Source organism: Tauraco erythrolophus, chromosome 17 (genome assembly GCF_009769465.1).
Source record: "Tauraco erythrolophus isolate bTauEry1 chromosome 17, bTauEry1.pri, whole genome shotgun sequence".
In the NCBI taxonomy this organism is placed as follows: Eukaryota; Metazoa; Chordata; class Aves; order Musophagiformes; family Musophagidae; genus Tauraco; species Tauraco erythrolophus.
Window position 1 is genome coordinate 6,841,433 of NC_141481.1, and position 569,105 is coordinate 7,410,537.

The 569,105-nt window shown below is 39.7% G+C and overlaps 28 protein-coding genes and 2 non-coding genes across 47 annotated transcripts in view; 19 read left to right on the plus strand and 11 right to left on the minus strand.

Annotated features, from left to right (window-relative positions):
* Positions 1 to 390: 390 nt before the first annotated feature.
* ANKS4B (ankyrin repeat and sterile alpha motif domain containing 4B) lies at positions 391 to 5,191 on the plus strand. Its single transcript, XM_009985575.2, has 2 exons — positions 391 to 554; positions 4,117 to 5,191. The coding sequence occupies exons 1-2, from the start codon at positions 391 to 393 to the stop codon at positions 5,189 to 5,191; spliced, it is 1,239 nt and encodes a 412-aa protein (XP_009983877.1).
* Positions 5,192 to 10,180: 4,989 nt separating this feature from the next.
* CRYM (crystallin mu) lies at positions 10,181 to 18,695 on the minus strand. The gene is made up of 8 exons (XM_086622118.1): positions 18,532 to 18,695; positions 18,075 to 18,225; positions 16,964 to 17,026; positions 14,726 to 14,827; positions 13,986 to 14,169; positions 12,092 to 12,213; positions 11,154 to 11,238; positions 10,181 to 10,512 (listed from the first exon to the last, which is right to left on the minus strand). The coding sequence occupies exons 1-8, from the start codon at positions 18,693 to 18,695 to the stop codon at positions 10,448 to 10,450; spliced, it is 936 nt and encodes a 311-aa protein (XP_086478244.1). The 3' UTR covers positions 10,181 to 10,447.
* Positions 18,696 to 19,162: 467 nt separating this feature from the next.
* Positions 19,163 to 30,692, plus strand: UQCRC2 (ubiquinol-cytochrome c reductase core protein 2). The gene is made up of 14 exons (XM_086622324.1): positions 19,163 to 19,346; positions 20,840 to 20,932; positions 21,057 to 21,206; positions 22,444 to 22,508; positions 23,487 to 23,543; positions 23,864 to 23,988; positions 25,092 to 25,189; positions 25,602 to 25,659; positions 25,827 to 25,922; positions 26,932 to 27,131; positions 27,403 to 27,483; positions 28,059 to 28,135; positions 29,492 to 29,645; positions 30,479 to 30,692. Exons 1-14 carry the CDS (start codon positions 19,311 to 19,313, stop codon positions 30,560 to 30,562), a joined length of 1,374 nt encoding a protein of 457 aa, XP_086478450.1. The 5' UTR covers positions 19,163 to 19,310; the 3' UTR covers positions 30,563 to 30,692.
* A 705-nt stretch (positions 30,693 to 31,397) lies between these two features.
* PDZD9 (PDZ domain containing 9) lies at positions 31,398 to 39,216 on the minus strand. The gene is made up of 4 exons (XM_086622482.1): positions 39,072 to 39,216; positions 36,676 to 36,852; positions 32,571 to 32,766; positions 31,398 to 31,578 (listed from the first exon to the last, which is right to left on the minus strand). The coding sequence occupies exons 1-4, from the start codon at positions 39,214 to 39,216 to the stop codon at positions 31,398 to 31,400; spliced, it is 699 nt and encodes a 232-aa protein (XP_086478608.1).
* Positions 39,217 to 41,528: 2,312 nt separating this feature from the next.
* Positions 41,529 to 68,605, plus strand: MOSMO (modulator of smoothened). Its single transcript, XM_086622418.1, has 3 exons — positions 41,529 to 41,634; positions 61,175 to 61,387; positions 68,391 to 68,605. The coding sequence occupies exons 1-3, from the start codon at positions 41,529 to 41,531 to the stop codon at positions 68,573 to 68,575; spliced, it is 504 nt and encodes a 167-aa protein (XP_086478544.1). The 3' UTR covers positions 68,576 to 68,605.
* Positions 68,606 to 73,500: 4,895 nt separating this feature from the next.
* On the plus strand, positions 73,501 to 113,518 carry VWA3A (von Willebrand factor A domain containing 3A). The gene is made up of 33 exons (XM_086622483.1): positions 73,501 to 73,571; positions 73,811 to 73,931; positions 74,548 to 74,669; positions 74,748 to 74,822; positions 76,126 to 76,180; positions 76,919 to 77,017; positions 78,070 to 78,176; positions 78,449 to 78,574; positions 79,889 to 79,997; positions 81,162 to 81,227; positions 81,697 to 81,822; positions 83,605 to 83,743; positions 83,833 to 83,936; positions 84,163 to 84,243; positions 87,563 to 87,657; positions 88,280 to 88,399; positions 89,255 to 89,329; positions 90,061 to 90,205; positions 91,195 to 91,393; positions 91,811 to 91,881; positions 92,918 to 93,076; positions 94,496 to 94,586; positions 95,777 to 95,884; positions 96,623 to 96,720; positions 96,872 to 97,024; positions 97,710 to 97,818; positions 98,683 to 98,827; positions 99,272 to 99,416; positions 100,471 to 100,622; positions 101,854 to 101,980; positions 102,576 to 102,673; positions 104,242 to 104,305; positions 113,441 to 113,518. Exons 1-33 carry the CDS (start codon positions 73,507 to 73,509, stop codon positions 113,516 to 113,518), a joined length of 3,627 nt encoding a protein of 1,208 aa, XP_086478609.1. The 5' UTR covers positions 73,501 to 73,506.
* Positions 113,519 to 114,786: 1,268 nt separating this feature from the next.
* Positions 114,787 to 128,107, plus strand: LOC104370482 (putative short-chain dehydrogenase/reductase family 42E member 2). The gene is made up of 11 exons (XM_009987309.2): positions 114,787 to 115,017; positions 117,638 to 117,733; positions 118,507 to 118,567; positions 120,394 to 120,512; positions 122,008 to 122,083; positions 123,305 to 123,387; positions 123,928 to 124,065; positions 125,332 to 125,397; positions 126,196 to 126,259; positions 126,621 to 126,694; positions 127,904 to 128,107. Exons 1-11 carry the CDS (start codon positions 114,787 to 114,789, stop codon positions 128,105 to 128,107), a joined length of 1,212 nt encoding a protein of 403 aa, XP_009985611.1.
* A 4,635-nt stretch (positions 128,108 to 132,742) lies between these two features.
* On the plus strand, positions 132,743 to 143,110 carry LOC104370804 (putative short-chain dehydrogenase/reductase family 42E member 2). The gene is made up of 11 exons (XM_009992968.2): positions 132,743 to 133,075; positions 133,595 to 133,690; positions 134,691 to 134,748; positions 135,379 to 135,497; positions 136,461 to 136,536; positions 138,007 to 138,089; positions 139,329 to 139,466; positions 140,455 to 140,520; positions 141,180 to 141,243; positions 141,955 to 142,028; positions 142,862 to 143,110. Exons 1-11 carry the CDS (start codon positions 132,743 to 132,745, stop codon positions 143,108 to 143,110), a joined length of 1,356 nt encoding a protein of 451 aa, XP_009991270.2.
* A 1,173-nt stretch (positions 143,111 to 144,283) lies between these two features.
* TRNAL-UAG (transfer RNA leucine (anticodon UAG)) lies at positions 144,284 to 144,365 on the minus strand. Its single transcript has one exon. It is a non-coding gene; the product is annotated as a tRNA-Leu (tRNA).
* A 4,050-nt stretch (positions 144,366 to 148,415) lies between these two features.
* On the plus strand, positions 148,416 to 178,275 carry EEF2K (eukaryotic elongation factor 2 kinase). 2 transcript variants are annotated; one of them, XM_086622132.1, is made up of 19 exons: positions 148,416 to 148,453; positions 155,551 to 155,875; positions 157,720 to 157,770; positions 159,550 to 159,650; positions 161,213 to 161,273; positions 162,163 to 162,200; positions 164,833 to 165,004; positions 166,824 to 166,973; positions 168,493 to 168,625; positions 169,310 to 169,437; positions 170,049 to 170,250; positions 170,519 to 170,586; positions 171,376 to 171,453; positions 172,224 to 172,286; positions 173,555 to 173,689; positions 174,925 to 175,113; positions 175,516 to 175,640; positions 177,098 to 177,276; positions 177,939 to 178,275. In XM_086622132.1, the coding sequence occupies exons 2-19, from the start codon at positions 155,630 to 155,632 to the stop codon at positions 178,046 to 178,048; spliced, it is 2,229 nt and encodes a 742-aa protein (XP_086478258.1). In that variant the 5' UTR covers positions 148,416 to 148,453; positions 155,551 to 155,629; the 3' UTR covers positions 178,049 to 178,275. The 2 variants fall into 2 exon arrangements, with proteins under 2 accessions (XP_086478258.1, XP_086478259.1); XM_086622133.1 differs by lacking the exon at positions 157,720 to 157,770.
* A 5,789-nt stretch (positions 178,276 to 184,064) lies between these two features.
* TRNAL-AAG (transfer RNA leucine (anticodon AAG)) lies at positions 184,065 to 184,146 on the plus strand. The gene has a single exon. It is a non-coding gene; the product is annotated as a tRNA-Leu (tRNA).
* Positions 184,147 to 184,339: 193 nt separating this feature from the next.
* On the plus strand, positions 184,340 to 214,285 carry POLR3E (RNA polymerase III subunit E). Of its 4 annotated transcripts, none has more exons than XM_086622153.1 (21): positions 184,340 to 184,365; positions 188,715 to 188,795; positions 189,932 to 189,982; positions 191,384 to 191,461; positions 192,963 to 193,078; positions 193,398 to 193,480; positions 194,204 to 194,311; positions 194,782 to 194,831; positions 195,130 to 195,249; positions 195,814 to 195,899; positions 196,939 to 196,983; positions 197,068 to 197,159; positions 197,901 to 198,021; positions 199,569 to 199,650; positions 202,078 to 202,137; positions 203,163 to 203,320; positions 203,600 to 203,664; positions 205,148 to 205,641; positions 210,240 to 210,317; positions 211,234 to 211,359; positions 213,476 to 214,285. In XM_086622153.1, the coding sequence occupies exons 2-21, from the start codon at positions 188,760 to 188,762 to the stop codon at positions 213,530 to 213,532; spliced, it is 2,106 nt and encodes a 701-aa protein (XP_086478279.1). In that variant the 5' UTR covers positions 184,340 to 184,365; positions 188,715 to 188,759; the 3' UTR covers positions 213,533 to 214,285. The 4 variants fall into 4 exon arrangements, with proteins under 4 accessions (XP_086478279.1, XP_086478281.1, XP_086478282.1 ...); XM_086622154.1 differs by lacking the exon at positions 184,340 to 184,365 and adding an exon at positions 184,443 to 184,463; XM_086622155.1 differs by lacking the exon at positions 202,078 to 202,137.
* A 2,975-nt stretch (positions 214,286 to 217,260) lies between these two features.
* Positions 217,261 to 230,126, minus strand: CDR2 (cerebellar degeneration related protein 2). Its single transcript, XM_086622318.1, has 5 exons — positions 230,048 to 230,126; positions 224,546 to 224,658; positions 219,791 to 219,939; positions 219,371 to 219,535; positions 217,261 to 218,156 (listed from the first exon to the last, which is right to left on the minus strand). The coding sequence occupies exons 1-5, from the start codon at positions 230,124 to 230,126 to the stop codon at positions 217,289 to 217,291; spliced, it is 1,374 nt and encodes a 457-aa protein (XP_086478444.1). The 3' UTR covers positions 217,261 to 217,288.
* A 4,056-nt stretch (positions 230,127 to 234,182) lies between these two features.
* On the plus strand, positions 234,183 to 246,831 carry LOC104370039 (solute carrier family 68 member 1). 2 transcript variants are annotated; one of them, XM_086622455.1, is made up of 8 exons: positions 234,183 to 234,353; positions 235,090 to 235,824; positions 238,050 to 238,204; positions 239,630 to 239,713; positions 240,994 to 241,109; positions 241,593 to 241,606; positions 242,116 to 242,143; positions 246,674 to 246,831. In XM_086622455.1, exons 1-8 carry the CDS (start codon positions 234,201 to 234,203, stop codon positions 246,790 to 246,792), a joined length of 1,404 nt encoding a protein of 467 aa, XP_086478581.1. In that variant the 5' UTR covers positions 234,183 to 234,200; the 3' UTR covers positions 246,793 to 246,831. The 2 variants fall into 2 exon arrangements, with proteins under 2 accessions (XP_086478581.1, XP_009975552.2); XM_009977250.2 differs by lacking the exons at positions 241,593 to 241,606; positions 242,116 to 242,143 and having other exon boundaries at positions 234,201 to 234,353; positions 240,994 to 241,137; positions 246,663 to 246,831.
* A 6,105-nt stretch (positions 246,832 to 252,936) lies between these two features.
* Positions 252,937 to 273,011, plus strand: METTL9 (methyltransferase 9, His-X-His N1(pi)-histidine). Of its 2 annotated transcripts, none has more exons than XM_086622368.1 (5): positions 252,937 to 253,110; positions 257,660 to 257,850; positions 260,118 to 260,327; positions 261,346 to 261,530; positions 272,719 to 273,011. In XM_086622368.1, exons 1-5 carry the CDS (start codon positions 252,937 to 252,939, stop codon positions 272,922 to 272,924), a joined length of 966 nt encoding a protein of 321 aa, XP_086478494.1. In that variant the 3' UTR covers positions 272,925 to 273,011. The 2 variants fall into 2 exon arrangements, with proteins under 2 accessions (XP_086478494.1, XP_086478495.1); XM_086622369.1 differs by having other exon boundaries at positions 253,030 to 253,110; positions 272,722 to 273,011.
* On the minus strand, positions 265,298 to 271,876 carry IGSF6 (immunoglobulin superfamily member 6). 2 transcript variants are annotated; one of them, XM_086622381.1, is made up of 6 exons: positions 271,810 to 271,876; positions 269,837 to 270,190; positions 268,824 to 268,927; positions 267,626 to 267,682; positions 266,495 to 266,578; positions 265,298 to 265,339 (listed from the first exon to the last, which is right to left on the minus strand). In XM_086622381.1, the coding sequence occupies exons 1-6, from the start codon at positions 271,874 to 271,876 to the stop codon at positions 265,301 to 265,303; spliced, it is 705 nt and encodes a 234-aa protein (XP_086478507.1). In that variant the 3' UTR covers positions 265,298 to 265,300. The 2 variants fall into 2 exon arrangements, with proteins under 2 accessions (XP_086478507.1, XP_086478506.1); XM_086622380.1 differs by having other exon boundaries at positions 268,824 to 268,930.
* A 6,017-nt stretch (positions 273,012 to 279,028) lies between the features above and the next one.
* OTOA (otoancorin) lies at positions 279,029 to 322,181 on the plus strand. The gene is given in 29 exon segments (XM_086622484.1): positions 279,029 to 279,053; positions 279,147 to 279,174; positions 280,104 to 280,191; positions 281,678 to 281,809; positions 283,229 to 283,464; positions 283,677 to 283,780; positions 286,269 to 286,375; positions 286,824 to 286,963; positions 290,326 to 290,449; positions 290,825 to 291,040; positions 291,585 to 291,752; positions 292,065 to 292,205; positions 292,826 to 292,881; positions 293,256 to 293,373; positions 293,900 to 293,973; positions 295,486 to 295,621; positions 296,974 to 297,164; positions 299,309 to 299,402; positions 301,535 to 301,661; positions 304,208 to 304,395; positions 308,475 to 308,635; positions 310,035 to 310,172; positions 310,573 to 310,634; positions 310,637 to 310,708; positions 311,698 to 311,748; positions 311,751 to 311,794; positions 313,686 to 313,832; positions 314,516 to 314,605; positions 321,930 to 322,181. Coding segments are annotated over 27 exon segments (3,435 nt in total). The 5' UTR covers positions 279,029 to 279,053; positions 279,147 to 279,174; positions 280,104 to 280,125.
* Positions 322,182 to 322,529: 348 nt separating this feature from the next.
* Positions 322,530 to 334,758, plus strand: KDELR2 (KDEL endoplasmic reticulum protein retention receptor 2). The gene is made up of 5 exons (XM_086622344.1): positions 322,530 to 322,694; positions 329,575 to 329,675; positions 332,527 to 332,685; positions 333,598 to 333,850; positions 334,660 to 334,758. The coding sequence occupies exons 1-5, from the start codon at positions 322,604 to 322,606 to the stop codon at positions 334,692 to 334,694; spliced, it is 639 nt and encodes a 212-aa protein (XP_086478470.1). The 5' UTR covers positions 322,530 to 322,603; the 3' UTR covers positions 334,695 to 334,758.
* A 2,445-nt stretch (positions 334,759 to 337,203) lies between these two features.
* DAGLB (diacylglycerol lipase beta) lies at positions 337,204 to 350,248 on the plus strand. Its single transcript, XM_086622123.1, is given in 16 exon segments — positions 337,204 to 337,298; positions 337,938 to 338,089; positions 340,193 to 340,367; positions 341,016 to 341,277; positions 342,221 to 342,346; positions 343,301 to 343,428; positions 344,436 to 344,562; positions 344,927 to 344,960; positions 344,963 to 345,009; positions 345,456 to 345,533; positions 345,938 to 346,018; positions 346,110 to 346,237; positions 346,700 to 346,768; positions 346,867 to 346,939; positions 347,935 to 348,188; positions 349,530 to 350,248. Coding segments are annotated over 16 exon segments (2,022 nt in total). The 3' UTR covers positions 349,723 to 350,248.
* Positions 350,249 to 351,455: 1,207 nt separating this feature from the next.
* Positions 351,456 to 366,590, minus strand: RAC1 (Rac family small GTPase 1). 2 transcript variants are annotated; one of them, XM_086622453.1, is made up of 7 exons: positions 366,514 to 366,590; positions 359,691 to 359,762; positions 358,217 to 358,334; positions 355,851 to 355,907; positions 354,113 to 354,175; positions 353,213 to 353,372; positions 351,456 to 353,049 (listed from the first exon to the last, which is right to left on the minus strand). In XM_086622453.1, the coding sequence occupies exons 1-7, from the start codon at positions 366,546 to 366,548 to the stop codon at positions 352,919 to 352,921; spliced, it is 636 nt and encodes a 211-aa protein (XP_086478579.1). In that variant the 5' UTR covers positions 366,549 to 366,590; the 3' UTR covers positions 351,456 to 352,918. The 2 variants fall into 2 exon arrangements, with proteins under 2 accessions (XP_086478579.1, XP_086478580.1); XM_086622454.1 differs by lacking the exon at positions 355,851 to 355,907.
* Positions 366,591 to 376,766: 10,176 nt separating this feature from the next.
* SMIM10L3 (small integral membrane protein 10 like 3) lies at positions 376,767 to 384,873 on the plus strand. The gene is made up of 2 exons (XM_086622375.1): positions 376,767 to 376,955; positions 378,541 to 384,873. Exons 1-2 carry the CDS (start codon positions 376,770 to 376,772, stop codon positions 378,559 to 378,561), a joined length of 207 nt encoding a protein of 68 aa, XP_086478501.1. The 5' UTR covers positions 376,767 to 376,769; the 3' UTR covers positions 378,562 to 384,873.
* Positions 384,874 to 427,079: 42,206 nt separating this feature from the next.
* Positions 427,080 to 449,360, plus strand: CYTH3 (cytohesin 3). Of its 2 annotated transcripts, XM_009980477.1 has the most exons (13): positions 427,080 to 427,196; positions 427,764 to 427,828; positions 428,239 to 428,305; positions 432,550 to 432,668; positions 436,307 to 436,387; positions 438,439 to 438,551; positions 439,975 to 440,123; positions 440,923 to 441,034; positions 441,592 to 441,594; positions 448,159 to 448,235; positions 448,317 to 448,388; positions 448,520 to 448,674; positions 449,288 to 449,360. In XM_009980477.1, the coding sequence occupies exons 1-13, from the start codon at positions 427,080 to 427,082 to the stop codon at positions 449,358 to 449,360; spliced, it is 1,203 nt and encodes a 400-aa protein (XP_009978779.1). The 2 variants fall into 2 exon arrangements, with proteins under 2 accessions (XP_009978779.1, XP_009978780.1); XM_009980478.1 differs by lacking the exon at positions 441,592 to 441,594.
* A 5,764-nt stretch (positions 449,361 to 455,124) lies between these two features.
* Positions 455,125 to 470,264, minus strand: USP42 (ubiquitin specific peptidase 42). 2 transcript variants are annotated; one of them, XM_086621969.1, is made up of 17 exons: positions 470,036 to 470,264; positions 469,051 to 469,251; positions 467,712 to 467,822; positions 467,441 to 467,543; positions 467,214 to 467,281; positions 466,981 to 467,051; positions 466,365 to 466,447; positions 464,092 to 464,203; positions 463,553 to 463,693; positions 463,245 to 463,345; positions 462,665 to 462,803; positions 461,252 to 461,986; positions 460,765 to 460,853; positions 459,930 to 460,108; positions 458,609 to 459,653; positions 457,827 to 458,119; positions 455,125 to 455,165 (listed from the first exon to the last, which is right to left on the minus strand). In XM_086621969.1, exons 1-17 carry the CDS (start codon positions 470,262 to 470,264, stop codon positions 455,125 to 455,127), a joined length of 3,741 nt encoding a protein of 1,246 aa, XP_086478095.1. The 2 variants fall into 2 exon arrangements, with proteins under 2 accessions (XP_086478095.1, XP_009978781.2); XM_009980479.2 differs by having other exon boundaries at positions 458,609 to 460,108.
* Positions 470,265 to 474,725: 4,461 nt separating this feature from the next.
* On the plus strand, positions 474,726 to 490,388 carry EIF2AK1 (eukaryotic translation initiation factor 2 alpha kinase 1). The gene is made up of 15 exons (XM_086622378.1): positions 474,726 to 474,822; positions 475,205 to 475,363; positions 477,165 to 477,301; positions 478,045 to 478,076; positions 478,527 to 478,626; positions 479,448 to 479,528; positions 479,906 to 480,023; positions 481,679 to 481,730; positions 482,436 to 482,805; positions 483,888 to 483,999; positions 485,633 to 485,739; positions 488,839 to 488,959; positions 489,086 to 489,165; positions 489,545 to 489,778; positions 490,266 to 490,388. Exons 1-15 carry the CDS (start codon positions 474,726 to 474,728, stop codon positions 490,386 to 490,388), a joined length of 1,923 nt encoding a protein of 640 aa, XP_086478504.1.
* A 334-nt stretch (positions 490,389 to 490,722) lies between these two features.
* On the minus strand, positions 490,723 to 494,502 carry AIMP2 (aminoacyl tRNA synthetase complex interacting multifunctional protein 2). Of its 5 annotated transcripts, XM_086621980.1 has the most exons (6): positions 494,396 to 494,502; positions 494,236 to 494,261; positions 494,114 to 494,118; positions 492,494 to 492,700; positions 491,767 to 491,998; positions 490,723 to 491,235 (listed from the first exon to the last, which is right to left on the minus strand). In XM_086621980.1, exons 1-6 carry the CDS (start codon positions 494,500 to 494,502, stop codon positions 490,850 to 490,852), a joined length of 963 nt encoding a protein of 320 aa, XP_086478106.1. In that variant the 3' UTR covers positions 490,723 to 490,849. The 5 variants fall into 5 exon arrangements, with proteins under 5 accessions (XP_086478106.1, XP_086478107.1, XP_086478105.1 ...); XM_086621981.1 differs by lacking the exons at positions 492,494 to 492,700; positions 494,114 to 494,118 and having other exon boundaries at positions 491,767 to 492,008; positions 494,241 to 494,261; XM_086621979.1 differs by lacking the exons at positions 494,114 to 494,118; positions 494,236 to 494,261 and having other exon boundaries at positions 492,494 to 492,694; positions 494,392 to 494,502.
* A 382-nt stretch (positions 494,503 to 494,884) lies between these two features.
* On the plus strand, positions 494,885 to 507,837 carry PMS2 (PMS1 homolog 2, mismatch repair system component). Of its 2 annotated transcripts, none has more exons than XM_086621976.1 (15): positions 494,885 to 494,904; positions 495,274 to 495,413; positions 495,992 to 496,078; positions 497,224 to 497,326; positions 498,029 to 498,212; positions 498,709 to 498,876; positions 500,260 to 500,357; positions 501,098 to 501,197; positions 501,478 to 501,562; positions 502,021 to 502,187; positions 503,267 to 504,165; positions 505,021 to 505,188; positions 505,913 to 506,013; positions 506,941 to 507,110; positions 507,493 to 507,837. In XM_086621976.1, the coding sequence occupies exons 1-15, from the start codon at positions 494,885 to 494,887 to the stop codon at positions 507,634 to 507,636; spliced, it is 2,634 nt and encodes an 877-aa protein (XP_086478102.1). In that variant the 3' UTR covers positions 507,637 to 507,837. The 2 variants fall into 2 exon arrangements, with proteins under 2 accessions (XP_086478102.1, XP_086478101.1); XM_086621975.1 differs by having other exon boundaries at positions 502,021 to 502,173; positions 503,256 to 504,165.
* A 1,875-nt stretch (positions 507,838 to 509,712) lies between these two features.
* Positions 509,713 to 524,558, plus strand: LOC104373771 (radial spoke head 10 homolog B2). 3 transcript variants are annotated; one of them, XM_086621992.1, is made up of 20 exons: positions 509,713 to 510,019; positions 510,694 to 510,769; positions 511,032 to 511,100; positions 511,309 to 511,482; positions 512,528 to 512,613; positions 513,275 to 513,395; positions 514,243 to 514,419; positions 515,109 to 515,250; positions 515,718 to 515,842; positions 516,301 to 516,490; positions 517,236 to 517,347; positions 517,432 to 517,511; positions 517,616 to 517,764; positions 518,573 to 518,680; positions 519,767 to 519,943; positions 520,731 to 520,865; positions 522,048 to 522,099; positions 522,618 to 522,725; positions 523,779 to 523,974; positions 524,340 to 524,558. In XM_086621992.1, exons 1-20 carry the CDS (start codon positions 509,766 to 509,768, stop codon positions 524,542 to 524,544), a joined length of 2,736 nt encoding a protein of 911 aa, XP_086478118.1. In that variant the 5' UTR covers positions 509,713 to 509,765; the 3' UTR covers positions 524,545 to 524,558. The 3 variants fall into 3 exon arrangements, with proteins under 3 accessions (XP_086478118.1, XP_086478120.1, XP_086478119.1); XM_086621994.1 differs by lacking the exon at positions 522,618 to 522,725 and adding an exon at positions 523,607 to 523,626 and having other exon boundaries at positions 515,721 to 515,842; positions 522,048 to 522,071; positions 523,759 to 523,974; XM_086621993.1 differs by lacking the exon at positions 520,731 to 520,865 and having other exon boundaries at positions 515,721 to 515,842.
* Positions 524,559 to 525,074: 516 nt separating this feature from the next.
* CCZ1 (CCZ1 vacuolar protein trafficking and biogenesis associated) lies at positions 525,075 to 540,401 on the minus strand. The gene is made up of 15 exons (XM_086621995.1): positions 540,252 to 540,401; positions 538,400 to 538,497; positions 538,180 to 538,273; positions 538,008 to 538,082; positions 536,952 to 536,999; positions 536,235 to 536,318; positions 533,773 to 533,948; positions 533,049 to 533,134; positions 532,309 to 532,366; positions 531,273 to 531,384; positions 530,626 to 530,659; positions 530,155 to 530,272; positions 527,785 to 527,943; positions 526,550 to 526,677; positions 525,075 to 525,415 (listed from the first exon to the last, which is right to left on the minus strand). Exons 1-15 carry the CDS (start codon positions 540,354 to 540,356, stop codon positions 525,360 to 525,362), a joined length of 1,431 nt encoding a protein of 476 aa, XP_086478121.1. The 5' UTR covers positions 540,357 to 540,401; the 3' UTR covers positions 525,075 to 525,359.
* A 7,640-nt stretch (positions 540,402 to 548,041) lies between these two features.
* On the minus strand, positions 548,042 to 550,723 carry LOC104376085 (parvalbumin, thymic CPV3). Its single transcript, XM_009982581.2, has 4 exons — positions 550,663 to 550,723; positions 550,177 to 550,310; positions 549,625 to 549,733; positions 548,042 to 548,068 (listed from the first exon to the last, which is right to left on the minus strand). Exons 2-4 carry the CDS (start codon positions 550,263 to 550,265, stop codon positions 548,042 to 548,044), a joined length of 225 nt encoding a protein of 74 aa, XP_009980883.2. The 5' UTR covers positions 550,266 to 550,310; positions 550,663 to 550,723.
* Positions 550,724 to 567,940: 17,217 nt separating this feature from the next.
* LOC104376087 (parvalbumin, thymic) overlaps positions 567,941 to 569,105 on the minus strand; it is a 2,681-nt gene continuing 1,516 nt past the window's right edge. Inside the window, exon 4 of the mRNA XM_009982584.2 lies at positions 567,941 to 567,966. Within this exon, the coding sequence (XP_009980886.1) occupies positions 567,941 to 567,966 (26 nt within the window). The remainder of the gene's footprint in view (positions 567,967 to 569,105) is intronic.

Sequence of the window (569,105 nt, forward strand, 5' to 3'; positions counted from 1 at the left end):
TTTCCATTTCTTGAGTTCCCTATGCTGTCCTGAGGAAACCCTGCACATTTTTTGTATCTAAAACAGGGATTACAATACCTGTTAGATGAATGTAGGCAAAGACAGAGAAGATTAATGAATCCCTTCTACATTTAAACAGTCAAATACACAACAAAGAGTAAGTGGTGGAGCCACCTTACAGAAAATGAAAGCATTCACTGCACCAGCTCTTTATCACCTATGCAGAGCTCCAGATATGTTCCCTGCTAGGATGAACTTTGCCTCCTCATTTCCATTCTTATGGGGATGTCTCAACTTATAATCATTAATGAACTATCCCTGTCATGGTCAGGTGACTGTGCAGTCTGCATATCATTCAGACCTGCTTTTGGAAACCAGAAGTTACTGAAAATGTCGAGCAGGTATCACAAAGCAGCAGCCGACGGCAATCTGGACCTCTTGAAAGAAGCCACTAGGAAAGACCTCAATACTTCAGATGAAGATGGGATGACACCTACTCTTCTGGCAGCATATCATGGGTATCTAGAAGCTCTGGAAGTCATATGCCGGCGGGGGTAAGTCAACCAGCCTTCATTGCTTAAAGCCTGTGGCTCAAAACTATAATTAGTTCACCGTGTTTCAAATGCCTTGATGACCTCAGACCCAAAAGGCTGGAAATCCCGATCATTTATTTCAATGCATTGCCAAGAATTGTTTATCCTCTTTCACAATGGTTTAGGCCCAGAACCTGTGAGTCTGTATGTGCAGCCGGGGAAGCTGCATCAGCGTCAGTGGGACCGTCTCGTACACGGAGCCTGCAGGGAGTGGTTGGTAGGAGCAGGGTCCTGGGACCTTGACTCACTGTAACGGAGGAGAAGTTGGCCAACTTTTGATGATAGCCTATCTTTGAAACTGAGTCTATAGAGAAATGAATCATTTGAAATATTTTTTGCAAAAAATCTCTTCCATTTGCTTCCAAAGGGCATTTAGTAGACACCTGTGAAGATTTAATGCTTTCCAGAGGCAAGTCACAACTGATAGTTTTGAGACAGTAACATCTTAAATTGTTATTTCTCTGCTTTTTACAGTATTAGCAACTACCATCATGCTAAAAATGATAATACTGTTTCAGAAGCTGTGGTAGGATCCTTGTAAACCAGGGGAAAAAAAAAAAAGAAGATAAAGAAAAGCAAGGTTTTCTACAGATTTATTTTCTAATAGTAATATTTCTGTTTGGTATCATTTAAATGTATTACATGCTTATGATGTATTACTAAAATGGTAATTACCTCCTCACCTTCCGTACTGTCTTGCTTGGAGCCTACCTTTTAAGCTGTAATAAGATCTAACTAAAGAAAATCTGCTCTTCTATAGAGATACAGTTAATAAAATGTTCTTTCTGGGCTGAGATGAAAATTAAGTTAATCTATATTTTCAATCATAATAGTTTAAAGAAGATTGGAGGGAAAAGTTGAATAACTATTTGGATGTATCTGAGTTTTCTTTTATTAAAAATGGAATTGAAAATATGGAATAGGAATAGGTTTCTCATAGATTTGCTTTATAGCTCATTGAGCTCAGGTGTGGCTGTGATAATACAATAAAAAAGACCTTTGAACTGCATGGTTATTGCTATGTCCTCAGGAGAAGCAAAAAAAGATTGACAGTTTTTCAACTCCTGTAATTAAGGCAGCTCCAAGGAAATATCTAGAGCCAATAAAGGTTTGCCCCTGAATACCTAGAAAACAGAAAAACTAGCTAAGGAACAAATAACTAAACTTTTTTTTTTTTTTTTTCAAAATTTGAGTGAAAAATATGTCTTCTAGCATATAAGCTGAAAGAAGTCACAGTAGATGACACAAAGATCAGAATTTCTATGTATTTGTTGTTTAATATATTTCTAACTCTTTTTCTTGGTAGAGGGCAGCTTTGGGACAGTATTGCCCTCAAAATTTTCAAACATAGGAATTCACCTCTATTTTAATCCAAGATTTCTTGACACGATCAGCACACTGTGGCTGCCAGAGATACAGCTGCAGTCTCACTGATTTTCTTGGGAGAAGCTGAATTTTGGAAGATGTTCAATGTGCTCTGTTGTCAGTTAATGTTTTCTTGTGAGAAATTATTTTAATTATTTTTAACAAATTCATCCCTTCCTTGAAGGAGTTTTCTGACAAAGGCACTGAGATATAGGACGGTTTTCTTTACAGTCATTGCAGATTTTAGGACTCTCAAGCTTGCAACACATTCAGCCCTTGGAAAACATAGCAATACTAACAATAAAACCCTTTCATCTTGAAATAGTGTATCTTCCCAAGCATCAAGAGGTGTTTCCTCTGCTTGCTTTGCAGGTACATTAGTAAAGGCAAGACAAAGTAGCAGATCTGCTTTCTTTTGTGTGAGCCTCTTTCTTGGGAAAGCAGAGAAAAGAGGACTATGAGAACTGAAAGTAGATGTCAAACCTTATCCAAAGTCCCACTGAGCTGGGAACAGACACTCTAGTTTGTGAATTGTTTGATTCTCAAAGGCTGGTAGGCTCCGGGGGAAAAAGAGACCACAAACGGCTATGAAGGGACCTAGGGGAGGATGGATCACCCAGCACTCCCAAGGCTCAGGATAATGCATCCTGTTTGCTAATGTGTGAATTAAGGAATCCGGCATGCTCGGCCACAGTTGGGCAGTTCCCCAGGGCAGAGCCACAAAAGCAGAAATATGTACACATGGTTTCCATATGTCTAAGTGGAGAAACTTTGATCCTCAGCTGCCACCTCCTTGTAGAAACACCCGCACCCTCGCAGCCAGGCACGCTCAGACTGGCCGTGGTTTCTCAATGTGAGCAGCTCTGTATCTCAGCTCTGCGGGGACCCCAACCTCACTCTTGCCTGTGGCATTTCAGGCTGAAGGATGTTTCCAGATGTGGCCCTCAACAGAGATGTTAGTGCTTTGCTTCAGAGACACTCAATGCCAGAGATCAATGGCCGAAGGAGATTTTGTGACAGGACGCACCATTTCAGTCATAGTACAGCTGCCATGGAACATATCTCCAAGTCACTGGAATGTTCAAACCCCCAAGAGTGGAAATTCTCCTTGTAAATTTGGCCCCTGGCTCTGACGTTATTAAAGGTTTTGAGCTACTGTGGCTGCCTCAGTTATTGGTTGCAGACAACTCAAGCTCTGTTCGGAACCATTGCTAATGTTGGTCCTGCCAAGTGTGGAATAAAAGATTCAAGCCGATTCTTGCTGGCAGGCAGCAGTTCCGTGTGAAGTCAGTGCAAGAGTTAAAAAGAAAGCAATACTTTTCACTGGCTTTAAATTCAATTGAAAAGATGTGGTATTTTATTTTCAAATGAGCTTCTGCTTTCCAAACACATGAGCAAAAGCAGCTTAAAGAGAACAAAAGAGCTGAAGAAAAACAACAGCATCTATCTGAGCTTAATCTAAAAGCAATGGAGACAAATGCATAATCGAGGCTTTATTCTTAATCATTTACCTATCACCTACCAAAAAAGTTACTGCATGGGCTCATTAAATGCCTATCACTGCAGCCAGCAAAGAATTCTCCTAATATTGCCCCTACATTTGACGTGCAAAAGGGACGAGTCACCAAAAAGCCTCCTTTAAAATATTCCATGCAAAAGCTATTGAAACAGTTTTGCCATTAATTCTGATGAGCATTAAGTCGTAGCCTGAGCCTGCTTCAAACTGTCAGCAGCAAAGCAGCCAGAGCTGCAGCCCCTCACCTGCACACGGGTGGCTGCTTATTTCTGCCCTACTGCAGGAGGCAGGTGAGACCAGCCTGGAGCAAAGCAAGCCCTGCCAGCAGCCTGGCCAGACCCTGGGATGACACAAAGGAAATACCCTGGCTCCGTTATGGGGAGCTGCATATGCAGTTGCACTCCGCCCCAACGAGCTTGCTTAATTCACAGGCAGGCAGGAGAGTTTACACCACACAGGCAGCCAAACTCAGTGCTTGTGTAAGCGGGTGCAGCACCATTCTAGAGGATGAAGCTCAGCTGACTGGTTTTCACTGGGCTGTACTCCTAGCAAAGCTGAGCTAATCCTTTAGTGCCTGTTCAATCCTACTGGAGTGCTATGCTGGGGTACGTCCAACTCACTGTATGTTGTTTTCCTTCTCAGAGGTGATCCGGACAAGTGTGACATCTGGGGGAACACTCCTCTGCACCACGCTGCTGGCAATGGTCACATCCACTGTGTTTCTTTTCTGATCAGCTTCGGTGCCAATATCTTTGCTCTGGACAACGACCTCCGCACGCCCCTGGAGGTGGCCGCCAGCAGAGACCGCAATGAATGTGTCAGTATCCTGGACAAAGCTGCCACCGAGCAGAACATGCTGAACCCAAAGAAGGTCTCCAAACTCAAAGCTCAGGCTCAGAGGAATGTGGAGAAACAAATCAAGGAATGTGAGAAGCGCCAAGAGAAACACCAGTATGAAATGAACCGGAATTATATGAAAGAAAAAGTTGGCACAGTAAACTCTTCTGGAGGGACGCACTCCAGAGTAAAGTTGCCTAGTCTCTTTGCTTCAAACACAGTAAGTTCTTTCTCCAAAAATCTGAAAGATACCTTCAAATTGAAGGCAAAAAAGACAGCTGACAGCACAAGAAGCCAGGAAACACAAAGCAATGATGAAGAGCATGGTATGGGTAGGAGAACTGTGATGCATTTGTTCGATGAGAAAGAGGAGGATGAATTACTGAATGACCTTGGAGAGAAAAACTTCTCTGATAATGACAGTCAGCTCTCCATTTTCCAGCGGCCAGGTCTCGGCAAGATTGTATTTGGAAGAAATTTGGCTGCAAATGTAGATCCTGGAACTGTGTCTTCTGATAAAGAAGGTATAAGCTTTAAAATGTCCAGTGAGCTCTTTCACTATGAAAATGCTGAGAACGGCAAGGAAGATGATGCTGAAAATGGTCCCGATATCCCTTGGCATGAGGAAGAAGTCATTTGGGATGACGGGGAAGCAGACAACACGCCCCTTGAGGTATTTCTGGCATCACAGATGCTGGATGAGTTTCTTCCAGTCTTCATGAGGGAAAAAATTGATTTAGATGCCTTGATGCTATGTTCTGATCAAGATCTACAGAGCATTCAGATGGAGCTTGGGCCAAGAAAGAAAGTCCTGAATGCTGTGAACAAAAGAAAAGAGGCGTTCAAGAACCCTGGAAAGGCTGTAGATACTCGCTTATAAATTAACATACCTGTTGCTGTAACTTGCACACTGATTCATTTTCTTTTCCTCTTTCCAAAGAGCAGGCAAATCTTTTTGGATGTCCGCTAAAGCAAAAGGCAGAGAGGCTACCAATTGCTTTAGAAAGTACAGCAAGGACAAAGATTTTTCTCTCTGGATAGAGGGCTGTGGTGAACAGAATATTAATTCAAGCATATTCTGCCAAAAAGAATGTGAAGGTAAAAACAAAAGCTATAGATTTAAAGATTTTTCTCCCCAAACTGCTCATGGGGATTGGATTTTTTTTGGTCTGAATAACTTAAAATATTAGTGAAGGCCAGCCACAGTGAATTCCTTAATAAAGCCCTTCCTTTCTTCTCCAAAACCACAACACAAAGAGTATTCTCAAAGCTTGAGAGCTTTGAGTTTTCTCCATTCGCTTCTGTCAGATTGCTACAAACCACTCTTCCTGGCGCTGATGATATGTTAGAAATAGCACCTGAATCTTGATTTCAGCTGTGGTTTATTGACTTTAATAACCTCTGAAAAAATGTAAATAAGACTAATTTACAGCAAGTTGTGTGTTCTTGTCAGTGAAGTGTTTTGCTACTGTATTGATATTAATTTAAAAATACATGAAGTTATCTCACCGAGATGTTCAGTGAGAGTTCTACATTCTTTTGTCTTGTCTCATTAAACTGGACCCAGTTGCCAGTACCCATGGTGTCCTAATGGGCATCGAGACTGCAATACTTTTACCTACAAGATGCTGAGGTTTTATTTTCAACATTTCTGATCTGTTTTGTTACATCTTCAGCTTGGCTCCTCCAGGGTGCATTGTCCATACAAAGTCCCAGAAACCAGGATCCTTATCACACACAGCATTTTCTGTTGGTTGCTGTCAGCCTTAGCCTGAAAACTGCATGTAACTGGGGACACACACACTTAGCTCATGAAAAGAGAGAGAAATTGAGACTGCTGCTGTGGAGGCTCCTGTTCTGTACAGTCTGACTGGAGGCATTCACAGCAGGGTTCCCTTCATCTCTCTCGGGCCTGTTCCCTTGGGAAGCCAGCACCATCTGACATGAATTAATCACTCCTGTTGAGTTTTATGATCTAATAAGGTGTTTGTAGCAGCCACGCTCTGGCTAAGATCACAGATTTTAGATGCACATTTATTAGCAGATCATCTATCTTTCAATATCTTTTTGCAGCTTTCCATCAGTCAGCTATGATTTTTCCCTTAGGGATATACTGCATTTTTGGACATTAATCTGAGTTAATGATCTATTTTTTCATGCTTCCTTCTTTCCAGATCTTCTTGTCACTTTAATTTGCATATTATAGTTCCTTTTCTTGGCTGGACTTTACACTGCGTTCTTCCCTCCTTGGATTCCTGTACTTCAGCAGGTTGACATTTTCTTCTACTAAGCAGTTACATCAAAGTCCTGTTTTGTGCAACCTTAAATAATTGCTGTGCTCAGCACAGTAATTAAATCAGACAGCATCTCCCCCAGACTCTTTGTTATTAACCTGCTGAGTTGTTTTCATTTTGGCTAAGGAACTCCCAACTGTTTAACAAAGCAAGAAGGTACTGATGAATCTCACATATTTGAAGGCTGATGAGTGGATTTTGAAGGGTCAAATCCTACAATTCCCAATCACATAACTGATGTAAAAGTGCAGGGCACTTTGCTTGTCTAGGTCTGTAATCCTCCTTCCCCATCCTGGCGAAGCAGATGATTCCCATTCCTCCTAGCAGCCGCAGAAGCGGTGAGCCCAGCCTCATCACTCCCCCTATCTTTCCCCCCCTGCAGCTGCAGTTGCTGAATTCTACCACCCTTAACATAAAGGGTTGAGACTAGGTCTATGCTGCTCTCGTGACTTCCCCCTAGTGCAAAGTGGTGATCATATTGGACCATTTCAGGCCAGATTTTAAATAACTGGGTTAGACCCACTTATCCAGGAAACACTTTCAAATATTCTGCTAAACAAGCAAGTGCCTGTCACTGATGGGAGCCAAACGTAGGTAGGAAAGAAGGGACCTGGAGACATCACACCTTCGGGAGAATCAGGCCCCAAATGTCTCTGAATTGCACCAAGAATCTGCCTCTTCGCACACGCATCTGTAAATCGGACTGACTGCTGCAGCCTGACAACCAGAGATAGTGACAGGGACTATCTGCACATAGATGGATTGACTCAGGAGACACAAGCACCCACTGTACGTCCCTGGGTACTCGCAGTGATTCTGTGGAGCTGTCAGATACAGCACAGGATCTATAGGAACCTTTTGTCCTTCTGGAGCTGCATCTAAATACTGATTAAGAAGCCTCACAGCATCCCACATGACACTTATTTTTATGCAACTGAATCAACCCCAATATATATACCCTTTTAAAATAAATTTAAAAAAAAAACAAACAAAAATACATGCAATAGTGCTAGTCCTTTTCTCACAGGGTGGTCCTGGAAATTGGCCTGTAGTACAAAGCAGTCATGTGGAACAATTGAGGGAAAGATAATAAAAGGGAATGCTCATATTTCAGTTTTTTCCACTCATGTGTTTCGCTGTTCTCCAACTTTTTTCACCAACTTCGTTTCTTTTATAATTTGAAAGTATTTAAACTAGTGAATCCTAGATCTAACTCCTTAGTAACATTTATATAGCGCAGTTCAGTTGGAGAGACTGTCTCACATGTGTGATCTTATAGCCCAATCCAAACTCAAATCATAAAACCATAGAATCTCACATGATTACAGCCCTGCCAACTACAAGATTTTCCTTCCTTAAGGATTTAATACCCTGCACTGGAGAGATATCAAGAGGAAGGAATGTGCAGCACTGGACAACTGCAAAGCTGAGTATCAAAGTGGAGCAGTGCAGTCTCAGTTCATTTTCTCTTTTACATTCAGTGATCACATTTACTGGGAGAGTAGTCACTGTGACAACTTGAATACTTTCTTCCTCATCTTCAAAAGAAAAAAACAACCAAAAACCAACCCCAAAACAAAAGTAACAGACAACAAAATGAAAGTCAAAGAAAAACAGCAGTATCTATTTAATTTTAACAAATGCAAGTTACACAATTTCTTCAAAGTCTGTTTTGTAAGAGAAGGAAACATGGAAATTAAGGCTATTATTTCCTCTCAAAAAAATCTACAGACAGCATCCAAGCAACTCCCATTGTAATTGAATCGAATCCTCTTGATGAATTCCAAGGTACAACGCTGAAGCCAGGCTCCGAGAACCTCCTATTGCCAAGCTGAGAACACTGTTTTCAGCACCAGTTTTTTGGACTGGTTCCGTCCACTTTTAAAGTGCATAGTCTGTACAAGAGTACATGTGAAAATAAGCTGTATTTGTCTTCTTCCCAAACACTATGTCTCCCTTCAAACTACAACCTTGTTTTACACAGGCATAGAATTGGGATAATATTGTCATAAATAGTGCAAGCTTCCATACAGTTCTTGAATTACGGACCATCAATAGCTGTCACGTTTGTCTCAAGCTAGTGGAGTTCTCTATCGCTGAAGTAACAGGGTAAGTCAACACATACATTTCAGAACACTTGAGAAATGACATAAAAAAGTGTAAAAACAGAAGGGTAATTTTGCTACAATTAAACAATGCAAAAGCTAATACAGAAATTTCTGTTCATGTTTCTGCTGATATAAACAAGATCAATGGAGTTAGATTTCTATCCACACATCCTTTGGCCCTGTTCACTTACTGGTCTGGTAGACTTCCATGCTAAAACTGTGCAAATTACACACTCTGCCACTTACTCTTTCCAACTAGTTTACACCAGGCTTATAGTTTGGGGTATTATTTACATCACACCTGCACTGTACTCATTAACCTCTTCTATACTTACTCATGCACCATCAAAGACTTTAACACTAACTGCTTCTGAACCTCCTTCCTGTTGCTCCGTTGTATTCTACCAGCATCATTATAAAATTACCATGTCATTTAATCCTTCCACAGAATTATCATGCACTTAACAGCCTGCAAGAAATACTATGTAAGCAGAAACAAAATTTCATAAGGCACAACTTTAGCCTGAGATAGGAATTTGTTTCCAGGGCAACAGCTATTTTTCAGCAGATGCTCAATCTTTTGTAAGGCAGTTGCATAACAGCACAAAACTGGAACTCTTCCTTATGTAGAGCATCACTGGGTTCCTCCGCCAAGAGAGGATCATAGAAATTCCTGCCCCAGCTAATACCCGCTGGGATAAAAGAACAATTACCAATTGATGCATAGGACAGCCAAGCTGAAACTATTTGCCTGAATACTTGAAGTTTATCCTACTGAAATCAGTTTGCACAGTTCCAACCTTTAAGAAGCTTAGAAAACGACCTTACAAACACCATAGACTAATAACAAAATCTCCCCACAGAATATACATAAAAGTTAAATCAAAACACATTTTAGTGTTCACATTTTGGATGACTCCTGGCAATATAAAGATGGCAATATTCCACCCAGGAATGTACTAAGGGAGGTACTGAGTACAGTTTCGTCCCAGTTAAGATCTATATAACATTAGCTCTGATTTTTTGCACTCTAAGTGCACTCTTTCTGACCCAGGTCTTTTATAAAAAGAGACAGAAGTCTAACCGTATGGAGGCATCATCTTTTACACAAACTCTCACTCAGGAGTGCACTCTTACATGAAAATCCATTTGGTCTGAGGGGAGGAAAGGGGGATTGTGAGGGCTGAAAGTAAGGATGGTGACCTCCAGACCCCAGTCCAAGTTGAAAGGGAAGGGGTGTCCAGGAGTCAGGGGTGGGCTGTGTTCTCAGGGGAGACTAGGTTACCGTCAGTGCAGCACTGAGACCCATAGTTGCATTTAAAGTACCATCACAGGTAAAGATGATGCCAAACGGATGTATTTTACTCCAGTATGAATTACCTCTCTAAAAACATGAAATCTACCCACAGAGTTCTGCTACATTAATAATTAGGGAGGAAAGGCATTGATTCCAGAATTGTACCAAAATAAGTAAAATTACCCCTGTTAGCATCACCACAAACACCTAATACTTGCCATTACATGAGACAGCTGCAGTAACACTAATAAATGTATCTAATACTTGCCCTTAGAAAAGTGCGGAAGTTAGTCTATTGCTGAAATTTTACTTTTCATTCTTGAACATTCTAGAAGGGTCACATTCAGATAGGATTGGTGCCTTTCTTGTTAACAAAAAATCCAAGGAAACTAAGTGCAAACAATTTTCTTGGCCTCATTGGCTATGTAGACTTCTCTTTAGTTACCAGCTGACCATGAGTCATAAACAAATTTTGCTGCTACTGTATCTTCAACCGCCATCCCTGAAAGAGAATTAAAGTCATCTTCAAACAGTTTTTCAGCTGTACAAAACAATTTAGCTTCAGAAGGGAACAGGAGGACTCAGGAAATGATCTAACTGGACAGGAACAGAAGTCACTCCCCATCCCAAACACCTGTAGTGTTAAATTCAAAGTTTATAGCCATCATGCAACTGTTAGGTGTGCTCTATGAAGTTAATATAATAGCGTGAATCTTATTTTCAATGTTCTTATCACAGCTTGGCCCTTTTGGACCTCCTTCCCCCAAACATCAACTTCAGTCTCACAGTACAATACCACATTGTTTGTAGGTCAGACAGACTCTGGGGACATAATAGCAGGGCGTTTGGGTTGGAGCTGCATTAATAAACACTGCAGTCATGTGTTGAACAATTGTGAAATGGAAAACATACTTCTTCCTATTGTCTGCTTGCTTTCCTATCACTTTTCATTACATCAGCACTGCTAGATAAATAAAAAGGGAACTAAAAAGGGAAAATGCAAATCACATTCTAATTTCTTCTGGGCAGTGCATTGCCACAGCAGTTTCGAAGACACTAGCAGCTTTCCCACGCATGGGGGACCTATCAAACAACAAGGCATTGTTTTCTGTCGGACTTGTACACAGGAGGGGTTGTTCTTACCCAGTGATTTAAACACTGTTGTTTTCTCAGGCAGGGCTGGTTTCGTACCCTTCACTACCTCTCCCAGTTCAGCAAAAATCTCTGCCTGTAAAACAAATACATATTTATAAAAGAACATAATAACCATATGCATTGAGAGAAAAAACTTTTTTTCTGAATGACTTCAAAAGAAAGAACTCCTCCAGTTCTGCTATCCCAGAACTGATTCCTTTCCATGGCGAAGCAGAAGTATTCAGACAAATAATACAGAAACCGGACAGAAAACACAGAGGTGTGGAATGGTTTTCACAGAAAAATAGCTGACAGACTTTCGTCAGTAAGTCTTTTTTACAGTGGACAGCTTGTTACTTATCCATCAAAACACATGGGGTTCCACACACCTTACCATATCTGGACCTCTTATGTTAAATCTCAAAAGTGGAAACCATATTTGTTCTGCAAAAACATTAAAAGAAAAACTCCGTTAAACCTAAAAGAGTCCCGGCCATCAAATTTCTGCAGATCACTGTCTGCTTGGCTTCTGTAGTCTATTCTCAAGAGGTCTGATGTGTGTCAATCACACTAAAATATAATGGGAAGAAAGTTACAGGTTTTAATAAACAGATTTGAAAAATATTTAACATAACTACCAAACATTGCAGGAAATGTAGGTCTTTCACAACCGATACTTTGCTACTGTACACAAAGGCCAATGCTGAAAACATGCTACTGTGATATGGCACCATGTAATCGTTGACACAGTGATTGCACTGTTTTGGCATAGACATATAGGAGTCTCAGTCTGAAACCAGTTTATCTTTCAGCCTGTACCTGGAAAGTGTTAACAACTACCTCTGATACTTTAAAGAGTTTCAGTGCAGCACATCATCAGTACCAACTTATTTCAAATACAAGCCAATTGCGACAAAAATAATGTCTGTAATTTAAGAAAGTCTTACCCCTGATAATATAACATCTCCAGATTCTGTAAGAGCAGCCTCTCTGGAATCCACATACAGAACAGAATTCTTCATCAGTTCATCGTCCAGTTCTCTCCAGTCTGGTCTGCTCGCTCCAACAGCTAAGACAGCAAAACTAATGAACTTGGGAGGAATGTTTAAAACAAATTCAAACCACATGTTGTTCAAGAGATGTGTGAAGTAACAATAGATGTTATTGTGGAAACGTAATATACAAACAATCTGATGTTAGCACTGGAGACATGATGATTGATAAAACACAAGAAAAAATCAACTTTGATCATTTGGTGATGCAGCTCAGGGAAGGTAAGACTATAACTCTTTTGCAGACAAAGAGTAACCTGTTTCTGTGACTGCCAAATTAATAGAGTTTCGTTGCTTTTTATTTTTTAAACACAGTTAACTAACACCTAATAAAGCTCCTTCAAAACATTCAATATTTGATTTGTCAGTAGAATATCCTTGTCAGCAGATTATGGGTAGCTGAGGCATAAGAAAATCATCTCCCTTTGTCCATTACCTCCTGTACTCTTGTCTTTCATCAGATCATTACTAAACTCCCTGAATTTTATAGTCCTTTCATTTGATCCAAACTGTTATGTGTCTATAGAGAAAAATAAGATTTGAAGAATCCTTCAGTTATCCTGAACAAATAAGAACCAAAGTATTGTGCAGTAAAGACTTGCATGTGCAGATGGAGAGTTCAATGTTACTACTTAGGATTTAAACCCATAGCCTTCTAGTATTTCCTTGTAACTTCATAAGCAGTGCAAGTGGAGCAGATTATGGCTTTCACATATTAGGAGAAACTGAAAATTAATCAAGGAGTTTAACTTTTTAAAATATAGCAAGACCACTACCAGCTTGCTATGGGCTAAACAGTTATATTGTAGTCAAATGTTTTTTAAAAGTGTCCAACTGTTATGTAATAATAAATTCCATGTTGCTTGAATGCCTCTTCAAACAGCATGTATGCCTCAGTGAAGAGAAAGAAAAAAAAAGAATTAAAGAAGTGAGAGGGATGTCTGCGTACGTGTCACCTCTGCGACTGTAAACCTTAGCTGATTTTGGTTGTTCTCTGGCTTCCATGCCATGACATAACACAGACAACACCATTCAATGACAAAGGACTAAACTGAGTTTGAAAAATTGGTAAGATGCTGCTGGAATGTGGGACTTTTCTTTAAGTTATTCCCTTTGACAAGTTGCTTTTGTCTTATTACCATGCCATTTGGAAAGTGCACAAAGTCATCTGAACCAGGCCCACAATTAATAAAATAAAAAACTGTGGGCATATCCAGAGACTCCAAACAATAGTGTGGCAACATCATTACAAGTCGGAAAAAAAAAAAAAGCCCTCCAAACCTCACCATAATTAGAGGTCAAACTGTGACATTCTTAACTCGGTTATTGCATCTTTTTAACTCAAGTAAAAAAATATAATTTAAAAGACAATGATCAGCCCAAAAAGGAACAAATAGAGTAGCTTACAAAATAAGGTGAAGAAAATATAACAACTACTAGGGAAACAGTAGAATGAGCAGGAATCACTTCAGAACTAATGTACTCATACAGGTTATTTAAATGGAGAGCAAGGTGAGCATCAAACGCCAACACAGTAGCAAAGATGATGCACCACTAGGGAGAAAAGCTTATCCCACACTCTGGCAAACATCCAGTGCTGTACCATGCAGGAGTTCTGGCTCTAGACAACAAGGAAGACACAACTGAAAAGTGGTCCTCACTAAAGGGGAAAAGTCAACATAGAAAGAACATTCATTCTGAGAAGCACAGAGTATTGCTTTTCAACAGTCCTTGATGCTAAACAATGCAATAATAAATATATCCTTTAAATGATGAGAACATAGCATACCATTGATATGGGCACCTGGTTTCACCCAGTCTCCAAATAAAATTGGTGTTGTTGCCATAGTGACTGTTACAATCACATCAGCCCCACTAACTGCCTCTTGAGCAGAAGAGCAGACCTGCACTGGGCCAGTAACTGAATCAGCAAATTTCACCGCTTTCTCTTTGGTGCGATTCCATATCCTGACCTTCAAGGAAAAAAGACAAACAGATTAACTTGGAGAATTTCTCCTTGCTGAAACAGAACATTGTTTCAGTTTTCAGTAGGTAATTACACACACCCTAAACAGAGGTGGTTTTTTTTCCCTTTAATGTTCTCCTCATACAAGTGCCTACATGTCCTGTGTGTGCAGCTGCATCTGAATGACTGTTCTGTGATGCCAGAATAAAAGTTCCTTGTAGAGCTGTATTTATAAATTACATATATTTCCAATAAATATATTTAAGAGAAAGTCACAGAAAGCTCATCCAAGTATGGCATACACAGTAAGATTTTCTCATACAGAGAGAAAAACCCATTTGAAACTTGACTTTGCTTCCAACTTTTTTTTTTTTAAAGACTAACATTTGAGAAAGAAAACAACATTCTCCAGTTGTTCAAAGTATTCTTGGGTTCTGTATAAACAGAATCCAAATTTGATTAATCCCTTAACTTCACTTGCTGTAGTATGGTTTATTCATATTAAGTGCTTCTGAAACACAATAGAGAAGAATAGATGTATCCTGTTAAGATGTGTCCATTACCTCTTTAAACGTGAACAGCTCGGTGAAGATATCATAATGGCTATATGCTTGAACACCAGCTCCCAAAATGCACAGCACTTCTGCAAAAGCTGGCATTAACAACTAAACAGTATCAAATACAAAAAAGCATATGTAAAGAAAACATGTTAACAGATATGACAAATACATATCAAAATACTACAAAAACAAGCAGTATCCTTAGTCCCTCCAAACAAAAAGATGGTTTCATGCAAAAGCTAGTAATGATTCACGTAATTATAAAACAATAGTCGATTACCACTATATATATACACACACACTTTTTTAAATGCAAAAGCTAGCGTCAATAGCACCAAAGTACATCTTAGCTCGACTTCAGTTTCAAGTTGTCCAACTCGTGAAATTCAGACTTAACATGCAACAGCATGAGCCAATGCAAATTCTGAGGCCTCAGCACACTAATATTAGCATAATGTATTACACCTAGGTGACTAATTAAGTGTAAAACTATAGTGTTGATGTTCTGCACCAGCTGAGAACAGGGCTCATAATACCAAAAGCTACCAGTACTGAAAGTGGTAGCTGTGTGGGTAAAGTGCCCCTGGAACCCCCAAACTAGCCTTTTTCAATTCAAAGAAGCCATAAAAATCATACCACAGGCATATCTTGGCATTGTAAGAGCCATGATAGGTATGCATCAGGCATCGTAAAAATAGGGCTAGAGCTGAGGAACAAACATTAAAAATCAGTTTTATGGCAGCTTTTGGTTTTCTGGTTTAGTTCTTGTCTGTGATTCACCAGTACTTGGCAAATGGGAAGAGAGGGCTGCTGGAGTCCAGCCCTAAACTATACTGTGTCTTGTTTATGCATTTGCTGCAGCCACTCGCTTCTGTATAAAAAGCTTTAGAATTTCTAGGCTCTCAACACTTACTCTGCTGCAAATAAATTGAAAAAAATCTCATTGATCCCATTTTTCAGTAGCAAGAACTCTTTTTAACGTTCCTTTCAAAGACTGTGAAGCACTTATTTCAAAGGTTCCTAACACAAAAGCATGGGTCTTTGAAAGGCAAATGCCATAAAGAGGACAAGATGGCAACTATGACCTAAACTCAAGCACTCCTGAAAATTTCCCCAAAACAGCAGACGACAATGAAGTATCTGATCTTGAAGTCCCTTCAGCAGCCAAGCTCCTTTGAGGCCAGCAGAGCCTTGACTGTATAAAAACAGTCAGAACTGCTCAAGTACAGAATGGCTGAGATGAATAAGGTCCTATAACCTCATGTCCAAGGAATCCATTGTAAATTGTTCTGTCCCTTGGACCAGGGGAAGCTCTTGGGGACAGGTTCTTCACTCCAATTTTATGTCAGTTTAGCTCTATTGCCATGGATAGAGTCATGCTGGCATGAAGACTGCCATTAATGAAGTGGCGAGATCAGCCTTCACTCTGATGCAAAGCTGATGGCTGAAGAACAGAAGTATTTTTCAACTCTGGCCCTCTTTCTTATTGCCTCATCCTTTGAGGTAAAGACTAAAACCCTGCTGTGCAACAGACTTCCCACTGTCACCAGCCCAGTCAAATATAGTTTTAAAAAAGAATTAAAAACCAACAATTTCCTACTGAAATTGAAACTATGTAAAGCAACATACAGCAAGATATACCTCACCTGTCTTCAGAAACTCAGGTTTATCACTGTAGTGAGGGATAGTCATCTGGACATTTTCCAGTGACAACAGAGAAACTGACAGACAGACACCTCAGTACAAGTCACCTATCTATCCCGGGCATCATCTATCTTAAGATGATTCATATTGCCCCCTGGAAACACGCCTTTTTCCTTTCTCCATATTCAGTGTAACCCACCTGTCCTGGCTTGACAGTGGAAACAAAACTGTCTAAACAAAACTGAATTGATCACCACAGCTGCATCACCCAAAGCTGTAAAGGAGCATGTTCAGATAAGCACGAAAGAAAGAAAATGACAGAGGAAGACATCTCAGTAAATTCCCAGAAGAGCATGCAGAACGAGCCACAAAAACAGAGCTCAGATTCTTTCTCCAATCACAAAGTGTTAAAGCCAGACATGACCCACTCACTCAGAACACTGCACCTTTAGGCTTTCCCTGATGACACATCTAGTTTAAAGCTGTATTTGATGAAAATTCGCATGCACTGAAAGCCGTTTACATCATTCCCTCTACTTATTTTATATTGAACACCCCTAACTGATTCTGTCCCAACTTAGGAAACAGAAGACGCACCTTAGTAGCGATTGCAGAAACTGCAGCTGTTCGTTTTGCTGTAATGACACTGCCATCTAGGACCTTTTTTTAAAAAAAATTGAAACAGATTGAAATGAACACTGAAAGCTTGAGTAAATACAATTTACCATTTGTGATATTACAGGGCACAGATAAAAATATCAATCTCAGTAATTAGTATTTAGCAACCACAAACAATATAAAAATCGCATGTTTAAACTGGGCAGATTCTGTCTATTCCAGTTTCATGCCATTCTACAAGTGCAAACAGAGTGAAAACTGGTCAGAGCTGAGCCACCCATAACTCACACTGCTCTTCGGGCACCGCACCTCCCTGTCTCTCCAACACAGGGAATAGATCAATATAACCACAATACTCTGCACCTCACTAACACCAGGGACCAGTGCAAGCTGGCAGTGGCTCATGAGTCTGTGCTGCCTTGGTCTGTACAAAGGATGGTGGGGAACCATGGAATTCCTTTAATGGTTATCACACAGTGTGGCACTCCTCCTTCAGTGTGTGCTAACCACTGTGTACAAACGAACTAAGGGGTTTAAAAAGCTGACGTGTTTCCTGATACAGTTTAGGAATAAGAGCCTAATACAGTTTTCTTGACCAGTTTCAGCTCTTTAATGATCATTATTACTAAAGTGTAATGAAAATGGTCAATATTCTTTGGAAATTCTTAAGTTTTTAAAACAAGCAAACAACAACAACAAAAAAAATCAGACTGAATACCATTCCCTGTTATATTAATTATAAATCTCTTTAGATTTAACTTAAGATGGTTCCAGATCATTTCTTTATTCAGCAAAGGGCTTCCTTCCTCTCAAATGCAAGGTAGGCTTTTCCTGATCATAGCTCTCTTCCAGTCAACCTGTGAGCTAACAGATTCCCTTCACATCACAAGTAGCAGTAAAGAGTAGACAGAGTGCATTTTAACTCATATGAAAGATACAATACTTTAGGCCAAATCTCATTCAGCAAAAACACATTTTCATTGATGATGCAGGTAAACTCAGACCAGTTTACCTCCATCTTCTAAGAATCAGAAGGGAGAACTGACAGAACACAGACAGAGAAGAATGCAGAAACATGCAAGAAACTCACAGCTTTTAAAGAACCATTTCTGGGGTCAAATAAGAGGACAGTTGCTTGGTGAGAAGGGACAGAGGAATCCTTCTTGTGCTCATAGAAAGTCACCAACTTGGTTGTCAGAGCATCGTCTGCAGGACTGTAAGCAGGCATGACCCCTAGGAACCTTGTAAGAGAATTACTTACATTATTTACGTACCTTCAGCACAGGAGCCTACAGCCACCGGAGCAGGTAACATCCAGCGGCTACTGACTAGTTAATCAGTAACTCGGTACTAACGACCTTATTTGATGCTCCAATTCCTTCCACCCCCCGTTGCCTCCATCCCCGTTCCTCGCTCCGGAGGACCCGCACCTCCTCCCGCCGGCGGGCGCGGCGACACCCCCGCACCGTCCCGGCCCGGGGCTCCGCCGCGCCGCCCCCTCGCAGCGCCCACCCCAGGCAGGGGACCCCGCCGCCCGCCCGCCTCACCCTCCGTGCCGGTGCACCGGCACCACGGTGCGCACGGGCTGCACGACGCCTCCCGCCGAGAAGTTGGCCAGGGCGGCCTCCAGCGCCGGCAGCAGGAGGCTGGCGCGGTGCAGGTGCTTCTCCACCTCCTCGGCGCCGATGAAGACGGGCGGAGCCGAGCCCATGGCGAGCACCTGCTGGACAAGAGGGGACTACAACACCGCGCACCCCCTGCACCGCCGCTAAGTACTCGGCGGGCGCCTCCGCCCCCTGGCCCGGCCCCGCTGCCGGCCCAGCCCCGCCCCACGGCCCGCCCCGCGGGTCACCGGCTCCCGCCCCGCGCCGCGCTGCCCTCACGGACGGGGCGGACACCCGGGGCCGCGCCGCGGCTCGAGGCGAGCTCTGACGCCCCGGGAACAGCTGCGACCCCTCAGGTACCGCGAGTCACCGCCGCCGCCGCCTCTCCTCAGGGACTGCCACGGGGAAAGGTGGCTGCGAACGCCGCGAAACGGGTCGGCCATGATTTGTTTACGGTCCGCCATGGCCCGGAGGCACACCGGGACTCCCGCCCCCGAGGGGCGGGACGGCTCCCCCGGTGCCCGGTGCGCATGCGCGCAGCCGCTCCGGAAGGCCACGAGGTGTCACTCTATCCTCAAGGCGTGACGCTAAGCGCGAGCAGTAGACTTTGGGCATTCTCTCGCTAGAAAGTCAGAGCGGCGCAGGGCGTGCTGGGAAGGCAGAGTCTTCCTCCGAGACAGCCATCTTCTCCTCCCAAGGGCTGAGCTGAGGGGCGCGGAAGGATGAAGGGGTTCCCGGTGGTCGCGCGTTCCCTCTCGGTGAGGGTGGCCCGGAAGCGTTGTGTGCGCTGGGGGAGAGGCACAGGCGGCGGCGACAGCGCTTGTCCGGGCCCTCGCGGCCGCGGGAGGGCCTGACCCCAGCCAGCCCCGGGCGGCGAGCGGGGCTGGCGAGTGGCGGCGGGCGAGTGGGTGATCGCGCTGCGTTCGTGTCTGTGAGGCTGTCGGCCAGGGGCATGAGCGGGGGCCAGGGTCGAGCCGGCCGGGCGGACGGCAGAGCGGGGCGGCGGGGCTGAAGGTCAGGCAGGCCGCGGGCCGGGCCTGGGGCGGCCTTCGTGCAGCTGGGAGCTCCGGCCGGGCCGGGGACTCCCCGGGGGCTTCACCCGGGGCCTCTCCCGGGAGCCGCCGACGAGATAGGGCCGCCCGTACGGCCGGGGAGAGGGGAGGAGCGGTCTCCGAGGGAATCCTTTCTCGCTGGGGAAGCTTCAGCTGCTCGTGGGTAGGTGGTGCCGGCTTGGCCCGGGGCGCGGAGGAGACCGAGGCTTGTTCGGCTGCAAAAAGTCCTGTCGAGCCGGGAGGCAGAGGGGACGTAACTTGTGTGAGGTCTCTGCTGGAAACGCTCTCGAGTAGAGTGGCGAATGACTTCTGAGTCACAGAATGTCTCAATTTCAGACATGCCCTGCTAATTGATAAGTAAGTAGGCTTAGAGGTTACAAATAGGTGTCCTAACAGATTTGTTGTGCAGGAAGAAAGGCGTTTTTCCTAGACTCAAAGAGTGTTGAACAGAGCCTGTGGCAAAGCAAGGGGAATTATGTCATTGGTATCCCTACTACTGATTTTACTTCAAGATGTAAGGAGATTAGGTTCTTTTTTTTTTTTAGTATGAGAAGATCAATAAGTACATTTATTTTATAAATATAAAAAAAACTTCCAAAAAGGGTGGAACGGATTAGCATTTCAGATTGAACATCAACAGTATTGTCATTTCTGTTACCAGCTACTGAGCTCTTGTGACACACGTTTCAATTTGAAGGTCTGCGCCTGGTTATTACTTTGCAGTTTGGAGACTCGCATCGGTGTCCTCTTTGTGTGCAGCAGTCAGTGCAGATAGTTTGGCGTTCTGAGAGATGACTCTTTAGGAGTCGAACTGTCTACATCAAAAAGTAAGAAGATTATCTCCAAAGCTGTGTTCTGCCCGTGTGGGTTACTGGAGTGGTTCGTTCAGTTAATCGCTGTACAGTGGTCCTACAGACTATAAAGTACCAGTAGAGATTCCTACTGCACAGCAACAAAGGGGAAAAAAAAAAGCTTAGAGTGCTATTTCTTGAACTTCCAGAGACCTCATATACTCATTGCATGAGTTCCGATGGCAATATAAATCGATAAGAGGAATTACAGGGGAATCATTGGTTTTACTTGGGGGCTTGAAGACATTCATTGTCTTTGTACTTTATAATGAATTGCTTTTTCAGTGTGTAATGGAACATGCGATAAACTAATTCAGAAACTCCTTGCTCTTATGTTTTCTCCTCTAGAAGAGGCTTTACTCACTTAAAGTAGCTCCTAAAGTCACAACTTCAGTGAAAGCAGAAAGAGTGAAATTGTCTCCAGAGTCTGAGGATCTTGAGGTCAGTATGAATACTGGTATTTTTTTCTCTCTCCTTTTTATTTATTTTTTAAGACTCAGTCAAAGCAAAACTGTGACAGTACTTCCAGTAGATGACTAAAACAAATTTTGTCTTTTTAATGCAGATTACAAAATTACCAAATGGCTTAGTTATTGCGTCTCTGGAGAACTTTTCTCCTGCTTCAAGAATTGGTGTGTTTATTAAAGCAGGCAGCAGATACGAAACTGCTAGTAACTTGGGAACCGCTCACTTGCTTCGTCTTGCATCTAATTTGGTAGGTGTTTATTCTCTCTGTTACTACATTGGCGGTAGGTGAAATGGTCCGTGAAACAACCACAAAAAGAAGTGATATGGTAAAATTTAACGTAAGAGATCTTATAAAATGGAAAACAATGTACATTAGTTCTTGGTTACCTGGTTCAAGTGCAGAAGAAACAACATTACTTCTGGAAGACAGGCAGTGATATTTATTTAGAATTATGTTCTCTAGTGGTGTCTTAAACTATATATGCATCTGTATCAGGCTGTACACGTAACTCATTTTATTTAAGCAGCAGTAGAAGATAATTTAGATGGCTAATACAAACTCGATTTTTGCGGCGAGGAGGGGGAATATTTCCGAATGGCTTTTCTTGCTACTACCATCAAGAGATTTTAAGCTCCTTTTTTTACCTTCTTATTTTTTGGCTACCTTCATTTATACAAGATGTTGTGGAAGCACATACATATCAGCAGGTTCAGAAAAAGAAACAGACAAATCCATTGATAGCAGGTCCTTTAACAGTTGCTAAAAGAAATAATTTGTGTAGGTACTGCAGGAATACCACTGAAGGGATTATGGGATGCTGTGTTTAAACAGCCCCTTCTGTTACCACTGTCAGGTACAGAACATTATGCTAGATGTCCCGTGGGCTTGACTCGCTGTGGCCGTTCCCCTTGTTGGGTCTATCTCAGTTGCTGTCTGGCTCCAGCTGCAGATGTAAACACGGCCTCTCTCGCACACCACCCAGGCTATGATGATTAAAGCTCCATAGTGCCGCTGACATGTCTGTGACTGCTGTTCTGTGGGTTCAGTCCACATCAGTTTTCAGGCAGAAAAAAAACAAAACAACTCAGCTGCTTATTACCTTCTTCCCAACTGCTGCCCGAAGTTACTTTCCCCAGACAGCTGCCAGTGTAGTAGTAATAGTATGTGTAGGCGTTCCTTGCCTGGGTTTTGTCAAGTTTATCTATTTCAAAGAATCTTATTAAATGTTCAAGCAAATCTGAATCATTGTAGAATAGGGCTGGAGAGCAAAAATGTGAGCAATTATGGTGGAAAATCAGAGAGGATGATTGGAATGACTGGGAGTAAGGATGCAGTAAGCTGGCTCAACTCTTCAAAATGGCTACTGTAGAAATGAATAAACAGGTACTGTTTCAGCTTTGCCTGAGCACTGAACAACATTAGGCAAATCTGTTCTTAAAATAGCTAGCATTTTAAGTTGCTTTTTTGTTTTTTTTTTTAATAGACTACTAAAGGAGCGTCTTCTTTCCGGATTACTCGTGGCATTGAAGCTGTTGGGGGTAGCCTAAGGTTTGTAACCACATATAAAGATAATCTGTCTTGGTAAAATGCAAAAAACCTGAATGATTAAAGGAAACTTAAAATAATAAGAATAACAGTACGTAGGTGGATAAGCTCAGTGTAGCAATGGTACTTGAATGGTGAACGTTGACAAGGAACGTCTTTTCTACTTCTTATTCTATTAAGGTTCAAGAGTGCACTCGTGATTTGTGTTTTAAAAACACCTTTCAATTAACAAAATATAAACATGTGTACCTGGAAAAAATATGATTTGTCCAGAAAGCCTTATGTTCTTTCTACCTTTTCAGACTTCAAGATTAAACTTCCTGAAGTCTATTTTTTTTTTCCTCCCATCTTTTGTGAATAGATACTGCTTATCATACTGCAATTTTGGGAACAATTCAGGCAGTAATTGGCTTTCGTGATTTGAGAGTTTAAAGCCTAGAAAAGAAGCCCAAGTGAAATAAGAGGGATCTTGCTGTGCCTGCTTTCTTGCAGTGTGTCTTGAAATCATCCAGTGGGATTGTTTAATATAGAATTTGGTTAAAAGTAGTGTTTTATATAACTCAAGAATCAACCCTCTTTTGTTCCTGTTACTCACAAACAAGTGGAAGCAAGTGGAAAAGACCAACTTTGTTTTCTACCCAAAGACAGTAATTTCTAAATTGCCTTTTTTGATATTTATATGCTATTTGGCCTTATTTTTTTTTTACCTTGAGTTATCATGGTATCTTAAATTCTGATGGTCACAAGACATCTGTTATTATTTGAATACTTAAGACAGGAGTTTAGTTATGTCTCTTTCTGCTGTTTGTGTATTAAAGGGCTCCTGTTATCACCCCTTTAAACAGTCATCTCAAGCAGATTTAAGGTTAACTAGATATTCTAGTCAGTATCTTGCTGACGAATGCAATCAATGGGGAATGTGTGTGAAAATCCACTTCTGTGTTCTCTGCTGAAATGGATTTTGTGTTTTTTCTCATTTAGTGTGTACTCAACAAGAGAGAAAATGACTTACTCTGTTGAATGCCTGCGTGACTATGTGTACGTATCTAGATATGCTCAACAGAATTACTGCATTCTTTACAAACCGCTCTGTAGTAAAATAGAGGCCTATGGTATTTTCATATCTTTGTAATAATCAATAAATTACTGTATCAATCTTCAGCTTCTGCTGTAGAACTGAATTTGAATTCTCATTTTATTATTTATTTTTATTAGCAGTGCTAATAACTACTCTGGCTCAAGGGATATATTTTGTTGTTAACGTGTTGCTTACAGATTAGCTTGAATTGCTTTCAACTTCAAAAGAGACACATGCTACTTCTGTTGTATTTAATGCCTTTGTAACCTCTTTTATCTAGTGATACAGTGATGGAGTACCTTCTTAATGTCACCACAGCGCCAGAATTCAGACCATGGGAAGTAACTGATCTTCAGCCACGATTAAAAGTTGACAAAGCAATCGCATTTCAGAATCCTCAAGTTGGTAAGTGTGTTTTCTAACCTGCTTCATGGGATTTTCTTCAAAATGAAAAACTTTGGAAAAATTAGAGTTTCCCTTTTGCTCTGTCACAGGACCATTTCATTTTTCAGCTTTTCCCCGTTGGTAGGTATGGTCTTTCTGTTGTTACGGAACTTTTTTTTATAAATCCACAGGTTTTTCCAGCCTGTGCATAACAACGTTTAGCAAGTAACGTGCTGAAGACAGCTTACACCATTGTCCTTGACAGCTTCCATTTTAGCTTTTTAATTTTTTTTAAGTACAACCAAAGGATGTGCAAGTCATGACTATGGTTGACAATATATTTGCAGCAGCTTGTGTTTTGAAAATAGTATTTAGGTATTTCTCATTGATGTGGAAACACTATTCTGCAAAAGACTTCTTGAATTTGTACAGTTATTTTGGTATAAAAACAACATGTATTTTCATTACACTGAAAATGGATTCCAGTTTTAGGTTTACAAATTCAAGTTCCTGGAGTTAAAAAAAAAAAAAAAAAAATAAGGCAAACACAAAGCCTCAGCCAAAACTCAAGCAAACCAAGCCTGTTCCAAAAGATCGTGTGTTAACTGGAGTCATCCAAGTTCACACAGGTAGTTCTGCACTGTAAACATCATTTGTACTACTCTGTGAAACGTGCTCTGGAAAATTGCTGGCTATGTCGAAGTGCTACTATTTTTTTAAATCAGAATCAAGAACAATCTTTGTTTTTTAAACTTCTATCAACTACAGGTTGATTTCATAGTAATTTATATTTTCAGTTACAGTTATGTTCATAATGAGAACTATGAAGAAAGGAGTGTCATCTTGAGAATATTTTGAGGGTATCAAACAGGAATGAGTAGTTACTACATTTTTTTTTACTAAGTTACAAAAGAATAGAAGCCCTCAGACAAGATTATGTTGCCCGAGGATTTGGATGAAACTTCATGTGTATTGGATTATTCCAGGCCTGTTTTTGCAAATCTTGTGCTCCTCAAAGTGGACCACAGCACTGTTTCACTGGGGTAACATTTAGTTTCATTTGTAATCTTCATTAAAAGTGGCTCTTACGTTAATCATCATCGCTGAAACTTTGTTCCTCTTAGGAGTGCTGGAGAACTTGCATGCTGCAGCTTATAAGAATGCTCTGGCAAACCCCTTATATTGTCCAGATTATGCAATTGGAAAAATTACTTCTGAGCAGGTAGGATTACTTGTGTTATAAATCTGTTTCAGTTTCTTTATCAAGGACAGATGAGAGAGAAAATTAATTTAGTAAATAGATGGTATTTACTATCACATTAGTCTGGTGTTAATCTCTTTCCATGCAGCTTTTAGTATTGTGTATAGAACTTATGTTCACCATTTAGAGAAGTGGTTATTTTCAGTGGCTTTTTTTGATAAGAAGGCTGTCAATGAAATGCAAGTGCTCTTGTATAACAAGGCTTTGTAGTTGTCACTGGAGAACGTGTAAAATGCTATTCTGTGGACAGTTCTTTTGGAAGCATTGGAGTTTCCTGCATGAAGAAGTATAAGGCTGAACGGTGGATGTCAGAAACACGCTTGTCATTTTGTTTTTTGTAAAAATATTCTAAAATGTTACTTTACTGTTGCAGCTTCACCATTTTGTGCAGAACAATTTCACAAGTGCGAGAATGGCTCTTGTAGGAATAGGTATGTATGCTCTTTAATGGACAATGCAATTTGTAAGGGAAAACTACTGTAGAAATTTTGAGTGCTCTGTAGAAGTAAAATGTTACGGTACACTTAAAACACTTTTATGTAACTGCTGTAGCTTTTCAATGCCATTACATTACTTGGAATAAACTATTGTATTGCAGGTGTAAAGCACTCTGACTTAAAGCAAGTTGCAGAGCACTTCCTAAATATCCGAAGTGGAGCTGGTATTTCTAGTGCAAAGGCCGTCTATCGAGGGGGTGAGTATGTTACTTGTATCTGTTCTGAATGACTGATTTTGTGATTATTATAAATGTAGTATTATTCAAAGTTGCAACTGAAAACTATATAGTTGTTCTAAATGCTGTACATGGGAAGTGACGCTTCAGAGGCATCTCCCATCTAAATAAGCAGAGGATTATTCTGTGCCATGGAAAGTTCTGGGGTAAAACTGAACCTTTATCTCCAGCAAAGCTTTACCAGCAAGATCATTTATTCCATAAGTGAAAAACAAGCTGGCATATGGTTTCTCTTGGCATTTTTTGGAAGTTTTCCTTAAGTATAGTAAGGACTGTGTAGAAGTGGTGGTAGGCTTTCTTTTTAGGGAAGGTCTGTTAGAATGTCGTAAGTCTTTCATAAAAGACAAAGCAATGCTTAGCTCTTTCAGAGCAGTATCTTGTACTAAGACCAATAACTATTCTTTAGTTGGGGTATCAGATCACTCTGTAAACAAATGGGAAAAAAAAAACACTTTCCAGCATTTAATATTTGACTGGAATAACTTCAGTTTCTATAAAACAGGATAAATATGAAGAGAAGGTACACTACTTTTCTGGATATTTGTCATCTGAAGACTCAATGAGTTTTATCATGTCATACTGTGTGTGGTTTAGGATCAGGTTCTAATAAGGCATAGTAAGGTACTTGGTTTTGTGCTTGCAAGAAAATTTTTGAATGCTTTTTTCAAAAAGATATATATATAGTATACTAGATATATAGTATACATGTATTATATATGTTTCTTTTTAATAAGAGTTAGAAATAACCTCTGACGATTTTAAGCATAAAGGGAGCTAATGATTAGGAAGCTACAGTATGACCTAAGTGTACTAACAGGTTCTTGCTGTATTCCTGAGTGGACATGCAGTAACTTCACACCCTGGTTTCTCTCTCTCGAAACTAACTCTTGGCTAGAAATCTTTCCTTTCCATACCTCTGAGCATACAGTAGTTTCTAACTGAATGCTGCGTTATTCTGTTGCATTTTTAGGAGAAATCAGAGAACAGAACGGTGATAGCCTTGTCCATGCTGCTATTGTAACAGAAGGAGCTGCTGTCGGAAGTGCAGAAGCGAATGCATTCAGTGTTCTTCAGCATGTTTTAGGTGCTGGACCCCTTATCAAGAGGGGGAGCAATGTTACCAGCAAACTGTCCCAGGGTATTGCTAAAGCAACCACCCAGCCATTTGACGTAAGTTCAAGGCATTACTGCACTCTAATATTTTAAGTAAAATGCATACTATCCTTTGAGAGGTTACTACCTCCACCGAGAATCTTCATTGGTTCATTCTTGCACAAGGTACAGTATTTCAGAGAAGGCCTTCCAGTCCCATCTTTCCTCTGCACAGATGGAGTTTAGCTCCCTGAATTACAGTATTTTAGATCCTAATAGTAATTATTTCCCTGTGCTTGATACTGAGTTGTTCTGATACTTGAACTTGACAGTAATGTTTGTTTTGCAGGCTTCTGCATTTAATGTTAATTACTCTGATTCTGGGCTCTTTGGGTTTTATACTATATCCCAGGCTTCAAATGCTGGAGAGGTGAGTTGCTGATGAGAACGTAAGTATTAACTACTTACTAACTTACTAAATAACTCTCAAACTAGTGTTTTGATTTGAGATAGTGACTGATTCATCTGAAAAAAAAAGTCACTTCCTCTGGTTTCTTGTATAAGAATGCTGCATGTTCAGTTATGACTTAGCGCGGTAAGCTGGGAATGAGACTTGCTTTCTGGGAAGTACAAATGCCTAGTATGAACTAGAGCTAGTAAAATACCTTGTTGCTGACTGCAACTGCTGATGTACCTGTGTAAGCCTAAGTAAATCATGAGGAATATGCTGGCTCTTGGAGCTGGCAGAACTGAATATTCTCATGAAAAATGGTGAGACCATTCAAATTAATGTGGTGTTTCAATTTAAATGCACACTGTTTTTTGTGTCCACTTCGGCATTTTTACAGTGATTTTAGTTATGTTCTAAAGCTGTTCAGCATTGAGTTCAGCCTAACAGCCCTAACACTGTCAGCTGCTCTCTGAAGTTTTTAAGGTGTCAGATAATAGAAATAACATGTTGAAATTTAATACTGGATAAGTCTTAAATGATTTAATTTTCCTCAGGTCATTAAAGCTGCTTTGAACCAGATAAAGGCAGTTGCTCAGGGCAGCGTCACCGATGACGATGTCACAAAGGCAAAGTAAGTGAGTAAATACCTGTCTTGTGTGTTGTCAAGAGAAGTTTCTTAACATGTAGCTACTTGTCAAACACTTAGACTATTGCGTACAGCAGAGCTTACTGTTGTCCTGTAACTATTTCTGTGGGGAACTGCTCACTTTCCTGTGTTAAAACTGAAGCACTGTCAAGAATCTTTCTTCAAAGCTATACTGATTTTCTGCTAATGGTATTTCCTAATAAAAACTTAGATAAGTGTTAATTTTTTCTGTAAACTGTTTCAGTGTAAGAAATAAGCAAGTATCAGCAGATGCTGTCGTTATACTCTGTAGTATTAAGATGTATTTAAATTAGAATCCTAAATTGCATTATTTAGGTAATTCCCTTTACAATTGCACTGCAGCAATTCCCAAAACAATTATATTAACAAATCCATATTTTCAAAGAATAATAGTAATGAGGGTCTGCAAGTGCAAAGCACTGAATTAGTGAAGGTGCATCCAAGTGCTCGCAATACGTGCCCCTAGGAATATTTGAGATGGGAGAAATTACTATTAGAGATGCAGCAATACCAACAAAGTTCTAGAGTTTCTCATTTATAGAGGGTTGTGCACATTGGTTGGTGCTTGATCTCCAAGTAGTGTTAACTGCCCTACCCCCTAAAACTGCAGTTGTGCAATTCAGCAGTGTAGTACAGATCTACTCAAGCAGCAAAATTAAAATATTTTCTGTTGCATATATAATATATGTACAAGACACCACGTAAAGCTTGATTACACAAAACATGACAACCTAGACATGATTGGTTGTGCCTTAATCACTAGTAGCTAAATGGTGAATTCTGGACCATTATAATTGACGTTATTAGTTCTGTGGGGTTTTATTTTGTTTGGTTGGTTTGGTTTTTTAAGAACAGAACCATTGCACAAGGAGCCTAACTGTTTACAATCATTGCATCTTTGTGACTTCAACCAAAATTGCTCTGCATACATCTGTTCTTGATGAGAAACTGGAATCAATTTTAAACCTAATTTTTAAACTTGATAGATTAGTTCGTCTAATTCTTGGAGTACCTGCATGAGTTCCTTCAAACAGAAGCAAATGCTGAGCTAGTCATCTTCTGACTGTGTGAGGTGGCTGATTGTTCCAAGGCAGTAGGTGTTCAAGTACCCTGTCACTTTCATACTTGGACAATTTGTGATGCCTCTTTCCTAACTACAGGACACTTCCATACTTGAAAAGGAAAACATTTCAAAATGGAGAGAAATCTGGAAAACTTAAAAAGCACCAAAAACTCATTGCACTTAACAGGTGTGGTGAGGAAGGTAGTAACAGGACTTACTTAACACTCATTCATCTATAACGCTTTGTTCGATGGCAGAAATCAGCTGAAAGCCACCTATTTGATGTCAGTGGAGACTGCAGAAGGGCTACTGAATGAAATTGGCTCCGAGTCATTGGTTTCTGGCACGCACACATCACCATCTGTTGTTGCTCAAAAAATCGACTCTGTAGCCACTGCCGATGTTGTGAATGTAAGTATGTGTCAGCAACTACAGGTGTTCCTTAATTGCTGTGTAAGTTTTTTTTATAGAAAACTGACGCTTATTTGTGTGTGTTTGTAAACACACACATATACTATCTTTAAAAAGAAGCAACTCATTTACAAATCCTAGCTGGCTTATCTTTTGACGTCTTAATTAACAGAAGACTCTTTAATCCAATACATTGTAAAACTAGTGTAGCTGGGACTATGTGAAATTCTCATCTACTTCACTTCAGTTTAACAAAACTGTCAGCTAGTATTCAAGGAAAACTTGGTATTAGTTCCAGTGCAAGCACTTCTGTGTCAAGGCTTTTAGGATTCCTGAGTCTAGAACATTTGGAGTGCTTAATAAAACAATTAGACTTTCAATGATAAATCGACATAGCTGCATTGCTATTCCAAATTATCTTGTTGCTAATACTTGAAGCAAACTTCACACAGAAATCCATCAGAAATTCTAAGATAGACTTGTTTTCTCACAGTCATCATTCATTTGTGTTGCAGTAGCAACTAGCAATAGCTTTAGTAGTAAGGAGAGATCCACTGTATCTTGAGCTGTAGTAATTATTCTAGGAATAACCATTTTCAAAGGCTTTATGCCTTTTTATATCGAACTATTGTTCTGCCATTCCTGTTTAGATTATAAAGTAATGAGGAGCAAGTAAGTTTCGACAGCAAAAGGAAAATTGTTTACTTGATGATGTACTATAGTAGTGTTGGGATTTGTTTCTTTTAATAACTTAAAGCTGAAGCTATGAGCAGCAAAGTAAACTCTGTTATAGTGAATATTTCCTTATATCCATCTTTCTGATTTATTTTCAGGCTGCAAAGAAGTTTGTCAATGGGAAGAAATCAATGGCAGCTAGTGGGGATTTGGGAAATACTCCTTTTCTTGATGAGTTGTAAAAACAACTGTAATGTGGATTCAATATGGACCTGAGGTTTAAGTCACCTATGTTCTAAATAGATCGCTACTAACTTGTTATTTATGAATTCAGTTATTTCAGAAAATTAATCTGGAGTAATCGTGGGCTTGCACTCATCAAATAAAGTGCTGAGTTCATATATTTTGTGTTGAGTTTTTTCCACTGAAAATGGTATCTAAAATGCTGATAAGCCTGGCTCTGTACACTGAAGGTAAAACTACAGTGAAAAAATAAGATGACTTTTAGTCAAAAATGATCACTGTGATGCAGACAAATACTGTAATTGCCACTTGCTGTTATGTATTCTTGTATATTCAGGGAAATTTCTTAATAAACTGTCTGCATCATCCTTCTATCAAGTAAATGAAGAAACATACCTTCAAACAAAGATTAATATATTAGACCACCTTAGAGCTTGCAGCTGCTATTTGTCTGGGACTAACAGAGGTAGTGTTTCTGAGTGTCTTCGCCACAAGTAGCATTGACGGACATCTTGGAGGGGAGGAAGAGCATTGCTAAAACAGCTTTATGTAGCTAATATATCATTTCAGATACCTTAGGACACTTAGATATTTTTTTTTCTGGAAGTCTAGACATGTATTAAAAGAAAATAGATACAACTTCAGAAATCTAGATTTTGAAGAAGTCAAGTTTTGAGCTATTCTGAAACAAAGGCAAATTCTTCCGGAGAGGATGTATCTGATGCAGAAGGGCAGGAGAAGGAGGAACAGGTCTCATTGTTTTCCATAGCACAGTATGAAGCAGCATCAAACTTATAATTCACAATGCATCAACATCCATTATGGAGTACAACATCACCACCAATGTCCGCGCCTACTCCAAATTTTGGATATTGATGGTAACTTAAGAGTGAACTCACAGCAGTATGACTGGGAAGATCTATACTGAGACGTTTCCAAGTCTACATCATCGTTGCTTCTGGACCCGGTGTCATCTTTGTCCTCAGCATCTTCGTCCTCAGCATCTTCACTTGTGCTGAAAATACACAGCATGGTATTACTTTTAATATGCAATAATTCCCATATCCATTTAGTTAACTAACCATGGAGTCTTTTAAGTTTGTTGTGAATACTTGTTTTAGAGACAAGTTTGTTAGTTCTGAAGCTCCTCTAATACCAAACTAACGCTACTGACCATCGTCCTTTGCCCACTGTTTCCTTTGGGCTCTAAAGTAATAGATAAGATGTAATTCAGTCAACAGAAAAGCAAGCTATCCTTTTTTTGCTTCTTCAGAATAGCAAAGAATTTGATTTATTTAAACATAAGCTTAGAGCTTTAGTCTCTTGGAAAGCCCCTTGCGTGAGCTTCCTTTCTGCCCTTCTAGCCTCATGACTGCCTTTTAAGACTTCCGTTCCTCCCCCTGCCCCTGAGGTTTCTTTTCTGTTAAAACACTGTCTCTCAGGAAAACTTTTAACTGCCTTGTATCCCATCCAGATCATTTATACTTGATCTATAAGCCACCTTTAGGATTGAAAGAAATATATTTTAAAAAGCTTCTGTATGCAGTGGCTCTCCCAAGAAAAGTTTATTTTTCCTGAAGTCTAATTTTAAAAGTCATAATCATTAACCACTGTCAGCAGTTAGACTGATTAAGAAACAGATAAGCTTTTTACATGGTTGTAGCAAGACCCCCCTCTTGGTATCACTAGCTACTTGTAATTGCCTAGATGCTTGGCTGTGACAAATCGACATAGTTTTGACTTTAGTGGCGTTATTGCCAGCTAGACTTTTTATGGTCTCTGGAGGCAGGAAGGGGCATGTCTAAAATTAATATTTGTCCTTACTCTGTCTTCTCTGTAACTAGAAAAGTAAACATTTCTTTTCGTATTTGTAAAATATAAAATGAAAGTCAATGTTTAGACTGATATTTTAGCCTAAAAAAAAAAGCTATTACACTATTTCTTGTTTCTTGCTAGAATAATAAGCAAGGTGTGAAATTCTAGTTTTGTACAATACTTATTTCTTACTCTGCTGTCATCACAGTAAGCTTTACTTCAGGAATTAATTCAATTGCACTTTGCCAGTGTTGAGGTACTTCAACAAAATCTCTGTAAACTCGGATTTGTAGAGTAGTTCCTATAGGAATATTGTGCAGGAGTTGACCAAGCTCTCGCAGAGTCCATCCTAAAATGTTAGCATGTCCAATTTTTATTAGAACATCACCTGCCAAGGAAGAAAATTGACAGCGATCAGTTTAAGAGACTTTTGATTTTTTTTATGTTCTTATTACAAAATGTGTAGACTTAACCACTTTGCTTTCACATTTTTATGTAAAAGCATGTGTTTCACAGCTTTTCAAACCAACTGGATGCAATTTTTTTTTCTTTCGTTTTTAAGGAAAATTTTTTTTAGCTCTAGTAACAACTAACCTTTTTAAAACACCAAGGAAAGCTGTAGTTCACTTATTTACTTTGGGATTTTTCTGAGCGAACATGCTGAACTTCAGATTTTCTGTTCAGTGCTACCTTCCATTTCTGTGGGGTTTTTTACACAAGATAAGAGGTACCATGATGCATGCTCTGATCAGGACCACTACCTGGGACCAGACAGACCCCAGCAAGGTTCAGCTGAGGTTACACATCTTTCTACTGCTGGCATCTTTCCACTGCTTCCCTGTATCTTTTCACAGCTGGAATACCCTGTCTATACAGATCTGGTGCCTACCCTTGCATGTCACCTTGCTGGTTTTGTGTTGGTAGGGAGCCAGGAGTACCCCTTCCTCCTCAGAGGCTAAGTTTACCTAGGTGGATGTCAGAGAACCTGTGTAACAGCCATGTCACCTTGTGCTTGTCTGGGCCCCTGGAGGATTCCAGGGTTTGATTCTCCTCGGCAGCTGGTGTCCGTCCCTCCACTCTGAGAATGACCAAGGGGTGAACACACTGCAAGACACTGTCAAGCAAGGCCAGGGGGGAAAGCAGGACACGCCTGCAAGAGTTGGTGCAGAATCTACCTGAAGAGTTCCAGCAGAAAACAGTGGTGATTGTTTGTTGGTTTGTTTTAAGGGATAAGGCTGCAAGTAATGTTCTTATTACCTGCTGCCAGTGGAAAGCACTGAACTGCAGTTTTGCAAAAAGCAGTACCACATCAAAGAACAACAGTTCAAGAAGCCCCAGCACCTATATATTCCACAGGATACAACAAGCTGGGCTTCAAGGGGTTGGGGGGAGTTGCAATTACTGGGTAAGCCTGTAATTCTGGAGACTGCAGAAGGCAAGCAGAGTAACTCTGCAGCAGCCTACAGCTCTATCAGCAGCCTGGCAGAAACAGTTGCACAGAGGAACAGCATCAGTAAACATTATGTACTGAACTGCAACAGAACAGCACAGGGGATTGAAACAAGCAGTACAGCTGTCTGCTGCCATATTAGGCAGAGCAAGGAGCGTCTCTCCATCTGCTCTATTTTCCTCTTAGACCTTTTGGGTTAAAAATGCCTGTAGCAAAAACTTACAGGCTTTAAAACTGTTTACCTGAACTACTCACTACCATTTTTTCAGTCAGTTTTTCCACTAACTACTCCTTCTATTCCATTTCTATCATACCCTCTCTCCACTCTGGCTTATCACAAGATACTGGTTCCACTGGTGTGCAAACAAGAAGTTCTAGAACAAGTACTAGGATAGCAGATACTAAAAAAGCAACAGAGAACGTTTTACCAACAGTTTTATGTAAGTTCTCAGCCTCAAACACCCAAATTACGTGTTTCAAAAGGCATAGACATAAATGTATTTATGCTTTAAAATATCTGCAAGATATTCTTGACTTTTAATAGATTCTTTCAGAATTCTGTTTTTTCTGCCTATACTGTCCTCATAACGCTGTTGTGGTGAGTCAAAGCCATCTCTGAACTGCAGATGTAAATAACTTTTCTTGCTCCTCCGCTCCAGCATCTAGAGCCTGAACCACCCAGCTTTTCAGTTCACCTGTCAGTTTTGTGATTGATACCATTCAGTGGTTTTTTCACATCATTTTATGTGAAAAAACCTTGCAATATGAAGGTATTTTGAGGAAACACAGGTACCAAGCAGTTTTCACAGTACCAAGCTGTTTCTCCTTGCTGGCATGGAGAATAAGGCATGCATACATACATACAAGTTTGGTGAGTTTAACCGTAGGATTTTAAGACATTAGCGCCTCCCACTACCTCCTCCCTATTAAAGTCAATAGAATGGCATCAGCTCGAAAGATATAAGCAGTAATAAAATTGTTGTTTTAGGTTCCAGTTTGAAATTGTACAGATAATACTCATCTTACTTAACTGAAAAATAAGTCCATAAAAATAAAACTTTATTTACTGCAAGAAAAACTCCTAAGCAGTGCATTTGTGCATCACATTTTTCTCAAGCCCCATGCTCTGTACATTGTATTAGCATCAAAATAAGTGTGCTGTCTGTGTGCTCTGTATCATTAAGAGACAGAGCTCTGCAAAATACTATGTTTTCCACAAAATTTTACAGCTTTGGTCTTAAATACGAAGTTTTTTACGTTCACTCTAAACATGAATTGAACAAATTCAGCTGTTTGCTTTTTTGTGTGTGTGTGTGGAGTGTGCCAAGTTTGATCCAGGTGTTCCAGGAAGCATGCTCAAATTGTTTCTTCTGGCTCCAAAAAGTAAGATTGGCTGCAAAGGGATGATGTTTTGTTACCAGTCCTCAACCCCCTTTAAACTGTTAAGTACTTGCTGCAGTAAATCAAACATATCACATGCCACAAATAATTTGACTTCTTGTTCTTGTAGCCTTTATTGAAAGTGCTTTCAGAGCTTTCTTTTTTTTTCAAACTTGCAAATAGAACTACTTAATTTCAGTGATTAATATTCTGCATTTTTTACATTATAGATGTAAAAAACCCCAAACAAACCAACAACCAAATCAGTATCTTATATATGCTTTTGTATACCATAGGGTTCTTTTTAGAGAACAGATGAAAGCTATCTGCTCCTAAGATAACAATAATTTTTAAAAAATACTAAAAGTACTGAGTTCAAATTCAAAACCATTTCTATTCTATGCTCAGGATTTTTCCACTGATTTTTATACTTGGATCAAAAGTGCAAAGTCTTTTCTAAAAAGAGGTTAAGATTTCCACTTCATGGTTTTTATTTCATCAAGCAAGTAGGTCTGTCTTTCTAGTGCTTGGAATTCTAATTCTCTCTGAAAGGTGAGAGAAGAAAGGACTGCCCAAACTATAAAGGCAATGCTGGGAAAATTGTTCTCATTTAAATATATGCATTTTCACCACACAGCCAGTAAATTTCTAAATTACTTCATTACACTCAAGTCTTAGCGTCATAGATTTCTACATTAGAGACAATTTAATATTTGGTAATAACATTTGGTAATAACACTATTGTCCCCAAACTGTAGTTCATGAGTCTAATGAACTCATGTCTAGGGACACACGTGAAGCAGCCAAATTTACAGAGCTTTCAATTACAAGCTTAATGCAAGTGTCTGATGTTACACAAGAAATCGTAATAACGAGTAATAGTCTGTTAGTACCGATATGGCACATTTCAAATTTAAAGCATTTAGCAAATGAACACCTGCATGGATTGTTAGAGCACAGAGATTAGTCCACTGCCACTTCCTAACTGTTTTGTATAATAAAGGGAAACAAAAAGCAAACAATAAGGCAAATTAATTTCAAGCCTTTGTGAAGTTTTGCATTACCTGTAGAGTGAAATTCCTTGAACAACAATGCACTGAATAAAGAACGGTATTATTCAAGTTTAGTTGCTATATAAAGGTAACAGTCAAACTACTTTTGGACAAACCTGCTGATGAATAGGAAATCAGTTTTTGCTGGAGAACAATATATAGACTTCAGTCTTGATCTGATTATGAAGCAGTCACTCGTATCAGCTATTTTAAGATCACAGATATTTCATTACAATGGAATGCCGGCACTGAGCTTTATACAGTTTGTGCTAGTTTCTTTTCTCTGTAATTTTAAATTTAGTTTCTTTTGATCTGCGTAAGTGTAAATAAATCAGAGACAGGCTCAAAGCATAAATGCAGAACAAGAATATTTTCAATGCTATTAAATTTGAATATCACTGTTGTTTCTTTTTACCTGGTTTTAGCTTTCCATTGTTAGCTGCAGAGCTTTTCTCAACAAGGCTTGTTATCTGGAGGTATGGCCCGTTCTGTATGATTATGAGACCCAGTCCTTTTTCACTCATCCTAATATTTGCCTTTAATGCTGTAATCAGTGCGTGCTGAGAGACGTTTTCCAGAGCTGGCAACTGCCCTTTGAAAAGAGAGAGGAAAACTTTACTAGTTGAAAGTGTGATATCATTCTTCAACAAAACGTTTAAGGAGACACTTGAGCAGGTGCTGTACCCATTCTTAATTGTCCAAACAGTTAAGTCCCTCATCCTTAATTGCTCCTCTAGATAGGCATTGCCTGCTGAGTTGCTGCCAAAAAGCCGTAATAGCAATACTTAGAAAAATTTAGTGTACTCCATAAACTAGCTTTCTGCAAGGAAATATACTGAAAGTAGACTTATTTCTTAAAAAGTCATACATTTTACCAAGAGAAAAAGCAATACTGCTGTTACTTAAGTATTCATTACAAATAGCGACATATTCAGGGAAGGCAGAGAACGGGGTACAGAATAGCAGAACAGAGGAGTTGTCAGCTGTTAAAGACTTAGAGAAAAGACTGAATTCCTATAAAAAATGAATTTTTCAAATCAATATTTATAGAAGAGATTAATTTCTAAATTTCCAGCAGATTGGTTCCACACTCTACTGCTGACATGAGGGAAGGGACTGTACTTGCCATATTTAGCACCTACAGAAATAAAATACTCTTGAGCAACCATTACCCATTAAAATGCAAAATACAAGTAATACAATATAAATGACATTATCCCAGTGTCTCCACCAAGAAATATAATAGGGTAATAAACTAAATCCTCCATCTCTCAAGCCTATTCTCTTCCTTAAGAACCAGGAAAAGTTAAGACTGTCGCATGAGCAATTGAGACTCCTATAACAAACTGTATTCTGTTAATAATTACTTTTTAAATGCTCTCTTTTAAGAGGGAATCTCGAAATGTAACTTCTGACAGCAGGGTAGCAATAACTTTAACTGCTTGAGAAAACATCTCCAACAGTCTGAAACCACTTAATGAAAATTCCCACCACTTTACCCCTCTTCTATAAAATATGGAAACTTGGTCATCTTTCCAATGGCTTCAGTAAAGCTTTGGATCAGGCTATAAATGACAGCACAGAATGTCTATAAAAGAATTAGGATTGAAATACAACAATGTCAACATTTGATTTGTCAGTTTGGCTGCTGAACTGAAACAAAGAGAAGGAAGCAGGAACAGTTTTGTTTTCCTTTCCAGCAAAAAATGCAGGAATTTTTGTAGTTGTTGAAAAGAACACTTCATTTGATTTGGATGGAATACTTAATTTTCATGGTTATGCAAGAAAAGTGAAGAAAGTCCCGCTGTGGAACACACTTTCATCTGTTGATAATTCTGAGAGGTCGAATTTCTGACCTGCTACTGTTTCTCTAGCTCAGGAATTTATGCAAAATGGAACAGGATCAGTAGAAGGGATTGAAACCTTTCCTGCAGTGTTCTTGGTCGCTTTTGAAGAAATGTGTGTTTCAATCTTTTTCAGCCAGAAGGGGGAATTGAATCCTAGTTTCCTACTTCGAGAATGAGTACCTAACTCCTAGGCCAATAAATGTAAACAGATGATATGATGAAGTAAGGCTACTTCATATTATTTCCTAGCCAAATTCAGCAAATTCCATTAAAATTCATGAGCAGTTGTAGGTCAGAAAATGATTATCAGTGAAACAACAAACAAAAAATGCTAATAACAAATCTAGCTAACTTAATTAGAAGCCAGAATCCTATTTTAAGCTTCTTCTTATTGCATGAAGTTATCTTGCTGGACATGAGAGATTTAAAACCATGAAAGCTGTGACTAATCCAAAACCTACAAAATATTTAAGAAGAATGCCAAGATTCACACTTTTAGATGAGACACTTGTTTTTTTACTATACCTGATACCAGTCTATATAGTCTCCAAGAGGAATTTTCTCTTTGTTCTGTGCTACAGAAAGTTTAGGTACTCGAGAGAATTTACATTGCAGTTCCCCGAACACTGTCCTGATTTTCTCTAAGGTCACCCTTAAATTCTGCATTTTGTGCAGGCAGCAGCATAGGATCTCATCTAATTTTCTGCTGCTGAAGAAACTTCTTTTCCTCTTCTCATCTGCCTACGATTCCATTTCAAATACTCAACCTCAAGACCAGAAATGCTTCTTGATACATAGAAAATCTGGGGCACTAGGGGCTCTGTGAAGAAGATAAACTGTCTGGTAGCACAAGGACTTAAAAAGTTTGAGATACTGAAATACAGGACTGGAAGAGTAGTGTTGGGGCATCAGTGAGGAGATGGAAATGAACAGAGGAAGAAATGACGGAGAGATGGAAACTCACTCTTAGTTTCATCCCCAACTGCTGGGGAAGACTGTGTGCGTTCCATTGAGTCCAGAGGAAGCGCTTTTTCTTTGGAGTCAAAACCCCTGGGCATGCACGTCCTAGGTGAGCCTCTTGGAAATGTGCTACTGCTCCATGATGGCATGTGGAGAAAGAGCCCACCAGCAGGTGAGGAGGCAACCTCAGCAACTACTCAGAACACTGGGGCAAGGGAGTTCTGAGCCCCCACCCAGTGCCACACCAGAAACGCGGGCATAAGGAATTCTGGCATTGGACATAGGATGTGTCCATATCCAGAGCACTGTTTCAGTCCAGAGGAGTAATTCAATTTAGGCTGCCTGTCTGTCAATACTGCAGCTCTGTCTGAGGTCCTAAAACCTCCTGGAGAACCTATAGCCAGTGGCATCCCTCCCACACAGCATCCCTAGGCATGTACTCATCTCCTAACAAACCTGAGAAAGATTAAACTGACCACACAGCCTGCAGGGTATGAAGACTGAGAACTTCAGAAGACTGTCACTATTTCTGACTTCATATTTGCCTGCATATTAAAAGCCAATGAAAACCATATCTTCCCTTTGTGTACCCTCTTCACCCCTCCTTGCTTTATTCTTTTTTCCATGAAGCAGAGTTATTTGGAGATAAACTCATTTTGAGGCAGACTTTTACATAATGCTTGTATTAAAAGCTATTTAAGTACCACTTAAAGCCAGTTTATAGAACAGTTGCAGATGATCTTGGAAATAACTTCTTTTCAAGGATGTTGGATTCCCATTGTTGGTGCAATAAAATTCTTAAATATTTTAAATAAAAAAATCAATTGTCCCATTTCTTCTAAGCACCAATTGTTCACTGTTTAAAGGGAATAATTTCAGCTGTTTTTCATCAAAAGTCTTACTATTTTCTCCACCCTTAAGAAAGTCTGTCAAGAATAGTCGATTTCAATAGAACCTAAATACAGCTCTTGTCCTCCAAATAATAAGTCTTACTGATTGCTGTTGAACACTTTAAGATTACTTTATTAATATCTCAATTTTTTTTCTATAGTCTCACATCTACATAAAAGACTTACATAAAAATAAACAGCATAGACAATCACCCGCTTGGCTTCCTGATGTGTTCTCTATAGACCAGTTATGCCACTCTGGAAAAAACAGATGGGTGTTAGCTGTTAGGAGGAAAAAAAAAAGTAAGCAATTAGATATTTTTCGAGTACCTGTAGAACCATGTGGGGGCTGCTAGACTAATTTAGTTCACCGTCCCCATGCTAGAATGACAATATCGAAGGCCCAGAGTTATTGTGGCCAAAACTAGGCTGGTTTCCCACATATGGTGCATTGTTCATTTATTGGCTCCAGATTTATTTTGACATAGCTGAACGCATGGAAAAGCACGTCACTAAAAATCGCTGTATTTGGGTTTGTTTTCTAGTGAAGATTAATTAGGTTTCCTTCGAAACACACAGGACAGAAAGCAACACAACACAGGGCTTTTGTGGTGCTCCACAGTCGTGTAACATCTGGAGGAACCTCTGTCAATCAGTTCTGCCACTTCCTCTGCTTTTACCATTGCTACCGAAGCAACTCTGAAATTTAAGCTAACGCCCCACATTTCAAAGGGACAGAGTGACAGTGGCTACTGAAACACGAGATTTTGTTCTGATGATGAAGGCAGATCTATCATTGTTCCTCAGCCTGAGACTCCGGGCCGGGGCAGGGGGAAGAGAGGAATCCCTGCGTACCTCGGCTGAAAAGCACCTGTGGAGATACCGGTGCGTGAGGGCAGCGAAGGTTCAGGCCCCGAGGCAGATGTTGGGGCCCGCGCAGGCCGAACCGGAGAGAGGACGAGGAGGAGCCGCGGCCCCGGGGCACCCACCGGCCCTGACAGGAGACGCGCCCTGAGGCGACGGCCGCTCGCAGCCCCGCGCGCAGCAGCCGGCACGCGCGGCAGCGCCCCCTGCAGGCCCCGCGGCGGCGCTGTGGCTCGCCCCGCCCCCTCTCGTAGGCCCCGCCCACTGGCTGCGCTCCGCCCCGCCCTTCGCCTCTCCTCACGCCTCGCGCAGATAGCCCGCGCCTGTCGGGCCAGCACCGCCCACCAGCGGCAAGCCACGCCCACCACCGGCAAACCACGCCCACCCGAGCGCCGCTCCCTGGGGAAAGCCCGCCGCAGCCTTGGGAGCGCTCCCGCCCCGTTCGGCGGCGGCCCCGCCCCCCGTAGGGAAGCCCCGCCCCGCCCGGGGGAGAACGCCGGAGCGAGTGGGTTTCCCTTCCGGAGTAACCGCCGCCCCCCCGCCCGCCGGGTTCGCTTCCGGCTGCGTCCGGGGGGGGACCCGTTCCTGGCGCCGCTGCCGAGCGGAGCGCGGGGCTCATGGAGCCGCGGCTGTGAGGCGCCCCCGGCCCGGGCCCGTTGCGGGAGCCGGGCGGAGGCCGGAGCCGGGAGCCGCCGGAGCCGGAGGAGATGGACAAACTGACCATCATCTCAGGATGCCTCTTCCTGGCCGCCGACATCTTCGCCATCGCCAGCCTGGCGAACCCGGACTGGATCAACACCGGCGAGTCTGCGGGTGAGGGGGGCCGGCGGCGGGGACCCGCCAGGAGGGCGGCAGGTGGCCGGCCGGGGGCTCCGTCCGCGCCCGCGGGGTTCGGGGGCGGGCGGGGTGCGCGACCCGAGGCGGCGGCAGGGGCCGGGGAGCTCCCCCCGAGGAGCCGCCCCTCAGGCGGGGGCCGCGGGGCCTGGCGCTGCCGCGGCGGGTCTGGCGTGAGGCGCCGGGGTGAGGAAATCCTGGGGGGCGGGCTGGCCGCCGGGCGGGGGGCGGCTGAGCCGGGCCCAGGGAGCTGCGGGGCGCTCTCGGGGTCGACCTCGGGGCGGCGAGGGGCGAAGCGCCCGGTGGGAGCTGGCGGGACTCTCCTCTCCGCGCAGAGCGGCAGGTGCCCCGCGGTGTGTCCCGACTGCCGTCCCCGGGCGCGGCGGGAGCGCTCTGCGGAGCGCTGTCTCCCGAGGGGTCCTGCAAAAGCCGCTGAACCCTCCTTGCGGCCAGCAGAGCTGGAGAGCCGGGGCGGCATCCCCGGGGCCTGCGCCCCCGAGCTTCAGTCACCCTGGACAGGGAGTTCACATCAGCCTCTCGGCGTAGTTTGTGGCAGGTTTTGAAAATTTCGTGCTATACTGACCTTGCCTTTGTTGCAGGGAAGGTCTTGCTTTCCTTCATATTTCCCCCCCCCCGGAATGTTTCCTGCATGCTAATTTTTATCAGCTTTTAAGCCTAGATCCCATGTGGTTTTTATTTTAGAATGTGTCATTGTTTTCTTTAAAAGAACAAGGATTTGTGCATCTGCCTTTTTACTAATGATGTAATTGTTTGTATGAACAGTTTATTTCAGCCTGTTGATAAGGACCCACATGTTCTGATCAGTGGAGCAGGGAGAGATAACAGGGGAGGGCAGCTTTTTGATCTCATGGCCCAGAGAAACCCCAATCTCCGTCAGGAAAGGAAGCCATTCTTACTGGAAACAGATGAAACTTAACTTACCCACCTTTTCCTAAACTTATAATTTCAAGCAAACCACAAGTATAGAATAGGAAAAAAAAGGTCTTGGGGTAAAGGCTTCTGTCATAAATTCTTGCACAGTTGAAAAAATTTTCTTTGTTGGTCTTGCATCTTCCATGCCTAACACTTGGTGCATGTAAGAGGACTGAACTGGTTCAAATGGAGTCAGAGTCACGTTTCCTTTATTCTCGTGAAGTAGGGTATTAAAAATGTTGGTGATTAGGGATTGATGACTGAGCGTTCCCTCTGACCGACTATCCTTATGGTTTGTTTGAATTGATTCTAGTTACCTAGTCGAGAACCTGGCCTTTCCTACATGGTCCAGAAGAGAGGAACAAGTCACTTCCTTTCCCAAAGTGCAGCATTCGGGAACTCCCTAGATGACTCCACTGTTCCTCCTGTAGCTAATTGTGATGATCTTCCTGCCTATGGCTACATAAAATTGTTGGTTCTTTCCTCTTGCAATTCCACCTAGTAGCAATGCTGCAATAATGAGCCCTTCTTCAGAGGCTTAAAGTCAAATAAAATAGTCTTTGTTTCAAATATTTAAGTATGTCTTTCTTAAGTCCTGCCTCATGTTAATAGATCCTATGCAATGTGTAAGGTGTTGGATTCTCTGTGCCTGTATAGAAATGAGATAATGTAAACTACTCTGAAGAAATTGCTGCTGGAAAGAAAGGTCTGTTGGGAACTAAGCACAGTCCATTACACTCTTCGTTAAAGAAAAATGTTTAGTATCTCTTTATAATACCAAAATTGTTTCCTGAACTATCGTACCTAGAAATCATTAATTCTTAGTTAGTTGATGATTACTTAAGAATTGTCTGCCATTTCCATCCTGTACTCCTTTTAGAGCTGCAAATAAGTTTTACTTCTAATTAGACTGTCAAATATGAATTTTTTCACTAGTCTTGGCTTCACTGGTCAAATAATGTTTTGATAGACCTAAGCCGCCTTTTCCGTATTTTGAAGCCAAATTGTTGGCTTCATAAAATCATAAATGAAAGCTAGCTGTCATCCTTTCTTAATGACTCGCTTGTAGATTTTTATTGATATGGGATTCAATGCACTCTATTAAGATTTCTGGTTAAAAACCATATAAATGTGTATTTCTTGTACTTAGACCTTCTAAATTGAGCCTTTTGCCCAAACTGCAAAGAAGGGAAGTGTGAGGATGCCCATTGAATGAAGGACTTCCTGTAGCAAACACTGTAGTATTGAATTAGGAGATAAATGCTTTTATGAGTGCCATTCATTACCCAGAGACTGCTGTGGAGAAGTATGGCATAGGAGGACACAGCCCTGATGGCAAACTCTGTCCCAGCTGCTAGCGAGATTCAGGCACTCTCAGCAGACTACTGTACTTGGACCACATTCAAGCCATCCAACTTCCATATGTGCCACTAAGAAGTAGGTTTTTTTGAAGCATCCTGCTCTCAGCTGGTGAAAGAAACTATTTGGTGAAAGAAAATATTTCTTTCCTTTACCTCTGTGTTCTTAGGTTCGTCTCCTGTGGGAATTATTCTAAATTCTGCTTCTATAAGTGAGCCTAGTACCAAGGAGAAAGGGGATAATACTGTTTCTCTGCTTGGCTGCTGTCCTTGGGGTTCTGAAAAGCCGAGTGGAACAGCCTGGTCTTCTCTGTACTGCAGCTGTTTGAGAATTGCATAGAGCAGAGGTCTTGGCAAACCTGGGAAGGCAGCGCTGCATTGGCTCATCCAGAGCTGTTTACAGCCATTAAGGTTAGGAACCTGGGCTGAGGTTTCAGGAAAAAAAAAATCTATTCTTATTTGAATGCTAAACAATATGTATGTCTTACTCCAGAGATAACGATGATTTTCTGCTAAATTGGTTAGCAAAATAAATCAATTGCTTTAATGCTTTTCTGAAAAATCTGGATTGTTTTAAATATTTCTTTTTTTTTTTAAAAGGAGCTTATCTTCTAGGGAAATCGATACAGGGGAAGGGCTGGTTAGTCTCCTAAATCTTACTCTTAAAGATAAGTTTTACAGTCATTTGAAAAATGTTTGCTATAAAAATTCCTCTCCAGCACTATAATTATAAGCAAAGGCTTGCAACTGAGATCATTGAAGGTTTCAGATGCTTATCTATCTTTAGGTCCGAGGAACTACACCTTTGTGGACATGGGTCCAAGTCTTCATTGGGTACTTTTTCTTTATGTAGTGTTGTAAGAATTATTCATTAACTTGATTTCAGGTATTTCATAGATCTTTAAGATTATAAAGGAAAGATGAAAATTAAATGGATTTTTCTTTCAGAGGGTTCTCAGTGAGGTTTAGTTATTAATGGTGTGCAAGTACAGAACACTGATAACTCCAATCTGGAAACCAGTAGCTTCTCAGTGTTCTTACACTGACATCCTTTTCTTATGAAACTGACATTCTATGCAAGAAGCAAGGACAGAGTTGGCTTTCGTTTAAGCCAATGCCTAAGCTTCCATTGATTTCAGTAGTAATGAATTTTGTTCCCATATCTGTACACATCTTTTTGGGATGAACTTTAAAAGCTGATAGTTTTGTCTCCATACCTTCCTTTTTTGTGTGGGAGGGTCTTTAATTTTGATGTTTTGACTTCAGTAGGGGAGGAGGGGGGATAGAAGTCACTCTAGCTTCAGCTCTCAACCCTTTTGTAGGGAAGAGGGCATAAATAGTAGGCACAGTTGAAATTAGACATGTTAAAAGCTGTACATGTGGGGAGTTGGCAATTTGAAATGCTTTTAGGATAGGTCAGATAATTCAAGAGGAGAATTTAATCAAATAAAATCCCCCTCCAGGAAGCAAAGCTATCAGTTTGTTTATGGGACTTAGTCATCCCTTCCTATGTAACATGATTGTTCATTTGATTCCAATTTACAGAACAATGTGTACCTTTTTTTTATAGCAGTCATTAAATTAATATGGATGTCAGAATTTAAGGCTGCCAGACTCTGATGGGTAACTTCTAAAGCAAGTATTTTTCACATCCTCTTATGTTGATAGGTGTATCACAGCGGGACACACGGTATGCTGTTACGGCCAGGCCGCTCAGCGTATGCACAGCAGTGCTGACTTGGGTGATATTAGTGTTCAGCAGAGCTTCCAATTCCATCTTGCATCTGTGACATAAGCATCAAGGTCACTGATGTTAGGAATTATATTTTTCATTTAAACTGCCTTCTGTACCATCCTGCGCAGTAGCAGTATGATAGTAAATTGTAAATCTACAACATGCCGCTTATTTTAAATTGTCTGTTTTGTTTACAAATGCTGCCTTTCCATGTATCTTCCAAGTATTATGTGTAGTTCTTGGTTTTGCATACTCAGTTGCATTTTTGTTTGTGAAGTGTGATTTCAGATTCAGTGGTATCTATGGTCTTACAGACAAGCAAGCTATACTCAGCAGGCCATTCCTCCTGAGGCAGTTAACTCCCTGCTCCTGTGAAATAAATTGTTTAGTACTAAGTGGCACATTACTGCTGTTCGGTGCTATTCCTCTGCATGTGATAGCTCTTCCTGAGGAATTTTGCCCCGCAGTTCCAATAGGAACTGTAGCTTTGGGATCAGCTTAACAAACTATCACAGGTCGTATGACCAAGTAGTGATTCCTGGCTCCTGCTGAGCTTGAGGCCGTATTGCCACTGAAATATTTTTCTCTACTTGGAACACTGGCTATACATGGAATAAACCCAAGACCACTTGAAGGTACTCAAATGAACCAGTATTTCTAAATAAAATAGAATATATTAGGTAGAATAGAATAAATAAAGCATCAACAACTTAAAAGAGGGTGTAAACTTGAGTTCCTGCTAGCACCGTTTAGCACCGTTGTTCTAAGTGCGGTTGTCCGCTCAGAAAGTAGCGATACGTAAAAATCAAAATGGCATTATCGCTTACTTTTGCCCTTTAGGGCCTGTGCTGAGAAACTGGTACGGTGCTCCTCTGTGGAGGAATCATGGTGTAAAGCAATCATTGTACTGTCCACTGAAGTAGGTACCGTTTTGTTTCTTTGATTTATGGATAGTTGACTTTTCAAAAACTGTCTGTAAAAGGCTTCTGGTGGTTGTTAAGCACCTTGCAACATACTCAAAACGCAACGTGCTTCTCCCAGTTCTTCTCAGTGGAGAATGATGGGACATGATAGGAAGCAATTCTACAAAAATACTTTTTCCTAGTGTTTTTTGTACTGTACCATGTAATGAGCGTGACAGGAGAAGTTATTTGCCCTTTCATGAACCTGTTTGGATTGCATGCTGAGAATACAAAAAAAAAAGAAATGGAGTAATGATACAGAAAATGAAGAATTATATACCATCAGGTCCTAGAAAGAAGTGACTGCTGAAAAGCAATCTCCACAGGCATCTGAACATCAGTGTGTTAAAATTAGGTTCTGGAACATAATTTCTAGGAAAACACTTTCCTTTTGGTAGATGTCCCCCAAGTGTGTGAGCAAGGAGGGAAAGGTGGTACTCTTGTATCAGAGTATCCTTGCTCTGATCTCTTATCTTGTATCCAGATCTTTGCTGATCTGGACAATGTGGGGATTAGGACCTTCTGTAATATGTAGGTACTGCTAACAGCACTTGCATTTTAGAGATGTTGCCAGTGCCTTAAAAACAACAATACAAGACCAAAATAAGAACTAGTAAGGACTGGCAAAGAATCTAAACCCCGTGTAATCTGAATACTCTTAACACTGACTTGGGAGTGTCAGTCACTGCCATCTTTAAAATTCACATTTCCATTCTCTGCTTCGTGACTCTAGATGTCTTTCAAGTGGATGTAAAAATCTGACAAAGCAGAGTGTTTGAATTGTGCTTGGGTTCTGTAATGGACCAGGCCTTCAGGCACAAGAAAAATTAATAGTAAGGCATTGTTGTAATGAATTAATTTTGTGCTTGCTCAACCACTCAACATTTAAACATATGGAACTATTTTATGTGTAGGAAGAATCTCATGAAAGAGCCGTGTCAGCCTGTGTATTTGAGCCTGCCAGAGCAGAGATGAGAGAGCTGATTGTTTTTGTCCGTAAAGGAACTGATGTTTTACATCTGCTTTTTAACAAACACAAATAATACTGCTTCTGTTAGGTGAACGTTTTGTTTTCTCTTTAGTTTGTGAAGGTACAGAACTATTAGTTTGCCTCCTACCAAATCCTCTTGAATTCTTCGTTCTCTAATTAGTGTTAAAGAATTAGGTAAGAAATACCTGATTATAGAATACAGATCTGGAAGCCAGTAACTTGTATTTACCTTTCAAATGTAGCATCTGGCACAACTGACTTTGGATGTTGGAAAGTTACTGTGGGTAGTACCTCAGTTTCTTCTTCTCTAAAATAAAGGTGGCATCTTTATCACAGAAACTGCTGTGAGCATTAGCAGCAAAGCTTTAGTTTGATTTATTTTTTTTCACTCTTATTTCCTGTCACAGTTTTACTTTATTAAACAGAGGGGAAAAAAATCTCAGAATGATGGGTATTTTGCTTGTCTTTCTGATAGTAGGTGTTTTCGCTAAGATACTTGAATTTCAGGTATTTGGAATAACATTTTTTTCTTTAAAGTATTTCCTTCAGAGCAGTATATACAGTTACTGTAGAACTAAATTATATTCGGTACGTGTAGATACAGGTTTGTATTCTGTCTCTCCTATGCTTTACTCAAGAAGCACGTAGTTGTATAGTTGTAAATCTGCTCTGTAGACAATACAAACTGTGGGAAAGGTACCTTGTTGAAACTTCAGCTTTGTGGCTTCAGGAACTATCTGCATTTCACTAATAGTGATGATTTTTAGATCAACTTAGAGCTGATTTTAGTTGTGTGTGTGTTACATTTGTTGCCACAATATGACACTGAGATTAACGCAAGAGTGACTTAAATACATGAATCTTAAAAATAAGGATTCAGCAATATGTACTGCAAAACAAAGATTTAAAACTGTCTGAAGTAAAAAAAAAAAAAAATCCTGTTAATGGCTGAGGTTTATTAAAAACATTTGTATCATTTAGTTTCCAGCCAGCACTTACATGTGAGCAGTATTATGTAAACTCCATTTGTACTTTTGCCAAAGCAAAGAAGATCAGTAGGTCAAACTTTTAAGCTTGACCTACTTTTTTTGTAGGTACTTCACAGCAGCTCAACTTTTCCCACTTATTTTCTTGCTGGTCTTGAAACAATTTAGACTTAACTTTTCTTGTTGTCTGCAGTACAGCTGCAGTATATAGGATTTTCATCTTATGCAGGAGTTCTCCGCCTAGTTCTTGAATCCTTTTCCAGCAATGGTTGATACCTGTGTATTTCAGAAGAATGTAACTAAAGTGACTCATGGATGAGGAGGAATATTGACCTTTGAAGCGGTTAAATGCTGCTATATATTTTAAAATCAAATACAAAATGGTCTTTGTAGTATGGTGGAACAAATACAATGTGGAGGCTGTTTTTATTTCTTGTACAAAGTTATCTGGGAAAATTATAAATTACTATAAATTTATAGTTTATACAATTTTAATTTTAAAATCAATTTCTTATTACATAATTATAAGTTATTATTGTAATTCACAGTGCCTGCAAATTTAGTAGTGGACAGGGTCTTTTTTATTGAAGGCTATATACAGGAAAAAAGTTTTATGGTAATTTTGCAGCAATCCCCTTATGTGTGCTCCAGCTGCTTTGCTCAATCTCACGTTTCTTCCCAAGCCTCTGACTGATGGAGATATACACAGATCTGAAAAACTGGAGCTATGGCCAAGAAGAGGATCTGTGCAGGGTACGTGTATATTTTAAGGAGAAGGGAAACAAGCTAGAGCATTTGACTGGCAAAGCACTTATATTGGCCTAATTCCATATGAATCTAAATGGAATTAACAGTCATAGGTTATATCCTTTCTCAGGGTGAAGCTCTTGGTTTCTTCCTATTATATCATATGTGATTTCCTATTTGATGTATTATCTTGTATATATTCTTTTAAATTTTGTCAATAGAGTTGATTGCAAGAGTTTGGTCTCTTTTGGGTACCTACAGAAACGTAGTCTGATTGTGATGGTTCATCTGCGGGATGAGCTAATCAAGTATGAAACACTAACTGCTAAGAGTTAGAGGTTCAGAATTCCACAGAGTATGTAGAGTCTAGTTCTTCTCTTTGAGCAAAATGTACTCAAGTCTGTTACGTCTGGGTCCTTGGGATAAACTGAAATACTCCCTTGTGAAGGCATCAAAAGCCTCCCAGGGATTTACTGCAGTATCAGAAGCCAGCGTTTCTTATCCTTGCAACGGAGTGCGATAAGCAACAGTTGGCTACTACCCAAGAGCCTCATGGTAGCTGCAGTTCTGTGCCATAAATTACAAAGCACTTCTGGATTATTAAGGATGACAGTCTCTCAAGGTGTAATGATTAATAAATCCACTTAGATGTTTAAATATTTGTCCAGTTGAAGACAGTTCACATTAGGCCTTGAACTTGACCATGAGCAATTCTTTGAGCAGTTGTTTGGACACTGCATTAGTCGGTCTGAGCTGTCTCTGAGCTTGGTATATCCAAGAATTTAGTAATCAAATGGCAGCGTTCATAGGCAGTGAAGTCAAGTAGTGTGCTTCTGTAGTGCTCGTCGTCATTGAGCCAACTTCCCAGTTCATAGAGTTGCAGTTCTTACTCTTGGGTTTACTGTTCTCCTGCTCTCCAGTCATGCTGCAGGTGATTCTCGCCTCATTTCCACTTCTCTTGCTGTGATTGCTTCCAGCTATTGGCAGCAATGTAATTTAGTTGTATTTTAAGGAATAAATATGGGATCAGAATAAGGGAGAATAGGACAACTGATTATTCAGTGTGCCTCGGAACTGCTTTGCCGTGAATACTTCAAAAGAGGTGCTGTGAATCTAGATTCTTTCTATGCTTCTCAAACTGATGGCATATATACTAATGTCATTAAGACATCTCAGTGAAACTGCTTGCTTTCTGCAATAAAATCTTTGTATACATCTGAAATGAGATGGATCCTGACTTTCATGATAGGCAGGGCAAATGTACAAGTAAGGAGGAACGATTTTGTCTGTAACTTCATCAGTATGAGCTTAATGCATCCAACATACACAACCTTTAATTGTAATGTCTTTATACCAAAGCGAAGTGAAGAAAATTGATAAGAGGTTAAGAACTTCACGTTTCCTGAAGGTTAACTTTTGTATAGAAAGTAACTTGTTTGACTTGAAAATTTGGTTTAATGTTGAGTCTTTTCTGTACAAAATACATTATAAGTTGCAGCATTAAGAGAGATCTTTTCTTAAGCATAGACAGCGACCAATGGTATTCCCACAGCCAATGGAACTGTCAGCTCCAGAACTGCCTCAGTGGAAGAGTCTGATCTTCTTTCTCGGAGAGGAGAAAACGCACCGCATCTTCTGTGCCTGTTGATGCGAGGAGCGTTGTAGGCGTTGCTTGCTGAGGGGGAAGAGAAGTCACAAGGGTGAAGAAAGAAGGTTCTTTTTTCCTTAGGTTGAATTCCGTTCTGAAACTAATCATGCACCTAAATTCATGTGTTAATGATGTAGTTCTGCGTTGTAGAAACTCGTGTGGGAAGAAGCATGTTTCACTTTGTTTTTTAAACGGGCACTTAATTCAATTTAGAAACTATGCAACAAGATTGTACAGGAAACCTGAAAAGATTGAATGGCTAAGAATTGCTAATGTGGACTCATAAAATCTTTCAGTGGAATATTATTGGGTCACTCGGCAATTAGAAGCAGCACCCTGAAGCTTAATACATGAAAAATGGTGAAATAAAGAGATTAACGGCTAGAAGTACTAGTTGCTGTGTTACAAACAGGAGTTTGTTGACTTATGCCCAATGTAATCTGAAGTAAATGCTCTCTGTAAGTATATGTTCAGTAAGATAAAGTTAGTGATAAAGACAGAGCATTTCTTGCCTCTTTATATTGAATCTAAAATTAGAGGGAATTCTGTTTCAGATTGTCAGTATAACAACAGTATAAACATAAGTTAACAGATGTGCTCTTTGGAGCACTATATAACATCTGATTGCTTTTTAAGAATAGTTCCACTTGTTCAGAAAGGACTGAGCCCTGCTGTTAAGATAAAGTTGTATTTTATTTCATTGAAGTGCAGACTTAATTGTTCAGGAGTGGTCTGTCTTTTCTTATTCTAGCCAAAAAAGAAAAGTCTCCAGACTCTTACAGTTTATTTTTGTAGATGCCAACTTGTGGTAAGGGAGAAAGTGTTAGCACCACACAGACAGCACCTGTTAATTGCCTAAATAAATCAGGCTTAAATTATGCACGCTTCTAAAATAAGGACTTGGCTTAGCAAAAGGGATAAGAAAGTATAACTTCAGGATAAATCCTGAATATGGTCCCTGCCTTTCTATTCTTTGTTTTTACTGTTTTTGTTGTGATGGGAACAACAAGTAAATGTCTAAATTTGAGAATTATTACTGCAGAAGGTAGTTGGGCTTTTTTTCCAATTTGTCTGAAAAGTTAAAGCTACCTTTTATACTAGGGGGGGCTTTAAATATTAATCAGCCAGGAAGCTATGTGCCAGCTGTCCTTGAGGACAGGTTGGGCGTAGTTAAGCTATATGTCAGTCTGTCTTTCAGCACGTGAAGTGTTACTTGTAGAGATTAAATTTTTTCTTGGCCCTGTACTTAATCCCTATTTAAAGTGCAGTTTAACCTGTATTGCCAGTTGTTACAAGCATGTCATACACAGATTGGACAGCAGTTAAAAAGTGCCTTTAGGAATAAAAACTAAGATTAGGTTTTATTCTACTTGAAATATTACTCTAGTTGCAATGAAATACGTCTTGGGACACTCAGGTGCCATTCTTCAATTGCCAAAGGCACCTTACAGATAAAACAAGTCTTGTAGACAGAGATAGTATCTTTTATATCCCCAGTTAGTAGAGTGGGGGGAACTTGTGTGTCCAAGAAGTGGCTTGCAAGACTAGAAATGTGCTTAATCTTTCTAGTTGTTCTAGTTGGTTCTAGTAAAAGGTATTACTTCCACCTGCAAATTTCCCTTCTCATGTCCTCGTTGCTGTAAGTACAGTCCTGCCATCAGTTATGGGATTTAAAGAAATCGCCACCAAACTGTTAGTACATTTTATTTGCTTCTGGAATATTTTGTTCTTCATTTAGTAAGGTCTGTTGTGCTTTCTGGAATCTGGGCCTAAAATTTGCTCTCAGCAGTAGATCAGGAGAAAGTTAGGCTCAGGTGTGAGAAGGCATTCGAGCACATAAAGTGTATTTAGGCTGAGTGTTTGCAGAGCAGACACCTAAAATTTGCAAATACGTTTATAGCCATATAAATGCCAAAAGATATTTCAGCACTTCTCTTCACCTTACACTACTGGGTGATTCATAAGGCCATGCGAGAGCCAGATCAGGGGGTGTCCTTGGAAATATCTGATGCAAGCTGGGATCAGTGCGAAGCACAATGGTTATGGCTGACAGAGGAAGGTGATCCTTTTTCCTCCTGAATTTCATTTGATAAAATGCACAAGCAATCTTGAGGGCATTCTCCCTACCCTTGAATGGCCTTGTCACTAGGCTGGAGAAATTGCTTTAGATTGTAACCAGGAAGGTTGACAGATACTTCGTCTTCATGAATAAGGAAAGAGAGAACAATAGGATACTTTACTTGGTGTGCTTTGGAGGTTTTGATATATCTGTCCTGATCTGCTTGGACATCAAAGTTTGAAACTCAACTGCCTTGGTGTGATGGTGCTTTTAGATATGCAGGAGTTAAAAATGGAGAGCTCTGAAGTGCAGTTATTGCCAGCCTGTGAGCAGACCACCTTATAAGACACCTGTGTGGAAGGTGATCCGCTAAACTGTGAAGATCCAGAATTTCTGTGTTCTTGCTGGTTGTGTTGTGTTTGTACCACGTGGCAAGCTCTGGTGCTGTCGTTACTGACCCAGCCTGGCTACCCCACGTCACTGTCTCCTGTAGATAATGGCCAGCCTTGAAGAGCCTCCACATCAACCGCATGATTGTGAACTGATTAGCAGGCTGTTTCTGAGAAGGTCGAGGTCGGGTTGTGTGGTGTATTGGATGGAGAGGTATCATTTTACAGCTCTGTCTGAAGCCAAGTATAACTGTTAAAAAGAACACAAGCTCATCAGATGTTAAATGGCAGAACAGCTGTAGGTGTCATAGCTTCTGGCTTTCAGCTGAACATATGGCATAAAACTGGTGTAGCTGACTAGAAAAATCACTTTTAAATATTGACACTGCCTTTGATCTTTCTTTTTTTAGGCGGTGAATTTTGTCAGCTTTGAGTAGGTCTATTTTGGTTGGGGGAAAAATGGAAATAATGATGGATTTTTGCTTGTTTTTTAAGCTAAACAAAACATTTTAAAAAAACCAAACCAACCAAACAAAAAACACCCAAAAACCAAACAAACCCCAAAAAACTTAAAATTCTCACTTTTTTCAGGCCCTTGCCACTTCAGAAACTGTAAAGATTCTAGTCACTGGCAACACTATCCTATTGTGAAAATCCTTACAGTGTTAGAAAATAAACAACCAGAAGGATGCAACTTATTAGATATCCCGTTTACCAACATTTAATTAATGCTGTCTTCTGAAGTAGGAAGTAATACCTTCAGTGTGGGCAGATTTCTTGGCTCCGATACATGAGCACACACAGAGCCTTTGTTATGTCCTCAGGAGAGTTGTTCCTGCGTTGTTGCCTGAGGAGAGCTCTTTCAGTGTGGGGTGGTCTATCTGTTCTTTAAAAAAAAAAAAAGGGGGGGGGGGCAAACCAAAAACCAAACATTAAAAAACCCCACACCAATACACAAGCAGCATGGTGTTGAAACTTGTATATTGAAATTCAGAAATAAACTTGCTTTTTATTTATCCAGATGGCTGCAGTTTAAGCATCACTTGCAACATGTATATCATAATGATTGTCATCTGTAGTAATAAACTTTTCTAATACATTTAAGTCATAAAGATCTTTCCCAATGGATGGCCCGTGATTTTTTTTTTTTTTTTCCCCTCTTTGGGGGTGGGAAGAGAGAGGGAGAAGACACTGGTTTTTGTGGAGAGGGGATTTGGTTTGAATTAGGCGTGATACAAACACTGAGTTAAAAACTTTTCATAGAACACAGGCACCAGCTGGTCTTCAGCAGGAAGGCAGGCTTTTCTGCTAATATGCCACAATTCTTCTAACATTGATTTAGATTTTTAAAATGAAGATTCTTCTGTTTAAAAGCGGGTAAGCTTTGGAGTTCTAAAGAGTGCCAAAAATGGTACCTAATAAGTTAATTTCTCTGGACATTAGGTTGTTAAACAGAATTCAATTGGTAGCTAGCATAAGCTGAGTTTGAAGCTAGGGATATTACCTCACCTATTGTTGCCAATACCAGTATTTTTAAGAGAATCGCTTAGTTCCTGAAGCAAGGAAACACCCTTTACATCTCTAGAGCAAGAAGGATGGTGCATTTCAAAGTTGGTTTGAAACGGAGAGAGCATTCTGATTTCAGAGAAGGGGAGAAATGGAATAGAAGAGAAATGACAGCTTATATAATAACATGCTCTATCTTGCAATATTGACTTGAATTGCTCTTAAAAGATGCACCCTACATATAGCAAGGATTTTGCAAGTAAATCTAGATCTTTACTAAAACTGATCTTTTAACATTGTATAAATTCTTTTTAGGTGTTTGTTTCATACCAGTAAATATCCAGTGGGCATATGAACTGATTTTGCATCTGGTCTGCTTCAAAGTGAGAAACTCCAAAGCTTTTCTTCCAGGTTTACAATACTTACTAGATGATTTGGGAGACAAATCAGAGTGAATGCCAAAACCGTAAGATCTGGCATACAACAGACAGGAAAGATAATTCATAATCCCTTTGTTTTGAACTCCTCTACGTTCTGTGCCTTTCCAGTTAATCCTCTGTTATTCTTTTAAGCCTTTCCCTAGATCATCCTTTAGCATTCATAAATCTTATTTTAGTAAGTCTGAACTTGATTGCCTCTTAATCTACTAACTGAGTAACATACTAGAACATCCGCAGTAAAAGAATCAATCTGTCATGCCACATCCTGAATACAGTACTTGCATGGTAACCTCGAAGTTATTTTAGTGGCATAAGTGCTAAAGAGCATCTATTCAAAATACCCCCATCCCTCACAAAAGAAGTAATTATTTATGAAAGAACAGTAACAGACATGGTATTCTCATACTTGATTGGAAACTGGCAGTTGATCCTATCTTATATTTTGATCCTTTTATATATGCTTTATAGTTATTTAGGTATAATCCACTTATTGTATTGTCTTACAACAACGATCTAAGCAAAAAAAGTGGAGGAAAGGGTATTCAACTTGTGGTTTCTTAGCTGCAGTTAATTATGTGTATATGCTGTTTTACGAAATGCTCTGATACAACATTATTTGAGGCTGTAAACATTTTTAAATCACTTCAATGGGTCAATGGCTGAAAATTTAGATGAGGACTAACTACATTTCCTTTTACAAGGCTATAATTCTGAGCAGTTGTAGATACAAAAAAATTCTGAGCCATGCCTGTGAGTGTCATTCAGTGGGAATTTGTGTTCAGAGACCCTGCAATTCTGTTTAATTATTACAACATGGACCATGATTTTTAGAATCAAGAAGTCTTCCCCAGTGGTGTTAATCCTTTTTTCCTCCCCAGTATTGAAGTGCTTTGCAAGTCAGCAGAGTACTGTATCTTTTTCTTCTTCGCACCAGAGGTCATGAGTATCCTGCAAAAGCATAGTTTTTCTCTAACTTTCTGCATTGCTTACTCTAAGCATGACTAATCTCCTCATAAGAGAGGGTACAGGGCCTGATTTGTGATGGAGTTTTACACTGAAATACTTGCCTTCCAAGCTATGGGAGGGAAGGATCAGCAGTGTCAGTTCCCTGGATTTTGGGAAGGGCAGAAGGGATAGTACTCTCTTTCCAAGGAGCTAATACCTGGAATATAGAATTAACAGAATTTTTCCACAAAACAAAGTACATATAGACCTAAATCAGTCATTCCCTCTTCCCGCTTTGTACAGTAACATCACTTAAAGTGCCCATTGCAGGAAAATAAATTCCATATGTAAGTCTGGGAAACATCCCATTTGAACTGCCAGATTCCTTGGATGACTTTGAAAAATTTTCTTCTTGGACATAACTCCTCCTTCTTTGCTGTTACTGTCAGTTGCGTTGGAAGTATTCTTACCGTGCTCTGTTGTTTGTTCCTCTCAGGAATTCCTCGGCTATGCTTCGCTCACTTTGAAAGCGGTCTTCTGTCAGAGAGGCTTGGTTGCAGGCAAGGAGCAGCAGACATGTTAAAGGCAAGGTGGCCGAAGTCAACTTGTGGTTATCCTTAACATTGGTACAGGGTGTTAGTCTGCCATGACCAAATCACTGCACTCTTTAAACCTTTAAAATTTCTGCTTGGGTTGGGTAGCAAGCTACAGCTGCACGCTAGACAGCTGCAGCTTCTTCCTCCTCTTAGATGGACCTAGACCTTTTTCCATTCAAGTTTATGATAGAACTTAGAAACTCTCTGAAAACAACTTCATTTCATCCTGTCCTTGTCTGTCTGTGGCCCAATAAGAGTTACAGGGAATGGCATAACTGAGCTGCCCTTGTTTTACATATGTCATTCTCTGGCATGCGATGGTTACCTCACCAGCAGGGATGAATGTTTTAGCGTGCCCAAATAACGTAGCTCCATGTACTGTGCTCATTACTAAAACATAAAATTTACCAGTGTCCTTGCCACATTGACAGTGCTCTAAGATTTATGTCATAAACACCTCATTAGGAACCCTGTAAGCTGTGCTCTTTGCTTAGCAAAGATGGTATAACAAGTCCGCAGTACACTAAAGAAAAGTGTCTTGTTTGACCAGAAATTGCCTGGCAGTCACAGCCAGGGTTTCTGGCAGAACCATATCATCTCTTCAGGACAACAAGGGAGGGAAGGTAGGAGAGCAGGCTGTCTGGGAGTGGCTGGATGTTTTCACCTCCTCACTAGGCATATTGGCCTGTAATATTTAATGTTAGTAATAAGCATTTTGCTAACGATGTGGTTGATGTATGGAAGGTAAAAGTAAGGAAGCTGTCGTCAAGGAGTATAAAGGGTTGCAGATGCATTTAAACCCAAAGAATAGCATTTTCTCTAAAATGATGGGAAAGAATAAGGACACTTTAAGTTGGGGACAGTAGGGAAGGACAGAGGAGGAGCCGGTACCCCAAACTGTATGAGCAAGAGCAGTTCTGAGGATTTGTGCTTTGTATGTTCATGTGACAGCATAGCTGCTGAGCTCTGTGCCCTTGTAACGTTTGAGCCTCACCTCATTCACTGCATTATGCTTTTACCATGTTAGTTGCTTCCTATGCTATGGTAAGCTCTTCGCGGCAGTGGCATCTCACCTATATCCATTGGCACGCTTGATCCCGTGTGTTCTGGCAGTCAAATAATAGATGAACAGCCATGGCATCGCTGTGCTGCTTTTAATAATTCAAAAGTGATGGAGAGGTAGGGGAGCGAAAGGGCTGCAGCAATCTTTGTTTCTCTCTGTAGCATGTGATTCCTCCTTGGTGGCTCTGTAGTTACCAGGGAAACAGGAGAGAGATGGCATAGCTCCGGAGGGGCTGGAGTGGGACTTGTGGGTCGGCTCCGTGGCAGCTGCACATCTGCACAAAGGGGAAAAACGAGGGCTTGCCTGCCTTTGGTTTGCTGCCTTTTCTGCTCTTTCTTTGCAGACTCAAGATTCTAAACCTTGAATATGGAGTGTATCTTCTTCAAGTTTGCAATCCTTAAAGCAGAGCTAAGAGAAAATATTCAGTATGTGCTAGCAAAAACTTAATCATAAAATAAAGTTCATTCCTCCAAAATGGCAGATGGAAATTTATTTGCTGATGCTTTAAAACTCTGATTTAAAAGAAAAAGAAAAAAAAAACAACAAAAACCCAAAAGAGTGGAACAACATACTTGGGCATGAGCAGTGATGTTTAGGAAACCCTGCTCTGAGTATTTTCTTGCAACTATCCTTGTGCCTTCAAAAGGGATGCTATCCTGATACTTGCAATGGAGATGTTTTTGTTCTTTTTTCATTTTCAGTTGTGGATTTGTTGGGTGGTGGTGGAGGGTTTTTTTTTTGAGAAAATCAGCCTTTGGAAAAGTAGATGTTGACAGCAAAAAAATTGCACGGAAAAATAGTAGTTCAGGATGGAGTTTTCTGTTTCCTCTAAACATGACACTGTTGGGCTTCGATTTGGCCCTCTCTGACATGTTAAATGTCTTCTTGTTAATTGAAAAATGTCTTCAATATAAACTGCAAATTGCATCTGAAAGATGAGTTAGTTGTGTCTTTCTAATACATGCTTGTCCATAGCAACTGTTCTTCAGTTTTAGTTAATGCACAAAATGGAATGGAGTCAAGCACAGTTGTTCTTATCACTGTTGCTTTTGCCCAAGTTAAAAATGCACTAAATTAGTCACTGAATTCAGGAGAGGTCTTTGAATTCAGAAAACATCTATTGAGTGTGTGATGTCATTTTTATGAAGTCATTCTTTAGATTAGAACTGCAGTTTAGAAAAAAATTACTTTTACTGTGAGTATAATAAAATTGTTGCTAAATCCTAGTCTTGCAGAGTGATTTGGATTAATCTCCTGTTCTGTGATACTGCAGTGAGTAGCCTCTTTATCCCCAAACAACAGGAAGCTACTTAGTGTTTTGTATGAGGTTCTGCGATGTGTGTGTTTGAGAGCTTGACTTTTAAGGACACATGCACATCTCTCTTCTGCCCCAGCAGCTTATGCAAAATGAAAACATTGCAGGCTATGAAAAAGCAACTGAGAAGCAGCTCATGTAAAACTATGTACTGTACAGGTATGTGAGCTGTGTGCAAGGTTGTTTGTGTAATTCTGTCTGCTTTGTGTAATCCTGGTGCACAGCAAGGGTGTGATTGCTGTATGTCTGGAGTAGAAAATGCCAATTTTGTTGGTTTTGTAACTGGCACTTTTTTTAAGGATTTTACTTCAACTTTTAGCTGAAAATTCATCTCTAAATCTCTCAGTTGATGAATATTTAATTAAAAGGATGTATTTGAATAGGGCTAAAAATTTATAGTCTAACAAAAGGTTAAAGTAATGCTTCGACAGAACTGGTTCAGTAGTTCTTGCTCTTGGTTCTTCTCAGCCTCAAGGAGCATATCAGAAGCACTACGTCTAATAAAACATGATATTCTGCTTCCTGACCCAATGATTCCAAGCTTAGAAGCTGATTCTGCTGGTACTCGTTGCTGAGGTGTAAGCAGACAGGATCTGGACACTTGTAGAAGTTGGCTCCAGGGTGCTAGGAGGTGCATGCTAGGACTAGTTACCCTTTTGTCTGTTGACTGACTTTGTTTCATGCTTTTTTTTGCCTTTTTTTTTTAAAAAAAAGAAGCAAAGAAAGTATAACAGTTGATTCTCCCTCCAAAAGACATGCTAAACCTAATCTTCCAAGTCTTACTGTAATTATTTCCGTCTTGCCCTCTTTTTATTTTAAACAGGTCAACTATAACAGTATTTACTTACAATAATTTGTGGAGGATGATACTGACTCTAATATTATCCACTGTTGGTTTTTGCTTCTAGTTTAGATAAAGGACAGTTGTGATTATTTAGGAAAACAGTTTAGAAGGGACAAAATTGAGAAATATAGGACTTAATGTTTAAGAGACACTGGAAGAAATAGATTTTAATCTTGCGTGTTAATTTTGGGTTAAAATTTTCCAAATAAAGACAACTTCACTATTAAAGCTTACTGAAAGCTTCTTTATGAATCTCAAAAGCACCAAATGGAATTTTAAATCAGTTGAGGTTTTTTTACTTTAACAAAAAATACCTCATTTTTTGTAAAACTTTATGGTTCCTGTACCAGTCTTGTCCTTTTTCTACAATCTTTTTGATAGATCTTTTGTGTAAATATCCCAGTTTGTGTGTATAACAACTCTTGTTAGATGTCAAAATTGACCTAGCTTAGAGGGACTCTTAAGAGTTTTTGTCAAGAGGTGTTGTTTTCTTTTAAATGTTCTTAAAATCTTGCAATGAATTAAACGTGGCTTCTGCTGCAAGACTTTGAAGATGAAAGCTGTTCACAGACAAGGGAAAAAGGCATTAGACAATTAAAGACATTTTAGGGGGCTGCAGCTCATTTTGGTAGATTGTAAAAGTATTTCATCTTGCACAGATGAGGGGGTGATCCTCTGTACAACTCAGCTACCACTTTAGCTGATATTGGCAGGCTTTATAGGCGTGCTTTATCCCTTTGATTAGACCTTGATTGCCACTTAAGAATCAGATACAGCTTGCAGCCGTCTCACTTCAACTTGTGCAAGCGCATGATGAAAGAATATGAAGAGAGATGTTTGATCATGCCCCCCCCTGCCCCCCCCCTGTGTTTGAAAGGCTTATTAAGGTTCATCAAAGAAAGAATCCCTTATTTTTGGACAATTCTGAGCTTTGGTTTGCAATTGAGCGCCCCTCAGAGAGGATTCTGAAAGTTTATTTGCCTCTCTGCTATGTGTTTTCAGGTGCTCTCACAGTTGGCCTTGTGCGACAGTGTCAAACCATCCATGGACGTGACAGGACCTGTATTCCTCCACGGCTGCCTCCTGAGTGGGTCACTACGTTATTTTTCATCATTATGGGAATCATTTCACTAACTGTCACATGTGGTTTGCTGGTGGCTTCCCACTGGCGAAGAGAAGCTACTAAATATGCCCGCTGGATAGCTTTCACTGGAAGTAAGTGACCTCAACTACACAGTTGACCTGTATGCAGGATAAACTGATGGAGTCTAAAATAACACTACAGTGTTGACAAGGAGGAGTGCTTAGGGCTCTTACTATACAAAACATTCCTTCTCTTCAAATATCATGTCTGAGAGAAAAAATTCTTCAAAAAACAAGGGGTTGAAATCTTAAGTGGCTATAATTGAGAGGGATTAATAGTCTGTAGGCCCAAGGTGAGAGAAAGGAAGTGAAGGTAAAATGAGTCCTTCACCTTCCTTGGGCAGTGCCATTAATTGACCTAAGAAAATGAGCAGGGATAGAAGAGGTCAGTGCTGAATTGTGTGTCTGATAGTCTTTTATACTTCCCCGCTCTCATAGATCCAGGGCTAACTCCTAGCAGAATGGAATGACTGAAATACCCTCCCCTAGGAAGAGGAGGCATCTGAGACTTGCTGCAGTCTGAAATCCATTCCTACTTCAGGTGTCTCATGAATATCTCATTCAGGGTTGATGCTGTTTCAGTCCTTCTTCATGCTCACAGTGGGTGTTTTATTCAAAATATCTGCATCCTAATTGGCTATGCAGGAGGATTTCCCACTGCAGACTATCTGCTGTGCTTCACAGCACCGACACTTTTGCTTCCATAAGTGACCCGCAGCACTGCTTTAGCTGGAGGGAGGCGTACCAGTGTTTTTCTGCCTCCCTTGATTCTGTTCTGTATGAGAACCAGCATAACTCTTCACAGCTGAGCCTCCACTAGCAGCCCTGTGTTTCCGTGCAGGGAAGCGTATCCTATTGCTACTTTGGTGCAAAAGCAAAACGGTTATAACGAGTAAGGGGAATGACTTTCAAACTTCCTTTTCTTGGTGTGTGTTACAGGCTTAGCCCAACTGTGAAATGGTGCCTTAATGGTGGGGATGACAGCATGAAAAAACTCAAACCTGAGGGCTTTTAAATTGACTTGAATTATGACATACCACTAAAGGTAGTGTGAACACTAACCAGAAAATGCAAGTTTGTGGTTTACACAGGCATAAATAAAGTTTAATGGAACTCTGACATCTAATGATATCTAATATGAGTGAGATTTAACCTTGTTTTGGGGGAGGGAATAATATAAAAAAGCGTTCAGCTTCAACAAAGGTACTTCACTGAGGCACTTGTACAATCAAAGCCATCCTTCTGACAACTTCGCTACACAGCATATTAAATTAATAGTGCAGCTCTTGCAGACAATGGAGCTATTGAAATGCTGTATCTGATACGATTGACTTTTATTTATTTTCCGGTGAATGATTAAAATAGCAGACATGAGTATTACTGAATATTCCATCTCAACTTTTCCAGTGCCCTTGTTTGTCTATACATATTTCATGTTTATCTAATGTATGCAGGGAGGGTTTAAACTCAAAATGCCATGTAAAATTATGATGCTTACAGTGAGCTGAAGTCAAAGCTCTAGGGTAAAGGGTTTTTTTGGAGTACTATATATTACTAGTTGAAACCATAATTTATTTATTGAGGTTTTTTTTAAATTCAGAGCTTGTATTTTGGGCTTTCCATATTTTAATGTGATGTGTTTTTTTTTTTTAAATATCTCCAGTCATCTCATCCCTGCATCTTTAGTTTTCTACAAATGTGATTAGTTCAGTCAAAAAATCTGATACCTTAAAGCTGTTTGTTTTTTTCTGTAGATTTCTTTAAGTTTGCAACAGGTTCATTATTAGAAGTCTAAATATCGAAGGACATTCTTTTATTTCAGCACTTGCCTTTTTGTTGTGAGATGTTTAATAATGAAACATATTAATATGTTTTCTTGCAATTCAGAATTGTTCATAATTCTATTAAGATATGATCACTATGTTGCCAAAATTCTAAAATTCAACATCTTTGGTATTCATCTCCAATACATATGACTCTGACCTTTGCATTCCTGTTAAGAATGATGATGGGAAATTTTTTTGCTTAACTTCCTTGTAAGAAGTTGGTTTTCAAAAAGAAGTGAATGGGAGGAAGAGTTCTTTATTTTTCAAAAGTTGATGAGTGACTTCTGTGGTTCATTGAATGGCAATTAGTAATCTAGTTGTGTAGATTAGTATTAGGAAACATGTAGCAATGTGGAATCAACTTGAAATACCATGAACAGGTCCTTCCTGTGAAGTGCCAGAGCTACGTTATGAAAACACGTATAACTCGTTAGAAGGGCATAGGGAAAACTTTATGGTTGCATTACATCTCTTCTGCAAACAATTTCAAGACTCAACAGTCTAGTACAGGCTGCTAGCAGATACTCTTCTCACAGAACTTTCTGAACACAAAATAGGCCATGCTATCCCAGGCAGGCAGAGGAGTCTGCTGGGACTGTCCAGGGCAGCTCTGGGGCAGGCAGCTCCATTCTCTTCAAATGCAAGAGGGTCTAGAGTAAATCATCTAAGGGCAAAGGAATCCTCTTGCTCAGCCCTTTTCTTGCAACACTGACAGCATCAAGTAGAATCTGGTAAGAGATCACTCTTGCCCAGTTCATACTGGAATTTATATTTAAATATATAGCTTGTATTTTTAATGGAATTTTTGCTTGTAGTCTGGTCATCTTGGATGACTCCAGATTTTTCAACTGTGCATCTATAAATGTGAATTATTGCCGACAGTGGTGTTGTCTATCTTGTTTAGCTAAGGGGCACACGAAGGACAAAAGTTTGTCAACTCTTTCCTGTATACACATCTAAAAGGATACACCTGAGGTACTATTTACTAGCACAGCATTTGCATCACTTCTCAGCCATTGGTGGTTTTACTGCACAGAAATGTGTTTTTCGGGCTTCTCTGCAAAACAACGTTGTGGAGAGGAGAGATATTTCCCTCCTCCAGGTCATACTGCATGAGTGACGAAAGTCGTCTAAAGGCAAATGCAAAAGTTTTCCTTTGCTTTCTGTAGAGAAGAGTCTTTCAAGATTCCCAATATTTCTACTGATGTGGTAGGTATTGTCACATTGGGCATAGATACTATCAAAACTGTCATGGCTGTTTGAGTCCTGTTAACTGTAGTACCAAATTCATACAGTGTGATGGAGAATGGATTCCTCCTTGGTGTTCGTTCTGCACTGCCCAGGTCTTTGTGTGCTCCTTCTGTGAATGAGGCCCTTCCAATTCATAGTTATGCTGTGTGTGTTGATAGCAGCCAAAGATCTGACCAGCCGTTCCTCTGCATGGTGTTATTTACCTGTTACTCAAGTGTGAGCTGGCAGCCTAGTACTACCACAGCTTCTGTACCACTTCATCACTAATGATGCCCAGTGACATAGTGGCATAAGTTGGTAGTAGAACAAGTAACCTGGGTTTGGTATTGTTCTCTGTATCTCTGAAACTGCTCCTTCTTTGCTAGACCTACTTCAAATTTATCTAAACCCCTTGCCTTTTCAGGGTGCCCGTTATGCCATCTTCTGGTTTAGAAGATAGGATGGGGTGAACCTATGGTAAATCTCAAACGTTGTGATTTCCATGGTCCTTGGAACAGGTACTGTTAGGTTCTGTAATTAGAAACAATGTCCAGAGCTTATTCTCTGCAGAGGCCACCTAGGTGGTCTTATGTACGTTATAACAGTCTTGGTTATTGCAGGAATTCAGAGCTCCCACAAGATCTGTTTACATCTTACACAGATTCAGGTCTCTTACCATCTGCTACAACTAGAAAGGGAATTATTTCTGTTTCTGCTGCCGCTGAATTGGGTGTTTCTCTGTGATGCATCAAGGGAGGAGATGCTGGCCAAAAAAAAAATCATATTTCTACTTTTTTTTTGCAGCTACCAGACAGTCTGTTATTCTTTTTGTCTGAGGATTTAAATGTCCTTGACTATAATGGACTTGCTCTTTGGAATGCAAGTAAAAGTGGAGCAGGATAATCACATTCTTAACTAACAGTAGCTGTGCTGCAAACATCTGTCCCTGGTGTTCCCCAGTGAATAAAGTGCTGCTTAATTTATTAAAGATTTGCACCTGGTGCTGCTTTCTATGTTATGCGTCCTAAAGAGGCAAGCAGGTATGACAATGAGCCCTCTAAAGACCAGACCGTAGCTTTTTCCTTCTTTATACTGCTGTATCCTGGATTTTTTGAAGTTGTCATTTGATACTCAAAAAAATTTCAAGCTAAAGAATTAAAAGGAACTAGATCTTTTTTGACAGCCACCATTCAGAAGCAGACTAGAAATGATTGTGCTTTGTTACCTAAATATTTTTGTTAATAGAAATTACAGTCGTTACATGTCTTATCAGCAAATTTTCCTACCCAAGGAAGAATTTGAAATCATACGGAGATACTCTTGAGGGGGACACTCTTTATGGGTTGTTGAAGAGGTTGCTGGAAGTTCAGAGTTTATGCTAACAGATATGAAGAGTTAGATTTGGGCTACAGCTTGTATAAGAATTTCCTATCTTCTAGCTTACAAACCTCCTTCTAAAAGAACACACACTAGGTTAACTGAGCACTTAATGTCTGGATTTTCTCCTTGGTTTCTTTTTTTTTAAAAATATATTTATCATGCAGTCTTTTCTTAATGACTTCTCAAAACTCTGCCATAATTCAGGCTTCCTAATTGGACAGAGACTTTGATGAATCCGTTTTTCATTTGCAGTTTCAGTAGACTGAAAATTCAGGCCACACTAATAAAAATGCTTGGACACCCTCACAGCAGAACATGTGCACTGTGTGTGTGCGCAGTGGAAGAGAAAAGATGGCTGGTTGCTCCTGTAGTAAATGTTTGAAATGTGTATGCACATCAGTATTCTGCACACTGCCTGCATGTGCAGAATTTATTTTTTTCTCCTGCTGTGAACTAAGGGAAAGTTGAGATACCTGCAGCCTTCTGTCCTTGGGCAGGAGAACAAGGAGACACTGGGCACACACCGCTTGGCAGAATAGCGCCATTAGCAGGTCTCAGACCTAAGAGCACTGGTGCATGTATGTACAACACACCTCAAAGAACAGTGGTTTAGTAAAGAGGGATAAAGATCTGTTGTTCAACCGTATCCATGAGGCCATCAGAACTTTTCCAGCTGTGTGGTTCTTGAGTGTAATAAAGGAGATTTAATCTTGAAAATGCAGGTTGTTTTCAGAATCCTAAAGCTACTTCCTGGAAGTGTTTATTGTTAAAATATAACAAGTTTTGTAAATAACTGGAATGCTTTTCAGGGACAAACTGGATGTAATAGGAAGCATGCTGAGTTATGATAATGTGACTCATCCTCAGAATATTTTTCAAACTGTTACTAATTGTATGTTGCATTACTAATCACACATCAGCCACTGTTTTCTGGACCACTCAAGTACAGAACTCTTCTGTGCTTACATAGATCTGCTCAAGAAACACATACCCAAGCTTTCTCTCCTCAGATGGACCAGCTGTTGGTTAAGATACAATTTAAAAAAGGAAACATTCTTTAAGGATTAGATTGTGTAGTGTGGAATAACATGGACCAATAATCATGTAGATTAAAAGCTTCTAGATTATTTAAGATTTAGTATTTCATTGCTGGTTCTTTGGTTTTAATAGATGGCCTAACAAAGTAGCACTGAGCAAGAATGTAGTAACTGTGCAGTTCCCAGATGTTTTTTGTTTGTGCTCTTTTTCTTCCCCTGTAAAGAATGACCCTCCAGCGCTATTCCATTAAAAGTGAGACACGAGCTCCCTCGAGTGGAACATGTGATTTTTGTTCTTTTTTTCCTGCTCGATGTTGTCAGCTGAAAGAAAGGCTGATCCTGGTAGTAGCTGCTCTTGACTCAAGGTGTTGTGTAAGCTGCTTCACGTGTTTCAGAAAGCAAGGAGCAGCTAACAGTTGTTGCACTAATAGTTGACTGAACTGGTGGAATCAGATAAAATTCTGTGTTATTCTACTTCTGATTAAAAGACCTAATTGTATATTCTTGCATGTGCAATCAAACCAATTCAAAAGCCAATCCTTTTTATTGTGAAGAATATCCTGCCTCTTAAGAGCCATGTTTGGATGTCATTCCCTTGGTCAGGACAGTAGAGCCCTGCATATTGCTACGTTCAAACTAAACAGGGTTACTTACCCAAAGGTGTGTTACAGGAACACTGAAGTTGTCATCTGGGAGAGATTACAACACTGGATGTTCTCTCCTGGTTTTAATCAGAGTACTGAATGTTGGCCACTATTGATACCTAAAGGCCTGCGAAATCCATAATGTAATTCTAATGAATGGCTTTAGTAGGAGTTCTGGTTTCTTTTGTACATCCACGCAGAGTCAGGTGTAAGCACAAACCGTGTACATGCGTCCAACTGTTCAGGTGAAATAAAAAGCCTCATTGCTTGGTTCTCTTTGTTCATAGAGTCCGAATTGGAAGTTTTTCAGTAAGAAGCTTAGATTACACTGAATCAGTAAACTTTCTTTGTATTCCAATGGAAAATCTTCAGGATATTTTATTACTTAAGGAAATAATCATGTAACTTTAGGAAACTGGCATATTTTAATCTAAAAGAATCTGTAATGACAATCTATGTGTTTTCTATTTTTAGAAATTTTTTTCAGAGAAGGAATTTATGTGGAAGAATGGGAAAGGGCAACTAAGGTTGGAAAAAGACAACTCTGATAATAGAAAAAGAGTTTCTTCAATGTTGAATGTTACTTTATTGACTGTGGAGGAAAATGACTCTAAAATAACTGGAGAAGTAATGAGCTCTGGGACTAAACTTGTGAATGGTGGTAGAGGTACAATCCACCAAATTTTTATTCTGTAAAGACAGTTCATGATCTAGTGAGCAGGACTGAAATTACAGTCAAAATGGGGGTCTTTCAGTCTTTCTCGGGAGTAGATGAGGAATGTTTTAAAAGCAAGATAAAGCCTATTTGGTCATTTTGAGCAGGTTAGGTACCAGGGTATCTTAGCTCTTCAGTCTGGTCAGAATACTTTGCTTGCTTTTCTGGACTGTTTTATGAACTGGTAAATATATGGACTTTAACACAGCATTGACCATTTTTTCTTTTCTCTTTTTTTTGCAGTGATTCTGTTCTGTATGGCAGCCCTGATATTTCCAATAGGATTTTACATCAACGAAGTTGGAGGTCAACCATATAAATTACCCAACAACACAGTGGTTGGGTCTTCATATGTACTGTTTGTCTTATCCATTTTCTTTACAATAGTGGGACTTCTATTTGCTGGCAAAGTTTGTTTACCTGGCTGATGAATGTCTGAACTGCAGGACTTTATTTTGGAAAAGAGCAAGACATCAGATTTGCATTCTCAGGAGGATGCCTAGATCAGACTATCCAACGCTTACTGAAAGAGGAATGCTTTGACTTGTTCTCACTATGCACTTTGGATGAAAAAAAGGAGAGCCTTTCCCGTAACCAAATACAGACAACGTTGACTAATCTCCTGAGCATATTTAATGCAGTCAGGTCTGCACTGTGATAGGAACTAGTGAAGAATGCTTTACACTGAGAAGCATAATGCCCCGTGTTACTGTACTGTTCCTGTTTTTAACGTCTAACAATTTGGAAGTCGAAGTATTTATGAACTTTGTGGTAGACCAGAGGGTTGCAGAGGAATTCAAGTGAGGCTGGCCTCGCTGTTTAGGAGATTAGTATTTTACATCTTCCTTCTGATGAGCAAAGCCTTTGGCACCAATGTGGATCAATCTTGCATTACTGCACCAAGAAGCCAATAGATCAAAACATGTTCTCTAAATGTATGTAACAGCAAGACGACCTACATCCCCTCCTCCCCCATAAGCTCTAGAAAAACACTAAGAAACATTTTAGAGGGGGATTTCTTCCTTATATTTATATAAATATATATATAAATATATATATATTTTGCTGATGCAGTATACAGTGTGTGTGTTTGTGTGTGTGTGTATATACACATATATGTATATATATGTATATACACACTAATGGTTCCTGGAAAAGAACTCAGAATGCTTTGCTAGCAAAACACTGTGGTGTGCAAAACTAGAACTCAATAGAAAAAAAGCCATTTCTCTGAAGGCCACATAGCTGAGAGTCTTCAGTTTACCTCATTCTTTGTAGCAGCCCTTGATTTTAACAGTTTTTTGTAATAGGTACAAATGATCCCATGCCTTTCTAGGTGCAATTTTAAGTTAAGCTAAAATTCTTTTTATGGTAATTTATTTGTATATGAGGGTAGAAAGTGAGATCATGTCATACCTTAAGGTTGAAGTCCTAATTTTGGGAAACTGACACTATTTAAATTATTAGCAACTGTCGTACAGAAGGTCTCTTTTTCTACTGCGTTGTTACATTAGCATTCATACATGTTCAAGCACAGCATTTTACCACAGATAAGCATCTCTAGCACATGTAAAATGCAATGTTTAAAGTAATGCAAACTCTATTCCACTGCAAAGATGGATGAACTTATTGTCACTTGAGTATTAATTCATCTTTACAAAAAAAAAAAGCAATATAATTGTTTAAATAATATATGCCTTGTTTACTAAAGTTCTTATGTTAAATGTGGATTTAAGGGCCACTCAAATTTGGAGTAAATATTCCTCACTAAAGGTAGTTTTATTTTTCAATACAAGGATAAACCTTGGAATCTGTAGATGTCATAATGTACTACTCGGTCTAACCTTGCAGAAGGTGCAATTTAGTGTCCCAGGAAAGCTGCCTGCACTACCAGTATTTATTTTCCAGTTAATATGTGGTTTACCCGAGACTCATTATGAAAACAAAAAAATTGTTTCAAGTGCTGTTTCATTGAGCTTATTAGAACAACTGCATTACTAAATAGACATTTTTCTAAAATGTTAGTGAAAGTGTAATTTAGAATGAGGTGGTTGTTAAGATATAATCAGCAGTTTCCAAAATCTGAGACTTATCAGAGAAGCTTAGTGTTTGAAAATAGGACAATTTGCACAATTCTTTTAAACTGTGTGCCATTCAGACCCTAGTGGGTCCCTCTCCTCCTCCTCCCTCTCAAGGTATTTTAATACAGAAAGGTTATTTGCTGAATTAAGTGTTTGTTCTTTTGACATTTTTGAGCAAACTTGTCACTGGAATGGTATATAAGTGACTTTTTTTCCAGTCAGCTCACAGGTAGAAGAGAGTGTTTATAGAACACTAAATTTTTCTAAAGTATGCTAATCTGTAAGTACAGCCAGGCATCTATTTGGAAGTACTGGTTTAAACATGATCTGGTTCCTAATTTAAGCCTTCATCTGCATGGGTAGTCTGAGGTCCCCAGTAATGTTGGTGAACATAAAATGCAGGCTTCAGCTCCTGGAGGTGTGTCTGAATTTTTGGTGTTATCACTGCTGTATCCTAAGCTGAAGGACTCACTAAAATTCAGATCATAAATTACGTTGGGAAAAAAAAAAGCTCTTGTGTTTTTCAGAAATGTCACTCTTGTAAATAGTTCTAGTAGATTTTTTGTAACTGGAACACAGGTGACGGGGAAGAGTTTCTCTGCTGCTAAGATTTCTTGCCCCCCTCCTCTTACTTCAGTTATAGTAACATCATGTATACAGTGGATTTAGGCTTAGATTAAATGGATCATCATTTAATAAAAAAATATAAACTCTTATGTTGGAGCATACCCAGGCTGGCTGGCTGGAAATTTATCTGATCTGCCAGTGCTATTGCTATGAATTACTAAATGATAGCAGAGATTTAATGAGCAGATTAAACATTTAAGCATTTTAAGTGCAGAAATAGATGGAGCCATCTGCATTTAAAAAAACCCTACCCAGTAATTGAAGAGACAGCTGTCAACAGTTGCTTTTAATAAGGTCACTAAGTACTATATAGTACAGTATTAATTTATAGCAGAAAATCATATCTTGTAAACTGTATATAAAACACTGTTTTATGGTGCAATCATTTGTCAAACTTATGTCTGTTACTTTTGTTTTTAAGTTGTGTGCATTCTTTTCATACCTAAGAGCATCACTGTAAAATCTGCTGAAGACTATTTATAGGTTTTATTTGCACAAGGTTTTGTTTTAAACTACAGGAAGTTCGTATTGAAGATGCCTAAACATCTGTAGACTTTTTCAGTTCATGAAAAGCAAATGTTTCCATATGAATCTTCTCCAAAGGTAATCCCATATCTGTGTTGAGTGTTTACATAAACTTTTCTGATTCTGCCAGCCATTATTTTTTAACTTTTTGAAGGACAGCTCGTTCATACATCACTAGAGATTCTTATTTTTAGTCTTTTGCTTCAGAATTCCCCCAAAGGTTTGATGTCACATCATAATGTAATTTGTGCACACTTTGCCATTTATTTGGCTAACAAAATGTAAGATCAGAAACAAAATACCTTCAGAAGGAAAACTAGTTAATTTGTCTGTATAAATCTTACTATTTGAGCTCAGCTGAAATAATTGCCTGGAAGCTGTTCATGTCAGACCTGAGGAGGATGTGCTTCCCTGAACACACCAGTCTAACCATTAGCAACGGAGAACGATGTTAATCTTGCTGGTGAGTGAAACCAGTTTCCTGAAGGTGCTGGTAGTGCCAGCCCCACCTGAGCCCCGTCCTCTCGCTGAAGTAAAGCTGCCAGATGGGAGCCTTCCTGTCGTGCCTGTGTTTCAGGGCCGTTGTTGAACCACTTCAGAACACAGCCGTAGGTTACACACACACGAAAAACATGAAAGCTGTCCTTTAAAACCTTTGTGAAGGATGAAAATAATGAAGGAAATGGTGTCTGCAAGCGGGTTGTCCTGCCTGGGCGTCGCGTCGGTCCTCGCTGGAGGCCTGGGCGCCTGCGCCCCGTGCCCCGGCCTTTACTGCGGAGCGTAGAACGTTTTTCAACTAATGATTTCCGAACAAATGTTAATACAGACTGTATAAAATGGACATAATTTTCTTCACTTGTATTTTTGTTATTGAGCAAGTTTATCAAAATAAATTGTCTACTAAAGTGACTCGCCCCGGCTGTGCTGACCGAACGGGGCCCCGCCCCGCCCCGCCCCGCCCCGCCCCGCCCCGCCCCGCCCCGCCCCGCCCCGCCCCGCCCCGCCCCGCCCCGCCCCGCCCCGCCCCGCCCCGCCCCGCCCCGCCCCGCCCCGCCCCGCCCCGCCGTCTCCGCATCCGCGGCGGGATTCCCGCGCGCCTCCTGCCCGCCACCGCCCTCCGGCGGCGGGAAGCGGCGCCGGCTCCTGCCGCCGCGGCCGGCCCGTCTCTACCGGCAACGCCGAAACACGGCGGTGCAGCCGCGGCCGAGCTCGCTGTGGGGCTGGGCTGCTCCGGGCTCTTCTGCGGCGCCGGCGCCCGGCCCGCGCGGGAGAAGGGTCGGGTGTCGAGTGAGTGCCGGGAGTGCCTTGGCCCGACGATGCTGAGGGGGCTTGGGGCATCCCTGGCACCGCTGCGGTGGCCGCTCGGGAGTTCGGGCGGGGAGGGAGGACGGGGAACGGCGGAGCTTGTCCCCCGGTGAGGTGAGTGTGGACGGGGCGGGGCGGGGGCGCTGAGGCCTTTCCCGCGTGAGCCGAGGAGAGTGTCCGGGGCCGGGACGGCGCGGAGCGGGGCCCGAGGGACGCGTTTCCCGGTGAGGGGAGGAGGCTCGCGGGGAGAGGGCTGCTCCGACACCCGCGGCTGAGCGGAAGGGCGCGGGTGTTGGAACGGGGTGAGGAGTGGAGCCCAGCGGAGTGAAAAGCAGGGTTTTACGATCGGTTTTGCTCTGGGGCTATGGCCTAAAGCCGAGGGACAGCTCTCAGCTCGCTGACACGCCGCCATCCCGCTTCTCGCAGCGCCTGTCTCCAGCTGCCCGCCCGCTTGCTGCCGCCGCGGCTCCCGCTCGCTCGTAGGGCTGTGGGGTTTGTTGTGGTTGGTCTTTTTTGTAGTTGAGCTGTGCAGGGAGTCTCCCGGCAGCTGTGCATACATGTAATTAACTGCGTGAAATCTCTTAACAAGTCGCTCTTGCAGAATAGTTCCTAAACGTGTTTTTGATAGATGGATGATTGTAACTTCTCTTCGCAGCTGTTTTTTAATTTGCAGCTGTCACACATACAGTGTAATTATCATATAAGTTGCTGACAATATTAATACCTTTTTTAATAGTGTATATTCCTGAGGATTAAGCTTTTTACTCTAATACTTTGTCTTTTTGCCTTTTTTTTTTTATAAGGCTAAGTCTGTTCACATAATGGATACACACATCAGGAAAATGGCTCAGTTGTTGGACAATGATCAGTTTTTGGAAAAAGTGGGGTAAGGGTACTGTTAGAAAATTTTGTTAAGACTTCATAAGTAGTTACAGAGTAAATGACTGTAACTCCTATAAACTATGTACTGCATCCCTTCAAAACATTCCATTTTATCAGATGGAATGTGTAAACAAATGCCAAAATATGAAACAGTTCCTGCATAAAAAAACTTGTAAAGACTTTATAACTGTACAAGAGTAGCATGAGTAATGAAGTCATCACATAAAATATATTGTCTTGTAGGGTGACCACAAAATCCAGTCTCCAGGGTGATCATCCACCATGTCAAGGTTTTACTGTGTCTCATCTAGGACCAGATAATGAGTTGCTGGTGACACATACCAACAAGACACAAGATCTGTTGGTAGGCGAGCTTTCCTGCTAAGTGAAGCAACTAGAAAAGTAACACGTATAAATACAGAGCAGGGAACAAACAATTGATATGTTTCCTTATGTATATTTGCCTATACACAGACAATTTGATAAATATAATAATGAAAGTCATGCGACTACGTATAGTTTCTCTGCAAAGATGAATCAGTCTGTGAACAAATCAGGCAAAACAGTAAAGGTAGATCAACTGTTGATACTGCATTATTCTTTAGAAAAGCAGAAGACAATATATATCCTTTCAAACTCTGTGAGATGGATTTGGAGATGCTTAGTTTTTCTTTCTCTCTGTTAAATTACTAGGGTATTTATTTTATTTCTTTTACTAAACTCTTCTATTTCTTATCTTCCTGTCTCCTCCAAACTAAGCTCTCATTCCCTTTTCTTTAGCTCACACTCTAGGGGTATTCTGAAACCTTCCTTTCCTTTGCATCCCATATCCAAAAAAGTATGCCAGTACCTAAAATTATGTTGTTCTTGGATAAGCACTGCCTACCGGCTACTATCCTTAAGACTTAAATTTTTGTCACATTTGAACAGCACATTTAATTTCTTATACTGCACTTAATTTTTTGTTATTTGATCTATAGAGAGTAGAAATGAAGAAAATACAGTCTAAAAAGGCTCAAACCACAGAGGAATGGCTAAGAAACTACAGTTTAGAATCCTTGCAATTAACATTAGAGCATCTGGTAAATGAAGGCAATGTTTTGTAAGTACAACACTACCCTTTCTTTAGTTAGTACTAACTTGTGTGCATCTCTGATGCTAATTATGCATCATGTTCCAGGAATTCAAGAAACGATGTTGAAGAGAGAGAGTTTACAGAAGAGACTGTTAAAGATTTTGAGTCCAGACTTTCTGGGTAAGTAGCCATCTTGTTTATGATTTTGATGCGTGACTGATTCTGTATCCCCATCCCCCATGACTACAGTTACTGCCTTAAATCTTAATTTGTTACCTCTGTGAACTTCACAGTATCTCAGCATTAAATCCTTTCTGCTGAGATTTAGGGTAGGTGATAGTTATATGTCACTACGGCTGAGGTTTTTTAATTTTTTTTATGAAGATGCCTATCAACCAGGGTTTGAACTGAAGAATTAAACTCCTTTTAGAAAGGCAGCTAGTGAAAGATTGGGTTTTCAGAGGAAATACTGCATATTTCCATTTTGTGGATTATGTTTACTGTAACTTGGATTAGCTTCAAGTCATGGATCTAGCCATGATATGTGGAAGTTGAAAGTCTTCTAAGTGAATTTAAAGTGTATAAAATGAAGGAAACTTAAATTGAGGAAAATATTTAATTAACAGGTTCAATAAGCTATAGAGTAATCATGATGTTTTTGCTGGTCTTTGCAATACTTGTTAGTCTGTTCTTAGTGCCATCACTTCGGCACACCTCGCTGTGTCAGTCACGAAGATCCAGAATCTTCAGAAGGTTCCCCTTCAGCACTCGGGTCCTGCGCCGTCCTAGCAAACTGTCTGCAAATCTGGTTTAAATAGAAGTAGCTTTTGTGTTTTGAAAAAGCAAAAAGTTTTCCCCCTTTGAAATGTTGATTTAACCTTTCTGTTCGCCAAATTGTAAAAACTATGCACATGGTGTTAAAACTAAGTTGACTGAAGTAAAACAATTCTGGAGGACAGTGAGCACTTTGTTCTACCTCAAGTTATACCTATTTTGAAAGTAAATTCTTGAAAATTGTGCTGCAGTTAGTCCAGCACTTCAGTGAGCATGCTGCCTTTCAATCACAAAGCTATATTTAATGAGTGTCTTAAGCAATCGTGTAGTTTTTATTAAATACATCTCCTGAAAATAACCTGTGTATGATGAAGTAAACTCAGTTTTGCCTGAGCTTCTCTTGTTCATGCATAAGCAGAGCGAATACTCCACTTCTATCTCTGAACAGAATAAGCCAGCAACGGATTAGAAAACATTTCAGTGATCCACTTTTCAGACTGCTAAGTATCAGTCAAACTCTAGGGGAAGAAGTGTTTAAATGGTTAGCCCTGCAACTACCCGTTGTATAACAACACAGAAAACAGTAGTTTTAAAAGGTGATTTTGCACCTGTGAGAAAAAGGATGTGATGAAGATGAATGGTTGAATGTTACATTGATACCAAATGCAAAAGAATGCCTTAGCTAAATGTGTGCTATGCCTTTTGTCAGAGTGATTGAACTTTATCAGCAGCGAACTCAGTGGCTGTTGCAGGACAGCAGAAAGGTAACTTCAGCCTTGCAATATGTTTTTAGAATGGAACTGTACGGCATTAAAGAATACATTAACTTTTGAATATTAGTGAAAAGCAGCTTCCAGAAAGCTTATTTGTGTACTGTGGATTACACATCATGTGCAGTGATACTTATCTTGGCGATGGATTGTTTTTCTTGATCTTTCATTGGTACGCGGTTTTCTGCTTTCTGGATGTAGTCTTTTTCTTTCTCTTAGCAATCTTAATCGTCAAGACCTCAGCACAATTTAAACAGAACCAGACAGTGCTGAGCTTAACCTCTGACAGGAGTGGAGCTGTCTTATAGTCCATTGTTCCTTCTCTTGCACAGCTGGTTAATCAATTATTGTGCCTAGCAATGCTAGTGCTCAGGAATGGGAAAGGGACATAACATCCTTTCAAAGGGGACAGAGAAGGAAGCAGCCTTCCAAAATCTAGCTTCCACAAAGTTTAACCTGAAGGAGATGTAGACAAAGTTATTTTTTATCCTCTCAAATAATGAATAGGTTGTCTTGGGAAGGAGGTAATATGATTCACTGAAAGGATAATTTGTGAGCCTGTAGGCCTCTCTTTTTTTTGTCTTCCCTCTTGGCTTTATCACTGTGTCATCTTTATTTTAAAAAGCTTAAAATGAAAATAAATACCTAATATTTGATTTTAAAATGGTATTGTACAAAATACATAGAAAAATTATTAAACTTTAGTGTTTACAATGACTTTTCTATTTCAAGGTGTTTGGTCTCATAAAAGGAAGCAAAGTTGGACTTATGGTTGATGTGTCTCATATGAGTTACGGACCTAGACTACGGGATTTTCAGAAAGACCTTTTGGTGAGTAATATAATAAAGGAGACTTCAGCAATTATAACACACTAATCGAGCTCTTGTATAACTACAAGCCAGGAATTAAGTAGACAAAAATCTGCTTAAATTCATAATATACAATACAGTAGAAGTTTTCTGTTGTAGAAAAGTATGTTTTAAATGTCTTTGAAAGTGTAGTCTTTGTTAATGTCTAGATTCAAACAAACTCCAGTGTGTGCTATAATAGTAATACTTTCCTTATTAATATTTGGAAGTTTCTCAATTCTTGTACCAGCATTCTCTATGGAACAAACTTGCCTAACAGAAACAGCTTTAAGAGCTAGAACCAAGTTGTACGTAGAGCTATTTATAGTAAGTATAGCTTCTTTATGCCTTCATGTTTTGTCACAGCAAGGCACACTTCACAATTTCAGTCAGAACCTCGGTGAGCTAATCATTTCCTGTAGTCCCAAAAGAAACTTGTCCTTTATTGTACTCTTTATTTTTATAAAACTTTTGTAGTAAGGAAGGAAGATATAATATAGCTGATTTACTATCTAACTTCAAAACTTTGTAAAATTTCATTTCCTGCGTTCAGGAATTATTTAACATCAATTTGTATTATGTACATTTTTCATTTGTGTGTTTTAAATAAAACCCCTTCAAGAAAACTCGATTTCCACATAGTCTGGTTTGCTTAGTCTTAATACCTTAGCTATTGTTTAGCCCTATCCACGGATATATATTAAACATTTTTTAGTAGTTGCTTGGTGGGTGAATACTCCCATTCTAGATCAGTATGTCATTTCACGTGCTTGTCAACTCAAGAGAAAAACTGATACCAGCACAACAAATATTCCCTGCCTCCTGCCTCATTAACAAATTGGCTGGATTACCATAGGTTTGCAGGTTTTATCTCTGTACTCCTTACCAAATATTTGAATCTGTATGACTTTTTCTTAGAAGCTTTTCTCTGTGGTAGCTGAAAATACTGCTGTCAACTATTTTGAGTCTTTTGGATAATAACCCTACTAGAAGCAGCATGGATAGTAATGCATTAACAATTTTTTATTTATTAGTGTTTAATCGATGAACAGCTATGTTATAAGAAGCAATTGTACTGCCTGTCATTCAGTACAGAAATTTCACCTCTGTGGGAGTGTCCAAAAAACATCAATGTTCATGTGTAAGTAAGTTCATTTCTCTGAAAAATAAAGGTGTTTTAAACAACGTCTCAATTTAATTAGAGCAATCTCTTGTAGATAATAAGTGCCTGTAGTGATTTGTAAGAGGGAAAAAAACCAATGAATTTTAAGTGCAGGTAGTGATTTCAAGCTGGTTGTTCGTGCATAAAATATCTTAGCAGCTCCTGTGGTTTGTAGTGGTCTTCATGATGTGTCTTATTTAGCATTTGTGAGTTAAGTGTACATATTCCTTTTTCTTTTTTTCCACCCCCAGGCTACATGAAGCAAGACAGTGGATACAACAGCTGAAGCCTGGTCAAGGCTGCAATTTGCTGAAAGCCTTAAAACATGTCCTTACGATGAAAGAACTGAATTCTCTGCTTCTTATTGTAGGAAGCTGGTAAATTTATTATCTGTCCTAACAACCAGCTTTAACTTGGATACAGAATTGGTACAAAAATCTGAACTTGATACAAAATTAAATAGAAAATTTGAGATCCGAGTTTTACAGGTTTTTAGTTCATACCACTGAATTCTTTTATTTCTTCCTTTTTTTGCTATTTATAAATCTTCTCTTTTCTGATACAAAGCTAGGGTTTTCCTTTGCAGATCCCTTACAGCAGTAATCCATTGAGAGTCTGCTAGCTTTAATTTTATGTCAATAAAAATCCTTCATCGTTAAGGATGTCACTGAAAGGGTCCAAACCTCAGGGAAGATTAGATGATGAGCTAGATTTTGCTGTAAAATAGCATTAAGCATTCAAAGATAGTCTTCTCTCTTTGATCTCAGTGGTGCTGATGGAAAACTTAAAAAATATCTGATTAAAGAAACGAAACTTGGCTGAGGTTAGATAAATTATGGACTTAAATCCTGCAGTTCTACTGTTGTCATTTGAAAATTTGTAGTACTGTAGTCAGGATCACAAGAAAAAGATTATAGTAAGGATTCAGGGAGTGTTAGCATACTCCTGATTTATTGATTGTATTTATTTTAAATGTGCAAAAAAGGGATGGTGTAAGCTTGGCAAGCTTGCTATTTAGGATGATTGAGATTACATTTCAGCTAACTTGCTGAACACAGAGTATTCAGGTAAAATGTTCCAAGCTTTGCTTAGGTCTGCTTTGAACAGAAAACAAAAATTCATAGTATGTGCAAGTGAAAACTTTCTTGATTTCTGTCCCTGGCAGAAGTGTAGATGGAAGGAAAGATTTTTACTAGCCATGAAGAACCACCAAAACTCAGGGAGTGAAAGCTGTGTGGGTCGCTAAGTTCTAAACACAAAGCAAAGTTTTACTTTGTTTGGTACCTTTGAAAGACGATGGACATCCTTACCTACAGTTGAAGATCTAAGTCAAAAGCTTTTCTATCACAGTTTGTCACAGGGGGCAAAACCACAATTCCTGATTTTTAGCTTCCAGCGCTAGCAAGGAATAACTTAGAACATTTAATCCACAAGCCATTATGAACCGGAATAGAATCATAGTTCTTTTATTGTCATTCAGGCTTTAATGACAGAACCAAACCCCGGTAGTGGTACGTCAGTAATGGTTCAAAGAGGGAGAGGAGGTCAGGTTATGCTAAATGACTGGATTACATTCCCATGATCTGTTATTTCTTTCCCACTTAATTTTCTTCCCTGTCTTGTTCAGTATGGCTTTTTGATTCCTGCCATTGTTAATATCTTTTTTTTTTTTCCTTGTTTATTTATGTCAGCCCTGATCAGTCTTTGGAAATATTGTCTGACTATGTTCAGCAGTGTATTCTGGGGAGAAAACTGCAGATTCATGCTGTTACATATGATTGCAGCAGCCCTGCTTCTCTTGTAAGTAATTTTATTAATACTTACTCTCTTAAGTATCCTGTCATTTGTGTCCTGTTCAGCTGCAATGTCTTCTCTCATAAACTTTGGGGAAGCTAACCTGCTCATCAAGCAGCTCTTGATCTAGCACTGTATTATCTTTAGAGCAGATTTGCACACATGAAAAGTTTGTTTGGAGCATTCATCTTGGTCCATACCAAAGCCAGAAGTGGCAACCAAGTGGTGTTGACAGGCTTGCCAGCTGAAGGGAAGCACTTATTTCCAGATAATTATCCTGTGTGTTAACAGAGAAGACTTTGGGGCTAAGAGCTCTTTTGCAGGTGAAAGCAGAAAAATAAGGGACATCAGGGAGGCAATACTGCAGTAAGCACAAGTAGGGAGAGGGATTATAAGAGAAAGGCAGGGACTTGGGAGTGAGATCATATAAGCGTGGCAGTCTCTGGGATAGGAATATTTTGGTGTGGAATAGCATCAGTGCAATACCTAGAAGCCTTGCTCAGATTACAGTGTTGATCATGAGCAATGCTTTGGCTGTTAGCAGCGACTGCCTGAAGGGAGAGGAGTATGGAAAGATAGGCAGTTACTTCTGGTTAGCTTCTGCATAGAAAGTTGGTTTTAGGTCTCGATTGCTTGTTTGAGTTTATCCCTAAGGCATGTCGTGACTTCAGTGACGGAGAGGAGACGACTGAAATCTTGAAGAGAAGATTGGATGCAGTAAGGGTATTGAAGTTGTGGGGAAAAGGATTGCAGTGGTAGATGGTAGGAGAGGAGATGAGAGAGGTGAAAAAAGTAGCAAAGGATTTAAGAGATAATTATGGGCAGGTGAAGGATTTATAACATTTTAACATTTATACATGTAGACTTCAGTGATATGTCTTTGATCTGACTAGCACAAGCCTACCTTCAAGGGAACATAAAGTGACATTTTAGCACAAGGTGAATGAACTTGACCCTTACTGCCGATTTTGTAAATTTCTTTACTGAGTTTTTCAGCCATGTTAAAGTAAGACTGGTAAGAGAACAATGGAAACATAATTACTTTTACTTTCTCACTACATGTACCTCAAAGATTCTGTCTCTAATTGAGAATTGAATACCAAGAACCCACCTTATCAAAAGAGACTACCAAATCAAAGTAACTATTTTTCTTCCTATTTATATATATAGGCAGTTCTAAAGAACCTTGCAGAAGCTGTAAGAGGCCGTTATCATTGCTACTCTTCAAAAGGAGAGGTAAGTGACAGCTAGAGAGGCAGAGCATTTTTCTCTCTTTTTGATGATTCTTCACTTTGAGAAGGTAAACTAATTATCATCTGAGTAGAAGTTTATAGCAAGAGGTGGTGCTGAAAGTCTCTGTCATAGAAATGCTGAGGATGTGGTCAGTAAACCTGTGGTTAATTCTTTCTGCAACTGACAATGCTTTCCTAAAAGCACAGTAAATTTTGCAGATACTGTTCGCTGACTTAAAGCTGATGAATAGGATGAAAGCAGTGGCTTATTGTAGGCTGATTCAAAATAATAAAATAATAATTTTTTTATAATATGACAAATAACTTATATGCAGTGCATTAGATACGTTCACACTCAATTCTGCCATGCTGGGCAGTCTTGTATAGATGTATCCACATCAAAGACAAATGTGTTTGGTTTATGTTTTAATGGTAGTTAACTTCTTTTCCCCCCTTTGTTTTTATATGTACAGAATTTTGATAGCAGTGATTTTCATCTGCTACTTCAAGAATCCCAGAAGGCTAAGGACCTACTCAAGAGCATCAAACAGACTTTTCAGAGAAGAATTGGTGGCTCAATTATTAGTAGAATAGCAGATGTATGTATCTTTTTATTCTCATATATACTTTGAAGTGTCAGGGGTATAAGTTTTTAGTGTTTACAATGTGAAAAAAATTTATATCCTTAATTAGATATTTTGATAAGTGAACCTTGAATATTATCTATTGGCCATCCATTGTAAGAGCAAATTAAGACCAAAACCAGTAAAGGAGACATTTTGCTAGATATTCTCAAAAATGAAGCAAGTTTTATAAACCAAAATGGGACAAAAAGAACATTGTACCATGATCATAATGGAAATCTAAGAGAATTGCTAACCTAACTGTATGCATGATCATTTAAATAAAATTCCTACAGTCCTTTAAATTGGTAAAAAGATACTTACTCCTATCTGATTAAGGTGGACACAAATCAGTTGCAAAATCATAAGAGCTTGTCTAGATCCATTACTAGTGTTGAAGTTAGGAAGCTACAGTCTGTCTGTTACACATCTGTCGCTGTGTTGATCCTATCTTATGGTGAGGATTTGACACCATTTGTTCTATAACAATTGTCTTGGTAGTGTTTCTATTTTTATACCTTACTTGACCAGCATACCAGAGGTTTTTACCTTGTCTTTTCTCCAACAAAGTAACTTCTAAGTGCTCTTGATGAAATACAAATGAGGAAGAAGAAGAATCTCCTGTGATATTTTTTTTCTTTTTTTCCATAGAGTATTTGGATAATTTCTAGTTCTGCTTTGATCTAGTAGAGAGATTATTTACTAATGTCTTTCTTTCACTTTGTGCAGATAGTCTGAAGTGGAAACGCGCATCTCTTTTTTGCCTTATTCTCATTTCCGTACTTTCTAGAGGCTTGGAAGTTTAGAAAGTGACTGAATTCACCTATGGTTGCTAAACTTTAATGCTAAAAATTTGTCAGTGCTGTTTTACAAATCTGTGAGGAATTTTTTTCTTAAAAATAGTCTGTTCTCTGTGGCAAGTACTGTAGGCAGTTGTGTGAGCTGGACAAGTCTGATCTGAAAGATGGACTGAAAGCTTCCATGGGGTATTCTTGCGTATCTGGTCATCTGACCTGAGACATTTCAGACAGGATGCAAACTGGTCATTTGTGAATAATATTTCTAACTCTGTTTCCCCTCATCTTCCCTCCTCAGAATTCTTTCATCTCTCTTCCAACTTATAATTACTGAGGGCCATGTAGACTACATATGGAGCAGAAGTCACCCTGAAATGACTTAGAAGGCTCTATATCTCCAAGTAAAAGCATGTCGTTTCAGAAACTTACTAGTCGAACCTTCTGTACGAAAAAAGATCTCCACAAACTTCTGTCCATTCATAGAACAAAAGTCTCTTACCTCTTTTTGAAATAAAGGAATTCTAGTGCCCCATAGGAGTTTTTGTTGACTTCTTTCCATTGGTGTGAAAGAGGGTAGAATGTGGTTCATTTGACTCTGCTCAGTGCAGATAGAAAATGGAGCAGTCAAGATTTGATCTCTGTGTAACAAAGATCCTTTTCCTACTTGCTTTTCTTACAGAAATGATTGGCTGTTTTCATACCAGTATGTATAACCATGATGTTTTAATTTCCCTGTGGGTTTTTGCATTGTGGCAAGCACAGTGAAGTTGATGGAACGTTTTCCCCCAAAACCTATTTTTAGGAGGACCAATGATAGCTATTTTCAAAGTATTTTGGTTGTTGAAATCCCAGCACTTCGGTGAACATAAGTAAAACTAATATTCCATGCTGCCTATTTTGGATCGAGGGTAAAAAAAAATATGCTAGAATTTGCAAGAGTTTTTCTTAAAATCTGTTTTAGGTTTCCACAGAATTTGCAAATATAGCACCTTCCAGCTTCTTACCAAAGCCTCCAAATCATGAAGGACCATTAGTTATTCAAACACCATGTGTCCTGGCCAAAACCTCAAGAGACTGGTTAAAGACAAATGGATTGAAAGGTAGCACAGAAAGAAAAGCTTAGCAGGTATGAGACATGAGATAAAGACAGCCCAAGTGTTTTATTTAATTTCTTTGTTCCTTGCTATAGCTAAAAAGTTAAACCTTTATCAAGTTTTGGCTCCCAATGCTTTCTCTCCTGTGGAAGAATTTGTACCTATTCTAAAAAAAACAGTATCATCAACTCTACATGAGGTAAGTGATGGGGACCCTTTCTTTTTCTTTCTATTGCTGCATTTTTCTAGTGAAAATCGGTACTTTATAAGTTAGTGAAATTCTACAGGCTTTAACTGAAATTTGACTCATGGATTCAAATCAGATACTTAACAGCATTCTTAAGAATGCTTCAGGAAGGAATTCCATGTTAGTACATCTTATATAGGCTTCTGTAAAGACGTAACTGTATTATTTATCCTTCTAGAAAGCGATGACGCAGTTTGAATGGTATGATGGAACTGTGAAAAATATCCACATTGATCTGCCAGTGTTACGCAACTATCAGGTGAGTTGTCTATAGTGGTATAGCCTTGTCAGGGCTAAATTGCCTTCTAATTATTCCACATCAATTGTCCTGTTATGTAAGTACTGCAGGGATTCATGTGCAGACAGCTGTCCATGTACATCTGCAGTGATGTGGTCAGACTTGGGACCCAGATTCTTATCTGGGAAGAGGAAGGAGGCGAAGTAAGAGAAAGAGTCCATCAGTGCTGCTCATAAATACAGCAGAGTGCATTTTGTGATCAATGTGTAAGAATGTATTTACATTATTTTACCCACATATGTGTGAGTCCTCCTTTCAGAGACATCACATTAGACTTTTCATTGTGAATCCTTCACCCTTTCCACATGGGAAGTAGATTTGGATTTGAGATCCAAATCTAATAAGTTCTGCATGATTGCCAAATGGTAATATTCTGCAGATGGTCACATCGAAAGTAATTCGCTCTGCAGAATTTTCGCAGAGCGAAAATAAATTCGCTCTTTTACCAATAGTAGCATTTTAGCCTTGTCAGTGTTTCTGCAGCACTTTTGCCATGCATTTGTACAGAATATATTTTTGCTGATGCGAATGTCAAGTACAAATTATTTCTATGTGTTTTCAGCAAACCAGCCTTTTTTAAGAGTCAGAAAGCAGCAGTTATTTCTGCTTACCTTATAGAAGGCTGTCATACTTTTGCTTTACTCTAAAGTGTGAGTAGAAGCTAGGTGTTTGTATTTCATGCTTTAGCATATGCACAACTGTTCTTTATACTTAATGTGAATTCTGAAAATTGTGCCAGCATAGTGCTGTAAACCACATTCTCCTAAATTATTTTAGTTTATCTACTTCATCTACAGCTTGCATGAAGGTTTGGTTTTGGGGTATTCTTCCTCTCTTCTTCCAAAGTCAGTGTAGTGTGAGGAAACTACACTCTTCAGGCTTAGCTGGGCATGTGTGGACAGTAGATGCTGCAGCTTTGGTTTTACAGATTTTTATGTGCAAAGTGAAATACTGTGGAGGGATTTGAGTCTTGGGAAAAACAAGAGGATTGTGTCATTGTGCAACACGATATGACGAGCAGAGGCACCCAGTGCTTTCAGATCCGGAGCTCCCCGTTCTACACTAGGGGCAAGACAAGAACTGTTCTCATCCTGGGGCAAAAAGTTGCAAATGGAGCTTTTAAGCCTTATCTGCTATTAGCAGGAAGTTAGTGGGAAACCATTTTTATGAAAGGATTCAAGAAGGTTGAGCACACCCTGTTATGTAGGCTCAGAAAGCGCCCTAGAGTTCAGAAAAAAATGTAGGTTTATCCGATGATACCCACTGCCCCATTTAGTTTGAGAATTCTGTGTAATACTTACAAAATGTCTACTCCATGCCTTCCAGTCTGTAACGGTGTGAATAAAGGCTGTTTGTGAATAGCCTTTCAGGCCTTTAGGAATTTCAGTAATTTCCATAGCAAGCAATGTGTGGTTTGCCTTGGAAGATTGTAGAGGTTGGTGAAAATGATTTAATAACACTAGAAATAGAAAAAACATCCAGCTATGTACTCCGGCCCACCCTTGAGACAGAGAGGGAGATGCTGATGATAAATATGGCAGACACAAAGTAGGCCAGGTAACTGTTTCTTGTGTGTGGCGTGTGTGGTGCTCTCTAACTTGTAATTGAGTGGCAGAAGAAGGTAATATCTCAGTGGCTGAGTCTCTGGTAATAGAAGTGAATTTTTCATTGGATAGCTTTTGAGCAAGTAAATTATTTTAGAGTATGCAGGTGGCATTGGCTTAGGTGTCTGTCTAAAGGGAAGCTTTAAAAGAGAGCTTGCAAACGATGTTGTAGATGGTGTCACCGGTGAATTCAATGAGAACAATAAAATCCCTTATAGATAATAGCTTTATGTTAAGTATTGGTTGCATTCTATCAAGTCAGAGCAGCTTTTTGTTCCAAGACATGTTCATTTGTGTTAAGCACAACTGCAATCGTGTCAAGCACAACAGGATGGCCATTCAGTTTGAAGAAAAGATCGGTGTCTCTTTTGTTACCTTTCCTTCTGTCTCCCTCGAGCTGCATTGCACACTGCTCTCTGCCATCCCTTACGTTCACCTGAAGTTTTTGAACTGGCTGCACAAACCAGTCATTCTGCTTTGCGTTTGCCTTCAGCCTGATAGTTGCGAGACTTTCTTCCAGAGGATGGCAGGGCTGCTACTGGAGTTTTCTCCTCAAGCTTGCAGATGAATTAAGAACTGTTAGGTCGAGGATGTTAGGATTTTGGGGTATTTGCTGTGGTGATATTACTACGTAGATAACCTTAAGACTGCTGGCAAACCAGGAGAACATTTACACTGTGTGGGATATTGAGGATCTTTGAGGATTTCATTCACTCTTTTGAGTGTGGAAGTAGTGATACATATATATACAGGTAACATAATGAAGACGGCTGGAATTCTTACAGGCGGTAGTGATTCTTGAGGATTTCCTCCTTGATCAGGACACAGATCATCAGAGAGTGGGACAAGTTTTATGAAACAGAAACTGCTGGGGGATATTTGCGGCCAGGGTGTTTTATATAGTGATCTATTTGTTCTTTTTTTTTCTCTTCCATACCACTCCACTAGCAGTCCTGACAAAGGGCTATGAAATGTTTGCCGGCAGGGCAAATATTTCTTTAAAATGGAGGAGGAATGAGAAATCTGTAGAACTCGATGGTCAGACCACAAAGGAGAGTGTAAAGTTTAACTGGCAGACATGAAACCAGCTTCTGGCTTCTTGATCACTGGTAAATGCCTGTGCTCCGAAAGCATGCTAGCATGTAGATTTATTTCTGAGTTCAGTGTTCTTTTCTAGCTTGATTTGCCTTCATACATATAATGAATACATACGCTTGCAGAAGTCACATTTTATAGAGTTTGGACAAATTGCCTTAATGTCTTTAAACTGATCCTGTGTTTGAAAATATTGTGTTTATTTTAAATGATGTGTTTTGTTATAAACACTCTAAAATTGCTATTGAAGAAATGGTAAGCTTGCAAAAACTGTTATTTTGAAACTTTTTTCTTTTTTTTAATGTGCTTGGCCACTATTTTGGGACATGCTAGCAAGAGGAAATGAGAAGAGGAGAGTTTAGACCTTGAGACTCGTTGCTTTTTTTATCATTGTACGTTTTTCCCATGGACTGTGTTCTCTTACATTTCCTAAGAATGACATGCTGCTGTCAAAATGAATGAAAATCATTAATTTTTTTCATTACTGTGCTGTCATGTTACTTCTGTTTAGCATTTGGCAATAAAAGACTTACTTGAATTTATTTTTTTAAAACCGTAAATTTTCTGTATGTTATCCGTAGAAACTCCTTGCTAAAATGGTAAGAATCTATGAGAAACGAATCGACTGGCTGTCTGTTGCTAGTAGAAGAATATGGGGAAGTGTTTGTGAAAGGAGGTATTGTACTTTGATAGCCCTTTTTTTGTGTGTTGGTGTTGGTTCTAGTTTGCCAGCCTTTGTTTTGTGTGTAAGTCAGCATCAAGGAATACAGGACAGAAAATAGTCAGATGTAGAGACAGCAGTTGCAGATATGACCACTGTAAGCAATCCACTTCTGAAAACAGGTATTGATACTCAGCTTTTGTAATGATGCAATGAATTTACTGATTCCAGTGATCATCAGTCAGTGCAAAACTGCAATTTCCCTGAGACGGAATAAGCCTTTTAAATTTGAGTTATCTGGCAAGTAAGCCTCACGTTTCAGACGTATTTCGGATATCCATGCACAGAGAAGGAGGAGGACTTGTTTAGGGTTCAACAGCCATTATGGCACTACATGTGCCAGTACCCTGATTATTGCACAGCTGACGAAAAACAGACTTTTCCGTTATTGTTACTATTTTTTTTAAATCCGACCTTATGTTTGCAGGACTTTTTTTCATATATATTTAGTGTTCATAACATTTTTATATATATCTAGAAGATACTTTCCCTGGTGAGTTACAGTACAGTGTAGATAAGAATATATAATTAAATAAGATATTTTTAATTTTTAACCAATAGTATATTTCTTACATAGGGTGGTTATACTCGTTGATATATCAGTGACAAACTCCATGTACATCATCCATATCCAGCATTCTTTGCGACTTTTACTTGAGGAACAAATGTCAGACAAGGATTACTTCAATATTATAGCGTAAGCAGCTCTTTAAGATTCTTCTGAAATAATTGTAACACGTTGCAATGAAAGAAGTATGCTGAGAGATTGTAGTTACTAATGGGCATGTGTTAGATTTTTTTCATTATATTTAAGATTTTATGATTAAGCAATTGCACGAGGAACGCGATTTATCATTTTTTGAGAGGTGCATGGATCAAATGCACAGAGACCAGATTAGTAATTCAAGATCACCGTTTTGCGTGAGGCTCACTGAGGCCGATTGCATCATACCTGCAACAAGTTGTCTTCCTGCTATATTGTTCATACCAACTCACATGTCAGAAACTTTTACTGGAAGAGGATTCTGGAGGTATCTCAGGTACCCTTTAAATTTTACAGTAACTCAAATACTTTTTTTGATATATAATAGTACTAAAATTTTGTACTCAGCACTTATAGAAACATATGGCACAGCTGCTGAACAGCAGCTGGGCAGCTCTCTGAATGGCAGGTAAAAGCAAGAAACAGCAGCTCATGAAGTTTCAAACCTGGCAGGAGAGCAGAGCCATTACCTCACAAGAGAGATACAGGCAGCATCTGAGGGTTGGGGTTTTTTGTCGTGATCCTTCTGCTGAGCTTTTGCCAGCTCACTTAGTATCTTGTTCAGGAAAGAAAAATCTAGTCTGGGCAGCTACCTTGAAAATCTGACAACCCCTGAGTGGTGGATAAATACGAATAATTAAATTGTTTGAAATGGAAAATAGTTAGCATCAGATGATTTTATATCTGTACTACTGCGAATCAGATTTTTATTTTTCAGTGAATTTATTCTATTTGATTTTGTTCTAAAGCATAGTCTGAAAATTAATTGCTGTTATCTTTCCATGAAAGATTTGGGAGTGATGTTGTGCCTTGGCAGCTGGAACTGGTTCCATCCCAACCAGAAAACTTACAAAATGCTTGGAGGTAGGATCAAATAACTTTCTCATACATCTGAATTAAGTGATCATAGGTACCATGAAACAGATAAACCAGAGAAATAGATTTAAACAGAATTGTGAACAATTTACAAAATGGATAAATTTATCATATTACAAAAATAGTTTGCCATGAACTCTTCTGCACTCATTGTTCATGATGGTCTGTTGTGAAAACAGCATTATGAAGTTTAAAATGTCCTAGTGACTTTGTATTCCATACGTATACAGAGTATATATTTGCACAGATCTACAAGTGTCTGTGTAAGAAATCACAGGTTGCATGAAGAAATGAAAACTGCTTCAAATTCTACTGGGAAGTGAAAGCTAAACTATACTTTTTCCTGACGTACACTGGAAACAAATCCCAGGTTTCTGTTTGTGGAGTCATACCCTCAGTGGTTTCATTATACCTCTGTGGCTTCATTTTTATTCCTGTAAATTCTACTATATTACAATTTTTCTACATAAAATTAAGAGAGAATTCTTTCATCTCTAGGCTCTGAATCTTATCTTAAAAACTAGTTTGTTGTGGTGGCAGTACAGAAACTAGAACAAATACTTTGGGTCATTATATAATCTCGTTTTTCTGTCTGTCATTGTCAAAAATTTTATACTCCAGTGTACTGTTATTTCAGATTCTTGGTTCTCTTTGTTGCTTTAAGCAGAAACAAAAGGTTTTGTTGCTTCGTTCTTTAAACTGTAAACATCTTCTTTTAGGTGGGTGTTAAGCTTGCAGTGCAAAGGGAGTAGAAACTTCATGAGTGCTCTCAGGAGAGCAGTGGAAGTAGACTTCAAAGACAGAGATAAACACAAATCACAAGGACTTTACCTACTGACTACTGGAATACCTGATCAGGAAACAGTAAGTGTCATCACAGGTTTTGCAACTCTTCTGTAAGTTCCTCTCAGAATTAATCTCAACTCTTTTTTTTTTTCCCCGTTTTGGCTAGTCACCATAGCTTGCTGGCAGAATACGTCCCTTTTACGTATCTAAGCCAGCGCAACTGTCAGGATCTCAAACTTCCATTTCTGCAGTTGGTATTCATGTGTTGGAGGTAGCAATTATTAATAATGTGTGCATCATGGAAAATTCAAGAGGTTCTTTTAGGATTCCTTTCCCAGTCCAGCTCTGGCCATAATTTCCCTGCAAATTTCTAAGTTTGAACAAACCAACTCCGATTTTTTGTGTGATATAATGTCCTTATAACTCATGGGAACAAAGCCACAAATAATTTTATGGTGTAACTCCATAGTACACTATGTAGCGACAGCTTCTATTTTTAATAACAGTAAGCCATTGCTTGGATATATGTTTGTACTGCATGTGCTCGGTGGCTGTTAAGCCGTGTACACAGCCTAGAGTTTCCGAACACATGGTTATCCAACTGGAATAACCATGCGTGCACGGTAGAGTGTCTCTTGCTATTGTTACAAAACTTGTGGAAATTCTGGGCAAACCTAAGAAATCCCCATGTGTATATTAAAAAAACAAAGGGTACGTACAAAAAGGTAAATGAATACTTCCATCCCTAATTCTTTGCTTCAGCGCAGGGCTACCCTGAAGTTCATGACCTTGTGTCTTTGATTCCCATAGCTGCCCTGTCTCACCTCTTGACTACAGCGATGCTGTTGCCATTATCACTAGTAATAGTGACAGTTGTTGTGTCTATGCATGATTTGAGGAGACATTCAGCTGCCCAGGGTATGTTCCTATACTGAATTGCTCAGGTTGGGGGTGTTTGTACTTCAGTTCAGGAACCAGAAGAGTAGGTGGAAGCTCATCAGGGGTAGAGGGTCACTACTGATTTTTTTCTTTTTTTTATTTTTTTTCTTTTTTTCTGTGTCTTGCAGCACACAATCAGCGCTTATGTAGCTGAGGTTTGCAGAGGTTTTCATTTGCAGCTTCATGTCTGTCTGTTTGGTATACTGGAGGATGTTGACTCCAGTGGGATTATTCCAGCCCGCTATGCTAACTCAACTGAAACTGCCACTGCTCTTAAAGAAATAGCACAGGCAGCCAATGGGAGATTTCATTGGTTTGGAGAAGCAGGTATGTGAAAGGGAAAGTCAGTATGTACTTCTTTTTCATTAATTAACTAATATTAATGCTTTTTACCTCTCAAATCAAGTAGTTTACTTTTTAGGATGTGATAATGATATACTAGCACTGAGATAACAACAGAGGTCCTAGTTTGATTAAGGCTTTCAGTTGTATTGCAGAATACTATAATGCAGTCTTAATGCTGAAATTTGATTTTTTTTTTTCTTTTTGAATTCACTGTTTTCTTCTAGATGCACATTTAAAATATAGTTACTAATGTGATATGTCTGTACCACCTGGCATACAGGAAACAAAGGCTTTTTGATTCTTTTCATTGATATGCTCTACAAATTGTTGTACACTTTAAAAACATATATTATGTGCACTCTAAAAACCTATACTGATTAGCATGTATTTGATTATCAGGTATTTTTGAAAGTGATGATATCACTGTTATTGTTTCTGAAATGGAAAAAGCAAACAACTACTCCCATAAGGTATGAAGCATATGTATCTCTTGAAGTTATGTTTTTCTTCAGAAAAAAAAATCAGCAGTGTTTGTTTAGCTGACAATGCAGAAGATTAGACAAAATTAAAATCCTTCTAAGATGGGCAAGAATGCTCTAGAGTGTCAGAAGAGTCACCATAGAGTAAATATGGACTAGAAAGCAGTCATACAGTAGCACTGCAGTGATGGGTGTTGGAGTGGCCATGATTCCTTATGAAATACAAAGAGTTTACAACTGAAGTGATTCTTCTTTTTGTTGCCAATCCTATGACTAATTCTTCTCAAGTAGAATTAATTGTTCAGTATATATATAAAAATAAATATATTTTAAAGTTTTATATATGATACACCAAATATATAACATTATATTTGTATAAGTCACAGTGGAGGGAGGTGTTGTTGTTGGCACAATATGTTTGTTCAATTCTAAACCAATTTTTTTTTTAAGCATGCTAAGGGTGTAGAACTAGACCATATCTCTCCATGTTACATGCACATGACTTTTTCCAAAGATAGATCTAGCAAAGTGACTGAGGCAAATTGGCCTGCCTGGCAGTATGGTTGTTGCCTCTTACAGAACGGTGATTAGAAAGATATATGCAGTGAGAAACATGTCCAGAGGTCTGAGCACCTTGTTGCATGCAAGTCTGAATCACAAAAGTGTTTTTAAAAAAGAAGATTTGGTAGATATTCAATGGGATCTTAAAATACTTTGTTATCATTTAATAGTTGCATATACTTGGTTCGTCATCTTCTGATTTGTTCTGGTCTTGGTATGCCTACTGTTGCCTTTTGTTTTAGAATGTTTGCTCGGAGCAGGGAGGGTTTCCCTCCTATGTGTTTAGGTGAGCACAGCATAAAGGGGTTTATATTCAGTTAGAGGTATTAAGCATTACCGGAGTAATAAATTTGGTATTAATTTTATTTATTATTGAAGTAATAACTACAGAATGCCTGTCTTTGAAATGTCATTTACCTAAATTTCACGTATGTGAATTGCTGAACAACGTGAACTTCTATTTCAGTGTGCATTCCTAGTGGAATCCTTGAAGGAACGGTCAGTAAAGCACTCTGTTAATCCATTTAAACCAGAAGGAGACTCAAACTTCCTTACGAAGAAAGAGAAAAGAAGGCCACAGAAGTTGCCATCTCCTAAACCCACAGCTCTGAGTCTGGCTAGAATGGTTTGAAATGGTCCCATTTTTAAGATGCTGTGTGTTTTAATTAGAGATCCTACCCAACTATCAGATGCTGCTCTTTGTGAGAGTTCTCAGGCTGAAAATTTGAAGGCAGTAAACCAGCACTTTGATAGTATTCTGAATTTACATTTTAATTTGCATTCAAAATGGTACATAAACAAAAAAGTACCTCTTGCTAACTCCTGCGAAGTAATTAATTGTAACAGAACCACATTGTAGTGTCTAAATTGTCTAGATAATCCTTCCTCTGACCTTACAAATTTAGTGTTTAACGAAAGCAAAGGCAAAGCAGAAATGTGCTTTACCAAGTTACGCCTAATTTTCAAGGCCTTCTAGCAAGTACTGAATTTTATGGCATCCTGCTCATGTCCAGATGAGACAGCTGCAGCTGAGTAGCATGTCTTTGGCCACACAGAGAGCCACAAAACCGGAAACGGGATTCCTGCCCACTGTGCTTATTTCCATGCAGTTACGCTACTGAGTCCTTTGGGATTTTGCTAATGTTTTCCTTCTTAATTTTGACTGCATATGCATCTGAGTGGATGTACATATCTATAATATCCATAAATGGCCAATCCCAGTGATTACCACTTTGCTATATAAATGACTTGATACAGAACTGCCTGTTGCAAAGGATGTACTTAACTTTTGACCTGGAATTTTCAGGTCTCATCTTTGAAATGGGAATGGGACTCTTAAGTGTAAGTGTTGTGAAGACCTTTGTAGGTTACCTCAAACAGGTCTTCCATGCTATTTTAGCAAAACCAGTATATTCTCAACACGTCTTCGTAAGAAAAAAGTAATCAGTCAGAGATACAACCACATAGCATATTTTACAGGGATTAAACTTGTAGAAAACTGATACAAGTTTGTCTGTAGATGTTTGCCGATATTTATAGTAGAGCTCTGTGTCAAATTAGATGTCAGTTACTTGAAGGTTCTGTGCATGGCAAAACTCTGATTCTACAGTAGGTTTAAACAAGTGTTCGTATTGTTTAGCAGACTGCTCAGCCCCTAAAGTGTTGAGCCATACCGAAAGGAAAAATTACTGTTAGCACTACGTTTCCAATATTCAATAAATCTCTGAGGAAAATACTGTATTCTGTAAAACAGTGCCATTACCATACTAGACTGCTCCTTCAAGTGGCAAAAATGATCCAAACTTGTCTGCCTATAAGTTAGTTCTATGTCAGTAGATGAAATTGGCAATTAAAACAGAGCAATTAGTTAGTTAACCTAGCAACAAATTGCAAATTAACAACTCACCATGGCAATCTGCTGACTTGTTAGAAGAGCCAGGTAAAATAGGGATTAGAGAATAATGAAAGATAGTTCTAGTTTTGAATAATGCAGTTATGATCCAACTGAAATACTTCAAAATTTTTTTATTATATGTGCTTACAGTATATTAAAGACAACCATGGTGCAAACAGAAATGCTTCCATAAGAGTACTGGCGTGGCGTCCTGCTAGTGCCAAAGCAGAAATTCCACCAGGTCTGTATGGGTTAGGGACTTTTTGTCTTCAATTTCTTTGGGTTTTGCTTAAAAGTCAGTATTAAATTAGAGATTTAACTTAAGTGTTTAGAAACACTGCAATTTTAATCTTCAATCAGACTGACAGGAAACATTGTGGTTGATTTTAAATTACTTTGGGGTGTGTTTTAGCTGTAATGTACCTAGCTTTCTTTTAGGTTGTGAGTGGAAGGAGCACTGCACAGCTGTATAAGTATTTCCAGGTTAGATGATCGAATACCTGTCCTATATCAGGAAATGTCAGCTGTGCCTAGTGGGAAGTAGAGCCCTGCTTTGTCCCATTCCATAATTAGAACCTCACTTCTCTTGGCTTTCAATTCATGCTCTTTTTTTTTTTTTTTTTTTTTAAAAGGCGCAACAGTTCAGAGATTTGTTGTGTTATTAGTTTTATATATATATATATATGTATATTTCTGCTAATATGGTTAGATCCCATTGTAATTACTATGCTGTTCCACTTCATTTATTTATGATCCAGTAATGATGGAAAATTGCAGCACAAATGTCAGGTTATCTGAAGTGCTGACTGCTGCAACTGCTCCTGCTATGTGGAACAGCTCTTAAATTGATTCCAGTCACTATTGGTCCCTTAAAGTCCAATTCTTTTCTCCTCCATTTTTGTAATCTTCCTGTGTTTTTTCTTTGCATCTTTGCTAACATCAGCAAATTATTTTTTTTTACATTAAATTTGAGTCTAGACATCTACTGATTTATTGAAATTAGGTTGTTGATATGTAGCATGGTTTACAAATCTGGATTCATATTTGCATATGAGGTGCTTTGTACAATATTTATTGGCTTTTCCAATTAATATTGTACAAAGCACCTCATATTGTACAAAGCACCTCATATGCTTGTACAAAGCACCATATATTAATTGGCTTTTCCAATTAATATTATGCTTATTCTAAACCCTTAATCTTTTCAAATTATCCTCTGTGACATTCTTCTATCTGGTAGTTTATAAATTTGTAAAGATTTTGGTTCAATTTCTATGAAAGTAGCATAAGTAGTTCTATAATACGGATTTTTCTTAACCAGTATTTATGAAAATAAATAGGAAAGTCTGAACTGAAGAACAGGGTTGCACGTAAGAGTTTTGTCTAGCTGAAGTAAATCAACATCTTATTTTTTCTTTTTTTTTTTTGTAGCGCAAACAATAAAAGAATGGCCTCAGACTAATAAAAGAAAGCATAAACCAAGGAAGCAGCCGGAGTTTTCTGTGTCAGTATTTTATGCTGATAAAGGACAAAATGTGGGTACGTGTTATCAGGACACGATGGATGAAGCCTTTTTATTATCGACATTTTTGTTATCAGCATTTTTATTCTAAAACTGTTATGATGTTAAGTCACTGATAATCAGTGTGCTTTAAATAGTGGGTGGAAGTGAATTTCACATATCAAATAGCGGTGGGATTTTTTTTTTTAGGTGTTTGGGTGTTTTGGGGGGTTGGGTGGCTTTGAGAGAGTTGAGGGTGGTTTTAGCTATTTTTGGCTCTTTTGTTCAAAGTTAGTTCTAAGTCAACTCAGTTTTAACTCAAGTCGGTTCTAAGTCAATAGTTAATTAGTTAATTAAACTATTAATAGTTAATAGTTAATTAAGTCGGTTCTAATTCAAGTCGGTTCTAAGTCAAACATTGTTTGTTTGTTTTGGGGGAGTGTTGGGGTTTTTTGCTTTCATTTGGGATCTTTTGGTCAAAGATGCTCTAAGGAAAAATGCTGTCATCATGCTTTAGAAGATTACAGAAGATTTGGTTTGGGATTTTTTGAAGGTGACAATTTTTAAAGATAAGTGATTCTTAAGTTCTTTGATATATAGAAACTGCATTTTTTTCAAATGTGGAGTTGTCTATGAAATGCTAGTCTGTGGGTTTATGGAGGAGGTTTTTTTTTGTTGTTTTTTTTTTTTTTTTAAATAACAGTAAAATGTGATTCCAAAGGACTCTGATTTAAACGTAGGGCTCCCCATATTTCTTTGTTCATTTTCTTAACTAGGTACGGTATACCGAAAGTATCCAAAGATAATGTGCATAAGAAGGTCAATTCCCTCTGTTACATTGCCAAAAAAAGAGGAAATCTGTTCAAGCAAAGAGGTATTTTGCTCCTTACTAATAAATTACCATTTTAGAATTGCCCATATGAATTAATGTGAACATGTTAATTGTGATTCTGTATAGTGGATTATTACTTAAACTTTTCTAATGTTTACTAACAATCAGTTGCTCCATTTGTTTGTCTTACAAGTGGCTGACCAAGTACAGCATTAAAACGCTTAAACTGGAGTTGCCCAGGCTGATGTTTGGTCCAGGCTGTACTCACCAGAAGAAAACTGTGAAGTCTCTGCACAAGAAAGTATCAGCAAAATACTGTACTATCTTCCCTAGCGTAGAAATCAATGTAAGCTTTTGCAGATCTCTTATACCTACATCACTGAAAGGCTTTCTGTTTGTTTAAGACAATGCATGTTGATCAATGTTTGTGGCTTGCTGGTGTGATGTTCCCACCACTATTGCCTGGTCTTTTTTCTAAATCACCTTTTGTTAGAAAGCTAGATAAGGTCTTTTATTCACTGCAAAAATATTTGGTATGTTTGAAGTGCAAACTGCACGGGATCTTTAGAATGTATGGCATCTCCTCTGCTCATACAGTGTGAAAAATAATTTTAAAATTTTAAGTAGAGCTATAAAAAAATCATGTTTGAGTCAAAACTGTGAAAATGTTGGATCTTCATTGTTTTGGTTTATGTAATGACTGGAGAAAAGCATAGAAAGTTAAGGCTGGGATATTATTGATCTGTTATAACTATGTAACTGTTAAAAATAAGGCAACAGCTGCACCTGTCCAGTCAAATTATATAATTTGTTCCCCAACACAACTGGCTGAGATGAGAACTAGGCTTTCCTATTTTGAGTAAACGGGTTATTTAGTAGCATTCGAGTCACAAAAAATTTCTGACACTCTTTTATAGAGTTAAAGACAAAAAACCAAATCTCCCTGATTTCCAATGCAGACGTTGCATAGATAGCAGCTGAACTCGAATCTCCTGAAGTAAGATGCTCTTGTACAAACTGAATTTTTCCAGGGGGTTGTGAAACATCTGCAGTTTCAATATAAAGAACTGGAAATCTACACTGAACAACTGGAGAAAGTGTTGCAGCGCTATATACAAAGAATACAGTGGCTTCTGTCAGGTATTGGTGTGCCTCTGTTTTTCTATAAAGCACAATTTAAACATACATAAGATCTTCTTGTCTACTTTTTCTAATAGAATAAATCTGAAAATAAATCTGGACCTCAAATATTAATAAAGGACATAGAATGGTTTGGGTTGGAAGACATCTTAAAGATCATCTAATTCCAACCCCCCTGCCATGGGCAGGGACATCTTCCACTAAACCAAGTTGCACAAAGCCCCTTCCAACCTGGCCTAGAAAAGGTCATCCATTTTACATTTCATTGACATCTTAAGAAGTATTTTATGACAGTAAAATAAGAATACAAGAGAATTCAGCATCTATGTAGCTGATAAACAGGTAGCTGGCTGTGATTGTAAGTTTTTCTTTTTTGTATGTCATGTTCATGAATACAAGGTTCCTGGTGTCAGACACTTTCTATCAACAAAACATATACAATAACGTATACAAGCAAAATAAGCTTTTCTGCTTCTTTTACTAAGAATGTGCCTTATTTAGAGGTTCGGCATCACTGATGGTGAAATGTATTTTGATCTCTCTGTTGCTTATAAAGATGTTTGTTGGGAAACATTTTAATTTTTTGCTGGATTTTAAAGTAAGAGCTACAAATAATTTAATATAAGTTGCTACAATTGGCTAGTAATTAGGGCTTGATAGTGCTAGATTAGAAATGGCAGAAGACTTCTCTATTATTAATCTTTGAACTACCTAGTTGCCACACAGATTAGAATTTGTTATGTAGAAATGTGCCTAGAATAACGCCTAAAGACTGAACATTTTACAGTATGTTCAATAAAATCATATGATCAATAAAATAAGCCTATGTGATGACACTTAATTAGTTCTAATGTTCTGGCCCAGGAAGCCGAAGATTGTTTGGTACCATTTTAGAAGCAAATGTCTGTGTTTTGATCGATACGTCTGGTTCCATGGACCCATATTTGCCATATGTCACAAAAGAACTTACCTCTCTTATCTGGGAACAGCTGAGAAAAAATGAAGTCAGGTATGATGAACAACTGATAGACTGAAATCTGCACTACTTATTCTTATGTAGTAAGGTTATTTAATAGTTACAAATAATACACTACTGAAACACAATAAAAATAATTTGTTTATGTTAGTGCCTAGTACGCATGTGACATGAGCTACTTCTTCTGTTCTTCTTTTTAACCAACACTTAATTCTCAGCGCTCTAAGATTTGGGCCTCATTTGCCACAGGTTGATGCTGTTTGTCCTTTTGGGCTCAGCATTCCCATGGATTTGCTGTTCGTGCAGAGCATGATATGCTTTCTGACTCTTCCAAAGCTGAAGAAGACCATATTCCAATACTAGGCTTTTGGTTTTGATTTTTGTGTTTGGTTTTTTTGTTGTTGTTGATGGCTTTTTGTGTTTGGTTTTTTGAAAACCAAACTATTTCAGAACTGGCTTATCCATCCTTCTCCTCAGGTTTAGCCTGCTGAGATTTGCAGAAAATACAGAGAGTTGGAAGGAGTGTCTTGTAGAGGCAACTGATGAAACATGTCATGATGCTGTGCAATGGGTGTCCAAATTTCATGCCCATGGAAGTACATGTATCCTTAGGGCTTTACAGGTTAGTAAATTGTGTACCATGTTTTGGAGAAGAAATAATATCTTGTGGTGATTAAACACTTCCGTCTGACTAATAATATTTTAGGAAAATTATTTGGTCAAAGCACACAACACTTTTTATATGCAAAATAATGAACAGATTTGGAATCAAAGCCACTGTTCCTGTCCCCAGGGCTCATAGATACTAGAGTTCATTGCTCATACTAAGTTTAAGAAAAATGTGAAATATCAGTAGTTGCATTAATATTTGTGCTCAAATAATAGTGGAGAGAGAAAGTAGCCAGTTACTCAAAATTCTGCTTATGTGATATATTTGCTCTGGGCCAAACAGGGATTTTAAAGAAGCAGTATTTGTTGGAATCACATGGGATTGTGTACAGTTCTTTAACTTTAGTAACAGGTGAAGAAACTTTTCTCATATAAAAATTCTCAGGGTAGAAATTAACTAGTAATAATAATTTATAACAGAAACGGAAGGAACTTGCAATTTTGTGAGATTTAAAATTTAAATCAAAAGAGAAATGTTGCCTTAAATGAATGATTCTTCTTCTAGACACCCTTACAGAATCTCTTTATAAATTTTGTGGAATTCATGGTGAATCAAGTGTGGTAGAATTACAAGACTTGTCCATATTACAGAAGTGTCCGTTGAGTCAATTATCATAGCAAGTTTTCGTGATATAAAAGGCCAAGTCTTAGTGAGCCTGATTTTCAGACATCAAACATCTTTAACTCCCACAAAAAGTGATGTAAAAATCTTCTGTCAGCAGTTCTCCAAAAACAATTAAGTGAATTTGCTTATTTCAGTGTGTCAGTTTTTGGTGATGCCTTGTTTATGGATATATTGCCTTATGCTACAAATTATCTACTTGTTTATTTTTAAAATTTACATCCTTGATCTTTTTCATACTTAGTGAAAAGGAAAAGACAATACTAACTTGATGAATTACGTGGTAAATATTCAGCTATCTTAAATCATTGGAATAGTGTTTTCATTTTAAGTACAGCTTTTCGTATAAATGTCTTAATTATTTAAACTTATTTTCTACTTCCAGAAGGCTCTCAGTTTCCAAGGTATAGAGGCACTGTACATACTGACTGATGGAAAACCAGACACCAGTTGCAGTCTGATTTTGAAAGAAGTTGAAAGATTGAGAAAGAAACAAGATACTAAAATCCACACCATTTCTTTTAGCTGTACAGACAGGTATGTGATACTATGCAAAAAATCTTTAAAATTACTAGTTTATTTATTGTCAAAAGGCTGTGTTATCAAAATATTCTACATGCTCAGTTCACTGAACACCAGGATTGAGCTAGACATTCATACGTGTGAGAACTGGGAAGGTTGTTCTGACATAGGTAGTTGCGACACGGCCTACATCTCCCACAGCTTAGGTCCTTGAGAGGGTTGCCTTCTGGCACACAGAGAAGCGATACGTATCACTAGTCTGCAGCACTGAGGTCATTCCTGTAGTTCTATCACTAGTCTGTCGTATACGCATCCCTATAGAGGCATAGAAAGGTAAGACACTGACTCGGACTGGAATCAGGAGCACAAGGGAAGTACTGATGCCAGCCATGGTGGGTTGTGGGTTAAAGATATATCTCTGGATGTTCCTTTTCAGGGATCTTTGCGTGGTCCGGAATTGGGGACCATGGGACAATATCAAAAAGTATGTGCTTCTCTAGGTTCTCATTCATAGCTGTGGCTGTGTGACACAGGGAGCAGATAGCCAACCAGGTCACCAGCTCTTCAAGCATTCTAGAATAGATTTTGTCACCTCAAAATGCAGTAGTTGTCCCAGGTCTTTAAGAACTCGGCTTTGTATTTTTGAATTGAATGCAGCATTGACTGCCAACCTTACTGTCCCACTGGCAGTCATGAGGTTAACAACTTCTGCATAATGCCATTGTGTTATCCAGCTGCCATGAGAAATTTTTTTACCTTCTCAGAGCACAAACTGACAAGATGGATATTGCCACAGCAATGGAATAGAGCTGTAAAAAGAGATTAAAAAGTTAAAGAAATAAAAGGTTCAGGAAGGTGAACATGCAACAGAAAATATCATCATAGGAAAGGCAAAAGATTTCAAAGCAGGAGTGAGGATGGATGAGGAAATGTATAGAATATTAGTGCCCTTTACCTGCCAGCCTGGCTTCTGGATTTCTTGGTTTAGTTTCCTTTTTTGGTTCTGTTGCTACACTGAACCTCTTGTCCAAATATAGCCTGTCTTTGGAGGTTATGACAGCTAAGCAGTGTATATTATTCATTAGCAATTAACAATTAGAAAGGATACAGAAGTTTATAAGGATGTTCTCCAAACTATTTGTTTTGATGTAGTATTTTTTGAGGAATTCTTAGAAATTCTTTTTCTATTGTTGTTTCTTGCAGAGAAATAATTTTCATGAGTAACTTACTACTTTGTTGTTAACAGAGGAGCTAATGAATTTCTGAGGAAGCTTGCTGCCCAAACAGGAGGGCGCTACCATTGCAGTTTTGGAGACGTGGATGGACAATTAGCAGCACACAGAATGTTGACAGAGGGGCTTGATGATGAAGATGTATGTTAAATAGATTGGTTTTATTGAGTTCGGGTTTGTTTAATTTCAATTTAGTTCTTCATCAATAGTCAAACTACATTTAAAAAATAAAAATACTGAGAAAAATCAATACAAGACTCTTAAGATACTTCATAGTGACAGCGAAAGGAGAAATGTTAAAATCTGGCTTTGCCTCTCTGCTAGCTGCCTTGGTCAGGTGACCAAACCCATGAAAGAAGTATACAGTGCAATATAGTTTTGAAAGAGAAACAAAAAAAATTTTGTATCTGGACACTGTGAGTTTTACACTAACTTCAGGTTTTACTGTGCCTTCTTATCCTTACCATCTTCTATTTCATTTATATAAATGTAAAATCCTTGTACAATATTTAGCATGTTACTGCTCCAGCAGGAGATCTCAGGGAAAAATGTGTTAGTGAACAGAACCATATTCAATCCAGGGTTGCTCTGCTCTCCCCTTGTAAGACCAAGACCTTCTCTGCAAGTAGATAGGAGTAGGGAGATTTAGAGCTTAGGCTTGGTTAATTAAGTTGGTAGAAATCGAAAATAATAAATAGATGCAAGTTAAAGTCAAATATTTTAATTCTGTTTTCAGGATCCAGTTTTCCCTTACTTTGAAGGAGATGATTTAAAGAAACTTACTCAAGAAGTAGCAAAAGCTAGAAGCTTCTTAAAGCAAGCAAAATCTTTGAGGTGAATATTTATCAAGCATATTTCAATAACTGCTTTTTTAATTCATGAAAGGAAGACAAGAATATCTGACTTCCAGTGACTGCTATTTAAAAGAGAATTGTTGTTTCTTTCCTTATACTGTCAATTTTAGTGGGTTTTGAGGCTTGGAAAAAGACATGCAAGCGAGCTGTCTGCTTCAGTGGGATTTATTTTTAAGGTCTTACACAATTAGCTACCATCGTAGTAGAGTCACAGAATCATAGAACGGTTTGGGTTGAAAGGAACCTCAAAGATCATCTAGTTCCAACCGCCCTGCCGTGGGCAGGGATAGTAAAGCATCTGAGCAGATTCTAAGTGTTGTCTCTCCATTTCTTATGTCAAAGACAAATTACATTAAGTTGCTCCTCTCCTTGCTGAGTTCTGTCATCTGCCAAATCAATGTCTTTTCGTATATTGACTCTTGTTAGTATGACGCAATGTTCTTTTTAGTATCTCTTCCTTTCTTACTCAGAAATGCAAATTACTTTTATTTTCCAAAATGTGTAAGGCTCCTTCTATCCTACCTCATCCTGAGTTCTCTAACCACATCATCATCCATTCGCTGAGTGCTAGGATTATGTTCTCTGCATGGAATAACATGAAATCTTCTATTCTCAAACAATCCCATCTCAACCCATTTACTTTTCAAATTATCATCAATCTCCCTTTCTTTTTGCCTCTAAAGGACCTGTAAAGTTTCTACTAGCCTTTTTTGGGGAAGATTCCCTAAGCCTTCCTCTTCACTCTTCTTACATTTACTGATTTACTGAAGGATCTGACAAAATCATTCTCCTTTCAAAGATCTCAAAATCAGTCTCCTCTCAGTCTCAGTCTTTTTCTGCTTTCCTAAATCATTTGACTCAATCTTTTTCCTTTCCCTATTAAGTCTTGGGCCCACCAGAATTTGTCCTACTGTCTTCCCCTCTTTCCTTCTTTACTGTAATTTTCAGCTTCCTTTTCTCTCCATAGAATAAGAACATTCTGCCAAAACTTCACATTTGTCTCCCTTTCTTTTCTCTTCCTCATCTTCTCTTCAACATCCTCTCTCAACATGAAGTTCCTTTTTTCCCTTTTCTGTTAACAGTTGTGTAACAGATAGCAGTACAATATGTCGCCAGACAGAGGTATCCCAGCAGTCTCCAATGAGCTAAGTCAGTTCTTGGAAGCAGCATAGCCCTGTTGGCACTGCAAGCCATCTGTATCTCAGTAGACTAAATTGGCTTAGGTGGCACAACATTCCCTGCTGCTTCTGGTATCATTCAGAGCTAGCTTCGATACCTGCCTAGAACTGGAGTGAAGGACAGGTAAATTGTATTGATCCCTATGTTTCTTCATTGTTACGCTTCCTAACTGCCAATCCAGAACCAGAAAGTGCCATTTCAGTAGTAATAGCAGGCAAAAGTACTTGCAAAGAGCATTAATGCATTATACTTCCTCAGTGAAAGGATTTTCTGTCACACAAGAACACGGCTAAACAGAGATGCAAAGCTACTATATGTCTCTGTGAAAAGCTGCTGTAATTCTTTGGGGTTTGTTTTTCTTTCCAACAGGCTATTGCTACAAAAATGGAATACAAACCAAAAGGACAATTCTGGCTTTAAAAAAGGTGCTCAGGTAAATAGACACTGCAAGTTGATATGAGTTTATATATAGATCATATATTTCAGTAGAAGGATAACACTTCATGAGCCTAATGTGAAATGTATTAATTTCCAGCAGTGACTTTTTGCAAAGTTGAAAACATTTGTAATGATTTTAGTTCTTAGCTGAGCTAGTCCACAATATAAACTAATACACACGAAGAACAGTTCAAGGAGAACTATGGAGCAAAGCAGAAGTGTATTTGTAGTTGTTAATGGTTTAGCTCTTTCTGAGAGCAAACAGCTAAGCACCTTAAAGGGTTAGGACCAGATGTAATGGCTGTAATAACAGTTGCTACATGAGCTGCATGATTTATCAGTTAAATGAACAAGGCTGATTGAAAAAGACCCCACTAATAGTAAAGACAGGCTCAGCAAACACTGGACTATTGTAACGAAGTTGTGGGAGAGGCAGCTGGACAAACTAAACCTCTCAGGGAGCCAACATGCTGCTTTTAAATTGTCAAAGTAAAAATTACAGGAGAAGAGAAATTACTTTCTCAGAGTTGAACAAGACAGAAGCATTTATCACAGAGCTGTTGGAGGGAAGAAGTGGACATGCAGGCAACTACAGAGAGAGTTGCACTAGAGAACTTAGGGGTCTGCCAAGATATTCATCAAGGAATTGGGTAAGGCAGATATATAGTGAGACTGTTTTTTAAATCCTTGTTTCTATAGCTGTAGTTTGTATTTTACTTTACAAATATTGCCCAGTCATTCAAAGAGAAGAAAAAAAAAAACAGTCAGAGCTGCTGGTTGAAAATGCTTGCTTCATGGAGAATGGAACCTGAAGCCTTGTCAAGTATGTGCAGGATTCAGCATATAAGGGCTGATCAGAGAGATGCTTGGAGGGGAAACAGATATATAACCATCCTGTAGTAGCAAGAAAGTTGTTACAGGCATTTATAGGCAGAGGCTAGTGTTCCACAACCATCTCTGTCTTTCAGCCTTCCAAGGTAAACCCTATTGCTTGTAAAGTGTATAGGAAGACATTCCTATTAATGTACTTCAGAAATACATAGCATAGTAGCACAATTAAATGCTTAAGTAAGGAAAATTGAAAGTTAATCAAGTTAATTTGTATCATTTTTCCATTATCATTTCATCAAGGGTGATGGTGAGCCTATGCAGTTCATGTATTTTGAACTGCATTTAAGAAACTATTCATGTGGTTGACTTGTAGGATTAAATTTTGGATGAAGACGCTGAAGAAGTTTGGAGCGGTACTGCTAGCCTGCATCTTTTCAAAGTGTGCTTAAAGCTTCCAGCTTCAAGCAGAAAGATGGAAGATTGTTGTTTCTGAACTTCTGGCAAGAGAAGTTACAAATAATAAGTGCTGCTGACTTAATCCACTTGCAGACTTTGCAAAGTAAATCAAGCCCTGAACTCTTCAAAGTTTAAACATAAGTAGAGGATGTTTTTCAATACAGCTAATACAAATTTTAAAAGTGTATGTATGTCTAATATAATTAACAGTTATACAGGGTCGCATCTTTTGTTTCTCTTCTGTTTTACTGCATCATACTAATAATTTCTTCAATCAGTTGGTGGTATGTCCAAGGTGTCTTTTTTGGCAGTTGATTGAGCCTTTTTTGCTGGTGCTTGTTATCCCTAACAGATGGGACAGATGGCTGTGATACTAGAAAGAGAATGCCAGTTTTGCATAGGCAGTCCAAGAAATAACCTTAGTGCAGAAAACAAAGCTTGGAATGAATGTTTTTGCCAAAAGAAGTTTGCTAATAATTATTTTGACTCTTTGCTTTTTATGTTGGCAGTACAGAAGGATTTAGAGTTGATGATTCAGAAACCATCAGACATGCAAACAAGTAATATCTTGTTGCTGATAAAGCCTGGTTATGTTTGTATAACCAGACACTGCTGGTCTTCTAAGCAATTCTGTTAACTTCTTACGTGTTTCCTGCCCTAGAAAGATTACAAATATATTTGCTAGTACCATATAAGAAAATCCAGTTTAAGCTAACTCCAGTAATGAGGCATATATTTTTCCAGTTGATTTATGAAATACTTTTTTTTTTACTGAGAAACTCTGCAATGACAGCTCGTTAGTATTTTGTAGGTGTTTACTGTTGTCTTTCAGAGGGTTAGGAATTCATCTCAAGTGTTTTATATATGTAATATTTAATAAAAATGGATTCAGACTGCGAAATTCAGATACTTGATCTGAGTTTCTTTAGGAGCCATTTGCATCTCCTGGGTGCCAGCTAATGGGAATGACTGGATATGCTTTGAGATGGGAGATATTATCTTTTCTATCCATCTGTTTTGTCTCCATAAAGAATTAAAAGTTATTTCTGTCATAAAAGTCTCTTTTTAGTGTTGTATGATCTGCACCAGCTGACTCCTGCATTCCATGTTAGTACCAGCCCGCTGTGGAGTGCTACAGTTTGAATGGTGCGTCGTGCTGTGCATCACTGTCTGTGATTTTATGAGTATAGGTGTCGGTGTCCGTGTAACTGCTGAGATGCTTTGATATGAAAATGTTAATTGTAAGTTAATGGGATTAGTTACATTTTTATTTGGGGTATATAAATATCATCTTATGATTACTGATAAAATGAGTGGATTTGTGCTAATGGAAATGTTAAAACAGTAAATCCAGGTAGAAAGGATGAGATTTCTGTATTGCCAAAAAGAGATTCTTATTTATTCCTCAGAGGGTTTTAGAAATGTCACAATGCTGTAACATAGATTCTGATATAAAGGTCCTTTAAAAGAACCTTAAAAGGAAATACATTTGTGCAGGAATGTTAAATTATATCAGAGACCTTTTGTGAAATAAGATAGTGATGCACATGTCAGATTTTGCAAATATTGATAACCATCAGAATATTTCAGTGTGTTGTGTTAGATTGTGCTCTGTCAAACCTCCCATTTACAGCCTTTTTCTTCCCTGTATGGTATTTGGTGTTTGGAGATTTTACTCTTTCAAAATAATTCTGTTCACACAGTGTCTCTATAGACTGATCATCAGTGGATCTATGTAATCCTGAGTTTCCAGCAACCTATGCTACTACTCATCTCATCACTCAGCTCTTTGTTTTGGTTTAGACTGGTCATTTGTTTCTGTGGGCAGAGCATAGCAAATTTCTCTCATTCTCTTGAGCTTGCCCCCAACCTTAAAGTAGGTGTTAGGAATTCTGGAGTCTTCTCTTTGCTGGTAGTTTGAGCTAGGGGTTTCTAAGTCTCCTGTTCCAAGAAAAATGCAACTGAAAAGTAAGGAACAAATGTTGACATTAGAATTTGTGTAACCACAGAAGTGATATAATACGGGTGTTACAGTATTTAGCCGTTGCATCCCATCCAATTTCACTTTTTTTGTAAACATTTTCGTGCTATGCAGCCTCTCTCCTGCTTCTGAAGCAGGCTGGTCAGTCCTGCTATCTACTCAGAGCAGCACCTTCATAGTTTCTGTCTCCTTATTACCTACCTGGAAACTCCTGTCCTACCTGTTCCTGTCAATCTGAGGGCTACTTAGTCAGGAAAACATTTAAGGAGATGGTTCAGCTGTGATGACCTGATTAATCGAGTGCTCCATTAATGACTTTTCAATGTTGATCTGTCAGGTACATGTCATTTGCTTTCTGGTTTATGCTTCCAGGAATGCTATTCACTGAATTCAAGACATAATAAAAGAGGAGTTTTATAATTGACAGAGATGTGTATTTTTCTGCCAGCTTGTTTGTAAGTCATGTCATGGCTGTGACTCACTGAATATGTTGATTTGCATGCAATGAATTAAAGAGAAACGGCTAAACCAGTTGCTACCTCGAAGTGTGTGTTGTACCCCCTATCAGAAGAGTGCTGTTTTCACAGCACGAGGGAGTAACTTCCATGTGGAACTGCTCACGTACTGCCATTATTTACAGTCAACTTCCAGCTTCTGTGCTACAGTTAACTGGTGCAAATGTTCATAAAAGGTTAGTATGGACTGGCAGTTCAGGAACTCTTTTGTGCGTGGTCCAGCCATACCTGCTTCAGGCACAACAACCTTCAGAAGAAGGGGGGACAGCTTGGCCTAGTGACACAGTCCTTCATCTAAATATGCCTGAATTTGAGTCAACCCCAGGAAGTTCACGCTGCTTCTGAGGAAGTTAATGGCAATATGTGTGTGTTTGTGCTGTGTCCTTTAGAATTCTGTTCAGTAAGAATTTCTCTGTGCTTGATAAGCCTGTTACCTACTATTAGTGTGTACCTAGATTTGTAACTACAAGGTTCCAAGACCTTAGTTACCCAAAGGTGTTAATACAACTAAGTCACAAAAATTTTCAGTGAATCTTTTTAATGCATCTCAACCAGTCAAATGTATATAGGATACTTTTCATTGTACTGAACTTCAGTCCTCTGTGAAACCATCTCAAACAGATGCTTATTAGATGTTTGCTTTCTGAATAGTTTAAAAAAAAAAAAAAAAAAGATAGGAAGAAGGGAAAAACCAGCTCTAAAAACCTGCCAGCATCAGGAAACACCCCATTCCTTCCCTGCCTCTGTTACAATAAACAGAATCTATGTTTTAGGTAGCTATATTGAATTATATGGTGGAACTACCATATGAGGAAATTGATAATCTCTGACTCATATCATGTGAGACTTCATCAGTTAGAATCTTAAATTCCACCCAGAGTTTGATAAGTAGATTAGACCAACCTTGTAAACCACAAGTTTACACGCTTTCAGTGATGCGGGCTGCCTCCATCATTGTGACCATGTTTAATGGAGACATCATTGAGACCACTCTTAATAGAGAAACAACTAGCAACTAACAAACTTCATCTCTTTTAGAGGGTTTTTGCTTTCCCAGATGGAAAGCGCTGCAGCTTATGTTACAATTTCTGGGTTAGTAACAACTATAGAGGTGAATGGAAATTTGTAAATGAAACTCAGTAGAAGTTATGACAAGATTTTAAATGCTTTCTGACTGGCACAGTGCAAAACAGATCCTCCTCTTCTATCCAGCCTAAGCCACCTCCCATGCTCTCATAATTCTTCCAACGTTTTTTGGTAGTAATACTGTGTAGTAGTAGCGATGATCTGTAATTCTCTCTTCCAGTGCAATGACCGTTAGCAAACCCTTGAATTAAAAGGAAAACTATTAGGATTGGTCTCCAATAGTCTTCTGAAAACCTGCGTAGATAGATAGATAGATTGATCGATCCTATGGTTTTTTTGTTTTCTCTGGGATTCCTATGTGTAAGAAGCCAAGCTGTCATCCCTGCTCATTATATAGAAACATGCCTTTATTCAGTACAAGTTAATGCAGTACTTTTATTTATGATGCATTTGTATTCCTTCCCTTCAAATATTGCATAAGTTGTCTCCTTTTCTAACAGATCTAAGAGCTGATAAAGGGCATGTTTATTGCTGCTATTAGAAGTTGCTTGTTTCTCCCTGTAATTCCTCTCTGACTTGGCAATGCACTCATAGTTATCATTCCGTTTGACCTGTAAATCAATCTGTGTAGCATGCAACGTAACCACGAATGCAAAGTAAATGAGAACAGCATAACTTGAAAAGCATTTTATGTGACACATTCCAAGGCTGTTCTTTGAAGTATTTACGTGTGCTTTAATTTCTTCCATGAGCAAATGGTGAAATATGCAGAGTTGTAACACAAATGCACAAAGACATAGGAAAAAGGAAGAAATAGAGTGAGAATGTTTATGTATGTTAATGAAGAATTGAGGGATTTAAGAAGAATCTGATCTTTTAGCTTTGCAGCTAGCTGTCTGAAGAATATAGTATAAAACCTTGATTTTTCAGACATTTTTTTAGGAGGAAAAATCTGTTTTAAGTACTAGATATTATTGGGTTTAGAAACACCATATCTGATAGTATTGAAAAGAAAAAGCCATTAACAGATGACAGGACATGAGAAAAACAAAAAGCGTAGTATCATCTCTACTAAATGCATATTTGTACCTTTCTTCTATTATACAGTAACGTGTAATTACAGTGCTATACAGAAAAAATGTCTTTACAAAATACAAGCTACTAAATGCATAGTGATGTATGCTTAATATCTTTGCCTAACAAAAAATCAGAGGGAGCTTACTGCCCAAAGGATCTTAACTTAGACCTGGCATACAGTTGTTTTTTCGCTGTATTAGGCATCGAAAATACGCCTTTTGTCTAATAACAGGAATAAGAGTCTGCATCTTCTTTTCCCTTCTGGCCTGGGCTTACAGTGTGACATGGGTAAGTTACTTTGCCTCTGTATCTTACTTTTCTAACTTAATAAGGAATGTGACGAATGTTGTATTATCATAAAGTATTCAATTGTGCATTTGAATGATGCCTGCTTTGGGTATTAAATTACATCTGTTGTTGCACTAATATTGTGTTGGGAAACTTTTTAAGAATGACTTAATTCCTTAGAAATATTTGATATGGGCTGAAGTTTAGCATTTGATTATATGAAGAATAAATATTCTTAAGTTTCCTTTCCCAAATTCAGATCCCATGATTTCTCTATTGAAGCAAAAATTCTAAGCGCAGCAAGGTATGATGTTTAGAGGAGAGTTTCATTCTTTTCCTCTTTTCCATTTACATTGCGAGACTTCATTGTCTCACCATTGTCGCTTCACTTCTCTCAGCTCTTTGTTATTTTAGACTCAGTCCTTGTTATGAGAATGATTGTTTTTGTAGTCACAAAGAGCTGAGTACCTTCAGTCAAAAGTACTTACACCCTGCAACAGATCTGTCCAGACTTCTTTGGGGTTGCAGAGAGGATCAGTGATTTGGTACGCTGTCCAAACAAGTCTTGCCACTCTGAGTTCATATTATTGTGTCAGTACATATGACTGAGCATCTGGATGTGAACAAGCACACAAGGAGGTATTCAAGCACAGATGGGCCTGGACAGCTTTACTAATTTATGGCTTAGATATAGAACTTTTAATAAGTCAAATGAAGAGGATGTTTTTATGCTGCAGTTATTTGAGCCAAATCCTATCCTTGAGATAGCTTTAAGAGAGAGCTTGGTTTCTTAAACATTTCTGCTATTCTTCTGCCCTTGGGCACAGCAGAACATCCCATCCTACCTATGACTCAGGCCAAACATCCGGCTGTCGTTGTAACTCAGACCTCTGTCTAGCTCTTTATACTATGGTTATGTCTCTGTTAAATGTTCCTTTCTGCATAGTATCTTCCACACAATTAAAACCCCTCGTTCAGGTTATTACCTCACAGCTGGAGCATCGCTCCTGTTCTGTGGCCTAAAAAGCAGACCTGTGAAGATAATGAGACCTGCTGAATGAAAGGGACAAAGCCTCAGTCTCCACACATGTCTCCTAGGCCATGATCTAATGTCTCTCTGTGGTCCTGTACCCAGCACTGATGCCCACGGAACTAGCATGGGGGAAAGAGTGTTCCTTTGATACTGGAGACATGTAGTGTCTTGTCTTTCTTAAGCTGAGTCTTCCTTATTCAGTTCAGATCTGTCAGTGGATGTCTCAGCATGTGATTTGAAATCAGCTTGTGTAAGTTTACTAGGTTCCTCTACAAAACAGTGGAATTACATTTCAACATTGCTTTACAGTCTGGATGTGAGTAACATTTTGATAAGCCAACATGCCTACAAGAACTTTGAGTGGTTGTTGGAGAAAAAGCAGAAAAGGACAGTATAGGTTTGCGATTCAAGACCAAAAGCAAGCTTAAATCTTAATGCAGCAGCTTTTCTCATTGTAACTTTAGCTTCTGTTGCTTTTCAAAAGACTTTGCAGGATGCAGTGAATAAAATATGGCCACTCCTATTCTTCATTAAAGATATGAGAATAAGAGTAACAAAGAGGTACAAAATACCAGTTCTGAAAGCTCTTCTGAGGTGTCTCCTTCTGGCTAAGGTGGAATCCAAAGCCAAGTTAAAATACTCTTTGTTGATTTTCACTGAGCAATGAGGGATTGATACGCTATGAATAAGCTGATCAGCCGCTTTGTGGAGGACTTCTGCAGCAGTCCAGGGATAGAATGGCCACTTTCTTGGATTGAACAGTAAAAGCTATCAGTGCTGCGGACAGCACAAAGCAGATAATTCTGTATTCTTGGGGGTTTGTCACTCATCTGGCAATCTGAGAAGTCTAGACTAGCTTGACAGGTTCAAAGATTCTAATTCTAATGCAGACTATAGGGTCTTAAATACGTATACGTTATGCTAAAATATATTTGCCTAGGTGTCAGCTTGAGTTCTTGTCAGCACATGAACATTAAATTACATTTAAAATGCAAAGTCACCTGTGAACTTGAGATATTTCTAACATGCCAACATTTAAAATTGTAGTCATTTATATTTAGATTTGGGAGTGTTTCTTTAGCATCTTAACACTACTGCTTCAAGACCTAATTTTAGACACACCCATTTAAAAATATTGGCTTTGATTTCTCATTGTTTAATATCCAAAAGCATATGCGTTTTAAAAGTACTTTAAAATCTTTTGATGGGAGAACTTCTATAATTATTAATCATTTAACTCATTATTAATTTTAAATGCATTATTTAATAATAAATCACCTTTTCCTGTTCTATTGAATATCAGTTAGTTTGGTGCCTATACTTCATTCGCCTTGGAAGACGGAGAACAACTTTCGTGCCTCTTTGCAAATACGTAATTGGGTTGGGGATGAAGATAGAAAAGTCAGGATGAAAGTGCTAAGTACCACTGCCAAACAAGATTTTTGTTTCTTCTCATTATCCAAATTTAGATTGAAAATCACAGGTAGAAGGAGAAAGCATTTCCATTCACTCTGCTTCTAGATGAGATGTGTCCTACCATAGTTTCACACAACTTTGAGAGAAGTTCACTTATAAACATTAGTATTAAGAATTTATTTCCTGTTTTTCTTTAGTAAAGAACTCTCTTTACTTTATAAAAACATTGTGAGATGTTTGAGTAATCAAGTACAATTCATCTACAGAATGATGGTACCAATAATATATTTGCATTGTCTAGTGTCATATCAGTATTCTTACCAGGTAACAACAATAAGGGATACCATTCTATTTAGGTCTGATGTGGTGAAATAGTTCATTTTTTCCTGAAAAGGAACGTAAATTATGTACAAATTAAGCCCTGCCCTTTTTTGGCTCCTAGCCCAGGCACAAGCTACAAAGGAGCAGGAACAGCAAAAGGGCCTGAGCACACGTGAACATCTCTGTTTGTCTGAGAGTACCTGATGCCCTTGTGTTACTAATTGTCCAGCAAAGAGAAGTCTCACCATCTTACTTGGACAGGAAGGACTGGGAGAAAGCTGACGTCCAGGATTCTACCAAGGTATTTACTACTTCTTTAGCTATTTTTAAAAACCTGAAATGTTTGACTCTACCTTTTTATGGGAAGTAATTTCTGCATTTCTAATATTTGAAATGGCAGTAGGGGAGGTAAGAGCAACTCTTTCCATGCACTGCATAAGATGTAACTATGCTCATCATGCAGAATACATTAATAAATCAGAATAGCTCCTATAAATTTAGAGAAATAAAGAAGTTACTGATTCTGGAAATAGATCTTTTCTTACAGGAAACTGTTTACATTCTTTTTTTTTAAAAAAAAAGAAGTGATTATTGTAGAATAAACTCATTTTTAATACAGAAAAAAAGCATGCAGATAGGTAACTCCTGTGGAATTTTTTATCACAGCATTGATATTCTAATCAGTTTTCCCAACTAGATGAACCCACAGGGCAGATGGCTTATCCATTCTGTTCCTTGTCAGTTTAGCTGTATGTGAATGCTGTGATGAGAATATAGACAAAAGTGAGTAAGAACTGGTCAGAAAATTATTTAGTGTGTAATCAGAAAAGTTTAAAATGGTAATAAATGTTTATCATTACTGAAGAACTGTGACTCAAACGTGCAATAAAGTGGATTTTAAAAGCAGAATCAATCCTTTCTTATATTCCTTATCTAACTTTCTTCTTCACTGACTAGTAGGCTAACATCTGTTTGGCATTAATATATTGGAAGTCAATGAGTTTTCAAGGATAAAATGTTTGATATACCAGGCATTCAAAAATGTAATTATATCCTGAGCAACCTGATCTAGTTGGAGATATCCCTGTTCCTTGCAGGGGGGTTGGACTAGATGACCTTTGAAGGTCCCTTCCAGCCCTAATGATTCTATGGTTCTATGATTCTGTTAAGATTAGGTAATTACAATGTCTCTGAAATCCTGTAATTTCTCTCCATTTCTATATAACATGAAACTTGTGGGTACAAGTAAAAGACAAAATTTTGGAATATAAAAGTATTCAGACTCATTACTCATTGTATATGGACAACTCATCACCAAAATTACAAATGTATACATTTTAAACTTATTAAGATACTAAAAATATATAAAGATAGTATTGTGAAAGGAGCATTGTATCATGAAATTTACCAAAATTATCCAGATCTCAGTGTTACACAGGAATTTTCAAGGCATCTTCTATCTTACAGTCATGATGCAAGAAGGATTAACAGAAGAGCTCCACAGCAGCCAACCATGTCAGAGCAAACTAAACAAGCATGCTGGAGCACTGGTTAACAGAAGCAGAAAGACTATGGTGACAGGAGGTGGAGGCTACCTTGGATACAATCTGGGATGTGCTCTTGTCAGGTCAGGAATTGCTGTTGTTCTGTTTGATGTACGGAAACCTAAATGGGAGATTCCAAACGGAGCAGATTTTTTCAAGGTATGTTGAAATCATATATTTAACAGGAGTGAAATAAACGTGTACTACTTTTACACACATTAGCAAGGCTTCCTCTTAAAGGTTCTTGATAAAACCATTTACTGAAAAGCCTTTAAGGACAATAAGAAGTCATGGTAAAAGGTCCTCACATGCATAAGTAACTGATGAAGAGATGGCAAACAGAAGTCTAAGTGGTCAGTTCTAGAGAGTCCTGTGTTGAGAGTGCCATTCAACACATCCATAGCTCACCTAGGTGAAGGAGTGAACAATGAAGTGACAAAGTTTACTGCTCAGGGAAATTATTCGTAGTAACAAGATGAGAGCAAGACAGGGCAATAAAAGTGATCACAAATGTGCAGAAAATGGTTCTACTGTGCAGAAAATGGTTGAGGAAACTAGGACTTTCCAGCCTGGGGAAGAGATAACTCAGGAGTGGGAGAGCTCTACAAACTACAAGTGGCATGGAGACGGGTAGGGATTGACTGTTCACTGTCCTTTCCAGTACAAGAAGGAAGGGCCCTCAAGTGAAATCAGGAGTCAGTTCAACACAAACAAACAGAGATTGTTCTTTCATGCACTGCGTAAAAGGCATGTACAAAGCCTCACCAAAAATTTACTTCCATTGGCGATTACTGAATAGGTAAGCTAAATTAGGCTCAAGAAATCTTATGAATGAAAATACTTGGAGACTGGAAGAGTATTCTGGGGGAAAGTGTCACATATGCTGTTTCTGCTCTTCCCAGGGCACCCACTTAGGAGCACTGATTCCTTTTGATTCTTAAAAATTCAAGGAATTTGTTATGTCTGCAAAAGAGGGGGGGCGAAAAAGACCTCAAATATTTAACGGCTCAGAGTCATCTGTGGAGGACAGCATCCCCTACTGCTCCCTGATGTGGCGAGCACCAGCTCCGCACAGCTGCTTCACCCACTCAGGTTTGGGGGTCTGGGTGCACAGGGGGGCACTGGCACGTTCCGCGTGCTCCTGCCATCTTGCACAAGTGCTGGCTAGATGTAGGGTATCATTCAGCTGACCTTGTCTGAGCATTTGGTGTAAGAACTCTTTTGACACCACCACTAGAACTAGAAAGTTGATGACAGAGGTGAAAGTGATCACAGGATCTTTGTTCCATGAGCTATCGAGGTGATGCCGGATTTTCTCCTGGCTGCATCACCATGTGAGACAGGCGGTACAGGAGGCAAAAGGGGATGCATGATACTGCTCTGCACGGCTGTGTAGTGGACAGAATACCAGGCTAAGCAGATCTTTAGTCTTACCCAGGACAGTTGTTAAGTTCAATTTTATAACCAGCTTTAACAGAATATGGAAAAGAAATAATGTATTATTGAGGAACCATTCAAAAACCTTAAGCTTGATTTGTTAATTATATAAATCCACATAATTTGATTTAAGTTGGCAATTTACATCTTCTAAAGGAGACTCAGGACATCTGACAAAAGATCTTCTGAGAACAGTTTTCTTATACTTCAATTTAAAAAAATAAATGTTATAAAGTATAGGTGAATAACCTAGAAAATGGAACTATGGAGTCCTAGTAAATAAAGTAGTAAGTCACGTCAGAGATCTGAGCCTTGATGGGTGATTTGGAGATTGCTAATATTGCTTATACTAGTTAGCTATTTGTCCTGGTTTTAGCTAAAACCAGGACACTATTTTATCATTTGATTGAAGGTAGGAAGTGTAAGTCAGCCATATTTGTGAAATACTTTAGCAACCTCAAAAGAAAAAAGTTGAGAGTTAAAGATTGATTAGATTACCTCTTAATATTATCTCTTGCCATTTCTTTTGTGATTTTTCTATCAATTTTGTTACAGTAAATTAAATAATATCTAATATTTTGAAATGATGTAATTCTGAAATGAAACATATCATATTTTTATTGATATCTGTGTATATGTGGAGCGTTATATAGTATTACTTGAGATACAAAAATGCAATATAATATTCTAAGCACAGCATAGCATTTGATACTAGATATAATGTGCATATATTTAATACAATGCAGTGTTCAGTAGCATATAGCATTTCACAGAATGTCATTATAATACACTAATGTTTACTAATACAATATTGAATGCATATAGTGTGTACTCTTTTGTTTTAATCTTGTTCAAAACTGTAATTACATTTATCATGCAGGGCAGCTAAAGCAAAGCTTAGATGGGCAAAGAGGCATTTGTCCAGATTGCACAAGCCAGATCTTGCGGAAAAGGGGTTCCTCTTATTTGGTGATGCCATGGCAAGCAGCTGAACCCTTCCTGCTATGATTTATTGTCCTTGGGGCTTGATTCTCCAGCCCTCAAGCATATGCTGCTCCCATTCAAGTCAAACAAGTTTTGCCAGCCTGCAGACTGCAGGACTAAGTGTGAAAATATGCATTATAATTGAAGCCAACAAGAGTCATATTTGTTTTGCAACAGAATACTGACAAAATTCTTAGTCATGGATTTTTCTCCATGTTTTATTTAATACTAGTTAAGTATTGTGAAAAAGACATCAGAATTGCTTTAGATTTTTATTAATAGCCATAGTTAATAATAATTCTATAGAGAATGTAAAGAGCTCTACTAGTCAAAAATCCATTCTTTTCTCGTTTTACAGGGCGATGTGAGGGATTATGATGCAGTGTTCAAAGCATCTGAAGGGGTTGACTGTGTTTTTCATGTGGCTGCATGTGGAATGTCAGGATTAGAACAAGCAAGTACAATTTTCCTAAAGTTTTCTTTCTTTGTTCTTGTGAAAGCAAAAATTTGTGTGTATGTAGCAAAGAATGTAATTATGTGATATTTATGTCAGACAGAAGTTAGTTATAAAGGTCAAGTCATCCACACAGGCAACGACGGAAGTATTCCTTTAATAATAAATGTCAAAGCATGCAATTGATGTACTACACAAAATGCTCTAGAAAAATTAGATCATAGAGTTAAGATCTTGGATAAGAAGGCATATCCTTTTTCTCTAATCTGAAAAAGTGTAACTATATTGCTCTAGAACTAATGTTGATGCTTTTTCTTCTTGTGAACTCAGTCACAGCAACTCAATATAGTTATGCTAAATAACAGTGATGTTCACAGAGGGTGTTATCAAAGCCATGAAACTTGTAATTTATTTCTAGGAACAGGAGATATTTCCACTGGAACAAGAATTTGTGAAAGCTTTCAAGGAGCATAACCCCTGCCTGCAATTCCTTTTTCTGTATCATGGATTATCTGGGGTGCAACAAAAAATGTGAAGCATTATAATTTCCTTTCAGATGCGTTTTATCTTTCATTTTTCACCTTTATTTATTCATACGCTGAACAAGACAATAAAAATGAGAACTGTTTTAGAAATCACTGTGTGTCAGAAGGACAGAGAACTAACATACACATCACAAAAAGGCCACAACTTCTAGATTTGGCAATTGTAACAATTGCATAGTGAATGTCACTTGTTCAATTAATTAGATATTGTGCAAACTCTATTTCTAGCTTCAGAAGAAAGATCAGATTGAATCCATAAATGTCGGAGGCACAAAAATAATAATTGATGGTATGTACCTAGATTTTCTTTCTTTGTGTCTGATCCAAACCATGAATTTAAAAAAAAACACTTCTAATTGGATGTTTCCTGTGTTAATTTGGCAGTAAAATGAGGCTCTTCTCTCTCTCCTTTCAGAGTATGATGTAAAGCTAGGTGTGCAGGTCCCATTAAAACTGGTAGGTTTGCCACTGGTTTGAACTAGGGATAGGTTTTCAATCTGGATTTCATTCCTTGGCAGACCAACTCAAACTTTTCTCCATGTACTGGTTATTTTTTCCCTTTACTCTATGTAATGGAGAAGTGTTATCCTCTTTCCTCACAGAAATAACATGAGAAATGTTGTATTGTTTGTTGTGTTGTAAACATTTGATAACAGGAGCCATAGATGTGCTAAGTATATTTAGCTATTATTTTGCCATGTTAATATAGGAAATCTTCTGTCTTTTCTGATCATGTGTCTAAATATGATCCCTTTTTACTATATGCTGATTTTTAACTACTGTCTCTGGAAAATGTTAATAAATTTATTGTCTTGCTGTATATTCAATTCAAGAAAGAACATTTCAAAGTGTATTGTAGATACCAAAGCTACTTTCTCTTTGCTTTTCCCTCAAAAACCAAATGGCAAAAAAATCAAAAAGCAAACTGGTAAAAGCAGTTTTAATTTAGACCCATTTTCATACTGCCTGTGGGTTGTTACTGAAAAAAGCAAGAATAATTAGAGTGAAATGGTAGGCAAATAAAACTCTAAATTAGACAGAAGAGGTTGCCACATTTTCCCTTCTTCTGACTCCAACTTCTGAACCCACATGACATTTTAAGTCAAATTTCCATAGGCTCCCAACAAAACAAGAATCTGGGAGGAGCATGAACCTGTTAATCTACATTTTAATAATATATATTATTATTGTATTTTGTTCAAAATATTTACAACACAGTAATTACATTCATTATTTTCAAAATGAGCCACTGGACTGACTGCTCTGTAGATTTTAAAAATTCCTGACTTTGAATATTAATTCACTTAAACTTAAGAAGCATTGTTAAATCAAAAGGAAATTATGTTATTCAAGTTCTCAATGACATATATGGAGCAGAATTTAGACACAATATCTTAACACTTGAATGGAATCCATAATTAAGACTTTGTTTTGTAAATAATACTGATTTCATTTGTATTTAAGGTGCACTGATTATACGCCAACAGCGTGTTTCCTGCTAACATGTCCTTTGTCACTTACGAACAGATTGAGACAAACGCAGTTTTGTCACACAGCACAGAGAGCTAGCGCCTTTTCTTGTTTGACTTTACTTACCTGCACAGGCATCATCAAACTGTGGTGCAAGAAGCAGTACTGCTCGCTGCTGAAATGCCACAGACAGGCTGCTGTCTTCAGTCCTACCCCTACAGAAAGAAGCAGGGAGTTTTCAGTGCTATTTGGTCACAAGAAATGTTCTTCCTCATCTCCTTTCCATTCAGTTTGTAAAATGAACATGTTTAAAGAAATGTTTCTGAAGTAAAGGAAGAACTTTTTACCCTCTGCCAAGATAATTCCTCTGTCCAGCTGATGATTACAATCCAGTGGTGACGTGATAGTTGGAGGTACCTAATCATAAAATGTTGGGTGACCACAATATGTAATATTTACATAGCAGATATTTGGGATGAAAAATTACAGCTGAATGAAAGATAACATTATATTAAATAAGTTAGTGTTAAAATTAAAATACTACTTTTTCTATAAACATGTTTGTTTTCAAAAAGAGAGACTGCCAGTTCATGTATTGTTTCTCACTCTTTATTTTAAAAAAATTTATTTTATATACCATTGTAGTCTGCAAACAAAGAAATATCCCTAGACTGATATATACCAGTACAGTGAATGTGGTATTTGGAGGGAATCCTATTGAAGAAGGAGATGAAGAGACTGTGCCATATTTTCCACTGGAAAAGGTACTTTGTTCATGTGATGGCATGGCATTTAATGTGCTCTAAAAGATAGATCATGTGAAGGCTGTTCTGAGAGCAGAAGCTGTTTTACGATAGAGCACATCAAATTCCATGAAATTATTTTTCCTTAATAAAAATTAACCCATGATCAATCAAGAAATACTGAAATCACAGTGACTGTAATCTGCTATAACTAGAGAGATGTCAGATGACAAATGACTCGTTTTTCAGAGAAGTGGAATGTGACGTTTAATGAGAATATTTTAAGAGGAAGGGCTTTCAGGGGACCATCCGCTATGTAAATACTGAATATTATGGCCTCTGTGAGCCTTTGCATTGAAGAATATTGTTAAATATCAAATTCTACATCTTTATCGTGCACATTTTTGCTTCTCTGAACTTCCCAAACCTTGCTTTCTTGCCACAGGCCAGGCAGTAGTTACAGTCACCACAGGGCTGCTCTGAAGTACCATTTCCTTCTTTACTATGATCATTTAGGAAATATTTTCTAGCTGAAATTGGAAGCTCACTGCATTCTGGCCACTCTTCCCAGTTGTTCTTTCCTGCTCCCAGCACACTGCCTGCCGTTAAAAGCTATAATTTTAGAATGTACATCCTGCATCCAGGAACCCTCAGCAGGACTGACTACTATTCTGTTGGTGTCTGGCGGAATGTCAGTTTGTGCACAGCGCCTCAGACTTCTGAGAAAGCATTTTAGGAATTCACAATTAGTTGCATCTGTCTGAGCCCTAATCATATGTTTTCTCTAATGGTGATTGTGTAAGAGCAAGCAGCAGAGGGAGGTGGGGCATGGAGGAAGGTGGAGCGGGTGGGATAAGCCTCCTAAGAGTAGAAAAATTTGCCATGGTGTAATTTTTAGGTGTATTTTTCAGTGTAAAATATGGCAATAAAAAATTCAACGGATAAATAAATAACCTTGTGTGGATAAGTAATTGCTAAACCACCATTTCCTAACTGTGTCCAGAATCCTATTGTTTAAATACACATGGGTCCAATTTTAAAAGTTAATAGTAAAAGATACAGCTGGGAGAGAATTATTTATAACTTTCCAAATAGCTTCAATAAAAAATGGAAACATTTTTAGGAAAGTCTGAATTTTTCTTACTGTTTAAAAAACTTTTTCCAATTCAAAATGGATTTTTTTTTTCCATAATAAAATTATATGACCCATCAGAGCATCTGGCTTGATATTAATTTTTCAGTATATCTAGCACAAAAAGTGAGTTAAGAAAATACTGGTGGACTTAAATTCACTCTAAAGCTAAGCTTGTGCAACTAAAATGTAAGTCTGATAAGTGTCTTTGTCGTAAACAAAGTATATATTTGCTGAATCTTGTTGTTATTTCTAGTTTGGTTTTACTCAGCCGATGTCTACAAGCTGGCTAGATTTAAATGTTATCAGACATAACCATATGTTTGCCTTTCAGGTTGCAATAATGTGACTAAAATGTTGATTGAATTCTGCCTTTCTTTATAGCAATTTAATCATTATTCTAGAACAAAGGCAATTGCAGACCAAATGATTCTTGCTGCTAATGGAACTTTACTCAAAGGTACATATAAAACGTTGGGGCTTTTCCTATTATTAGTAGTGCTAATGGGTATTCTGTTCTCAGGTTACTTATTTATCAATAAATGATATACTTTAGGTTAACTGAAATAAGGATTTTTTTTGTTTGTTTCTACTCCTCCCTTCAGCAGATAATTAGCTTTTTTGTATGTATACCCAGACAGATACGAGATTACATACAAACAATAGATGGGAGATAGGAGAAAAATTAACCTTACTTCTTCAAATCGTCTTAAAATTTTACCAGTTTTACAATAGATAGAGGATTTGTGCTTTTATTCCCCATTCAGTCTATCACTTCAAGCTTCTCTGATAATACCAATCTCTAAGCAACATCCAATAGGTCATTCTCATCATCCTCGAAGGCTTGCAAGCATCTTGCAAGAATAATTGCAGTTTCTTAAACAGATTGGCAATATCAGGGTCGTGTTGGCTTCTAAAGTCACATATGCATGAATAGCTGTGGCTAAAAATCTGTACATGGCAAGGGGAATATTTATCTTTGCTTTTACATGCATATTTTTGCTATTCCTACTGATTTCTCTGAACTGAAAAGTTGACAGACATAAATTAGGTGAGGGTTCAATTTTAGCATCCTTGATTAGCTCCTGAGCAAATGTCTACCACCTGTTACACTTGCTCACATAAAAGGTGTAATTGTGCCTATGCTCAGGAGTCAGAGGAGTCGACTTCCAGATTCACATGTAGAGCTCAAAGTATTCATCTTGATTTAAAATATTCTAACTCATTTGGAAGCCTCTGTTTAAGAGACCTGTTCATTCCTTTGTGATGCCATTGAGCTGCAAGCAAGCAAGGTGTCTAAATATTGCAAATTCTATGATCTTCTTCCAGTATTCCTTGTGTCTACAATGATGGACAAATACGTACGTTATAAACTTACATCTGTAATAAATAGCAAAAGTCAGTCAAGCAGGAGGCGTATCTGTAGGAAAGTTATATTTGTCCTTCTGTGGACAAACTCTTCTGTGGTCAGAGGGACTCAGTTTTTCAGGCTGCTAAGCGAGGGTCTTTCATTACTGTTGAATTCCAATTTATACTTCAGAAAGGAAAACAAGTTACTAGGAAGCTGAATCACATAGAGTGGTCAGACCAGTCCTTTCACAATGTAAAATTCAGGCAAGGTACATCAGCCATATGTTGATATCAGAGTTGTCTGAAAATCACATTTTGTTCTCTCTCCAAGGAGGGGGTCAGCTCCACACTTGTGTGCTACGTCCACCGGGCATATATGGACCAGAAGAGCAGCGCCACCTGCCACGAGTAGCCGTATGTGTTATGTAGTCAGCTCTGGAGGACACTACAAGTAGTCGTAAGGGCATAACACAAGTGGGAAGTATCTTGATTACAGTTGTTAACGATTCCTCCAGGAAGACTGTTGTGAAAGCTTGATGACAAGTCATATGATGCAAGATAACAGATGGCATGATATGAGCATTGCAGAAATGGCAAGGATCAAGCTGTACTTTTAAGTGAAAAGAAACAAATGCAAAGCTGAAATGCCATGATAGAAGAACTAGGTTTTCATCCCTGGTTGTTTGATGGAAATACTGTCTTTTGAATATGCACTTCAGTTTCAGCCAAACACTATAATATCACCATATTTTACCACTGCGTATCAGCGCATCAGTCCCTGATTTATGAAACCACCACATGGGTTTTAAAAACCCATGTCTGGGTTTTTTTCTTGTGACACATTTCTTGTATTTGTATACAATTACAGCACAGCAAAAGGCTGAGCCAAAATGAATATGTTATACTGCATAACAAAGGAATAATGTACTTTTTTCATGTTTTCTGTTTCTACAGGTAAATATCCAGCGGAGACTATTTAACTTCAAGTTTGGGAATCACAAAGTTCAGATGAACTGGGTTCACATAGGAAATCTAGTACAAGCTCACTTACTAGCTGCTGAGGCTCTCACCTCTGAGAAGGGTTATGTAGCTGTAAGTGAAAAATATAAACATTGTGTCCCAGTAGCTTTAACTCTCAAATAGGTTTAATTTTTGATGTTTTGAGATCAAAGGTTCTCCAAAAGTTTGTGTGCTAAATTCTCAAAAATAATGTGTGGCTTCACAAGCACATGGACACTACAAATGCAAGTACATTCTGCTAATATTTTGATGCTGTTTTCTGTTTTGAAAATATATAATTTCCTACTTGATTGGAGGAAAAAGTATTTTTAACCACGTTAATATATTCACCATCATACAAATCTATATATTCTGTTGCTCTTTTGAAAATAGATTCTGACTCTAGATGCATAACAAAATTCAGAGCAACCATTCTGAGGCATTCCAGTTTAATTTTCAGGGATGAAAATTCCAAAAAGAGATGTGCAACATTAATGGACAATTTTAAAAGGTTTTTCTTTTTATTCTACTGGTCATAATTGCAACAACAATCTGAGGACCATGAAGCATTACAGAACTGACAGTGTTGCGACAGCTGCTACATTCACAGCTCCCAAAAGCTCCAGCTTCATTTATATTGGTAGAAATGTATAGACAACAGGTACAGCTATGTCTGAATGTCTCTCCATGTGCTGTCAAGTAGTTAAGCGCTTGGAAGGTACACAGCTGTTTTAGAATGACATAATGCCTAAATTCCCAAGGTCTGCTTGGGCACTCAGGTGTTCATGGTGCTCACAGTTGCATAGACTCCTCATCCAGGGCGTAGCTGTCCAGGGAGTATTGCCTGCACATTTAGAAGGCTGGAAGAAGATAGACTGGAAGCCAAAAGCAGATTCAGGCACTGTGACATGTCTCACAGAATATATATAGTGAATGTGTTTTAATCGGAATATTAGTGAGATTTGGAACTTGACCTCAAAAAGCTGCATGTATTACATGCTGTCAGTGTTGCCACTTCTGTTGGACTCATGAAGATAATTCTGTCCCTTGCACATCATGAAGAACTTAATGCTCTAACAGTTGGGTTACTACAAAGTGAAATCAAGCTCTTATCTACATTACACCATGGTTAATCATGATTAGCTCTACTACCACTGTGGGTTTACCCAAAAGTGTGAGACATGTTTGAGATCACAGTGAAGTCCAATGAAAGTAGTTTGTTGAGCTGATTTGTGTACATTCACTGTATGCATGCTGGTGTGTTATTCACAAAATCAAGAGAGATAGGTAGGCATGAGAAAGAAAATGCCATCCTGTGTATAGTGTTTTTCTAATTGTTTTTCTCTGCTTCTTTAACAGAGTGGTCAGGCGTATTACATACATGATGGTGAAAACGTCATATTTTCTGAATGGATAGTCCCTCTAGTATGTATTGCACATACATTTAGCTCTAATGCACTGTATGGGCTCTATTCATATCATTAATTAAAAGACCATACTAGCTAAATGAAGCTCAATGCACATTAATTACTGAATTATTGAACATTAAAGTCATTCTTGTTCTCCCTGCATATCCCAAAGTCCCACTGGCTTTAAGGGAAGTTTTGGATATACATAACTGGAGTTTGGCCCTTCTTGTTTTGAGAGAATTTAGCTGAGAGGTGTAGAACAGGAGCATTTCTGTAAAGCAAGCTCAAAGAGCACGAAAAGTTCTCCTCTTAGCCAGTCTTTTATAACCATTGTTTATGTCTTCGTTCTTCCATCAACTGCAACACAAAGGGGAAGGCCATTTAGAATTCTATCTTAAAAGCTAAAAAGAGACAACATATTTTCATAAACATCAGGCTGGAATTTTAGGAGCATGTTAAAGGTTTGATCCTACAATGCCAACACAGAAAAGTTTTCCAATAAAATTATTGCAGTGGAACGATGGGCCTGTATCTAACTGGAGTTATGTATCCCAGTCTCAGTCACTTGCTCCTCGGTTAGAGCATTGTTTTCCCTTTACCACCCAAATGCATTTGAAGGGTGGGAGGTGGGCACCGAAGAATGAGCAGTGAGTTTCAGTTGCATTTCTTACTACCAGTATTGATAGGAAGATTAGGTGGGAAAAAAGTTTAGATACATGTTTTGTCAGCATTCGTTCTTCCATTTTTATGCTTCATGGACACCCTCGATGTGATACAAATGCTCTGGTATTCTTTCCTTTTCTATACCTTCTAGTTTGAAAAATTAGGCTACAGGAAACCCTGGATACATATTCCTGTTCTCCTGGTTCATATAGCAGGTAAAAATAATAAAATACATATTTAATTATTGTGCTATTTATTTTTTAAATTTGTTTTCTTATTTCTATAGTGCTGCATAATGGTTTTATAAAATGCAGGGACTCAAATTGTAGGAATGATATAACTTAACATTATTCTAATTCATAATAATTGCTTATGCCATTTGGCATTAATTATACCAGATGAAGTGTAAAGGCTATTCATAAAATGAGTCCATCCTGTACTTTATAAATTAAGTACTCCCTTTAGCACCTTAATTGCGTCCTCTGATATCAGTAGGAATTACAGGATGTGCAATGTCAGCATTATCTCAGTTTACTGTTATCCAGCTGTCTCATTAAGTAACTTTCTGTTTCACAGCCACTGTGATGGAATATCTGCACCTGATACTAAAGCCAGTTTTTAGCTTTACACCTTTCTTGACAAGGAATGAGGTAAATATATAAAAAGAGAGAATGTTTATATATTTCTGACCAATATTCTCACAAAGTATGTGGTATGCCCTTTGGATGCAGACAGCATTAGAGCTCTTTTTTTCTGCTCAAGGCATAGTCCATTCAGGGTTTACACAGTCATTTTGTAGCCCAATTTTTCCATGCCACCCTGGCCACTCCTTATAAAAGCATCAGAAATTAATCCTCACTTGAAGACTAGGTGATCCAGAGAAACATCCTAGAGGTGCAAGACAGAGCAACTAACATGCTGACAGAAAGAGGAAAACAGGCATTACATTGTTATTTCCAGCGAGCCGTCCTATGCTGTGGAACTACTTGTTAAAGGAAGGTGGTCCAAGAGTACAGAGCAAGAGCCTCGGGTCAAAGTGGTAGCAGTTATCATAATACTAGGCTAGCCAATAATGAGAAAGTCCACTAAAAATAATTCTAAATTGGAATGAAAAGTGAATTTTCTTCAAAAAACAAAACTTCCAGAAAAACTCATTTTGATCTAACTTATGTTTTTCTACAATATTATGATTTATAACATAAGCTAAAATGCTTTAACTAATCATCTAGTCTCCTACTGTATTGTAGCATGTAACATAATAGGACACTGAAGGGACCTCATGGACCTCATTAACTTCTGCTGTAGCTTTTCAGTTATTCCACGGTTTATCTGTCTGGTTTTATACTTCTACATTAGTTCTATATCTGAAGCAGAAATCATTGAGACTATGCAAGTTAAAACACTTTCAAAGGTAACATCATGCTTTCAGAGATGGAGGGCGTAACTCTCCACTCCTCAGATACGCATTTCTGCAGTTGAGAAGCCACAGCCCTCTCCTCCAATAGATTCCTCCAGTTCCATTGCACATTTCTCTGTACAGAAGAGCCAGTTTGAGGGAATTGTGCTGAGCTGTTGCATGGGATTTCCTTAGTTCTTTGTCTCACATGCACAAGTGAGAAATCAGGGTCACAAACTCCCTCTGCACCCAGTCCACCAAGCTTTGGCTCTTCACCTGTCAGCCACATCAACTCATTCTGTTTGCTCTGGACAGAATCTCACTCCAAAATGTATACATTTTTGCATGTCTATCTTTATTCATGTTTTAAAGTCCATTGAATATCATTGTTGACATATTTTCATCCAAATTCTAGAAAATCAGATATTAAAGTCACTTTGATAACTGTCCTTTTGGATTTTAGGTGTGGAATGTTACTGTAACTCACACTTTCCGAATAGACAAGGCACGAAATCAACTCGGTTATAAACCCAAGAAATTCTCATTTGCTGATTCTGTGGATCATTATCTTAAAACAAGACCTACTTGCCAAGAAGATCACACATTCCTTAAAATGGTATTTGCTTTTGGCATTTTGTTAAGTTTGATCATTCTTTCTTTCTTCTAAAATCAAATAACTACCCACCTGTTCCAGAAAACCTATTAATGACCTGGTCATAGCACGTTCCTCAGTCACTATGGACTTTATTATTATTATTATTATGATTATGAGATCTCTCTGATTTCCTTAAAATAAAACAAAACAAAAACCCCACAAAAGTGAAAACACAGGATGCATCAGGAAGTGTTCCCAAAGGACAATGCAGTGTCACAAAATCAAAGGAGTTCACTAACGAGTGCAAGAATAGTTTTAATGGATCTTCATTAATGGATTGCTTCTTGCTGAGAATGATTTTTCTAGACATGATAATTCAGGAGGGTAAGAAATTGGAAGAGGAGGATCCATTGTAGGACTGCAGTGCTGTAACAAGTGCAGTAGCTCCAATGAAGAAAAGGTTGAGTAAACAATTCCTCTGATGAAGCTGCTGCTACAGCTACTGTGTGTTAGCATTAGGAGTTATGAAGACCTGGGAAATAGTACAAAAATATGAAAAGTAAGTATTTATAAATAACGGGTGGTGAGAGGACTGAAAGTCATATTTATGTAAAATAGTTTTATTGTTCACAAGCTTTGTAAAAATGTTATAAATAACATTATGTGTGTTTGTAAATCAAATAATATCCTTTCAATGCAATAATAAATAATAACTGAACCAAATACTGGTGTTAAGGAGTCTGAGGGAAGCGGGAGGGAGGGCACGTAAGAACTTGGAGTTCAGCAAGCTGTTACTGCTACCTTTCCTTGTCAACGGAGCCAAGTCACGCTATCCGTAACCCTGCACCAGTGCTGGCGCGCTCATTGCCGTGTCAGGGCAGGCAAGCCGAGTGCTAAGACTCAAGCAAGGATCCAACCTCTCTCTTTTCCCACTTCCTAAGACTACATTAGTTGCTTCTTGGGTGGGTTGTACTACCTGAGCCACACGTGCTGCATGTGCACTGCATGTACACATAGCACGCGTAGCCCAGATGAATTTTCATAAGGTTACCTGTCGCGAGGATTTTCTCACGGATCAGCTTTGCTCTCACCAGGGAGAAGCTGCTCCTTCTCCTGCACCCCACGTGGATCAGGAGAGCTGCTGGGCTTGCTGGGATGGGTCACGGAGTGATGGAAAAGCTCTGCCACTTGATTAACTTCACTCTGTATTTATCTTGTCTTTGTGTTAGCATTTTACAGGATTTTTAAGACCACTAAGTTTATGGAGACTCTTATTGTATCTTTAAATTTACAGGCTACACAGGAGAGCTAACAGCAACCCTACAAGAATAAAACATTATAGCTAAAAGACTACACAGTGACAGGAAAATGTGGGAGCAACCACAATTACCACTGCAGCTTATGTAAGCAAAGATTTGTTTCATTCTCTCTATTTTTTTTCCTATTTTTACCTCTTTAAACAAATAGTTCTGCATGGATTGAAAGCAGTAAAGCCTAGTCCCTTACGAATTTGCATTTGGAGGTTGTCCTTGTCCATACTAGCTGAGCTCACACTGTACTTCTCCTCTTAGCAGGGGCACTGCTCAGCCCTCTCTCTTCCTCCTGACTACATATTGTCAGGAAACTTTAAAAGAAGCTCGGTATATATGTGACCTGTAACTACTCAGTCAAGTTTGATTAAAAGCGGTGAAGTTCACAAGGTATCAGTACAGAGGTACAGCTGCCTGACAGACAACAAGCGCTGCTGGAGATACCGTGGAAGCCTTGTTTCCCTAGAAATAAAGAATAGAAAACCACGAGTATCAAGTTACTTCCCAGCATTTTAACTATGCCAACATTTAGTGTGCTTTATATTTCTTATTTATCCATCTTTCATGTATTACTTTTATTAGACTAATAGCTCAGGACTGCATCCCGGATTACACCGACGCCTTTCAGAAGAGACGTTGGGCAATCACAGCCCAATGAGAAGTACAGGCTGTGGAGGCTGTGGCCTTTTTTTGGTACTCCTCAGTAAGGACTAACGGAGGAATCCACCGGCTTTCTGGCTGCAAGTCCCAGTGGAGTCACACCTTTCCGGTCCTGTAGTGCCAAACCTCTGATTTGTTATTTCAGGTAAGATGCTTTTTGCATCACTGTTGTAACAGGACTGATTAATACTAACTGGCTTCATTCAGTTGATTTATCATTATTGCAAATCCAGTATCTGAAGTTTTAAGACCACTTTTAGTATGAGTTTGGAATAGCCAGCTGTCCCGTTTCTGTCAGTCTTTACTGAGTCTTAGTTTAAGCTGGCTATTGCTTGAGTTACTTATGCGCTAACATAATTGCAAGTGTGTCTTTAAATGATTAAAATTTAATATGAACATTCAGACATGGCATTGCTATATCGGAAGAGGTAAACGTGTTCAAAGGTTAATTTTTGCCTGGGATGGGTAACTCTGAAATTCTGCAGCTCCTGACCCTTTTCACATCCTCCCACGCACGAGTGACCACGGAGCTGAATGCAGACTCACTGCCAGCTCAGGAGGGCACGGACCTTAGTGCCTGTTTGTTTATGATTATGTTTCGCCTTTGGGGATTCCTGCTGTTTTGCAGGCATTTCTGATGCTCCGCATCTCCCTGAGCCATGTCCCACCACCGACTATCCAACCAGTAATCAAGAGATGGTGTGTTTTTCCTGAACAACCTGTTCAACAGGTATCTCAGTGTGGATGGAGCTCTAGCCACCGACAGGATGCTTTCGTGCAGTGGTCGCAGCTGTATGAAGACGTATGAAGGTAAGAGCCACCATAGGATCCTGTAGGAATCCAGGGATCCTGTGGGAATGCAGGGATGCTGTGGGATGCTGCAGGAACCTGGGGATGCCGTGGGATGAGCAGAATCCCGGGCATGCTGTGGGATGAGCAATATCCCAGCAAGACTCTGAGATTCCAAAGATGCTGCAAGATGAGTGGGACCCCGGGGGGCTGTGGGACCCCGGGGGGGCTGTGGGACCCCTGGGCGGTGTGGAACTAGCAGAACCCCAGGGGGGCTTTGGCACCCCACGGTGGGGCTGTGGGAGCCTGGGAGCGCAGTGGGATGCCAGAGGTGCTGCGGGATGAGTGGGAGCCGACGGGTGCCGCGGGACCCCGAAAAGCCCCCTGCGGCCCACGTGCGGGACCACCCCGCGGACGGAAGGGGCCACCGGACGGGGACCCGCCGGGGCCGCACGGACGCCCGCGCGCACCTCGCGGCGGTGCGGGAGCGGGCGGGCGGCGGCGGAGGGGACGCCCGGTCGCGACGCGTCTCCGCGGTGCGGCGGGAGCTGCCGGCGCCGCTGCCCGCGCTGCCGGCGCCGCTGCCCGCGCCTGGGCCGGGCCGGCCCCCGCGGCCCGCAGGCACCCGCCGAACGGGGCCAACGGCCCCGGCGGGGCGGGGCGGGGCTCGGCGTGCGTGTCGGGGGGCAACGGCCCCAACGGCCGCTCCCCGCCGGGGACCGGGCCGCGCCGCGGAGCGCTGCGGAGCGCGGAGGCCGCTGAGCCGAGCGCGGGTGCGGTTGGCAGCCGGCCCCGCGGGCAGCGTGTTCTCCGGGGAATTTGCAAGTGAGATGCAGAGAATAGCTGCGGGGCTCGGGTGACTTTTAATCTTTTATTGCGGAGCAGCGAAGGGATGTGCGTAACTAACGGAGTCGGTGGCCCCTGAAATGCCTCACCTGTCTGCCATGAACCCTTGACCATTGCAGAGGTGGGAAGGAACCTCCATGTTTAAGAAATAAATGATTCACTATTGCTTTTTTCCTAACGTACTCATTGACCCTTTCTGTCACATAGCAATTATTTTGCTCTAGTTGCCCTTGAAAGTGAGGGATTTGATAGCCTTCTTCTCTGATACACCTTCTAAAGATACAGAGTAAGTATCAGGCGTTCCTCGTTCCTTCTGAAATCCTCATACACCTCAACTTCAGCACTGCCAATGATAAAAGAAATACAGTGTATTCTTAATTTACATTCAGCTGCTGCTCCTACTTAGAAAGGAGTTGAAAATACCACTTTTCTCAGATGTCTGTGATAAACTGGGGTCAAGTGGAAGAAGCATTAAAGATTTCTTTTCCTCTAGGGGACATTTTGTTCTGCAGCCGTTCTGCTTGGCCCTGCTTGCTTGTTTTTTAAACACAGAACCTTAAATGCTATTTGTTCATCTTAGAATTTTCCTGACAGTTCAAGATTTCAAATTCAGGTATGGCCCTATATCACCCATGACCCCTTTGAGCTTGTGATGTAGACCAGAACTAGGAGACGCATTTCACATAGACAGCAATTTCTCTTCTGCTAATAAAAAATTATGGTCTGTACAATTATGCTAATTTTGACCGATTTGTGGAAAACGTTTGAATCCATCCATGTTCTTTGTGTTAGGGAAATTTTATTTTTTTTTAATTTTATCATTCTGGATACCATTTGCAAATAAATACTTAGTCCAAAACATGCAACCTTTGTTAGGTGTTTTCAGGATGCTGTCTTTAATATAGTATACAGATATTTAAAATGTTTGTAACGTGAAAATTCTGATTAAACAAACAATCTAAGCAGAAAACTTAAATGGGTCTTTTAAAAGATATTTTTGAAATCTGGAAATTTTGTAGTGAGCGTTTTGCTTTTGTCTTTATCTCTCTTAAACAGGTGGCATTAAAGTAAAACTTTGCTGATCTGAATAAAGCTGGTTAACATGAAACTCACTGGAATCGTCTGCATCCAGGAGTGCTATGGAGCAATTTTCAACATAGAGAAGGAATTGTTACATGTGTCTGGTAATAGAAGACAGTATTTCACTGGCATACTGAGGCGGGTAGCAACACCCTGGCGCCAAACCTCTAACTCTAAAGTGAATGGAAATGCTGGAGCACTGAATGAAAAAAGCATGAGAGCAGTGGTGACAGGAGGTGGAGGCTATTTTGGATACAAGCTGGGATGTGCTCTTGCCAACGCAGGAGCTTCTGTTGTTCTGTATGACATCCACAAGCCTATCTGGGAAATTCCCAATGGAGTAGTGTGTATCCAGGTACAATAAATTACATTTTCACAATGATCAAAGTTAGTTCATTTGCCTTTTCCATAATGTTTTGCTAGTTTTCACAGAATACAAATACCTAATTGCAAATTTCAGTAACCGTTTTAACTGTGTGCATATCCTACATGACTTTTTGTCAACTGATTTTAGTACACCTGAAATAAGGAAATAAGGAAAACAATGAAACTGTAACGTGTAGCACAGTGTACCCACTTCACCTCCTGACTCTGAAGTACTCCTCGGGACCCAGTCACTGCCCTCATCTGTGCCTTAGTGTAGTCACCTGTAGAATGAACATAGAGATAATACGAGGCTTAATGAATGTTTTTAAAGTCCTTTGAGTTCTATGACAGAAAAGTGTGGTTCTCAGCAGGTGCCTAGTTTTCAGTCCCACGCTGTACAGTAAGTACTATTACATATAAGCATTCCCTCTGTGTTAACCCACTATATGACAAATACTAACCTGCAGTTTTGTTTTCAAGTCCGAATATCTTTTCTTATGTATTACAGGCAGATGTCAGAGATTATGATGCCATATTTGTAGCCTGTGAAGGGGCTGACTGTGTGTTTCATGTAGCTTCATATGGAATGTCAGGAAGAGAGCAAGTGAGTCCAAATAGTTTTATTTATTTCTGTGTGACTGCTCACACTGAGGATGAGAGACTTGATGCTCTAACACTGCATGTTAGATTTTATCTCTTCAAATTATCCTGAGAGCCTGAATCCAAGTCCATGCTGTTTTGGTAAATTGCTCTATGCAAACTGGTGTGCTAGCTGCAAGCAGTCTGCTCTCAGTACTGTTTTCCTAGTTGTGACATAATTTCCTCCCGATTAGAGGCTCCACCAGGACCCTGGGAGGGCTTTTGAGTTGGAAATGGCATTGAAGAGTTCTGAAATAGTGTGAGGACAAAAGGAAAGACAAGGGAGGCCGGTTCCCTCCAAATCCCTGATCCTTCTCTGAACCTTTCACATGGATCTCCTAGTTGTAAGGTCACTTGGAGGAATAAAACCTGAACTGAATTATAAATTATTTTATATAACTAAATTATAACAATTGCCATTATTTCAAGTCTTAGTTGTTTGCCATTGGGTAAAAAGCTCTAATGATGTACTTGATGTAGGACTCTGAGCCACAATTTTTATCATTAGGAGTTAAAAACACACAAACATATAACCTTTCTTACCTTATTTAATAAAAGGAACTTCAGTAACTACCTTAGCTGGATAGAATCACTCATTCAAAGAGGTGTGCAACTGAGCAATGCATACCTGGAATTGCTCTGGGTAGAGGCACCTGGTCACTGAAGTGCTACTGAAACATGGATATTTAACATATTGCTGCAAGATGTATAATAACTGGAAGTCTATGTTCAGAAGCACCACGATTCTCTTTGCTTCAAGCAGGCTAGCCTGTAAAAATACAAGAAAAATACAGGCATAGTTTAAAAATAATGGTGTGACTTCTTGAAGTCTGAAACAGCAGTCTAAATGATCTTTTTGTAATCGAACAACTAAACTCATTACATTTGGAGACATTTATAACATAGCCCTATTGAGTTTAAAATGTATTATTATTCAAAAATGTATAACTTCTTTATTTTCCTAGTTGCACAGAGAAGAGATTGAAACTGTAAACATTCATGGAACAAGATTTATCATTGATGGTATGTATCTGACTTTGCTATTGGGTGGTGGTATAGCAAATCAAAATATTACACCACTTAGAAAAAGCCAGTTGGCTTTTTTAGCAAATATTTTACATTTTTGGCAGAAGATGAGGAAACACATCATTGGGGGTTTTTATGCTCGATTCTGCTATGGGGTGTGATATGAGAGCCAGCACTGTGGTTCAACTACTTCAGCTTTTCATAACCATGTTTGACCCGATGTCAGAATCTGTATCCATGTAAGGAGTTAACTATTTCTATGCGTATTTTGTAGCAGTAAACCTCATTGCTATCTACTAGCTTGTGCACAGGTATTGGGCAGCCCTTGAGCAGATGGACTTCTAGCCACCTGCCTGGCTAGAGCTGAAGCCCACCTCAGTAGGCTGGTAGCAGCCCTCCCAGAGACGCAGTGTCAGCCTACAGCATCCAAATTAAAACGTGCCAGATTATAAAGCACTTGGTTCTGCACTGATGTCTTCCCTTTAAATATGCTTTGCACGCCCAATCATAAAATGGAGGGATTTGCTCTTTTAAGATTTGACAGTTTCTCAGAAAAAGGTCATACAAACTTTTTTTCCATATTATTTCAGTTTCCACTGAACTAATTTACTTTCTACATTGCCGCAGCCTGCAAACAAAGGAACATCGCTAGATTGATATACACCAGTACAGTAAACGTGGTGTTTGGAGGGCTTCCTATTGAAGATGGTGATGAGGAAACTGTGCCATATTTTCCAATTGAAAAGGTATTTTGGTTGTACTATATTTTCAAGTTTCCTCTTTGTTTACTTTCTTGTTCCTGAAAAACCCTGGAAAAACATGACCATGTTTTGCCTGATGCCAGAATCCAGGTACAGGAAAGAAGAAAGAAAACTCTTTACCCTGTTTGTAGATGCTATTCACAACCTTGCCACATCAGTTTTATGCACATTGCAGTATGTATTTCTTTCCTATCAAGGCCTTGATTTTGGAAAATTACTCATACAGTGCCCCGTTAACATTAACGATGTGCCACCTGGACATAGGGGATTGTGTTATATGGCTTGCTCTCTCTTTAGCCATTTATTATTTATATGATTTTTCTGTTTCTCCCATATTGAAGATAACATATCTTCAATGTAGAGCTGATACGGAAAAGTAGCCTATTTTTACATGGTTTTATTGCATTTAATTAAAAAGGAAAAAGTACTTCTGGGTGCTTTGCATACACAGGTTTTTTTTGTGTCCCTCCTCTCTCCATCAAGTACTTCACAGTCTTTCAAGAAGTAGAGATGGATAGAGAAAATACTGAATGATATTTTGAATAATATATCAAATAATATTTTCTCTGAGACAGTGCCACAAAAAAGTGAACAGGATAACTCAGACCAATCGTAATGTCTTCAAAACTTGGCTTTTGCCTTTTCCGTTACCTGAAAAAGAAATCCAGATTACAAAGTAGTGATCAATTACATTCTTGGCAGCATTCAAAGCATGCATATATTTATTGCTTCTCAAATGTACTGAAATTAATTAACTGGATTTGCATAAACAAAAATGCTTGCTTACCTTAGCAATATGCATGTGTTTTATCCTAAACTAATGCCCCATGGCTTCTGTATTTTGAGGTATTGGTTGCCATCTGCTAAGTAAAAACTAGTGGAGAAGAGATGCCCCTCTGCTCTGTCATTTCAAGACTAGATAAAAACATATTTGCTCTTTCTCTGTAGCATGTTGATCATTATTCCAGAAGCAAATCAATTGCAGAACAAATGGTTCTAGCAGCTAATGGAACTCCACTAGCAGGTACTTTTTGTCCTAGCATGAATTCATAGTGGAATTTATTCCTCCTCTTCTTGTTCCTCACTAACTTCCTGTATCCTCTATCAATCCTTAGTGGACAAGATTGTCCAGAAATTATGAAATCACGTTGTCTACCCCCTCTCACAAACGAAAAGATTTTCACTTAAAAATCACTTTTAATTGTTTTTAAGTTCCCACAGTGTCCATAAAAGGTTTTAGCATCATAGCAATGAGTTCAGTATGTTAATGGAAAAGATGAAAACAGCTATAAATTAAACAAACCAAGTGTTTAATGTCACTGTATTATGCAACATAAGTAAAACATGAATGCTGATTGAATTGTTAACATCCCCCAAGTTATATACTAAAATATGAAGAAGCCACCTGATATTACGACCTGGAATTATTTATTAGTGCTTCCCAAAGTTTTCCATGTTGAGGAAGCCAGTTATACACTTGACTACTTAAGCTTACCTGTGAGATACTATAACTGCCAGTGCAAAACAAATTAATGTAAAGTGCAACATGATTCTATGTGACCAAGTGATACTGAGCTAAATTTAGCTGCAGGCAACTTACAGAAAAGCATGTCTTCACTTGATACTTGCAGAGGGCTATAAAGAGACATAAAGTCATTGATAAACATTCCATTCCAGTAGTATTAGTTTAAAAAATAATTAAGTCGTTTCCTTATTTTCTCTTTTCTCAGCATCTCTTCACATCAAAGACCCTTTTGATTTTCGGAGCAATACACAGTTCTGCATTTCTCAACGAAACTAGAACGTCATTGTTCCAAATATCCCATTTTGATCCTGTGCCATAGCAGGACAATACATGGAGTATTCTGCATGTTTTCAAGTACTATTAAGAACAGTTATTAGCAGATGATGAACCAGCCAACTGATAAATTTGGGAAGTGATTGGATTTTTATGATGGTACTTACCCTTTCCCTCTGAAGGTATCAAGACCTACCGCAGTTCTAGTGAGAGCTGGCTGTGCCTACTGTGGAGAGGACCTTTCAGCTCTATCTTGTACTGCTAGCGAGTCATGTTTCCCATCAATTATTTTGTATGAGATTAGTTGGTTTCATTCCACTTTCCTACCAATAACTCGCTCACTTTGGCAAACTCATTCACCACAGTTGGCACATTCATTCACTGCTTTGGCACAGAGACAAAGGACTGGTTAGAGAGAAGTTTGGAACTATCTAGCAATTTCTAGGAATCTGACTGTGCTGCCAGAACTTCCCTGAATCTTATCTTGCTATTTCATGTGTTCTGATTCTGCCAACTCACTCGCCAACTACTAATTCAACACTTTTGGCATGTATTATTTTTTAAGATAGTGAAGTTAATTCATTTCAGAGAGAGTTCAGCAGTAAGTTCTGCTACCACAGTCTTTGTTTCACACAAAGAAAGATATAACATAGTTATGTGGAAGTCACTTAAGAATGGTCTTATCAATTCTTCTAGGAGGTGGAATACTCTATACGTGTGTTCTTCGCCCACCAGGGATCTATGGACCAGAAGAGCAAAGACACTTGCCAAGGCTAGCAGTATGTATTTTAATTTTTTAATCAGTAGAATCTTCTGTGATATATTTGTGTTATAAATTGACTGACCTTCTTATTGGGCAGCAGTTCAACAATTCAATTGTCTGGTAAGGATATTGTAACTTTTGTTAACAGGCACTATGTTATATCTGTAAAGAACGTATAGTACATTAAAAAAGCCTTTTTTTGAAATACAAAGACATGTAACTCCAGATTTACAATTTAATGCTTACTAAAAGATTCAGGCCAATCTATGATATTTCAAATGTCTGTTTGCACGCAGCTTACACCAAATGGTTTAAAACATTAATGAAAAGAGATACGGCAAAATATCTTATTTCCAGTCTCACCTGTTAACAGCTTCACTAACCAATGAAACAAGTTAAGGAGTCAGAAGCCCCTTCTGGTACAATAGGTCACTAAAGGGCAAACAGCTGAGGCATTCACGTTTTACTCTTTTTCACTTGCTGTCTTTTAAATTGTAGGGCTAGTACACTGTTTAGAATAGGATCCCTGTAGAATTGTATGAGTCAGTTATTTTAAAAGCACCAGTGCAATATAAAGTTATGCACAACTTTGAGGACAGAATATATTCAAGCTTACCACAAAATAAATATTTTTGGTTTGTGGCTGAGGTAGAGAATTATTTTGAAGTCAGCCAAAATATATTGTGTCATCTTCTAAAGGAAATAATTTTTAAGGACAGCAAATGTCATTTTAGTTAAACCTGAGATGTTTTCTTTAGCCCCTCCCCCCCAAGAAAAGTCTTTTTGAATTTCCATTTAAGATTTTAAGTTTATTTATTATGGGCCCATTTTAAGGCATGATGCAACTGTCACATTTTGCAGTTTCTAAAATGCACCTGTTAAATGAAAAACATGACACCTAGCATTACCTTCCATTTTTTCCCAGCCAAAGCTATTTTGATAAATTTGATCCAATTTTGTGGATACTTCTGATCCACACAGAACTGTATCTTACCTTTCCATACAATATTTTATTTATCTTTAGAAGAGACTTGTGTTTTTTGTAAATTCAGGATGTATTAAGTTCAATAAGTTCTTTGATCCTTGCTCATGAGCAATATTCTTAGAGCTCTCTGCGCTTCTCTTGATTCTTTTTAATTGATTCATGTAATTTTTTTAAGTAGAGACAAACCTGTATTTAGCTGCACAAGAAAGTGCACTATGCCTCATTTTAAAGCCCATTTTGCTTTGGTTTCATGTTTGTTTATGTCTACAGAAGAATATTGAAAGAGGGCTACTTAGCTTCAAGTTTGGGGATCCTTCTGCTAAAATGAACTGGGTGCACGCAGAGAATCTTGTACAAGCTCAGATTCTGGCTGCTGAAGCTCTCACCCCTGAAAAGAACTATATAGCTGTAAGTAAACAATTCACCACAGTTTTCATTTGACAGTGGATCCTGCCACTGTATCCTGTACTATAGTAACTACTGAAGCAGAAGTAATTAACGTATGTGTTATGGGCCTTTAGCCCATGTTGTTGTCTCTGTTTTTAGTTGACAAATGTGCTGAGCAGTGTGGGACCTGGCAGCATTGGCTGTGCAGTGTGTTAAGGGTTGGAATATTCAGTTCTGTAAGAATATCTCCGTCTTTCCATTTTTCTAATATAATACCTGCCATTTCTGGAAGGTGAGCAAAGAATGTTTGCTATGTCAGAAATGAAACTCAAAGTTCAGGCAGATTTATCCTGTTCCCCTGTATATAGATCCAGATTTCATGTCCTGAACTGTGATATTCATTTCTTCCCGTATCATATGCAAATAAATGCACAATTTATTTAGGTTCATTGATTTCAAAAATAGTGGCAACTGTTTTCCTCCTTGTAAATGCATTTTTTTTATTTGACCTAGAAGCACTACCGTTAAAGTATATTGGAAAGATTTTCAAAGTAGATTAAACTACTTTTTCTAAAACCCAAAAAGCAAAAAGGAAAGAGGTAACTTACACCTTGGTTACACAGATGAAGTGTTATGGATTTCAATGAGTCTTGACTAGACTGAGAGCAGAACGTGTCCCACCATTTGATGAATGTGTTAACAGCACAAGTAAGATATGGCACCACTTTCAGTGCATTTGGTAATCTCTATAATCACTACAGCCATTTTGTATAGGCCCATCTGTAATAAATAAATTATACCGGGGCGTGTTAATCACATAAACCACTTGTCCACACATTAGTGCAGCTGATTGAAACACATTTAGATAGTTTTTTGGCTTGAATGTACATCCATGCATATTTTATATTGCTGTATTATTTCTAAGCTATTCATAAGGAGTGAGACAAAGAAGTCAATACATATGCGGTGTTATTTTTACTAATTTGTCTCTTCTCTACCACTTTAACAGAGTGGCCAGGTGTATTTCATTAATGATGGCGAAAAATGCAACCTTTTTGAATGGTTAACTCCGCTTGTACGTGCAAATTTATCTCCAAATACATTAATTTCTTTGACCGTATACAACTCCAGCTTTTGTGTGCATGTTACATTTGGTATGTTTGCTTTGGGTGTAAAGTTCTGTTCTGAATGTGGGTTTAATTCCTGCTTGAAGTTCAGTCTGATTAGCACTGTAACAAAGCCTCCCTAAAATACTACATTAAAGCAACTGTCTACACTGAGACCAAAGGACCATCTAAACCAGTATCCTCTTCTGAGTTGCCATTCTCTTCTTTTCTTGGGCATGCACAGTGGTTATTTTGGGTGGGAAAAAAATATAAATCCTAATTATGAATGTGTAATATACATTCTTTCCAAAAGATTATTCTATTGTTAATGATGGGCTCAAAACCATAAATATGTCACAATGTTAAATCAGGTATCGGCACACCGTGACATTTTGATCCATTATTATAAACTTTTTTTTTCTTTTTTAAGACTGTCACTTGAAAATTACATAGTGTCTGCATGTGATATTTAACTGGAATCCCCTGAAAAATGAAAACTCAAATAGTAACAGCAATGACTAATTTTCCTGTTTTATCAGTAAATATTTCCACAAATATCTTCTGTATTGAAACTTTAAAACTTGATTGAGGTTTCTGTTTTTTTCACTGTGTTTTAAATCTCTTTCAGTTTGAAAGATTAGGTTGCAGTAAACCATGGATACGTATTCCTACTTCCTTAGTTTATGCATCAGGTAAAAATATTTTACCAACGTTTCTCTTTCCTGTCCACACAACCCTCATTCCTAATTGTAATATAATGGTTTGTTTTTTCTAATTTGCGCACAATTTTCAGTTTCAAGTATAACAATAATATGCTGTGGGCTCATCTAGTGTGCAGCAGTTAGGGGTAGAGTTCAGTTCTATGCAGCATTTTGAAACCAGAATGATCAGTTATTTAAGTCCCACAAAAACAAGTTTTATGTAAGACTTAACAGATGTATAACTTTGTGGAGTTACTGTTAAAACTATAAAAAGTTAAATGTAAAAATCCATGACTTCATGAAATACACTGAGGAGTATCTGCTTTGCTGCATGGGTAGATTTGTTCTCCTGTATCCCGTGCTCTCTCCAGAATCAACCACCACGTGCAGCTAAGACAGAATCCAACTTTAAGTATTTTGTTGTTAGCACATTTTTTACGAAGTCTCGTGATCTTTTCACTAGACCTGTCACCGACCCTCCAAACCCTTTTCACACTGGCGCCCTAATTCAGGCTGACTGAAGTATTAAGATCAAACCCACCCCCTTGTGAGCAGGTGGTCCTGTTGGTGTTAGCAATGGTGCCCTGAGCTCTTAGGCACGTGATTATGCTTTGCTATCGTATTCAGTGCGAGATATGCCAAAATCGTTCTGGTATAGCAATTTACTGTTCTTACCTCAAGGAGAAATCTTTTGTTATGCAGCCATGATGATGGAATACCTTCATCTGATGCTGAAACCCTTTGTTGAACTGTCCCCACTGCTGACCAGAAATGAGGTAAAGTCTTGATTTGTAAATTCCCCTTAATTCTCACAGGATGCACACATACACGTTAATACTGAGGTACCATTTAAGATTAAGTCAGTAGAAAGTAAAATCTACCCAGTACTACTTCAGCCTCCAGTTTTCAGGGTAAATGTACGCGTTGTACATTTTAGGCAATATATTATGCTTGTTACCATCATCTTTGAAAAGAGAATCATAGAATCATAGAATCGTTAGGGCTGGAAGGGACCTTCAAAGGTCATCTAGTCCAACCCCCCTGCAAGGAACAGGGATATCTCCAACCAGATCAGGTTGCTCAGGGCCTCATCCAACCTGGCCTTGAACGTCTCCAGGGATGGAGCATCCACCACCTCTCTGGGCAACCTGTTCCAGTGTTCTACAACTCTCATGGTAAAAAATTTTTTCCTTGCAATCTGGAGAGGCTGCTCCAGCTCCTTCCTTCCAAGGCCCAGTGTCCAGTACGGCTTTGGCCGTTCAGTTGGGCCCTCACTTCTGAAGAACCGTAGGCACCTAAGAGATGGCTTTTGTCTGCCTCCTTAGGTATGTAAACAAAAGCGCAGCACATTTTTTATGGATGTTTTCATAGAAGATTCTGCTTTGCAGCTTTTACTGCCTCTTTGGGCTTTCAAGGTTCTCCTTTTGCATGAACAATTTTAAAGATAACATGACATAGGTCAATAGGACATTGATATGATGTTATAGGTGTTTTTTTAATTTTACATTTTATTTTACATTTCCTTTAACTGCGTCTGCTAGCATGTACAGACTTTGTTCCAATTTCCTATGTATTCATATCTTTATATGTTGACTCTTTTGCCCTATAGGTACAGAACATTTCTATAACTCATACTTTTCGGATAGACAAGGCACGGAGTCAGCTAGGGTACAGCCCAGAGAAGTTTGCATTTGCTGATTCTGTGGACCATTACATTAAAACAAGACCAGAAGCCCAGAATCATCACGTCTTCCTCAAAGTTTTGCTTTCTTTAATTGTTAGTTTAAGTTTGATCTTTCTTTCTTTAAGATTTGACGGCCTTTCAGTTTTGCATTTTTTTAAAGAAACACAACACTGACTTGCATAAACTGCATGTACTCAGTCATAGCACTGCTGCCTGGATCAGTCTAATCTCCTCAATGGTTACTGGCCCCAGTGCAATAAACAGGCAGCTACTTTTAGATTTAAAAACAAAATCGTAACATATCAGTAGCGGTATATGTGAAATTAAAATACAGTAGACAATACAGCTAAATCACTGAAACACACTGGAGTCAAGATCGTTGCTTCTGTTCATTTCACACCAAAAAAACGCAACTTTCCAAATTGACTGCTGAAGTAAACGAGAACCTGCAGAAAAACCAAGAGCTACAGCCAGCCTGTATCGCTTCACTGGTGAAGAGAAATGGCTAAAATAAGGAGAAAGATTGCTCACAGCTGCTGCCACAGCTCACTACCTTGGAGAACCGAGGAACAAGCAAAGGGACAGACAGAAGAGATTGCTGTAAATAACACACCAGCTGTACAGACACTGTGTGAATTTATTTTATGAATTAGCTGTATTACTGCACTGAGGGAAAATAAAGGCGTACTTGAGACTTAGCTGCAGTCAGTCCTGTGCCTCTCTGCAGACTGTTCCAGAAACACTCTGCCCCACCCCTGGGGTGCAGAGCCATCCGTGACGGCACCGCGTGGGCCTAGGGGGTACCAGCAGGTATGGTCTTCCAGGAGTCAAAGCTGCATATTTTAGATAAATTGGAAGTTACTAAGGAAGTTACATTAGTTACGTGCATTTATGTCACAACAGAGCCATCTGCCACTATGGGTTGTGCTAATCTTTGCACAGGTTCCTCTGCCTCCTGCAGTTATTGCAGACAACAACGAGCCACACAGTTGCCCCAGTGCAGGGCCGGCAGCCAAGGCCAGGAGCAGCCTGCGGCCTGGCAATGACTCGAGCAGAGCATGGGAAGGCAGAACTGGTGAAATCACTATTTCTGATTTGATTCTTAAGCCAAAAGACAGGAAGGAGAAGCCGCTTGCCCCAGTACGTGCTACAACTTTCTGTAATTCGACTTTAACAGGCGTGACCGGCAGCTCCCAAGCCCAGCTCACCCCGAGCAGCCGCGGGGCACCGTGCCCGGCCCGGCCGGCGAAGGCCCTACCGGCCCCCGGCCACCCGCGCTCCCGCCAACTCGGCCTCGCCGCTCAGGCGACGAAAAGGAACCGCCGCCGCGGCGGGGGCAAAACAACTTGGCAGCGGTGGGATTCGAACCCACGCCATCGAAATGACTGGAGCCTAAATCCAGCGCCTTAGACCACTCGGCCACGCTACCGCCTGGGTGCTCAGGCGCCCGCCAAGCCTCTTTCACGGTGGCGTCGCCGCCGTTCTCCCCACCTACGTCGCACGTTGTCCACTTGTCTGTGCGCTACCACACCGCCCTGCGGCGCGGCCGGCCGGCACCCTCCCTCCCGGGAAACGGCCTCCTCGCTCCGCGGCGGAGGGCTCCACGGCCGGGCTGCCGGGCGCGCCCCGGGCCCGCCCCCGTCCCAGGCCCCGCGGGCCGCCGAGGCCGGGGCGCGCCCGACAGGTGGCGCCGCTACCGCGCGCCTGGCGCCGGCTGCAGACGTGGCCCGGGCGCCGCCCGCGCTGACCCCTGACCCGCCGCAGCCGCCCGGGGAGGCCGGCGTGGGCACGGCGCTGCCCGGGGGCCTGTGGCCCACAGCGGGAGCTGCGCTGCAGCGCCAGCTTGGCCTCAGGAGGGCGCGGGTCCGCCCCCGAGGGATGTCCGTGCCGCGCTTGCAGAGACGAGGGCAGCTTTCGCTCGTGCCTTTGCAGCCGCAGGAGCAGGCCTGCAGCACACGTCCCTGCCAGGAAGAGGGCCCGCTCTGCCCCCTGCCCCACGAGCAGGAACCTGCCCCCTTCTCTCCCAGCTGCTCTCGGGGAGACAGTGCCTCCCGGCCCACCGCAGCACAGGAGCTTCGCGTAAGCTGCCAGCACGCTGTGGGGCCGGTGACCTTCCCAGCCAGCTGCGGACTTGGCATCACAGTGTGTCTTCAGCTGAACCATTCCCACCCGAAACGGGAGGCCCCTGACTGCCTTCATCTCGGCGCTGCTCAACGTGGAGCTGTGGAGGATGGTACAAAGTGCAGCTGGTGGCCAGGGGTGTCCTGCCACACTGGTGCCTCGCTTGCTTACTTGTGAGGTGGCTCATGGTGTACGGTGTACACAGGTGCTTTTCCTGCCCACCTCAGGGAGCTGGGTTTGGCAACCAGAGCCAGATTCAAGCTGTCACTGGTGAGCAGAAATACGAATTACCTGATTCTGGGAAGCCTGCAGGAGAAATTTGTATAATTACTTGGTAGACGGAACTAAAAACATCAATTGCTGTGGAATTGAAACAATACAGAGAAATTATGTCAACATTTGCTTTTCTTCAGGTAGGAAGTCATGCGCTGGTGCTCCTGGGAGCTTTATGCATGTGTATTATATGCACCTTCCATGTGACCGAAGTGAAGGTTCTGACTAACTGGATTTGCCTTATAAGAAGGGACTGTCATAGGAGTATGTAGGCACAAATTGTTGAGAGAATTAATTTATTTACAAGCAAGTTTTCATCTGGATTTTCAAATGAATGCAGAACAAAATTGCTCTCAAAGTTAGTATTATCTGGGGTATGCTTTCCTTTTTCCTTTCAAAAACTGCAGTTCCCTAGAAGAGCAATTTCTAAACAGAACCTCAGTTAACATGAGGTTAACATGAGGTGTAACTTTTTGCAAGGGCATGTAGTGATAGGAAAAGGGGCAATGGATTTAAACTGAAAGAGGGGAGATTTAGATTAGATCTAGGGAAGAAATTCTTCACTACAAGGGTTGTGAAGCACTGGAACAAGTTTCCCAGAGAAGTTGTGGATACCCCGTCCCTGGAGGTGTTCAAGGCCAGGTTAGATGAGGCTTTGAGCAACCTGGTGTAGTGGAGGGTGTCCCTGCCCATGGCAGGGTGGTCAGAACTAGATCTTTCAGATCCCCTCCAAGCCAAACCATTCTATGATTCTATGAGCATACTGGAACTTTACAAGCTTCAGTGCTCTTGGAAAAGTATATATGCATTCCTGAGCATACTAAATGAAAGAGTGACATACCAGACTTGCAGCTCACTAATTTCCTAGGTTGCCATTTTAAATTTAATTTCTAATATTTTCAAACAAAAAATCAAACACCTTAAGTGTTAAGGATTTAATAGGTAACATCTAAATAGAAAACTAAAACTAGAAGATGCAGCGTGTCTGGGCTAATATGTAATTTCAATATACATCTTTAGTATTTCATCAAACACTTTTTCATCATCCCTTATTGTTTGTTTAAGAAAACGTTACAGAGGAGAGAAGCCTCAGGCTTAAACCTGAAAATAAGGTACACCCTTGCATCAGGGTGCCAGAGCTGGCTTATTTAAAAGCATGAAAATGTGTAGCTTGAGATGGTGTAACCTAACTATGTTCCTAATGTAGCAGAACACTCTCCATGAGGATATATGGTATATTACAGCTGTGTGCCACTGGGTCCCTTTTAGTCTATCACAATGCTCTGTCTTTGCATGAGTTTAAAGCCAGTTACTCTTCTGACTTGTTCGGTTGTGCTCAGGTATCACACGAGTAACAGTGTTCCACTGTTATCAGTAGCCTACAATAACAGATGGTGATTTTTTTTTAATCATTATCAACACATTTTCATGCAATGGGAACCAGACATCTGGCTTCTGCCAGGCCTTCAGAACGAATTTGACGAGTCTGCCCTCTTCCCAGGCCCTGCTATGAGGCACCCCGACAGCAGCCCTCCCGCATGCTGCTCTCCCCAGAGTGCTTAGCTGGGCTGCCTGTGGAACGAGAAACGAGGAGATGCACATTCTGGTGCTGATGGGGTAAATGTGCTCAGTTTTTGATAGTTGTTAATATTTACAACAGTGATTTGCAGCTGGGAGATGAATAGGGCCTCAGAGGTTTTCTGCACAATCCACAAACATCGTAAATGTGTTTACTTTGAGCTTAAACTCTGCAGGAATTTGAGGCTACCCAGAAATGTGCCTGTAGGAAGCAGCATTAAATGGGAGCTGAGTCAAGTCTCCACTTTATATTCCCAAACAAGGGCTGCACCCTCAGTGTAGTGCTGGAAATGACAGGTACCCTCAAATCGCAGGCAGTGTTCCCGCACATACGTGCTGTTCCCTCCAGTCCCCAATCTAGAGCTCCAGTTTAATTTATGTAAGTAATGGTGGTGGTACGCGGGTGTTCCTGGCAGGCAGTCAGAGCATCTGCTCTGTGTGTTTTTAATTAAATATTGGTAATCTTCCTCCTGAAGATTATCTCAGCACTAGCGTTGCAGCAGTGTTTCTCTCGGCATTGCCTCCCTCTTTGGAGAGAGCAGGTAGTGTGCATTCTTCTGTCTGTGATGCCGCAAGAGACCATCCGTCTGTCACGAAGGACGTACTCACATCTTCTGTCTTGGATTTGTAACCCCTACTGATGGTGAAAAGCACTGATGAGGATTATTTACGTGAATACAAGATTCAACGACAGTACGAGGGGCAGACTCTTTGCAGGCTGCTGAGTAATACAATTAATCCAGAACCTATTTACATTAATTTTGATGTAATCCGTGAAAGGATAAGGAGCTTTGTTTAAATTTTCCACAAATTCTAGCTTGAGGAAAAGCTTAAACATGGGTGTTTTCAACCCAGAAAGCTCATGTTTTAGGAAGAAAGCAAATACGGTCGATTTGAGGAAATCTGGTGCATACTTCTGCCATTTCTCACGGGGAGACGGAGCGCTGTGCAACTGAATTCAGCTGAAAAGGCCAACCTGAAGTGCATGGAGCCCCCATAGGCCTCATGGTCACCGCCATGGCTGCTCCCTCCATCTTCCTCCAGGGCTGGGGTCCCTGGGGGGCTGCTGTGCGGTGGGCCCTTCCTGTGGGAGCACCTGCCCGGGAAATTCACCTGTCCGCTCCAAACCCAAGGGAAGCAGCAATGGAAGGAAACTCAGATGCTGCTCTTTTGAGCAGCACTCAGACATGGCTTCATGTGGTTTTCCAGCACAGCTCCTTACTCTCCTGCTCCCTATCGCCCGGGATTCCCCGGTCTTTTAACACCCAGCCGTGCTAATCGGGTTTTTTTCCTCAAATTTGCCTACGTTTTTCTCACAGGAATAAGGTCTCTCGGAGGCTCCCCGCGTCAGCGGGGTGCGAGCTGAAGCGCCGCCGGTCCGCGCGGGGGGCGGGAAGGCGGAGCCGGGCGGCAGCGCGGGAGGTGAGGGGCGGCTCCGCTGCCCGCCTCCCGTCACAGGGCGGCTGCGCGCCCGCCCGCCGTGACCCGGGCGGTGGCAGCGGGATCCGTCCGTCCCAGCCTGGGCAGCGGGGCTGCGCGAACTCGGTAGGTGCCGTCGCGGCGCGGAGACCGACACCGGCGGGGGGGGAAGTCGGGCCCGCGAAAGCTGTTATCGGGCCGCTCGCGGCGTGAAGTGGGGAGGCGGAATGGGCGCTTTTAGTTGCAGAAAATGGTGAACGGCTTGGCGGCTCGAGCCTTTGAAAGGCCAGCGGCCAAGCCGTGAGCTTCTGTGGTGACCTAAAAATAATTACCTGGTATTTTTGTATTGGGCAACGCTCCTGCAGTTACGCCTGGAGATAGTAGTTTAATTCGCATGTGTTCCCAGGAGAGTGCAGTTAATTTTAGGGCAGGCTCAGTTTAAACGTCCCGAAATGCTGTTTCCGACTGTAGAGCAGCCCGAGAGGAGAGCGGCGATGTGCGCGGAGGGGCGGTGGGCTGCGGGCAGTGGGGGGCTCGCTGGGTACCCGGCGACAGCCCGTGACGGCCTTTGGGACTGTTCGTGTTCAGGTAATTTTTCACATGCTTCAATATGCATAAAGCATGAGGTTGTTTAACAATGCGGAGAACTGAGGAAATGCTTACAAAAAGTCAGTGATAGCTAATTGTTCGGTGTAAAGTCAGGTGAAATAAGAGGGCTATTAATGCCAGCGTTTTAAAGTTATCTTGAAAGTTCCTTTTCCGTCCTTTTACACTCTCGTGTTTTGGCTACCACTAACGTAGCCGTTGTCTGTGTGTTTGACAGAAGGGTGGACTTGACTCAGGGCTTTCTGTGCGTTACTGCTTTCAGCTCTAAAAGCCATTTGTGTATTTGAAGCCCCAGTGTGTGTCCTTGCACAGGGCTTTGAGTTTCAAGTGCTTCGTTCTCTGAGATGGCGTGGTTGAACTCTCCCTTTCGCTTCATGAGTTTTGCATTGTTGCTCTCTGACACTCTGGCTAATGGAGTGCGTTATCCCAGCTGTATTTGCAGACAAACTGGATGTGATTTGCGTCACGATGGTTGCGGTAGTGACACTTTGGAAAGGACCTCAAGTAAAGGCTTATTGGAACACTTGTGCTTGGTAACACCAGGTTTGTGAAAGGTAGCCAGTTGTTGAGACATTTCAGGGTTTTTTAGTCTTGTTTTTATCAGAGCTGTTACCTTGACTCACTAAACCTGTTTTCTTGCCAGTGCACGGTGCAGACAAGAATAGATGTTTGCTTCACAAGGGTCAGTTGGGTGTTTGGAAAGCGCAGTAGTTCTCTCAAGTGCTACAGGACATTAATGTGGGAGTGGGGTTGTTCCGGACCATCTAATGTAGCTTCATGTCTTTAGTTCGTAAAGATGGTAACAATATGTTGTAAGTTGCACAGCCTGTATAGTTGCTTAGGTTAAACTTCAAATCTGTATTTTGAGAGAATGTTAATCGGAAAAAAATGATTTCTCTCTTAAAAGAAAAAATTACTTGTTACTGTTACAGGTATCCTGGTAGATGGCCTTACCTGATGTGATATTAAACTAAAAGGGATTATTTAATATTATGCCAGGGAGAGGGGAGTAGTTCTTGCTTTAATGCTTCCCTACAAGAGAAGGTGGGACTTCCTCTGTTCTAGGGCAGTTCCTGTTCCCCTGCCCTGTGCTAAAGGGGTGCAGAGGGCTGTGTATGAGCTGAAACAGCCAGAAAGAAGTAGCTGGAGATACTCCATTTGTCCCTTCTTTGCTGACTAGAGCATTCTTGTCGCTCAGCTCTTCGTGACGAAATAAGGCAATTTTCAATGCTGAGGCAGCTGTGGGGTCATGCTTAAGGGTCCCACCAAACCCAGCAGTGTTTCGTAAGAACAGACACCCTACTAGAAACAAGTCATATTTTACCAGCACTGTGATGTGAATTTTCCCCTCTGTTTATCTGTGTTTACATATGCACTGTGCTCGACAATGAAGTGGATTGTCCTTGCAACTCACCTGCCCCTCCTGGTGGTGTGGCTCTTGGATGGAAAGGCAAGAGAAACAAAAATACTTCAGACAGGCCTTGGAAAAGCCGAAAAAATTAACAGAGGCTTGAGCAGATTTAATAACTGACTGTATTTTAAATTATCTTCATTTTGAATCACATAGTACAAGGTTAATTAAAAAAATTGAATAAATTTTCAAAGTGGATTGGAGTGGGTAGTTTAAATTACAGGTTGTGTGTGATAATGCAGGCTTGCAGGCTAGGTTCACTGCGGTCTGACTCTTTCCTGCTTAGCCCTAGGAAAGCTTCCATGATGGATATTAAAGACTAATTGATCGAAACAGCAGCAATAGGAACAGGGACTCTAGATAGTACAGCTTTATGCCATAATGCAAAATCGCAGAGTATAAGTCTTGGGATGAAGCTCAGGCTATTTTATAGGGCTTTTGGTCAAATAAACTGTGAGGTTTAGAGCAGTATTTGTGGAGTTTAAAGTTTGGTTATTTAATTCTATTTTAAAGAGCATGTTATGTGAGGTCGTTTTTTACTAAATGCACTTCCAAAGTAAACACCATAAGTCCTTTACAAGATGTATGGTTCCAGGAAAAACAGAGTTTTATAAACAGCGTTAACTTTAAATACAAATTGGTTTGTGTGATGATGTCCCATTTGCACAGCAAATCACAGAAATCATGAATGTTTGCAATCACTGCTGCATAAACCTGCGTTCCTATTGCTGCTTCTCTGAGCATCTCAGACCTGGTGGATTGGCTGATTTGCATGTGACTGCGGTAGTAGAAATGTGTGCAGGACAGCAGCTGTGGGTAATGAGACTAGGCCAGTGCTACAGTATATCCTGGAATTAGTCCCGTACTTGAAGCATCATTTTACATCTGCTGTTTGTGTGTGCTGACAAGCGGTAGAGGTTAACATTCTCAAATACTCGTTAGACTCTAGTAAGATGATCGCAGTAAAAATAGTAGTGGCAACTGAGGATACCTTCCCCTTCTAGTCATGTGCTACCACCTCTCTCCAGAAAGGACAGCTCTTGCATGGTCTTTGCTGGAAGAGCAGAGACATGAATGCTCCAAAGCTGCCTCAATGCAAAGTCAGACGAGTTGGCTCAGACCTCCTTCAGCAGTGGTTTACTGTAGCTATGCTGCCTGATGCAGCTGGTGTTACACCACCTCTGTCAGAATGCACTAACCAACAGCGTAATGTTGCTGGTGAAAGGTGCCATATGTTGAGGCACTGTTCCTGTGGTGACTGTCTTCTCAGTAGCTGTAGTGCAAGGTCTGCAGCTGTGAATACTGCTGTAGGAGTGTATTTATCTGGTGCTGTTTCATGAAGGAAGAAGGTCGAATATGCACAGGGCTGAATAACAGTGAAGCAAAGCTGAAAACCTTGTTTTATAGTTATCTTTTTAGGCTGGCCATGTGAAAATCCCTGATCCAACTTGGTGCATGAGGTTGCTCTAGAACTAAGCAATTGATGGGATGCTTAGAAGTGTCTGCTGTAAGTAGCACACTGTTGCACAGCCAGCATCAGGGCCAAATTTTGAAAATGCTAACTAATCCTCTATTTTGTAGGTGCAGGTATTTTCAGAGTATCCATGTAGACTTCCGTCTCTTCCAAGGCTTTGATCATTCTTACGTCTCATTTTTCTAGCTTGTAAAACAGATAATACTTCCATTAGATGTGGGAAGGAAGGGTGATACTTATATAATATTGAGAACAAATTAAGTGCAATATTCTGTAAGCTAAATTGTTGTTTTCAGGGCTCTAGGAATAAAAAGATTTTAAGATACATGTTGTGTGAAACAAATCAAGATATGCTGCTTTGTATAGTCTACTTCTGCCCTCTAATCAAGAACAAACAGGCAGACCTGACTGTAATATACTCACAGTACCCATCTGAACAGCCAGCAAAATTCACTGCAGCAGACTTGCCAGCAAATATTTATTTAAACTCAGCTGAATCTGTGTGAAGATTTGGATTATTATTTTGCATTCATGTAACCCCTTCCTGTTTTTCATGCAGCAGAGCAATTTGCATAATCAAAGCTAAAATGAGGAGAAAATATTCCTGTTAATTTGAGTGGGCTTGGAAGTTTGTGCTTGTGCTACTGGTTTCGGATTGCTTCAGAGAAAATACTCTTAAGCACTAGTAGTGGTTTAAAAGCCATGGTGTGGTTTGTAAATCTGCTTTATATTTTTAAGGAGAAAAGTGTACAGTAAAATCAAGCAGTAGCCCAGTCCCTTTTGTGTCTGTCCCTTTCCAGTCTTCCCCTGCTTCAGCCTATGCCTTTTGTTCTGATCAGAAAAGTGCTTCTGAAGCAACTCTCCCTATCATCTCAGCTCATTGCACTTCGGTTCATGTTGAAATGCATCTCAGAGCTTGCAAACTAAACTCCTTGTGCATGAAACTTAACCTGGAGAACACAGCACAGCCACGGGGCTATCTCGTCCCTGAGGCCAGGTTAGAGCTAGCCTGAAGTGAATCCCCGAGAGGCGGACGGTGAGGATGCCAGACCCTCAACACAACCGTGCTGCTCTGTAGACCTTCCCTCAGTTCACCGCAGTCTTGTGGCGCAGAAGAAGCTGAGCTGCATTGATGCCCACTGGGTTCTTGCCCAAGCGTTGGATTCTCCTGGTGAGTTTTAATGAGTCAGGTTGTTCTTTGCTGTCAGCTTGGCTGTGATCGGATTTGCTGATTGACCTCAGCATTGAATGAAAATGCAACAGGAAACAGTGGAGTGTCCTGGAAAGCTCCAAGCAGGATATGGTCATAGGGGAATCAGTTGTATGTTGTACTCTCAATAGAAGAAACAATTAACAAAAGTATATGGTGGAAAGGTAATTTCATTTCAGTCTGTGCGTTCTCTTTAGTGTGGTCTGAGCTTTTAATGCGATTGTAAAGTCATTACAGAAAGTCATTAAATGTGGCAGACAGGTGTGAGAGACTTCAGGAAATTACTCTGAAACCTGGAGTTAGTGCAGTTAATGAGAACAGAGTTTCAGAAAACGTGAACTATCAGCAATTAGAAGAACATGTGAGTAAGGATGGATTATTATTCCATGAAGGTTTCTTTGCTCTTTGAAGCGGCTGGTATCAGATGAATCATGGACCTGCTTCACTCTGGCTGTTTATAGAATCATAGGATGGTTTGGATTGGAAGGGGTCTTAAAGATCATATAGTTCCAACCCCCCTGCCATGGGCAGGGACACCTTCTACTAGATCAGGTTGCTCAAAGCCACATCCAACCTGGCCTTGGAACACTTGATACCTTCCTTGATAGCTAGAAGCCTCCATAGACGGGTACTTGATGGTGTGAGTGGGCTCAGCAGGAAAAGGACAAGAGCTCAGAGGAAGAACAGAGCCTTAAGTGAAAGAGTATCTGGGAAATAGCCTGGTAATGTGGAAAGGGAGCCTGGGCTATAGAGAAGCACTGTGAAGCAAAGGCACCACACTGGACAGGAGGCAGGGTGCTGGCAGGTAACACCAGTTTCCTACTCAGGCGTGTATCTCCAGCCCTCTGCTCGGCAGCATGTGTTATATACGATGGACTAAAATGAGCCGTTGCAGAGAAGGTGCAGTGCTACTGGACTCCAGGGATGTCACGGCCACCTTGCACCCTTGTGTTCCTGAGGCCTACTCCTTGCTGGAGCCATGTTGTGGGGTGGAAGGAGGAGACTTTATAGGTCTAGAAACTGGCAAACTCTTCTCTCTGAAACTCAGCTTTGGTGTCCTGCCACCACTGGCTCTGGACTGTGAAATGTGGAAGAATGGAAACTGTTTGCATCTGTATGGCTGGTAATGTAAGAAAGACACAATACTGACTTCCTGTAGTTTGGGCTTGTAGGAGTTTATTTCTGTTTGAGTTCTGCTGAATCATCACAAACTGCTTCTTGGGTGGAGGCTGCTGGACATGTTCCTGTTGTAAGATCTCCAGGGGTGGAACATGAGCTCCAGGAAAAATACTTTCATGATTCACCTATCTTTTTTTTTATAACACATCTCTTGCAGCAGTCGGGCTGTGCAGTGTGCGCTCTGCCCCTCTGAAAGTGGCGTCACTAACTTGGAAAAGCTACGGTATGACCGGAGCCTTTGCAGAGCAGCAGTTTTGATACCCGTATGGAGCTTCTGTATTGTTTACTCTAACATTGTTTAATGTGTCAGACTGTCTCAGTGAAATACTTACTGGAATATCACCTTCTGGGCTTAGAAATAGTTGATCAGATTTTAATAAAACCTCATGACCTGTCTGTGTTGTACTGTTGCTTTTACTTTCAGTTTGCTTAGTTTACTTGGGAGCTAGGACTCAGAAGACAAACTCTACCTATTCTGTTCTCTTAGGATCCAGGAAGCTACTAAAAAGTTGAAATAACCAGTGACAAAATCGAGCTTTCTAACCTCTTGAAGAACTGATAACCAGGGAGAATATTTTTTTCCTTTAAGCTCTATGCTTAAAGCGAACACAGCTTAGAGACTTAATGCTGTTGAGCAGACTGCCATATCTGCGTCTTTGGAGTTGGAAGAGGTTTTTTTTGGCAGGCCTCCTTTCTTAGTCTCTTTTGTACTTCATCCTTCCGAAGATGTCCTGGGTAGCCTGGGCAATGTGCTTTGCACTTTCAGCAGCACGCTTTGCACCGTGGACCATTGGCTGTATGTGAGCTGAAAGCCAACTTAAATCTTGGCAGTGGTGGGACAGTTTTCTATGCTGTTCGAATAATACTCTCTAACTCCTTTGGCTCTTAATTTGTATGCAATACCCTTGAGAAGACTTGTCCTGAAAAAATTTGAAAACCTGACTGTAGTGTTCAAGGTAAAACTGCCTCGAGTTTCTAAGACTAGTGTTGTGGAACTCAGTGTTTCAGATGAAGAAGAATAAAAATGTTCAGAGAAGGAGCTAGGAGCATTAACAAGTGTCAGCCATAGGCAGCAGGTGATATTTGCAGTCCCTCAGACTTTATAGTATTATTCAACACTTGGTTATCTTCTTTTCTCAATCCTGTAGCAATTTAAAAACTGAGTGCCTTCTGGAAACCCAGATCTAACACTGAGGTGTTCAAAACCACATGTAGGTACTTGGGGATCATTTTTATAGAGCCATATACAAATTATTTTTTCTGCCAGTGTGCTGAAATCAGTTTCATGCATCATTTGTTCTTTTAATAACAACCTTTTTTTTTTTTCTTTTCTCCCCACCCAGCTTCTTCCCTCCATTTGCATGTGCATTGGAATAGTGGCTGTTTTAATCATTGCAGGAGTTAAACCAACATCCTGCAAACATGGCAGATGAGGACCTTATTTTCCGTATGGAAGGGATTGATACCGCTAGATCGACTGCAGTGAACTCTGGAAATTATCTCGATGCTGATAGTGATGATGAAGACAATTATTTTATCTGTCCAATAACTGATGATCCAGTTTCTAACAAGTCTGCCAGTATCAAAGTTGACAATTATTATAGCGACTTAGCAAAAACTGAACAGTACAGTTCAAGCTCTTCTCCTAGAAACTCATTTAGCTTTAAGGTAAGTACTGGCTCCAGCCGTCAATAAGGTTTTGGTTTTACGTAGTTGGCATGAGGGATTCTCTAACTGCTTCATCTCTTGAAAGGATCACTTTTCAATAAAAACACACATCTGTTTTTTCACACCTGCAGTTAATTCCGTTAAGCCAATAGTCTGACGCTGCCATTGAATTGTTTATTGTCCCTTTTAGTTCAGTGGGAGACCTTCATCTACAAAGGCAGCAGAATCCAGGCGAACAATTCTCTGCCATTACGATCAAACCGTTAAAAAAACAATACATTGATTGGGAGATTTAGAAGATGATACTTGTTGTAACCTAAATCGGGGCCTGGCAGAAGATATTTTCTCGTGGATTTTGCCAAGCAGAGTTAACAATCTGTAATACTTTTATTTGGGCAAATAAAATTGTAAATGATAAAATTGTAATGATAGGTTTCTTGGTTGTAGTTCCTTCATATGGAGATTCCAACATGTTGACTCTTGTGCTTAGGCATGGAGTGTCACACCAGCAGTAGTTCCTGACAGCATACTTGAGCAGTATCTGACCTTTTTAAGGTGAATAGTGGTCACAGCATTGCAGAGAGGTCAAAGGGCTGTAGTTGGTGCTTCCTTGGCAGTGCGTCCTGTTCCACTTGGCTCCCTTTGCACAGATCAGGCCAGGCAAAGGGAGACGAACCCACAGGTAGTGGAGCCTCAGGAACTCAAGTGACATTCACTCTATAGGTTAGATGTTCCAAACTCACACCATTTGTGGTAAACTGGCATGTCTCTTAGATTTTTGTCTAGACTAGGATTTAATGTGTTTAATTAACATATTTCTTGTTATAAATATTAACATATTATTTATTTAATAGATACATTAAAATCTTGGTTATACCTAATGCATGCTTTGTTCTTGGAGAGGGTTTATTTCAGCCAGCTACCATATTAAGTAACACATTAAAAATGAAACTGTCTTTGAATCTTTGTCACTGTTGTGAAACTCAATCTGCAGTATGATTTTTACCAAGGCTAGTTAATAGAAATGTTAAAAGGTACATATTCCTAAGGGAGGTGAAGAGTAAAAGTTTAGTACAGACAAGGGGACAGACTTTAGTGTGTGCTATGCTAAGCAAGTTAAGACCTGATAAGGAATTTAGTCTTCATTTGTGTACATATGTACATTTTAGCATGTACTGAACATTTGCCTCTGGGTTTGCAGTGTGAGTTTTGGGTCGTGTGGCCTAAGATAAAACTGATAAAGACTTAAGAAATTGCAATCATTTCCTTCTTCCTAAGCTATCGTATTTCTTCTGCAGAATATATGTGCCCGTGCGTTGGGCTCTACGATGTCTACTTTGTCATTTGAGCTCCTATCACAGATAAAATGCATTGAGTCGAGATGTGGAGCAAGCAAGTCTCCGTCTGCTGCTTAAGTTGCAGAAATAGTGACTTCCAACACAGAGTGAAGCAGACAGCCAGGACTGGTAACGTCTTAAACCTCCACAGCTTGGTCTGATCAGAATCTGCCTGTCAGACCTTGAAGCTAATGGCAGTGTGGGTGTTACCATTAACTCTCTGCCTTTAGACAGGGCTCTGCAATGTTTGATTAGCTAGCTAATAGGCAAGACCCTTTTAATGCATATTTTCCAATTGAAAAAATTGTCAACTTAACCTCAATAGATTTGTTCACGGACGTTCTAAAAATGAACTTAAATTATGAATATAAATTGGAGAACGGCTTTTAGTGGAAAATTTTTTTCATTTATTTTTTTTAATTAGCAAAGAGAACAGAGACTCTTTGTCAATCATTTGTCTTATCATATGTATTTTCCTACTTTTTATGTTTCTCATGCATCCTTTAGAATGACACACAGCATCGTTCTAAGCACGGCTCTGTGGTTGACCATAGTCGGGTAGGTTAAAAGGAAATGTGAACACCGTATCTAATAGATGCATTAAGAATTTTTTTGTGTACTTTTTTTTTCTTTTTATAGCCTTTTTTGTTCATTATTTTATTGTGTGGGAGAACTGCTTGCCTCAGCCCATAAAAGTCATCAAGTCAAAACTACAAAAGATATCTGTTAAATTAAATAGTACCTATCTCTTGTTCTCCACCCTGAAATATCACTTCTTTTAGAGTGCATATCTGTAGCTGTTTCTTCACAGTATCTCCTACTGTGGACAAGAGTAGAATGGATGCAAGACATCTACTTAGATGGTATGGCAGCCATATGCCTACGGCAGGAGAAAAATTGTACTGTTAGAACCGTTTCCATAAGTCCAACTTCCATTTGTTTGAAGGTTAGAATACAGCTTTTGTACAAAGTGCCTCACAAGATCAAGCACAAATAATTTATTTCTTTAACTCATTACCTAGCATGGACACAGATCACCTTTTGGAGAGGGACTCTACTCCAGAATGATTTGACATATATAATTGACCAAGCAATTCTACTCGCTTCTGTCTCTCCCTATTTCTTTCATATATATTCAAGTATGGAAGTTCCCAGGTCCATGTGGAATGTGTATCATTGCATAATCTGAGGCAACTTCATTTTCTTATGAAACATGTAGGAAATCTTTCTCAGCATGTCTTTTAAACTTGTTTTATTTATTGTAGTATGGTGTTTGTTTTGTGGTTTTATTGTCAGAATGGGGAGTATTTAAATTGTTTGCAAGGTATGCAGATTTACAGCTGAAATAAAAATAAACATGAGCAATTTAAAAGGTTGGCTGCTTCAAAAACTTCCTTGATGTCATTGCTGAAACCAATTCATACTGTATTTTTTAAAAAGTTTTGACTGAAATCTAATTTCCAAAGGAAAAAAACAAAACAATATTTTAAGAGTTACTGTTTCTGCATACTTGGAATTCAGTCAGGCAGTAACAAAATCTCAGAGCTTAGTATTTTTTTACTGGCGAGGTGCAGAGTGGCCTTTTCTCCTGCTCACCTTGCAGAAGGCCTTTGGCACATCACAGGGTCATTTCTCTAGTTCTCTTGGAACAGTACAGTGTAAAAAGAGGGAGATCAAAATGTTAAGAGAAAAGGATCCAGATTGGCTGGTAGAGAAAGACTGTTTATATTGCAGAAAGCTCCTTTGATTTTTTTACTGTTGACCTGGCGGAGATTGAAATAGCTACTTGTCTGGAATTGTTACGATAATCCATGTTTACAACATTATGATTTCTTCTTTCTTATGCTAAGCACAATTTGGGGCCCTTGGAGTTTACGAAACTTTTTTTCTTTGTCCATATTGCTCTATCGCTGATGGACTTTTTTTATGCTTGCACTGCCAACATATGCTGTTTATTCAAAAAGTTAAAAATCAAAACAGTAAAAGTGAATTAATATCATCTAGATGCACCTTATCACTATTTGTAGTCTGGATTAGTGATATTTGCAAATTATATTTGGTATATACTAGACCAGACTCTGTTCTCAATAACTTTACAGTGGTGCCAATTGAACTGAAACCTGATGCTTTGTATTTCTGCACTGTGTTTCATTACACTTGAAGCTGTAAAACTTCGAGTGGTCTTCTGTGCCACTTGGTAGCTGCTCTGAATAGTGCTTTGGGGGCTTGTGTAGTTGCACATCTTGGTAGCATTGGGATCCTGATGTGCTCTAGAAAATGCCGTTGTTTTGAGTTGCTGCTGATTATAAATAACCTGCCAGTTTGTAACTTCTTCAGGAAACCTGGAAACATGCTATTCAGAAGGCTAAGCACATGCCTGATCCATGGGCAGAATTTCATCTTGAAGACATTGAGACAGAGCAAGCCACTCGTTACAGGTTTGTATGTCTTTCTGCTTTTAATGCTGATGTTAAACAGAGTGTGCTGGTTTATGCATGGGCTGTGTTTGTGTAGTGCAGAATATGTGTAATTACATGGATGAAGAACTTTCAATAATGCCCAAAGTGAGTGTATCTTAACTGAATCTCTCAGGAATATGTAAATTCTGCACGTTATCAAAAATAAACCTTTCAGCAAACCAGTGTCACTCACTTTCTCTCTCTCTCACCTTAGTAGTATCTATGAATTTTACCCTGTAGACAGGAAACAAGACTGAGAAGTATTTTTCTAGTTGATTTATTAATGCTGTAAACTTAATCTAATAAGGAAATGAATCTCAATAAACAGGCAGCATACTTAGCTTAACTAGTTTAGAAAAAAGAGCAACATAACACTGTGCATTTCCCAAAGCAGCAGTTTCCCTGTTGCCCGTCCATGCAGTATTACTGCATGTGGCTGGAATTTAAATCCTTATAAAGCCCAGAATAGCTCAGCATGGTGTACGTGCTGAAACTGAGTTTGGCCTTTAAACTATTCTCAGTGCTTCAGCATAGGCTTTGCCAAAACGTTTACCCTACTGACACAGGTTTCTGGGTGGAAGGGGTGGGAGTTAGAAGCCAGTTAATTACCAGTTAGTGTTTGGGGAGGCCTCCCTTCCAATCGCATAACTGTCACATGTGCTCTTCCTCATAGACTGCATCTATCCCTGGTCAACCACAGAGTCCTGAAATAGTTTGCATATTTTAAATACAAATGAGTAATAATAGGTTTAGGGCTACTCGAATACTCTATTATAAAGAGATTACTTGATATTCTTATTTCCACCTCTCTTGTCTGATGCTAACTGAGGTGATACACAATATATAAGGGGTTAACTGGGGTGTCTGCATACATGAAGTACTTGGTGCAGGTCTGGGGAATCAGACTGGAACCAATCATGTGGTGGTGACTCAACTGCTGTATTTCTCAGTTTGATGTTTACTGTGTTGGGAGTTAAGGGGGTGGGGAGAAACCATAGCTGTACTCTTTGTATCATCATAGGGTTGTGCAGACACTTGTCCACATAGTGTTGGGCAGTACTTGGCCCCACTGCTTTTCACAGCCACAGCCAGTGCTGTGTTCTGCTCACATCTACCGCAGCCCTGCAGCAGATATCCAGCCAGAACCAGGTTTATGCAAGCTCAGGGTTGGAGGAGACAACCTGTCCAGTGTGTAGGGCTTGGTAAGGCTCTTTCTGCCCCCAGTTTGCTTCCTAGGCATCACAGAGGAGATTTAACATCAAAGCAGATAAAGCCTAATTTGTAGTGTTGCAAAAGTTTAGCTTCTGTAGTGGAATCTGTTCATTGTCAATAGGATTCAGCACCTCTCTAAAGAGCTATACATATTTATTCTTTCCCACTTGAAGTAAGGAGGGAGTGTGGTGAGAAGACTAGAAGTTTTTGTGTTGGGAGTGGCAGCAGCACTTTAGCAGTCAGCTAGAGATAAAGAAGGACAGGAGCTGAAGATGGGAGGATTTGGGTTCCCTCTGTGTTTTTCTAAGGCACATCTCCTGATTTTTCAGGTACAATGCAGTTACTGGGGACTGGGTTGAAGATGAAGTCCTCATCAAGATGGCTTCACAAGTAAGATCACACTGTCTTTCATGTTAATTAACAGCCAAATTTGTCGTTTCCTTCCTGTTACTGAATAGTGGCAGCAAGATATTTTTCTCATATAGAAGCTTTGAAGTCTGAATGTCATTCTCTTCTCCTACCTCTCTTTTTCCTCTGCTCATCCATTATGCTTTGGTGTCCCAACAGCCTTTTCTCCCCAGAGTAGAGTAGATGATGGAGTAAACCCTTCCCCATCAGCGACATAAGGCATTTGTTCCTTTCCCAGTGATATCCTTCCCATTTCAGCCCTCCCATTTAAGCTCTTCCTCCCATTTCCTGCTGTCATCATCTCCCTGCCTGGCAATAGTCTTACTGTTTTGTGTGCTTCCAAATAATTTCTGCTCTTAGGATGAAAACAGACTGAATTTTCGGTATGTGAGGGTAGAAGCTACTGTTGCTTCCCAGTTAAATCATGGGGTTGGTGGTGTGTTGGAGTCACTTTGCTCTGTGTTACTGACGTAGTGTCTGGCATCTTGGGAGGTGATGCTCTGTTTGGCACATCCTATATGGAAGTCTAAATGTGGAGATCATGAGGTCTGCGAAGCCAGCTTCTTTAGGCAGTCAAAACAGAGCTGACTCCAAACTGGAGAAAGAATTTAAATAGTTTCTTTAAAAGACATATCATGTCTGCTCCATGGGATACTGAGAGGGGATTGATTCCCAATGTCTTTTCTCAGATTCCTGCTTACACTGCTAGTGGGTTTTCACTGTTCTTTGAGGAGATAGATATGGTATAAAGCCTGTTTGAGAGCTGTCTTCTGCAGAATAGAAGGGGGAAGACATGTTTGTGTCTCTTACTGGTTAGAAATTAACTTTATGGAAATGATAATGTTGGGTTTTCTTTTTTTCTTCTCCCTAGCCTTTTGGCCGTGGTGCAATGCGAGAGTGTTTCAGAACGTAAGTATCTGCTGGTTTTAACTTCGTTGGCCTCCATGCAGTATTTTCTTCTGTGATGACTGGAATTTCACTTAGATGTGGTGGAAGTTGTGTAAAGTTTGCCTGCCCATTAGCTCTCTGCTGCGCCTTTCCAAAGGACGTAGCTGAGGGGTTTATTCCTGTTTCTGTGACTCCAGCCACAGCACAGGGAGTGGGGTTCAGAAAGCAGAACGTTCTCTTAAGGGAGGCACAGGCAAGCATTGACGCAGGTATCCAGTGAGCTTGCTTTCAAAAGTCAAGCCATTGCCTGTACTGGAACTGCAGTGGGATGGATAATGTCCAGTTCAAACAGTAATAATCAGCCTATCAATTAGAAATTCATAAATTTATGCTATTTCCACCATCTCTTGGCGGCAAAATACTTACAAAAGTACAGAAGCAGCTACTTTGTTCCTGTATTCCTGGTGTGCTAAAATATCTTTGAATTTTATATGCAGCCTGAAAGCCAACTTGTGGCCTATAGTTAGGCAGAGAAAAGGGGAGGGAATAGTTGGATGGTGCAGTCTCAACTCTGGAAGCCTCCCTAGGTGAAGAAGGTTATTCTCCCAGAGTTTACTTCGGATCACATGTACCAGAGTAATCCTGTTCTGAGTAATGCAGAACTTGAACACTAACAGTTACTCTTTCCAGAGGGGTAAAGTGTGAGAGAAGACAAAGAAGGAACTTTTCTTTCCTTGGAGAGTGTTAGTAAATATGGTTGTGGGCATCAGCATCTAGCTGTAAATCAGTTCACACTAGAAGAGTACCTCACCCTTTCCAGGCTCTGGAAATTAATGTTTCCTGGAAAATGTACGTGTGTGTGTTTAAGGCCGCTCCCCCTTCTTTCCAGCTGCACAGTCCAGAGAAATCGCATTTCATGTCTGGTTTCACTTCTGGAAAGAGAGAAGCTTCTGAATGACAGAAATGTGGTGGTTTGAACTTGTGCAAAAAGGAGGAAAAGTAATCCCTCAGTCCTCCAGTTTGGCATTGTTTCAGTATCAGTTCATGCTGATGTCTCTGTTCTTGCAAAGCCAGATAGATACAGCAGTGAATGGAGCCTAGGAAGTAACAAATCTTAGCTTGCTGACATTGCTTTTAGCTCTTATTTACCAAATTCCCCTTTACACAGAATCTTGAGTAGTGTCATAAACAGAAATTTATCTTTGCAGCTTTGCCTTAACCTCTTGTACAAAGAAAGCACAACCCCTACGTCAGCTTTCCCCTGCTGGATTTTCCATAGCTCTCAGTGGTGCACTGATATTTTCCATCTGGAGCTCTCTCTTCTAGATTTTTGCAACTCTGTAAGTCTTTAGTCATGACAGCGACAGCCTTAGCTGTGCTTGGCTCAATGAACTTCATTGGCTTTAGAAGAGCACTTGAGCTGTCTCGTTTTGTGCAGAGAAATAGTTTCTTCAGAGAGCTCGAAAGATCTCAAATCCCGGCTGAAATTCTCTCTTGCTTGTTCCTTCTTCCCAAGGCCTCTATTGTAGCAACTGTCTGCCCATCCCTGCAAGAGGACAGACAATCTGAAGTTGCTTTGCCTTTAGTGTCCCCTGTACCAAGACCTCTGCACCAAGGTCTTGGGAAGGAGAGAGGAAAGGAAGGAGGGGAGGTTGAGTGCTGCTACCTGCTCCTCAAAAGGTACAATTTGCCATGGCACCATAAGGGCTCAGAGAACCACTGTTTGTTACTGAGCAGAGTATGGGAACTGCTCAGTAGGCAGCCATGCCTTTACTCTAGATACTTGTTCTCATAGTCTTCCTCCCTCTGCAGACTGACTTGGCATTGCTGAGGTCTACAGCAATACCACTGCTGCCACAGTAGGGACTGTTTATAGGGGGGGGGGGGGGGGGGGGGGGGGCGGGGGCGAAGTGCTTTTCCCTTTGTGTGCCATGTAAATGGATGAGGCTGCTCTAGGAAAGACTATGTCTGCTTTGGAATTTTTGATAACAACGGTAGGTTTTTTTTCCTATTTGACCTGAATGTTGGCATCTTCTACAACCACTGGGTACCTGCTTAATCCATTTGTTGGCAGCCAGCAGATCCTTTGTTGTCCAAGTCTTTCCTCGCCCAACTTTTGAAGGATCTGTGGATTAAAGATTTACACATCAACAGAAGTTAAAAGCTACGTCATTAAGAACTGTCAGATGCAGTGTTCCTTCTGGGAGCATGAGGGATACTAAGAAGGCAGCAATTTGCTGTTATCATAGGAGAGGGTTTTCTGCTCTCAGTTCATGTTTGAAAGGCCACTCCCTGTTAATTTCTGCAGAAAATAATTGTTGACATAAGAACAGGGTGTTGAGGTGGCACCAACCCTTCATATTCTGAGGGGAGCAGGGAGGGAAAGGAAATGAGAAAAGGAGGAAGTTCAGAGTAGAAGTATGTGCAGTGAAACCAAACAGGCACTTGGGCACGACCCAGTCCTTCATATGGGATGTTGCTTTTTCCCTTGCTCCCTCCCTACCTGTACTTCACTTTCCAGCTAGAATATCTGGTAAATGACTCAAGATAATGCTGATCTCAGTGCCTGGCTCTGTCCATGCAGGCAAAGAAATGGGAAAGATTGAATTAAAATTCTTGGTTTCCTTTCACCAACGATCGATTTGTCTTTCAGGAAAAAGCTGTCCAACTTCTTACACACGCAGAACTGGAAAGGTGCCTATAACTATGTTGCCAAGCAGTACATAGAGAGTGTGGGCAGGGATGTGTATTTTGAGGATGTCCGACTTCAGATGGAAGCAAAACTCTGGGGAGAAGAGTACAACCGGCACAAGCCACCAAAACAGGTACATTCAGAGATCTTGCTAAGCAAAAATGCAGTCTTGCTCTCCTATTAGATTAGTTTTTAAATTAATTTAGAAGGAATTCCTTGTTCATGTTCCATTAAATTTAATTGCTTAGATAGATTCTTCTGCCCTACTGAGTTTTCCATTAAATGGGTCTGATTTTTAATGAAGTAAATGCAGAAATTGCTTTATATTTCCAGAATTAGGGGCTGTGTGTTTGTGAATGTCTGCCTGTTCTCAGCTGTTGACTGAAGACCAAAACAAAATGATGTTTGTATTGCTCTTTTTGATATTTGCCCAGCTGCTTTTGAGATAACTAGAGATGTCACAGAATTTATTGCCAGCAGCAGACTCAGCAAGCACTTAACTGTTAGTGCTCCAAGAATGTAGATGCTTAGATCTTGTAAACCTATCTAAATACCTAACTAGCATTGATTTTTAAGAAGAGCTGGAAACCCGAATACCTTTACGAAGTTATTCAAATACAGATTTCTGAGGACTGGTCACGAATTTTCAAAAAAATGAAAATACTATGGCTTTGTTTCCTTTAGGTGTCTCAGTGACAATACTAGCACATTGTGTTAAGTGCAAGGCGTTAAGATGTATGAAACTCCCAGGTGGATGGAATATCAGGCCAAGCTCAGGGTATCAAAAGAAGTTCCCATCCTCTGCAGTAGGGATGTACATAAACACATAGGATTCAGGAAGACGTAGTTCTACTGCTTTCCTGGCTGGATTTCTGGTTCTGGGGTCCATGCTACACATTTTGTACAGCCAGCATAGCTTTGCACTTTTCCATGCTGCTAAGTCGGATAGCTGCTGGTCAAAGCTGGCTGTTGCATCCTGGACAAAAACACGTCAAGCAGCAATCAGCTTGTTAAACGGCCAAGAAACTGAAGCGCAGGGATGAAGCACTGCAACTGTCATTCACTCTCAGCCAGTAGCTCCTCTTTGAGTATGTCCATGGTATGTATCAGTGAAGCTGTCCAGTCCCTTCGATCCGCAGCTGGTGCTGAATGCCTGAGCATAACTATGAGTTCAAGTGAGTGGAAGAGGGGACTTGTAGGAAGGGTGCTGTACACGTACTGTGGTATCTTGGTTCCTGCTCTTGACTCTGCTACAGACTGTGTATGACATGTAACAAGATGCTTGGGTCAAAAAGTATGTCTCAGTGTGGGGGCTTTAGCAATTGAATAGTCAAAATGAGTGCTTTTGAATATGTGCATTATGTGCATTGCCTCCCATATGAGGGCTAATTTATAACTACCTGTTCTCACAACAGCAAGGTGAGGTATAGAATAAAGTGCACAAGGAGGAATCTAGAAATCTAGAAGTTTTAAATACCTCGACAGGGAAAAGATGTAAGCAAAGTGAGTGTTGTGATGGTTTCTCCTTTAGGAATGTGTCTGGGACAGAGGGAAGTGAGGCATTATACAGAAGTATCTGAATGGTAGACGTCTTCAGTCCTTCTCTGAAAAGACATTTCTACAAGTTGTGTAATAGTTACCATATGTTTTGCTTTCTGGATATAGACTCTTAACAGTGTACTCTTAAGGTACTCACAAAAATAAAATAGCCAACACTTTGTAAGAATTTTTCAGAGGGATTTTTTGCAAAAGTGACTGCTTTTAATTTATGGAATTCCTCTAATAACCTACAAAGCACATGACTCTTCTCCCACACCCTTGCTGAACAATTGCAAAGACCTGTCTGTTTAACTTCTTTCATTGGGAGGGTTTTCACAGCTGGAGGATTCACAAGCACTTTGGTTGGAAGACAGTATTCTGTTAGGCATTGTTTATCTTCTTTCTGTCCCCAGGTGGATATAGTACAGACCTGTATTATCGAAATGAAGAACAGACCTGGGAAGCCTCTCTTTCATCTGGAACATTACATTGAGGGCAAATACATCAAATACAACTCAAATTCTGGATTTGTGCGAGACGACAACATTCGTCTTACTCCGCAAGTGAGGCTTTGTTTAATGCTTTCCATAAAGTCTGCTGCAGGGAATTTCTTGGCTCTATCCAGAGGTCTTGCATTACCGCCAAGAAAGGAAACTGCAGGCTTTCCAGTACAATGCCAGATTAATTTCTCTTTTTGTGATATGTCTTCCCCATATTTGGGGCCTGCTCTTTCAAGCACTGAGTGCTTCTTTATCGCATTTCAGTGTCTCTTGATTGTAGTTGAGTTGAACGTGGTTAATACTCTTTGGAAACCTTCAGCCCTTTGGCTTGCAGTTGCAGGCATTGACATGTTTCACATGCTCTTCCAGTTAAGGCAGGGAGAGAGACCTCTCATGTACTACGTACTAAATAGTCTTCTGGTGCCTCATGTAATATGCTAAAGGAGGTGGCAGATATCCAACTCATGTAACTAAACATATAATCCATTTGCATATAAGAATCTGTTTTGTTTTTTTTCAGCTACAGCCACTGAATAGGTGAATCTGAGATTGCGTATAGAGATACAAGTACAGATTTCAAGTGATTCTTGGATCTCGTAAAAGAACTTTAAAATACTGGAAAAAAATGCAAAGCGGTCAGCATAGCAAAGAAGTGATTTACTTGGTGCTTTGTTCTTTTCATTTTTTTTCCCCTATTTTTAAGGTATTTGTTGTGATGCTTAATGTAAGCAGAGGCTATATGTTCTGGGCTGTCTTTTGTACACTGAATCAGTGCTGTGCTTTCACAGGTTGGGAACAAAATGTTCCATGAGACTTGCTGCAGTTAAAATGTTTGTCTATCACCACCAGTCACCTCCCCCAGGCCTGGCAGTGCTTTTTTGGAGGCCTTCCCAGAAGATTCTGAATGTCTCAGCTTTATGCCAAAGAGAAGGGCTTTTTGTATCTGATTCCTGAAACATTGCATCTAAAGTGTGCGAATGTACACTTCATTATCTGATATGTAAATGTAAAGCCAGATCAGCCGTTCAGGGGCACCTCTTGTAAATGTGGGCCTAGTAGAGGAAGGAGAATTTGTGAGGATGCTCACATTTATTTTTTTTTTTTTTTGCAAAACATGGCAGAGCTTTGCCAGTTGCCAGAAGGAAGCAGTGTCCCAGGGCTGTAGAGCTTGGACATCCAAAGGCACAGCCAGGATGTTTATGCAGAAGTTATTCTGCACTGGCTTCAGAGCCCACTGTTGTTCCCTCTGCCAGGCAGCTCCCCACTTCACTTCACGTGAAGACTGTAGTGGAAAACAATCTCCAGTACGGGAAATAAAACAATCTCTTCTCCTCTACATCTTCTCACTGCTGCTTCCCACCCTGCCTCTTTTAGCCCATTTCTGAGTGGAGGCAGGTTGGAGAAACAATCTACTATGTGCTCTTAGTCTCTCATTGTTTTTGTTGTGATGTTTATGCAAGTTATGTTTCACCAATAGGGTAATCAGACTTCTCTGCCCATTTATGAGAGGTGAATATGTGTTGCTGTTCTCAGTAGATCAAGGGAGGTTTTTTTCTCAGACATCTTCTATGGTTCTTCCCAGGCCTTTAGTCACTTCACCTTTGAACGCTCTGGACACCAACTCATTATTGTTGATATCCAGGGCGTTGGAGATCTTTACACGGACCCTCAGATCCATACAGAGAACGGTACAGATTTTGGAGATGGCAACCTAGGTAAAATCAATGATCTTCTTTCACATACTAATGAATGCTTATTTTCTCTTCCTAGCTGTCTGCTGAGTAGCCACTACACAGCTGAGTGAAAGTCTTGCAAACAGTTGGGGAAGTTCTGTTATAAGGAGTCCCTGAACAGAGCTGCTGTCATGCAAGGGCAGGTTTAAAGTGAGAGCTCCTGTCTCCTGGCATATTCTTAAACCAAACAAGTAATGAAGTTAAGTAGCTTCCTACAATGTGAGAGCAATAATTGTGGCCTTTAATTTTCTTGCCACATTGCAGGAATGGATAGAGCTGAATGTGGAGAGATAAGCCTTGCATATTTTTAAAGCTCCAAGTGTCCATACATGAAGTTGTTAATAGGACACAGCAAGTTATGTAAGCAGGATGAAATTCAGGCATGTTTCTCAGTCATGCAGCCAGATTAATTTATTATTATATCCTGTGCATACATAGCTTTTGAAGATTTTGCAGACTTGCTTTCGCTCTCTCTTGCAGAGAGAGAGAAAATCCCTTACAGTCATTAAGATAAAATGGAAGTGGGTTGAGCTACATATGCTACAAAGCACGTTCTCTCTTTCTTTCTCTTTTTGCTTTTTGGAGAATGCTTTGGAACTTCTCGTAAACTGTCATATAAACTTTGAGTAAACCCTTTCTTCTTTTTTTTTTTCTAAAATGCCGTAGGTGTTCGAGGTATGGCCTTGTTCTTTCATTCTCATTTCTGCAACAAGATTTGCAAAAGCATGGGGCTTGCACCATTTGATCTTTCAGCCAAAGAGAAAGATGCCTTGGATTGTAATAAAAAATTGCTTGTAAGTGCTTAATGAAAAAAGTGTAACTAAGTAGTATAGCTGGTTTGTTCTAACTTTAAAAGCCTTGTAAATAAAACTGAAATATGCTATTTACATGGCAAATAAAACCACCTTAATCACTAATGTTGCAATTTAAAATATAGCAGTTTAAAGCTGATGTATCCATACTTGTCTTGAATTAATGCTGTAGTTTTAGTTAATAGAGAACCTTGTAACACATGCATATTTGTATATTTAAGACCAAGTATATCTTTGAATGCTGAAATTGTTAGGAAGTTTTGTATCTCACAAACCTGATTTGGGGAGAAAAAAGAATGGAACTGCTTGTCTTTAACTGATCTCAGTTTAAACTGGTATTAGTGGGAACTGGACTTGATAAAACGCTTTTAATGAAATTCAGCCCTAAACAAAACTCTCTGACCGTAACAATGCCAGGACTTGATATTTTGTTGGGGTGTAGAACTTTCTGAAGCAAATAGTTATGTATACATGTGCATATTTATATCTCCTCTTTTGTAGAGGAGCCCCAATAAACGTTAATGTTGGCTTATGTAGCATGCTTAGAATACAGAGAAGCATTATTCATGGGACTTTCTTGTTAATTTGCCAAGGAATCTGCTCAAACAATTCTCCGTGGCACAGAGGAAAAATGTGGCAGCAGCCGAGTGAGAACAGTCTCTGGTAGTCGGCCTCCTCTGCTCTTCCGCCTGTCTGAAAACTCTGGAGATGAAAGCATGAGCGACGTAGCGTTTGACTCTCTACCCTGCTCTCCTTCTTCAGCAACCCCTCACAGCCAGAAGATGGACATGCTTAGTGAGTGAGCCTCATACATAACTTCCTTGGAGGTTCCTGAACATTTGGCAGTGACTTGGTTTATTTTGTTGGTTTTAAACACAACAGCATGTTGTATTTAGTCTAGAATACTTGTTTCTTTGAGCAGAAATAAAAATAAAAGTACTTCTGTGTAGATAATTAATGCACAGATGCTTCTGTGAAAAAACTGCGGTAAAATGATGGTATGTAGAGCATTCTCCTCAAGCATGTTACACTTACAATAAGAAGCAAATATTTTTCATCCTAGATTGGCCTGTATTCAATGAAGTAGATAACTTGGTTCACAAAGACTATGATCAGCTTGATAACCAAAGGGTGAGTGTTTTTCTAACAAAAAATGAGATTGCAATTCGTTAATGAATGTGTCTTTAAAGGACTGCCTGAAGCCTTTGTTCAGTAAAAGCACTTAAAGTTACTCTGCCTGCTTTCATTTCTGCAGGCTGTGTTACCTGCATGCATCTGCTGTTTCTAATAAAGGAGGAACGTTTTATTTTAAAACAATCTTTTTTTTTTCCTTCAGAAATTTATTTGCAGCTGGCGTATTTTAACGTATTTTAACAAATAATTAAAGTATGTGTCTGTTCCTCTGCCTGCATGTTGTGTCTTTGGCACTTGTGCCAACTGCTGTGGTATGAAAGCTAAACAGAATCCCAATTGATTAGGTCTCTGCAAATACTGGTACTGTGGGATGTAGGAGAACCTCACCTGAGAAGACCGCAATAAGTCTGCAATGGGAATTTTCCAACACTAGGGCCTTAGCACCAGGGGCTGTCAGTTACTGTTTTATCTTCTAACTGGCAACCACTGAAGACTGAAAACTATATTAAGTGGACATTTGGTTTGATAAAGTGTGTGAGTCCTTGATTGTGGGTTTGTTTTTTTTGTATATCTAAGAGAGAACACAAACTTGCACAGTACCTTCTGGGTCATTAAGTCTTGTTCTGTCTGTCAGAGCTAGCACAACATACAATCATTTTCACCCAATATATCCATCCAGCATGTCTCATTGAACCAGCAGAAGGTTTTCTCTGTGGGATGTGTCACACTGAGATCCTTACAAAGGGTAGTGCCAATGCTGTGATGTTGTGTTCTTACCTTCTGTAGGATTTTGAAAACGGTGGAGACAGTGGATATCCCAGTGAAAAAAGAAGTGAGCTAGAAGATCTGGAACATAGAGAGAGGGTAAGAACCTGGCTCTGAGTTTGGCAGAATTGGGCCTGTTCATACTTGAACTGTTTCCATAGAGGAATCTGATTTTTTATTTTTCTAGAGCTAAACTTTGTAAACAGAGGAAACAGTTCAAAAGGAATTCCCACATTAGAAAATTACTTACTGATCTTGAGAATGTTAATCACACTTCTACAGGAAAAAGACTTGTAACAGGAGTATAATTTCAAACATTACAATTGGTTTCATGTGGGGTTTTTTTAACTATTCTGTATTGCATTTGAGAAACGTAGCCAGCTTCTTGTCATACGGAGTCCATGAATATGATCTACTTTCAATGACTTGATACGGCTTGAGATACAACAGAACTTAATATTGTTGTCTGTTAATAATATGCAACTTTAGAATTCCTGTGGGTTAGTTGGTTACTCCTTTAAAATGCAAACTTTTAAATAAATGCTTTTTGACCTGAACTAGATATTTAATTAGAAAATAGGAAAGAGAATACTGCTTCTGAAGATACCACTCCTTTTGTCACCTTTGAAGCGACAAGGTATTTGTCATGGGATATCGAGTTTACAGGATTAAAGCCTGGGTGTGCCATATTCTTTACTATTTCAGTATGTTTCTTTTTATATTGAGATTTCACTGAGAGAAAAGTATCCAGCGGAAACGATTTTGGTCATTGTCACTATTAATTTTGCTGGATAGGAATATTATAGAAGGTTAACTGGTGCACATTAGTTGCTGCAAATTAAATTATGCAAATCTTTACATTAATATAGGGCCATTCAAACAACAACCGAAGACATGAATCTGATGAAGACAGCTTGGGAAGCTCTGCAAGGGTAAATAAAGCAGAAATGTTCATAGACTATGAGTTTGCCACTCTGCTTGTCCTTTGTTCCATTCATCTGCCATCTAACTTCACATCACTAAATCAGATGTCAGATTTCCTTCCTTTTCAACTACAGAGTATGTTTATCAATATTAGCTTAACTACTCTGTGTTGTTTCCTTTTTGTTTTGTCTTTATTTTCCAGTTAAAGTACTATTATAAACAAATTGTCACCTCTATAACTGACCCTTGACGTAAATTAGTGATAATGCATGGGTTTCTCACTTTAAAAAAAAACAATTATAGTCCTATGGATCTTTTTTTTTCTACCTAGCTGGATTATATTTCATTTCAGCACTTTATTTTTGGAATTGTGTCCCATACATGGTTGGATGATTTTTTTTTTTAAGAAAAAACAAACATGTAGTGTTTGAAATATGCGATAGTGGCTCTCTCCACTGTGTATCTAACTGAGCTAGACCTTCTTGTATATTTTTACTAAATATCACATCTGTGAATTAGTTTCTATGGCTATAAACTTAAATAACTCCATTCTGCAAGGAAAGAGCTTTGACAACAATGAATAATCTACTTAGATACGCTTTTCAGAATTTCCTTGTAATCATTATATATTACTGTTTTAGGAAATTGAAACAGCTTTAACAGTCTGAAGTTCTGTGCCAGTAACCTTCCCTGTTGTGCTTCCCCTGTTTACCTCCAAAGGCTTTCATTTTGATATGATTGTTTTCAGCTACTGTCTCACATCCACCCATTATGTTGAAAAATTGTTCGTTCTCGTTTGTGTTGGACATCTTGAGAAACACCAATGCATGCATCTGCCTATCATCTTCTGCATTGTTACTTTTTGTTCTTCTAGAGTTGCAGAATACAAGCAGCGTTTAAAATGTTTTGAGCTGAAATTCTGACCAGAAAATTATGGGTGTAATTATTTTTTTTGTGCATGAATAACCTCACTGTTTCCAGTGTGACTATTCAGGTGCTTATGTTTTAAGTACCGTTTTTCTGATTCAGAACTTAAACATAATGCTTTGCTTCACTGCTGTCATTCATGGAAGATATTCGATGTTGAGATTAGAAATAATAATAATAACCATTTATCCAGCTACTAATATGACTTTTGAAAGCTGTGTATTAAATTACAGTATTTACTATTAAGTAATAATATTAATGGAGGCTTTGATTTCTGGATGATAATCCACATGAATAGTATGGAAATTTTAATTTTGGATAGAAATAATAGTATATTTCCCTATTTCAGATCAGTGTGGAGAAATGGAATCTCTACAACTCTTCCAGAGTCCACATCCACAGACCGTCCTGTGTTGCCCAAGAAATTCAGAGGCTCAATGCACTAGAACTTGAAAAGAAAATTGGGAAGTCAGTCCTTGGGAAGGTAAGATGGGTCTAGTAATCCTGTTCTTTCCAACTGGAAAGAAACATTTTGTATTTACTACTTACATAGTGGTGTTGCCCTGCATGAGTTATTTGTGCAGGTGAAAATAAATAACATGTCTATAGTTTTCTGTCACCTAATCATACTTTATAAGGGACATGGAAGCTGAGGAACCCATGAATTCCATCTGCTTATGGACTTGCAACATCTGGGCTTCTTTGGGAAGGACTTTGCTATGGGTTGATCTGCCTTTCCAGAGGCGTCATGCAGAGAAAATAGAGCGGGATAGGTATGGTGTGCCTGACCCACATACCTTGCAAATAGGCAAAGTTGAGCTCCTGAAAAATCGTAGCATGAACCAAATCTTTTTACTCCAGACTATGCCAGACAATGCAAATGTGAATTAAGTTTGGGTTTATGTATGGGCTTAAGCCTGTACTCAAAACACACGGTCTAGATCTTCCTGAATATCCTGAGAGCCTCAGATGTACTCAGACCTTTCAGTTTGAGAAGAAACCTGCCTTTGCCTTGGGAATGGGAGAAAAAAAACCTGCTCAAAATCCCATGGCTTGTTTGGAGTGAAATCCTGCCCCCGCTGACAATAAAGGCTTCAGTGGTATGAGGAGTTTACCGTGGATAACCTTCTTGATCTCCTGTGCCTCAGGTTAATTCCTTTCCTGTGAGGGCCCTTGCTGTACACAAAAGTCTGTGACCCATGGTCACTGCTGTTTGCCCTGCTGGCTGGCATGTAGGCAGTTGCAGGCTGAGAGCCTTTAACTATGACTCCCTCCTAAAGGTCTCCAAGACTCTAGCAGATATGCTGGGACATACCCCTAAGACCTGGTGATCTGGTGTGGCAACCTGCTGGGATAATGCTTAGGACACACTGATGTGGGAAGATGTTGTGGCAACTACAGTCTTGCTGAATTAGGTCTTTTAGCTCTAGTAGTCAAGTTTATGAAGCTGTATGTGTCTAAGCTTACAGAACCAGAGAGGCAGCTGCACAGCGTATAATCATTGCTTTTTCCCTGTTTACTCTATTCTGGCATAAATCAGGCTCCAAGTCTGTGTGTTATCAAACTAATCCTCTGCTCAGTCACAGAGGTACACAGTCAGCTTTAGTTAAGTAGTCACCTCAGAGAGGTGGTTTTGCGCCTAAGTATGGGCACAAGGCTTTTGAAGAAGCAGATCTACACTTAATGCTTGTGTCTCTTTCCTGTACAATTGTGTTCTAGGTGCATTTGGCCATGGTTCGCTATCATGAAGCTGGGCGTTTCTGTGAGAAGGACAAGGAATGGGATCAGGAGTCAGCTCTGTTTCACCTGGAGCATGCTGCAGACTGTGGGGAGCTGGAAGCCATCGTTGGGTTAGGACTCATGTGCTCTCAGCTGCCACATCACATTCTTTCTGAGGTCACTCTGGAGGTAAACAGAAAGATCAAAGAAAATGCCAAAATGCAGAATTGTGGTCCATTGTAAAAATAACATAAGAATAGCAGGAAATGGAGACAAAACAATAACTGTAGGTCTGTGTTCTGTAGCCTCTGCAGAGAAAATGGATTACTTTGGAATTAAGGACTTGGACAAAGCAGCAAAAAATGCTACCTGTTCCTGCTTTTGCCAGCAAATTACTGCATACCTTTGGGAAGTTTTTTGAAGTGATCTTTACTGTTCAGCTCCTTAGTTTCTCATGGCTGGGCCTGTTTCTCAGACATACTAAACGCTTGCAGCCATTACTGACTTGGAGAAACTACGTTTAGTGTTAGAGGAAGGAAGGGATGGTTTTATTTAAAACACACATTTTAAAGGTATTGTTTGTTTTACTAGGACACAAAGGAGAACAGAAATAAAGGATTTGATTACTTGCTGAGAGCAGCAGAAGCTGGAGACCGGCCTTCCATGATTCTGGTAGCAAGAGCATATGATACAGGTGTAAATCTTGGTTCAGACAGGTACTGTGCATGGCTGAGTAGCTTAACTTGGTGGTACTCTACGGTGGGGCTGGGGTGCAGGAGCACTTGCTTCATGTCTTTCATTCACATTAAGAGCTGCTATGAAGTAGTGGTTTGGAGTTACTTCAAACTTACTCAGGTGTGAATAAAAGCAGAGTTTAGGCCATGATATATCAACACAGAAAGAAAATCAGAGATAACTTCTGTTATTGGACACCTGCATGTGTGTTGGAGCCACATGCATGTTTTGAGTTTAGCCCTCACACTGAGGTTGCCGTATGAGAGCCAAGTGTTTTTGCTCTGAAGTTGGTGATAAAACTCCCTTTGACTTCACTGGGAGTTGCATACTTGAAAATTGTGGGATTGGTGGGAGAAAATGAACACAAGAGTTGAGCTGGAGATGTAGTATCCTAAAAATACATGAAAACTTTTTGCAGTGGCCACGTCTCCTCCTTAGTGACTTTTTAAAAGCACAATTTTTTTTAGAAGTGTTTTTTTTTTTTCTAATTAAACTATGAAAGAAGCTGTAGAACAGGAGAAATAGGTGAAGTCGTAAAGTGACTATAGACGAGATGCAGTCAGATGAACAAAGTATTTGTTGCAGTTGTAGTCTTTCACTGCTTCTCATAATAAAAGTAGGAATGGAAATTTCACAGGAATGTAGTCTTAATGCTGAGGGTGTTACTTTTAATTAAGGATGATTTTAAGTTTTTAAAAGTTTACAAATGCTTTTGCCTCCGTAAGTCTCTCTTAATTTGGCCAGCACTCCTATCTTGATATAAGGGATAGGATCAGCATTGTGACTGAGAAATAAATTGTGATTTGCCAAAAGACCACACAGTATATTGGATTGTTTATTTTTTTTTTTAGCATTTTAGATGAGTTTTTAAAAGTGGACAAATATTAATTTCCTTAAGTACCAAATATAACAAGAGATGATACCGATTTTTCTGCTTTTACATTGTAGCATGTCTTTGTTATTTGCGTGATTTTTCTGTTTTGCACGACAGTGACACATTTGGCAATGGTGAAATTTAAAATAACATTCAACTTCTCATGGAAGCGCGCTGAGCATTCTCAAAATGAAAATTGATGGTTTTCAAGTGTTTATGAAACCAGACACACTGCAACTTCAGATTGTTTCTAAATCAATTATCTTCACCAGCATAAATGCCGGACCAAAATCATAAACTAGTAATGAAAGCTCAGACTCTGGAGTTCAGCAAGACACTTCAGTCTGGTACTTTCTGCTCTGTAATTACTGCACAAAGTGACCCCAGCCTCATTTGATATAGTGACCTGATGCAGTGCAGTTAGCGAGCCTCTGTGAGAAGGTTTGCTTTCTTGGAGAGCATCAAGGCTCTGAGAAGCCAGTGCAAAATTGAATTCTGAATGTCCAATGCAAAGTACATTTGCTTCCTAAGGTAACCATCTTCAAAAAGTATTTTTAACTTCAGAGTACAGGATTGGAAGGAGGCGTTGTACTGGTACAACGCTGCGCTGAACATGACCGACTATGATGAGGGAGGTGAATATGATGGCACTCAGGATGAGCCCCGGTATCTGCTGCTGGCCAGGGAAGCAGAGATGTTAATGACGGGAGGGTTCCACCTGAATAAGGATCCACAGAGATCAGGTGAGTCCTAATTTTTTTTTCTGTAATCAGTAATCCTGCTTTTCCTTCACTTTTTTTCCCAACATGTACCCAAAAAATACATTTCCTGCTTCAGCTGTTACAGAACATAGAGGGTCCATACCTTCAGATTTGCAGATGAACCTGTAATGATGATGGATGATATAAGGCTGAAAACAGTGAAATAAGAGATCTTGCTGATGACAGAGGTAGTGGGCGGTGCCAGATCCAATCCTGTGACGTCCTGCATCACTAGTGAGCAACCTTCACTCCCTGTGAGGCCTCTGAACTGCAGGTTGCTGCTTGTATTTTGAGTTACACCCATGATTCCCAGACCCTACACAACATTGTCTTAGTTGTTGTGTAATCTGCATGTCAGACATGTAAGTCTTACAGTTGTCTTGGGGGCTCCTGTGGATCAGTCGTATTTCCAATTCTTGCATATATATTGAAGAGCAATCAGCAGCCAGTCCTGTAACTTTCAACTTGAAGGGCAAAAGCCAGATTCCGAGCTGATGGAACTCTGCTGACACTGTTAAAATACACCCATACATCCATCCCTGTAGATTGACCTCAATTTCTCTTTTAGTCCTTTAATTGCTTCAGGATAAAGAGACGTTTTTTCTTTACCCTGTCAACATAACTGATACCTTTTCCTCCTCCAGGTGAGCTGTACACAGAAGCAGCAGAAGCAGCAATGGAAGCCATGAAAGGCAGACTGGCAAATCAGTACTACGAAAAAGCAGAAGAGGCTTGGGCGATGATGGAAGAATGACACCGCAATTAAGCAGTTCTTGTATATAATTTTTGTTAATAGACTTGCTGCATTTGCAGCTAAAAAGATATATTTTTATGTGGTGTTACCGGTTTCTCTTTTTGTATGTTAGTTAATTTTTTTTGAGGGGAGAAATCCAAATGGAAGTGATATGTAGGGTGCCATAGCATACTTCTGCTAGTGTTTTAAAGCTGTAATACAGACACACTTGACCTTTTGTATTTTTTTAACTGTTAGAACTGAACCTAACTAAACATCAGCTTTGTTTTTGGCAAAAAATTAAGCTGGTGTTTAGGTTTCACATGTTCTGTTTTTTATGCAGCAAATGATCAGCATGTTTACATTTTTCTTCTCCTCCTCAAATACAGAAAAACATTTTCCTAAATTCTTAGCATTTCTTCATTGTTTTTAGTGTATCTCACCAAATTTGCATGTGATTGTAAATTTTCACTTTAAGCACGCAGCTACTAATTCTAATAAGTAGTCCCATTCTATTACGCTGGTGTTGTTGAGTACTTCTGTTATTCTTCTCAAACAAATTCCAGATAGAATCCTTACAGTTTGGGGAGGGGCAGGGAAGATGCTTCAGATTGGCAGTGAGGATATTCAGGGTGGAATATGTTTTATTCATTACCAACATTGCATATTTTGCCATCAGAAAATCACTGGTGTTCCTGATGAGGTGAGGCATCCAACTATCTCTCTCATTTTCACATTTTGCACCATATAATAGCCTAGTGGTACACAATTCTACTCATCTTATGTGATATTTGTCCAATGATGTATGGTAGCAAGATCTGTAATATATGAGTAATTTGAAGTTATTTTTACAGTGACATCTCAATTCTCAGTGAAGCTAGATCATCTCACTTAAAATGAGAATAGACTTTCCACCATTTCCAGAGCGATGTTTGAAAAGGTTAGAGGAGTTTATTCACCTACTTCTATGTATAGAAAATAATTTATCTGGTTTAAATAGCTTTAAAATAGTGATTTATCTGTGAATGATTTCAAATACCATTTAGAGAAATTTTAAAATCTGGTTAAAAAGAGAAAACAATATTATCCTCAAACACTTAGAATTTCCGTGTCCTGTTTGCATAATCCTAACCAGTAATGGCACGACAAATAAATGGTGGTGGTTGAATTACCATTGCATAGGGATAAATGTCTTCCAAGTCCAGTATTTTATTTCCAAAGCTGCTGTGCCATCTACGCAGATAGCACAGAAGCTGTTCCTGTTTCTTGGTCATGGTTAACAGTTGTTTTGCAGGAGATTAAGATGGAAGGTTTTGTCTTCTTGGCCTTACAGTCTCCTGAGGGTGTAAATTGATATGAATAAGGGGCAGCCCCTGTGAAGTACTGAATGACCTATAATGCTCACCAGCCTCACTTTAGCCAAGCTTTTAAAACCATGCTTAAAGCTGAGCAGGCTGCTAGATCATGCAGTTGATTTCATTGGTGCTTCTTGCCTGCATAGTCAAGTAATACTAATTTATTGTAAAATGTAGAAACCCTTCAGGGAACAGAAATCAGTTCATTCTTTCCTTCGCGAGTGCCCATCGTTGAGCTCCAAAGTTGTGCTCCTCATTTACTGTCTTTATGGCAAGTGGATCTTGAATTATTGTTTAAACAGTATCTAAGCATGATGTTGGTAACATCTGACACTGTCTGAAAGACGTGGTATCCTGGTGGTTAAGGAAGTCTGGTGGGAAGATCTGAATTCTTTCTAGGAGGGAAGGAAAAGGTATCCTTGGATGTCATAGTTCTGGGTGGGTGCTGTAACCACCAGGCAGCTGTAGTATGAGTAGCCTTGCAACACAGGGACACATTTTCTTGCTGTATAATGCAGGTGGTGTCGGAAAGTAGTGCTCATGGCCTTTTTGTTTTATTTTTTGTTTTGTTTTGAGAGTGAGGGTGAAGCTCTTCACCCATTAACGGAGGAATGTCTAATTTCTGGCTCTCAGTTGGTAGATATTAAGCTAGGTACTGAAATAACCAAATTTTTGGACCTAGTGTGCTGAAATAGAACCAGAGTTTGTAGGATCGGAAGTCAGCTAGATGTTCTAACTGCCTCTCCAAAGTTCTGCTTTAGGTGCCTAAAGCCTCTTTTGGATGTGGCCTTTTTGCTCTTTCATACATAGCATTAAAATATCAGCTCTGGATGAAAGGTGAATGTGCCATTTATCTCTGCAAGACAGCCAAACAGTCAGTGTTTTGTGCAGAACCGATACCGTGTAGGCACTATAACAAATTCAGACAAAAGGATTTGTTTTCTTCATAAGGTGTTGATGCTGTCTTTGAGATTTTCCTTGAGAAGGAAGCATGGCTAACACCACCACCAACCATATAGGGAGGAGCGGAGATTTAATGTGCCTGTCTCAGATGTGTACGTAAAGGACATAGAGTGTAATTATTGATACTTTTTGGTGTAGTTTACTTTCCTAAGTTGAGTAGTTGCTGAAGTTGCTGACAGTTCTCTGTAGATCTGGTATGTAAATGTGCACACAGCTCTGTGAAAAAATTACAATGATTAATCCTTTGTTTGCAAATACTATGTGTTTTTTAGTGATGTAGACTACCTTCTGTCCTAAGGTGGTATCATATTATTTAGCTATACAATAAATAGGACTGTCAATAATTTGAAAATGGAAGTTGTTTACAGAAATATGCACAACTTACTCTATGATGCTCTTTTGAAGAGAAAAACTATATATTTGACAGACTTTTGGAATGATATTGCTATATGCTGTATTTTTAATCTATTCACAATGAATAAATAAAAAGCTGTATTTTTTAAAAATGTGAAAATAAATCTGAGGCTCAACCTGCCAGAACTTATCTGAGTTCACTGTTTCCGGATGTCAGTGGGAATATTGCTTGGGTAAGGACAGGGAGATGGAAGCCTTTGTTTGTATGTCAGACATGCAAATACTGATCGCCTGCATCATTTAGTCCTCTCATTCACTTTGTCTGGTTTCATTCTGGCTGGTCAATAAAGTTGTTCTTTTTGTCACTTTCCTCAGCAGAGTTTTAGTCAATGCATTGAGGGTTTGCTTTTGTTTTTTTCTTTGTAATTTGTCAAAGTTCAATCCTACTATTGCAAGCTAGAAATTCTCTATTCCTTTTATTATTCCATCCCTGCTTTCATTCTCTTTTAACAGTCAGGAGTAACTAACTGAGAGGAAATAATGAGATGTGTACCAAGACAATCTGTTTTCTTCAAGAAAACTAAATGGTTGATGTGCTGTTCTATTTGCATTCAGTTACAAATGGAATGTCTGTAACTAATAGGGGATAAGATGTAAGGACTGAAGTGCTCATTTGCAGGACTTCTACGGAGGCATCCTTATGCCTTCAGTCTTTGCTTAGTCCTGAGAAAAGAATGGAAATACTTGGCCTCTGTGATTTGAGGTGGGAGAGTTTTTTGTAATGGCTAGAATATCTAATGATACATTGTCATCTTCAGTATGATTTATTCTGCTTTCTGTTCAAGAATAAACTGTCTGATACTAGCCCTTTTAAACTGTTAAAAAGGAGCTCTGTTGCTTTTTTATTGCTTTATTTAAACAGGTATAATTTATTATACCTGTATAGTTTAAGCAATATGAAATTGTTCTCTAGCAAAGGCACTTTGAAATAGCAGAATCTCGTAACGAAAAAGCCCCAGCAGGGCCTCTTCACCATAGTGTCACTAAGATGAAAAATGGTGAATTTTGGCACTGAAAGTCTTGTCTTTAGCTGCTGCCACTGAGAGCTGGAGTGTTTGGCAAGTGTAATAAAGGAAGTGTGGATAGCATCTGTCAGAAAGCACAGAGACAGACAACACAGAGTTTACAACATGTAAAGAAGAATATTGCCTGTTTCTTAAATTACTGGTCTGTGGGACTGATTCAAATCTCTCTTCCCCACAGGTACAATTTCACTTCTGAGAGTAGAATGACTGCTGACAGACACAGGTGTAGCTTAGGTGGGCCAAATCAAGACTTTTCATCTGAATTTTAAAAGAGAGGATTTTGCTCGACCCTCAGGCTGGATTCAGGGCCAGTGCTTCTGGTGGTGAGTCAGGCTGTTTTTAGGCTTAAGTTCAGGGGTATCTCATGTGCCTCCCACTGCTGGGGACTGAACACTTAATGAGGACAGCTCATGGGTTTGTAACCATCAGGCCTGGTCTTTAGTCTGGGCGTAATCAATACAAGTGTTGAGTTCTTACTCTCTTGTCTGGCTAACTCATGCCAGGAAAGCGATGTAATGAGGCTGGCAGCTATTTTGAGCTCTCCTGTAAGTTCATTGTTTTAATTTGGAAAAAGTCCCATAATCATCATCTTACCCAACTGCCAGCCTCGAGGGGCGACCTGTGCTCTTAACCCTGTAAGTGTCACACACGGCTTTATGAGAATAATCTTGGGTGCACAGGCTTCCTTCACTGTTCAGGACAAGTGTCTCTGTGGCCAGGCACACAAACATTTCGGGGACAGAGGCTGAGCTCACCAATGGCAGGGCAGAAAAGCACTTCTGTGGGAGAGCGTTGGTACCTCTCACTGCCTGGGCAAAAGGATCTGTGGCACTCAGCAGCCCTTGCAATGAGGAAACCACCTGTAAGATATACTCCATGCAGCCCCTCACACACCACTTTTCCTCCACCCCCTGAACGTGCAGTGCTGTGGATGGTACCCTGTCCACTGCTGCATGGACAAGTGCTTGGAGACTGCTGAATCAGACTCTTTACATAAACTTTTCCATCTGAACAGATTGCAGGTCATGTGCTGTGTGAAGCCAATTCAGGTCCACCTACCTTCTCTCCTCCTTGAACCTCTCCTGCTTTTTTGTAAAGCCAGAGCTGTAGGATGAGCGTTGGCTCCCTCTGTTCTCAAAAAAACCCACATCCTTCTGAACCGGCACTGAACTGAGGGTGTGAAACTCGCAGTGCTGAAGGAGGGTGATCCCATTCACTCATGGCTTACGCGTGTGTGCTGTTATTCCTCAGTACTTGGAGGCAGTGAATGAAATTTTTAGCAAGACTGTGCAAAGCTGCAGGCTCTTGGCCGGATCGTGTCCAGCAGCTCGCCGGGAAGAGAGCTGGCAGCGCAGGGTGCAGCAGGGACAGGCAGGCTGCCGGAGGTGCCAGGGGAGATGGGTGAACTGAGGCTGTCCGGAGTGCTCCAGCAGGTTTATTTTCTCTATCCTGTTTAAATGGACTGCCACAACTACAGAATTAAATCAAGCTGCATTAAGACTTTGTGGCCTTACACTAGAGGAGCTGGATTTTTTCTCTGAACACAACCCTTCAGCTCTCATTAAGGGTGAGAATAACATTAATTCGCCAAGAAAACTTACCAGACTTTCAGGCAAAATGTGGACGGAGACTCCCAAGGGCACCTTCATGGGGCACCAGGCAGCTAAGTTGTGCTACTAGCCCTTTCCACAAGAGTTGTGTTGTGTGATACTGCTACTACAGCCTGCCATGCTGGTCCTTGTGCTACGAGCAAAAAAAAAACCCCAACCATAAAGTCTGCTGGCTTTTCACTTTGCAAATTCAGGGCGTTGTAGCTTTGCAGCAGAAAACTAAAACGCATAGTTTTTTAGATTATTTTTTCAGCGTTTCAGAGGGGGTGCCCAGGCGATGACCCCACGCACCGCTGTTGCATCCACGTGGCAGCGGGGCGGCCCGCAGAGCTCGGCCCCGGCCCCGGCCCGCGCCGAGCCCTTCCCTCCGCCGCGCTGTCCCCCCGGACCCCGCAGCCGGGCTCGGCGGGGTGGGGACGCGCCGGGCGCGGCTCCCTCCCTGCCCGTCCCTCACCGCACTGCGCCGCTGCCATGGCACCTGCTTGGAGACGGGGGCTGAAAAAACCCGCAGTATTTTATTCCTAACGCGGAAGGGGTGTGTAGTGCGAGCGGCTGCTGGGACCGGGGCTTGGAGGTTGGCGGGGGGAGGCTGACGGAAAAGGAAGGGGAAAAGGGGCAGAAAACGGCTAGTCTGGATTAAAAGTGGCGACGAAAAAGGTGTTGTCAGGGAGGTAGCGTGGCCGAGCGGTCTAAGGCGCTGGATTAAGGCTCCAGTCTCTTCGGGGGCGTGGGTTCGAATCCCACCGCTGCCAGGTGCTTTTTTTTTCTTTCCCCCCGAGGGTCGCCGTCACTGCAGCGCCCCCTGGCGGCCAGACCGCCGGCCGCGCGGGAGAGCATTGTGGGTAGGAGGAGGACCGCGTCCCCACGTGCCGGCCGGAGTGACACCAACATGGCCGCTGCCTGAGCGCCGTCCGCCGCGCACCGCCACCGGGGAGCCGGCGGCCCCGCTGCCCGCGCCGGCCTTCCGCCAGGTGGGTGGTTGCGGCGCCAGTTTTGCTCCGCCCGGAGCCCCGCGGGCGGCGCAGGGGGCTGCGGGCAGCGGAGGGGGCGGAGCGCGGCCTGGGCTGAGGTGGGTTTTGCCGGTCCGGGGAGGCCGGTGAAGACGAGACTCTCTGAGGACTTGACACGGCGGTTGTCCGTGCGAGAGCCCTGACAGGAACCGGTGCGGGTCGGGGCAGCTGTGGCGGGGCCCTCGAAGGAGGCGAGTGGGAGTCTGGTCACGGCCACGGCCTCACTTCCCTCACCGGCGGGCCAGGGGGTGCCAGCCGGTACTCCTGGGGCTGTAAAGCGGCGGCACCGGCCGGCCGGGCGCCCTGGCCCCTGGGGCTGGGAGCTCGGGGCCTCCTGCCCTGGGAGGGCGAAGCTCACGCTAAAAAACGCAGCCGGCTGCTTCTTCCAGAGCATCGGCTGTGCGGGGACTGCAGCACAGCCCCGCCACGCCGGGCGGCGAGGCGCCCGTCCCTTCTGCTCGGGGTGGGTTCGCTTCAGCCCCGCGTTATATGCGGGTGTGAGCTGGCCGTGGCCTCCCTGCTGGAGTCTCCCGTCCCCGCGCTCCCCCTCTGCTGCCAGGCTGCTGTGTCGGGAGAGAGGGGGCTCGCGAGCGGCCAGAAGTGTGAGCGGGGAGCGCTGGGGTGCCCAGGGCCCGCGGCTCGGCCTCGGCGAGGCGGGGAGCTGCCTGCGTGGAGATGGGGCTTGGCACCGCGACCTGCCGCTGGGAGGGTTACCGCACAGCAGCGAGCAGCTTGATCCCTGCGCCTGGCTGAACAGGCCTGGCGTTTTCGCTGCATAAACGGTGAGGTGTTAAAGGAAGGTTCGTTCTTGATGCATAATCTCTTAAATCCCAGAGATGTGCTTCAGTGACATCACCTCCAAAGAGAGGTCCTGGTGCAGAGGAGCCCTCTTTGGGTTCGCTGCCAGAAGATGACTGTGCAAAGCTGCTTGCAGACAAGCAGAGCAAGGAGAAAAATCAAGCAAATAATTGGGTCAAAATTGTAATTATCATAAATGTTTGGAAGGTGCTTCAGATTTTTTTGTAGCTTCCATTTTACTGTATGACATGGGCCACCCTGAGCTAGAGGATCGCTGCTAGGGCTGGACCGAGAGACTCCCTACAGAATAAAGTCCAGGTGCCAGAGGAAATTATAGTAGTGATTCAGGAGATGACACTTTTCCCACTTCACTGGTTCATTACCTGTACTTTAAGGCACTGATGTGGCAGGAATTCCTGGCCTTTCCTGTACTGCATAATTGTATATGAAGAATATTTCAAGTTTCAGTCTTGGCACTTGGAGACGGTCTCTTACATGTCAGATGACATGCAGATTTGCAGCTTTCCTTCTTAGAGTCATCTTAAAGTCTCTGATAATAAAAAAAAGGTAGCTCTAGTACCCAAATGCTCTTCTAAGTGCAAACTTAGAGGTAAGATTCAGTTGCTTCATCACTGATTTTTAAAGTTCTTTAACCACAATATTTTTCTTCACTGGTTCTAAATTGTTAATGTTACAGGCAGGTAATGAGCCATTTCATTGGTCCTAGAGTTGGTCATGTTGCAGGAGAAATAAGATTTATATGTCTTGCCCTCTTGCAGGCTATTTTAAACTTTAATGATTCATACTAGTAACTTGCATTAATGTTGATTTGTACCTTAAAGGAAACTCCCTTTTAATAGAAAACAATTCTGCCAAAAGGAAATTTGAAACTCTGATGACCATGTTTGCTGTCTCCTATGTTTAATTCTGTTTTAGAACTCTTGTGGTGTCATATATATATGACACATGTAGAAATGAACACCACCATATATATATGTGTGTATATATATGTATACCGTAGATGGAGAATTGTGTCTTCATGCCTTCAAGGAAAGCTTCATTCTGATTCAGAAGATTCTTTCAAGTTGTGTGAGTGTTACAAATTGTGCTGGGACACACTGCTTCCTATTTATAGACCTGTCATTCTGATACTCCAATAAAAGGAGCTGTAGTCATTCTTAAATGAACAAGAAAGACTATAGTCTCTGTGATACGACGTCTTCCTTGAGTACTGACAGCCGGATTCACAAAGAGATTTTGTGTATAATTGCGTAAGCAGCATTAGATGAGGGACTAGAGACCAGGTCCTTCAGGCTAAGTTTCTGTTTCTGTCCTTAGTCCAGGGAATCTTAATTTCTTTTCTGGAACGTAGATTAATTCTCTCAGGAGAGGAAGAACAAGCTAGCACATACTCGGCATTCAGACTAAGGAGGGAAGGATGGTTCCCAGTCTTCTCACGGGGGTGAGGAAAGAGGGTTTGGACCCCAGTCTCCCACTGTTTGGGTGTTATCACATGTTCTTGCACATCTTGGGCATCCTCCCGTCATCAGCTCTGTTCTGAATGAAAACTGCAGTTGTTCCATTTTGTGCAGAGCTATCAGGCTAGTTTTACATGAGCCTGCTATATCAAGCCACTCAGGCCACCCAGGGGACATGAGTGGGGAAAGCAAAATTGGAACTGACAAATCTCATTTCTTTAAAACAGCATATTTCGTGCGTGTATATTTTTGGGAAGAACTGAGTGCCTGATAGCAGAAAGCACTCTGATTCTGGTATCACATACTCATGGTTGTGCAATAACAGCCGAAGCCTGGAGTTAACTGAAGATACTGGCTTTTTGCTGTGAGGGTTTTGTGTTTCTACAAAATTATTTCAAATATGAATCTGAAATATTATTAAGTGATAAATTTTCAAGCACAGGTGTATGGTGGGAACAGCCAGGGATATGCTGGTGCATAAAGAAATGGAAAGTTCCAGTTCAGTACTGGGAGGGGCATTTTTTGATAGTGGAGAACCTGCAAGTGAAAAATACAGACTCCTATTTCTAGGTGGAATGGCAGAAACAGTGTAAATAAACGAGAGGTGTTGCCTGAATGGAAATTTGCCCATGTAGCAATGTTAATAACGCTCATATCCAGAATACGTATCCAATGTCTCTGACAGGTTTCTGAGATAACTGCATATATATTAACATGATGTTTTGAGAACACTGCACATCTGTTGAAACATACCGAGCTGCTTAAACTGTATTGTGACTTGTGTATTTGAAAAAAAAAAAAAAAAGCCACCATCTTGGATGTAACATGGATGCTGGCTTCCTTCTCTCACAGCCTCTTTATTGCCAGCTGATCCTGGATGCTGCCTCTTTCTCTCTCTTCCTCTGTAGGAGGTCCAGCAAAGAAGGAAGCTGGCATCGGGGCGTGGAAGACAGTGAGGGAGAGTTCCTGAGCATAAATCTTATTTCTTTGCCTGATCATCTTTGGTGTTAAAACTTTCCTTGGTCAGTTTGTGAGAGGTCTTATTAACATTGTTGCAATGGCATCCCAAATAATTTGTAAATCCTTTTGTTTGATTTCAGCAGGGAAAAATTATTGTTGCTTTAGCTGAGGGATCATTTTTTATTCAAAGGTCTGAACCAGGCATTACACTGACTCCCGCACAGGATTGAACATGATGGCTCTCTGTTCTAGAGCACCCAGTCCCCAGTTAATATCAGAGTCTTCTTTTCTGAGGAGTTGATGTAAAGTAATATCTGTTGTTGTGATGATTTCAAAGGACTCCAAGAGAGGCCGAGGAGTGTGTTTTGGAGCTCTCATTTAGCAATACAGTCTGAAGAGTGGTGGGTCAGGAGACAAGTCTGCAACATATCAGGTAAATGAAATCAAGGTCAGCACATTCACAGATGGGAATATTGTCTGGTCCCAAGCGCTGGCTTTACACAGACTTTTCCTTCTCACAGCTCTTTAGCTGGGAGCTTTCTCCATTATCTGCTTTCAAGGAATTTTTCTGAGAAGGGAAGCTGCTGAACCGTATGGCACTGTCCTTAGTGACAGTGAGGACTGCAGTGGCAGTTTCAGAGCTCACATATGCTGACTGACCTGCCAGTCCCCTGTAGATGTGCTGGCTGGAAAACCAGCTGCCATCTGTGTGTTACAGCTATGCAGGATATAAAAGATATACTTTGTACATAAAGTACAAAAGGTGGCCTGTCTTCCCCTCCGTAGAACACTGATTCAGTGCTCTCTTTCTTATATGACTGCTGGCTTTCAGGAAAGTTACAAGAACTTACCTATTTTTGAGAAATTTGCTTGCCTGTCTTGAATTTGGTGGCAGTTGGTCAAGATTGTGGAGTATTAGCGACCTGATCGTGCAAACACATAATATTCCTTCAAAAATCAGACTGAACAGATTACTGCTGAAGGGAACCAAGTTAACTGGAATAAGTACTCCAGGCTACATGTGGTACGTGGCACAGATGTAATGACTCATATGACATTTCTGTTTTCTTTCAGGTTGTGCCAAGAAATAAGCTAAGAAAAAGCTTTTTGTATCCTAGCATGGCCAATGAAGAAGATGATCCAATTATACAAGAGGTAAAAGTGTATTGTAGCAGCAGTGATTGTACATGAGTCTTTTTTCTCTTTTATTATTCTAGTTCCCAGTGTTCTTGCATTGCTGAAACAATGTGTCATCAACATCAGTGGTTGTCTTGCAACCAGTGGCTTGCTCTGTGCAAGGAAATATGTTGTGTGGGCCCAGAATATGGCTCATGGTGTCTATTTTGCCAAAGTAGTGATGTCCATGTTGGCAGGTTCAGCTCAGGTTTTTCACCCTTCATAATCTTTCCGTGTTAGAAGAGCAACAACACAGGTGGGAAACTTGCCTCTCCCACTGTGTGTTTCCAGTGACTCTATTGCATGTCTCTGAGAGCTGTGAAAAATTGGAATGACTTTGATGAGTTAATATCTGTTAATTATGAAGCTAAAATGTTTCTTGCCTTCTGCTAAAATAAATAGTTGTACTCTGATTCTGGACTAGTTTAAAGGACTGCTGTGTCCCAAAGAGTAGCCACAATGTCATGTTCACTTTATGTCTGAATTTACACACTGGAAGTACAAGAAAGGGCAAGCTCATAAGAACGAGAAAAGCCATGCGAAAAGGAGTGGGAATTGTCAGGAATGTATCTAAAGGTGTCCAAAATGGCAGCTTCTGTATGTGATAGTCATAAAACATCTGTACATTTTCAGTGCTGGTGGCAAAATAATGTTGAATCAGATTTGGCATGTAGGTATCTTGTGTCTCATTTAGAAAGATTTTATGACGAAATACTAATAATGAAGTTACCTTTCAGTTGTACTGCCAAAGAGAGAACTTCCTTCTCTTTCTATTATTGTGATAACAGATTCACTTCAGCCCCTCAAAAAAGAATTTCCTCTTTCATTTCAGATTTGTTTACCGGGTTTCCTTAGAGAGAAAAAACACAGAGACACTGTCTGCTGCCTCATCATAGTGGGGATTTTTGTTTGTTTTTTAAAAAGGCCAACTGCAGAATTTCATGTCAGAATCAGCAGAGGAGAGACCTTTGACAGAGAGTCATGAATGTGTTTTATGTTAGTTTGTCATGAAAAGCTAAAATAGTCAGTATGTGAGCTGTAGGGGTTGTACTTTTATCTGAGACTCCATCAATTACAACTGGGATCTGACGAAAGTTGTTTGGTTTTCTTTTTAGATTGACGTGTTCCTGGCCAGAAGTCTACTGGAGAAGCTGTATCTGTTTCAGGTATTTCAGTTAACTTTTATGCAGTGATAGTTTGTTTAAAATAAATTCAAAGAGCAGTAACTTTCCTTACTGCTTCAGCCTGTCAAGATCCTGGGTATAGGCAAACCTGTTTGGCTCTCAGTCAGTTAAAATGTTTAGCAGAAAATCATTGACAAGAGAGAAGTGGTCATTTATGGCACAGACTTGTCATTAAATCACTCCCTTCAAGCATCCTAAGGGAGTGCTTTTAGTAGATGTCTTTTTATCGTGGTTTGGATAAATCCGCAGTCTCTTAGCCATCTGCTGTCATCACTGATTTCTGCCATGTTTACTGAAGGAACATTTCTTTAGGACTGGCCCTATTTAAGACATCATTCATAAATTAATGCAAGTCAACAGAAGAGTCTCCTTGTGTTGTGGAGATAAAACGAACTAGTGATTGAAGGTGGAGGTATGTTAGGAAGGTAGAGGTCTGTTTTCCATTCTACCACTGAATTTCTCTAATCATTTAATCCTTGTGTATTTTATCCTTATTATTACTTAATAATAATGATAATATTTTTAATAATAAGTAAATAAGGATAATATTAATAATAAGAATAATATTTTTATCCTTATTATTATTACTTTCCCATCTGCAAATTGGGAAGTCTCTTGAAGCTGTTGGGTGAAATGTTCAATACAAATCAGTGATGCTCACTGGCAGGCCCACTGCCTCCTGTACAGATCCTCTGCACAGCATGTGCCAGCAGAGCATGGCTGGAGACAGCCAGACGTGCTGGACCAGGCCATACAGCCTTGCCTCTGGGACACCCACAGTTGCTCCATGTCAGGAGTGAGCATTGGTTAGTGATGGGGCCCGTGGGTGTTCCAGAGAAAAGGCAGCTCTGAGCAGGATGCTGCTATGGCTGGAAGATTTCATTTGGGTACCACACTGTCATCTCAGCGTTCCCAAATGGTTCAGAAGAGACCCATGTGGCTAAACCTGGGTTTGGTGTCCTGACTAGCTACATGTGGCCCGTGTCCTGTAAGCTAGCACTACTTGTGTAAACTCACAAATGTTTTACACTTAGATAATATCTCTCCAGGGAGTTAATGCCAAGAGGTGGGTTTTTAATTGCTTCTAACACTTCCTTTTTCTGCTGCGTTAATGTGTGGCACCGTTTTCCTGTGTTATAGTTTATTGTGGGATGTGAGGGGCAGGAGGGGCGTTGACTGGGGGGAAAGAAACAGGCTTTCTAGGTCATACTCCCAAATCCCCTGATGACTCACAAATCTGTCAAGTAATTTCTTTTAATGATGTCTTGTATCCATCTGGCAAGTGGGTCTACATGTGAGGGGACAGGGAAAATTGAGTTAATTTCTGTGAAGGTCTTTGATGTTTAAATGAAGAGAGTTTTATGAAATGGATTTGTTTTCCAGTATCCTATTCGTCCAGCTTCCATGACGTATGATGATGTTACACATTTGTCAGCGAAGATAAAACCAAAGCAGCAAAAGGTTGGTCATCATTTGAGTCCAGTCTGTAAAAGTTGTTTTATGTTGTGCAGAATGCACTTAGGAAAAGCACATTATGCTATTAAGCTGTCACAACTGTGCAGCTACTTGCAGGACCAGATATCTGTGCTTGGAGGTGTGGGGGAGTCTTTGTGTCTGTAAAATAGAGTTTAGAATAAAAGTAGTTTATAAAGGAGAGAAATTGAAGTCATGATGGAAAAGCCAGTCTTTTAATATAAAACAGTCACTCAGGGAAATGTAGTTGCTAATGCTGATTCAGTTTGTATGTGCTTGTGCTAATACAGCTTGATTTAGAAGGTCTTCACAATACTCAGAAGAGGGTTGAACTTTCTAGGTATGCTCTGTCTTTTGGTGTCAGTGTGGGTCTTGATTTCTCTCTTGCCTGGCTGTGAGTCATCAACAGTCCTTTAGACATCAGTGGGGTTGCATAGGTAGTGAAAGTATAGCCCAAACTGGAATGATTGCACTTGCTTGCAAATCTATCCCAAAACTATGGGTATTGTTTTAAAATACCTTATGTAAAAACCACAGAAATAGATGTTTGTGACATTAGGATTTTGTTCTGGGAAGTGGTTAAGGAGAATGCTGATTTTAATACAAGACTTCCTCAAAACAACATGCATCCTAACTCCAAACCTCAGGCAAGCAAACATTTGCATTGTAAGCCCTGTGCCAACTTGTAAATCTGCTGTCTCATCCAGGGACTTGTAACTAGTTCCGTTTACAGGTACTGTAAAGAGGAATGAAAAATGAGGGACAGCTGTGATATATGAATTTATAAGAGCTTTGACACACCCTGAGGAAGAATATATACTGTATTGTTATAGTATATAAAGAGAAATGCTTGGTTTTGAACAAGTGTAAAGTTTGAGGGAGGAGTAGTTCTCCTTGTAACTAAAAGCTTGGAGCTTGTTTCTGTACTTTGACCACTGTAAATCAGGAATAACTGTGAAGTCCGTGGTAAGTGCTGCAGTCTCAAACTTACTAGCATCAACACCTTTGCCTCTGAAGAGGATGTAGTTAATTTGTACTGCTTGGTACCCAAACTAGAAGGAAACACACCTTAAGTTTGAGAGATTCTGAGTGGATCCTCAGTGATGGGGAGGCTTGAAGGATATTGCTTTTGCACTTGTTCTGTACTGATAAGTAAACTAGACTGATAATGTAGTGGAAGGTATGCAGCAAAGTGAAGGTGTTTTTCAGGGCTGCCTAAAGAACTCTCATTTCTCTGCTCCCATTCATTTACATGGGAGTTTATGTATCTCTAGCTTATTGTTAAAATGTTTCCATCCTACAAAAAAAAACATATATATGTTCAACTTTGTGCATGAGATTTTGCCATGTTTGATTGGAACGATGCTGCTTATGTGTTTAAATTTGCTGTAAACCTGTGGAAATGTTGCCGAGTGTGGGATTGAATTTTAATTTGTGTGTTAGAGATTCTGCCATGGTAAATAGCTGTCTTTCCTTTCATGTTGTTTAGGTTGAACTCGAAATGGCCATTGATACTTTGAATCCTAACTACTGTCGCAGCAAAGGAGAACAGATTGCTCTCAATGTAGATGGCACCTGTACAGATGAAACAAGTACCTATTCCTCGTAGGTGTCCTCTTGGCCTTCGTTTCCTTTTTGTGGTGGGCGTAGATACGTTTGTCCACCAGGACTTCAGGGAAACGTGGGAACAAGTGTCCGTACAGTCTCAGGAGATGCTTTGGACACTGTTACATAGCAAGAATTCTTGGAAGTAACCTGTTTTTTGGTGTCCTTCATGAATTCTGAATTGCAAACAGAAAGATGAGTATATATATTTGCTGCAGTTATTGATATTCCATTTTGAGAATTGGTGATTTCGGGCCTGTATCATCTGTATGCCACATTGCCTGTAGAGCACAATCTCACAGTGTTCATCTGTCTGCAGGAAGCTGATGGACAAGCAAACTTTCTGCTCTTCACAAGCTGCGAGTAACGTTTCCCGCTATGCAGCTGCTGTTTACAAAAAAGGTAAGTTTCTTTTGCTTACCCTCCACGTCAGTAAAACATGCTCATCTCAGGGTTAAAATAAGACCTGTTTGGTTTTTTTTTTTTCCAGCCTAGATTTTGATTGAATGATACTTCTTTAAAGAAAGGAAAAATTTTCCTTATCAGTGTCCCCAGAGCCCTTGAGAAGGTCTAGCAAAATTGTAAATATTGTATCAGAACACTGTGGGTTTGTAGATGCCTCCAGGATCCTAGCAGTGCATGATGGCCTGAAATAATACACATTTGTGTCATAAATTTATCATTGTTATGTGTATTACTGTCTCCATCTAATTATGTCTTTCTCATTTTCCTATTGAACACTTTTTGCCCCTCTCTTGCCTCCTAATGCCATCACAGAGTTCTGATCTGAGGATCATTTGAGATGAAAATATGTAGATTCAGAGATGACTGTTTTACTATGAGTCTCCTGAACTATAGGTCAGGTCTGAGCCAGAATGTGGCTCTTTACAGGACCTGCTTTCAACACAAAGGAAAGTAACAGAAATGGGTCTTGGTGTTTCATACTCCTTTGAAATCCTGAGCACTGGAAGAATTTTTCACTTCAGTCCCTTTTTATGTTTTACTGTATTAAATTATTATATTCAATTGAAACTGTGCCTTTACAGAGCTAGGGAGATCATGAAAAATGCTGCCCTTGTGCAGTGGAAAAAAACAATTTTAAGCAACATTAATTCTCTTTTTCAGGTGAACTTCACCTGACTCCACTACATGGAATTCTTCAGCTGAGGCCAAGCTTCACCTACTTGGACAAGGCTGATGCAAAACACCGAGAAAGAGAAGCTGCTAATGAAGGTAAATGCTCCATGAGTTGTGTTTTCTTTTGGGAGGTGAGATACAAGTTCTCTCTATAATTTTACTGGTAAAAGTCGTCATATTCTGAAGGTGTTTAGTATAACAACATACTGATTATAAAACTATTTCTTCAATTGTTTCGCTGGTCTTAGTGTCACTGCATAAATGCTTTTGTGGGCACAGTGGGGGAGTTGGCAGAGGGATGGGAGGTGGTGGGTGGTGTGAAAGGGCAGCAGTAAGGAGTGTGTCGCTGCTGAAAAGTTGCAGTGCAAAGCTCATGGGAGCAGTATCTCCTGTCGTAGGAGCAGTGTGGTGCTGTCATACGTTAGATAGCTCGGCAGGCTGAGATTGAACCCGGGTTATGTAGTTCCTAGTATTGCTTTCTTCCTGCACAGGCCCCCAGACAGTTACAGATTGGCTTTGGCTCTTCTACTACAGTGGTGTGTTTATGCTGTTGTATTTTTTGGCAGGTGGTGATTCATCCCAGGATGAAGCTGAAGATGATGTTAAGCAAATTACTGTATGTCCAAATTTCCTTTTTATGGTAGTTCAGACAACAGTTCACAAGAAAGTGTGACAATTCACCCCCAGATAAAAGGACAGGAAACCTCAGCTAGTCCTGGTGACCCTGGGCTTGGGAAGGGGAAAGCAAGACAGACTTGCACTTGTTGTACAAGCATAAAGATGGCTCTGTCAGCAAAGGGTGATACATTTGAGCTAGGACCCTTAGCTTCTGTTTCTTATGTATGAAATAAATAATGCAGGTGTTTTGTTACGAGGGTTTTGGGGCTGTCTTTAACGATGCCCAAATCTTCTAGGTACGATTCTCACGCCCTGAGACTGAACAAGCTCGTCAACGACGTGTTCAGTCCTATGAGTTCCTGCAGAAGAGACAAGCAGAAGAGCACTGGGTTCATCTACATTATTATGGCTTGAAGGTAGGTGTGTGCTGAGGAGGCCACCTGGGCCTGAAGGCTCAGTCAAGTCCAGAACTGTTTTTAAATCTGAGTTCATGGGAATCAGAATCATCAAAAGATAAAGAAGAAAAGTAGGTCTGTAGGCTTGAACAGACCCTGCAGTACTCTGTACCTCCTCCACTGGATAATGCTTTGAGGTCTCCACGCTAGAAAAGGTTTAAAACAGAGTTTGGGGGAAAAAAAAAAGGGAGGTGTCTGAGTACAAGAATCACTCAGGTCTTGGATTATGAACTGGACTGTGTGAAAGACTTGGGTAGCCCAGTCAGTTAAGTGTCAGAAATCATGTTTGTCTGACCCACGTGCATGTGTGTCAGGAGATTTCGAATCATAGCAACAAAAATGTTCCCACATCATGTGAGCGTTGTTCAGGAAGGCGAAAGTAGAACAGCAGTTAGCGATGTGGAACACTTGAATGGTGCAGTACTGTGACAGGGTGGTCACAGCGTGGAATGAGGAATCCAGCTCTCTGGCGTTTTGTATGATTTCAGTATGGGTAGTGACTCTTGCTTTTCTCCGTTTCTCCAGGATAGCCGTTCTGAACATGAGCGCCAGTATTTATTTAGTCAAGGTCATGGCCTTGCTGAAAACACGGAATTAATTAAATCTCCCAGGTAATGGTTTAATGGTTTCCTGCAAAATTGCAGTAATTTGTTGGGATTATTTTCAGAGTAATAAAGCAGGTATATTCTTTAAAAGTCTGATCTTCGATAATTCTATCCATGATAAAAATTGAGTCATTTAAAAAATACAGAAACAAACTGGCCTTCAACTTACTCAGATTGCTGTCTTTGTTACCCTGCGCTCTGAGATTAAAACTAGTTGCCTTCACTTGGGATTGTAGCCTCTTGTATGTTATCACAATCCTGCGTTACTGGGACTGCGAATACTGTGAAGGAAAAGTAAACCAAAAGCTCCTCTGGTTAAAATAAATTAAAACTCTGAAGCCAATAACTTCTGTTGTTAGCAAATCTTATAAAACTTTCTTTTGTGATTTGTGAGAGACACCTGAAACTGCTTGAAACTTGTTCAGTTTTGTTTCTCGGTGACTGCGGCTGTAGAGGAATCTTCCCGTGATGCAGTCAGTGCTAATGCATCCCTGTGATCTGATACACCCGTGGCCCGAGTCAGAGGAAAGTGGCAGACTCTCTCTCTGTTTCATGGTGTGGGTGTGTTTTCCTTAGCATGTAACATCTCAGCGAAACAGTGCTAGGTGTTCTGAGAAGTCTGTTGGGTGTGATCCTTTCCTCACAGGTGCTGGTAATTACATGGCTGGAAAAGTCACCTTGTTTATTGCTGGCCTGATCCTCTCTCTTTACAGGGCTTCACGTGACCCCTCTAGCTGCTGTGTCAGAGTACCTGTGTTTAGTGTATTTACTCTTGCACTTTGGACACCTCTTCTGTATAGAAGAGCTGGGATTCTGACTCCTGTTTATTCCATGCCTTCTCTTTGGGCAGATGAATGTCAATAGCTTTTACTAGTACTGCATTTACAGAGGAAGATGGGAGAGGAAAGGGGAGAGCTCTGTTTTGAGACTAATGTTTGTTTTGTAAATTGGCACAAGTAGGATTGCTCTAAGCAAGAAATAACTGTACTTAAACCTGGGAAGTCCCAAGACAGGCATTTTAAGGATGTGTTTTCTTTTCTTCTAGTGAATATTTAATGATGTTGATGCCTCCAAGTGTAGAGGAAGAGAAGTAAGTGTTTCTACAGAATGTTCAAAGTCCATATTGGCTAGATGCTCTTTTTCATGGGCTGCAACTCTGCTTTTTTATCTGCAGTGACAAACCGATGGCTCCAAGCAACGTGCTTTCTATGGCCCAGCTGAAAACTTTACCCCTCGCTGATCAGATTAAGATCTTGATGAAGAATGGTTTGTAGCTTTTATGATACATTTGCACTTTACGATGTCTGGTTGCTTCAGATAAGGTACTCTCCTAGTAGTACCAGTTGTGTCACTGTGCCAGACAGAGTCTGTCTGGCTCTCTGATTCTGTGAAGAATCCAAATCCCAAGCCTTTCCTTAAGAAGACCCGCTGTGCAGAGAAGAGCAATGACATCAGATCTGATTGCTGCTCTGTATGTTGCAGTCAACTTACTCTTAGAATAATTTCTAATCTGATGATAACTTTCTGGATACGTCTATTTCAGCAGGTGTCTCCTGGAGTCTGAGTGTGAATTATAAGTTGAAGGTTAATGTAATAAGCTGCACTTTGGCATTTTCTGGGAAGTTTTCCGTAATACGTACTTCATGAGTGTCATCTGGGAGTTTTGTTTTGTCTCTTCGGAGTTAACTATCTGATGAGAGCAAATCCTGAGGACTTCACTTCAGGTGTCTCTGTTTCCAAATGTTGCAAAAGGCATAGATTTTTAAAATTTTATCAGTGTGTTAATTTGTGACCAGTTAAGCTAACCAACTTTGCTGCAACACTAGCAGATATTTTTAGAACAGATGCTGACTGTAGTGTAGCGGGGGGGACTAAGTAGAACTTGGGTTTTGAGTTTTTTCTAAGATACAGCTTTGACCATGAACTTCAACATAAATCATGGTATCCCATATTTATAAATCTATGTCTGTATCGTGCACCTTATCTGGTATATATTTTGCCTTTCAGTGAAGGTCATGCCGTTTGCAAATCTGATGAGTTTGCTAGGCTCTGGGACTGACTCTACGGCAGTTCTCCGTTGTATACAGCAGGTGGCAATGCTGGTCCAGGGAAACTGGGTGGTGAAGAGGTATGGCTTGTCTTTGTTACTGGGACATGGTTTTCTGCTTTAAGAGGAGGATCAGAACAATGCATTTTGTATACTTACCTTCCTTGTGTCCCAAAGTAGCCATGTTCTTAACTCATAGTACTGTAAAATGTTGATTTAATGTTTGGTGCTTTTTAATGCAGTCAGATATTCAAAATTCAAAGGGCTGATGTTAAAGGATAATACCTTCGTACCTACCCCAGCTAAAATTATGGCGAAGCAGTGATGTAATCTGTATTTGTATTTGAGTTATCTTAGGGTTTTTTTGTTGTTGTTTTCACTTGTGTTCTTTAGTGAGAGGAATGTCCCGAATTCTTCCAGAGATTAGTGTCAAATATAAACACAAAATGAAACCGATGTCAGCTATAGTATTTCTTAGCTAAATTCAGAGATCTTTGTGCAGTCACCTTGCTGTTCATTAGTGGATGCTGCGTTTGGCAGCTGAAAGGTACGCTCTGGAAGGCATTACCTGCTTAATAAATTAAGTGTGCCATACTGAGTGTACCACATGAAATGGATTCTGTGTCATTCTCCTGTTTATTAGGATAGAGCATCCCACTGGGAATTGAAGTCTAAAGTGCAGTATGGTTTTTGGGTTGTTTTGTTGTTTTTTTTTTTCACCTGAGTGGAGCACTGCATGCAGAGAATTCTAGTCTCTGGAATACCACCAGCTACCAGTCCAAATGCATTAGCAGGATGTGTTTCAGCTGTTGTGATACAGCCATGTATTAGTAATGTACAGCAATTCCGTGCTGTCCATCCAGCTGTTCCAGAAGGAAGCTGGAAGCAAGTTAAAAGACAGTATATTAGCATTCAACTTGTTTTTGCATTGTAGCTGATTCTTTGCTACTAGTCTGAGGAGGGTGTGTGTATCTCTAGTAGATGTGGGATATTTGGAATGGTTGGACACAGAGCAGCACATGCACACATCAGAGCTTTAAACGAGAGGAGACCCATTTCTTTGGCCTGGGTAGGATCAAGATCTTGAACCTAGGTTGCCTTGAGGCTTTGCAGACCACGCTAACAAATGTCATGCCGTTGGTCTTGCAGGCAGACAAGGACACAGGGCTGTTTGATTCAAGCATGACATTTTGCAGTATTGTTCTCTTAAGCCCTTGATTGCTGGGAAGGAAATGAAAAACCCTTATGCCCATACATCAGCATTTTGGCTAAATGCTGCCTTTGAGGCTGCGTACCAGGTTAGCCTAAGCATTTCTTAGAATCATTCTGGTCTTGTTTACACTGATTCAAGGGAGGATAGGCTTTGTAAGAACAAAGCAGAGCTTGTACCTGTGTTGCATGCATCTGCTAGCCACAAGGCTATGCTTTGCTGGTGTAAGCCATTTTGCACTAGTGTAATTGCAGTGGTGTAATAACACCAGTATTAATTCCTTTAATGAAAACCATGCGTTGGATAAAGGTATAATTTAACTGCAGAACAGGGAGGACGCGTTTGTCATGTTAATCTTCACCAATGGCATTTTTCTGGAGTACCTAGTAACTAATCTGTCTTGCTTTTTAATTAACAGTGATGTCCTTTACCCGAAAGATACTTCTAGTCCACATAGTGGAGTCCCTGCAGAAGTGCTCTGTAGAGGGAGAGACTTTGTCGTAAGTATAAAAGTCTGTGTTGTTTTTAAAGGAAAACGCAAGTGAAGTTTGCCCGAAAGGCCACGGCATTGCAAAACTCTGCTGCAGTAAGGTGTTTCTTCCAAAGGAATTGTTCGTACTTAAATGCTGAAGGTGTTGTTACAAGTCTGTCATGGGAGTGGTGGTGTAGATTGACATTGTGGCTGGCTGGCAGGTTCAGATCATCTGTCGTTAACAGTATTCATCCCTTTCTAATACATGCGGTAGGACCACTATCACATAGCCCCCACAATGTAGGGCTTTCAGAAAAGCCAGGGCTGGATAATACAGTGCTTGTTTCTCCGGCTATATTTCCGTGGGCTCAGGACCGTGAGGTCTCAGGAGGGCAGTGTGGGTAAGCCTTGTGCTCCCTGAGCATGCACTGTTGATCTTTAAAAAGGACTTTATTCACCAGAGCTGCTAATCAGTGAAAGGACTTTGTTCCCAGGCACCTTTTGTGAGCAGTAGCTGCACATGGAAGTTGAAATGAATACAGGTCTTGTAAACACACACGTAACCACAGCAAAAAGGAACAACCTCTGCATTGTATTTATTTTCGCTAACTGGAAAGAATTAAGTTCCTAAGTGGTTCCTAAGTTCATATTCAGTTTATGGCTTCCGCCCCATCAAAGAGAAGCTGATGAGTGCGTTGCTCTCATTTTTTTTCAGTTAGACCTGATCGTTCTCCTTGTTTGCAAAGTTTGTTGATGAGATTTAGCTCTACTAGTACATGCTGTGCAAGAGACTCTAAGGATATTACAGTGTAAGATAAAACTGATGGTGATTGAAACTGACTTTTTATTGTGTCTTGATGTCTGCCCAAGACACTGCCATATGGAGACCTGGATTCAGGTGTGACCCAGTGACATAAGTCTTTAAGTCACAACAGATTAGGTGACATGTCGTGCGTGAAGTTCTAAGGACCAGAAGTAATTGTGTTCAGTTAAGTAAACGGTAGCGTTTTAGCCATTAAGATGTAAAGATAAATTATTCTCATTTGAGTTATGTCAAATATACTTTGTATGAGAAATGGATCTGTGCTGATCTTAAAGGCAAGTAATTTGCTGATTAGCTCTACTACAGGGAAAAAGTTAAAATGTTAGGAGATAGAAAGCATTGATATTACTGGCTTTCAGACAGAGTGAAACGTCTGGTCATAAGGCTCAGAAATAGTACATAATGCTGTATGGCATCTGTGGAGAAAATGTGTTCTAGCTTAAAAAGTGAACTTTATTTCCCTTTATATATTTGTGTAAAGTAATTAATAAGGTTAAAAAATATTTATGGCCAGTAGTGGCTTTTAGTGTCCACCTGTTCCATACTGTACTTTGGGGAGAAGGAAAAATAATTTGTGTGTTTTCTGAAAGCTTCTGTTTTTTCCCCAGATTCTCGCATGATAAATTCAGAGGACATGAGCACCATTGTCTCTAGTTGAGGGTACAGGGCCTAATGAGAAATGGCTGCCTCAGACTTGTGTGCAAGGAGAGCTGATAGGTCTGCATACTTTGGACAGCAGCTTTTTGTGCTTTGAAACAAATGCCCTGTGCTCTGAAGTGAGTGTGGTGGTTTTGTGTGTTCGTGGGTAGAAAGAAGCTGAATCAGAGAGAAGGACACATAGATGACATTGTAGGGCAGGAAGAAATTGACAGTAATGAGATTTTGAATTCTTCACAACATTATTATTACACACAGACTAAAAGAGGTTGTAGTCTATTTAAATGAAGACAGGAAGAAATCAAAGGTCATCCTGAGACAGTATTCTGCCCAAGTCCTCATGTATCCTGTTGGCCCACTCACAGCAGCTGCTTCTCAGGATGTTAGACCTTAGGAGCTGCTCTGCAGAGCTCCAAGCTTTTCCGTTAACTGAGGACAAGTGTGTGAGTGACAGGCCATCTCAGCATAACTGAGGGTGACCCTGATGAAGGGACTGTGTTGAAAAGGGAATGGGCGCTTCCTAGGAGGCTGTGTGCTACAGAAAGGCAACAGTCATCAGCCTCTACAGGCCCCTACGTTAACAGAAGTGAATGAAGAGTTTCTGTAGGTTGATGATTAAGGTGTATGAGAAGCTGAGTTTCACGTGTGACTTCTGGAGTCCCAGCATCACTGCAGTGGATTTTTTTTTTTTTTGGAAGCTAAGGGGAGTGTGAATTCAAGAGATTCTTCATAGCTTTTGTCATGGGTTCACCAAGACTCTTTAAGCTTTTGATACTGTGTTCATGGTGGTTTGAGGACAGAAGAGGCCAGAAAGTGTTTTGTCACTACTTGGCTGAGAATCACCTACTTCGCACATTCTTGAAAGGAATGGGCTTTCCATTTTTCTGGTAACATTGAACTGGGCCATTACTATAACTTCAGTAATGCAACTGCTAAATACAGTTACTATCTTTTTCTCCTTTGTTATTTTCATAGATGTGGAAGTTCACACAGGACCGCTGGGTTGTGAGAAAGGAAGTGGCAGCAGTTACAAAAGTGAGTTTTTTTTTGGTTTTAATTATTTTTGTTTTCCTAAATCAGAAGTTGATGATCCACGTTGGGCATTGTCTGTAGGTCAGTAGTGGGTGCCGCTGCAAGCCTTTTGTCAGGTTCACAGTGGCTGCATTACTGCTGACTTGCAGGGTTGCTCACCAGGCATGCTTTCACTTTGAACAGGTATAGATACATACTCTTTTTAGAAATGTTTCAAGCAGCTCCCACAGTTACCACGACTCCATGGGATATGGCTGTCCTTGTAGCTGAGCCACTGAAATGCATCTTGTCCTCTAGTCTGTTTAGTGGAAAGCCGAACACAGTTTCAATTAAGCTGACTGATAGTGCACCAAAGCAGATGAGTGCTTGTGCGGGCTGTACTAGCTGCTCTGCTTGGGATGTGTTACGAAAGAGCAGCTCTTCCGTTGGCATTGCTGGTTGTCAGTATTGAATAAAGCTTAAAGCAGCTCAGGCACTTGAATATTCAGTCAAAACTAGCAAATGAATGAGAAACATTAAGTAAAGAGGGCAAAAATAGTTTCCTTAAAATGCAGTAAAATGGTAAAACACAAGTCAATTTATGCACAGACCATCTATTTTTGTAACCATCTATTTTTGTAAGATCCAGTGCTGCTTAAAGGCTGTGCATGTGTAGGTGCAGCATGTCTGACCTGCAGCTCTAAAATAAGATTAACATTGTAGAATATGCTTCTCTTGACAATAGAGTCTTTTCATCTCAGTTTGGAAACTCCCTTTTCTCCACAAAACGTGCCATGAGCTATTTTACTCTCAGATGATTAATCACCACTGCTCTCTGAAGTCCTGTGCTTTTAACATTGTGTGAAAGTGTCGGTGCTGCAGAGAAGGATGAGTATCTCTGACTTAGCTGGGTGTGTATTCATGGCAGTGCCCCACATATACCAAACCAGCCCAACTCTTCCTGTCTCCTTGTTCTCATTGCTGCATGACTGCATATGTCCGGTGTAAATTGACTTCCGTATTATTTATGCTTTTTCTTTTTCTTTTAGCTTTGCCCAGAAGATGTGAAAGACTTCCTAGAGCATATGTCTGTGGCAAGAATAAACAAAGGTTGGGAGTTCATGCTCCCTTATGATGAAGACTTTGTTAAGAAGCATCCAGACATAGTTCAGAGGCAACATATGCTATGGATGGGCATTCAGGCCAAGTAAATGACTTGTTTTATTTTGGGGAAGCTAAAACCAGAGAACTACCTAGTACAAAGTTTCTGTAGACATTGATAGATAATTTCATCTGTGTTGTTTCAAAAGTTTCCCCCTCACAGGGGAAGTGGTGTGGTGAGGGGTGTCACTGCATCATTTGAGTCATTATTGTTCCTTGGCTCCCTGGAGAAATTGAGTGTTATAGCTAATGGCTAAAGCTGGAATGGCTGCGTGCAGGCATAACAACTGAAACTGTCCTGGTATGTTTTATCTTTGTCTTTCAGATTAGAAAAGGTCTATAATCTCTTAAAGGAGTACTTGACACCAAAGAAACAAGAGGCACAATCAGGTAAATGGAATTGTGTTTGGATCGTCTTGAAGCACGTGCATCCTTCCGTATTCCTGGGTGATATTTTGGAGTTGCTCTCTGGCTTTGAACGTGGTGGGGACTGGTCTTGTTTTGTTTGATATTTTTCCTTTCTTGTGATTTCCTCTGGATTATTTAAGACAGATTTTGTTTTTTACTAACATCACTGACGCTGGGGTGACACAAGCTTACTGTAGCATCCTTGTAGCAGAGCAGGAAGGATTCCTTGGCACTGAGTACTCACTATTTGATAGTGTAAAATCAGCTGGTTCTGTTATCCACTTCTTCATTTAAGGCAGCGTGTATGGTGTAAGGGTGTAAGCAGCCCCTGAGGAGAGGACAGGGCCAGCGCGCAAGTAATTCTCACCTCTCAGTTTGCAAGCTAATGTGCATGAGGTGATTTTTTTTTTTTTATTTCCCCTGGTGTGACTGAGGGCTGAGCAATTAATGAACAATGTGGTTGGGGGGGGGGGGGGGCTGTAAGGAGGTGTGAAGCTGTCTCTATTTGACATCCTTCTCCACCATAGATGCCAGTGAGAATATTAAAGTAGCTGCTTTGTAATCCTAAAAGATTGTGAAAGTTCGAGATTCCAGAAAGTTTTAAATAGGCAATTGGCTCATTGCCAGATACTGAAGCCAATGAAGAGTATAAGCCAAACTGACAAATGAGCATATGAATCCGTTTCAATACCCTGTGTCTGATCTGCTTGGAAGGATTAGGTGTTGGGTTATTTGGAGAGGATTAGTGAGCCTAACAGCAGAGAAGATAACAGCATATGTGCTGTGCATGCTTTTGCCTTAAACACAGCACTCCTTCCTTTGGCATCGAGACTGGATTCCTCTGCTGCCAACACACCCCCTCCTTTCACCTTTGGATAGCTGAGTGTGGAGAGGACACTGGAAGGGGTGCAGGATTGCATGGGAAAGGACTCTCTCCTGTTCCTTTCTCCCCATCAGTGGGTAGTGATACTAAGAGGAGAGTCTCAGTCTCTCACACTGTACATCTTGTGCTAAAAGGGTGTTTGGGTTCGCTGTTAACCCCTTCAGTCTCCTCACTGTACCTATAGGACATCCTTGTAAAAGTTGTTGGACAAAGAAGCATTTGGGTCACAAGTAGAGATGCGTAAGCAGTCTGTATCCTGCTTTCCTGATTTGTGGAAAAGGCCATACTGGGTGAACAAGTGCACTTTGTCTTTGCTTCGAGTTCCTTGACTGAAACACCCTTCCCCAAGAGTCTGGCTTAACAATTGTCTACATGTTTATCTTTAAAAAACACCAACAACACCCTCTCAAAAAAACCCAAAACTAAAGTAAAATCTGATCAACAATCTGGGTTTATGCCTTAGATTTCACACGCAGATGGTGTTTCATGGCTTTATTTCACTATGAGCCCTTCAAGAAACGCTCTGCAAGACTGGAGCCCTGTTTATGGTGAGATTTATGGTGCCTTTTTTTTTCTTGCTAGCTCATCCGTTGCTGGTTTCTGGGGAACAAAGGGTCAGCATGGCTAAAGCAAAAGTCAAGCAGAACTATGGGCAGTTGGAGAAGGAGTTACAGAAGCAAAAGGCAGAGATGAAATCACATGACACCTCGGTCAAGATGGATGTTTCCAATATCCACATTAAAGAGGAGCCTGTGAGTGATGAGGAGCCAATGGATACCTCAGTGTACGAGGGCATGAACAATGGCATTGTCAATGGCCTCCATGTGGAGGAGGACCCCACGGACTTAAATGGCCACTTGCCTGGAGGCTGTATTGACCGGGTAGCCCAAGAACTAAAGGCATTTGTGTCATCAACATTTAAGAAACAATTTGTACTCACCTTGAGTGAGCTTAAACGGTTATTTAACCTTCACTTAGCCAGTCTGCCTCCAGGACACACGTTGTTCAGTGGCATTTCGGACAAAATGTTACAGGACATGGTGTTGGACACTGGCTGCAAACAGATTTTGGTGCCTGTAAGTATGTTTTTTCTCTGGGTATACTTCGGGGAGGAGAGGTTGGGGAGGACAGTTGAACGTCTGAGCTGTGAAATGTTTGTGTCCTGTGCTGGTGGACCAGAAGAACAGATGTGCTCTGAGTAACTGTCCAGTATCGGGTATGTTGAAGCTGCTGGAGGTTTGTTTAGTGTCCTGCTTCTGGCAGGCCCTGCACTCTGCTTTCTTCACTCTGTGGTATGCTGCATAGCTGAGTTGTCTTTGGGGCTCTGTTTCCACATCCAAGCTGTTGGGTTGCAGTGACTTGCTGTCCCAGCTTGCTCCTGTACATGATCTAAGGCCGTCGCAGATTCCCATCAGCTCTCCTGGAGTTGCGCAAGCTCCTTCTCTCAGGGACAGGAATGCAGTTTGGGGAGGAAGGGTGGCATTGACTATGTGGGAGCAGCAAGGCACACCAGGAGAGCCCTCTGGGAAGCGACACACCATACCTGCAGCAGGTTTCTTTTCCTCCTAGACTCTGCAGAGGTGTCTTTGTTTCTTTGTCTTTATGGAAATGACGTGTGATTGCATGAGACACAGCCAGGTTTGTGTGACAGTAGATGGCTGAGAAAAGAAGAAGGAATTTGGCATCATGGGAAAGAGTCTGAAAGGAAATTAATTTTACAAGACATCTGGCAGTGCTGATTGGGTTGCAACCAGAAAGAGCTTGGGAGTCAGCTGCCTTTGGGGAGAGAGGAAGAGAGACACGTGAACTGCTCGAAAGAGCAGGCAAGGCAGAAAGAGGAGGAAGCAGGCAGGCTGACAGGAGAGAGCCTGGAGCATGGGAGTTGAAACTCAGCTAAGGAATAAGGATTGCTATAGGGGGACAGAAATAACATGTTCAGTCGTGTGCAAAGTACATGTTGTGGCACCTGGGAAGCAAGTAACAGACTTGAAATGCCACTAGGGAGACCACCAATTTTGGTACCTTCTGCTTTCTCTCTTGACAGCTTCCAAGTCCTGGGGTAATGTTTGCCTGGAACTGCCTCATAGTGCTGGCTAGGCTCTGCTTTGTACACGGTGTAATGTATGCATTTGCTGTGGTGATGGTAAATATGATGATGAGGTCATTGCTGCTCTACTACTTGGGACTGGGACTTGTTTGCTTTGGAGATTTTTGGGTTTTGGAAGTTATTCCATCCGCCCTTTGCTTAAAGGCTGTGAGGAGTGAAAGTGGGATAGTTTCTTGTTTCAAAAAACAACCAAAATAAAATCTTCCTGAAGAGAGGTGGTTGGGAACTTCTTTCTGTCTGGAAAACCCTGTCACAGGAGACCTGCAGAGGTGTAGAAGTGGTCACTGAATATCTCTTGCAGGAGGTCTGTTGTAAGTTTTAGTTCTGCTGACGCAGAATTTACTGCAAAACTTGGAATCTTGTACAGGAACCTGTATAAACCTGTACTGGTACCAGGAATGTAAATCGTTACCTCCAAGCCTACCCCTGATGCTCTGTGCAGATGCCAGGGTGCCAGTGCTGGTTTGGCTCTTTGCATGGGCTCGTCGTACACTTTACTGTTTCTTGATTGCTCCCCTGGACAGTTTTGTCAGAACCCGACCAGGGCGCCTGAGCTCAGGGAAAGCCTGGAGGGTTGTTTAGCATGGAATTTCATAGTTGCTCATTAGTTTTCTGTAATTGAAAGTGCTTTGGTGATAAAAATCAATGATCTGCGGTAATTAAAATGATGTTCTGTGGGGGGTGAAGACACTCTTGGCTTGCACGCTGCCCTATTATAGAAAACATGTTGCTGAAAACGGCGGCTGAAACCTTACCAGGGGAATGCAGGATTTATTATAAAGCTGTCCGTCTGCACCCCGGGTATGAGATAAATAGTATTTGTGGGGAGCCAGAAGAGATGCCATTCCAGCTGCAAATGAGGCCGTGGGGATGCGTGTGGGGCGCTGTGCTTGCCTGTGCTTTGTAGTGTCCTCAAGCGTGGAAGGGAACAGCACACACAAAGAACTTGGGAATCGTGGGCGGATGTGCCCGGGTGCAGTGGGCTGCTGCTGCCGTCAGAGAGAGGGTGAGTAGCGGCGTCCTCGGCAGACACGGCCGGTGTGCGTGTGTCTGGAGCGTGCGCAGGCTGAGCCTGCCTCCAGCCCCACGGGAAATGTTTGCGCAGGAATCTTGCTTCTGAGTGTCTGCAACCGCTTCCTGCAGACTGGTGAGGGTGCATGGCGGGGGCTAGCTCCTGCCGGCTCCCTTCCCACGGCCTGCGGAGTGGCAAGGTTCTGCCCAAATCTTGAGGATATTTTTGAGGCATCAGGAAATGATGTAACCACTGCCGGCATCCTGCCTGGCTGGGGTAACAGGAGAGGAATGCAGTCCTGCGCTGACGGTGAGCCTTTTGGTGAGCCTTTTGGTGAGCCTTTTGGGCTAGTGCTGATACCCGGCTCCTGGAGACATCATCTCAGCAGTTTACCTCTAAGATCGTTCCAGCTGATAAGGTTTTTTCTGGCAGACTCGGCCCCTTTCAGCCAGGTTTAGCTATAATGCAAGGCTGCCTGGCACTGGCTATTCTTAGGGTGTGCTCATTGCTTGAGCGAGCACCAGATCCAAGAGCTCCTCCCTGAGAGCTTCCGTTTGAATGTGGCAGCCCCGGGGACGGTAAGGCTGTTTAGACAGAGCAGCGTATCCCTCTGAAGAGTTCCTGATGGCATTTCCCTCTCCTGTGGACAGGCTGTATGACAGCAGCAAGCGAGCAGGGTGCTGTTGACAGCAGTGTTTGCAACAGTTTGCACAAGAACACTGGACGAGAGGAGGAGATTCTGTGGGGTTTTCTTCCCAAATAAGTATTATGTTGGTTTGGAAGCCTTTTCCTCACAGAGCAGCCAGATAAACACAGCTGCATTTCGGGCGTGTGGCTGAGGCAGGAGGAGTTTGCACTCCAGGTCTGTGTTGAGTGACTTTCTTAAAGCTGACTCGTGGCTGGGTGCTCCTGGTGCCCTGTGTGTTGCCTTTCCTGCTGCAGCTTTTTTCTGCAGGGAAGCCGAAGTATTTGATTTTTATCTGTGCTGAAAGCATACAAGAGATACTATTCCTCGAAAGCGAGTGTCCTTACGAGAAGAGAACTCTGTCAGATGTTGCAAGCCTAATAAACCTGAATCCTGGCTCTAAACCAAGTGTAAAACCTTGTTATATTCCAGCCATTTGGACCAACGTGAGAGCCAAAGCTGCTAATCCCACCTGGCAGCTCCCGCTGCACAAAACTCTTCCCCTTCGCAGTAAGATCAGAGGCAAAGCATGAAAGGAAAGGCTGATCTTCCACTCTGTGATACACAAGTCTTTTGGCGTGGTGCGAGAGAGGCTGGGAGGAAAGGTTTGGTTTGTACCAGCAGCCAGGATTGAGGGGTACTGGAACAATCAGGACTGGCTCGTTAGCTTTTCACAGATGATTGATTTAGGTTGGCTGGGTGGTTAGCAAGGCATAAATTGTTAGTGACAGACAGAAGACACATGTCAGGAGTGAAGGCATATTCCAGCATTGCTCGTTAGTCACTGCTCCAAGGGGAAATGTTAAGGCAAATGGATGGTATTTTGTTTTTCTAGGAGTTTGGGGCATGGAGGGGAGGCAGTTGTGTTTCTTCCTGTGTGCAGGGGTGTGAGGCCTCTGCTTCACAAAAAACAAATGTATTTCTCTGGCTTGGCACGTGGGAAAACAAACAAGCAGACAAAACCACTTCATTTTTGGGGCCTGAAATGAGCAAGTGTCTGGTTCATTGTACATCAGCGTTCAGTCCTCTGGAGTCCTGTAGTGTGCCCCAAAACAGAGATGACAAATACAGCAGAAGTACAGTGCTTGGCAGTAACGCTGACTTGGGATTAGCAAAGCAGGTAAATACAAGGTGGAGTCTGAATCTCTAAAACCAGCTGCTGTAAATGTAAAAACCTCCAGAAGGACCCTGCAACGTACTTGGTGCTCTCAGTCGAATGATGCTTTGGGTAATGTGGAAGCAAACGCTGCTGATGGGATAAATCCAGACATCTTGCCATGAAATACTAGCCAAGCCCTGAGATTGTTCTTCTGATATATGACAGCTGTCCCCTGTCCAAAGGGAAACTGTCCACATGTGAAATTCACAGGGTCCCAGTATGCCCAGCAGTTCCCTTTTAAAGCTCTGAAATGGCTGGTGGAGTGCCAGACGGGGCCTGTGGCACTGGTGTGGCTTACCCCACCGTGGCCAGAAGCATCAGTCATACACGGCACATACTGGGGTGCCATGGTACTCATCCCATTCCCTAGGCCATAGTTATCCCCTCATTAATTTGGGGTCCGTATGCCACAGGATCGCTCAGCAGGACAGGTTTGATACAGATGATGTTTCTCTGGAAGTCACTGGGGCCTCTGAGAAGGTGTCTGGCCCAGGGCTGCAGGACGGGCCATGCCTGAGCAGGCACAGGGGCTGCCAGAGCACAGTTACCCCTTGGAGTGTGGAATGGGAGAGGAGCTTGTTGTTTCAGCAGTTGTCATTACATGGCAACGACGTTTGATTTAGTAATAGGTGCCCAGGGATACTGTATCGTAGACTCATTAAGCAGAACTCATTAAATAGATGGTTATTTTTAACAGCCTCTTGTTCTCAGTTTCCTCCCCAGACTGCTGCTTCACCAGATGAACTAAAGGTCTATGCACTTTGGGAAGCCGGTGACACTTATGATCAGGTAAAGATAAAAGCAAATGACATTCCCAAATACATGTTTATTGAGCATTTGGCATTGTTTGAATTTGTGTTTTTGGAAGTGGTACAGCAGGTAGTATTCCTTTTTCCCTACTGAAGTGTCCCATTTTCAATATCAACGTATTTCCAGCTGGGAGGAAGCTCTTAGCTCACAGGGTGATCATTGCTGTGTCAAGGCAAGGCAGTGTGGGCAGAAACAACATATGCTGGTAATACATGTCAGTAGCTACCTCAGCGGAATACAACTAATTTTGAACCTGCAAGGAGAAAGGATTCTCCAAGGCAGGCCTCACACCAGGATCCAGTCCAATTTTTTTTTTCCTTTTGATTGTAATGCAACATTAACCAGGGATGAAGCGATGTTGTTACCCGATGTATCTGTTTATATTTAGAATAGGAAATGATTACAGCATGTGTGAGCATCTCCTGAGTTTTAATTACTATCAGAGTAATTGAAGTGAAAGTGAAGGCGCCTGACAAAATGAGGATGGACAATGTAACTCGTGGCCATGATCTACATAAATTTTTATAGGAAAGACTCAAGCAGTTTCCATCCTCCTGGCTAGAGTGGACCATGTGAACTCCCATGGAAGCATTTGAGAGGGATACATTGCAGCCCCTTCTTCACCATGTTCATGTGCCTTTGGATGTGCCCCAGGTCACAGGACAGGTGCAGGTCTAGCCACAGGGTATGGAAGGGTCCCCGTAGAGGCCTCAGAGGCTGGGGCACTGCTGGAGAGCAGGTGTATGTGGGACGGGTTCAGGATTACGCAGCAAGAATCCTCTGATGTAGTTCAGTGAATATTTTGTACAGTCTAAGGCACATGCATCTTTGATATATAGAAAGATAGGAATAATTGTTTTTCTTTTTTGTATTTATGATACTTTTTCTTTTAAAGCATCGCCAGGTTTTGCTTGAAATCTTTTCCAAAAATTACCGAGTGCGCAGGAATGTCATCCAGAATCAGTTGAGTCAAGAATGTGGAGAAGATCTAAACAAGCAGGAGGTGGATAGAGTGTTAAAGGTAAGTTTCTCTTCAGTTGTGAGTTTGATCCTGTTAATAAATGAATTTTTAATGTTTGGTTTGAGCAAAGGATCATGTTTTACCTTAAATTAACAAATGATAAGGGTGCGAGAACAATTGTTGTTGGAATATGGACAGAGCCTGGTTTTCAGCTTGTTTTCTTAAAAATACACTTGTCTCCTTCTACTGTCTTTCCCTCCAAGGAGCAGTGATTTTGACTTACACGTTATTTTGTGTTACCAACAAATCTTTATTTCTCATCTTGGACCAGCAGAAAATAGAGTGTAGTAAATGTGATACTTCGGAGTTATTTTTAAATACTGTGGAGTTAAACATTAAGGAGGTGGGAGGATTCTGCAGAGTGTGCTGAGTTTACCAGCTGACTGCTGTTGGCCAATGCTGAAGAGCACAAATGCCACATATTCAGAAGGAAATGCATCTCATTCTGTAGCAGGACGTGCAGCAGTGTACGGAGCAAAACCCTAGCCAAAACAAGCAGGCAAAATAGTAGTTAAGATGTTTAATTGTGAAAGTTTATTTGAATCCTTTCATCTCTGTCTTTGAAGGTGCACCATTTACTTGCTAAAGAAGTTTCAGGTGTAAAGTACGACCACACAGGCCACGACTGACAAGCTTTAAAAGCGATTCGGGATGGCCGAGTAGAAAGTTGCCAACTGATGTAATACTTCGGTCATTGTTGCTGGGCCTTGGCTCACTGACACCCACCTCAGTGAGACGAGTGCTTAAGTACTTTATTCCACTGGGATCTGGGAACAGAATAATGGCGTATTTGAAAAATTACAGATCTGTTGCTGTGACAATGAACAAACTGGTCTTGCTTGAAAGAACCTGGTCGTCTTAGCATTAAAATAAGCTCAGACATTTCTGCCCACTACTCAGCGTTTCTTGTGGCTGCCTGTGCTGGGAGATTTGTCAGGCAACTACATGAGCTCAGATATCAGCTCTCCTGGAACACCTGGGCAATGCACTGGCATTAGGTTTTCATGATGCTGTTGCTATTTAACAGATAACCTATTTCTGGAAAAAGTACCTTCCCCTAAAAAACTGGGTGCTGTTTTTGTGTACGTCACAAAGTCATCGTGCGAGCAGCCTGGTGTTGTGTCAGGCTTCTTCACCTCGAATAGATTTGTCACGGATACATGTGAAATTATCTTTGTTTCTGAAATAGAATTTGTAAGTGTAATTTAATGAAGTAGGAAGATTCTCTGGCTTCTTGAAGCCACAAGAGATTGGATTCCTCTTTGAATGAAATTGGATTTTTTGACTCCTATTTCCCCATCTGCATGTGCTCCTTTTTCATGCACAGAGGAACAGACTGACAGGGTTTGTATTTTTGCATCAGCAGATCAAGTCTGCAAACCCTCTTTCTATCCTCCACACTTAATTGGTTATTTGTTTTTGTGATGTGCATATCCCAAGACTTCAGGAAAAAAGGTACTTTTTTCCCTTTAAGCCCCACGGCATCAGTTCTGTAGCAGCACTTAAGCTCATGTTGAACTACCTAAATGGGACAGTGGGAGCAAAAGTGAAGCCGTCAGCTTAGTGCTCGTGTTATAGGAATGGGAAAACGAGCCACAGGAGAACCCACTTACTGAACTCTTGGCCGTGGTGCTCACCTGCTGCAGGCTTCGCAGACATGTGGTCAGAACACCAAGGCGTGGTTCTGAGGTTTGACGTTCATGATCATAGAACCTTGTTTCTTAAAAGGCTTCAGATCTAGCAACTGCCTTCATATTCCAGCCCATTCCTGCTGCTCCCTTCAGTCTCTCCACCTGAGCTTCAGTCCATGTTTACCCCACAGTTCCTCTTGTCCTAACCCCTTCCTGCCACCTTTCCCAAGCTGGTTTCTGCACGATCCCCATCTTCTCCCAAAAAAAAACCCCAGTTTCTTGCTGCTGTCACGTTGTTGATCCTCCTTGTAGCCTCTCAGCCTTCCCCCTCTTTGGTTTGTCATCTTCATTTAAGCAATGTGGTCTTCAGGGTGGAGATAACCTGCTGCTCTGGATTTGTGCTCTCTTAGCACTGGAGAGGAGACGTTTGTCCCAAAGCCAGACAATGCTTCCCACGACCTTATGGACTCCCCCTTTCTCCCCAGGACTGCTGTGTGAGTTACGGTGGAATGTGGTATCTTAAGGGGACGGTGCAGTCTTGACAGCGGTGGTAGCGGCATCTTTACTTCAAGTGATCTCCAGGACGAAAGAGGAAACCTGCAGCGGGAGGCACAGATGGAGTAATGCCATGGCCTCGGGAGTGCGGGGCAGGATCTGACCTACTTTGGGGCATGTGGGCATTGCGGAAAGACAGTCACTGACATCCCAACACACTCACACACGTGTTTGCATGGCCTCCGGCGTAAGAGCAACTAGGAAGGCAACACGGGACCCTGTCCGCAGCTTGATTAATCTGGGATTTCTGATGTATTTCAATTCTCACTCTGTTTCGTTATGAAAAAATAAATCCATATACTGACACAGACATGATGGAAAATCATGGTCTAATACTTTATTTTGTAAGTAATGCCAATAAATTAAATCTGTTTACAAACATCCCAGTTTTTGTTAAATACCCAGGTGCTCGTGCTTTAGTCTGAGCATTGTAATAGCCCTTGCAGCCCTCTTCCCCTAAAGAGAAGTCATGTTCGTGGAAACGTCATGCTGGGGAGGTGGGGACAACATCAGTCTTGGAACTCTGTCCTACACAGCCATTGTTCTCACCTGTTGTCTGTGAAATGCGTTATTGGGAAAGGCACCTACATTTGAAATGTGGAACAACTACTGGATTTCTTGTACTGGTGTGGGTTTTGTTTGTGGGGTATTTTGCATTACTTCATGCAAATACAGCAAGGTAAGTAACCAAGGGCACCCTCTGGAAGGCATCCAGCTGTAGTTATCACACAGCAACAATGTAAAACCTCTATTTTGTGTAATTTTTTTAATAAAATTTTATCTTGAAGGTCAATTCTACCCCACCTTGTATTTGTCCAAGAAGAAATAGAAGCTGTACCTGCTCCTTTTATAGCCTGAAGGCTTGCAGAGGAAGGAAGGGTCAGGAACGTTTTCACAGAGGTTGGAGGTAGATGGTAAACTGCCTCTAAAACTGCTTTGCATCATTCTGCCCACATCGTGTTCTTCAGGGGGGAGCCAGAGGTGGCTGTCACGCTGCGGGCCTGTAGCACAAGGTACAGTAACCAGTCGTCTTGTTACAGGTTTAGCGGTGAGGTCTAACTGTAGTAAAATAAGGAATAACCCACTGTAAGCACTGTAGAACATGGATACTTTACTGTTTGTGTTCCTCGCTGTAATTTCCATCACATGAGAAGCCCAAGGAGATTATTAATTTCATCTACTTATGCTCAGAAAAGGCTGAGTTGAGTTGTTGACTACAATAAGCAGATTAAGGTAGCTAATCCAGATAAGATTGGCTAAGAATATTGTTACCATACTTACGGTATCTCACATTTCTGCGGAAAATATCTATTTTTAAACTGCTAAATCTCTAATTAATACGCTAGTGTAGTTTATTAACTGCACCCATATAACTGGGAGGTGGTGTAAGTTCAGGCAGCTTTTGCAGCCTTGTCGTGGTTGCTCGCACGCAGCCGCAGCTGACGCTGCCCTACTACAGCCCTGCTGCCACAGCGTTACCTCTGGCTGTGAAGCTGCTCTTGGAGAAAGCCACACTCTGAGCCAAGTTAAGGAAGAACTACCCAGGCTTGGAGTTTTTTATTGCACAGTCTGTAGTCAAGGGTTTACAGCACAGCCAGAGCTCAGCGAGCTCAGGGGAAGCGACGTCACAGAAAAATGAAGTAGTTCTGTAGAAATCTGAGAAATCTGTGATATTTTTAAAGCATAAAAATGGTAGATATGAAAGTGTTCTAAATGAGCCAACAGTAATAAACCACTGAAGATCACCTATTTAACCAAAAATTCTGAATTGCTTTTACATGTCTTCTGCTCCAGCACGTGTAGATCTCCCTTCCCCATAAGTGCTGAGGAATAGTAGTAGTAAATAATTTGTAACTAACAGTGTCATGCCTTCCTCATTTAAGGCTACAGCTTTCCAGTATGTGAACTGGGGCAGACCTCCAGGTGATGAGGATCCAAGCATTAGGGAGACAGGGATGATCATTAACCTGATGGCAGAACAGCAGCTTTTTTGCCTTTCCTCCCAACCCCCTCTTTTTGAACAGCATTGACAAACACCACAACAAGAAGCAGAAACATAGTTCCCTCTGGATTTCTATCCCAGATAGGTCTATCCTTTTCCATTTAACGTAACCTCTTCAAATACAAATTCAATGGGAACACCATGTGAGCTACATAGGAAAAATGGCAAGACTAGATAATGCAGGTGCCATCCACACCGAGTTTACTGTTTCCTGCTTGGCACAGATGGGCATAGTTAGTTACACATGTAGCTTGACTGGATTATTTATTTGCTTAGAAAAATATTCACAAGATTCAGATTCCCATTTTTAAATAATTTTCAGAATGGAATACGTTTTGGAGAAACTCCCACAATATGAAGTCTTAGCACTGCAACTGAAGGCCAGCTGTACACAGGGTACAATGTAAGGCAGGCAGAACTGAACAGCAGCAGCTGGACTAAAGCTGAGAAAGTGTCACCACTGCGTGTCAACTGTTGGTGTATTGCAGCAACTCGGGCAGGCAGCAAGCTGTTCCCAAGAACAGCTGACCACATTAAGCTACGAGACCTTTTAGAAGGCAAAGGATGTCACCTCTCATTGTGCCTTTCCCCTGCTTCATTTCTTAGCCTTTCTTTTCTTCACACTTCGAACACTTTTAAAGAATGTACTTCTCCGTGTTCCTTGTTTTTCAAATTCAAATACATATGATTACTAGGGAGTGGAGAAGGAGAGAAGAACATGAGAACACAGTCCCCTGTTTTCAGTAGGATATGTTCTGGCCATGTTTCGCCCACTCTCCAGGCAGCATGGAATAGCGCCACAGAAGCTGACACTGGAAGTAATAGACAAAACAGTATGCTAAGGTTTTACCTGGCCCCTCCCCTTCAAGCACTTGGAGTTTGTGGTATGTAAGATTAAAGTTATTCCACTACATCAATGCTACTACTAAAGTTAAATAGCTAAATTGCAACTTTCTATCTTACCAAATACACATAAAAATGTACTTTCCACCAAAGAACAGTAAGTCCCAAATAACAAACATAGTCAATTCACAGTATCTTGCCTTAAGACAAAAGTGCCCTACATAAGAAACCATCCCTAAAAAGCCACACAAACTTCACATCAAATCCTTTCTTAGGAGGAAGACATTGATACTTGTCTGGGGGAGAGCTTAGTGCATGTGAAAACGTGGTACTGGCTCAAAGCAAGCCCTCCAGCTCCCTGCCACAGCAAGTTCGGCCAGATGCTAACTTCATTCTCAACAGTCACGGAGAGGCTGCCCGCGACACTGGTCAGGGGCTTGGTTTTGTTCACGTTCCACCTAGATGTAGTTACGGGGCTAGATCACCACCTCCCATCCAAAGGAAAGCTCTACTCTGGTTCCTTGCAAGCAGTACAGTACAGACTTCTTAGCTCTGTTATTTTTGAAGTGGACTAAGGAAACTAGTGCCAGTTACTGCTCTGGCCAGAGATGAAGTGTAGTATGAATAGTGTTAGGCTATGACATTTGTTTGCTTTACAACCACTAGTTTGTGTGACGGTGCTAAACAACATGAAATCTATTGCTACGTAGGTACAGGGAGACTAGCTGTTACTAACTAGCTTGTTAACTATAGGTCGAACAAGCCAATTCAAACATTCATTTTGAGTGCTCAAGAAATACATCAGTATAAGAGGTCTTCTGACATTTGTATAAAGTTTTTCCCATTCTTAACTAACAGATAATTATTAACAGAAAATGGGTCATCAGCATGTCCAACGTTACGGCTGAGAGGAGAGGGACTTGTACTTAGCTCTGTGTTCATCTATTTCTTCCTTTGTTTTTCTGATACAGCTAAAAATTTCCTTGAAGAGTGCTTTATATTCAGGAAGAGCATTTGTGGGAGAGTCACTTAGCTCCACATTCGTGAATTCTTGATTGCTAGCTGAAAGATCATACTGGGTATTCCCTGCATTTAGGTCTTTGGAATACTGCTTCAGCGTTTGTACAGCCTTGTGTTTCAAAGAACCTTCATCCATTTGACACTTCTTCAAAAGTTCCTCATACTTCACTTTCAGAGCGTTATACTGAGCATCAACTTCATTAAGTAGAGAGATTCCTCGCTGCTTCACAGCCTCAGCTCTCCTAATACATGTTTCTTCGTGGCCCCTGAGAATGTCTCCTCCTGCAGCACTGCTCAGGAAAGTTTCGCTGCTACTCCGTTTCAGTGCCTTCTTCTCAAGCTCCGATACGGTCAGCAGTCCATCATCTGCTGGGCTCTGACCAAGCTCCCTTTCTAAAGATTCCTTGAATGAAATGAAAAAGGATTCTGGCACCAATTTCTCTGCATTATGGAATGTGTTTTCAGACTGAAGCATTTGTCGCATTTCAGCTACTTCCACTTCCAGCTCCTCTGCACGAGCCCGATACAAGTCTACATCGACAAGCCTCTGTTCCAGGTCACAGTTTTCTTTTACCATAAGACTGTATTCCTCTTCCATTGTTACCCTCTTCTCTTTTTCCAAGTTAAGTTGGGCTTGCAGAACTGTAACTGCCTTTTTCAAACTCTCATTTTCTTCTTCTAGAGGATTTAGCTCACTATCCATCGAAGTAATCTTTTCTGCAAACACATGATCATAAACAAAATACCTGCAGAAACAAAAATAAATATTATCAAATGTAGGAAGTGCAACTGACCACACCTCCTAAAGTTCTCCTGTCCTGGGTAACTAATGATGGATTTAAACTGTGTGCTAATGCACCCAAAGTATACATAGCAGTCATTTTACTAACCTATCAGTCCATTTAATAATCAGAAAATAGTTTTTAAATACTCACATGCCATCCAATCAAGCCTCCCAGCTCAAGCAGAATGGCAGTGTAACAGTTTCAGGTCTCAGACAAGCTTATTGAATAACTAGACCTACAATTTAAGTTCAAATAAACATTGCCTCTGTGAATTATGCGATACTTTCTGACGCATTTTTTCCACAGCACTCCAACTCTTGTAACTTTTATCAACTACTGCCTGTGGGAACGAGCTTCAAAATTGACAAGGCAATTCCGTAGGCTGGTGTTTCTGTAAGCCTTTGGCAGTTTCAAGGAATCCACTTATCTTTTGAATTGCCAAGAAATAACTTCTTTTTGGATGCGTAGATTTACTCTACGGTCCTACCTCTGTGTAGTGCTGAAGCCGAGACACTAAAGCCTGTTCTGCCTGTCTGCAGAGGTGCTTCACTTGTGAAATTACCTTCTAGGACTGAAGCCAGTCTGAGCTTTTACCCCTGGTGACTGTCCTGATGGGCATACTAATGCAGTGCAGCTGGGTAAAACTGCTCTAAATGAAAAAGGCAGCCCAGAGCTCCAGGCACCATTTTACCAGCTTAACCATCACTTCAACCAGCTTAAGTTCAAAGGTACTGCAGGAATCCTGCCTTCCTTGAAAAGAAGATATCCACAGACATACTAGAAGGGGTAAGTCACAGAAAATATTTTGCATTTAGGATGTTTGTTTTTCAGCTTACCTGCGTGTGCACTTTTATCTGACTGAAACAAGGGAGGTGCAAATCGCTGTAAGCTTTCTGGGCTACAGTTTGATATGGCTGGAGACTTTGGGGGAGAACCTTTCATGACAGAAAGCAGTACCTGCAGTTCCTCTGGCACAAAGATTAGTGCAGTCTAGTCATACGCCAGAGGCAGTGGCAACACCACACAGTGCAGGACTGTGCAGATATTTTGCTAGTTGTGAACATTAGATGTTTTTCTGCTAGCTTGTTTGGCATCTGTGCTTGTGTCTGAGTTTTTAAAGCTTTGCTTAAAATAATTTCAGTATTCTCTTTGCTACACAAGGTAAAAAGTCTTACTGGCGAAGGTCATACAGCTCCTTCAAACATGAGAAACTATGCATTGATCTTGGCTGGTCAGATCTCTCATGGCTCATCCGGCCTCGTCCAGACTTTTTCAATTCTTCTACTTGTCGTTGCAGGTCATCTATGTGTGTCTGCAGATTTTCAATAGTCTCTGTCAAGCTAAAAGATGAAGGACTGCTGTTAAAACTTTTGAGTGTTTAGTCAAGGACATGGGAATTTCCCACCCCCTCATAGTGTAGCTTCTCCTCTGAAGACTGTCCTTTGGCCTCAGAAGACCTTCAAATAAAACTATCCTTTCAATTTAACAGTATTGTAGAACACCTCTACAGCCACCCAACAACTATGCAAATACACTTGAACTGCTCTTTTTCATATTATCAGCTGGGGAGGGGGAATCTAGTACAAGTTTGTTACCTTAGTATCTTTTGTTGCGAAGCTCTACTCTCCGCAACTAGCTTTTGATTAGTGTCTTCTAGTTCTCTTGCTGTCACATCCAGCTGTTCATAGACTTTGGCATGCTGATCGTTCATCTGACGCAAGAGCTCCACTTGCTTCGTGAGGTACTGCAAGACAGTATTGCTGTTACTAGTTTATACTGGAAACACAAAGACAGGACTACTATTACACGTTTTTCTTCACATCCATAGAGAAACTACTGAGTTTCAGAAACACAGATTCCAGTGGTTGCTTTGGGAAGCGTTCAGTTGATAAGCTGCTATCAGTAACTCAGCTGGGCCGCTTACCTGTGTCGTGGAGGTCAACCCAGGCTGATCAACCAGCCTTCTATCCAGAGGAACTGGGTTTGGTTGTGCAAGCGATGGCCACCTATCCTTGCTGCAGCCAGGCTTTTGCCAGGCCTTCTGGATTGGGTTTGTACTGCAGTCGTCACTAATACTGCCGTGAATCCAGACTTCAATGTGCCCCTTAACTATCCATTGAGTCCTTCTAAAAATTGCAGTGGGCTCCAACAGAAATTTTCTAACAGTGTTGACCCAACAATTCTCTTAGCGTTAAAAATGAAATATTGAGTGGCACCATCCATAATTAAATTTATTTTCAGCTCACTAGTTCTTCCAGTCTGAAGCAGCATTAGGTTCAGCAGAACAGAATTTAGGTTGTGGTCACACTTAAGACAGTATGTGGGCCAATACATGTCTGGAACTATAATCAAATTATCGAATTCAATCCTTAGTTACCCACAGGGAGCTTATTCCAGTTGCTATAATCCCCAAAAAAGGTGTCCTGCTTTTTTTTTTTTTTAAATAAAACTCTACATGAAGCAGTTTTACAATTAGCAACATAGACTGATAAGTCTCTTGAATAATGTCAGAAATCTTGGAATTCTCAGTCTAAGAGCAGTTAACAATCACCTAAGGCTCATAATACAAGTGTCTATTTATATTGTCCCACCCGAGATAGGACTGATCCAGTTCTAAAAATCCACACAAGCATTTGCTTGAACAAAAACCCTAACCCTTTAAATGTGAAATACTTTGTTCTTACATAATTCTTGCAATATATTCTGGATTACTACATGCTACTTACTAAAAAGTAAACTTCAGGTAGGAATATCCAGCAGACTTCTAGGCAGAATTACTTCTCTTTACATAGACCTGTTACATACTCAAAACTTCTAATATTCTACTTAACCTTTTACCTCATTAAGAGATTGATGGGTTTACATTTTAGGCAATTTAAGAACAGATAATAAGTTAATCTAGGACTAGTAACTGCTACATACAGACTCCTGAAGATCAACATGATAGCAGTTGGCTAGATCCTTTTGTAGCCTGTGCACACATGACAGAGGATTTACACAAAAATAGTACATGGATTAGCAGCAGAATCTCAGCATGACCCATTTCAGATTAACTTTCCCTATTGGTTATTCTCAGAAGGAGCTGGAGATCTTCAGATTTTCTTCAGCAACACACGCGTGGCTAAGCACAGAAACCAAGGCTTTGGTGCCAGAATTAGATGTTACCACTTATTACAAGGGGCTTTTGCAGAAGTTTTAGGTGAATGAAAGAAGTGAAGCACCATTTTCTCCACCTTGTGTCTCCAATATCTTCAGTGCTGGTATCAAGTTGGCCTGGTAACAACCACACCACCAGATCAAAGTATAGCTGTGGTAGTAAATACTTTTATTGCACCTCCCCTGCAACTGAGCACCTAACATGAAGCAGCAGTTGAGACTTTTGCATTGTACCACGTGGTAAGAGGAGAGCGTCAGTATTTCTGAAGTCTCAGTGCTGAGAGCAGATTCAGACAGCAATAAAGTTGCCCTTTCAATCCAAGATTTATTACATCTACAACGATTAGTTAGCAGCACACGTGTCAGCACAGAGGTCAGATATAATGATCCAAGGCTGTAAAACGCTTAATATGTTAGAATTTAATATATTAGATGTAATCTCAAGCATCCCAAAGCCTTTGACCCTTCCAGTGTAGACAAGGTAGTACCATATTTGAGAATGATTTCTCAGCCAGTTCTAGATTTTGGTACCTGTAAGATGTGAATTAATAGGAAAAATACCACCCAAAGATTTACACTGATATACTGCACTGAAAAAGCTAGTCAAAAACACAGCAAGAGTGGCTACAGGAGCAGCTGAAAGATCACCTTTGGGTTACAGAGACAAGCACTTGAAAATTAGGAAAAAAAACAAGCATGGAGACTGGATATGCCAGTTGCACGTGTATCCTGTGCAGTGGGGTATCCTGCATTCCCACAAAAGACAGAAATACAGGTATGACAATAACTGTCTGAACTGCTTTTACCAGCTAAAAGTACTGCACCTTGCATATGCTAACTTTATTCCCATTTATTTCAGTGAATTCCTGTACCAATCCCTTGTACCAGTAAGCTAATCTATTCAGTTACTCCATCTTGAGGTTCTCTCTGGGTACTTGAAGAAGGGTTCATTTGATTTTCTCTTTTCTACCAGAAATCCAGATGCAAGAAAGACTTCTTTAGAGAAAGAAATGTTTTGAGTTGCTAATACACTTTTAAACTGCACTGGGAAAAGACAGTAGAATAAGATAGGTGGTGGATCGGAGAAGACCGCATGTTGTTACAGCAGATGTGAATACAGTCTACAGGTTCTTTGGCTCAACGCAGTAAGTTGGGCAAATAAAGGTGCAGGCACTACACACGTGTCAGAAGCATCACAAAAAGTGTTCTCCCACCTCTCTCCTACCTCTCTTGGAGGAAGCTAATAGGACAACCCCAATGTACACTCCTACCCATGTTGAGGGAGAAAAGTGAAGGGAAGAAAGAGGTATCAGATAAAGCCTTCAAAAAGTAGTATTGCACAAGTCTTGATTTGGTTTTTTGATTGGCTAAGCAAAGCAGGATGGTGAGAGAACAAATTAGTCTGTCACTCTCTGAGGTTGTCTGAACATACAAGTACTTGACCCTGCAAAACACCAGCTATAGATCACTTCTGGAAGGATACTTCTGACCACTTCTGGTGCTGAAGGTCTCTTATGTAGTCATAAACACTAACCCACCAAAAAAGTTTAAGAGAATAAATTGGCTTAAACCAACAGGATATTACATCCTTAATGGCACTAGATGATTTCTATAAATGAATGCAGCTTAGCAATATTTTCCGTATTTCAAGATAGCGTGAAAATACAGCTGCTTATTAAGGAGCTACACTCAATAAGCCAGGTTAGTTAACACAGCATAACTTTGTGATGGATATTTCAAAAGGTGTGTTGTAACTGTGTTAAACACCTCCTTAAACATGGTTGTTCATACAGGTGTTGAACCTTAAGTAGAACAGTATTTGTATAGCACCTTGAAGTGTTTGTCCTCTCTAGATCTTAAGAATTAATCTTTTTACAAAAAACATTCATGACAATGAGTTATTTTAAGTCTCTGCATAAGTAAATGCATTTTTTAAAATTATCAGCCATCCCAACCATTGTATCACAGAATGAATAGGATAACAAAGATGACATTTAGCACATAATACAGGGAAGAGCCAAAGTATGAGGCAGAAAACAGAAGTACCTTATTAAAAAAAACCAAACCTGCACTCAGAAATTGTGTATCACCCAATAAAAATGCTGCATTTGTGTTAACATGACTACTTTAAAGACACGTATATATCTCTAAGTATTAAGCTTAGGATTCTTTAAGCTACCTGTTACCACTACAATAAGTGTATTAAGTTGCAGCTGTACAAAATCCACACACCATCCATGACTGTGTAAGTGCTGCTTGCACAAAGGAATTCTGATTTTGTAAAAATCTAGAGTATACCAGTCACAGCCTGTTCCCTGTGATTCCTACCAGAACCAAACTGAAATGCTGACTACGTTTCCAATATGTTGTCAGTCAGTAAAGTACTGAATATTTAATAATTTAATTATTAGACACCATGCATTGCCCTCTAACAGATGAAAAAAATTCACCCTGCTGACAAATGCCAGGTCTGCAAGAACAGAAGCAGTTTAAAAAAAAAAGGCCAAAAATGGCCACAAATTTCCTCCAAATAACACAAAGATGAGTGGTTTGGAAAGGGTGGTTATGATTTTTACAGGCCCCTCCCAAATTCAGAATATATCCACTACGTCCTGTATTATTTATTTATTTTTGCTGAGTTTTTTGTGTCGTAGTGGGTTTTGTCTTGTTGGTGTTTTTTTTTAAAATATAATTTAAATAGGCTTTATCTCCCTTTACTACAGCTCTGTTTAGTGCAAGTACATATCCTCAGATTTTACTTAAATATCTCTCGTGCAGTTATCAGCATTTAAATTTCAGTGAAGTAACAACTAACGCTTTCATACAATGATTTAAAGTATTAATTTATTCATCATATTTTATGTCATTTTATCTGGCAAGATCAGCAAAGCTTAGCAATAAAATAACTGAAGTAACTTTCCTGTACAAAAAGAAAAGTACCAGTACCAGTCATTTGTCATTAAACAAGCCAAATCCAACATGAAGTTTAATGGCACAAAGCTTCCAGTAATCAGAAAAACAGTTCTAAATATGATCAAGACTATACAGGTCCTCAAAGTACCAGAAGTGGTTAAAGATTTTTCAGTATTTTTCTTTCAAGTGTCCATCAGATGTCAAAAAATTCAGATCTCATTGTATGTGCTATGATGTTGCAGGTCTAGAGGCTTTAACACTTGGATCTCTTAAATATTTACCTCTATCTCCTGCAGCTGCTCTTGATTTGTTGCATACATTTGTTGTAAAGATTCTTCTAGTTCAGTGTTACGGTCCAGTAGTGTCTTCCCAAGCTCAGCAGCAAGGTGAAGATCTAAACAAAGAAATCACATTTGCATGTAAGTTATAGAGCATTTGAATCAACGCTCTGTAATTTTATCTAATTTTAAAGCACTTTAATCAAATACTTGAGGTGGGGTTTTTTTAATTGCTGTTATAACTGCTATTTCCAGTACCCAAAAAGAAAGTTAGCTTATACTTAAGTAGAGGATTCATTATACCCTGTATAACGCAAGTCTAAGTCAGTCCTGAAACCTAGAAGACACTCTTATTTCATGAAGCTTCCTTAATTAGTTCCTCTTTTGGTCCTTCAGCCACAGGTCAGACATCCAGGCATCTTCTCTTCCCTTTCCACCATCTGCCTAGTACTGCAACAGCATCTCTACCCAAGGTGTCTGTTAGCTACACTTTACCGTGTTTACAGCACTCATATTTTAGAAGAATACGCATAAAAGACCCTGTACGTGTTCATCAGGCTAGACCCAGGCCTGCACTCTTTCTTACTTTGCTGTTCTTCCCCATTACCCCTTCACCAAGGGGCTCAGGTCACACAGCATCAGTGCTAAATGAAAGTTTCAGATGCTTTTTATGGTGAAACAAGAATATCAAAAGACATAAAACTGATAAAGAAATGTAGCTATTCTGCTTTTCAAGCTCATAAACCTAGGAGACAAGAATTGTTTTATCTGCTCGAAAACATCATTTTAAATGTCATTTGTTCTCAAGCACTTAATCTCAATTTCACTTCAGTCATCTTCAATCACCTCCAGGGCGCAGTGACTAGTTGTTTCAAATTAAGAAGTAAGTCATCTGAACACTCGGTTCCTTTCTAGAGGGAAGCTTGATACTTGTTCAACAGCATCAGTAGTGCTGAATATCCTATATTATTATGTTTAAAGACACATGTAATTTAAAAGCTACCATAATGCAACAAAGAAATCAATCTTGGGGTTATTGCTAAAATTGTAAGTCCTCCGTGCAAGGTATTACATGTTAAGAATCCAACAGTTTTCTAAAAATCTCTGATTTTCCACCTCCTTCCCATCACCTGGACCATGACCAGGTTGTCTCCTGCATGCATGCAATACAGTCTTGCTAGTTTTCACCTAGAACTAGCATCACTAATGGGAAAGAGACAGAAGAGTCAAGAAAAACCTAGATGCACTTCAAGACGACTTTTAATATACAAGAGATATGTATTGCATCATCAGTAGTTGCAGCTAGACCAGAAAACACATTCCGTTTTCATTTAAGATGCCCTTGTTTCAACATGTTATCTTACCTTTTTCCTGCCCCTTCCCAATTATCTTATCAGCTAGTCATTGTACCAGAACACTGCTCCAAGATTGTTTTGTGCTAACCTCAGTTTGGCAGCCTGTCCAGAACAATTACTCCATCTACATACATAAGCCAGAGACCAAATTCAGACTTACAAGGACAAGTAAGCAGGAGCATTTGTCTATTAAGTTGTAGATGTCCAATTCTGGCAAAACAACAGCTGTGGTATTCTTTACACATTCTTTACAGCTACAGTGCATTGTTTCCTACCTTAAGGTCAGATTCTTAGTATAAATGCTACAAAAAAAATATTTAAAACAAATCACATTGCGCAGGAGTCCTTCACAGTTTCAAAAGAAGCATGACTAGGAGCCACATGGCACACTGATCTATACTTAGGAGTTTATCCTCACATAGCTTTTTCATTGTAACACCACTTGTTAAGAAACACAGCCTATTCTAGAGCTGGAGCTTAAAGTATTTGGATAAGGAAACCTTAAGGCATCCTGCTTAAGTTTTCCCCATTTTTAAACAGAGATTGTACATTGTTTACGCATGGAAAGAGTAACTCCCAGTCAAACACCAAGCTGTCTGTTCTACCACATTACAGAATACTGTAGTCTTCAAATCCAGTGAATCTATCATCCTATACAAAACGGAGCCCCGATTCACAAGCTCTCATACTACATAGATCTTTACTATGAGCCACAATCTTTAAAGCTTGTCAACAATACTGGCTTCATTCAAGGCAAAGACTAAATAGTCCATTCTTTTATTTTAATAGAGTAGAGCTTTAGAGAGGATTTAGGATTATGTTAAAGACATAATGCATAATGGAATTACTTGCTGCCATTTCCCTTCCCAAAGTGAAAGTTTGTTTTGATGTTTGAGCACATTTAGGAGTTGATAATTTCATTCTTAAATGCCCCCTCATCTCCTAAATCAAGTAGGCCATACCACACAGTATTTTTTGAATACAACATGAGTAATAGAATTCATGTCATTATACTTACACATTCATTCTGTCCATTAGAATGGCAAAGCACAAATGAGTTACTATGGGAGAAGCGTGCCATTTTGTAATTAAGGCAGTTTGTTTCTGAGAGGGAGAAGACAAGGGAAGAGCTCAGGAACATGCAATAAAACCCTAAGTCCTACTCCTAGAGAAAGCAAGAACCGAAACAATTTGACCTCTTCTAAAATTAAGAATTTGCATTGCATCCCTTTCTTCTACATGGTTAAGTACCTATAAGCCCTGTAACGAGCAAATTTTAAGATATACTCTATATATGTGTTATATATAATATATATGTGTTTAAAATATACAATATATAAGATGTACAATATACGTGTTCTCCAGACACAGGAGGAAAACAGTTAATTTACATTTCTCTTAAAGAGTTACTGTACAATACTGAAGCACACCGCATTTTCTCGTGTAAATTTATGTAAAGTAACAGCTAATTTCTGCCACAGACATATATTTTTCCTTTCACCATGAAGATGTAAGCAGAGAGGTTTTTAATAATGCAAACTGCGTATGTGCAGATCTTAAGATTTTCATTTTAGTAAATCTCATCAGTTGCACTGGTGTTCAACAGCTCCATCAGAAATCTCTAAACCAGAACAAGTCTTCAATGACAGGTCTTCTGTGATGTTAAACAGCCCTCACTTACCAGCACTTCTCCACAATTGCTTCTGACAGTGTTACTATAATAGAGAAAAAACCACAGTACCAAAATCCTTCTCTTCTACTTTTTCAGAGCCCACCTAACAAAATGATTCAGAGAGTTCTCACTCAAAAAATAAGCCTGTTCTTTTCAATAGCAAAGGGTATCAGTAGTGCAAGATATATAAGGAAGCTTGGTTGAAGTTTACTTAATTGCAAAATTAAACCCTTATTTTTTTTTACTTAGCTTCGTATTTCCAACTCCATGTTCAGATTACCCTCTGTTCTGTTAAAGTGAATAACAGTGAGATGTAAAAAGAGCAGTCACATAAAAAAATTCTTTTTCAAAGGTCAGCATACTGCAGCAAAACATGCATGTTACAGAAGGAAGGACGGCTGTTCCCATCCTTAAAAGAATTCCATGAGCATTCTGTTTTCATAAACAGCATGCCAGAAAAGCCCACCTCCATTGTCAAAGCAAAAGCTTTTGGTGCATACAAAGATTGTCAAAAGTTTTTCCGAAACTCTACCCACTAATTTCAAGTTTCAAAGACTGGCTGACAAGGACTACAGGCTTGTTTCAGGGTGCTTCCTAATGTTTTACAACCTAGGTTCCCTCATAAACCTACTCCTCAGTGTTTCAGTGTGCATTGATTGTTTGGGTTGTGAAAAGTTTCAAGAGACCTTGATAAGCAATCTTACTACTCTGTTTACATACATTGGTACTGCTTAGTCTTCAGAGAAGGAGGAATATCTTTCAGACTCCAGGAATAAAGTACAACAAAACATTTGGAAAACATTCCTGTAAGGAATTTCTTCTTTGCATTTCAACTTGCCCATCCGTTTATCTTCCTCCTTTCCCTTCTGGCAAGACTGTTAGTCACTTTTGTTCAGGCTTGTAAAGAGATAATCCCCAGAAAAAAAAGATTGTTCAAATGTTGAGAAAGCATTAACCAACCCTCAAAACGCACTAACCTCTAGAATGGAATACTGTTTCTTAAAAGCTCACAGCAGAGAGTCAAATAGTGATTTTTTCACTCATTTAACTAAAAAAAGAGATTAAAGAAACATCAATAAGGCAAGAAGTCAGTTGCGATGCACTGTGAAGTCTTTTTGTAGGTCTTCTACCCCATAAACACTGACATAGCAAAAACATTGCTAAATCATGTCTTCAAATTTTCAACTCTTCCCTTTGACAGCAAATTACGTTTTCAGGATCTTATTTGAATTCATTGGTTTATATCCTAGAGCCATGAAAGCATCTATTTCAAGCAATGAGTACCTAAATACAGCTTTCAAACAGCTAGCTATTTCATAGTCAAAGCATACAATTAGAGACCTATTCCTCTCTCAAAAAAGTTTCTGCTGTCAGATGCCTGATCTCAGTGTGAGAACAGCTTAGCTAGGAAGAACTTTTAAAAGTATCTTTCTTTACAGTAGCACCTACCAATCCCACGAAGTAACGTACTTCAACGTAAAAGCCGAAAGCGTAAGGATAGAGCAGGTCTGCAGGAAGCCACTTCACAGCTTTGAGCTGGCCTTTTAAAATGAACTCAGGATTAAAAACAAAAGTGGATCTAAGTACCAGCCATAAATGCCACTAAGCTCTTAAGGAAACTGCACATTCTTTCTATATCATGTCTGTAGTAGATTTTTAGTCCAATTATACTTTGTGTATTCCTGTGACTCCCTCCTCATCCGTGAAATAACATTTACGTCTTGCGTGTAGCACTTAAGACCTGTTGACAGAACGACATACAGGAGCTAGACACGCTTAATTCTGATGCATAGTGGAGTTATTCGTATATTTTAAAAAAGAAAACTTACTAAGTTTTTAAAAATGGACCTGCAACTAATCGAACACAGCTACATCCACAACTTCATCGACTGTCAACCCTTACAAAAAGGTGCAACAGGGCGCAATACAGCAGCCCACCCCGATGCTCCCAGCGCCCGCTATTTCCCTGAACAGCTGCTTTACGCCCTGTCAAGGTGCAACTTTCCGGAGAGCCGCGTCCCTCCTTCACCCCGGGGCGGAGAGGGACCCAGACACCATTCAGCTCGCCTGCGGCAAGCCCTTCCGTCAAACAAAGACGGCTGCAATCGTTATCGATAGCAGCGATCCCTCTGCCTACGCCCAGGCCGGTGGGAAGCGCGGCCGTGAGGGAAGCCCCGGCTCCGGCTGCCACAGCCGCGGAGCGCCGCAAGCCCCGCGACCCTCGCCGGTGGCCTCGGCCCCCTCACGCCCTTCCCGCCGCCCCACCCGAGCGCCCGGCGTCCCTCCGGGCTCTGCACCGCCGTTGTGGCGGTGCTCCGCGCCCGCCCGCCGCCCCTTCCCTCACACGCCCTCCTCGCCAGCTCCCCGCGGCCCCTTCCCTCACACGCCCTCCTCATCGCGGCCCCTTCCCTCACACGCCCCCCGCGGCGGCGGCTTCCCGCCGTCCGCCGCCGCTCCCTCTCCCCCGCCCCGGCTCACCTTGCTGCAGGTCCTGCTGGTCGTACCAGGGCTCATCCTCGCGGATCTCGAACTCCTCCACCAGGCTGTCGGCCAGCATCGCGCCCCTTCCCCTCACGGCGCGGCGGCAGGACGAGGCGGCAGCGTTCACACGAGCGACTCCCCTCGCGACGGGCGGCGGCGGGGCAGGGCACGCCGGCAGCCGCTTCGCTCCTTAAAAGCCGCCCCCAGCCATTGCCGAGCGTTTCCGGACTTTGCCGAACCTCTCCCCCTTCTGGCCGGGCTGCGCGAAGCTGCCGGCGGCAACGTGGCAAGCTACAGCCACCCGCCCACCGTCTCCCCGCGATTCAAACACAACACACTCACCTCCCTTGCGGGGAGCCAATGGGAAGCCGCCCGCCGGGCAGATCGAAAGGAGCTTGCACCAATCACAGAGCGATTTCATGTCAAGCCGCCAATGACAACGAAGAGAAGGTTGGCCCGGGCTAATTACCCCCCGTCCCAGCATCCAGCTGCGCAGCCTCCAGTCAGAGGAGGTGGGTTAGTGGCTGAGAAGGGGCGGTGGTTGTCGGGGCTCTGAAGGGTTAATGGCGGGGAGCGCTTGGTAGGGGCTATTCCGAGGGGTCTGCGGCGGAGCAGAGCTGGCACAGCCCGGGGTGGGGCAGTGCAGTTAGGCGTTAGGGAGAGCTCTGGCTCTTTGTTGTCCCGTGTTGGAAGCCCCCGGGCGAGCTGAGGGACGAGCCTGTGAGGCGGGCTCGGCACCCGAGCCGCGGCTCCTCAGCCGCGTCCCCTCATCTGCGTCATGCCCCGGTGCGGGCCGCGTTCCGGGCGAGCCTTGGCGCCGGAGTGCGGAAGCGGAGGGGAGAGCGCGGCTGTCTCCGTCCAGGCGCCGGGCGCGCCGCTGGGGCGGCCGTGGCTCCCTCGCCTCCCCTGCCTTACAAGGGAGAGGGAGCCGCGTGCCGTGTGTGGGGAGCTGCTGAGGAAAAAGTACCTCGATCTGCCCAGTTCTGACAGATGAGCGCCTCCGGACTCCCAGTCCCGCGAGTTTCCGGAGCCCTCTGCCCTCCCGGAGTGGCCGCTTTGCGGCGCTGGGGCAGCCATAGCGTCGCGGGCGGGAAAGCGCGGCGGCACTCGGCGAGTTCCGCGTGCCCTCCTGCTCCGAGCGCGCTCCGTTGGCATCTCCCCTCTGCATCAGCAGCGTTCTCCCGTGGGTGGCCCCTCGGGACTAGCAGAGCGTTTGTTCGTAGCTCTGTCCTAATGTGGTTCAAGTCATGGAAGAAAGGTGAGGAAGATAACTCGTGTCCGACCAGTCTGTCAGGACTGCGGGCGTTACGCTGCAGTTGGGACCCGGGACACCAGAGCACGATCTCAGCCAGCGTGCTGCAGTCAAAATTCATTGTCGCTTGGGAATCCACTCTTCTTCTTTAGACTCATGCTCTAGTTTCTTTTAGGGATTGCCATCCAGCTCTGGGAGAAATGCAAGTGATGTCCTACTGCCTCTCACTGGTTTCAACAGTCTGGTCTTTTGGCCCATCTGTATTAACACAGTGGCAACCACTAGAAATTTCTGAAGCTGATTTGCCTTCTTCTGTGAGTCACAAAATGTCAACACCTGTGCTTTAACTTATTCAGTATTAAGGCTGACTATTAAGAAGAGGGAGGAGATACTCATGCATGATTTCATTGTAGTACAATTAAAGAGCACATCTTCTGGGAAAGGAAGTGTGGTACCACAACTTCTAATTGAAGCTATTTCATAAACAAGGTACAGGGCCAGATGTACCAATTAGTGTAAAGAGTTGTGTCAGATCCTGTGTGTTGTAATTAGTCATGGCACTAGAGGCCTGTTTGCACATTGTTAGTTTTTCTTGAAGAAATTTCAAATTTCTTGTTTCTTACTTTCAAATTTTATGAAGCTGAGGGGTCCTTTTTATTTGTGTGTAGGAAGGAATTGAGTCAAATATGATTTTAGAAATAACTTAGTTTGCTGGTAATGTTAGTGTGAAGCACTTTTATTCTTGGTGCTTATGGAATTTCAGGGAAAGGAGAGTCTCCCAGTTCTTCATTCGAAGTCTCATGCAGGGGGCTCCAGGGAAAAATGGAGATGAAATGTCTAGCTTTCCAAAAGTCCCAATATCAACTACTTAAATCACTTCATTAAGTATATTTGTGAAGGCTTGAACGTTCTTTAGAAAGTTCTTAAAAGTCGAAAGTTCTTTTAAAAAAAAAGACACTTGTCAATAACATACCGTAATGACTTTCAGAGTAATATCAAACTTATTTTAAAAAATAAACATTTCAAATGGGCATCTTTTCAATAACTTTATTCTTAATTTTAGGTTTCTTAGTAAAAGTTTGTGAAACCAAACTTGTTACAAAAAAGCAAAATTTCATCACCTGGAAATGTCTCTACAGCTCTAGTAGCTCTGTGAAAAATAAATTTGAAACTAGACATCACAATCATCTTCAAGTATCTAAAAATTCAGTCATATTCTTACAAATAAATTGGCTTTAGGGAAAAAAAACCCACTTGGTTCATGTTGTTTATCAGCTTGATTTTTTTTTTCTTATGTGTAAAGAGAAGTTATCTACTCTTTGCATATTGTTTCATATTTGAGCATCTTAAATACATAAACAAAAATGCATCCACGTTTTATTTGCTCTTTGAGAGTTCGTTTTCTGTGTTGAGGGTTGGAAAAACTGCTGTTCCGTTGTCTGCCTTAGTCAGAGTAGAAACTTCTCCCGGCCGTGCCTGATGTGCCACATTTGCCTGGCCCTTGCCTAGCGATAGGAAGGTACCATCTTCCCTTGCAGCAGCTCAGCCACTTTGTAAACCACAGGAAGGCTGGAAACAGCCTTGGCTTTCATTTCCTGTTTCTTTCACTGTCATTTTTATGAGGAGTTCAGGGAGCTGCTTATAGATCTGCTTGTCAAGCTGAACAAGCAGATATTCAAACAAAGTATTTTGATGGATATTTGAAAATTGCATTTAGGATAAAATTGCCAATATGCAGAGGAGCAACGCGTGGACCATTGACAAAGAGCAGGTTTTAAAGCTCTGGAGTTAGCATGCATAGTAAGGCTGAAATTTGAGCTTGAAGTATCTTCTAAATTAATGGCTGACACCTTCCTTCACATAGGTGTAAAGATGAATAAAGCCTCAGTTAAAAACAGATACCTGGGAGAAGTATTTTTGTATTGGGCTTATAGAATCAAATCTGGTCCAAGACCATAAAGGTAGTCATTACTCTGCTTTAAAAGCTAGAGGTTCCCTGGAGGTAGCTATTTTCATGGGATAGTTTACACCAAGCCTACCTCAGTTAATTGCTAGATAGGTGGAAAAAGTCAGCGTCTTAAAAAATTGTTGGCTGAAGACCTGCTTGATATGTTAAAGAACTCCATATTCTTGGGCTGAGTCTCGTTATTTGGATGTACTTAAAATTCTATACATGTGTAACTTGCTGGATTTCATTTATATGCAGTCTTTTACACTATGAAAATGTTTAACCTATGAAAAGATGTTTTGATTGTTTTATGATTTCTATTCGTGTTGTATTAGTTTATTAGGTGAAGGTATTGCTTCTGTGGCTTGTTAACAAGTCACATTTAAAAATACAAGGACAAAACTTGGTGTTTGTTTTGAAATAAATACTCATCTAAGTGCATGCTGCATTTGACATTCACAGCAATGGAATACATAAGGATATGAACTGAGTCACTTCATTCCTACACAGTCCATAATTTTAAAACTACGTAGCTAGCAAGAAAGATGTAAGATGTATGCAATTACTTTGAACTCTACACCAAGATTAGTGTTCGCAATAGCAGATTTTTATATGAAGTCTGTGCACTGGTTCAGAAGGGATTCTTTTAAATCTTTGTCTACCTATTCCATTGATTTTTTAGGCACTGATTATATTTAGAAATGTCACTGACTTCTTAATATTTTGCATCTATTCAGTTTTGTGCTTAGTGTCTTATAACTCAGTAAAATGTGTTTTTCATTTTTTAAAAAAAAAGGAAGTAAGAATGGGGAAATTTTCCTCTAAGAATCCATTTCTACACCTCTGAAACAAGCAAATCTCCCATGTCATTTTAATTTGGAAAATTATTCTACCAACTGTTGTAATTCTTTTTTGTAACTTGAGGAAGAAGAGAGTTGTACTTGTGGAAGATGAAGTTTGTTTGGGGAATTCATCCTAATGCGCTGGCATATTCCATGACTACGTTAGGTGCTGGAATGATGAACAGTATCTTTAATTTCTACTACGTTAAGCTTTTTCTGAATCGATACAAAATTTCAGAAGTAGCATTTCATCAAGCACAGGTATTGTACAATGGAATATTTTGATTACTATGTTGTGCTATTTGTCTATGTTATCATTACAAATTTAATTAATTTTGGATGCATGGCAAATAGTTATACTGTAAATTCATTTTAAGTTTAGTTAATTCATAAGCAATTGAAGGTACACATACAGCACGTCATTTACAGATTTTAGACTAAAAATCTCCAGACTTTAATTGCGGGAAGTAATGTTCTAAACTAATCTTGCACCTCAGCTCCATAGATATGTTTGACAGTAGTGCTTTTCTATGGACAGTTTAAGTACTGAAATACTGCCTTTACTCTGCAAGTCATTATCCACGGGAGCAACTCTTGTCATAAATGGTCTCCTGAAAGTAATGGGCCAGTTTTGAATGGGCTCATGTTTTGAATTACTTGCTGTGAGAGTAGTATTTGGGCTTTGCAAGATGAAAGCTTAGATATATAAGCTTTGAAAAAGTGAAGTCTTAGAGACAGGAGTTTATTTCACGTGTAGTTGGGTGCCTGCCTACTTATTCATCTTGTTTTTCAAAATTACTATAAACTTCTAAATACCTTTAAGAATTTGGTCTGGAGTCTGTTTTGACCTGAGAAGCTTTCTTCTTTCTTTCTTTATTCTTTGAATAGAGATTATTTTAAATAAATATGGTGTTTATTGCTTCTGTGTTTGTATAAGCTCTGCAGAAAACTCACACTAACGATAAACTCTGTTGTGTTTCTTACTTGTTTGCCACAGGTGGTATTTATGATATGGAATGCCATTAATGATCCTCTTTTTGGGTATATTCAAGATAACTCCAAATTTGCATGCTGCTCAAGACGCCAGTTTTCGATTTTATATGGAGCTCCTTTGTATGCATTAGCCTTTTTGCTTCCTTGGTTTCCTTGGAAACATTATGAAGAAGGTGACTGGCTAAGTGGCCTTCACCTCGTTGTTGCGTTATGTGCCTTTGATGGTTTGCTTACGTTTGTGCTTCTAGCGCAGTGTGCGCTCTTTGCAGAAATTTCGACAAGACACGAAAGTAGGCTTCAGCTTATTAAATATAACCAAGTAGCAACATTAATTGGATCAACAAGCATTCTTTTTTGTGGGCTCGTGTCAGATAATATGGAAAATTTTGCCTACTTTCAGGCTTTTGCTGTTTTGATTGCAGCATTAGCAACAGCTTGTATGTGTTACACAGGCAAGTACAGCACTAGTCAGTATGAGCAGAGAGAAGTTTGTACAGAGAATGGTAATCTGGGAAACAGTGATGGAGCTCTCTCCTGGTCCTCTGTAATTTCATTGACAAAACAGATTATGACAGAGAAAAACTTTTTATTTTTTGTAACTATGAACTTCTTCCAAGTCTTCCACCTAGCCTTCTGCAGCAATTTCATGATGATCTTTGCGGATAATCTTATTCCTAAGGATGTCCTTTCTTCCTCAGTAAGAAGTATGATGTATGGAGCAGGCTTTATCTGTCCTCAGGTAGGTAGTTACACTTTTTTGTTTCAAAATATGAAAACATAATGTTTTACCAGCTTTCATTAGTTTAAGGTATCCATTTACACTGTTGAAAAATGCCATGTTCAGCATAAGCCATTGGCCATACTGAGAAACAAATCTAGCTCACCAAGGCTCTAAAAGAAGAAAATACCTCTGTATAGAGGCTAACCAAATGTAAGAGTAGGGTAGGGAGAAAGGACAAGCAGGCAGTCTGGTAGAATGTCTGTTTGCAAGAATGTGAGATGTGAGCATGCAGGAGAGAATGTTTTGTACCCTACAGGGTTTATAATACCTAAGTGTAAAGTAATGAAAAACATGGTCAAGATAAAAAAGTTTCTAAAGGCAAAATCTGTAGAATTCTGAATTCTTTTCTCTTTGGTTTTGATTTGTGATACATAATGAAAGAATAATCTCTTCTTCTGTAAGTTTCTGCGATAAACTACACAAAACACCAGAAAAATTATTAGGTATTAAAAGCATTGTTGAAATACATGGTGTCTCAGTCATGGGAACCAACCAGAAATCTAGATAGCTGCTTTTGGAGAAAAACACATTCCCATTTATTTTGTTCTTTGCTGTCTTGGTCAGCTATGTTTACTGGGGAGAGAGAGAGAGAGATACTTTCAAGACCCAAATCGGGGATGGGGAGAGGAGTAACGAACTGCAAAAAAAAAGAGAAAGAGAGCTCAAACAAGTAATGCGTGAGAACAAGAAAAGCAGGAAAAATATGTCCCACAGAATGTAAACACAGTTATCTGCAGTAAATAAAAAAATTCTCCTGTTCATTTCCTTCTAACTTCTTTCACTGGATCTTTTAAAACTTTCACTGTGTTTACTTGTTGGATTGCTCAAAAACTGAGTATCCTGACTTTCATCACAGGTGCTGATGATCAGAATTTCTGAAAATCAGGCTGTTATGTTCATTAAGTTGTAATGTTTTCAGTAAGTGAAATCTAAAAGAAGATGCATCGAAGTGCAACTCGAATTCACAGCTCAATTTCAGTTACCGTTTTGGCTTTTGCATGTGTAACATACAAATCCTAAATATACCTTCTCTGTTCCATAATTCCTAAAGATCTGTAATTTCAACTTTTATCCTTACCACAGATTTAACAGTTTTTTCTGTAACTCAACAGTTAGCTGATGAACTTTGGAAATAAATCAGAAACTGCAGAAGTTAAGAAAGCTTATATAATTTTACACTCAATATATAGCAATCACTACTGTTGATAAAATCAGTGTGACACTGTGTAACAAACAATCTTTCAGAAAATGCATCTCTCTCTGCTCCCCAGAGGCTCGTTGTCTAGAAGATCACTGAACTGTAGAGAGTTTGCTGTGACCTTATTTTTCTCAGGTTTTGTCCTTTTGAGCTCAAGATATAGTAAGAGAATTCTCTGGTGGCAATGTCCTGAACTTCACTTACTGGAAAAGCACCCAACCCACGTAAAATTAAAGCTTCTTATGAACTGTGCTTCAGTGGCCTGCACTAAACTAGAATTCAGCTTCTGTCTTAGGTTCCTTTTAGTAGTAGCTGGGAAGAATAAAACTTGCCTACAAGGGAAATCTAGTTGCTGAAACATAGGTAAACAAATTTAAATTTGCATCATTACATTAGTATTTTTCTTAGAAATAATGCAGTCTTGGAAACATGCAGGTAATTAGGAATTTTCTAAATTGTAAGTACTTCCTGAGACAGGGCTATTTCCCAATTACAGGGAGACAAGGTCATGTTTTTTACAATAACATGCATTACATAATGCATTGCCACTTCTAGTGTAAGCACTTTTCTGCAAAATGCCTGAAAACAGCCAGGGGGAGGAGTATGTTTAAGTTTCTTACAACGAAATTTTTTTCTTTTACCAACTTTCCAGATTTGTTTTACCTCTCTCATCCTTGGTATAAGTAGAAAACTTTGACTTTAGCATCCTGGTTTTATTTGTTATAAGTATTTAAAGAGAATTCTTTCCTGTTCTTCGTCTGAACATTATACTGTTCATCTCTGTAACACAGAAGGAAGGAGAAACTTTGTAGAGTTTGTGAGTATTTTTTGTGACAGTGATGAGAACAACATACATGTAGATGGTGACATAGGCTCATATAATAAAAAGAACATAATGCATTGCAAAATGTCCTATTTAAAGTCCTAACGCTGAGATATCGTACTATATCTTTTCATCATATATGTGTATATATTATCTTTTCAGTGCCTTGTTCTTCTCAGTCAAGCTTCATTGAAGAAGTTTGGTTATTACAGAATCATCTTGTTTTCCTTTTACATTGAAGGAGTAGCTGCTGCTGTCATGTTTATTCTAGGGCCAGAACACTATTATCTGTTGGCATTTTATCTCACAGCAAACATGTAAGTAAATACACTTCCCTATTCATAGATATGGCTTAAATAATTCTAACAGTGGACACTTGCTTTTAATAGCGTGAAGATTTTGCCACTGCTTTTATGGTTTTCTTTCTGTTCTATTTCACTTGTCAGAAAAGTTGGAACTCCAGTTACAACTTTTTTCAGCTTTCATTTTATTCTGCTTCAGCTTTTAATTTCTACTTGGAAAAAAAAACAAAAAAGCCTTAAAAATGAACAGTAATTAAGGTTTGCAGCCACATGCCTCCAGCCACATATCTGCTTTAACATGAAATTCAAGGGAAGCAGAACCTGGTCTTATCCACATAGACGCCAAAGATCTCAGTAGGGGAACTCTTCAGAGACTGTTTACTAGGAAAGCTCAGACCTCATTTTGTATTGCATGAACATTTGTGTGTTGCACTGCAAAACAAATACTGATGTGTTAGATATCTGTTAGGTAACCAATACTGAGTCACGTTTTCACTGGCACTGGGTAAGTATGAGGCCAAGAAGTAATATTTTCACAGCAATATGCTATGATACATGGAAAACCTAATTTTAAGATAATGACCTGTTTGTATCAGAATATCGTTACAACAATTTGTTTTTATTCTTAATTTTCTATTTCATTGCTTTCTTTCTACATGTTCTTTCCTACCCTCCTTCATCTTCTTTTCTCCCCGTTTTCATTCTTATTTTCAGTATTTCTCTCATGGGCTACTCTAACACTGAATTTTGTGAGGAGTAAGTTGAATTTCATTACCTGCCTACTTTAAATTATGGAGATATATTTTGATTTCCCCAGGAAAAAATTCTAAGGTACCTAAAGACTCTGTGTTTAAAGTGCTAACTGTTCAAAGCCTCTCGTAAGTAAAAGCTAATCACACCCAAAATTTAGTAAGACAGAAATCCTACCATGTAAGCTTTTGGTTTCCATTAGCAGTTGTTAAGAATTGGCTTTGTGTGTGTTTAAATGCATGTACATATAATGTAAATACATATATAGGAATGCTTATAAAATATTTTTACTCTTCTAATTCTCCCAGTTTGAAGTTTGTCTTCCATATAGTCTTTCCAATAATGCTCATGTCCTTTTCAGATTTCAAGAGGAAATTTTCTGTTTCTCTTTCTTCTAATGTGTTTCTTTTCTCCATGTCATTTTAAATGACAGTAATTGATAATCTCAAGCAAGTCTTTATGACCTTTTGCACCAGTGTCCAGGAAAAAAAGCAAAAAACCCCACATTTTAGGTTTGCATATCGATTTCTAATTCTCAATTGAGAACAGATCTAATAATGCTTTCAGAGCTGCTGAATCACATGTGTATTTGCAGAAATGTCAGTGTTTGTGTTAGAATGTCAGTTACTATGCAATTATGAAAGTGTATGTAAGAACTATGACCATCTTAAATATTTTGTCTTTCTTTAGGGTAGTTGTACAAGCTTCATTTAGTTTGTTCAATTTGCCTTTGGCAGATATTGTCGATGCAGATTTAATAAAGCATAAGCGGAGGTATGTCGGTCTTAACTGGTTTTCTTTAAATATGCTATTTGCCATGCTAGTCCTTTGTAAAACAGATTATGTCAAAGTAGAGGCAGTAAATGGTCATGGATCCTTGACACAGAAGGATTTTTTGTAAGACCAACTTAGCATAAGTAAAGATAAGAACTTGAATAAAGTTTCCTGCAGGTACTTCAGCAGAGTAATTTAAACAGATTATTATGTCACTTCTAGTTTTAAATATACTGTAGTATAAGCCAAGTCCTTCAGTTTTTTGTGTGTATTTTTGTTAGCTTCAATTTCTTTATTTTTTAACTATATACATCTATTGTCACTTATGGCGTTTTCTGAATAAGGCCTTTCTGACATGGCAAAAGTGCTTAGAAAGCATTGCCTGTGCTACTTGAAGTCTAAATTTCAAAGTCTAACTGGTTGCTGTTATCTCTCTGAAATAAAAACTGATAAAAGCTGGAGAGGGACTTTTTACATGGGCGTGTAGTGATAGCACAAGGAGCAATGGCTTTAAACTGAAAGAGGGGAGATTTAGATTAGATATAAGGAAGAAATTTTTCACTCAGAGGGTGGTGAGGCAATGGAAGAGGTTGCCCAGAGAAGTTGTGGCTGCCCCATCCCTGGAAGTGTTCAAGGCCAGGTTGGATGAGGCTTTGGGCAACCTGGTGTAGTGGGGGGTTTCCCTGCCCATGGCAAGGGAGTTGGAACCAGATGATCTTTGAGGTCCCTTCCAACCCTAACCATTCTATGATTCTAAAACCCGCTGTGACGTAGCATATTACAACTCATGGATCTTTTGGATTTTTATCAAAGTACAGATAACTTCCTGTTGGTTCCATCAATGTTTATATAAGTGCAGGTTCAATCCTGGTCACTGTATTACAGGACTTGACCCTCAAAGGTGAGAGCTATTGCTTTCATGAAGAAAAAAAATGCCTCTTTTTCTGGCCTCGTGCATGTAAAGTCTTAAGTTGTAATTAATTCTCCATGCACTGCTCAGTCTAACTTAATTTCAGTAATTCCTTAATTTGTACAAAGTTGAAGTGGAGTGCAAGTCATTTCAGAATTGGGGCCAAGTTGTATATATACCCCAGAGGTTTATTACCTTTCCTTTCCAAAGAAAATTAAATTTCATTATGATAGCTGATCTGTTTGCTATAATGTGTGAACTATAAAGCTTAGCGTTTGTGTATTAACAGGATTTTAAAAATCACTTTTGTAATTAATATTCTAATAAGTTTGTGTTGTGCATTTGTTTTTTTTTCCCCTAAATATTTTAGATCACCACTTTCCTCTATGGTTTTTGGTACCAATGCTTTATTTACCAAGCCTGCCCAATCTTTGGCCCCAATGCTTGTGGTTACAATACTAAATCAATTTGGATATGAGAACCTGAGTAATGAAGTTGCGCGACTTGATCCAAGGTGAGTTCAAAAGGGATACTTTAAATCATAGAAATTAACGTGCAATAATCCTGTCATCTAAAAAGCAAATTAATCTGCAATTAGTTTGCATCAACTGCACTCCAAAAATATGAGTGCTTTAAAAATATTTTCCAGTTGTTTACCTGTATAGAAATAGAAATGTTTTCTAGATTTTTTTAAGAATAAATCATTTATTCTTAAATGTATATATACATGAGGATAACTACCTAATTTTGAAAAACAAAGGATGCATTTCAGGTTAACCATCTCCTGTTCTATTGCAAAAAAGAAAAAATGTTTGAGATCACCAAATACCTTTTATTAAGATACATGTTGTCCTGGCTTCTGTGTTTTGTTTGTCTTCTAAAGCTACTTCCTTAAATATATAATCCTAATCGGGTTGCATTTAAGATATATTTTTGTTTGAGAGAAAGAAGTATAATCACTGGAGGGAGTGAATTTGCCCCAAGTAGGAGTATAAGGTTGGCTTCAATACTACTTACCATTCTAATGCTAATGATTTCATTGCAGTCTCTGGAGACCTTAATACACAGCATAAGGCTGTGGTTGCTAGTTAGCACATTGGAAATGCATGGGCTTTTAATAAAATAAATTAACAGTGAGTCAGTACACTGAAAGGGTCATAGGCTATTTATTTATGACCAACAAGAGGAGGTGGCAACATAAGGAATAACTGAAGTCAAGACTAAAAGGCAAAAATCAGTCCTGATTAGGATTTGCTTAAGAGAACATGAATATCCTGAGAACTACATAGCTCTCCTAAATTTTGAGTAGAAACCTTAAAAAACACATGGAAGGCAATCATATATGAACTTTTGTAGAGATACCTCTTGAAGGATAAATGACTGGTTATGCCTCACCTAAGGCTAGGAGAATGTTTCATATTTGAGGAATTTTCTAAAAAAATGTATGAGGAGAAGCATGACATAAAAGGATAACAGGTGGCCTTCAGAAAAGCATCCCGACGCAAGCAAAGAAGGCTTAAGTTTGAAGCTATGTGTGAGAACATTTAATTTTATTTTAATGCATTCTGTAGATAGCCAGGCAGTGAGATGATGTGAAGAGGACATGAGCCTCATTAGAATGTCAAATAAGATGAGTGATTTTTGCAGAAGAGTGGTAGGTTGAACTAGATGTGGATATAAGAGGGCTGAATATATTCATCTTGATGATTCAGAGAAATTTAGATTTGAAACATAAAAACTGCAGTTCTGATCCCTTTCAGTCAGAGAAATGATCCCTTTGTGGATGGATTTTAAATCACAGTAGCTATAAATCTGTTGCTCAGGGAGGTTGTGGACTCTCCATCCTTAGAAATATTTGAACGCCATCCTGGGCAGCTGGCTCTCTGTGGTGCTGCTTGAGTTGGGATTTGGAGCAGGTGACCTCCAGAGGTCCCTTCCAACCTCAACCATTCTTTGATTCTGTTTCTGTGAACAAAGTTCCAGTAGTTAATGACAGTGAAAATATGGGTATGATACAGTTACAGACAGGCAGTGGCTTTTTATACACAGATACTGCTGTAGCATTAGTTTTCTTCCACAGTTATTTCACAGATCCTCTTACAAAGCAAAAGAATCTTAATAAGGTGTATCTTTTTATCTGTGTTTAGTTTGGGTTTTTTTTTGTATGTTTTGTATGTTAATGTTCTGTGGAGTGAATGGAAAAAAGTATTAGCAGACCATCAGTGGTCTCCTTCAGTAATGTTCAGATGTCTCCTTTATCTTTCCCTCCAGCATCAAAAGTTTGAACATTGTTTTTTGTATTCTCAGCAACTTTCCAGGCTTTTGCTGTAGTAAAACACATTTTCCAGCAGTGAGTTTACAGTTGAAGATTATGGAAATAAGCTTTTCTTGTTCACACTGATTTTTGTGTAATATTGTCATTGCATTTCCTCATTCCTCATTTCTTGATATATTGCTTACTCAAGACTACATGGAATGCTGGAGCTTACAGACTTTCTGGATGACTTCAGCTTGCATATGAAAAAAAAGGTCATAGCTTACAGGAGAAGGCTGTGTCTTTTTCTCCCCTACTTCATTTATCTTACACATTTGATAGCATTTTATTAATAGCATACTGCCTTCAGAAGTGGGCTTCATAAATATTCTGTCTTTAGTGCTCATCTTACACTGTATAAAAAAAAAAATCTGTCAAAAGCGATCTGCTGGGACAAATCGTGTATCTTCTGATGCGTATGCCTCCAGCAAAAATTCTGTAACACAACATACCTCACCTGCACCTCCTCATCATTCCAGTGATAACATTTTGTTTCTTCATCTATGTGGTATTATGACTCCTTGACATCCTCCGTGATCCGGATGTTTCATTATTGCGTCATTAGAGTACCAAAACTCCATTAAGGGTACCAGCCAACTGTAAGTTGCCGGTTTTTAAGCTTTGCCTGTCTTTTGTTGCCATCGTGCTGTTGAGTAATTCACACATGTATGTTCTCTGCCTCAGTAAAGACCACATTCCTGAGCAGCTTAATAGGACAACTGGAATGTTATGAGTGAAATTCTTATCCCAGAAGACCTTGGAGACAATAGTTCATCATCATCTTGATGGCTTCGGTTACAGTTGTATTCTGCAGGGCACCCAAGCTGGTAAGACAGTGAAGAGGTTTTATGCAGAAAGTAAAAGTCTAAAAGAAAAGAAAATTCAGTCCTCTTTTTCTTTCGTCTGTGAGGTATCACAACACCTCCAGATGGATGGTTAAGATTCATGAGAAAATGCTTATCACTGAACAGTGATCCCAGTGCTGTACTAGACCAGGCATTCCAAAGACTTGGACTGTCTTTCTCTTCCTCAGTACTGAAGCCTTTGTATTGACCATTAACATCACCAACTTCTTACTTACCAGTATTTACTTCTGCCTCAATGGTAGTATCTTAGTCGCAGTGATGTCTTCTTCCTTATGAGCAATCCAGTATCTCTTGGTTTTGCCTCTGGTATCATAACTCTGAAGTGTGACTTCTGCTACAAATAGTGTATCTCTTTTCCAGAAGTCTTCTTGCTTTTTGGTGTAACTTTTTTCACACATAAGTTTGGTCTACATATTGTGCACAATTCTATATGTGTTACACATTAATATATACATTATACCACATTCTTAAAGAAAATGGTCACTACGCATCAGTTAAGCATTTCGTAGTGGAAGCTAGCTTAAGAAGTATTTTTTAACATCCTTAAAATTTGAGCAATAGCTTGCAGAATGGAGTGGTTCTGGTTTGGTTGTTTTTTCTTCTTTTGGTTCGTCATCATAGCAAAGCATTACCTGCCCCATATGGCTTAGGGTTCTTGTTTTGTTTTGTTTCGGTTTTTTGGTTTGTTGGTTGGTTTTGGGTTTTTTTGCTATAGAAAAGAGACCTAGTTTAAAATCTCCCTCTTCTGGACAGCCACTGCAACTACAGTTAAATGGTCTTCAAAGTATGCTTTTCAAATTCGTTCTTCAGAAGAAGTTATTCGACAGCAACTCTTCATTATTTCTTGCAGGCACTTTAAATTGCTGATGCTTTCACATTCAATTACTGGACTACATCACATTCTATTCAGAGTGACATTAGGGCTGTTTAGTGAAAGATTGTATGTTTTACTCCTGCATGTGCAAAAACTGTAGACATGGACATTTCTGAAATTACTGTTCAGCCCTTGATTTATCCCAGTCCCTTAATGAAATATTTTCCCATTCCTTGTTCTGTGTACTATAAATATTTCTCATAATTCCTGCAGTAACTAAAGGTTTTACAGTACAATAGGTAATATTTTCTTAAACCAATATTGTTCCAATGAAACCAAATCATGATTGCACCAGTGTGAGTGATTTGGCAGATGTTCTCTCTTTTTTTGTCCTTCCTGAAGTCCTTGTACAAAGGCAGAATAATTTTAGTACTGAAAACTGCAATCCTCTTTAGTGTGCAGAACTGGTGAAGCACAAACCCCAACATCCTGTTAACAGTGTCCGAGTGCTGTTTTCATCTTTAGATAGGCAGGTAATTTTTCTGTGGCATCTCCGCTGACCCTGCTCGTACAGTTAACTACTGGCAGTTGTGACACTGGTGTGCGTGATGCGGGCCCTTGTTTACTTGTAGGTGGACTGAATGCAATGGAATACAGGCCAGTTAGCAACAACCAAATGGTAAATTATTATCACTGTCAATGAACATTGGCTATGGACCAGTGACCTGCTAGTGAACACTTCCAGTCTTAAAAGCAATTGCCCCAGTGATTAAGTAATTCACTTGTAAGGCTGTAGGTTTTTGTTTTCTCTTGTAGCTTTAGCATGTACATGACTTAAGACAAACTGTGATCATTGTATGAGTGTGTGTATGTACTAAGGAATAAATCTGGGCTATGTTGCAGGTTGCAAGCATTTTTTCTGTTAAATGCAGTGAGACATGAGTTTATATTTCCATGATCCAGAGAAAAATCTTAGATTTTATTCAAAAGCCTGCTCAAGTTAATGAGAGGGTATTTTCACAGATTCCAGTTATTTTGGATCATGTCCATAGCTGTTCTGTGAGTCTCCTATCTCATCCCTGAATGCTAAAGGAAAAAAAACACAAAAGAAGAGAAAATAACATAAACTGCCTTATTTAAGTTCATTTAGGGGTTGTTTCTCAGCTTGAGTTGACTTTCTTGATATTTAAGTAATTAGAAACCAATAATTAACAATGCCAGTAGATAATGATTCTAGCTACTAGATGAATGCCTAAATGTATGCTTTGAGCTGTCAGAAACCATACACTTCATACAAGTGTACACTTCCTATATTTTCTTTTTTGATCCATATTTGCTGATCCTTTTACCTCTTATTCTTTAGAGAAGATTTAGATGAGGAAATACCATGCATCCATGAGAATAACTGAAAATCAATGTTCATTTAACATGTATTTTTTGTATGGTTTATAGTATCTTGTAATCATTTATCTTAAACCAAAATTAAATAAGGCTTGACATTTCATTCCTAGCACTCAGCACCTGTAACAACACACTGTGGATAGCCAGTAGCACAGATTTTAACTTAAATAAAATAATTTCATGTTAAAATGTTTGCTTCCATTTCCTGCTTGTCTTTCTCTTCCAGATTCTTCAGTCTTAGTAAACCTTTTAAGATGCTCTGTTCTATAATTGGATTATATTGCTTAAATTGACTTCTGTATTATATACTACAGATGTGTAATAAAAGTAGTGAACAGGATTTCTTAGGTTGCCTACAGTGTATTAAAATTAACTCTTTCTCTGCTAATTACCTAATTTCCTCCCAGCTATTATGAAAGGAGCAAACAACATAAAATACCTATTTGTATGTATGTATAGGTATATAAATGAAATACCTTTTATATCTAAGACATTTATTTTTTTTATTTAGAATTGATTATACACAGTAACGTGTATACTGTGTATGTGTATATAATGTGAATGTTTAAAAATAATTTGTTGTGAATTGACCATGAAAGTTATCTTCGTCATCTTGAAAGCTGTGTTTTCATCTTCTTCACCAGTTTGTTTTTAGGTCTTCATGATGCCATGTTCTATTTGATCTGTCTGGTTCCACTTTGCATTGCAGTCATACAGATCCTGACGTGGACTCCCTTTTCAATCCAGAATAGTCATGTGACAGCCATACGCTAAATAGGTAACAGTTGGTCACTAAATCTCTGCTGAACTGTGCCACAGAAGAATTAGTGTGTTTTAAATGTGAAAAAGCAAAATTGCATTAAGTGGACTATTAGACAATTTGAGCCATTTCAATAAAAGTCGCATTCTTCAGTCTATAGAGACTATAACACAGATCACGTTCAGCCTTAACACAGAGTTTTTTCTGCTTCAGTTGTGTGCCTTTAATGGACTTTACCATTAATTATAAATAAAGTAATTTCTGGTGACTGTTAACTCCTTTCAAGAATGGATATGGCAGATCAGGTAAAGGAATCCCAACTCAGCAGCTGGAAATCAAAGGAACTGTATTTTCTTAAGCTTACTGAAAGGTGGTGGATTAATTCTGCTGTACTGATAGAACAAATCCAAGCACGCACATATTGAATCAAACTCTACCTGCTTAGTACTGTTATATTGGCAAAAACATTTGCTGTGCTGACAGTTGAAGTTAATTTCTGACTAATTCTTACTAAAATCTTTTCAATTAAGCTTTTAAATGGATCCTGTGATTTTTTTATAAAATAAAGTTTTTTGGAGAAAATTTCAGAAACATCGAATCCCCTCTTTATTTCACACATGTTGCAATGGTGAAATACATTAGCATGTTTACAATAGTCCTGTTTAATATTCTTTTTCCTCCAATATATCCAGCGTGTAATTGTGTAATGAAAGATAGCTTAAATATAATATGATCAATTAATTTTTGTTCTTTGTTTTGCCTGGACAAACATAATTTTAGAAGCACCTTTCTTATGGAGTGCCAGTCACCTGAAAGTACAAGAAGATGCCATGTATGTATCCTGGTATTGGAAGTGCTGAGCCAGCTCATTTCTATGGCTCTCCATTTATCATGCTAGGTGACTTGGAAAAGCAAGGAGTGTAAGAAGCTACACTGCATTTTGGTGGACACTAGCGTAATTTCAAGAAGAGGTTTGAGATTTGAAATACCAGTGTTGAAAAAAACAGTCTTTTGTGCCTCAGTTTTCACATTTGCTGAGTAGAAACAACATTGTTTCCTTGCCTTTTTTGAAGTGCAAAGTGCTTTCAAAGCGATGAGTGAAAAAGTGGGACAGCACGGTTAAATATTTAGAAATCCATGTGAACCCTTCGATAGGAATATGAAGACTTATGTTAGAATGTAAGAAGCCAGACGTGTGATGAAATTTTAAGTTGCGTCATCTGGTTTTTATCTCTGTCTTGTCAGAAGTACCATTATTCATTTGCGTTGGACATGCTAATAGCATGACATACACATGCTGGTGTCACTTGTATTTACATATCCAAAGAATATTTACACAAATACCAGAGTGGATATGGACTGTGTGTTTAGATTCTGAATTTTAAAAGATTTATTGCATTGTATTTATGAATTTACTGCCTGAAATGCAGAAGGGGGAAAAAGATGAAGGACAAAAATCTGAAGAAATTTAAGTTAATGTAGTCTTTGATTATATGAAACTCTTTTCTCCCTGACAATTCCTTTAAAATGGTACTAAATAACTTCAAATAATTTTATTTTTCTTTACTGTTTCCATATTTCCTAAATTTCATATGTTCATCCTATCCTCATAGAATATATATTTTGGTAGGTGAAAATCTTATTGTTCCACAAAAAGGAACTTAGATGACTGTATCTATTACTTAGTTCTAACATTAAATTATTAGAACGTAGTGTACAACTGGAAGAGTACTGTGTTATACAACAGGAAAACTAATAACTGGTTTTGAGTCAAATTTAGTCCAATAATTCTTTGAAATGATCAGAATTAATTTTTCTGGAAAATGTTTGATAAAGATACCATTTTATTTGCTGAAATAAGAAAAGAGGAAGGGGCGATGTGACTGAAGGCACAGTGTGAAAAGCCTTTATAAACTGCTGCACCTTTAGAATTCAGATAGGAAAAGTACATAGTCAAAGATTTCTGAGGAAGACAGCCTTAAGATATGAGAGATTAACTGTGTAGAATGAACTCGTTTAGAAAACAAATCCAAGAAATACAATACAAATTGTTTAGTATGTAAAATGCTAATAATTTTGCAAATTACTAGATTTATTATTCTCCCATTTGCCTGTCCTGTCTCTCTTGCTGTACGGGCAAGAAAAAAGTGTCTTTCATCACACCAGTATTCCATCCAAAAGAGGACTGGAAAAGTGCTTTAAATTCCAGTGGTGGTCTTATTACAAGACTAGAAGGTTGGCAGTGTGTTATGATTGACATCGCTTATTCTCCTTTTCTCTGTCACCCCCTAAACTTTGTTATCCTCTACTAAGCCTACAGGATTGGTTTTGGCCATGAATCAAGTAAAGGATGATCAAAGGCAAAAGTTCAGTGTCTTGCAACAGCTGGTTTGTCTGCTTTCTCTCCTTTTTCGCTAGTAGTATCTGAGCTTGAAGGCCTGCTGCTGGAAAAATGCCCCAATTTAATCTTGATAATTTATGAGTGTCTAAAATAGTCTCATAACAGATAAAGAGGATTTAAGTGTGTATAATGTAACATATGAAATGCTGTGATAACTTCAGAGAATGAGAAACCTGATTCCTGAATCCCATTCTTAGAGTTTCTCTATAAATTCCAAGAATTTGGATCTTAATACACTGGATTAATTTTATTTATTGAAAATCAATAGGAAAAAGTGTCTACTAGATTTAAAAGGATGTTACCTAATAGACACTAAAGAATGTTAGTCTAATATAGTAGTAATATAATATATGGTTAGTGATAGAGTGAAAACATTGGACAAACGATAACAGAACATATTTAATTTTAAGTAGGAAAAAATAGATTTATAGTTTGTGGAGCTTACAGGCCTGCCTCTGTTCTTGTCTTGTACAAAAGGACCTTCCCAGTCTCCTGCTGTGCTGGTTTTGGAACTGCTCAGTAGTTCATGAATATACTATGTTGACATGGCTAGTAGGATGTTTACATTTGACCACGGCTGTATAGCTTAATGGGTGCTGTCAGGAAAGACAAGCAGGAAGGGGAAGGAACAGTTGAGATAAGCCACATCTCCACAAGTACTTATGAGCTCTTTCTTACAGAATTAAGCCAGCTCAGGAAAAAAACTCAGTATTACATGCAGTCAAAAGAATCCTAGCTGGTTTTGTGAAGGAACATACAACTGAGTCTGGGGGGTGTTGTCTTACAGAGCTGGACAGACCCACCACTGCGCTTCCTGGCTTATCTTTGGGAGAGAGGATTTTAGATATGTATCTGTTTGTTTATCTTAAAGACCTCTTTCTGGTAATCTCTACTCATATTTAAATAATGGAAAGTTGTTTTATCGCTGTACTTGATCAGGAAAGTTGCAGATTTACATCCTGGAATACCTGAGGCTGTGCAGCCAGCTGGCACTGTGAGTCCTGCTCCAGAAGACCAAGCTCCTTGTGACCACCACAAAGCAACGCAAGGATATGTTAAAAATACTCCTTCCTAGGTAGCTATTCAAACCCTCTGTGTGTTTTGGACCTTTTGGACCCTAGGTATTCAATCGATTATAGAAGTTTTCCAGTAAGAGATAGAGGAAACACTACCTAAATAGTTGAGGAGAAGATAGAAAGAAAGTGATTCCATTTTTTTCTGGAAATGCTCTCCTAGCACGCTAATTGCTTTCAGTGACAATGCATACACTTATACAACAAATAGTTATTCTGAGACTGTCCAGCAATTGGTTACAATTCCACCAGCCTATATGCAAATGACAATACATCAAAATTATTACCTAAATATGCATGAATAGTATGTTCTTTATAGCCTGTCAAGAGAAAAATATGCTTAATATACAACTACTGCAGCAGAATATTAATAACGAATGTAACACTGGGCAGGAACTTCGAAAAATCTCATTAAATCATACCCAGGTTGTATACTAACAATGCAAAGACAAAAACTAGCATATTTCTTAATTTATTTGGTATGCAATTCATGATCTGTATTTTACATGTGATAAAATTAAGATATGTTTCCCTGTGAACATGTAACTGACCTGAAGCGATTTTATTTGTTGGTTTACACATTGTAATCAGATGTCTGTTTAAAAAGCAGCAAATTTAGCTTTTGTCATTTTGGATTTTGATTATAAAGTTGTCTTATTCCTGGAGGGGAAAAATAAGCTAAGCTGTCTTTACAAACAAAGAACATACATAGAAAGGAGAGTCCTAATCCCAAACCAAATAAATAGACCAAAAAGGCATCTTAGCCCACCTAGCTATTGGAGGAAAAAAAAAAAATCCTCATGTGGAAAACTGTCTAAAGCTCTCATGTCAAAAACTTTCCTCAAGGAGGTTAAACATCAGTGAAAATGAACTGAACAGAAAAATCCTCTGGCAATATTCTGTTGTTGCTCTGGTTTTGCTGATCTCTCAGGCTACGCAAAGTTGGATGTGATTAGTGCTTGATCAGAGGATCTTCCAGGTAGATGCCAGGATTCCATGGTGGTTTGACTTCCAGTGTCATCCTTACCAGGAAATTAAGGGGCTAGACTCCAGGCTAGCAAATCTGATCAAAAGGAAAGATACCAATCACTTGTGGTTGTTAAGACACATTTTTCTGAGATTAGAGATGATAGCCCTGATGCCATACTCAGCTGGAATTTGATTGATGAGATAGGTTTTGTCTAAATTTTCTTTCAGTTTGAATTGGATACACTATTCCTCACTTTCTACACAATTACCACAAATAACTTATGTTTATTAGAGCTTAAGTGAGAACAGTGGTGCCTAACCCAAATCCACAGTAACTACGGCTTTTGTTCTAGCAAAGGCACATGCCACTGTATAAAAAGCTGAAAGATTTTTATTTAGCTTGACCTGTGCCAGATTAAAATGTTCTGATCAGCACTGTCTGTTCTAGGATAGCCTTCCTCTGAAGGGTTTTAGTTGCATTAAGGATACATTTTTATTCACTAGTCTCCACTACATCCCACTGCATCTCCATACACAGAAATAGGATGCAGGAGCCCGACTCGGAAGTTCTCGTCTTCCTGCCTATAAAATGACTTCTTTTTCCTCTCCAAGCACATCCCATAGCTTCAGGAAAAAAATCCTGGATCAAGGGCCTTAGATCCTCCTGTGCAGTGACCCATGCTCCTGCCGCAGAGCCAAGGCTGGAAGCTTTGTAAACAGGCCTTTATAAAACAAGATGTTGCAGAAATTCTGCCTGAGTGTAAGGTTTACTCTGAGCCATCGCAAAATATTTACCAGATAAATTGCCGTGTCTGAGGACTTGAAGCCCGTTTTTGCATTTCAAACAGTTGTAGTCTTTCATCTGCAGACAAAAGTCCTTTTTGAAGAGCAAACCCTGTAATAACCCAATTTATCTTTAAATGCTTCTGAGTTTTGGGGTTTTTTTTAGGACTCTCAGCGCCTCTATGCCTATTTACGTTAAATTTCTGTGCACAGGAAAAACCTGCAGATAATGGCACCCAAGCACAGTTTGCGTCACAGTACGTGAAGCACCACTTTCATGTTTCAGCATTTACTGTTGTAGCAGCCAAGAACTTCTCAAATGGATGAACTCCTCCCAAAATTTTGAGCCTTAATTAAACAAAGGTACTAATTCCCGTGAAGTCCTCCAGACCAACATTAACCCGCGCCACGAAGGCAGCGTGCGGGCTGCCACCGAGCGCGGGAAGCCCTGAGGGGGCGCCGCCCTCTCTCCTCAGCGGCCTCCCGCCCGGGCGCTCTGCGCACGCGCAGCCCGGGTGACAGGGCGGCGCCAAGCACGTGGCGCGAGCGCCTCTGAGGAGGGGGGGAAGCCGCCACCCACCGCCGCCGCCGGTGACCGGAGCGGGGAGGGCGGAGGGGTATGGCCGAGCCGCCGCCGTCCCGCCCCGCTCCGGTTTGAAGGCAGCGCCCCGCGCCCGCCACGGCCCCGCCCGCCCTGTGATTGGCGAGAGAAAGGGAGGGAGCGGGTGCCCGCCAGGCCCCGGCGTGTCTCAGCGAAGCCGTCCGGCCGGGCCCCGCTGCCGCGGCGCCGCGCGTTCCGCCCGGAGCGTGTGTGCGGGCCCCGGAGGGGAGCCGAGCCGAGCTGGGCGGGTTGCTTGCTGCCGGCGCCGCCGCTGCCATGGAGAAGGGAGGCGGCGGCAGCGGGAGGGGGTGACTCCGCGCCCCTTCCCCAGATGAGACTGTGGCTGTGCTGGCTGGGCTGCTACACCCTGTTCCTGTGGGTGCTGAGGAGGAGGATGTGGTCGGGGCCTGCCAGGTACCTGAGGAGCCCTTTATCCAGGTCCCTCTACGTGAATATGATGGGCAGCCACAGCCAGCCAGCCCCGGGCGCCAGGGAGAACCACCAGGTACAGCCCCAGCGGCAGCCGCCCCTCCCCTCCCCCACCCCGCCTTCCCTCCCCGTGCCCGGCGGCGCTGGGCTGGTCGGGGGTCCCCGGCCCTCCCTCCTTCCCTCCTTCCCACCGCCCTCGGAGAAGCCAGGGAGCTCCGCCGGGGGCGGCGGGTGTGGGGGTGTCCTCGTCCGTCCGGGCGCCCTGAGCCATCAGCCGTGGCGGGGAGCGAGGGGCTCTGGTGCGGGCTGCGGGGGGCACGGGGCCGGGCAGCGCCAGACAAAGAGAAGGAACAGCTCGGTCCTCCCGGTGAGAAAGTTGAGGTGTGCCCTCCGTGTGAAATGCGTGCAGGAGCCTGCTGGGGAGGTAAGGTGAGGTCCTGGAGCTGCAGAGCCGCAGGGGGAAGGTGGTCGGAGCGGGATGCCGTCGGAGCGTGCCGTGGGCTGGGGTGCTCGCCGCCGGAGGGTCGTCGGAGCGAGTCCGGCGGTAGCGGCGGGATGGGGAGCGGCGCGATGTCCCGAGACCGACAGTGCATCGGGTTGGGCGTCATAGCGGCTCCTGAGAGATTTAAACCTTCGGTTTGCGTGTTTCCTGGTGAGCTCTGTGAGTAAACACCAGTTGAATGAAGTTTGCAGGTGGTGTTGAATGGAGTGTGTTCGTAATCACAGAGATGTTTTAATTAACACTGGTATATCTAGAGGAAAATAAAAAAAGTGAGCAACTGGGAAACTGCGAAGCTCACGGAGTTCTTGGAACAGTAGTAGATGGCAAACTAGAAATGAGTTTGCAACGTGATACGGCTGCAATAAAAGGTTAGTGCTATATTTGGGCAGTATAGACATGTGGATCAGTGCCTTATGGAGAAGTTAAGGACTATATCCTCCTTATACAATGGTTATGTGATATGATTGCATTTGGAATATGTTCATATCTGCACTGCGTTACACCAAAATGATACTGAAAATCTGCCAGGAGTTCAGAAGGGCTGATAAAACATCTTAGTGCTGAAGAAAGATACTGACTTATTCAAAGTAAAATACACAGACCTGAGCTAATGAAGAAGACAGCATAAATACTTGAAGACTGCTGTACAGAGGAAGAGCATAATTATGTGTCATAATTCTTCAAGCTGATGCGTTACTGGAGCGCTCTGGGTGGGCGCTGACACCCAGAATCTTGCTACTGAATGAATGTATTACTGAGGTTTAATGAATATGGTCTGCTGTTTGGACCGTTCATTATGTAAGTAGGATGACAAAGAGAGGCAGAATTTAGATTTGCAGAAATAACTTCCTTCTGGCAAACAAAGAAAATCTGCAAGTCTCTTGCAGTGTTAAAAACTGTACTAGAAAGACAAGTCAACCAAGGAACTGTTATGGAGATGATTATGTCATTCACAGGTAGATGGTCTGCAGAAGATAATCTCCGTGTCTAATGTATTGGATCTAGATTTTAAACCTAAAGTGTTGATTGTTTATTAAATGTAGTAAGACTTAACGATTGCTGAGTTTGTGAGTTTACTCATAAATAAGGATTGCATGTCGAGGCCCCAGGTGCTTTCACTCTCTGCAGTTTTACTGACTTCATTAGTTTTACGTAAGTTAGCTAAAAGAACGTTTTCTTCCTTTCGCTAATATTAGACAAGAGTTGTCAATAATAGTAATTTTTGTTATAACAAAGGTCTTAACATATATTTTCAGATTTTCATGCTGTGGTTTTTCTACTATTGTGCTGTAAGAGATTGATACACTTTCTGTCGTGAAACTAGTGGCTGGAAAAGGGCTCTTCAGATATTGTACATGGAGGAAAACAAAAGCAATTTCTGTTCTGAGGAAGTAGTTCCAGAATTAAGCTGTCTTTTACCACTTTTGTTGTTTGAAATTTGAATTGGTTTTCTCCTGTGTTGCTTGTTTCCCCCCCCCCCCTTGTTATAGTTTGCTATCATTTCTGTTATTCACTAGTGTTATATAGGTAGTTGCCTGTGACCTTATTGGCACGATTAACCATGAAGAAGAAATTAGAGGAGATCTGTGAACAGCACCTAATTTCTGGAAACAAGCTTCTCTTTTCCCAGTTGTCACCATAATCGGCCTGCCAATAGTTATGTCAATATATATAAGTATTTAGAAATTGGTCTCTATGGTCAGATCCTGGAACTACGGGTGACAGAGTTCAGTGCAGAACCAAGGCTTATGAGCTCAGGTGCAGCACATATGTAGTCATATCACCTATGGAACAAAACCTGTGTTTCCCAAAGCTTTGATAGTTGGATACATGTTCTTCTGGATTGAAAGTGTCAGCACATTGAAAAAGGCAGATCATCTGAGCCGCTCCAGACCTGTCCAGTGTAGCTGGGCAGCAGCTCATGAATGAACCTGACACATATCCCAGCCTGCTCCTCAGCCCCATGCAATTGTTCGGTTTTGCCAGGCTCTTGAAATTGGCTTCTGAGGATGGATGGACAAAGCGCACAGGCTGCTGCTTTAGTGCTTTTTCATAACTCACTAGTGATTCCTTTTAGGAATCGCTGGTCTGTGCTGATTCATTCGAGTAGCACTGCGCTGCAGTGAGGAAAGACCTAAACTGATAAATCATCAGTTTCGGGGATCTCTGTGCCAGGCTCCATCATGTGGTACAGACTTGCTCAAAATCTGTTTTTTTGAGGAAGAGATCACTTGCTTGCACTACCTACAAATGTGTTTGAAAGTACAGTTGGGAGCCTGATTCTGCCAAAAATATGGCCATTATGCAAATGGTTTTCAAAGTAAACCTAAGCAGGCATACGTTTGCTCCCCGACAGAAGGATGACATCCATTTCTACTTTGGGTCAGTGTTTGATGGAGCTTCTGTTGATGAATCTGGCATAATGATCTCGGTGCAGCTGTCTACTCCCCTCTGCTTGCTGGCACTGTTATTGTGAAGCAGCAGGACACTGGAATAAGAATCTTGTCCCATTATTATTTGTATTACAGGAGTGACTGGAAGTCCCATTGCACTGAACACTGTGTAAGCATGCATTAAGTGACTTCCTCTCCCGACACGGTACAGCAGATGTGAAGGGATCAGTATATGAGCATACATTTTGCATAGTTTGGCTGTAGACACAGTCTTAGGTGTTAAATCGTTGTCGAGTTACCCCAGCTGACAGTTTGCTGTCTTTCTACATGCATTTCTACAAGATCCTGTTAAAACTCTCAGTTTCTCTTTAAGGTGCTTGTAACTCCCTATCCGCACAATAAACGCACGCGGCTAGATTAGGGAACATTACTGCAAGGTCTAAGGGGGAGATAAGAGAGTGTTAGCTGTAGGATGTGATTCTCCATATTAGAAAACACACACAATGGCATTAGAGATTCTATGAGAAGGGCTGAAATAACTCTGCATAAGTGTAGGAGAGTGAAAAATAATAGCGATGTTCTTAATTAAAATTACTTTTTTTGTGTGTGTAACTTCTGCATATTGAATGCAGGGGGTTTTTAGCTTGGCACTGCAACCTAGCAATGAACAACCTTTTGATTTTACTTTCAGTGCTGACGTTCCGGAATGCTGCAGCATTACAGGCATTTGTTGGAGTTGCAGAAGGTGGCCATGAAGGTCCTAAAATTTCAGAATATCTACAGATTTGCCCTCTTTCGTACAAGTTTTTTGCATTTAAAGTAATGTAAAGTAGGTGTTAAAGAAGTTTAGATATGCCTTCCATGTGGAATGTAGAATATTAGGATATTGTATGGTGTATTACTTTTCCAGATAGATGTGATATCAAAAGCAGCATCCTTTTTCTTCACAATTAATTGAACATTAGCTGGCATGTCAGAGTTAGTTTAGTTTGTGTAGGAGTGGTTGTTGCCAGGCAACACAAGGCAAAGGAATCTCATTGGCCCATTTTAGCCTGGGCTTTATATTTTACCAATATAAAAGTATAGAACTGCCCATCCACGGATACTAATGTCTTCCTAGATGTGGGAACATGCTCTCTTGTTTAGTAGAGATGCTGGGAGGCAGCTTCGTAGATGTGATTGTTTTGAAAGACTTGTGGACCTGCTTGTTGGTACTGGTAAGTGAAGAAACATAGTCCAGAAATGCTGTAAGACAGATAAGTTGTTGTCTAAAGTATTGATTGGATTCTTTATCTCCTTTCCTGGAAAAATATTGCAAATGCACTTGCTGATTTCTTTTCAGAGGATGCCTAGGGGAAAGCTGAGAAGGAATTGGAATGTAGAAAATAATGTTATCCCACCTTATATTTTTTTATCAACATGGTGCTGTTCTATAGAGGACCTGTGTTTGCTTTCTAAGAAAGTTGCTCTGTAAAATTCTTCAAACTACAGGATAATGTTTAAGACAAAAATTAAAAGCATAATTTCTTAGTGAATAATCGGTCCTCACTTGTTTATAATTTAAATCTAAGTTAAATTAATCCTGAAGCTTATTGAAAAGTCTGTAGGAAAACCTGAATTTTTCTATTTACGGAAATCGATAGTAGCCTTCTGTGTACTCATTTTTTTCTTTAACTGCTACTGGTTTTATATTGCTGAAATTTTTAATGATCCTTTATCTCTTTCTCTAGTGGTATGTCTGCAACACAGAACAGTTGTCTGAATCCCTCCAGCCTATTTTTGTCCAGAGTTACCTTGACCAAGGAACACAGATCTTCTTAAACAACAGCATTGAGAAATCGGGCTGGCTTTTTATCCAGCTCTATCACTCTTTTGTGTCCTCAATTTTTAGCCTCTTTATGTCTAGAACATCTATCAATGGGTAAGTGAAAAGTCAATCTTAGGTCTAACTATAGACAGTTTAGATTCAGTGTTCAGCCCTACCCCTTGATCTGTCAGCTTTTCTTAAATTTGTAGTTTTCCCTTTGCTAGTCTAACAGATCTGAAATGCCCTACTGTGCTCTTCATGCTCAACCCTCTTAATTGAAGAACACTTATTTGGTATGAGGGGACAGAGGAGGTAGTTGCAATTAATAAGAAACAGTCAAAGGACTCTAATTGTATTTTATAGCCATTACTAGTATTAATTTCCTTCTGAATAAGAGAGTGTTCTCTTTGTCTTAGACAATATATCTTCTTCCCCTGCTGTCTTTCCCCTCCCCTTGCCCTTTACTTTACCTACTGCCATACCACTGTTGTGATTTTCCTTGTTGAAGGTGGAAGTTCTGTACAGTTCTGTATTGCATCTAAAACTTTCTAGTAGAGAGTGTGTCCGTATCTGCTGCACACCTAGGCAGATTTCTAAACAGTGGAGAAGTCTGAGCGTTGTGTCTGATAACGCTAATGTGGAACAGAATTTTGTCCTTTCTCTTATTCTGTAAAACTCAATTTCACCTCAATTTGTTTGTAAGCTGTACTTGAACAAGTAAGTTCTGCTGTAGCATGTTTGACTGATGAAACATCAGGAAAAGAGAAGTTTATAACACAATATTCTCCTGCTGTTGCTGTGTCAATCTCTTCTGTGGCTGCAGGGGAGTTTAGCTGTTGGTGAGTGCTTTAGTATTTTTTCCAAAAACGTTCAGTACCTTTTTTTGCTCACAGTGCCTTTTTTTGCTCACATCATCTCATTCAGACGTATGTTTAACAGGTTATCAGTTTTTATCTTTTGAAGAATGTATTTTGTTAGATTTACCTGATTTCTTCATGTTCCTTACCTCTGCACCTACTGTATACTTCTGCACAGTCTGATATGAGGATAGTAGCTGTCTACTAAGGCTGGAAAAAGAATTTTTTCCTTATTTTCTAACCAGATGACTTTATGAGCTTCCCTGTGGTGTTCTTAGTTACTTGTATCTTTATATAAAGGTTCCTTTGGTCTCCTCTTCTTCCTTTCTCTTCCATTTTTTTCAAAGGCTCTCCAGTGCTTTGAATAACACCTCATAGTGCTGTTAGGAATAATAGCTATGAGCCAATTATACAGTGTGGACTGACATAAGTGTGCTGCAAGGGGTTCTACTTAAATTGGCTGTATTGTGCTTATTTTTATACATTTAATATTCTGGTTTAGTTTCTTCTATATGACTTTGTATACTCTATCCTTTTTGTTTGTTTATTTGATTGGGTTTTAGTATAGTCAGTCTTTCCTAGGCTGCCTCTTTTTCACATTTTTTGATTTTTCTATTTTTTTGTCTTTGTTTACCTTTTTTTTCCCCCCTTGAACATAAAAGATTTCTTTTCATTAAGTTTAACCTGCTGTCCAACATCAGTTTAAAGAATAGTATTTATCTACCTTCAGTCTGTTACTGACCGGTTCTTTTTCCTCTGCTTGTTCTCCGAACTCTTTCATCTTCTGAATTCTGCTATGACAGCTGAAATCTGTCACTGCGTAGTCTTCAAACGTTTACGGATGGGTATGTCATTGACTTGATCCATAAGGAATCCAACTGTCACCTCTACCCGATTCCTTAATGAGTTGCCTATTTTCTGTTCCACAGCTCTTCATGTTGAATGCAGGATTTGCAGATAGCAGCTAAAGCCATTGTAACATACAATTAAAAAAAAAATCTCTTTTGCCACTCCAGCAGTGTCATCCCCATCCTTTCTTTAAATCTGTTCTCTGGCTTCCCTTCTAGTTGCACATCATATTCCTCATTCATTGTGAATACTTCTGTGTCTGCAGCCGTTTTATTTCATCTGCTGTTTATTTATTTATTTTTTTTAAGGCAGGTGGTGGAGATTCAAACCTGCAAAAGTGACAAATAAGGTTCAGCCTTTGTCTTTCCCTTTTTCTCTCCCCCCTCCTTTTTTTTTTTTTTTAAATGTAATCATTTTCTTGAGCTGCACGCCATGAGCTCTTCCTTACCTAAGCAAATTCCTCCTGAAGTCTTAACCACTGTAACTGCATGTGGCTGTGGGTTTGATCTCTCACAAGTGCAAAGCAAGTTGAACTGGATCTAAAATTTATCTGAGCAGCGACCTTGTCTACTGTTATGTGTGACTGATTTCTGGCAAAGCACATTCTAAATTATTTTGTTGTCCTTCCTGTTAAAGTTTATACAAAAGTGGTCATTTCTCATTTTTACATTTCAGGCTGCTGGGAAGAGGCTCAATGTTTGTGTTTTCACCAGAACAGTTTCAAAGACTGCTTAAAATAAATCCAGAATGGAAATCCCACAGGCTTCTCGACTTAGGGGCTGGGGATGGAGAAGTCACTAAAGTCATGAGTCCTCACTTTGAAGAAATCTACGCCACCGAATTGTCTGAAACTATGATATGGCAGCTTCAGAAGAAGAAATACAGGTAATGTACGGAATACTTCCTACATCCTTTGTATCAGACATTACAGCAAAGTAATCTACTTGTAATGTTTAATGAATGTTCAGTGTTTTCAGTCAATTCCTCTACTGTTTGATCATTATGGAAAAGTTGACATGTACAAAAGCAGGAAAACAAACACATCTGATGTTTCCTGTTACCAGTGGTTTTGTTATGTGGATGTTCCCGGTTATCAGTTAAGACAAAACAGACAACAACCATTTTGAAGTCTCTTTCTTCATAACTTTTGTAAATTTCTTTAATCAAGGGAGTCAGGAAGATGAAAATCAGATGAACAGTCCAAAATTGCAAGAGGAAGACACAGGTACTGCAGAGAAAACAAGCTGAATCCTAATAATAGGGATACCTCAATGATGGGTGTCTATCTAATCCCACAGAATAGACAACTATGTAAAGATTCTTTTAGCTCCTGCTGTTAAGACTGAATAATATTTAGTAACAAAAACCTCAGCACTTTGAGAACTTTGTTCATGTACTCATCACAGCTACTGGAGGTTCTTGAATGCAGCAGATCCAGACTTGTTGAGTAACAATTAGTATTTCAGGTACTATATCCCAAAGTGCAACCCAAAGAATAAAGGAACTATGGATTTCTTTTCCTCACTGGTAGATCAGAGTGGATAAAACGAAGCAAACCGTTAATCATATTTTTGCTTTGTTGTTCCTTGAGAAGTATCTTCAGTTTATTCTAGGAGAACACATTTTTTTAGTACCTGGGGTTTGGGTTTTGTCTCCTTTATTGCCTGATGATTATAAGGCAATATAAAGGTTCGTGTGGCTGGATATATAGCCATGCCCATTGTTGCTTTATTTTTCTTTTCCAAAAGACCATAAGGATGGTGTCTGTCTCTTCTCAGTAACGAGGTGGCTGACCTTACCTGCACTATCAACACTTCCATAGGGAATTTGTCTTCAGTGCTTCTCCGTGAACTTGGCTGGTGTTTGTTTAACAGACTGTATCTCTTTTTCTGTCTCTTTGTAGGGTGCTTGGTATAAACGAATGGCAAAACACAGGATTTCAGTATGATGTTATCAGCTGTTTGAATTTGCTGGATCGCTGTGATCAGCCACTGACTGTATTAAAAGATATTAGAAGTGTACTGGAGCCCACTAGAGGCAGAGTCATTCTAGCATTAGTTCTGCCGTTTCACCCGTATGTGGAAAATGGTAAGTACACAGATTAATAGCTATTTAGGCAGGTAAAGAAAACGTTTGTAGGTTATAGTATCCCAAATAAAATGTTCAATAAATAGATGGCGTGTTTGTATTTGATTTTTATAAATAACTTGTACAGTGCATGTTCAGAAGTATGAAATCATAGGTAAATAGGCCACATGATGTAAGCTGTTTTTGTAATTCCCCAACGTATGTTGTTGGCACCAACAAATAGCTCAAATATTCAAGTCACGTATCCTGTTCTGCAGGTTGCCACATTTGAGCTGTGTTGGAGCAATGGGAAAACTGATCTCTGATTAGGGCCCTCTGCTGCTGTCACATAGGTAACCCAGTTGTCTCTAGCAGCCGATTGAGCAAAATCATCAGAAATGTCTGTAATGCTGAACAGAACAGTTCGGCTCAAACTCTTTCAAGTGTTCCAGATGAACTACACCTAAAAATTCATAGAGCGGTAACGTTTGCTTTCCAGCATGAGCTCTCAAAGTAAAATATAGACCCCTACTAATACAAAGTATGAACCACTATTTATATCGTATTAGTAATGGGAATAAAGGAAAATTCAGTGCCAAAACTCCATTATTTCCACTAGTTGCGTTGTAAAGAATTACATGAGAGATTTTCAAATGAATCTGTCTTTATGACTAAACTTCAAAAGACACTAGAAACATTTACATGCCTGTGATTGTGGGTTCAGATTGAGGAACCTATAAAGATGATTTGAATTCCAAAAGGCTGATGTTCATCAGTCGTCATTTGGACACTGGCTATCCTTGAGTATTAAGGCTTGTCTGTGGAAAGGCATGTGTGCCCAGACAATACAGGACTCATAACCTTAATATTCCGGCAATCACAAATGCATCAAACTGAATCTGTTTTCCTCTCTTTATATGTTAGTAGTATTTTTGCTAGAGGAGGGGTGGGGGGAAGTTTTAATCTGATGGGTTTGGTTTTTGTACTTAAGAATTGCTTAAAATACAGTATTTGAGCATATAGTTTTGTAACTATTGTGAAGAGTAGTGTGTCTTAAATTAGATGGGGGTTGACTTACACATCTGTGCTATATTTCAAGCATATTTGGTTACAATTGTTCCTATGATGTGGAGCAATATGGCTTTCTCTTTTAAAAGTTCTTCAAAATTCCGAATAACAGCAGTGTCTTTGTAGTCTTTCATTGACATATTAGAAGCAGAAATTGAGAAATTGTTTGGGTGGTTTTTCTGTTTGTGTGCCTTCAAAACTATGTGCCATTTATGTTTTGCAATTGCCATTGTGTCCAGTGTCTACTTTTCTGCATGTTGTTGGGTAACCACATGACAGACCACATGCAACTTCCTGGCTCAACAAGAAGCAGATAAATTAAGGATGAAACTACTCTAAGTCCACTTATCTCCTTCATCATTAATCTAGAGTATACTAGGAGGAGAACAGAGTGTTAAATTTATAAATCCCAAGGGACTGGAAACCTGTTCTGTGATTGTTGGACTTGGTCATTCCTACTTGTTGAAATCTGAAATCTGTTTCAAGATGTCTTGTGAACCAAAGTCATACTTTTGTTTCTGGTAGTGACTTGTAGCAGATTAGTCAGTTTGCTTAAGGCAGTTTTGTTTCCTCAATATGTTCTAAAACTTAAAGACATACTCACTTTGTCTGTTTACCACTGTTTTGGATATGGGCCCGTATAAACTTCTTTAGACAATGTATGTTAGCACACACAAAAGTTGCTGTTATTCCACTGAAGCTTTCCTGCCTAAGTTCTGTTTAACTGTAGTCTAAAGAGATAGACAATGAACTGTCTTCATGATGTACAAATGATTTTAGAATTTCAGTATTTTCTTTCAGCTGTTCTATAAGATGACGTGTTTTAAAAAGTGTTAGATGTGTATATATGCTTTATATTTAACAAAAAAAAAAAAGTACTTGGAACACTCAAAGAGAAGAACATTACATGGCTCAAGTAATTTCTTGTGTCAGGTAATTAAAACCAGTTTGGATCTGCCTAGACAAACTTTTACGTTTTAGAGAGGAGAACAAATGGAGAAGAGATGAGGCAGGTAAGGTGTTTGGTCAGTTTCTAGAAATAGAGAAATTATTTTAATCAAAATGAGATGTTTGTGTTATTACACGTAAAGTAATGGGAGGGTAATTGTGAAAACTGTCTATGTGAATAACTTAAAACTTGCTTTAACAGAACAAAGCAAAGTGGAGGAGGAGGTAAAATATATTTCTGTGCTTACCGTTTCTGGAATTACAGTGACACCTAGAGCCCAAAGTCACTTAATCATGAATTCTGGGGCTTTTGAGAGTTTTATTTTCAACATACAGAACAACAACTAATGCACTTATTGCGCATGTCTAAATTTGGCAAGTAAGCTGGATGAATCATAAGGTATTAGACTAGTCACATAAGAACCTGTATTATTATAACTTTATTTTTTTAAATAGGTATCCCATAGAGTCATATAAAAATCCTTTGCATTTCCTAAAATAAAAATAATATTTACACAAATGCATTATTAGATAGTATTTAACTAGACTGGTTTAAGTTTCTCTAAAATAAAAATGTCAGAAACACCATACTTCAGCAGTAGTAAACACTAGCGGCCTGGGACTCTGAAATTTTCTTGTTGAACACATTAATGTCCTTGTGATTGATTGACAGTTATAAGAAGACAAAGGTGTGTTTTCCATCTTTCTGAAATACTTGGTGGTAAATTGAGCTGGAAACACAGTACTGTGCTAGATAGACCCTTTGTCTCAGTTGTCAGTTCTCATCTCACTGAAGTGAGAAATGCCATTTCATTTGTTAAACAGAGCCTTGCTTTATTTAAATGATGGCAAGAAATTCAGCTGTTCTTTAGTAGGGAGAAGGTGAATACTAACAGATCTCTTACTGTAAAAGTGCTGATTTTGTAGATTGGCTAGGTAGTAACTGCTACAAAAAAAAAAAGTAAACTACCTTGACTAGGCTGTATACTTCTGTGTTCGTGCTTGTATCCATGTTGAACTGTCATGTAAAGGCAAAACTTGGTGCTCCAGGTAGTCCTGACTTTGGATGGCAGGACTGGAACATGAGGGTTGTCTGTCTAGCAAGTTAATTTTAATATTGCAGGAGCAACCTTCTCACTATGACCGCTTTCTTTTCCTAGCTAGGAAAGCTAGGAAGAAGCTTCCATCCTAAGTGAGCTTTACCATGATAGTACTTGCATTTATATTGTCTGTTTTTAGTGCTTGCCTGTCTATCGCATATGTAGGTTTTGCTCTGTTTAAGCTGTTGTTAAGTCTCAGTAACTGTTGATCTATATATCTGCTACATCAATAACTGTCACATGAACATGACTCAAAACAGAATTTCTCCTATGAAATAAGTTTATTTGCTGTTGCTGTCAATTATCATACATTTTTCCCAAATGCTCAATTCATGTAAAAGGAATACAAATAATTTTATGTAAAAAGAAAACCAAAAAACCACATTGAATTAAACAGGAAACTTTTATGAAGCATTAGCAGTTGTCTTATGAAAAATGAAGTCTTTTCGTATGGTTCTTGCAAAATGGAAAATGGAAGTAATATATAACATAGATGTAATGTACGATGCACTTGGTTTTGGTGATCTGTTTAGAAAATACTCTTGAAGAACACTGCCCTGCAAGGTTTTCTCCTCTCCTTTTAAAGCAAAGGAGTTCTGTGAAGAAGCTTGACTTCTTTATCTGCCTCTTTGCTTGCATGAGAAATATTGAATAAATCTGAACTGCTGCACATGCTCATCTGTTCTGATAAACAGTGTCACCTTCCAAATCATCCTAGGGGAAAAATGCAGAAGTATTTCATTACTGATGTGAACTTTTTTTAAAAATAAAGCCAGAATTTCCATTTTGAGGCAAACTCCATCCCCTTACTGTTTCAGTAAACTCCTTTCTCCCCACTTAGCTTTTTGCTTTTGTCCATATGGCATCTACAGGGTTCAAAACATACTTCTTTTCCGCTTGGCTTTTCCTAATCTCCAAGGAGCACAAAGGCAGTAAAACGCATCCCTTATTTTCACCATGTTGTTATCTAACACTCAAACCAAGGATCATGTCGTGTCAGCGGGGACTTTAAGTCTTTAAAGGGATGATTACAGAGGAAAACAATTGGAGCTGTATGGAAATAAATGAAGTTAAAATGTATAGAGGAGAAGTGTTTGACTTTGTGTTCTATGGTTCTTTTGGTTTCTCCTTACATCTCTGAAGTGGTGTGGTCCATGCTCAGAATAGGAAATAATTTCCACTGTTTCTCAAGAGGAGCAATATTTTTGAAGCAGGATTTTGAAGCCATTTTCTTTGCTTGCAAATACACGTGACTTCTAAAGTTGTATTTTGTAACTTACGTGGCATATGCAAAATTATTGTCATATGATCATATAATTGACTAAATTATTGGCATAAACTTGGAATGATGAATTAAGTGTGTGGCTTTACCCAGTGATGTTGAATACTTAGTTTAGGCTCTGTAAATTGAAGGAGGTGGAAATATCTGTAAGAATGTCGTAGAGCTTTTAATAACGGTTTTGTTATGTTTCTGTCACCTGGCCACCCTGAGCTAAGGGAGCAAGAGGAGCTACAATAGAAATATTTTTCAAGAATGAACTCTTAATATCTTTATGCGTTTTACCAAACAGTCCAGAACCACTTATTGAGATCTCTTCTAGGCAAAATACAAATCTATGGAAGCTTCATTTCTAAATGTACATACATACATTATATAAGGTATATACTCTTATATATATGTAATTGCATATGTATGGTCATTTAGAATGGTTTATAATGATTTTAACTGTTGTTCAGAATACTTTTTTTTGACCTTTATCAACTTTTTTAAAGAAAAGTCTTTTCAGAGGAAATAGAAATGGTACACTCTTAAAAACCGTCAGTTCCTCTTTTTCCCCAGAAATTTCAGTTTGATAAATAGATACTTACAGGCTGCCGGCAATGTTCAGCGTATCTCTGCTTTTGAAGTTCTTGGGCAATTGCTTGAAAAATTTTTCGTCCACTATTGATTTTCTGCAAATTATTTAAAATATTTTAGATCATTGCTACAGTTTAAGTTGGGGAATCATAGAATGGTTTGGGTTGGAAGAGACCTTAAAGGTCATCTAGTTCCAACCCCCCTGCAGGGACACCCTCCACTACACCAGGTTGCTCAAAGCCTTATCCAGCCTGGCCTTGAACACTTCCAGAGATGGGGCAGCCACAACTTCTCTGGGCAACCTGTTCCAGTGCCTCACCACATGCAGAGCGAAGAATTTCTTCCTTATATCCAATCTAAATCTCCCCTCTTTCAGTTTAAAGCCATTACCCTTTGTCCTATCACTACAAGCTCTTGTGAAAAGTCCCTCTCCAGTTTTCTTGTAGCCCCTTTAGGTACTGGTAGGCTGCTATAAGATCACCCCGGAGCCTTCTCTTCTCCAGCTGAACAGCCCCAACTCTCTCAGCCTGTCTGCACAGGAGAGGTGCTCCAGCCCTCTGCAACATCTTTTCTACCATTTATAGTTCTGATTTTTTTCCCTGTATATGTCTTTGGGAATGTTACTAAATAACACCTTAAGAACATACAGTTTGGCAGGCAGAAGAGTTTAAAATTACATTAATATTACATCTTTTAACATATATACATTCTTTAATGGATATCTAAATGTATGGCATCTGATTTTATACAAGGTTACATGATGATAGAAGTTCTTAAAAGACTTGTTTTAAATACAGTAGGGCTTACCCGAATACACTATTTAAACAATCAAAAAATTAATAGCAAAAGATGTTATTTTCAGAAGTTTGAACAAAATTTACTTAAAACCTGGAGAGCTGTGTATTAGAGATGTCCTTTACATAGATTGACTTTATCCTCTATCCAATTCATTAAAAATAAGCCAATTAACTAATTAGTTAAATGTAAAATCATTGACTAGTTTTGACAACTCTGAAGTGAAACCTTAAGAGCTCTGAATGTCTATTTAACTGAATCATCGATTAATCACAAAATTGATACTTAAAAAAGACGGGAAAAAAAAGCTCTGAATCACAGACAAAGTAAACAAAGTGATAACATACACAATTCTCTGTTCTTTGGTCTTCATTCCCACTTTTCTTTAGCAGCTTTGGTTTTAACTGGAGGGAGGGATGGTAAAATAAAAAAAAAAGATTAAAACATGATATGAGAAGCCAGCTGCTGAAGTAGCAGAATAGTTAAAAGTATCAAACAGTTTGCAGATAAGACTTTCATTAGATCAGCTTATACTGTTGGAAAAATCGGAGTTTTGATGTGCGTAAGGCCTTTTTCAGCCTCTAATAGTAGATGGTGCAAGTGTTTTTGCTTTGAGTACAATGTGACCTGCCTGAAGCACTACCCAATTCTCAAAAATAAACCAGTGGCATCATGGATATCAGTTTTTCCCCTGAAGAAGGCGTGATGAATTTATCCCACTGTACTACTTCACCTAGTTTAAAGAAAAGCAGAAATCAAAAAGACTGTCCTGTCTTTATGCTTAGACAGTGATCACTACAGCAAAGAACCATTTTACCATATCATACCGCTTAGGACTGTGAAGTCCTTATTCTCATGGAAAAGTCTCATTATTATGCAAAGATTCCAGTTGCAGCTTCGGGTGTTTGTTTTTAAGTAAACACAAATTTTGTTCTAGATTAAAAAAAAAAAATCTAGTATTTATGTAATTTTTAACCAGGTGCATTCTAATGTGTTTGTTTCCTACAAGCATAAAACTTCTTCCAAATCTCTGATATTTTTAAATTTTAGCAGGGTCCTTCTTCTGTATGTGTATGATGTATGACTAGAATTTCATTACACAAATAAAGTCAATCTGCGGTAGCTTTACTGCAGCTCGCAAATACTTACTAAATTTAAATTATTTTACTTTTACTGCAAACTAATCCAGAGAATTAATGTCTTAACAAGGGTAATTTCTAGTTTTGTTTTTTGAATGTGCCTTGATAGATAATCTGCAACTTGCTGATTAATACTCTCAGGATAATTTTAACTTTAGAATACCTTTTCTTTTAGACACTTTACTGAAAAAAAAAAAAATAAAGAGAGGTTGCTATTCAGAGTACAGGTATGTGCCACACGAGTTTGCAGATATATGCAGCATATGAACTTCAACCAACCACCTCTTTAAAACTCAATCATAAAAGTTATGCCATCTAGGAATGTGTTTTTATTCTCCTTATGGAGATGTTAAAACTGCTTAGATTTACAAAATGAACAAAATCAGAAAAATCACATTGAGCCTACCTTGTAGACTACAAAGAACGCGACTACAGTAGTGCTGTATAGAAACAGTAAGGATGAGGCAATGATCATGAAGACGAGCTTTCCATTGCTGTGCTGCTTCTCGGCTCCTTTATTAAAAGTGAATGTTAGAATAAAGGACAGTTCCTCTGATTCATGTAGGTTTTTAAGATTCTGCATTTCACCCCCCTTCCTCTGAGGAATTAAAAACGCTTATGCCCATCAGTATTTTCTGGTTCATTTTCAGCCTAAATTCCTTAGTGAGATCATGTTTCTTTTGTTTCTCTGAACGTTTGCAAGGGCAATGGGGACTTGTTATTTTTGATTATGAACCCTTCCTTGAGGGGTAGACAGAGAATAGAATCCAGTTTTCTGCTCTCATAGAGGAATATCTAAATGAAGCTTACAGGCTTTTGTTCAACAATGCAATTAAGTAAAGGAAGGAAGGAATATAAGGAAAAAATAATCCAGCTAAGTTTTTTTTTTTTTTCTATTTTAGGCATATAATACTGAAATGTAATTAATGAAGTCTCATCACTTTCTTAACTAGAAGGCAAGTGATACAGAGGTTCAGAACTGAAACTCTTTGTTCAGTTTGGCACAGTGAATCCTCGGTTCTGAGACTCTGGACTCTGTTGCACATATTTCCACTAAATGTCAGTTTCTCTACTTCTCATTTTTCTGTTGCTACTTCCTTTCTGATAGCCATTAAAGTCTCTATGTAAGAGGATGTAGAGTATGGTTAGGTAATAGAATAAAAAACTTTTTTTTTGTAGAATTCTAGAGTCACTTGCATCCTATGACAGAACAGTCTAATTAGCAAATGAGGTTAAGATGCTCATTTGTAAATCCCTCCATAGTTTTACTATTATATTTGAATATAGTCATACTCCTCCTAACAGTTGTATTGGTATTTCCATCTTAAATACCATTCTTGAAAGTGTAAATAATGAATATTTAGGAAAGACAGTTTACTCGTTTTAAGATGCTTCATTAAGAAAGAATAATCAACTGACCTGTTCTCGTTAATATTGTTCCATCTCCTGTTTGTTTGGAATGAGGTGAACTTGAATCTGAAAATGCTATGCCACAGATATAAAGAGCGTTGTCACCTACAGTCAGATCATTGATCTGAAGTGAAATGTTATTTCCTGATGATGAATGTACTTTGTACTTCTGATCATCTGTACATCCAGGAGTACACAAATCCTCATGTTCATTAGTTAAAAAGCGAAACCACAGAACTTGAGGTGGGGACGAGGAGCATCCAGAGGCAGAAAAAGCACACGTTAGGAGCACAGTGTGTGTGGAGTAGTCAGCTTCCTGATATCTGGGTTGTGTTACAGTGACTCGGCATGTGTCTGCAGCACCTGTTGAGAATAAGCAATTGGTAATGAGAGGGACAGTTAAAAAGCAAGGCACAACCTAGAGAGAAAATAAACTACTGCCAGTTCACTCGAGAAGAGGTAGGAAGAAACAAACTGTTTCAAACTTGAAATTTCTAAGGTTGTTTTCAGCAAACTTTTCTTTTTGATAATTCCTACAGCTTGCCCATGTGTTCAATTAATAGTTTTACATATGTGGAATGTGCTTAGCTTTCTGTTTTTCTAAAAAAGTGTAGAGAAGATTCATATATCTAAAATAAAGTGAATGTCTCCTTTGGCCCTGGAGAAGACCAAAAGAATACTTTGTGTAGTTCCTGGCCTCAGATTAGCCCTGAGTATTTTGGGGATTTGGAGGGGGAAGGAGAGGAGTGGGTGTTGAGTGACATAACTCTAGATGCTCGGTGGAGTAATTCTGCAAGGGTTTCCCTCTCCTCCTCTATACCTGATCTGAGAGTCAAGTGAGACAGCCTGATGGCAGCCTGTGGAAATGTCATAAATGGAGACATTTATGATTTAGCGATTTCATAACATTGATTAGAATTCATAATAGTTCCTAGACATTCTTCCACTTCATCACATATATTGACTCTGGGTTTCTAAGGATAATAATATTGCTTGTTAGTTCTGACATTTAAAAACGTGTGTAGAGAAAACAGGAAGGTTAATCAGAGAAGAGAATTCTAATTAAGGAACTGAAATGTAAGCTTTAATATGACTGGTCTGGGAGATTTTTTTTAAGTCCTTACTGAAATCCATAACTTAAGTACTGTTTTAGTATATTTAATTTTATTCAAATAAATTGCTTAATTATTTAAATAATGGAATTGAGATTATTGCAGTGAAAATGAAGGTAGTAGCTTAACAACATCCTTTTCTACTTCCTAGAAAATAACAAATTAGAAGAAAAGTAAGCGGAAGTTTCTTAATCTACTACTGATACACAATTTATTAGCCTGTCCACGGTGGACAGTCAGCATTGTGCCGTTATCATTTTTCTCACTGAGTGTTTTATGGACAAGATCCAAGCAGATTCAGTGTCTGACTTCTACAAGAATAAAATTAAACTCTACTCCTGTGTCAGATCAACAGCAGAGCAGTTCTGTAGCAGCTTCAGCAATCTGAAGATTGTAGTAATACAAGTTGTCGGTGTACTTGCACCCTGCGTGTTGAAAGGCAGTAGCTTGTGCTTCTGCATTTGATCCCTTTCTCTTTTCCACCTTACTCTAGGGCTCCGGGTGGCCCTGCAGAGCAGAACTCCATGGCTTCAGTTCATGTAGATGCTGTTTGCTGAACTTGCCAAACCCTCCTCCCAAACAAGCCCAGCTACACTGAAACCATGCTGCTGCTGCTGGAGCATCCTTTGTAGGGAAGTGCACCAGCATTTGACCCTGAAATGCTCCTGTAATCTATGATTTCTGACATTTGGAAAAAAAAGCATTTGCTAACAGTCATTTAATTTGGAAGTTGTATGAAGATAGCAGAAGTTAGCTTGATTCTCAGCAAAACTTCTTACTGCTCTGTTGCAAATCATGCTCACAACATTTTTCAGTCTTGTTTAACTGCTGTTACATGGGAAAATGCAAGAAACTTAAAAAAAGTCTTACCAGCACTGTACAGAATCCAGTCAAATGCCAGCATTAGCATGTTTTTCAGTTTGTTGAAAGATGCCATTTCTTGTTTCTCTCTGGAAATGATTCTGCTTGAAGGAAGAGGAACTTAGGAAATTTTTGGAGTTGCAGAACACTCTGAATCACAAGATTTAGAACTTCCGGTGTAGAAGGTTGTTTACTATTGCATTTAGCAAACTGGTTAAAGGTACAGAGCAAACCAGAAAACATTTGTTACTTGTGGATGACATTACTTGGAAAATGAGCGAAGAGTTTTAAACTTTGAGTTTCTGAGAGTTGTGCCTATAATCCTTCAGATTATTTCATTGGATGTAACAAATAGCAACATGTTTTCCAGCATGCTACAAGTGTTCAGATTCTTAATTTTATGTGACCCTAAGTAGTCTTCACTGTGTCAGCTAGCAGGCAGCCGCTGGAGGAGTAAAGATGCTGTAGCCATCCATTATAATGTGGTGGCCTACTGATAGAAGCTTCACAGCAAATCAGAATTTTCAACTTGTTGGCTCTCTTTACTGAAATTACCTGAAGCCATCTTTGGCTAGACAGTGCGCATAAGAAAGAATTTTATAATGCTGGAAAAGATCATCATTAAATAGTCTGTCTGTCCATGTCTGCTGAACACCAGCCTCACTAATAGAAGTTCCTTTTCAGCAAGTCTTGGAACTGCTAGTTAAAAATGTAGCGAAAGATAACCTTGAGAAGGAGCTGCTTCTGAACGAGAGGCAAAAACTCGAACTGATCTTGCAACAGCTCTACAAATGGCTTGTCAACCTCCTATTTGGAGTGGAATGGAATATAATCTGTGTAACATGCTTTCTGTAAGAAAATACAACACACAAGAAAGTTTTCTTTATAATTTGAACAAAATTTGTTTTGTTTTTTCAGTAGGTGGCAAGTGGGAAAAGCCCTCAGAAGTTTTGGAAATCAAAGGGCACACTTGGGAAGAACAGGTGAATAGCCTGCCAGAAGTTTTCAGGAAAGCTGGTTTTGCCATAGAGGCTTTCACCAGACTGCCATACCTATGCGAAGGTGATATGTATAATGACTACTATGTCCTAGATGATGCTGTCTTCGTCCTCAAGCCAGTGTAAGCATGTATGAAGTAAACCTCCAGAATCTAACCCAAGAAGCAGCCTTTGAAAGAGGGGTTTGATTTATGGTTACTTAAAGGGAGGGAATTCGGGGATTGCCATGCTAAATAAACACCATGTAAGAAATTTAAAGGCCAAAATACTAATGTATTTCTTTGTAGTGCGATTAGGAAAAAAAAAAGTTGTTTTTTTTAAAGACTCTTCAGTTGATAATTGCTTTTTTTACCAGCTCTTAAACCAACAACGCGTTCTGCAACCCAGCAGTAATGGCGGATATTTTTTTATACTTACTTGCAACAGGGATCAGATCCAGACAAAAGCAATAGTCCTAATAATGATGAAACTGATACAATGTGAACTGTTGTTAAAGAAATCAAGTGAAATCTGGCAATAAAGTTACCCATTCAGTTCAAGCCTTGTTGAGTTTAAACTATTGAAATGGATATTCTTCCATGCTAAATTACTTTCTCTCTTACTGTCATTCTTCACATGTTTTTAATCATGCTAATAAACTTTTTTTGAGATGACTTTTTGCATTAACTTTTGTGTTCATTTTTGTAACCATAGCCATGCTTGTCTGCAGCAGCTGGTCTTTGTGTTGAAAATCAAGCTCTCAGTAGCAGCACAACCTTGCGTTTATTTAAACAGCATTGAAGTATTGTTTAAAGGGATGGCAGTCCACAATAAATGTGTCACTTTTGGTTGGGTTTCCTTTATGTTCTTCTCAAAGCTTCATAAATCCTCATTGCTTTTGCATATGCCATTTTCCAGCTAAAGAGATTATGGTAGAACTTGCCAAAACTGGACTTTAAACTGATGGGTTTAATAATAAACTTTCTAAGCAAGTTGTTCCCAAAAGTTTTCAGCTTAAAAAACTTGCAGGCAGTTTCTTGCAAATTCTTCGAGTCAAACTGAGGATCAGGCTATAGGGACCTGATTTTAAAAGTTTTGCTAGCTTGGGACGTTTTCTTTTCTTCAGGAACAGTAAATAAATGTTATTTATTTTAACATGCCTTGTTTTAAAAACTGTTTAAAATGGATAATTTCTGGCAGTTGGGATATAACCTTCCTTTAAAACAACAAGTGGCATCATAAGTAGTACAGAACTGGCAGGCCTGTGTCGTACGTTGCTTGGGATGTAAGTGTGAGAGAGCAGAGAACCTCAGCTTGTGTATCAGCTGGTAAGTAAAGTAAGAGCTGACCTATCTTTTGCTTTTGAAGTCTAAAACAGTTGTGCTTGTGTTTTTTATTGTTTGTTGTTTTTTTTTTAATCATTGGTGATCTTACGCCAGGTAGGATGTTTCAGCATGTGTTTTTAGATTTACCTTGGACTCCTTTGCCTGATGGTTAGTGATTTCTATTACTAATTTGGTAGCCTTTTATTCTCAGTCATCTTTGTGAAACAGTAAGTATTCTGTAGTGTGGGGCAAGGGGTTTGACTGGTGGGGTTTTTTTTCAACAGTAATTCAGACAGTATTGTTTTGGTATGTGCTGTTGAGTTTTGGCACAGAGTACAATGAGATTTGCCTGTTGGAAAAATGAGCTATGTGTGCTTTGGAGTGAATCCATTCATTTTTGTTTTGTTACCTTCATTTGTACTCATCTGGTAGTGGGAAAATGTGTTTCTTGATGTGTAATGAATTTAGCCTTGTGTAGCAAATATGTATTTAGACAAACTTTTTCAAAGGTACTTAAGTTTTAATCCCACAGGTTAAAAATCACACAAGGGACTATGCATTTCACATCTTGTATCTTTTAGTTCTGTCACTTAGGACTTTGGTTTGTAGTAGCTCTGAGAGGTTTTAGGACAGAAGGTGCAATGTGTACAATAGTTGAGTTTTTGTCTTATGATTTACTATTTTGTTTCCACTATTTAAACAAGTATTCTTGCAGTAGAGATGGGCAATTAAAACACTTATTAAAATGTGAGTTTTCAGGGAAAAGCTATGAACAGAATAAGCTTAAATTCTAAGGGACCATGTTCAATAGGGTCACAAACCTGCTTAGTCCTGTTGCACGTACAGAGTAGCCCCGAGGGATTGTGCCTACACCTGTACCTCTAAAATCAGAGTTCCTCACGAAGGAAGGGGCACAGCGTGGCTTATTGTGTCAGGTTTCTCTTTCCAGACCTTGTGAGTGCATTTGTGTGCAGTTAATGTCTGTTGACTCATCCTGTGCTAAGAAACTCAGATCCAGTAGCGATTAAATGGCCTGAAACGATGTCATCCAAGGGGACAAGTGTTTATTGCAAGTCTGATGTCTAAATTCATTACTCCTGGGCCTGGGGCACCTGCCTCATCCCTCCGCTGTCCCTACCCTGCTGTGGGTGACACTGTGCAAGTCGCACCTTGGCGGTCTCACCAGCGTGCAGTGTTTTGCTCTGGAGAGTAACTAAACTATCTGTTCTGTCAGGGTGGCACTGGATGTGTTTGCATCGCAGGATGAAGATGCTGTGCAAGAGCATGGATTTAGTCGGAAATGTTCAATGCAAAGTTGGAACAGCTTCGTTTCACAGAAACCACAGCCCCGTTTTGCTGGGTGATCCCAGGTAGTCGGTTCTGTTCTGCTCCGAGGAGCCCAAGGCCACCTGCCCGTGCTCAAGGTAGGGAGATGGGGGGAGCAGGGTGCTGGGCAGCGCCAGCCTGGCCCTGTTTGTTGCCCCCACACAGCTCACTGAGCTCCCTTCATCTCGGGAGGGGAAGTATCCTTCTCTGCCTGCTATGGGAGTCCCTCACCCTCTGACCCCCCAGCAGGGGAGACTTTTCCCCTCCCCTCTGGCTGAAGGCTGGATGCTGCTGGGCAGACACCTGAGCCTGCGAGGCGGTGCTGGCCCCAGTCCCTGCCCCTGCTCCGGGGTCCCTGGCTGGAGCTGCCCAGCTCATTGCGCTGCGAGTGTGGAGAAGGAGGCGCACACAGCAGAGGCAGGTAAAGTGTCGTGGGGTCCTGACTCTCTCTGAGAACCCACCATCTCTTTCTTCTCTTCTGCCCTCCTCATACTTCCCTCTCCTTTCCAGTCTGAACTCCTGAGGGTTCCCTCACTGTGTATAAGGCTTTTTTTCAGAGGTGCTGAGAGCCTTTCTGCAAGGGGGAGAATGGGCACTGGTGGCGCGAGGGCTTATCAGGAAGACCTCTGATTATGATGTTCATGTTCTGGTTATCAAGCTTCAGATAAGATGGCAACTGCATTGGAGCAAGTGATAAAATGTCTAGGATTTCTTTACATGGAAGAGCAGCTGTTTAGGGAGCAAGAGGAGAAGGCAATCTGGGAGCTCCTCATAACAGAGAGTCCTGAAAGGGTGACATCTCAGAGATACGATCACAGCATATGCTGCTGTGTGCAAGGAGTGATCACTGGAAAAATGCTGGGTGGGATTTGCAAGAGGTCCCCACAGGGTTATTTGTGGTTGCCTAAAAGCTGCAGTGATCTTCTGCAGACTAGTTTCAATGACAAAAGGAACTATTTCGTCCTGCAGATTTTCTTATCAAGCAGGGCTGTTTCACAGCAGACTTTTTCTGCACCTGCTGACTGTCCAATGGAGTTAGTCAGGATAAAAAGCACTTTCCTTAGCGTTTAATCTCCTTGTATATTAATTTAGCCTGCTTTAATTAAAATATACTCCCTGATCAAAGGAAACGAGTTGGAATAAACAAATCAGGACTGACATTGGAAGCATGATTTAAACTATGCAGAGTAATCAAACCTTACTGCAAAATTAATAGGGCAAAGGCAGAAACAAACACAAGAAAGTTCATTGTCTGGGAAACCAGATACGTCTGAATGAGAGACATGTACTGTGGCGCTCCCAGAAGAATAGCTGAAAAGGGTTTCAGTCTGTTCAAGAACGGGACAGAGGCAATAGCTTCTTAAAGTCTTATGTTTAAATGTTTCATCATCCGTCAGTTTGAGTCACTCCTGTTACAAGACTGGAGTTAGGTATTTGCCATAGACTAAAGTATTGCGAGAGGCTGTTGAAAGACGTTTTCGTAAAGTACCTTGCTGATACAGGAGATGAAACAGTCTGAAAAAGGTGTTGGTATTTATCAAATGTTCAGATCTGTAACTCAAGCCGTGGCAGAGAACTTCAGGAAAAAAAAAAAAAAAAGAATGGATTCAAATTCAGCAACAAAAAGAAATGTAGAAATTAAGTGTGCTGCACATAAACCCTTGAAATGAAGGAAAGGGAGAGAAAACCTAAAAAGTCATCTCAGGGTCAGAGCAAAGTTGGCCAATGGAGCCCTCTGTGTCATTTGTTAAAATTAGGGACTAATCCCAGTGTGGGAGGCTGCAATCTGTAGAGCAGGGCATCATATAATATCTCAGATTAATTAATGGTTTTACCTGTGGGGATGGTGACTCTCACGGCTGGGCAGAGGGCCAGGCTGAGGGTGCAGAGGCAGAAAATCCTCTCTGCAGCGCACTTGGTGCAACGTGGATTAAAGCAGCTCGTGGTCTTCAGCGCTGTGGAAGGGACGTGGCTGCAGAAACCCCCATGTGAGCGAGAACTGCTCAGTCTCTGCTTCCTTTCCATCTCAGTGCGTTATGAGATGCATTCCTTGTCCATCAGGAACTAGACCGAGAGCAACAAAGTCATTTCTTGTAGGACAACTGTGAGACCGTCAGTCTGTTCTGATGAGAATCTGTGACAATCGGGGGAAAAGCTCCAGGTATCCCATTGCTGCCCTTACAGCTAATTTGTCTTCCAGTGATCTTTATGCCACGTAGCACAGGGCAGAAGGGGTAGCAAGAGCTACTAAACCACATTTCCATAGAAACTGTCCTAGCCGATGGTGAAAAACTGGTGCAAAGACTAGAGCTTTAATCCATCTAAATGAAGTGGTATGATCTTGAACTCCCATTTCCCAAATGTGTCGCTTTCCCTCTGCTTCAGATGGGCATAGGGACATTTTCCCCTTTTTTTGCGGCGTGACGGCAGCAGGGGAGGGGAGCGCTCCTCCACCCTCTCTGCCCGGAGCACCCTGCACTGACTCGGGGCCAGGCCCTCCCACCATTTGAGTTCACAGATCTGCAGATGGAGAGTCCCAGACCTGGTCTTCAGTGATCATGCAGGCAACTTAACGAGTAGAGAAAGCTTAGGGTTTGTTTGGAACTTCTTTGCTATTAGCTTTTTCACTCCCTCTGTTTCTTTTCTATTTTATCTGAGTTTAAAAGGATTTGTTTATTTGCTTTAACAAAACTGCATTTAAGTCATCTTTAGGTGGACTGTGGCTTAGTAAATAAACAGTGCTACTAGGAAGAAAGTTAAAAGAGCTGCTTGGGAAAAGGTAAATAAATCTGGCTGCACATGCACACTTGGTGGAGTTGTATTTGCATAAAATATATCTCTATCCTGAAAAACGATCTGAATTAAAAACTTGGGAGCAAACACTTTTAGATCGTTCTGATCTCTAGCTGTACTCCATAGCTTAGGCTTTCTCTGATTTATAGCTATGAAAGTTTTGGGTGAATATTGCCTTTTGACTCTGTTCTTTCTATTTTCATTTTCAATCCGAATATCTTCTGATTCTAATAAACACTAGAAGAAATGTCCGAACTTTTGAAGATGTGTTTCTTATTGATATCAATGAATCATGCGGAGATTACCCACAGTCAGAACCCTGAAGGTAAGACCAGAACTCCTATATGAGGGATGTATTTTGAGTGGATGGAAAAAGCTATGTGTAGTAAAATAGATGCAGTAGTGCTTAGTAAGCAGGACGTTTCTGCATGTTCTTTGCTCTCTTGACTTCATGGAGCTATGCCAGCAAAGAATTTATCCAAGATTGCTTATTATTTAATAGCCTTTTATTTTCACTGGTTTTCTGTAAATACATTTAATCAAAACTGCATTAAATGCTTATCAATAGATTGTATGTGTATATATAGTTTCGATCGCTGCATACAATACATGTATTTTTGTATAACAGTTGAATGGTAAAACATTAAATCAGCTTTTAGTAACAGGATAATCTTTTACAGATTTGCCTCCATTATTACACAAAGCTGTGGTTAGTATTTTTATTTTATTTTTCTACTAACAATTTATATTATAATCTTTAAAAGATAATTTATTACATATATTTATAATTTTTTTCCTTAGGAGGAAGTAATAACTGGGAAATATCTGAATGGTAATGTACAAAATTGTTCCAACATATGCTTCTAAGGGGAATTAAAACTCAATATCTCACCATAACTTTCTATGTTCCATTTTTCATGTGCAGCCCTCCTTGATGTACTCCATTTTCAAAGGTAATGTATTACTCTCACCATTTTGATTTTCTGGTATTTTCTTGCACTTCAGATATGATGTTTTTCATTTCCACAGAAACTGGAACATTATGGATAGAACGAAATTGGCACGTATGATTACTTTGATTTAGATCTCCCGTGAGGAGTATTTCCTTTTAACAAGAAAAAAGCTGGTTTTCACGATAAAGCAAAAAACATGCATAAGATGAGGCTGAGAATAAATACCTGCTACAATTTTCAAGAGTTTTGATAATTAACTTTGTTCATCTGTTTCAGAATGTCTTCTTAAGGAAATTAGTTGCAATTCCAGCTTTCTATCCATCTCCCTCTTTCAGTGCTGCTCCATCCCCCATCCATCCCACTTCCTCCAGCTCCTGGCAACTTTTGAATTATTTGCTAATTTTGTCTACATTTGAAAGAGGAGTATAAGCCTCAAAGGCAATTCCACTCCCACACACTTTGAGAAAATCAATGGCTGTGTAAAGAAGACACGCTGAAATTAATGACTCTGCTGAGGGAAAGGCAGCAGACATTAGTCACTGTACTTTCTTTCTACAAGTGGATCAGAACAGGCATAATGGGATGCCAGGAAGCACACCTATAGCTCTGAACTAGCCACAGCACAGCTTGTCTCATGCCTGGAGATGGTACTAATGGCAACACATTGGAAAACTGAGATTATTGTGGGTGGTTGTGGAGTCAGATGAAAAAAAAATGTAACTAATTCATTCTGTTCCTCATTGAACCTTGTGTTTTCATTGCATTAAATAGGTCGGCTATTAGTCTGGTTAGTCCAGAAAGCTGAATTCTCATGTCGTTATGGTGTTAGTAGCAGTGTTTGCTTTTCTTATTCCTGTTTTGTCTTGTAATCTGCTATTTTACATGTTATTTTATTTTACTGGCATTTTTGATCGTATTTTCTGTTACAGTTCTAATGTCTGGACAGCAGATATGCTTACAAAAGTCATGGCATATTTTCATGCCCAGGAAGTGATGTTTACTCTTAGCAGCCTACAGGTTTGTGCCATTTAAAATGCATGAAAATTTTATTTAAAAATTAATTTAAAAAGCAACCTGCCTCGGTACCAAAACTACATTGTCAATAATAGAGATGACTAGCAGATCTACAGTGTAGCAGGTAAGTAGGAAATAGGAATAGGTTTTTTGGTTGTCTTTTTCCCCAAAGATTGCAGGAGTATGCAAGGCAGAAATAGTAATAAAGATGATCTTTTTGCTTTTCCTCTGATGGAAAGCAGAAATTAGGAGTTTTCGGGCTCAGCGATGGTTTCTGAATTGAGCGTATATTCATGCTGTTTCTCCACAAAATGGCAGGTATCTCCCTGATTCTGACTGTGGTTGTAGTTTGCACTGCTTCCAATGGAATGAGAGGCTCCAGAGCATCCTACAAAACACCTACACCTTTTAAAACTCCTTTGAACCCTGTTTTTGTAAATTAGAAATGTGGAAGTGATAAAGGAAAAAGTCGTTGTTCTTTATCCTGGTTATTATGATTAGTTATGAGTTTATTTCAGTGGAGCTGTAGCCTGCTAATCAAAACCTGAACCCCTCCCTCCTCCCTGCACACACATACACACTCTAAAAAAGGAAAGTGTCAAATGTGGGATCTCTGAGCCTCAGGCATTCCCAAAAGCCCATGGCCATGTAGCTCCACAGTGCTTGAACCTTTTCCCAAGCTCCGTTTCACTGTCGCAGCTCATCCAAACCTACGTGAGACTAATACTGCCTCTTCCCATTTGATTAAATTTATTAACAGTTTAAGGCTGTAAGCAGGCCTGGACCGCTAGACAACAAGGTCCAAACTATGTTAATATTTGTCGGTGGCAATGCAAGCTAAGCAAAACCAAAAAAGAACAGTTGCAACTGAAATTCCAAACCAATTCTGAAATAATTCTGTCAGGAATTAGAAGAGATTTCACTCCAGTTTGGTGCTAATGAGCCTTAGAGTGCTTTCTGTTCCAGTGTTATAATTCCCCTTGGATTTTCGAAACAGGCATGAGATTGTTAACTGGTAATACAGTTCAATGTGAGAGAGAATGTTTTTGCCTTACAACCTGGTACAGACTTTTCCTCCCATCTAATTGCACATTTCCTTCCTTTTTTTAAGTAATAATACTATGCACATGGTACTTGATTTTTCTGAGCTCTTTAAAAGTTTCATTTTCACAGCTCTGCTGTGTGAAGCAGAAAAGCATTATTACTCTTGTTTTATGAAACGGAGGCGTTTTTATTAAAGAGCTCACTGGACAGGACTCGCTCATGAAGCCAGGAATAGGATTTTAAAATTACTGTCTTTCAGAATTGCATTTAGATTATTTTTGTTTACAGTTTGTGTTTAGTATAGTTATGCTAGTTGTTGACAACATGGACAATACAGGAGCTAAGCACTTATCTCTCATTAGCAGAGATTTTCCGGGAGCGAAAGACACCCTTAGTACAATAGTACAAGTTTTATGTATGTTACGCATATTTTTCTATACTTCAGATATCCGTAAAAAATTACCTGAAGAACCTTTTATACCAGCCTAGGCAACTACTATCCGAATTTCAACAGCTTGACCAGCAGCAGTTCCAAACTGCAATGAAGTATCTCTTCAACAGCAGAAAGGACCATCTTGTAAGTCACTTTGCACTTGTGAAGAAGAAAATCTGCTGCCAGTGGTTTAGATAGATGGGAAAGGGCCAGACTGGGAGTCTCACAGTGGATGCCATACAGTTACTTAACTGGCTTGGATTAGATTCCAGGAGCCCCTCTCCTTACGTTGGATGTACTTAATTTAATTCTTGTCTAAAAGTTTGGTGCCAAGTCCAAGTCAGTCATCTGGATTTTCTCTGTAATCAGTGGAGAGAAACACATCTCCGGAGAATGATTTACCTTCCTATGCAAGTGTCTAAGGTAGGTAGGACCAGTTGTTCTCAGAGAGTATCTGCTTCTCTTCAGTGGCTAGAAAGAGAGCCAAGATGACTTAAAGAGGTGAAATTAGTTATCTTGTTAATTAGTTATGGGAGTAGGCAAGCAAATTGTTAGGCAATATGGAGGGGAGGCAGTATAACATCATTTCCTTGTCTTTGTGGTGTGTTCCCTGTGTGACCCATCTTAAAAGTCTCACTCAAAGTCAGTGAGTGCCCCCCAGGGAGGATTGCCCCTGCAGAGGGGATCCCCACTGCAGGGATGGGATCACGGCCAATGTAGGAGAGGGCTTGGCATCTTCCCTGCCGAGAGGAAGGGCCTCATGCGTGGGTATTGCTGAGGGGGTGGAGATTAATCTGGGAGAAAGAGCGTTTCCCCAGATATGTGAGGTGACTGCCCAGAACAAACATTGTATAATCCACTATTTAAACAAGGGTGGCGCAGCCCCTGCTGCCAAAGCACAAAGGGTAGGTGTGCAGCATGTGCTGGGAGCCAGAGCAGTAGAGCATAAGCCCTTTCAATGAACTAAATTTCATCTTCTCAAATGGCATCCCAGTTCTTCCAGGACTGATTATGTTGCATGAACAAATCACCAGGCCTGGGACTATCAGCTCTGAACAGGCTGCCCTGGACATGTTGACCTGTGGGACAGAGCAACCTAATGATCTGTCCCCAACCAGGGTGACTTTATTCCTTGGGTTTAGTTCTTTGATGTTGCCCCATCTTCTGAAGGGGATATTTGTAGTAATAGCTGCAAGATATACTGCGTGGGAAAAGGTCTACTCTAGATATGTCTAAATATTAAGTTATGTATGAAATAATACCCATTCAATTCCGATAACCTTTCATTTTCTGAGTAACTAATTCTTTCATGAGAGCGCACACTATAACGTCAGCCATTTGGATTGCTTTTCTGTTTCTCATTTTCATTTTGTCAAAAGATTAAAGTTGGTCTCTAGCCAATGAGAGAGGAATTATCTGAAGTAGTGCAACCAAACAGTATTCTGCAGCTATTTTTCACGAGAACAGCACCATATTTTTTGTAGAGTGCTTTCTGTCAGGCCTCAAAATGAACAATATATTGAATTAATCAGAGATGTTCTTTTAACCCTTTGTTGCTTGCAGGAAATGGGAAATATTATTCTTGACTGGGAAAAGACTAGAGAGCGAATTTTTCAAAGCCCCGGAGTAAACAGGACCTTGTTCCTTGTTACACTGGATAAATGCTTTCTGGCTCTGGGTGCTTTGGACTGTGTGGATATCCTAAGCCAGGTTTTGCGTGTGTCAGCAGTGAACTATCTCCAACCTGATGTCATTGGGAGCCTCCCAAACATTCTGCTTGAGGATGCTTTCAGAAACTTGTAAGCCATTTATTTTCAAGACCCAATTAATACTATACAGTATTTGCTGACTATATATACTTTTAAAAAGATGGTTGCTATATGATCTCAGTCTATTTTCCTGATACAGCTTTCTGCTTATGTGTTGCTGTTTCTAAAACATTTGTCTATGTATGTAATTTTTAAAAAATAGTTAACTCATTAGTGAACTAACATGCCCTTGTATCACTTAGATCAACAGTATTCAAGGACCTCTATGACAAAACCTCAGCAAATACACAGAGAGCTCTATATGGCTGGATGAAGCAGATTCTACAAAAATCCTGTAACATGAGTGGTATGTAATGTACAAAGTATTTTCTTCTTGCTTATCATAAGAGACAAACAGTCAGCAAAAGACCTATCCATTTTACTGAACTGTTTCCCAAATTTAACACAGGTCTGTTTAAGAGTAGCTGTCTTGAATACCTTTGCTCCAGAATAAACATAATTTATTTGTTATTCATGGCAAATAGTTCCCCAAAGATGCTTTTTCTTCCTCTCTTCTGCACAGACCTATACACGAAGTCTCTGTACTTGTCATTTTTCTGAGACTTAAATAGGATACAGTTGTCAAGTACTCTGCACAGGCGTGTTGTTCACTTCTGAACTCCTATTCAGACTAGAAAAGTAGATCTGTCTCAAAATACATTAGCTAATGCACTGTTTGAAAATACGAAAGAAATGCAGGATGTTGTGAAAGTTGTACTGCAGATGGCACTGACTCATTCAGAAAAGGCACAAGATAAAACCAAAGTTAATTAATTTATGCATTTTACCACGTCTGTTTGCCTTGTTAATGTGTCTTAAACAGATGTGCCACAGCTGGGAGAGTGCAGGACAGGCTCCACGAGGGGGCTGTAAAGCGGCAGTGGCACTGAGGCATCAGAGCCACTGTTTGAGTTTCCCTGAACATCCCAGCAGTGCTGTCATGGGAGTATTTCAGACTTTCAGATGTGTGTGTTCTTCCTCTTTCCCTGGCAATCAAAGGCAAAATGCCCACTTGCTTCAGTGGAGCTAAATTTAGCTCCTGGGACTTCTGCTGTTCAAAAGCATCAGAGCAAGCCACTAAGTCGTAGAGAGGAAGTTCATGACACGGCTACGAGGTGGTATTAACTGCCAACGCGTTACTGGGGAAGCAGAAATGCCGAACTTGCCTGATGATACTCAGCAGTCCTGGGAAGATCCACAGCATCACACATCTTGGACTGTGTCTGAAACTTGGTGAACTCTCAGTTTGTAAAAGATCACCCAGCTCGGGAGGGACTGAGAATTATCATACCTCTTTACCTCCTGGTTGCTGCTTCAAATGCAAAGCAGTGCAGATACAGTGAATCCACTCCTGAAGGCATCGGGTGTGGACTGATTACCAGTTAGTTCTGGTAGTGTGAGCTGCAGAACCCACCAGCCCTGAGCTGGTTAGTAGCTGGGCTGCTACTAACATCCAGGTTGGCAAGTCTAAAGCTCACTCAAGTGTATCTGTCAGGCAGCCTCTGCAGCTGGGTCACTGGGCGAGCAGGAGATCACATGTGGCAAACCTTTCAAGAAATTTCTTTGTCACTCAGCCAGTTATCACCTTTCATATATTAAAACGCTGACGTACTCAGAGAGGAAGCATGCTGGTAGCCCTTGCAAAAACAGGAGGGTGTAACTTCTGAATTTTGTACCTTATTTAAAAATAATGAAACAGTTTTTAGGGATCACAGCTACCATGGTTAGTAACTGCAAGTCTGTTCTGCTAAAGGCCGCAGTCAAGATCATTAAAACTGTGCTAGTTTTTCTTTAACTCTTCTATCATGTCTTTCAACTCTCTTAATATTCCTGGGAATGGAGGTGATATCACTTTAAAAAATGGAGACCTGACGGGTCTGCTGGTAGCATCGTCTGGTCTCAGCTAAGGAGCTTAGATCAGTGTTTTCAAAAAAATGACTTGCTAAGTGGGGTTCTTCAGCTTCTGATATTTATAGGCTGTTTTTTTTCAGATACTGAAAACTCTTCAAAGTGCACCGATGATTTTATTTTAGCAGAGTTGTGAGTATCAGCACTGCTAAGGAATACCTCTGTTCAGAGGTACCACGTGTTGAGCCATCCAAATTATGACACTTTAGAGAAAACACCGTCTTTGTGGCTCAAAGTACACACCTAGTCCATAAATACTTTTTTTCTCAGGGATATTTGGGTCTTGATTTCACTTTTAATCCTTGGGAGAATGTTACTAGAGGAATGACGTTTTTTAACTGTTATGTGGTATTTCGTGTTTTTTGCCAGCCTATTTCTGTATAGGTATATGAATTATTTTTCATTTTCTCTATTATTGCTTTTGCAATATTGAGTGGTATCATCAATAATAATATATAAGATGTATAAAGTGTTACAAAGTACCATGCCTTCTTGGTGTTCTTAAATAATATGTTTGATTAAGAACACTGAATTTAAAAAGTTCTGCTCCATATTTAATACTATTAGTTTAATTTTTCTTGTCCCATACTTTATCCATTTTCTAGTTCAATTTCTATTTCAACAACATAAAACATTAATCATTTTCATATGAGAAAATGTGAGACCTTTGAATCACTATTTCATTTTCATTAAGAAATATATGGACTCATAAAACTACGGTGCCAAAATCTAGCTAATAGAGAGAACCTGACCCTCTCTGCCAAGGATTTTTCTGATTTGCAGATTTTTTTTTTAATTATTTTCACATAATGATATACTGGGTACTATGTATTTGAAAAATAATTACTTTCTTAACACTGTAGTGAGTATTTATTTGTACAAAACAGACTTCAATGAATCAGCTTCTTGGGTCAGTGCAGAAAACCTATGGATTTTGGGAAGATACATGGTCCATCTGCCTTTAGAAGAAATTCTGAAAATTAGTCTCAATGAAGTAAGTAACAAAATCTGGTTGAATATGTTATTGTCAAGTAATGTCAGCTACAAACAATATGAACACAAATGCAAACTTAAACATGAAAAAAATGTATATATTTTAATTACTTAAAGTGAACCCAAATCCATTGTCAACCAAATATTCTTCTCATTTTGGAATTTGAAAGTGCCTATCATTCATATGTAATTATTTACCTGTATTATACTTCTGTGACTTGTACTGAAAGAAGGAGAGGGACTGATAATAGAAGACCTTCAAATTGTTCGACAGTTTGATATAGAATTGCTCATTCAGCTTTGCCTTCAAAAATACAGTATTATCCAAATCTGTCTTCTTCCTTTCTCTACAACATGAATGTAGTCAATTAATTTAGAGCAAGAAATATATTTTATTGGATGTAATTGTTTCATAAACCTGACAGATGGATTTTGTTTGTACTGGTCAGATAAGACTATTCATTAGCTATGACAATGCAACGAAGCAGTTGGACACAGTGTATGATATCACCCCAGAGCTTGCACAAGCTTTCCTGGAAAGAATAAACTCATCAGGATTTGATATGAGAAACACTTCAACTATCTACAGGCAAGACTGCTTTTCTTTCTTTTGTGGCTGCGTGTGTGTATTGGGTTTGTGTGGCGAGGTTTTCTTAGCAGAGGAGGGGCTACAGGACCTTCGTCCCCCTAAATCGAGACCCAAGAAGAGTGAGATGTGAGAGAAAACTCTGCAGACAGCAAGGTCGGTGAAGAAGGAGGGGGAGGAGGTGCACTGGAGCAGAGACTCATCTGCAGCCCATGGTGAGACCGCACGCTGTCCCCCTGCGGCCCATGGAGATTAACGGTGGAGCAGAGATCCACCTGCAGCCCGTGGAGGATCCCACACTGGAGTGGGTGACTGTGTCCAAAGAAGGCTGTGACTCCATGAGAAGCCCGTGATGGAGCAGTCTGTTCCTGAGGGACTGCAGCCAGGAAGGGACCCACACTGGAGCAGTTCATGAAAAGCTGCAGCCTGTAGGAAGGACTCATGTTGGAGAAGTTTATGGAGGACTGTCTCCTGTCTCCCACTCACAGAGTGTGAGGAGTCCTCCCTCTGAGGAGGAAGGAGTGGCAGAAATAATGTGTGACAAACTGCCTGCAACCCCCGTTCCCTGTCCGCCTGTGCCACTGTCGGGGAGGAGGTAGAGAAAATCGGAAGTGAAGATGTGCCTGGGAGGAAGGGAGGGGTGGGGGGAAGGTGTTTTTAAGATTTGGTTTTATTTCTGATTATTCTACTCTGATTTGATTGGTAACAAATTTGATTGATTTTTTTCCCCACGTCGAGTCTGTTTTGCCCATGAGCATAATTGGTGAGTGATCGCTCCCTGTCCTTGTCTCGACCCAGGAGCCTTTTGTTGTAGTTTTCTCCTCCCCACCCCACTGTGACGGGAGGAGTGAGCAAGTGGCCATGTGGTGCTTAGTGGCCGGCAGGGACTAAACCACGACAATATGGAAGAGAACGAATAATTAAGGAGGAAAGAGAGGAGCAGTAAGTGGCTGATGAGGTTGTTGATGTGGCATAACTTTTTCCTTCCAGCAGAAAAATCTAGACTGAAATCCAACCCTGATTAGCAACAGTGAAGAATTTCTACTTTATGAGTTTTTGGAGGTGTGCCTATGTAGTTAATGCTTTGTCTCCTGCTCCGCTGCTGAGGAGACTCCGCTGAGGAGTTGTCTGTGGTATTAGTAGGAGGACCACAGCAGTATCTGGGGTACCCAATCACAGCTCCATCTCATTGTACAGTACAACAATAAACCATGTTGGGATAGTGGGCCACGAGTTGCCTGGGCTGTTTGAACCACAGAAGATGTCAGTGTTTTGTGGAAGTCGTGTTACAGTTAGGATTTGAAGAGGAAATCTTAGCTCGTGTCAGCCAGGACTGCATGTGTTTTTTAGTTGGTATGGTTGTCACCAGAGAGGTCACACAGTGAAGAGGTGTAAATCCGTCCTCCTGTCCTCTTCTTGTCCTGCAGGGTAGAGATGAGCCACATGACTGTTACATGTGTAAGCAGGAAACTGCATTTTCAGGGCTGTCAAATAAGCACTGAACTTACTTTAACAATAATAAAAAAAGAAAATAAACTGGTCTTACTCATAAATACGCAGTGAGCATGAGCTACCTGTGAGAAAGTGCTGTGCTCCACATTTACGTTTACACTGTCATATAAATGGATGTGTTTAGTCCCAAGACACCACTGTCTGAAGTTACTTGTAGTCTCTCTGGGGGATACCTTGGAGTTTTAAACTAATGGAGAATATGTTTTATGGCTTCGGAGCTCCTGTCATTATTGCAATGTAACTCACTGACTTCCGTGAACTACTGCTGATTGTCAGAGGTGTAAGCGAGAGAAGAATTATGCCCACACTCTAAATTTCAATGTCAGAAATCTTAAAAATTATTTTACTGCTCATGAGAGGTGCTGCATTTTCACAGATGAGAACTGTCATGCTCCATAATCCTTAATATATTCCATTTTTACAACACACTTATTTTATATTACTCATTTTAACCATACTGATGATTTAAATGCACTTTTACTTTTAAGAAGTGGTATTATTCATTGCTGCTAATCCCAAAGGAGATGAAGTGCTCTTGGTGGCTATGCAATAATGCATCAGAAGGTAATTATTTGTTATAAAAATGCAGTTACAGATGTTTCTTTGATTTGTGTGTTAGTTTGATGATGTCCCATGAATTCAGATGGGCTGCTGAAGCAGTGTTTTGTTATATGGCTAAGCAGGTTCTTGTTGAGGGACCAGAGGAACTAAAAGCTACACCTTTCTGCACTGCAGAATTTTACTGGGTTTATGATAGTGCTGCAGCATTGTCTGCTGTTGATTTAGTTCACATCTGGATGTTATTGCCTAGACTCTGCCTATGCCTGTAGCATTGAATTGCTAAAAAACAGAGACTGTAGCAGGAAGGCTGGGCTTTGTAGGTTCTTGTCCTGTGTAAATTGTGAAAGCAAAGGCTAGTTGTTTGCAGTGACAGAGAATTGATTCAGACTTCCTACAAACAAATTCATCACCATCACTATGAAGTTTAAAGTCCAGAGAGAGCGATGCACAGTTCAGACCTCCTTTGCAGGACTGCAGGTAATGGCAGTAAATAAGCACAAGGCCCAAGTCAGAAGGCCATCTGCAGCAGGTGCTTGCCCTTGGTGTTAGGAGTCCTTCTCTCCACCAGAGATTGTGGTTGTGCTTAATGTAAATGCTGACTTTATTATTACAGCGTGGGTACTAGGAAGGAAAATGAGTTCCACATCTGGTTCACAACACTGCCTTGCAAACTGCTGCGCTGGCACAGCTAAGAGTGAGCCTCAGCGCGTTTTCTCCTGGCCAGTGTTGAATTGGATGGGTCTCCATCCATCGGCCAGTCATATGTTTGATGTGGAATACAGCAGGCTTTGTTTAAACCTGAAATGATAAAGAGGCTATGTAATGCTCTAGCTGCTGCTCTGACAGGTGAATGAGTTATATTGCATGTGAAATCCAAGCAGGATTTAGAGTTCAAAACATCCAATCAATCCAGATAAGAACTCAGCAAGCCACTTCTAGAGACTTATTTAGTCCTCCATCCTTTTCAAAGCAGAGATTATACTGCAAATTCTGCCAAGGGGGGTGGAGTCGTTAGCTGGGAAAATCCGGCCATGGACAAATGGAACCAGCAAAGGTGAATTTTTGACAGCACAAGCAATCTACGTAGAGTTCAGCTGAATGCAAAGAGCAGTGCATGTGTCTCATACCCAAATTTCAGGCCATGTGAAGTTTTAAAGATTGCAGCTTAAGTCACTAGTGACAGAAATGACTGGAGTTTTGAGCACAAGTAGGGTATGTCATACTGTATTTCACTTTCCTGAGAATGACACCTTTTATGTCAGAAGTTAGCTAATGTATTTTCTTCTGTATAGGCTAGGTTTATTGGTTTGCTTTTATGATGATGTGGAACAGATGGATGCTGCTGTGGCCCAGGCTTTGCTTCATCAAATGATTAAATGCAATCAATTAAGAGGTTTCCAGGCTGAGGTTCAGAAGGTAGGTACAATGCTTGTTCTTCTTGCCTAACCTAATCCTGAAAACAGAGGAGGAGGGACTTTATTCTTCAATTTGGAAAGAAAAGAGTGAAAAATGACTGGGATCTAAGAAATAAGTGGAAATAGTTCTCGATCATTTAATGCAAGAATAAAAGCCTTTTTTAGTTTTTTTTACAGTGCCCATTCATTTCTTATTCTGCTTCATCCTGTTCCTTAGTCCTTTCACAACTGTGGTTCTGTTTTTGAATTTTTATGAAGTATGCGGTCACTAAACGGTTGCCAATGCCTATTCCAGAAACTCCAGATAAAGTTTTGGGTGATAATGAAAACCGATTCTTGGCAGATTTTTATTTCTGCTTTTTTTTGTTCATTTTAGCTCAAATCTCAACTCCTGAACATTGCCATGCAAAACCAGACACTGAATGATATCCTTGGATCTCTGTCAGATGCTGTGGTTGGGCTAACTTCAAGTCAGCTGGAATCTTTATCACCTGAAGCAGTGCATAATGCTATTGCAACATTAAACCGAGTCTCTGGGTGGGCAAAAAGCCAAGTTATGATTTTATCCAGTAGATACCTCTCTTATGAAAAGGTACCTTTGATAACAGCTTTCCTACCTTCTATGTTTAAAAGTGAAATCGCTTTTTCTCAACCATAACCATAGATTTTGAAAAGTTCAGTACAAGAGTTCTTTTTAGTACTGTTAGTTGTCTGAAAATTTTGTTTAAATCAGATAAAAGTATCCAAGACTGTACTTCCCAAAGTAATTTTCTAGTAATGGAGAGAAGGACTATTTGCATTTGGCAGTTATGTACATTATTTTGTCTGTATCACTGCCCTAGGCAGAATTTGTATGATCAGAGATTCTAAACTATGTATTCAAATGTACTGTAATGGAAGGAATCAGTCATCTCTGAAGTTTTAAAAAAAAGAGGCATCTGAGAAAATTGTTCCATTTGTTCCCTGCACAGTCTTGTCTGAATTGAAAGAAATCTGAGGAAAGTGCATCCCCAGGCAAGAAATGTATGAAGTGTTCAACAATAATAGTTTTGATTTATTTATTAACTTTTACTGTTAAATATATCTACTGTGCACAAGCCAGAAAACCTTGTTTCTTTGTGCTGTTATCTCTGCAGGTTTTGTCATTTTATAATGTTAGTCAAATGGGCGCATTGGTAACTGGTATTAGCACCCAGTCATTCTACAACATGAACCCAAAGGAGCTTTCTCAGATTATTCGAGGCACAACATCCCAATACTTATCTGACTTATCACCTGCACAACAGCAAGGGATCCTCAGGAAGGTGATTATAAACTCAAGCGTATATAGCAGGTTCTTTCTGCACAAGAGCACAATAACCAGATATGCAGAGCATGATTTAAAATGTCACCGAGGTACGCGTTTTAGCTCAATGGTTAATACTTCCATTGTTTTTTCTGAACTCTGATTATATTTTGAAGGCTGTCTCTTGCTTAGTCCTGCGGCATTTTTAATACTGACATGTTTTGCTTTATCCTCTTAAGAGAAATATTACACAGAATAGAAAGAAGGGCAAATCCTGTAAATCTAAGCATCGGTTCTGAAATGCCATGTATTTATCTGTTCCTCTTTTTAGATAGCTGCATCTGGAGATTTTTCTTCATCAGTCAAAGATATACAAGGAGCTTTCTTTAAAGAAATATCTCTTTCTGATTTATGGAAGCAGACTGGATATAATTCTTCAATGATGAAAGAAAAAGAACTTAGAAGAAGCCAGGTAAAAATTATTACGCAGTTCCCATTCCACTGCATTAGTATGATGGGAGAATAGGAGAAGCATTGTAATGCATACGTGTTCAAGGAACATAGGTAAAAGGAAGAAACTGCCTCAAACATATCTTGACATCAACAACCAGAGCTCACTTAGAGCCTAGGCAGCATTGTGAGACAACGTTACAGAAAGAGAAGCATTAATATGCTGAGTTTAAAAGTCTCCAAGATTCTGCCACATGAATTTTCTCTTTCAAGTACTGTATACTAGACATTTGCATGTACAATCAGCCCTTTGGGTCTGTCCTAAAGATGTGTCTCTGCATCCCAAAGAGATGCAAGGTTGGACCAGGTGGTCTCCAGAGGTCCCTTCAAACCTAGATTATTCTGTGGTTGTGTGCCATGAACATGTTTAACATCATCTCGTAGTGCCAGTCAGTGATGTCCTTGTCTTGTGAAGAAGAAATTCAGCACTGGATGCCAAACCTTTTGGTTGGCCAAACTGGACCACAGGAATGCCTTTAGTGTACATAAGAGAGTTAAGCATACAAAAATTTTGCAGTAGTTATTGCCTCTTACGACTGAATTACCTAAGCTTAACTTTAAATATGTTGGATTTCATTTCAGGCTTTGTATCTGTATGAATTACTGTCTAAGAAAAACTATCCTGTTGACCTGCTAAGGTATGGATGATAGTCTTGTAACGGAGTTTAAGTCTAGTTTTGTGATGAGAGCGACTTTGAGGTAAACATAAACACTGTATGATTATTTTGTACTCTTATGTTTATTCATTCCTTAGTACCACAGGATAATTCACCTTCCTCATGGATGGTCTTTAAATCTGAAATCTGAATCAAAGCATTGCAGAGGTTTTAGTATTTTAAGGCCTAGTCAATATTTTTCAATTTGACTACATTTTTACTTTCAATAACCGTTCGATTACAAGAAAGGGGAAGGAGAGGTGGTCAAGAAACCGTATCTTAGGACATGATTGTGGGAAGTAAGGACTAGATCCTGCTTAAATATTTGAAAAATTGAACTTTGCTTTTCCTATCAGCACAGGACAGCTTGTGAAAGGAGTAACTTGTCAACTCATTGAAACTATGGACACAGACTTTTTTTTAAACACTTTTAAATTCTTTGAAAAGAATCTTCATCTGCTTTCTCCCTATCAGGTAAAACCAAAAAAAGACTTTGTGTCCATAAGCATATTGCCTAATATCCAAACTGTAGGTAAATGAGAATTTGGTTAATTCTGGTTTTGTGGTGTTTTGTTGTTTGTTTTTTTTCCCCAAATCTTGTCTGTGTTAACTTAACTGTTAGCGTATTTCATTTAAATCTTTTATGTGTGAATTTGTCTGTTATCAATAGTTCACTTTGACAATTTTGTTTGTCACTTACAAATTTCAAGAAATTCCTACAGTCCTAACTTGCTAATTCATTAGTAATCTGTTTGGAAATATACATAAGTTTCAAAAACATAAAAATGCTGTCATGCACCCAAATATAGGATATTTCATCTCTGATGTTTATAAAAAGAAAACTCTAAACAACTTTAAAAAAGCCAAAGAAAAATGTTTTCTGAAGATAATAGGCAGAGTTTTATATATGCTGATTTATAAGCTGTAATAAACAAACTGTATTTTCATTATTCCTCAAAATTTCCAAATGTTTAAGATCTTAAATTTTTGTTGCTTTTAGGTTAATTGTTTAGCTTGGAAGTTTTGGAAAGTCTCCAATGCATCTATTCCTCCTTTCCTTTTATTGGTGCTTCCGTAAGTTACATCTTCCAACATCTTAAGTTAACTGCATTCTTAGCAGTGCATTCAGAGTAGTCCTTCTGAACACTTTTTTTTAACAACCTTTTCAGTCCTAAGAAAACCGATGATTCAAACAAATGGTGATTTATAAAAAGCAGTCACTGACTGACACCCAAACGTGTGTCAAGTGAAAGCTGGTAATACCTGATGTCTTTCAGTGTAGCCCATTTTCGTCACACTGTGGATTCCGTTGCATCCCTGACATCAGCCCTCCTTGGAGTGCTCTGTGCGCAGACTGCATCACGGTGCAGAGGGGTGTCAGCAATGAAGAAGCTTATAATGTTGCTGCTTATACTGTTGCTGGTGTCTGCTAAAATAGAGGGGTTAATCCATTGGGCTTTCTTGAGCATAATTGTTTAGAATCACAAAACTAACTTAAATGTAGTTTATGCTGGATTTTTTTTTTCTTTTTTCTTTTTTTTCTTCCTCTAGGTTGTGAGGCTTGGTTTGCTTATTTGTTTAGGATATTTTTTGATAGTGGATATGTAAGACATAGCCATTGGGTACTGGTCAGGCATATTGCTCTGTATGGGTAAAAACATTTCAGTGTGTTTAAAAACATTTTTGTAAGTTAGCAAAACTTTGCATTATGTGAATAGCCAAGTAATATTCAGTGACAGCTTTTTTCCTTAGAAAAAAAATAATAATTGTACCCTGATAGGAACTCCTGAGTTGTACAACTTGTTAATTCCCCTTGTCTTTATTTCTTTCTTCCTACATGCTTAAAGGGATAAAAGGGAATGAAAACTATTCTTTTCCTGGAATGTTTTTAATTAGAAAAAAGTAAGAAAATAAAAGGATTCTGTTTAAAAAGGCATTACTCTATTTAAAAACAATCAAATAATAATAGACTTTAATACAAGGATTTCTACAAACAGCAGCACCAAGTTATTTGGCCAACAATTGCATGATGCGTGTTTGGGGCCATCAGTAGGCCGACAAACCCTGGTTAGGCTGAGCTTGCGCAGCTTTGAGATGTGCCTTTATTTGTAAAGGCTGCCTGCTACTCTGGATGGAGAAGAGCATCATTTTGTTTAATTTGGCAAGCCTTCTTGGATTTTGATAAAAAGGAAGCCTACCCTGAAACTACTTGTTATTCTTAACCCGCCCACCACATCTTCATCCATCAGAGAATTATTCCTAATAAAAAGGAGAAAGGGGAAAAATTTCTGAACTGTAGACGGTCTTGTTTCATATGGTGTTAAAGCATCTCAGAGCACTTTCATCCACTTGTGGCTGTTTATAACCCTTAGCCATTTTTTAAAGTGAGGTTGATGTGCTGATGAACTGGAAGAAAAGATAAAGTAAAATGTGGAGTGATTGCAACTTTTCTGGCCTGGCCAGTTTGTAATTTTTCAAGTCCAGACTTGTCTCTGAATTTTTCCATCATCACAGATTTTATGGGTGTGGTTATGGGTGTATGAAGGTCAGGTTTACATTCTGAGACCATTTGAATTCTTTCTGCAGAATTGAGTACCTGGAGTATGTCTCAGGCCCTTTGTGTGTCCCGTTCATTGAAAGTCTGGGGAAGACTGAGATGGACCTTTTGAATCCAAGCCTTCACAAAAAGAACGCTGTCCTGCAAAAAGTACAGGAGTGCTTGGTAGGTATGGCTAGGAGGGGTCAGGAGTGCAGGGGGAGCTGCAAAAAAAGTGATCTGTAATTAGCCACTGACAATTCCAAAGTTAGTGAGTGGTTGATTAGTTTTCTCTCCCTTTATTGTCATTTGGTGCATCACAAAGTTATCCTGCCTACTTATACTCTCCAGTCCACATGCATACGTTCATGGTCTGCTGTATACAGACAGCAACCTGAGACACAGGCTCTCCTGCTGTGCGTTTGTGTGGTGAAACCACAGCTGATGGACTCAGAGAGCCCAAAAGGGAATAGCACAGCGTGCTAATTTCTTCATCGCCACAAGCAAGAGCAGTTTAGACTATTGCTTAGCTCAGAGGAGCTCTTAATGCCAAGGCCCTAAGCAACCTGCTGTAGCTGACCTGATTTGAGTAGGGGGGTCAGACAGGTGACCTCCAGAGGTCCCCTCCAAACTCAGCCATTCTGTGTTTCTCTTTGCAGATATTACTGCACTGCATTTCATACAGTAATGTCAGTCACCATCTACATAAATTCTTGACTTACCCATCTATATTGTTATAGTTTTTTTGTATACTGTTTCAATTTTATTGTTCTCTGCCTAAGGAAACCTTTTTATAGCTTCCTTAACAATTTTCCTTGTCTCCATGCGTGTTTCAAACTGTTCTCATGAAATGTCATTGCTGACCACAGTGAACTGGCCGGGACAGCCTGGAGCTGACCCCTTTGCACCTGCAGCTCTTCCCCCTTGCTCCAAGTGATGCTAGTCCTGTAGAGCTGTGTGTGGCATAGGAAACTTCACGGGAGAGGTGGTGGCACCAGGAGGATTTTGTGGCTTCTGCTGTCTGGGATCTGCAGCAGTCACCAGTTTTTAGGAGAAACTGCTTCTTTGATGTAGCTGTGAATGTTCAGGTCCTTATACATAGTAACCAGCCCTGTAATCCCTAGTGTTTTGGAAGTTGCTTGAGAAACCCCTCAGAGCTAAGCCTTCTGACAGCAAGAGCTTGTGGCCCCTTTGCCAGGCAGAACGGCACCACCTCTGCAGGTATTGGGTGGTCACTTGGATATAGAGATTGTGGCAGGAGATTTAGTTTTAATTATTTTTTATGCGTACTTCAATATGGAATAACGAATACACTGAAAGCCCTGACCAGTGCTTCTTAGATACCACCAGTTGCAATGGTAAAAGCAAAAAATATAAAGCAGTCTCAGCAGAAATTGTAGATTAAGTTACCAGTGCATACTGTTGTGTCTTTGTTCCTTAAAGGGTCACAGAGCTTAAATGTGTTGTGATACAGTTGAGTGACACAGGGCAAGAGCCAAGATCAGCTCTGCCAACAAGGTAAATGCTTCTTGTTTCAGAACGGCTCCATTGCTGATGAATATGATGTTGACCTACTTGGAAATCTAATCTGCTACTTACCTCCAGACTTTCTACATGGCAGGATGTCCCTGAAGGCAATGGCAACCGCCCTTCATCAATTCAAACTCTGCCAACAGCTCAGCCACGAGCAGAAGACTGAAATTAAATACAAACTCCTCAAGTTATATGGGTAAGGCATTAGATACACCACCTTGCTTATGCTGATGGTTAAGCCATGCAAATACCAGCCGTTTGCTTTACCCAGATAGAACTGCAATTAAAACAACACAAAGCAGCTTCTATCACTGGCTGAGCTTGCAGTCTCTGTCCACTAGAATGACATTTCTGTTCTTGTGTGTAACATGATAAGTGTGGAACAAAATACAACCCCAGGGACACCCTGCATGACTTAAGTCCCACAGGAAAAGGAGAGAAAGTGTAGTGTTTGAGGGAAGGCAGGAAAACAGACTCTCTGGCATGGCAAGAGAAAGTGCATTACAGGCAAAGAATGGCGCAGAAATGCAAAGAATGGGAAAATGGAAGTGGGATGCTTAGTGTGCTGGTGTGAGAAGAGAAACAGAGATGACTGCAAGCACCTGTGGCAATGGAAAACAGCTAGAGAAGAAGCAGAGGGATCTAAAGTTCAACCAACTGAAGCAACAAAGCAGGCAGCATGTTAGATGTCATTAATGACTCAGATTAGGAGGCTGATTGGAACCACCCTTCTGTATCAGTCAGAAAAAACAAAGCTGTCCTTTATCTGGTGAGAATATACTGTTTCTCTCACATTGTGTCTTAGAAGTGTCTTGCATTTGAAAAGGGAGACTGAATCCATAGTCTAACCATCCCCTCAGCACCAAAGTCTGTCACTTGATCCACCTAATCGTTTTAGTTGCTCATTCAGCTTCCTTCTAGTCAGCATTTTTCTAGTAATGAAATAGCTGTATTTTCCACCAGATCCCATCCCTGCATTAATCTTGGTACAGATTCATTTTTATTGAATCATGACACACTGCTAAGTAATGTTTTATTTTATTTTATTTTGTTTTGTTTTATTTTATTCTATTTTATTTTGTTTTGTTTTATTTTATTTAGAAAATATTTGTCTAGTCTAACATCCTTATAGTGGAGCAACAAACCAAATAAAGTTTTCTGTGAGAACATGCACTAGTAACAGATTTGTTACTACCATCTTCTTCATGCTCTTTCAGGCTGAAAATTCTTAAGTCAACCACCAACTGGGCTGGCTAACATTTGTCAGATTTGTATGAAACAAACAGGCCAAACCTGGACAGTGCTAAGCTACATACATTTTGAAACACCCAGCACCACTCAGAACTGAACTTGAACTTAATTTTTAAGACCTGAAATTCCTACAAACAATTTAGCATGTTGTTTCAAGAGATATTGTACCTATCATAGAACTGCTCTTTCATACAGAAATGGCATAGGTGTCTTTAGATGTGGCTCTCCAAGGTGTTAGATCTGCCTTCCATAGCTCTTGACATTACAGATGAATGAAATAGACAGTAAAAAAACAGACCTAAAAAGGTATGGATTTAAATCTTCTGTTCCATCACCTATGTTTCATGTTTCTGTCCCTTAGTTTTAAAAAGGCAACATTAACAGCAGACTGGTGCCACACTGAGTTACCTTCCTGAGTTGTTTAGTGAACTCAATCTTTCCAGAATGAGGGGAGACTGTCCACTACCAAGTGTGCATGGACCTGTTTTTCAGAAACATTGAGCACCCGCAGCTCCTGCTGACATCAGGGAAAGTTACAGTTGCCCAAAACCAGCCTCTGTACACCTGCAAATAGTTCAATATTGGAACAGAGAGGGTTAAATTTATAAGGAAGTATGGGCAAGTATTGCTTGCTTGAAGTATTAGCCGCATTGGTCCTTAGGATAAGATTCTTGGAAAAAGGATGGTTTCATTTTTGTTATGAGGTTTCCAATTCTCTTTTGATACCATTTTGCAGAGTACTATTGCAGTATGAACCTGATAGAAAATGGTAAATTTTCTTTTAAAAAAAGAATGATTTCTTCTTGCTTGAACACTGTCATGCTAAGAATACTGTGACTACTGAGAGAGAGTGAGCTCCATCACCACGATATTTGAAGGCTTTATCTGAATATATTGAGAATTCCACTAATGCTCTATATATCACAGAGAGATGATAAAATGCAATCTGGTGTTAATAAGCATGGATAATCACATTGGCACCAAAGTCTGTGTTTCCTATATGCTGCAGTATAAGACAAACTCTGAAGTTTAGTACAATTTTGATTGCAAAAATTCTTCATAAATATAATTTTCAAAATATTTCTTCAGCTCCCCAAACAACTGGACAGCTGAAACAACAGTAGATGTTGGGCCATTCATAGCTCTGCTGTCAAAAGAGGAATTAAACATCCTTGCTGGAAAGGTATGTTTTTATTACAGTTTTTAAATGTGTAAAAGATAATGTTAGAATTTGAATTTGTGAATGTTCTAATGCAGTCTCAATTATGTAACCTGAATGCTCAACTGGGTAAATAATTCTCTTGGATAGGAAATATATGTTAATGTTTCATACATTCTTGACTCTAGCAAAATTTCTCAGATTTCTTCTTGAAAGTAATGGTAGTATAAAAAATTATTTGCATGTATACTATGATAATTGTATGTTGTCATGTAGAAAATAAAAAAAAGTGTGTTTATAGTGGCGCAGACTCAAACATTTTTAGTACTTTATACCTTGCAGTGTTGTTTCCTCCATTCCCCTGCCTTCCAACCATAAAAGTTATGTTTCTTATCCTCTTAATAATGGGATAATACTGATCAAATTAGCATTTACGTATGTGGCCCTTTGCCCTAGGGCCAGTGTAGCACACACGACGATAACTGATGGCCTCAGCGTTGCACTTTGTAGTTTCTTTGCCCTCTTTGGTTCTTATAATCTTATAGTTTTCTGTACAGGAGTGAACTATACTGGAATGAGGAATTCATTCTTCAGCAGAAATATGTAAGCACAGTCAGCTACTTTCCTCAGGAGGTAATGATTATAATTGACCAAATAGAATAGAACTCTTCAACTGAAAGGAAAGTGTCTAGCAGGGTGGAAGAAAGAGGTCACAAAAACCTAAAAAAGGTGAACAGGTTAAAGTTATTTCTCATCATTTAATTGGGTCGCTATCCTCAATTCTTATACTCACCTGGCAAATTTAAGACAAACTAAATAACGTACTTGCCGTACCGCACATACTGAAACGGTGAAACTCATTTGCTACAGGAGGGTCTGGACACAGACTCCAATCAGGCAGTGCTCAGGTGTTGCCAGAAGCTGAGAAGGGCATACAAGAAGGAGAATCACCCAGAATTTGCTTTTTTTCTAGTTTTTTTCCCACTAAAACATATGCTGTTGACCTTTCAGTAGCAGCCAATTTACTCTCCTTTTCTGAAACATTTGCACAAATAGGAAGGAGGCTGAGCTGTTACTAACCCCTACTTTGCTGAGGTCTGCACAAGTCTTTCTCTGTAAATTGATTCGTTTTAAAAGAGAGAAAGAAGTCTTATTTATTCTTTCTTTTCGTTTGAAGTTCCCAGGTATCATTTACAAATAGCAAAGACAATTGGACCAATTTCTTCAGCTGAAGAGCTTCTATCAACTGTATTTGAATCTATCTCCAATGCCACTGCCAACATTGAATCATCTCTCACCAGACCTGGTCAGTATTTCACCTGGTACCTGTGCAAAGTGCCAGATGTGATGGTGCAGTTCAAACAGACTTTTTGTTTCACCTTGTCATCAAAGGCACTCTGGAAAGCTAGGCAATAAAATACTTTTTATTCCATCAAATAGCTTAAAAAGGTTCAGACTTTTAGCAAAAACAGTGAGAGTCTTCGTTCTGTTGCCCATAGTTGTCTGATGTCTTGACCAATTGCTGAAACACTTAATTTCGTTACAGGATTGCATAGTTAAGCATCTCCTGGAATGTTCCTGAGTGCACAAAGGAAAAAGATGAATTATTTGAATTAGAAGGTTTTGTTTATTTTTACTTTTTGGGGTTTTTTTTACTTTCCTTTATAATCTAAGTGAAAATCCTTAAATTAAAAACCTGTGAAGGTGACAAGTTAACTGTTGTGCCAGAAGATTGCACATATTTAATCCTTTGCCAGACGTGGGCATATGTTGACTCGACTGTTCTTAAATCTGACATCAGTGGCACTTTTTTTGTCTGTCCAAATGGACAAAGTTTGTTATAATCTAAAAGGTATTTTAATTAGCAACCAAAATAATCTATTAGAATATCCAGTGACAAGTGGATCATTTTGTTTATATAGGGTACATACTTTGACTGTTATATTATTACAAAAACTGTATTCTTTCTTTTACTTGAAATTCACCCATGCAGAATTTTTAAGCTATGCTGTCCTGTGCCATGGAAAACAACCCTGCTGGGGAGAGGGGCTTTTGAAAAGCACGAATGTGAATTTAGACCTCAATAATTTCAAGGAGTTTGGTACTGTCTGCCTTTATGTCTTTAAAAATCTCCCCATTGGTTCTCTGCTTAACAGAATACAGGTTCAAGCTCTCAGCAAGCCCTGCGCCATGATGGAAATCCATCTGCTTGTATACCAGCAACTCTGAATGATGACTGTGTGTCTCTGGGAATTAATTTGCTCCTGATAATGCTGTATTCATGTACAGAGAGAGACAGAGGATGTTCTACAGAGTTGTATTTTTGCATAGCCTGCAAAAACCCATGACCTCTGTTGATCAGAGGCGTCATTACACAATTATCATGCTCTAAAAAAGCAGAATCGAGCTGGTGGAATAGCAGAGTATTAGTCCATCTGTATGCATGAAATTCACTCTTCCTTGAACAAGTAAACCATCAGATCATAAATCATATTTCTGTAGAAACGGTCCACAGGACTGAAGGTTCAGCATCAGGTATTTCAGTATGCTTGTGTCCTTACATGTGCTTTTTTAGAGGTCTAGGTCACAACAACGTGAATCCCAAAGACTTCTCTCATCAGACTAACCCACTTCCAGTGCAGTTGCAGAGCTGTCTCATCTGCATTGCAAGACCAATATAAACCTGCCAGTGAAGCTAATGATCTTTGTCAAAGGATAACAGGGATCCAAGCCTATGGAGGCTTTTCATTCTTCGCTTAGGGTGCACAAGCTCAGCTGAGGGGAGTCTGAGAGTTGAAAAATTGAAGGATTTTTTGTGCTAGTCTAAGAAGAAGTGTGGTATTGAAATTCTGTTACCAAACGTAATCTTACCAGCTCCACACAACTCACACGGTTGTTTCAATAAGGAAGTTAGTTTTATGACTGATTTGTAAATCACTAGAAAATCGGGTATTATGAAAATGGCTCTAGAATAACTCTGATGCTCTTCATGCCACTAACCTTACGTTTTACATTTCCCACAGTCCAGTTGTGAGCTAATGTTAATAACAGTAACAATTACCAGTGATGGAGTTCTTACATCTATGTCTACATCAAGATAAAAACAAAGGTGGTGCTTAAGGCAAGATGGAACATGTGAGATAAAACTCAGGAGTTGTGTGTCCGAGATGCTACCAGAAAGCACTGGCAGTGCTGGAAAAAGAATTCAAGTTGTTTGCCTCAAGCATTGAGATGTTTAATACATTTTATATATAATATGTTCTTCATCAAACTAAATGTGATTATATAGCAAAAGGAAAGTAGCATCAGATACAGGAAGCAAAGCCAGGAGCCTAATTAGTATTTCCCTCTGTAACCACACCAACGTATCTGGTGTAACAAATAATAAAATCAATGTTTTTTCCAAGAAGACAAAATATTAGGTTTTCATGACTTGGGGAAGGGAACAGCATTGTGTCTGGATGGGTAGTATTTACATGATAAAAGCTGACCTTTCGCAGCAGGGGAAAGTGAAACAATGCAGCTTCACAAGAGGGCGGTGTAAAGGGAGAGCAGAACATCAGCTGGTACAGTGGAAGCTGAACAACGTTTTCGTTTGCTCAACAGATTCAATCTTTTCAGTGTTCTACCCACTGCTGCAGCTTCCTTTGATGCAAATAAATCCCTCCTCTGCCTCCTTTCAAAGTACAAATCTACTCTGTACGTCCTCGCCTAATTTATTTATCTGGGGGAGCTTAGCTCAGACACAGCATCTGTGAAATACTTGCTTTTTACTGGTAATGACCGTATCTGAAGACATGTTGGGATTATTTGGTTTAGATAATTATTTAATAATGTTTTCCTAAATTAGTGGCTGGAGAGAGAGCAGTAAGCAACCACATTAGGATACTAATTTCTGCTTTCCATCAATATTAGAGGTAGATTATGCCAACAAAGACCAGGATTCATTAAAACACACAATGGAAACTGTCTCCTCTGATCGTGCATAGGGCGAGAACCTGACCGTAAAGAAGATTTTTAAATGGAGTTTGTCTGTCCAAACAGTTCTGTTGTAAGTGAACAGCCCTTCCCAGATCCTGACATTTTAACAACATGCTTGACATAAGGAACAAGCACTGTGCTTCTCTGACACATCCAGCTTCTGTCTTCACCTTGTTTAAATGTCAGGCAAGTCTTACAAGACATACATCTTTGTCAGGGTATTTCAGAGTACAAGGACCTCTCATGTCTGTTACTTTCCTGTTGAGCTGGATTCACGTAAGTGCTGTTTGAACATGGAGAAGTTTATTCAGCTGCAACATTTTTTTTGTGAACAGTGGCATAGCTATATGGAGACTTCCACCAAGGTCATCTGAAGATTTACATTTCGTTCTTACTGAAGTAAGGCTCCCAGCAAACAGTGGTTTTACCTCAGAATAAGCTCTTGCCTGGGTTTTGATGCTTTTAGGGAATTAGACTTGAAAGAAACTTGCAAGATACTGGTTACTTTTATTGCACACATCCAGATTTTAGTTTTATTGTGACATCCTATATTGTAACTGTTCTGAAATATATGTCTGCTCCTATTTTCTTTTCCAGCATGCACTGCCTTTGGAGGACAAAGAATATAACCAATTTCTTGCAAGTTAGGCAAATTCTAGTTTTATATCCAGGATGTTAACTATGTAAATATTTAAAGAAATTATTTCATTGCAAGATAATTAATTTATCAATATCACATCAGCTACAGTTAATTCATAGTCTATCACCCTCTTAAATCTCTGTATTGCTTTGATTTCTTTTTTTCAGTCTCCTTGAAGAAAACTCTTGCTATTTGACTTTTTTTCCAGATTGCGTGGGAACTAGAGCTCCTTCTTCAGGTCAAATTATTAAATTAGCAGAAGCAAATGTCTTTTGGTCAGTTCAGGAGCTGAAATGCATGGACGCAGGGACTTTTGACAAAAACGTGGAACTTCTTGGGACTGTCTCAGGTTTTAACAGCTCCCAGCTTGTTGCCTTGAAGGAGAAAGCCAAGCAGGTAACTATCCTGTCTGTGAAGGAAAGTTAAATCCATAATTTGATTTGCTGTTATTGAACTATGCAGTTCTAAAATAACTGTGCTATGGCAATGTCACTACTGCTGCAAGAATATCTATTGTTTATTGAAAAAATAATGTGAGATGGTGAAAGAAGACTACTGCCCTTGCTTCAGAGTCAACAGGCAAGTAGTTCTGAGCTATTGGCAGCTGAGTGCTTTTACTTTTGAATTGCTTTTCAGTTGCTTGCTTCTCAGTTTTCTCTCATAAATGAAAAGTCAGCAAGCAGTACTATAAACTGTTGATTGGTCTGCAGAGAATTAAGCTCAAAGTGTTAAACTGTCTACATCAATGTTAAATATAGTTTACAGTGGTGTAAAACCAACTGGCTGAAAGAGGCTGTTACTAGCTGAATAAAGCTCGCTCCCACCTTCTTGCCACTGGCAGGGACAAACGCATCAGTAGGAAATTTTAGGGAGGGAAAAAAACCACATACATTTAGTCTGTCTTTACTAGGATGTTACTGGTGAGTGCAGGTTATGGAAACACAGCAGAAAGACCTCTATTTTTGCCAGGCTGTAGATTCATGGAGACGAACAGGGCTGCAGCCTCAGTTCTTGTCACCACTCCTGCAGCACTGCCAGCACCTCTTTCTTTCAGAGTGCAGCAATGCAGCTCCTCTTGAGCTCCTCAGAGAGGTCTCTGCCCTAGTGCTCAGCCCATACATGATGCCCATGCTGCAGCAGCAGTGCAGGAGGCTGGGACTAAAACTTCTTGTCTGGCACTGCAGCGCAGGATCTGTGCCGGAGCACTCAGGCAGAGCGCTGTGCTGGGTGCAGGTCAGTGTGCTGTGTCTGGGGCAAAGCATCAGCAAGGTGTCTGGGCTCCAAGCAGCACTGCCTCGGTCAGCTGTGGGCTGGAGAGAAGTCAGACCACACTGCTGGTGCTACACTCCTCCCTGGGGGTCACCTCCTCTTGCTGCTTTGTGGTTGCCTGCATTGCCAGGGAACAGGTACTATCCCAAACATACTTCTGTTTCAGCAAGGAAAAGCCTTAGGGTGCAGTTCAGACAAGTTGTTTTGGATGCAGAAAAGTCAGAGGTGAAGTGGTTACCATCCCCAAACTGCCTTCAGCTTCTTGTCACTAGCATCTGCTGGAGGTTATCTGGTCTCTGCATCCATTTCTGCATGGAATTACAGCTACTCTGTAATCCCGTTCTGTCAAAATGATCTAATGTTTTAAAAGTCCTTTTTAGACTCCATCAGATCGTTCTGACAGAATGAGGTTGGGAAGAATCTACAAGTGCAGTTGGCTGCAAGTAGTACAAGTACAGATGCTTGGAGGTCTGAGAGCTGTGACCTCTGGAGGAACGCAGAAGCAGGGGACACGGTGGACCTGGGCAGCATCTCCTTAAACCAGCAGCTGCAGCCAAAATAGTGGAGCTGACCACGACTTTTGGGTAGATAAAGCCAACAGTGCAGTTTTTAGCAGTGAAGCTCAGCTTCTAAAACTCCTAAACTGCAGGTGCTCAAAGAGCAGTGGCACTAACCAGATTTCTGAAAGCAGATGGTGACTCTCTGCAATTCTGTCTCTGCTGCCTTGTTGCAGTATGACAAGAGCCCGCTGCATCAAAGGCATTCTTCCCAAGACAGTTTGCCTCTGTCAGCATGGAAACATGTGGATAGGAAAAGGGAAAAAAAAATAATCCTAGAAGAAAATAAAAACAGTGCTCATCTGAGATAGTGGGAACTAAAATATTTTACAACAGCACAACATAATGGTATACTTAGAGTGGTATCTTGTTGTAGAGAAATTGCCAGAAGGATCAATACACTCATATCCCAGGTATATTTGACTCAAAGATATAAAAATCTGTAGTGCACTGAATGAAAGTATATTCTGTGTGTTTGTAAGACAGATTGCTGTGAGACAAAGGCAGACTTCCTATATATTAATTTGCAAAATGCAATATGATGTTACACTGAACGTGAAGCATGAGAAATCAGATAGTACAGGCAAAGCAACTATCACTCTTTGAAATTACGTGCATAAGATGCTGTTATGTTATTAACTAAAAGGGCATCTTTGATTAAAGGTTTGATTAAGCCAGCTTTAATTTCTCCTAAATTGATTGATTTCCCCTAAAAGAAGCTGCATACTACTCGTGGTGCCAAACTAATTCAAAAACTCTAGTTATCAGATTGTGTCCTAATAAAAGTAAGAAGCTTAGCTCATTCATAAGTGGAAGGTCTCCAAGCTCTGCAACAGTAACAGATGTATGGATCTGTATTCTCTAGGTGAATGAGGACAAAGGAGTGTTTCAGTTTCATGTGTTGTGTTATTATATCATTACATCTGAGATTTCATCCAGCACAGTCAGATAATACTGTTTATGAAGTACTTCAAATTCTATAGTTTATGACCTAGATCAAGAAATAGACACATGACGTTTTTAGCTGCATGTGTTTCAGGTATCTCTCAAGCTAGAGAATTAAGAGCTTTAAAATTGGACTAATGTTTTTTACTATCTATTTTCTTTGGAAAAGATTGAAATTTCCCAGGCTTAGACCCTTTTTCTGTTTCTTTATGACATCGTAAAGCAACATAAAAGATCTGGTGGAAACTCAGTCAGGAGGTACAGGTCCAGCAAAGCACGTCTTAAACAAATCCTTAACCCGAGGGTCATGGTTGAGAAAAGCAGCTCGGCAGTCCTGAGGCTGCTCTGTGTTGGATGTGCACGTTGGTATGAACAGCAGAGTCTGCAATTCTGCGTAAGGACTATCTTATTCCAGAGATTTTGCCCTTTTTCCTTATTTTGTGCAAGCTGTACGGCTTCATATGTATCTCAAGGTGCAAACACTATTTAGTAGGGCAACTGCAGAGACACGCCTTCAGCAAGTGCTTACTAGCTTTGACCTTTCTGATTTTTTGAACAAAGTTAAATTGTAGCTATTCTGAAAATGGAATAAATATTCCATAAATCAGACAGCATGAACAATCAATTTAGCCCAGGAATGGGCTTTTAGTTTTATTCTTCTATGTGGACTTAGCGGCACAATCATGTACTAGAAAACTGTCATGTGTTGACTGACATATGCAAAGTTGCTGAAGTATATGACAATTTTAAAGGGAGTTTTTTTTTTCCCCCTGATGTCAGCCTGTCTTGTTCAAGTTGCTTACTCCAGCCAAAACCCAGTGTAGTTTTTCTGTAAAGACAATTGGCCACATCCTGAGAGATACTGACCACTGACTACCATCTTCTATGATTTCCAACTAAACGTAAATGACGGTTCTGGCCTCTGCGAATTCAGCTCTTGATGAACTTTCACTATTCTTTATTCAGGCAGACCTTTTCCTGAAATCAAAATTTCTTAGGGCTGATCTGTGACAGCTTTTAAATCGCTATAACTATGTCACAGATAAAGTTAACAGGAGTGGAACTTGTCAGTTTAAACACATTGGTACTGGTATAGAAGAGTCCCTGCTTATTTCTTTATTTTTACAGAGCTTTACAGACTTATCTGTATCTGTACAAACACATTAAAATGATATTTTTTTTTAGTATTGTATGCGCACAAACTAGAAACCACAGCTTTAGGAATGGACTGTTTCTCTGTATTACTCTGCTTTGTTTTCTGCTGTTCTTGTCAATGACTGAGCCAGAATGACCGTCACAAAAGCAATTTGAAGTCACTCCACTGGAGCAATTGCAGCTGGTGTAGAAGCCTGTGGAGTCCAGGTGCTGCTCTCGCTGTGGTGGTCTTAACCGTGTGGATCTTAGCACAGACTTGCATTTTTGTTGTTTTCAGTGGTACTTGCTCCTATAGCAACACTTCCAGCAGTCCCTGCACTGACTTAACAAGCTCAAGCTGTACAAATTGCAGCATTGTTAGATAAACTAACGGTTATTAGTGTAGAACCTCAAAAGCCTTCGCAATATCTAAGCTCTGCCTTTTGTGTGCAAAGGGGCATACTTTGGGAATTTTAAAACCAAGGGGTTTGAGAATGGTGTATATAGAGGAAGATTATAATGATTTATAATGATCTAACAGATGCTGTATATACTAAATCTGTTCTAAAGATCTGGGGATCGCTGCCAGACTGGAAGAGTTATCATATTGTTTCTCTGGGCCGCATTGCTCTGGCACTCACTGAACATGAAATTGAAGAGCTGGATTTGCATTCCATTGACACCATTTCTGTACTTAGTCAGCAAACAGAATGGACTCTTACCAGGTAAGTGTGTTATTGAATGTGCTCCTGGTGGGAGGCTCTGGATTCATGCCCTTTGGGACTGAAGTCCTGGAATTGCCTAGGAAACAGATACACCATCCACACTACTCCCTGCTGCTTTTCTGCAGCTATGACCCCAGTGAGAGTGGGCAGGTAGGTCAGCAGTTACATCTGCCTGGCTGCTGGCTTCCCTGCTGAGATGGCCAAGAGAACATCAATCATTATTAGTTGTGGCGGTGATGAGTGTATTTAGCATTTGCCCACTAAATGGTAGAAAGAGGTCAGCAGCTCCTCTCACACTGGCCTCAGAACAGTCTCTACTGCTAGAAGATACTAGCCCTTCCTAACCAGGAGTAATCACTGAAGAGGTGGTGTGCCCCCCAGCCCCAGCATCCATCACCCTAGAAGCCTAAGTTATTAGCAAATACACTACTCTCATCTTCCTTTCTTTGAATAACTTCTAGTTTTTTCAGTGGAACTTTAATAATAAGAGTTGAAAGCTTTATTTGTATATGCAATTGGCAGGATATTTCTGACTCTATGACCCATACCATCAGGGCTCCTCAGCTGCACAGATGCTGGCATGGTGGCAGCCAGCTTTGGCAGAATATCACAAATCTGTTTAATAGATTCTTGTTCTGAAGAGCACCATCAGAAGGAAGCACTTGGGAGGATTTTATACAATACTACTTGGCTTTTGAGGTTTCCTGCTATCAGTAAAAATAGCTAGTTAAAAGACTAGTTTAAGCTAGTCATTTGAGGCTCAGCGTTGCAGATAGATTAGGAAATCTTGGAAGATGCTGGTTTCTTTCACTGACTTTGGAGGATGCCTTGGTGACAGGCTTAAGCTAGGCACCCAGTTTTTGAATGGTTAGTTTAGGATGAGCACCATCCTAAATGACTTAGGCTTGCAAAGGCATTTTGCTACCAATATCCCATTTGTATCTGAAAATTAATCCTAAACACAGGTCACCACCTATACATGACACGTAAATAAGACAAGACTACCTGAGTATTAGAAAAACTAAAAATACCATATTGATCCCCTTGAGTTATTTATGTTTTCTTCTAGCAATTTAATTGAATTGGGCAGTTCTGCTAGGTAATTCAGTGCCTGTTTCTTCTGGTGAAGTGTTTCCTTGTGACCTGGCAGAAGAGATACAGAGTGCTTTCAAATCACTTGCACTTGGGAAGTGGTTGTGTAACAGTGCCCTGTTTAAGTGTCACGTATAGGTGGTTACAGTGCTCCACCTGAAGGCCATGGCAAAACTCCAATTAATTACATTGAGGAGGCTCAGGATTACATATGGTCCATAGCTTCTGGTGGGATTTTGAGCTTCTAGTAACAAAAACCTTCAATTATATTTACTCTGTTCATGCATAATATCTTACTGCTTTTGTAGGCAAGATCTATTTTGCAAGGTTTTCTGGAAGACTCTGGCCAAACAATCAGTACACTAAAAAGCTTTGATTTAGTGGGATTAGGAGCTATTCTCTGTGCTCTGAACTCCACAGAAATCATGTCCATAAGGACTGCTGAATTCAGGTACTGCATTTAATACTTAATGAAATATTTATTAGTATCTCTATTGATAAAATGTATTGTGCAATTTATTTTCCTTCAAGATTTCCAGAGCCTAAAGGACATTTTTTTACATTTTAAATGCTTTTAGAAAGGCAGTAACTGTTATGGAAGGCGTACACTAGTTGTTTAAAATATATTCTATTTTAGGTTTCCTTTGCCATTTATATCCCACCATTTAAGAATTGCATTGAGAAACCTACGGTTTTGCTCAAAGCATTAAACATTTGTATGCAATTTGTGTACATATATTTTAACTTGAAAATGAGTCTGCAGTATTCTTACAGCAGAGTAAGTATATTCCGAGCATAATTAGCATTGCATGTAATTGCAGCATGTAACATAATCTTGTTGCCTTTTGCAGTGCTGCTGTGGCAAGAATTGGCCTGTTGTTTTGTAGCACCCCTGTTCTGAGACAGTTTAAGAAGATGCAGAATCTGTGTTTGGTACTGCTACCAGCTGGAATGGCTCTATTTTACAGGAGATTGGTACTATAGCAGGTAACAAAATTCAGACTCCAGATGGTGATGGTTCTGAAGAATTATTATTAAGCATTAAGAGACAAGTTCATGTAGCAGTGCATTTTTCTAGACTGGCAAAAGACATTTCTTCCAGAGAGGAGTCACCTGCAGGAATGGACATGCAGCGATTTCATTAGCACTAAGGAGAAGTCACGATATTCTCTGTAAGGTTCTCTGAATCTGGTCAAACTGCCTTTGGGGAGCACAGTATGATGTGATTTGGGTCCTGTAAGTTGGAAAGGGTAAATCAAGGAGGGCAAAACCAACCAAGATTTCAGACCCACTCACTGTTTGTGAACTGTGCTGCTACAAGACTGGCTGTATTGGGTCAGAGCAGTGCTCTAGCTGACCAAGCATCCTGACACCAACAGTGGAAAGAATGGGCTGCCCAGGGAAGAATGAAAGAGCAGAGTAACCTGGAGTGATACTTGTCTAGAGTGCTCTCACAGTCTTAGAGACTTCTTGAGCCAGAGGGGACACACAATTTTGTTTATGGATTTTTTCCCTGTGATCTTTTAACTGCACATTGAAATCTCATAAATTTTAGCATCCTTGATGCCTATGGCAATGATTCCACATTTTAAGTACCTAATGGGTGAAGAAGTAACTTCCATTGTATGCTTATGCTCCCTAATCTTGCATGAGAAGAGACTGGGAACAAGTATTCCTTAAGAACACTGCTTATGATTTTATTAATTTTTATCATTGCCTCTTTCCAAGCTAAAGTAACTCAGGTAGTGTACATTCCATACCAATGGTTAAGGCCAGATGATTTGTAATGTTGGAATATAATGAAAGAAATAAACCAAAAAAAACCTCAGTATCTCTCACCATAATGCACTGGAGTAAATAATTTACTAGATAGATTTTACTAGATTTTAAAAATGCTTAAATTTGTATTAGCCTAAAAATAAATCTAATAAAAAGAATATTAACTGAGTTCTCTTCCTATTGGGTGTTATTTTTAGGTGGTTTGAATGAGGATGAGTTAAAAGCTTTTGATAAAAACTTGATGCCGTATTCCAGCCAATAGCAGTAAGACGTATACCTCCTGAAATTTTCCAAGTAAGAACTTGATTACTGAAGAAGCAATCAAATTTCTATTGTTTTTACTCTAGTGTAAATATACTGCAGCACTGATTTATAGTTTGGTTTGGGGTTTCAGCAAGAATTTTTCTATGGTGTGTTAAGTAAGAAGCAGTCAAGGATCTGAAACATTAACTTTCAGCTGTATCATCTGTATTTGTGATAACACATAAAAACATAAAACACGCTAGACAAACTTTATTTATTCTTCTGAATGCATCCCAAGGAAAAAGGGAAGATCTAGGGTCAGAAAGCATGGAATGTACTTTATTCCAACACTATATTCAGATCTGAATTTTCTTCTCTGTTTATTAACATTTGCAAGGATGCTATCATAGCTACAAATTTCTCTGCTGACTATGTAAGAGCTTTTTATTATCCTAAAATCTGGCAACATTCTCCTGAGTTAGCTCTGAAAAACAGATTGTACAAGCAGATACAGATCGTAAAGGAGTTACATCTAATTACAGCAGTTCTGAATGTGAACCAGCATTAGAACATGGATCTTGAGATCATTGCCCCAGACTTTATTTGACTTAGTGGCAAGATTAATATTCTGCCTGGGCAGGTCTCTTTCAGATGCTCAAGCAGCGATGTACTTATGGACAGATGAGCTAAACAGATAGTTAAGTGTGTCAGCTTCCATAAAAGAGAAAAACTCCTTGAACACTAACTGTTCTGCACAGTACCACTGACAGTTTAGATAAGCCTGAAATGTCCTTAGTGAAACTATTTCTTTGAAAAACAGGCAAAGCTGAAGATCTATGGCATCTTTTAGAGTTTCTTTCAAATCACATACATTTTTGTTAGTAAGAATAGTAATGATACTACAAATGCACTTAACAAATAACAGGGCACCTTCTGGAAGAGTTTCTGTGTTGAAAGATTCTAAGTACATTTTGTTTTTACACGGGTTTTGTATAACTTCATTTAGCGCTGTATACATTATTCAGATTTTGATTTATGAAAACTTACATTATATTATAGACTTTAATTGAGCTAAGAGGCGGCTTGATTAAAAATTTCTGGCTCTGTAGGCATTTACATGAGTGTACTCAGTTTAAAAGAGCACACCATTTGGTAGACAGTGAAAAATCGGGAAGTGTTTGCTCCATTGTCTGACTTGGAAGGGGAATTTAGTCTGTCTAAAGTAGAACCTGGATGCAGAATTGTTGCAGCAAAGAAGGCTTGTTATGTAGGAGGGCTAAAATTCTTGTGACTGCAGAATGTTAACTAGAATCAAAGCAATCCAGCATGCCCAATACATGCAGGCTTTACAAACTGGTTAATTGCTATGTGATATAAGATAATTACTGTAAGATTATGATTACCATGTTTCATTTTTAAACACAAGTTTTAATATGACCAAACTTGGAAGATTTTCAATCTAAAAGAGAAAACTGAATAATGAGATTAAAGCATGTTTTGTTTCATCTCATTGCTCTACTGCCAACTGTAATCAAAGGTCAAATATAGGTTCAAGTGAGGTTTCTTGGGAGCAGATGTAAGAGGAAATAAATGAAATATGAGAGGATGCACAATGTCATCAATCTTTGAAAAAATCAGGAAAGAAGTGGCGGAAAATTAAACTCCAGCAATATATTGAAGAGTGTCCAATACAGTTTGGCATAGAAAGCTTCTTCAAGCTGTCAGATCCCAACAACAAAGAGAAGGTGAAAGATAGATGAGTGGTCAGTGAAGTAAATGAACACAGAGGAATTTTTTTAAGCCCTGTTGAGCTCTTTATAGCAACACAATGGTGAAGGCCACTTCCCCTCATTCCAAATGCAAGACAGTGCTGACTTCTGATTGCTCACCCTGCCTTATATATTGACAGTCTAAACCAATTTTCTGGCTTTATTTCTCCCAGGCATTGTCCCCAGACAAATAAGCAAACCTGGGCCCTGAAAATGCTGCCGTGGTACCAGGTCGCAACGTGAGCATTGAATGCATCGCAGCTCCAGAGCCTTCAGCTGCACTGGATGGAGCCAGGACAAGCACCCCAGAGACACAAATGGTGCAAACCACTACCCAGGCAGTGCAAACCGCAGCTCCAAGTGGTGAGTAGAGTCGCTTCCTCCTCCTGCTTAGAGGAGGAGGACACACACTCCAGTGGGGTGTGCAGTCTCGCAGCATCCACCAGGATCAGACCTGTATTGTAAAGGTGGGTTACAGTGAATTTTCTAATCAATTTTTTTAACGTCTTGCCTCAAATCACATGTCTGACCAAGATGAACAGCAAGGGTGTTGCTGAATTTACCCACAGCGAGAGATGATGGAGGAAGATTGGCAGATGGCATTAGCAGTTGTATGCTGCTAGTAGCATTACACTATGCTAAGCAGACCTTCCCACAAGTACCTGAGTAGTCTCTCATCCAGGTCCCTCACGTGTGGGACCTGTTTCCTCTGTAGATATGCCAAAAGGAGGAGTTTTCTGGATAAAGATTACCTGAGTTCTTGAGCTTCTCATTCGTTTTTTCCTATCTCTAGTGAGTACCACCCCTATGAAATGCTTCTTTCCAGAGCTGTCTGTGTTAAACTGGAAGTGACCATTCTGACTGGTGTCATCTTTTGAGCAGCTGAACACAATTAGGATTCAAATGTTGGAATTTTCTGCACCTCTCTGAGGTGATGTAGAGAAGACTGTACTAGACCTGAACTATATGGTGACACTAAGACATAATGCTTTCTGCTTTTCAGGTGCTCCCTGTTCGACTGGCTTTGGCATCTGTTTGTGTGCTGTGTTTACACTGCACCTGCCTTTCTGAATCCATGATTGTTAAGCTTGAGGTAAGTTCTATTTCTATAAAGAGGTAGCTTTATAACAGAAATATAGTTCATCTGTAACAGTGATGGCTTAGCAGTAACAACAGAGAGTAAAGGACTGTGGGACCCCCTTCCTGCTTTGCATACAGAGATAACATTTCTGAATAATTTTTCTGTGTTACAAAGGTGTCTTGTACCCCTGTTATACTATCTTAGAATCTAATCAGGGAAAAAAACTTTATCTAATCTTTACTGTAAAGCCAACCTTAACAAAAGTATATTTAAAAATTCCATGTAATACCAATCCACTGCTGCATTGTTTTTGGAAACATGTGGTGTTAATCTGTATTTTGCCTGTTCCAGTCCATTGATAAGATTTATTCACAACCGTCTGGATAATCTCCAATTAAAGAATGTTGCCGTTAACTTCATTGGATTTTACCAGTTTGACAGGGGCCAAAATTTAATGAGAGCACTGGTGGCTTAAGGGTATAATTCAATTACTAACTAAATGCTTAAGTGTTCTACTTAGTCTTTAAGACTGCAAAATCAACGTATGTCAAAAAGACTTAATATTTGCTTTTTTATTTTCAGTGTCTCAGAGCTTAACAAAGGAGATGCTTAAGTGTTTGCAGCTCACATGAATAGTAGAATCAAAAGGCTCTGAGATGACTAAGCATAAAGTGGTTAATTTCTTAAAAGCGACACCTTCATCTCCATCATGATGTGAAGTGTCCCCTTTCCCTACTTTTACCCATTAGCAAGTAACATGGATCCCTCCAAATCTTTCAGACAAATTTCAAAAACTGGAATGCTTCTCTGTCTCATGAGAAAATCACTGAAAGATACGTTATGTGTCAGGGAGGAGCCTGAATGAACTCGGGGACAGGTAGCAGGTGACTGTTGTTTGGAGACTGATGTATTGTACCAGTGCTTTTTACGTTGGCTAAACTTGGTCACACTATTGTATCTATATGTTGGGTTTTCTTCTTATACCTTGAGTGTACATTCCTCTGGACAGAGGCTATCCGTCTGTGTGATGTAGTAGAAACCGTACTAAAAGTTACTGCTGTTGCAATAAATAACTTCATCTCTGGGCTGCTGTTTAAATCCTGCTCAGATAAGAAGTGATGAACGTGTTCTTATCATTTAAGCAGCTGTACGAAGTGCAGTTCCTGTGGCTGTATGTATGCAACACAGAACTGTTGACACAGAGGACATTGGCAATACTATTAGTATTTCATGCGACAAAATGCACCATGGAACCTGCTTATGTTCATCATGAGACAGTCCCCTCACTTCAGGCAGGGTTCACTGGGTCTATATACTACTAGGACTGTTAATCCAGTACTTCCACAAGCTCTATAGTAATGAATTTCTCATAATTACAAACCACAAATATTTCATGTGTTTTATCAACATGTGGCTTTTGTGTCTAATGTTTTTCATGCCACCCCTCAGTATTTTAAGCAATGGAAAAAACAGAGATATTAAAAACCTCTGTAAGTGAATATATATTTTGATGTCATTCAACATGATTTTATGCCAAGAAATGCATGGTACAGTTTTCCATTTTGCCAATGCAAAATCTTTTTCTAGACTAAAGTTATTTTCTAGACTAAAAAAGGCTCGAAAATAGGCTTAAAATTCTACCTTATTCGTTTAGAGCTGCACTGTATTAAATGCCTTTCAAACTTTTATTTGCATCTCTTTATGGTAAACATTACATCTGGCTTCTCAGGACTGAAAGCAGAATTGAAATTTTGCTACAAGTCGGGAAGCAATAGGAGTGGGGCTGAGAGGGAGAGCTGGAGGGAAGGAGCTTGCTGCTGCTGGGGGAAGGGTGAATGTTAGCTGCTGCTGCTGTTGGGAATAACAGCTCCCACCACAGTCCCATATATTCTGTAATTCCTGCAGCAGCAGGAGCCAACCTGATTTTCAGAGCTTTGTTATCGGCAAAGTAGGCAGTGAGAGCATGGCCATTTTTCACCCCCTCCTGTTCTCTCTCCCCATTTAGCATTCTGCTGCTCCAGGAGCTGCCTTTGCCTATAACTAACCCTGGCAAGTGTGATGTGGTGTTACAGATAATACTACATCCTTTAGTTTTGCTTTTTATAAGCAAAGAACTACTATTGCTGCAAACTGCCTTGCATCTTTTTCTCTAATGCTGACAATAAGATTCCAGCTTTTCCCGCTGTGTTTCCTTTTCTACATGTAAGCAGTAGATTGCGGCATTTATTTAAACAGAAAAGAATTTGTTTTAGCAATCCCAGCAAATACATGCAAATGCCCACTAAACCAAAAAAATGCTTCAATGAATCAAATACATTATAAAGATTTATCTGTTTTTTCACATTAAACAGTTCTGCCTCATTTAGATGTGAAAGTATTAAAAGGTTTTTGATTTCTAGAAATTGCCCGACTTGAGTTTTCTGTGTGCACTTCAGTGAAGATGCAGGAGAATATTTTCGTAGTTGAGAAGACAGTCAGCATTTCCAGTTCAGCTGTTTAAGTCAGAGACATGACTTAGCTGTATCAAGCACTTCAAAAATCTATACGAGCTGAAAATGATCTTCTGCCACTGTACCTGGGAGTGATTCCGTCTGCAATTATGTGAGTCAGAGTTTAGCTTTTAATTGGAGCAGGAGTGAGCTCTTTGTTTTGTGCCATCTGTGCTGTAATTTCTTTCAAGCACAAGTGCTTTTAAATAGCTGGAGTCCTTGATTATTTATTTATTTTATTAAATTAATAATTATGTTAATAACTTTGGCATTGCATTTACATTTGGTCAAAAACATACCTATTTCTTGCAAGAGTAGTGCAGGAAGGGTAAATGTGGAGCACCCACTTAATGTTTTACTTATTTCACGTCGAAATTACAAACCCTGTTTGGTTCATAAAACAGTGTGAGCATCTTGGATGGCGAGTATTGTAGAAAAGCAATTTTACTTTTGCCAATGTACCTCCTGTAAAGGTCACTGATGGAAAAATCCGTTCTGCAAAAACTGTGATTTATGAGATACCTCCTTCAAAACTGTTGAAACTGAATTTCTGTGGGGAAAATAGACGGGAAGGAGAGAAAGAAATGGAGCGTGCTAGTATGCATGGTATGTAATCTGCTCTCCATGTATGTAATCTGCCATTCATTCACAATTGTCTGGCACACTTCCACTGCTAAGAGGAAAATGAAATATGTACGCTTTCCTTTTTACTCCTGTGAAACAAACCACAGAACCCCTTAATGCAGGGATCCATGCCATAGGATACTGCTAGTCGTATGGATCTGCCCCCTGTCCGTATGTAGTTTACATACAAAATGCACATGTTCACTTTCGCTGAAATGCGTTCATGGAGAAAAATGTCTCACAGTGCCTCTCTTTTCACACCATCAGGATTTTGGGGAAGAATACACTACAGAGAAATGTTGTATAAAGATTTCTTTGATCCGTGAAGAAATGTTGCTGTTTGTAGATGTGGGTAACAATTGTTTGAACCAGGCTTAATTTTCCTGTATCCTTTTCGTTCTAACATTTATATTTGAGAATGAAAAAAAATCAGATTAATGCATAAATCTGCTGTTGAATATATATCATGAAAATTATTTTCTTATCTGCATATTGTGAGAATTGCCGCTCTCCTCTCCACTTGTGACTGCTCTGATGGTTGCTAGGCACTGCCGTACATAGTGCAGGATATACATCCGACTGTTGACAGTCTGACATAACTCTGGTGTAGGCCTGATTCTTCGGATTGTTGTGAACCATGTGACAGGTGGCCCAGTATGTACGAAGAGGTATTTCATTTAATTCATTTGGGATATAGGGTTCTTAAGGGGTTAACAGATGGGAGGAAATACTTTGTTGGTATATTATTTCAGTTCCTGACACCTTTATATTCAGAATCATGTTTGGCAAAAAAGAAAGGGGTTTTTGGTTCTGGTTCAGAAACAGAGAAAATATCCCTACTACCTGCTACTGAGGAAGTGCCACAATTGTGGTGTCTTTAAATCCCTGAAGATAAGGAAACAACTGCCCATCCACAGTGTCTGAAAACTGTCCCTTAAAGCTGGCATTATGGCTCTTGTCAGGTTTGGTACAGTACATGGAATGTTTGACTCCCAGTGATCTCAATCTGTCACATCAGAGCTAAACAACTCCTATCAGTGTGAGGCTCTAAAGATAGCGCTTTAAAAAAAAATAGCATCCTCCTTTAATTTTAAAGTTAAGAAGCCCTTTATTGCTCTGTATAATCTGCTCAAATACTCCAGAGGCAATTATGAACTGCATTATGGCAGATTTAGCTTATCACTTGGCTGCTGCGCCTATCTGAGCATCGTCACCACCTGATTTATTTTCCCGTAACACAGATTGCATCCCATCGTATTAGAGCAGGACCTTGTTAAGAGTCCCATTGTCTGCCCACGTTGAAGCAGATGTGAGACATGCCTCCCAGATGTGCCTGAGGTTACGGGAGAGGTCCGACTAACTCAAGTAACACAAATAAGCAAGGAATCGAATAGTCACCTGGAATGTGTCACTTGAGCAGGTAATCTCGTAGCATTGGCCATGGTGCACTTGCGGGTATTCTGGCTTTTACTGCCTTGTGGTTATAGATACCACATGCTGCTTCCAAGTGTGCACGCAGCAATTACAGCATATCAGTTGAGGAACAGTAACTCATTAAACCACAGTACCTTGTTCCCTCGTGATAGGCCATCTTCCTTGGAGAGAAGTAGAAATCAAATTTCAAATAATCTCTTCCTTACCCACCCTCAAAAAAGGCTGATATTCTAGGCTGGTACACAACTTTAAGCATTGTGATCTCTTTATCTCAGTGAAAATGTTTTTTCTAAGTGTGGGGGTTTTTTTTTCTTTTAAAGCAAGGTCTGTACATACATGGACCTAAGGAGGCCTAAGAACCTTATTTTACTCCCTTGTAGTGCTGATTAGTAAAATAGTCTCTCCTGTATCATATGGTGTGGGTCAGCCTTGTGGACTGCTCACTCCACTGCTGTTGAGGTCAGGGATCTGACTTCCCTTTCCAGTAAGGCAGGAAGGAAACTGGATAGAAAAGACAGGTTTGTGAAGAATAAACACAAACTCCAATGTAAGTTAAATTTATCTTATTGGTACCCAGTACATCTGAAGTTGCTCCTCAGAAAGAGTATTTTGTTCAGTATTACACAGCCTGCTTTTAAAAGTGCAGATAAATGACAAACTCTTCAGAGAACAAAATTAATCTGTGTACCATCCAGGTGTACAGAACTTCAAATGTAGTAAAGTGGCTGGTCCATTATCAGACTGTCTTTCCATACCTATCTATTCAGTCCCTAAACAGGGAATTACAAGACCAGCTAATATACCCCACTTGACCTTGTCTGGTATGCAGGTTTTGTACCACAGGATATTTTTCAAAATTCACATCTGGTTCTTTAATTGTACCCAGAAATATATGGTCTAGAAATGTATTACATTTTTTCTGCTAAGGGTAGCAAGCAGCCGATGTCCATCTGTCTCTTCCTGCCCTGTCCTGTTCAGCATCAGTCTGCTTTTCTGATCTGGATTAACAAGGATTTTCTTGCCCTCATGATGCAGGAACATAAGGCATGTTCAGAGTTTACAATCCAAGTGACTATACATTGCAGTATTAAGTGAGGGAATTGTGGTTGCTGGATTTCTTGATTTGCCAGCAACAGTGTAACATTTATCTTCTAATGTTTTAGCTGGCACTAAATAGCCATAGAAATATTTAACTGCATCTCACTTAATATCTGCAGTCTTCTCTTTGGGAGACAAGGAGAAAAGAGGCCAGGAGTAAATTCCTAGAGGAGAAATATGAAAATAGTGGAAAATACTAATACTAATTTGTCACAAATACAGCAGGATAATATTTTTGGGTATTCCTTTTCCCTAGTAATTTTTAGCCATTGTATAGAAAAGAACTGTATTGATTTATCAAAGAATAGCCATTGCTATAGTTAAAACCATGTGTTGGTTTGATGCACAAGCTAAAGCTGCCCCAGGTCATCTTAAGTGGGGCCTGACATGTTTCAATATTTAACCAGATGTCAGAAAACAACTTCGATCACAAACAAGTTCTGAGTATATCCCGCATGAACTGAGAAAAGGGTTGAGAGAGAAGGGATGCCAGCTCTCTGCCTTTAATGTATCTATTAAAATAAATGCCAGTTATGCATCTGTATGTTTTTATTAGCTACTTTTATTTCAGTATTCATCCTTTTAGAACTGTTTGCATTACCCTGTCAAATGTACATATTTCAATGAAGCCTGGGCCAAACAGCTAATCCAGCTCGTTCAGCCCGTGCTCTGAAACATAACGGTACTTTCAGACCTCGTTGTTTCATGTGTGTATGGCCACAGAGGTTGTACTTGGGTGGTTGCACTTTCTCCCCCACTGTTGCAGTCTCCACAGTGGGCCTGGGGAGTTCTGTCAAACGCTGTCGTCTTCAGTACAAATTCTCCAGGTACTGGATTTGGGTTCCTAACATGTGTCCTCCAGTAGGTGACTTACTGGTGATTACATCAAACATTATCTGATGCTGAAAGTTATTCAATCTCTGTTTAGAATAATTAGTCTATTAGAGTTCAAATGTATTGAACTTTTCAAATGCAACATATAACCTCTTGTCTCAGGGCGTTATAAGAGTAAACTAAGCGATATTATGGGGCTTGTCAAGGAGTCGTATTGCTGTACTTGTAAACACAGTGATTTAATTAAGACGACAGGCTTTGATCCCTAATCTCTGAAAAAAAAGTAAATTTTTATTCTGTCACACTCTGGGTACTCATTTAAAAACCAAAAAAAAGATAAACTCAATAGGAGGTACTAATCCGTTCTCCTTTCTTTCAGGGAATATGTAAACCCTCTAAAGGTTTCAATGTTTATGCTACATTTTAAACAAGAAAATGAAAGATTGCAGTTAGGATCTTTTTCATAAATTTTCAAACAACATATAACCTTCAGCTGTGGGATATTTTCTGTACATGGTTCTGTAAATTGTTCTGTAACGGCAAAGTCCTATACTATTTCCTCAAACAATGGGTGCGATAACGTAAACCAAGATTTTTAAGAAATAATTTTTCCTTTCTGTGATGCTATAAAAAAGCAAAGCACCACTGTTTAGCTGGGATAACCTGTTACCTGTTTTCCACAGCCACTGGAAGTCCTGTTCCTGTGGGGCTATTCCGAGCTTCGTTATTGTTTTGGGGGTTTTGGTTGGATTACTTTTTTATTATTTTTTTTTAGGGATTCAGGACTGCAAAGCGGCAGCACGCTAAGTCGCAAAGCCTTATTGTTGCAGGGAGTAATTACTGTTTTTTCTTGGAAGACCCGCCTGCTTTCTTGGGCTCCCGAACATGCATCGAGCCACTCGCCCGTTTGCACGAAACACGGCCATAGCTATGTCGTGACCTGCCGCCGCGATTACGCGGCAGCGCCTCCCTCCCGCCCATCCCGAGCGCTCGTGCCCCCCGCGCCCCCGCCCGGCGCGCGGGAGCCGCTTCTCGCGGCGGAATTCCGTTCTCTGCTCGCCGCCGGCTCACAAAGGATCCCGGATTCATTCATCTACAAGCGCTTCTGAAAAGTTTAAGGCAAAAGAGGGACCGTGGCCTGCTCCGCGCTCGGTGCCGGGCACCCTGCGCGGGACGCGGCGCGAGGGCTCCAGCCCTCCGGGCCCCGCCGACACCGGGCGCGCCCCGCGCCGGGCCGCCCCCCTCAGCGCCGGGGCTGGGAGGGGCGAGGGCGGCCGGAGGGCCCTCTGCGTGTGTCCCCGCCCCGGGCAGACGGGCCCGGCCTCGCCTCAGCCTTACCGCCGCCGGCTGGAGGCGGCGCTGGGCGGTCCCGGCGGCGGAGGGGCGGGGCCTCGCTCCCTCCCGTTTCCCAGGGTGCACCGGGCGCGGTGGCTGTCTGGCCACGTCCCCGGGCCACGTCGCTCGGTGCCCGCTGAGCTTACGCCATCTTCGCTCCCCGGCTCCGGGCTGCGCCGCCGCCTCTGCCGCCGCCATGAACATCTTCCGCCTCACCGGGGACTTGTCCCACCTGGCGGCCATCATCATCCTGCTGCTCAAGATCTGGAAGAGCCGCTCCTGCGCGGGTGCGTGCGGAAGGCCGCTGGGCGGGCGAGGGGAGGGCGGCGAGACCGGGCGGGCGGCTCCGGGCCGCGGTGCCTGAAGGGAGCCTGGCTGGGGGCTGGGCGCGATCGCCGCCTTCTCGCCGCGGCGGGGGGCGTGCTGCGATCGCCTCTGCCGCCGCTCAGAGACCGCTCGCTGAGGAGAGCTAAGCCCAGCCGGTGGGGGGGGCCGGGGGGCAGCGGGGGGTGCATGTCCCCTCTGCCTCCCTGCCTGGGAGGCGGTGGTACATTGGGGAGAGGCGGGGGGCGAGGGACTGCGCCCCCCTGAGACGCCCCCTGAAGGCCTCTGGGGCGGGAGGGCGGAACTCGCCCCGGGCAGGTGGAAAGGACCGATCAGCGCAGGGGAGAGGGGACTCAGCCCTCGCCCTGGCCGAGCTCCCTCCTGCCTCGGTGCTCTCCAGAACCAGGGCGTGGGGAAGCGGGCGGGCAGCCGCGGGAGGGAGAAGGGGGAGTCGTATTCCCCCTGCGGGGTGGGGGTGCGCTCGCGGGAGCTGCGGCTCTGTTGCAGGTTTGGCGTTTGCCGTTATTTGTACTTTTTTCCCGAGCAGCAGCGCTTGGGCTGTCCCCGGGAGGGTCGCTCCTGCCTTATGTAACCGCCCGTCGGCGAGCGAATGAATGGGGAGGCAGGTTGGGAGGAGGGAGGAATGCGTCCCCCGCGGGGCGGGCAGCCTCCCCCCTCCCCGCGCCCGGCCGCTAGCGGGAAAGGAGACGGAGCTTGTTTTCTCGCCTTCCCTGACAGCGCACAGCCTGCCGTCTGCGTGTGTGCTGGGCGGCTTCAGGCGCCGCTCTGGTGCCTGAAAGCTCGTTCTAGCGCAGCGCTGGGAGTCGCTGAGTTGCAGCCCGCAGAGCCCCAAGTTTCCCTCGCTCTCCCTTTCCCTCCGCGCCGGTTTGCGTTCGCGGCTGACTGACGCACCCTCTGCTTCCCTTTTGTTTTCCGCTCTCGCCGCGCTGAGAACTAAACTGTGATTCGTGCCGTTCAGGAGGCTGCTGGTGTGCTTTCTTGTTTGCATGAGCAACGGCAGCAGAAGGAAAGGAAAGAGGTTCCAGGCTGGAGCGAATCGGCTCTCAGTCGGGATCCTGGCCCGCTCTGACGTGGCAGCGGGAGAGGTGTGGCGGGCAGGGAGCTGGGTCCGGCCGCCTGCGGGCGGGGAGAAGCCCCGCTCCCCCGGCGCCTCTGCCAGCCCGGCTGGGAAACGCTCGTTCTCCCTCCGTGTTTTGTACGTGCTTGCTCGAGTTCCCTGTGATGTGGTTTGCTTTTTCGCTTCTGGTGTACGGTGTGGTGGTTGGAGGGAATTGCAAGCAGTTCGGCAGCATAGCTGGTTTCATAGAATCATAGAATGGCATAGGCTGGAAGGGACCTCAGAGATCGTCTAATCCAACCTCCCTGATTTATTTCGGAAAACTAGGGATCGTGATTCAGAATGGGCATTTTAGTCCTCTGTGTGTTACATGGATCCAGCCGTCAAACCTGGAAATGTCGTTTTTGCTGTGGACTGGGATTTGACTGTGAGCCTGATTTCTCTTCATTGAGCTTCTCCTTCGTTAGTAAGAGTGATTATTCTTGAAATCGGTTTGCCATGCGTTGACATGAAATACCGTTCAAATACTGAGTTAATGCTATTGAACAGATGTGTCTGTAAACTCTTCAGTTAAGAGCATGAAGAATTAGTTTAAGCTGCAACCTGAAAGAACTAAGAATGAGGAAATGAGATTTGCACCACAGGTAAGAGGAAGTACAGATTCTGTATGTTTTCATGTCAAGCCACTTTTTGCTAATGACTTGATAGTGCAAAAGAAAAAAAAGTACATGAGTAGCTTTGGTTTTAAACACACTTAAAGTAAAAACTGTTCATAACTTTACAAAAGAGCTCAAGCAAATGTCTCCATGGTCCAAATGCAATGGTAGCACAGAACTATTGTTTCTGAGGTCATGGAGTGCAAGAGCTCCTTCCTAATGAACTTTCCTGGCTCAGACTCTAGTGGATCAGGAATTCAGTCTGAATCTGGCAGGAGAGAGCCTGGCCTTCTCCAGCTCTACATCTGTAGAGTTCTGCACTCTGCCTTAGTTGAGAAATGCACTCAAGATTACAAACAGTAACAGAGTTAATAATCTAAAAACTATGTATCTCGTGCAGTCTGAAGAAGGAAAACGAGAAATTCTAGTGCAAGGCTAAAATTCAAATAGGTTTTAGCCAAGAGATTCTTAAGTGGCCTTTGGCCATGAGGTTATTTACACAGTATAGTACAATGTAACCTAGTTCCATCTTTGTACTTAAAAAGTGATCTGATGTTGTTTTAACTGAGGTCAGTCGTGATTGAGGATCTCTGTTACTAGGGATTTATTCCTAAGGAGGTAGGCTTGTACCAATCATCATTTTTGGTACTGCTTTCTCCAACATAAACGGGCCTGTATTACATAGGGTCTTCAGCTCTTCCCTTCACCAAATTAACCAGCGTCCCTGAACACATACATGGATAGGCTCTTTCAGTAGAAAACGTCTGGTTCATTCATTTTCCTGAGAAAAAAAAAAGTGAAATGAGGATGTGTTTGTCCTGGATTGTTTTTTTTAGTGTCTTCCAGTTTTGCTCGAGTCCTTAGGAGTAATCCAGGTCCATGTTACTTCTATGAGAGTGGTGTCTGAGGCCTAACAAGTTTGTCTAGAGCGAGAAGAGCACCTCAAAGGAACATGAGACTTTGTTTTTGGGGCTTCATCCTGTCCCTTGTAGTGGTTTGTAGTTGTCAGTTGTGGTTTCTACTAATAAAACTTCATAAGCATATATTCCCATAAAACACGTTTGTAAAGTTGTACACAACAATAACCCTTAAATTGTTACCAGTTAAATGTTGAGCAGCTGCTAAATGCCTCTTATTAGTGGGCTTTCTGCGATTCCTTCGCGTTGCATATTAGAACAGTTTACAAATTAAATAAACTTATACCTCCTGGTTATTGGGGACTAAGGAAACACAGACAAACCAGCCACTGCTTTGACTGTGCACTTTTGAAGCAGTAGAAGCTTAGAAAATAACTGAAGGCTTGTAACAGATTGCTGAACTGTAGGCTGTGATCCATGAAGAGCTGGCAAACCACATGGTGCCGACTCCTCTCTTCTGGTTGCATCTGTCTATGTCTGAGGCCTTTGTTCCAGGAGGAGCTCAGAGGCCTGTAAAAGCAGCTGGAAACAAGCGGGAGACAGCCTGTGTACCTCTGCTGCAACCTACTGTTTTCTGAAGACACATCAGTCCCCATTTTCTTTCCTAAGCGACTCCTCTAGTTGAGCGAAATAGGTGAGGCTAGGGTAATCTGCATCGTGAAGCAGTCTGTGTTTTCAGTGTTTTACAGACTTAATTTTTTTTCCTTATTTAGTCAATGCGTTAAAAAGAGAACAAGAGGAAAGCAAATCAAGTCAAATCATGGTTTCAGAGCTGGCAGGGAAACAATTTTTTGCATGACTGGTTATTTGAGTTTCCACATTTAGAATTTGGAAGAATGTTTGCCACTCCAAATAACAGCTCAAAAATAATTACTAGGAGCCGTGGGCAATGTAGCAGGTATCTCCATTATTGACCTCGTGTCATAATTAGGAAATTCATGAGACTTCAAGAATTCTGTTCTTTCAAACATTGTCTTGTTTTTTGACTGTTTTTTTTCTAATCCATTCCAAGTAAAATTAGATTGTTTGCACTGCGAATTACTGCCTGAAAATTGATTTGCTTTTCTCAGTGTCATTTGTCAAGTGTTAAAGGTGACCTGCAGTTGCAAGGCTGTCAAATTATATGCTGAATACTCTGAAAAGGCAGTGTAGATAGTAAATGTGTAATACTTTTGCTAGATAATGTAGCTGTCTCTCATAATGTTGTTTGTGTCTACTATGGACTGGATTGTACCCTATATTGAAGACGTTAGACAGTGGTTTTTTGCCACAGGCTGCTGATAATTTGTATTTCCTCAAAAAATGCTGATTTAGGTAGGTTTGGAATTTCTTTTCTCTCTTGGAAGGAAAATTTTGCCTTTCTCAACTGACAAATTTATGGTTAGTTAGTTTTTTTTTTTTAATCAAAAGTACAGGATTCTTAGTGTTTTATTAGCAGACCTAAAGAAGTTGTGGTTCTGTGGATGATGCGGACTTTGTACTGAACAAAACTACCTTTTTTCTTAAATACTTCAAAAAGTCTGTGAAGCATCCATGACCAAGTGTGGACTGGCTTTCCTTAGAAAAACTTTTGTTTGTAGATTTTATGATTGTGGTATGTAGTTCATAGTTAGTAGTGTACACTCTGCAGCCAGGCCGATGGGGTGCCTCTGCTGCTGCCTGTCACTCTACTTAACTCACAATAGCAAAAGGAAGTTGATGAGAAAATACTACAACTGCAGCTCTACTGTCCTCCCTGGCTGTGAAAATCAGCCGAGCTTTTGAATTAAAGTTTCATGTTAATTGCTTTTAGCTAAACTAGGGTGCAGAAGTTGAAGGAGTTTTTCCATGTGTGAGGATGAAGCAAAAATGAGGTTTGACTCTTCAAAATTTGATCCCAGAGCTTTGGGAAGAAATAATAATGCATTTATTTAGCTCAACAACTAAGTCATGTTTGTGGGAGTAAAAGGAAAAAAGGATGAGCAGAACATCAGTTTACTCTCAGTATATTGCAGTTGCTAACCATAAGCCTAGGTCAGTGCTGTTACAGGTATATTGATGTATTTCCTGAAGTTTTGAAACATGTCAAATTCATACAGCAATATTTACCTGTTTCCTCCCTCTGTTTTTGCTAGTGGTATAGATCTTACTTTCTCCCAGTTTGCCTGTCTCTTCATAGGTCTTTGATTTAAACTTTGAACCTTGCCTAGTCTAGCCTACTTAACTTGAAAATTCGTTTAAAATTGGCTTTAAGATGTGTTTCAGAAACATTTGACTATTCTAAGATTGAAAATTCAGTGTAAATACTGAAAACCTTAATAAAAATTACATCTTTTGTGTTAGGGGAGAGGTGAAGCTGTCAAGTGCTTAGAGGAATTTGTCAAGTGTATTACTTGTATTTATGTGACAATATATCCAGATCCAAGTTTATAGCCTTATCAATAATTAATGTATCTATAGGCTTTTTTGCTGTTCACAATTATTTACTAAAGAAAATAGCACGCTGAATAATTTAACATAACTATGTGCTGTAGCTTGCTGTTGTACTGTCATCTGTCCAGGCGGATTTCTTTGTCCTGGAGGTTTTCACCTTAGACAGTGGTGCTTGCCGAGAGGTTTTATTGGCGCGAGAGCAGGGCTCTGTCAGGAGCTGTAATGTTGGCAAGCACACCTGGGGCACAACTGGGTGCTGCTTCAGCTGTCTTTGCAACGTTGTTCTAGTTCAAGAAATGCCAAGTGTATTTTTCCCAAACTTTGGGAAGTGGCTTGTTTGTGGTTTGGGGGTTTTTTTTTTGGTTGATGGTTGAGTTTTTTGTTGTTTGGGAGTTTTTTTGTTTTCTTAATACTTGCAGCTTTTGTTCTATAGTTTACAGCCTGTGTAACTCTAGGTTTTGAGGCATTTGCTGTCTCCTGTTCTGCAGTTGCTTATGGGCAGTTGGGTTGTTCTGCAGGTAGTACATTAGGCTCACCTCGGAGACATTTCACATATGAAAGTTGCAAACAAAATGTCTTTAATTGTTACTGTTTCAGTCCATTCCTGTACTTCATGGGTAAACATAAAGTCCCTTTCATCTGGGCAGTTTATTCAGTGTTTCTTAGGCCAGAGTGAAAAGGAGTTCCGTAACTGCAGCAGCGAGCCTTTCTCTAATCGCTTTATGGCACTCTTAATAAGAGTCTTTCTCAGAAATTTCTCTGTATAAGGGGGCAAGGATTTTCAGCCTTGCATCATAACCTTCTCCTAGAAAATATTTTTCCTTCTTGTTATTTGACCACTATTGCAGACGTAGCTGAACAGATTCAAATATTTTCACCCTGGATGACTGAAAACAGGAATGATTGGAATAACAAGACAGAGGCGCAGGCTGGGTTGTCTTGTCCCCCTTGCTGTGACACACCACCACATCGGTGTTACGGAGCGATGCTTCACCTTGGTTTTAGGAGCTTTTAGTGACTGATTGTGCAAAGCTTTTGTGCTTCTAACTCTGCTCCAGGGGCTGAAGTTGAGCACAAACACAGGTTTTGATGTTGGGACTTCGGCCTAAAATCAAAAGTTACTTTGAAGATGCAATATCCATGTCTGTCATTTTAGCTCACTTGTCCTCTTCATTTTTATTGTGTTACAGTACATAGTAACATCTGGTTTTGACTGATATATTTTTCCCCCCTACCATGTGGCCAGTTAAGTTCTGAATTAAATTGCCTTATATTTTAAAATCAGTTTACTCCTTTAAAATCAGGTTATTGGTGCTAGCATACTTTCTGTTTGTCACTGAGTCCTGTAGTATCTATTGCACTTGTACTTTCCAGCTATTCAGCATCTGAAGAATTACTGAGGCATGTGACAGCACTCTGAGAATTCAAAGCTAATGCAGTTTTGCTGCATAGTGCCCAGTGACAATGCAGAACATATAGTGTATCTACAAAAATATCACCTGCAAGCTGTCCTGCTGTGAGTAATTTCTAAATCTTGTGTAGTGCCAGCACCTTTTTGCGGTAGAATGGTTTATAGGTAACTTGCTTACATTCACACTACCGAGATACGTGAACTTCCAGTTCTGTTTGTACAGCTTAGTTCTGGAAGCCTGGATTTGTCCTAATTTTTCAATCAACTTGCTTGGAAATAAAGGATATATCCTTTCTCATCTTTGGCATCAAGTGTTTTAAAGCACGTCATCGCTTTTTGAATAATTAATTATTTCCTTTATCGCTTTAGGTATTTCTGGGAAAAGCCAGCTTCTGTTTGCACTGGTCTTCACTACCCGTTATCTGGACCTCTTCACTTCATTCATTTCATTGTATAACACATCTATGAAGGTAGAGTATCCCGAAGAGTTAGAAAAGCTAGTAATGTTGCATGCAAAGTGCATAATTTCCTTAATAAAAGCCTCTTTAAATGGCCCACTGTACAATTATTATGGAACAAGTTTTAGACGGGCTTTGGATAGCGAATGTGGAAAATGGACTCAAAGCCCTACTTTTTCTACACTCTACATGCAATTTTTAAAAACTGTTTGTATGGGGACTGTGACATTTAGAACAAATGCCATTTTTGGTTATTGAAAATAAAAACTTTTGGAAAATTATTCAAATAAATTGTATTTCTCAATTGGAGACATTAGAGCTTAAATAAATCTCTTTATCGACTACAGGGTAAATTAGTATTCAAAATGCATTGCAGAATTGTAGCTAGTGTCTGCTCGAGGCTGATCAAAAGTTGACAGGGAGTATGCTTATAGGAGTGTAGCTTCCGTCAGATTATACCCTGGTCACTTGCCCACTGCATGTTAGTGAGCCCGGATTTGCTTTGTTATTTATTCCTGCAATTTCTGGTGCTGAGTACAAGAAAATAAAGCAGTAGACTGGGACAGTGTAGCATGGTTCTGGCACTAGTACAGACTGGTGCATCTGTGGCACCAGAGCTTTAGTGTGTCAACTTTAGTTCAGAGGATAGTATGACTTTGCCAAGAAGAAAGACTAGATAGTCAATGCAAAATATACTGAAGGATTAGGGGAATAACACTGTAAAATAAAATTTTAGATCTTAAGCCTATTCACACTGTTGTCTTCTAAGTTAAAGTCAAATGTGTATGTGAAAATTTTAATATTAAAAGTCTAGATGAAGAACTGTGGATTAAGCAAAATATTCTTGAAATACAAGCTTTTTTCCCATGTAATTTCTGAGAATATTGAAAGCCGCTGTGGGATGCACTGAAGGAGCAGCTAGGTGTTTTTGCAGTTTTATTTATTAGTTGTGATTCAGGGTCATGACCATGTCTTGTTCTGCAGCCTCCTACCAAAAAAAGGAATGAATATGGGAAGTGATACTCAACGTCGTACTGAACTGAGTCTTTCCAGTAATGAAAGAGTGGTCCTCTGTTCAAATCTAGTATTAACTTGCAAAGTGGAAGCCTCTGTTACAGTTTCAAAGGTTGCTGCATAGAGAGACCGTTGGATGCAGTTGGCTTGTCAGCCTGTTATTGTAGTGCCAAGACAAAGCTGCTTGAGTGTGCCAGTACAGCTTTGGGTTTTATCTACATAGATTTTGGAGTATATGGTACTACACAATGGTAGAGAACATAAACTACTATACAAATAAGCTTACTCGAAGCATAAATGGATGAACCTTCTAATCTGAGGAAAATACTGTAATTGGCAGCAAAAAAACAGTTGTAATTTTTGTAGCATTAGGATTTTCTTCAGTATTTTTAGAGAAATATTAATTCAACTACAGGTGCCAACTTGCTGTAATTGTCTGGCAGTGATCATCAGATGTTTAGGAAAAATGAGTTTCTTCCGTGTTCCATCAATATATACAGAAATACACAAACTGGCACTGTCTGCCTTTCTTAATGAACTGCAGACTTTCATTTTTGTAATTTGTAGTGTTCTGTATTTTACATTTCTGTTTCATTTTACCTGTATCTGAGTATTGGGTGCATTTCTCTGTGCACTCTGCAGGCATTTTTCTACCATTCTTTTATTTTGTTATCCTTAAAAATGAAAACTTTTTGAGTGTCCCAAAACACACTATAATTCTTAGGAAGAAATCTTTAATAAGAAGTTGGGCTTTATTTATACTTTCTTAGTGTCTTCTGTGACCATACCAATTATAATCAGTTTACCTGTATCTGATACTCTATCCTGTGGTCATTTATCTCCAGTCAGCTGGGGTGCTAGTGTAGTAAAGAGTCTTTGGATTCTAAGCTCCTTAGTGTAGTATTTGTAGCATTTTGTATCTCTGAGCAGTGCTTTTAGTGATCAGTAGCATCTGCAAACAGTGGGGTTTTAGATCTGTTACTTCTCAGTTGTAAAGATCTACATTTAATGTGATAAATGGTTTGGAATATTTAATCTTTGTGATGAAACAGAGACAGAAGCTAAACTATTAGTCTAGTCTGCTTACTGTCTTGTCTCCAGGACATTGTGAGCTATGTCCTGATGATGGCAGATGGAACTTTAGAAATCATGCATTCTCTCTGATTCTGTTTTCTCATCTGTAAAATAAGGCTATTTGCCTGTTCCATGGGGAATAGCTATGAATTCTGAATATCAACTGAAACTGAGTTCTGGTTCAGTGCTTCTAGCAGTCTGTTAGTTTTTGCAGGTGGCCACTTGCCACTCTTCAGATTTTAGAGATGCTTAAAAGACTAAATGAAATCAGCTAATTTGTGATATGTTAAATGGCTGAGTCTGAGTGAGACTTATTGAATCCGTTTTTAGTTGCCACGTGCTTTTTGAATGTAAAAATACCCCTTCTGTCATTATTGCATGTAAGCACGTGCATGTTTTTAACTTAAATGTTGTGAGCCAGTGCTGCTCCTCAGTAGCAGAAGGGGTGTCCCCTTCTCCAGTCATTTCCTTAGTTCTCTCTACTCGAAGGGTCTTTAAAGAAACTTTGGACAGTCACACTAGAGGCAAGGTGATGCTTTTAAAGCAATAAAACCAGTACAGCCCAGAGTCATCATCGGTTTTGAATTACTGCTCTGCTGAGAAAAGTTAAATGCTGCTACACAGCCTGCAACTGCAAAAGCCTGTAAACAAACCATACAAACAACCAAAAAGACAGCACTATTCCTCTTAGTGCCTGGGAATATCTTGTTTGGTGAGTTTGATCTAATCCTGCAACCTGTGTGGATTGTTTTGTTTGTGTTTCCTTGCTCTTTAGCTGATCTACATTGCTTGCTCATATGCCACTGTGTATCTGATCTACATGAAATTTAAGGCCACCTATGATGGAAACCATGATACATTCAGAGTGGAGTTTCTGATAGTTCCTGTTGGTGGACTCTCGTTTCTTGTCAATCATGACTTCTCTCCTCTGGAGGTGAGTTGATTGTGGGCAGAAGGTTATACCTTTTTCTGTCTGATATTTAGAACATGAAGATGAGCGTTTTTAGGCTGATAAGGAATGCTTGAAAGATGCTTATGTTTAGTAGATTCCAGCTAATCCTGTTTCCTTAATGCATCTTTACAGTGTAGATGACTTCTGTGAAGATTTAAGGCACTTCAGGAGACTAGCATTACCAACATTGATTGTTTTATTAAGCAGAAGACTATCTTTTCCCCAGTACACTCTGATGGTTGTATTAATTCAAAAGTATCCTTCCTTTTGTTTTGTTAAAGAAATGCCCCAAAATGCAGTTTTCAATAGTTGGCGCCACTTGTTGAAACAAAAGGAATTACAATAGTACTAAAACTTTGTAGAATTGCACAGTCTGGAGTATTAGAAAGAATTGCATTGTATTTGAAATGCAGCCATGTGTTTTCCTATCAGAAAAATGATATTAAAAATGTAATTATAGATTAGAGTTCAAAGAGGTAATTTTTCCCCCAAAATAGAGAATAACTTCAGATGCTTATTTTAAGTGGATCAAGCTGCATTTTTATATTGGAGTTGAATGATTTTATTAGAGAGTAAAGGAATTTTAATTGCAACACTTGGAGACACTGTTGTAAATTCTGTTCTGTGTTAACTCATTCTTTAAACCAATAGATTAGAACAGGTGGAAGAACATGGTTTGAGAGTCTGTTGTCTGCTAAGGGAGTCATTCCCTGGTGCCATCCCAGGGTCGATTATGAAGCTTTCACTTTTTCTTGTACCAAGGGTAGTTTGCCAAAATACTCTACCTGTTGGTAACATTGTTAGAGAGTGGAAAGTCAAGCCAAGTCAAATATCCTCTGTGCTTCTGTTACCAGTAAGACAGTTGAATATACCTGTGGGTTTTTTTCCTTTCAGATACTGTGGACCTTCTCCATCTATCTTGAATCGGTTGCTATTCTCCCTCAACTTTTTATGATCAGCAAAACTGGGGAAGCAGAGACCATCACTACTCACTATCTTTTCTTCCTGGGTCTGTACCGTGCCTTGTACTTAGTCAATTGGATTTGGCGCTACTATTTTGAGGGATTTTTCGACCTCATAGCTGTTGTTGCTGGTGTGGTCCAGACCGTTCTTTACTGTGACTTCTTCTATTTGTATGTTACAAAAGGTAAGTAATGCTGTAACTTCCAGCCTCAGGTTGTGAAAAGTAGCAATTAAGATGCTCATAAAGGTCTGCTGTATTGACATTACTAGGTTGTTAATTCTGTGTGCAAATTATTGCTGAAACCTTCTTGATAAATCTATCAAGTACGCTTTCTGCTAGTGTGGGTCATTTCTGAGAGTTGTCGTAAGTGTAGATGTAATATAAATGTATAAATGGTCTGATGAACCTAATTGACAAATTTAAAATAAGTATGGCTAAATACATGTTGCTGTTGTCTTCACCGATAAGCATGATCCTCATGCTTCTCCTGACAAAATACACTGTTTTGTGGAGATTCCACACTTACAGACACCTTTTTTCTCTGTGTTTTAAATACCTTAAGAGTCCAAAGGATTTTGGATGTTTCTGTTTATGCTAAGTGTTAGAAGCAGTCGTTTCTGCTGGGTGCATTAGTAATTCTGCCCTTATTTGCATTCCAGCTTCTGTCATATAACTACAAAGCTGTGTTATTTTAGTCATAACTCTTAAAAAACCACAGTCATAGGCTAGTATGTCCTGAGGATGAAAAGTGAGAATTCCAGGGTGCCACAAGAGGGCAAGATTGGAATAGTTGTTAATTCGTCATAAGTTTTACCAATATGTATTGACACTAGCGAGGCGAGCTTGGGAGGGCTGTCTGCAGTGCACCCATATTGTAACAAAGTGACTCTGTGCAATAGGTTTTGATCCCTTTGACGTTTTAAGAGCGTGTGCTTCTCCTGGATCACATCTTTTGTTTTGTTAACTGTTTTCTTTTCTGTTTTTCCTTGCAGTACTCAAGGGAAAGAAGCTCAGTTTGCCAGCGTAAGTGCCAAAAACACCATCACCAGCATCTGTCCTTTTGGATGCTTGGACAGAACAATCCTTATCACAAGCAAAGGCGAAGATGCTTGAGACAGAAAGTCAGAAACACAGCTCTTTATAGTGCAGGTAGTCATCAGCGGCTCTGTAAGAATGGAGGAAAAACAACCAGCAGATTTCTGTTTGATGCATCTTGCCTTTATCTTTTTTATTACTATGTATAAAGATTTTTTACATAAAGAAACTTATACTGTATTAATAAATTCAGTGTATGGTTTCAATTGGAATAGTTCCAAAAGTGAGATTTTTGTGAGATTGTTTATGACTAGGAACAAGTGCAAACTTTTTTTTAATTTTCAAGAATTTCTTTGAAATGACTGATATTTTTTCTTTTTTTTTTTTTTTTTTCCCCAGTGCACAGGTATGTGCATCCTTGATGGATGGTAGTCATCTGTTCTTCCCTTTGATTCAATTTTTCATTCCACTATATTTATTTTTTTCCAAAAGCTGAATATATGTCAACTCTAAATCTGAAACCACCGATGTTTGATGTGATGTGCTGGTGCCCAGTCTTTGTGCCATCCGCTGACATGGCGTTCCTTATTTAAAATTTATGTTGGTGCCAGGAGGGGAACAGTCACCTTTTGTAGTTGTTCCCCTTCTAAAACAGGCTGATGGCAAGAGGACAGTAAGGAAATCTCTTGAGACCACAAGGATGGGCCCTTTCCTGTTTTGCCGCGATGTTTGGGAAGGTAGTCCAACAGTGCAAGCACTTGGCAGCGCAGGCCGTGAAGGGTAAGAGACACGGCTGCATGGCTTAGTGGCAATGTTTATGCCTGTGTTCTTTGTTCAGGAAAAGGTTAAATATCTGGGATGTACAGCCCTGCTACACCGTTGCAGCTATAGAAGTGGGAGACTTGTAAGCTGTCGATTACAGTAATCTGTAGGTGATCATTTTAAACAAAATCTACATTTTCTTTTTAATGAATGCTTTATGAGCAACTTCCATGTTCAGCTTCAAGTGGTTTTTGATGTCACTTTTGGACAATTTTTTTTTATAAACTTTTCAAAATCAGCAGCACCAGTTACCATTCTTTATCCTTTAAATGATTCCCTTTTTTTACTGAGCTGTTGCATGATTTATCCTGTGTTACCATCCTCAATAAACACTTTATGAAATGGTGAAAATGTTTTTTTTTTCTTTTATTCCTGAATTAAAGTTTTCTGTTGGCCTGAGACCAGATGAAGAGTTGTAGTAAGGATAAGTTGCTTAGTGTCATTGTTGGCTCTGTTGAAATACCAACTTTTCAAGGCTACCAGGGGCATTATCATTGAATGAGGCAATGGTGACCTTGTTCCGTGGTGTTTTGTGAGAGCTCAGTCTCCAGCCTAGTGCAGATGAGGGTTTGGTTCTTGTATGCACTTTTGATTTGTCTTCAAGAAATCATTTATCTTCTCTAACTTAGTTCACCATCGTTATCTCCCTAGTTAGTGATGGTTATCATTCCTAACTCCAAAGGTGAATGGTGGGTTTTATTTGCAGTGTCTCTGCTAAGATGCTTCAGTCTCTAATACTACACCGACCATCCCACTGCTCTTCGGCGTTACTAGAAACTGGGGTCTGTCCTTGGGATGAAATACAAGAGCCTGATTCTGGTGGTAGCCATTGGGCTACGTGAGCTCTGTCCTAGTTAGTATGAGAGAACGCTGTTCAGGATCTGGGTAGGTTATTTGCTTCCATGTTGTTAGCTTTGTCCTTTAATGCAGTTGCAGAGTGTCCTCCTTGGATATGATGTCCCGGTGCGTGCCCAGAACTGTGCAGGAGCACGGGCCTGTGCCTGCAGGCCGGGAGAAGGTAACTAAAGGCAGCACGTCTGGCTGGGTATAAGCAGCCATGACTCCTCCAGCCTCAAGGACACGTGTCGATGTTCTGACCTTGTTTGCTGCAGCTGCTGAGCGTTTTTGCTGGTTTTCTGGTGCCTGCCTGTCACCCGTGGTGGCCGAGATGCCATCCGTCGGGTGTGCCCGCACCAGGACGCACGGGGTGCCGGGACACGCAGGTATTTGGCACAGGGTTTGTTCCTTGTCCCCTGAACCCTCTTGCGATCGCCCCCTCCCTTTATGCCATCTTCTGTAGCATATCGGGCGGTGCCCCCGAGCCCGGCTCGCTGCCCGCCCACGAGACCCGCGCCGCTCCGGGCGCTCTGCGCATGCGCTGTGCCCCGGCCGGGGCAAGGCGGGCTTCCCGCGTCGCGTGGCTGCCGCGCACGCGCCCGGGGGAAAGCCCCGCCACGCCCGGCCGCCTGCGCGCGGAGCGGCGGGAAGGCCAGCGCCCCCCAGCGCGCGTGCGCGGCGCGGCCCAATGGGCGCGGGCGGCATGTCCGCAGGGCGGCTCGCGGTGGAGCGTCAGGGCGTCACGTTCCCGTGACGTGCCGCCGGCCCGGCGGGGGGGGCGGGGCGGCGTGCGGGGGCGGCCGTGACCGAGCGGCGGCGGCGGCGGCGGCGCAGCCCGCAGGATGCCGGGGCTGGTGGTGTTCGGCAGGCGCTGGGCCATCGGCAGCGACGACTTCGTCCTCCCGGGGGCCTTCGAGCTCTTCGTCAGGCTGCTGTGGTAAGGCGGGCGCGCGCCGCGCGGCCGTCGGGCAGGTGCTCGCCGCGGGGGCCGCTTCCCGGCAGCTGCCGCTCGCCGCCCGCGCCGCCCGCCGGCGGGCGGGATTTGCGGTCCGCCTGCGGCTGACCGGCGCTCCCGGCGGCGGCGCTGCCTCGGGCCGGGCTGCAGCGCTGCGCCCTTCGCCTGAGGCGCTGCGGCGCCGGGGCGGAAAGCGGCGGGTTTGTGGCAGAGCCCCTGCGCTTGGAGAATCGCGGGGCGTCGTGCAGTTACGGCGCTGCCTTCTGCACGCACCGGACCGTGGCCAGTCGGCTGAGTCGCTGACTAGCGCTGATGTGGTTTCGTTATATCACGAATCAATATGAGGATTCCTTTGTTTGAATCGGCCCGGGTTCTTTGGGATCTGGGGAGATAAGTAGCACCATAAAGGGAGACTGTCGCTCGCTCTGCGAACGACTGTCCTGTAATTCCTGCCATGTATTCTCGTAGTCATCTCGTTCTGACAAAACTCCTTATAGAACAATCCCTTTCTATGAATCTTTGTGAAATGCTTTCATTAAGGTGAACTCTTTTTATCAGATGATCACTTTGCAGTATGCACTTTTTCCTTTCCAGCATAACTTTTATCTTACTTTCCTGTAGGTGGATTGGAATTCTTGCTCTGTACACGGTTCATAAGGGGCAGTTTAACTGTCCTGGAGGAGGGTTACTTCACAGCTACTTGCTCGTCCTCCTCATTCTCCTGGCTTCTATAATATGTGCGTTATGTGCTCTCGTATACATCAGTATGCAAGGTAAATAGTATTTTACATTTATCTAGTAGGATTGTAGTAGATACGGTTTTTTGATCTGGAGTTGAATTCTTTTGCTTTTTTTTTCTTTTTAATGTCAAGTGCTTTAATGGTAGTCAAACTTGAGAAACTGTCAGCATTAATGCATTTGCTTTAATGGTATTACCTCCGTTAGCAATCTAAAATGAATGGACACAATAGCTTAGTGCAGCTAACGGTGATACGTTCATTGCCATCAGAGCATCTTCAAAACTTCCACTGCATTCACCATTAATATGGGACCTTGAATGGACCACAGGTCAGCCTCTCTGACAGGAATTTAGGGGGATTTATCCAAAATCAATTTCTCATCTGAAGTAACATGTTAATCTGCCTATGCAAGGCAAAGCTTAGTCATATCTTGCAAAAGTTCATTAGCTGCAGTGGGTTGCTTGGGAATAAAAACCACGTAGGAACATGATCCATATAAATGCCGTAGTAAAACTAATGCAATTAAATACTGTTAAATAGAACAAGGACTTGCAGCTTGAAGTGAATGGCTAAACAGAAGTAAGGACCCCAGTGCAACTTCTAGTCGTTTGTAGAAGTGCTTCATTTGGGGTTAAAGAGTGATAGGAAAACGTTTTTCCTGGTGAGACACCTCATTTCCAAGGTAGTGCTCGGAAGATTAATCTTAAATACGTGTGTGGTCTTTGGAGTAATAGATGAGACCCCACAATTTCTAATATATTGATTCTCTCAACACACTGTAAATAAAAGAGTATTTAAATTGTTTAAGTGGAAAGATGAATAAAGAGTGCATGAAGAGAAAGTATGATAGAGCAGAGATGTGGATGATAATCCCGGCCTTGAATCTAACCACTGGTTTTCCTAAAGTTTCCAGAGGGGAGAAAGGAAGATTAGCCAAGGTATGCTATTTATATTTATATCAAGCTTGAGATGAGAAATGTAACTGTAGATAGCAGGGAGAAAAGAGCCTTGTTTGATATAAAAGTACAGCTACAAGGCCATTCGTTATAGCTAAGAAATGGAAGAATTCTGAGGCTGAGTTTCCAAGAAAATCAATGGTGACATGTCATGGACTGTGGTTATCATGTGTGGGTTTGGGAGCAATGGTTCTTACACCACCCTTTGCCCTGTACTGATGTGGGCGTTAGTGATGCAAGTGGTGAACCTGACTGGAGAACTCATACACTGGGGGGTTGTGGTGCTGGGAAAGAAAAGAAGTTGGTTTTAGGAACCACAGTTCCATCTGATGGCATCTGTGTAAGCAGCCATGCTGCTGCACTGCAGGCTACAACCTGGGAATGGGAATACGTGACCACTGGACCGAGGGCTTTTTAAACAGCTTCGTCACTGGATGTGAACCACAGCTTTGGAAGCTATTTTCCAATTTTAAAGTTGCTTTTATTCTGCGGTGTTTAAGCCTTTACAAATTATCCTGCGTACACACAAGCATGCACACCCCACCTCTTCATTGCCCTGCGATCAACAAACTGGTTTAAGATGTTGAGCTGGCCAAAATTGCTCCCTTTTTTATTGCCTAAGAGTGCTAAAAGAGGTTATTAGTAAGCTGACAATACAGAACATTGTCTAAGCAGTATTTGTCATGGTAATGGTGGTCCTATTTTGGTTCTTCTAAATAAAAATGTGAATTTGTTTATTATTTAGTGACTCGGTAAACAGAACTTCGTTATAGCCCTGCAAAGCAGCATCTAAAAATTAAACACTCAGCCAACTAAAAGCTAAATAGAATAACTATAAAAGCAGGCACCGAAAGTCACAAGGAACTGTAGGTGAGCCAGCGCTCCAGTATGCAGCCTTGGCTTGCGCTGGCCACAGCACTACTGTCTCAAGTTCACTGCATTCTCTGACTAGAGAATGATTGGGGTATTAGTAGTTTCTAAGAATCACAACTATAAACCCATTGTTTTTCTTTTCTCAGCTTCAGTGATAGCTTTCCAGTAGTATGAAAATACTTTATAATTTCAGTTAAGTTTCTTACTTTCTGTAAAGCTCAGAAAGTTCATGTATCCAGATAGGATTTTATGTGCTTAAGATGCATTCATAAACAGTTCTTGTTTTAAATTCTCCCTGTGATTACAGGAACAATTTCTAATCCAGGCCCAAGAAAATCACTTCCCAAGCTGCTTTATACTCGCCTGCTTCTCTATTTGCCTGAGTTCATCTGGGCTATTGTAGGAGCTGTATGGGTGTCAGATAGCAGTGTGCACTGCGAGAAGACTGTGATAAATGTCGTCATTGGGACAGTTATTGCAAGGTAAAGATGCCTCCCCCCAAGTCTAAGCTTGATCGTGTATGTGAAATGGGAAATAACACTTATGTGTTTTTGTGTGTGTTTATTGAAGGCTTTCCAGCAGTTGGAGACTTTGATATTTCTTGTAAATTATTGTGGTTTCTCATAGAAGGGTTTTCATTGGGAAAGGAGAAGAATTTTTAAATCTAGACAGCTAGAATGAGTTGGTGTCCTTCTCTAAACAAGGTTGAGCTACTTGCCTTCAGGGAGCACGCGCTAGAGTGAAGGAAAGGAGGTGAAGATCAGAAAGGGTAAGAGAGAGAGATGGGAATGTAGAAAACTGGATAAATGTGAAGAGGGTAGTAACTGGATCACTGAACTGGTAGTGAAAAATGGAGCCTTCACACATCTGGGTTGCTATTTCCAAAGCACAGGGCTGTGATTTTGAGTTTGGTGCCCTGTGTGAAACGAGCTGCAGCCTTGTTCTTGTGCCTAGTGGATTGAAAGCCTGACAACAAAACGTGCACCCTTAAGGCAGTAACAGACTGTGTCGATACAGTATTTCATACCTAACTTTGTCTTCTGTCTGTCAGGATCTACAGTTGTGTTTTCTTGCATACGTGTCTGAAGTATCTCGTTTCATGGTCTTTTTATCCCACCTCTCTTTCGCAGCTGGGTTATCATCATCTTTACCGTCATTGGAGTTGTGATCGTCTTTGATCCGCTTGGGGGCAAAAAGACGTTTTACCTCACTGATGGCGTAAACCGGAACCTGGAAAGCAGTCAGTCGGGGCAACTGCTGTATAACGTGAAGAGCACTGCCACCAGAGTCTGGGAAAAAAGAATCCGGTTACTGTGCTGTTGCATTGTGCAAGATGATGACCATCGAGTGGCTTTTACCAGTATCGCAGAGCTTTTCCGCACCTACTTTTCGGTAAGATGGAAAGCTTTTTTCTGTGTTCTGTTTTACTGACTCTGAATTTGTAGACATTGCAGCACACACGTACCTTTGTTGAGCCACAGCTCCCTGTCACCCTGTGCCTCGGAATCAGCTTGTGAATATGCCAGTTCCAAAACTGAGTAAGGAGTCATACCCGGAGCAAAGAATCGGGCTGCTTTCTGACTATTAAAAGAAGGAGCCCCATAGTACATTACGGCAGTCTTCCCATTCTGAGCCACTTTGGAGCATGTCCCAGACTAAAGTGTGCACGTGCGGGAAGTTGCCTTTTGGAAATGGAGAGCGTCTGCCAAATTGGAGTCTGCACAGTGTTGATATAGCTCAAATTTCTGTCACCTCCTGCTTGAGCAGTCCTGGTTCAATGTTGATTTTGAAATCTGTTCATGATTTCAAGACGAGTAGTTCTTGTTTATTAAGCAGTACTCGGGCACGCTGGTTTATAGCTACAGCCTACTCAGTGGTTTATGGGGTAAAGGGTGTAAGCCGTATGGAGAGATGACTGCCCCAGATAGCTGAGTAAAACCCCTTCAGCCTTCTCCTGTGTGAAATCCTTCTTAGCTGCTCTCAGTGTAGAGGACTTTTCACGTAGAGCTTTTCACATAGTGGTATAGAACAGTGATCGATAATGTCTGGACCACTATTTGCGATGTGGCTGAGCGGGTCCTCTGTCAGGTGTTTTGTTAAGTGGTGAAACTCGTGTGTGGAATTGTCAGTCCTGCTGAAGAAGACATTCAATACGTACAGAACGGGTAGGAGGTTAGATGCTGCTGAGACCGGTTTCTCCAGTGCACATTGTCTCAGAATGAAATGTATTTATATAAACTGAAAAAGTAGAATTCCATGTGCATTTTCTTATGAGACAGTCTTGCCGTGTCGAGGTGCGGGATGGTTTTAAGCACTCTTTCATTTCTTTGTACAGGACACTGATCTGGTGCCAAGTGACATAGCGGCTGGTTTGATTCTGCTCCATCAAGAGCAAGATAAAATGGAAAGTTGCCCAAAAGAGCCTGAAGAAGTCCTGTGTCAGTCACCATCATCTCTTGTGGTAAGGTAGAGTTGTTGCAGCCTCTGGTGCAGTTTCTGTAGGAGATGTGCCAGCTCAAACTGAAAGGCAGTTCTTTGTGCTAGGGTTTTTTGGTTTTGTCTTTTTTTAACAAGATTAAATGCTACTATAAAAATTCACAACAATTAATCATTAATACATGCAGTGAAAACATCTTGATGAGTTTGCACTCGAAACATTTGTCTGCTTTTGCATAAGTAGAACTTATGTATGAATGGGGATTTAAGTACAAAACGGAACCATTTCAGACATTTGATTATTGTTGAAGAGCTGGGGGATAAAGGGAACAGAGAGACAATTAATATTTAGCCCTATTTGTGTAGAACCGAAAAGCTAGTCTTTTAGTATTGCAGTCTGAATTAAATTATGTCTGCTGCAGATACCCAGGCAAAATAAGAATCAAAACCAAGTTACAGTTTGCTAATTGGTTTTTGCTAATCTTCTATTGTAAAATGCCTTTGTAAATTACTTTACCTTCTTTTTGTCTGTATTTCATGGAAGTATGTAATTCTCCTTCAACCAATTTCTATCAAATTCCTTTTGAATCCAGCCAGTATGATGGGGTCGTGCTTTAAAAGTCCTTACCAGAGAGATCTGCTACAGACTCTTTAGTCCTGCCTTTGACATCCTTAAGGAATATATTTGGAGTGAATGTTGTTTTCAGTGTTGAGCTTATCAGTGTGTAAGTATTGGAAGAAACTAATGTAATGAGAGCTTTTAGAGATTCTTGGGCTGTGTAGCTATATGAATAAACACAGATTTTTCCTGGAACATGAGTGGGTATTTTTAGTTCCTCTTAGACCTTGAGGTTTTCCTTTTGGATAATGCGTATTTCATCATGCCTTGATTTTCACTAGTCTGTGTTAGGTTTTATTCTGAGGCTAACACACCTTTCTTCCTCTCTATCCCTCGTTTTCTTTCCCTGTGTCCTTTCAGACAGATGATTTGGATATTGAACTGGACAATGCTGCTCACTATATGCTGTTTGCTGCAGCTGCTTATGGTTGGCCCTACTACATATACACCAACCCATTTACTGCACTCTGCAAGCTCAATGGTGACTGGTAGGTTCAATCAAGAGCTTAAAAACACATAACTTCTTTTTATTTAACTAGCATTAACAGAAATAAAATAGTTGCAGTAGCAGTATTTTTGTTGCGTTAAATTATATTGCTCTTTGGGAGTACGTGAGCTTGACTGTTAGAGTTATCTCTTACAAATTCAAACATCAAAGTAGAAACAAAATTCCAACATCTTTCCAGCCTTAGAAACAGATTAGCTTTTGTTTCTTAAGAAAAGTTTGTGATCAAGATAAATAAAATTCCTTTAGCAAGATGACAAAGGGAGAATGGGAATTAAGCCAAACGTGGTTTAAAATGAAGATTTTTAGAGCTGCCTTTTGGGCACATATGTATATATAGAAATAAAAGTGTAATGACAGTTTTCCTGTCTTAAAGGAATTGTCAAAAATTACCTGTCCCTCCTGCCTCCATTTTATTCCCTTTTGCCCTGTACTCAAAAAAAATGTTCACAGTCATTATTGAGGTATGCATAAGGCTGTATAGGATTACTGTACGTTTAAGTGACCACTGATGTTGTGACTGTCACCATGATTTTCTTAATTAGTAACATGAAATTATTTAACCTACTGAAATATAAATGACTTGGAAAAAAGAATCACACATAATACAATGAATGAAACGTGAGATAAGCCTGCTGTACAGAATTTGTTTTGAATTTCCGTTTTGTTTGTTTGTATTTTCTGTCATTGGCCTGTCCCGTAGTCTTAAGAATTCTTTTCCTATTGCATCGTTTGCTCTGCTGATAGTCCTGTAGCAGTGGTGTATTTGCCAGTCCTTGAAAATGTATGGCATGCTGCTCAGGTAAAACCAGCTTTGTGGGCAGAAGTAACGTCTTGTATCAGACTACCAGTACTATGGAAAAACAAATTATTTATAAAAAAAGTGCATTTGATTCCTGGCAGAAATCTGCAAATGTAACTGAGTTTGATTCCTTGAAAGGAAACCTAAAAAATTTGAACATGAAAGTTTCTCTCTTCTGTGTTTGTTAGTTGCGGAAATAGACGAACGGATTCTGATATAACTGGCAGTGATCGTCATAACTTTCACTTTGGATCCATCCTAAAAATAACAGGACTGCAGTACAGAGACTTCATTCATATCAGTTTTCATAACAAGGTAAACAATCTAGACAGGCGTTCAGCAACAAAACCTTAGTGATTAATTCCGTGAAAGCAAGGGGTGAAGTTTCTACTTTGCCTTCAGCGTTTATGACATGCAGATGGCAAAGCCAAATGAAAACAGGCCCTGAAACATTCAGTTCTGATTTTTTTTCCCCTAATCTAAAGGAACAGCCACAAAACCATTGACATAAATCTGCCTCAGTATTGCAATAAAGGCACTTACAATAACTTGATAAGAAAATAATTCATCTTCTTTCCATAATAGAACAAAGAGAGTTCAATAAGAGAGCTTTCAGAAGAACAAATGCTTATTCTTATAAAAAGTTGCTGTCTTTACTGATTACATTTTCCCCCTCCAGATCTATGAGATTCCATTTTTTGTTGCTTTGGATCACAAAAAGAAGCTATTGTGGTTGCAGTGAGAGGAACCTTGTCTTTCGAGGTATCATCCATCTAATACATAATTAAATTTATATAAGTGGGTAAACTCCTAGGATCTAGAGGAAATTGTGTTACACTGGCATGTGTGAAAACATCTCACTCACAGGTACAACTCTTCCAGGCTTAAGTTATAAGCCCTCCTGTCCTTGGATGGGTAGTATTCCCTGTGCCACTGGAAGAGAGTGCGGAGGGCAGGCAGTAGTGATTCCTTTTCACTGTGAGTGGAAGTGCATTTGTAATGTCTGTGCAGCTTGGAAATAGTTGCTGAAGTCAGAATTGTGATTGCTGTATGTATTTGCTGGGGTGGTGGTTTATGGTGGGTTGTGTTTTGTTGCTTACAAACGTGGAATTCAGCTTGATGATGTCCCTCTGGCAATGCTGAGTAGCAAAGCCTCACCCGTGACCCACGAGGCCCTCAGAGAGGTCTGACAGCAGCTGTGTTTGCAGGACATTCTCACGGATCTGTCGGCAGATTGTGAAGACTTGACACTGGAGGATGTTCTGGAGAATGGCTTTGTGCATAAGGTGTGTGCAGTCTGCAGCTGTTTGTAAATCATCTCAGCAGTAAGAAAACTGTAAACACTTGGGATCCTTTAGTTAGACAGAAGAGTATTCTCCTTGTGAGATGGATTACCCAAATTATTTCAGTGACTTGGTTGTTGCATCAAATACTGCCTCTGGAATTGCAAGGCAGAATTTGTAATCCTCTGGTCAGACTTTATGTCATTAAATAATCCAAAAACTTTTTAACTGTTACATGCAAGACCACTTGGTTATAACTAGACCTCTGTCAGGAGCATGTTAAAAGAGACCAGCTTTGCAAACAGAAAGTTGTTCTGTGATGGTGTTGTACTGTGATATAAGTATACGTTTATCACACTTCAGGTAAGATACACCTTTCCCATCTAACTTCAAATTCTGTCTTGTAGGGAATAACTCAAGCTGCAAATTACATCTATCGAAAGCTCATAAATGATGGAATTCTAAACCAGGCTTTCACAACTGCTCCAGTAAGTTACCTTCCAAACAATTTGCTTTGCCAGAAACATTACACAAAGCTTTTTCTGTGTCCATGTTTCACTCTTCTCTTTCTCTCTATAGGAATATAAACTTGTGGTAGTTGGTCACAGTCTGGGTGGTGGAACAGCTTCTATATTGGCGATCATGCTCAGGAACTCTTTCCCAACATTAAGATGTTATGCCTTTTCTCCTCCAGGAGGACTTTTAAGGTAAGAGACTTCTGTTATTTGGTTCTGTCTAAGATGCAAAAATCTTCAGTGTAGTTGACAAATTACGTTAGGTGTTAACTGTGTTAAGAATTTGTTTATGCATTCTCCACTAGAATTAGATCTGCACCATCTTGAGTTACAGTCGAGTTCTTGGGGGAGTATTACAGAATGAAATATATCTAGTGAATTCCCTCAGATAGTATAATTAGAGTTTAAAATAAATGTTTGGTAACAAAATGCTCACCTGACTAGTCTAGCGTGGCCTGTTTGACATCTGTACCTGCCCTTACAATCAGCACTGAAGTTACTCTGTAGCAAGTAGGTCTGAAAGCTGCTGAGGAACTGACTGCAAAGGCTGCTGCTGCCACACGTTTACGTTGTTATTGAATGGTAATGATCATCATAAAACTAAAGTGTGCATATCTCGTCAGTGTATCTAAAGTGTATCTTTTTTTTTTTAAGCAAATCACTTGCCGATTACACTAAGCACTTCATTGTTTCTGTCATTGTTGGAAAGGACCTTGTTGCAAGGTGAGATGGAAATATTTTTAAATTGTTCTTTCAGGGATGTGTTAGATGGCAGAGAATAGGAGGCTTTACTTTACTTTGTTCTGTGTGTGTTTGAACAGGTTAAGTATGCCCAACATGGAGGATTTAAAGAGGAGAATAGTGAGAATTGTGGCAAACTGCAACAGACCCAAGGTAACTAAATGCAGTTAAAAGTCAGTGGAATTGTTACCTGGGTAAGGCCTCAGCTCTAATGAAGTGACAGTTGGTGTGTGTGGTTTTGATCTTAATGTGCAGAGTTACAATTGTGTTTTGGAACAAAAGTGTTTGGTTTTAGTTCAGCAACATTTGTGTTAGCCTCTTATCTTGTAAAGCTGTCTCGTTGGAAATTAAGATTCAGCAAGACCTGGAAGATACCATGCACGACATCCAAGACCTGAAATTATCTTTTTGCTAGCTTTGCTGATAAAGGAAACTATTGAAAAATGAAGATGGAAAAAAAAAAAACAGCTAAAATTATGAAAAAATCAGTAAGACTACTTACTTTAATAACCATTTAGTATCACTAAGTAAATAAATTAGTGGGTTTACTTAAATTTTACCTTCAGAATTCATTTGGAAAGCAAGCATTTCTCTGTTACGGTGTTAATTGATTACCTCTTCTTTTTACTGTTAGTGAGAAACACAGTTTTGAAAGTGCTGGAACAGTGTGTCAGGCAAGATGATTCTGGAAGTATAGCGGAGTGGCTTAAAGATTCAGGACTGCCACTTCTGAACATCTAAAGTTAAATTTCCTGTACCCACAAGATTTCCATGTAGTCCCAGGATGAGGAGTCATGTAGAGCACCTGGGTGATGTAAATACAAATAAGATAATGGACAGTTAGAAGTTACAGGTACAAGAAAACTTACTCTGCAGAGCAGAATCCACATGGTAATTGAACTGGTAAAGATTGCAGTGTTTTCTGTAGCCATGTAACCTGGTGGCTCAGGTTAGATATTGGTCAAATATGGGGAAAATTGGGTAAGGAGGAGATTTTATCAAACAAAAAGTTTGGGGAGCATGTGCATACAGTCATTTCTCATCTTTTAATTGTCATTTCAGAGGATGTGTGTGCAAGCACACAACTAGAACAAGTTACTTGAAGAGATGCCAAACCTCACTTTGACTGTTTTTCTTTCTGAATTCAGTACCAGATTTTGCTGCGTGGGTGTTGGTACGAAGTCTTTGGAGGAGACCCAGATAACTTCCCAACTGAGCTGGATGCTAGAAATGAAGATGCCCTCACTCAGCCACTTCTCGCTGAGGAGAGTTTAATGGTTCATCGGTCACCTTCATACAATGCCCTTGAGGATGAATCGCACTTAAATTCACCGCCTCAGTATCCTCATCTGTATCTTCCTGGAAAGATTATCCATGTTGTAGAAGAATCCAGCTCTAGAAGGTAAGTAGAATAGTGAATACCACTGTCATGTTTTCCCAAAATCTACTTCAAGGTGCTTCTCACTTTCAAAGTACATGTTTCTAGCTGTCTGCATCTCCAATACCCATCTTTGGTGACTGCGCATTAGCCGGGCTTTCAGTTTTTATTCTGTGCCTCCCTGCTGCTTCCTTTTTCACTTTGAGCCCTGGAAACTGTTTCTCCTTACGCCTGCTCGCCTTGCTCTGCCCATGTATTGCATCTGCTCAAGTGATGATTTTAAACGCTAAGAAGACAGTTCAGCTTTGGCATGCTGCAGGTCCCGCCTGAGCCTGCAGACCTTGCAGTCTTATCCTGGTAGTAGCGAAGTGGTAACAAAATACCTAGTTGTTGAGCAGTCACATGAATATGGGTGATAAAAAGAGGCAAAATATTGCCCATAATCCCAGCCCAACCAGACTGGAGAGGTCCGGTTGCGCCAGTAACCAGGGTGCCCATGCAGCCTCTAGTTTCCCATCCTTTGCTGCTTTTTTGTGGACACAGGAAGGTGAGACAGCAGAAAAGCTGAAACTGCTGGAAGGGTGAGCATTGTGGGTTTGTTGGGGCAGTGTTGTGTTAAGGGGTTTTTTTTGTTTGTGTTTTGTTGATGTTGGGTTTTTTTAGACAAAACAACCTGAAACAGCCCACAAGCCTAGATAGTTCTTGATATCCTCTCTTGTGTCATTCTGAAAGAGGAATAAGAGCATCTGTAACTTGCACAAGACTATCTTACAGAAGAAAAAAACCACAACTGTACCTTATAGAAGAGGAAAGAAAAGGGCTGGAGAAGAAACCCACCGTTTCCCTCCCATTCAGTAGATTAGTATTTTATTTAAGCTTCAGATCTTTAATGTTTAACAATTTTAATATTAGTTTTACAAGTTAGATACTTTAACGCTGTGACCTGGCAGGCTTTCTCGATGGCTGCTCTTCTACTTTACTTTGAGCTCATTTCTTTTCCTTCATTTACTCCACAGCACAACAGTTGATCATGGGTTTTTTTCTTCATTTGACTAGCACACAACAGTCGCCCCCATCATGTACCATTCTGTAAAATAAAATCTTAAATACGTCGTATGTGCAGCATTAAATCGTACCTAGTCTCTGCTGCTGCCACTGTGACTTGTTCCCTAAGCGTGGTGTGAATGCGCAGTGCGCAGCCGCTCACCCCCTTGGCTCACCGTGTTCCGTGTTTCTCTGAGCAGGATTATGTGATAGTTTCTTTCACTGTTAAGGTGCAACGTGATCTGACGTACCAGTACACCAGTTCTGACGGTCTGAGCTGCTGTGTTTGTGGAGTATTTATTTTTTTTTTTTTTTTTTAAGGTTGTGCTCTTCGGACATTAAATACACGGCAAGGTGGTCAAACGAAACAGTCTTCAGCAGCATTTTAATAAGCCCGAAGATGATAACAGACCACATGCCAGATGTTGTGCTCAAAGCTCTGAACAGTTTGTCTCAGGAACATGCGTCTTGTATTTCTTGTCAAGCACGAGAATGTAACACCAACGTCGTATAACCAGAGCTTGAAAAAAAGGCAGGGGTTTGTTCTATTGCAGGTTTCAAGTGTTGAGGACACATTCATTCCACTTTCATAGGTAAGTGGATTTCAGTACTTTTCTCACATTGCATAAGCTAAACAAGGGTCTCCATGCCCTTGCCTCTGCAGCGACCTCAAGTACTACTCTGCTGGTAAAGCAGATCCTGCGTTTATGATGAAGGTTGAGGTTTTACAAGATGGAACAGTACGAGAAGGTCCCGCCAAGCCTCTGTGTGCTGACACACGAGCTGAGGGGCCAGCTGAGTACTTGAGCAAAGTGAGGGCACGAGGACAGCTTGGCCTGCTGCTTACAGCAGAGCCCTGTCAGACCTTAAAAAAAAAAAATTAAATAAATTGGGTTCGGCTTCCAAGTCACTCCAGGCCCCTGTCACAGCGCCCTGACAGACCTTTGGGAAGCTGGAGGGGCCTGTGCAAAGGGCACTCAGTGACAGCGGCACAGGAGTGCGCGATGGTGGCACCATTGCAGCGGCTGGAGGTGGGCGAGTGGCAGCATGCGGGCAGCCGTACCCCCTAGCAGGGTGCAGGCGGCCATGCTGCCCTGGCAGCGTGCAGGTGGCCATGGCCTGCTGGCAGCATGGGGGTGGCTGTGCCCTGCTGGCAGCGTGCAGGTGGGCTGCCCTGAGCGTTATCAGGCAGTTCTGATCAATTGCACTATTTTTCTTACAGATTGTGGTAGTATCGTGGGGGGAGTGTTGTGGTTACACACTGCTTGGCTATACATGTGCAATATTCTTTCATCTACCTGTCTTGTACTTGTTGATCCCCCTGACTACTTTTATTGATTTTAAACTGAGCTAATAGGTAACTACTTGATGAGAAGAAAAAAAAAACAACTTGTTCACCTCCAGCATCATTAATTCTGCCAGAAATATATAACCAGTTGTACTGATTTGAAAAAAGTGGATTGTTTCTAGTGTGCAACTGTTTTAACTTTTTTTTTTTTTTTTACGGCTCAGCAGCATTTCTTATTAAAAAAACTACAGAAATAAGTAAAGAGAATATGATGTGGTTGAACATAACTCCATGGCTGGTCTTGCTGTGATGCTTAATATGGAGACAAAATAAAACACACTCTAAAAAAAAAACCTGTCTTACTCTGTTCAGGTATGCTGGGTGTGACAAAACTAAATAGTTTATAGCTGTTCAACAGGCTCGATGCTGTGCAGCAAGGTAAGTCAACACCAATCGTAAAGGCCTCCCACCTGCTTCCTCCTTGAGGAGGTGCCAGTGGTGCTGCTTTCGTTTTGCTGCAGCATTGCCCCTGGCCATGCGCTGACAAGGGGGCAGCATGGCTGTGAGCTTAAAAGGCCAAAATCTGAGGCCCCTTACACACAAACTGTACTGCACCAGAACCATCGTTTTACAAACTGTTTATAGAGGAAAATACATAAGCACTTTTGTTTGCTTATAGCAGAGTGAAATAGGTATATTTTTCTGTGGTTTTCAGCAGCTTTAGAACAGTGTATGAACAGCAGCAGGAGCCAGTAACAACTCCAACAACAAGGCACGGCCTCTGCAGAAATGCTGCCAAGAACCACATTTAATTTTGGTTCTTGACATCAGGGCATCACTGACGGTATCACTGGTTAGCACACACTCCCCCAAGGAGCCACGGGCACCACACTGCTGTTGGCAGCGGCAGAATTCAGAGGTACAAGAATGAGAACACTGGCTCATATGTGATTCAAGGATTTATTAAGTCATACATGCAAAACATACTGCTAATTGCATTACCAAAAGATCAATGTAAAAACTTCACAATTTTGCAAGTTTTATTTTTAAATTTTGCTTTAGTGGTTGAGAGGGTGTAGTTCAACATTGTGTTCCTGCCCGTTCAGGCTATACAGAACATTAGCACTAATTTACAGAACCTCACAGACCCAAGTTACCATTACTCAATCTATGCTGCACGTGTACATGTAGTGACATAAAGAACACTTGTCTGCATTAGTGACGTTATTGTGGTGGGGACGGCTGGCAAATAGTGATGTTTGAGAAGGTTCATAGTTTATAGAGGTTTAAAATATAAAAATTACTAAATGTGTAAAGCTGCTTCACATGATTTTTACACCTAGTTAATAGACTAAAAGCTCCTCAGAAAGCATATAACTTACTGGGTCAGAGATGAAAATAAGGAGGATATGCTTGAACTACTCTACAAAAAAAAAAAAGCAAGTTTCTATCATCAGGTTTTGAAACAAGTTATATTGCTCAGTAAGAAGAGATTCTACAAGAAAAGCATTTACTACACAACAGTTGTGGGAATGACTGGTTCAGAATTGTACCTAAATGAATGCCCTACTTGAAATCCAAAGGAATTTGCCCAGGAACACCAACCTCTCTTCCACTACCGCACCTCTGGGAACACAGCCACTGATTTTAACCTGCACTGAAAGTCAATTCAGTTTCAGCTACCCTGGCAGTGTAGTGTAAGTCATCTGTACAGTGGTGAAATACTGTCTGGCACTATCATTTGATCCAACCCAATGTTTCATTTATCCCTCACAATACAACGCTGTCAAAAAGACTAGATACACTTCAGTAAGAATAGTTACTTGTTTTTTAAATCACAGCAGCAAGAACTAGATTGCAACCAAGCCCTCACCAATGATAAAGCATTTTACACTGCGACTCAAGGGTGTCTGTCGGTCAGCGTCAAAGATTTAGGTTCGGTACACAACGCTACGCAATCACTGTGGTTGAGAAAACATTTCATAGTAAAACACGTTAGAGTGCAGTGTTCTGCTAATTATACGGTACTGTTACTCACTGTGAAAAACTAGAAAGTGTTTTTGCATTTCCTACCAGAAATTAGAGTCATCTTCAAGAAGAATCTTTAAAAAACAGTTTAGTGCTTAGTGTTCGTAGCACAACAACACAACTTAGTTCAGCAGATAGTTTGGCAACACTTAATTGAGCAAGAATAGGATTTTAAAAATAAGGCTTTACATAGGTTTGTCTTTTCAGGAGTCTGCTTTTAGAAGAATGCAAGGTAACTTTCATACTTTAAACAAATGAAACCATGAAATTGTTGATTGGTTCAAGAATTTATGGAAGAGAACTAATTATAACAGAAGAACTTGGCATTGAGTGTGAATGCTCCATTGTTCTGAGCAAAGCACAGGGCTTGGAGTGGGGTGGGGGAGGGTGACATTTACAGCAGCAGACATTTTCTCTTCCTCTTCTTTACAGGAGGGGGGCACAAAACTGCTCGAATAGCTTCATCAAACACTGTCTTGAGGCCTCGCTGTGTAAGTGCTGAGCATTCTAGGTATTTCACTGCACCTGTGGAAAGCAAAAAGGCACTTACAAAGCGGTTTTCCACAATTACAGCAGCACTGCTTCCAGCTCACTCCACAACAAGAGGCAGCCATTCATTTTAATTAAGGTACAATATCTTCTGCAAACAGAATTTAGATCAAGCGACAATCATCTGTTGCGATCATACCAATCTCTTTTGCCATGGCAAGGCCCTGTGGGTAGGTGATAGGAGTCAGCTTCTTCTCCTTCAGTTTCTCAATAGTGTCCTTATCATCGCGGAGATCGAGTTTGGTCCCCACCAGAATGATGGGGGTGTTGGGGCAGTGGTGCCGCACCTCAGGATACCACTGCAAAAGAACAGCGCAGGTTGTGTGCGCGGGCACATTTCCACCAGGGCTCTCGAACGTTGTGAGTGAAGGGCTCGCAGCCCCTCACGACACTTTCAAGAGTCCATCAGAGAGGGGAGAACGTCAGACCCCCTCAAGGCGGGATTAAAAGAGAGCATACAATTGCAAAACATGTTCAATGCAGCCAACAGGTATTTCCATATACTTTAAAGATTTACACTATTAAGGGCTGTATCTTTTCCACGCACTGGAAAAACCCTGATCTGCACTCCCCCCGATGGAGACCACCTCTCATTTCTGAAGCCTCCACAATGCCAATACAGCCGAGGACATGAAAGACTGCAAGAGTAGCGGAGCTGTGCTAGAACGTGGCTGATTCAAGAAACAGGTGGTATCAACCTGACTTTTCCATGCATTTGTTTCTTAATATTTTTCTTGAAATGGCTATAAAAGGAAAGTTCCTGTTCATGATCTTAGCACCTTGTTGGCTGAAAACTCTTAAACTGCTGTTATCCTATCAATGCATCAAGGAATGATCCATACTTGGGAGTGTTTCACATGCCCTGAACTTCCATTACTTGTAAGTTAGGCAAATGGATTTCTGCCTTTTCAAACATCATCTCACATTGTCTGCCAAAATAAACAAACAAATAATTATCACCTAACATCTTCCAGATGCTGCTGTAAAGCGAACACTGTGTTGAACTCTCAGAAATAAAATGATACCAGCTTGCACTTACCTTAGCACGGACATTTTCAAAGGAAGCGGGACTCACAAGGGAAAAGCAGATTAAGAAGACATCCTACAAAACAAGTTGATGGAAGTTAGCCCAGTGGAGCAACCGTTACAAAATCTCACCAAAAGGCCAATATCGCCAGCATCTGTATCACACTGTCATCTATACCATGCTTGCAAAAGGCAAGGTTGATGATACAGCTGCACATGACAATCAGAGGTAGCTTTCCCAGTGGGAAATCCATTCCCGGGCAGCTACAAGCGGACACGAAGGGGTGGAGGGATGGGAGGGGGAGACCAACAACAAATAGATGTCATCAACTTTATAACCAGCTATCGCAGTAGCCAGCAACTAAGATGCTAACACCACTGCACTGCAAGCTTTTTTTCCCTAAATGTCATTTCTCCTCCCTCACTGACATTCAGGAAAAAAACCCAAAACCACTTCAGATCCTTGACAAACACAGAAAGCAACAAAGTCATTCGATGCGCTTCTGAACTGGGGCTGGATGCTCTTTGCAGACCTGTAAGTGATTTCAGCCTTAAAGACACGTAACTCACCAGCACAGGATGTTGCAAAGCATTACTGTTGGCCCCATTTTTAAATGAATGTACTATTAATATACTAAAGTAGTCTTAAAATTGTGAAGGCCAAGTATACAGTATGGAATAAAAATCATGCAACAATAATTTCTACAATTATTACTTCCATGCCCAAATCAGAAGATTCTTGTAAAACGGTCACTTCTATGGAATGGCAGTGTAAAAAGAAATCAGAATTTCTCTACAACCAAATTAGGATTGAGAAGGGTATTAAAAACTTTGAAGCTCCCTCCTTCCCTTTCTAAATTATGAGAAAGCAGAGAGAAAAGTGGGTGTTTTTGGGGATCTTACACCTCTCGCTTTTCAAATGAAGGCAAAAGGAAGATTTTAAGTAAGAGCACGTAAAAACATTTTAGAGCAAACGTCTGCATTAACTGCTGTGCAGTACACACTTCAAAAAACAATGAGCTTCATACACGACACACTGTAGTCTACAAGCACTCAGAAAAAACACAAAATTTTGTCGAAGCAGATGAACATTGTCATCTTGCTGTATGACCCAAAACTCGTAAGCATCTCTCCAATAAGCCCAACTTTCCCCAACGTACCTCTGCATCCATACTTATTCCGGTATCAAATGTGTTAAGGAATCAGGCATTTCAGAATGTTAGTTGATTGTGCTGCATTTCAAGGCATTTTGTTAGGTCAGCATCTGACATCTGCACTGCTAAGCACTTGCAACCCAGTTGTTCATGCATCACCCCAACAAGTTTCCGCAGCAGCGTCCCAGAAGAAGAAAGAAACAACGTCAAATCACGTGATACTATGGCCACTACTTCTGTTTTCCAATTCTGCAGTTTGTGGTGATTCAAGCTCTGCACGTTACGCAGACTCTCTCCTTTGCTGCTAGCTCCAGAGATCAAAATATTCGTGAAACCATGAGGAATTATTTGAAGATTTCAGGTGTCTTGCACGCTACCAATCTTAATAAATAGGAGGAAAAGGTATTTATTTGCAAGAAAAGGTTTAGTCTTAGCAGTTCTCTATATAAAGAGATCGGGTAACAGATTTCTCAGATTTAGCAATTCAATAGTTCCAAGAAAAGTAGTTGTTTAAAAAATAGGGGCCAATTTATCACTATCGTAAGCAAGACAAGGTGACAGAACTTGGAACTAAAGTTTATTTAAAGTTTTACATACGGCAATAGGTTGATCTGTCAGACTGGAAGATATATTCTTACCATTGGTTCCTCCAACCTAATAACAGCAGGAGATAAAGTTACTCCTAGAATGGATTTAAGGGAAAATGTTCTCTCAGTCAGCAATTTGTGCTCAGGAATATTCACAACACGGCTTTTCTTCTTAAGAGAGATGCTGCACTGCAATTCAGCACAACGAGAACAGACCGACAGCCTTCCCCACAAACCTGGCGCTGTCCGTCTGCATTGTCACAGGAGACTTGCAAGAGCAAACCTCTCATGAAAAGCATCCTCCTAACTTAATTTTCTTTTTGGTTTCGTCTCCTGAGGAAACAAAGTTAACCACCTTTTCTGTCCCAACTTATTCCTTCCTCCAAATATTCTGAAATACTGGTAGATTTCAAATACTTTCATGAGAAGGTACAAAATTCCTGTATATTTTAAGGGGAAACAAAAAAAAAAGAATAAGAGTAAAATATACAAATTAAGGCCTCCACTATGGCAAAGTCCTTACTGTGAAGTAAACAGCTGTTGAACTGCTGGGTGGCTAATCAACATATTGGCCAAGTAATCAGCAATACCTGCTTTCACCTTGTCCAGTATATAGTTCAGGTGCACACAGAGGGAAACAGAGGGCCACAATGTTCTTGTGGGGAGTGAGTTTTAAACAGCACAGTGGTAGAAGGGGGATGCTGAATGCAGATCCTAAAAAAGTCAGGCTTCATCAGCACCACTGTTCCTCCTCTGTGGTTTTTTTTGTCCTTTAAGTGATGATGAATCTTACGTATTGCACAAGTCTAAAATCTGAAGACTGCTTCATAAGAAGTTCAAGACTTACCATCTTGTTTCATTTTTTGCTGTAAAAAACAATCCAAATAACTGAAAGTCATTCAAACCTTTACTTAACTGTTATTCGTGCTTGTACAGAAGAGATTTTTTGTTTTCCCCAAAAAAATACGCTTAGATTGATATGGAATTCTTTTGCAGTCTATCAGAAAGCCACAGTTATTTTAGCAGGCTGAAGGCACGCACATGCATTCTGTCCCTTTGTCTTAGAGGAGGAACTATATTCTCCCTTTCAACTCTGCTTTCTCACACTATTGAGTCATCTTCCAACATACCTTTTTCTACCTTGAAATACTTTTTTGAAAGTATTTTTATAATGTTAAGCAAAGCTTAAGTTCTACTAAGTATCCCATGAATATCTAAATATTAGTGAAAAACAACTTTCCATTGTTTCTCTTCCTAGAAAAGACAGATATTTCTAGCATTTCTGCTAAGAGTTGCCTACAACTGGCAAGTTCATATCCATCTTGAGTATCGTAACTGATGGGAAAGCCTAATTGTAAGAGTTAGTGAGCAGTGAATTAAAGAAAATTGTGAATTAAGACAGTTTACTTAAAAAAGGCACCAGAGTTCATTAAATAAGATTCACATTATTCAAGAGAGTAGTTATGCTGTAGAATAACTGGAATAATTATGCATTTTACATTATTAGCATTGAATATATGTATTTGACAGTTAACAACAGCCGTAATCGATGTCAAAAAAAAGGTGCAAATTAACACCTTCTTTTAGCCCAGCTCCATCAGATAAAAGTAACTCTGAAGAGACTAGAAAACCAGCTTCTAAAAAGATTAACTGTAGCTTAACTCTCGCTGGAAAGAGAAGAGCAGATCACTTCAGCACTTTCCTCATCCAGGGAAAGATGCAGCACGCAGACAGGACTTAACCAGTCGCCAGCACAGAAGACAGAAGCACTTTTGAATCGATGTTGTAGCACAAACTGCAGTAAGTAATAAAACAGCCACAGCCTTAAGCACATTCAAAAGCTATGACCCAGCCTCTGTCAATACCCATAATATCTTCATTCAGTATTGCGTCTTTCACATTTAGAACATCTTCATGGGGACTAAACAACACCAAGTGCTTAGCAGTGACAGTGTCAGGTTGCAGCCAAACATCACGCCTAAAAACAAAAACAAACCCTGCTTTTGGCAGGCATGCTAACTGTAAAAATCAATGGACTAGCTGATGGGACTATTCACCAAGGGGGTTTTGGTTTTGTGTTTGTTTGTTTTCTTCCTGTTTTAAATCAAGCATTATAGTTGATTCTGAGGCCGAAACTACACAAAAGCCAACATGCATCAGTGCATGCAAACACACAAGCACGCATGTTTTAACATTTGCACAACTGTACAGAAATCAAAAGTTATATTACAGCTACAGCACATAGGATGAAGGAAGGTAGCTTGCAACAAGTCACTGTTACTAGTAAATACAACTCCAGATGTTCAAAAAGAAAAAAAACTTTTATGTTAAACAAAGCTGTACGGATTCTTTCTAATTTCACACTGTAGTTCTTACTGTTTGTGGATAGGAGAGTGGACGTAGTCTGTCATAGTCCTCTTGACCAGCTGTATCCCACAAACCCAGATTGACCGGTTTTCCATCAACCATTACATTAGCAGAGTAGTTGTCAAAACTGAAAAAATAAATAAAGAGTTAGCTGCATTAGCTTGCAGTAAAATAAGGCACCCAAGGACTTTTTCCTACAGTCTTAATTGGGAACACTTTGAAAGGAAACATTTTTATTGCATCCTTTCACTCCTCAGAAACAGTAAAATTGTTCTTTAAATACTGAATCTGGTATTGGGTAATGGAAGGAAAAAACATGCACAATAGCCTTGGTCCAGTCTGAACAGAGGTCATCCTTTTCACTGCTCTTCCAAAGGAAGTGTTAATCTCAGTAAGCACAGGAAAGCAGGTGATGCACTTAGCAAGCACTTTCCAGTCTTAGTGGGACATTCAACAAGTTAATCTGTTTCATTTTACAAGATTTAGAATAGCAGATACATGAACAACAACCAAAGAATCCTTAATGACAACAGAAAAAAAAAAAAAAATTATTAATCCTGCTCATCAAAAACACCCCCAATGAAATATCAAAGTTAATAACCAGAGGCCAGTAGAGGCATGATTTTTATTTCAGCACTACCGTAGACACAAAGGTTTTAATGACTTGTTAAGGCTAAACTAAGTTCACTGGAAACACAAGCATACTGTAATGTAAAAATCTGAATTTAAGACCAAAAAAAGAAAACAGGAGTAATTAAGACAAATCTTTGGAAGGGTATCTAGTCATCTGCAAATCTCATTAGAATGTACTGTGTTATCTGAAAAACTCACCAATACTTACAGAGAGCAAGACAGCTAGATTATAGAGAGACATTCGAAAAGGGCAAAGAAGCCGCTCACGTACATTTCCCCCAACAGCCCCCAAAAAGAGAACTGCACTAATACTGATACTGACAAATCCCAACGTGCAAGAAAACGGGAAGCACCAAAATAAACAGATCCTCACAATCACGCCTGAGGAGCTGTGGCTGGTTTAGCACAGCACTGGCAGCAGCACAAAAAGTGGAAGAAACAACAACAGAAAAATCTATTGTCACATAAACCATTTCTGACTACGATACGATGTTTTACGAGCTGTTCAGCCTTGGGACTGTTTATTACGAATTATATTGAAGATAAAAATGACACATTATTTTAAAAGAGAACAGCATCTGATAAAATGTTAGTAAAAGTTAGTCCCTAAAAGCTAGGCCTGGTGGGCAGAGAGAGGCAAAACTGATGGGGCATGAACAAGCACTGGTATGACTGTGCTAAGCAGTAAAAGCCCAAAGTGCTTCTTCGCCTTATAAACACCCACATACTCAGTTAAACATTTAGGATGAAACTAAGGGGTGTTTGGAGGCAATTAAATAAGGAATCTGGAACGGCAGTAAGCACAGAGAATCTGACATAAATGAGTTCTTAGGATTTTATAAGTACTTACACAGTGGGTATATATTCTCCAGGAAATGCATTGGTTGTGTAGCTGATGAGTAGGCATGTTTTACCTACAGCACTGCAAAAAGAGAGAGTTCACATGTAAAAAATATTAATCTTGAATAATGAGAAATAATATTTCTTTTATGGAAGACGACCGATTACATCCAGTCATCTAAGGAACAATTGAGCGTCAGTATTTGCTGTTGTGCAGGAAACCAGCTAACAGACTGTAGGCTTAAGATTACTGGCAATGAAAACACACCCAACATGAACATCCATTTTGTCAAGTGGTAAATTAACAAATTTTGTTCAATCTTTAGACAAAAACCCACAAGTATTAATACAACTACTAACATCACTAGTCAACTGACTGCATACTCATCAAGACCACCTTACTCCAACTCCTTGAAATTAAAAAAAAATGAAAAGTATTTCCAGATACCCTTTATGCAATTCTAAAACTGTTATCTTTTCCAGAAAGTGGTATACTTTCACATAAGTAAAGTTTGAAAAAGCTGGAAAAGTATAATTTCTCAACACATCATTACTTTTGTGTATTTGAAAAAAAAAACCACAAATTATAATCCCCACAATATTTATCACTATTGCAAAATGACTCCCTGTATGCCTTCATTAACTATTCAAACATTTCAAACTGATTTATAGACAAATTACATCCCAATATCAGAGGACTAGAACAACAAACCTTTGCCCACAGATCGAATTCTGAACTGCCTCAAATGGGAGCAGGAAAACATTCTGTTCCAGGTTTCTTTCAAAACTCTGGCAGCCAGCTCCTTCCCCCTCCACCCTCCTCCCCGCATCTAGAGCCAAACATCTAGACTAAGGACACCACTAAATTTTTGTTACAGTTTCAATTAAAGGCTTGGAAAACTTCAAATTGGACCATATTTCTTTTATAAAATCAATTCTGCAAAGAGTGTTTCTGACACTGCAGACTGGTTCCCATGCTGGCTTCTCACTTGAACTGCATATCCTTTAACAGTGTGAGATATTATTCCAGAGGTGAGTGTGCAACTAGTTCCTCAAAAGTTGTAATGCCCAGACAGCCTTACAGTCTTCCCAATCATTCTTCTCAAATAGATAACCTCCCATGCCAGGAAAACCGTACTGTCTGGCAGGTGTTTTATCACTGCAATGATTTGCTCAAAGCAAGTCAGCAGTACCTTTGAAACCTCACTGTACTTACACGTATGATCTTGCCATTAGTATTAGGTTTGACTCCGGAGACTCCTGAACTAAACATTTCACAAGCTGAAGGAACTCATTAAAGTTTTAGTCTAGAACTACAGTTAATACATAAAAAAAACCCAAATAAACAAAACACAAACCCAACCCAAGAACCAAATGCTATTGCTGAAAGTATCCTATTATCCTTTAGCTTTTGCAGAAGGAAAAAAACACACCTCACAGAAACAAGCTTTGGTCAAGGGCGTACTAGCTCTCCTGCTGCAAATGTTTTGAGGCATTCATATCTGAATTTTACTATGTATCTGTCACTTAAATCACTACATTTCTTCTCCTGGTTTGGAAGCATGTGGTCCAACTTACCAGCATGTGGTCTCACTTACCAGAGACCATCTTCAAAATGTTATTTAAAATTATTTAACACTCGGCATTAACCAACCAGCCTTACCTAACGACTCACGATTTAAGGCAGGTTAGGTAAATTTGAGCTTTGTTACAACCATAAGTAGGTTGTAGCTCAACCTGTAACAAGTCTCCATTCAACTTTAAGCAGTTCCCTACCGCATTAGCCCAAGAAGTTATCTAATAGCAGCATCTGACGACGTTACCTTGAACACTTGTACTATGAAAGAGTTGCTTCAGTGTGCAAAATAATCTGTAGGATTTTATCCTACATGTCTACTTTTTAATCGTAATTTTATGTTTCTGAGCTGACACCTAGCATAACATCCCATCTGCTGTAACTCTCTCTGATCATATCATGTGGTTTTCCACACTACTTTTCACACCTGCTTTTAAGGAAACAAGATGCCAGCTCCTTGCACAGTCTGAGATTTTTTTTCCTTTCACCAAGCTATAACAAAAAAAAAAAAAGGGGCATTTAATTCTGCTCTTGATAAGTACAATCTATGAACATTTTCCTGCAGTAAGAGGCTCGAGATATACTTTTGCTCAAAAGTAGAAGAGACATTTCAAAGTAGTTCTCCTTCAAAAGTTCTGTGGGAAAGAACCGGGGAGCAGTATGACAATGCAGCTAAGCTAATTTAATAGCTGTCAAAAGAGGAGATCCCATCTTATCTCGTGCACTGGCACTCACTGACTCTGTAACTAGCCAGAACAAGGAGTTATGGAAAGGTAGTTACTCCGTCTCCCCGTTAAGAACAACTTGCTGGTTTAGCTCCCTGAGCTGCTGAATTGCACTCACATCACTATAAAGCAGGCTATGCTGGTCCAGCTCATAAAGGACAAACATGAAAACCTGCAAAATACCAAGAGCAGCAAACGCCAGGTTCCTTGGGAAACTTCTTGAGGTGCAGAGGCTACATGTTGTCATGCTTCTAGAACCCGTTTGGTCTGATGCTTCATCTTCCCCCAAGTTCATCACAGGTAATTTAAGCTGCTAACAAATTAATGTTGAACTCAACTTTTCAGCAGCTATCAAGAACTTTTCTCTGCACCCAGGCTCCTTCACTCACCTCGCACTGAAACTGGTGAGTCTGCTCTGGCTAATCAAAACAGCGCAGGAAGGAGGTGGTGAGAGAAGTGCCTGTAGCGCGTTTCTGCAGCACCAATCAGCCAGAGTCATTGGAACAAGAAAAAACACGTTCAACAACCCTGCTTCAGACTTGCTCCATCCAGGTTTCCTGCTTTCCTTGCCTTTTGGCTCACTGCCCTACAAATCACCAGTCTTAAAAATAAACACCAATGCCTACCTTTATTTATAAAGTACATCCTCTAAGTACTTTATCAACTTTTTTAGACTTCTAACTTCTGTATTAAAGTAAATCCTCTACAGAGAATTCCAACTGTTTGGCAAAATATAAATCCTTGTACATAAAGGAGGAAACCAAGACACTAAAATAACACCAAACCAAGATTAGTCATAACAAGATTTCTAGCAACTACTTAATCATAGCTCTGTCCACCCACTGTTACATAAATGAAACTAGCAACATTTGACTGTAATTAAAATACAGCCTACAGAAATCCAGCATTTTAACCACGTAACAATAAGTGAAGACTTACAAAAGACAGCACCAAGTCCCCTATTGCTTCCGGGTACCCCACAGGAATCAATGTATTTCTATAACCACACATGTACAAATTCCTGAAAAGAAAACACGTCAGCTCTTTCCTGACCTTACCTACACTAACAAGTTTTATGAAGTTTCCCCACTGTGCTAGAGCTGGTTGAAGCCACATTATGTGACATGCACTGAAAATGCCATTCCAAGACCTGCGCCAGCATTTCTTCCACGCTAAAGGCACCGGAGCTGCACAGAAGGTGGAGAGTCTCCTGCTTTCTCACAACTAAAAATTAATTGTGAGAATTTAGTTCCCATTTGCAGCCATGGTAATGGAGACCAGATGAAGTACTTGCTGGTTTAATTCCAGAAACACTGAAATCTACAAACAGGTGGCAGCCTTCATAAAAAGCTTTGATTATGTCATTTCTTTCTTTCTCTGATCCCCATGAACAACTCCGTAGTCAACATGATGCACAACAGCCCATCTTCACTCAAGCGGTGGAATTTCTCTGGTACCATCCTCAGACCAAAAGTTGAGTATTTTGACTATAGCAGGTTTAGTTACGTACGGCTCTGCCGGGATACACCGTTTTACTCACTATGACACACCCTCTCCCAAATACGCTGCTCAGTACTCACAATACCACTACATTTTTTGAACTTTAAAAGTTCAGTAACAGAAGCTACTGAATTTCAAGTTGCTGCACTCTCCACAGACTGCACTGGAGACCTGAGGTGTTCAGCATCTTACACAAACACTGCACTACACTCGATAAGACGACAATTACCCAACCCCCCACCCGCCCCGTTCTTGACAAGCTATCAAATCAAATATAGCATGGTTTAGCACACAAGGTCTCAAATTAAGCAGAATTCCAAACAGGGACTCTTAATTCACTGCTCTTGTTCTTACAGTATTTCTACAATTAAAAAATGCCTACAAAAGAGCATAAAGTTTGACCATTTCTGTAGCATCTAGCAATCATTCGTCCGAAATGCGGAGCATTACTCGACATCACTGGAGACATTCATACCACTTAACAGCTGCCTTTTTAGAGTGAAAACAAAAACTGCTAAAAATAACCGTCACACCAATGCTTTTTCTCAAGTGTCAATCAACAGCAATTCTTGCAGTTACTGAAGTGGAGTGCTCTTCATCTGGCCTGCACATTCCTACTGCTCTGTATCATTAAGAAGTCAAAGCAACAGTTGCCATTTACTTTTCCCCAAACAATCCTCATAGTGAAGAAACAAAACCAAGGGCAAATTACGATAGCAAACTAGCATACATGCCATGTTTTTCTAGTCAAATTAGTTGTCTGAACAGATAACTAGTCAAAGCTCTAAGAGCAAACATAAGTTACATATGAGAAACAGCCTATCATTTACAAATTAAAAAAATAAAATTCACACAGGTACTTACACAGCTTTGTTTATTTTGTTCCTAGTAGATCTTTGCAGAGGGTACATAAAACAATACCTGAGTTTTATATTACATAAGCAAATCTTTAACTTGCATTGTTTTACAGAAACACGAAAGCTTTAGCCTTATCTAAGCCAAACATTACACATTTCCTAGAGCACCTCTAATGCTTGAACTTTTGAAGCAGCAGCACAGAGAATCACAAATAGTTAATTATTTTTTTTTTTAAACACTGAATGGAAAATGATACAAAGCTACCAAAAAAGAGCAATAGTACCTGAATGGAACCTTAAGAGAGATTCCTTTCTAACTAAGGGGGAAGGAAAACAAATTAAACTACTGTATTTTGTTCACACATAGGTACAAAACTCAGGTAGAATGACACCACTTTCATTTCCAAGATAAAGAGCAATAAACATGTTCCAAAGTGGGATGGTTTACAAAGCAAATGACAAAAATAACTGTTTGTTGAATGAATTACTGAACATTACACAGTTTGTTTGTGCTAAGTTCTGAAATCTAGTGGAGAAAGTACACTGAACTTCTTCTCCCCGCCCAAACATGATGCATCGCATTTATTTACAGTATTGTCACAGACGATACAGTTCAGCTCAGTTAAAAAAGCTGATATAATAGAAAAACAAATGTGTTGGGTTTAAAATCAACATAACCAAAACAACAGTCCACAGCTATCCTACCTAGCATCAAAGAATTACACTACTACGGAAAGTCTTGACAGTCAAGATAACCGCCATGTTCATATTATTGCTCAAAACCTTACACAGAAAGTCAAAACGAATTTGTCAAACTGAGTAAATTTATCTTTCAAGCATACTTAGCTGTCTTTTCAGGGATTCTATATCTTAAAACAAAACAAAACAAAAAACACAAATAACTTGAAGATTAAGCCATCACATGAAATTACAGACAGTGGCAAGACCATTTAGCTACACTTCACTCCTCTGTCATCTACAGAAGTTTGCTGTGATACCAATTATGCTCGGCCTACAGTGGGATTTTTGTTTCTCCTAAGGGGAAAAAAACCAACTCTCAAGCTGCATAAGACAAGTCTTGTTTTCCAGCTGGCCTGTGATGTTCCCCTGAGCTCTGACATCCAGTACAAGAAAGAATGCCTCCAAGGTGATGGGAACAACATCATGGAGAATATTCAAAAGTAGCAAACACAGACAGTGTTCCCCATCACAGTTCCAGCATTTCTCATATTGACGTCCAACAGCTAAACTTCAGAGTTAACTCAATTCTAAAAAGCATCATCGAGCTGTTTCACTTAACAAATGACACCAAATCAGAACGCTGTAGGTGTAACAGTTCTTTACAGACAAGTGTATCATTAATTATTTGCATTTCACGTGCTTCAGTAGTGCCCTTTAGATCGGGACCTTACAAGACTGGATGCACGCATGCATAAAGCCAGTCTGCTCACAAGCACACGCGATCTGCTCAGAGTGGGCACATTTCGCTTAGTTTTACAGCAAGAGTCAGACGTCAGTAAATTTCTCATCTAACGGTGATTTTTTTTTTATTTTTAATATACTTCGGTTACGCCGGTGCGTGTAGCGACAGACGAAAGCCCAGGCACGAGGGGGCTCCGCGGTGGGCCGGGAGAAGCGGCCCGGCCCGGCCCGCCAGACCCGCCCCGCAGCGCGCACCCTCCCGCACCCCTTGCGCCAGCGCGAACACCAACTATTCAGCCGCCACTAAGGCGCCGACCCCGGGGCACCTTCCCCGACAGCGATGCAGGGCCCGGGGGGAAAGCCAGCACCGGAGACACCCGCCGCTCACCACCGCCCCTGCGGAAACCTCGCTCTGCCGTTCCCCGCTCCCGAGGCGGCCACCATTTGCTCGCAGCCGTCGCCGCCCGGCCCCACGCTTCCCTCCCCTCCCCCGCCACCAGCAGGAAGCCGCGGCCGCCACCCACTCCCCCACCCCGCCGCCTCGGCGCGGACACCCCCGGCCCCGCCGAGCCCCGCGCCCCTCCGGGGCGGCAGGGCCGCGCCCAGGCCCCGCGGCGGGGCCGCCCACAACTGGCGGCGGGGCCCGGGCGGCCCGCGCCGCTCCCCGCCCCACGGGCGGACACCCTTCCCCCCACAGGAGCCGGCGGGTCTCCGCACGGCGAGGGCCCGACCCAGAGGCCCCCTCGGACTTACCCGTCGCCCACCACCACACACTTGATGGCCTGCATGGGGGCTGCGCCGCGGCGGCAGGTCCTGGGGCTGAGCGGGGCGGGAAGGGCCGCGCGAGAAGGCAGCCGGCGGCAGTCTCCGCAGCAGGTCGCGGCCGCCTCCGCCCTGTGCCTGCGAGCTGGGACGAGACAGCGGCCACCACCCAAGGCGGGGAGAGGGAGGACTGCGGGGAAACAGGAAGCGGCCGCTCCACTCACATCCGGCCGGGCTGCGCTTGGTCCCACGGCCCCGCCTTCGGGCTCGCTGGGCGACACACCGCCCTGGCGGAGCGCCTCTTCGGGCTGCTTCGGCACCGCTCGGGTCTCTCCGTCCCGCTGGGATGGCTTCGGGCCGCTTCGGCACCGCTCGGGTCTCTCCGTGGCGCTGTGATGGCTTCGGGCCGCTTCGGCACCGCTCGGGTCTCTCCGTCGCGCTGGGGTGGCTCCGGGCGTGCTCGGCCGCGCTCGGCCCTGCTTACTGCCGAGCGGCAGCGGCCGCCATGCTTGTGCTACTGACCCAGTCAGGGAACGGGCCTCCCTCCGCCTCGGCACCAGGACCGAGGAGTCCCCCAGGATGATCCCAAATTTTTTTTTCTTTCATATCCTTACTGAAATGTGATGTCATGCCCTGGCAGTGCCAAGACAAGCAGGCAGCTCGCCCAGCATCGAGGCTGCACTGCTGTCTCCAGCCAGCATCGGGTCCTGAAGGTGTCGGGGTATCCTCCCGCACCGGCCCTGTCCGCCATCTCCCTGGCGGTGTGTTGCCCTGGCACTCGTGCTGTTGTGCCATGACAAACCCCTCTCAAACAAAAAGCTGTTTTCTGACACTGCTTTGGATCCTTTCACACCTGACAGACGTAACACAAATCCCAGCAGCTCTGCGCTGTCATCGCGCACCGATCTAATTCTTTGCGTCTCGTGAAGCATGTTAATGTGAAATTATGTTTGCCTTACGGATGTACGGAGTGGGCGTAACTCAAGTTGACCAGAGACAACTCAACGTTCCTGAGGTGCCGCCACGGCACAGGCGTGATGCCCATTTCCCCCAGACAGCCACCTGCCATGGGCAGTCCCTCTCACTCAGTGTGCCAGCACAGTGCAGAGCCAGAACATTTCCCTTCATCCATGGATCCTCACACCACCCTCCCTCCTCCTGGTGTGCTATGACATTAATTAACTCTGCAGGCAAGTGTTAGATTAGATCAGTGCACAGTCAGTCTTTATAAGACAGGGCAGCCCAGGGACTGTCAGCTTACACAGAGCCTTGAGTTTCTTTTTTCCTCAAGCAAACCAGTTATTTTCAGAAAATACTGAAGTAAAAGTCAAGCAGAGCTGGTCCAATGATCCCAGGAGTCGTTTAATTTCTACAATTAGTCCTTGCCACAGTTCTGCTTGGCAGAGAAGCTTCTGGCTGCACTGTTGCACACAACCACTATTCCCTTTGTTTGCATCACCATCCGTTCCTCAAAGAAAGTATGGGGAAAGAGCCCGTGCACATGCTGCCTCCGCAAAGTGATGATGAATTCACCGAAATCAATATAGTGTACCATCATGGGTGGTTTTCTGATCTATTAATTTCAGAACATTTCTAAATTATTTTAACACCATGAAATGAAACCTCATCAGTGGCCAGAGCATTCCATGATATTTACTGTCTTCAATTTTTCTTTTGCTGAGCAAAGATAATTCTCAGATATTTCACATCAGTGAGGAAAACATCGTAACTATTGCTGCCAACTGAAAGGCTTTTTTTGCAATACTTGTATGTCCCTGTTCCCTCATACAGATGGAAGCTGAAATGACTTGTCATTTAAGCTAAATATCCTCAAAGCCAAGACTCTGGTGCTGCCAATGACCTGGCAACTGTCGCCTACCCAGCAGCCGGGAGCTGCGGAAGAGAGGTGTGGGCAGTATCACAGTGCTCCTGCTGTTCTTGGCTGCTCTAACAGCTTTTGCGGCCTTTGAGACACTGCACAGAAACAGAGCAGACACGAAGACTATCTAATTGTGTCATGGTCCTGGGGAGACCCAGAACATGTGAAAATTCAAATGTCATGTAAAACTGCTTCTGATTTTCCCACCACCTACCTGTTCCCCACTGGTTCTTTTTTAGCCAGTGTAAAACAGAGGGATGAATAGAGTTTTTTACATGAAAAAGAGGTACAACAAAATTTACAATATTATTACAAAATACCATACGAAAACAAGGATCAAGACTATAACAGAGAAAACACATCAGCACAAATCGCTTTTATGAGCCTGTCATGACACAAGCAATATCTTTTTATATATGTTCTTTTCAGTGCTCCTCCATCCTATTCTTTTGAGATCAATTGTTTTGCATTGTGAAAAAAAAACTTAAAACACAGGGTATGCTTTCAATTTGTTTTAAATTGACAATTTTATACTCGACTGTATATATAATTGCAAACATTAGAAAATACTTAAATAAATATTTACTGTTAGTCATTAAAAACCATATTACAGTTTGGATAGATGATGACGATGATGATAACAGATTTATACAATTTTCCCCCCATGTTTGTAAATCTGTGTTTCCTCAAATACAATAAAAAAGAGCCTTTTGGAATTGTTCAAAATTTTGCATTTGAAATCCTAGTTGATACTTCTCTTAAGGTAACTTTCCTTATTTGCTCTGGAAGACAAATTGTATTTGTGTATTTATGCTCCTTAGAATACATGATGTGTTAATTATTCTATTATTAAACTTTACTATATTTCAGCTACATTTTACTTTACTCTTGCATCTTTTTTGTTTAACTCGTATGTAGTATATTTCTTTTTAAAGATAAATATCTTACATGGTGCTACAAATGCTTAACACTCTTTGCAGGTACATTTTTTTCTTTGAGAATGAGAGGAGAGACTGACACAGAGAACATGTTGAAACATTAGTTTGACGAAAGAAAGAAACTTAAAGACCAGTATGAAAGACAGGGCAAAGGAGCGAGAAGTTAATAACAACTTAACAGAAAAATTCTCAGTTTGATAGATAGGACTGCGGTGCTGAGTTGTACGTGGAATAGTTCAAAATGCACTACACAGAGGAGTATGCAAAAAGAAAATAATGAATGGCAGTAACAAGAACCAATTATAAATCTTTCCATAATTCTGGTAAGATCATGAATTATAAAGTCGAGGCTTAGATCAGTCCTAATATTGTTCCACACCTATTATCTTATCTTCTCTCAGACATTACAATTGTTGAATGTCTTTTTCCTAGACATCGAGAGGAAATAATTACTTAAAATTGTTGTGGATACTGTCTGAATGTGCGTATTGTGTGTGTGCTGGCACTGAGGGAGGATTATTCTCCTTTGTGGATGGGGAGTGGCAGGGTAATCATGCTGATGCAATACTGGAAAGTTCTACTCACCATGACACAGACTATCAGCATTACAGAGACAATAATTATTTGCACTTTTATAGTATCTTTCATCCCAAACTCTTACTATGTTCTTTAACATGTTAGTTCATTGATAAAGCCACAAACGAATGCGGAGTGAAGTAGAGAAGTACCAGTATACACATTGTACACACAGGGAAACACGCCAGTGAAACACCGAACAGCTAAGAGTGATTCACAGATGTATTCTCTTACTCCTAGATGGCATTTCCTGCCGACACCAGTGCTGTTCAGCTGCCTTCAGGAAACAACATGCTACAATATCTGGGTCAAAAGTAAAAGCCTGTCCTTACCAACAGCATAAAAACTGGTTTAGGGGCAAAAAGCTGGAATCATAATTCACAGCCACTTGAAACTAGGGTTGGACTGAAGTGCAAGAGCCGATTTTACATGAAACAAAGGTGTATCACAGAGTGTTAGAGGGCAGAATAAGGTTTTCAGCATATTGCACTCTTCTCTTTTTTAGATACTTGTATTAAAATCAGAAGGAAAAAAAACACAAAATAACTGAAGAGAGATTTATCTTACAGGAGAAAAAAGTGTTTTTCAGATGCATCTCAACATAGCTAAGAGAATTGTCTTGAAAAATTGTTACTTCAGGCTTGATTTTGTCCTAATTTGAGTTGGTGGCAAAAGTCAGGTGATTAATGATGTAGTATTAGGGATATAGTAACTGGTAGAAACAAATCTTAATGCACAGCACTAGGCAACCAAAATTCCTTCCTGGTCTCTAGTTCCACCTGTGGTGTGCGCTGCCTTTGTGGCCCGTCACTCACTGAGCCCCTCTGCCTTTCCACTTCTAAATGGGGGTGGTAGTACTCGTTCAAGCTGTTTGGATAGTAGCGAGCACTTAAAGATTCACTCCTAACACAACTGCCTGAGATTCTGAAGGGTTTTTCTCAACAATCTTTGAATTCTTTCGTTATGTGTCTTCTCAAGATAATAGAGCACAGAGTTTTAATTAGGAAAGTGACATTATCCCTGTGCAGGAAATTCAGAGTATCTTCACTGAAGCTGGGGAGATATCGTGACATAAAATTAATGCCAGAAAAGAATATAATGCACAAGTAATGGCCCGCAATGTCTAGATATGCCAGGCAGACATTTTTGGCATGATTAGTCTCCTGAGCGTTGAAAAAAAACCTGTACCAGCATGTGATACGTTTGCTGTTCAAATATAGTACTCAGTCTGCTCTAGAGGAACCAAAGCCAGCAATAAAAAAGAAACCACAACTTTTAAATGTCAGCATTTGCTGCATCAGAGAGAACAGATTAAAAGAGCACGGAAATAAAAAGTTAGTATACAAATCTTTACATTAATAATGAAGCATTGTGCAATAAATGCATCACATTTATGTGATATTAGCATAGATGATTTAGCTGGTATATGTATACAACAGAAACAAGTCCTGTATTTTCTTTAGGTAGCTTCTCAATATCTCTTCTGTCAAGAATTTGGGTTACAAAAACCACATAAGGCTTTGCATTCATGTGTGTGTACCCTCAGGTTTAGCGAGCAGTAACACACAGTGCTTACTACAGTGGGAGCTGTTGTTGAAGGCAGTGGGACTGCATACAGTAATCTCTGTATATGGCTGCAAGCTTTCTGGAATAGAAACATCATTATATATTTATAAACAAGGACCTGAGCCTTCTCTGTGTCACTTCGTTTTTTTATCGCTGTAACTCTCTCAGCAGAAATATGGGAATAAGCCTTTTTGTAACTATGAGCATCACGTCATGCCCTGAAGTACACAGATGTGCAAGTTGCGAGTTCCCCTCACCTTCTACCTATCTTGATATTAAGCATTTTGCAGAAATGAGCCTTAGTATATTAGGAAAAATTATAAAGCTTTAACCATTCCATAAGCCCACTCGGTATTACCAGTTTTACTGCTATCCACTGTCCAATCATTTTTCACATGAATGGAGTCTGAAGGCTACAAACTTTGACCTGGCCACTTGATTTGCTTAGAAAAAATTAGTGTTTCTTTTGCTCCAGGCTCGCAGACACGCTTGTGTGCTTTAGTGGAGCTAGCACCTAAAAGGACCAGGTTGTCTGTAATCAGTTTGCCTGATGACAGATGGAGTGGTAAGGAGCCTCCTTCCCTCTGTCATGCTGCGCAGCTGTGACTCACATCCCAACCAAAAAATTCTCTTGGAGTGGAAATCAAGACAATAACCAGATGGCTTCAAAAAACACATTAGATCAAAGCCAGAAATTAAAATCAGTGGTTCCTCACATTGCATGGTCAGCATTCAGGACAGAGATGTAGATTTATTACAGAAATAAGACAATTGTCAAAAAGGGATTATATATTCTGGAATCTGTTCCTCACTGGAAACATTTGTAGACATTCTGAAGAACAGATATAAGGAATAAATATCATAAATAAATAAAAAATATATTATTTTAGCATAAATAGAATATAGAAATTGTATGAGAAAATTAAGGTGGTTTTTTTCCCCAATGATTGTGTACTGATAAGCTGCTAAGTAACAATTTTTGTGAAGAGGAAGACTTCTCAAAATGTTTGATTTATTCTCCATTTCCTAAACATAAAAATTATAAAATTGTCCTGTTTGCAAAACAATCTAGGTTAGTGGTGACATAGGTCAATCACCTTCTTTCTGTTTCATCAAGAGATGCAGCTGGGTGACTGGTATTTCTTCTTACTTCTGGCAGCTAAGTGTTTTGATTAAAATTTGTTAAACTGATGGAAAATACCTGTTCCAATGAGGCCTTATGCCTTTTTGATGTTGCCTGTGTTGCGTACCGACGCTCCTCAGTGCAAACTGTGTGCAGCACTGTGTTCTAACAACAGCTTCTGCAAGAGTTGTTCATACTGTCAGTGGCCTCCTGTGTATCCAAGTATAACTTGCCAACACTGTGTTAGAACCCACGGTGTGTCGTACACTTAATTTCCTGAAAGATTTTGGAGAGAGGAGACTCCAAGCTCGACGTCATCACAAACCAAAGAGTAAATGGAATGCTTTTGTCGCCAGGGACAATAAACTCTCTGAGAGGTGCCTGGGATTCCAGAGTGCCAAGGCAGATCGCTGCTGGGGAAGGAAAGTGTGGCGTCAGTAGACAGGCTACCACAGCTGACAACAAGTTTCCTTGCAGTCCTAAAAAACCCACTCACAAGGAGGGGTTTGTTAGGAACCATCTGGCTCTTTTTAAACTGAACTTTCAGTCCAAAAAAGTACAGAATATCACAGGAACTGAAGAGAACAAAATGTTTTATTGTTTAAAATATTTGACTTCTCCCCTTTTTCAAGTTTCTGTTATGATCTCAGCCCTTTGCAATCATTTTATCAATCATTTTATGCAGTTTTGCATACACAGCAATGGACATAAAAAGGCACTAGAAAGAAAGAATCGTAAGCATAAATAACTCAACGATCTGTCTCATTTAAATACTACATGTTCATAGTTTATCTACGTTGTTGTCAGTTCTTACAGACCTGATCACAAGCGTCAGGATTGTTCTGTGTCATGCTTCAGGTCGGAGAGAGGTCCCTTCCCAAATGAGGCCTATCCCAAGCAGAGGAGAGATATAATTAAATGGGGGAATGCCATTAGGCAATCTTGATCCATGTAGTAGGCACATCAAGAGCCTAATTTTTCATTCTTTTGGAAATAATGGCAACTTAAGAGCCCTGAAGAGATTCCTAGAGGAATCTTTGCATAAACGTACGAGGAACTACTTCTAAATATAATGGATATATGTTAAGAAAACTTAAGAGGACGTTTTGAAAATGTAACAAGTCAGTAATGTTGACTAACAACATTTTTTCTGTGAATAGAGGAATATTTGAATACCTGAGAAGAAATTTTAGGTAAAATGAAATAAAATATGAAAATACTTGAAAAGATAATGGGATGATGGCATAAAAGTGATGGAAAATGATCTCTGCAGCCATCAGCCACAAATTGCATGTCAATAGTTTCGAACTTCCGCATATTAACCAGTGTTCTAGCTAAATTAAAAAGGATTTTACCACCATGACAGAGCTGAAATCAAAGGAGGAAGTGTGGGATGGTTTCGAGGTTTAGTTTCCCTGTCAAAATAACTAACTGATTTTCAAATCTTGGTGTGACAAAATCTCTTCAATTGGTACTCAATTGCATTATCTGTTACTTTCTTTGCTGGAAAACTAAAGAGTGCTTTACCAATCTCACTTGTTAATCACATAATTAGATCCAAATCAACACCGATGCTAACTTGTTCTTATGAACTAATTTATTAATTATATTGCCTATTTTAGTGTAAAAAGTTATTTAGAGTTAATCAAGATTTTTAAATTGTTACTGTGTCACATCTGTATCGATGAGCAACATAAGCCAGAACTAATGAGAATCTGGAAGATGCCTACCGATAAATATAAGTTAATCAGCTTCCTGTTTTAACATTTGTGTGTCACATTGCATTCCAGTTTAATCATGGAAAGCTGCTAAATATGCTGTGGCAGCTAAATCACATTTGTGCTTAGCTGTTGAGAAGATAGTCTCAGTACGTATAACAGCAAAAGGAATGCAGATGATAAGGAATTGGAATTATCTTGGAATTCCAGGGTAAGGCCTGGACACATCTCAGTTCCAGTGCCTCCAGTATTAACAGGGTTATTAAAAAATTTATATGAGGAGGAAAAAAGATACACCACTGTTTTCACAAACCAGATGTGCTGAGCTGATACAGAAAGGAGGATGGGGATACCACACAGTGGTAAAACCACTGCTGTGTACATTACTTTCCTGCTTGCAGAAGCACTATGCCTGTCTTTGGAAAACTTTGTGACAGAGGTTCAGACACTGTGGAATCAGAAGCTATTGCATTAACTTTATGGATAAACACATAGCTTCCGGCTCCTGCCTCTTTTTTGCATGACTTGCTGTAATAATAACCTGAAGGATACTTTTTGAATGAACTCATGGAGAGAGTGAGGGCTATTATTTCAAGCTCTCCAGAGTGAAAACAGTGCAGATAACAAGTCCTTTGAAATTTTCCCTCTTTGGAATAGTACAGGTAGGCTCAAGACAGCCAGGCACACAAAGATATGAAATCATAGACAGATCGATCCTGGCCTCAGAGAGGACCATTCATCATTGATTAAAGAACTGACAGAGTCTGTGGCTCAAGAGGGATCTGAAGAGCTTTGAATCTGCTAGGATGCCCTGTGAAAGATGGAGAAGTTCCTGAGAAGGTAGGTTTTAAGATACATTTTCTATGAGACCTTTTTTATCTGAATGAGGTGTTTTGCTTTCTAAGAGTTGGTAAGGATAATCTTAACTCTGGGACAACATTTAACTCCGCATCCTGAAATTCAGTCAGATCTGCTTAGAAGACAGGAATGACCTGCAGCTGTCTGAAGCTGGAGAACTGGGTCCGAAGGAAGTAGATCAGGGATTTTCACGCTGAGAAGGGGCTATCTAGAGGCCTGAGATCCAAATGGGTTCCTTCAGGTCTGTTCAGAGACTAGAGAGGGATAAAAATCGCGTTAAGGACAGCTCCACTCTGGTTCTGCCATTTAAAACCATGCTCTGCCTCTTCTGCCCCTGGGGCAGCCACAGGTCACCCCTAACACCCACCAGCTCTCCAAGCACCGTGCGTCCTTACAACAGTCCGGTTCCTGAGAGCACAAGGTAGTGCCTGTAGTTTTCTTAATTGAGCTGTTTACAGTTTCCGGACATACACAGGCTTTTCCAGGGGTTTTCTGCTCTGCTATGTAACTAATGGATTACAGACAAAAGGATTGCAGTTAAGCCTGGGAAAGTGTCCAGATTTGTTCTGGAATTACTCTTTCTCTATGCACCGGTGTGATCCTGAGGCAATAAAATAGTATTTTACAAGGAGTTTTGATCAAGATACTGATTTTTCTGTTTCATTTTAGAGTTATTAAAAGTTGATTGAATGAAAACTGTATAGAACAGTTCTGGGGGAAAAAAAAAAGGGCCATCTTCATACACGGTATTGACAACCTAAATCTTTTGGGGCATTTCACCCTACTTGCAAAGCAAACGTAATGATGAGAATTTATTTCAGAGCTTCCTAGAAGATGTTTCCAAAATGTTTTGGAAATTTTACATGTAACTTGTATTTGAACATTGTATTTCAAATTCAGAATAATTTAAGTACGGGCTCGAAAAGCACAGGCAGTTGTTTCCTTGTGGAAGTAGCTGCCTCGCAGAACTAATCACCTAACTGCATAAACAACAAAACGAATTACTTACACGCAGACCCAGAAATGCTATCAATATCGATGGCCCGTTAATTTTTTTCACTGGGAAGGTCAGAGCGCACACCAGCGTCAAGCCCTCAGGCGCCTCCTCCCCAGCCGAGGGAGCCTGGCTCAGCTGGAACGGGTGCAAGGAACCACAACGGCCCTCCGCAGGCTCCCGGCGCGACTGCAACACCCGAGGGTCGGGGCCCCGGCCGGCGGCACCCCGCCGGACCCCGCGGGGAGGCGGCACGGCCCCGCCGGCCCCCCTGCCCGCGCCCCGCCGGCCGGCGGCCCGGCCCGCCCCGCGCCCCCGCGCCCCCGCCTCAGCCGGGCCCCGCCCGCCGGGGGGCGGAGCCTGCCGCGCGGCGGCCCCGCCTTCCCGCTGTGGGCATGCGCGGCGGGGCGGTGTCGCGCGTCAGCGCCGCGCGGCGCCATAGCGCGAGCTGCCGCGGCGCGCGGCGTGACGGTTAGGCAGGGCGGCAGCGGCGGAGCGCTCCGCCCCCGCTGGCGACACCCTCCGCCGGGAGCGCGGAGCGGGAGCGGGCGGCTGCGGGGCCCGGGCGGCGCGGCGGGGCCGCGGGCGGGAGTATATGGCGGCGGTTCTGTCCGCGCTGGCTGCCAGGCTCTCGCAGTCGGCCGCGGCCAGGTCCTACGGGGTGTTCTGCAAGGGGCTGACCAGGACCCTCCTCATCTTCTTCGACCTGGCCTGGAAGCTGCGCATCAACTTCCCCTACCTCTACATCGTCGCCTCCATGATGCTCAACGTGCGGCTGCAGGTGGGCGGCGACGGCAGTGGGGGGGCTGGCGGGGCTCGGCGGGAGGGCTCGTGGCCCGGTGGGGCCGCTGCTGGGCGCGGGGGCCGCCCGTTGCCCGGCTTGGCCGCTGCCGCCGCTCCCCCGACGGACGGTGAGCGCCGTCAAACGTGTCCCCTGCCGTGGCCCGGGGCGGGGGGAGGCCTCTGCGCTCCCTCGTGTCGCCGAGGGAAGCGTCGCTGGGGCTGTGCGCGGGTGCCGCCGGCCCCGGAGGCTTGCCCTCGCCGGTGTTGGTGTGAGCGCCCGTTACGCCGCTGGCTCTGGGTGCTGGCAGCAACGTGCCGCTTCCTCCTCTCGCGCGTGTGCGTGTTGCTAAGCCGTAGTTAACTGAAAGGCAGGTAACAAGCTGTGAGTATATGCGTTTTGATAGTGCATTCCTGACACCCTGTAAGGAGCTAGTAAAATAGCTTCCTCCGTCAGTTTGTTTTTTTTTAAAGTCGAGAACAATTGTGGTAGGAAAAACGTAGGGATAGTTTTAAATAATGTTGTCATCGCATGAAAACGATACTGCAAATTTAATTTACGTCTCACCTGTCTTGAGCCTGTTTCTACAAAACGTGGAACTCCCTAAAACAGCTTTGACCTAAAGACTTTAGGAGCTCTGACCCTTTGTAGGGTTGACATTTCATGGGGTTTGTGCTGAAATCAAAGGCTTAACTGGCAACAGAAGCAGGGTGTGCACTGTCACAGCAAACATCTGCTCTAGCCAAAGACTGGACACTTTCTTCCTTGTCATAAACACAGCTGTAAGGAAAGCTTTGACATCTGGCTAGTGGCCAAATGCTGGAAGACAAGTCTGGTTGCAGTTTGTGACTTGTAAAAGGTAAGTTGAAATGGGAAGAGGTCAAAATGTGGCGTCTCATATTTTTATTTTTGGGACTCGTCCTTACAGTTCTGGAGCTTGAAATTGAGCCACGCTGCCAGGAGTCGTATATGAAGCTTAGTAACCTTGGTAGCTAGAAATGCCTTGCCTTGGCTGGTTACCTGTGTTGCTGTGTGATAGTTCTCTTGTAACAGCATCAGTTCGTCGTTTGACTACAATATAACTGATACCCTCTAACTGTGCTGGTGCAACCAGTCCGACCTGTGCCCTTTGGGCAGCTGTGCACGGCATGTAGTTGATTTCCAGTGTTGCGTGTCTGATTTCAGCATGCACTTCTGGTCACAGGAAGATTGCTTTCATATTTGCCTTTAACGTTGAGCCTCTAATCAGTTACAGTCTGTGTTTCTGTTTGTTAAGGAAAGTCGCACTCTTATGCAGCAAATCTTGCTAGCTGCTGGTTTGCTGACTCACTTTGATGCCTGTTACCAAAAGAGAGTTTGTAGCAGAACTGAAACTACAGAAGAAAGTTTATATTTGGGTGTGTTTCTTATGCCCTTGGATGTGCTCAAGCAGCCTGTAGGGAGACATATCTCTTTGAACTACTGTTACTTTCTGCAGTTGGGTTATTTTTCTTTATATTAAATATATTTTTTTAATTTTTCTATATACTGGGCACCAAGAAACTGGGATAGTAGTGTAATAACTTTGTGCATTCTTTCTCTTTAGGTCCATATTGAGATCCACTGAGTTGTGACTTGGTGTGCTGCTTGCTCTGTATGCTGCAACTAGAGTCGATTGCCCTCTTCTTCAAAATCAGCCTGTTGTGAAACAGCAAAGCTATGCTCGTCTTCTCTAGGACTATGAAGAAAGAAGATTTAAACCAGAAACGAGTATGTGACAGTGGCCCAGATCATCACAAGGCAGCAGCTCACCTGACACACATACATTCCATGTCGAACAGCTCTCAAAGTCACAGCAGCGGTTTACAAAAAGAATTATTTTATTTGAACACCAGGAATTGTTCTCTCTTTAATAGTATACCTCTGCCTTCTATTGGCAAGGAAATGCTCCTGAGTGAATCAGCAGGGGTGAACTCAAGAGCAACTGCTCCTTGGAAGGATTTGTTTCATCTGCATTTTTGTTCTGGGAAAGACAGTCTTGACAGAGTTTCTCACTGCATCAATAGCATTTCCGTAATGAGCTGGCTGGAGGAAGCTTGTAGTTTTGCTGGAGACTTTAGCTCATGCTGTCCAGGAGACAACTTAGTATTTTTTGCACACTTCTGGCTGGGAAATTTGTGGTATAATAAAAAACTGCAGTTTCTGGAATTAGACATGAGCAGCAGCAAAGACAGTGAACTGCAGCTGGCTTTTCCTAAAGAGTTGGAGCTTGGCGGACTTCCTGATCTCTGTTCTGTTTCAGTTGCCTCACTGAGTGAATATGCTATGGGACTCTTAAACAACCGGAATCTATGGTTTTTTCTTTGTTACTTAAACCTTGTATCTTCAGAGCAAACACTTGGATACAAGAAAATGCTTTCAAATATACAATATGTGACTAATAATTTTCGCATCATACAGCTAGTAATTTCTGTGCTAGCTTTTGCACTAGCAGGTCTCTGGTATGCAGTTGTGAAGGTAAAAGAGTACTAAGATTTTAATAGCTATTTTTAATGTTAATAGAAACTTAATTGACTGAATAACAGAGAAGGTTACAGTTCAGGTTTTAGTGAGAAGTAGACAGCTAAAGTAAAAATTATACTTGTGTAATTGCTAGTAAAACTGGCTGTTGGAATAATAGGGACTTTTTTTGTAAGGAATGTCTGCATCTGGATGGAAAGAACTTCTTAATCTCAAAACTCTTTGGAACTTCTGCAGGTCTGCCATTAACATTAGACTAGAACTCACTTTGATTGTTTAGCATAGATCCTTTGTTTTCTTTAGGGTTTGTATTAGCTGAGCATTCTGGTTACTACTTACAACCATTTCCAATGAAACTGTTTCTTGTAGAATTGAATTCCTGCTCTGAATCCAACAGTAACTCATGTATCAGGCCTTAAAACACTTTGAACTGGAAAGCTGTTAGGAGGGTGGTCTTCAATACAGCATAATTCTCAGCAGTATTCCTTTTCAAAGATGATACTGCTCTAATTTAAACAATATCTCATGATCTTTATTGTGCTACAATAGACACTATAAACAATTTTCTAAAAGAATGTTTTCTTTCCTTGAAAAAGTGATTGTTATCACTGAAGCATAGTAATAATGTCTGGGCCTGTTGACTTTGGCTTTGGGACAGACTCCTGACAACAGGGTTTGGCAAAGAATGGAGTAAGCATGTTGGAATCAATAAAGCTACTTGTGAATAAGAATTTGCAGGAATAGGCTCCCACGGGCATTCAGATGGAGAAACTCATTGTTCAGTAGGTCAAAGTTTGCACTCGGTGTCCAAAATTCTCAACAAGGGAGTTGGTGTAGGTGGGCTTAATGTGCTCTAGGGGCGTACCTAAAGAGGGAGATATTGATATGGTGAATTAGGATGTGTTTTCAGCTCACCCTTTGCTCTGAGTTAAAGGTGAGGACTTAACGCAAAGTAAAGTCATGCCAGTGATTGACACACCAAGTATCCTTTTTGCTAGCTAGCTTGCTTAATTTTGGAAACAGAATAAGTGATGTTGCATTTAGTTTGACCTGAATTCACCTGGAAAGCCAGTAGAGTTTCTAACATGGTGCTTATTTCGGTGTTAGCACGCTTGTGTAGAGAAGTCCTTGATTATGAAGATGAGATGCTGGTTACCAGTGCTATGGGGAGAAACACTGGAATTTTTTTAACCTTATTTGAGTACTGAAAGTAAGAAACACTAATTTTTATGTTAAATGATATGTTGTGGTTTTATTATCCCCATTGGTTGGCTCTTTCTTCTGGATGTTAGAAGATTACATATTGTAAGTAATTATTTTGACAGCAACAGTTTCCTTAGTCAAGCTATTCATACTGTTCACTCCCATCTCCACTGCTGCAGTTTACCACCCTTGCAGTGGTGTTTACACAAGCGTTTGTGGACCAAGATTGCTGAAGCGATGTGGATCTGAAACCCCAAAACACCAGGAACAAAGACGCTTCTCGAATAGCCTGTGGCTTATTTGAGTTACGGTGTTAAGCTGTTGTCTGCATACAGCTTGACCCAAAAAAACTTGACAGAGCTGAGGGTGGAGGAATGAAGGTGGGGAGGGACTGAAGCCTATTTAAGCTGGCTTGATTGCTAAAGAAAACATTGTGCAACTGCATCTTAATCTCTATAAAGAGCTGTATACTCTTTTCCTGTATGGTGAGCATTTTTTTTTCCAAGTTGCAAGTAAACACAATCCTGCATCCACAATTGGGTGCTTGAACTTCCTATATAAAGAATCGATTGGCACAGCTATACCTGTAGTTGTTAATGAGACCTTGTCTGTTCAGCTGAACAGTTTGGCCTGGAAGATTCTCTGCTGTACAAAATTTGGGAACCATAGTTATATACAACAAAAACTTGCAGGTGATGTTGGTGGAAAGGGAGAGGAAAATGAAACATGAGAGAAACCACCTGTAAATCAGAATTTAAATGTGTGTACAGTGGGGTGCCGAGGGTTGTCTCTTTATTGATGACAAGTCTATGCAGGCAGGGATCTTGGAACATTGAATCCTGTTATGTATCACAGCCCAGCTAATACAGTCCTGGTTTACGCAAAATTTGCTTTGAGTGAGTGGCCTTTAATTGCTTATTACAGGATCACTTTAAAGACAGATACAATACAGCTAAGCAAAATGATGGATTTTTTGTGTATTATATGTATATTGAACATAAGATATAAAAAAAAATGTTTTAAGTGAGTGGATTTAATCCATTTTAAGATAGTCTGTGTACTTTGCCTTGGATTTTATTGCTTAAAACCTAAAAGGTAACTTTCTAACTTGAACATTCCTTTTGAAATTCAAATAAAGGATAGTTTGGTATGTTAAAATCTCACGTAATATACTGCACTTTATGCTTGGGGAGTCCATAAATTGAAAGTGCTCTTCTTGCACTAATAGAGCTGTTCAGCTAGTGGCGACAATGCTCAAATGGCTTTTACTGTCTGGGAGGAGAATAGTGAACCAGAACGATGGCAATCTTGAAACTATATTTAAATCAAACACTATATGGTTTAGGCCACTGTTCTCTTCCTACAAATGTTCTGATATTAACTCATCTCAAAAGATGGAAGGTGTCTCAGCTAAGAACCAGTCTGTATGGAGTTTTGTGGCTTCAGTAAGTTGGATGTGGAAAGCTTTTCTGAGTAAATATGCTGTTAAGGCTCATACTGTCTTGGATGATGATTACAGTACAGAAGAATAACATTTTTAGTAGGGGTAAGGGACCTTTATACTGAACCAGGAGTTGCCTTCTTATTTCCAGTTCCTCTCTCATCTTGCTATTCTGTTGGTGTTGGAAAGCAGCATTTCTAAGCAAAATGTCAGGGTTCTACCAAATAACTCCTGCTTCCTAACATTTCATTGTTCAGTGTCCAGATCCTTCCTGCACTACATAGCAGAGAGTTCTATTTCTGCCATTAGAAAACAAATAAAGTAAGAAAATATTCAATATTTAGAGAATTGCCTAGTTGTTTCATGTAAATGTACACTCGAGTGGAAATTTACTATATGGTGTACTGCTTTGAAAAGGAAAATATACTTTTAAATGTGTGCGCGCAGAGCTCTGCATGTAGATAAGTGTTTTATCACAGTATGATGTTGGAATGCTTATGCAAATGCTTATTTACTTTCTGACATTACAGTGTAAAATGCAGTGGAGATGGTGGTGTACTTTTCTGTGATATTAGCTCGTGCAATCTTGGAAATCATCTGTGTGCATCATCATGCACCATGAGACAGTTTTCTGTCGTCATTTTTTAGCCTTTTGCTTTTTCAGTGTTGGTTTGGGTTTTGTTTGTTTGGAATTTGGTGTTTTGTTGCTTAGTGGTGGTGGGGTTTTTTTGTGGTTTTGTTGTTGTTTTTAAGACTGTAAAGACTGCACTTTCTTAAACTTGCCAAAGTTTGCTTTCTTTCTCCTTTGTTCCTCCCTTGCGCCTCCTGATAGGTATGCACACTTAATTTTTGGAAGAAGCAAGCCTGTACCTATTCTCCTAATATACTGTCTTATTGTCAAGTTGTTCTTTTTGGCTTCATTGCCTGATCTTACCTATGTTTTCCTTCTCTTCCCTCCCCATCATTTCTCAGCACAAGCATATGCTGATATTCTGCTCTGTTTCAGAAACACTCCCCTGTAATGAATTATGCATAACAAATTGACAGAAACCATCTAGAGATGTAAGCATCCATAGTCTGTCATTGGGGTGTACAACAGTGGTATATCTGACAGAACAATAGGTAGCCAATGTGACACATTTCTGCTTTTTCCCTTCAAAACAGCTGCTTTGATTAAAATCTAATATTTAATTCAAACTTGTAGTACCTCTCTCAGTTCAGAATTGCAGCTAGAATTTGGGGCTTATCAAATACATTGAGGTCAAAACTCAAGAAACATTTACTCTAGCTTCAATACTCTTCAGATTTTTAAGTCATTGGTATAACTTTCTGAAAAATTCACATGAATGTACTTTTAATATTTTGAAACTTTTTTTTTCTCTCTAAGAAAGCATAGAATAAAATGTGTTCTGGCACTTGTTTCTGTGATGCAGTCAATAACTGGGGAAAAAAACTTTTTAGGATTTTTAAAAATGTGTGATGAATCCCCTTTTAATATCTCAGACAACAAAACCTATAATCCTCAAGGAAGAGCTGGATTCAATAGAACTTTAAAATAAAGAACTCATTGCCTATGAAAATATTAATATATATGATCAGCTCACATACTTAAATACAAGGACATAGATCGCAATATGCTGACGGTGTGAAAACAAGAATATGGAAGTGCTAGAATAATGCTATCACTTACCACCCTGCACTAAATAAATCCTATTGCTGTGTACTTTAAAATGAGTCCTGTATTGCATTCCAAAATCTCAGTTATCTTAGCCTCTTTGGAATTTGTGATACAAGATTCAGACCAAGTAGATGGTAACATTTCACTGTTAATGATGAAATCAATTTAAAAGCTAAAACATTTTAGAAAATGGCCTGAGGGACCTCCGGCAAGAAAATCTGCCTTGAAAAGATCTAGTTTATTTCTGTGATCTCAATATATTTATAGTTTGGTTTGCAAATCTTTCTTCCTTCTTTGTGAAAGATCTGTATAAACTCAACAGCAAAAATGTTTTAGAACACAAACTTGTAAAAGTATCAATGTTGTTTAATTCTGGGTTTGTAGTCAGTTTTACCTATTATCAAATATAAAAAGATGTAATTTAAGCTTTTGTTGCTAAAAGTAGGTAAATGTAATGCTTAGTGCCTGATTCATCACTTGAAGTTGAGTGTTCCATGAACTTTCTTGCAAATGGTTTCTGCTGTGTGTTGGTGACTAACGCTAATTTTAAATACTGGCACTTAATACTTCCTGTAAACTGTGATGTTCTCCATGCAGAACCGTTTTAGTTTATGGCCTTGGTCTTTGGCCCTGTTTCTTTTTATTTTATTGCAATGTGGGAGATGGAGAAGGCTGGCACAAACCATTTTGTTTGTTCCAGAGAAAGATGTTTACAACTTTGTACGTATTTTAGAAGTTTATTGTAACACTTTTTAACTTGTGAAAGGAGTTTCCGTAGTAAACTTGAAACCTGTTGCCCTAGTGAGGTGACTCTTGAATAATACAGAGTGCTATCTAAGCTTCCAGAAGCTGTTGATTGTGATGCTGCTTGCTTACACCACAGGAGGGAGTTAAAACATTGGTCTTTTAAATATTTTCAGTTACAGCATCGTTTTTTCTTAGTACTGTGCATTTCAGTTTATAAATATGCTGACTTGTCTTATGGATTGTCACTGCAAATAGGTTAATGTACAAAATCGATACGCAGCGGAAATGTATTGTCACTGTTTACAATTGAACTCTGAATACCAATTGATAGGTTTTATCAAGCTGTTTAAAAACAGAAATAAAAATCTTTTTAAAAATGGTCTTTTGTCTGTGCTCAACAAAAGAGCTAATTTTTGGTGCTTCTCATTCCAATTTTTCCCTGTATAAATTGTACAGAGGTACTTAGAGAGCTCATGTTCCTGACAACGTAATCAGATAGTGAGTGGCTTTTTCAGAGATACAATCTGAGAGATGTGTTTACTGAATATGAAACAAATTTAAAACCTGTGTGAGAATAAGAGGGCTAAGTGCCTTATGCTTGGCCTTGGAAATTTGATATCTGAGTTCTAGGCTAGTTTAATAATGTTAGCCACCAGTTTTCGTTCACAGGTATTCTTTTTACACATTTTTTTTTTCCATTTTTTTGTGACACACTCTGACAAACTAGTTACTTTCAATGTAATTTCAAGGAATTTCCTAACTAACTAGCTCTAATCTTGCAACATAGGTTCATTTGAGAAGGGGAAAGCAAACCATAGAGCAGCCATAGCAACTGTCTGGAATAAGTCGGGGTAACACTGCTCGACGTTTCTCTTCAGGGTTAAAATAATCTCAGTATTAACAGATATGTCAGACCTCTTGTTTTTGCTGAATAAAATATTCACATTAAAGGAGTGGGATAAACATATGTCTTCTGCTTAACGGTAAGCATTAAAAAAGGTATTTAAAAAAAAAAACAACAGAAAACCCTCACTTTTCAGATCTCTTCTGACTTTTTGATTCTAGACTCAAGACATAACTAACTTACAGTTTTTGTTTGATCTCTTAATGCCACAAGTGATACATTCTGAGGAAGTGTGTTATTGTTATGTATCTATTCTGAAGAGAAATACTATTGATGACCCTGCAGAAAAGACTGATACCTTGAGGACCAAATTAACATGTACTGTTTTTCTTGATGATGAAAGTGGAGAGCATCTTGTCTCTCAAAACATGCATTTCACAAAAAAAAAAAGGTGGGGGGGAAGGAGAGAAAAATGGATGTAGTAAACTAATAGGGGCTATGAAGTTTTGGCATGTGGTTAGACATCCACAGTTAAGAAAGTGCCCCAGATGCTCTCCCTGCACTTCACTGTAGATTCTTCGTTGCTTCTGGCATTTGCACGGTACATACTGAAGTCATGCTTTCTAACCTCTTTGGCTGCCCACCATGTTTCAGCCACCCCACCGTGACAGTGAGGTGATCTAGCCTTAATTACTTGTGTTGTCACCACTTTCAGATGGTTTAATTGGTAGGTGTGTATATATAGGCATGATACCTGCAGTACATGGAGAACTTGAAAGGAACTCGGAATACGTTTGCAAAAGTAAACTCAGGAATAGACACACTACTGTGTGCACATCCAAATCTCTTCCTATGAGGATTTCAAGTGTTTTGAAGTCAGATTCAAGTTGGTGGCCTATGACTTTGGGGTAGTCTGTGTCTTTGTTCATCTCATACTATAGAATTCTATATAAGAGCAGCTCATCTGTACAGGAGCTCAAATTTCCTCTGTGCAAATTTGAGATTGTCAGAGGAACCTTTTAGCAATTGAGACCCCCTCACAACATTTACCTCTTCAGTATGTTTCTTAAGTTCTTGCCTTTTCTGGCAGCTATTATAGCAGCTTAAAATAAAATTAAAAAAAACCCAAAAACAATCAAAAAAACCTCAAACCAAACACAAATACCAAAGATTCTGCTGAAGAGACTCAGGGTTCGTAAGGAGATGATTTTTTAAAAGTGGATGAAGTGCTTTATGTTCCATTAAAGAAGAAAATATTGGATAGGGGTCTTGTTATTGAGAACTGTGGTGTGCTTGTAAAAAGCATATTGTAAGTCTCTTGAGCATTAAGAAGCACTATTTCTATTTGTTATCACAACTATTTTCTAGATACATCAAAATACTCCTTTATCTTTAACCTTATAGTTCAAAGAAAAGAAAAAAACCCCACGCACATTTTGGCATTCTTTCAAGTATTATGTATTGTTAAAAATATCCCCAAGGGCAAACGACCAAAACAACACAGAAGTAAAACATTCACCTCTTGCTCATTGAACAACACAGCAGCAATGACAAGCAGGATGTTTTTGATGCTCTTTTTTTTCTGGGCTAGCAGCTGGGGCCCTTAATCACTTTGGGTGCAAGTTATTCACAAATAACCCTTCTGAGCTCAGTAATCCTGTCTTGCCCCACGTAATAAAAAAAATGTTTTCTACACCAAAGATTCCTAAATGGCCTTTCAGATCTTAGCCTTGCATTCCAAGTATTGCACACTGGCTGCAAGTGTGTATGACCTGCTTCAAAGTTAGAATTGTTAGAACATTTCCAATTTGTGGTCTTTGCTCTCCTCATTCGATATAAAAGCATTGCAGATTAAAAACTCCAAAAATACTTTTATGATGCTGTATAGCACCTTTCTAAGGGCTTGCTTGTGCACCTTCAGGTGTCTGTAATTTCAGGTGAGGTTTGTAGATGTTGAATTTTCTATCAAGCTGAAAATCAGAGACTACCACAAAAACTAGATTTACTTGTCAAGACAGACTGAAAATTTAAACCTCTTTCAGAGTTGGACAGCCTTCTTTTATCTTCTGTTCCCCCTAGCTGCTTTCTGAGTGAGAACATCTGTACAGACTATAGCAGGTTTCAAGTCCTTCACTTTGATATATGGTGTCTGTTCCCAACAATCTGTTGGTTAAAATAAAAGCTGTCTGGTCTGTGTTGTCACTGTCAAACACGATTTTCAGAGTTCTTCCTCACATATTTTCTGTTTTATAACCATTCGTTCACAGCTGTAGCTGTACCTTTTGATATCTTTCTATTTAGCTAAACTACTTACTTGCCAATGCCAGCAAGACAGAAGTTTTTAGAGATTTTCATCCCTGGATGTTTTAATCAGTTCATCAAGCTTCTTTGCTATTTGCTCAGTTTACAGTTAATTCTAATATATTTTCACAAAGTACCCATAAGGCACTGTAGCTGTTCCTGCATAGATTATTTAGCAATTTCTCCTTCCTCACATACAAGTGTTTTTTTCTGAAGGACCCTATTGAAATAGCATTGTCCAAAGGTTTGACCCCATTTTATATATTGCTATTGCTGCTACAGTTACTACAAAAACACGCTTTGATCAGTGAGGATACCTCTGGTAAATCTTTGTTACTCACATGTGCTTGTTAAATCCAGCAGCTGATCTGCCTCGGAAGGAACTGCGCTTCTGCCTCCTAGCAGATATTCTAGCTGTGACAGATAATGACATACACAAGATGACTCTTCTCAATCTAACATAAAAAACCTGAGAGGTAAGGAATAAACTCAGGGGGGAAAAAGACCAACCAAGAAAAAAAAGTGCTTTAAACGTATTCTTGGTTTAATTTTGATAGGTCATTTTCCCAGAAACATGGGATTAGAAGATGTGAATTACAACTTGAGACAAGAGGCAACACAGATATGATCTGATTTTCCATTATTACAGGAACGCTGTCAAATAGTTCAGATCCCACAGTGGGAGTGGGGTTAAATAAGGACTGGAAATGGGCTCAGAGGAAATAAAAAAGCAAAAGTATTTTACATTTGGTTTATGGAAAAGGCAAATTACACTTCTATTATTTTTCCCCTAGAGTTCTGTTGTCCTTCCAGTCCTACATACACCTTTGATAATGCAGAACTAGTAGGTGAAGTAGGCCACTAAAAATGTGAAGCAAGCAAGGTTTCGGGGTTGGTTTTTTTTTGTATTTCAGAAAGTGTAATCAATAAGAAAACATCTGATAGTAGGATTTGTCTGTTTAAGTAACTTAAGGTGGTTTTAGTAGGATAAATCACAGCTTCAATCCTGTAATCCAATCACTCAAGATCAGTACTGATGTCTAGCCTTGTTGACTTAATCAGAGCTCTGTAAGCATAAGGATCTTCCTATGTGAACCAAACTACAAGGTCTGGACTTGTGTGTTTTATGGGAGTATCCTTAAATTTAGGGCAGGTTAAAAGTCCAGCCTACTGACAGTAGAGTCAATATGAGTCTTCCCATCAATTCAAATGGAGACAATACTATGTTCCTGAAGTGCTTTGAAATTCATTGCATGCTTTCCAAATATTGTACTCCTTGTAGAAAAATAATCTTAAACTATAAGTGAATTATTTTGAAACAAAGGGTCAGCATTTACTAAGAACTGTAAAAATAAAATACACAATGTTCAAAGTTACAGCCTACTGGATGGTCTTCTAAACCAGAGAAAACTCGTAGGAATACCAGTTCATAAAATGGTATCATTTGCTACTTATTTGAATGATTAACTTGATAACAGCTTTTGCTAAGAATTTTTACATAGCTTTAGTCACTACTTTTTTTTAATCTTAGATAGAACTGCATAAAGTCATTGTTAACAAGGTTATTACAGCTTTTTATGCAAAAAAAGTGTAACTTTGGTTTTGGTTTGTTTTTCCCCCCCCCCACCGAGTATTAATTTTTTGTTGGTTTGTTTGTTTGTTCTTGATACACATTATTCACCTGGGATATGCTGGCTCTTGGATAACTTTGTTTAAATTCAGCTGCCTGATGTTGGTACTGCAGTTAAAGAAAAAGAAGTTTAATATTTTTATCTACTACTAATGATCAAGAAAATATATTGGATTATATCTTCTTGAAATGATAAGTTAATGAAGTCACGCCAAATTACATTAATAATAAAGTCCTTACAATAAATTAGGCTGTTAGAAGAAATAAGTATGAAAAAATATTTTCAGAGTTCTTTTTCTTTTCACAGTTTAAATCACACAAATTTTGCTTTCAAATTAATCTGACACACACTGTTATGCAGTAATAATTTCTTGTTATTGTAAGGAATAATCCACAGTCAGTTTCTCCCAGTTATTCTAAAGGGTGTTGTGACTGAGACGCATGCATCAGCAGAGTAGTAATAGAATATCTCCTTGCAATTTCCACTTATAATAGAAGACACCCCAGCTAACGGTAAATTCAGTAATTCAGGGAGAATTTTACATGACATTTTGTTAATTTGCTGTTATTACCAGTGGCTTTATTAAAGCAGTACTACAGAAGTGTTAAACAATTGCTGATTGTTAGCAGAAGGAGAGGAGATATTATTTTAATCAAGTAGATTCCAAACTCAGTGGTGGAGTCTGCATCCAAACTTTTGCTAATGGGCTCTTTAAGAAGATAAAAAAAAAATAGTTTCCATTATTCAACTAATTACTGAATGCGAATGGACATGCCTCTGTTCAAAACTGGGCTGAAACCAATGTAGCATATCCAAACCAGCTTTGTAGGAGCCTTCAGAAAGTCTTTTGCTCATCATACTCCCAGTATATGTCTAATCTTGTGATCTAGAGATAAAAGACCATTTCGTTTGCATAAAATATGAAATTGTAGTTTTCTGACTGCAGGTTTATAACCATATATAAATGTATACATATAAACATACACATGCATGAATATCTTTGCTTTTTTAGCTCAAGAATAAATTTCTGCTTAAGCGCTGTCCATAAATGATAAAAAGTCAGTACCAAAGAGTAGAAGCACATCCTTAAGTGCTACATTAAGCACAGTAAAAGCATACCTTTCTTTCCTGTTGTATTATTCTGGAATTAATATCGATCTTCCAAAATCCCAATGTCACAAAGATACTGCTTTACTCATTCCCATTGCCTATGGTCATCATTCTGGAATAACATCTTTAATTGATTAGCAGTTTAGATTTCTGAGAAGACTGCTTTATCTGCATTTATCTGTCATTACTTGCAGTTTCATAATCTAATAAAACCAATATTATCTCCTTTCTAATAGTTTCAAGACAGTCTTTCATTATTTTAGCTGAAGAGTATGAAGAAGAACTTATCTCTTTTTAACTCATATCTGTATATCTCAGTGTTACTAAAACCAAATGAAGTATAACACTTACAGAAAGGAGAGATTTGCCCAAATTATGCAGCAAGTCCAGACCATTTCAGGAAAAAGCAGCGGCTAGGAAAAGAACTGCCAGGCTACTGTTCTTCATAAAGACTAAATCTGGAAATTCTGTAGAAGCAATCAGGACATGCAAGACACTGAAGATTCAAGTACAAGAAACGCCTAAAAATACTTCATGGAATGATGTGGTCTATGAAGGAGATAACCATTCTTGTCAACAAGTTCAAAAGATTTTTCACTGTGAGAGAACTAGACACTATTTAAGAATACAAAGAGTACTCAGATAACAGTCTATTTATCTTGCAAATGTGATGAAGATGTTGAAAAAATTATCTGTTTGGTTTAATTGTAGTTATCTGCCATCTTGTTTTTCAGGTTTGGAGTCCTCCATACCTGCTGAGTTCCAGAAAAGCCTTACAGATGGGAATAAGGAGCAAGGGCATGATTTTGTTAGTCATGAGAATTTAGCTGCGCTCATTATCCATCTTCTACTGAAATGGTCTCTCTTCTAGTAGGAATATCAGAATGCAGGCCTTAACAGGCCAGAGAGGAGAAAACACCTTTGCAGAAAATAATTCATTTGTTCTCAGCTGGTACAATAACTGAACTAAATATCCTAGATTCTCACGCTTTCCAAGTGTTCTCAGTCAACAGCAGATTTCGGAAACTTTTATGTGAAAAGTCTTTCACTTATAAATGCACTGTTATTTCCTGAAGCTTTGGATTTTCCCCCACAAACACATAAAGAAATGGAGAAGATATTCTGTTTAAAAAAATATTCTTTATCTAATGTGAAAACATTGAGCACTACAGATTTACTTGAGTAGCTTTGTGGATTAAAACTGTGCAGGAGATATTTTAAATGTAAAAATATAAATATAAAAAAATAAAATCAAAAAATATAAAATATGCTTTAATAGTTCTGCTATTTTGAAAGTAAAAAATTTGCTTTAGAAATACATCTCCACATCTTTATTTAGTTTTGGATATTTCGAAATTTTCTACATTGTGCTGAATGGCACACCTGATGCATACATCCTTAGAAGAGAGCTTGCCTCTGTACAACTGAGATTTCTGGTATTTGAAGATATAACGAAGCTTTTAAATATACACATAAAAAAAAGGAAACAAAAAATGTTTAAATGAATTACTTTGTAGGACGTTAGTTTTTCAAATGTGTCCATTGTATTTTGTATATTAAGTCAATTTTTTTTTACATTACATTGCTTGTTTTATCTGAAGCATGGCAATTTGCCAATCTTAGCTTTTAGTGATAAATTCTGCTATACAAAGCAAAAGTTTTTATATCTGAGGCCACTTCCTCTGCTATTTTATCATCTTCCTGGTTTTGTCTGTTTTCAATAAATGCCTTTGTATTTTCACATCTTTTATATGGATGTATACACAGATCCTTTCCTCTGTATTAAAACTGGTAGTTGCAAGTCAGTGAGGATAAAAAAGACAGACTGCTGGCTTCAATTTCATTGCACTAACATACTACATGTATGCTTTTATATTACACTATTAAAAGATCTTAACATATTGATATTAAAAGTATTTCCTGAATTTGGGAGTGGGGTGGGGAGGCAGGGGTTGATGTTTCATAATAAGGTTTTAAAAGGGAAATAATCTCTGGGTACAGCTATATTTGAGTACTACAGGTTGACACATGGAGGCTGGGTTCTCACAGTGAAAATACGTTATTTTAAAGCATCTCAAATTTAAGCATGTTGAAATTTAAAATCTGAGAAGAAATTGTGGTGGAAGCCAAACATCTCCTCTTTATCTGCCCCAAGAGGTTGAATATTTCTGCCCAACGAGAAAAATCTAGAAAACTCAGCAGTTAGGAGAAGCCACAGAAATTTCTGCACACACAGTGGAACCCAAAGAAGCTTGAGGGAAAGGAGAACTGAATTAGGGAGAAGAAAGAGATCAGAGAAAAAAAGTTGAAGCTGCAACGCAGTAAACTGGAGAAAAGCTTTTGGAACTTACGCGAAAGAGAAGCTGTTCCTGAAGTCACTGCCCAATTTAGCAGTCTGTCATGAATTCCTCTTTCCCACAAAAAACGGTTACTAAGGATGTAAGCTGCAAATCATCATGTACTAATCTTTTTATGAAGCTGTTTTTGTTGTTGTTCTGTAGACCTATTGTTCTTTTACAATTCTATTAACAGACTAAAAATAACAAGGGCAGTTCTATCAGACTCTGAATTACAATTTTGCTCCTTAAGAATTATTATTTTGTACTGTGCTGATTGAGATCACAGAAATCCTGTTCTGACCACAGAGGTATAAGGTACCAAATTCATCCTTCGTGTAATGCCACGGAGGTAAAGGGAGTTACATAAGGAATTAATTTGACCCGTCTCCTACATTTCCTTGGAAAAATTCTTCGTTCTAGCACTTGCCAAGTTTTAACTTTGACTCTCCCTTGCTTAACATCTTCTTGTACTTAGAGACAGTTTTTCTTTCCTTAAGACTATAAAGAGAAATGCAGCAGAAGAAAGACAATTAAGGTGAAGATCTGCTTTTTAAATTGAAAGTACGTTTCTTATGGTAAGAAAATATCAAAACCTTTCTATTTTGCTATAGAAGTGTATGGGATTATTCTTACATCCATGAGGACATGAAAAGAATAAACTAGTATGTATATAGCCATGAGAAAGAAAGGATTTAAGTGATGTTTTTCTGCCTCAGACCCCATGTGTTTCCAATTACAGCAGTTGGAATAAATAGGGACCTTTCTTGGTTAGAGACAGTAAGAATTTAAAATATTACACATCACCTTTTAACAAGGAATCACCTCCCCTTTGCCTGTGGACTCAACAGGAGGTATATATTCAAAAATAACCTACAAGAGAAGCTGAAGGCTTACTCTCACCAGTATACAGCTGCAATTTTATGATACAATAAATTGTAGTTTTGGGATGGTGACATGGCACAAAATTCTTTGTACAAATTCAACCCACAGGTACAAAGTTATTTAAAAGACAAAACCCTCACAAAACAAGGAGTGGAGAGTGATTTTACTCCTGATGATTTTATGACAGAGTTGGTATCATCTTCCCGCTGCCAGTATAAATCCAGGATAAAGCTTGGTCTAAACACTGTAACTCATAGCTGGCTATTCTTGACAGGAATGCAATTATATGCTCACATTTGATCTTGATCAATTTATTGCTATTACATGATCTAATATTGTACAGATTGGATGTCAACAAGCATGTAAGTCTGACTATAGGCACAATTTGAGAAGGGCTGAGCACGAGGGAGCAGAAAATGAAACTGATGGGGAGAGTCTGTGGTTCAGAATAAGGTAAGAATTATGCGGGGATACTGTTCCCACTGACAATACAATTATCCAGCAGCCTGCCTGCCTTCTTTCCACACCATCTGTGTGGAAAGCATCTACCAATGCTGCAATTGTGCCAATGCAACTGTTTGTGGGACCAAGGTGTGAACTTAATCAATAGAATATATCTGGTTAAAAATTATTATTTTAGGCAGAACTTTTAAACTCTGGATTGAATGATCTGATTTACAGCATGGCTTCACAAATGGTTGCATGAACAGCTGTAGAGGGCATTAAAAGTCAGAATCATTAGTTGCCAGTTCCTGCTCCTGTCTAAATTTATGGTTCCATATTTATTAAACCCAGATTTGTGCACTACTGACTAGCCAGCAGCAAGATTTGGGCCAGCTCACATGGAGATACGCAATTGCATATCAAATGCTCACTGGTGAATCAACAAGAGCACCTGGTCTAACCCTTCTAACACTGTATGTCATGGGCGAGTCCATCTTGTTACTTGGCTGCCATACGTACATTGGGATGCCAGCCCTCTTATTACACCGTGGAGTTGTTTAAGAAGGCTTCTCTGGGCGGGGAGGAGCAAGGAACTGTGGGGGCCTCCCCTGTTATCAGCACTACTACAATAAATCTCTCAACTGCTGCCATATGCACGCAGCTAGAGCAGGACTCATGTATGGTTTGCAGCCCAGCGACAGCTGGATGAATTATGAATTTGAAATTCCCAGGCCTTGGTGAGACTGAAGAGTGGTGTGCGATAATACACTCAACCATTCCAAGCTGGAGTTAGCCAGCAGACGTGAATTCACAGACTGTGGCTACTTCTCAGGGTGGGAACAGAGTTTGGCCTTAATCAGTGCACTCTCCTTTGGAGAATCGCTTTACATTAAACTCCTCATTTTCCTGAGATAGAAAAACCTTCTCGTGCAAAATTCCACTCAAGATCTGTTTCAGCCCATGTCCTTTGAATCCAAGTCCTCTTTTTCTACCATTTTAGGCACAGCTTTCATGCTAGAAAGCGTCTTGTTTGTGTCTAGTACTTTGAATAACTGACACAAGTAGAACAAGTTCTAATGCAAAGTATATTTCAGATCATAAGCATTACAGAGTTGGTGGACCTCCACAATTCTTAATGCATTTGGTTTTCCTCACTGGGACATTCTGGTGTTCTTTACCCAATGACTCGCCAGTGGCCCTATCAGTGTTACTCAATGGATACAAGTACTGACTTCCAAAACCAGTAATATTTGATGCTAAGAGTAGATTAAGCTCATTTAGCAGTCTTAAAAAAAAACAACAATCTCAAAATATGTCAAGAGTTGGAATTAGAAATAAGCTGCAAATAAAATCCAGGATATGATTTTAAAGTAAAGTATACCTGGAGAAAAAGACATGCAAAATTCTTAGGAGAGAGGTTATTTCAACTTTGGATTTTTTTGACTGTTCTAAGGGAACGAGCTTCCTATCCATTCATAAAAGAAGTTTGACTTCATAGAATCATAGAATGATTTGGGCTGGAAGGGACCTTAAAGACCATCTAGTTCCAACCCCTCTGCCTTGCTAAGCTTCAGCTTTGACGCTCCCCAAAGCAATATGAAATTCTAGCATGTAAATTTTTTTTGGACTAAATGAAAGGTGCAAGCACTTTTGAAACCACTAAGACAACCAGCAAACAGAATTTTCTATAAATGTATTTTCCCAGCTAAGACAAATATGATACATGTGACAGCATAAACATTTTAAGAAACAATACATGGCTACAACCCGTCTGCCAGACAGAAGAAGTCAAAGAGTTTGCCTTAGGGGAGTTTAAGAATACCAGATTATTCAACTTCTGATAAATAAATTTAAAAAAAAAAGGAAAAAAATGCATGATGATGGACTAAGACCTTCCTGCCTCGAAACTATTAGGTAATGCTTCTTAAAAAATAAAAATTGTTTGATCTTCTAGATATGAAACAAAAGTATTCTTTAATACAGTGTCTGAGTAATTGACAACAGTGATTCTGACTATCAACAAGATATTGTCTTTGGAAATGTAATGCTTGCACCACTTTTCTAAAAATGTAAACATCTAGTGAGGAAGTAGTAAAATCAACCAACTAATTCTAGTTTATGAAACACTGCGCATCTGTATTCTTTAAGATGTATCTATATTCTTTGAGATAGATCTAAGAATGTACAGATGTCCATGTCTTTAAGATTGACTGTTCTCCTTAAAGGTAAATATAAAATCCTTCTTACCAAATCTAACAGAAGTCACAATAAGCCAGACTGGAAAATTAGTGACATCTTGACTGCACACATGAAATGGGAATACCTGCATGCAAGATGACTACCTCACTGAATGAAATTTCAAAGATTCTTTCTTTCTTCGAACAATAAGGTGCATTATTCCATCTCCCCATGTCTGATACTGATGTCTAGTCTAATGGCACAATGGAAGTTACTTTATTTCTTTCTGCATTGAGAAAATTCAGAATTGTATTTCTTGTCTTTGAATACAATGTTACTATTTACTTTCCAATTACTACCCATGTAATGAACATCATCATAGCTCATGCTTTTGATTAGAAATGAAATTTACAAAATCTATCATCATAAAATGGAATTTCACATCACTGAAACATTACATTACTGAGAGAGGAAACTTACCAAAGTAAGATTAAGCTTATTTCTTTCTACAAATAAACTGAAGATGAATAATGAAGATGTTTTTCCAGAATTTCCATTAACCAATAAAGAGCAATCCAGAAAAAAGAGAATCCACTCTTGCTGAGGAAAGGATGTGATAACCAACAGGGCTTTCCTACTCTTGAATTCTTTGATTATTAAAAAAAAAAAGGAAAAAAAAGGGAGGGGTAAAGAGTAATTTTCATTTTCATTACTACTGCTTGGAATCTGGTTCAAATTGAAATCCATAGAAATGTCTTAATATTTAATGAGGTTTTTAGAAAACAAAATGTGATATAAGGGATTCGGTTGTCTTTGCTGACTCTCTCTCTGTATGGATAAATGTCACAATAGATGCCCCTGACTCCTTAAAATGAAAAATGCCATGATAAATTACTACTTAGTGGAAACTGATTCAAAACAGATACTAAACTACCCAAGGAGAAAAAACAAGACAAAGTGTATTACCCAAAATTTCGGCAAAGAACCTCATTTATCATTAAGGAATTAACCCTGCCAAGAGCAGTTTTTGGAGAAAGCCCAATTTTCCCCTAAAAATAATTTAAACAGACCAGCTATTAGACTATTATTTACACAAATGACAGACTATGAAGTTCTTCCAACACAGAAGGTTAGACTTGTGGATATAAAACTGGCAAAACATACTTGTGGTAAAAATAGAGCTATGACTACAGAAGGGACTGCAAGAAAGAAAAAAAAGATCAAGCAATCTTTAGAAAACTGTTGATTGAAATCCTTATTAATACAGAGAGAAAAAACAAAATTCATGTGTATTTCAAAACAGAAGAATGATCAAAGATCCAGAAAACAAAGTAGATGCGACAGAATTATTCACATGAATAGGAAATAGTTTATTGAGTGTATCTTAATTTTTTTTCTGAGATTGTAACCTGTCTTGCTACCTGGCATCTTTGTTGGTAAGGAACTACCCAATATTTAATGATAGTGGCATTACCAAAAACTATAGAGTATTTCTACTATGGTAGAAGTACTACAGCTACAATGTAGAACTACGACTGTAATTCTTTAGCTGATTTTCTACATTTTCAAGATATCTATTCCTGACCTAGTTAGGTTTACAGGCAGACATGAGACGTATTTTATACACAGGAAAATGAGACGAGAAGGTAAAAGGATTGATCTTAAAAGTTTCTATCACACATCTCACCTGAAGATTAAACAGCTTTGTCCAGTAAGCACCTTGTACGTACCTTGTACAGTTTACACCAGGATGTAGGATCAGCACCATGCAAAAGTAAGTCTATTTATAATATACACGATATGTACAAAAATTTCAAGTTTTAAGGAATATCTGCCATCATTTCAGAGACATACATCCTTAAAGAAGACTTCACAATTGCAATACTCTTTTGTATTATGTATCATTAATATGACATCCTACTAAAACGGGACTGGAAAGAACACATTGTCCTTGAAAGGGTATTGAGTGACATATATTTCAAAGTTAAAACAGAGTAAGCTACATATTCAGTAACGCAAAATACTGAAAATTTAAGTGTTTGCACAAGCTATAACAAAGAAAATTTTGCTTACCTCACAAGTTTGGAATTGTCTGATTTCACCATAAAGTTTATGTAAATTATCCCAACTGACCACTCAGAACTAGGACAGACTTTTTTTTCATATGTTGCCTCCATCACAGAATCGTTTTTATCTTTACTATTAATTTGGAGAATTTTAAAACCTAGTATTGCTTCCATGAGGTCAACAGGAATTTTGCACCGAATTGGTGGGAGAAGGACTGCTCTCCACAGCTCACTCTTCTCTGCTATTAGAAGTAGTGATTGGGCTACCTTTTATTTTGCACTAGAATTTTCCTTATAGCAAAAGTATATTAAGTTATATTGAAATATAGGAAGGCAAAAACGATACTGATAAAAACAACAAAAGAAAGGAATATATTTTATATAAAGGTGTACGACAACACAGATGAAATAAAAGCAATGTGTCATCAAGTATAAAACCAGAATTTTTCTCATGAATGAGATTCTCCTCTCATACACGGGACTACATTAACAAAATTAACAAAAATAACAGTTTGCTCAGTATGCAGAAATATTCAAAGCCCACCGTCAGTTCATCTGCATTCAGATTTGTTTTAAAACCATCCTGTAATTGCACTTCATAGACACATTTCAAAATAAACATCTTACCAAGGTAATGCTTCTGTTTTATGTAATCATGTCCTTTTAATACGCTAACTTACAACAATGCTTAATTTAAAACATGAAATGCAGAGTATTTTAAAGGCTTGTGATGTTTATGGTTTCTAGGTGGGCTAAAATGCTTTATCGTCAGAGCAGCTGTCAGAGCCAAACCTCAGCTCTCAGCAGAACGGGCTGCAATAACCACCGATCAGTGGTGGTGTCGAGAGGTGGGCGCTCCTGGCACAGCTCCCTAGTGCGCTGTCCCATGCCAGCCTACAAGAGGAAACTGAAAAACCCGATATTTTCCTGTTGGCTTACCCTTTCCTCCCACAGCTTCCTTTCTGAACAAAATTTTGACACAAAAGGTTTTAAAAAAATAAAGAGGGGTGGAAGGAAGGAAGGAAGGAAGGAAGGAAGGAGGGAGGGAAGGAGGGAGGGAAGGAGGGAGGGAAGGAGGGAGGGAAGGAGGGAGGGAAGGAGGGAGGGAAGGAGGGAAGGAGGGAAGGAAGGAAGGAGGGAAGGAAGGAAGGAAGGAAGGAAGGAAGGAAGGAAGGAAGGAAGGAAGGAAGGAAGGAAGGAAGGAAAGGAAAGGAAAGGAAAGGAAAGGAAAGGAAAGGAAGGAAGGAAGAGCGGTCTGTGCCAGCACACTTCTGCTCACCTTTACAGACTTTGGAGGTTGCTGATATCCCGACTCCCGAGGTGTCTCATCGAAGATCTTTACCGAGGACTTCAGAAATCCCACAGACGCTGTGAACCCTAGGGCAGTAAGTCGGCAAAGCGCTTCTGTTACCAACACGGACAACACACACCAACGCAAATCCGCGCCACGCGTGGGGAACGGTCCCGTTTGCAGGCAAGCACCCCTCCAGCGCCAGACTGCCCCCAGGAACAAGGAGCAAGCAAGGATCGGCAGAAAACACAGAGAAACATCGCATGCCTCAGGCTCCTTTTGAGAGACTTCAACCCACCCACTCCCCCCTCACCACGAGACCTCAGGCCAGGTCGGCACTTGCCTTCTGTCACCTCCCGCTCTCTCCTCCCCCTTTAGACCCCTCCAGAAGAGGCAGCGCGTTTTCTGGCTGCTGTAGACCCCACGAGGCAGCCCCAGCCGACACGAACCGCGACGGACCCGGCGGCTCCCCGCAGCCCCTCCCGCCGCCGCCCTCAGGCACTCCCCGGCGGGTGCCCCGCAGGACAGGCTCCTCCCGCCTCCCCACCGCCGCCCTCGCCCCCTTCCCGGCGCGGCTACCCCCTGCCCGCCCCAGCAGGGGAGGTCGTTTTAGGGGCCTCAACGCTGCCAGGCCGCGCCGTGCGGAACCTGCCGGGGAGGGAACACCGAAAAAGAGAGGCGGGAAGGAGGGTCCCCGCTCCGCCGCAGGGCACGGCCAGGGAGCCGCCGCCCCCTGAGAGGAGGAGGCAACGCGGCGGTGGCCCGCGACCCCGTGGCGGCTGGGGTGGCGGCGCGGGGCCGGCCGGGCCTGCCTTCCCCCCTCCGCCCCTCCGCGGGTCACATGAGAGGGGCGGGCGGCTGGGCCGAGGCGGCGGCTGCCGCCGGGGCTGAGGCAGGGCTGGGCGCAGAGCGACGGGGCAGAGGGGCGCGGCGGCGGTCGAGGGAAGAGAGGAGCGGCCGCGAGGCGCCGAGCGCCGCGGAGAGGGTGTCCAGCGAGCGGAGCGGGCCCCGGGCCTCCCTCAGCCGCGGCCGCTGCGGAGCGCCCTGCCTGCGGCCCCAACATGGACGAAGAGGGCGGCGGAGGTGGCGGCGGTGAGTGGCGGGGCTTGTGCGGGGCAGCGCGGGGGTCGCGGCCCCTCACCTGGCCGTCGCAGGCGTGAGGAAGGCGCGTTCGCGGCCGGGGTGTCCCGGTCCCGCGGGAGGGCCGCGGCTCGCCCGCCTCTGAGGCCGTGACATTTGCTGCCGCCGCGGCCCCTCCGCGCCGCGCCCTTCTCCTCCGCACGGAGCTGCCCGCCGGGGCTGCGCTCCGGTCCTGCCCGGCGTCCCCTGGGGCGCCGAGGGGCCAGCCCGAGCGGAGCGTCTGCTAACAGCGAGTACGGAGCAGCGCCCGGGTGGCCGAGAGGGAGGGGGCGTCGCGGCGGGGGCCGGCCCTTTCGCTGACGGGCACAATGGGGGCTCTGTGCCCCGCGGCGGGCGCCTCCGCGCCCGGGAAGGGTCAGGCGCGGGGGCTGAGGCAGTTTGGCACCGGCTCGGCGGGGTTCGGGCGCAAAAGGGGGGCGGCAGGGCCGGGCAGGGCAGGCGGCGGGTCCCTGTTCCCCCGCCGCGGTGGCAGCCCGGCGACATCGTTGCGCGTCCTGCGTGCAGCTGCTCGCCTGCTGGGGAGAGGGGATTAGGAAAAAAAGTGTGTGTCTTGCAGTGTGCAAGCAGTAAAAAGAGTAATTAAGCTCTGCGAGGGCTCTGTTCGTGTGTGTCATCTTAATGGAGCCTCGGCGATAATCACGGGGCGGTTCATCCAGTTTAAACAAGGTGAACTGTTTCTAAAGGCAGTGGCGTTAATGTTGCCAGATACTACTTTTAGAAAATCCGGACTTACATCTTGAGGAAGCTTTTATTTTTAATTTTTTATCTTTCAGAGACTGGTTTGCGCACTGTCCCAGTTTAAGGCACTGCAGGCTTGCAACACGCTTTCTCCTTTAATTTATAATGTGTTTTGCGGGTGCGTGTGTAAAGCCTGAAATAACCAGTTCTTGTGTATCATCAGCGATAATGGTGGCTGAGGAGTAGCTGGTCCTGCCTTGGGGCAGAGGGATTGACTGATGGACTGCGCTGTCTCTGTGCCTGTCTGTGTCGGTCGTGGTGGTACAGAATGAAGTGATGAGGGTACCTCTTAAATAAAATGCTAAAGACTGCGTTTGAATGCGTTGGCTTATTTCTAAATAGGTAAAGTAAGGGCTAAACCTTGTATGATTAATAGTTGCATGGTGCTTGCTAATTCTAAATATAATTACCTAGAACTCGGAAATCAAGTGGGTGTGGTGTTTGTTTTGACATCTTGAAAAAAAAATGCTATGGTGAATCAGAAAAATAATTCTTCAAGCAGTTGTCTGGAAATGTGGCCATTTCTCAGCAGGCATTTCTCCTGCTCATTTTGTCAGTGTTAGACTTCACTCTTAAAAAAAAAAATAATCTGAGAAAGGAAAACAAAAGACAAAACAAGACCTTCCTAAATAGTTATCATTCAAAACAGTTGAACACTGTAATTGTAGAGAGCAGAAGGCTCGTTCAACTCAAAATATGTTATTTTCCCAGTATTATGGACTTGCGTCTGTAGTTAAGGGAAATGAAGATGCTTGTTAGTGACACTAACCCTATGCAAGATGTAAACTAGAAAGTGGATATATTGCTGAATCAATCTTTCATAAGGTGGTAAGCATTTCAAAGTTGGATTTTCATGGGAGGAAAAATAATCAGGACCTCAGGAGGAGACAGTCTCTATTTAGCTAAAGGCTGATTCTATAGGTGAAGTCAGATTTTTTTCACCTAGTATGCAAGTGAAATTGTTCTTTTATTTATAACTTCATGTCACATTAATAAACGTGTTGCATTTTTGGGGTCAAATTACAGTCTAGTTTGTGTTCCTCCTTGCTTGGTTTCATTGTAAAACAACTGTAGACTCATGAGACTGGAAATTTTTTTTCAATCAGTGTATTTTATGTTTTACACTGGCTTCTTGTGAGTATTGCACTTTTTTTCGTGAATAACGATCTAGTCTGACTTTTTCTGATGGACCACTGTCAGTTTGGAATACTAGGATTAGTTAGGTCATGTCCAGCTAATGAGTTGGTATTTTGAATTGAAAGGGTTTTTTTGTTTTGTTTTGTTTAACAATAGAAACCATGTGGAAGGTATGGATTTGAAAGCCAATTTTAAAATCCTTTATTGCCACTGAATAATGAGACTCATGGGCTACCAAGGTAATCTGACCAGGGTAATCCAGTGTTTTGAACTTCTGCAGGACATTTGCAATCCTCAAAAAATTGACAGTATTGAATGGAAAACTCATAGAGATAAGCATATCGCTGTGAACGGGTACTTTAGGAAGTATGCAAAATTATTTGAGGACTGCACAGAATCTCTCTAATTAGAGACTTGAACTAGATAAGCATCTGAATATCTAGGACATTCAACTATGATTCAGAAGGTAAACTGCTATTCCCAGTTCAGTTCTGCCTGCTGCCCTGCTCTTCCGTTTAATTTGCATCCTATGCTTCAGTTCCCTTATTTGTCAAATGAGGTCAGTTGTTTTACCACCTCTGGTAAAAACTGTGAATGAAAGCAGAGCTATGTGAAGTTAGGATTTATTATTTTAGAAGCACTTGACGGAAGAGGCATGTTAGTTAAGGGAACTGTTCTTAGTACTGCTTTCTCTTTTGTGTGTGGAGCCCTAAATAGGGGCATGCATTTATGTTATACAATCCACTTAGGCACAAGCCTCCCATTGATTTCAGCAGAGGCTCTGTGCATGGATTATTGATGCGATATGATCCGAGTCAGTTGGTGTTTGTCTCAACCTTCTTTTGTGTTCTGATTAAAATATCTCTCTGGTTCACTTAATCCAGGAAATTTCTCCTCCTCCCTCTCCTCTCTTGGTTTAAAATCACATCTTTTGTGATTTGACTGAGGCTTTTCTGACGTGCTTACTGTTCCGTGGTGGTGGTACCAGTGAACTGAGATCCTCCCATTCAGTAGTGCTGTTGGCAGCAGGTGGTGTGGTTGTGTACCGCTGAGCAGTAAGTGATCTTCTGTATAACACTGAAATATATAAAAAGCCAGTGCTGGAGGCACAGAATAGTACTTCTCTTTGGTTTTCTGAATTTGAGTCTAGTCGTGCAGTGGCTTCATAGTCTCCCAAATTCAACCCCATGCTGTTCCTCTTGGAACGGACTGCAGGATTGAGTACTTAGCAACTTCTATATGTACGTTTGTTTTAAGCTGTCTCTGTGAAGGGCTTTAAACAGACATGCCAAGAGGGTAGATTCCTGCTTCTACCTGACAAATAGACCGAATTATAGCACTAATTAGGCATTGAGGTTTCCCTGCAGTTCCCCAAACTCTGTGCTTTATTTCTGAATTTTGAAGCTCTTTTGGGGAGAGAGCAGTTCGGTTGCCAAGCTCTGTTAGTTTTTGGCTGTACTTGCCAGCAGTGGTGCCAGGTAGCACGTTGATTCTGTTATGTACACAGCCATTCACGAGGAACTAGACTGAGACCAGACTGTCTCACAGAGGCCTCGGAAGAATGGATTTACAGCCAAACCAAATTTAGCAAGATGACTTCTATTCTTCTGCAGGATGAGGCAGTTATCCATTTATAGGTAAAAGCTATTAAATGTAACAAAACCCACAGATTTTTCTTAGAAAAAAAGTTTTTAAATTAATTAAATATCTCTCTCACTTCTAGACATGAGCAGCCTGATCTGTTCTTTTCACACTATAGTATCTTTCAGAGATAGATGTTAAAGATAGAATTCTGAGTCCATGTGGCCTCTTCTTGGTTGTAGACATTTGCTCTGCATTTATGACTAAATTTGCATGTTTTGTTTAAAATCAAAGAAACTCATAAAATAAGAAATGTATTTTAACACAGAAGAATGATAAATGTTTCACTCTCTACTCATCAAAGTGGATAACGTGTACCAGTAGTTTCAAAAAGTTGTCCCAAAAGTGCTTTTGAGGAGGGCTTGTAGTTTTAAATAGCACTCTAGGGAAATGCCAAGAATATAAAACTGCACCTGACTGTTAAACTAACCACTGGGATGGATTCTAGGGAGAGAAAAACAGTAAATATAGAGATAGAATACAAAAAACTAAATGACCTAAATAGGACTTTTATCAGCCAGAAGAGCTTCATGCTAGATCTCTTTTTGCTAAATAATATTTCTTCCTGCTAAACTAATCTCACATTTATACAAATTACCTGTCAGCTCAGTGGTATCTTAATTTTTAGCCTAAAAAAAACATTGAATCTGTTATCACTCTAACGCAAATTTCCATGGTAAAATATTAATAATTATGTTGTAAATATTAGTTATTTCCGGTGGTATCAGAAAATGGGCTTGTTAATTACAGTAACGCAGTAAGTTTTTTCTTAGCCTAATGTTCCATATTTTTAGCTATGAGTTGAAAGAAAACATGAAATTTTTGCTGGTAAAATTTCCAGAGGTTGTTGGTTGCCCAACTCGATATATTGTTATATCATGGTATTTGGTGACTTGTGCTCAGCAATGTTAGCATGCCATGGGTTTAGTGGCACAGTATGCCTATAACATAGCATCCATGTGTACAATTACAGCTAGGAAAGAAAGCTGTAGGATTTTCTCACAGGAACAGAGTGCACTTTGCAGAATGATGTCGGGGAATCGTAGTAATAACCACATGAAAGTTGTCTCCCCACATGCTGCTGTTAGTGAATGGATATTGCAGTCTTTTAATATCGCTGGAGTTAGAAGAGTTTTTACCAGCTGAGGGGCTGCAGATCTTGAAGCAGTACCCTGTTTTCCTATCATATTTATTGCCTCCCCTTCTTTCTTTACAGGATTTTGAACACTTTTTCAAGGGAAAATGGATGAAATGTGTCATGACTTTCCTCCAGTTTCTTCTGCTTGCCATCTTTTTATCCTATAAGTCTCTCCTTTCCTAGTGCAAATGGAAAAGTTTTAAAAGCTTTAAACTGCTTCACTTATGCTGTACTTCCATCTTATCTGCTGCTGTCTTTTGCTTGCTTCCTATCTCTCCCAACGCAAACATGCTTTTAGTCTGTTTCTTTTTACATCCCGTCTTTGGCCCCATTTACTTCTTGAACTACCGCCCCATAATCTTTTCATGTTGAAAGTCATTGAACGAGCTGTTTGCAGTCACTGTCTGAAGCGTATCTCCTCCAGGTTCATTCTAGGTCCTTTCCACACTTGTCCTGACCCCTTGTACTCAGTACATTCCCTTCCTTCTCTTTGTCCCGCCAGCTGCCTCTAGTACTGTTTACTATATTTTCTTTTTGAAATCTTGCTCTTTTTTGGCTTCTTTGACTGTTCTCTCCGTGTTCCCCTCCTATTTTGTTAATCACTTTTCATTTGGAAGGTGATCTGCTTCCAACTTTTTGTGAAGATGTGCAGGACCTTGTGCTTGGGTTAATGCTTTCTTCCTTTGTACTTCTTGTTTCTGGATAATCAAATTTGCAAATAAAAATTGAACTATCGTATTTTAACTGATGACTCATGGCATATACTTTGTGCTCTGGATGCAGTACCATCTGCCCCAGATGAAATGTTGGCTTGTTTGACATCTTAAGATTGCGTAATTGTAATCTTAAGATTAATGAGTCTAAAACAGAGCTCAGTGTTGTTTCCACCCACTGCCTTTTTTGATGTCTATGGACACATACTGATATCCTGAGTGGTTATTGACAAGTAAATAGTTAGATGTTATAATTTATTATTTCTTAAAAAATATTCTGTAGAAAATTGTAATACAAATGGCAGTAAAAGGGCAACGCAAAAGTATTGGAATGCTTTTTCAATCTCAAAGTTGTGAAATAAGTTATGTTCTCCTATGTGATATTATTTTTCCTGTTTGAATGCACAAATAGATTTAATCTGGTTATGAGATCGCACGTGACGTTTTCTGTAGACTTCTGCATGGACTAGACAGCATGCAGGATAATGTTTTGTGATGATTCAATGAGTCTATATGAGTTTTTTCCTCCTTTTTAAAGTAAAGTGATAGTTAATGGTGTTTGCTTCACTTTGTCTCCCTATAGTCCATGAGCACTTAAGCACATATGGAAGGATCGCACTTATTTTAGTGAAGAGTTTTGACACATTGACCCATGTGCTTCATTCACAGAGGATAAAAATAAGTACTTAGCAGCTGGTTTATTAGAAAAACCTGTCAACCTACAGAATTGTAAGGCAGGAATCCCATGGAAGTGAAGAACATGTGATGTTTTACTTTTAAGATTTACAGAAGCAAAGGAAAAATGATGTAAACAGCCATAATGTTGGATTTTTGACTTCTTCACTGTGCATTCTTTTAAAGCAATAGATTGTATAGGAAAGGTATGAGACTTAGGTAGTGAAAGTGTATTTAATTATGCCATTTGTATAACTTTAACATCTAGCAAATTGTTTTCAGTTGCATATGACTTCCTTCTTTTAATTCCAACAGTTTCATGGGAAAACTCCGTATTGCAAATTTTTTGGACAGCAATGTTTCCTCTTAGTGGGATAGATATACAAAATCCACTAGAAAACCATGTGTTTTGTGGTCCTCTGAGATTTGCCTGAAGAAGGAAATGGCCTGACCTATTTGGTTGCTATGAAGTAAAAACATTCTTGTTCTTTTTTTTTTTTTTTGGTGAACATCTGTGTCGCATTTATTTCATTGCTTTCTGAGGTTCTTTAAATCCATTATTTGGTAATATGAAGTTTTATTTAAGGAAAATAAAATAATGCATTGCTGCTTCCACAGTTTCGTTCAAGTTCTGGTGTCTGCTTATACGTAGGTAGGTTTTCCAATAAAAGTTGACATGTTAAAAGGCAAACACAAACATTATCTAGTATTTCCTAGGAAAGAAGTATTTGACAAATTTAATAGGATCTCATGGAATTAACAGGAAAGTTGCTTGCTGGAAGCTTGTGAAATCTAAATCAGAATCTCATATAGGAGAATATGAAGTACTGAAGATCTTTAGTTTTTTGACAAGTCGGGCTTCTTGGCATGGTTTTACTAATTAGCCTCATTTTTAGATGTTCTCTTTATTATAAAAAGAATAGTTACCTTATGGCAGGTATATGGAAGCACTGTGAAACTGATACTGTTTTTTAGTAACCCAAATTGTACTAACAAGGATAGATTTTACTATTAGACTATTAAGTAATAACTCTTCTGAATTCCATAAGAAAATTTTTCAACAAGAATTGAAGATCAGTTCGTTTGCGAAAGTTGAGTCTGAAATCAAGTCTGGCTTTCACTGTCGTGTCCAAGGGCTCAGTTGGATTTTTGAGAAGCTGCCGCTGTCCTTTGGGTATGTGGGTCCTTAATACAAAAGGAAAAACTGTTGTTGGTTTTTAGATGAAATACCTTGAGTTTCTCAACAAAACAAAAAAAGCGGTGTGAAAATGATGAAATGCAAGTCTGCTGACTCTAAGGGTATGGAAGAGACTGCACAATAACTGTGGGAATTAATTTTAGTGGCTCTTCTACTCAGCTACCGGTTCTCACACAGCTTGTAGGAATATCTGCTCCTCAGTCAAATTAGATTGAAATTGAGTGCTACGCTAGGCGTGCTTTGGCAGGAGGAGTTGATGCGTAGGAAAAGAAACGTGTCCAGTCTCTCTTGTGCTCTCTTTCGTTCTCACACACATGCACTCACAAAAAAAGACTGAAAAAATTGGCATGTACAAGTAGGGGAACTGCCTTTTACTATTTTCTCTGAGAGGAACTGTGAGATGTGATCAGGTAATGAGTCACCTCTACGTTTTTATACAACCATCTCGTGAATAGCGTAACTTCCAGCATGGAGATGTGTATTTTATTTATTTATTTATTACCATCATATTCACATCACAAAATACCATTCAGGTTGTTTTCTTCTTTAATTCGAAGTATTCAAGCGTCTTTATTTGCTGTTACATTTTTGCTTTCTTGTACTGTAGATATCACGTTCCTTAATAAAATCCTTGTTTCGTTCTTAAGCAATGCTGCATGTGGGGTCAAATTCTGACATAAACAGATCCTGCTGCCCTACTACAAGAGAGGAGGAATTGTCTAAAGGGACATTTGTAATTGCACTGGATGTTATAAAATAAGGAATTATTGCTGCTTGAAGCAGTATTTCTTATATTCAGTGGTCAGACTCCAAATAATTTTGTTTTTTTTTTTTCTTACTCATGTGAGCTTGGACTAATGAATTTCCTGCCTAGTCATTCTAATATGCTGAGGAGGAATTTTCCCACCAGGCTGTGTACTCTGTCTGAGTTCGACTTTGACCACTTGCAAATGTAATTTTTGAATTTGTAAAGCTGCTGCATGTTTTTATTTTAGTATCTCATAACTGGCCAGCTAGGGAATGCGGAAGAAAGTTTTCCCAGGAAGTTGAGGTTAAATTGAGTAGCTGTAAGAAGAAATGGTGGCTCTGTTATGGAGAAACTCTCTTCCTTGGGAAGAATCTTGCAAATTAAATGCATTTTCTGACCATGAAACTCCAAATGTGTACAGGAAGGGGCTTGGTCCTGCATAGGACTGTTCTAAGTCCTTCTTGAGAAGACTGAATGTTCTACACTACATAGAGAGTGTTCAGCTGTTTCTCATTGCCACACAGGAGCTGCTGTGTACAAACCGTGCAGGCTGATACGCCATTTTAATAAATCTATGGACTTTATTGCATGGGGTAGGTGAATGTGCACCTATATATTATATTGTGGTTCTCCCTTTATTTTTTCTTATTTTTAATTCTAATTTTTTAATATTTTTTTTAATTTTCTTTTTTTCTTTTAACTGAAAGAATTCTGCTTGGGACTCACCCAAAATGAACACTTAATATTTCAGGAGTATGCCTTCAAGAGCCTCTATCAGGCTGAAGTAATCCTTGGCTTAGTTTTGCATTTTGTAACCCTAGTATAATTGGGGAAAACTCATTTTGCATGTGATCTCTGTCACGTAAACACCTGAATGGGTAGTCTGTGTTATGGAAGTGTATGGTTTTAGGCTCAAAAGTATTTTTTTTTTATTTTATAGAACTTTATTGTTATTTAACTTGCTTTTCTGCAAGTCAATTTTGACCTACTGTACAACCCTTTTAGTTACTAAAATTATCATATCACATCATGCAACATTTTTAAGCAGCATCCAACATTCATCTGGGGACAAGGAGAATATCTGTGCTTGTTTTGCCACTATCTCTTACCATTCGTGCTGGTATTCCTGAATTGCAGTTTGTATAGAAACTGTTTCCTAAGTGGAAGTTGAAACTGGTAGCCAAGGTTAGTTGGAGGCAAACTTCAGAGAGATGACTGTTGTGTCTATGAAAACTTTTGCAGTCACAGAAAGGAGAGATTAAAAGGTCTCAGGTATGTGACTAGTTTGTTCTTTTGTAGGTGTTGCTGATTAATACTGTAATCTGGGAATCTCAAACTGGGTTTTAAGAATATCTCCCGTTTATTACATGAGGTCAACCTTTCTAGGTAGCTTGTGACGTTTCAGTTTGCTGTAGATGTTCTAGCAAGGACAGATAAATGGAGCATATGGAGTTGATTTTTTTTTTTTTTGGATATAGGAAGTGGATTTTTTTTTTTTTTTTGTGCATTAAATATAGTAACTTTCTTTTTAAATATCCACGAGGAAGCTTCTCCACTCTCAGGGATTTTTTTAAAAAATCAAAACACATGTAACTCTCTTCACTCTCATTTTGTGCAATGTAAGTTGGAAAGACTGCACTGTTTAGTCTTGGTCTTGTACCAATAAATGACGTAGTATCACATGCATGTTTTAAAAGATTAGGTGATATTTTATAAGAGCAAACATAAAAAGAAGACTAGTTTAAGTCCTTCCACTGTGAATTCATGGATATCCGAAGTAAAGAAAGTAGATGTTATGTTAGCATTCTTATTTTGCTGAAAACTTATTTTCCTTTTGTATCTTCTACCTGTATTGTAAGCCTGAAAAAGTAACGTGTCATGAAGAGGAAAGGTTGGGTGAAATTGGTAATCCAAATGAAATACAAATAATACTCTGCAGTTTATGGAGCCTGTGGGTGGGTGGACTTGGCAGATATATCCATTGTGGTATGTTAGACTTGAAAGACCATATGGAGATGATTATTTTCTGGCATTTTGTAGTAAAGGGTTTTGAAGAAGGAGGGTTTTTTATTTTTTTTTAGAAAAGGTGTGAAAAATACGAAGCATAACTTCAGTTTGCATTGAGTAGTAGAATTGTTTGTTGTAGTAGCATACGGAAAAACAATTTATTCAAAGGTAAGCTGCTAAAAGAAGTTCTCCTACTGTTTTCCTATTGGCTATCTTGTTTTCTGAAGGCAGCCAGAGATCCTGTGCAGCTGGGACTAATACGGGATCCAGCTGTAACTTTTTTTATTGTTGTTCAGATGTCCGGTGATGGTCAGATCTAAGTTATTGTGTGGAAATTCAGTAAAGGAAAAGGGTAGGGTGGGAAAAAAGTGACTCTCTATAAAAATATTCCAGTAAAAGCAACAGGAACTAGGAGTATCCATTTCAGAACTCTGCCATAAATCCCATCCTGAAATACTTAAACGCCTTCAGATTTTGCTGTAGACTTTAAGTCATCTAAGAGTTCTTGGTTTATTTTTTAAACAGAAATGAAGTTAGCTGATTGGAGTGGGAAGGTGGCTGTTCTTTTAGATTACTTATGGAAGAAGATACTGATTTCTTATTTATAGTACAAGGTTTTAGTTAAAACAATATTCTTTACTCTCTTTAAAATATTGGTGCAGCATGTAGGGTTACAATGTAGAGTGTACAAAACAGTTTTGATTTTACTAATTTCACTTATGCTGTGTTTCACTAGTCTTTGTTTTACAGAGCCTAAGTATGTAAGGAACGGAGAAGCCTAATGTTTTTCAGTAGAATTTGGTTTACCTTTGGTATATTTGGTGCTCCCAACTCTGTAGACGATGCCTTGGATTAAGATTTAACAAAATAAGTGAGCCAGACAGCAGGTACACGGAATGGTGAGAATGCCTGATGATGTTCACAATAGTGCATCCTTTTTTCTTTCAAAACAGTTTGGTTTTTTTTTTTTCCTTGTTAAAAAGGTCATATTTCTCAAGTTTCTTTATAATTGCAGCCAATCATCCTGTTCCTTAGTTACTTGAGGCCAGCGATGCCAGTGTAAAAATGTGCTGTCCTTTAGGTATCTGCTTCCTGTCCAAATCTTCCTTCCAAACTTAACTTGCCAATGGACTCCATCAAATGGCTACCTGAATTTCAGAGTTCTTTTACTATTACTCCAAGTCTTTAATTTTGAATGTTGTTACTAAATCAGTTTGTAATAATGTTAGTCTAATTTAATAAGTTTAAAAATAATAGTATACAAATTGTAAGTCCTAATTGACTGGAAGAGCTAGCTTGAAATACTGTAAGTTATTTCCATTACTAGTGACAGTGAAAGGAATTTTCAAACATAACTACTGTCGCGAGCATAATCCTGGACAGTATTAGTACATTCCTTTCCATGTGCCTTAATTGGCTGTGGATATTAATTCTTTTGCTGGGAGGGGAAAACAGAAAAAGAATAAAAGGAGAAAGATTTGTGGTCAGTCTGTTGGCTGCCGGACAGCCTGGCATTTTGCCCCACAGTGCTAGAACATAACAGCAACAATTTATTTTCCTTCCTGAGCTAGCAGGAGCCGATCTGTGACTTCAAAGTGGAAGTGAAATGTGGACAAAACAGTGTGCTTTGAAGGCAAAACATTTCTAACAGAAATCAATTACAATACCAAAATATATATGATATTGTCTATATGGCAATGTAAAACGTAATAATTTTTTGAATTCTTGAACATGGTCACCAATGACAGTTTTAAGAATGAGGAAGTTTTGTTTTAGTGGCAGGACTGCAGCAGTCTATGCATGAGTGACAATAATAGTTGATACTATTTGCGTGGTGACTGAATTAATCCACTGTCCATGTGTTTTGTAAACCTGCAAGAAAATTTGTTGTTTTGTTTTGTTTTTTAAATTGGTATGCATTTCTTCTTCTGTTTAATTAAGCAAGTGATGACACTTATTTTGCTCTGTTACTGCATTGGGTGATATATATTGTGTACTTATGTTTGGGCTTTGGTCAGATTGTTTCCTCTCCCAAACTCTCTTGTATTTTACCTTCTTTTTATTTTATCTTCTTTTTTAATACAGTATTATAAATGAATACAAAGCAAATAATTTGCTTTCTCTCCCTTTTCTTTTTTTTTTTTTTACTTTACAGTGATTAAATAAGCAGTATTACTTCATTTTATCTTTGTTTTGCAAGAATGGTAGTCCAAGTTATTTTCTCCCAATTCTTAGGGGTTATGATCTTTATTTGAATTGTAAAAAGCCTAAAGGAATCTATTTGAAGTTTAATTGTCTTCTTAAAGTGCGCATCGACTTACATTGCATTTTGCACAATTGATTGTATGTAGACTCTGCCAATGTTTAAAGACCATTAAAATACAGCAAATAGAATAAGAAACTTTGCTTATGGATTTGCTTTAAGATGCTTTGGCTGTATTCATGTTATATTATAAGGAAAATTCAGAAAATATTTATGGCTTTAGAATAAAGCCTGCTGGCTAAATTGAAGAAAGTAGTATGATAATGTCTTGCATTTCTGAGAGGGACAGCACTGCGTTTCAGCTGTTACTGCATTGTATTTTTATCTGGAGCTCATATGGACTTAAGATGATTTTTCTGATGTGACAGGAGAACATCAAAAGGTCCTCTCACATATGAGAAATAATAGTATTACAATTCTAGCCAAGTTTTGGCTTTTCACTACCTCATTTTACGTTTGAAGAAAGGGTTTCCTGCTGAACAAACACATGTTAGCCCGATAGCGTTTTCCTGTATTTGAATTGTGAACAGTCAAATGACTCAAAAAATTTATGTTATAGTAGATACAGGGTTTTAACATAGAATGTGTGCATACAATAAATCTATTCAGCTAATCAGTCTGCTTCCTTTCTCGCCCACCCCCTTGCAGCTGGAAGTTCATCAGCTTCTGCTACTATATCTAGCTTCCTCTTGAGACTTTCTGGAATAGAGTTAACAGTGGTGGCAGGCATTAACGAACAATGTCATGATTATATTCTGCGGGTCTGTGTAAGTTGTCATTTTCCATTGCTACTAATTCTTATGGAAACTATGTCATCTATTTAGTATGAGCGCATTATGTGTGCCATGCAAAGTTGCATGCTGCAGTATTTAGTGAAAAACATGTACAGCAACATTAAATCAGTAGAAAATATTTTTTTTTTTTTAATTTCATTAGTCACCAATCTGGCATTTTTAAATTTATGGAAAATTTATGGTAAGATTTTATTTTCATAAGTTCTCAGCTAGGATAATGCAGGATGGCTAGACTTCCATTGGTAGTTTGTAATTAATTACGCTTTGAGGTTCTTTGGCTTATGATAAGACATTTTTTTTTAAGGTACAACTGTGGAAGAATTCAGGAGAAAAATAATTAAATGCTTCCATTTGTCTTAGCAGTTTTAAACCTTCATGATAAAATACTTGTAGTTAGATCTAATGGAATCTAATAGCCTGATTAAATACGTGTATAACAGTGATTTTTGTTGACCTTTTTTCTTCAAAGTATCAAAATGTAATCTTTCAGAACTAGCTTCTGGATATTTAGAGATACTGACTAAACATCTGCAGCTTCAGTTGAGTATGACACTCAGGTGTTCTGATCAAGCTTCAAATACTTCAACAAAAGTCCAATTTATTAAGACATTGAAGAGATGATAGGGCAGGTGCTGCACTGAACGAGTTTTTGTGTAATTTTGAAGTGAACTGTAGACTCTGCCTGTCTGTATGTCTGCTGTCAGGATTAGATGATTGTTGGTGACAAATCTATGCTTAATAGTGCCACCACTTCTATTACCAGCCACTTTTCTCAGAGGCTGAGAAATAGTTAAAACAATAAAGAGTTTATCTGTGAATGGTGTTCTCCAGGTGTTTTGTACTTACTGCTGTATTGTCCATGTTTGTGAAATACAGAAGAATCTCTAAACCACATTAACAAGTTTTCTCACTGCTTATTGCATGAGCTGTGTCAGCAGAGTTGCAGACACTGTAGCTACAGGCTGCTTGACAGAAGTTACAACTTGGTATTTCTGGTTGCCCTAAGGCAAATTTAGGATGGTTGCAGGTATGTTAATGAGTCAGATTTTTTTCAGCCTTATACAAAGTTTGTCTTTGTGTAGTGAAAGCTCGTGCCAGGTAGAGCAGTGCTCTGAAGAAGAGACTAACTCTTTGGAGATGTGCTTAGCAGAGGCTACATATAACCACATTGTTTATGAAGCTGGTATCTGCAGGTAAAAAAATCATGATTTGCTATAGCTTTTACTCTTTTAGGAAGTGATATCTTTTATAGCAGAACTAAAGCATTTGGTCCCACTCAATTGTTTCCTGGTCAACAAAAATGTTTCCTATTTGAGCATGGCAGGATGAAGTGGAAATCTGAGAAAGAATGTTTATTAATAGGAGCAGCAGGAACTGGTGGATTTAAAAAGAGTTTGAGGGTTAAATGCCAGTTAGTTGCTTAAAGTTTTTAAATCTCTATTCATTTTCAGGGAAAATGCTGAATTTTATATGCTGTAGGACAGAGACACTGAGAGTCATAAAACTAAATTGCTTAGATCTTTGAAGTTTGTAGGGATATGTTTTTTTTTTCTTGCAAAGTACTTAGCTGAGAAAAAATGATAAAATTATTTGAAAATAAAGTACAAAAGATTATATGTTCAGATTATTTTTCACTGATCTCTGGAAGGAATGCAGTGATTTTGCCAATATCAGCCAAAGAAGCAACTTAGAAAGGGCCATGTAATATTTTAGCAGATCTGGCTGAAGCTGTTAGGGAAGGCTTAAATAGGAAGAAGTTTTCAATCAGAATGCCAGAAGGTCTGCATGGAGTATGCAAAATCTTTCTTTTTGTAACATAGAACTTATGTCTGCACTTAAAAAGAATCAAGCATATGCTGAATGTGCTCTATTTTGGAGGTATGTTGAACCAGATTTGGTATGAACTGCCGATGGTCTTTTGCCAAGCAAAGAATAGGAGACCAGGGGTTTGACCTTACGGTAAGTGGATCCATCCAGCCAACTTCTTATCAGTGAACCAGATAAAAAACTCTTTTATATCTGGATTAGTGACCTGTCAAGCTAATTGTTTCACGGTATGATGGCAACCAAGAATTCACAAAAGCTAAATATACTCTTTACTGAGAAATCTGAAAATACTTTACAGTCTTAAACTAAGCCTTACTATTCCTTCACTAAAAAAACCCTATGAATAAATTTGCGACCTCTCGTAGGGCCCTCTCAGGCTACAGGGCATATGACCAATGGGCTTGTTGATGTAATAGCAAGAAGCTGGAGCAATTCAAGCCTGACATGGCCAAGAAGCAAAATACTGTATTACCTATAGTGTGTTTCTCTCCAAGTACTGCAGCTCAATGGTTTCCAGAGCAGGTATCAGGGTTACTTTTTTGGCGGAGACTGCAGGGACTTCGAAGGCTCATGCAGCGTCAGGCATCACATTATGCACAGCGTTCTGCATCCTGGAACTCGTCTTGTTTTGGGGGAATGTAAATGCTACTTGAGCAGTTATTTGATAGGTGAGCAGACCTATATGGCACTCTATAGCTGCCTTTTGGAGGCATTCTTCGGGGAACGAAGATTGCTTTCAAATCCACCAGTTGCTTCACCTCCTTCTTTGTTCAACTGATATTGGAAAATGAATACATAGAAAGCTTCTGCAATAAATACTGCTTCTGAAATCTTACTCCAGAGCTGTGTCAGGCAGGGATTGGGGAAAGGGGAAAGATGAACTTTGCCTTGCTTTTTCTGAAAATTGGATTTGTGTGCTTTAGAAAGAGCCAGCAATCCCAAGTAACTGGCTAACGATCTCCGCTAATGAGTGAAGTACAGCTAGCAGATCCCTTATTGCCAAGAGTAGATGTTACTGGAAATTTGTAACAGAAAGACTGTCTGAGCCCCAGATGTTTTGCTGGGAACACAGTAGGTCTGATGAGTGGTGCCTGAATCTCAAGCAGGATTCGGGACTATTGCTGGTGGGCGGCTGCAGGGGCTGGGCTCAGCTCCGGGACCCCCCTGCAGCTGCTCAGCGACATTCCTGTCAATTTTCCATGCTGCTACTCAAAATGGATCTGACAGGAATGTCTGCTGCTACTCTGGTGTGTTTGCTTTTCAAGTCTTTTTTCCAGGGTCTATCCTAGGAAAAAATGTAGGTGCATGCCAGCTGACGGTTTCCTCTTCCCAGTAACTGGGGGTGCTGTGGGAAGCACAGCCATTTTGTAACGGCAAAGCTGAAACACATTGCTACGATTTTGTGGTTGTTTTTTTTTCCTTCTTATAACATCTTAAAAGCTGAAGAGATCATTATGTTCTTGTTTGCCTCTTCTTCCCCCAAGAGATGATGAAATGATCTCTGCTTTCAGAAGGAGTTGTCCCATCCTTGGTCCAAGATACTTGGATCCTGGAACTGAAAGCTGTCTAGATTGGCAGCAGGACACCTATGGTTAGTCCAGTCATTCACAGGGACTACTGGGAGTTGTGTGCCAGTGGGAGCTGGAGTATCCCTGCTTTCTTTTTCATCCACACATACTCCTTAGGATTATTGGGAGAGAGAGTGCTGTCCTAGTTGACAAAGAAAAGGAGTCGACAGGGGGATTTGCTCTCCTGTCAGTAGTTTAAACTTTGCTTCGACTCCACAGAGTTGCTAGGAATCATCCCAAACCCTCTGCAGTGAACATAGAGCCAGATCCTGGTCAGTGGCAGCAGTAGTTCAAGCAATCCAGCTTCTCAGTCTGTACGGGCTTCCGCTTGTTTGCCCTGTTTTCCATCAGCAGCCTGTGCCCATCACTCTCCCATGCTGGTCAGCTGAAGAGTATGTACAGGACCACTTTTGTTCCCTTAGAAGAGAGCAACTTTGGCAATGGTTGGTGGACTGGAGGTAGTCCAGTGCTAACCATTTCCCATTTTACATGAAAAGGGAATGTAGTGTAACTCACAAAGCTGCATATTCTTTGCCAATTTTCTGATCTGGATTTGAACTAGATGATGTCTTCATATTATATAGCATAATGTCAGTCTACTGAAGACTTAGTGGAGATGTGTTAAAGCTTGCTTACCTAAAGTTTTGTCATCTTGCAGCTGTTTAAAACTCAAGTGTTTTTAAATTACTGTCAGCATTGCCTATATGCTTGGTTCGATCAGAAGTGAACTGAACTGTCATAGAAATTAGTCGTGGGACCATCCAGTCTCTTTCTATCCCATTCTTTGTGTAATTCTATGTAGTAATACACTGCACTTTATTGGGCAAAATTATAAATGCCCCAAGTTAAAAGGTACATGCTACTTCTACTGCTTAAAAGATCTTACTCTTAGAAAGCTGTTCCATCTACGCTTTTTAATTTCAGAACTTTCTCTTCCTGCTGCAGGCAAGCAAACCCCACTGCTTTTCTCTGCCTTTCTTTGCACTGCAATGAATGAAGGGTTTCAGTTAAATACACGATATCTTTAATGTGTCACTTAGCTATGGTGTGCATACTTGGCATGGTGATCTGTTCCTTCCACCCTCTAGATAATGATAATGATTTCCTTTCCAAGACTCCCACTTAAAAAGTGGCTGTTGTTCCGCATTGCAAGTGGATACATAATTTGCTATCAGCTGTTGCCAATGGTCTCTCCTGGTGTTATTGCTGGATAGTTCTCTTACTCTGGGGCACTAAAATTTGTGACCTGGATCTTGCTATGAAAGTGAACAAAAGAAGTTAAGAATTTGCAGACTTTTACTTTATAAAGACTAAATTTTGTATTAATGCTTACTGTAATGTAATATACTATATGCAAAAGCTTTCACATGCAAACATCAGATAAAATTATTTGATTTCAGCTGTAGCACCGAGTAACCTTCCTATTTGTTTCTCCAGTTTTGCACATATGAATGCTCCATTATAGATTTCTCCCAAAGTGGTTTACCTGTGAGACTCTGCCTTGCAGCATACATATTGGGGAGGGAGGAAATAATTTGATTCTGTTTGACGGCGTTCCGTTGATCTGATGCAGTGTAAAGAAAAGGCTTGAGGCCTCTTTATTTTTGGAAGGGTAATATCTGTATCTATATGGGTGGTGTTACTACACAAAGCTGATTCTGATCCCCCCTTCCATTATTCACTGTGGGGAAAAGAAATCAGATACAGTCATTTTGTTAAAAAGCTGAAAGCCAAGTAAGAAAATTTTAAGGCAATATAACTGCACCACTGTCCTAAAACAGCAAGACAATGCAAGGCTGCGTTTTTACTTGCAGTGCTTGGCACTGCGAAGTATTACACTTGTCCCACATTGCTTCAATGTTATTGTTTTCCCTGATGAAAAAGGACTGTAACGTTAAGACGATCATATTAGCGACAGTGTACAGCTATGACGCTGTAATCAGAATGGTGACTCACCAGATTTCTTGAACAGTAATTGGTAACTGATGTTAATGAAGGCACATATTATCTTGGATAGTGTTTCCTGTATCAGTGCTAATCTGTTCATAACCCTCCCTGAAACACGTACCACTACAGTGTGGCCCTTTATAATTTCCACATGAGCTAGCATAAAATTTTCCTGCACTACTTAAATATGCATGGCCATGCATATTTTAACACTTTATATTATTAATGCGAGTATTAATGTATTTGGGTAAGAGACTTAGAATGTTAAATTAAACTCAGCTTTCTTTTCATGTTCAGTAATTTGTATTTACATATTTTAGAAAGAAAAGTTGGCTTAGAAGCATCTTCTGATCTTGAAGCGAAAGTAGAGAGACTTCAAAAGAAAAATGCTCTAAAAGGAAATCCACACTTATCTATTTTTAATATCAGGTTGAACTACTTTTAGGATTCAGAGAATACAGCCTGTAAGGGTGGAGTTTTGGGGCAGAGCTAAGCTGGTTTTAGGGCTGATTGACATCAAGGGGGTTGCTGTGCTCTGTACCTCCCTGTGGCAGGGGTATCTGCTGCGCCTGTTGTGTTGGCTTGGGCAATTCTGTGGTCCCTCAGTGGAAACATTTGGCCTGCTAAAATGGCAGAAAAAAAAAAACAGAAAAACTGGGATCCAGGCAGGATTGTATATCCAGGAGCAGCAAGTGGCAAAGCGATGCAGGGACGTACAGGAGCTGGTGCAAACTTGATACCTGTGAAATCTTCCTCAGAACTGGCCCCTGTGTGTTTTTTCTTCTTTCTCCCCAAGTGATGCTCCTTTATTTGCTTGAAGGTGGTTCTTGTACTTCATTGTTGCAAAACACTTGGTTTCTTAATGGAAATACATCAAAATGATGAAATAATTACATTGTTGAATATAAGATGTAAAGGAGGTAAATATAATATAATCATGGCCTTCAGTACTGCCTAGTCATAAAAATAACAGAGCGTGTACAGTAAAAAAAGAAATACTCATTAACTTAAACACACACTGCTTTCAGATGGCAGATATTGGTGTCAGTGGTGTAATTAGGAACTAAAGAGCAAGGTAGGTGTCTCTCTGGTTCTTTCTGTGGGCATAGCTGTATAACAAGGTGAAGATCTGAAAGCTGTTGTAAAGTACCTGTTTGTGCTTCAGTGCCATTAAGGGCAACTAGCAGCTAGCAGTGAGGGCTAACAGCTCATGCGAGAGCTATGAGAAGCCTTTATACTCTTTTCTTCCACTTCACAGCTGTTGTTGCTCATGTTATCTGCACATACAGTTTGTAAAGATCTATATACTGCAGTAGTTTGCTGCAAACTCCTGAGCCATCAGGTTCAAGAAATGTATTCACAGTGGTTTATACTTTATAGACAGAAGCATGTTTGCAGGTACCATGGCGAGGCAGCACTCTTCTGTGCGTGGCAGCTGAAACCAAATGATTTTTGGGAGGCAGGTAAAATGCATGGATTAGATTCCTCCCCACCCCCCCTCCAAATCAGTGTTATCTGGACCCTGATTTTGCACAATTTTGGAACTGCCTACTTTCTGTTTGACTAGGGATGTTAATGCTAATTAAATTATACATGGCTATTTCTGACCAGGACAAAAATATAATCTTGCCTTATTTGAAGTAATTCTTATGGATTATAATAAATACTGCTTGTTTTTTTGCAAGAAATGATTTCACACTTGGCCTTGCATTTACCCTGCTGTTTCTATTCTATAGAGAATAAAAATGTATTTTGTATTTCCAATTTTTTATGCTTATATTTCTTCTTTCAATAAAAAATATGATTAATGTGAATCACTCATATAATTAACCTACCTTACAGTGGAAGTAAAAAAAAAAAAAATCGTAAATATTTAGTGGGTCATGTCAGAGGGAAACTGTTTCCTCTAAATTGCTGAAAACATATTTTTATGTGGTAATAGAATTAATGTTGTTAAGCTTTTTATCCCCCATATATTATTACAAGCCCAAAAGAACAATATCTTAACTGTATCTTGCTTGTAAAGTATCTCCTTATCCTAGAGTGAAAAGCGTTTTCAGGAGCATCTTGTAATGGTGTGATTTCCAGCAGCTAAACAATGAGAATGACGGATTCGAGTTTGAGGTTGTCTTCTGGGCTTGGCCCCTAACGCACTTTCTGGCCACAGTGGCCCTCGTGACTGAAAGCTCTCAGAATAACTCTGCAAGCCATGGACTCGGTCCTAAATTCCTCACACCACTGATGGGTAGCTTTTGTATGTAAAAGGATATCATGTACAAGATTATTTTCCCTCTTAATGGGAAGTGTGATCTCTCTGATGCTAGAACATGTTCAGCCATGGCTAAATAGTGAAGATTAATGCAGTAAGGTAGTTAAAAGAAGGAAGTCAACCAAATCCGGCTAATGCAGATATAGCTTGGTTTTGCACTGTGAAATAAATCTATTCAGAAGGATATCCTCCTACAAAAACTTCTATGGAATTTTTAGTAGCCACAAGTGGTCACAGCTTTGTTTATACATCTTGTCTAAAAGCTGGAAAATGTTCCTATAATTAAGTTTAAAAAAAAGGGAGCATGTAGGGGGAAAGGAAGAGAGAATAGCCTGAGAATATCCGTTGAGGCAAATGTCCTGAGACAATCAGATTTGTTCTCAGAGATGAATGTGTATTATTTTAAAGGCCAGAAGAAACATGTCTACCCATTCTGTGTATGGGCGAGGATAGGTTTGTTTAGTTTTAAGCCTTGTGTTGTGTAAATATCTTTATGCTTGCAAGATGTTTCTATTGCAGCAAAATCAGATTCCCTCTAATTGTTCTTTGCTTGGAATGGAAATACTTAACACAACCAATTTGGGGCTAACACGGAAGAAGGAAAAATATTTATATTTATGAAACCAAAAGTTAGTTGAGCAATGAGTCAGGGAGTTGTGTTGCTCCATAAATGGAGTTACAGAATTAGTGTTTTATCTGTCATTAGATATTGTTAGATGTTTGCTTTCTGCTGGCTATGGATTGGTTTACTGTGTCTTGCTGAGAGACTGAACTCTGAAGTCAGTTGAAGTGGTGGAGTGAGATTGCTTTACACCTTGGCCAGTTACTGCCGGTTGAAAGGCTAGGAAGTAAAAAAAAATTTAGACACAGGAATTTTGGTTCATATAATACCATTGAGCTGAAAAGGATTTCATTTTTGCTACTGAAAAAGGTGATGGTATCAGGGGTATGGACTTGGAAGGTACTAGATTTCTGTCTCCTATGACAAGATTTGCTCCTAATTTTCATTAACCTGTGGGACGTTCTTTGCAAGTTGATCTGTTGCAATTCTTTCTCAATTTGGAAAAGACTTTTTTTTTAAATGCCTGCTTGCTCAAAAATGCTTCTTATGTCTTCATAAATGTTAGAGTTCTGGGCTAATGCTCTTGTTTGGATACTGTACATGTGTTGTCAATAGTGGAAAATTGTTTAACAAAATAACATCACAACCGCAGGACAATACACTGATTTCTGTGGCAAGCTATGGTTTAGTTTTTGTTTGTTGGTTGTCATTGGTTTCCGTTTTTTTTCTAACACATTTATTATCTGTATTAAAAGTGTGTATTCCAATAAGTGTTTGTTTACAGGAAATTCATTTAAGTACGTTTAGATCAGTTACAGTAATTGAACAGAGGTAGGCTAATTGGAATATATTAAATTTTTTTTTTTCCTGGTGGTAGTAGGAATAGTATTAGTAGCAATGTATATAGTCTTGTGTTTTCATCTCTTACTATTTGGCCAAGAATATAATTAGTACTTTCAACAACTTTGTTCCTCTTAAGTAAAATACCGGTAGGTATATTGACTTTCTATTTAGTAGTAGTAGTAGAAACTGAAGTTTTAGAAAAAGGAAATGCTCTCCTTGTAAGCTAAAAGGTTTTCACACAAATTACTTGCATTAGTACGTTGTCTTTGTTTAAAGATTAGAAGATAGCATGAAAGCATGCTGCAACTGCAGTTTGTTCACTATACTGAAATGCTTTTGTTCTTTTTCAGTATTTAAATGTCCATACCAACTCCTCCCATCCTGTCTACTTCATGTTTAGAATTGGCGAGAAACAAAAAACTTGGAAATGACTCAGAGAGGACAGCTAGAAAATTTGTCTTGCAGAACAAATACGTAATACGTGGTCTGTGAGCTTTTCTGTGTGGAGGATTATGTGAACACAAGGTTAGAAAAAGCAGAAGTGTTCTAGCTGCTAAAGTCAAAAAAGTGGCTTATGGAGAGGGTCTTGCCAGGCAGATCATCACTTGTCACATATCTGCAATATTGGCTTAGGACTGTAAAGATGTTTTAATGCAGTGTTATTATTCTTTGGCCATTTTTGATCTCTAACATCAGCCTTGACACCAAACATTTCAACTGTGCTTTTCAAATTTTTTGAATAAATAAAATGAATATTCCTTTTCAAACAGGAAATATGCAAAGTGCTCATTCAATTTCCTAAGAACACCTGGGCACCACAGCTCTACAGGTTTGCTTTCTAAAGAAAATTATGTTCAGACTCTCACTGTGGTCCCTGCATTGCAGGTCGTGTAAGGCACCTCATGCTCAACTTAGGACTGATTACTGTTTGAGTCTATCACTGAGGAAACATTTTGTCTATTTAGAAGTAGGATGTAGGGTTTTTGATGTTTTCTGGGTGGTTTTGAATCATTAGGGATCAATGAAAAGCAAAGAATAGTTGACATGAAAAACACAAGAGTAGCTCTTTTCTTTACTTGTAAGGAAAAGGTTTAACTAATGGTGGGTGCCCTTTTGTGTTAATGGGTTTTGTGTTGAATGTCTTCCACTCTGTCTTTCCTTTCAGGTAAGGTGGGCACATCCTCCAATGTTAATATTTCAAAAGCCTTAATTGAAATACAGAAATATTGTTAAATTTTGTTTTAAAATAGAGAATCAAAATAACAAGGACAATAGCCATAAAATCACATACCCTCCAAGAGCAGACACCTTCAGCCTCTGAAGCTGCAGGCTGTAATGCCACATATAGTCTCTGAAGAACCTTTTCTTGGTGGGTTCATTTTCCCATTGATACATTTTCTCATCAGCATGAACAGCAGTGCTGGAAAAGGGAGGCAGTGATGATATACAAGCAGTAGAAAGGTGAGAAGAAGGCAGACATCTTCAGTGTCTTGCACGTGTGCCAATTTATGGTGATGATAGGACAGTGTGCACTTAGGAGTCATTCTGACAAGTCAATCATTCCTTCCCTGTGCTGGGCTGGTCGTGTGAGTAGAAGTAAAATATTGACTATACCAATAGCTTCTGGAAGCTGAGCAGTACTGTAACTGCCACTGAGTTGTATCCTGGTTCTTTTATTCTTATCAAAAGATACTGGAATCTTTTGTCTCTGGTATTAATACCATTATTTAAAGATGTTGTGTTAATGTGCAGTTTTCTCGAGTGCTGTCTTCTAAGTGCTCTCCAAGTGCAGGATCTTCTTTTCCAGCAGATTTTTCTTGTCTGGCGTCTGGCAAGTACATACTCGATGTTATTTCCTAATGCAAAAGGCAGTCTGACTCCATTTAGTTTATTTCCTTTTTGTCTAACAGCATCATTAGTTGTACTGGGAGGGTTGTCTCTGCTGCAGCTGTGATCAGAGGAGAGGAAAAAACACGTGTTTTTTCTATGGGTGCCGTAGGAGAAGGATTGAGGTGTCTGATTTCTTCTCTTTGGTGGGTTGCTTGAGCATAGAAAACTGTCACAATTCATGTTGATTCCAAATAGCAATTTCACTTGTTCTAGATATTCCAGACCTGTGCCAAGGAGCTTTCACTGCACAATAATGTAAGGGAGAAGAAACTGCAGTACCACTACTGATGTTCTGCTTTGGCAAGGGTTTGTGATAGCGGCTAATCCAGAGATTTTGTAACTCATCTTGAAGAAAAATCAAGCACCATCTATGAATTCTAAGTATTTAATGCTTAAAGATTGTTTTCTATTTGGGTTCTAGTTAGCATTTCCAATTGGCAGCAAAGGTGAGAGTTACCAAAATGTCTGCCGTGGCAAAAGATTAAAAAATTAAGAACTCTTACTAATGCGGCTACTGCAAAATTTTAATCTAATTTAATCTATTGATGTAATAGTGTAAAAATGCTTTAAGGATACTTGAGCATACTTCTTAGCTAAAGCAGTGATTGATTATACACAGTTTGCCTTTTTAATGATTTAACATTGGGTAACAATCTTCATTTTTTTTATTGTCAGTCCTCAGTTACTAATTGGAGTATTTGTGGTGTGTATATGTACCTAGTGTGCTTATAGTCATGAAATCTCTTGAGTTTTGGTGGCTTAAGATCTGAGAGTATACATGTAAGACTAAGATGTGATGGAGGCACGTGTATTTATAAGGTTTGATGTGAAAAGAATCTTATCGGTATTTGCATGCAAGGAGTTTTTAGGAGTGGGTGGGTTTCTGATGAGATGAAGAGAAGAAGCGGGTAAACATATTGAAGTCTGGTGTTTGTTCCACAGGAGACTAATTTCCTGAACTGGAAGTAATTTAATCATGTATGTATCTGGAGTAGTTAAATGAGATCATTTGCCGTATTTACTTCGTGTCTAACAAGGTCTGTTGCCGTTTGGATTTTATGTTGTGATTCAAATCCTAAAAGGAAAGGAGCTTAACCACTGGCTGTTGAAAATAATCAATATGTTTCATTATTGAGAGTTGAGCAGAGGCTGTGTTTCAAAGGTGTCTTTAAAAATCTCCTGTCAAGCTGAACCTTTGCTTGTGATCCCATTGCTACAGGCTGTTACATGTATATATGACATAAAGAAATGGCTTTGGCCATCCCAAATGACTACGTTTGTTATGTGTTGCTGTTGGGATAGAACCATTTAAGTATCTTAATAATTATTTTTGTTGTTCCATTTTACTGAGCTAGAAGGAAAAGCTGTACTATAATTAAGGAGCCATTTCCAAGAAAGTGGGTAGCATTTAAACTGTTATTATGGGATCATTGCAGAGGAGGTGAATATTTGTGGTTGATGTCTAGTGCTGTACAAGTGAGTGAGAGTAATCTCAGTCCAAAGAAGTTTCTTGGTAGGGAAAAATCAAGTTGCTGAAGAAACGCAGAGGCTTTGTGAGAACAGTTTTTCATGTTTGCTGGTTGTCAGGCAGAGATTACAGGGTAGGGGGCTGCTGCTGCTAGAATGAGTGGCAGCTGTAGCTGTGTACAGAAACACGTTTGCGTCTTCAGTAGCCAGTAATTTTATCAACATATTTGTTTTAGCATAGCCAAGGAGAGACCTAAAATTGACTTAAACACTTCAGACTCACTTAAATGATATTATACAAAAACGTAGGTTTATGATACACTGTGTTAACTGATTCTGTGTATTTATTTGCATATCCTACTGATGGAAAGTATTTGTTTTTAAGGATGTCAGTAGTATTGTACTTACTTGCATCTCTGCTTTGCAAAGCAGCCAAACGAAGGGGTACTGCTAAAATTATGATATCTGAAATCAGCACCAGGATATGCATCTCGTATATAGCTTTGTCTGTTCGTTGGCTTTTTTCACTGAAAGATAGTGATATCTTTTGAATCATAATTCATTTACATAAAGAATTTTGATCTGTTACTGGAATAATTGGAATGATACCAGGCTTGGTTTGGCAATATAGAGCAAAATCTTACCACATATTATATGATAACAGGTTTCTTTTGTTTGTCTAGCTTTCTTTTGAAAGACAGATTTTGTCCGTAGTAATTTCTTTGATTACCTTACTTACGATTTTATAAAGTAGAATTCCAATAAATTAGATGTGAGTTTTGGGGTGGTTTGTTTTTTTTTCTGAAAATGACCCCAGCTAAAAAAAAAAATGCCCTGATGTTTCATGTAAATTTACTTTTCTTAATCAGGTTTATTCAGTTTTCTGCTATGAGGTATAGCTGCAAATGCTAAAAGACTGCACATTTTGCTCTATTCCAGTACCTGATGACCTCTCCATAGAAGAAAGAGAAGAGCTTTTAAATATTCGTCGCAGGAAAAAAGAACTGATTGATGATATTGAGGTAATTGATTTATCTGTAAAGATCCTTAGAAGACTGCTTCAGTCGATTAAGTTGCCGTAAACTGCAAACCTAGATATGAATTCCAGGTAATGGTTTTGAAAGAATATAAATGACTTAAGATAAATAATACTAATAATGAATAGAATTTATGCATCATTTGTGTGCTTATAAAAATGGTAACTTCTGTGTTTATGGAGTGCAATATGTGCATATGTACACATGTAATTTTTGTAATCAAGAACTCATTAAACAGCAGATTTGCATACAGGATAGAAGTGAAGGAGAAATCTGGGTAAAGAAATACTGTGCTGAAATTGGTAATAACAATTTGGTCTTGATGCTCTGACACAACCACCCACTGGGAATTCAGATACATGTGTTTTAACAGTCAGTTATGGTAAAATCTTTAAGCTAAATATCTAAGGAAGCCATAAGATTAATTGCTTTTCTTCAAGTGACTAGCAAATATTAGAAAGTAAGACGTAATCAATCATATTAGTGTACGATAGATGATTTCAGAAAGTGTTTTAATGTAGGTTAACATGTTTTCTTTCCTTCTTTTGGCAGAGACTAAAATTTGAAATTGCTGAGGTTATGACAGAAATTGATAATCTGACTAGTGTAGAAGAAAGGTAAGTAATGCTAACATATCGATGTGATTCAGTAAGACCTTGGAAAAGATCTTCCAGGAATAGCAAATAAAAATAGCTTTAACATACTAAACAAACATCGGATCACCTTTATTCAGTCTGTTGTAAACTTGCTAAAGCCTGACTTTATCCTGTTCAGGCATGTCATTTGTTTGGATAGAGAATATCTTGAACAGAATGTAATATTTCAGCCTGTCCGATTGATAATGAGAGAGTTCTCTAAAGCTGCAATCACTTAAAAGAATTGAAAATAGTAACATTATAAAAAGTGAGTGTCTTGCTTTTGTAATAAAAAATACAGAGTAGCCAAAATAAGAAGTTCATCCAGAAGTTGTTTTTGTAAAAGAGCATCTGATAACTGCTTGTTGTTTCTTCTTTTTGTTCACGTGTAGCAAAACTACACAAAGAAATAAGCAAATAGCCATGGGAAGGAAGAAATTCAACATGGACCCTAAGAAGGTATTTCTTTTTTTCCACTTGTCAGGAATCAAGTTCCTGTTTGTAATATGATCTATGAGAAATGTAGTCGTGTTTCTTAAGAAAACATTTCTGATAATATAAGTTCACAGGCCTTCTTTGTATATCCTGAACGCACTAAGCAGAGGGTTAAATTAGAAGCAATCGTCTAGTCGTTTGCCAGTTGTGTGTGCCCTTTTCATTTAAGCAAAACTTTTTTGATAATGAAGGTTATTTATCAGCAATCAGATATGCCAGGTATTGATTGAGCTGGCTTGCAGAAAGATTATTTGTACTTGATAGAGGTGTTCTATGTTGATATGTCAAATATAATTCTAAAAATATTTTCTTGCTTGGTTCTTAGTGAGGCCATACATTTATTTTTTTTTTAATGTCCTCCTATTTTTGTTTCTTCCAAAATACTTTCAACGTTTTTTTTTTAATTTGTTCTCATATAGACTTTTGTATTTGCATATCTGAATTCTGTTTGTGAAAAAGGCATGTATGAACATTTATATGCTTGTATACATATATATGTGTACCTGTATGACTTGTACAAACACCTGCAGGTAGAAACTTGGTTACCAATTTCAAGAAGTCTACCATGCATTTAGCCAAGAAGTAAGGTTCATTTCTCTGCACTGCCTCTACTTTTCTTAAATAATTGTACGTTTTCTGGAAAATTCAAGGACCTGCACATGCTCTTATAGACTTTCCCCGATATATTTAAAAAAGCTGCTTTAACATATTTGGCCTTTAGCCTTTACCTTTCATTTTACATCTTTCTTGCTTTGTTTTTCTGCCTTCCATTCTTCGTAACTGAGATTCCATTTTGAATTTGCGAAGAGTCTTCATTAAGGTCTTTTTGAAAATTGTTTAGCATTTGTTTTTCTGTGTTTTTCTTGACATGTTTTCTTTCCCATTGTATTGAATTCCATTACATTTTGGTGGCTTTTCTGTGATGTTCCAAGTGCAGTGATGGCAGCTGTTCTTCAGGCTGTTTTCAGTTTACCAGAAACACTCAAGTACTTTGAGATATAGAACCCTTTTTAAACTACTGACCATGTCTTTTATTTTTATTTTCCATTTTGGTGACTGTCTAACTTCAGTTCTGTTGAGGGCAGAATGCCCTCACATATCCTGTCAGTTTGCCGTTGTCCTCCAGCTCTTTCATGTCTTAGAAGTTTGCAGCCAAGTCACAGAATGATGTCAGATGCTTTCATTCCAACTTTAACCATTTTTTGTTACTGTTCTTGTTGGGTGAAATTCTTTCTATAAATAGATGCTGTGGCTGCATTGCTACTGTAACATAATTTAAATGTGGTAAACAGACTTTCAGTAGTAATTTCTTAATAACAGCTATGAATCAGTGGTGGCCTGCAGTAACTAGCTGCTCTGAAGCTAAATCATCTTGTTGTTTGCAGCTGCTGCTTTAAGTTACAGGCAGCTAAAATATATGTCCTTCTGGTGTTGAGAGGATTAACTTGGGGTCATCATGAAAAAGATGTTTTTCCTTCATAAGTGGAAGGGAAGATGGCCTCCGGAGTTAGGAATGTGAAGGAACCGAGGAAGAAATGCATGCACTGATTCCCCCAAGTTTTCGTCTTTAAAAGCAAATAGCAGAGTTCTAATGTTTTCATATTAGCAGGAACACAGTGAGGTAATCTTCTTTTACCGTTTTTATTTGAAGACCTTTACATTTTTTAGTGTGTAAGCTATATGTAGAGCAATTCTTCCTGCCCCCACCCAGGAAACCCTCATTCAAAATAGCTGTGTTGAACGCAGTTACGTGATGCAACATCACGTACCTCGCTGTTTGGATTTGGTTAGCTAGCGTGGGAAGGGCTACAATAACAAAGTGTGTGAAACACTTCAGGAATCCCTGTGTAGAGGACGTAAAGTTGTGCTTCAGATTTGCAGCACTGGAAGTCAGTACTGCCTGCACTGGGCTCAGAAAATGAATTCTCTATGACAAAGGCACAGTTTAAATAACTGCAAAATTTGTAGTTAAGTTACTGTAAAAGCTATGAAATTCAAAGCAGATTTCATTGCACTGACTGAAAAAAAATCCTATGCAATATTTGTAGTGAATATTGCATATTTCTGCAACCACAAATTTTGTGTGGGAAGGTGGAGCTAGTACAGCTATCTTCCGTCTCCTGTCAGTCTACAGAAAGAAAATTTACATCAAGACAAAAGATAGTGTAGGAGTCGATGGGGGTTTGGCCGACCTATTTTACCATTTATTCCAAATGCTGGAGTTGTTGTCCCAGACAAATTCCTTTTCCTGTCTATTTGACTTCCGGCTCTCTAACATCTTAAGACTACAAAAAAAAAAAAAAAACCAACAAAAAACCAAGAAAAGAATTCTAGAAAAAGGAAAATTAGATTGATTCTTGTAGTATGTTAAAGTGTTTGCTTCTATGTGCAGAAGTTTGTTTTGCATGCTTCTGGTCAGGCCCATTATCTTTTTCAGTAACTCGTACAACTTTTTAAAAACTATTCTGGTCAGTCTGTTTATACTGAGTGTGCATAATATGGTCCAGGCGTTGAACAGGAATCTGCAACTGCTGTTTCTGATGTCTGTTAGAAGGAAGGTTCTCTGCTGGTTGACAGAGCTGAGAAAGCTGTTTGAATAACTTGGTATGGCAAAAACCATTATGTTTCATAGTCGAATGAATTTTTTGTACAGACAGTTATCAAATAAGCTTTGAAGGGATCATTTCTGAGGAGAGCTCAGCTATTTCTGCTTCAAGATGAAATGGATATATTCTTTGCAATGAAATCATGTCTGTTCTGAAATGAATTATAAAAATATTAAGTTGTCAGGGTCAGAATACCAGCCTGTCATTGAAATTAAGTTTTCAGATGATAAAATTGTTTTGAGAGAATAGCGTTCCAGACTTTTTTTAAAAGCTTCAAGCCTTATAACATTACAGTTAATATTCTTTGTTAAATTATGTCAGAAAATTGACTTTCTTTGTCAGGCAGGTAGTAATTTCATTATAAAAAACCAGAATGAACCAAGCAGAAGGTTTGAATGCTACTGCAGGGCTTCCTATGCTGTATCAAAAAATAATGGAAGTTTTCCCAGTTGTAATGACGTAAACAAGAAATATATTCCATTTGCAGAAATTGAAAAACTTCTAATGTTTCTGAAATCACAAAATATTCTAGTAGGAAAGATTTCAAAGAATTTATTACACTCTTGTCTACATATTTGGAGTCCAAGACATTAAGGTTACTTACAGCTGCCATTTCTACTTTTCACTGCCATGCCGTTAACAGTTTTATGAAATCAGCAGGAACAACAAGTCTTTGTTAGAGTGTGTGGTGGGGGAAAAAACAGTGCTGTGTCATCAGGACCTGCTGAGCGTTGGAATAACACCCCTTCCATCCTTTATGTAACCTTTACATAACTCTCAGTCTCCTTTCTTTACCACTTTGCAGAAAGTCCTCTGGGCATCCTTAGAGTGTGCCAGTGATAGGGCCAGTAATTTATGGAGGCATAGGAGTCCAGGGGCTTGACCAAGTACTCACTGAGGGACAGGGTAAGACTCTCCTCCTGGCTTTGTAGAAGCTCCATGGTAGAAGTTTGACTGGTTCATGAGTAGTCCTTTGTGAATAGTCTAGTTCAAGTCCTTTGTGACTAGTTTAGTTCCAGCACAGCCGGAAGTCACTGATAATCCCAGTGTCAGCATAAACTCTTTTAAACCAGTTTCGGTATCTTCAGCCACGACTCCCGCTGCAAGTAGTGGCTTGATGTATTGGGTTGCAGTTTGTAGATTGTAACAGATACTTTGTTTTGTGTCGTGATGGTAATTAAGTTATTCCTATGTACCTCCTCATTATATGATTTTACAGATTATGTCTCTGCAGACGTGTATGCAGTATTGTGAACAGGCTAACTCACACGTTAACTCCAAAGAGAAACATGGAATCATTATTCAAATAATATTTGATATTTCTATTTTTAAGGGATTCAAACTGCCACCTAGTACTTCTAGCCTTGAAAATCTGTTCTCATTTTAATCTTTAAACCAGTACTAAGTATTGCTCATCTAACTGAAAAATGTTTGTTTACCGTTTCATTAAAAAAAAAAAAGTCCATAGGCTAATGTAATTCTTAATCTGCTATGTATATGTCTGTGTCAGTATATTAATACCAAATGTTATGAGTGCTGTTTACATAAATACTTGTGGAGAAAAACATAACATTCCTTTTCCTCTGGAATTGCTTTTCCTAGGGAATACAGTTTCTGATAGAAAATGACCTCCTGCAGAACACTGCAGAAGACATTGCACAGTTCCTTTATAAAGGTGAAGGATTAAATAAAACAGTAATTGGAGATTACCTCGGTGAAAGGTAAAATATAAATATTGAAACTTTGTTCTTAAGTTTACAAAGCACACTTACGGGTTTTGGCAGTTACCTTCCCCTTTACAGGCTGCATGAGAGCTGCTCTACTACCCTGGGATCTATAAAAGCTACAGTGGAAAGTAAAGCTACTACAGTAGCTAGGTTTTTTTCTGTTAGGTTGTTGTTCTTTTTAAATGAGTACATCATGGAATAATATTTAATTTGTTGTAACTTACTATTTTGAGAGAATAGCCTTAAATTTGGCTATAGTGCAGAATTAAATACCATAAGCTTGGAATGTCTGAGAGTTGTTTTGCAACAATTCCGGTAACTCTTGATACTGTGCCCAGACAAGGAGTGATTTACAATCACTAATAATTGGATAGTAAAGAAATTACTTATTAAAATGGGTAGTTCCTGGGACAGTAGTTATAAGCAGATTTTAGTGTTGTCTTCTTCCCTGCACACAGACTTCCCATTAGTAAGAAGGCATCTCAAATGGCAGCCGTGCCGTATCTTTATCGATCCTAGTACAATAAACATGCAATATGCATATTTATGATACTATTGCACAACACAGTCAAAATGCAAATTACTTCCATGGCTGTGCAGCTCCAGAATTGATTTCGAAAAAGGCAGCAGAAAGAGACAGAAGTGAAGAATAGGTCGGAGTGTGTGTTATCTACATGCTTGTTCATGTTGCAGTTCAGATGCCAGTTATGGAGGTTTAAAAGTTGACTCATTTAGGATATACTCCTGTAGTGATGTGTTCTGGCAGATCCTTTTTGAGGAACTCGTAATCCGTTTACGGCATCAACGGCTTAGTTTATGCTCAGCAATTTCCTCCTGACTTTAATAGTTTTAATGCAAATTTTCGCTGCAATATGTATGTTTTGAAAATAGATGTTCACTGTGAAGTTTCTGTATGGTATATGTAGACGTTTCATCAATTTTTATACGACAGCATTACGTTTTCTCTTGAATATTTGGGCAATGAGTATTATAAAATCACTTACATATTAATGTCCGTAATTGCAAAACTGTAACAAAGCTTGTATAAAATGTATTGCTCATTCTTTTGCATCCCTGGCAGGGATGCTGCTGGGCAGTGCTGTGGTCTAGTCTGAAAACACAGGGCAACCTTTTTTAATAGTGAGCATGTGTGTAGATAAATATGCAATTGAGTTATATCTTCAGAATTTTTCAAGACTTAAATACAGACAAATATAGTGGTCATACTGAATAGCAAATTTGATCAGGAAATTTTGTATAAGCCTATCAACTGGATAATAAAATCTTAGGAGAAGTGGAAAAATTTAACATACTGCTCCTATTCTGCCACAAGGCAGACACAACCTATCCATTTTAAGGAGCAGGTGAAGTCAAAAAGAAATTTAAAATTATTTTTTGCTTTAAAAGGAGCTTTTAGTCAATGTATCCAGTCAGTCTACTTTAATTCTCTTTTGTATGTTTCCTCATTTTTGTGAAGGGCGTAATATTAATATGGTAACGGGAAAGCAAATGGCATTTCTGTCCATTTTTTTTCCTCACTTACATGAATTATTAAGGGAAGGTGGAGATGAAGAGATGACAGTCTGATTTTTCAGAAATGTGTATGGACATTGCAAGGTAGTCAGGTCTGGAATGGGAAATTGGTTCATCATACTCCTTTGAACTGCAACATTAATTGCCTAGAATCCTAATAGTTTTTATTCATGTTCCTCTGAAAACAAAGTATTAGGCCTTTAGGTCCTGGGTAAAATAACTACCCTGATGAAACAAAATGTGACAATTGCGGTGGTCTTAAGCTGCTAGTTTTGCTTTTGTGGACCCCTCAGAATCAGGCTGTTAAGTGAACTGTGCTACGCAAATGGCAGTGCATGTTACAGATGAGTTTTTGTTGAGTTACGTACTGTCCTTTATCAGGGCATTTGGAGTCTGAGGACATTCTCTTTTACTTTGCTGTGCCCTCTCAGGGGCCTGTCTTGGATTGCTTCTGCATTCTAGCTGAATATATAGCTGAAGATGAGACCAGGATAGTCAATAAAATGAAATATTTTTGTAACGTTCTGCCGTAAGGAGATATATTTTACATTATTGACTGTTATAGTGTTACAGCAATCAGGAAACTGAAAATACTGAATGATAAAATGGAACAAGATAATACCTAAAAATATACATGAAATAAGGAGCGAATTACATCCTATAAAAGATATAAGATTTGTTTATATGTGAGTAAGTCTTCACTTTTTTTTTTTTAAGTGGCTTCCTAGACCTTTCATGGTATTTGGCTTGTGTCTTTGGAGCTGTACCCCGCACGAGTATCACTATTGATCGAGTCTACATTAAAACCTAGAAGAGCAAAAATTAGAGTATAAGGCTAATGATTCTATGATTCTGTAATGTTTGTTCTGAATTACTGCAGCTTTACATAAATATAAACAAATCAATATTTGGCTTATAGTAACAAAGTACTCCTGTTGAGTGCTATCTTCCATTATACTATTATGCCATTTTATTTCACTGCACTGAAAAGCAGTCATGCAGCTGAATTGTGCGTTACTAAATTTGATGAGAATTGCTTCATTTTGCTTGATAGAGCTGATGTGTTTTTCTGTAAGCAATATGGGGACATCCTAACGAATGAATAGTTCGTTTTAAGGTCTTTGCTTGTGAGCGTTACAGGTGAGTCTGACTATGCAGTTAGTCAGTAATGCAACTGGTAATCTTGGTGAGTGCACACCTTTCTGTTTTCGGGTGGAGGCTGATAGGCAACATTCTGTCTGGGTGATGTGTTTAAAGCACACCCTGAGGATTAAACCTTTTACGCTTCTGGAATATGAACTCAGTGATGGTGTAGGCTAAATTCTATCTTCATCCAAATAGTTTTGTTTCCATTAATGGTTAAATGTCACTTTTGCATTTAAACACCCTTGTATCAAATAAAGCATAATTTGACTCATGATTTACGTCGCAATATAAAAGATAGGTGAGAGAAAGCATGTTCAAAACCTGTTCTGATTTTAGTCAACTTTCATTGTAACGATTTTTGAGAATGGAGTAAGAATATAGTACCTACTAAGTAGATCTTTTAGAAAGCTGTTCTTTTTCTTAGGTCCAGTCACTTGAAGCATTTCTGTTCCTCTTCTTTGTACATAAATTAATGTACTGCTTTAATATTTTCTGTTCTTAGAGGAAAAAACAAGATAGCTTCTTATTCTTGTGTTGTATGGCTAAAGAAATTAATCTTACACTAACCATTGTTTTAAGAGTTCATGACACAGTTTCTGCAAAAGACCGTCTTACTGGGTACATTTGTCAGGTATCATCTCCTATCAAGGCAGCTGCAGTAATAATAAATATGAAGCAAAGAAGGCTAGGCTATTTTCAGATCATTTAAATAAGCAATGCTAAAATCAGTTCAAGTGTACTGCCTCTCGCTAACCTACCAGCAAAAATGGGCAAAATGCTAGTATTAAATATTAAAATACCTTTCACACACATGCGTAAACTGTTTCTGATGACTTGATTTGATCAGTACGATCATTTATTTCCTTGTCTATTCTTGGAAGCAAATAGAGATAACTAACAAGCCTTTAAAGTTCAGAATTGTGATTGTCTATTTCCATTTTTGTCTTTCATAGAGATGAATTTAATATTAAAGTTCTTCAGGCTTTTGTTGAACTCCATGAGTTCGCTGATCTCAATCTTGTACAAGCCTTAAGGTGAGTAAATTCTTTCTTTTTTCTGACCTGAGTTTCCTTTATCAAATTGCACGTTTGTATGAGTCACTGTGTTGATTTATTCATCAGAAAGCTGGTGTACAGCTCAGCACGATTATACGTATTACTGTGCAAGTTAGCAGAGACAGCTCTGGTTTAACCCTTCCAATTGCTTGTGTGTGTGCTGCCTTCAACGGTTGAAACTTTCAATTATTTCAGACAAGTACAAACAACTAAAACATAGCTGTAACTCTTTGGTGTGCCTGCCATATGTGGACATTTGAAGATCTGTTTTATATCTTAGCACAGAGATAGGTAAAAACCAAAGAAACCCCTAACCCAAGCAAAGAAATAATTTTCTTTGCTGCCGTCTTCTTTCTCCTTTCCTCCCACCTCAAATTGTTCCTTTGGGTAGGGAGGGGGGAATCCTGCTGACCATAATCAGCGATTATCTTCAATTACAAAGGGGTAAACTTTGAATCAAGTAATTTCCTTCTACTGTCTCAGAGTTTCCCACTTGTCGTATGAAGGAAAGTGTAATATCTTAGTATACTTGTTTTCCTTGCTGAGTGAACAGTTTACTTAATTTCTCTGGGATGCCAGCATACAGTGACCTTGTCAAGTCCCTTCTTGTCTTGGTGGAAATCCATAATAGATCTATCAAATTCAGTTGATTTAGACAGTTCTGCCAGTTTCATTGCCACAAGTGACTCCCTCCTGACACCAGATGAGTTGAAATGTCCGTGTGATCTTTGTCTCTGGTGCAGTGCCTTGTGATGCGGAGTCAGAACAGCTTTGCTATGGTTGACCGATGTGGTGATAACTTGAGCTGCCTGAGGCTTGAGTTAAGGAAGTCTTTTCTCTGGCTGCTGAAGCTTGTCTGAGAGGCTTCATACTCCTATCTCTTTTACCCAGTTTAATGTTAGGTTTGACTTTATTCTTCCTTAGCAGCTGCTACTATTAAATGTTTGTATTTTGGTAGCTTACAAAATTCGTGATCTGGGTTGGAACCTTGCATGAGGTGAGTAAAAGACAGTATATATAGAGCTGACAAACTAAAGGTGGCCTGTGACACTTTAATATAATGTCCTAAAATTAAAACTGATGAAGACAGGAATAAATGGTTATTATATTGGCACCCAATGTGCAGGGAATATCGAGAACTTGTTTTGCATGGCAGAGCATGTAACTTTGCTGGTTTAGATCCTGTTTAAATTTAGATAATTCTTTTGCTAAGAAAGAAAAGAATAAGTGATTAAATTCATTGGAGCTTTTTAGCACCACAGTGTGCCAAAAGTAAATTTGTGAAGACTTCTGTCCTGTATGCATTCCAGTGTACCTATGTGTAGAAACAGTAAATTGTGAATGTAAAAAACTCTTATTTCAGTTCATGCTGCTGAACAGGAGCATGGATCTCCTGCATATGTTACAAAATTACTGAGGTGATATCATGAGTCTTTACTTTTAAGATCTGGGTGTGATTCCTATAGAGTGAACTTACACTAAACAGACAGCACCTCTCTAAGCACTGGGGTTTTTCTTGTTGTTGATGCTCTTTTTTAAATGTTTGAGGAGTTCAAGTAAAGATGTTAAGTGGTTTTGTATTCCGTGCTTCTCTCCCCTACCAGAAATATTTTATGTAATGTGTCTTTTTATATTGTAAGTGAAGTCTAGCTGAGTGTTTATTGCTTTTAGTAGCCAGAAAACCCAGGGAGGATTGAACTGATTGATTCCCTGTAGCAGTCTCATGGCAAAAATGGGATGCATACAGAAAATTGTTTACTAGTCTGGAAAAAAGAGAGAGTCTCAGAATATGAACTGCCATATTATCTTGCCTGATAGCATGCAGTGTTGCTGGCTGAATTACTGGGCTAGCCATCTGTGCATGTTGCTTTATAATAGCTCCTGACTTGTGTGTTGAGAGATTGAGAACATATTTCTAGGACATTTTATGTAGACCGTGCTGGTTTTATTTTTTGTTTCCGATTATTAGTAATATATATTTAAAGTATAAATATTGGCATGAGTCTAACAACTATTCTTCCCTTATGTAGGCAGTTTCTGTGGAGCTTCAGACTCCCAGGAGAGGCTCAAAAAATTGATCGTATGATGGAAGCTTTTGCTTCACGCTATTGCCTTTGTAACCCAGGAGTCTTCCAGTCTACAGGTTAGTCACAAGAAACAATAGGAATTCTTCAGTGTGTGTGTGTGTATGTGTATATATATATATATATATATATATGTAAAATCGGGGTTTTTTTGGATCTTATATGTTCTTCTACATCTGATGCAAGGAGACGATGGCCAGTTGGGAAGTTCAGGATAAAATAATATGTGAAATGAGAAATTTCTGCTAACTGAGAAAATGCAACTGTCTCATCCTATACTTGTTTCCATGAGGTGCAAGCTTATGGTCAGAATGCATTTCCATTTATAAAACTTCAGCATTATTATATATCTAAGCCAATTAAAGTGTAAAATACACTTTAGAAATGTCTCCAAGTATTTTGGCTAGGAATTGGAAAAGTAAGACTCTCAGGCTTAAAGGGAGAAGAGACCAATAGGTTGGATAGGACTTCACACCTGGTTATTTCTGTATCAAGTCCACCTATATATGGCTATAGTATGTTATCTAGAAAGTTATAAGGACTGTTTTCCTTCTCTTGAGCAGTCTGTTCAACAATAACTTCTCTCGGTTAGAGATGCACCTCGTTTTTCTGTTAAATTATTTGGTTTAGAATTACTCAAGTCATAAAAGCTAACAAAACTTTGTGATGCTGAATGCCCTAGAGCATTGTTGGTCTGTTTAGTTATACACACATAGCTTGCTGTTGATCACTTAGCTTGAGGAACAAATAGGCTAGGAAAAGATTAATGTAAAGCAGGTCTGCAACATCTAGAGAGGAAAATACTTATTGAAAACAAAATACTGAAGATACAAACGCATTTTTCCTCTATGCAGCAGAGAGCTTTCCATCCTGCTATTTCTTACACAGGATTTTGTAATTGAGTTCTGGGTGAATTTACTATAATCATAAACATGTCAAGGGGCATCATAAGATCTCCTTTGTCATCTTTTGATATCATTCAGTGGTACTAGCCACCTCATGTATGCCAAGAAATCGAGTCGATAACATTTTCAGTTTGTTTAAATGCAATTCAAATATTATTTTGAAGAGACTGTTCTTTCTCTTTGGAGAAAGCTTTGAAAGTACTTTGAGTAGGAGTCTGATTGACCAAGTCTGTTGCAGGATCTACCAATGTGATTTAGGCAAAATTTGTATACAGAGTACATTTTGCCCAAGAAGGCATCAGTGTTTCAAGAGAAATGTTAATTTAGGGTGATAGTAAAAATTTTTGGGTTCTCTCATACTGTTTTTCTCATATTGGCTTTTGATTTGAATTGTTACATATTTTTTCATCTTAGGTTTACTTCAACAGAAAGATGAGACTGCTTTTGTGTATAGTGTTCAGGATTTTTTGACTACCTGTTTCTTTTTCTTTATCAGTCAGAATGAGTTTTATATTAGTTTTACAGATTTCTGCCACAACACACAGAGAGATAAATAATTTTTCAAATTTTATTTTAGATACATGCTATGTGCTGTCATTTGCGATCATTATGTTAAACACCAGTCTGCACAACCACAATGTAAGAGATAAACCAACAGTAGAAAGATTTATTTCTATGAATCGTGGAATTAATGAAGGTGGAGACCTTCCAGAAGAATTGCTACGGGTAAGTTAGACTGAGTAAGACAAGGCATTGCTTTGTGGTTTTAATAGGAAACTTAGAAGTGTGTACAGCAGTTCTCAGGCAGATTTGCTGAGAAAAAGTAAGAACAACGTTTTCTAGCATGCATAACCATTTGAGTAGCTGGAAGAAGCATTTTCTGATGCTCACAGCTGCTTTAAGCTAGTTCTCCCTATATTTAGTATTTTGTTAAGGAGAGGAGATTCCAGAGAAAACACTCTGCATATCTCTCGGTAGTTTGCTGATGGCAAAATTCTTGTTGAATTGGCTTCTTTTGAAAAAAAGCAGGATTTCTGGATAAGTCAGAGAAAGCTGGAAAAAAAAGTAAAAATCATTGTTCCATTATTGCCTCTCATTTCTTTCCGTGTGTCTTGTGAAGCTTTCTCCTGTCCCTTGAGATTAAAAATGCTGATTTTTCTAAGACAGTGTGATAGTCTAAACCATTTTCTGAAAACCTCCATTCATTTGGCAAAACTTGTACTAAATGAGACTTGAAGCTGAAACCTTTGAAATACTGAACGGTGAAGTTAAAGAAAAAATGTCTTTGCTTGGAGTGCTTATAAAATCTGTAAAAGAGAGACACTTGTTTATAGATGAAGTAGTTTAAAATCAAACTTAATTGAAGTAGTAAACAACAATTGAGAAGGGATGGCCCAGAATTTTAAGGACTGTGTTTCCTATGTTTTTCATACAAATAGTCTGAGAAGCAGTAGGATGTCCTGGTTGCATTTTCTGTTAGACATTTATTAATGAGGTCTTTTTCCTCTTTTTTTTATTCTTCTAGAATTTATATGAAAGTATTAAGAATGAGCCGTTTAAAATTCCAGAGGATGATGGAAATGATCTAACGCATACATTTTTTAATCCAGATAGAGAAGGTTGGCTGCTGAAATTAGGTTAGTTATAAGGGCAGTTTTGCTGCTATATGTTTGTTGTTAGCGTGTTTGCTGCTTCTGTGTCTGCGTTCTTGTGAAGGTAATAGGTTAACTTTGTAATTTGTATTTAAAAATGTGTGAACCAAAGAGAGTAACTCCTTTACATCTGAAGGTTGTTACTTCTTATTTTATGTATCCAAATTAGCAATCTTGTTTCAAACTTCGGAGTTTTATTTCCGATACATGAGAAATAAAAACTCAGTGACAAAAAGGAAAAGCCATATGGTATTTACATGCTGTGACTGATAAATAATAACTATGTCTCCATAACTGTGTCATTTCAGAAAACTGTGTGATATTTCAGCTCAGTTTTCTGTGTACAAAAAAAAAGGATTTCTCTTCAAATAGTTATTTTTGTATGTCTTTATTTTTCCATATTATTTGTGAGTTTCTCTTGGTTTGGTTTTGGCTATGATTTTTTGATGAGTGGTTTAAATGTGCCTTCTTGTTTTCCTTATGGCCTATGACCTATCACCTTTCTGTTCTGTGACTGGCTGTCTCTGCTTATTCTGCATTAGGAGGTACGTATCTGATTGCTTTCCAGTCCCCTCCTCTTCAGTTGCTCATTCTTTTATTTTCTTCCTCCTGTGTTTTTTCTTTTCTTTTCTTTTTTTTTTTAAATCAAGTTTATTGTAGCATTTTGCTTTTCCACTCAGTGTCACTAACAGTATCATCAGTGGTACTCTGAAAGACTGGCATGTCAGTGTCTAGCTCACATGCAAGTGTCTTCTGCAAAAGAAGGAAGTGTTTACATGGAAAGCAGAAAAAAAAAGATGACTATTCAGCATACTTTTCTCATTCATTGAAGAATATAACAAGGGAAGAATAATTTCTTCTGAGAGAAAACATCTTACTCTTGTAATGAAGTTCCAGAGTGATTTTGCTACTTGTACATCAATTATATTAGATTATCGATTTATTACATTTGAACTATGCATTTATAAAAGCTATTCTTTTTCCTGCTTATTTTTCTGTGTGAATAATATATTTAGCTTACTTAACAGAATCTTAAATGAGCAACAAATTTAGAGTTGCAGAAGCCTCTGGTGATTTGCGGTCTCCTGACACTGCAAGATGCCCTTATTACAGACTCTTTTAGAGTTGATGGGATTCACTTTTTCACTTGGGTTTAGGGAATTTTTTTTCCTATGTATAGGAGACTGAAATTTTATTTTAATATTTGTTTTCAATGAAATAAACCTCTTTTATGTAAAACACCAGTACAGACTCCAACAGAGCCAGTTGTTGGCCACTTTAATGTATAACTGATTGTTGAAGTAGAAGGAACTTTGCACTTGGAGAATGATGACTAAAGTACAAAAAGGGATGTGTGCTGGGGACCGCGCATGGGGCTGAGCAAGGTGAAAGTAGAGCCTAGTTAGAGCCTCAGGTTTGCTACTGTTTTCACCTGGAAATCAGTGGTCATGCTAGTGCTGGAAGAAAAGAGATGTGAAAAGGAAACGTTTGTAATTAATTTGCGTGCTCTCCAGTGTCTTATTGTGACCTCTGCACTACAGATACTATAGAGCTCTTTGCTGTTTTGTAGTTAGAAAGACAAGGCTCTTGCTTTTTTGCCTTGTGTTGGCTCAGCTGGCACAATTTCAAAGATGACTCTGCAGCTTTTCTCCATTTTGTAGCGTGAGGCAATAGCTATCTCAACAGAAAGACTTTCAAGATGATGTAGATAAAACATACTTTCTGGAGATGAGGTTGGGTGAGAGTGCAAGCAAGAATGTGAGTGTGTGTAGAGGAGTGACAACATCCCTTGTGGAAGAAACTGTCAATAAAAGGCATAGAAGAGATCTAATGAAAAATAGAGGAACAAAGAAACTGAAGGAAAAAGGTGATTGGAAGTCAGAGCTGCCAGGTACTTCTGCACAATCCATCTCTGGCTCTGGCGCAAGGTCAATAAAACCAACTTTTCATTGTGTATGCTGCAGATGAGACACAGTGCACAGAAAACACAATAGTGAAAATGTGTGTGAAACGGAAGGGTGTTGCACGTAACACACCCATAGCATGAGGGTTATTTGAATAAAGAAATAAAACATGTCCAGAAGCCTCCAGTGAATCAGCCTGTAAATGCCTGAAGCTGTGCTTCTGTGCAAGACTGCACGGAAACACGAACTGGTACAGACAAATACATTTTGCTGCTTTAGATGCAGTGACCAGAAATAAACCTTGCAATATCTTTTTTTTTTTTTTTTCCCCCCCTTTCTTCTTTTCTTGTTTTTTTCTTTCCTCTATCTTGAGTTTGCTATTTGCTAGGAAGCTTAAAGTTTGAGAGTATGTTTGAGAGTGCTGTCTCGATCCATGTTGTTTGCATTTTTGCAGCCCTTTCTGTTGGGAAACACTTCTTGTGAAATGGATAGGATTTCCTTCAGTTCTGGAAAATGCTGATATTAAAAGTTTCAGTATTGTTGAAATGTGAAGGAGACTATTCCTGCGTGAGAGTTTAAGTGCCGATTGTGGTAATACTTAAAAATTGAAATAGAAAGTTTTCCATGAAACTGTAAGACTAAGACTTATACTTACTCTTAAATCCTGAGGATATCAAGACAGTATTTTATATTTGGTGATTCTTATAGTCAGCCCTTCCCATTTGTCTGCTTGTACCCCTCTTTTTCGTATTCCAGCTCACCGTATTAATTATCCTCTGGGCAGGAGACTGATATAATGAAACTCTCATGTATTGTGAAATTCATCTGTCCTGAAGACCACCCTAGCTCTCTAGCCTGGCGATGGGAGGGTGCAAAATGCTTTTGGAGAGTTTGCTGCTCTGAATTGTTCAGAGGTGACTTTGTGTAAGCCCGAGTGCCAAACCTGGCAGCAAGACAGCAATTCTGGTTTTATCTATCGAGACTCAGCTGGTGCCTTTATATAGATGTCTTTATCTCAGTAAACCTGAATTATCATTCAGTTCTGCATTGTTTGAAGCATGGTGTAATGAGAATGAATGCTGTAAGTGGAAAACTGAAAGCTGCTGAGTGCTAATGAATCCTTGCTTAGAGCAGCTTGAGACATTATGAGCTTTTAGATTTTTCTGCATCATCATTATTAGTGGAGTTGGTACCTTGAAGTTTTCTGCGATCCACTTTAAGGTATTTCCAAGTTGTTGTCTGTGCTTTGTCCTAATGCGCAAGTTGCAGTCGTTTTGCACAGGGAGGCATTTCCGTGCCTAAAGCAGCTTCTCTTGGCAAACAGCTTAATTTTTGTAATATTTTCTTCTAGTTAGAGGGAAACTGACATTTTTCCACCAAACTGGAGAGGAAATGATTCAAGCTAAACACATGATCGTGTAAATTTTTTCTGCCAGTCAGGCAGTTACTGAGAGCTTGGAGATTGTCCAAAATCTTCACATCCGGACCCGTCCTGCCAGTGGTGCTTATTCCAGCGCATCTGTCCTTGGGAGGATGTTGTTTCTCTCCCCTAATCCAGGCCAAGAGAATAACAGTGGTTGATCCGGAAACTGGTGCCTTCCGGTACCTGCGTGCCTGGCTGTCGTGGTAGCTGATGCTTTTCTAGGTTGAGGCAGTTGATGTTGTGGCAGAGGTACAATAATTTTTCAAAGAAACCCAGACTTTCATCCAGTCATCTGTATAACTGCACAGTTCCTGAGTCTGTTCTGCCTGGTGGTATCTAAATGAACTGAGAAGAAAAAAGGGTTCTCGATGTGTGCATCTCTCTCTTTTCCCCTCTAAAGCTGTAAATAAACGTGCTGAAGATTTGGGTAGAATTTTCTATCTTTAGATGCATTGCTGCCTTTAGTCTTCAGGCCTTTTTTAATTTTGAAATTGGTATTTCCTAAGTCGTTGCCAGTTGTTTTTCCCTTTACTATAGGTAGTTTCTTTTACATTGTTCTCTAGTTTGTACTTTGCCCAGAATTGGGACAAAAATAATCTTATGTTGGGTTACAGAGGTGAAGTGGGTTTCTGTTCCTTTTTCTGTACATTTTGCTTTGTTGTGGCTTTTTCTTGTAGTTTCCTTAGATTTCCACCTACGAGATACATGCTTCTTTATTTTTTTATTTGATATGTCTGTGTGTTTTAGTTAATCAGCTGGATCTTTGAGAAGTACATCACTTATCTTTCTCCATTTCTGTAAATGTTTATGGATTTGTACTCTGATTTTCTTGATCATCTTCTGCTAAATTAATTCCTTCCAGTTTTAATCTTTAAAAGGCTGGGAGCTAGAACAAGATATGAAGTATGGTACTAAACCCTGTGTTGTTGTTTTGTGAGCCTACAGCAATCACGGCCAAGGAAAAGAATGTTTTGTTGTCACAAGTTCTTGCCCATTAATCTTGCATGCACTGTTTATGGGCCGCAAAGCCGAATCGACCAGCTTCTTGGGTCTTAGCCCATTTTAAAGGCATATAAATGTTATATGGTGACCCCTGCAAACTTGATGAGTACAGATTAGATTGCCTTTGAAGCTTTATTAGAGTTTCTGTGCTGTTGACAGCTGCAACTAAGTAATGGGGTGACAGAGACTTCTATGTGAGAGTAGTTCCTTATCCTGCCAAAATATCCAGCCTTGCTGCTTTTTTTTCTGAAAGAGTAACTCATAGCTCGGTGGAGCAGGGACTTCAGGTCTATTACTGTGATTCACGTGAGTGCTGTAACCCAGTGAGCTACTGGCAGTTTCAGGGACAAGGGAGCAGCAAGAGGGATGTCGTCGGAGATATTTCATCTTCTTTCTGGCTTCAACATCAGTACTGTCCTGGAGCTGGGAAACGTTTCAATGCAAAAGCTTCATGAAAACTGATTAGAAAAGGATCAGTCTGGCGTTTCCAAAGAGAGGGGATGATGTCAGGAAAAATTTCAGCAAACTCAACTACTTGGCACTTCATATTGTTCTAGGAGATGAGTGTTTTAAGTCCATTGTTTCTGCCTTAAATTATAAGCAGGCCTTCTTTTAAATATATGGTTATTACCTGATTATTTTTTTATTGTGTTTTGACATGATATCACAGTTTGAGAAGTGCCTTTGTTCAGTTTAAGCTGCCTTGTTGATGGTAACCTATTTGCCTGTTTGTTTCATCTTCTCTCCTCCTGAGTTGTTTTTCTACTGGAACCGGGCAAGCCCTGACATTTGATGCTATCTGATGTTACCTGTTAGCCTGAAAACTGTGGTGATGTTTTTATGCTGTAAAAACTTTAAACGATGTTAACCTTGGAGAGCAGAATGTGACTTAAAATCATGGCAACGAACACCGGGTTATATGAAAAAATGGCATGTTGTGGCGATAGCAAGGACTGCCCTGGCAGTTGTCTTGACTCAGCTGCTGCTTATTCATTGATCTGGAAGTGAGTCAAGCTCAGGTCTGTCAGCTTTCCATTCCTAGCCCAAATGCTTCCTGATACTTGAAGTAGCTCTCAGTCAAGGAGATGGGAATTTTTCTAGTGACTTACGTGCAGTTTGAATGTATCTACAATGCTTTATTTAAGGATTTGTCACAGTGGTTGTACTAAAATGCCACCAGTTCTTCCCTCACTGTCTCCAGTTCACTCAACCATTCATTCTGTCACGGCTTCTGCATCTTGCACTATTTTGCCTCCTCTTATTTCACCGCACCTGCTTGCAGATTAAATTTTTCCTTGAGATATGTGTGCGTGTAGTGGAAACAAAAAGTTTATTGAGCACATGGAACGCTGCAGCGTGTTAGCACTGCGCTGTTGTGAAACCAAGCCAGAGGAAGGTACGACATGCAACATAGTCGCTCTGCAGAAGTAGGCTGGTATCAAGAAATTTCATGATATGCCTCGAATTGTTCTTTAGCTTAATATGATTTGGATTTCTGTATTAAACAAAACCCCAGCTATCTCAAATAGAACAAAAGATTAAAAAATTATGTTCCTGTCTTAGATTTAGTTATGTGACTTGGATTAAATTTGGAGTCTTGTGTGTATTAATGGTATTCTTTTATGCAGAGGCCTTCAATAGCAAGATCAACTATTTTGAGATGTTGGGTTAAAGAGATTAAATCACTGATGAATGGATGATGCACAGGTGGTGACATAATCCTGAAGTCAGATAACTATGGTGGAACTAAGCCTGTATATTAATAACATGTGAATGCTGTATCTACAATTGTCTTTCCTGGAAATGAGTTTTAAAAATAATGTAATTGTGGAATGCTAGAAATGTTCTGAAGTAGCCGATGGCAGAAAACCAGCTGAAAGGGCTGAGACAATAATGTGTTTCTAAAAGGAACTGTTCCCCACAGCCTGACATGAGCAGGTGTAAGAGAGAGGAGCTCTGTGGTTGCTGTTGTCTAAACTGTTATGCAGGAAAAATCGGCATTTTTGGAGCAGTAGCTATTTCTTCTGTCAGGTGTACCCAATGGTATATTGACCCATAAAGAGAACATGTTTTTAAAATACTAAATGATGAAAAGTGACTGGTACACGTGTACATTTTGGCACAGGATTTGCTCCTTATTGATGACATTTCATATTTGTTCTGCTAATAATGCTCATAAGCATCTTCTTATGCACTTGATGGTAAATCTGAGAGTAGAGATAGGTTCTTAATTGCATGCATGCTCACAAGTAGAGTGAAAGGAAGGTGATAAAATGCCCTTAATATTATTGATGGAACCGTTTCTGTGCACAAGACGGGCTGTAGAGAGGGTTGGTCCTGTTTCTGGAACCCAGTTACTGCTTCTGCTGGTGATTGGCCTCCCTTTGCCATAGCAGCACTGACTGCATTTCAGAAGGCTGTGTAGTATTAATATTTTCGATGCAATAAACAACTGCGTTGACATGGACATAGAGAGTAGATCTGACTGCTAAACTATTGCATTAATTCTCTATAAGAGAGGAGACATTTCCAACTTGAGAGGATATGGGTTTTGTGGCTGGTCAGCAACACCATAGTTAATGCTCTCTCAGGAGTTTGACCCTAGTACAAAAGTTACAGTAACATGTTCCTTTAACCTCAGCTCATCTGTGCCTGATCCATTTACAATTAAGTAATTAAGCCATGTTTTGAAAAACAAGCAAAACTAAATTACTTCCTTATCCATTGTTGAAACCTTGACAGCAACGCATGTTTCATTCAGCCGTACCTTTTGATTGTAGGGGGAAGAGTAAAAACGTGGAAACGGAGATGGTTTATTCTGACTGATAATTGCCTGTATTATTTTGAATACACAACAGTGAGTATATATTACAGTGAAGTTTTTTTGTGATCAAAATATTTAAGTTGCTAGTAATGTGATATTTTCCTAATTTTTTAGGACAAAGAGCCTAGAGGAATTATTCCGTTAGAAAATCTTAGCATAAGAGAAGTTGAAGACCCTAGAAAACCAGTAAGATTTTTTTTTTTTTTTTTTTAAATTAAGATAAATAAACCATATAGAACTTAGGTGTAGTGTTAACTGAAGATGTTTGTCAGTTTTGTTTTGGTTTTTAACTTTATTTCTTCATTTCTACCCTCCAGAACTGCTTTGAGCTCTATAACCCCAGTCATAAAGGTCAAGTAATTAAAGCATGTAAAACTGAAGCTGATGGTAGAGTGGTGGAAGGCAACCATGTAGTGTATAGAATATCTGCACCCACCCCAGAAGAAAAGGAAGAGTGGATTAAATCTATCAAGTGAGTTTCATGTCTTTCAGAAATTAAGAGTAAGCTCTTTTCACACTAAGATACTAAGAGAATTTGTATTCTAACTTGTTTGAAGAATTCGGATGTGGCAATGTCCTCTAGAATTAATGACAAGCTACGTGGGGGTGACGGATCAAGATACAAGTCTCCTGTTTCTGTCTGGTCCTAAGGAAATAGTGCTACTAACTCAAATGAGGAAAATGTGATTTTTTTTTTTTTTTTTTAAGCAAATATAAAGCTTTGTGTGAATCAGCTTTAGCCCTAATTTTATTAGATTCTTACTTCACCTAGTAATAAACTTTAGTGACATCTATCTTAAGCATGTCTACAACACACCTGTAAACTTCCACAGCTTGACTTTATCTTGTAAGGTTTATAAAGCAGACCTACACTTAAATAATGGTCAAGATGAAGGTATGAAGTCTGAAAAAACCACAGCCGAGTAACACTTTTTTTCTAAAGAAATATTTGGGATGCTTACAGGTCAACTATCCATTATCTAATTAAGAGTGGAGCCTCCACAGGGAAGAGAGAAAAAAATAGTTTTAATTTTCAAACCCAGATATTTGTTAACCAAACTGATGATTTCTTTTTTCTCTTCTAGAGCAAGTATCAGCAGGGATCCGTTTTATGATATGCTGGCAACAAGGAAACGAAGAATTGCAAATAAGAAATAGAACGTGATCAGCAACTCGTATACCTGCCTCAATCTATAAATGAGCATACAGTTGAGTGATAATGTAAAAATTGGACAGACTAAATGAAGACAGTAACTGTAAATTTTATATATATATATATATACACTTTACTATGACATAAAACCTTGGCAAGACCTTTCAGGGTAAATAGTTATTGGCATATGATTTGAAGTAAGCTTCAAATCCCAGAGGATGATTTTATTGGAACTTAATTCAACTGAAAACATGGAAGCCTTGTTTTCACTTACATTAGCTACAACTCCAGTTTACTCGGGTTGGGAGGGAAGGATTTTGAGGCTAATAATAGTGTCCTATATCTGTTATTTGAGTGCGTTTCCCATAAAAGGAGGCATGATGATAAGACTTTCATCTCTAACTGAAATGCAGCACCAAAAGTGGAATACAGTGTGATCTAGCACTTAATTTTTCTGTAAGCAGAAAACCCGCAATCTCAATATCATTTCCAAGTCTTGTGTGTTTCACAGTAAATGAACAGCTGAGTGCAGTTTTCATTTAGGATTCACTCTCCTATCTTTATGGAAATAGCTTTTCTTCTTCAGAAATGCAACTCAGTGGTAGACTGGCAGCTACGTACTTAAACTAGTTGTGCCAAAGGGTTTGGTTGATATGCACTGAAATATATGCAGGTCCCAACAGCAAAGGTTTGAGTCTGTAGACATGACACTAAGTACAGATGTGGTCTGATGTTTGCCAGTTGGCTAAAACTCATTCCTGTCTGCTTATACACTCACAATAAGCAGTAAGATTTAATGATTGGTTTAATCCGCTTTTTATATAGTAACAGCCTTTTTATGTTTTAGGTATGTTGTAGTTTAATTAACACTAAGTTAGCACTAATGGACTAAGATGACAGGGCTTGCACGAGTTTAGGCTTTGCATGTGAAAACACCCCCAAATAATTTCACATGCATTTAGTGTTTTTAAAAGGAAAAAAACAGGAAGGTGAAATCTTTCTGTAAGACACAGCCCCAGGTAGTTAAGCAAGCAGGAGTCATTCCTTTGCTTGGTAACAAACTTTGGACACACAGAAAAGTTCAGTATTTTTGTTGCATTCTTAAAGGCGATTTTTCAGATCTGTGCTTCAGCAGTTGCAGTTGAAAAAAGGCATTATTTTTACTTAAAAAATAAAATCTTACACATGGATTACTTAGTGCAACTAAACTCCCCCACAAGCACGTCTCTCTTTTTTTTTTTTAATTTGTGGAAGGTCTTCCTGTGGTCCTACTGATATTCTTTTAGTCACATGTAAACTACTATGCCAGGTTTTACTGCAATGCTTTTATATTGATAACACACATACCATTCTTAAGGTTAAAACCCCAAATTCCATAATGGGGCAAAAACTGTTTTTTTGGACCCTACTGCTTCTGTTAGTACTACTCAGTTTTTCACAGACTTCTTGAACATGAGCCGTGCCTACTGTGCCAATGAATGCTTTGGACACCCAATATTTTGTCAAAGCAATGTTGCTTGTTGGAGTTGCAGAAGCCTCTCTGGTTACATTATAGGGAAATGTGCTGCACTGGCAAAAACACAGACTTATTAAGTTGATCTGTTTCAAATCTCCTTTTAACTGTAAGGGAGAATCTGTTTCATTGTTCCTGTCTTACTAATTTGCCTTGTTTTGCATGGGGTGTCAGCCTGTGAATGTTTTGCTTTATTGCATGTTTGCAAAAAAGGCCGAGAGGAAAAGAACAAAGTAAACTTTTCTACACCTTAGATTTTTCCCAGAGTGTGTGGAATTGCAGTCTGCTTGGATGCATGTTCAAATCTGAGTACTTTCAAGGGTGTAAAACTCAACCAAAGGAGGTAGAACCCTTGAATAAGCATCATTGTGGGGACATCTTTGCTCAACGGAACACACTTAAACTCTACAGAAACGAATTAAGTTGTATGTCCTATAATTTGCAAAGCAGCGTGACTGCAGAGCTGCTAACATCATTTTGTTTTTTGAGTTTTCTGTTCCGCAGATTCAAGTTTTGTTTTCAAGCAATGCATACATCAGTTTTAGCTTTGGACAAGTTAGATTTGTAATGCAAATAGTGATAAGCCAGAATCAGTGGTACTAATGAGTGTCAAGGTGAAAAGCAGCAAATTAAGTATTTCTGGAGAAATGTGAGATTACAAAAGCATTAATAAGCCATGAAGCACTTTTGTATCAATTCTTATCTTCTGAAATATCACCTTCAAGGAAAATGTATTTATTTAACCAGGTGAGGATGTCTGCCTATAAGCATGAAGGAAATGCCTTGAGAGTTTATTTGCTGTATTTAGTCTGAAGTTCTTATATCTGGCAGAAATAATTATTTACATGTAACTGAGGTTATTATAGCAGGAAATAGATTATTTCTTAGCATTAAAATGCGACATCCTAAACAGCTATTTGTGGTGCTCAATATATCTATTTAATTTACCAAAGCTAATGGAATAGCATTCTTGTGTGTGATAATATTTGATTTCAAATGTTCTTTGTAACAGTATTAACAGGGAGTGAAACTGGCTCAAAATTTCCACTGGCCATGAGGCCAGTAAAACAAAGTGGCTTGTGAAAATTTTGGCCAAATCAGGTACTATCCATGAGGGTGAAAAAAAAAATCTCTCAACCTTTCCCTTTTTTATTGGGCTTCAAGTCCAGGGGTAGCTACTGAAAGTAGCTGCCCAGTGGCCTAAAGCAGTATTTGTTACAGTTTGGCCATGCTGAGGAAAGTCCTCTGGGGACAACAGACTTCTCCCTTCCTGTTGCACTGAAACTTGCGTAATTCTTCAGCTCTTTGTTTTTAACATTGCCCTTTGCAGCTACAAGGGCTGGCAAGAGCCACTACTGCTTCTGCGATGTGCTTGGCTTCGCTCACCATCTGAACCATTTGGCCACTAACATCAGCTGCGTGGCCAGTGCAATCTAGGGAGAGAACTGTATATAATACTTAAGCTCAGCTGGACTGACTTAAATTTTACAATATCCTGACAAAATAAGCTCTATGTCACTTAACATTTTGAACCGTTTTAAACTGGTACAAAACTGAACCTTTGTAAACTGAGCAGCATTTATAATGCTTCATATATAAGAACAATGCATATTTTTAAGATTTATTACATATCTATGTAGATATGCTTGCTGGAAAAGCTAGGTCTGTTGTAGACCAAATGCTACAAATTAAGACTTGTGGCTTACCAGTTTCATTTCTATATTTTCTTGGAAAATGTTTCTAGCTAGAGTTTAAATATAAAATGTAAATACTGTACAGATATGTACTGATATAAGTATTACTTGGTGTACACAAGTGACTTGCATGGCACATACTCTGTATCAATCATTGTTAAAAATGTGATATTCTATGTAAATCCACTGCAATATTAATGTTTTCATTTATCATTAAGACCTGTTGCTTAAATCTGGAGATTTTCTCAAAAATAAAGTGTGAAACTATGTTACTGTATAGCTCATTTACCAAGAATACATGGGAGACAATTGTTGATTTTTTTTTTTATTTTTTTTAAGAGATTAAGTTTCAATTTTACAGCATGTGTTATAATTGCTCTTGTAAGTAAAGGCCTCTTTTCCCTGTCTTTAGGCACACTAATTTAAATTATCAGGTTTAATTTTTCAGAGAGAAAAACCTTCAACTGCAAAATAGATTGTTTCAGTGAAGCTACAACTATGAGCATTATTCCATTAAGAGCTGGTTTCCCTTGAGAGCAACCCTAAATCAAGGAGGTATTTTGCCAGTTCCACTCCATGAGTTTCAGTCTAATGGAGGGGGGGGGGGGGGGGCGGGCAGGAATTGGATATCTGCTCCTCAAGTAGGTTAATTAGACCTCCCCTAATTAGAAACAGCTAACACTGCTGTAGTTGCCTAGTCTGCTTCTCCATAGCTCCACTCTGAAGCTGTCACTAACTGCCCTTCCCTCCGTTTACTGTTTATTAACTGGTTGAGGCAGTTGTTGCTTCTGGAGCTCTTAATCGAGGTACAGCAGTCAACATTTAAATTCCTTTTACATGTTTATGCCGGAGTTGTTCATCAGACAAAAGACAAGACACCAAATCTTGGAGCCAGAGAACAAAAGAGGAAAAAAAAGCCAGATACAGGAAAGGTATGTGGTTTCTTTGTCATGTTACTTTATGTAACTTCACATAACTGTTGCCATAGGAACATTATGCAGGGTACACTTATGGTTTGGCGTTATGGTGTTCTCCATGTACCAAAATATTATGTTAAGTATCGACTAAAACATTAACCTTGCTCCTGATTTTGTTTTAGTGTAACACACAGTAAAAAGCTACTGCTGAGCTTCCAACCTGTTGCCTGGTTTTGGAAGCTTTTAACTTCAAAGGAGAAAGCCTTCTGCATTCTTGTCTAGGCAGCTGAAGTCCCAAGTTACTTATCTTCTCTGGGTCACACCGACAGCGTCTTCTCACCTACCACTGAAAGGAAGATCTGATTTCTTGAGTATCAAACACACTCTGAAAGCTGTCAATTCACATGACATATTGCATGTTAAATAACTCAAGTAAAACTCAAGTAAAAATCCATTTTAACTTTGCTATATTTATATACTATATAAATTTTACATGCTATATATTTACAGTGGGGCAAGTGCTTTTTATCTTTAAAAAAACAAAGATCAAACTTTAGACATCTCTGAACAACACAGCTTGTATAAACCAGACAGATTATTCAGATGAACTGTATTTAATACAGGTTCCCCACTCATCTCCTGATGCAGGACCAGTGAATAATAAGTGCATCACAGTTTGATAGCATTTAATAATAAAAATAAAAATCACAGTATGAATTTGTCTGTAACTAGACACTTTAGAGAGACAAAACAGACAACTGAGACTTAAGACAAGTGACAGTATATTAAGAAAACGTAATAAAAACATATGGAAGAGTATACAAATAGTCTTGAGAGATACATTCAGAACTGCATATTCATTGTTTCACAATGCTGAAAACCAGAAGATTTTCTTCAGATCTTGAATATAACTCAAATGTGAAGTAAATTAGTTTCTAGTGTCAGACATCACAGAAAAAAGATGCAGCTCTTGCAAAACTCTAGTTATTTGAGAGCTTGTGAGATTTAAATAAGTCTTTAAATTAAATATACAGACTGTCAGTTGCAATTTTTATAATTCCTGGTCGCTCTTGCACCAGATGTCTAACTTGGAGTAACATTACATGAATAACATAAAGTCAACCTGAGTCTGTAATTAAGCAGCATTTGAGATGGTCTGTTCCAGGGCATTATCTCACATCAGTGAGATATTTATGTGGTAATTTACAATGTTCAGCAGTTGTAAAAAGTTTCCACCCTTTTGGATTAGAAGTATATTTTAAAAAAGAAAGTCTCAAGTTAAAAATTAAAAAAAAGTTCTTTAATGGTAAAATTCTGTACAGAAATGTTAAGCACCACTTATGACTGGATTTTGTCTTGATGGTAGTTGTTTTGATAATAAGTTTTGATGGTCAATATCGGTAATGTCGAGTTGATGGTCAATACCGGTGATGTCGAGTTTGAAGGTCAATACTGGTCATGTCGGGTTTGATGGTCAATATCGATGGTCAATACCGGTCATGTCGAGTTTGGTGGTCAATATTGGTCATGTTGGGTTTGGTGGTCAGTATCGGTCATGTCAGGTTTGACGGTCAGTATCAATGGTCAATATCAGTCATGTTGGGTTTGACGGTCAGTATCGGTCATGTTGGGTTTGATGGTAGGTTTAGTTTGAGTATTGAAGGCTTCCATCAGTGAGCTCCGCATCTGAAAGACAAACAGAAGCAATGTGACTCTCTGTCATGACATTCAACATAAAACTAGAAGTCAGTGGTTTGATTTCTGAAAGAGAAGTCTCAAACCTGCACACGGCTCCATCTGCTCTGTGAATACAGGATCCAACTGACTAGACAAGGTACCTTCCTCTCGTTTAAACAGACTGCATTTCAGTTCTATGAGACTGGTAAACTGTACAGATAATTAGGACAAAGCTACCTCCTTTAATAGCAAATGGTAGACCTTGGGTAAATTAAATTTAGCATCCTTGTTTTACTAAAACTTGTGGCCAAGCTGACCAAATCTTACCTGCAAAAACAGAAGCCTTCAGAAGCTTGCTGGAGAGAACATAAAGGAATGTAGGAAATGAACTGCTTTAAAGCTGCTCTTTCTCCCATCCTACCTGGATTTTTCTTAAATCACAACTTATCACTAGCCATTTTTGTCCTTGTCTATTTATTCAAAGCAACATAAGTCCTGGTGAAAAGGATTAACAATTCCCTCTCAGTTGTTTCCAGCCTGTCCCTAGCTTGTTGGAGAGGTTAAATACTTCTAAAAACACACTGCCAAAGTGGCCACCTTTGAGATTAGTTTCCATCATTCAGAAAATCCAAAATCCATTCTGATCCATATTTTTAAAAAAGATTGACTTTCCACAAGGTGAAGCTAATTAGCATCCATGGAACTTGATGAAATACTAAAATTCTCAAGACTTAAAAAAAATTCTTTTCACAGCCCTCATAGCCCACTTGTGTTGTGAGCAGCATATCAAAGCGAGGAACCGTCGTCGTATTTACCAAGGCACATCTCTTTCACCTACACAGCCCAGTAACCTTAACGCCCCTGACTTGTGTCAGGAAATGCAAAACATTTACTAGACTTTTGACTGGTTTAGAAAAAAACGAGTTTGCCACCTGCCGGCCAGAGAATTCACTGAAGCCAAACGAGTATTTGGGCAGATGCATTTTGTTCTGTTCAGTTCCTGGTTTATCAGCCAGAACAGGGACACTTTCCATGCAATAAGGATTATTTGGACATTAGTATCATATAAAAGTTCATTTTTACAACAATAGTATTTGAAAGAGCTCAATCCAGCCCTGCTTCTTAAGTTTTCCTTGTTAAAGAGATAAATACCATATTAAATTTTACGAGAAGAATGTGTGAACAATCAGCTTTCTCTTCATACTATGTTTTCAGAATAAAACTTTTGGTTGACTATATCTTAAAACATAATCGTTGTTTTTCCACAAATGCACTTCCTCTTTGCCTTAAGCAAACTTTTCAGTGCAAGAATCTACTGATTGGCAATTTACCTGAATGTGGAAACCACAAGGGATTTTTGAAAATTAAAATCTCTTCTGAGATTAAACTTCTCCAAATTGTGAGGTGCATTCAGCTGTAATGCAAGAAGCTGAATTCTTCTGTTTTCTATGCCAGAACGACATTTTCAACACTGGGTTATTAATGAACAGGACTGTCACTAGCTATTAACCCAATTCTTAAATTTTAGGTAGGTATAAAATATCGAAAACTTAAAAATAAAACTTGCTTTTGGATAGTGAGCTGTCATCTCCAGGGATTATGTCAGCTATCTATAAAACAGATGGGAGGGCGTTTATGAAAATAATCTGAGTAACTTAGACTAGCTTTATGTCAGATAATGGGCATTTAAGGTCTGATTTTTATAATAAATACTGCTGTTCAGAAAAAATTCATTGAAAAGCGTTGTCAAATTTGATTTTACATGTTGAATGTGTTGCAGTGTGCATTCTTCTTTTCTTTTACATAACTCTAGAGCTAATTAATTTAAACCGTATTATGTACTGAGAGCTCAAGTCATGACTAAGACCAGCAACAGCAGAGAGTTCAGTGTAAATTCAGTCAGGCGCTCAAGTTTGTATTTAGCTTTTTATAAAAAGTACCAAACTGACTTTTTATAGTACTAGAAATTGGGAAAGAGCTGTTTCATCAGCCCACTTCTCCGTATTTTTAAGCGTACACTAACAGAAAAAAAACCACAATAAAACAATAGCAGGAATTAAATTGCAAAGGGTCCTCTGGAGGGTTAACTCTTTGAATTCAGTGTGCTTAGGAGAAGGCAGATCTACATCTGAAACAATATTGCAGTTTTACCACCAACTTACTTACCTTACTCTGAACAAGCAGTCAGCACTGTTTCCATGTTATGAAACAGCTGAACATAGTATTTTATTTAAATCCATTACTCTGGCAGTCTTTTTTAGGAAGATGGTGTTTTGCTACAGTATTACTAGCCTGGAAGTCTCATGTCATCATCTCCCATCTTGACTACCGAACCTCCTGTCTACCTACTAGACTCTTTTTCAAGATACAGCTGCCCTGTTTTTTTTTTCCTAATTAGTTACACTGACTTTGTTCACCACTTAACCAGCAGATCAAATTAAAATTACTTGCCCTTCAACCTCTTTGCAGTTTTATTTCAGACTCAATTTCCTACCAGTCATTTAAAAATGGGAAAAAAAGCACCAATCAATATTTTTTTGTATATTAATGCAGACTATTTGGAAGCCATGATATAAAGCAGAGATGTCATCACACAAGCATTTAAAGATTGTTCTGAATGTAGTCTCTGTGAGTAGAAAGGGGTCCTGCAAACATCCTGTGGCCTCTTACCTTTAACATACTCATTGGATGGGACGGAGCTGTATTTCTTGCTTTCACCTGCACCAGAAGGCTTCCCTTCCTTGTAGGGTTGTTTAGTGCCCTGGTTTCTGTATTGCTCACATAAATAGTCTTCTGTAGGAGAGGATTCTTCCTTCTTCTCTCGTGTCTTCTTCCGGAAACGAGGATCTAAATATTCCAAGAAACCTTTCAGTTTCCTGATGTCTTTCTTCTTTTTCTTCTTTTTCTTATGTTTGCGATTGTCATTGTCAAAGCGGAGCACAGAGAAATCCAAATCATAAAGTCTGAAGGAAACATGCAAGTTAAAAATAGAAAAACAGATGTGGCACTTGATGCATATATGAAAAGTTATTTATTTTACCACAGGTGGTGACTTGCAGCGTGTCAGCTATTTTGTGGCAATTTCTGCACATCTAACTTACTTTAGATGCAGTAAACTTAAGCCCTCAGATTGAAGGACAACAGGTCCTAGTTTGTACACAAATCATTAACGGTGGCTAGTTGTGGAATATGTGGAATTAAAAAAAAAAAGTTGTTGTAACCTAATGAAGAACGGTGTGCAGATGTGATTCTAACTATGTGGTCCAGATCTAGTGTTCTAACACAATTCAGCAATATCTTTCCTGTCTTCACTTAACCAACCTAACGACATGATCCCCAGCCAGATTATGCTATAGAAATAACTTAGAAACAATGAAAAAAAGGCAGACATGAGAAACACCCAGAAAAGAATGAGGAAAAAAATTGCTGATTATGCCGGAATCCTTGCTTACTTGTAATCCTTCTCTCGATGTTTATCTTTGGACTTCTTTTTCTTCTTGACCTTTTTGTATTTTTTCATTCTTTGGTCACCTATCTTTCGGCATTTCTTTTCTATTTCACTCTCACTTTCTTCTGCATGGGTATATTTTCTTTTGCCATTTCTTATTTTTTCTTTTTCATTTTCCTGGGAAGAGTCCTCAAAATTTGAATGAGTTGACATAGGCGGAAGCACATGCCTTTCACGAGAATATTTTTCGGATTGCTGCTGCGGTACCAAACAATGATGTAAGTTTGCTCTGTGGCTGCTAAAATGATATACATCTTCCTCTCTAGAGAATGTGTTGTGAGGCCATCTGCTTTTGCAATGATAATTCTTATGTGACCTGTTGTTGTAGGCTTGAATCGATTTGTCAAAGTCTTTATCACAGTAAGAGGACTTTCTCTGTCTACCATCTCTTGCTCCATGGGAGGAATAATAATCATTGTAGTATCTGCATTTTTCCCATCTCCGTGGCTCATCTTGATAGTATCTTTCTCTGCTCCAAGTTCTCTCTCTTTTGGAATGATAATACCTATTCCTGTCTTGTTCTGTTCTTTCTCTGCTTCGGGATCTATAACGAGAATATTTTCCTGAGCTTTTGCCATTATTTGGACTGTTTCTTTCATTATGGGAAGATCTGTACTTGCTTTCGTTGCAATACTCCTGCTTATGACGATTTTGCTTATTTGTTTCCGCACTGCGAGAGCGTCTCCTCTTGTGGGAATGATCATCTGGTTTGCTCCTGGTTTGCTTCTCCTCCCTTTCTTCAGTGTCTGAGTGTTCTCTCTTCTTTCGGTAGTGCTCTTTGTCATTTTTTTTAGAGTCATATATTTTTTTCTTATATTTTTTCCTATGTTTATCTTCTTCACATTTTTTATTATTAAGTCCCTCATTTTCTCTAGAAAATTGACTCTCCAAAACTTTATCCAGCTTCATAATAGAAGAGTCATTAACAGGTGGTACCTCTACATAGTTATTTGAAATGTCCTTTGTATCTTGGCATTTATCTGTAATGTCTAGAGATGCAAGTTTTTTAGAACTACATTCAATGTCAGACTTTATAGAGGAAGTTTGCCCTAATTTCTCTTCACTCTCAGGAGACCCTTTGATGTACAAAGGATTTTCTTTTGAAACGAGTTCATGTTCTTTTGATCTTCTTGGTCTGTCTTTGTCTCTATTGTCTTCAGACTCACACTGTCCAAGGAATTCATCTTCAGTGTCCAAGGATTTTTTCCTGACCTTGTGCTGACCATTGATACTGGGATGCGCATTATCAGCTTTTGTTATAATACTTTCAGCAACTTCTTCTTTGGTAGAAACGGTTTCAGAATCTGATTGAGTAAAAAGATTCTCAACCTCACAGCTAAAGTTGGAAGGAGCCTTCCTCGATTCTTCATAGGCAAACAGTGCATCCATCACTACAGTTTCCATAAGAGCATCATTCTCAGAAGATTTCTGTGCTCCAGGGGCACTGCACAAAATAAAAACATGTTTCTCACTTGAAAAAGTCCATCTAAAGATGAATATTAGGAGTAAAATCCCCTTAAGTAAAAAAAGTTACTGGAAAACTCTGAAAGACATTCCCTTTAGAAACATATTTTTACACCTTTCTCAGCTCCCAAAGAAGGTGATTTTTTTCTCTTGATTCTGCAAGTATTGCATTAAAAAACCCTCACCCAACACATATGTCTCCCTCCACTTGCTGCTCTGAATCACATCCATAGCCAAAACCACTATATTTGCTCTCCCCACAACCAGAAAAAAAGTATATACACGTGGATTTCCCTCTTTCTCCCAAATGGGAGAGCAGATGGTGGGAATTTACATTCACACATCCTAGGATGGAAAAAAAAAAGGGAAAGAAAAATAGAAAAAAATATTCCAGACAATGGAAAAATATGGAAAAACATTCTATGAATGTTTTCCAAGAGACATCCCGCCTGTATTTAGTATCAGAGCGGTATATGCTCAGTGCTGATGTTTGCAATACTGGTTGTACGGTGTGGAATTCTCTGATTTGAAGTTTATTACTGATTTAAATCTTTCTGTTAAATAGTATTAGTAGACAGGTAAAACCATGAAAAAGTGGTATGAAATCTTGTTTTAATCAGGGTGAACTCATTTTACCTTATTTCCTCTGACAAGCTGTTCAACTGGCTGTATGTGAGAGATTCTAAGATTATTTCTTGAGGAACCGGTGACAAAGCTATAGGCATCTACAATGAAAAAGTAGAAGTTAACAGACAGAAAAAATACTATCTTTAGTAGAAAACTACTGTTTTCAAAATTTCTATGTTAGATGTTAAACAAGATCACTTTGAGTTATATGTGCCCTCCCCATTTTACACATCACCCCACTCACCCCCCAAACATATTTGTGAAACTTATGAAGTATTAATCTCAGCTGAACTTCTCTGAAGTCAACGTGTTCTCATATGCGTCCACTCAGCTCTGCAAATTCTAACCGGGTAATAGCATTATGTGATAAAGCATTACGATGAAATTTGTGCGGTGTGTTTTCTCGATATTTCACATGCATTAGGACCATTATCACGCTCCTGAGTACCAAATACATCATAGGTGAGAAACTCTAAATGAAAAAAACATAACTCACCGTTTCAAGCAATCCATTTGTTTTAGAAAAGAAAATCTCGGAAGGTTTAACAGGTTGGACTTGGCAAGTGGAATCATCAAGTTTCAGTCCATTTTCTTTAGATTCATTGTCTAAACTAATAGCACCATTTAGTGAATCGTTTTTTGGCAGCTCATGCTGAGATCTTTCTTCCTCAGCATTCTGACAGGAAGAATGGGAATTCTGCAATGTACGGACCACCTTTCCAATCAAAAGTCCATTAGAAGATACTATGTTGCAATTCCTTTTAAACAACCCCTTGGACTCCTCAGACTTTCCTGAAGATTCTACACTGTAAGGGACTGCGTTATCAGAGCTGAGTTTAGGATTTCCATTCACTGCTGGCTCAACAAAAATTTCATCAGGAACGTCCTGTTTGGAAACATTAGTAGCAACTGACATTGTAGATGCGTTTGAGGTAGACTCTGCTGCAGAAGAATTTGTAACTGTGGATGAAGGAACAGGCTTGCTTAGATCCTCATCCGCTGCAGCACTGCTAAGACAGTCCGGTTGCAACACAGTCTGATGTGCAGGCAATTTGTTATGAATACTGATAGTGATCTTCTGGTTTTTTGATGGGTCAGTAATTGGAGGCCTGGTAATTGCCCAGTTTTGAACGCAAGCTGCTGGTGGAGCTGAAGACGGCCTTTTTAGGGTGACACCAGCAGTATTTGGATCCTCTTTCAGGGGTCCATTTCCATTTAAGCGACTTGAATTCTGTATTTAAAAATAAGAGATTGTAAGATGGATGTGTCAAACACATAGCATTTCAAGTTTTAAAACATGAACGTCTCCCACTTAAATATTTCTACAAATTGCCTCAACACCTAAGAAAAAACATCCCCCTTCAAATATAAATTTAAGTCCAACAAGTGTGTTTAATTCCTGCTTTTGGCTTACTGCATACTGGTATCAAATGAGCATCATTTTTGAAACCCACCCAAAAATTTAACATTGACTACAGCTATTCCCAAATGTATTTATTTTCCCCTTTAAACATTCCCTAAAAACACTAGAATAATTGTTCGGGTACTCAGGAACAAGATAATTTGTTTTCACTGCCTCAGCTAAAGGGAGAAAAAAATCCTTTTTCTAAATAAATAAATAAATAAATAATTATTTAAGCATTAATAGACTACTTAAATTGTCTCAAGAGCGTAGCTGTCAGTGCTTTAGAAAGCTGAGTTGGTAGTATAAGGTAACCAAGTAGTATGGTTGCACAATTTAGGATTAGCCACTGTTTGAATAATTCTGGCTGTAGCATGAGGGCTGTGAAGAAAGTTGCAGTATGGGAGGAAAAATAAAACTCAGATGCTAAAAAACAAAAACAAAAAGTCCCCACAAGACCAAAAACCACTATCAATTTGGTGCCATTATCTGCCCCCTTCAAATTACCTTAATCATATGAGGAGGAAGTCGTGGTCCCATGTATCCTGCCTGCTTATTATTAGCCCCCCGCTGACCAAGGAATGAACGGGGATAGGACGGTGCTGGCAAGTAAAAAGCACGTTCTCCGAGCGTCAAATCATAGCGCCTTGGGAAAAGAGCAGTGACCTCAGTTTAGAGTTTTTCTTGCAGCCTATTCTTGGATTAAACCCCATCCTATAGTTTTACAGAAACAGTTTATATGACACAGAAGGCATATATGGCAGATTAAACCAAGACTACAAACTGAAAATTAGATAATGGTCTTCCTACAGTGCCTATCCTTTTCAGAGCAATAACTCATCCTTACACCATCTATGGCCTTAATTTCTCCTCTTTTCTAAATCAGCCAGCTACAGAGAGCAGGTACATAGCAGCAGTTTAAGGCCATGCAACAAAGATGATAAATGACATAGGGAATTCCAGGTCAGACAGAACCGAATTATACAAATAGAAATCTTTTCCTAGGACAGAAAGAAGAACACTTGAAGAAAAATATCAATAACAGGAAAGTAAATATATTCTGAACACATTTAGTATTTGTTATTACCTGATATAAAAAAGTACATAAGCTTGCTGATTGAGAACTGTTTTGATATCAGAAAGTTCTACTGAGGCATCATTCATTCGATACCAAAGTCCATTACCTGCCTACAAAAAAAGACAATGATATCTTTAGATGAATTGCATGTTTTCCAAATGACATCACAGACAGAACACTGAGGAACAAAACATACCCAAACAAATCAAACAAAACGTATACTGCAACCTTTCCCCCGAGAAGAGTGGTTACTGTTAACATTTTGATTCCTTTGTCAGCACAGATTTTACCCGGTTAGAAATCGTGCTGGTAGCTACCTTTATGAAGCAGAGATAGTGTCCGGCGTTACAGTTGAAGCCACTATGTACAAGAACTGCGTATAAAGCATAGATGAGTGGTTCTCCAATCGATTGGGACATATATGCTCGAAGATCCAAATATTCCGGATATTTTACATCCTAAACACAGACCACGAGGATTCAAAAATTATCCTAAAATACTTCACGGAACAGCCTGAGAAAAACACTTCTAAAAACACGAACTAGGATTCCACTAATATATTTTTGATTCATTTAAAAGTACCTATTCTCATAAACAACATTTAATAATTTAAGTTGCAGAGAACTGTTTTCTACAGAATTAGTCTTTAAGAGTAAGGTATACTCTTATGGTCACACAGGAACTTTATAGTTCTTAAAAAAAGAAAGAAGCCATAGTTGTTATATTGACTTTTCTTAGACTATAGTTATTAGTCTACAGTACTGCCTGCAAACGCTGACAACTTTTAAATGAGTACTCATCTTTGGGAAATCTCCCATTCCAAGAAGATAAAGTTGCCTTACAGCTGTAAATATACCTTGTTGATCTTTCCACCTGTAAAATTTGCGAATCTTTTCAGTGATATTGTGAGAACGTTGGAAGAACGATGTATCGTATACCTCTTCGACGCAGGAACCATCTTTTTACACCTTAAAAACAAGCACAGACAAATGTTTAACTGTATGTTCTTTTCCCTCCCAAAAGTCAATCAAGTTTTCATCTCTCACACATGCTTATGCTATTTGAATGATATTTACTTGCATAATGTTTTTTCTTTTCATAAATCCATACACTGCATTTCAGGTTTGTTAATAGAGAGAAGATAGCAGGATATAAGAGGACAGCTCTACAGAACAAAGAATAAAGGGTTTAGAACATTATCTTTTGGTAGTCAAACAAACGTCTGAACATGTATCTTTGTTATGCCAAAAAGGTAAGGCTTCCCAATGACCAGGAATCTCTCACTAGAGCTCTTCACCGGAATGTAGGCCAAGGTACCCTTTCTGGTTATACCAAAGCGGCTACTTTGACCACGTCCCGCATACATTCTTTCAACTTCCAGCAGGAATGCCAATATTAAAAGTGAAACAAGAGAGTCTTGGTCCTCAGGACTGGAAACCGCAAATAATTTCCAAAACGGATCGTATATCAATGTAAAAAATTCACTGGAAGGAAACAGTCATTCTGCCAGAGGGACACACTGGACAGTAACAAGTCTTCATGAACCCAGGTTGCCTGGAAAGACACTGAAACCATCCACAGTCCTTTGAAACAAAACTGTTACTTTTTTTTTTTTAATGTGCACTCAAAGGCAGGAGGTACAGAGAAAGGTGAAATTCAACCACCAGCACAAAGAAAGACTGCAACGTGTCAGTTAACTATCGACAGCATTTTTCTTGACGATGTAAACAAAAAGAAAAACTAAATAGCCTCTTTTCAAATTCTGATGTCAAAATACGAGGCAGAGAATTCCAAACTGATGGACAATGCCTATGAACAAAAAAAGAAACCCACTCAGAATAAGCAAAAAAGTGTTTTATAAAATTCTATGAAACTTGTAATTAGACACAAAGTTTTGAGGCAGTAATCGCTATTACAAAAATTCATGGTAGAAGAGAAAAGGAAAACATCAATTAGGGAAAACTTAAAAGTAATAGAATAGTTTATCAGCAATAGAAAAGATAGTGTGCATATGCCAAACCTTTCATTTTAAACTCACAAAAAGACTACTGGGTTTACGTGTGACTAAATCGATCGCACTCCGCATTACTGCAGTATCATGCAAGTCAGATGTGAGGTGCTTGTTACCATTATCTTACTCTTTCTCAGCCCTCATCCGTACATTATGAGAATTCTTCCTACATTACATGTTGCTTGCTAGGAACCTGGGATTAAATTGTTTTAATAGCCTGTTGGATGCTCTTTATTCAACACCTGCATTCAAATGTACTAATTAACTTCTAGTTTTCCGATACCAAAAAGCAGGTATTGCATTTTTCATTTAGACGGATCAGACAGCAATGTTAGAGAACCAAGCCTGGCAGTCTTGCATTTTCTCAGTTTATGTTTGAATAGGAACTTATTTTGCCAAAATATCTTATACAAACGTTCAGTGCTCTTACATATGTAGAAACATTTTACATATTGCTCAGCATATAGGACATCGTAACTCCCTATGCTTACGCTAAGCAGAGGTTAGGTTTAGGGCGGCTCATTTCAGACAACAGTAGTCTACAGGTTTTACAGTGCAAGACATCGCTCAATGAGCCAGCAGAGACTGCTCATGTTAATTATCACTGAGTCTGTTCACATTCACTGAATCCCAATCTCACTCTCTTTCACAGTGAAGACTAGGACCTTCAGGAAGCTGATGTTGCCTCCCACCCCAAACTATTGTCCATAGCTCTGTGCTTCAGCTCACCACTACTTATCAGACATGCCTTTTAACTTCCGGCCATAAATACATTTCAGTGTGCAACTTCACATTTATGAAGGCTGACAAGCCCCAGTGTAGGCACTACTGTGAATAAAAGTTTAATGTGAGCTAATGGCCAGAATTCTTATAATATATTTGCAAATATTCAAAAACAGAAAAACAAAAATCACTCACTTAGAAACAAGTGTATTACTTTCCAAGATTTGAATGATTTCAGTGTATTAGTTGTATAAACAAAACTAAATGAAAGAGTAACAGAGCGCTGTGTCTCATTATATGATTTCTAAACACAGTTAAAAGATAACTTATGCTCTAAGTCATGCAATACATTAAACATGTATCTTGCATTAAGATGTAATTAGTAATAATCTTACTTGCTACACTTATAGCTATTTTCACCGTCCAGTTGTTCCGGTTTCACAAATTGTTCTAGAGCTCTGGTGACAGATGTAACTGCCTGGATGAGTAAGAAAGTAGAGCACTAAGTCACTGGAAATGCAAAATTTGAAACACTTACTAGTAGTTTACGAGAGAATCTTGCCAGTTCATGCTTAAGTGACCTACTGTGAACCAGCAAACACTGTGAAGGAGGCAGAAACAGAGTATGCTGAGCATTTACCTCATTTGAAAATTATTCTACTTCAAAATAAATAAATTTTGCAATGCCACAGACAGTGTCCATGATATCCTTTAGCACCAATAATGAGAACAATCAAATTCATCAGTCTAACAATAGATGTATATTGAAGTAGAATAACCGGGAAGTACGACAGTATCATTGTTCATGTAGATATTATTTTTCCAGCTTAAATCCAATGCAAACATGGAGACCATTTACACGGCTTCCACAGAAGAACAAAGTTCAATCCACTCCCATCCACCACCAAGCTCTTTTGTTTTAACAGTATATGTTTTTAAGTAACATGTCTTTATTTTAGAAAGCTCTACAAATCTTTACACAACTCGACCCATATTCACAAAACATCTTACCTTTATATCCAAAGGAATATCGAGGAATGGCTCATATGTATCCGAAACTGCTTTGCAGTTCAAGCACTTTACTGGAATCAAAACACAAATGTTTAACAACATATGAAGGAGACTAACAGTGCAAATTTGTATTATTAATACATATGACTTTAGTCAAACTACAAACTCCTTTACTACAGACAGACAAAAAGACACAGACAAGATTGAAGGACAGTAAGATTTTTAAGAAGTACCTCGGGATCTTAGATATCCTCCAAATATTTGATAAATAAGTGTGGTGGCTTGAGAAGATCTGTCCAATCTGGAAATAAATTATCATCAGAAGATTAAAGGCACGGAGTTAACTCTTCAAACGGTTTTTCTTTTTATGAAAACCAAGGACATAGATTTTAATTTATGACAGTAAATAAAGGGGTAAGATGGCTAGAGAGCATTTAAAAGTTAATTTTTTTATGCTTACTTGGTGCTTCCATTCAAGCAAGCTTTCTGCAAAGCATCAACAGTGAAGCATAAGAATTCATGTGCATCCTCTTGACTGCCAAAATGGAAATGTTTTCCTATTCCTAATAAAAAATAAGGTTATTATATTTATCTCATATAAAATGAAAGAAAACTCATATTTCTAAAGTCTCTCTTCTTTAAAGTATCAAAATAATTTATATGCATCAAATAATTATCTGAAAAAATTAAAAAAAAAAAATCAAAAAATAAACCAATCTGAAATTACTTACTTTTAAGGCCATTGATAACAGATGTAGGTTTGATGGCATTATTAGAGCAACACAGGACCTGATTAATGTGAGTTTCCATTGTACACATCATACAGAAGCCTTCTTCATGACCTGAAGAGTGAAAGAAGAAAGCATCCCAGTCTAGTCAAATATACATTGCTACCAAAAAAACAAAAAAATTTTTAAGTTATAGGTACAATATTCACTCTCCATACTACATTCTATTCTCCCAAGCTGTCAATATCCCAGCAGTTTTGTAACATTTATTAGACAGAACTGTATAGAATAATAATGCCTATTAAGTTATTAAAGTGCATTTTCTGATGAGAAATCTAAGTAACTATTGCAATGTCATTTTTTTTGTAGGCTAACAGGAATGTGAACTCCACAGACTGCAGAACATATGAGGAAAGAATACTGACATTGATGATACAGCACTAGGAGAGAACGTGTGTTATTTTCAGCACACTGCCGTTAGGTGAGCTACATAGCTAAGAATCCTCTGGGAGAAAGGAAAGATTAAAGTAATGTATGTATTAGTATTTCTGCCCTCCTTTTTTCAACAGGATTCTTAACTGAAATCATTTTTATACCCGGTAAGAAAATACAGTTAAATTTCTAGGAATAAACACTAAGATACCAGACTAGAATGCAAACGGGTGCCTTTGTGAAAATACATACACATGGTACACGTGGTAAGAAAAGAGGTTCCTAGGCTTAAATAAATGCAAGTATAAAAATGAAATTCAAAGAACACAAAGGTTCAAGGGTTTAAAAACTACAAACTTTCATTTAGAATAAAATCAGTCTAAATTTTAACACAGTCCCACACACATTTCTATTTGAGTTCCTAAGAGATTAGCTCGTAGTGCTTTCTAGGGTGTTGTTTTGGGTTTTTTTTAATGGGTCAACAGTGAACATATCATTTATCACTGTATTAGTGCACTACAGTATCTAGGTTGCAAAGACTAAGAATTCACAATGCCAACATCCTAAATTTTATCACCTTTCTACCAGCAAGAAACCCAAATGCCAAATGTTCATCAAATGTCTAACTTTACAATACACTTCACTTCATTATTCACATGAAGCAAGATGTGATTTTTTTTTGAAGTTTTATCATGGTGCATTAAATGAACAAATACACTTTATATGCTATTCTGAGCCTCTCGCTAACAGAATCATAGAATCAATTAGGTTGGAAAAGACCTTTAAGATCATGTTCAAAGCCAGTTTCTAGAGATAAAACAGGATAACTAAGAGTTTTCTTCACAGAATCACTGTTCTTTCACTTTTAGAGCTGTCCAGCAGATTTACAATAATGTTAGAAAGTACTAACATGACTGGGTGTGTTCAAGAGAAAGCATGTAATTGGCGAGAGGAGGCGTGTAGGTCAAACACTGTAGAGTGGAATTCAGGAAACACGTGTTGCCGAGATTCTGCAGTCCAACTCCAACGCTTTGTGTTTGTTGCCAATCCATACAAATTTTCTCAGGTGGAAAAAGAATCCTTTGCGGAGGGGCAATTCCGTCATTAAAAACTGCAAGAAAATGGTATTTTGAGAGAGACGTATTGGTTTTGTTTTAAAAAGGATATTTAAAACGTAGCATTCTGCAGGAGCACCCAGAAGAACCAGCTATACTCTAAAACACAAAAACACACGACACACAGCTTTAACACTGCCACTCGAATCTGCTGGTCAACACGCTGTTTTGGACAATAGTTTATTCATCTGTTTTAATTCTTCTAATGCAAGACAAACTACCACTCGGATTTCAGTGACTTTTGCCAGGTTTCTTTCCATTTATAGTCTGCAATCTGATTATTAATTCGATTACCAGTTTTTTCCTTACTGTAACTTAAACTACAAACTTACACTTGTAATTATATGGTAATATATATAAGAACTATGACAGAAAAATAAGCAAGTAACTAGCACAGAAGGTAACCCCATAGATACCAGATCTCTTCCTAAGCAGCGTTATCATTCAAAGACTCGTGAATAATGGAAGCCATGAATAGCAATGGTAAAAAGTACTTTTCTCTGCATAACAGAAAAGACTTGGGCAAGTCTGCAGTTATAAAAAGCTCTCCATAATTGACTGTAAATACATCAAAACTAAGTTACAAATAGATTGTAAATAGATAAAACTAAGTTTTGCAACACCGGTCCCTTCAGCTGCCTTAGGGGATTCACAAAATTGAAGTCTATCACTGAAGTCTTCATTCATCGCAGTCCCATTTTATAGCAGTGCAACAAATAAGAACTGCATTTTCTTCTTTTATTTTTAAGAAAAAGGAGGGAGGACAAAAGACACACTTACCTAGATCTCTTTGGGCAAAAGGCTTAGATTTTTGAGATGATCTACAATAAATATCACCTCCAGCTCCTTTGTCCACAGAGACTTTGTTTGGATCTTCTGCAGGTGGCGCCCGGCCCAAATTTGCGGTGCGTGACGTCATTTTTTTAGTACGGGGTTTCATAGATTTGTCAGACCGCCTTGATGATGATTTTTTAGATTTTGAAGATTTTGCCTTGTTAACTATGGTCATTGTTCATATCTGCAACAGAGGCAAAAGTTCTAGTTGACGTGAGAATGTCAAGAAGCATTCCAGAAAGAAAAGGAGAAATCTGGTCACTTAGTCTCAAAGAAATAACCTGAAGAACTAAATAGCTGATAAGAATGATAAAAAACCAAAAACCGAAAAACTACCAACACAAAACTAAACACACAAAGCAGAATTTTTCATCAAAACTGTATCAATATAACTTTTAACTTCTGCAGAGCTGGTAACCGATGACATTTCTTACACTTTCATGGGATTTTAACCCATTAGTTATGAAGACCCCGTTTTTTAAAAAGGAGCTGTGAGCAGTGACACATCCATGTGCTGGCCCACTGATCCAGGAGGAGCTGTTTGGCTCATCTTTTCATTCCTAGGAACCACATACTTCTGAGAAACAGAGAATGGCTTATAGCTCTGAGAAATTTTGGGAAAAGAGAACAAGAAAAAACTTGTAAATGTACTTCTGTCGGGGTTTCTTCTGCCCCTCTGAGAAATATTTGGATACAATTTTGGCAGCAATATTTGTGGTGCTTTGCATCTATCACATTTACAACTCTTACTATCAACCGAAAGGTTGAACCCAAAAGCATCTTTTTCAATTCTACTCATGTAAAGTTGTACATTTTACCCTGGTAAAACAAAAAAAGGAATGTAAGCTATGTAAAGGAAATGCTGAATGTAAAATAAAGCAAAACAAACCCTCAGCCCTCAAGGACAAAGGCAATAACTAATATTAAGTCCTTTTTAAAATGCTGATTAGGTTTCAAGATGATGCCTCTTTAAATATGTTTAATTGTGTGTGCATAGTAAGCCACTGAATAATTACATGATCAATTATCAATCTCTATATGTAAGTTTTTGCTACTACCTGACTATAGCACGTAGGGCCTTTTTAAGCTTAGGAAAACAATAAATTTAACTGAGGCTTTAAAGCATAAGGTACTTTGTTATACTGAAATAACTGAGAGAACAAAGCATAAACCAGTTTCAGATTTATGGAACAACAACTACTGATAAAACTTCAGGTAGATTAAACAAAGCACAGTAAATTAGAGAACTTCCAGTCCTACAAAAGACAAATTATGTGCAAAGCCTTTAATTAGATCTTTTTCCCTTTAAATTTTCAATTTAAAATCCACTCTACACATTTTCCATTTCTGAGAAGGTAACACACAAAGCTGGAAAATTCCCTTTCATTTTACTGAGAAATGAAGACATCCTTGTCCATTTGGAAGACAAAGATGACAGTTCTTGGACTCTGTGGTTTTCATGTAAGATCCAGTCTTCCAATTGCAGACACCAGTGGCATCTCCTTTTCCAATTGAAAGGGAAAGTGTTTCAACGACATTTTTAAAACATATTTATGGGACAAAAAAACAGAATGAAGACTGCAGTGAAGGCAAACAGAAGAATATTATCACAAAAAAAGCTTGAGCATTACATTGAGCAATGAGGCAAGCTTTATGTATTATTTATTTTGACAAGTGAGTGATACGTTACCAGATACCAAGCACTGTACAACAGCAAATATCAACGCTAGTAAGAATAAATCAGATCCACCACTTTTTCAAAATATGTCAATATAATTCTTGATCTGGACATAACATCTCCTTGTCAAAAAAGTACAAAAACTATAGACACTGATTTTTTTTCCTCTCCCATTGTTCAACATACATACAGATTCCGTTCCCATACCACTGCTGAACATAAATTTACACTGTCACGTGTATTGAGTGTTATTTCCCTGTGCAGATGTCGTAATAGACTTTTCCCAGTACAATACTGAAAAGTAAACCAGTTACTTTCCTCCTGTTTGGAGTTCTGCATCAGCATTGTTTAGATTTTGTCAGCAGTCTCATTACAAAACACATCAGTTGTGACTGGATCTAAATATTTATATTCGGTCTCCACTTTGCACACAATATATCACAGCTCAGTAAGATTTCATACAAGACCCCATTCACAAAACTGCGTTTAACCAGGGAGTAGTGATTGTGCGTTTATCTCATTACAAAACAAATGCTTTCAGCACCGACTGTAGAAAAATAACAAACAAAAATACCTATGTAGAAATAAGAAGCCACAGAAAACTACTACAGCGTAGATATGTAGACCAGGCATGTTTACATCTCTTAATTACAGACTACACTTCCACACTGCAACACTACTGCAAGCAAAAAGTAAATAAATAAAGGAAGCGAAGAAACACCCCAAAAACACACACACGCCACACTAGTTTTACTTTCACCAAAAAATAATCCAACCACCGAGCCAGGAAACGCGAAATTAATTATCACCGTACCCTTAATGGGAAGCCAGTTATGTACGAGAAGCACAGAGTAACTTTAGCTATTCCCTGCTAAATAGTTCCCTGCTAGTTCCCGGTGTCCCGAGCCCAGCAGAGCTCCTCGGCGCAGGCGTTTCTCGCGGCGGCACCGAGCGCGGAGCCCGCGGGAGCCGCAGGGCAGCCCCGGTGCCCACCGCGGCTTCTCATCCCGGGCCACGACTTGCTGGGACGGGCTCCAAGCCCCCCCTGCGTCCTTCAACGCCTCCGGTCACTCTCCTCTGAAACGGAACCGTCCGCCTCCGGCGCCCTTCGGTTGCCAGCCCTAAGCTTGGAGCACCCGCCCTGCCTTTCCGAAGGGGTTTGGTTCCTGAAAACGTTTCGGCACCGCAGGATAAAAGGCTGCTCCCGCGGACAGGCACAACACACCGGCACGCAACATGTCCGTGCTGGGGAGCGGCAAGAGCCCCAACACACCCCGAACCAAACCGCCCCTGGCATGCGGGCCAGGGGCGCCGGGAAACGGCTCTGCGGGAGCCCCCGCTCCGCTCCGCCGCGCCCTTCGCATTCCAGCTCACAGACCGCGCCGGGCCGCCGCGCACCTCGGCGCCGCGGCTCCCTGCCCGGCGAGGGGCAGGCCCGGCGCCGCACCGCGCCGCCTCAGCGCCCGCCCTCCTGCCCCGTCTTTACCTTCCCGGGCCGCGCCCGCGCCTCGCAGCCCGTCCGGAGGGGAGGCAGGACCGCGGCCGGCGTCGCCCAACGGCGACTCCGTGTCCATAGCAACGCCGCGGGTGGGGCGGGGGACAATCGGCGCGCGGGGGGGGGGGGGAGGGGCGGCGGGAAGGAGAGACGAATCGACCCCGGACCGTCCGAGCGGGAGGCGGCAGGCCCCACCGGGAGCCGCCGCCTCGCCGAGCGCGGAACAACGCCGCTCATGTCGCGGGACGCGGGGCGAGGGGATGCCGGCGCCCTCCCGCCGGCTCCGGGATGCGGGGAAGCAGCGCCGAGTCTTCGTGCCGGCAGGAGGAGGAGGAGGAGGAGGAGGGAGAGGCAGGGGCAGGCGCAGGCGGGCGCCGGCGGGACCCCGGCGCCTAACGGAGGAGGCGGGCGCGGAGCGGAGGCATCGCGCCGGGCACCGCTACCGCCCGCCGCGCCGGGAGGGGGCCGGTCCCGCCGGCCCAGGGGGTGGTGGCGGCAGCGGGGCTGGGTCCCTCCGCCGCGTGCTGGGGACGGCGCCCCGCCCCACCCGGGGGTCCCACCCCCTCCGGCTGCCCGCCAGCCAGGAGGGCAGCGGCCGAGTGCCCGGCCGGCGCCCCGGCGGGGGTGGGCAGGGCTGGGCTGGGCTGAGCCGGCTGCTCCCGCCGGTCGCTTTCCCTTCCCTTTCCCGGGCCGGCCCCTCCCCCCCGGCCCATTGATTTCCAGGCGGCGAGACGCACGCGGCGCTGCCGGGCTTTGCCAGGCCGCCGCCAGGCCCGACGCTCCCCCCGAGCCCCATTACCTGGCTCGGCCCCGCTTGACTCGGCGCTGCCGGGTCCCCCTCGCCGCAGCCCCCGCCTCAGCCCGGCCCGCTCCGCCTACTGTTACAGCCCGTCGGGGAACAATGACGTCCCTCCGCCGGCCTCTTGCATCCGGGGCCCGGCGCCGGCCGGGCAAGCGGGCGGGGGGAGGAAAGGAGGCGGCGGCGGCGGCGGCGGGGGGGAGAAGCGAGCTCCTCCGGGTCACACGGGGACCAGCACCGCCCCTGTGCCGCTGCCGGGAGCCGCTAGAGGGGGCTCGGCGACCCCCGGTCAGGGCGAGGGGCCGGGGGCGCCGCAAGGAGGGGGCTTCCGCGGGGCTCAGGGGGCGGCGCGCTCCGCGGGTGGTGCGGGCAGCCAGAGCCCCGGCGCGGAGGTGAGGGGTCTCCGCCAGCCCCGCTGCGCGAGGGGACGCCTCAGCTCCCCGGCACTGAGCTTCGGTCCGAGCCCCTTTTTCGGCCGTAGCCTTCCCGCCCGCCTGCTGCCTTCCGGCCGCCTTTGCTCCCCTCCGGTTTATTTCCCCAGTTAAGGCTTTATTGCTCTGCGCTCAAAGAGCGGCCATAAACGCCGGCCCGGCCCCCGGAGCCGCCCCCCGGAGGCGGGCGGGCCCCGCCGGCCGCAGCGCAGGCCGGCACTGCCGCGCCCGGCATGTCGCGGGGCGGGTTCCCGCCGAGGGTCGCGGCCCCCCGCGCGCCGCCGCCCGCCATCGACTTCCCTGAGGAGAGCCCGGAGCCGCGCTTTGACGGTAAGCGGGGCCCGCGGGGGAGCCCTGTCCTCGGCGGGCGGTGCGGGGAGGTGCCCTCCTTCGCCCTGAGGAAGCGGCGGCCGCGGGGGGTGATGCAAGAGCGGGCAGGCCCTTGGCAGCGAGCGCCCTGCGGAAGCTCCCGCTCCCTCGGGGAGAGCCTCGTCCTCTCTGGTTAGCTTCTTTTTATATGCACTTACTAATTAGGAGTCTAATTAAAATCATTTTTTGTGTCTTAAGGTTCTCGCTGAGTGGCAGCTCGTGTAGTGCCTTTTTGTAAGCCGGGTTGTGTTGAAGCTGGCTGGGTTCATTCGTGGGTTTGATGTGTTGGTACAATAGGCATATGCTGAGACCTGGATTCATCCATCTGACTGTCCTTTTCCAGAATCGGATGTGCCGGCGGAGCTGCGAGTTGCAAACGGGTCGCAAAAGTTTGTGAACTTCACTTCGACCATCCAAAATCAGCTGCTGCTCGTGTCGCTGCTGGAGCATCTCTGCCACATGTACACGCACAACCCCGTTCATTCCAGGTGTTTGTTCCGAAGTTAGTAAGAGTAGTTCTTTCCTGTCTCTTAAACTGCCATACCGAAAAAATATATACCTGATTCTTCTGTGCAGAATTGCAGTGTAATATCAATACAAAGCTGTAGGTCTCATCCCCTTGGGATTATAAGAGTGATTCTGAGAAGATGATGAACACTCCGAATCAACTTAATTGGGAATGGAGAGCCGTGTTGTTTTTGAAAACAGTGGCAGAATATGGTTGTAATGTAAGGATCAGACAGTTCTGTTCCAGCTAAATCATGTGAGTTGCATCGTGAAAAGGGTAGCAGGGTGTTTTGACAAACTGTTAAATCTGATCTAAGAACACAGATAGAAAAGGAGTTTAATAAAAATATTTACTAAGAAATAGCTGTAGCATAGTCTTCACTAAATCTCTCAAAATTATGGTCTGTGAAATCAGAGTAAATACCTATTGTAAATCCTTTATTTTCCCGCATTTTAGGTGTGAAGTGCTTCTTTTGCAATCTGTCTTTTTTGTATGTGACTTGACTTAGGTATTTTGTTCACTTAAGCACATACTTCATGCATCTGAGAAACACTCTCCAAGGTTTTTCTCCTTACTATACATGATTGTGGAAAACAAAATCTAATACATTGCTTGTACTTAAAATTGAAGCCATTAATAGCATCCAGTAACAACAGTGCAGACAACTCTCATTCTTTCATTCTCAAAGTCTGATGTAGATGTTTGGCCCTGGGTCTTACTATTATCTCTCTCAAACCTGAGAATATTGGGGGGAAAAATCCAACCAAATTTCCTCCTTCTGGGAGAGGAACAAAAAAACCAATCTGGGCATCTTCCAAAGTATGTAGCTGCTTGGCTTCCTGGTATACTATGGAGAATGACGTTCCTCCATCAGTATAGTTTAAACCAGTTTCCCGAATAGAATAAACCTGATGAATAAAAGCAATACATATTGCAGTAATTGTATCTGTTTCGTGGTTTTGGCTGGTATATTCGTGTTGGCAAGGATGCGTTTTTCCCACTTTTCTGTGTGTGTAACTGTGTCCATAAGGCTTGTGTGCCAGAATTCCTGATTTCTTGTAGATTCACTTTCAATACATTTTATCTCCTTTAAAACATAATGTAATAGGCTGATTTTTTAAATACCAGTATGAAAGAAACATCTTAAAAAAATCTCTTATGACCAAGTTTGGTTTAAGACCTTAGAACTCCTAAAACTTTTAAGTATGTTTTTGTAGCATCTTCACGGTTGCACCTGTCCTTAGTATTTTTTACGTTTTTGTCTGCCACAGTGTTGTTTTACTCAAACTGAGAAAGACGTGGTGCTTTGAGGGAGGGAATGGAAGGGAGCGACTTAATTCTTTACTATGAATGCGTGCTCAAATGTGTGAGTTTGTATGTGAATTAGAAAATCTTGACATTACAACTTTTTAGTATAAACATGTCCTTATAATTGTGAACAGGCTTTGAATTTCTCTTTTCTCTGATCAAAATTAGTCCAAGGGTAACAAGTGAATGGGTGGATGTTTGTATAATTCATCTGCTGAGATAGGGAAGAAGAGGAGACACAGTTATTACCATGAAGGGCATGCCAAATAACTGTATTATGCAAAGAGATTCCCACAGAGCAGCTCTAGTTTGGATTTAATTAGTTTTTATTGCTAAGAGTATGGGGAACACATTAGAGTAGGAGTGAGGGTTCAGTTTTTCAAATGCACTCTCTTTCAAATAAAGTTTCTCATTTAAAAAACAACTGTTTACATGGTCTTATTGGTGGGCTTTATATAATACGACCTTTCTCTCTTCCTTTGTACAGTACTTCGTCAGGCTTTCACAAGAACAGGGTTACTCTCTCCTTTTGCCTTCTGTGATGAATTTAGTACTGTAAGACTGCAGCATAATAGAGCCATTACTGAACTAATGAAAGCAGCTAATCGGCAAATACTTAACGGGGTAAGCTTTGTTAAGTTTCTTTGGCAACCTCTGCGTTAAGGAATTAACACATCATTGCATCCAAAGAAGCTTTTGTTTGGGGGTTCTTTTAATATTGGATTGCGTCTTTCTAATAATTATACAAAACGGTACTCCCGTTCTGCCTTAGCTGTTTGGGATGGTGTGTTCTGGTTCTGTAGGTGCAAACCAAAGCTTTTGAAGCCAGCAATATTTTGTTCCTTATTACAAAATTAAAAAAAAAAAAGTTAAAATCATTACAAACACAGGCAAGGTGCTTTGAGTATTGCTACAGCTTTTTTTGACAATGGACAGGCATCCATTTTCAACTTTTAACTGTTCCAGTTAATTATGTTAACACTCTTGTATTTATATTAGGGGAGGACATAATTTGTATGCTGCGTAATGTGCTTCAGGCTGAATCAGACCAGTTTGCTTATCTCGCTGCTTGAACTAAGCCAGTTAATTTTGTCTTAAGCACATTTTAGAGCCCTCGTTTTATCCTGTTTGCCAGCAGAACTCTCAAAGGGGAGTAATCTCTCCAACTGAGAGATGTTAGCAGATTACTGGTAGGATAATAATACTTTTATTTGGTGAAGCTCTCTGCAGAATGAATGGCTATCAGTAACCTCATTTTCTTCTAAGAACATAGTTGTAGCTTCTGTTTTGATTAAGCTGTGCGGATGGTGTGGTAGACCTGTTGTTCTGTATGGCATATTTTTATGTTAGATTTTGTTCTTTCATAGGAACTTGATAATGGAAATTCTCTTGCAATTGGGTATGTATTCAAAGCATTTAGAATTAGTTTAAACTTAACTCCCTCCCTAAAATTCTGCGCTCCACCCTGAATTTAATTAATACTGCATTTCATATTTTGGCTCTGAAACATAGAAAAAGTGAAAATTTCTCCAAACTCTCAAAACGATCTGGTGAAAATTCCTTCTTCAGTACAGCTCTCACAGTTAGTGCCACCATTCAGGAAAACAACATTTATCAGGCATAAACTTAAAGAAATCATCTTAATACTTTCATTAAGACAGAGTGTCGATTTGTAGCACATGTGTACACCGTTGCAATCTGCTAGTTTTCAGTATTCACAATGGTAATGTCAAAGTATTTTCTTCTTCTTTTCATAATGTAAATGATTAATTCTAGATTCTCTACACCTGTAGCCCATATAATACCTTACCTGTAATTTGCTTTAATGCAGCCTAACTTTTTTGATTAGGGAAAAAGAAGTTCTCTTTGAAGCACAGACTTCGCGATACTTGAATGAATTTGATGAGATTGCAAGGCTAGGAAAAGGAGGATATGGTAAAGTATACAAGGTATTCCCTACCTTCCGTTTATAACTTAGCAGTTTATACCTAGTTTTTCTTTGAAATTTGGAGTTACTGTTTTGGCTGTTTTGTTTATTTTTCTAATAGAAAACAAAAATTCACATTTTCCAATAGAACAGGTGCAAACCCACACGTGTGAAGGATGTTGGCATTTCATTTCAAAAGATGCTCAGTTGTTCTGGTTTCTGTTTTGTGTTTGTCGGAAGCAGGATATATTAAATGTTTTATTTTGTGTATTTTGACCCTTCTAAAGTGAATGAAAACTTATTTCTCTTGTGAAGTGTTGTGATATATTGCCTTGAACCAGCCACAGGAACTGATTAGTCTGCACACCCTAACGTTCCAGTTGTCGCTGCTTGAAAAAAAGTAGCCTGAACATGAAGGTAAACTGTCCGACTCAATTTTAATTGTGTTGAATACTCGTAGCTGATGGACAGCCTAAGATTCCCCGTGTGGTACGTGCCATATGTAAATGACAGTCGTGGTATCACGGATTTATTGAGAACCTGTTTAAGCATTTATCAGGACCTATCAATTTTTTTATTGATTGAAAGATTGCTGTAAAGCTGTGCATTTCACAAAGGTTGGATTAGATGTTTGCAGTCCTGAAAGAAGGCAAAAGTAGAGTATCCTTATTTTAGACAACTGGGGCCTAGTCCTAGTTTCATTCTCTGATATGGGTGAGAGGTTATCTGAATGGAGTGCATAAATAAATTAATTCTTAGAAAATAGCTGGTTCGAAAGTATTTAATAATCCATGAATCTAAGCATATTAACATCTAATTTTGTCCTATTGCAATTGTTTTCAGGTCAGAAACAAGTTAGATGGTCAGTTCTATGCTATTAAAAAAATAAACATTAAGAAGGCTACAAGAAGAGATTGCATGAAGGTATTCTTTTTCTTGTATTTCATCTCTTTTAACTCTGTCTGCTCTAGCTGATTCTGCTTTAACTTAGTAATGCACTTAATATTTCCAAAACATAATTTTTAATGCATTCTGAGTTTCTAAAGATTTGACCTTATCAATGCCCAGTAGAAAAAAGTAAATGAGAGGTATTTAGGTCCATTAAAAGGAGCATGTTATTGACTTGAATTTGATCATCTCTATGAAAATCATAATTTGTTTTAAATCTTCCAAATTTTCTCCATTACTGTAATAATTTTATCAGTTCTTTCTCTGTCAGAAACTTATTTTTTGTCATCTTTTGGGTTTACTCAGCACTCAGAATAAAGGACAGTCAAACTGTTACTTTTTGGTCTTTTTAGGTGCTACGAGAAGTTAAAGTGCTGGCTGGGCTGCAGCATCCTAGTATTGTAGGTTATCACACTGCTTGGATGGAACAAGTTCAAACAGCACGCCCAAAAGGAAAGTATAGCATATCGTGTTAATTCTTGCTTGCATCCTGCTTATAACCTCTGTGTTACTACATGCAGGAGAGTATTACTTCTTTGATAAAATAACTGGTTTTTCTCCTCCTTAAAACAACCAAAAAAGAGCAAACTACAGGTGACTGCCAGGTCTCGTGTCCCTCTGTGCGCTTCAGTCTCTTGCCTAATAACTTATCTGTTACTTAGTGATGAATTTGGAACTGTGGAAGTATTAGCTTCACTTCTGGTAATGTGTGAGGAGGATTTTAAGGTTGTGTGAAGTTCAGTGGAATGCGGTGAAAATATTTTAATGCAAAAAGTAGTGAGTTGACAAGAAGAATGAATACTGGGGATAAGTATTTCAGATATTGAGGGGAAAATGATGAATAGGAGAAAAAAACTCCACAAATTTGCTACTATGTTTTGAAATCTCAGAGTTGTAGCAAAACTAGAATAAATTTTCTACTATGCTTCTCTTCCCATCTGGAAAAGAGTTTAGAAAAACTGAAAGAACCTGGAACAAATACTTTAATAGAAAAAAAAAAATCCCTCTTATTTTGCTTTCCATAGGAGTGTTTTTAAATGTTATGGATTGCGTTTCACAGGTCTGCAGTGACAGAGCAATCTGATTTTTTGGGTATCAGCTACTGTCTGTAACTGTTGAGAACTTGTCTACGTTTATATAAATTTTACACCTTCTTCCCTGTCCCCTTTTTTTTCTTTTCAGTTTCTCTGTTCTTAGCTCTTCCCACACTTTGTCCTTTGGTCCTTTTGTAATCCTAATCTGTTGTTCCGTTTCTTTCTTGCCCTTTTCTGGAATGCCTTTAGCAGTAAAATCTTTTGATCCTCTCTTAGTGGGAGGTTTGCTTATGCTCTATATAACTTTATTGCTTTCCAAGTCAGTGACTTGATGCCCACTCAGCTATAAGCACAAAAGAAAATGCATAAGAAGTTGACAGTACAGTAGAACAGACAAGACTTTTTAACGAATGGTACTGAGAATCTGGAAGGGTGCAACTTTTTAGTGCTAGGAGTACTTCACAAGTATTTAATGGTGATAATGTAAGTACCTAACTAGATCTGTAGGTAGGTCCTGTAGTACTTAGTGGTTTTCCTTGGTTTACAAGATTGGTGTTTCATATTTGCTTCTGTATGCTAAAACAAACTGCTTTTTCACATAAATGTACAATTTTAATGAAAAATATTTCCAAAATACAAGGTGTCGTCAAAACAGCAGCAGGGTGATACAAAGCATGGTGCCTTGTGGAGTTACTTCTTAACTGTGTATTATCGTATACACTATGCGCCCTAATTTTGAACAGGCTGACTTCTTAAAGGTGAATATGTAACAGAGCCCAGTACAGCTCTTTCAGGGACCTCATACAACACGTATTTTATTTTCAATTAAAGGAAAATTAAAAACATATTAGAGTTACTTCTTAGTAGACTAAGAATCATAGAATCATAGAATCGTTGGGGCTGGAAGGGACCTTCAAAGGTCCCTTCCAGAAAAAGGGAAGAAACACCTTTTGCAGCAGCAGAAGTAGAAAAAAAGATATCTACAGCTAATGAAGTTAAATTTAGTGAGATGCTGTAGCCTAGATGTTAATTTGTAATAAATATATGCATGGTTTGTTTTGTAAATACCATACTTATCTTTTCATCCAGTAGGTGAAACAATAATGGAGTTGCAGCCATTATTTTTGGAGCAAGAGAGTGGCAAGTAAGTATTATAAATCTCAAGGATTTATTTGGCTTTAACATTAGGCTTTTTTTAAAAGTAACATTAAAAGAGTGCAGAATTCAGCATATATAGCATAAGAGCTTTTTGCTTCCAAATTAAAACCAAAAACAGTCTTAATTTTCCTTGTCCTTGTTTCTCTTCTGGTTGCGTAAGCTGAAGAATATTTACTGGGTACTTCTACCTTCTTTGGATGTCTTGGTTTCTGAGTGTCTGAATGTAGTACTGGGCTTCAAGTTTACTTCCAAAGTTCTGTGCCAGTCAGCAACACTGATTAGTACTGTGGAGTTTTATCAGAGTGATAGGGCCTTCTGTTTCTCAGAAGTGTTGATTAGCCCTTTCAATAAGGACATGGAGTCTTTTGAGAGTTATAGTGCAACTTCCTAACTTTAAAGGAATGAAGATGCGTCACACTTCTGTCCAGTGAGTGCTGTGACCTAGGACTGTATGTATCTATGAGCTGTCTGGGTCAGCTATCAGGAATCCCTGCTGGGAGAAGGTATTAAAAAGGCTGGAGCCAACACTGCCAATTATGTAATCCTAAAATTTTATATGGGGAAGCAGCTGAACTCTTACTCTGGAATGCAGTTTACAATTAAAAAAAAAATGTTTTCAGAATGGTGTATCACAAATAGTTGGTGTAAAACTGTGTACGTATTTTGAATTCTCTCCCTTTATTATTTTCAGTAATCACTGTCACATTCAGACTGTGGAAAGTAGTAGTTCGATTATCTTTGCTGACCTTACTTCACAAGAAAAGAAGTCCTGTGACGGTACCAGTCTTGGAAATCTCAAAAGTGAGTTAGTGCAGAATATGGATCTAAGGAGTGATTTTATAAACAGCAATAGTAAAGAGTGTATGAAACCAAATGAATGTGGATTATCCATCGAATTACAAGAAGCCTCTGTAAGTAGTGTTAGCAGTAGATCAACTGATGTGAAAAATCATTCAGCACGGGGTCCTCATTCTAGTCTGGATCAAGATGCTAGCACTGGAAGTAAATCCTGCACTGAAGAATGCTCCAAGAATGATGTAGCTCTCTGTGGAGAGTTTGAGGTAAATACTGTTCTCTTCAAATACACTTAACTGCTGTCTAATTTAATGATGTTTGTAAAGTAGAGTTTGGTAGGCAGAGGAATGATTTATAATGATAAATTTTAAAAAAAAAAGAAGTGACTGCAGTTAATGCCAAAAATGCAGAGAATTTTTACTTAAGTGGGTAACACCATTACAAGGAAGCTGACCAGAAGAGCTGGCAAAACACAACATACAAGAAAGTTTCCATGTGGTAGTCATCTTGGGTCCCCTCAAAGTACCTGCATGAATAAAAAGTACTACTCCTGAGTAAAAAAAAACCCCAACAAACAACAAACCACCAAAGTTGGAAATCTTCAGTATTCAATAATGATGACTGATTCAGATATTATGGATAAAAGTGTTTAGGTATTTAATGTGGTGTCTGTACAGTGTAGGATTACATGTGAAAAGGAGAGAAGCGGATTTGGGCAGGGAATGACCACTCTGCCTGTGCTCCTGAAACTTTGTTGGCATTCATACTGCTGGAATGCTTTGTATCGCACAGCCGGCTCTGCAATGCTTCAAGCTTTTCCTGTCATTTGGTGTTCCCTCTCACAAGAAATCCAAGATTTTAAAAGTGTTTGCTTCAGTTGTCCAGGTTATCAAATGAACTAGTACATTATCAGAAACTGAGTATGAAGTTACATATTCATGTTAATAAATAATAAAATTCCATATCAAGAGGTTGAATTTTTTTGCTATTTTACATTGATTTACGGTATTTTCTTAAGCCGGAATGAGCCTCTGTTCAGTATGTCTAAAAGCTTTTAAACTCTAATTTGAATATTCAGGTATATAGCTGGCTGTTTTGTTAGTTTTTATCACATGGCAATTGTTAAAATTTGAGGAACAAGCAAAAAAACTCCAAAACTAGATAGCGGTTTTTTCATCTGCTTCTTGAATGCAGTAGATTAGTAATGCTGTATTTGATGTCATTTTGGTATCTTAACTTTCTTTAGTTTAAGAAACAAGTTTTGTTTTTATTAGCTTTAAAGAAAATAACTAATGAAAAGCTGTTCATATTACAGTGGCAAAATCACGGACCGTTATTTTTCTATTAGGTGGAGTATCGTTTGATGCTTCTTATACAAATGCAACTGTGTGAAATATCCTTGTGGGATTGGATTGCTGACCGTAATAAAAGATGCAACGAAAGAACAGAGGAAACTTCCAGTAAGATTCATCACTGTCTTAAAAATCTATGTATTAATTATAAAGCAAATATTTCTTTTTTCCTGATTGGAAGTCCACTTGCCTGATTTTGTGTTTTACTTCAGCATCTTATAATATGGATCTTCTTCATTGGATTTTTATTCACTTCATCAAATAGTGGCTAGTATTACATCTTTGTACGATAGATGTTGGTAAAAGAGATTTAAGTTTGTGAGTTTTTGACAACTCTTCAAAAAAGATTGAATGTGTGCCTGAGGCATAGTTGTTACCTGGAGAGATCTGTGCCTAGGCAATGCTACTTAGTTGGAATACAGTCGTTTTTTTTGTTGGCAGAATCTACTTTTTCTCAGTAAGCTGTTTAAATAATTGAAATTTTGCTTTGGTAGTAGTCTTGCTGCTACAAAATAGAGCGCTTCACAGACTTATTTATCTGCTGTGGAAAATATAAATACATCTTTTGTTCCAGTCAGGTTACCACATACTTAAAAGCTTTAAAGTTTGTTCTTAATAATGAAAACTCTTATGCAGGCTAATTTGTCATTAGTCTAAAGAATTTAACATTTACTTTGCTTGAGTGGCCAGAGGAATTCTTACACCTTAATATCAAGCCGTCTTCAATAATTGTTGACATTTGGAAGAAAAAGTCTAGTCCTAGACATGTTCCTTTCTCTGGGTGGTTGTATAAAAAAAAAGCATATGCCTAACAGATTGTAAAACATAAACTGTATGATTAATTTTTAATCTTAGTTGTAAATGCTTTTAATATAAATCTGTTTTTCTCTTCAGTCATGGAGTCAGGTTTAGTAGCTAACTATTATCATAGAATCACAGAATGGTTTGGGTTGGAAGGGACTTTAAAGATCATCTAGTTCCAACCCCTCTGTCTTGGGCAGGGACACCCTCCACTACACCAGGTTATCAAATGCTTTGGACAAGACCAGGTAGATGATGTGATGTAGCTGACTTCCACTAATCTTCTGTAATCATAGTCTTTTTAGCTTTCATAAGCTGAAAGATGACATCCTGGTCAGGGAATGACAGAACTACTAGGTGTTTGACCTTGCAAAATACCCTTTTCACATGTTTTCATAGGCGAAGGAGAGGAAAGGTGAATGCTATAATAGGTTAGACATTAATAGAAACTCGTGTAGGAGTAAATGGTGAATGTTCAAAGTGGCAACAGATATGTTACATCTGGGTCATTAGAGCAGGAACACAGTGTAGTTTAATAAAATAATAATGTGGGAAATGGTAAAAGCAATGAGATGGTAAGTTTATTTAGGACAGCTACAGCCAGAGGGCATTTGGGAATTTCAGAGGGTAGCACAACAGCAGGAGGATTCGTATCCAAAAAGGAAGGGTGTAAATCAATACAGAAAACACTATCTGATGGAGTTTGGAGAAATCTTTTCAGGTAGACGTGTTCATGTCCCTTGAACTTTCTTTTTTGGAATTTTGAGGTTAGTGACTATTTAGTGTTTCAAAAATATTAAGAAAAGCATGGGAAATTCCATTTTTAAACTATGCTCATTCTGTTAAAAATTTCTTCTACCTTATAATAAACAGAATTCAACAAGACCATAAACTTAAATAACTCAGTCAAATTAGCTGAAATAATTTAAATTGTTTTAAGGTCCATACCATCTTGTGGATGTCTACTGGACAATGAAAATTTTTCAAGAGTTATTAGAAGGAATATGCTATATCCACCGCATGGGAGTGATGCATCGAGACATTAAAGTAAGTTCATCAAATTATTAGGGTTAAAGAAAACAAAGGTAACTCACATTATGGGAGAATGAAAGCAACTTCATAGTTCAGTTTGAGATGACCTGGGCTCTTAAGAATTTGGCTGTGTTCCATATGAAAAAATACATTGTCTCCTCTATACCAGCACCATACTTTCTTTACTAGGAGCGTAATACTCAGTTACACTGACTTACAAGTGAATTATGATTAAGATCTGGAAATGCCTTCTCCTTTGTGAAGCCATTTTCTTGTCTTAAACAGGGATGGTTAGATTGGTTTTGTTTTGTCTTAATCTTTGCTTGACCAGAGTAGGACCTAAATTACCTAATTACTTAAAAAAATTTTCTTTAGGTAGTTATAAAAATAAGCAAAGCATCTTGACTGCACCTCAGTTTGCTACAGCATATCACTTAGCTTTTGAAAATATGTTCAAGTTATAGTTACGTGGTTTAAAAAAAAAAAAAATCCCTCACTTGCAAGTAATTGCTGTCGTTCAAAATGGTTGCTATCTCCTCTAAGGGACTGAAGTTGTAGGTGACGTTAGTGACTGAACTAAAAGTTTTGGATTCATTCCTATTAAAAGTAATTGAAGAACAGACTTAAAAAAATAACACTTTGAATTATTAGAATAGAATGCCCTTTATATGTTCCTGTGAAGTTTTTTTGGAACTGCAAGAATAGTTTTGACTTACTGACTGGCTTAAATGTGAAGCATAGATAGATGTACTTTGCCTGCCCCTCACCCTTAAACTGATGGAATCAAATAGCAAGGAAGTGAATGTTCATTTTCCTACTCTGCTTCCTACGGAGGTTCTCTGCATCTGATACAGTAGCTACGTAAGGAAATTAATGTAAAAATCGTCTTTAAAACTCCATGCGTGGAAACTTGGAAATACTTGAAAACACACTGTCTTTGCTCTGGATTAATTTTAATTTTTCTGCTGACTGTTTCAGGGTCAACAGTTTTTCAGTGTGCTTTCCTGTTTAGTGTCATCATGGCCTTACTGTGTGAAGTCTTGGTAGTTGTATAAAGAATTCCATAAAGTTACTGGGAGCCTGTTCTTGAGCCAGTGCTCATTGTTTTCACCATATATTCTTCTAACAGTGATTTTGCAGATGTGTTGCAGGGACAGTAATTTCTGTGATAATGTTATAAGAAAGTCTCTCAGTATTTGAAATTCTGAGAACAGAAGTCCATAGGCAGGTGTCCTTGATGGTCTTGTAACGTCAGTGCCTATGAGGAGCCTAGCAACTTGTTCAGCACTGCTGTATCTTTTAAATTTCAGCTGTGTTAAAGAAATGAGAAGTGGAGATTGCCCATCTGTTGTTTAACTGGTTTATTCTGGAACAGAAGATCCACTATTTCCTTTCTGCCACCTGAGCAGGCCTCATGAATACTGTTGGTCCTTCATGATCTTGGGTGATTACGTTGGCTCCATTATATAATAGCAAACAGATGCAATCTGTGGTGACACCACACTTAGGCTGTAACAGTCAACTCAGAGACAGTTGTTACATGTTGAAAATTGGGATTGTTTTTCCCTTTGTTTACATTTTTGTGTTTATTTGCACTGAATTCCTTTTCTCATTATATTTCCTGCAAGATCCTTCCACAGTTCTTTGCATTCAGACCTCATCTTGGTTTCTGAATAATGCCAGCAGACTTTGTCATCTCACCATTCATCCTCCCTTTTCTAACCATTTACAAATATGTTGTTCAGCATTGTTCTCAGCACAGATTCATACAAGAATCAGTTGATGATACCCTTCACTGAAAGCTGACCATTTATTCCTATCCTTTCTTTTACGTCTTTAAACTAGTGATCTCTGTGGGGACCTTCCCTCTTTTGTTTGTTTTTTAAAAAATGTAAGATTTCTTAATCTAAACTATTTTTGATCACAAATTATAGTCCTGATCAAGTGGTTACCTAGAGAGAGAACAGGTCTGTGAGGTGTAAGGGTCCTTCCAGGCACTCACTGTTTCACTGGCAGGATGGTCAGCTAGTAAAGCTTTAACAGCACTGTCATCTTCTATTAGTACTTCATGTAGCTCTTCATGGCCTGAATTTTGTTTCCTCTGCCCACAGGAAAACACAGTGGCAGGCCTGCTGGCTCCTTTGATTACGTTACTCATAGACAAGGGAATTGTAATTTTTGTAATGAAAATCTGTAATCAGGAATAGATTTGGAATCTGGTACTCAAATAGTGTCATTCTTTGAGATATTGCAGGACGACTGGTTCAAGAATAGCTTTGAAGTAACCGCATTATTCAGTGCAATATTTCAAAATGTATTATAAAACCAGCAAAAGTTTAAGAATGAAAAAGAAAGGCTTAAATTGCCTTTGCTTTCTTACTAGTCCTAATTTCTAGTTAGTGGGAAAAAGACCTGTACTAAGCAATAGTGCTTTCACTTCTCATCCAAACGTACCTAAGCTCAGAAACCTTGTGATACAGACTTAAGTAAACCCAATATTTTCCTATTTTCTTTTATCTGGCAAGTATGTCTTTTTTTCGAGATACATAATGCTATCTTTTCTCGTCCTTAGTGGTCCTAAAGCCAAAACATATGGATAAAACTATTTCAGTTTTTCCAGTCAGTGCTCTCTACTCAAGTCTCTCATCACTTTTTTTTATAGTAACTTCCCAGAACCAAGTAGCATGTTGCAGCTGTGCTTATCATACAGAAAAGTGTATTAGTTTTACATAATGTCTAGCTCAACGATGATGTTTAGTCCTCCTTCCTGCTACATCAGTTAGTCTAATTTGCTGTCCGCTCTTGCCTGTTCCTGTTACCATTACTGTCCTGCAAATTTCCTGTTTTCTGCTGAAAAAAATACTACTTTCCACTAAATAGGTTTTTCCTGTTTTGCTTTTTTTCCCTTTTTCTAGATCCTTCATATGTGGTCTTTCTGCCCAAATGGTGTTGCTAACACGTAATTTGGTATTAGCTTTAACTATTTTTTTCTCTCTCACTAATGAAAGTGTTAATTATTATTTGATACCTGTGAAGCACAGGATTTTATAGACTTTGAAACAGCTGAAATTTTATAATTCTTTATATAGATTTTATACTGTCTTTGTTTTGTAGCCCAGAAATATTTTCCTACATGGATCAGATCATCACGTAAAAATAGGAGACTTTGGATTAGCCTGCAAAGACCTTCTTTGGGATGATGCAGACCAGTGGTTTAAGACAGAAAGGATAAATGGTAGGACAAAAAAAGCTTAGTGGGTTTCAGTGTTTAAGTTTCCATGATATTAAAAACCATTAAATGATAAATTAAGTGAACTGGTAACAATGTAACTCTAGCTGAGTCCAAATTGCCTTTTTAAAGGACTGAAGCATACTTCAGGCGTGGGAACGTGCCTCTATGCCTCACCAGAACAGCTGCAGGGATCTCACTATGATTTCAAGGTAGGGAGTATGTTTGGGTTTTTTTCTATTAACACATGATGATAGATAATAGGAATAAAACAAGCCTTTCGGTTGGTAAATACATATTATTTGGTAAATACATAAATAGTCCTCCTACTGTTACTCCTAATGTTTTTGTTGAAACATGGATTTCAACTTTTGCTTTCTAGTTTGCTACTAATACAAAAATTATTTGTTTCTAAGATGACCTTGGGAAGTCCATGTAGATTTGAATGTGTTCCTTTAGTAGTGTCACGATACTTTTCCTATCATCATGAAACTTCCTTGTCATGAAACTTTTTCATATCATGAGTTTTTTATGAGAAAAAGAAATCTAGTAACTAATTAAAAATAAACTTTTTCTTCACTCGATTACCAGTCAGACATGTACAGTGTGGGCGTTATCCTGCTAGAACTCTTCCAACCGTTTGGAACAGAAATGGAAAGAACAGAAGTTCTTACACGTTTAAGGAATGGCCAAATTCCTCATGCTTTCTGCAAAAAATGGCCTATTCAAGCCAAGTACGTTAAACTCCTCACCAGTCAGGTATCTACAGAAAGACCAACTGCTGCTCAGCTGCGTGAAAGTGAACTATTTCATACCACAGAACATGTAAGTTATGCACATAACCTCAACCTTTACATGATAAAGAAATAGAGAGAGAAAATCCCCTTAGTTTCCCTGCCTGTATTAGAGGTTTTTGTTTTGTTTTTAACTTAATTACACAATCCTCTTAAGACTCTCATTTTTCTGATTACAGTATTTAGACCACTATATTAGTGTTTCTGGTGTCTTTGAAATGAGATACATGGTCATTAAGTACAGGTAACTTTATGAAGACTGGACAGTTGATTTACATACAGCCTCAGGTGTTTCTATAGGTCAGAAAAGCTTTTAATCAGCTCTGCAGAATCTTTTTATCACTTTCCCTTTCCTTGCCATGCTTTTTTTTTGTGGATTAAGTTGTAGCATTAAATACACAGAACAGCTGTGGTGCTGCAGTATGTGTCTGTGGTGGATTGTGAACATGATTCAAATAAGTTAATACTGCTTTATGCTTGCCTGTCTATAACTGAAGTAAACTGACTCTCATTTTCAGGTTATTTTTAACCTACAACAGAAGGTGAGACAGCAAGAGGAAGAAATAGAAAAACTGAGAGAAAGAATAAGGCTGCTTTCTGAAGAACAAGATGATCATAGGAGACTAGGTTCTCCAGTTTAACTACAGGAAGAACTAACCTTTATTGTATGCTAAGTTATATAAAACTTTTTTTACATAAAAATATTTCAATGCATTTTGATTTTCCTCTCTGTTCTTTAGACTTACTCATCTTTTTCTCTTAGTTCAGAAGTCTCCAGTCAACAAAAATGATTCATCAGTACAATTTAACTTGCGTAAATAAGTGTTTAGGTTACAGGGAAAAATAGAAGGAAAAATAAAAAGTGCAGCTTGTATTTACATGAGACTACTTTAGGTACCTTATGACCATTAAACAAATACGCATGTTCTACATCAGTTACAAAAAAGGAAGGTCACACCCAAAAGGTAGCTGTAATGTTTTTATTGATTTTTGAATTCTGTCCAACTGTAGTACTCAAACACATCTCAGAAAGGACTCAAACCACTACAGCAGGCTTGAGGTGGAGTAAGATTGAAACGACACCATTACGAAGAACACAGGCTTACTTCAGTAGCTTCATAACAGAGCTGAAAGGCGCCAGGTTCTCACATGACTTCATCCATTTCTGCACATTGGCTGGGGCAGCATTCGCACTACCTGTCTGCTGAAGCGCACACCACGCAACAATGTCTGCTACAGTGAGTTCGTTTCCCACCAGCCACGATGTCTTGCCCAGGGCAGCATTCATAGAGCGCAAAACTGCCCCTTTTTCCTTACTGCTACCTTCTTTCAGCTGGAAGATAGCTGTATCAACCCAGCTGTCAATCAGAGTTGAAGTAACTGCACTGTACTTCGGGCCAAACAGGGAAAAGAGAAATCGAGCGATGTTCCCCTCTCCTTCAATAGGGCACATTGTCTGAATGCTAAACTTCATCTGGGGTTTTGGAACTGAAATTAAGAGAAGAAAAGACAATACGTTAATACCACGTGGTAGAGAAGTTAAATGTAATGGTAATTCTACGATGTATTTGTGATGCCAGCAACACTAGCATCACTGACATCATCATTAACCTGATGAACAATTTTCAGTTTTCTTAGTCTAAGGCAGGAACCTGGAATAAGGACACCACTTTTTGCAAACTTCAGCCCAATCTCCCACTTAATTTCTATTCTAGCTAACTTACTTGTAGAAACTAAAAAACAATTCTATAAAAAACCCCTGCGGGTACAACCAACCATGTAAATGCCACGTGCATTTTAACAGTAGTAACCACAAACAAGAATCTTGCTCCTCTGTCCCCACCATGGTTCACAGCTATAAAAAGAGAGGGGGAAAAAAAAAAAAAAGCTATCTGCAGTACATATCCATTGTGTGTCAGCAAAGAGACACCAGAACATCTGTTGTCAAGGTTTTATAGCACAAGTTTCATTTTCTCACCTATTGTAAAATCTTGATCTACAAGATAACTTCATTCTTACCATCCTTCCAAATAAGAGTAAAGCCCAACTGATACTCGTGACGTGGTTGCTTCTTAGTCTGCTCTCCAAAGCATTTCAAGAGGTTTTCTGGCACACTTTTCACCGATGAATGTATGTGAACAGCTGATAATATTTTATAGCGTTCACAAAGCAGACTGTGTAGTACTAATAATGACAGTGGAGGCAGCGAAGGATTTGCATTGATAACGATATCTTTCAGGGCACCATAATCCTGAATGGAAAGTAAGACATACAGCAGGTAAGACACAGTCCAGATCAGACTTTGAAGTAGTAGAGTTTTCATTTGACACCAAAATGTATGTAGCTATGCCTGTGTATATCTGGAATTCTAATTAAATAATTCAAGTTTGAACATTTAAAACTTGTTTAAACATTTAAACATCTTCCTTCCTCAACAGTATTGTAATTCAAGAACATGACTAAGGTAAACATGACTGAAGCCAAAGTTAAAATTTCCAGTTAGTAACAAACAAGAAACCAACTGTCATAATTCTAAAATTAACCATTCTAGCTTGGACTTATATCAAAATGAGAATATCTAGGATTTAGTATTTATAAATGTTCATATCTATAATCTAGATGCCCAAAATGAAACGGTACTTGTAGGTTATTTGTATCTCGAGTTCGGAGTGTGGCAGGTTTTAATGCCACCCTTCCAACTCTGAAAATCTGAGAGCAGAGAAAGTATATGCTCAACTAAACTTACCTTTCCAAGCATCAAATCTAAATCTGCTCCATTTGTTGTAAGAGGAGAACATTCATCAGTTTGAATGATGTTAGTTACGTCGAAGTCAGCATCTGGGGTTTGTATCATCTTTGAGAGCCCATCGACAGCACTCTTCAGTTCATACAAGCGTTTTAGAATCTCTTCCTGGCGGGATTCGAGTGCTTGAAGTGATGGGTCAACCTCTTCCTGCGGGAGAGGAAAAAACAAGGTCACATGAATGTTCACTCGGCTCAGGGTCAAAGTTGTCCATAGCTCACTTGACAGTAAGTTTTGAAAGACTTTAAACACATTTAAATAACCAGAATGGCATGGGTCTATGTCTATTAGTTCTCTCTTTTCTTTTGTCTGTATGAATGTGGTGAGAGATGAGTTATTTAATCAAATCTCTGAAATCTTCCTGCTTAATATATTTTTTTAAACAACCAACTACAGCAAACTCCAGAATGTAGTAAAAATCAGACCACAACGACAAGAAGTGCTGAATTAAAACCTGAAAAACTGAAGTTAGCTTGTCAGGATTCTCTTCAGCCCAGAAGAGCAGATTGGTAAGAGTTTGTGTTGAGCCTGCCAAACAAGGAAACTTTTTGACTATTCAGGTAGTTAGTAAAAAAACCTGCAGGTTTAGATGGATGGTGTATCACATGAAATCACTCTTTGTAGTCATGCTTTGTTTCAAAGAATATAAACTGTAGAGAAAAGACCATAGGCTTTGTTACACGTGAATCCCAATGTATTTTTTGGTTATCTCAGTAATCTTACAAGTCTCTTATCTTGCAACGCTAATTCTAAAAGATGAAATCAATATATTCCTGTGGGAGGTTTTAAGTCTACAAACTTAAAATAATGTTAAAAGAAAGTCTTATTTTAAATAATCCATTTCTAAGCATCCTGAATAAGGATTAATGAAACGTAACCTGTCGACCAAACTTCCTTCTTTCAGTCTAATGAACAGAGGTAATGAGCAAGGTATCCAAGTGAAACCTTGATACCCACTTACACAATATTCTCAAAGACAAGACACGGAAACACCTCTTAAGTGACCGTTATCTGGCTAGTACATAACTGTGAAACAAAAACGGCTCTCAGAGGAGGCAGGTAGTTAATACTTAGATGTTGCAATGGGAGGGCATCTTAGTACACATTCCTGGGAAGTTCTGCCCCAAGTCTAGTCCTACTCGGTATCTCCACCAGCAACCTGGGTGAGGGCACAGCAAGTACTCTCTGAAAAGACCTGATGGCCTCGAACTAAAAACGGCCACAAGCAGCCTTGAAGATTCCAAAGCAGTCCTGACACTACAGAGAAGCTGAACTCAACTAGATTAATGCAGTGTATTTTGCGTTTTCACCTTATTTCAGAAAGAAGTTAAATGCGTGTAGAAAGCGGAACTAGCTAGCTACTCACTCGCTGTCTCAACAGCAGAAAAGACACAGACCTGGGCCAGCAGAGCGCTGATGCAGCAGGGGGGGACAAGGCCTGCTGGGACAGTCGCCCCCACACTGGGGAGCCCAGAAAAGCCAAGCTGAGAATTACCGAAGGCTTTAAAAACCTTACAGGGAAACTCGAAGAAGCTGAGCTGACTTGACCCTCGAAGGCGCCACCTGTGCTACCGCGCCCCTCCTGCGGGCGAAGGCGCCGGATCGCGGGGCCCGGCCCCTGCGGGCTCCCCCGCGCCGGAGGCTTCTCTCAGCCCCATCAAAGCGCGTCCGGAGCCAACACCGACCCAGCGCGGCCCCAGGCGCCGGCCCGCTGCCCACGGCCGAGGCGGGCGGGGCAGGCGCGGCGGACTGCGGCCTGAGCGGGCCCTCCCTCCGGCCGGCCGGCCGGGCGCGCCTACGCGCCGCTCGCTCGCTCCTACCTGCGGCGGCGGCGTGGCGGCGGGCGCGGGGCGGCGGTGCAGGCTTGGCAGGCGGTACATGCAGGTGGGCAGCTGCTCCGCCAGCACCTCTGCACCGACCCTGAGGAACGGCCTCACCTTGTACATGGGCATGGCGGCGCCTTCCCGCACCGCGCACCCGCCCAGCCCGCCAGCAGGCCCGCCCGCCCGCTGCGCCCATTGGGCCGGGCGGGAGAGCGACACTTTACTGACTTACGCACCATCCAATACAGGCTGGCGGCTGCCCCGCACATCCGCCTTGCCTTCTCTCTATTGGCCAAGACGAGCCACCGAGGCTTTAAGCGAGTCTCCATAGGGCAAAAGGTGCCGCTGCCGGCTCTGACTGGACAGCCCTATTCACCAATTGGTGACAAGGGAGCTGAAAACTTGCTGAGGACTGGCGGGATCTTTTCCCCACTGGCCAATGACCGAGGCGGGGCGGGGCTTGCGGGAAGGGCGTCCTGAGGCGAGCACGGCGCGTCCCGCCGCGGTGCCGATGGAGGCGGCGGCACCCCGGTGAGCGCCGGCCCCGGGCCCGGCCCGGCCCTGCCCGCGGCGGTGGGAGCCGCCCGTCGCTCCGCTCTCCTCGCGGGAAGCCGGAGGCCGCGCTCTCTGCTGGGCTGTGCCCTGGCCGCCGGCGCGGTCGCGGCCTCCTCGGCCGCCGCTGGCTTCTCGGTTCCCCGCTCCGCTCCCGACTCGCCTGGGGACGCCCGCGGGGCTTCTCGGGCGCCCCGCACGCGTGTGCGCTGCCCGGGATGTCGGTGTTCGACCCTCGCCTGGCGGTCGGGTGCCGCTTTCCCTCGCGTGAGAGGAACGGGCGAGCGCGGCGTGGCGCGACGAGCCCTCGCCCCGCCTCACCGCGTTTTTCCTGTCCTCTCTCTCAAGCCTGCAGCCTGCCGGCGCCATCAAGCCCATCGACCGTCAGTCCGTTCATCGGATCTGCTCAGGACAGGTTGTGCTGAACCTTGGAACTGCCGTGAAAGAGCTGGTGGAAAACAGCCTGGATGCTGGAGCTACGAACATTGGTAACCTCCTTTTTATCGTGATTTCGTAACGTTTCGTAGCCTTCTAAAGTGCTTCTTTTTCCTCAAAACAGGGTGCGTATCAACAAACCTGTGCAAATACTTTCTATTTGGGCCAAGCATATTTGCAGTGATTTTACACCTCAGATAAATAAAGCATTTCGATTCCCAGGCTCCAGCTGGGCTCCTAGAAGCATGTCATTTTGTCTGTTATTTTGTTTGTAGCCTTTTTTGCTGCTAAATAAGGTATGTGGGCTCTACAGCAGTGGTGATTAGGCTCTGCTAGCCGCTGGCCTCAACTAGCAGATAGTTAAGGCAGAGTTGCAGTTTCCAGAGCTGCCAGGATGATGGCTGTTGTAACTGGGAAAACTTCTGTTCAGGCAGAAGTGCAATGAAGCTGAACTATCTGCAAGTACAGGCTGATTGGTGTTAGATTGCCCGAACTTTTGACAGCTATGAGGATTTCGTTGTTCCAGCTTGATATGGAACCCCGTTATCTGGTAAAGTTGCTTCAAGTACAAAATACTGAACGCTGAATGTGAACATACAGAATTGAAATACGTTATTACTCCATTTTGTAGATATAAAACTTAAAGATCATGGAGCAGAACTGATAGAGGTTTCAGATAATGGTGGTGGAGTGGAAGAGGAGAACTTTGAAGGCTTGAGTAAGTTGAACCTTTTTCATCATTTATATTTGAACATTTTGAAAGCATATTTTCAGTGAGAATGCTGTTTGTTTGTTTTTTAACAAATTTGCTAAGCTTAGTCATTTTTTTGTGGATACTTGGCTTTTACATAATGCATGCATGACCTGCAAGACTTGGACAAAACTAGACTGGACTTCTGTAGTGCTCTTATGGTTATAGTTCTTGTAGCTCAGAAGTAGTCTCTGATTTTATTGCTTATTTAAGTGGAGCAAAGAATAGAAATAATCACAGAAGAGAAAGTCCTATAAATGTTCATTTAGATTCATTTGCCTTGAGTCATCGGTCACTGTTGAAGGAGTCAAGCTTTGTGAAAGTGACTGCTTTTGAGGGATTAATTATAAACTTGAATATTTGTTGAAAGTGAACTAACATTGCATGCCTGACTCTCAAATTTTCCATCGACTAGTTTAAATTGCACAAAATGGCAGCAGAAACAATACAGTATGATAAATGTAACTAGCCATTGCAACAGAAATACCCACGTTTCTTTTTTCATATAATAACTGGGGATCTCTTTCATCATAATTTATTACTCAGTAACTTTGTGTGTTCACTGTAAGTACATGGTACATCAGAAACTCTTTCTACTGCTGTTCCAGGACAGTGAAAGTTCAGGGGTGCTGCTACTGACTCAGTTTGTTACCTAGTGACTAGTGCTGCACTGATTGTGCAGATGGAGTCTTCCTAAGCTGTGGTCGTGGCGGAATAGGCTTATGCCTGTCCACTGTCTACTGTGCACAGCACAGCTCTGCAGTTGTTTTCTTGCAGGGCAAAACCTGTGACAGGGACATCAGTAGCAGAGGCAGGCGATGTGTACTGCTCCTAAGCATCTTGTAATGCATATACCAATAATGCTGTGTGAATTTTGGGTGTGAGTATGGAATAACAGCTGTATCTGAGGATTTTAAAGAGGTCTTGCTTATAGGAAAAGGGGAAACATTTAAGGAAACACTTAAGTATTTAATTGTTTTGTCTCTAATAATTGTGTAAAAAACAAGGAATAATACAGGAGGTTTTTTGCTTCTTGATAGGCATGCAAAATCTACTTGCATAGACCAGTGTCACTTTGAAGTGAAATATATATTTTAAATATTTTTTTCCAGCTCTGAAACATTATACATCAAAGATACAGGATTTTTCTGATCTAATACATGTGGAAACATTTGGGTTTCGAGGTGAAGCTCTCAGTTCGCTGTGTGCATTAAGGTACTAATATTAAACCTCTTGTTAGTAGGAAGTTGCTATACGCACAAAAATAACTGAATCCAACTTTTCAGTTTACCATTATTGATAAAATGAGGCTTTGGAAACTTCCAGTTTCTCAATGTTAGATCAATTTTGAGCAGTAGGTTGCTTGACATCCCGAGTCCTCGTGAACCAAAATTATTCTATGATTCTAAGCACCTGGTTAGTCCTTTTATGCACAAAATTTAGCATTACTTAAGTATGCAAGTTTTTAGAGGATGGAACTGTGTGCTTGCATAAGTGTGTGCTGTTCTGTTGTAAAGCACTGTAATATCCACGTGCTGTTGTAACTTGTTAAATCTGTACTAAAACTCCTCCCAGACAAATGATACATTTGAAATAGCACAGCTTTTGTACAGAGTTCTCTGCATCAAAAATATTCTGCTGTTTTCTATTAGTATGAGGAATGTAGCGCCCAACAAAACCAGACTTAAAAAATGCATTTTATAGGAGAAGAATGAAAGGGATACAAATGAAAATGTTTGCGTTGTCGCTAAGAGAATGTTACACTACTCTTCAGGTGTGTTTTTAGTTGCTTATGGTGAAGAGTTAGTTTTAATTAGATTAATAATATTGGTGTAGTTTCTACACTTGATTAGGTCGTGAGGAATGGATAAGAAAATAGAGTGCTCAGTAATTCTGTTGCCTCTTTCCTTCCGTTAGTGACGTTACCATTTTTACCTGTCACAAGTCTGCAAAGGTTGGGGCTCGGTTGGTGTTTGACCACAATGGTAAAATTACTCAGAAAACTCCTTTTCCACGACAACAAGGAACGACTGTGAACATACAGCAGTTATTTCACACTTTGCCAGTGCGACATAAGGAATTTCAAAGAAACATTAAAAAGGTAGGTTAGATCAGGAATTATTAATTCCAAGAAGTGTCATACTCCAGAATTTATTCACTACTGAATGATATTCTGTTCTCTATAGAATACATTGATTATGTCAGACTATTTCATGCCTGTCTTACCTCTTCATCAAATAAGAAAAGAGCCTTCCTGCTTGCTTTCCTCTTCTGTTTTGCAGTGATTGGTTTTAGAGGTATGTTCTCAAATTTTCAGATTTTGAAAAGAATCAATATCTTGATCACTTTTGTGCATTTTAAAATCAGAGACTGCTGTGTTACGGCTAAATACCAATCTTGTAAACATGCTGTTTGTTTTTAAAGCATTATTTTTCATATTTTTTTTTTTTAATTTAGTTTGTAAAAATTAAAAAAAATTAAACTCTTTCCCCACCCCCTTTTTGTGTTACCTGCAAATACCGAATGTTGTGGTTATATGTTTTTGTTTTAAAAAGAGACATTTCATATAAACGTGAACTTTCTTTTTTCTTTGATAGGAATATGCAAAAATGGTCCAGCTATTGCAGGCATACTGTATTGTCTCAAAAGGAGTGCGGATTAACTGCACTAATCAAGTTGGCCAAGGAAAAAAAAGCTCTGTGGTATCCACTACTGGAAGTCCTAATTTAAAGGAAAACATTGGAGCAGTATTTGGGCAAAAACAGGTATTACTTTTATTTTTTAAAAGAGAGATAATATGCCTGTATAGAGAGATTTTTAATATCTCGTAAATAGAGGGGATGTAGGAAACCTTTAGAAACCTGAAGAGAATGGGCTATGTGTTGACTTCTAGCACACTCTACAGGTTGAAAAAGGAGAAACACTGTTGCCTCCACCTGTTCTTCTGAAGTTTCTAAATCTGCTTAGAGATGTTTTGATGGAAGGGAAATGATTTAGCAGATAGAGTTACTGTTTAATATCTCTCCGAAGCCAGTTTTATGAGCTGTTGTGCCAGAAAGCCTCTGAAGATTTGTGCTTTTGAAAACCAGTATGGGCACCAAGGACTGTATGTCACAAGAACAAGCAGTTTAAAGAAATCCTAAAAACAGTGTCATGTGAAAGTCTTAATTGGGGAACAGAAAACTCAGGTGTTTCTAGCTTTTGCAACCTCTTCCTGTGAACTACGTTTCATTAGTGTCCTGGTTAACCTCTCAATGTGCTTGCAGTCAGCCTCTGTGGAGGTGTGGACTGTGGTGCTTTCTAAGTAATAGCTATGAAAATAATTGTTATCCTCTAGAAGAAAGCAAACATGAAAAAAAGCATAAACCCATCCTTCCTGCAACCATATATTAAAAGCATCAGGAATACTGAGTGGTTGATAGCTGCTGGATGTTGATAAGCACTTCTTCCCTTCACAGTGCCCACGTAGGGATTTCAAAGCCAATGCCTGCTGTGTCTGAGAGCCTGGAGGAAAGATGTGGCTTTGTGTTACCACGTAGCAACAAGCATAGCTGAAAATTCAGTGTAACCTGAATAGCATGTTTAGCTTATAGCCTGTGTATATAATATCAAATACTTGAATGTAAAATCAATAGGAAATGCTCTAATGACAGAAAAAGAGTAGTGGCATGACTGGGAAAATGTTTGTGGTAAACATATCTGTAAGGAGGCATGTCGTGATTAAAATAACATATATTTTCTAATAGTTTTATTGCTCTTTCAAAAGAAACTTCTGTTACTCTTTTTGCCTTTTGTTTCTGCATAAAACTTGATTCAATCATATGTATGTAGCTGGAAAGTCCAAACTCTGTCAGTCACTTTGTTGTTCCGTCTATGTACGTTTCAAAGTAAGGGTCTGTGAAATGACTAAGGCAAAAACAGTGATACCAAAGGATGGGAACAGCCATTCCTTAAGGCATTGTTTCTGTTACTCAGTAAGCAGTGCTGCTGTCTTCCAGTAGCTTTGGGTATTTTAGATATTTGACTTAGCCAGCTTGGAAAAAAACACCATTTTATCAAATAGATTTTAAGGGTAATAAATAACAATTAAATAGAAGGAAAAAAATCTATCTATGTTTAATGTTTCACTTCCTTTGCTTTTTTTTCAGTTGCAGAGCCTCATTCCTTTTGTTCAGCTGCCTCCTAATGAAACTGTCTGTGAAGAATATGGACTCAATGCTACTGAAATGCCCCAAAATCTTTATAGGTAATTAGAAAAGTACAAACCACTATTGCCAGTGGCGTTTTACCATTACACAAAATTAAAAAAAAAAAAGGAGCGCAGTGGTTAATAGTATTAAAAATAACTAATAACGGCATAGTAGATACTAATATACACTTTGGGAAAGACCATTGCTTGGTTTAAAAAGTTAATTCAGGACTCAGGTGTTGCTAGTCAGACGAGTGGGAAGAGCAAAACTACTATTCCTTGTGTCCTAATGAGTCACGTTACTGTAATCTGCTGAATGTCCCTATTGTCAGTGCTCTGAGTAGTTGGATGGATGAATTGTATCTGTTATTTACACCTGTATTTCTTCAGTAGCATTACTGAGAAATGATGAAATAAATGTGAATCAGTTTGTCTAAGTAAATAGCCCTTTACTTTCTTAAAGTGTACTTTTTTAGTCTCTCACTGCACATGAGATCAGCAAATATATGCATCAATATCAAATATTCTTTCAGAGCAGAAAAATTACAAATCCTACTTCTGAAATCAGAGCAAGCTACTTTTTCAATTGTCCGATGCCTTTTTGGAGGTGAACATCTAGCCTTTGTCAGATAAGGAACTGGGAGAGGAAATACTTATACATATTTACTGATGCTGTATAATAGTGTTTCTTTTAGCCCCTTATAAAATATTCCTCCATTAAATATGCTCAGGCAGAAAAATTTCTTTTGCTTTGCTCCTCCTAAATTTTACCTTACTATTATATTATTATTCAATAGTATTACAGGCTTCATTTCTCGTTGTGATCATGGTGTTGGAAGGAGTACAACAGACAGGCAGTTTTTCTTTATCAACCAGCGTCCATGTGATCCAGCAAAGGTGAGGTTTTCATTTTTCTGACATCACCAGCGCTAACTTTTTTGATATTCTCTGAAAACCACTGGATTAGTAGCTGAAATGTATATTTGTAGCTTGATGCTGCGAGTTCCTTTGTCTCAAGTTTTTTGTCTTCATTGTGTCTATGTGTGTGAAGAAAAACTCAATCATACAAGATATGATTTAGTACATTAATTGCTTTCAGGGAGGTTAAATCACACATACTGGTAGGAAATAGAAAATAATAGTATTGACATTTATTGTTTTTTCACCTTTTCTGCAGGTTGTCAAGCTTGTGAATGAAGTTTATCACTTATACAATAAACACCAGTATCCATTTGTTGTCCTTAACGTTTGTGTAGATTCTGGTAAGCTATGAATACTTTTCAGTAACTTCAGTAAAGGCTATAACTTTGTTGAAGAATAAATTGTATTTATTTAGGGAATATTGTAACTTTTATCTGTATGAGTTTCCTGCACTGTGGTGATTTTTTTGATCTACAGTTAGTGAGGAGAGATAGGATCTAGCTGTGGTTCCACATTTTTTCCTCACTTTTTCTATACTCAAAAGTAACCTCTTATCTCAAGTAATGAGAAAAAGGCAATCTTGTGATTAGCTTAAATACAAGAACACTTATGTTATTGCACAGAATTAGCTTCTCTTGTTTGCTGCAATGTTGAGAAAGCTAAAATTTTAATTTGCAGACGTGAACATTAACTGTGGCTTTGGTTTTAATCCTGTGAAATTAAAATGGAGGGTGAAAGGGCAGATTTTTAAAAATTATTCTTCATTTGTAATGTAGTGATTTTTTTCTTTTTTCTTTAGAGTGTGTTGACATCAATGTAACTCCAGACAAAAGGCAAATTTTACTTCAGGAGGAGAAGCTTTTATTAGCAATTTTAAAAACTTCTCTGATGGAGATGTTTGGTAGTGATGTCAACAAACTGAATGTCAATCAGAAACTTCTGGACATTGCAGGTGGGACACAAACTGTGAACGTTTTGTGTATGATATATGGTAGAGAACTGAAAATGGAAGAATGTGGTTTTAAAAACCCAAAGAAGAAATGAAAAAAAAATGTCTGGCTGTTAATTAATATACCTTTCAGGGCAGATTTTCCATGTGTTGCTTACATTGAAAGATTGTTATTGACATCAAATAATAAAGGAGGACCCTAAGTTATGAGGTAATTGTTATGGAAATTATACGTGCCAGCACATCATGATTTACAGTCAACTTTGTGGGGAAAAATTAACACAAGATTAATTACTAATGCTTGAAAAAGATTTCTCCCAAGATATTGGAAGAGATCCTTGTTTCCTTTATTTAAATGTCCTTGAGAAAGAATGGTTAAGGTCTCATGCATAAAATGTGAAATTTGAGTTTATTGGATTTTTTACTTTGATTCTTTTGTGATGACCACATAAATTCCTGATTCTTTTGTGACTGTATAATCTTTCAAAATTGCTTTTCTGTGTTAACACCACCTCATCCTTCTAACTTCTTTCAACAGAACACCTTCTAATTTCCTTTTTTACTGACACATAGAATCAGTTGTAACCTGATTCTTACTGGTATTTTAAATTAATCTTTAGTAAAATACATGTTGGGCCAACAATCTGCAAGATTGAAGTACTCTAATTAGCTACAAATCACATGTACTGTAGGTATCTATTGTGCCAGCTCCTTAACACCTTGCCAACGGACTTTTAGTCACCATTAAAGTGTAAAAGCAATGCACTTTCCGTTGTCACTCAGTCATTAAACTCTTTTGGTAATATAAATAAACGTGCTGTTTGGACTGATTGCTGTTCCAGTATATAAAGAGACTGCAAATTAATTCACACAAGTTCCATTAAGTTTCTTAAAGATGTAACTGCTTTTCTGTTGAATATTAATGCATTTCAGCCCCATACTCATTGTCTGAAGCTTAAGGGCTCCTTTGAGGAGTTTTCTGTTTTTCTACCTCTCTCTTCATTCCCTTTACTAAAGCACATCATTTAATTCATGTTTCCAGCTAACTTAGAATCTTGAAATATTCTTTATTCTGGTTTTATTAGGCAACTTGAAGACGCTTCCAGAAGAGACAGAAAAGCCTCGGGTAGAAATGCTGCCTGACTCAGAGACTGGAAATTCAAGTGGTGAAGGAAAAAGAGTAATGACTCTTGACAGATTAAGGCAGTCGTTCTCTCTCCATGAAACGACAGAGAGTAATTTTCAAAGCCCTAAAAAGATGAAACAGCAGCACCGCTCCCCTAGGCAAATGTCACTTGATACCACTTTGAGTGCTGTAAAGACTCAAAAGGCTATCTCGACTAAGGACTCTGAGAGTTGTCATAAAATGGACTCAAAGATGTCAATTCCAAGCAGAAAGCTGAGAAAATTAGAAGATAATGCAGATTCTGGGTTCTATAGCACTTCTGAGTCGGATGCCGGATGTAGTACACCAGAAGCTGGGAGCTGCATCCGTAGTGAAAGTGTAATTAATCCTCCTGAAGAAGAATTCTGTAACTCGGAACAACAGCTTCGAAATGAATGTCTTAAAACTGTTGGATGTAGTGAGAAATCATTGGAATGTGACATTCAGGTCTTGGATGCTGAACATAAGTTAAATCAAGTGAATGACCGGACTAATAAAAATAAGTTACCTCAAGAAGCCAGTAGTTCTTCATCAAGAGTAAAATGTTTTAAAAGCAGAAGCTTTAAAAATGAATCCAATGACTTCAAGGCAGGTAGATGTTCTGAAGTGAAGAATACTGGGAACTTTATGCCAAGTTTTGATGTACTGGTGGAAGTTAAAAAGAAAACTGTGCCGCTTGAGTTCTCTATGAAGGTTTTAGCAGAAAAGGTAAAAAAGGTAATACAGCAACAACAGAAAAGTACAGAAACACAAAATTACAGAAGATTTAAAGCAAAAATTAGTCCTGGAGAAAATAAAGTAGCAGAAGATGAATTAAGAAAAGAGATCAGGTATTTTCACCTTCTTAACACTGTATTCATCAATTAATAAAAATAGTTAAGGAAAAATAGAAGACCTGTCTTGGGGGTGGGTAGGAGGCTTACATCTACCTGTTAATTTTGGATATATCTTTTATTTAACTTAGGCCATTAAAGTGTCCATTTGAGAAGTTATTTTACTTGACAGAGCAGCTGTTTGAACTAAGTACAAATGAAATGTGGAAAAAGACAGTAAAAAGGCGGCCACAAACATCATAGATTTGGCTGTTCAGACTTGTACTTTGCAGTGTAGTCAGAGAGACACCAAATTTCATGACAGATAAGAACTCTTGGAAAAGACTACAGAACTCATATCTCTCCCTCATGTGAATTTGAAATTTCATGAGACATGGCTGTGAAAATAAGTTACGTTCAGGTCATCGCTGAACTGTAAAAGTGTATGATTCGTTAATTTTGGATTAAAAAAAAAGCGTTAGGAAAGCTGCCTAATGGCAAAAAGGAGGCAAATGTCAGCTGCCTTACTTCCAAACTGTGATGCTGCCTTCTGTGTTATTCACTTGGACTATCACCATACTGCCTGCCTCTGGTTGTTTTATCCCTAGTGGCAGTATTTAAAATGGGAGAATCCTGAACAAGTTCTGTCGTAATGATGGATTGTGTTCTGCCAGAAACGGCCTCATCAGTCAGTTGCAGATCCCGGATAACTGTACTTTCTCACATTTATATCCTGCTTAAATCAGATGTGTTTTTTTTTTTTTTTAATGTAAAGTGTGTTCTGCAGGGGAGAAAAAGATGTTTTTGAGTTGTACGGTCTAACATGATAACTGGCGAGGTGTAATTTATAATGTTTGTATTTTCTATATACAGCAAAGAAATGTTTGCAAAAATGGAAATCATTGGCCAGTTCAATTTAGGGTTTATAATAGCAAAGTTGAATTCTGATCTTTTCATAATTGACCAACATGCTACTGATGAGAAATACAACTTTGAGATGTTACAACAACACACTGTTCTTCAAGGTCAGAAGCTGATAGTGTAAGTATTTTCAATGGTTTAAAAATAATAATTTTTAAGTTTAATTCAATGTTTCAGAAGGATATCTATATTTATGTAGCATTTCACACATTCAAAACACTTAAGATAGAAGTTGTTTTTATATTCAGTGTTCCAAAAAGTCAATCTTCACATGAAAAATAAATTCCACAGATAAGAGTTGTAGCTATGCAGCCAGTCAGTGGTCAGATTTCCCCGTGGGTTTACATGGCAACCCACAGTTTGGTAATCATGGTCATACAGTGAGAGAATTGGAGGCTGCTATTGCACCAGGGAAAGCTGCCCAACCGACTTACCTCTGCTGGGTAACACCTGGAAGTGATCTGTTCAGTAGTGAGATTTTCTTTTTCACAAAGCAAAGGGAAATGTTTTAATAGAGCTCTGTATTAAATTTATATTAGATATAAGGAAGAAATTTTTCACTCTGAGGGTGGTGAGGCACTGGAACAGGTTGCCCAGAGAAGTTGTGGCTGCTGCATCCCTGGAAGTGTTCAAGGCCAGGCTGGATGGGGCTTTGAGCAACCTGGTCTAGGAGAAGGTGCCCCTGCCCGTGGCAGAGGGGTTGGAACTGGATGATCTGTAAGGTCCCTTCCAACCCAAACTGTTCTATGATTCTATGATAGGTTTCAGAAGCAATCTAGAGATACTATCTTAAGTGGTCCGTACTATGTACCTAGGTAATACCATATTTTTCTGTCTCTTTCAGGCCCCAAAATCTCAATTTAACAGCTGTAAATGAAACTGTATTGATTGAAAACCTGGAAATATTCAGAAAAAATGGGTTTGACTTTGTCATAAATGAAAATGGTGAGTTTAGGCCAGAGTTACTGGAAGTTAAAAAAGTCAAAAATTTCATCTATTAGTAAAAATCTCTTTTGGTAGTTACCAGAAACTTCAAAATAATATGCATTCTAGTATATGGTTTGTTTGGTTTTTAAGACTTAGGATTCTGTCATCTCTGCACTATTTAACAGAACATTGTAGAGTATCTCACTAGCTTTTTACAGTAGTTTCTGAGACTCTTTGGAGTCACTGTTTGGCTGTGTGACTGGATCTGTATTTTCTGGATGACTTACATAAAAATCCTTTTGTTATATTGGTACACTTGCAGGTCCCAGCAGGGTTAGATGCAGACAAGTAATGAATGTAGCAACTTTAAATTAATAGATGCCTTTGGTAAAAAATGTTCTTTGGTTTTCCATATGACTGTAGCATTGACTTGCTGTGCACTTTTGAGAAAACTGCATAACCTGGAAGCTCATCATTGTTTTCCTTATACAGCAAGAATAACCAAAGTGCTGTGTAATACCTCTGTGGTATTTGGGAAGTCGCTGCAGACTTTTTCCATGTTATTCATTGCAGAATCTCCAATTTTTGCCTAAAATGCTACTAATTATCAATCTCTAACCAACAAAAATCCTTAATTATTTTGTAGTCACGTAACCTCAAAATAGCTTCATAAACCACTTGTTCTTTGAAATTGAAGGGTTTGTTCAGAAATTAGATCTATCTGCTTTTAGGTTTGCAAGCAATTTTTTTGTTAATGTTAAAAGAATATCTGCCATAGTTACCACTTTGGTTAGTTAATAACTTACATCAAAAGACTAAATTTAAACCTTAACATATATGCCGATCACATCCATATTAATGTATCAAAGTAGTTTCTCAATTTTTCTCTCAAGAAAAAGTAATTTCCTGTAGTGCTCTGTTTATTAATTATTGCAAATCTTTCAGCTCCTGTAACTCAGAGAGTTAAATTAATATCATTGCCAACAAGCAAAAACTGGACTTTTGGCCCACAAGACATAGATGAGCTGATCTTCATGTTGAGTGACTGCCCTGGCGTCATGTGTAGGCCCTCCAGGGTCAGGCAGATGTTTGCTTCTCGAGCTTGCAGAAAGTCTGTAAGTACTGGACTTGATGTTCGTTCTCAAATAAATACCACGTTTTTTGTTGTGTTAGAGGTGGCTGTATCTGCATGTATATTGCAGGGGAAGCTTTATTTACTATTGTCAATAGCTAATATCCTTCATTTTGTTTCTTGTATTTTTGTCTAGTGTAACGGGGGAAAAAAAATACAGTAGTTTTTAATTTTGTTTCAAAATAGTGCACTTATGAACATACTTGGCTGTATTTTGTCTTCTGATCGTCTTGTAAGTCTTTCTGCTTTTAATGTCTTGCACAGGATTTATTTGTTCTAGTAGCCAAAATACTGCTTTTAATTTGTGTCAGTTGTCAATATGCAGAAATAAAGGAATAATTGAGATTTTTTGCGTTTACTTTCAGGTGATGATTGGAACTGCACTGAACGTGCAGGAAATGAGAAAACTGGTCACCCATATGGGTGAGATTGAGCATCCCTGGAACTGTCCCCATGGAAGGCCTACTATGAGACACATAGTCAGTTTAGACTTGATTTCACCAGAATAAGTCAGTTTCTGTCTATTAACATTTTCAATTTTAATTCTTGGTGATATTTTGAGCTTTTATCATTACTCTTTTGAGTAAAAAAATTTTAGCCAGTCTTCAAATTTGAAGGCAGTAACAGTTAAAAGCATTCAGCAGGGTTTCATTCTTGTTCCCATCAAGTCACCAGTATCCACGTACTGGAATTCACGTGTAAATAACATTTCTTTTACTGCACTTTGCTGTGTGTATTACTTATTTTTGCAATCAAGACTTTTTAAAAATAAATGTGTTATATATAAAGATCAAGAGTAGGTGAACCTCATTTATAGCAAATACACTGATTCTTATGTGGAATGTGAATTTAAGTCTCTAGTAATGCCATAAAAGGAACATTAACTTTCTATGTTTATACATCCTGTATGTGATAATTTTAAAGAAAATATAAATGATATACAAGTGAAAATACCTTTTTTTTTACTTATACCAAAGTTGGGCTTTATTACATTATTACTTCAAAGCATTAATGTTGCATTTAATTATTAACTTACTGGCATCCATGTTTAAGGCTGGAGTAGAATTCACCTGGCATATTTATTTTAAATTAGCATTGTTTCCATCCATATTCCAAACGTTGTTTTTCAAGAACGGGTATTCCTTCTCTGAGAATGAGTGGAAAAAAGCCGTCTCATCACGCGTTGCCGATCAGGTCAGTCTACATTCTGTGTCAGTGGAATCAAAGTAGATAGAAAATTGCCTTTTTGCATCGGAAATCCATTCACACAAATTTCTAAGCGCTTCCATTTCCGTCAAGATTCGGCCTCAGGCACGTGTGTTTTTACGGATGGCTTTTCCGTAGCGCCTGCGCGTGCTCGTGCGGAGCGGAGCGGCGGGGCTCGAGGCAGCCCCGCCCCTTCTGCCGGCGGAGGCGGCGGGCTGGGGGCCCGGGAACGCGCCGTCTGTGGCCGCCCCGCCGGGGGGCGCGCACGGGCTGAGGGCCGGGAGTGAGCTGTGTTCGCTGTGGAACGGGCATCTCTGCTAACCGGGCTTTTCCATCCGCGATTTCCCTCTGTAAAACGAACCCTCACAAGGCAGTTTCCCTCCGGTCCCGTGTCATGCAGAATTAACCGCATCATTTAAAGCCAGCGGGACAGGCTCCGCTCAGGGGCGGGCTGCCCTGCGCGCACGGAGCGGCCCGACCCGCGGGGAGGCCGTGCGGGGCGGCGGCCATGGCCGTGCTGCGGCTGCGCAGGGCGGGCGCGGCGCGGGGACAGCGGCCGCGGTTGTGAGGCGCGGGGCGGCGGGCGGGGTCCGGGTCTGGCGGCGCTGTCCCGCGGGCCGGCGGGCCGAGGTCCCAGCTGTGGGCGGCGCTGGCCGCCCCTCGCTCTGCCCCTCGGGCCGTTCGCGCAGCCGGTCTGGTATTTGAATTGCTGGAGCGGAAGGAGGCCCTGGCTTGGTGGTGAGAAGATGGCGGTTGCGTGAGGCGGGCCCTGCCAGCCCTCGGCACTGCAGCCCGCGGGTTTGGTTCTGGTGTTACAAAGCAGTCATGATGAGTGGGAATTGTGATTGCAGCTGTTCAAGCAGTCCGGTAGCCTTCAAGTAACTCTTAACTGACAAAATAACTTTGTTCTTACAAGCTATAGTGGTTATTCTATGTTGCGGTTCGATCTGCAGCTCGTAGCTTTGAAAGCAAGTTAAATCAATAGTACCAGTGCAGCTGGAACTTTGAAGACAAACTCACGAGACTCATATCTGTGAGAAGTGGTTTTCAACTTTCCCAAATGATTAAATTTAGACACCTAAAAATCTTCCTAGTACTAGTCAAGATGGAGACATCCGTGTAGCAAAAGTCTGTTGACTGCACTTCTGTCATAGTGGTTTTGATGGACTTCTTGGAGATAATTCACAGGCATTGCCTCCTGCTAGCCCTGCAGTCTGCCTGCCACAAGTGTAACCACTGCCTTGAGCAACTGTTATTACAGAAATAACTTAAAACACATATATATAAAATAATTAGGAAAAGATTTATGACTTTCAATGTACTTAGCTGTTTTGTTTTGTTTTTTTTTTAATCAGATTATAGGGGAAAAAAACCTTTACATAAGACAGTAAATGTTCAGAAGGAAAATATGCGTTGAGACAATTCAGTAGTTATGGCAAAGGATAAGAAGAAAGATGGCAAGAAGGCAGAAGAATCTGAACATGCTCCTATTCCTGCGCAAGATGTTACAGCTGAGAGTAGTTCAACAAAGCTGACAGATTTGCAGACGTTAGTGAATGGAGTGGAAGAAACACAGGCAAATCCAGTGATATCGGATAAAGAACCAGAGGAGGTAGAGGAACCTCCAGTCCGAGATGTTCCTCAATACTATGAGGAGCTTGCTCTTACTCAAGTTATTGTAAAAAGGTATGCTTATTACAGATACTTCAGTGAAGTCAAGAATTTTCATTTAAGTATCTCTGGTGCACCCAGTGTCATACAAACAGGGATTTGACTCTTGATTTGAAGCAGTGAATCAGGTTATTCTGACCTGGTAGCTGTGACACCTTACGAGGCTGATACATGTGGAATTCTGCTGCCTTCTGGCATCCTAGAGTGTTGCTGGCACACTCTGGCAGCCAAAAGCCTCATTCTTTTAGCGTGTTCATCTACAGTGAAGTTTTGTCTAAGTGTACAGGCAGCCAGTGTAGCTGTGTCACTTAATGTTCAGTTATTGCTGCTTTTTAGTGTTTAGGGCTGCTCATATCCCTTAAGAGTATCCTAGACTGAGGAAACAGGTGAATTGAAGTGTTACTCAAATCCTTTGGTAGGGGTTCTTCGTTGTAAGCTAGTAGATGCTACTAGTGTGGTTTGTTTTCTTAATTGAAAGAAATATGATTCTGAGAACAATTCTGTGAAATGTTACAAGGAAGGTGCAAAAAATTGGAAATTTTGTTGTAGCTCATTTTTCTACACAAGATGCAACAACTGGCCTGTGTGTAGACCATGGTAAATAAAAGGTCATTTATTATATGTCTGCTGTGATTTAGGTCTACTGGCAGTGACTTGAAATCTTCATCTTTAGTTTGTTTTCCTTGTAGCTATGAAGGTGAAAAAGTCCGTGGATTGTATGAGGGTGAAGGATTTGCATATTTTGAGGGGGGAAGTACATATAAGGTGAGTGTATAAATTAAAAAAAAAAGATAGTACTGGATCAAGTTCTCTCTCTAGAACAGGTAGGCTCTTTTCATCTAGGTGGAGACTGAGCACTGAGAATGTGTATGCATTGAAAGCTCTCTTGGTTTCTGCAATTAAAACTTCATTTGAAACTAGTAGCTGTCAGGGAATTAATATGTCATTATTTTGAAATCTTGGAGTCACAGTAGGCTTCAGTTATGGTAATAAATTTGCAAACGGTGCCATTCTTTTCATTTTGAAGGGCATGTTTTCTGAAGGGCTTATGCACGGACAAGGGACTTACACATGGGCTGATGGAGTGAAGTACAAGGTAAAGTGCAAGTTAACTTATAACTGAACACAATTAGAGCCAACTAGATATGCAAATTCAAGGAAAGTAAATCAGTTGCAGTAATTGGTACAGTATGGGTGGCAACTGCAGAACTATGGCAGTGATTTCAATCACAAGCCTGACTTCTCCCAGGTAGTTGGGGAACAGTGAGTCTTGCTTTGTTAAATGTTGTGATTTCATCTTTTAGGGAACTTTTGTTAAGAATGTGCAGATGTTTAATGGCCGTTACACATGGAATGATGGCAGCATTTATGAAGGATCAATCAAGAATGGAGTTAGGCATGGATTTGGATTTTTCATGAGCGGTACTCGTCCTGTTTCTTATATTGGCTATTGGCATAAGGGCAAAAGACATGGAAAGGTAAATAAGAATACCAAATGAGAGCATGGTCTTGGATGACTGTCTCTTGTGCGAAGGTTTTGCAAAAATCCGTCGTGCTGTTGCATGGTCTTAGGCTGTGTAGAAATTCATTTTCCCTAACTATCTTCTCTTAAGTCGCTAATTAAAGCAGTTGGGGTGGAATCTTAATTGTTGTAGAAGGGATGAGCGGTATCCTAAAAGAGTAATTGGCCTATTGTGTGATTTATCCTCTATGCTGCTGCAAGTAGATGATGACGAAGTCAAAACTGACAACTGCATCAGTAACAATGACAGAACAATTAGCATCCCAGTAATGACAAAGTGATCCTATCTCCCAAATGTGTTAAGCAGACCAAGTATGATAATTACAATTAAGTTTGCCTTATCTACTGTAAATAACATCTAGTTCCACCTTTCTAAAGGCAGGTAGTGCTTTCGTCTGTCTCCGTTTTGTGCATCTAGATTGAGACACTCTTCTGGGCCTGACATTTTCAAGACCAATATCCAGCATGTGAGGAAAATCCGTTCTAATCACATGGGTTTTTGTTCTGTGTCACTAGTGAGACACTAAAATCACAGAGGCTGCTATGAATGGTCACCAGAGCAATGGTCTGACCAGTTTGTTCTGAGAGGAAGCTGTCAGCTAGAGAAGGACAGAACCAGTAACACTGTAGACCTACGGCTGGCAGTTGACCCCTGAATGAGTCAGAAAACTGACCTACCTCAGAGTGACTACCGTGATTAAATTGCCAAAGTTAGCTCTCTGAAAGTATTTGCAAGTGGTTTGAAAAACACGTAGACTTTGATGTAATGTAATATGATTTTTTTTTTTTTGGAACACTTGGTCTTTCTTAAGGTCTTCACTAATATTCATCAAAAGAGGTTGGTTTTTATTTAATTTTATCACTTCAGTTGCTTTCAGTACAGTATCTCAAAGTGACTGTAAGTAAGAGCGTAATCACATGTGTTATATAATTTGTATGCAATGTTTTATTAATGTAGATGAATATTTAGGTATTTAATTTGACTATACTGTTTATTTCAGGGTACCATTTACTATGATCAGGAATATAATTCTTGGTATTCAGGGGACTGGGCAAATAACGTCAAAGAAGGATGGGGAATGAGATGGTAAACGTGGTAGTACTTGTTCTTATCTTACTTTTTTTTTTAATTTTGCATGTATTGTAGTACAGTTTCTCCTGTTGATTAAAATGGATAGAAATGCTACCATTTCATAGTAGTGTGTACTTTCTGCAGTGGACTAAGTAATTGTACAAAGTGCTTTATAATAATAAAATAGACCTTCTCTATATATGCCATATGGCATATATATTTGACTCATATAAATGGTTTTTATGTCGGTATGTTTCTACTGATCATTCACACAAAAGAATGCTTAAAAACAAAATCCTAAACCACAAATCAACGTTTAAAAACAACTAAATGCAATTGACTTGAACAGATGGAGCTGCTTTCGTGAATAAATTAATTATTTGTGGAATTATATATAAAAGAATATTTTCATTAGCTATGGTGAAGACTACTTGAAAAAAAAGAACTGGTTAATATTTTTACAATGATTTGTAAGTTAAAAATAGGAGGTAAACAGTGGGTACAATCACGCCTCTGTATCTATGTCACAGTGAGCCAATTCTCAAAGTAATGCTACTATTTAGCATTAATAAATGCTAAATTTATTAGCAATTAGGTTTAGCATAAGCCGTGCTTTCATCAGATCCACTCAGAATTTATCATGAGTGAGTCATTAACGTTTAGTGTTTTCTTTCAGCTATAAGTCTGGCAATATCTATGAAGGTCAGTGGGAGAAAAATGTACGTCATGGAAAAGGAAGAATGAGATGGTTGACAGCTAATCAAGAGTACATGGGGCAGTGGGTGTGTGGTGTACAGGTATTAATTTGTTCCCCAGCAGCCTCTTTAGTTCAGCATCTCTCCATTACTCTAGTAAAACTACATAGGGAGTTTGTGCAATATCAAAGGAGCTTTGTATGGTTTCTGCCAGTTGAGATCATGGAAACACGCTGTTTATTCTAGTTGATTCTCATGTTAGCAATATTCAGTTTTTTAAAAAGCTTTTGACTTAGTCTTACAAAATAAGAATTTAATTATTTAATGGAAAATATAAAACTTTTTCATAAAAAAGAAAGTTTAAAAAGGTATATGTTTGTGACTATACTCAGCTTGAGATATGACTTCAGCAGTGAGTGAATGTGGTAATTTGCTTCTGTCATCTTTAAAGTATTAGACCTCACTGTTCTTTCTTGTAAAAGTTTTATGATGGAAGGAGAAGATTTCTGGTATTTTCTATTCTTTTCCTTTATTATTCTGTTGGAAAAAGAATGTGAGCTACTTCCTTTGTCTTCATTCTGCATAAAATTGTCAAGGAGTCCAGCTTCTGGAAGGTCCAGGCTCTGTCTGGCATGGTGTTCCTCACCTGGCTGTTCAGCATTACTGTCAAAAAGATTCAGGCAGGAAGGATGTCTTTAGGAGTCCTGTTGGTAGAGCCTGCTCAAGTATGTGTCGGTTTGATGTGTCCTCTGAGCACTTCTCCCATGCACCTTTGTAGAAGGTTTTATGGATGAAAAACTGCAGCTATCAACTGGGTGCTGTAATTGAGAGATTTCCCAGCAGTGACTCAAAGATGCCTAGATGTTTCTTCTTTTTAAAAGTCTGGACCTGCAGCAATAGTAGCTCTTCTGGAGAATTTTTTTAAACATAACAATTTTTTTTTTTTCAGCATGGGTATGGCAGGCACATATGGTTTTTGAAGAGAATACCTGCATCTCAGTATCCTTTAAGTAATGAATACACAGGTGACTTTGTAAATGGGGAACGACACGGACATGGGAAGTTCATATATGCCGGTGGAGCAGTGTACGATGGTGAATGGGTTCGTAATAAGAAGCATGGCAAGGTGAGTGTTGACAAGTAGTAAGACAAAACTACAGACAGTGCCAGAGGAGACTATTCTGCTCTGTATAGTGGATCTCTATAGATTTTTGTATAGAAAACTACATTCCATTTGCATTGTGGATGGAATCCCAACATAAAGGGCAGAGTCTACTGAAAGCAGTAGAAGTCCTTCCAAGGGCCTTGCTGAGCCACACATTTGACTCTGTGGTTAGATGTGTGTTGTGTGTATGAAGAAATACATTTTACTTTGGAGATTTTCGGTGCAGTAAGTGCATCTTGATTTTCGCAGCAGTTGGTCAGTACTTGCACTCTTAGAGTACAAGCTGATGAATTTCCAGCTATTCTTGCACAGAGATGTTCTCTCATTAACAGACCGTTTTTCAAAAACCGTGAGCAGAGTGCCACATAGGCATACTAAGGATTGCAAACAAGTTGTTCTATATGGGGAGCAGGAAATGTTTTTTCCTCAAAATACTTTTCAACATCAAACAGATACATAGGCACTATACTTTAATTAATAGATGACAGATTGCTTTATAAAAGAGGGTAGGAAAAAATATTTTGCTTTATTTTATCTCATATATTGTGTTTTAGCCAGGATTCTTAAAAGGAAATTTGATTGAGTGTGTTAGAATTATTTTGTCTGATCTTTGATTTATATTGAAATTAATCAAATTAATCTGTCTGTAGGGGAAATTTGTCTTCAATAATGGTCATGTTTATGAAGGAGAGTTCACGGATGATCGTATAGTAGAATATCCTGCTTTTCGAGTGGATGCAATGAATGCAGAAGAGTTGGATGCTGTTTTCACAGGAAGTCATTTTGGCACTGGTAAGCAGCTTACGGAAAGAAATTCTACTTATTTCACATTTTGTTGCTTGTTTTTACTATAATGTGAAGCTGTTCATAATTACTCAAGAGCCAGACATATTTCTTCAAACAACTTTGATAAAGATGGGAGTTCTCTTAAGAATTAATGACTTTGATGCTTCTTGTTTCCTGTGCATGACACTTTGAGTTGAGTGACACATCTTGTAATGCTTTTGGAACACTGTTATCTGCAAGTTTCATAACTTATGTAATATCTGCATTTCCTTTTGGCTAACGGTTAGATTTGACAAAATTACTCTTCAGTTGTTAGGCTGTTGATTATGAAATCTCTACTTGCTATAAAGGAGTCTATTCTGTTTGAAGTCAGAAAGATAAGAAGGAATAATATATGTTTTATTTTCTCTGGGTGTGTATATATTTTTTTTTAACTTCATTTTAGTTTGTTCTAATTTATTTTATTTGCGTAGTAGCAAATATCACAGTTATTAATGGCTCAGAAGAATCTTCAGTTCTAGGTTCAGATATTGAGTTGGATATTTCTTCACTGTTTGACTTCTTGCCAAAGGAAGAGAGACGTGAAGAACTGAAACAAGTAAGAGTGTACTGTTTGATATTTTTGGTTTTCTCCCACAGTGTGTTTCATATTATTTTATTTCTGGTTTATTTTAAAGTAACTCTTTTCATTAAAAACTATTTGAAAATCTGAAGGCCATGGAAACAGAAAAGCCAAATGAATAGACAGTAATGCCTCTTCCTGAGCTTTCACTAGAAGACAATTGAAAATATGTGAACATACCTGGAAGGGCGTTAAGCAACTACCCTTAGCTACTGTGAGGTTTGTCTGCTGACAGAGACTAACTTATTTTTATCAGTCACCAGAAAATAATGTATTGTCACTACATTTGAGTAATGCTCTCATGAACTCTTAACCAGGGATATGCTCTTTGAAGTTACAAGATCAAAAACCTTATACACCCAGTTACAGAGTCAATACAAGCTGGTCCCTACTTGCTGTGAGATGATGCTGAAAACATATCCTGTTTTATTTAGGTAGAATTTGCTGTGTTGAGGCATATTACAGAACTGAGAAGAGTTTACACCTTCTACAGCAGCTTAGGCTGTGATCGTTTTCTTGACCATACCTTCCTCATGACTAAGCTGCAGTTTTGGAGATTTCTGAAGGACTGCCAGTTTCATCACTCCAACATAACTCTTGCCGAAATGGATCGGATATTGAGTGGTTTGTATTCCTGTTGACTGGAGTCTAGAACCTAGGGATTTAAATAGTAAGCTGTGGAGAGTTGGAGTAGCAAGTTCTACTGATAGCTCAGCTCTGGTAGTTAAGTGGCCCTGAGTGAGTACCTCTGTGCTTGTGAGTTCTCAGTGGACACATTAACACTTCTGCAGGCACTTCAGGGGTTCAGGTGAGAAAATGCAAAATTAAAATATCACTTAAAAATTATTCTAAAGAGCCATCTTTAGAACATGGAATGTTCATGAATTGTGTTCTCCCTTGATCTTGCCATTACTATTACATGTAGTTTTAAGAGGTCTGAGAAAAAGAAGTAGAAGAAAAAACTTTTTCTTTGTTTTTCATTCAGTGCTCTTAACTTTGGTTTGCATGTAGTGTATTGTGTTTTTTCTCCTTCCGTAGAGACAGTTAATCAATCAGTTCCGCTTAGACCTGCAGTGGGATGCACTGCAGTGTCCCGAGCATGTGAAGGGTTTAACTCCAACTTTACTTCCCCTTTCATTCCTTTATGCTTAGTGGATGCGTTTCTAGAAAGAGGGAATTTGATAAGAATCAGCTCTAGGTGAACAGTTCTCCCTTGACCTGCTTGTTTGGAAGTGATGCTGCATCTGGTCTGATTCTTCTACTACATGGGTAGACGTGGAGAGGATAAGAAAGGCTGTCAGGTCAATATGCCTATAAGCATTTTAATGTACATGATAGCAATAGAGATTTATTTTGTCAAATTTTTTAGGTGATAAAACACCACTTGAGAAGATACATTGTCCACATGAGACTTTACTGTTCACAACATTTTTATCTTACCTCATTCGTCTAGCGTTTCATATCTATCATGAAGAGCACAAGTAAGTTTCATCTTTTAGTGAAATTTATGTTGGTGTAATCAGTTTGAGTCTTCCCAGACAAGAGTATTTTTGTTTCAACTGTAGAGAGGAAGGACCTTATCTGCATAAGTGTTTCCTCAAAATGATGTCCAGGAACATTATTCCCGCTGCCTGTCGTGTCCAAGGTAAGTAATGGTATTTCTTCTATGCTGTGTAGAATTCATCAATTAGTACCACATACATCACAGTTTCATTGTAACTGTTATTTTTTCACAAATAATTTTTAAAGGTATCTTATTTTCTGAAGAACGACGTACAGTTTTTGCCATGAGCTACACTGACAAATACTGGGAAATATACAAAGCTTTTTGTAGACCGAGTACCAGACCTCCATTTGAACCCACAATGAAAATGAGGCACTTCCTTTGGATGCTGAACGTAATAATCTATTTTTTTTTTATTTTGCATGATTAGATGCGCTTTATTTGCTCAGTTTATATGGGCATTTTAAAATACTCCCTGTGGCTTCTGCACAGTTGAAAAGGTGGGAGCGATGTTATTTGTACAAACTGTTCAACGAACGTTCAAGGGACAGTTGTTCTACAGATATTATTTATGTACTTTTGCAGGATTGAATTCTGATTTCATGCTTGATGATTTCAAAGAATTAAGTCTTAGACAAATGTATTTTAAGGGAATATAAATATTTTTGCTGGCTTTTTTTTTTCCCCCATCCTGTAAAATGTATATGCAAAAATGTCTTACTGGTAGAACTCAAAAAGACTGGCAGCTTTTGAAATAACACCGTAAACCATTTTAATAATGTATTAATTTAATAGTACTGCGTGACAAACATGAGATTCTTTACTAAAATTGAATCGTTCAGGAAAAGATCAAGATTACATTGAAGCTAGGCAACAATTCTGTTGATATGCCTGGGTTTTGGGACACTCTCACTGTTTAAATCCAAGCCTTTTTTTCATGAAAAAAAAAAATCAGATGGCAAAATTGTAATTTATTGTATTTTTATTTATGAACTTTCACAAATTCTTTCTTAACGCTGTTTTTGCAGTCTAAAAAAAAATTCCATTGACTTCAGTAGGGCCAGAATTTCACTCTGTTGTTTGTTACGTTAGTATCATTTGAAATCACTAGAAATTTTGACACAGACTTTAAAGGGAGTTAAATTAGGTCCATGTGGAAATGCTCTAAGTGCTGTTAACATGTAACACTTACTCTTACCCAGGATTTTAAACTTCTCAGCAAGCAACTGACTGCTTCAAGACTCGTGGAAATACTTGTCAAAGATGGTCCCTCTCCACGTGCTAGCAGTAGTACCAACTTGGAGCAGGAGGTGTGTATGGAAAAAAACATACCATAGTTCATTGCTACAGGAACAATTAAAATTACTTTTAAAAAATGCTGCAAATGCTGTCCTATCTGGTAGAACAGGAGGAAAATGAATTAACTTATTAAAAAAAAAAAAAGAGTACAAGCTTGGGCCTCTATTTTTGTCTTCCTTTGTTCTGCCCCATATCTTCTAGTTCAGCTCATTACTTCTATGTTTTGCTTATTATCTTCCCCTTGTTAGTACAGTCTCGGCACACCTGGCTATGTAGGTAACTCCTGAAGAGGGCCTTAGCCCAGAGGGTGAAGTACCGTTTCTAGGAGGCTGCTGCGAGTAATGCTTCCGTCCGTGGGGCAGTTGCCTGACAATATCTGTATACAGCCATCGTGCAGGGATGAATCTCAGCACTTCTGACTGCCAAGGCATGCACTGGAAATGTTCAGATGAGTCAGTCATTAAGATGTGAACCCACTGATCCTGACAATCTGGTGATCCAAGAAACCTGATCAGTGATGCGTGCAGTGCTGCCACCTCAATGAGGTTGAGTAGTGCCTGTAGAAGATTCTTGTGCTACCTGACGGCTGGCCTGCTAGAGAGGGCCTTCACCCTTAAAGAATTAGCTCTTACTCAGCGGTGGTCTTTTGTAGATACCATAATTGAATTTATTGGTTTAAACTGCATCTAATAAACTGAAACACATTGTAAGTCTTACTAAGGGATCATTAAACACCCATTCTTGGGGTTTCTGGAAGCATCGTATGCAATTAAACGTTTTAGGTAATAGCAATAGTTGTGTGTTATTTGTTAGAGAAATTTCTCATAGCTCCAGATGCAGCAAACATCTATGCAGTATTTTATTTCAATATGACTTGTATAAGGCATAACACAGTATATCACCTCCTGAATTTTTTGAGCTTTGCTGTTTTCAGTTTTTCTCAGAAGAAGGGATGATTGAGTAGATAAGTGAGGCCAAATTGTGAAGCTTCACAATCAACCACGTTTGAGTTCTTTGCTTGCTCAGGTACATATGCCCATTAATGAAGGGATTTTGCAAAAATGAATTAATTAATCACTGTGTGTGTTTTACTCTAGTTGGTTTTTCTTGAATTTGTTGAAGCTCTTCTTGGTTGTGCGTTGGTGTACGTTACCAGTGATATGATTAAAGACCAAGTAGATCGTGATAATCAGAAAAGAAGTAGCTTTAGAACTGAGGAGCTCTCCAAGGGAACCACAAATGTGTCTCTGTACCCAGAATATTCTCTGTCGCAGGTAAAGTTGATGCAAACCTGTTAAATATTATTATATGTCCACTTAAAGGGCGAAGTCAGGCCCTGCAAATGTTCTGTGTTTTCTGAACATAGAAACCAATTTCCTGGTTTCCTGTTGCATAAACAGTCATTTGAGTGGATCCTTCTACTTATTTTTTTTGTTTGCTGCTACCTTAGACTCTAACATCAGTATAGACAGTTTTAACACACTTGCACATTTTCCTAGATAACTATAAATACACATAAGGTACTTAGAAGTCTTCCACTGTTGGAAGGGAAATTGACAAATTGGTTGAGTTAAGTTGAATGTCTAAAATTACCCTGTAAAAATGACATTGCAATTCTTGTATGTAGCAAGACTTGCTGTTTCCCAGCAGTTCAGTGATGTTCTGGTTTTGCTAAACTTTTGAACAAGGATTTTCTAGGTTATGAGATGCTGCCTGTGACACTGGTGCGGTTTATGATGCACAGCGTAGTTGAAGGTGTGACTTGGAATTGTTATTTGGAATTATGCACAAGATGAAAGTATTTTTATTAAATTCAAAGAGCATTCACAAACACCTGTAATTTTGCAGTTGCTGCAAGCCAGTAGTGCCACTGAACACCACCGCTTCCCATTCTCTGACCAATTGTTCCCATCCTATGGAACCCATTCCCTTGCATCACTGCAAGCATTGATGCAGTTGCACAGTTAAATGGTCCAGTAAAAATAGTCACATTTTCCAAAACTAAAAGAAAATCTTAATTTAAAAATTATTGAACCTAAAATTATGTTTACTTTTTATTAGTGCACTTACAGCAGAAGTATAATTGATACAGACATAAATGATGATGATGTTTCTCAGGCAGCTGAGCTTGTTGCTCGTTCATGGTTGTTTTCAAACAAAAATGTCGTATCACAAGATAAAATAAAGAAACATGAGGTATGTTTAAAAGCCCACACTGAAAATGGAGCAGAAGGTTTGAAATTTGTGGGTGACAGAGTAGCCACGGTAGTTTTAAGTTTTGAAAGGGACTAGAATTTCATCTAATACTAAACACAATGTGTTCCTGTATCTGGATCCATGTGTGAGCCTAGAAGTGGTGCACTTCCACTGCTAACAAGGCATTTGCTCCCACGTACACCTCAGCTATTTAGAATACCTTAGTTGTTTAGAATGTTGGGTGGTATCTTCTACGTTAACTGGAACAGTGATGAATAAAGCTACAGTTTTGTCTTTATTTGCAAGGTGGGGAGCGAGAGGCTGAGAAGTAGGCAGAGAGATTTAGGAGCACTGGGGAAGGCAACCTATATAATTCCTCAAACATTTTTCAGAATTCTTCCAGCAAACTTTTCACCCTTCACTGCCTTTACAGTTTTGTACCCAGTGTATTACTGTAATGCGATCTTGATATTCCAGTAAGAAAAATGGATTATCTTACCCCTATGATTTCAGGGTAAGATGTAAAGATAACTGTTTTGTACAGGAATTGTGGAAATCAGAGAATTTGGAAGCTTCGTAACTTTTAGAAAATACACCAACACTTAGAAAACAGAATTGTGTTTGACCTGAGTGTTTGCGAGACTTTAAGTGTCACTCATCTGGAAAGAGTGGCAGCATCAGGCTGCAGAAGATGCTTGGGATGACATTTGGAAAGATTTCAAAAGCATCCTTCTCAGATATGCTCTTGAATGTTGTTCTTTTCTATTCACTCGGTATAATTCTTGGAGTATATTCCTATGGTCAGGAATAGAAATTCGTTGTTTCCTCAAGAGCAGATGAATAACAGTATGTAGAGCACCATGTAAGAACAGAGGGACATGGCTAAGAGCAGGAGCTTTCATTCTCTGTACTTGTATCTTTCCCTAGCTCTGAAATAGGATAATCCTACTTCCCTGGCTGGTATCAGAGGTAAAGTGTTATAACCAATTTGCTGATACTTGAAAGTGTGAAACACTATTGTGAGCTAAATGTTTTGAAACGGGCATAATTGCAGAATGCATTTGGTTGGTGGAAGGCTTTGGAGATAGGAATTTGCATGACTCAAATAGACAATGTGATTTCACTTCTTATTTTGAACATAAATCCAGGCATTTAGTAACTGAATTTAAAACTTCTTGCCAGTCACTGAGACCTTGTGAAGACAGAGTGCAACGTCTTCAAGGATTTCCACTAGGTGAGTACTGTGGTTACCGTAAGCATCTATTAGCAGTGGTGCTAGAAGAGATTCACACTTTGTTCAGTTTTAAAGATGATTAAAACAGCTGGTCATTGAAACAGCTGGATGCATTGCAATTTACAGAGGGTGGCTCTGTTCATTTTGGCCATTAATTATGACAAGGTTTGTGTTTAGCTTTCCACACCTGCTATACACAGACAGCTGGGCAAGTTTTAATCTCTGAACTTTTTGTGCTTTGTAATTATAAGCTATCACATTTTCTTTAAATAATTTAAAGGCTTTTAAAACCTGATTTTTTTTCTTGTTCTGTCCCACTCATTTGGGCATGGAAACAGATTAAACTCTCCACTGTGCCTTCATTGTAAACAAACTTTCCATCAGTACAGAAGTATTTCAACCACAAGTCTAGCTGGAAGGACATACAACAGTTGTGTTTGTGCTAAAGATAAAACCTGGTACTTAATGCACGGAATGACAGGCTGAGTAATGTTAGTTTTCTTTGTTTGCAATATCAGATACTGTCCTCTCATTTCACACAACCCAGGGAAATATCAAAGATGTTCTGTCATTGTTCAGTGGGGATGCAGAAAAAGATGATTTCTGTCCAGCAAAGGAATTGACAGGTAAAGTAGTTTTACTGTTTTAAGACTAACACAAAAAAGCTCTTGTAGCTCTTGAATTATGAAATTTTAATTTTATATGCAGACTTCAGCTTGTCACAAGAGGGCAGTAAATGAACATTAATTCTGGAGGAAGATTTTTAAAGAAAACTTTGAAGTTTTGTTTTCTTTAGAAAATTTCTTTTAATAATTAAATGAGAAGTGTAAGTACGGACTTAAATAGTTTCCCCAATTTTAAAATGCCACATTTGTAGGGCATCTGTAAGCTGTAATGTGTATTTACTGTATGAGAAAGTCAATCTCTTTTTTTTTTGCTTCTTTTACTTAATGTAATAGTTATGATTAGTGGTGTTCCACAATTGGCTGGGATAAGACGTCTTATGTTATGATGGGCTAGCATTCATGCAGAAGAGAAATCATTACCAACATTTTCCTGTGCTGAGGCCAGTAACCTTTTTATACCATCTTTCTTCTGGCTCATTAGCAGATCTTACCTGGATTGTTTTTTGTGCTTGTTAATTTTCTACAGATAAAGAACCCAAAGCCAAGAACATAGGTAGACAGGGATCTTTGTGTAGTCATCAGCTCTTTCACTGTAATCTGATGACTGAAAAGTTGCAAATCTGAAGAACCACTGCTTCTCAAAGAACCAGCAGATGGGCCCTAGCCTGTTTTTTTGATAGTCATGACAATTGGATGCTTGCATGCAATTCTGTTCTCGCAGGTAGTCATGTTCATTCCTCCCTTCCCTTGTGCACAGGAGTCATGGATACTGAAATGTCATCAGATTACTGCAGAAGACATTTATCATAGGATTAAAGGGCAAAGTTCACGCTCTTTTGATGCCATTCCTAGGGACAAGTCATTCTGAAAACCCACAAAAGGGCCATCCCCTTTCACACGCATGAGTTAACTGTGAGAAACTTTTGTCATCTTCTGTACCATGCAGAAGCCAGGCTTTCCCATTGCAGAGTATCGGATCTGCAATATTGTAGTCCAAAACACATTTGAAATAGAAGTGCCCTGACAAATAAACATTTAATTTACATGTTGCAGATGAACCAAAAGAAGCCAAAACAGAAGAAGATGAGGAATTTAGTCTGTGGATGTGTCAGGTGCAAATCTTTTTTACAACTAAGTTCTTTCCTGCCTACCAGCATGAAATAGTGCTGAGGAAAAAAATAAAAGAAAATCAAGTACGAGATGCTGAATTATCTGAGCTGAGAAGGATTAAGGATGAGGAGCTGGCAAAGTGAGTGTGCTGTCTTATCTTGAAGTACTGTTGCCTCTTCTACTAACAAACTATTGACAATGAGAAGTGTGCTTATAAAGTAGCATAGCATACTGTAGGAGTAACAAATACAGGCTGCTTTTTAGGTTACAGAACTCTTAACTGATGTTTCCTGTCACTTGAGCCCTGCTTAAGGCAGTTAAGACTTTTTTTTTTTGGCAAACTGTAAGTCAGATGTGAAGTGGTAATTGGACAGATTTTCTGCTTCTCTACAATATGACAGTTTATACTGCTCATACCGTGAATATAGCAGTAGTTGCTTAGCTAGTATAAATCTGTCTTCCCCTCCCTTTGCAGCACATTAAATTTAAACTTTGTTCACTCAGACTTATTGCTGGAAGAGAAGAAGAAGAGGCAAAAAGGCAAGAAGCAGCTGTAACAGAAAAAACATTTGACTCCAAGAGTGCAGATTTTAAGAAGTTAAAGGAACCAGTTACACAGTTATTATCCCCACCGAAGAAAAAGGCACCCATTGTGGCACCCCCAGTTGTTACCAAGGTGCCTGCTGGCAAGAAGAGAAAGAATAAATAGATCTTCTCATGAGAACTACCGGAGCTTTGAGTAAGTAGGTACTTTTTGAAAAGAAAAAATCACACACAACAGAACCACATTTGCAGTAAGGTCTAAAATACAAGCACAATAAAACTGTATGCACAAGAGTTACTGCTTTCAGGGGGAAACTGTCTGCTCTTATACCAAGGGTCCTAGGAAAAGGAATACAGTAATTTACACAAACGTAACCCTTTCAACAAAACTATCCCAGAAGTCAAATACTGACTTACACCTAAAAAATCCCTCAATGTTGATACAAGAATTGATACCTTGTCATGACTGTCTTTCAATGAAATGGTTTCTGCTTAAAACACAGTTTGACTGAAATGCTGCATAAAAACAAGTATGTAAGAATTTGACAAAGAATGTCAATCAGGCTGAACCAGAAGCTGCAAAGAACAGGTCAACCTAGACAGTCATTTGTTCAAGGGTTTCACATTGTAGAAAATAAGCAGAAAGTCACATGATGCTGCAAATGAACACAGGAAGACAAAAAGATGCCCGTAAAAGTGTAACAATTATTAGTTTTATTTTCCAGTAAAATATTCACATAACGATATCAGAATGGAATGGTACAGATGAATTCAGACTGGTTTTTAATTAGTTTGCACATAAACATTTTTAAAATCTAAAAATTTTATGATCAGTGTACAGATTTTAGTAGAAATTTTGATTCTTACAAAGCAAGTATTGCTTTACTATTGTCATTATTCCAGTCAATAATATGACTAATAACTTTTCATGTTGAACAAGTATCTGACATTGACATCTTCAATAAATCAGCCCTTTGCAGATCAATCCAAGAAGAAAATATTATTAAACTGTGTTGCACAAAGTTTCTTCACTTCTTCTGTAAGAAAATAAAAATAAGATATATTAGTATGATAAGTTATCTTGCACAGGAACCTGCGCAAGAAAAACCCTAGGGATCAGCACGGAGACTATAATTAAATTAAAACAGAAAAAAACCCTAGGAGTTTCTAGTGTAGAAATACTCTTAATTTTATTCTGTCTTCAGTAAGAGAAAGTTGAGTCAAGTTCGACATTTCACACTGTCTGAAAGAGGAGCTGTATTCTGAGTGGCTAAAGTGTAAACGATGGGTTGAGGTTGCTGCTTGGCCATTCATCTTGTCAAACTTCTACACTGCAACAGCAGAAGACTTAACACAATATCATGTATATTGTCACCCCTTTTCAAGGGAAGGGGGAATTAGTGTAGTCTGTTACAATAAATCAAGTCAGCAAGACCTTTGAGGCTTTGGGGGTAGCAGTACTTGCCAAGATTATGAGGCACAGAAACAGTCATTACTGTTTCTGTGCGGCAGGTTTGATCTAGAAAGACAATTACAAATCATTGCGCAAGTCGTGCAACTCAATCCTCTTTTAAAATTTAGGTTGTTAGGCTTTGGTCTTGAAAAAGTATTAATTCTTTCCCATCATCCAAGTGAGCGCATTGCCTCCTATTAAAACAGAGTCCTAAAATTGCTGCAAGTAAGACTCAAACTGCCATTTTTCTTAGTCTATTTAAAAGCTTATTGTGTTTTAATGTTAATTTGCACTCTTGGTCATAGAAAGTCATTCTCAAAATAGCATTAGAAACAAGACAACAATGGAATGAGGATCACTGACAGCACAGACATTATGTATAAGTAACCTACCCATGGATCACTGACAAGTAAAACCTAACTCAGATGTAAATATGTTTGTCTCTCACCTGTAATACACTTCATTAATTACTCCTAAACTGAGCTGTCTATTATTTGAAGGAGGAACAATGGCTGATTAATAATTAAGAACATCTGCTGAATATTTATGCTCTTCTTTCACAGCTGGTAGGAGGCAGACTAAAGCCTTATGCAAACTTACCTGGTCTATCATAGATCAATCCCTCTCTAGATTTCTTGTGAGATAGATTTTATTACTTCTCCAGGGACGGACATTTTAGTAGTAACTATATTTAAAGATAATAAAAAACAGTCCTTACCATTAACTTCAATCAGATTTGCATTTTTTTGATTCAAAATAACATACAGTTCTCGTTGGTCAGACTTTTTCCCAACTACCCAGTAATCACTCATAGCCTTCACAATAATTTCCTCATCTTCATCAACTCTGAAAGAAGTTTTAGAAAGTAAAGAAGGTGGCAGCAAGTTCATCTTCAACAACTTTATTTGTAATCATTAGGACAGCTTAATGTCATAAATGGTTGTGGTTGTGCAGTATCAAAGAGAGACTACCAATACTAACTTAGACATAATTCAGCAATCCAGGATGAAGGCTTCATAAATGGCTGCTTAGAACACTAACATCCCCAGATGAGTAAATAATTAGTTTGTCCATCAGCCCGACACTCCCGTGCTCTGAAGTACACACCTATCCTCCATACTGTTAAGGACACACTTCACAGTTAGATTTGTGACACAGTGACTAAATAACAAAAGCTGGAGTTGGTATGGTGATACTCAGCTTTCACATACCTAATTGTTAAACCTAGAGCTAAACCATGCTCAGCAACTAGATATATTACATGAAGCTGTCACTAACCCAGTACTTCCACAATAAGATAAAACATTTTTTTCATTTATAGAAAAGTTAAAACCTTGCCCTTAAGCACAGTAGGAAAAATTTTTAGTCACTAATTAGTTACAGATATCACAATCATTCAGCATTCGCATGTTCTTTATTAATTTTTATAGCAATAGAGGGTCTTTCCCACCTTGAACATGATACCCATTGATGAGAAGCCAGTTATTGTCTCTATCAGCAGTACTATAGTAACTGCAAGGTTTGCATTTCATCTGTTGTCTTAATTCCTAAAAGCAGCCAGCTGTTTCAGAGGAGGGTATAATGTAGGCAGAGGCAGGTTTCCCTGCCCTTTATACTACTTATCCAGAAATCAGACAGACTTAAGTGTAAAAGCACTAGGCTTCACATCCCTTCCAAGTTCATTATGGCTACTCTGAAGCTTCAAATAGATGAGATATTTCCTTGGATAGAGGCCCTGGCCCATCTTAAAATCATTTTTTAAAAGGACAATAGAAGTTTTGTTTAAGACAGACTACTTACAAACCAACACAAAACGGGACCCATATTACACCATTTGTCTTACAGAGCTATGAATAGCCATCCATGAACAAAAAGACAGGAAACTGCACTCATTTGAAAAAAAAAATCTACTTTACAGAAGGAGTTACAGACTATTTAATAGTTAAGCATTACCTGGAGAAGTCACTGTTGATGTCACCGAGAATCTTCATGAGGTCAGGGTGAACAGATGCAAGCGATACACTGGGTGTTTTCCTCATGTGAATGGTACTTTTCTCTGCCAGGTTCATGTGATTGAAATAGATAAACTTAAACTGAGGCTCCTTCTCAGCCCTAGGAAGATTTTTAAAAAAAATGTGACTTGTGAATATTAACATGTTCTATGTAAGCACGGCTTCACAGAGAACTGGTAACCAGCCAGTGCAAAGCTTACTCAGACATCCTGAAGTTGTCTTCCCATTGAAGAGACCAAGTACATTAAGACTTGTGGCATCAAACTTCATTGTAACGCTTTTTTTAAAAAAGAAAAAAAGAAAAAGAAAAAAAAGCAAGCCTGCAAAACCAACCAGTTTTTCCCCTTCTGCTGTTTAGACTGCTAGTACATAGATACAGGGGAGTCTAAAGGCCTTGTCCCACTTCCCAGTAGCAGTTGCATTTTTGTAATGAGCTGGTTTTTCAGTCTGTCCCCATTTTGTTTCCCTGCTCCTCTATGCAGTCCACTCTGGTTTGAATGGATGCTAGGTTTTTAATTTGATTAGTAAGTAATCTTCCACTCACATCTTTGTTGTTTGTTACAGTCAAAAGAAAGAACTCTTCCCCCCATCATTTGTATGGGCCAAATCAAGAGACTGTTTTCGAACTCCTGCCTTGGCAGTCTTCCTCCATTTCCTCTTTTATTAAGTTAATACAAAACCTGTCACTTTGAGCTGTAGTTTTGGTAGAAGTCACAACAAATTCAGACTGGCAAAACCAGCTATAGCGATTGGTACCTCAGGCTATGTATTATTGAGAATCAGGGAGATACTGTGGTGACACCGCTCACCTTAGCAAACAACTAGATACCCCTGCTCTCTGCCACACAGGTGCATTAGTGTCAAGAAACTGTATCATGTTTTCAGGACACCATGGCATTAAACTTTAAAAGAGTTAAAGCTGCCAAGGCCAGTCCCAGATGACATTAAAAAACCCCCGAGTTTAATGATTTAGTAGACTGGCACAATTTCAAGCACATCCTGTTTTATACCCTGCGATTTTGCTGCTTTGGTATGCTGCCACTGAGTAATTTCACTCACGCAAGTATCTTTGGTTTAATTCCTCTTTTGTTGTCATATGCAATGCTGTTCTTGCTTCCCTAACTAAGAAATCTATCTAAAAATAAATACAATTTTATGGAACATCAGCTGTAGTTCTAAGTGAAAGATATTTTCCAAAGCATTAACATCCTTTTTCATTTAGACTTTTTTTTTTTGCCTCTCAATTAGTTATCTTAGTCCTGCAAAATAGAAAAAATAAGACAATTTTTTCCTCACCTACTGTACACGGCAACACTTCAAGAAGCAGTAATTCTGGAAAAAAGTACTCAACTGTAAAGCTTGCTCTGTAACCAAACAATCCACTTACTAAAATCCTCATTTCAAGCTGTTAAACAAAAGTTGTTCTAGTATTTAGACCTTCATTTTCCTTTTGGATTTGACACAGAGTTAAGAGTTACCTACACTCCATCCAAACTATAGGCACTTGTGTCTAAGGCAATACTCAGGCAGAGCTAAGTGGTGTCACTGTCCACTTGATGTGAAAAATGCAGTTCAACGGCAGCCTCGGAAAGCAGCAGTCAAAGGAAATCAGCACAAAGGAGGACATGGGCACAAAGACGGGATATTTTTGAATATTTCCTTTTTTTAAAACTCAAACGTTCTACTAGCCCCAGGGCTGTTTGCAAACATTGTGAGATTCTGTTTTCCTCAAGAAAAGTCAGAAAGTATAAATTTTAAGTTAAGATTTTGCAGGAACTGCTAATTCTCTACTTCAACATGGGGGACAGTGACAGAAGACTACCGCTTCCGTTGGCATTTTTGCCACCTTGTGTGTATTTCTGCAAGCACAGTAATCTGTAGAACTCATCATCTCCGTGAGTCAGCTAGTTTCAGTTCACACATAAAAGAAGCAAAACCTAGAAGTTCCACGTCTTGTATCTGAATAATCTGCTGACAGCTGGGGAACGAGGATGCAGAATTTCCATTGATAATAGTGAAATTTATCTTACTATTTGCATGTTTTTTTTCTGCAACAATTGTGCATAGAAGAAGAAGGTTTCAGCAGACACACAATAAACATTCGTTCCTAAATTAGTAAGATGCATGTTGCTACTTCGAGGACATCTAAATGAACAACAAGAACTTTATAAATGCTTAAGCTGCAGGAAGGCAGATAAACATCTTTTCAAGCACACAGTTAACACTTTTAACATTTGGGCTCCTGTTACCATTATTCAAGCAGTTCATTAAACCTACTTTTCAACCAACTAATGAGGACTGTGGTACAAACCCTGATATTCTCTTGTTGATGTTGTATTGTTCACATATGTCTGATGCTAACATGGTGAGTTGAGGCCCAACAATGCTGTCCAGTTTACGGCAAAACTCCAGCGTAGGCGGAATGGAAGCTATGTGGTGGGTAAAGAAAAGGGAGAGATGAGATTCTCTTCCCACAGCTGGAGGTACAGTTTCTGTAGTTGTTTTCTGTAAACATCAGTGAGAGTCCTGGCACAAATTTCTCTCTTAATAATAACCTTACGGATGATTTCAGAAGTGCATGGCTAACTGAAGCAATATTTAGTGATTTTACTGTGTAAATTGAGTTCCTCATACCACTGGAACAAAAACCAAGACTGATAAAAGCACTGACGAAAAACAGACTCGGGTAACAAATTAACATATTTTCAAGAGTAAACCGAGTTGCATGTAATAGCATTTTTTACTATGTCTTGCCAAATAAGTGATGCTAACAGGTACTTACCATCAATCATAAAGCAGACAGCTGCACTCATGGCCTGGAACAAAAAAGTTAAAGCAAAAAATCCATTTACAACAGGTTACCTCAACTACCTCAAATAAATGACAATACTTCAGTGAGGTCACACACAGGTGAACCAGTTAAATTAAAAAAAAAAAATCTAGTTTGAAGGTAACACTTCAGTAGGATAATCTCTTTGCAATCCTGCGTTAACACAGGACAGTTAGGATTTTAAAATTCAGGCCAGTTAACAGTTTTTTAAGTTGTAGGGGAAAGGTAAAATTTGCTAAAAATGCATTTTATGCAAGGATATACGTCTCCCAAGAAACTTGCATTTCATTTTAAAATGGTTTTTTGTTTTATTGATTAATGCTACATAAAGTCAGATATGAAACCACTGAAAGTAACTGAAGGCTGGTATTTTGTTTTAATAAAACATTTGTTTTGGGGATGGTACAGGAGTGGGGAAAAGAGGATTCAGGCTTTAAAGATTGTTGCTAGAAACACCAAAGAGTTTTCTGTCTCTTGGCTTTAACCTGGGCATATCAATGCATCTTTCTGTACAGTTCCTAAGTACTTCACATCATTGTTGTCTTCATTGTGCATAGATTCCTAAGTCTGTGGAATAATTCCAGAGAAAAATGTAATACCTTATAAACAATTAAATGAAGCTCTTCGTAAGTGTCATCAGTGTTAACAAATATTTTGGGGAAACGGCATTTTGCTTCCGGATCATTAAGATTTAAAGGTCCAGTAAGAAACCTAGAAAATAATTCAATAGGTCAGATGTGATGGATTCTTTTATTACAGTTTTTCCTATTTAACAGATGTTTTTGAAACTAGCAATCACTTCCATGTATGAATATATCTGAATACAGTGAGTTTTCAGCTATCCGACATATAACATATAAACAGCTCTATGCCTATCTCAGCACTCCTACATTTTCCAAGTATTATTTGCATATATGCTCCGAAGAGTTACAGAAACAGGATTGGAAAGCCAGAATAATACCAATAAAATAAACTGCACAGATCAAAGAAACGACAACAAAAATCTTTCCATGTTCAAGTTGTGACTATCTTTAAGACCTCTTTTTTTGTTGCCACTGGGAAAGCACTCTTCCTTTGCTTTCCAACAGTACGTTCAGATTAGTTTTTATGTCGAACAGTGGTGTATTAGAAGCACCTAAACTTGGAGGGGGCAGGCAGGGAAAGGGGGAACAAGGAGTGTGTGCCAGTGCCCTGATCCCAAAAGAATACAATAAATCAGGCAAGAGGAATTATTGTGATTAAAGAAAGATGTCCAAACCCACCATTATTCAAAATAATATTGCCCTGCTGCTTAAATACAGAATTCCCACTCTGACATGCCGAGTACAGAGGAAAGATAAATAGATGAATCTCTAGATTAAATCCACACCTTTGTCTGAAGTGTCTGATTGAAAAGAAATTACCAGAGCACTTCCAACATTTTTCATGCAGTGCATTAAGAACAGTGGGAAAGAAAAATAAATACGCAGTAATGTTAATAAAACCTTTTCTCTTTTTTTTCCAGATGTCGTTTTACATTGCACCAGCTACGGTGCAACCCTCTAGAATGAACTGTGTGTGGAATATGTACTCAAAATACATGTACTCCTCCCAGACATTTTGCCCTTGAGTAGATGGTGACAGTAAAGGAGCTACCTTCCATAGTGTTGTAGATTTCCTGGCATTTCAGCACGTATTGGAGAATCTCTTCCTGCTAACTGAAGTAAAAAAGAACACACGTATGAAAAAAACTGCTTAGAGGTATTTTCTGTTACATTTTGTGGCCTCTCTTGAAATCAAATCAAAGCAAACCAGTTGCAGAAATTACCACTCATGAAGATACATACTCCTTGTGTAACACAAAGGAGGTAAAGGTAGAGCATTAAGACCTGCTGATAGAACAAGGCATTCTGATTTTGCGCTTATTAAAACTGAGCTTATGGAGCTTTTGGATGGGAGGAGGGATAACTAACTCCATGTGGTCTTACGGCACTCCATGCTGCATTTAGCCATTAAGCTGAAGCGATTCATTCGCAGTACTGAGCAGTCATCAGGTATCAACATTCATTAAACTTTCTATCACCATCCCATATTCGAATTATCAGCACAATTCATACTGTAAGCGTTAGGTGCAAATACTGCTGAGTTTAGTAAAGTGCCTCGAAAGCAATAGATCTAAATAGATTTAAATAGATTCCTAAACTAAATTTTATGATGGGGGCAAGAGAGATACTTGCTTTGGTATTTTAGCCCTTAATGGTACCAGATAAACAGAAAGCAAAGAAGAAAAAACCCAACCAAATACAAAACCCAAACCCAATAATAACCATCCCCCTCCCTCCCCGCCCCTCCCCCCAAAAAAAACCCCACCAAAACCAAACCAGAATCCCAACTACCATACCTCAGGTCCATGTGCCTTGGAAACAGAGATGTCGTGAGATATTTGTACAAAATTCTCATATCATCTTGTTCCAGTCCACTCCTAAAACATCAGGGAGAAAAAGACACACAAGTGATGTTTGTGCTGCAGTTCAGATCACACGTTTTCCTCTAACCAAAATTCAGGCAAAGCACATACCAAACTATGGTAGCAACATTTCAGTATCTCAGTAGATTCAATCTCAGAATATTCATTTTTAATAAAATGTTAGTTTATTTGCTAAATACAAACCACATATGAATTATCTGTAAACCAGAAGAGAAACAGAAACAATATTTAAACAAACAAAGATCAAGTTTGCTATTAAGTCCATTTTAAGCAGAACTCTTCACAAGCATCGCAACTTTTTGTTTCAGAACCATGTAAAGAACAATCCTTTAATTGACCTTCTCTGCCAAAGGTCCTACAGAGGAACTTGTGTATATGCACAGAGGCTCTGCCATAGAAATGACAGGGACACTTCTCTAGCTGCTTCTCAGGCCAACTTGGGAGTAAGCATTTGGTACAGGTTAGATATTTTAAAGCCAAAGACCAATGCCTTTCTTACATATCACTCATCCTACCATCCAGTTTTCTCATTTTGTGCAACTCTTTCACTTCTTTCAGAAGCTTTGCTATTACGGCACTTGTTTATAGGAGGAGAAATGGAAAACACACAAAAGAATTCTTGAAGTACCTACCAGATAAGCTGGTCATTGTAGAGAAATGCAGTATACTTGACGATGTTCAGGCTTTCTTCCATCCTATTAATAAATGACTGAATTTTCAAGTAAGTCATTTTATCCAGTGGAAAGAAGCTGATTCCACAAAACACATCCAGCAGATCACAAGACTGTAAATGCAGTGTCTGCAAGTACTAGGAGAATAATGACAGATGGTTTTGAGAATTCAGAAGACCTCCAATGTGTAGATTTAAATGACAAATTTGAGTCTAATCCCCAGTAATCTACACTAACAATGAAAAAAAAAAAACCCTCCCAGTTCTGCTTATATGTGAGGACGGTCTTTTAGTAGGGCCTGTAGCAATAGGACAAGGGGTAATGGTTTTAAACCAAAAGAGGGTAGATTCAGACTAGATACAAGGAAGAAATTTTTTATGATGCAGGTGGTGAAACACTGGAACAGGTTGCCCAGAGAGGTTTTAGATGCCCCATCCCTGGAAACATTCAAGGTCAGGTTGGACGGGGCTCCAAGCAACCTGAAGTAGCTGAAGATGTCCCTGCTTCTTGCAGGCAGGTTGGACTAGATGAACTTCAAAGGTCCCTTCCAACCCAAACCACTCTATGATTCTGTGTGTGACTATGATTCCAGGTGTCAGCTTGCTATTACCTAATCATAGTGACTACAGCTTTTAAGGCTAGCTCAAGATCTTTTGAGAGGATAAGAAAGCACAGCCTGTCTTACTAATATTTAATTTCAGAATTAACTCCATAGAAATATTAGCAGATAAATCCATTAGCTTTTATTGTGCAAAGATAATTTATTTAACTCTCTTTCTCGATAGACTGTAACATTTACCAAGAGATTTCAAATGCACTATCAAATGCTCTGTGAAAGATGAGTTATCCAATGGCTCCCTCTACAGTCATTTCACATTACCAAAAAAACAAGAAGCAAAATACTTTCAAATAGTATGACAGATCTCTGTCACAGTTTATAATCTAAGTCTCATTTCCTTTCAAAGTTTCAGCACAGTCCAAGCCTGCCAGCAACATGTAGCCAATTTGTTCAATAGGGTTATAATAGAACAACTTGATAACGAAACTTTTAAAGCATTCCTGAGTCCACAGGAAAAAAGAGAAACAACTTTTCCTTGGATTTCTTTCTGTTATACAAATCTGTAGTGATCACCGTTTTATCTTCAGTAGGAACTTCAAAGAAAAACAGTGTTTTAAACATAAAAATCTATTACTTCACTTTTTGCCATGCTCTATTTTATAATTTAGTCTAGACAGAAGTATACACCAGCTAAGCAAACAAGTACTCCTTGTACCAACAGCATTCATTCTAGAGTCTATGATAGTCTTACGAAGAACAGGCAAAAAAAACCAAAAAACCCACAAATGAAAGCTGTCCTAAAATCAAACTGAACTGTACTTTTGTTTACACTGTCACAACATTGTTATTTTAACAACTTAAGAGAACAAAATTTTAAACACCAGTATACAGTGTCTACACTCCATCCTTATCACACATATCAGAAGTCACATCTCTGCCACAAGAGAATTAACTGCTGACAGCAGTCCTCTGTTTCCTTCCGTGCAAGTGAGAAAACAGAGGCAGACAGACACTTGGTTGCCATCTTTAATCTAGTTTGATGAAACTTTTCATGTAGGAACTCAAAATTCTACCAGACATGACTACTTAGTCCGTTACTTCAGGTGAAAAATACCTGAGCAATATTTGATTGATTTCTTGCTCAGAAATAGGTTTTTCTTTCCATCCTTTCACTAAAACACTTGATTTTAAAGATTGAAATTAAATTCTGAAGACCAGTTATAATCAAGGCAATTTTTCCTGAAACCTTATCAGGAACAACTACTAACTCCACATAGGGAGCAGGGCAAGGGGAACAAGTTAAAAATTACAACTATCTATTACTTCACAGCACTATGGGACTTTTAAGTCTGTGCATGCAGGTTGTGGAATCTCCATTCCTGGATATTTTCAAGAGTCAAAGACTTTTCAGCCAAAGGCCTATGCAGTCTCATTTGAATTGAGCGTTACCCTGCTTTGAGTAGGAGGCTGAGCTGGATGACCCCTCCAGGTTACTTCCAACCCGGATGACTCTGCAACAGTTACTCAGATAGGTCCACAGAGACTGTTACTACACTAAGCAATTCAAACGTTAAAGCAGAATTTCCAAAGAATGACCACGATTCCTTCAGAAAAAATATCCAACAGCTAAGCTGTTCCATCAAGCCATAACCTTGCTTGTGGTTCAACTCCATTTAAAGAGCCGACCATTTTAGCAGGAAGCAGGAAGTATTTGAAGGAAGGAGTAACCAGACTTTTTGTGTTGCCACTACACCTTTTCCACTTTTCATCTTTTATAGTCACACAGCAGCCACTTAGGGAAGAATTCTGCATTTTATTTCCAACGCAGAATCACACTGTAGGTGCCTGAAAAATAAGGTCTTACCCGATGGAAGAATTTCTCTAGTCTCTCCTTTAGAACTTTTACACCTCCATCTTCCATGGCTTTCAGGAATGTGCCATTGAAAAGCTAATAGTTAAAATAAAAAAAATGAAATCAGTCAGTTGGGTAATCATTTACAATAATTTCTTATAACTTGTCCATTAATATAGCTTGATTACAATACAGCTCCTGTTTCTCTGAATTTGGACTCCGCATAGATCCAAATGTATCCCTTCTTTATTGAAAAAACCTCTTTCAGATTTGCAGAGTCCAGGTATATATAGCAGCAGAGGTAGAATTAGATAAAAAAGGAAACTAAATTCTTTAATGGTAGAGAAATTATTTATCTGTGACTTAAGTATCTCATGCTCTTGCTTTGTAAAAAACAGATTGATGGCCTTTATCCAGTATTGTTTCTCCAACAGATAATATCTAACACCATCAAAATCAAATCCTTAGTAGTGTAACTGCCCATGAAAGAGGAAATCAGGATTTGACAGACATTAGAAGGCTCTTGTTTTTACAACAAGCTAATGAACCAGCACAGGTAACTGCAAAAGCTTTATTTTTCCACTCCACCAACATCATTACAGCTTCAGGAAGAAAGCAGAGGACACCACAAGACAAGAATGTCAAAGCAATTCCAAGCTTGCACATGCAAACGGTACCATGAGGATCTCTTCCTCTGCCCAGAAGAGGAGCTTCTAGTATTAACTCTACCTTGTACATGCTGTAACACTGCTGTAGGACCGAACTATAAACTTTGTCCTGCAGAAAAAAAGAGCAGGGCATTAGTGTAGGCAGAGGCAGAATTTCAAATATTTTGGCTGAGCCAGCAAACACACAAATTAGAGAAATCAATCTCTGAAAACTTTAATAGCCTTCTCACTCAGCATCTAGAAATTTCTTTGTACTTATAAAATACTATTTCAATAAAGGGAGTCACTTCTCCTCTTACATTTAATACCAAAAGCACCTTATTAACTCATGCACAAAATACCAGTAACAAATAGTGCCCTTCCCTAAGGCTTGTGGTCAGTGAAAATTAACTTATTTTCTCTTCATCCAAGTCAAGGGCTAAAGGACATGGGACATCACAGCAGATTTTCATTGGGCTAGGATCTTAACCCAGATGAAAAAAAGACTATTTTATTGTTTGTCTGGCAAACCAGAGTGCCTATGACACCAATCCTTTTCTTAAAACACAACGAGGAACAGAACTAGTGCACACTGAAATGAACGGAGGCAGCATAAGCAATCAGTTTTTTAAATATTATCCCTCCTGGTCTAATACCCTTCTGTACACAATTAAACTGACCTAATGATACTGCAGTTTGGATAAGAAATCCCGTAATAGTTATGGCCTGTTTGTTTTTCTAGATTATTAGTGAAGATTACTAGCAGTCTTAAAGTAGTAACATGTATACTTAAGCCTAATAAAAATACACAGATGTAAAATCCTGCAAGAACTTTATTAAACATACAGATCCTAAGAAATATTCACCTATTCCAAGCTAAAAGTCCCACAGCTGTACATTTCACCAATGTTTATTGGGTGATCTTGAACTGCTACGTGGATAGTTCTCTAGCTTTTTTAAAATTTATTGAAAAGTACTTGTCCTTTTCCATTTATGGAGACAGAGATATAAAATCAATCTGGCAGCAGTTCAGGAAGACTCAAACTAAGATATTTCTGGAGGTACTCTTAAAAGACAATATAACCCATTAAAAAAAAAAGAAAACGAGGAAAAAAGGCAGGAAAAAGTTCAGTATTACCAGTAATTCTTCTTCCTGATATTCATAGACTGGCTTTCCATCTTTGTGTTTTTCTATTATGGGATTCCGTACAACCTAGAAAGCGGAACAGGCTGGTATTAGACAATGCAGAATGCATTGAGAACATTGCGATATGATGTTTGAGAAAAATGGATATCACATGCATAAGTACCATGACCATCCAGAAGTTTTCTTCAGGTTCATGGAAAAATTGTCTATTCTTCTGTGTATGTAGGGATTTTGCAGGTTTTGTTGGACTAAAGGTCCTGGAAAGAAAACATACAAATATCTGTGTCTACTCAAACACACCCACAAACAGAGAACATATGACTGGGAAATTGAAAATAGGGTACTTGTGCTAAAACCATGAAACGTGCAATCAGGCTTCCTACCTTGTGAACTGTACTATAGCTTCACACAGTCCCACATTTCGAATTTTTTCGTTTTTTTCTACTTCATTTGGGTGATAGAAAAGAATCTTCTTTTCTTCCTAAAATTTGAAAAAGGAATCAAAGCAAATGCATTTTAACAGAATCAGAGTTAAAGAACACTAAGGTCATGGTTTGCTTGTTTTTTAACTTTAATCCCTTAATTTCCTAGGCAGAATTTTATCTTGTACCTAAAGTGGGCTTCTGTAAAACGGATAAAAGGCATATTTAAGCACACTTAAGCTGTCATCCCAAGATATCTCAAAATACTTTACAAATTCCAAGGCTATTGAAATCATAGGCCCTAGTCACTTGACAGCTAGTTCAAAGCAAGACTGGCTTCAAAGCCGGATCAAAGCATGACTAGCTTCAAAGCTAGCTCAGATTGCTCAAGGCCTTGTCCAGTCAGGGTTTGAATATCTCCAAAATGGAGATTCCACAACCTTTCTGGGCCCCATTTTGCTGTTTGACCACTTGACAGGGAAGAATTTTTTCTTCTACCTCATCAGAATTTCCCTTGCTGGAACTTCTTTCATTACCTCCCATCCTTTCACTTCAAGAAGAACCTGACTCCCCATCCTCTACAGCCACCCTTTAGGGAGGTGAAGGCAGCCATCCCCTGGTTAACATCGTCCGCTCTTCAGGCTGCACAAATCCAGTTACCTAAGGCTCTCCTGGTGCATCACGGAATGCAGCCCCTGGACTGACTCATGGGCCCTCCACTGGCCATGCTTCAGTTTGTCAGTGTTTCTCCTACTCCAGGAAGCCCCAGGTGAACACAGTGCCCACCAGCAGTCTCACCAGTGCTGAACAGAGGGGAAGCAATCACTGCACTTGACCAGCTAATGCACGCTCGCTCGCACAGGCCAGCACACTCTCAGTTTTCATTGCCACAAGGGCACACTGCTGATTCACATACGACCTGTTGTTCACCAGGACTCCCTGGTCCTGTTTTGCAGAGCTGCTTTCTAACCAGTCAGCCCCTGGCCTGTCATGGTGCATGAGATTATTTCATTCCACACACAGGACTCTGCATTTGTCTTTGCTGAGCTCCACGAGGTTTCTGCTAGCCTGTTTCTCCAGCTTGTTGAGGGTCCCTGTGAATAGCAGCCTGGCCCTCCATTCCATCAACAGCTTCCCTCAGTCTGGAGTCACCCATGGACTTGTTGAGGGTGCACTTAGTCACGAGTACACTGCCCTGTTCAAAAACTATTAAAACTAAAGATTATCACATGAACCATAAAATATGCTGCTATCTAAAAATAAAAACTATAACTTCTTGAATTTACTATATGAAAGATCTCAATAGCAAGAAAATACTAGCAAGAACTTGAATTCAACTAAGTTAAAAACTAAGCTTTCTACCATGTTGTATCTACCTAGAGAAAATTATTTTTAGAAGTTTCTTCATCAGTAAAAGACGGCTACTAGCAGAGCAGCCCTTATCTACGACAGGTTACGTGCTACTGCTGAGAACACGCTCGGTTACTGTTCCTTTTTGGCCTGAAGCAGAGGCAGATGTAGATGCAGGTGGCACTCGCCCCCGGCCGCCCTGAGGCCAGCGGACACACCAGCCCCGTGTGCCGACCGGGCGGCCGGGGCCGCGGCGCCTCCGCTCCCCGTCCCCAGCGGGGCGCCGCTCCGCGCCCAGGGGCCGCCTTTGTTCGGGACGCTCCGGGGGAGCGCGCTGACCCCCGGGCACACGCTGCGGCCCACAGCGGGGAGGGACCGCCCAGCCCGGACAACCCTGCGGCAGCCCAGGCCGGGAGGGCGCCCTGCTCCGCCCGCGGCCCCGGGACGCGGCTCCCCCCGGTACCTCTCCCTCCTTGGGCCCCAGCTTGGGGTTGTAGATGAAGAAGCTGAGCAGGGTCGGAGCGAGCTGCTTCTCCTGGCCGGCGCCCCCCGCCGCCGCTGTCGCCATACCGAGCCCGAAAGGAGCGCGCCTGGGCCCGACAGCTGCCACACACCATCGGGGAGCAGCCCGGGGCCTCCGCCGGCGCCGGCCCCGCAGCGCTTCCGCCTTCCCCCGCGCCGGAAGGGCACGGCGCGGGCCAGGAAGTGCTCCGCGGGCCGGCGGGGGCCCGCGCGCCGCAGCGCTCCCTCCGGCGCGGAGAGGAACCGCGGGTGCGGGGCGGGAGGCGCCGGTCGCCGCCCGGTGACGGGGGGTTCGCGGGGGCTGGGGAGCCCCCGGGACCCGGTCTTCCCTCAGCTAGAGCTCGTCCCTGAGTCCCGCTGGAGGTTCCCGACACAGCCCCTCCCGGGCAGCCCTTCAGCAGGCGGGGAGTGCGACCGGCAAGTGCTGCGGTGCCAAATCACCATGTGGTCCCAGCACCCCTTTCTGAAGAGCAAACATTCCATCGAAGCTGCCTGGCAGCTGAAAAAAGTAGAAACGCTTTATTTTTAGAGGTAAAATCCGAGAGTTGAAAGGCGAGATCTACAAGTTTGAATATGTTGACGGAAATGTCAGCCAGCATCACTTAGTGCAGGTAATCCTTTCTCCATAAATGAATACGTTACATTCATTCTGATTTTTTAGTTTTTTTTTTTTTTCTTGTTTTTGTTTTTGCCTGGGACACTTAGGATAGTGGCATTTAACTACTAAAATACTCAGCTTTACAGTTACTTTTAAATTGAAATTTTAATCAAAATTCAATGTGAACTACATTATAAGTAAAAAAAAGCTACATGGTAAGAGATGTATCACTTTGCTTCTCTATCGGAATATGAAGTTTAGGAATCTGAATAAACTAAAGTTACATAATTGCTTAAATAAACACCTAGGTAAGGTATAAAAGATGGAATTGAACATCTCATTTCACCAGGTCATTTAGAAAAATGTACCAGTAAGGTTTCTTAAAGTTGTGCCCAATTAAATCTGAAATAAAACAGTATTTCTTGAGTTCTTAATTTTTAATTTTTGTTATTATTTATGCTGCTATCATCACTCTTAGTTTATATTTACTTTCAGTGCTAGTAGTGTCAATCTGGATAGTCCCCATGAGCCTGTGCAGTTGATGGCTTACTTGAGAACCCAATTCAGTGCTGTAGGAGCACTGTGTGGAATAAAGATGCAGTAAGACTGCAGTAATTTAATATTTAATGTCTGTACTCAAAAAGCGAGTGGTGCAAGCAAGAGAAGATGACCGCTCTTTTGCCCTGGGCTGGCAGAGTCGGTGTACGGCTCTGTCTCACATCCCTACTGCCGTGCCATGCCGTGGCTGCAGACTCTCCTGGTACCTGGTCTGGGGGAGGCAGCTGCCTCCTGCGAGGGAGGGGAGGCACAAAATGGAGGGGCTACTGCTTGTGAGGGAAGGGGGCACAGCACGACATGGAGGGAGCCACCTCCTGTGAGGTACAAAATGGAGGACACTCCTTCTTGTGAGGGAGAGGAGGCACAAAATGGAGGGGGCTGCCTCCTCTGAGGCACAAAATGGAGGAGACTGCTTCTTGTGAGGGAGGAGAGGCACGAATGGAGGAGGCTGCTTCTTATGAAGGAGAGGAGACACAAAATGAAGGAGGCTGCTTCTTGTAAGGGAAAGGAGGCACAAAATGGAGGGAGCTGCCTCCCGTGAAGTACAAAATGGAGGAGACTCCTTGTGAGGGAGAGAAGGCACAAAATGGAGGTGCTGGCTGGCTGTGAGGTCTGAGGCCCTCTTAGGCTGGTTCAACATGGAGTTTTGACTATGTGAATTCATGTGAATGTAGTATGTGTGCAGACTTCCCTTCCATGGATGCAGAGCTTATCACCACCTCAGGTGTCATCTTTCCTACCTGCAGGTATGGCATTTAACCCGGCCCTCTCCAGAGCTGAGAGCTCCTCGTGTGCGGGCTGGAGAGGCAGGAGCGACACCGCAGGCTGTGCCATGGTGGCAGGCAGAGCAGTGCCAGTCAGTGCCAGCCGGGTCTCAAGCAGCTGTAGGAAATGTTTCTAAAGCTGCAGAGAGAATTTGATTTATAATTTAATGCGGGTGTTTCCAGAGAGGCCCCAGAGGAAGGTGATTCCTGCCTTTTGCCAGCACAAGGAAGCAGGATGGGGAAGGTCCTGCTGTGCTGAGCTCCACAGGCTTTCCCAGAGCAGGGGCTGAGTGAGGATCAGGCCAAATGTGTCAGGATGAGGCATTCAAATACAGTAATTCTTGCTTCCTGCTCTACTTAAAATTCAGGAGTCTGCACAGATCAGCCCTTTAGAGTTAGGGACTGTCTGTTTGGAGGCTATGACACAGATGAGACAATTTCAGTTGGGATTGAATATATCCAACAAAAAAAGCAGTTTCCCGCTCTGGCCTGTGCTGTGCTATGGGGCGGGTGGTGGTGATCGGGACTGCAGGCCAGAGGGGAAGTTAATTCTTTTATACTACTCACTTAGTGCAAAACACGGAAATTCTTAAAATTGGTGGTATTGGTAGTCAAGATAATTAATTTCTTACCACAGAAATCATAAAACTGCGGTGACTGTGGATTTTGGCTTGTGTTAAACCTTTAGATGTGTGTTTGTTCAGGATTTAACACGACAGAGATCCTGGTCTATGACTAGAGTGCCTGTTCACTGCTGTAATACAAACGCTGTTGCAAGGGATGTATTGTGGAGGCATAAATGGTTGGACAGTGGACACTTGCTGTAATTGGGGATTGCTAAGGAAGATGTTTCTGTGCCAGACTTTCCCGAGAAAGGGAATTAATGTATGTGTAGTGATTGCTAAAATATAATTACAGTCAGTGCAACCTCATCTGTAACTTCGCATTGCTTTTATTGGAAGTATTTGTGAGAACCTACAAATAGTAAGTGATAACAGATTCAATTAACTTAAATTATTACATTTCTGATGTACACATTAACAAGAAGAAACTTCGATTGTGGTTCCAGTTTCATTCCATCTTCTTAATTGTATGTGCAGTAACACCACACCTTGACATTTGCAAAGTGGCATCAGATCACCCTGAGTTTGAAATGTGATTCCTAGCCCATGATTATGTAAAATTAAACTGCTGCATAAGTACATAAGGAATTTGACAGCACAAACCCTGCATCGAGACAAATAATTAACAACTTTATGAGTTATTTCTAATTTATTAAAAAAAAATATGTAGGAGTAAGAAATAGTATCCTGAGCATTGTGTTGTCATACTTTTTTGGTTTGTTGAGCCCATTTCTAGGTACTATTTTGAGCATTTCTGTCAGCTGCATAGTAGCAGACTTAACAAAAAGGTATAGTATAAATCACTCGGGTGTTGGAGCTGACAGCTGTAAATAAATACAGCTGACAGCTCAAATAGCTGTCCCATTGACAGTGTGTGGTCTAAATGTGTTAACAAATGTGTAGACTCAGCAGTGTGAGATTAGTTTAGCAAATAAATTACAAAACAGCACTGTGATCCAGCAAAAAGCACAATGCCTGTGTATCCCTGATCTGCACACTTTGTTAATACTGTAACAGGCCTTTGTAGCTCTGTGTGAAAGTACGATGCTGCAGCTAGATACAGGGCTGCTAAGAGTATCGTTCATCTCTCCCAGATTTCTTCATAGAGTGATGTCAAGGAACGTGAGCAACTGAGTGTCATGGTGAGTAAAGATGGTTTAATGGATGCTTTGCAGGATCAGAGATTTCATAAAGGAATGTTGTAACTTTACACTGGCTTTGGTTATGATTAACGGTAAAAACTCACTGAATAACAATAAAAAGCTACTTTCATGCAAAACTGGAGATATTTAAATATTTTGATTTGTTTAATGTGTTTAACAGGAATGCCTAGGTGTTGTTACTAGCCTGGATCTGTAGTACATGTGAGAGAAAAGCTGGGAAGACAGGATGAGGAAGGGACTAGTCAGTTAAAAGGATTTCAGCTCTAAAGATAGATTATAGTAAAAGATTAATTATTTTCCTTCTTATCACAGCAAGAAATGAGAGAGATTTATGTGAAGAATTATGTCATAATTAGGCATATTTAAGGCATGGTGGTTTTTATGCTTAAAGGTTGAATAAAGCCACTGTTTGTTCTTTTATATTTTAATTTTAACTATTCACAGACAGGGAAACATGGCACAAAGTATCATGGGGTAAATAATGCGAACATGAAATTGAACTCTAGAGACCTGTATTTTAATGGAATCACAAGTGTTCTGGTATTTTCTAAGAATGTATTTTTATAATTTTTGTATCTAGTGAATAATTTTAGTATACAATGTAGAAGTGATAATTCTGCAACTTTTGTTGGAATCTGTAAGCATGATTGTCAGTAGTAGCTAATTTCTGAATGCTGCCTCTCATGTCTAATCTCTGTAGTGAATGCAGTTTATTTATGCAGTCCTTATTTCCATCCAGTTCGTTAAATACATGGTTATAGACAGTGGCTGCTTGTTCCCTTCTGTGAGCACCCATACCCACATGTTAAAATATGGTAAATATCTTTAGGTTTTCCTTCCTTGTCAGTCAATAAAGCCCTGCCCAGGAGCTTTGTCAGTTACAATTTCCAACTTGAAACAATTGGAATTCTGCATACCATGTCTCTAGGAAGAGGCTTACTGATGGCATTTTGGTTTAGGCCATGGAGCAGACAGGTATCTCTGTCAGTGAGTACATCCAGTTTGAGTTATTGCCATCACGTATTTAACAAGAGCATTTAAAAGTATGATTTAGCATTTCAAGGATTCCAGGGAAATGATAAGTTGTTTTAGCTTTGAAAGTTTCTTCCATTTCAGAAATCTTACAAGTCAACAAGTTTTGCTTTACTTAAAATGTTCTCTCACAGAGACCAATAATCTACTGGAGTAGCTGCTGTACTATTACGTGTTTTTAAGGCACTTTTTTCCTGATGGGAATGCATGGAAAGATTCCTTTAACTACAAAACTTTGGGTGTTAGAGAGATCTCACAATATCTGAAGTAGACTAAGTAGGCGGTATTTTTTCTGTTTGGTGCTGTAGTGCACAACTTGTGTACAATAATAAGCTATAAACAATCAATTGAGACATGTTTTGAATTAGTAATGATGAAGAAGATTTTTCTAAAGCCTTTACACACAAACTAGTTAAAAGGATACGTATCAGGCCAAGAAGCGCTTCCGTAATCTTTTTGTTCCCTGCTTCTTAATTGGGACTAAGTACGTTTTGTAGTTCGAATGTTTTACAGGAATTTCAGATTCAGACAGCTGTGATATATTCTTTCTGGGAAATGCAGAAAGTTCTAATTTCACTCACAAGTTTGTTGTGGTCCAGGGCACTGCACAAATCTACTGTCCACCCTCTGTCCAGTGACTTGCTTTGGCAATGAGTTGCATCTTAGTGGAGAATACCGGAATTTGTACTTTGCCGCTGGGTGTCTTTGTCGTGCTCCGTGGTGCAAAGGCTGAGGTACTGAGAGGAGGCAGAGTTCAGAGTGCAATAGCAACTGGAAAATTCTTTATTTTACATGCGTTTGCCTGCCTGATGTAATACGATTAGTCAAGGTCAGGACACGTAATTGTAAGTGAAACGGAGAGCGATTTGTTTGTTACTTACATGTGAACTAGTCCAAGACCCTTCTGTCATCAGACTGGTTTCATTGCCAAGAGCACACTTTATTTCTTGTGGATATCCTGTGACATCCATCTTATGCCATGAGACTCTCCATGGGTCAGATCCTTATGGGTCAGATCATCAGCTTGTGTAAATCTGAGTAGATCTGTTTAAGTCATTGATGCTCTAGTGATTTATGCCAGGTGAGCATATTTCATAATGTTAAGAACTATTATTAAAATTTAATGTTCATTTTTTATCAGTTTGTGTTATTTTTGCACAGTTAAAGGAAAAATGTTAAATCCTCATGTGTACTGAGTATCAGCTTACAACAACTCGTATGCCAAATTAAGCTGCTTGAAAACATTTTGAAATGGGACAAAAATTCTGTTTTCAGCCATCAACTGTTAAGAATTCTTGATTAATATATACATGTTTTTTTTAAAAGGCAGTAGATGTTTCCTGGCTGGTTCTCTGGTACTTGGCTCCCAGAAGAGTAGGTGGCTGCAGAGGAGACATAGAGGTGAGTACTCAGGGCCAAATCATTACAGAATTTGTATTGGTGCAGCTGTCCAGGGTGTCTTGGAGGATGACACTCCATGAACTTTTTTCACACTGAGTAAAGGAGCAATTTAATTTATTTAATTGTTTTTGCTTTGATGATGAACATGTTTTAGGCCAACAGGAATTTTTTGATTACTGTTTTGTTAGGTTTGCAAAATGCAGGTTGGGAGAAGGAAGGGGCCTAGCCTATCTTTAAGGTCCCTTCCAACCCAAACCGTTCTAGGATTCTGTTAGTCTGTATCAGTGCATTGGCCATATGGACTCTTGTCTTTGGGACTTTGTTGATCTGAAAGATACATAGCCCTTCTCCCAAGCGTGTTCAGATTCTTTCTTCTTCAGCAATAGCTGGTTATCTCAGATAATTCAGCTCTAGTTTTGGTGTTTTTCTGCACAATTACTGATGTTTACAGAGACTTTTGAAAAGAAGAAGATGCAGTTAATTTTGAATGTAGTCATTTGCAGCAAAGGAAGAAATACATTGAAATTGCAGTGACTCTAAACCATTCGCTTTGCTAAAGAGGCTTCTGTTGTCTTCTAGTGACTCCTGTAAGCTGCATGTGTGTGAACTGCAGTATATAGTGCTTGTTAGTGTTGAGAAAACAAGTGAATATATAAATACTCCATCAGAGCATCTGAACATCTCTCTTTTCTAATGACTGCATTTTTGTTCTTAAAAAGACGTTTCTTCAGCGTCCCCAGAGATGGATGCTTTTGTGAAGGACACTTTCAATACAGAAGACATAGCCTAGAAATACTGGGTAGAGTACGTTGTAGCTTTCTCAACTTGCATTTCTATAAATTATTCCCCCAAATTTTTAGTCCTCCCTATTGAGAAAGTTAGAAAATACCACCAAGAAAATATCTTTGTGTCCCCTCTGCTTTTTAAAGCCTCAAATTTATTTGAAACCTCAAGTCCACGTAGGCTTTCCTTTTAATTCTTCTGCGGGAAAGCATGTGGTTCTTACTTTCTTGTTCTCTTAATTGGCTAATGTAAAAAATGGTTTGAAACTGGAACATTCTCATGCGGAAACCATTTCTTAAGCAAAAACATATGACTGCTTTTCACTTGGAAGTTAGTGAGAGATTTTATCCTCAACTTACCTCAGAACTATGTCTGAGCTTCTAGTCTTTGACGAAGATCTGAGTGTTTGAGAACTTGAAGGCCTATTGTAAACAGAACTCCCACTGATTTCAAAAGTTGCTCCCTGTATGAAGGTCTGGTAAGATCAAGATCTTGGAGGGATTAACACTTTTAGTTTAAGACTTCACACATCTTGGTTTACCAGTCAGAAAAACAGACACAAGCTACTGTATATGATTAATTTTTATTGGATATTTTTAAGGGAAGTGTCTGCTAAAGTAGAGTTTAGAACATTAAAAATGGTCCATGCAATGAAAAAAAACCCATTAATCAGTGTTTCATTATGTTGCTACGGCAATGAACAAATAACAGACACTATCAAGATAAATAAGGGACTCCTGGTTTTCAAGGTTTTGGAGTGTTTTGTGCAGATTCATCCCAATTTTATCTTGTTTGGTCCTTCTGAACCTCTAAGACTGCACCATCTCCTGGAATTTCTGCGAAAGATAAGAGAATATTTACAGTTGAAATATTAAATGAAAGGATTAGGAGTAAAAGATTAGCAGCTTATTAGACATTTAGAATAGGGATGAACAGAAAACAATTACCTGATGGATGACCAGAGGAGAAGAAACACGTATGGAAGAGAGAGATTGTCTAGACTTCCTCTTCTAAACAACAGATGGAAAGGCAGTGTTTTGCTGACATTTATAAGGAATAATAAAACATTCAGGTATTTTAGCTGCCTCTCTGCATAATACTGATCTCAGGCAAAAATATGGAATGGCTAATAAGGAATTTCAGTAAGAAGTTAAGAGCTGAAGTAAAAGAATGAAAAGCGAGTCCATGTGTCTTATTATCTGTTTGTAATGCTTCAGCAGTTGAGAAGTGTTGATTTAGAGCCCAATCTAAAGCCAAAGACATTGTGCAGCTCCATATGATATGATACTGAAGTATTGTCTTGTACAATAAGATATTATTATTTGGAAGATCTTTAAAATGTTTGGCTTTTGTGAGCTGGAGTAGCTGATCAGTCCTGTCCTGAACAACTGTATTAGTATATAGATCGCTTCATATATCATGTGTGTTTATTCTGGCACCTTTCCTAAGGAACTGGATTTAATTCCTTCCAAAGAAAGAAACAGAAGAGTTCTGTCCTCCTAGCGCAGTGAGCTAGGGAATCTGCACACCAGCACATTCCCTGCGTGCTGTTCCCTAAGCCCCTTTCATGCTTGTCTGGGCAGCTTGCTTCTCTCATGGAGCAAGTTGCCATTGGCTGTGAGCCTTTTGTGTGAGTGTGTGCTTCCTGTTCAAAATGGGATACAGAAATACGGAATTATGAGATCAGGAGGTTTCTACACTGAGCAGCCATTAAATCACACTGGCATTTCCATGGGGTGAGTGGTGGTAGCATTTCCATACTGCTTCCTAAACTAGCTGCCTCTTCCTATCTGGTTCTTAACCTGCTACTGAAGATGAATAGCATCCATCGCCATGCACCGAGCCTGTTGTGGGATCTTGTGTCAGGGTAGTGACACTTGGTCACTCTGTTCTCCTTATTATGCACAACAAGTATTGAACTACCTGCTGCTAGTGTTTGCATATTGTGAGTGATTTCACTGACTAGTGGAATTTCTGTTGAGAAATAACTGCTGTAAATGAGCTGATGTATGTGCTGGTGATTCTTCTGTGGTTTCTTTCCTTCATTTTACAGTTGTGTATTACAAGTGATGCTGGTGCTGCTTTACATCAGAGTAAGTGGAGGAGAAATAAGGAGTGGTTCCTTCAAAACAACTGGAAGTTTGTGAGTGAGTGGCAATAAGAAAGTTCCTTAGGGCAGCCTACCTGGATTTTTGACTTGCTTGTGCAAAAGGAAGTTGCACAAATGAACCTGCAAGGTCAGGGACTGTTTCTGCCCTTAAACAGGTTGCTACTGCAAGAGTTTCAGTAAATCACTGGAGGTATATTAATGTACCATCAACATAAAAGAGAATCACACATCATTTACAATGCGTCCTGAGGAGCCTTATTCTGTATATAAATAAGTTAATACCTTCAGCTCCGATTTACCATCCCCATCATGATCTGCAGCTGCCAAGAAGGTCTTGGTTTCCGAGGTGGTTAACACTCTGGCTCCACACTCAAACCTCTGGAGGAAATACCTAGGAAAAAAATAGCTTTGATGATTGTGATTTTCACAGAATATTATTCTTTTATGCTGGCTGCGTAATCAAACTGATAGCTATCTATAAATAAATTATTTACTACAGTAGTCAAGTCCTCCAAACGCGGCTTTGTTTGACAAGCTGAATCTTAGTCACATACATTTCTGCTTTGAAAGTCCAGTCCTGATACAATTGATTCTGTCCATGACCAAAGTCCAGCCCCAGAGAGTTATTTTTTTTATACACTGAACATTAAAGGCAGGTATTTACTAATTTGTTTTTCTCTGTAAGGATTATCTACTTATATACACCTTTCACAATCCGCTGACGGTTTTGTCATGTTCAGCATAACTTGTGCTCGCATTTGCAGAACAGTTCTGGAAAGAAAAAAGTGCTGATTTTTGGATAGCCTCTAAATAGTTCACACGGAAAATCCTTACTTGAGCTCATCTTCCTCAATAAAGCCACTTTGATCGTTGTCAAGAATCCGGAAGATCTCCTTGAGCTGGCTGCTACTCTTTTTAGACATCCCACTGATCTGAAAGGAATTTTTTGGGACTAAAGGAATCTGGAGCTGAAAATAAATTAATAAATAAATTAAGCCCAGACCACTGTGTTCACTGTTCCTAAATGGTCTGAGGATGCTGTTTTGTTACATTTTAATCGTCTAAATATGAATGATAAATAAAGCCTGTCAAAAAAGGAATTGCACCATACCCTCCTAAACATTAAAAAAAACCCCCACCTGGGATAAGTTACAAACTGACAATATAAACCAGTCAGGAACAAATATACTGTGACAGCTAAATAAGAGATTACAGAAATCTGTTTACAGTAAGCGCTTGTTCAGTCTTCTTTTGGGACTGAATTAAACTTGCCATGTGTTACACAAAATAATAGATTTTAGAATTTTATTGTTTTCTCACCTTGGCAGTCCCGCAGAGCAGCAGCAATATCAGAAGGGCTTAGAATGTCCGTAAGGCTCATTTTAAACCTGTGCAAAATAGTATATTGCAAACAGTTTTGTGAAATGCAAACGCATCTTACAAAAAAATTGTTTTTTTCTGTGTTTCCAAGAATACTGTATGGCTAACGAGACTTCTAAGGGTAGTTAGAATTCTCTCTTCTAATTGATCAAACCAACATCGCTGCTATTCCTGAACAAATTAGAAGATTTAGTATGTTAATTCCTTAAAAATAGCAGTGCTGAAATAATACTTTTTAATGGGATGGATTACATAAATGATCTTGTGAGTTCATGATAATTTTTTTACCATTTACTTGCATCCTATTTTAGCACAGCACATTTTTAAACTCTATGTAACCATAATCTAATAATTAATCTTACTGGAATGCATGGCATCTGGCAATACAAATAACAGTATATGCAGTGAAAAAAAGAAAGTAAGAAGGTGGACTTCTGTTTTTTCCCCAACAGCTCTGAAGAATAAAAAGAAAACTGATACTTATCTATGTAAGGTCCATCCATATGTAATTCCAGCAATTAAAATAAAGATCTTAGAACAGCAGTTATTGTACTTACTACTGCTACAGCTCTGCACAGTAATTTAATTTAATTAATCTCAAGTCAACTGCTCACCTTTATAGTTTTCTCAGCTAGATAAAGGAAAATAGCTGAGGTGATACGAGGCAAAATAGTAATGTTGGCTCTGGCTTGCCACTGTGGCTTATAAAGGATTCAAAAGGTGACAATAACCGCTACTTAGGTTACTGTTTCATGGATCAAATGTTTGATTTGAGACCTAGCTCAAATTTCTTCCTTAACTAATTAAACTTTTCTTTCTATTATATCCTAAGATAATATGGACAAGAAGAACAGTTTCTTTAATAATCCACTGTGCTTAATTAAGTACAACTCTGCCATCAAAACATAGCCTTTCAACCTCCCAAGTACGCTAAAGATTTTCAGTTAACCTCTGGACCTTGAAGTCGCTCATCAGAAGATGACTCCAGCAGTCAATCTTTGTGAAAAGAAGCTAGTTTGATTTCCCTAAGTCTGTTGATCCTTTGGAATGTATAAAGGAAGTTGGAGATGAAAGATGAGAGGTGACAATGTGTCATTCTGACAAAGATAACTTGTCACTAGGATAGAGAAAAGCATCGTATAACTTGGGGTGATCTTGCTACAGGAAGCTTAATTTCGTATTTCCTGACCATTTTGCAAATTACAGTGCTGTCCCTAATCAGGGCTAGAACAGAAACCAGTGCCTTCAGTGACAACAGAGCTCTGAAACTAGGTAAAGCTGAATAAGCTAATCCTGTCTGTATTCCTTGAAGATTATGTATAATCAGATGGCCTATGTAATAATCTATTTTGAATATTTTAAATTCCGTGAAATCAATAATAGACTTACTTGAAGTTGTAGGAATCACACTTCGTTAGTGTGGAGATAGATTTATATACATTTTACAACACGCACTCTCACAATCTGTTTCCTTAATATGAAATTAAAATTGTAGCTATAAAAAAGTGGGGGTTTATTATATATTTCAAAAGCATTAATTTAAAAAATAAGACTTAGGAGAATTGGGAACAGCAGATATGAGATTTTCCTTCTCAGACAAAAATCTATTTCCATCTTTAAAGGAGTTTTATACGACAAGATTCTAGTATGGAGACCAATAAAAAGCACGTGTATTTTGGTTAGAATTTATTTATAACAATCTATTATGGTATCTAAAGTCATGTTCTTGCAATATATGAGCATTGTTTTATTTTTTAATGAATGGTATGCTGAACAAGTAATACTTTTTATAGTAGCAAAAGTTACAAATTATGCTGTGAAGTGAAGTGGTAATATATCTAAGCCTTGGTATAAATTAATGGACTACATTGGTTTACTCCTAATTAGTTTAATGACAATGAGAAAAGTATCAAGCATAGCAGTTGTTCCACAGCACCTGTTTGTCTGAATTTGGCTAGAGAAATACAAGGTATAATTAACATGAAAAAGCAGACATCATTTAATGGTACTTTCACCTTTTTGCTATCTGTTTTGCACGCAAAAGAAGGTGGCATAAATCACAAATAATCAGAGTGCTTTAATCCCAAATATCAGCTGTCTAATAATGAAGAATGCTCTTTTCTGTCTCTTTCAGTAGGAAAATTGTTATAGTCATCTGGAAGAACGCTTTCTTCTTAGAGCGAAGAACCCTGGGCTGTTGTAAATTAGTGTTGTCTGATTAAAACAAATTGAACAATGCTGATCTCAGGTCTTTTGGTATTCTTTCCATTTATCTTCTCCATTCATACTGCATGTTTATGTTGCTTTCTATCTGAGATTTGCACGGTATTACGGTCTGTCAGACAGTGGCAGTGGGAATGAAGTGCATAATGTGCTTTCTGCAGAGTCATCCTGAAATAACATTCATCCTCATAGGTACTTTTTTGCATTCTGTTGTGAATTTTCTTCTTTACGATCATCTCAAGTTGATATGAGTTTAACAGAAGTTTTTTTTTACTGATTCTTCTTGATATTTTTACTGCCAAGATCTTGATAGAGAAAAGTTTTTTCCAGACCTCTCTGATAGTGCCATAGATGTTACTTTATGGCAGGCTTCCTTTTTTTCGGCTTGCTCCTACACACTGCTCATTGAACTGCGTGCTTTGTTTAGACTTTTAACTTGCCATACAACACTAGCTAATAAAACTTATGAGATGAGGAAATTGGAAGGGAAGTAGAGGAAAATGACAAGATCAAGATGAGCATGTAATACTCAAGCTCAAAATATGTCTGCAATTAATTCATTGTATGAAAATGTAGGTGCCAGATGCTCAGAGAATGGCCATCGGCCATGGCACCCAGGGTGCTGAACTGTTTTGCATGTATTCAACAGTAGTAAAGTAGCCAAAACTAGTATTATATTAAAATATGATCTCAAATAAAAGTGAGCTAATTGCTACAATAAGTTCACTATTATAGCTTACGAAGGGATCTTTTAATGCTTGAAATTCAACACTGATGACAAAAGTGACGCTAATCCTGGCTGAAAGATGGTTTACAAAAGCCTAAAAGAGCTGAATTTCAGAATCAAGTTGATGTCACTGTATATTGATACAGGTGGGAATCTAGGGTTACTGGGTTTTATTTATTTATTGATGACACTTCATCTGAAGTACAGGTTTCCCTCTACTACAATTAGAATAAAATAATCAGGGATGATGTATTATATAAAGGGATGTTTAATTAGATAATCTCTTTCACAGCTACATTATCTGCCTGTTTTCCTTACTTCTGGGGTATGTGTTGACTTAGGTGATTGTAATCACTTTAGAGGTCCAAAAACTGAGATCTAGAAAAGAAATTTTCTAAACGATACTATGGAAGTAATGTAATGCTATAAAGAAAATACCTAATAATTCAACCAGAACAACAGCTGCTAGGTAATGGGCAGGTTAACAGTAGTGCAACATCTGGCACAGGATCTGGATATGCACAGTTTCCAGGAATGGTTAGCACTTGTTCCTATGTAGTTCAAGAAAAATTAATAATTTTTGTTTGTTTGTTTATTTAGTTTTAGTTTCTTACTCTACTAAGGACGTCTGAAAGTGCTATTGAGTTGTTCATCTGAAGATTTGTGTACTTGTATAATTTAACTTACGTTGTATCCCCCAAGGTGTCTTTGTGCACAGCATATACAGGAATATTAAAGCTTGCTTTTTTTTTTTGGTTTCAGACTTCCAGAATTAAACTTGAAGATGTAGTTCTGAGAAATACAGAACATTCATGCTAATAAGTTCTTGCTAGGAATCTAAACAATATAAAACAAACTGTTCTCAGATCAATATCACTGACTCTCTAATAAGCAGAGTAAAGCTGTGTTTTGGTAAGTCATTGACAGATTGTGCACTAGTCTTATACTCTTTGTGTTCTGTTTGGTATGAAGTACAGAGTTAATTAGCAGTGGCAATCAACCAAAGACATGACTTCAAGCAGATGCAAAAGAAACATCAGCAGTTGTCTCAGGTGAGATCAGAGGAGAGGTGTTAACCTGAGACCAACTACAATAGTGTAAAGAGATGCTGTGGCAGCTGTTCTAAGCCCCATACAACTCCATCTTTCAGCCCTGGTCGTGTTAGGGCCGGAACAATTGTATCATGATCCTGGATAACAGAGTCTGCCTTTGTAAAGAGTTTTGAAGTAGCTAAAACAGATACTCAGTAACCTATGCGGTTGATCGTTAATGTCTCAAAATCTTAGTGTGAATATAGTTATAATAATTGAAAGGACCTGTATAACAGAATGAGTTATATCCTGCTGCTTCAGGTTATGTCTTAAGGCATGTGCTTTAATCATATGGAGATAATTACAGAATCTGATTTGAATGGTTGCATGGGCCATAGTCTTTTACCGTATTTAACAGAGAGGTTTAAGAATGTAGTTTAGTGTTTGACTTTTTTGGTACTGTGCATTATTACAATGAAGGATGAAATCCAGGCCTTGAAAGTGTCAGTGACAAAGCTTTATTTACCTGCAGCAAGTAGAGGATATTACCCAGAGCACTGAGCAGAGATCTGGACCGTAGAATCCGAAGATACGAGATACGTCCTGCAGCACTGTGAGTCTGGAGCTAAGCAAAGACAGGTACTTCTCTCATGTTAGGAGAAATGTCTTGTCTACTTCCCCAGTTTAAATGATATCCTTATCATTCTGTGTAAATGAGATTGATTCCTGTTTGAAAATGATAGCAAAATAGACCAACATAACTGATTAATAGCGTGACTAATTCATAGAGATTGTTCTGATCAGGATACCTTTTCACTTAACAAGCTCTCTTGAAAGATCTCTACTAGCATTTGATATGCCATGTGTTTGTCTTTAAATGCACTTGCAAGTGCTTCTGTGACTCAGTAACACAGTTTTCTGACTCTGACCCTAAACGTAACTTTCTAAGATGTTTCTGTCTGCTGTCAGCGTTATAGGCAGTGTCAGATGGAGTGATCTTTAAAAGTGTAAATGGTTCAGATTTTCTGTGTGTTTTAAGAATAACCATGCCCTAAGGATGGAGGCTGTGAAATAATCTCATGTAAAAGACATGTACAGTGGTACTATACTGTTACCAAAGGCTTTTTGCACATGGCTGTGTTTCACTATGACCCACAGTGTAAGAAGCCACAGTAAAATAAAGAAAATAGCACTGAAGTGATTCCAACTATTTCTAAATTCACTGCCTGTCCTCATTGATGTCAGTGGGATTTCTGCCATTAATTTACCTTAGTGAGGTGTAAGAAAAAATACCCTATAATTAGTTAACCTTATCGTCAGTAATCATCAAAAGTCACTTATTTAACAGCAATGGCCTTCTAAATAAAGGAGAAGCAGGTGTCTATGTTTAGACAAGAGCTTAAAACACACACGTGAGGCAAGTGGCGAAACTGTTGACAAAAGGCAACTACATATTTAGGGACTCTGGTGTAAAGGATTGGATGGAAACATTTGCAGAATACAGGCCATGGTCTCAGACCTCCAAATTTATGATTCCAAAAGAGGGTTCTTCACTTCAAGGGAGCTGTGTGGGAATGTATGTTTATGATCATGCAGCAGTCTTTCCAGTTGTGGCCTTAGAGGCACAATTTGAAGAGCTTCCTTAAAGCACATGATAAGCAGTTACAGAAATTTCACAGAACCTGACAGCCTGTGTGAGTGAGAGACAGAGGGGAAAGAAAGTAAGTAAATGTATTCTTGTGGACAGAAAACAGCATTTTCTCCACTAAGCTGCTTAGTGGTAATACTGAAAGAAGGAAAGGTCTAAAAACATCTCTCGTCACAAGATCTTCTTAACTTTCTGGAGTGATCACTGAAGCTGATATCAGACTTACCTTGTCATTAATTTTTTACTGTTCTTAATGGAATGGTAAGTGGTGAAATCGCCTTAGATTTGTAGACCTATCAAGCTAATCAGTGTGGAAGTAAGTGTGGTTAAATAAAGGAGCTGCCTGCTAACTCAAAAGTTATCTGAGCTGTCCGTGCCTTTCTCTCTCAGTTAGCCATTAGTATTGGTACGGTGCTTGAAGATCTTCAGGTGACCCATATTACATGGTGAAAACATAAAACATAATATCAGCTGAGATAGCATTTTCTGACAATAATAATAGCTTTTAGCCCTGCAGTCAGACGCAGTTCCTCAGAATTTCCTTTGTTTATTGCTCTCCTGAGGTGACATTGAAACCGTAAATGTGAATTTGTTTGATGGAATTCTTTTGTCACTGTTGAGGAAAAGTCTACAGTATTAGGGCCTGATTCATTCGTTAGAGTTAATGGAAATATATTTTTGGCTAATGTATAAGTCATGAACACATTATTGCGCATTCATTAAAGTCCTGTAGATTGCTTTAATTTTGTGTAATATGATGATTTCCCCAACATTGTATTAATGTTTTCTTCCTTCTCCATAATGTCTTATCATAAATGTGTTATGCATCAGAACCACTATAGCATTAGCAGATAATTTTGAAATGAAAATTTTTGATCTGGAAGTACTGAAACATCTTAAATAGCTCCAAGAAATACAGTACGAGGCAGTCATACAGGTTTTCCAAGATTAATGCCCAAGAACAGACTTTTCAAGAGTTACAAATTTTTTGAAAAGAGTACGTAGGAGCAACTTTCATGTTGGAAGTGTAATGTTCTGGATGGTTAATGCCATCTAGATTTTTAAAAGGCTGTTTAAATATCTATTTATTTTTGTCACATATGTAAGCCTAAAAAAAACCCATACACCACAGTGTCTAGTTAGGTACTGGTAGCAATTAGTTAATTTTTTTAACCTAATTTGATTGTTGTATATGTTCGTAGTGGTACAAAATCGTGATGACATCATCACACTCTTACTTTTCAACTATAACTCTTAGTCATTGCATAAACTTGATGAACTTCAATTAGTGAGCAGCTCTTCAGAATTTTGCATTGTCCTTAGGCCTTACATCCAGCTTGCTATTTCAATCTGTCTGTAAAGAAAAAAAGATTAATTTCTTAGCAATTTTTTATGGTCATTTTATTACACTTTCCTCACAAATATTTTTGCATATTTTTACAACCGTGTGAGATGTGGGCATTATCCTCAGTTTGAGATGGAGAAAAGCAGCAGGTCATTGATTACTGGGGCAACATGCTCCAACTTGACATTACGGACTGCCAGGGACTTGATTTTTCAAAGTGCTTTTCACCTAGTTGTATCCAAAACACAGCTTCCTTTGCCTTCAGTTGCATTTGTGAGGGCTGTAAAAACACATCTGTTCTAATTAGACTTCCATGCAAAATACTTGTGTATTTTAGAATTGTGGTAACAATTAATACTCTTTACATTGATCTTGCAAGACCTTATTTTGGCATAAATAGTTTTGATACAATTAAAGGGTGCCGAATCTCTGCTCTGACTCTGTATGCAGACCTTCAAGTACTGACAGAGAGGGGAACTCTGGGCTCCTGGCTCCTGCCCTGTGCAGGCAGACCCATGTCTTTCTCCTTGTATCTCTGTGCCATGGTGTGCAGTTTGCCCAGCACAGCTGGTATGCTGGGTATGTAATCTGCTGACCAGCTAGCACAAGGGGACAGGATAGGAGCAGGCCCTGCTCCTGGGGTTTGGCACCAAAGGGCATTCAGTGTGCAAAGTGGACCCAGCAAAAGGTGTTTAATCCTCAGCTGCAAACTAGCACCACAGACCTTATCTTGAGGCCTCCATCCTGCCCCCAAGATCTGAGGCATAGGATCCTCTCCTTTGGAAAACAAAATGTTAGCATTCCGTGTTCAGGGATAATTTGATCTGGCCAAACTGAATCATCATTAGAAGTGGACAAGTTGGGTAGCAGAATAGTTCTGACTTGAATTAATTCGAGCAGATAGAATACTGATTTAACTTCCTGTGAGTGGAACAATAGTGCCATCAGGTGGGCAGGAAAGTGAGTGATTGCCTGGAGAATCTTGAATGTATTGCTATTTCAGTGTCTAGATTCATCTAGGATCCAGTTGATCTTATATTAAAATTGACAGCTTAATTAGTGCTAGGTCCTGTCATTTAATTAGTGTATAAAACACAATCAGTTTCATAAAGAATAATATAAAAACGAGTGGAGCATTAAATACACCTCTTCATTAAATACCACTGCTACCGATTGCCATATCAGGTTTTACAACTGGACATTTTATTAATTCTAGTTTTTTACAACAGGTGCTAGCTATTTATGCAAACATTGAAAATTAAACAGCCCACAGAGAAGCTTTTAATTTCTCCTTCTCTTAATATTTTCACTAGGATTTTTAATGCCCAAAATTCAGATGAGCAGAGTGGATTCCAATTCAGTCTCCCAGTGGTATAAAGACCTTCTGTTTATAACAGTGGGGAACATGGTGTAAGTAGTGCTTGCAGTACTTCAAGCGTTTTCCAGCAATATGAAATCACTGCCTGCAATTGTTCATGACCTACTGGGGTACAAAATGTGTAAATAAATAGTAGGCTTGAAATAGGAAAGATCGCTTATGGCACAGATACCTTGGTCTTTATCTTGACTGATTGTTAAGATTTGACCAGAGCTTGAAACTCTGAAAAAGAACTAAAAGAATAGTAAAATGGGACCGCATTTTGTTATTGTGCAGTCAAAAGAGTGCTCTCTTAATTTTTAGAGTTAAAATGGGAAACTACTGATACTTCTTCTGATAATCGTTCATTAAAGGTAGCACATTGTATACTCATAATAATAGATACTTAAGACAAAGGAAGTGTTACATGTTAGTGTCACATTGTACTGTAGTTCAATAGTAAAAAACAGTGAAATTACATACTGAAATTTTATAAATATGTCAATTTAGGTTCTATTCCTAAAAAAATCTCTATAGATGAAAAAGGGACTGACCACCTGTAGCCAAGGGCAGAATATAGACTGTCTCCTATGTCAGATCCTCTCTACAATACAGAACAGATCGGAGCACCTCAGAATCAGATCCATAACATCCAATGTATGGAGCAGAGAAGCTGCCTAGAGCTAGACATTAGGAAGTCCCAATGGCAGATAGTACTCTGTTTAATAAAGGCAGTCTTACTATCCACACCAATTTTACCATCTCCCTTGCTATCACCCGCTGCCAGGAATGCCTTGGCCTCAGCATCTGTCAAAGCTCTGGCACTGGCTGAGAAATTCTGCAGGAAAAATCTGTTAAAGGTGAGAGGACAAATGAGTGAGACACACTCAGTACCAGAAGTGTTTAGAGTTTGTTACTGGTAATAACTGTAAAATTCCGAGCCTGATTCAGTTCTTGAGACTAAATCAAAAGCTCTTTGTAAGTAATTTTGAATTCAATTGCAAAACTTCCTCTAACTTCAGTGAGAATAAGGGTAAGAAGGGAAGAGGATGTTGCTTCACAACATGTGAAAATCATTGATGACATTGGATTAAAAAGGCAAAATTAAAACTGACTCCGTAGTGACAGGATTTATCTTTCCTCCTGTGTTACCTTCCTTCTTTTCTCCTAAGATGTCGACTCTTAAGAGTGACAGGAATTTTTCTAACCTTACTTTTTAACTTCAAAGTCAGATGAGTGTGATCTGGAAAACAGAATTCATGTAATAGAAAGAAAGATGAGAGGAAAATAGCCCAGTCTACTAAAAAATCTTCCAATAATGAGAAGCAAACTCTAGCAGAACTGCAGTTTTTATCTTCACAGTCTATCAGTTATCCCTACATGAAACAAATATTTTCAGTGCTATCCGAGTGTTTTCTCATTGTGATCCAGCCTTTCCTTTGCTATTTATCTTGCAGCTCCTTAGCACAAGCACACACACGTGCACACACACACGATTGTCTCTCATCCAAAGAGACAGAAGAAAAGAGTATTTCTGACCTTGTCCTGCATTTTTAGACAATAAAACACAAGCCTGTTGGTAATTCTTTTTTTTACTTCAGTTCATCTTCCTGATCAAGAATTCCAAAGACTTTAGCGAGCTGGTTTGGACTTGGAGTTGAGACCCACTTTGACAAAAAGGTTTTGTAATCAAATGAATCAGCAGCTGAAATAAGCAGGAAGAGATGAAGAAAAGTAGTTAAAGATCTGGAACCAAAAAAATCAGCTTTTTGGTCAAAAAGTGGCAAATTGTTCTGCAGTACAGTGAGGGTCATTGCAAACCCCAATCCACAATCTTTAACCTGAGTTAATTTCAGATTAATGGGATTTTTCCATCAATGATCTCTCAAACCTAGGAAGATAAATATTGACTGTGGTCTTCATCATACAAGAACATACATTTGTAAATAGATAATTCACTCAAAACATAAATTCACAGAACTTGATAAAAATTGTGCTTGTATTGAAATCAGCAGGAGTTTTAACTATTATTTTCTGAAAAAAAACAGGATTTCAGCCTTTGGATTTTGTCATACTTAAAGTTGCTACAATGCACAAGTGATGATGGGTGCCTGTACCTTGGCTGGCAAAGATTAAAACTTGCATCTGTTCGTTACCTTGCCTCCTTTTCTCTTTTTGATGAAACAGTTAGAGCTGTAATTAGCAAACAAACATAACAAGAACACCTTACCATGTACTCTGGAGAGGAAATCAGCATTATACTGTGTAGTTTATCCTTTCAGCTTTGTCTGTTTCCATTGGAATTGGGACATTGGGGTAGTGAGAACAAAGGAATTTGACAGATAAACTGAAAAGCCAAATTTAAAATAAATGTTACCTTGTCAGCTCTGTAGGCCAGCAGCAATTTCAGCTTCTATCACGATACCGGTAAGAGCCATGTCAAAGCTACCGTAAAATGAAAAATAATACTGGGTCGAGTTCATATTGAACTTATTCTGTCAGCCTTTGATGCTGCCTCATGAGGACAACCAGGTTTGATTAGTGAGGCAGTTGGAGCCTGGGTCCCAGGGCCCACCAGGGGAACTGCCCTGCAGGAGCTGTCTGTTCCCTCCTTTAGTTCAGATACGTGTAGTGTATCTGCCTCACTGTTATCTCTAGTTAAATCTTCAGGTGCACAAGCTGAGGGCAAACCCAAATGTATTTATAGAACTGCATGGCATTTGGGGATCTTTGGTTATTTACATGCATTTTTTGTGTGGATTGTTGCGATGTCTTCAAAAGCTCCAGAAGAAAGATTGAACTCACCGTGCCACTTAGTTTTCCCCAAGCCAAGAACAGAAAAATCTGTAAGGTAAAAGATCTGCAGAGCCCTCTTGACTTAATTCTTTTTCAGACGACAGAGATAATGACTTGTATAGACCTGAGTTAAATCCTCTTGACCTTCTGCTGAAGTCCTAGAGCCATGGAACGGCTCAGATACCCCAGGAGATAAGTTACTGTGGCTGACAAGACCTGCTAGCTAATCAGATTGGTATTTATATCCCAAAGGAATGTACATGGTGTTTGAGACAATATATAACGTTCAGTGCAATACAAAGTAGATCCTCTGAGCTTGCACCTATTTTTAATCTAGCGAATGATTTTTGATCTGTAAATGAAAATTTTTTTTTTTTTATTGCTTAATGATAGCAACAAATGGACATCTTCATGGTAGACTGATTTTTAAGGGCCTGATCCTGATAGGAATTACCCATGGAACATTACTCCTGCAATTGCCCTATTAGTCTTCAAATAATGCTAATACTGATACATTGGTAATAGATATATCTGACGTACAAGTAGACTCTCACAGATAAAGCTTTTAATTTTAAAGCAGCCCAAAGTATTTTTAATAAGCTGATACATAGGCTTTGGTTACCCCATTACTGAAATATGTACTTCAGGCTATAAAAGCCTAATACCGAAGACATTTGCTCAGTATTCATTCATTGCGTGGTGCATGTTTTATATCATCACAATAAATTTGTCCATTTATAGGATGAAGGTTGTCAGTTGTTCAGCAGCTCATAGGAGTATGCATGAGTTAATGGCAAGGAGTGAAACTGAGCAGGGAAATCTGTAATATTTAATTCTTTCTTTCTGTTCTGAAAAAATAAACTTTAAAGATTCAAAAGTAGGTAAGCTCAAGCTGCAGCTTTTCTCTAACTGGGTATTAATAGGATCCTCTGCTTGGCCATCTCATGAAATCTTTTGGCACTTAATGGCCTCAAAAATGGCTGGAATTGGCCAATGGGGTAAAAAGCCATTGGGAGAACACTTTATACCCACACATGCGTAAATGTGCATGCATGGAGTATCATTGTAGATTTAAATAGTATTTGAGTAAGGTAATTACATTTAAAATAAAGCCTAACGTTTGGGCAATTTAACATAAAGCTGCTGTCTTTTCTTTCAAAAATTGTATACATGACAATACAGACTAAACTTCATCTTGCATGTTACTTGCCCTTGATCATTTCTCTGAGAAAAGGATGCTTAGGAGAAGTGGTAACTGTATTGTTCTAAACCCATGCTGTTGGTAAATTGAACATTGTGAAAGCAAAGTTTTCTGGACTATGTAAAATCAACTGAGCAAGTTACTTTTAAAGATAAACTAATTGATCCAGTCGTTCCATTTGGGAATCTAGCTTGGCCTTTGTTTCAGATTCCTAGGAAATGAGAGTATGGCCTGGGATCTGAGAGGATCTGATAAATGCATTGGAGTTACTGAACGTTCAAGAAGTAATGCTTGTGAGAAGACCACATTGAGATTAGAAAGCAGATGATACCCATAAAAGCGTTCGAGTATTTCTGTGTCGAAGCAGAGTTGACCCGTAGGTGGCACCAAAGACAGTCAGGTCCAGCCGTGAAATCTCTTCCGGATCACTTCGGTGAGAGAAAACCAAGGAACTGAGAATGAGAACAGGTTAACAGGTGGGTGTTCATGAGCAAGGGAGAGAAGAGGAAGGAATAGATACTTAAAAGAAGAAAAGTCTAGTTTACCAAATCACTCGAAAGGCTGAAATATAAATAGACTAAATTGAAAACTCAGAAATCATTCCAGAGGACTTTCCTTTAATCATAATTAGGAAGAATAGGTTGTTTGTGTGTCTAGCAAAACCAGCTTTTACTGTGTTTATTTTTATGCTGGCAAAGTATTACAGTGTGTTAGGGAGATCATTGCAAATATGAGATCACTTTGTTTTGGAAGCCTGGGAGTTAGAGCAGAAAGTTAGTATCTAGGAAATACCAGCTGGTTAATACCTAGTTGTGATGAAACTGATGTGATTCCTTTTGAATCAAGTGTTTGCTTTATGTATTCTACTTTGACATAAGTTCCCCTTTGAACTTAGGGTCAATTATATCTTTGTGACTGTGTGGAAAGCATTGTCTAGGGGTGCCTTCTTTTCATGTTGTACTGATGGGGTGATCTGATTTTCTCTTCTGGAGCTTGATATACAAAAACTGTGGTTTTCTTGTTTTTGTGAGTGTAGGCCATGCTGATAAGCAAATCAAAAGTTACGGAGCAGCCATATCCCAACTGCTAGGTAGTTTGCTCTGTAGGCCTCTGGTACAGAAAATGTACCAGAAAGACCATACCAATGTAATGGTATCTTTCTGTGCTTGCAAGCAAAAGGAATACAGAAATTTTCATAAAACGTGAACACTTTAAATTAGTTCGTATTCCACAGCATCCACTTATTAAAATGTTTTAAAATACATGAATAATTAAGCATGAAAATGTTAGGTACGTGTCTGTTGAGGGATTTAATCAAGATGTATCTATTTCAGTAACCCATTCCAGGAAATGAATCCAGCCTTGGCCCCCTCTGCCCACACTGTTTGTGTGAAGAGCTCCAGGCGCCTCTGATGATGCTGCATCAAAGATTTTCCACATGGGCTGGCTGCTAACTCAAAGAAGAAACTTTACCAGTCTATGTGTGCAATGAATGTTCTGACATCCCCTTGCCCTTTCTGTGCTCTCTTACTTGTTAGAAGGTGACTGTGAGGTTTTGAACAGTTGGAGAGCTGAAATTGAATCTGAAGTTTACAGATGGCTCTAGGTTGGGATTTCCAAAGGAACATGAAGTTAGGAGGCAGCCAGCTTCCACTAAATACCAGGAGATTTTATCGTATGCATGATTCTGCTCCTTTATCCGGACAACCCAAAATTTCAGTTTGAGAGGAATGATGGATTCAGTGGCTAGAGCATTAGGGTGGGTTTGGGACATTGGGTTCAACACTCTGGCCCTCTATATCCTTTTTCTAAGAGCTTGTGTAGGACAAGCAATTTCTTTGTGTTTAGTTCCCACTCAGAGAGATCATAGTACGTCTTTATTTCACGAGAAGTATTGGGAGGATTAGAGATTAAACTGCTCATACAGGTGTGTCTGAGAATGCACAGCCTTTGGGCTCCGTAGAACTCAGGTCTGCCATTCACATTTTGGGTTGCTCTTTCATTGTCTTAAGTAAAGGTAAAACATAAACAACATGTCCTTTATCCTGGGAATTATGAAGTAGTATTATACTGAGTATTATACTGAGTAGGACGGTCTTACTCTAAACCTGAGGACAGGTTATCAGTGTAATAGTACAGGTGTTGGTAGATCCTTTCTGATTTGATGTAGCATAAACAATTTCTAACAGAATTTTGGTTTTTAGCTCTGTACTCAGCAGTGTTTTATTTCTGTACTTCATTCAAAAAAGCTTGATGCAGAGGTTTTAATCGTTACTTATTAGATTGCCCAGAGAGGTTATAGAACCTCCATCCTTGAAGATGGTCAAACTCAGTTTAGAGCAATGTTCCATAAGTTGGCCTTCTGAGGAAGCAATTGGACCAGAGACCTCCGGAGATCCTTTCCAGTGTGAATTACTCTGTGATTTTATACGTTAACTGTGATGACATTGTGATACAATCATTTGTCTCCTTACTACTTCAAATGGCATCCACATAGACACCCTGCAAAGCACAGTGACATTGTCAAGTTCAGAGAACACTGTGCTATTCCCTAAGAAAACCGAAGGCTGCCACAGGCTGTACTTAAATTCATTAAATGAACCTTCCAAGAAAACTTTACGTTTTTTGAATTTGTTTCCTTTAGGTGGAAAGTATTCTCTTCTAGTGTAATTAGCTCTAGAAATGTGGATTCTAGTGCAAACAGGAGACTTAATAGGGACTAGGCATTATTTGTGACGAACAGTCTACTGGCTTTTTTGAAATGGGGGACTTTTTGGAATTTTATTGTAATTCTTTCTAATGCAATGGCTGGATGGTTTTAATAAGATTTAAAACTCATCTTCTTGCCATGAGTTACTGTTTAAGAAGAACAGATTTTCTTAAACAACATTCTCTAAGTTTTACATGAAGTTGCAACATACATAATGCCTGATTCTCAGTACTTAATTCCCCCTTGTGGCCACAGAAGGCAGCGATGTGCAGTTGTTTAACGTCTCTGACATACAGAATAGGTTACTATGTGGTCTTGCATTTCTTGCAACCCACATGAGACTTTCAGATGTGCAAGGAATGCTGTATCAGGTCTGTCACTTATGGTATTGTGTGTGCCACCTGCTTGTGAACTAGTGGCGTGATGTTTTAATCATTGGCAGTGTGAAGAGTTAATCTATACATTACATCCGTATATTGCTGCACATCTGGATTGCTCTGGATTTTTTTCTTCAGCAGATAGGAAAATGAGTGAGGAACCAACAGAGTCTTATAATTATGCAAAATATTTCAGTGCTGCAATTAACAGCAGCTATAATTTAAGCCCAGATTTAACATCAAAGGCTGTGGGGATAGAATTAGGATTTATATTCATATTAATTCTGCCAAGGCTTCAGTGAGTCTGATTGCTAGAATTCCTCTTTTGCATTAGCTGTCTTAAATCTGCCGAACAGCTCTCTTACACGCCTGGGTATGAGTGAGCTGTACTTGCCTCACATAATCATCTTGCAATTCATGGAAATGCCAGCATTGAATGTTACATAAAAGTTCCAGAAGGCTTTGTTTCTGCTCTTCTTCGAAACAGCTGCCAAATTATGTTATAATTATCATCCAGTTTCAGCAGGGAGTATTAAAATGACAGTCTACTTGTGAGCTGGAATCACATCATGGTAGATGGGAAAGGAGACAACTAAATGTTGGTGGGGAAATTTCCAACCCACTCAGCCAGAAATGCACAACATCTACTCAGTCTATTGAGCCCTGCACTTAACCATGAACATTATTTACTTTGTCCATTAATGAAGACAATGCTGTAAGTAGCTCTAAATCCTGTAAGACGCTTATCAAAGGAGAGACTAGTTCTTAGTGATTTTCAGACTTAAGAAAATTGCTAATATTATGGATTATATAGATGATTATTGATTATAATAAATGAAAGAATTGAGTAATGGCCGTTATTTAGCAATGTAACAGACCTTTAAGGTAATCAAACAGCAACACTGGCTGTTATTTCATCTGTGGGAAACAGAGAAATTCACAAATGTGGTGAAGTATTACTGTTTTGTATATATTAAGAGATGATAAGCAACACATTGATGATTCACAGCAAAACCTCCAGGCCTGTGGCCCATGTTGTCAGGGGACTGTGACTTGTGACCGTGTCAGAGTTGGATTAGACCCTTCTCCTCTATCTCACATGCCTTAGATTTCATGAAAGATAAATCTTCATAAGGGAGAGTTACATTTTAGGCCATAAACACTTTCTGATGATACATGCTGTAGCCTAGTACTTCATTTTGTAAAATTACCCAAACTTATTCCATGCTTTGAGCTATGTGTCAACTCCTCTTAAATTTTTTTCTTATATTCTCAGGGTTGGGACTTAATATGAATTATTTTTAGCTATCTTGTTAGCATTGCTATTTCTCAAAGATCAGAGAATTAAGCAGAAATAAAACTCAATGAAATCAGTACAATGAAGCCTTAAAAGTTGTCATATTGTTTAAGATCATCAAAACCGTCTGGCAAGTCAGCATGGTCAAGTGTGAGGATGGAAAACCTAATCAAAATTTTAAAAGCAGGTTTTTTTCCCCAAAGTTGATTGTCGTTTTTTCTTTTTTTTCATTTTTTTCCTCCCCTCTTCCAGCCACAATTTCAACATTATGAGTGGTTGAAAATCACAAAGTGCCTTCTTCACAATGGAAACGTAACAATACCACGTGACCAAAACATCTGTACATTGCAAGATTTCTCAGCCATCTGGTGTGTGAACTTGATGTATGGGGAATTGTTAACACCTGAAACAATGTAAAAATGCACAAACACATGCTGAGTGCGAAGTGCTTGTTGGACGAGGTAATTGGAAGAGTCAGTCCAAGGTTGCCTTTGGTCTAATGCTGTTTATGCCTTCACCAGAGACTGGAATTCTGTCAAGGAAGAAAATGAGAAAGGCAGAGAATTAAACTAGATGAAAGTGGGTTTTAACATCTTTAGAAAAGATAGATAAAAATGACTTAAACTCCTAGCCATGGAGGGCTCCCAAAGTTATTATAACACTGCACAAGTTACTGCTAAACTGAGATTCTGGGGGCGTAACAGATTTTTCACTGCTTAAAAAGAGTAAGTGCAGAGAGGAGGAATGCGTCTGTTAATTCATATTTGTGGGAAGTTCTGAGTTAAAGGTAAACTATCTTTAACCCATTACAAACTCTGATAATAGCCAAGGAAGGAGAGAGTGAATTAGGTCGAGATTGTAGGTTTCAATATGAGGGATTTTTTGGTTTTGTTATTCCAAAGAAAAAATATCAGTAGTGATGTAATTTCAGAATGAGAGATTCAATGGTTAAGGGCTAAGATCTGCATAATATAATGCTATATGGGACTCATAAACAGAAGCTGCAAAAGCTGCTGCTAAAGCAAATTCCTCCGACAGTGTATCTCTCTCTCTCCTCCCAAACTCTGGCTAAGATTAGCACGTGTGTCTGTTAGAGTTATTGCCACCTGTCCTAGTTCAGCTGAGACAGCCCTGTTTTCAGTGACTTCATCTCTAATATATGATGCATAATGTCCTATTTTCCTTTGCTGCAATTTCTAAAAGAAATATGCTGGCCAGTTCACATCATCCCTGTGAGGTTTTCTTTAGGAATTTGATTTAGTTTCTCGTAGGACTGTCCAGTGAAATCTGCACTTAACAGATGATTCTCCAGCACAAAATTCTGTGCTGCATTGCAGAAGTTCTAGCCTCAAAAAACAATACCAGTTATTTTACATTACTAAATTAACCATTTGGTGATATTGGCAAATGTTTGATAGTGGTAGATGAAGAAACAAGTTTATGTAGGTGGAAGCATGTTTAAAAATGGAAGTGTCATACGGCCAGAAGTGCAGAGCATCCGCTGGCGAAATGGAAATTGAATCGGTATTCAGGATGTTTTAAAAATCTGGCACATTGAGCCTATGGATCAGACACACAGCGGAATTAAGCCAAAGTTGTTATTATTGATTGGAAGAACAGGCTCTACATTGGGCCTAAATATGCTGTTGCTGCAACAGAGACCAAATGGGA

Coding starts and splice junctions, on each gene's coding strand:
- ANKS4B (XM_009985575.2), top strand. CDS start 391: ATGTCGAGCAGGTATCACAAAGCAGCAGCCGACGGCAATCTGGACCTC. Junction 555..4,116: donor GAAGTCATATGCCGGCGGGG/GTAAGTCAACCA, acceptor TTTCCTTCTCAG/AGGTGATCCGGACAAGTGTG.
- CRYM (XM_086622118.1), bottom strand. CDS start 18,695: ATGGGCTCGGCTCCGCCCGTCTTCATCGGCGCCGAGGAGGTGGAGAAG. Junction 12,214..13,985: donor ACCAGGTGCCCATATCAATG/GTATGCTATGTT, acceptor TTGCTGTCTTAG/CTGTTGGAGCGAGCAGACCA. Junction 10,513..11,153: donor AACAGTGTTTAAATCACTGG/GTAAGAACAACC, acceptor ATTCTCTTTCAG/GGATGGCGGTTGAAGATACA.
- UQCRC2 (XM_086622324.1), top strand. CDS start 19,311: ATGAAGGGGTTCCCGGTGGTCGCGCGTTCCCTCTCG. Junction 25,190..25,601: donor GAAAAATTACTTCTGAGCAG/GTAGGATTACTT, acceptor TTACTGTTGCAG/CTTCACCATTTTGTGCAGAA. Junction 29,646..30,478: donor CCACTGCCGATGTTGTGAAT/GTAAGTATGTGT, acceptor ATTTATTTTCAG/GCTGCAAAGAAGTTTGTCAA.
- PDZD9 (XM_086622482.1), bottom strand. CDS start 39,216: ATGCCATCATGGAGCAGTAGCACATTTCCAAGAGGCTCACCTAGGACG. Junction 36,853..39,071: donor AGTTGGGGATGAAACTAAGA/GTGAGTTTCCAT, acceptor CTCTTTTCAAAG/GGCAGTTGCCAGCTCTGGAA. Junction 31,579..32,570: donor CTTACTGTGATGACAGCAGA/GTAAGAAATAAG, acceptor GTGTATTTTCAG/CACAAGTGAAGATGCTGAGG.
- MOSMO (XM_086622418.1), top strand. CDS start 41,529: ATGGACAAACTGACCATCATCTCAGGATGCCTCTTCCTGGCCGCCGAC. Junction 41,635..61,174: donor CAACACCGGCGAGTCTGCGG/GTGAGGGGGGCC, acceptor ATGTGTTTTCAG/GTGCTCTCACAGTTGGCCTT. Junction 61,388..68,390: donor CTGGATAGCTTTCACTGGAA/GTAAGTGACCTC, acceptor TTTTTTTTGCAG/TGATTCTGTTCTGTATGGCA.
- VWA3A (XM_086622483.1), top strand. CDS start 73,507: ATGGATACACACATCAGGAAAATGGCTCAGTTGTTGGACAATGATCAG. Junction 94,587..95,776: donor CAAAGCAGAAATTCCACCAG/GTCTGTATGGGT, acceptor TTTTTTTTGTAG/CGCAAACAATAAAAGAATGG. Junction 95,885..96,622: donor TGATAAAGGACAAAATGTGG/GTACGTGTTATC, acceptor TTTCTTAACTAG/GTACGGTATACCGAAAGTAT.
- LOC104370482 (XM_009987309.2), top strand. CDS start 114,787: ATGCAAGAAGGATTAACAGAAGAGCTCCACAGCAGCCAACCATGTCAG. Junction 124,066..125,331: donor CTGAGAAGGGTTATGTAGCT/GTAAGTGAAAAA, acceptor CTTCTTTAACAG/AGTGGTCAGGCGTATTACAT. Junction 126,260..126,620: donor TCTCCTGGTTCATATAGCAG/GTAAAAATAATA, acceptor TCTGTTTCACAG/CCACTGTGATGGAATATCTG.
- LOC104370804 (XM_009992968.2), top strand. CDS start 132,743: ATGAAACTCACTGGAATCGTCTGCATCCAGGAGTGCTATGGAGCAATT. Junction 135,498..136,460: donor CATATTTTCCAATTGAAAAG/GTATTTTGGTTG, acceptor CTTTCTCTGTAG/CATGTTGATCATTATTCCAG. Junction 140,521..141,179: donor TTGAATGGTTAACTCCGCTT/GTACGTGCAAAT, acceptor AATCTCTTTCAG/TTTGAAAGATTAGGTTGCAG.
- EEF2K (XM_086622132.1), top strand. CDS start 155,630: ATGGCAGATGAGGACCTTATTTTCCGTATGGAAGGGATTGATACCGCT. Junction 168,626..169,309: donor TTTTGGAGATGGCAACCTAG/GTAAAATCAATG, acceptor AAAATGCCGTAG/GTGTTCGAGGTATGGCCTTG. Junction 175,641..177,097: donor GTAAATCTTGGTTCAGACAG/GTACTGTGCATG, acceptor TTTTAACTTCAG/AGTACAGGATTGGAAGGAGG.
- POLR3E (XM_086622153.1), top strand. CDS start 188,760: ATGGCCAATGAAGAAGATGATCCAATTATACAAGAG. Junction 193,481..194,203: donor AGCTGCTGTTTACAAAAAAG/GTAAGTTTCTTT, acceptor TCTCTTTTTCAG/GTGAACTTCACCTGACTCCA. Junction 195,250..195,813: donor TACATTATTATGGCTTGAAG/GTAGGTGTGTGC, acceptor CCGTTTCTCCAG/GATAGCCGTTCTGAACATGA.
- CDR2 (XM_086622318.1), bottom strand. CDS start 230,126: ATGCTGGCCGACAGCCTGGTGGAGGAGTTCGAGATCCGCGAGGATGAG. Junction 224,659..230,047: donor CCAGCAGGACCTGCAGCAAG/GTGAGCCGGGGC, acceptor TTCTTTGTTTAG/ATCTTCACCTTGCTGCTGAG. Junction 219,940..224,545: donor AGCAGCTGCAGGAGATAGAG/GTAAATATTTAA, acceptor ACTGTCTTGCAG/TACCTCACGAAGCAAGTGGA.
- LOC104370039 (XM_086622455.1), top strand. CDS start 234,201: ATGAAGTTTGTTTGGGGAATTCATCCTAATGCGCTGGCATATTCCATG. Junction 235,825..238,049: donor CAGGCTTTATCTGTCCTCAG/GTAGGTAGTTAC, acceptor TTATCTTTTCAG/TGCCTTGTTCTTCTCAGTCA. Junction 239,714..240,993: donor TTAATAAAGCATAAGCGGAG/GTATGTCGGTCT, acceptor TAAATATTTTAG/ATCACCACTTTCCTCTATGG.
- METTL9 (XM_086622368.1), top strand. CDS start 252,937: ATGAGACTGTGGCTGTGCTGGCTGGGCTGCTACACCCTGTTCCTGTGG. Junction 257,851..260,117: donor TCTAGAACATCTATCAATGG/GTAAGTGAAAAG, acceptor TTTACATTTCAG/GCTGCTGGGAAGAGGCTCAA. Junction 261,531..272,718: donor TCACCCGTATGTGGAAAATG/GTAAGTACACAG, acceptor TTGTTTTTTCAG/TAGGTGGCAAGTGGGAAAAG.
- IGSF6 (XM_086622380.1), bottom strand. CDS start 271,876: ATGGCATCTTTCAACAAACTGAAAAACATGCTAATGCTGGCATTTGAC. Junction 268,931..269,836: donor AACAATATTAACGAGAACAG/GTCAGTTGATTA, acceptor CTTTTAATAAAG/GAGCCGAGAAGCAGCACAGC. Junction 265,340..266,494: donor CTGAACATTGCCGGCAGCCT/GTAAGTATCTAT, acceptor TTTTTCCCCTAG/GATGATTTGGAAGGTGACAC.
- KDELR2 (XM_086622344.1), top strand. CDS start 322,604: ATGAACATCTTCCGCCTCACCGGGGACTTGTCCCACCTGGCGGCCATC. Junction 329,676..332,526: donor TGTATAACACATCTATGAAG/GTAGAGTATCCC, acceptor CTTGCTCTTTAG/CTGATCTACATTGCTTGCTC. Junction 332,686..333,597: donor ATGACTTCTCTCCTCTGGAG/GTGAGTTGATTG, acceptor TTTTCCTTTCAG/ATACTGTGGACCTTCTCCAT.
- RAC1 (XM_086622453.1), bottom strand. CDS start 366,548: ATGCAGGCCATCAAGTGTGTGGTGGTGGGCGACGG. Junction 355,908..358,216: donor CACTCTCCTATCCACAAACA/GTAAGAACTACA, acceptor TGCTGTTATTAG/GTTGGAGGAACCAATGGTAA. Junction 353,373..354,112: donor TTGAAAATGTCCGTGCTAAG/GTAAGTGCAAGC, acceptor GTTCTTTTGCAG/TGGTATCCTGAGGTGCGGCA.
- SMIM10L3 (XM_086622375.1), top strand. CDS start 376,770: ATGGCGGCGGTTCTGTCCGCGCTGGCTGCCAGGCTCTCGCAGTCGGCC. Junction 376,956..378,540: donor TGCTCAACGTGCGGCTGCAG/GTGGGCGGCGAC, acceptor CTTTCTCTTTAG/GTCCATATTGAGATCCACTG.
- CYTH3 (XM_009980477.1), top strand. CDS start 427,080: ATGCTAAAAGACTGCACATTTTGCTCTATTCCAGTACCTGATGACCTC. Junction 428,306..432,549: donor TCAACATGGACCCTAAGAAG/GTATTTCTTTTT, acceptor TGCTTTTCCTAG/GGAATACAGTTTCTGATAGA. Junction 436,388..438,438: donor AATCTTGTACAAGCCTTAAG/GTGAGTAAATTC, acceptor TCCCTTATGTAG/GCAGTTTCTGTGGAGCTTCA.
- USP42 (XM_009980479.2), bottom strand. CDS start 470,264: ATGACCATAGTTAACAAGGCAAAATCTTCAAAATCTAAAAAATCATCA. Junction 462,804..463,244: donor TATGTACTTTTTTATATCAG/GTAATAACAAAT, acceptor TCTTTTCCCAAG/GCGCTATGATTTGACGCTCG. Junction 460,109..460,764: donor AGCTTGTCAGAGGAAATAAG/GTAAAATGAGTT, acceptor TATTTTGTGCAG/TGCCCCTGGAGCACAGAAAT.
- EIF2AK1 (XM_086622378.1), top strand. CDS start 474,726: ATGTCGCGGGGCGGGTTCCCGCCGAGGGTCGCGGCCCCCCGCGCGCCG. Junction 475,364..477,164: donor TTCCAGGTGTTTGTTCCGAA/GTTAGTAAGAGT, acceptor TCCTTTGTACAG/TACTTCGTCAGGCTTTCACA. Junction 485,740..488,838: donor TGATGCATCGAGACATTAAA/GTAAGTTCATCA, acceptor TTTGTTTTGTAG/CCCAGAAATATTTTCCTACA.
- AIMP2 (XM_086621980.1), bottom strand. CDS start 494,502: ATGCCCATGTACAAGGTGAGGCCGTTCCTCAGGGTCGGTGCAGAGGTG. Junction 494,262..494,395: donor AGCCTGCACCGCCGCCCCGC/GCCCGCCGCCAC, acceptor GGCCGTGGGCAG/CGGGCCGGCGCCTGGGGCCG. Junction 491,236..491,766: donor TACTCTTATTTGGAAGGATG/GTAAGAATGAAG, acceptor TCTTAATTTCAG/TTCCAAAACCCCAGATGAAG.
- PMS2 (XM_086621976.1), top strand. CDS start 494,885: ATGGAGGCGGCGGCACCCCG. Junction 502,188..503,266: donor TTGCAGGTGGGACACAAACT/GTGAACGTTTTG, acceptor GGCAACTTGAAG/ACGCTTCCAGAAGAGACAGA. Junction 505,189..505,912: donor CAAGGTCAGAAGCTGATAGT/GTAAGTATTTTC, acceptor TGTCTCTTTCAG/GCCCCAAAATCTCAATTTAA.
- LOC104373771 (XM_086621992.1), top strand. CDS start 509,766: ATGGCAAAGGATAAGAAGAAAGATGGCAAGAAGGCAGAAGAATCTGAA. Junction 510,020..510,693: donor ACTCAAGTTATTGTAAAAAG/GTATGCTTATTA, acceptor TTTTCCTTGTAG/CTATGAAGGTGAAAAAGTCC. Junction 522,726..523,778: donor TCCAGCAAAGGAATTGACAG/GTAAAGTAGTTT, acceptor TACATGTTGCAG/ATGAACCAAAAGAAGCCAAA.
- CCZ1 (XM_086621995.1), bottom strand. CDS start 540,356: ATGGCGACAGCGGCGGCGGGGGGCGCCGGCCAGGAGAAGCAGCTCGCT. Junction 533,949..536,234: donor TAGAGAAATTCTTCCATCGG/GTAAGACCTTAT, acceptor TTATTCTCCTAG/TACTTGCAGACACTGCATTT. Junction 530,660..531,272: donor TTCATTTAATTGTTTATAAG/GTATTACATTTT, acceptor TTTTTGTTCCAG/GCCATGAGTGCAGCTGTCTG.
- LOC104376085 (XM_009982581.2), bottom strand. CDS start 550,265: ATGTCTAAAAAGAGTAGCAGCCAGCTCAAGGAGATCTTCCGGATTCTT. Junction 549,734..550,176: donor ATTGAGGAAGATGAGCTCAA/GTAAGGATTTTC, acceptor TTTTTTTCCTAG/GTATTTCCTCCAGAGGTTTG. Junction 548,069..549,624: donor ATGGTAAATCGGAGCTGAAG/GTATTAACTTAT, acceptor TATCTTTCGCAG/AAATTCCAGGAGATGGTGCA.